At 30.9% G+C, this 529,594-nt stretch overlaps 6 protein-coding genes and 2 long non-coding RNA genes across 24 annotated transcripts; 4 read left to right on the top strand and 4 right to left on the bottom strand.

Annotated features, from left to right (window-relative positions):
- Positions 1-21,001: 21,001 nt before the first annotated feature.
- Positions 21,002-22,310, top strand: LOC135128633 (uncharacterized). 2 transcript variants are annotated; one of them, XM_064055591.1, is made up of 3 exons: positions 21,002-21,310; positions 21,367-21,565; positions 21,622-22,310. In XM_064055591.1, exons 1-3 carry the CDS (start codon positions 21,119-21,121, stop codon positions 22,245-22,247), a joined length of 1,017 nt encoding a protein of 338 aa, XP_063911661.1. In that variant the 5' UTR covers positions 21,002-21,118; the 3' UTR covers positions 22,248-22,310. The 2 variants fall into 2 exon arrangements, with proteins under 2 accessions (XP_063911661.1, XP_063911659.1); XM_064055589.1 differs by having other exon boundaries at positions 21,613-22,310.
- Positions 22,245-40,967, bottom strand: LOC135128632 (nuclear pore complex protein Nup154). The gene is made up of 13 exons (XM_064055588.1): positions 40,840-40,967; positions 40,514-40,790; positions 40,047-40,453; positions 39,729-40,000; positions 39,271-39,664; positions 38,848-39,214; positions 29,450-29,688; positions 28,625-29,400; positions 23,446-23,823; positions 23,154-23,394; positions 22,819-23,047; positions 22,521-22,770; positions 22,245-22,465 (listed from the first exon to the last, which is right to left on the bottom strand). The coding sequence occupies exons 2-13, from the start codon at positions 40,770-40,772 to the stop codon at positions 22,339-22,341; spliced, it is 3,939 nt and encodes a 1,312-aa protein (XP_063911658.1). The 5' UTR covers positions 40,773-40,790; positions 40,840-40,967; the 3' UTR covers positions 22,245-22,338.
- Positions 40,968-46,746: 5,779 nt separating this feature from the next.
- LOC135128921 (uncharacterized) lies at positions 46,747-47,157 on the top strand. Its single transcript, XR_010280470.1, has 3 exons — positions 46,747-46,802; positions 46,854-46,943; positions 47,025-47,157. It is a non-coding gene; the product is annotated as an uncharacterized LOC135128921 (long non-coding RNA).
- A 27,718-nt stretch (positions 47,158-74,875) lies between these two features.
- Positions 74,876-75,805, bottom strand: LOC135128895 (uncharacterized). The gene is made up of 4 exons (XM_064055974.1): positions 75,697-75,805; positions 75,338-75,341; positions 74,970-75,146; positions 74,876-74,891 (listed from the first exon to the last, which is right to left on the bottom strand). Exons 1-4 carry the CDS (start codon positions 75,803-75,805, stop codon positions 74,876-74,878), a joined length of 306 nt encoding a protein of 101 aa, XP_063912044.1.
- Positions 75,806-183,458: 107,653 nt separating this feature from the next.
- Positions 183,459-184,467, top strand: LOC135129027 (uncharacterized). Its single transcript, XR_010280495.1, has 2 exons — positions 183,459-184,103; positions 184,160-184,467. It is a non-coding gene; the product is annotated as an uncharacterized LOC135129027 (long non-coding RNA).
- A 17,183-nt stretch (positions 184,468-201,650) lies between these two features.
- On the top strand, positions 201,651-208,190 carry LOC135128894 (cytochrome P450 4g15-like). The gene is made up of 9 exons (XM_064055973.1): positions 201,651-201,804; positions 201,862-201,968; positions 202,017-202,107; positions 202,159-202,344; positions 202,392-202,461; positions 202,516-202,642; positions 207,359-207,505; positions 207,558-207,792; positions 207,847-208,190. The coding sequence occupies exons 1-9, from the start codon at positions 201,651-201,653 to the stop codon at positions 208,188-208,190; spliced, it is 1,461 nt and encodes a 486-aa protein (XP_063912043.1).
- A 10,381-nt stretch (positions 208,191-218,571) lies between these two features.
- On the bottom strand, positions 218,572-528,763 carry Phcl-1 (pH-sensitive chloride channel 1). Of its 16 annotated transcripts, XM_064055571.1 has the most exons (16): positions 528,455-528,763; positions 360,788-360,916; positions 308,861-308,947; positions 308,707-308,795; positions 285,159-285,242; positions 283,285-283,349; positions 275,177-275,397; positions 275,031-275,113; positions 274,834-274,977; positions 268,742-268,813; positions 268,320-268,472; positions 256,977-257,191; positions 245,070-245,120; positions 233,276-233,329; positions 232,981-233,088; positions 218,572-220,614 (listed from the first exon to the last, which is right to left on the bottom strand). In XM_064055571.1, the coding sequence occupies exons 3-16, from the start codon at positions 308,935-308,937 to the stop codon at positions 220,468-220,470; spliced, it is 1,563 nt and encodes a 520-aa protein (XP_063911641.1). In that variant the 5' UTR covers positions 308,938-308,947; positions 360,788-360,916; positions 528,455-528,763; the 3' UTR covers positions 218,572-220,467. The 16 variants fall into 16 exon arrangements, with proteins under 16 accessions (XP_063911641.1, XP_063911642.1, XP_063911643.1 ...); XM_064055572.1 differs by lacking the exon at positions 233,276-233,329 and having other exon boundaries at positions 218,572-220,629; XM_064055573.1 differs by lacking the exon at positions 233,276-233,329.
- Positions 365,622-366,605, bottom strand: LOC135128893 (craniofacial development protein 2-like). The gene has a single exon (XM_064055972.1). It carries the CDS (start codon positions 366,603-366,605, stop codon positions 365,622-365,624), a length of 984 nt encoding a protein of 327 aa, XP_063912042.1.
- Positions 528,764-529,594: the final 831 nt, after the last annotated feature.

The raw sequence follows: 529,594 nt of genomic DNA, 5'->3' as shown, positions 1-529,594 counted from the left end.
ACATCGAATTTCCTGTGGTAAAGTGAGAATTCCAAGTTGTAAAATGTGAATTCAGAGTGGTAAAGTGGAAATTCCGGTCTATTAATGAAATTTGGAATAATTACTTAAAATTTCGGGTCAGAAAGCTCGCAAAAATTAACGGTTGCTCAGAATTCTAGTGTAATAACACAATTCCATCATTACAATTCGGAAATTATTGACATTCTGACTATTTAACCCATTTTTTTTCGAAAAAAAAAGCTGAAAATTTAACTTGAAGTATGGATTTTTTCTTCTTCATAAAATCAAAATTCTCTAGTTTTCTTGTTTCACTGTTTAATATTTCTTTTATCGTCTTTTAAAACATTATAACCAGTCTATGAACTCGATACTCACAATTGTAAAGGCGAAATTCCAAAATGTAAATGCCGAATTTCCAGAGATAAAGAAGAACTCGTTATTGTAAAATAACGAAATAATTACAACTTTGATTATTCAGTCGGAATTTTTCTTCAGTTTTAAGTTGAAGATTCAATTTGAAATATGAATTTCTTTGTATTATTTAATCTATTATTATCTATTAAAACATTGTAACCCGTCTGTGAAACCGGTCAAAAAATTGTAAAGGTGAATTTCCAAATTGTAAATACGGAATTTCCAGTGTTAAAGTGAGAATTTCGAATTGTAAAATCTGAATTCAGAACTGCAAAGTTTGAAAAATGGTCTATAAGGTTAAAATTTGGAATAATAAATTAAACTTTCGTCTTAAAACTTTCGGAAAACTTAACTATTATTCAGCCTTCCAGTTTAACAACACAAAATTCCATCGTTACAGTCCGAAAAGAATTCAATTTCTGACTATGAAACCCAAAATTGTTTTTTCCGAAGTTTTAACAAACAAATTTTTGTGTTTGCAATTCTGAATTATTGGCGGCAATGCTAATATATATATCAGTTCACAGTTGTTATGTTGCCAAATTGCCCAAAAAAAAAACAATAATACTTACTTGGTACTAGTCGTAGAAGAGGTTGTGAAGTCAGAGCTGTAATGGCGAAATTCAAATTTGTGAACATCGAATTTCCTGTGGTAAAGTGAGAATTCCAAGTTGTAAAATGTGAATTCAGAGTTGTAAAATCTGAATTCAGAACTGCAAAGCTTGAAAAATGGTCTATAAAGTCAAAATTTGGAATAAAAAATTAAACTTTCGTCTTACCAAAAAAAAAAAAATAATAATAATACTTACTCGCTGCTAGTCGTAGAACAGGTTGTGAAGTCGCTATTCAGAGCTCTAATGGCGAAATTCAAATTTGTGAACATGGAATTTCCTGTGGTAAAGTGAGAATTCCGAGTTGTAAAATGTGAATTCCGGTCTATTGAGATGGAATTTGGAATAAAAACTTAAAATTTCGAGTTAAAGTTCGGAAAAATTAACGATTATTCACAATTTTAGTGTAATAAAACAAAATTCCATTTGGAAATACAAATTGTAATTCTGACTATCCAACCCAATTTTTTTTTCAGTTTTAAAGTAAAAAATTCAACTTGAAACATCAATAATATTTTTTCTACTTTGTAACCTAGAATCTGGCTTTATAATTAAAAATGTCAGTCAAAATTAATTTTCGTGTTTATAAAATCGAAATTCTCTAGTTTTCGCCTTATCACTGTTTAGTGTTTCTATCTATTAAAACAATATAACCAGTCTCTGAAATCAATACATATGCAGAATTTTAGAGGCAAACTTACAACTTGTAAACTCGGAATTTCCAGTGGTTACGAGAGAATTTCGAATTGTAAAATGTGAATTCAGAACTGTAAAGCGTGAATTTCCAGTAAGAAAGTTCTGAAAAATTAACGATTATTCAGAATTTTAGTGTAACAACACAAAATTCCATTCGGAAATAATTCCAAATCTGACTATTCAACCAGATTTTTTTTTCGAAATTTCAAAGCTGAAAATTTAACTTGAAATAATATGTACTTTTTATTCGCTGTAATTGGGAATCTGATATTATAACTGAGAATGTGAAAATTCAAAACTGTATTTTCTTATTTATGAAATCAAAATTCTCTAGTTTTTTTCTAAAACATTATAACCAGTTTGTAAGTGGGTATTCAGAATTGTAAAGGCGAAATTCCAAATTTTAAACGCCGAATTTCCCTTGGTAAAGTGAGAATTTTGAATTGTATAATCTGAATTCAAAATGATAAATGTATAATTTAGTAATTCGAATAAAAAGTTAAAATTCCGAGTTGGCCGGTCTAGAAAAAATAAGTTCGAGTTTTGAACGGACACTTCTCTAGATATTAGAACAGGTCTGTGAGGTCGGTATTCAGAGCTGTAAAGGCGAAATTCAAATTTGTGAACATCGAATTTCCTGTGGTAAAGTGAGAATTCCAAGTTGTAAAATGTGAATTCAGAGTTGTAAAGTGTGAATTCCAGTCTATTAATGGAATTTGGAATAGTAAAATAAAATTCCGAGTCAGAAATTCGGAAAAATTAACGGTTGCTCGGAATTCTAGTGTAATAACACAATTTCATCGTTACAATTCGGAAATTATTCAAATTCTGACTATTTAACCCGATTTTTTTTCAAAATTTCAAAGCTGATAATTTAACTTGAGTATGGATTTTTTCTTCTTTATAAAATCGAAATTCTCTAGTTTTCTTCTTATCACTGTTTAATCTTTCTTTTGTCGGCTTTTAAAACATTATAACCAGTCTATGAAGTCGATATTCACAATTGTAAAGGCGAAAATCCAAATTGTAAATGCCAATTTCCAAGGATAAAGTGACAATTCCTTATTGTAAAATCTGAATTCAAAATTATAGCCGGTCTGGAAAAAATAAATTTGAGTTTTTTTCATAAATAATTTCATTTGTAGCTATGAAATGGAAACATTATTTATCCAACTGAAAATTTCAACTTGAATCGTCAAAATCAAAATCTTATTTAGTATCGCAATCTAACAACAGAGAATTCCATCATTACAATTCAGAAATAATTCCAACTCTGATTATTCAGTCCAAATTTTTCTTCAATTTTTAAGTTGAAAATTCGACTTGAGATATGAATTTTTTTGTATTATTTAGGTACTTAGAATCTGTCAGAGCTATAATTTTCTTATTTATAAAATCGAAATTCTCTGGTTTTCTCCTTATTACTGTCTTTCTATTATTATCTATTAAAACATTGTAACCCGTTTGCGAAACCGGTAAAAAAAATTGTAAAAGTGAATTTCCAAATTGTAAATGGGGAATTTCCAGTGGTAAAGTGAGAATTTCGAGTTGTAAAATCTGAATTCAGAACTGTAAAGTTTGAAAAATGGTCTATAAAGTTAAAATTTGGAATAATAAATTAAACTTTCGTCTTACCAAAAAAAAACAATAATACTTACTCGGTGCTGTATTCAGAGCTGTAATGGCGAAATTCAGATTTGTGAACATGGAATTTCCTGTGGTAAAGTGAGAATTCCAAGTTGTAAAATGTGAATTCCGGTCTATTAAGATGGAATTTGGAATAAAAATTTAAAATTTCGAGTTAAAGTTCGGAAAAATTAACGATTATTCACAATTTTAGTGTAATAAAACAAAATTCCATTTGGAAATACAAATTGTAATTCTGACTATCCAACCCAATTTCTTTTTTCAGTTTTAAAGTAAAAAATTCAACTTGAAACATAAATAATATTTTTTCTATTTTGTAACCTAGAATCTGGCTTTATAATTGAAAATGTCAAAGTCAAAATGAATTTTCGTATTTATAAAATCAAAATTCTCTAGTTTTCGCGTTATCACTGTTTAGTGTTTCTATTATTATCTATTAAAATAGTATAACCAGTCTCTGAAATCGGTATTCAGAATTCTAAAGGCAAGTTTACAAATTGTAAACGCGGAATTTCCAGTGGTTAAGAGAGAATTCCAAATTGTAAAGTCTGAATTCAGAATTGTTAAGTGGGAATTTGGATCTATATGTGGAATAATAATTAAGTAATAAGTTAAGACACTGTAATATTGCATCATTACAATTCGTAAATAATTTCATTTTTAACTGAGACCCAAAATTATTTTCATCGATTTTTAAGGTAAAAATTTCAACTTGAAACTGAATCTCTTCTAGTTTATAACTCTCAATCTAACATCACAGTTTAATATCTTTACTGTTGTTAAAATATTGTAACAGCATATTCAGAAGAACACGGGCGAAATTCAAATTTGTAAGCGCGGAATTCCGTGTAGTAAAGTGAGAATTCCAAATTGTAAAATCTGAATTCAGAACTGTAAAATGTGAATTGCAGTCTATAAAGTTGGAATTTGGAATAATAAATTAAAATTTCGATTTGAAAGCTCGAAATAATTTTATTTTTCGATTTTCAAACTAAAAATTCAACTCACTTTTTTTTCTAGTTTGTAACTTAAAATTTCACTTTATAATTGAGAATGTTAAAAATTAAAACTATATTTTCTTATTTGTAAAATTGAAATTCTCTAGTTTTCTCCTTATCTCTGTATAGTCTTTCTACTATTATCTATTAAAACATTATAACCAGTCTGTGAAACCGGCATTCAAAATTGTAAAGGCGAAATTCCAAATTGTAAATGAGGAATTTTCAATGGTCAAGTAAGAATTATTCCAAATTCTAAAATATAATTTCAGAATTATAAACTGGAAATTCGGGCTATAATTTAGAACAATAAATTAAAATTCCGAGTTAGACGGTCCGGAAAATTGTTTTTCAATTACGAACACAAAATTCTATGATTACAGTTCGCACATAATTTTATTTCTGACTATAGAACCTATTTTTTTTTTTTTCGAAGTAATAATAAATAATTCTAATATTGTCTATTAAATCCAATTTTTTTCGATTTTGAAGCTAAAAATTCTACTTAAAACATGAAATATCAAAAATAGATATATCACCACTGTTCTGGAGAGAACTACTTTGCGAAATTCCGCTATTAACAGTTTCAGCTTTAATGTTGCCATTTATAAAGTCGAAAAAATGCTGATGTCGAGATGGCTAATATAACTTGACTGTCTAATTAGTGAATTTTTTTTTTTTATTTATTTTGTAGAACCGTTTTAAGCTCTTTAACATTTTATAGCTCTACAAACGATAAAAACACTAAATAAAATTTATAGCTTGTGTTTGACGAAAATTCGTGACGAAACAAAGATCCAGAATGCCGAGTTGAGAAGTCGGAATACAAAAGATTTTAGCACACGTCTTCGTAACCCCATATATAATTACATAGTAATAATACCCAAGAACAGTTTAATATATCGGTAAAGTAACTCATACATAATTCACCTTCTCAGAAAAATCCATAGATACCCCTACATTTTATAAATATGTAAGTGCCACTACGAGTAGAAACTTATTCCGCGATCTCATTCCCTTACAATCCTAAAATTCCAGTTTTAACTTTATTATTCCGATGGATTTTCATTACAACCGTTAAGTGTAACATAAATATTAACACAATCTTTCATTCTTATAAATAATGAATATCATAATCTAATAACGAAAGTGCTCTCAATGTGGTGCGCCTGCGCCGAGTCTCCCATCTTCGGTGTCTCTAACGCCTCCATGCTTGCAGTCGGCGATGCGACCGACGCTCCTGCTCCCGCTCGCCGCCTCCTCCTCCTCATTACCTTACTACATGTCGCCTTCCTTTCCTCTTCTCTTTCTCTTCTTTCCGTTCTTTGGTGACTGCGAGCGAACTTTCCCACCGCACCGCCGAGGCGTACGCCACCAGTGGCGTATCGTCGGTCGGGTTTCTGCGACCGTTAGATGCGGTTGCGTTTACTGACCAGAACCGATGCTCGGCGTTTCCTGCAAGTAAACCGCTATTAACACCTAGAAGGTGCTAAAATCTAGCAGAAAATCGATACTGCAATGATATTACAGTAACGGTACAAAAAAGCGTTAAAATTGTCGCGCTCGGATTCGGAATGTTTTGTTCCATTAAGTTTAATAGACAGTTCGCCAGACGGGAGGGAAGACAAAGAACGATGATTTAATGGGAGTTTTGAAGGCTGGTAATGAATACGCGGCTGCGGTTTTCATTAGAGAATGCATTTTGGATTTTTTTGTAAATGACATGTGTGGTAAAAAATCAATCGGCGCGGCTAAATGGGGGAACAAAGCGAAGAGGTTATAAAATTCTGGAAAATGTAGCGTAAACGAGCTAGGGAAAGTATGTCACTTAATATTTCGATTGTTCCAATAAAATATGTCTTAATAGCAAAATTAAACAAATATGGAATTAGTTCTACAGGGGTTTGTACAGAATCCCTGTTATTCCTAGAGTATGTTAATGACTTTAAAAAAAAAACGATCACATTTTATTCTGATGAAGATTATTATGTTTGCTAAATTTTGCTATAACATGGTGTCATGTCCAACTTAACTGTTGCATCTTGTTCGTAAAATATAATTTAAATTGTCAAGACATATTACAGGAAGACCGACACTAATATTTTAAGCTAAAAAAGTAGTAAACCTAAATTTTAAGTACCAGAAATGAGTACCTGAAAACACAAGCTTTTTGAGTTTGTAGTTTAATGGAAGATTAAGCTCAGATCTAACTTGCGACATGTTGAACAAAGAAAATATGAGCTTGAGAAACTTGTAAAAATCTGGAACAATAAAACTATTTTCAAAATTCCTCAAAAAAAATGGTTAATCAATCGACTGAGAAATGGTGACATTATAATTCGTAAATAACTTCATTTCTGACTATTACCTAATTTTTTTACATTTAATTTGTAAATTTCAACTTAAAACTAATTTTTTCTAGTGTAGATTTAAGTTACAAATTTTCTGGTTTTCTCCTTATCATTCATTTTTGTAAAGTGTGAATTCCCGTCTAGAAAATAGGAATTTCGAATAACAAATCGTAATTTCGAGTCAGAGTTAAAATGGATTCAATTGTATTAATTCTGTAAATTCGATATTCAGAATAGTAAGGATGAAATTCAGACTTGTAAGCACGAAATTCCGTATGGTAAAGTGAGAATTCCAAATTGTAGCCTGTGAATTCGGAACCGTAAAGTGTGAATTCCGTTTAGAAAGTGGGAATTTCGAATAATAAATCATAATTTCGAGTTAGAAAGTTCGGAGAAATAAACTTGTATTCAACATTCGAGACCAACAACGCAAAATTCCAACACTATAATGTAGAAATATCTCTAATTTAAAATTAAAAAAAAAAAATGGGTTCAATCGACTGTGAATTGGTATCATTATAGTTCGTAAATAATTTTATTTCTGACATTTTTTACATTTAAACTGGAAATTTCAACTTATAGCTGAATTTTTTCTAATTTATTACTCTTAATCTGACTGTATAATTGAAAAAGTCAAAGCTATATTTAAACTCCAAATTTTCTGATTTTCTCCTCATCATTGTATATTTTCTTTTACTCTTGTTAAAATATTGTAACATCTGTAAAGTCGATATTCAGAACAGTAAAGACGAAATTCCCTGTTGTAAAGTGAAAATTCCTAATTGTAACTGTGAATTCAGAACTGTAAAATGTGAATTCCTGTCTGTTCCAATTTTCGACTTTTCCATTTTTCCACTTCCCGATTTTTGAACTTTTCGAATTTTGTATTTTTTCGACTTAACGATTTTTTGGTTTTTGAATTTCTGTTTACTTCAATTTTGTTTTTTTAATTTGTGGATTCTTTCGACTATTTGACTTCACGATTTCTCGACTGTTCGATTGTTCGATTTTTGGTTTTGTTCATATTTCGATTTTTCGAGTTTTTGATTTTTGGATTTCTCGATTTTTTGAATTTTCGATTTCTTGATGTTTAGACTTTCCAATGTTTCGACTCTTCCACTTTTCCACTTCCCAATTTCTGAATTTTTACGTTTTCAACTTTTTGTTTTCAGATTTTTCTATTTCCCGAGTTTCGGATTTCACATTTTTCGATTTTTCGTTTTCTGAATTTTTCGATTTATCGGTTTTTTGATTTTTGATTTCTGATTTTTGGATTCAACGACTGCTCGTTCCTACAATTTTTTGGGTTTGGATTTTTCCAATTTCTGATTTTTGAATTTTGTATTTTCTCGCCTTAACGATTTTTTGATTTTTGGATTTCTCTTTATCGGAATTTGGTTTTTTTATTTTTGGATTTTTTCGACTATTCTTGACTTTCCGGTTGTTCGATTTTTGGTTTTCTATATTTTGGATTTTTTGAGTTTTCTTTTTAGATTTCTCGATTTTTTGGATTTTCGATTTATCGATGTTTCCACTTTCCGATTTTTCGTCTTCACCACTTTTCCATTTCACGTTTTGGATTTTTCCTTTTTCGACTTTTTGTTTTCTAGATTTTTCTATGTTCCGAGTTTCGGATTTCTACACTTTTCGATTTTTAATTTTCGAATTCTACGACTTCTCGTTTCCACAATTCTTCAGGTTTGGATATTTCCACTTTGCGATTTTTGAATTTTCGAATTTTGTGTTTTTTCAACTTACGATGTTTTGGTTTTTGGATTTCTCTTTAGTGGATTTTCTTCTTTTTCATTTTTGGATTTTTTCGACTATTCGACTTCACGATTCCCGATTCCTCGACTTTTCGATTGTTCGATTTTTGGTTTTCTACATTTTTCGATTTTTGGATTTCTCGATTTTTTGGATTTTCGATTTCTCGGTTTTTCGAATTTCCAATTTTTTAACTCTTCCACTTTTCCATTTCCCAGCTCGAATTTTTACTTATTCGACTTTTTGGTTTCCAGATTTTTTTTATTTCCCGATTTTCCGATTTCTACACTTTATTTCGATTTTTGAATTTTTCGATGTATCAATTTTTGGATTTTTGATTTTTGGATTCTACGACTTTTCGTTTCTACAAATTTTCAGGTTTGGATTTTTCCCCTTTCCGATTTTTGAATTGTTCGAATTTTGTATTTTTACGGCTTAATGATTTTTGGATTTTTGGATTTCTATTTACTGGAATTTTTTTCTGATTTTTGGAATTTTTCGGTTTTTCAACTTTTCAATTTTCGATTTCTCGACGTTTCGTTTGTTCGATTTTTGATTTCCTACATTTTTCGAATTTTCGAGTTTTCCATTTTTGGATTTTTCGAGTTTTCATTTTTGGATTTTTCGATTCATCGATTTTGGATTTTTCGTTCTTTCGATTTTTTGACGTTTTGGATTTTCGATTTCTACATTTTCTGATTTTTCAAATTTTCAATCGCCGTCACAACATTCATATATTCAAGTAAATCTGAAAAGTGAATTTTCGATTTTCAAAATTTTTCCAAAAATAGTTAAAATACGTTCAATCGAATGAGAATCAGTGTATTACTCTTAATCTGACTGTATAATTGAAAAAGTCAAAGCTATATTTAAACTCCAAATTTTCTGATTTTCTCCTCATCATTGTATATTTTCTTTTACTGTTGTTGAAATATTGTAACATCTGTAAAGTCGATATTCAGAACAGTAAAGACGAAATTCAGACTTGTAAACACGAAATTCCCTGTTGTAAAGTGAAAATTCCGAATTGTATCCTGTGAATTCAGAACTGTAAAATGTGAATTCCTGTCTATTCCAATTTTCGACTTTTCCATTTTTCCACTTCCCGATTTTTGAATTTTTCGAATTTTGTATTTTTTCGACTTAACGATTTTTTGGTTTTTGAATTTCTGTTTCCTTCAATTTTGTTTTTTTAATTTGTGGATTTTTTAGCCTATTGGACTTCACGATTTCTCGACTGTTCGATTGTTCGATTTTTGGATTTCTCGATTTTTTGAATTTTCGATTTCTCGATGTTTAGACTTTCCAATGTTTCGACTCTTCCACTTTTCCACTTCCCAATTTCTGAATTTTTACGCTTTCAACTTTTTGTTTTCAGATTTTTCTATTTCCCGAGTTTCGGATTTCTACATTTTTCGATTTTTCGTTTTCTGAATTTTTCGATTTATCGGTTTTTTAATTTTTGATTTCTGATTTTTGGATTCAACGACTGCTCGTTCCTACAATTTTTTGGGTTTGGATTTTTCCAATTTCTGATTTTGAATTTTGTATTTTCTCGCCTTAACGATTTTTTGATTTTTGGATTTCTCTTTATCGGAATTTCGTTTTTTTATTTTTGGATTTTTTCGACTATTCTTGACTTTCCGGTTGTTCGATTTTTGGTTTTCTATATTTTGGATTTTTTGAGCTTTCCTTTTAGATTTCTCGATTTTTTGGATTTTCGATTTATCGATGTTTCCACTTTCCGATTTTTCGTCTCCACCACTTTTCCAATTCCCGTTTTGGATTTTTCCTTTTTCGACTTTTTGTTTTCTAGATTTTTCTATGTTCCGAGTTTCGGATTTCTACACTTTCCGATTTTTAATTTTCGAATTCTACGACTTCTCGTTTCTACAATTCTTCAGGTTTGGATATTTCCACTTTGCGATTTTTGAATTTTCGAATTTTGTATTTTTTCAACTTACGATGTTTTGGTTTGTGGATTTCTCTTTAGTGGATTTTCATTTTTTTCATTTTTGGATTTTTTCGACTATTCGACTTCACGATTCCCGATTCCTCGACTTTTCGATTGTTCGATTTTTGGTTTTCTACATATTTCGAATTTCCAATTTTTTAACTCTTCCACTTTTCCATTTCCCAGCTCGAATTTTTACTTACTCGACTTTTTGGTTTCCAGATTTTTTTATTTCCCGATTTTCCGATTTCTACACTTTATTTCGATTTTTAAATTTTTCGATGTATCAATTTTTGGATTTTTGATTTTTGGATTCTACGACTTTTCGTTTCTACAAATTTTCTGATTTTTGAATTTTTCGAATTTTGTATTTTTACGGCCTAATGATTTTTGGATTTTTGGATTCCTCTTTACTGGAATTTTTTTCTGATTTTTGGAATTTTTCGATTTTTCAACTTTTAGATTTTCGATTTCTCGACGTTTCGTTTGTTCGATTATTGATTTCCTACATTTTTCGAATTTTCGAGTTTTCCATTTTTGGATTTTTCGATTCATCGATTTTGGATTTTTCGTTCTTTCGATTTTTTGAAGTTTTGGATTTTCGATTTTTCGATTTCTACATTTTCTGATTTTTCAAATTTTCAATTTCACAAAAATTTTGGGTTTTGGAATATATCGATTTTTGGATTTTTCGACTTCTAGATCTTTGAATTTTGGATATTTTGGGGATATTTAATGTATGAATTAGTTATATGTAATTTCGAGTTAGTAAGTTCGAAAATGTTAACTGTTATTCAACCCTCCAGGCTAATAATAATACAAAATTCCATAATTATAATTTGGAAAGAAATCTAATTCAAAATTTTTCAAAAAAAATGGTTAAAACGAATTCAATCGACTGTGAATTTGTGTTAAATTGTAGATAATCTTCCGTTAATTACGAGTCCGAAATCGCCGTTACATTTTCAAGTAAACGCAAAAAGTGAATTTATAATTTTCAAAAATTTTTCAAAAAAATGGTTAAAATAGGTTCAATCGACTCAGAATTGGTGAATTACACTTCGTACAAACAAAAAGTTAAAAGTTGAAAAATTGGAAAAGCGGAAAAATCAAAACACGAAAAAATGGAAAACTGGAAAAACTGAGAATTGAAATATTGAAAAATCCTAAAACTGAAATATCTAAAAACTGAAAAATCGAAAAATTAAAAAAGTGAAGGAGAAAGATAGAAACCTTAAAAAACCGAAAAACTGAAAAATCAAAAAATTAAACAATTGAAGAACAGGAAAATCGAAACACGCGAAGGAAAATCAAAACATCCATTAATTGAAAAATCGAAAAATTAAGAGTTTATAAAAGTCAAATTTGAAAAATTAAAAAATAGAAAATTTGACAAAATTGCAATTAAAAAACGGAAAATCTAAAACCGGGAAGTCGAAAAATCAAAAGATTAAGAAATCGAAACACTTGAAAAATTCGAAAACTTGAAAAATTGAAATATCAAAGAACTGAAATCAAAAATCGAGAAATCGAAAAATCTAAAATTTTAAATATTGAAAAATTAAAATATCAAAAAACTGAAAAATCTAAAATTTAAAAATCGAAGAATTGAAAAAACGACAATTGAAAAACAGAAAATCTAAAACCGGAAAGTCGAAAAATCGAAAGATTAAGAAATCGGAACATTTGAAAAATTGAAACATGGAAGAGCTGAAATGAAAAATCGGGAGATCGAAAAATCAAAAATTTTAAATATTGAAAAACAAAATACCAAAAATTGAGAAATCTAAAATTTAAAAATCGAAAAAGTAAATCCAGAAGTCAAAAATGGAAAAGTCGAAGAACAGAAATATTGAAAAATCCCAAAACTGAAATATCGAAAAACTGAAAAATGAAAGAAAAACTGACGAATCGAAAAACTGAAATATCCAAAAACTGAGAATCCAAAGAATCGAAAAATTGAGAAATCGAAAAATCAAAAAAGTGAAGTCAAAATATCGAAACGTTAAAAAAATCGAAAAAATGAACAATCAAAAACCTGCAAAATCCTAAGATCGAAAAATTGAATAACAAGTAAACTGAAAAATCCCAAAACGGAAATGTCCAAAAACTGAGAAATTAAAAAATTGAAAAATCGAAAAATCAAAAAAGTCAAGTTGAAAAATCAAAACCTGAAAAAATTGAAAAATTGAAAAATCAAAAACGAAAAAATGGAAAACTAGAAAAACTGAGAAGCCGAAATAGGCGAAAATAAAACATTGAAAAATTGATAAATCGATAACCTGAACAATTAAATCTCGATAAATCGGGAATGAAAAATTAACAAATCGAAAAATTGAAAAACAGAACATCTAAAACCAGGAAGTCGAAAAATCGAAAGATTACGAAATATTGAAAACTTAAAATATCAAAAGATTGAAAAATCTAAAATTTAAAAATCCAAAAATTGAAAAATCGAAAAAGCAATAAGGTAGACACATCGAAACATCCAGAAGTCAAAAATAGAAAAGCCGAAAAATTGAAATATTGAAAAATCCTAAAACTGAAATATCTAAAAACTGAAAAATCAAAAAATCAAAAAAGTTAAGTCGAAAAATAGAAACGTGAAAAAACCAAAAAATTAAAAAATCAAAAACCTGAAAAATCAAAAAATTAAAGAATTGAAGAACAGGAAAATCGAAACACTCGAAGGTCAAGAAATGGGAAAATCAAAACATCAATTAATTGACAAATCGAAAAATTGACAAAATTACAATTGAAAAACAGAAAATCTAAAATCGGAAAGTCTAAAAACCAAAAGATTAAGAAATCGAAACACTTGAAAAATTCGAAAACTTGAAAAATTGAAATATCGAAGAACTGAAATGAAAAATCGAGAAATCGAAAAATCTACAATTTTAAATATTGAAAAATTAAAATATCAAAAAACTGAAAAATCTAAAATTTAAAAATTCGAAGAACTGAATAAACGACAATTGAAAAACGGAAAATCTAAAACCGGGAAGTCGAAAAATCGGAAGATTAAGAAATCGGAACATTTGAAAAATTGAAATATGGAAGAGCTGAAATCGAAAAATCAAAAATTTTAAATATTGAAAAATTAAAATACCAAAAAATTGAGAAATCTAAAATTTAAAAATCGAAAAGGTAAATCCAGAAGTCAAAAATGGAAAAGTCGAAGAACAGAAATATTGAAAAATCCCAAAACTGAAATATCCAAAAACTGATAAATGAAAGAAAAACTGATGAATCGAAAAACTGAAAACTCCCAAAACTGAAATAACCAAAAACTGAGAATCCAAAGAATCGAAAAATTGAATAACAAGTAAACTGAAAAATTCCAAAACTGAAATGTCCAAAAACTGAGAAATTAAAAAATTGAAAAATTGAGAAATCGAAGAATCAAAAAAGTGAAGTTGAAAAATCAAAATCTGAAAAAATTGAAAAACTGAAAAATCAAAAACCTGAAAAATCAGTTAATTGAAAAATCGACAAATAAAGAGTTTATAAAAGTCAAAAATTGAAAAATCGAAATATTTAAAAATCGTAAAATTGAAGAGAAAAACTGAAAACCGAGAAATTGAAAAATCCAAAAATTGAAAAATAAATAGGAGTAAACTGAAAAATCCCCAAACTAAAATTTCGAAAAAATACGAAGTTTAGGGTTTTACTGTTCTTATTCCGTTCTGTTTACTCAAACCAAAATTACTAAAGTTTAACAAAGAAACTACTTGTCTTTTTGTTTTTGTGGAAATTTTTTTATCTTTTTTTGGAACTTATTAAATTCTTCATTGTTGTGTCGTCATTGCGTCGTGTTATTACTGGAAAAACTGCCCGTTGAATTGAAAAATGTTCTATTTCATATATACATGGGTTAGCTGAATGGTAAAATGGCTAGGATGCTAGAAGCACATTTATAAAATAAAAAGCGTGATTTTATAATAGTTGAGATGGTTCATGTGAGAATGAATTCTGCTATTTTATGTGACGTTGTCTTCTCTTATGTAATTTTATCAGCTGGTACCACCTGGAAACCAATTATTTTTATAAAGCCTGACTTTTCCCAGGTGCTGTGTAAGCTGTGTTACATAAGAAGCAGAATTGCATACTTTAAAAGTTCTCTGAAAGCTTCAATTTTTAAAGTGACATTTATTGGAAAAAAAATAGTACACAAGATAACGGGTGTCAACTGTCATCCATTAAATTTGAGGTTAATGTAGACATGCTTCACAACATTGTAGTACAAAAAATCAGAGCCAACTTAGACAAATGTCATTTATAAAAGCCGGGACGCAGTTTTTGTTAAAGACGATTTACACCAAACTTATTACTTCTGTATTTTAGGTTTTATGGAACAATAAAAAGCGTCCTAACAAAATAAAGCCACTAACTGGAATTTATATCTACTACAAAACTCTTTATAAAACTACATGTCTTTTGGGAACGGTTGACATATACCACCACAGACATATAAAAAACGGATATCTATTTTAAAAATTCGCTTATAAAACTAAAAAAAAAATCAAAACAAGTCGGACTCGAAAATCTTGCTTGAAACATAAGAACAACATTTTGAGCAGCTACAAGATCTTGCATGTTACAGAACCAACCAAAGAAAGCAAAAATTTGCGGCGAATTAATTATACAGTACGAAAATTGGAAGTCAAAGTTCCCAAACTGGATCTGGCATCGCAAAAATCCGCGTTTTTTTCCATTTGTCATTTGCAAGTTATACAATAATAGTTATGCCGAGCAAAATAAAACAAAGAACCTGTAATCACACGTCGAAAAAAAGCAGTTTACGTGTAACCTCAAGCGGGTTCAAGGTCGCCAAAAGTGCCAGAAGCTATTTTAATTACGTGACCTTGCATCTAGACTCGAAGATGCTCTCCTGTTCTCAAACCGACCACCTTCTTCGGCTTTCCTGCCGTCCAGCTATCGCCGTTGCTATTTCAGCACGAAGTGGGCGTTTTTGTGCGGATTTTTTCTTTTTGGTGTTGCGTATGAGGAGTGTGACGGTGTAGTATGAAATCGTCAACAGGTTTCTTGTCGCATGTACACATATATCATTCAAGGTTTACTACAGTGCGTCGGGTACCTCCAGATCTACCTGCGGACCTTGAGACAAACTAAATTTATTACACGATTCTCCTTTATCACATAGGTGTAGTATACTGTGAAGAATCTCAACTTCCCGCCATTTTCACTGATGCGTGCTGTTTACTTTTTTATTTCTACCGGTTTATCATGTTTGCGCATTTTTAATATGGAGTTTGCATTTCCAATCAAACCTGTATTCGACTTTTTTGCGGAGAAATTATGTAAAAACTGCTAGTACTTGTAAAAATTGGCGCGGCGATTAAGACGGTCGTGTCGGCTTAAAAAAATCGTAATTTAATAGTGTAATCAATCAAAGTTAATCATGTCCTTCGATCAGTGGCGTAACTGCAAACGGAGACGTGTTCGGGGTATTTAAAAGCGACTAGAAGATAAATAAAGCAAAACAACGTCGTATAATCCACGCCAAGTTTTTTACGAATTTCGATGTTTTCAAACAACCAATGAAGGCAGAGGGTTTGATTGTTGTAAAAATATTTTGCCTCTAAAAGAGCAAAAGTTAAATCTAAGCCAAAAAATTGTTTGTGTATCAGGAGCAGAAACACGCATTTATTCTGGTAAAAGTTCTTTAAAATCTTAAGCTTTTCTAATAAAAATTGTAAAGTTGGATAATTCTAATTCCTTACTAATGGCTTACTCGTTTGATAAAACAGACCTTCCGACGTCGGTATTAAGCTGTAGATTCTCTCTCCTGATTGTGTTGCTATGCGACCTATGAAGAATCTATGTTTAGTCTTTATTAAATTTATTTTCCAGTTTTGTTAGAAACATAATTCTATTGATTTTAGAAAAAAAATCATCTGCACTCTCGTCGAGGAAGCACTGAGGACTAATTAATTATGTATTGTCACGTAAATAACGTGGCTACATTTGAATCGATAATTTTGAAAAAAATCGGTCCAGAGGTTTTTTTATCAAATTATGATATTAGATGTTTCTTTTTTTGTATTTTTTGGAAAATTATTTTTATTGTATTTTGGCAGAAAAAAGAATTAGGTGTTTTTTGAGTTACGTAGCAAATCATCACTGGAGTTGTATTTTTGATTGCCTACCTATCAGGCTGAAAAATAAAACATCGAAAGAAAGTTAAACTCAAAACATTTGAGTTAATCGTCTTTTTTGTCGTTTTTAGTCGCCTTTTCTTGTGTTTTTTTCTTGCCCCCTTTTTAGTTTTTCTTGGCCTTTTCAGCCTCTTTTTTTCTGTCCGTTTTAATGCTTTTATTTGTCATTTTTTAGTGTGGTTTTTCATTTCCCTTTTATTTTGCATTTTTTTGCTTGTTCGTGGCCTGTTTTTATACTTTTTTCATCCCACTTTTTGGCCTTATTCTTAACGCTTTTCTTGTTGCTTTTTATCGTCTTGTCACCTTTCATATCTTTTTCTCACTGTGTTCGTCTTTTTTTAGATTTTTTGACATCTATTTCAATGTCTGTTTGTTTTTTTTTTCATGAGGTTTTTGATCCTCTTTTTGTGATTTGTTTTTTTAATTTTTTTTTCGCCTTTTTTTGTCTCCCTTTTTTACCACTTTTTTAGACATTTTTAAAGTCCCCTTTTTTGATCTTTTTGTTCCCCACTCCACCTTTTTTTTCATGCTTGTTGCCTATTTTTATCCCCTTTTAATCTCGGTTTTTTTAACTTTTTATTGCCTTTTTTAAGGCCTTTTCTATTGAATTTTGTCTGTTTTTGTCGTCTCGTCGCCTTTTTTACTCCTTTTTCGCTTCTTTTTTATCTTTTCCTATTTTTGCCTTTTTTTGTTGCTTATTTGTTCTTATTTTTTTTTCGTTTTTTCTTGGCCTTCTTTTTATGGCCTTTTTCCCTTTTATTCGCTATTTTTTTACTCATATTACCGCATTTTTTGGTTCTTTCTCTCCTATTTAATGCTTTTGTGTCTCTTTTTATGCTAGTTTTCGTCCTTTTCTTTTGTTAGTTTTTCTCCATCGATTTTTGACCTATTTTGCTCTTTTTGTAACGTGTTTTAATGTTTTTTTGGCATTTTTAATGAATTTTTGTCCCCCTTTTTTTGTTTCGTTTTTTGTCGTTTTTTTGTGTCTCATTTTTTGGCCTGCTTTCTAACGCCTTTTTTGTTAGTTTTTGTAGTTTTGTCGTCTTTTTTACCCCTTTTCATCACTTTTTCTCACCTTCTTCGTCTTTTTTAACTTTTTTGTCATTTATTTTAATGCCTTTTTGTTCGTTTTTCATGACTTTTTCGTTCCCCTTTTTATGATCTTTTTTGTTGTTATTTATTATCCTTCGCCTTCATTTGGACCCCTTTTTCTGTCGTTTTTTCCTTCTTTTGTAGTTTTTTTAATCGTTTTTTTCCTTTTTTGTTACCATTTTGTTACTACTTTTTTTCGACATTTATGAAGTTTTCTATTTTTGATTTTTTTTGCCACCTCCCTCACCTTCTTTTCAAGTTTTTTCCCTGTTTTTATCTCTTTTTCATCTCCCTTTTCTTTCCATTTTTTTACCGTTTTATTGCCTCACTTTTTGGCCTCATTTTTAACGCTTTTCTTTCTTGATTTTTGTCTGTTTTTGTGTCTTGTCGCCTTTTTCACCCGTTTTAACCTCTTTTTTCTCCTTTTTTTTCTTTTTTTTCCTTTTTGCCACATGCTTTGATGTTGTTAACTTTTTTTATGAGTTTTTTATCCCTCTGTTTGTGATCTTTTTTGTCGGTAAGTTTTTTATCATCAAATTTTCGAACTTTTTTGAAATTTTTTTTTTCGCTTTTTTCGGTTGTTTTTTGTTCCCTTTTTTGTTGCTTTCTGTGTTTTTTTGATTAGGTTTTGTTGCTTTTTTTTGGTTGCTTTTGGTCCTCTTTTTTTATCGTTTTTTCTTGCACTTTTTAGGCCCTTTTCCCTTTTGTTCGATTTCTTTTTAACCTCCCTCTCTCTCTTTCTCCCATTTATCACTGTCTCATTCTCCAATTTATCATTCTCTCTCATTCTCCCATTTGTCACTCTCTCTCTCTCTCTCTCTCTCATTCTCCCATTTATCATTCTCTCTCTCTCATTCTCATATTTATCACTCTCTCTCTCATTCTACCATTTATCACTCTCTTTTTCATTCTCCCATTTATCAGTCTCTCTCATTCCCTCATTTATCATACTCTCTCAGTCTCCCATTTATCAATCTCTCTCATTCTCTCATTTATCACTCTTTCTGTCATTCTTCCATTTATCACTCTCTCTCTCTCTCGTTCTCCCATTTATCAATCTCTCTCATTCTCCCATTTATCACTCTCTCTCATTCTCCCATTTATCATTTTCTCTCATTCTCTTATTTATCACTCTCTCTCATTCTCTCATTTATCACTCTCTCTCATTCTCGTAAAAGTAAGAACGCAACCGTAGGAACGGAAACGTAAAAACGGAAACGTAAGAACCGAACCATAAGAACTTGAACTCGGGCTTATCCGAAATTAATTCGTCTCTCTCTTCTGTTTACAACTCTCTCTCTCATTCTCCTGTTTATTACTCTCTCTCTCATTCTCCCATTTATCACCCTCTCTCATTCTCCCATTTATCACTCTCTCTCATTGTCCCATTTATCACTCTCTGTCATTCTCCCATTTATCATTCTCTCTCATTCTCTCATTTATCACTCTCTCTCTCCCTCGTTCTCCTATTTATTTATCATTCTCTCTCTCATTCTCGTATTTATCACTCTCTCTCTCATTCTCCCATTTATCACTCTCTTTCTCATTCTCCCATTTATCACTCTTTCTCTCTCTCTCTCTCTCATTCTCCCATTTATCACACTCTCTCTCATTCTCCAATTTATCAGTCTCTCTCATTCTCCCATTTATCACTCTCTTTCATTCCCTCATTTATCACTCTCTCTCAGTCTCCCATTTATCAATCTCTCTCATTCTCTCATTGATCACTCTCTCTCTCATTCTCCCATTTATCACTCGCTCTCTCATTGTAACATTTATCAATCTCTCCCATTCTCCCATTTACCAATCTCTCTCATTCTCTCATTTATCACTCTCTCTCTCATTCTCCCATTTATCACTCCCTCTCTCATTCTCGTAAGCGTAAGAACGCAACTGTAGGAACGGAAACGTAAAAACGGAAACGTAAGAACCTAACCATAAGAACTTAAACTCGGGCTTATCCGAAATTAATTCGTCTCATTTTCCTGTTTACGACTCTCTCTCTCTCTCTCTCTCTCATTCTCCTGTTTATCACTCACTCCCATTCTTCCGTTTATCACTCTCTCTCATTGTCCCATTTATCACTCTCTCTCATTCTTCCATTTATCACTTTCTCTCTCATTGTCCCATTTATCACTATCTGTCATTCTCTCATTTATCACTCTCTCTCATTTTCGTAAGCATAAGAACGCAACCGTAGGAACGGAAACGTAAAAACGGAAACGTAAGAACGTAACCATAAGAACTTAAACTCGGGCTTATCTGAAATTAACTCGTCCCATTCTCTTGTTTACATCTCTCTCTCTCTCATTCTCCTGTTTATCACTCTCTCATTCTCCCATTTATCAATCTCTCTCTCCCTCTCTCCTTTTCACATTTAGCACTTCCTCTCATTCTTCCATTTATCACTCTCTCTCTCATTTTCCCATTTGCCTTTTATTACTTTTTCTTTTTGACCTTTTTTAATAAGTTTTTTCCCATTTTTATGACTTTTTTTACCAACTTCTTTTGTCGCCATTTGATGTCATCTTTTGTTATTTGTTTTTTTAGTCCCCTTTTCATCACATTTTTTTGTTGCCTGTTTGTCTCCTCTGTAGTTATCCTTCCTTTCATCGCATTTTGTTGTAGTCGTTTTAGGTTCTTTTATTGTCTCAACATTTTGTTTGACAATTTTTTTCGTCTCTTTTTTTACTCATTTTTTATTACTTTTTCATTTTGCGGATTTTTTGGGTCTTTTTCACTTGTTTTAACGCATTTTGAGTCTTTTTATGTGTGTTTTCGTTTTTTTTGGTGGCTTTTTATTCTTCTTTATTCGTGTGTTTTTTGCTACATTTTTTGTCACCTTTTTTGTGCCACTACCTTTTGAAACATATTTATTTTAACTTATAGGGTTTATCATAAAAAAAATAAAATTTATAAAATCAAATTTTGTAATTTATCTATGAAACTGAATTCGCTTGATAGCACGTTACACTTCAGGATGAAGGGAAGTTCTTTTAAAAACTTCAATAAATAAGTGTAAACTACTATAATTAAAAAAATAATAATGACACGAAAATCGACAGTTTTTAATTTAAATTTTGCGACACTCGTAGTAACATGTGGTAAGCAAGTTCTAATAAGTATATTACAGTTTCAGGCTTCATATACACTATAATTGATATCTGTTTGTTTAGTGGCTAGTGGCTACTTTCTTATTTTGTCATGTACCTAAGAAATGTAATTCAATTCGATGTAGTGTATTTCGAAACATATGTTGGTCACGTCAGCACTGAACGATACTGCCCACGTGACTAACTACAATGACAGTTTGTGGTAAAGTGACAGCGACAGACACCTTAGATGTGAGGCTATGTTTACACAATGTTTGAATCGCAACAATTTTGAATTAAAAAATAAATGAAACCTCACCATGAACACTTACTTTAAACCGAAAAGAGAAAAACGTAGAGCCAGCAAATCCGCGGAAAAGTCTGACTCCGAAAATGAAGAAAACATCCACGAACTCTCGTACTTTTTAGACGACAGAGTAAAACTAATGAAAGAGGTGTTAAAAATAATCAAACCCAAGAAAATAAAGACAATGGCACCGGATTGCATTAAAGTAAGTGGTGATTTGCCTTCATTCATAATTAATCGAAATTAATTTTGGTTAACCAGCACCTAGATATTGGCGAAATAAACTCAATGCTGCTGGAAGAACTCCTCGGAATTTCCAACAAAAGACTCAAGTACATTTTTAACGGACAAAACTTGGACCAAGATAGCAGCTCGACGGACCCCGAAGACGAGAAACAACCAGACATAATATCGCTCGATGATGTGAGTGAAGATGACTTCATTGTGGAAGTAGATGGGGGTAAACACAAATAAATTTAGTATTAGACATTACGTTTGCATAAATAGTTTTTGTAGACAAGTCCAAGAAGAAGAAATCTAGTCAAATTAAAGAAGAACCAAGAGTCAGTAAAATCAAAAAGGAGAAATCAATTCAGAACAGAAAGCGCAAAGATGGACCTCTGGAAGAAGAAAATTTAATGAGCGTTTTGGAGCTGTTGGAGCTGCAAGCCAGAGCCAGAGCTATAAGATCACAGCTGATGCTAGAAGCCACCAATAAAAACGCCCAAACTGAAATTAAAATCGAGTCAGATTCAAACATAAACTCAGACAGTGATTCAGTGATAATTGAAGTGCCCGCGAGTCAGGAAATCGTTATTGAATCAAGTGAATCAGACATAGAACAAAAAGACAAATCCAGCACTAGTAACACACTTGAAACAGTTGATAAAAATGTGTCTGCTGACGCAGAAAACCCTAAAAAAAAGATCACTTTGATCAGGGACAGGTTTGATAAACAGAAAGCGGAAGCTAGTTGTAGTCACTCTGTTGGTGATGAAAGCACCAAAACGACGAAAGATGTCGCTACCACGCAAAGCGGAAACGACAAGCCTAAAACCCAGGAACAGGAACCTGTCAATGATGAGGATGAAATTATATTGATTGTAGATCAAGAGGAAATGGACGGACTAATAGGCGAATGAGTACAAAAATCGATTTATGTAAATCAAGTAAAATATAAACAGTTTCGATCACTGAACACATAATATGACAGGCACTGATTTCAATCCTAACTTACAACCTAGACAGTCTGCTTTGGATGCCACGCAAGATATTTATTAACTGTTCAGTGTTGGCTTTACTGTATAAAATTGACAGTAGACTGGCTACGGTGTCTTGACACTGGGAAATAATTTTTCGCCTAAAAAAAAAAAAAATTAATACGTTTTTTATTATGAACTTTAAATATAGCTTACTTTTGGACGTTATTGTATGCCTCATGTGTGTTCAAGAACGTTTCAATTAGGCAAGCCACGGCTTCAAACAAATGAAACTCGTTCTCCTCTTTTTGCCAAATTTGGATTTCTGACACTGTTGCCATTAGTCTGTTGTAAATTTCTAGTAAACCGTCAAATGGTAATTCCATTGAAACAAAAGCTTTAGGGACTAATGATCTGTCAGACTTGAGGTATGTTGACAGCTGCTCTAACTCGGAAATCAGGAACGCTAAAATAACATTATTACCAACTAGAAAAAAAAAAAAAATGGTAGTACCTAATGGGAAACACTGGGTTGAAATGCCACATTTTCGCGCTATGTGCTTCACTTTGGTCAAAATTTGCGCCATTCGGTTATTCGGATTTCCAGTACTTTTCCGTATTTCTCGTCTAAGGATGTTCCTCCAAATTTTTTCAATCAAATTTTCATCGCTGTATCCAGCGCAGTCGATGATGGCGAGTTGACACTCCCACAGCTCAAGAGGGTCGGCGAAATTTTCATACAACTATAATAAAAACTAGGATGTAAAAAAAAAATAACTAATAAATTGACTGATTGATTTTGATCAATTGTTTAGAGGGGATAAGCAAATATATGAGTGCTGGGCAAACCTGCGAAATTTGATATAGCCCAGAATTTAGAGCAACTATCGCCTCCTCGGCGGCCGGATGCGTCCCCCGCAAATTAACCACCGCCTCCAGGATCTGCTCCTGCACCTTCGCCACCTCCATTTTATCCTCCAAGTCCCTCAAAAACACCCCCAGATACGGCGCATACCCCACTTTATCGCTTCTCATGCACATAATGGCACGTGTCAAGTATTCCAGACGCTCCTTAAGACTCAAGGCTGCCCTAAATCAAAAACGCGTCATAACCTCAAAAAATGCATGAATGCGATTTTACCCCGTTTTCGACGCCAGACTGTCCAGAATTTTGGCCGCGGCGGCGTGGTTGTTGTTGTTTTCGTAGTATTTCCACAATAAGTCGACGACGGCGGTGTTGTCGGGGTTCTGCTGTGACGTGTGGAGGAGGTACGTTTCCAGGGAGGAGTTGTTGATTTTGATTAGTTCGCTGCTCATTTGTTTTTTCATCATCCAGTCGTAGAGCGCCACGTGGAGGATCTCGTCTGGGAGTTCCAGGATTTCGTTGATTAGTTGCATCACCATGATTCGGATGTCGCCTTCCGTGGGGATGGGCACGGGGGCGGTGATGTTGAGGTTTGTGGGGTTTTCGGCGCATAGGGTGTCTAGCATGGTGAAGACTTCCTTGTAGATGTTCATGCTGTAAGATAATTACGAAAATTATAACACAAATTCTAAAATAAATAGCAAATGGCTTCCGTCTGTCTGTCTCCGAAACTACTGACTTGATTGTTGTGGAATGTGGGTGTGCTCACGACTACCGTGGCTTAAACTTTATAAAATAATATTTTTCAAGAAAACATTGAAAATTTATCTCACAATACACAAAAAAAATCTATTTTTATAACAGACAAATTAAATTCTTTTAAATAATGAAAAAAAAGGTCCAAATTTTTTCCTTCGGCTTTGAAATGCAATAAAAAGAATTCAGTGTTTCAGAAAAAAAAAATAAAATTTGATTATGCCACTTTTTTTTAAGTTAACTCTTGCTATCAGCCAACACTAACAAGGAAAAAGAGAGAAAAAAAAAAGTGATAAAAAAAGGCAATAAAAAAGATAAGAAAATAGGGAGCCAATAATAAATGGGACAAAAAAAGGTGCCAACAAAATCAACAAAAAAAGCCAAAATATGACAAGAAAAAAAAAAGAAAAAAAAAGTGATAAAAAAAAAACGATCATAATATCGATAAAAGTGACAAAAAGGCAACTTAAAGCCAGGGAGCAAATAAAAAGAAAAACAGGAAAAAAAGTGGAAAAGGCATAAAAAATGGAAAAAATTCGGAAAATTTGGTATTGGATTTTATAACTTTTTCATTTATTCGACTTTTCAATTTTTCGATTTTATAATTTTTCTATTTATCAATGTGAAATGTTTCACTTTTTCGATTTGCAGTTTTACAAATTTTCAATTTTCATGTCTTCCATTTTTTGATTTGGAATTTTTCGTTTTGGTTTCTCATTTTCTTTATTTTTTCAATTTTTGATTTGCAATTTTTCGAGTTTTCGTTTTAAATATGTAATAATAATAATTTTTAAAATTAATATAATAATTAAAGATAAGATAAAAACTAAATTGCTACATTTATGTGAGAATTTTTGATGTGTCTCTCTTATTTATTTTTATTTTCATTCTATTTTCTTATCACATTTACTATTGTTAATTACAATTAGTTGTTTATTAGTATTATGTTCCACTCTAGACTTCTAGTCTGCTGAAAATAAATTATTATTATTAAAATAATTCACTTTTTCAATTTTACGTTTTTAGAATTTTTTCAGTTTTTAGGTACTGGATTTTATAAAGTTTTTCATTTATTAGACTTTTCAATTTTTAATTTTTCACTTATTCGACTTTTCAGTGTTTCGATTTTATAATTTTAATTATGACAAAAAAAGAAGGAAAAAAAGTGATGCAAAAAAGGCGATCATAAAATTGATAAAAAAGTGACAAAAAGGCGACTTAAAGAAAGGAAGCCATAAAAAAGCGAAAAATAACGCGGAGAAAAGGAGACAAAAAACGGGACAAAAAAGAAAATGGAAAAAAGTGGAAAAAAGTCATAAAAAAATAGGGGAAATTTTTTTTTTTTGAAAAGTTGATAAACGGGGAGTACAAAAGCTACAAAAAGAGCCAATAAAAAAGTTAAAACATGAAAAAAGGCGACAAAATAGGGTAACAAAAAATGGGGAAAAACTGTTAAAACAAGGGCTCAAAAAAAGCAACAAAAAAAAGACAAGAAACGCAAAAAAGAGGCAAAACTGGAACAAAAAATGCCAAACACGCGATAAAAAATAATAGTTAAAAAAAAACAAAGGAAAAAATGGGACAAAAGAAAGAAACCACCAAAAAATAAAAAGGGAGCCAAAATTGTACCAAAAATGGTGAAAAAAGACAAAAAACGTGACAAAAAAGGAAACAAATTTGGAAAATCCGAAAAAACAGGAGGTACAAAAAGGGCCAACATAAAAATTAAAAGATGAAAAAATGGGACAAAAAGGGTAACAAAAAAAATGGGGAGAAAGCTAATAACAAAAGAGTTCTGAAAGAAAACAACAAAAAAGTTACAAGAAACGCAAAAAAAAAGACAAAAATGGATCGAAAAATGGCAAAAACGTGATAAAAAATAAGACTTGAAAAAAGAGACTAAAAAAAAGGGGCAAGAAAGAAACCACAAAAAATTAATAAAAACATTCACAAAAAAAGGGAAACCAAAAATGTCACAAAAATGGTAAAAATAGACAAAAAACGGAAAAAAGGCAAAAAAGGGGAAAAATGTGAAAAGTCGCCTAAAAAAGGGAAAAAATTTGGAAAATCCGATAAAACGGGGATTACAAAAGATACAAAAAGGGCCAACAAAAGAAGTGAAAAAATGAAAAAAAAAAAAAAGGTGACAAAAAAATGGGGGAAGAGCTGTTAAAAAAAGAGCTCAAAAAAAAGCAACAAAAAAATTATAAGAAACGCAAAAAAAAGGACAAAAATGGAAGGAAAAATGGCAAAAACGCGATAAAAAATAAGAGTCAAAAAAAAAAGAAACGCAAAAAATGAGACAAAAGAAAGAAATCATAAAAAAAATAAAAACATTCACAAAAAAGGGGAGGCAAAAATGGTAAAAAAAAAGACAAAAAACGGAAAAACAAAAGTGAAAAACTTGTAAAAAAAACTACAAAAAATTCGGAGAAGAGGCAAAAATGTGACAAAAAAGGGAAAAATTAGGAAAATCCGATAAAACGGGGAACACAAAAGTTACAAAAAGGGCCAACATAAGAGTTAAAAAATGAAAAAAAAAGGTGACAAAAATGGGGGAAGAGCTATTAAAAAAGAGCTCAAAAAAGCAACAAAAAAATTATGAGAAACGCAAAAAAAGGGACAAAAATGGAAGGAAAAATGGCAAAAACGCGATAAAAAATAAGAGTCAAAAAAAAAGAAACGCAAAAAATGAGACAAAAGAAAGAAATCATAAAAAAAATAAAAACATTCACAAAAAAGGGGAGCCAAAAATGTCACAAAAATGGTAAAAAAAGACAAAAAACGGAAAAATAAAAGTGATAGACTTGTAAAAAAAAACCTACAAAAAATTCGGAGAAAAAAAGATAAAAAAGGGGAAAAATGTGAAAAGTCGCCAAAAAAAAGGGTAAAAATTTGGAAAATCCGATAAAACGGAGAGTACAAAAGCTACAAAAGGGGCAAGAAAAGAGAGTTAAAAAATGAAAAAAGGGAACAAAAACGGTAACAAAAAAATGGGAAAAAGGTGAAAAAAAAAGGCTCAAAAAAAAAGCAACAAAAAAGTTACAAGAAACGTGGAGGATGCAAAAGAAAGACAAAAATGGATCGAAAAATGGTAAAAAACGTGACAACAAATAAGACTTGAAAAAAGAGACTAAAAAAAGAAAAAAAGGGACAAGAAAGAAACCACAAAAAAATAATAACAGTCACAAAAAAAGGGGAGCCAAAAATGTCACAAAAATGGTAAAAACAGACAAAAAACGGAAAAAAAGACAAAACTTGTAAACAAAAAGTACAAAAAATTCGGAGAAAAAAAAAAAAGACAAAAAACGTGACAAAAAACGGAACAAATTTGGAAAATCTGGTAAACGGGGAGTACAAAAGATACAAAAAGGGCCAACAAAAGAAGTGAGAAAAAAATACAAAAAGGCAAAAAACGCGACAAAAAATAAGACTTAAAAAAAGACCAAAAAAATGGGGCAAGATAGAAACCACAAAAAATTATAAAAACTGTCACAAAAAAGGGGAGCCAAAAATGTCACAAAAATGGTAAAAAAAAAAACGAAAAACCACCAAAAATTCGGAGAAAAAAAGGCACAAAATGTGATTAAAAAAGGGAGACACATGTGAAAAGTCGCCAAAAAAAAACGGGAAAAAATTTGGAAAATCCGATAAAACGGGGAGTACAAAAGCTACAAAAAGGGCCAACAAAAGTTAAAAAATGAAAAAATTGCTCCAAAAAAAGGGAGGAAAAGCTGATAAAAAGGGCTCCAAAAACGTACCAAAAAAGAAGACTTAAAAAGAGATTAAAAAAAAGACAAGAAAGAAACCACAAAAAAATAAATAAAAACAGTCACAAAAAAAGGGAGCTAAAAGTCATAAAAATGGTAAAAAAAGACAAAACAAGGGTAAACAACGCAACAAAAAAGGGGAGCCAAAAAAAGCGGCGAAAAATGACAGAAAACGAGACAAAAACTGAAAAAAAAAGGTGTTAAAAAACACTATAAAAAGTCAAAAGAAACACATAAAAAAGCGACTAAAAGAATGAGGCAAAAAAGTGACAACAAAATGCGACCAAGTGGCAAAAGGCAAAAACATGACAAAAGAAAAACGCAAATAAAAAGACGTAAAAAGCGCAATAAAGAGAAAAAAAAATAAATAAAGGAAAACCGATAAAAAAGGGACCACTGAAAGCGAAAAAAAAAAACAAAAATAAAAAGGTGATAAAACAAGTAAAAAAGTTGATAAAAAGATAAAGCTAGAAAAAGGAGCAAACAAAACTGACAAAAAAGCCACAACAAAAGCGACAGAAAAAGCGCCTAAAAAGTGACAAGAAAAAGAGGATATAAAAAATATTATAAAAAAAGCAAAAAAAGGGGTAAACAATTTAAAAAACAAAAAAGGTGTGTGAAATTAGATAAAAAAAAGCAAAAAAGCGACCTCAAAAAGCATAAAAATGTGTAAAAAAAGAACACAACGTCAAGAACAGCTTATTATTGTTTTTCTTTTGACAACTATTTATCAAAGATAAATTTATGCAGCGTTCCCAAAAATACTACAAAAAAGCAGCTAACACCAAATAAAAATAAACTTTATTTATTCATCCCCTCCAGTCTGCTGACGACGTTACATCAAAAATTATTACACAAATATGACCTGAAGACCCACGACAAATTAACTGTTAATAATTTCAGACCAACTTTTTTTAAATTTAACCTACCGTTTGTGATAGAAATCCCGTCCTTCCTGATCCGCCACTGACGAATCATTCTTATAAAAATGCTCCGCGATGTTATCCGGATCGACCTTCTTCGCACACGTGATACACAAATCAATGACAGCGTGATACGCTTTCAAAGAAACGAACTGTTTACAAATCCCCGGTAGATTAACGTTGGGAGCGATAGATTTGCACAGCTCGAGAGCCGACATCACCATATCCTCCTTCTCGTCGATGTTCTGTATCCCCCTGGAGGACTTCAACATCTCGTTGGCCTTCGAGAACGCCGCATCTTCAATTTTGTAGAGTTGGGGGCAAACTTCTCTTAGTTTAGTGCTGATGGAGTCGACTGAGGCGTTATCCCCCAGGTAGCTGTCAACTAATGTCGTTATCAACAAAGAACAAATGTCTTGACCATACAGGAACAAATCTTTGAACGTGGTGTCTTGCAGCATCGTCTGGTAGTTGTCTGGGAGAGTCCCGATTAAGACGTGGAATTGGTGCTCGCACAGGATTCGCCAGAGACCCATGATTTGGCAGCAGTGGCACACGAACAACTTCAGGGAGTTGAGGGATATTCTTTCCTCCATTTGTGCGTCTTGTAATGTGTGGTTCAAGCGGCTGGTGGTGTTCACTTGGGTGGTGTTGAGGGTTGCGTCCAGTTGGGTGGAGTTGTCGCAGATGGCTAGTTGGGTGTTTGAGAGGAGGAAGTTGTGGAGTGTCGTTAGGTAGTTGAGGATCCATCTGCACTGGTCGCTGGTGATGGTGCTGGCGTTCTGCGAACTGACTATGAAACGACAAAAATTATTTTTGGGGGAAACTGACCATCACGGTTTTTCCATCCAGGCAGATTTTCTCGATGCATCGTCTGTTCCAGATTGGTCGTAAAATCCTGCCTAAGTATAAGTAGAGGCCGTTATGTTTGGAGGAAAATACGAAGGGGTTGTTCACGTCGAAGTGGGGGTAGGTTAGGTTTGGGGGTTGGAGGGATTGCGGCTGGTGTAAACGGTGGGGGTCGGCGGGGGTCGAGATGATGTTTGGCGAAAATGGAGACGTTCCTGAAACTGAAATATTATTATTATTATTTGCAGTTACTCAAGATAGATTTCGTCATTCAGTTTAATTTACTTATTTAATAAAATTTTAACTTAAGTAGTTTTTCGAACAGCTTCAATTTTTCGAATCTTTAATTTTTTATTTAATCAAATTTTAGATATGCAACTTTTCGTTTCGGTTTTTAATTTCTTCATTTTTGTAATTTTTCGATTTTTCGTTTCAGTTTTTTATTTTCTGCATCTTTGATTTTTCAATTCCAATTTTCCATTTTTTTTGTTTCTTCAATTTTACGATACGCAACTCTTCGAGTTTTCAATTTTTAATTTTTCAGTTATTCGATTTTATAATTTTTTATTTTTTTCAGATTTCCGTTTCTTCAATTCTTCGATTCTCTAATTTTTCATTTCTTTAAATTTTTGATATGCAATTTTCTGATTCGTTTTTTTATTTTCTTCATTTTTGCAATTTTTCGATGTTTGGATGTTATAATTTTTGGTTTTTAATTTCAAATTTTCGTTGCTTCAATTTTTCGATTTGCAATTTTTCATTTTTTCGATTTTCCAACTTTTGGTTGTTTCAATTTTTTGATTTGCAATTTTTCGTTTGCACTTTTATTTTCTTTATTTTTTGATAATTTTTTCATTTTTCTGTAATTAGATTTTATAACTCTTTCATTAATTCGATTTTATAATTTTTCTTTTTTCAATGTAAAATTTTTCAATTTTTGGTTTTTCCAATTTTTTAATTGAAATTTTTCCAGTTTTCATTTTAAATGTGTAATAACAATTATAATTTTAAATTTTTTTCATTTATTTCATTTTTCAACTTTTCGATTTTTCATTTTTCAATGTTTTAGTTTTTCCTTTCTTCCGTTCTTCGATTTGCAATTTTTTAATTTTCCACTTTTCCGATTTTGCTATTTATCGATTTTTCAATTTTTCGAATTAAAAAATTGCAAAATTGTAAAATTGAAGAATCAAAAATTGAAAAAATGAGAAAGTATAAAATGACAACTTTGAAAAATTTAAAAATTTGAAACTTGAAAAGTTGAAGAAACGAAAAATTCAAAAATGGAAAATTAAAAATTGGATACCAGAAAATCAAAAAAGTTCAAAATCTGATAACTGGAAATTGAATAAACGAAAAATTATAAAACTGAACAAGAAACATTAAAAAAAATACAGGAAATAAACGAAAATCTGTGATACAAAGTCGGGAAAATGAAAAATAAAAATCAAAAACTTAAAAATCTGAGGAAACAAAAAATTGAAAAATTTGGAAGTCAAAACTGAAAAAAATACGGTTTTAGATTTTTTTTTCAGTTTTTAGTTATTGGATTTTATAACTTTTTCATTTATTCGACGTATCAATTTTTCGAATTTTAATTTCTCTATTTTTCGTTTCGTTTTTTATTTTCTTTATTTTTTCCATTTTCCGGTTCTTCGATGTCATCTATTTTTTTTTATTTTTCAATGCGAAATTTTTCAATTTTTGGATTTTGAAATTTTGATTTTTCAGTTTCTGATTTGAAATTTTTCCAGATTTCATGTTATATGTAGGAACAATAGGGAAGGAATTGAAATGCAATCTCTTAATACACGTCAGTCGAGAGTATATTTTTTACATCAATTATTATATCAACAAAATGTGTCTCTATGCCTACTAAGTTGACAACCTTAAAGTATGAGGGATGAAATAAATGTACACACATTACCAACACTTCCCCTCAAACCTCAACTACTTTATCGCAAACACTTTACTACATCGCGTCTCATCCCAAGACCTTGGACACACTTCTCATGCTTAGCCTTCGAAAGTCCTTTAGTTAGAATGTCCGCTGTCATCTCCTCAGTAGCAACGTGTTCAATCACAATCTCCTTCTTCTTCACACAGTCTCGAACAAAATGGTGTCGTATATCTATGTGCTTCGAACGAGCGTGAAAAACTGGGTTTCCCGATAACTTTTCAGCACCAATGTTATCATTCCTCAAAATTATCGTCTCGAGGTTAACACCCAGACTCTTTAGTAACTTCTTCATATAAATGGCCTCTTTTGCCGCATCGGTTAGCGCCATATACTCAGCCTCTGTCGATGAAAGGGCCACAGACCGCTGTTTCCTTGATCCCCAGCTCACTGCTGTACCCCCGATTAGGAAAACATATCCTGTATAAGATTTCCTATCAACCAGACAACTACCCCAGTCAGCATCAGTATACATTACTGGAGGTTCGCCTGCGCTGCCTCGAGAGTACACTAGATTCAGATCTCTAGTCCCTTTAAGATAACGTAATACCCTTTTTGCTGCCTTCCAATGCGACTCTCTAAAGCAACTGTTAAATTGACTACGATAGCTTACTGCATGTGTAATATCTGGTCTAGTTCCCATAGATAAATACATTAGTCCGCCGATGAGTTCTTGATAGGGGATATTCTTCGGGCAAGCGTCTTCTCCTTCGTCTTTCGTCAAATTAATCCCCAACTCTAATGGTGTAGAAACCGGATTGCAAAGACTCATATCAAACTTCTCGAGTAGATCATCAATGTATCCCCTCTGGCTAATGGCTAGATAATTGTCTGTTCTTTCAAAATCAACACCTAGACAGTACTTAAGATCTCCCAAGTCTTTGACGTCAAACTTTCTACAAAGACAATTTTTCAGTCGTTCGATTTCGACTTCACTGCTCGACATAATCAATATATCGTCAACGTAAATGACTATAAAACTTGTGACGTTCGATGCCTGGACGACGTATACACAAGGATCTGCATCGGATGGAACCGCTCCAAGACTTCGGAGTTCTTCATCTAATCGATCGTTCCAAGCTCTGCCAGCTTGTGGTAGACCGTAAAGACCCTTGTTCAGTAAACAAACCACGTCGCCTTTACGCATTCGCTCCATCATCTTTCTTGCTTCTTCTCTGATTGTTGTTTCCTTCTTTTCGGTTCTCACGATGTGTTCAAGTATTTCTTCTAAATGTTTCGGAGTCTCCATAAAGATCTTCTCTTTGATAATTCCATTCAGATAAGCTGTAGTTATATCGAGTTGCCGAATCTTCATGTCTTTAGAGAAAGCTACTGCAACCGCAGCACGTATAGAAGCCAATCTTGTCACGGGAGCAAACGTTTCGTGAAAGTCTATTTCAGGTTTCATACCAAACCCTTGAGCCACCACACGAGCCTTGCGCTTGTCTATCGTGCCGTCTGACTTATACTTGTTCCGTAAAACAAATCTACTTCCAATGATCCGCTGACCCCCTGGCCTGTCTACCAAATACCAAGTATTGTTTTTAATTAAGGATTTCACTTCCGAAGCCATAGCTTCAATCCACTCTGGATGATCGGATCCAGACATGGCTTTTCTCGCGGAAATTTCAGCAATGTCGGCACTTACTGGTTCTAGAACTACTTGCTTAGCGAAATCTTTACGTGGTCGTCCCGAACGTCCTGTTCTGATGATTCTCGGCCGTCCCGGTCGTCGAACCGGTGCCATTTCTTCTTCTTGGACATCATTTTCACCTAATTCTGGCGAAAAACCTCCGATTACCTCTTCAAGATTCGGTTCAGGTTGCAGTTCAACCTCCTCAACGGATTTCTTAACAATGTCTACATCAAACCAATCGCGCTCGACATCCTTCTCGATAGAAAACTTGTGGTCGTTCTCCATGAATTTCACGTCTCTCGTTATTTCTATTTTTCTGGAATCCGGCAGCCATATTCGATACGCCTTTGATAAATCGGCATACCCCACAAAAATTCCTTCTCTTGATCTGTTGTCTAGCTTCCCCTTAGTTGGTGTCTTATTCAAAATAAATGCCCTACATCCAAACTCTCGGAAATAGACCACAGTTGGGACTCTGCCATTCCAAAGCTGGTACGGAGTCTTTCCACAGATCTTCTTTGCTGGACATCGATTTCTGATGTGACACGCCGTCGACACGGCTTCTGCCCAGAAAGACGATGATAGACCGGATTGAATTAAGAGACAACGAGCCATTTCTATCAACGTTCTATTCATCCTTTCCGCTACCCCGTTCTGTTGCGGTGTGTAAGGAGCCGTGAGTCTATGTTTGATACCTTCTGACTTCAAAAATTCGTCAAATTCCGCATTCACATACTCGCCCCCGTTGTCGGACTGAATCTCCTTGATGAATACGCCGTGTTTCTTCTCGACCAGCGCCTTGAATCTTTTGAACTCTTCAAGAGCCTGATTCTTATTTTTCATGAATCGCACCTCTGTCCACCGAGAACAGTGATCAATGAAGGTGATGAAATATAGCGATCCACCGTTCGAAGAAATTCTCATTGGGCCACATATGTCTGTGTGTATGAGCTCTAACTTTGTCGTATTTCGCTCTGTTTCTTTTGGAAATGGTGGCCTGCTCATCTTCGCCTTAAAACAAACTTCACAGCTTACATCTTCTGTTTTCTCCCACGTATCGTAATTGTTGCGTCCGAGGACTTCGATTCTCACAGTGCCGTTCACGTTCATCGTAGATTTATCAAGACTCACACTCACACGCCTTCTGGGCCCATAACCAATGTAGGAACAATAGGGAAGGAATTGAAATGCAATCTCTTAATACACGTCAGTCGAGAGTATATTTTTTACGTCGTCTTCGTTGATTCACTATTAAAGTCTCTCCAATCCCTTAAATGTGACATGTGAGGGAGCATACGTCGGGAGGGAAAGGAATCTGTAATGTCGGCTAAATGTCTGTCGTGGTCTGACTTTTTGACACAATTTGACGTCATGTATTTCAGTTTTTACTTGAAAAAGAGGCAAAATTTCGGTACCGGTGCCAAAGTCACAACGCCATGGGTGTGGATGGTCTGCAAAGGGATATGCAGTAGGAAAGTTTTTCTTTGAGGTGTTTACATTGTTATCGGAATGTGTCTCAGGAATTATGAAGCTGCATTCTGGATCACGTTTAGTACTTGCTGGGGAGCTTGAAGAAGTAGGAACAGGTAGCGGTGACTTGGAACCATGGAGGAACAAAGTAGGAACAGAGCCGGGTTTAAGTCTTTTATTTGTGTAATAACAACTTCTCTCAAAGTGTTTACCACAAATGTATAAATTATTGGCAATATTATCACCTGAAATGGTTTTAATGGCTATACATTCCCTTAGGTAAAAGATTCATGTTGGGGTACCTACTTGTGGCATTAAAAACCTTTTTGCACCACAACCTTTTGTTCACAGTGTTTGAAGGGAATCTGCATTATTTTGTGGTCTCTAGGATCCTTGATTACCCCACAAGCAGGCACAGGGCAATATTTTTTGGACATTTTGATAATATCAATTCAAGCACAAACTGTTTTGGCGCGCGACAAAACGGATTAATTACAGGTTCCTGTAACTCCCGAAGGGGGTGACATCTTTTGATATTTTCCCTTTTGACAAGTCGGACGATTGTAACCAATTGGAGAGACTTTAATAGTGAATCAACGAAGACGACGATTTTTTACATCAATTATTATATCAACAAAATGTGTCTCTATGCCTACTAAGTTGACAACCTTAAAGTATGAGGGATGAAATAAATGTACACACATTACCAACATTATATTCATTATAATTTTGTAATTAAACTTTTTCATTTATTTACAATTTTGACGATGCTATAACTTTTCGATTATACAATTTTTGGGTTTTCCAATTTTTCAATTCGATTCGTTTTTCTTCTTTCCAAATTTTCGATTCATTAATTTTTTTCGATTTTCACGTTTTACGATTTTTTAATTTCTTCAATTGTTTAGGTTTTTTGATTTTTCTTTTTTTAATTTTTCGATTCTATAATATTTCATTTCTTCAAATTTTCGATTTGCAATTTTTCGTTTTGGTTATTATTTTCTTTTTTTGTGAAATTTTTCAATTTTAGATTTTTCACTTTTATGATTTTTCAATTTTCATTTCTTCAATTTTTCATTTAATATTTTTGAAGTTTTCGTTTTAAATGTGTAATAATATTTAAAATAATTCACTTTTTCAATTTTACAATTTAAAATTTTTTCAGTTTCCAGGTCTTGGATTCTATTTTATTCGACTTTTCAATTTTTCGATTTTTAATTTTTCAATTTTTCGTTTCTTCAATTGCGGATTTTTAAAAATTTTTCGTTTATTCGATTTTACAATTTTTAATTTTTCACTCTCAATGCTACAATTTTTCGATTTTCCAATTTTGACGAATCTATAATTTTTCGTTTCTTCAGTTTTTCGATTTTTTACAATTGTTTGGTTTTGCGATTTTTCAGTTATTCCAATAAAAAAATTGCAAAATTGAAAAATCAAAAATTGAAAAAATGAAAAGTATAAAACCAAAAAAAATCTAAAAATTTGGAATCAACACTTTAAAAAGTTGAACAAACGAAAAATTCAAAAATCGAAAGATTAAAAATTGAAAAACTTAAAAACCGGAAAATCGGATAACTGGAAATCCAGAAATTCAAAATTGGAAAATTGAATAAACGAAAAATTATACAACCGAAAGAAACATAGGAACAAAATACAGGAAATAAAAAAACGAAAATCTGAGATACAAAATCGAGAAAATGAAAAATAAAAATCAAAAACTTCAAAATTTGCGGAAACGAAAAATTGAAAAATCGAAAAATTAAAAAATTTTACGATTTTAGATTTTTTTTTCATTTTGTAGTTATTGGATTTTGTAACTTTTTCATTTATTGGACGTTTCAATTTTTCGATTTTTAATTTCTCAATTTTTCGTTTCGGTTTTTTATTTTCTTTATTTTTACAATTTTCCGTTTCATCAATGTTCTGATTTTCTAATTTTTTATTTTTCAATGCGAAATTGTTGGATTTTGAAATTTTAATTTGTCAGTTTCTCAATTTTTCAATTTCTGATTTGAAATTTTCCCAGTTTTCATTTTAAATATGTAATAAAAATTACAAAAAATCGGATAACTGGAAATCCAGAAATTCAAAATTCGAAAATTGAATAAACCAAAAATTATACAACCGAAAGAAACATTGAAAAAATACAGGGAATAAAAAAAAAACGTAAATTTGTGATACAAAATCGAGAAAATGCATTAATAACAATCAAAAACTGAAAAATTTGAGGATACGAAAAATTGAAAAATCGAAAAATTAAATATTGAAAAATGTTTACGATTTTAGATTTTTTTTCAGTGTTTAGTTATTGGATTTTGTAATTTTTTCATTTTTTGGACGTTTCAATTTTTAATTTCTCAATTTTTCGTTTCGATTTTTTATTTTCTTTATTTTTTCAGTTTTCCGGTTTTTCAATGTTCTGATTTTATAATTTTTTTATTTTTCAATGCGAAATTTTTGGATTTTGAAATTTTACCAGTTTTCATTTTAAATACGTACTAAGAATCATAATTTTAATTAAACTTTTTCATTTATTCGATTTTTCAATTTTGCTATTTTTTGGTTTTTCATACAATTGTTTAGTTTTTCGATTTTTCGAATCAAAACATTGCAAAATTGTAAAATTAAAAAATCAAAAATTGAAAAAATGAGAAAGTATAAAATAAAAACTTTGAAAAATCTAAAAATTTGAAATCAACAACTTGAAACTTTTAAAAAACGAAAAATCCAAAAATCGAAAGATTAAACATCAAAAAAGTCAAAAAAAAAACCGAAATATGTATTGAAAATTGAAATATTGAAAATTAATAAAATCGGAAAATCGGATAACTGGAAATGCAAAAAATGAAAAACGAAAAATTAAAAAATTTGGAAGCCGAGAAATTGAAAAATTTTACGATTTTAGATTTTTTTTTCCAGTTTTTAGTTGTTGTATTTTATAAATTTTTCATTTATTCGTGCTTCAATTTTTCGATTTTTAATTTCTCAATTTTTCGTTTCGGTTTTTTATTTTCTTTATTTTTTCAATTTTCCGGTTCATCCATGTTCTGATTTTATATATGTATTTTTTTATTTTTCAATGCCAAATTTTACAATTTTGGTTTTGCAATTTTGCGATTTTTAATTTTTCAATTTCTCAATATTTAATTTTTCAATTTTTCAATCTTTCAATACCACAGTTTTTAGACTTTACAATTTTGACGATTCTATAATTTTTCGATTCGATTGGTTTTTTCTTCTATTCAAATTTTCGATTCACTAATTTTTTTGATTTTTAAGTTTCTCGATTTTTAATTTTGTTTCTTCAGTTTTTCGATTTTTCAATTTTTGATTTCTTCAAATTTTCAATTTTTGGGTTTTTCAATGTTCTTTTTAGTTTTTCTTTTTTTCAATGTGAGATTTTTCAATTTTAGGTTTTTCAGTTTTATGATTTTTCAATTTTCATTTCTTCAATTTTTTAAGTTTTCGTTTTAAATATGTAATAATAATATTTAAAACAATTCAATGTTTCAATTTTACAATTTTACATTTTTTCAGTTTCCAATTATTGGATTTTATAACTTTTTCATTTATTCGACTTTTCAATTTTTCGAGTTTACAATTTTTGTGTTTTCCAATTTTTTGATTTTCGATTTTTTCAGATTTTGCTGTTTTTCGATTTTTTCCAGTTGTTTAGTTTTTCGATTTTTCAATTATTCAAATAAAAAAATTGCAAAATTGAAAAATCAAAAAATTAAAAAGTATTAGATGAAAATTTCGAAAAATCGGAACATTAAAAATTTAGAAACTTAAAAATCGAAAAAACAAAATGTGGATTGTAAAATCGAAATATTAAAAATTAAAAAATTGGAGAAATGAAAATCAAAAACTTCAATATTTGAGGAAATGAAAAATTGAAAAATCGAAAAACTAAAAATTGAGACACTGAAAAATTGTAATATAGAAAAGTTGAAAAAACAAAAATTATGCGAAACATTGAGAAATGGAAATACAGAAAAATGAAAGAAAATGAAAAAAAAAATTGTCGATGGTAAATAAATCCAAATTTTTGCGAAAACTGTAGTTTAAAACCGTGTAATTACCAACAGAAAAATTTTAAGGTATTATACTGCCCTTCAACGTTTTCATTAAAAAAGAAAAAGAATCTAAAATTTGAGTACATTCATTGTTTCATCCTGGTTTATTCCTTTTTATTTCTACTTTCAATCTTGTCATATAATCTTTTAATGTTTTCAAATAACAAGTAAACAAAAAAATATATTATGTTTAACGTAAATCAGCTTAATTTGCGTTAAAGTTAAAAAAAAAACTTACGTATAGCTCCCTGCGACATAGACCCAAGCGCTCCCAACCTCGGCTCTCCCCCATACAAAAAGAACGCCCGAGTCGCGAACTCAGCGAGCTCCAAATTCTCATCAACGTCCAAAGAAGCCACAATCAAACTGGTAGCGCACGCTTGATCCTCCTTCTGCATCATAAAAAAAGCCTTCACAGTATCGCTATTAAGACCTTGACTATCGCTCAACAACTGTCTCAAAATATCCACAGGCCGCATCTTTGACAAAATATACACCCCCTCTGACGTCAACACGACGTACTTCTTGGGCGCTTCTGAATGCTGCCTCACCACCAAAGGTGAAACCTCTTGGCTGATGTTAGATAGGGGGTTTTCTTGAGGTATCTGCACACAACAATAAATTAAAACACTTGAAACAACAATAAAACGGTACGAAATACCTCAGCTAGCGCTAGTGCAGGACCATCTAGGCTCAAAGTTGTGTGAGCTTCCATCAGATTTTGACTGAAAGGGAACAAATCTGAGCTGATGCACCACAATACGTCTTTTTCGTTCACGGTTGATAGCAAAAGCAAATTTCGGTCTCGGTAGTGGGCTATGTGAACCGCTCTCGGTCGCACTGTGATATTCGCCGAATACCCAGGTGGTAGTCTGACGTGTAGCAAAAATAAAGTGTACGGTCTTTGATTGGGAGGCATATTGACCAGAGTGTGTGTAGTCAAATAAAAACGAACGCCGGTTTGAGTGACTGCGATTAGGTAAATATGACTGGATTCTGACGCTTCTACGGCAGAAATGCTGACGATAGGTCGGAAATTTTGACTATCCAAAGTTCTAAAAAAAATTTTAAAGTTTGTAGATAAAATTGACACACAATTAAATTAGTGTGTTAACTAACTTGACAATATTTACAGCTTGATTGACCAAAGTTGACTGCGAAATTTTCGTTATTTTGTTGAAGGAGTCGCCTTTTATCCCTAAATCATAGACCTCAATTGAGCCTTTTTCAGTCAAAATGTAAAGAATGTGCCTGCTGTTATCCACCGCGATTTGTACAATTCCATCCTCTTCACTCAGCGCCGCGTTTATGAACGATGGAACGAGAAAAGAGAGAGCGCTGGTGGAGTGGTTGATTTTTTTGCATCTTTTACCAAACCAACCACTTTCAGCCTGCAACACCACCATAATCTGATGCCAAAAAATCGGCCACCCTTACCTGGTAAACAATTTCAAAAAGACAACCCTCCTTGCTCCCTAGAAACAGGCGCCCTTCCGCCGTGCTCCCGATCGCCGAAATGGTAGACCCATCTGTCGGTATCGTAAAAACCGGCTCTGGAATCAGCTGAATTTCATCTAAAGGTCCATGAGGACCTGGCGTAAACGTCACTCCTAACACAACAATATCAACTGCCGTTGTTAAAATTAACAAATGTTTGATAAAAGCGTGAAAAACGCCGGGTTTTGGCTTGATTAAACCAACACTCAAGATTGTTTCATTTAAGCCATCGAAATACGCTAGGTCTGAGTTGTCTTCGTATGACCAGACGTAAATGTCGCTGTCGACGGTAAGCCAGGCTCGACTGACTTCAGGAAATAACCCCATCATGCAATGACACTGAATATCTGCCCCCAAATTAAGGTAACACACCGTACACAGTTTAAATTTTCATTGTAAAAGGATACGACTAAAATGTTCCAATATTTCTGGCGGCAGTGGCACTTTACTGGAAGTTTTGATTTGCAACATGTTGTTGAGGGCGAAGGGGGCCCCATTTAAGACCGGGTAATCGTGGTCTGTTAAACCGCTGGCAGTGGAGCACTGAGGGGGGTGGATATTCATTAAATCTAGTAAGGAAGGCGCCGCGCAATCTATTGCAAGCGACTTGTCGATATTACGGGCCGCCACTTCCATTTTTTGGACTGAAAATTGGGTATTGTCCATTTTGCCGCTTACTCTAACCTATAAAAAATGAACTGTGATGATTCGCAACAGAAACGTAAAACATTACCTTAAACGTTTATAAAATTGTTTATGATGCTTAAAATGAGGAAATTAACGATTTATTGGTGCATTATATACTATTATAACTTCAAATTCCGTTAAAATTGGACACCACTGGTTTTGACAGGTGACAGAATTTGGTGGATTTGAAAATGCAAGTAACTAGAGAGAGAGAGACGAAAGTACCAACCCATCGTACAGAAAAACACCGATTGGAACCGCGGGGGTTCTTCCACATCTGATTGGGTGCTTTTTTACGATCGGTCACATATTTTTGGCTGATTGAATTTTTTTCAGGGGTTTAGAACATGAAAAAAGCTGCAGTTTGTGTATAATATAGACTTCCGGTGAGGGATTGGAATTTCTTGACAGTTGACATGTACATATGTCTCTGTTACAAATGTAAAACTACTGAAAGTTTCATTACTGAGGTTAGAGGTCGATATATAAACTTGTCGCTGACGTTGCCGTTGAAAGTTTTCATGCCGTTGGGGTGATTTTCGAGCTGACCAACTTTTAACTTTCGCCGTTATCAGTGACTATGTATTTAACTATACTCACTGCCGTTATGTTGCCGTTGACGTTGGGTCAAAGTATAGACATCAATATCTATATCTGTGATCAAATCAAAATATATAATTGCAGTCAGTTCAAGAAGATAAATACCTCTACAACAAAAATTTCTGTGACAAAAATGTTTTAAAACAAATATTTTCGGCAAATAATTAAATATATGTGACAATATACATGTTAGACAGAAAAAAAAAGTGTATGATTGGTTGCATATTTACCTGATATGATAAAATTAACTATCATTACAACACTGGTTCAATGGTCCTTAAATAGCGTTGTTTTAGGATATTTATGAAATAGATATCTGTAGACCAAAAACCTGTGGTTGGTGCTTTTTTCTCTCTGGGTTCCAGTACTTTTATAAGGATTTTATCAGAGTTTTTCGTATTTTAAATAATGAATGAATAAAGAAAGAAAGAGATTGTTCTCTTTAATAAAAAATATTTATTATCAGGGTTACACAGTCAATGAAAGATTTTTGAGACAATAATAATATTTAAGCAGTCATCCAACCTGTATTAAATACTTCTACGATGCTTCAAATCCTCCATTTGACCAAATTGTATTAAGTAAACTATGTATGTGACCATAGAGGCCATCATCTGAAAAATCATTAAAGGAAATAAAGAATATCATCAGGTGCAACTTACTTTTTATGGGGAAATTTAAACTGACGAGAGAGAGAGAGAGAGAGAGAGAGAGAGAGAGAGAGAGAGAGAGAGAGAGAGAGAGAGAGAGAGCGCGCGAGAGAGCGAGAGAGAGCGAGAGAGCGAGAGAGAGAGAGAGCGAGAGAGAGAGCGAGAGAGAGAGAGAGCGAGAGAGAGAGAGAGAGAGAGAGAGAGAGAGAAAATTTCCCGCCAAAATCTATTAAATTTAATAACGACTAAATAATTTCTGATTACCTCTATAGCAAAATCTGACTATGAACACTATTAACAATTAGTTACTTACTGAAAAAAACACCTTAAAGTTAAGGGAAAAAAGTCCGCAAACTGTGAACTCTGAAGGACTCACTAGGGCTTTCAAGAAAAGTAATTCTTCCTGAAACAGAACAAAAAAATCAGACACGACTTGAACACGTCTCAAAATTGACTACATTTTATTTTGGTGATTCTGGAAAAATGATCAGAATTTTCGAAAAAATTAGCTTCTGCAAGTCTAAATCAACAAAAAAATTTCTTTAAGTAATTTTTCAAAGAGCTAGAAAAAGGTCAATTACATATTTCAATTGAAAAATTCAGCTTTTAAAAAGTTGCCAAAAAATCGACAAAAAACATTTCGATTTAGTGATTCGAAAAAATCCTAAAAACTGCCATAATTCATTGGGCGATTTTTGAAATATCTTAGGAGTCCGGAAGTAACTTCTGAAAATCGAAATCTGCAAAAAAAATCTGTCTAGGTAATTTTAGGAGTTCTCGAAAAAATGTCGAAATTTTCCTAATTTTTTGAAAAATTGATCTTTCGAAAAAATCGTCCAAAAATATACAAAAAATTCTGGGATATAGATTTCGACGTACTGATTTGAAAACTATAGCATGTTTATGTTCTTACAGCAACATTTTAGAAATTTTTGGTTTGAAATATTTTTTTTTTTTAATTTTAAACATTGTCATAATTCATTTGACGATTCTGGAAACATCGTAGAAGTTTTCGAAGAAATGAGGCCGAAAGTACCTTTTGCAGATCAAAATTTACAAAAATAGTTGTTTAAGCAATTTTCAAAAAAACTAGATATTTTCCAAAAGGGAAGAAATTTATGCTTTTGAAAAAATTCACGACAAAATCCTGAGAAATATGTCTCGACGTGCTGTTTCGAAAAATATTAAGATGTTTAGGTTCTCGGTGAAAATATTTTACAAATTTTCGGTTTGAAAATCTTTTTTTTTTTCAAAAATACTGAAAATTTCCATAATTCAGTGGGCGATTCTGGACGCATCCTAGCAGTTTTCTGGGAAATGAGGCTGGAAGTAACTTCTGAAAATCGAAGTTTAGAAAGAAGAAACTAATTTCCGAAAAACTCTTCTTTTTTTAATTTTTGCTTTTAAAGTCAACTTTTTGAAAAAAAGTTAAAAATGCCATAATTTATTGAGCGATTCTATATTAAGAAATAAGGCCTAAAGGAACTTCTGGAAATCGAAATCTACAAAAAAATCTGATCATTTTAGAAGACGGTCGAATAAAGGTAAACATTTTTCTGATTTTTGAAAAATTGAGCTTTTAAAAAATCATCTAAAAATCCACAAAGAAATTCTGGGATATAGATCTCGAGGTACTGATTCGAAAAATATAGCATGTTTCTGTTCCTAAAGCAAGAGTTTAGAAATTTGGTTCGAAAGTCTTTTTTTTTTCAAAAATTTAAAGACCGCCATAATTCCTTGGGGATTCTGGAAACATCATAGTAGTTTTCCAAAAAATGAGGTCAAAAGTAACTTTTGGATATCTAAATCCACAAAAAAACCTCTAAAAAATTTTCGAAGACGATCATAAATATCGAAATTTTCAAAAATTGAGGTTTTGTAAACGTATCCTAAAAATCAACGAAAATTTTCGAATAAAAATATCGACGTGCTAATTCGAAAAATGGAGCATGCTTAGGTTCCCGGAATAAGATTTTAAAAAATTTTGATTGGAAAATTTAAATTTGTGAAAATTGAAACCAAAAATAACTTCTGAAGATACAAATTTACAAAAAAAATCTCTCTGATCGAAAAGCTGGAATTTTTCAAAATTGAGCTTTTGAAAAAGTTGTCCAAAACACACGCTACATCGAAAATACAGCGTGATTTTTTTTCAATTCTGGATAAATCGTAGAAGTTTGAAGAAATAAAGGGACCAAGTAAAATATTAACTTACCTGCTTATATTGATGTTTTGTTACAACATTTGTTCGTTTTTCAGCATCAGTAACAATTACATCGATCGTTATTTGATTCTGTTTGCAAAAACCAAAAATACCTCAATTATTTATCTCTAGCAAAAAATATAAAATTTACCTGTTTCGAAATTTCTTCAGAAAAATACACGAGACACATATTCGAGGTAATAACAAACGGAATTGCTAGAGCACTAGTAGCCAAATTCGTCACACCTCGAACAGAAAAACCATCATTTGTCATGGTTTCAAAAAGCCCGTAATAACTACTACTAATACTGCAAACAAAATCAGGCACAAGTTTCAAAAATACCATTCCTTGCATTGCTTTGTGGAAAGTTCTGGAAGAGTCTTGAAGCAACAAATAAATTTTTTTCATCTCTTCAAGTCTATTTTGGTCCATTTTAGTCATTTCCGCGATTAACAAAATGTATAAGTTGTTAATTAAAATTAAAAAAAGAACTGCTAGTAATTCGAAATTTAAGTCAGTAATCCAACCGCTGTAGAAATAAATTTCTAACATGAGAGCCATTTTATCACCATTGTAGAAATATACGACATTAAATAAGCACACCAGAGTTATTATCAAATATTTAGGAGTCACTATTTTCATATAATACTTAAATATGTCTGCGTATTTAAGTCGGGCCTGCGCACTGTCTAAGAAGAGCTTTTCAATTTTTAGAATTTTCGACAATAGGAGATGTATTTGCAGACGCTTTTTGTATGAAGTTATTATGATTCCTAAATTTTGAACAGTGATACTAGTCATTTGAATTAATTTTACGTAACTTTGCAGTGTGTGAGTAACACCATAAAAATACAAGTAAAGTACGAAATTCGATACAATGTATATAATCATAACGAATGATATTTTAAAGTTGCTAATAACAAAATTCCGATGCTTAGAATTGGTAACACAATAATTCAAACTGTAAACAGGGAAACCAGAAAGTTCCCAAATTTTGAACACTGGTTGTACGAGTGACAAGATATCTTTCGGGTTCCACATCATTTTGAAACTGTGTAGATTAGAAGTAACTTAAGTAGTGTAAACAATTAGAAGCTTTGTTTACAGCTCGAAATTAAATGTCACGAATATTGTTCTTGTGGGTGTAAACAAATTAAGTAATTATATTAAATGTAATGTAAGATTTAATGCAAAAGTGGGTTCTTATCATGAAGAGGATAAACATACACTTCGTAGCACTTTACTTATAGGAACAGTCTGATCACGTTGGCCAAATGACACCGAAAATTTGTTTTCAACAACAAATTTAATCTGTACTCACTTTTGTATAGAACGTCAACAAAGTGAATAACAAACTTATAATAATCAATAAAGCATGACTTTGTAATAAACGTACTGTCAAAAAGAAGTACAATCATTAACGATAAAACGATAATATGACACAAAATTTAATATATTATTTATAAATCGTTTTCATTATTTCTCCATTCCCATTATTTATCACCACACAGTTTTGTTTTTCATTTAGCCAAGTAAACAAAATGTTTAACTATTTTCGACTTCAACCACTCAAACTAATTTTCTTGTTGGCAAAAACACTGGGATTAGTGTCATTTTCATTTAACATAGTTCCTCATAAAAAATATAACAAGGTGGTGGCCACTTTGAAAAAAATCGTTAACTTTTCTGTAGTGGCAGCACTGTGTGTTCTCATTCTCACACATTCTAAATGCCGTGTTGCCTTGAAATTCTTGTCAACGAACATTTCCAACACTTTGACTAACTTATATTGTTCATTGACATGCCTAATCAGTTACAGTTTACCATTTTTCTACGAAAATGAACACAAAATGATAATTTTGAAAATAAGACGTTTCGATAGCAGCATGGGTTCAAAAAGTACCGAAATCAATTGTCGAAGTACTATCTTAGAAAAGAGTGTGTATTTCGCAAATGTGGTATTTGTTTGTGCACAGCTGTACTTACATTTAATGTATTACCACAACTTAAAAATTAGTAGTTTTTTTTGTTTGGTGCTATACTATTTGACTACAGCTGTTGCACTAGTTGTGGAATTATTGATAGTAATTTTAGTACTAGCACTACATAAACGGTTCAAGTTACTAAATAAATGCTTGAAGGCTGCATTAAGCAAATCATTGCATGATCAAAATCGCACTATCAACAATTACAAAGAGATTGAAAAATGCAGCGAACTCCATCGCGATTTGTGCCATATCAGAAAATTGATAAACAGTGCTTTTCAAGTACCAATCGCTTTAAAGTTTTTTCGCTTTTTTTGTATTCTGGTTGCTCTTTTATTTTATTTAACTGCAGACGACGAGATATTTTCAGATCGTTTTCCAACAATGTCTCAGTTTTGTATCATGTGTTACTGGATTTTGTTATCAGATATTTATTATCATACTAGGAATTAGCTTGGTGTCAAAAGAGGTTAGTAGATAAATACTCATTTCATGGGAAATTGTTTAATATTTTAGGCCCAACAGACTTTAGAGATCGTTTACTCGTTTGAAAGAGTTCCCGAGCACTTGGTAAGGTCCAAGTACCACTAAAAGTTTCAAATGTAGGGAGTTCTGTTTCAGATAAACTTATTTGCTCATCAACTTTATTTCACTAATACTACATTTACACTGTTCGGAATGTTTCCCCTGGAATGGTCTATTTTCGTTACAGTTAAGTTTTAATTTGTTTCTTGTGGTACTTTGACATATCAAAATATTATTTTAAATGGTTTTTACATTTAACTTTTTTAGATCTCAGCCAGTGGACTGATGTACGCGTTATTTCTTATGCAGTTAAGTACAGGAAATAATTATCTCGTCTTAATTAGTTAACGGAATTACCTATTACCTTTTTCAAGTTTCAAACATTAACAGAACTCGCTGGAGGAGGGAAACGTTTTTTTGTTTTTTCTATGATAAAATTATACTAATATCTTATGTATACTACGTATGGTGAGAGACTGAGTGACAGAAAAGTCATTAAATCGAGAATTTTTTTAGTGAGTTTCATTTACGAACCATAACTTTACGATACGAAAATGAATTCCTGGCTTCGAGTTGATGTTTTTTTCTACAAAAATGTCAGAAAATAACAGAAAACGATGTTTATTACCATTAGGCTCCCTCCCATAGTTGCAAAATCCATATTTCCTTGCAAACATGTACCCTTTTAACTGTGTTTTAAGTTTCTTGTTGTGAAAATATGGCTATGTATATTAAGAAAAAAAGGCAAAATATAAACCCCGCCCACCCGCCCTATCTCAATTTTGATGATTCTTTTATTCATCGTAAACCAAGTGGCTGAGCTTAATTGTAAAATCCTTATTTTTCTACGAGAAATTACCATGTGAAATATGTATGTTCGTAAGTAATCGTGTTATACAAAGGAAACTAAGAGCCGGTTTATAGAAAACGAATAATCGTCGATTAATTTAGCAGAGGATTTAATCCTTTTAATTATTTTAATCCTTTTAATCCTTTTCATCCTTTTTGTCCTTTTCGTCCTTTTCCTCCTTCTAGTCCTTTTCGTCCTTCTCCTCCTTTTCGTCCTTTTCGTCATTTCCGTCATTTTCGTCATTTTCGTCCTTTTCGTCCTTCTCGTCCTTTTTGTTCTTTTTATTTTTCATCCTCACATCCTCTCATACTCTCATCCTTTCATCCTTTCATCCTCTTATCCTTTCATCCTTTCATCCTTTCATCCTTTCATTCTTTCATCCTTTTCATCTTCTTTATCTTTTCCTTTTTTTCATTCTTATCATCCTTTTCATTATTTTCATCCTTTTCATCTTTTTCATACTTTCATCCTTATTATCCTTTTTATTCTTTTATCCTTTGTATAATTTTTAGACTTACTCTGCTTTCTATCCTTACATCCGTTCATCCTCTCATCTTCTAATCCTCTCAACCTCTCATCAAAAATTCGTAAAACGACTGTCCGCTGTTCTAATTCATAATTATTCGCACAAATCAACATATCCTTTATATCCTTTTAATCCTTTTAATTATTTTAATCATTTTAATCATTTTAATCATTTTAATCATTTTAATCATTTTAATCATTTTAATCATTTTAATCATTTTAATCATTTTAATCATTTTAATCATTTTAATCATTTTAATCATTTTAATCATTTTAATCATTTTAGTCATTTTAATCGTTTTTGTCATTTTAATCATTTTAATCATTTTAGTCATTTTAATCATTTTAGTATTTTGGTCCTTTTAGTCATTTTGGTCCTTTTAGTCATTTTGGTCCTTTTATTCATTTTGGTCCTTTTTGTCATTTTGGTCCTTTTTCTCATTTTGGTCCTTTTTGTCATTTTGGTCCTATTTGTCATTTTGGTCCTTTGGTCCTTTTAATTATTATTTTAATCCTTTTCGTCCTTTTCGTCCTTCTCGTCCTCGTTCTTCTCGTCCTTAGAGTCTTTCTGGTCCTTCTGGTCCTTGCCGTCCTTCTCGTCTTTCTCGTCCTTCTCGTCTTTTTCGTCGTTTTTATTCTCTTTATCTTTTCTATCCTGTCTGTCTTGTCTCTCCTTTCCAACCTTTCTCTCCTTCCTATCCTTCCTGTCCTTTCTGTGCTTTCATCCTCTCATCCTCTCATCCTCTCATTCTCTCATCCTCTCATCCTTTCATCCTCTCATCCTCTCATCCTTTCATCCTTTCATCTTTTCATCCTTTCATCCTTTTCATCTTTCTTATCTTTTTATTTTTTTCATCCTTTTCGCCCTTTTCGCCCTTTTCGTCCTTTCCGTCCTTTCCGTCCTTTCTGTCCTTTCCGTCCTTTCCGTCCTTTCCGTCCTTTCCGTCCTTTCCGTCCTTTCCGTCCTTTCGGTCCTTTTCGTCCGTTTCGTCCTTTTTTTCGTTTTCGTCCTTTTCTTCCTTTTCGTCCTTTTCGTCATTTTCGTCATTTTCGTCCTTTTCGTCCTTTTCGTCCTTTTCGTTCTTTTCGTCATTTTTGTCATTTTCCATTGTGTTCTTTTTATCCTTTCATTCTTTCATCCTCTCATCCTCCCATTACAGATTAAATTTGGTGTTGAAAACAAATTTTCGGTGTCATTTGGTCAACGTGATCAGACTGTTCCTGCAGGTAAAGTGCTACGAAGTGTATGTTTATCCTTTTCATGGTAAGGACTCACTTTCGCATTCAACATCATTTCATAAATTGTTTATACACATGAGAACAATATTATTGGTGACATTTAATTTCCACCTGCAAACACAACTTTTAATTGATTACACTATTTATGTTATTTCTAGTTTACATCGTTTCAAAATGACGTGGAATCCGAAAGATATCTTTTCACTCGTACAACCAGTGTTAAAAATTTGGCAACTTTCTGGTTTCCCTGTTTACAGTTTGAACTATGTTACCAATTCTGAACATCGGAATTTTGTTATTGGCAATTTCAAAATATCGTTCGTTATGATTATATACATTTTATCGAATTTCGTACTTTACATATATTTTAATGGTGTTACTTATACATTGAAAAGTTACGTAAAGTTAATTCAAGTGACTTGTATTACTGTTCAAAATTTAGGAATGATAATAATTTCATACAAAAAACGTCTGCAAATACTTCTCGTATTGTCGAAAATTCTGAAAATTGAAAAGCTCTTGTTAGACAGTGCGCAGGCCCGACTTAAATACGCAGACATATTTAGGTATTATTTGAAATTAGTGACCCCTAAATATTTGTTAATATCGGTGGTGTGCTTATTTAACGTTGTATATTTCTACGATGGTGATAAAATTGGTCTCATTGTAGGGTTTTATTTTTATAGCGGTTGGTTTACTGCTTTAAATTTCGAATTACTAGCAGTCCTTTTTTTAATTTTAATCAACAGCTTATACATTTTATTAATAGCGGAAATGACTAAAATGGACCAAAACAGACTTGGAGAGATGAAAAAAATTTATTTGTTGCTTCAGGACTCTTCCAGAACTTTCCACAAAGCCATGCAGGGAATGGTGTTTTTGAAACTTGTGCCTGACTTTATTTGCAGTAGTAGTAACCTTTATTACGGGCTTTTTGAAACCATGGCGAATGATGGTTTTTCTTTTCGGGATGTGACAAATTTGACTGGTGGTGTTTTAGGAATTCCGTCTGTTATAATCTCGAATATGTGTCTCGTGTATTTTCTTGATGAAATTTCGAAACAGGTAAATTTCATGTTTTTTGGTATACATAATAATTAAAGTATTTTTGGTTTTTGCAAACAGAATAAAATGACGGTCGATGTAATTGTTGCTAATATTGAAAAACGAACAAATGTTGTAACAAAACATAAGTATAAACAGGTGAGTATTATTGTTTCAGTTATATCCCACTTCATACATTTTTCGGCTTCATTTCTTCGAAAAATTCGATTTTTCCAGAATCGAAGCTGTGTTTCAAACTAGCATGTCGAGCTCTACAGCCCAGAGTTTTTTTGTCGATTCTAAGCGACAGTTTTGAAAATTTCCAACTTTTTTTGTAGATTTGAATCTCATTTTTCGGAAACCCCTACTATGTTTCCAGAATAGTTCAGTGAATTATGACAGTTTTTGTGATTTTTTAAAAAAATTGTCTTTCAAACCAAAAATTTCTAAAATTATGCTACAAGAACATAAACATGGTATATTTTTCAAATCGGTACATCGAGGTCTGTATCCCTTTTCTCGACAATCTCCTAAAATTACCTTGATACATTTTTTTTCATAGATTTCGATTTCCCGATGTTACTTCCGGTCTTATTTCTCAGAAAACATACGATGTTTCCAGGTAATTTTTAAAATCGCGACATTTAGGCCACGTTCTCAAAAGCTCAATTTTTCAATTCTTTGGAAAATTTCCACCCTTCTTTGACCATCTTCGAAAATTACTTACTAAAGATTTTTGTAGATTTTGATCTCCAAAAGTAACTTTCGGGCTCATTTCTAAGAAAACTCCTTGGATGTTTCAAAAATCGCCCAATGAGTTATGACAATTAGGACTAAAAAAAATCACTTTCAAATTGAAAATTTCTGAAATTTTGTCTCTGAATATAAACGTGCTATATTTTTCGAATCAGTACATCGAGGTCTGTATTCCAGAATTTTTTCGTGGATTTAAAGAAGATTTTTTTAAAAGCACAATTTTTAAAAAATCAGAAAATATCGACCTTTTTTCGACCATCTCCTAAATTGCCTTGACAAATTTTTTTTATAGATTTCGACTTCCAGAGGTTACTTCGTGCTTTATTTCTCAGAAAACTCACGATGTTTCGAGGTAATTTTCAGGATTTTTGAAAAGAATGACTTCCAAATCGAAAATTTTTAAAATCTTTGGGAACCTAAACATGCGACATTTAGGCCACGTTTTCAAAAGCTCAATTTTTCAATTCTTTGGGATTTTTGTAGATTTTGATCTCCAAAAGTAACTTTCGGGCTAATTTCTCAGAAATCTCCTTGGATGTTTCAAAAATCGCCCAATGAATTATGACAGTTAGGACTAAAAAAAATCAATTTCAAATTGAAAACTTCTTAAATTTGTCCCTGAACATAAACGTGCTATTTTTAGAATCAGCAGGTCGAAGTTTATTTTGCTCGATTTTTTGGCAACTTTTTAAAAGCTGAATTTTTCAAATGAAATAATTGAACTTTTCCCGGGCACTTCAAAAAAAATGTAATCATTTTTCCATAATCATCAAAATAATATGTAGTCATTTTTGAGGTGTGTTGAAAACGTGTTTGATTTTTTTGTTCCATTTCAGAAAGAATTACTTTTCTTGAAAGCCCTAGCGAGTCCTTCAGAGTTTACAGTTTGCGGACTTTTTTTCCCTTAACTTTAAGGTGGTTTTTTCAGTAAGTAACTAATTGTTAATAGTGTTCATAGTCGGATTTTACTATATAGGTAAATCTCTAAGGATGATTGAAAAATAATATCAGTTGTTAGATTTTTTTATTAAAAATTTAATTTTCAAAGCTTTGTGACTATACACTTATAGTAACAACATTTGTATTGAATAATATACACGGGTTCAGAAATTATTTAGTCGTTTTTAAATTTAATATGTTTTGGCGGGAAATTTTAACTCTCTCTCTCTCTCTCTCTCTTTCTTTCTTGTCAGTTTAAATTTCCCGATAAAAAGTAAGTTGCACCTGATGATATTCTTTATTTCCTTTAATGATTTTTCAGATGATGGCCTCTATGATCACATACATAGTTTACTTAATACAATTTGGTCAAATGGGAAATTTGAAGCATCGTAGAAGTATATAATACAGGCTGGATGACTGCTTAAATTTTATTATTGTTTCAAAAATCTTTCATTGATTATGTAACCCTAATAATAAATATTTTTTACTAAAGAGAACAATCTCTTTTTTTCTTTATTCGTTATTTGATATACGAAAAACTCTGATAAAATCGTTACAAAAGTACTGGAACCCAGAGAGAACAAAGCACCAACCACATGTTTTTGGTGTAAAAGTCTATTTAATAAATGTCTAAAAACAACGCTATTTAAGGACCATCGAACCAATTTTGTAATGATAAATTAGTTTTCATATCAAGTAGATATGCAACCAATCATACATACAATTAACAATTCACAAAATATTTGTTCTAAAGCATTTTTGTCATAGAAATATTTTTGTTGTAGAGGTATTTATCTTCTTGAACTGACTGCAATTATATATTTTGATTTAATTTTGTAATTAGGCAACACACATTACGTGAATTCTGCCAACAGTGTGTAAACTTGTAAAAGGTAATAGGTAATTTGTTTAACTTATTAAGGTCAGATAATTATTTCCTGTGCTTAACTGCATAAGAAATAACGCGTACATCAGTCCACTGGCTGATATCTAAAAAAAAGTTAAATGTAAAACCCATTTAACATAATATTTTGATATGTCAAAGTACCACAAGAAACAAATTAATACTTAACTGTAACGAAAATAGACCATTCCAGGGGAAACATTCCGAACAGTGTGAACGCAGTATTAGTGAAATAAAGCTGATGAGCAAATAAGTTTATCTGAAACAGAACTCCCTACATTTGAAATTTTTAGTGGTACTTGGATCTTACCAAGTGCTCGGGCACTCTTTCAAACGAGTAAACGATCTCTAAAGTCTGTTGGGCCTAAAATATCAAATAATTTCCCATGAAATTAGCGTCTATCTACTAACCTCTTTTGACACCAAACTAATTCCTAGTATGATAATAAATATCTGATAACACGTGACGAAAATCCAGTAACACATGATACAAAACTGAGACATTGTTGGAAAACGATCTGAAAATATCTCGTCGTCTGCAGTTAAATAAAATAAAAGAGCAACCAGAATACAGAAAAAGCGAAGAAACTTTAAAGCGATTGGTACTTGAAAAGCACTGTTTATCAATTTTCTGATATGACACAAATCGCGATGGAGTTCGCTGCATTTTTCAATCTCTTTGTAATTGTTGATAGTGCGATTCTGATTGTGCAATGATTTGCTTAATGCAGTCTTCAAACTTTTATTTAGTAACTTGAACCGTTTATGTAGTGCTAGTACTAAAATTACTATCAATAATTCAACCACTAGTGCAACAGCTGTAGTCAAATAGTATAGCACCAAACAAAAAAAACTACTAATTTGTAAGTTGTGGTAATACATGAAATGTAAATACAGTTGTGCACAAACAAATACCACATTTGCGAAATACACACTCTTTTCTAAGATAGTACTTCGACAATTGATTTCGGTACTTTTTGAACCCATGCTGCTATCGAAACGACTTAATTTCAAAATTATCATTTTGTGTTCATTTTCGTAGAAAAATGGTAAACTGTAACTGATTAGGCATGTCAATAAACAATATGAGTTGGTCAAAGTGTTGGAAATGTTAGTTGACACGAATTTCGAGGCGACACGGCATTTAGAATGTGTGAAAATCACAACACACAGTGCTACCACTACAGAAAAGTTAACGATTTTTTTCAAAGTGGCCACCACCTTGTTGTATTTTTTATAAGGAACTATGTTAAATGAAAATGACACTAGTCCCAGGGTTTTTGCCAACAAAAAAATTAGTTTGATTGGTTGAAGTCGAAAATGGTTGAACATTTTGTTTACTTGGACTAAATGAAAAACGAAACTGTGTGGTGATAAATAATGGGAATGGAGAAATAATGAAGACGATTTATAAATAATATATTAGATTTTGTGTCATAATATCGTTTTATCGTTAATGGTTGTAATTCTTTTTGACAAAGTCATGCTTTATTGATTATTATAACTTTGTTATTCACTTTGTTGACGTTCTATACAAAAATGAATACAGACTAAATTTGGTGTAGAAAACAAATTTTCGGTTTCATTTGGTCAACGAGATCAGACTGTTCCTGTAAATAAAGTGCCACAAAGTGTATATTTATCCTCTTCATGGTAAGGACCCACTTTCGAATTAAATTTTAGATTACATTCAACGTCATTACTTAAACTGTTTACACACACGAGAACAATATTATTGGTGACATTTAATTTCCAGCTGCAAACACAACTTTTAATTGATTACACTATTTAAGTTATTTCTAGTTTATATTGTTTAAAAATGACGTGGAATCCGAAAGATATCTTTTCACTCGTACAACCAGTATTCAAAATTTGGGAACTTTCTGGTTTCCCTGTTTACAATTTGAACAGTGTTACCAATTCTGAGCATCGGAATTTTGTTATTGGCAACTTCAAAATATCATTCGTTATGATTATATACGTTGTATCGAATTTCGTACTTTACTTGTATTTTTATGGTGTTACTTATACACTGAGAAGTTACGTAAAGTTCATTCAAGTGACTAGTATCACTGTACAAAATTTAGGAATGATAATAACTTCATACACCAAACGTCTGCAAGTACTTCTCCTATTGTCTAAAATTCTGAAAATTGAAAAACTCTTGTTAGACAGTGCGCAGGCCCGACTTAAATACGCAGACATATTTAAGTATTATTTGAAAATAGTGACTCCTAAATATTTGTTAATATCGGTGGTGTGCTTATTTAACGTTGTGTATTTTTACGATGGTGATAAAATGGGTCTCGTAGTGGGACTTTACTTCTACAGTGGATGGTTTACTGATTTAAATTTCGAATTACTAGCAGTTCTTTTTTTAATTTTAATTAACAGCTTATACATTTTGTTAATCGAGGAAATGACGAAAATGGGCCAAATCAGACTTGGAGAAATGAAAAAAATTTATTTGTTGCTTCAGGACTCTTCCAGAACTTTCCACAAAGCCATGCAAGAAATGGTGTTTTTGAAACTAGTGCCTGACTTTGTTTGTAGTATTAGTAGCATTTATTACGGGCTTTTTGAAACTATGGCAAATGATGGTTTTACTTTTCGGGGTGTGACGAATTTGACTGGTAGTGCCCTAGGAATTCCGTCTGTTATTATATCAAATCTGTGTCTTGTGTACTTTTTTGAAGAAATTTCGAAACAGGTAAATTTTATATTTTTTGGTATAAATGGTTAAAGTATTTTTGGTTTTTGCCAACAGGATAAAACAACGATCGATGTATTTGTTGCTAATATTGAAAAACGAACAAATGTTGTAACAAAACATCAATATAAGCAGGTGAGTTACGTAGTTTATGAATTTTTGATCTTTTTCGACCTCATTTCTTCGAAAACTTCTACGATTTATGTACAATCGAAACAAATTTTCACGCTATACTTTTAGAACTAGTAGGGCGAGTTATATATTTCAGATTTTTTTGTTGATTTCGGGCAACTTTTTCTATGGGCTCAATTTTGAAAATTTTCAGCTTTTCGATCACCTTCGAAATTTACCCAAAGATATTTTTTTTGTAGATTTGTGTCTCCGGAAGTTATTTTCGGCCTCATTTTCGCGGAAAACTCTGCTATGTTTCTAGAATCGTCCGGTCAATTACGGCGGATTTTTTTTAAATTTGATTTTCAAATCGAAAATTTCTAAAATCTTGTTCAGTTCAATTTTTCAAAATTTCGACTTTGCTTCGACCATCTTCGAAAATTTCTTAACGAGATTTTTTTGTGGATTTTGATATTCAAAAGTTACTTTCCAATCATCCAATGCATTATGCCAGTTTTTGGGATTTTTTCAAAAAATAGACTTTCAAACCAAACATTTTCAAAATCTGGTACAGGAACATAAATATGCTACATTTTTCGAATCAGTACGTCGACATGTACATCTCAGAGTTCCTTTGTGGATTTTTAGAATATTTTTTCAATCGCTCAATTTTTCAAAAATTAGGAAAATTTCGACCTTTTGTCTAAAATCTCTTAAAATGACCTACATAGACTGTTTTATTTTTGTAGATTTAGACCTCCAGAAGTTTGTCCAGATCTTATTTTTCAGAATCGCCCAATGAATTAAGTTTTTAAAATTTTTGAAAAAAAAAATTGAAACCAAAAATTTCTAAAACCTTGCGTTAAGGACATAAGCATCCTACATTTTTCGAATCAGTACGGCGAGACCTATATCCCAGAATTTTTTGTAGATTTTTAGACGATTTTTTCAAAAGTTCAAATTTTCAAAAATTAAGAAAATTTCGACATTTCTCCTAAAATTACCTAGATAGATTTTCTTATGGATTTCTATCTCCAGAAGTTATTTAAAGCCTTATTTCCTAGAAAACCCCTACGACGTTTCCAGAATGAACCAATTATGGCCTTTTTAGGATTGTTCTTTTCAAAAAATTGAGTTTAAACCGAACATGTATAAAATCTTTCTTGAGAAACATAAACGTGCTATATTTTGCAAATCAGTGCTAGAGATCTATATTATAGAATTCTTTCATGATTTCTGCAACATTTGTTCAAAAGCTCAATTTTTCAAAAATTAGAAAAATTTCGACCTTTTTGTTGACCACCTCCTAAAATTGCCTAGACAGACTTCTTTTTGTAGATTTCGACCTCCAGAACTTACTTCCGACCTTATTTCTCGGAAAACTTTTATGATGTTTCCAGAATCGCCAATGAATTATGGCAGTTTTTGAAATTTTTCAAAAAAATTGATTTTCAAGGAAAAATTTTTTTAAATGCTGCTCTCCAGGAACATAAGCATGCTACATTTTTCGAATCAGTACGTCGAGATCTGTATCCCAGATTTCCTTTGTAGGTTTTTATATGATTTTTTCAAAAACCCAATTTTCAAAAATTAAAAAAATGTCACCTTTTTTGTCAGAAAACTCCTAGGATGTTTCAAAAAATTGACTTTCATATCGAAAATTTCTAAAATCTTGCTTCGAGAACCTAAACATCCTATATTTTTCGACCATCTTCGAAAATTATTTACAGATTTTTTTGTAGATTTGGATTTTCAGTTACTGCCGACCTCATTTTTCAGAAAACTCCTATGATGTTGCCAGAATCGCCCAGCAATTTTAAAGATTTTTGAAAAAAAAAGACTTTCGACCACGAGCGCCTCGAGATATACATCACAGACTTTATTTTTGTGTATTTTTAGACAATTCTTTAATTTTTTGGAAAATTTCGACCTCCTTTTGACAATCTTCGAAAATCACTTAAGAGATATTTTTGTAGATTTTGATCTACAGAAGTCACTTTTGGCCTCATTTCTCAGAAAACTCCTATAATGTTTCAAGAATCGGCCAATGAATTATAGCAGATTTTATGATTTATTCAAAAAATTGACTTTAAAAGCTCAATTTTTGAAAAATGTCAACTTCTTTCGACCATCTCCGAAAATTTCATAGTGATTTTTTTTGTAGCTTTCGATATCCCCGAGTTACTTTCGCCCTCGTTTCTTCGAAAACTCCTACGATTTTCCAAGCATCGCCCAATGCATTATGACAGTTATTTAAAATTTCTGAAAAAAAAAATTATTTCAAACTAAAAAGTTCTAAAATCTTGCTTTAAGAACATAATCATTCTATATTTTTCGAATCGGGACCTTAAGATCTATATTCCAGATTTTTGTGTAAATTCTTAGACGATTTTTTCAAAAGCTCAATTTTTCAAAAATTAGAAAAATTTCGACCATTTGTCCATCATCTCCTAAAATTGCCTAGACAGATTTTTTTTGTAGATTTCGACCTCCAGAAGTTCCTTCCGGTCTTATTTCTCAGAAAACTCTTATGATGTTTTTAGAATCGCCAATGAATTATGGCAGGTTTTAAGAATTTTCAAAAAAATTGATTTTTAAGCCAACAATTTTTAAAATCTTGCTCCAGGAACATAAATATGCTACACTTTTCGAATCAGTACGTCTTTTTCTATATCCCAGATTTCCTTTGTAGATTTTTAGATGATTTATTTCAAAAACTCAGTTTTTCAAAAATTAGAAAAATTTCAACCTTTTTTCGATCAGCTCCTAAAATTACCTAGACAGATCTTTTGTAGATGTCGACCTTCAGAAGTTTCATTCGGTCTTATTTCTTTAGGATCATTAAAAAATCAGTTAATGAATTATAGCTGTTTTTAGGATTTTTTAAAAAATTGACTTTAAAAGCCCAATTTTTGAAAATTTCAAATTACTTCGACCATCTTCGAAAATTTCTCAAGTGATTTTTGTGGATTTTGGTATCCCGATATTACTTTGGGTCGAGAACTCCCAAGATGTTTCCTGAAATCTCCAATGAAAATTAAAAAAAAAAATTTTAAACTAAAATTTCTAAAAGCTTGCTTTAAGAACATAATATGCTATATTTTTCGAATCAGTACGTCCGCGTCGACTTCTATATTTCAGAATTTTTTGTAGATTTTTAGACGATTTTTTCAGAAGTTCGATTTTTCAAAAATTAGGAAAGTTCCGACATTTTTTTCACCATCTTCTAAAATTACCTAGACAGAATTTTTTGTCGATTTCGACCTCCAGAAGCTACTTCAGGCCTTATTCCTCAGAAAACTCCTAGGACGGTTCCAGAATCGCCCAACCAATTATGGCCCTTTTAAGATTTTTTTTCAGAAAATTGACTTTTATTACAAAATTTCTAAAATCTTGCTTCGACAACCTAAACATGTTATATTTTTCGAATCAGCACGTCGTGATTTATATTTTTGGACCTACTGATTCGAAAAAATGTTTTTTGTCGATTTTTTGGCAACTTCTTAAAAGCTAAATTTTTCAAATGAAATAATTGACCTTTTTCTGGGCTCTTTGAAAAATTACTTAAAGAAATTTTTTTGTTGATCTAGACTTGCTAAAGCGAATTTTTTCGAAAATTCTGAACATTTTTCCAGAATCACCAAAAGAAAATGTAGTCAATTTTGAGATGTGTTCAAGTCGTGTCTGATTTTTTTGTTCTGTTTCAGAAAGAACTACTGTTCTTAAAAGCACTGGTTAGTCCTTCAGAGTTTACAGTTTGCGGACTTTTTTCCCTTAACTTCAAACTGGTTTTTTCAGTAAGTAACTAATTGTTGATTGGTTAATGTTCATGGTCAAACGGATATCATCGAAAAATAGTACCAATTTTTAATTTTAAAAGCTTCATGACTATACATTTCAAAACGAGTTCTTATATGAAGTATGTTTTGGCGGGAAATTTTAACTCACAATCTCTCTCATTCGCTAGTTTAAATTTCCCGCCAAAAAGTAAGTCGGACTTGAAGTTATTCTTTGTTACCTTTCGTGATTTTTCAGATGATTGCCTCTATGGTCACATACCTAGTATATTTAATACAATTTGGTCAAATGGAGAATTTGAAGCATCGCAGAACGACATAATAAAGGTTGGATGACCGCTTAAAATGTATTTTTGTCGCAAAAATCTTTCATTGAATGTATAACCCTAACCATAAAGATTTTTTATCTCCCCGGACACAAATTGAACATCTACGCTACACAAAGGATCGAAAATGTGACCTTTTATCAGGTACCTCACGTGGCAGTGACGTCATCGTACGTCACGATGAGATTGCAAAAATTTTTTTTTGCACATTTTCGAGGATAATTTAACATTGTTTAAACAAACTAATTTGTTTTTGCTAACCTCGTGTTCTTAGGAAAATGGATTTCGGTTTAATTATCATATATTGATAGTTATCATATTTAAACATTATGAATTGTATTAATTATGTTTAAATTTTATTTAGTTATATCGATAAAATATATAGCTTTGACCCACCAACTTCAATCGTTTCGAAAATTTTTTCAAAATTTAAACATTGTCGAGTGAACGAATCACGGAATCCGATAAATTAAAACTGAAGTCGTACTTACCCTGTTTTCGGTCCTTTTCGGAAAAATATCCATTTTCGTTCGTGTTCACAGCACTAACACAACAAATTTTCCTTAATATGTATTAATAATAAACTTGAAATTTTGCACATTTTAGAGAGGAATTATTCGGCAAAATCTTGAGATGACGTCATCAAGTTTTGGGCTTGATAAACAGATATATTTTGATTAAAAACGTACCATGTCAAACAGTAACTTCAAAACGTCTGCAATATTTCAAAATTCAGTATTGCAATTCTTGATTCAATGAATAAAATAAATTGACTCAGTGATTAATTTTTTTGAAACACTCCCTATAAGCAAAACTAAAAACTATGAATGGAATGATAAATCACAAATATAGTCTCATCCTATTTTGGACATTTTAAAAATTTATTATGCTTGTCATATGTTTAAAGCATCTGCAAGATTTCAAAGCATTCGGTTTTGCAGATTCAAAATTAAATTGTATTCAATAAATATGCAACCAATCATACACGCAATTGATATTTGGACACAGTCTGTTTAAAATGCATATATTTAGTTATTTGCCGAAAATGTTTGTTCTAAAGCACTTTTGTAATACAAAGTTTTGTTCTACAGGCATTTCTGTTCTTGAACTGATTGCAAATCAATATTTTGATTTGATTTTGTAATTAGGCAACACACATTGCGATGCCATCTGAATTAATCCCGGAGGTGTGGTTTCGTGATAGAGGTGAAATAATTTGAGATTAGCATGGTTAGTCATCAAATCAAAAATTCATATTGTTTCCCTGGAGACAATTTTAACTTAATTTGAGTACCTAAAAGACCGAGTAAGTTAAAATCAATTCGTATCATTAACGACAACATACATCACATCCTTTTACCTATATGCAATTACTGTAAGTAATTGAAAGCGTCACATATTGTCATATTGATAATCCCCATGTTTATTTTATAACAAAATAATGCTTCAGCAACACACTATATCCACAACGGCTGTAAAAATTTTTAACATTTGCAAATTATTCGGATTTCCATCTTTCAAACACAAAAATGGGGTTTTCGAATTCAACGAAACCAAGTCGGTTGTAGTCCCCATCACATGGTTTCTTTGTGGATTTCCCCTATATTTTAAAATACTGGGTTTTAAGAATCGTTTAACTAATTACATGAGTCTGACCCAGTTGTCTTCAGTGTGCTTCCAAAACGTAGGTTTGATTTTATATTTTCTCAAAAAGAGAAAGAAAATCGAAAAGATGCTGAACGATTTGTTAGCTTTGGAAAAGACTGTGGTGCGATTTAGTAAAATGAAATTTTCTTGTACTGCAGCAACGAAAAATGTTGTAAAATGTATACTGATCCACGTAGGTTTGATGGTAATTATGTTGTTGCTGTCGTCTGTGCTTATCAGTTTTGAGTTAAGTCGTGTTTTCTACATTTTATATTATTACGTTGGAATTAGTTACGGATTCAGTTTCGAACTGTTTGTGTTTTTTTATCTCTCAGTTTTGACAGAGTTGTACAAAAATTGTAATTTGTGTGTGCAAGTACAAAATTTTGGAAACATAGACATTCAATTTAAACGAACTTTTCGTGTTTATACTTTGTTGAATACAGGAGCTGTCACTTTTAAGAAAATATTTCAAGAAGCGTTTTTGCTGAAAATTGCTACCGATTTTTTGATAATTCTACCCAATATATATTTGGGAATATATTCCACGGTATATCTTAAGTCTAATCTAACTCGGGCTATACTGTTGGCAGGGATTTCTCTAAGTGTAACGGTGCTTTTGATTTTTGACTTTTGTACGATATATTTTTTTGAAAATATTTACATACAGGTAAAGTATATATTGAAATTTTGACAAACTTGTTTACAGAGTTGTTTCAGGAAAAAGTTATGAGAAATTTTCTTGATAATATGTTGGGAACTGTCAAAAGAAGATTGCTGGTGTCGTATAAATCAGTGACGTCAACAACACTGTCTGTTGTTATTATGTATTTTTTTCTTTCAGATGGACATGCTTCACCTTCAAGTCAACAACAACAGTTCCCGATTTGTGATTCGTGGATTATTTCCTTTAAATTTCACTCTTATTTTTACTGTAAGACAGTTTTCATTACATTCAAGACGTTATACTGTGTGTTTTAGATAGTCATAGGTCTGGCAAACAGTGTGGCATATTTAGTACAGTTTCATTTACATCTACACTTCACGTGAATGAAACAAAAGACGCATTAGTGTGTAAAATCAACATGGCGGAATGTATTCTCCGAATAAATTTTAATAAATAAAAAAAAGTTTTCCATACAATCACCTTAATCTATTTTGTTGATTACATTAACATAATTTGCCCCTACTTAATAAAATCAATTACAGAATTCGACCTCACTTATTGTTTCACAAATTACAGACTAATAAATTATGGTGAAACGAACACGAAAGCTTTTCTCTAAATCACCCATTTAATGACCATTCCTAGCTCAAACACACACCCTTCCACAAAATGGGGTCAACCAATACAGCTAAGGTCGCAAAATCAATTTGCGCCATCTGGAGAGTCTCCGGTTTGCCCAAGTACAAGCTCGAGAACAGCAAATTCGTGAACAAAAAATCCGCAGCTTTCATCATCCCTCTAGTCTTCGTCGCCATCAACATGGCCGTTTATTTGAAATACAGAAAGTTCGAGTCCGACTTGAACAGCTACGTCAACGCCATCCAGTTCGCGACGATTTACATGCTCGACCTCGGCTTGATCATTTCCGCTTACTTGAAAAGAAGAAAAATCGCGCAGATAATTTCCAATATTTTGACCGTAGAGAAAATGTTGCAGAAGTTTTGCGCAGTTGAGTTTCCATCAGGGAGGCTTGGAAGGAACTTAATGATATATCTGATGGTGCAGACTATCTTGACCATTTATCAAATTGTCGTAGTTAGCAGTGCTACGTTCGATATTTTTTCGGACTTCTTCATAGAAAACGCGTGTTATCACACTCTGGTTATCTACAGTTATAATTTCAACGCGATGTTGTTTTTCTGTTTGTTGGTTTTGAGAGCTTTCCACTCGACTTTCACGGTTGGGATTAGGGAGAATTTTGCCAGAAAAGTGCAAGTTGTGGAGAGTGATTTTCGTCAGGTCGTCCAGGTGTATACGTTGTTGCAGAAGTTGTCGAAAGACGTGTTTAAAACGTTTGAAAAACTTATACTTTTGAAGATTTTGAAAGATTTTATTATAGCGGTCAGTACGGCTTATAATGCGACGTTTTTGACTATGCAGCTGAGTACTGTGTTGGCGTTTTTGAATAAAATTTTAGAAACTATGTTGTATTTGATCGCCATTTTGATGTCTAATTTTGGGATGGCGTATCTTTTTGAAGAGATTTCAAGACAGGTTGTGTTTTATAGTTTTGAATTCTATTTGTGCTAATTGTTTTCTGCAGGATGTTATTCTGATGGATCTTTTGGACGAAATTTTAATTACTTCTAGGAATGAGTTTATTTTAGCTTACAAATCGATAGAATTGTTTGACTTGAGATTGAAGAGACGAAGTTCGGTTTTTTACGTTTGTGGATTGTTTCCTTTAAACTGCACTTTTATCTATACAGTAGGTATAACGTTAGAAAAGCAAGGTTAAGTTGTTTTTATTCTATTTTTTAGATGATAGCTGGAATGGCTTCTTATATGATCTATTTAGTGCAGTTCAATCAAGCAAAACCAAAGCCTTTGTAAATAGCAGGTGGTAGGTACACAGAAATAAAAAGTCAAATTGGTGTTTATATGTATTTATTTACACCCATCCTAAATTTTTGGCCCTTCTATGTTAATACTGAAGGAAATTCAAAACGGTTCGAAGAAGTTTTGTGAAGATTCTAGAATAATTTATCGTCAAGGAGGCTTTGTTCCGAAAGGGTTGCCAACGAGAAATGTTTCTGAATGTCTAGATCTAGATGATGCGAAAAAAAGAAAGTGGTACTTTAGAAATTTTCCATCATTAAGTTAGAGGCAAAAAAAAGATTTTTAATAAACTTTTAGAGATGTAGACTGTAAAGAAGAAGGAGCTTCTAGTTAAACAATTGGTACGATAAAAACGAAGACGAGGAAATGGAATAAGTATTAAAAATACTCGGAGAAATGCAGGTAGATCTTAGAGGAAAACCAAAATTTTACCCGAAAAGCAAAAAATCTGAGAAAAGAGATGGAAGAAAAAGAAAGCCAATGGCAATAAGTGGAAAAAACTGCTGAATAAAAATGAAGATATGGAGCAGAAAATAGATAAGAAAAAACAAAATTACTTAAGAACATGTTTCACATATAAAAAAATCATCAGAATTGAGATAGGGCGGGTGGGCGGGGCTTATATTTTGCCTTTTATTTTCTTATTATACATAGCCATCTTTTCACAACAAGAGACTTAAAGAGACTTTTGCAATGATGGGGCGGCGCCGCCCATTCGCCCTATCTCAATTGTGATGTTTTTTTATTCACCGAGAACCGAGGGAGGCGGAGCTTAACTGCAAAATACTTATTTCTTTACAAAAAATTAAAAACAAGTTTTTGAGTATCGTGTTGTTCAAAGAATACTATGTATATTAAGAAACAAAGGCAAAATATTAACCCCGCCCACCCACCCCATCTCATTTGTTATGAATTTTTTTATTCTTGGAAACTATAAACACGTTTAAAATGGTACAGGTGCGGCTTGATCTTTGGTTTTAATTTTTTCTAGTTTTTATTCTAGTATTTTTTGAATAACACGGTACTCAAAAACATGTCTTATACGGTAATTTCTTGTAGAGAAATGATAAGAATTTTGCAATTAAATTCTGCTCCTTTGGCTCTCGACGATTAAAAAAAAATCATCACAATTGAGATAGGGCGGGTGGGCGGGGCTTATATTTTGCCTTTTTTCTTAATATACGTAGTCGTCTTTTCAGAACAAGAAACTTAAAACATGTTTGAAATGGTAAATTCTTGTATACAAATATGGAATTAAGCCCCGCCCCTCGATCCGACAGTGAATGAAAAATTCATCACAACTGAGAATTGAGATTGGGGCAAGTGTGGGTGGGACCTAATCGTTGGCTTTATTTTTTTCCGAATATACGTAGTATTTTTTTAACAAGATACTCAAAAACATGTTTTTAATTTCTCGTAGAGACATAAGTATTTTGCAGTTAAGCTCCGCCTTCTTGGCTCACGACGAATAAAAAAAAATCATCACAGTTGAGATAGGGCGGGTGGGCGGGGCTTATATTTTGCGTTTTCTTCTTAATATATGGAGCAATTTTTTCAAGTAACTTAAAACATGGTTAAAGTGGTACCTTTTTGCAAGGAAGTATGGATTTTGCAATTATAGGGCGGTGCCTAATTGCAAAAATCAATATTTCCTTATACAAATCTTCCATTTAAACATGTTTTAAGTTTCTTGTTGTGAAAAGAGGTCTACACATATTAAAACAAAAAGGCAAATTGTAGCCCCGCCCCCCCGCCCTGTCTCAATTGTGATGATTTTTTTTATTCGCCGAGAACTAAGGGGGCGGAGCTTAACTGCAAAATACTCTTTACAAGAAATTAAAAACATGTTTTTGAGTATCGTGTTGTTCAAAGAATATAATGTATACTAAGAAAAAAAGGCAAAATATTAACCCCGCCCACCCACCCCATCTCAATTGTGAGGAATTTTTTTATTCTTGGAAACTATAAACACGTTTAAAATGGTATAGGTGCGGCTCGATATTTGGCTTTAATTTTTTCTAGTTTTTATTCTAGTATTTTTTGAATAACACGGTAAGTACTCAAAAACATGTCTTATACGGTAATTTCTTGTAGAGAAATAATAAGAATTTTGCAGTTAAATTCCGCTGCTTTGGTTCTCGACGATTAAAACAAAATCATCACAATTGAGATAGGGTGGGTGGGCGGGCCTTATATTTTGCTTTTTTTCTTAACATACGTAGTCGTCTTTTCAGAACAAGAAACTTAAAACATGTTTAAAATGGTAAATTCTTGTAGACAAATGTGGATCTTGCAATTAAGCCCCGCCTCTCGATCTGACAATGAATGAAAAATTCGTCACAACTGAGAATTCGGATTGGGGCAGGTGTGGGTGGGGCCTAATAGTTGGCTTTATTTTTTTCTGAATATACGTTGTTTTTTTGAACAACACGACACTCTAAAACATGTTTTTAATTTCTCGTATAGACATAAGGATTTTGCAGTTAAGGTCCGCCTTCTTGGCTCACGACGAATAAAAAAAATCATCACAATTGAGATAGGGCGGGTGGGCGGGGCTTATATTTTGCCGTTTTTCTTAATAATACCTAGTCGTCTTTTCAGAACAAGATACTTGAAAAATGTTTAAATTGGTAAATTCTTGTAGATACACATGGATCTTGAAATTAAGCCCCGCCTCTCGATCTGACAACGAATGAAAAATTCATCACAATTTTTGGAACAAGATGATACTCTAAAACATGTTTTTAATTTCTCGTAGAGACATAAGAATTTTGCAGTTAAGCTCCGCCTTCTTGGCTCACGACGAATAAAAAAAATCATCACAATTGAGATAGGGCGGGTGGGCGGGGTATATATTTTGCCTTCTTTTTCGTAATATACATGGCCATCTTTTCACAACAAGAAACTTAGAACATGGTTAAAATGGTACATTCCATTTTTGCAAGGAAATATGGATTTTGCAATTATTGTTATTTCCTTATACAAATTTTCCATTTTAAACATGTTTTCAGTTTCTTGTTGTGAAAAGAGGTATACACATATTAAAACAGAAAGGCAAAATGTATCCCCGCCCACCCGCCCGGTCTCAATTGTGATGATTTTTTTTATTCACCGAGAACCGAGGGGGCGGAGCTTAACTGCAAAATGCTTATTTCTTCACAAAAAATTAAAAACATTGAGTATCGTGTTGTTCAAAGAATCCTATGCATATTAAGAAACAAAAGCAAAATGTTTACCCCGCCCACCCACCCCATCTCAATTGTGATGATTTTTTTATTCTTAGAAATTAAAATCACCTTTACAATGGAAAATTTTTGTAGTAATCAACTAATATCCTCCACTTTTCTTCTACAACCCCTTTAAATCCGGCAAAAGTTAAACATCAAAGTTATTATCAACAGCAACTTGATAACGGAGCTTATAAATGACAATTTTCAACTCTAAAAACAACATCAGCGGGAATAGCTGATGGTGGGAAAAAATGTATGAATAAAATAGAAGCGATGAGGAAGAAAATAGACAAGAAAGAAGAAGGACAAGAAGAAATAATGAGATAATTAAAGGCTGCAAAACGGAATGAAGAAAAGAAGAGCAAAACAGGAAAACAATCCGGGTACGACGAAAAACGAAGACGAGGAAATGGAATCAGTATTAAAAATCCCAGAGAAATACAAGCAGATCTAAAAGAGAAACCAAGGTTTTACCTGACAGGTAAAAAATCTGAGAAAAGGGATGGAAGAAAAACAAAGGGAATGCTAATAAGAAGAAAAAACTGCTGAATAAAATGCAAGCTATGTAGAAGAAAATAGACAAGAAAGAAAAAAGGAGAAGAAGAAATACTGGAAAAAGGAAGAGCAGAACAGGAAAACAATCCGCAGTCCTCCAAAAGCTGGTACAAAGAAAAACAAAGACGAGGAAATGGAATAAGTATTGAAAAACGTGGAGAAATTCATGCAGATCTAAAAGGAAAACCAATGTGTTACCTGAGAAGTAAAAAATCTGAGAAAAGGGATGAAAGAAAAAGAAAGGGAGTTGCATTAAGTGGAAAAAAACTGCTTAATAAAAAAGAAGCTATAGAGAGGAAAATAGAGAAAGAAGAAAGAAGGAGAAGAAGAAATAATGAGATAATAAAAGGGTGTAAAATGGAATGAAAAAAGGAAGACCAGAACAGGAAAACAATCCACAGTCCTCGAAGACGGGGAAATGGAATAAGTAAGTATAAAAAAACTTGGAGAAATATACGCATATTTAAAAGGAAAACCAAAGTTTTACCGGTGAAATAAAAATTCTGGGAAAAGGGATGTAAGAAAAAGAAAGGGAATTGTAATAAGTGGAAAAAACTCAGAATAAAATGGAAGCTATGGAGAATAAAATAGACAAAGAAGAAAGAAGGAGAAGAAAAAATAATGAAGTAATAAAAGCCTGCAAAACGGAATGAAAAAAGGAAGAGCAGAACAGGAAAACAATCCGCAGTCCCCCAAAAACTAGTACGACGAAAAACGAAGACGAGGAAATGGAATAACTATTAAAAAAAAACGGGAAATAGACGCAGATCTAAAAGGAAAAACAACGTTTTACCTGAAAAGTAAAAAATCTGAGAAAAGGGATGGAAGAAAAAGAAAGGGAATGGCAATAAGTGGGAAAAATACTGCTGAATAAAATGGAAGCTAAGGAGAAAAAAATAGACAAGGAAGAAAGAAGGAGAAGAAGAAATAATGAGATAACGAAAGGCTGCAAAACGGGATGAAAAAAGGAAGAGTAGAACAGGACAACAATCCGCAATCCTCCAAAAACTGGTACGACGAAAAACGAAGACGAGGAAATGGATTAAGTATTAAAAAAATCCGGAGAAATACACGCAGATCTTAAATGAAAACCAACGTTTTACCTGTGAAGTAAATAAGAAAGAAAAGGAAAGGGAATGGTAATAAGTGGGAAAAAACTGCTGAATAAAATGGAAGCTATGGAGAAGAAAATGGACAAGGAAGAAAGAAGGAGACGAAGAAATAATGGAATAATGAAAGGCTGCAAAACGTAATGAAAACAGGGAAGAGCAGAACAGGAAAATAATCTGCAGTCTTTCAAAAACTGGTACGACGAAAAATGAAGACGTGTGATATGAATAGAATAAGTTGTATTAAAAAAAAAAGAGAAATGTAAGCAGATCTAAAAGGAAAACCAACATTTTACCTGAGAAGTAAAAAATCAGAGAAAAAGGATGGAATAAAAAGAAAGGGAATGTCAATAAGTGGAAAAAAACTGCTGAATAAAATGGAAGCTATGGAGCAGAAAATAGACAAAGAATATTTGTATAACACGATTAGTTAAGAACATGTTTCACATGGTCATTTCTCCTAGAAAAATAGAGATTTTACAATTATTAAGCTCCACCTTCTTGGCACACGACGAACAAAAAAAAGATTACAATTGAGATAGGGTGGGTGGGCGGGGCTTATATTTTTGCCTTTTTTTTTAATATACATAGCCATCTTTTCATAGCAAGAAACTTAAAACATGGTTGAAATGGTACATTTTTGCAAGGAAATATGGATTTTGCAATTATGGGCGGCGCTTAATTGCGAAAATCGGTATTTTCTTATACAAATTTTCCATTTTAAACATTAAAAAAGTTCTTGTCGTGAAAAGAAGTCTAAACATATTAAAAGATAGGCGAAATATAACCCCGCCCACCCTCCCGATCTCAATTCTGATGATTTTTTTTTATTTTTAAAAACTAAGAGTTTTTAAAATGGGAAATTTTGGTAGTAATCAACTTAAATCCCCTATTTTCTTCTATAACCCCTTTAAATGGGCAAAAATTGAACATCAAAGTTACTATCAACGGGAACTTGGCACGGAGTTTATAAATCCCACTTAAGTGGGAAAAAAGAATGCTGAAAAAAATAGAACCTAAGGAGAAGAAAATAAATAAGGAAGAAAGAAGGACAAGAAGAAATAATGAGGTAATAAAAGGCTGCAAAACGGAATGAAAAAAGAAAGAGCAGAACAGGAAAACAATTCGCAGTCCTCCAAAAACTGGTACGACGGAAAACGAAGACGAGGAAATAGAATAAGTGTTAAAAAAACCCGGAGAAATAGAAGCAGATCTAAAAGGAAAACCAACGTTTTACTTGAGAAGTAAAAAACATGGGAAAACGGATGGTAGAAAAAGAAAAGGAATGGCAATAAGTGGAAAAAACAGCTAAATAAAATAGAAGCTATGGAGAAGAAAATAGACAAGGAAGAAAGAAGGAGAATAAGAAATAATGAGGTAATAAAAGGCTGCAAAACGGAATGAAAACAGGGAACAGCAGAACAGGAAAATAATCTTCAGTCTTTCAAAAAACTGGTACGACGAAAAATGAAGACGAGGAAATGGAATAAGTATTAAAAAAACCTGGAGAAATACACGCAGATCTAAAAGGAAAACCAACGTTTGACATGAGAAGTAAAAAATGTGAGAAAAGAGAAAGAAAATGAAAGGGAATGGCAATAAGTGAAAAAACTGCTGAATAAAATGAAAGCTATGGAGCTATGGATTTTATAATTAAGTGTCGCCTTCGGCTCACGACGAATAAAAAAATCGTCAGAATTGAGACAGGGCGGGTGGGTGGGGTTTATATTTTCTCTTGTTTTTCTTAATATACATAGCCATCTTTTCACAACAAGAAACTTAAAACATAGTTATAATGCTACATTTTTGCAAGGAAATATGGATTTTGCAATTATATTACATATTATATTTCCTTATACAAATTTTCCATTTTAAATATGTTTTAAGTTTCATGTTGTGATCAGAAGTCTACACATATTAAAACAAAAAGGCAAAATGTAGCCCCGCCCACCCGCCCTATCTCAATTGTGATGATTTTTTATTCGCCAAGAACTAAAGGGGCGGGGCTTAAGTGCAAAATACTCTTTACAGGGAATTAAAAACATATTTTTGAGTATCGTGTTGTTCAAAGAATACTATGTATATTATGAAACAAAGGCAAAATATTAACCCCGCCCACCCGCCCTATCTCAATTGTGATGATTTTTTATTCGCCGCGAACTAAAGGGGCGGGGCTTAACTGTAAAATACTCTTTACAGGGACTTAAAAACATTTTTTTGAGTATCGTGTAGTTCAAAGAATACTATGTATATTAAGAAACAAAGGCAAAAATCGATATTTCCTTATACAAATTTTCCATTTTAAACATGTTTTAAGTTTCTTGTTGTAAGAAGAGGTCTGCATATATTGAAACAAAAAGGCAAACTGTAGCCCCGCCCACCCGACCTGTCTCAATTGTGATGATTTTTTTTTTTATTCGCCGAGAACCAAGGGGGCGGAATTTAACTGCAAAATACTTAGTTCAAGAAATGAAAAACATGTTTTTAAGTATCGTGTTGTTCAAAGAATACTATGTATATTAAGAAACAAAGGCAAAATATTATCCCCGCCCACCCACCCCATCTCGATTGTGATGATTTTTTTATTCTTAGAAATTAAAAACACCTTTAAAATGGTAAATTTTTGTAGTAATCAACTTAAATCCTCCATTTTTCTTCTATAACCCCTTTAAATACGGCAAAAATTGAACATCAAAGTTACTATCAACGGCAACCTGTGGACACTATGCATTAATAATACTAATAATGATAATAATAATAATAACTTGGCAACGGAGTTTATAAATGACAATTTTGAGCTCTAAACGCAACTACAACGGGAACTTCAACGTCAACAGCAAGTTTATAAATCCCACTTAAGTGGAAAAAAATTGCAGAATAAAATAGAAGCATGGAGAAAAAACTAGATGAGGAAAAAAAGAGAAGAACAAGAAATAAGGAGATAATGAATGGCTCCAAAACGAAATGAAAAAGGAAGAGCAAAACAGGAAAACAATCAACAGTTCTCCAAAAACTGGTACGATGAAAAACGAAGACGAGGAAATGGACTAAGTATTAAAAAAACTCGAAGAAATACACGCAGATCTAAAAGGGAAACCAACGTTTCACCTGTGAAGAAAAAATTCTGAGAAAATGGAAGAAAAAGAAAGGAAAGGGCAATAAATGAAAAAAACTGCCGAATAAAATGGAAGCTGTGGAGAAGAAAATAGACAAGGAGGAAAGAAGGAGAATGATTAATAATGAGATAACAAAAGGCTTCAAAACGGAATGGAAAAAGGAAGAGCAGAACAAGAAAACAATCCAAGCCGCAGTCTTCTAAAAACTGGCACAACGAAAAACGAAGATGAGGGAATAGAATAAGTATTAAAAAAATCCGGAGAAATACAAGCAGATCCAAAAGGAAAACCAAAGTTTTATCTGTGAAGTAAAAAATCCGAGAAAAGGGATGGAAGAAAAGGAAAGGGAATGGCAATAAGTGGGAAAAAAAACTACTGCATAAAATGGAAGCTATGGAGAAGAAGAAATAATGAGATAATAAAAGGCTGCTAAACGGAATGAAAAAAGAAAGAGCAGAACAGGAAAACAATCCGCTCGACTCAAAAAACTGAAACGACGGAAAACGAAGACGAAGAAATGGAATAGGTGTTAAGAAAATATTGAGAAATACAATCAGATCTAAAAGGAAAACCAACATTTTACCTGTGAAGTAAAAAATCTGAGAAAATTGATGGAAGAAAAGGAAAGGGAATGGCAATAAGTGGGAAAAAAACTGCTGAATAAAATGGAAGCGATGGAGATGAATATAGGCAAGGAAGAAAGAAGGAGAAGAAGAAATAATGAGATAATAAAACCCTGCAAAATGGAATGAAAAAAGGAAGAGTAGAACAGGAAAATAATCCGCTGTCCTCAAAAAACTGGTACGACGGAAAACGAAGACTAGGAAATGGAATAAGTGTTAAAAAAATCCGGAGAAATACAAGCAGATCTAAAAGGCAAATCAACGTTTTACCTGTGAAGTAAAAAATCTGAGAAAATGGATAGAAGAAAAAGAAAGGGAATGGTAATAAATGGGGAAAAAATTGCTGAATAAAATGGGAGCTATGGAGCTGAAAATAGACAAGGAATATTTGTATAACACTATTACTGAAGAACATATTTCACATGGTCATTTTTCGTAGAAAAATAAGGACTTTACAATTAAGCTCCGCCTTCTTGGCTCACGAGGAATAAGAAAAAATCATTACAATGGAGATGAGGCGGATGGGCGGGGCTTAGATTTTGCATTTTTTTTCTTAATTTACATAGCTATCTTTTCACAACAGAAAACTTAAGATATGCTTAAAATGCTATATTTTTGCAAGGAAATATGAATTTTGTAATTATGAGGCGGCGCCTAATTGCAAAAATTGACATTTCCTTATACAAATTTTCCACTTTAAACATGTTTTAAGTTTCTTGTTGTGAAAAGAGATCTACACATATTAAAACAAAAAGGCAAAATGTAGCCCCGCCCACCCGCCCTATCTCAATTATGATGATTTTTTTATTTGCTGAGAAACAAGGGGGCGGAGTTTAACTGCAAAATACTTATTTCTTTACAAGAAATTAAAAACATGTTTTTAAGTATCGTGCTGTTCAAAGAAAATATTAACCTCGCCCACCCACCCCATCCCAATTGTGATGATTTTTTTATTCTTAGAAACTAAAAACATGTTTAAAATGGTAAATTTTTGTAGTAATCAACTTAAATCCTCCACTTTTCTTCTACAACCCCTTTAAGTACGTCAAACGTTGAACGTCAAAGTTACTATCAATGGCAACAGCAAATTTTTAAATCCCGTTTAAGTGGGAAAAAAATGCTGAACAAAATAGAAGCTATGGGGAAGAAAATATATAAGGAAGAAAGAAGGACAAGAAAAAATAATGAGATAATAAAAGGCTGCAAAACGGAATGAAAAAAGGAAGAGCAGAACAGAAAAGAGAGATCTGATTTTATCAATGAAAGCATAGAAAATGATCTGAAAATTGAAAACAGCTTCGTCATAGGAAAACAATGGTTTTAGTAGAAATGGAAAACTGAGAATAAAAGAAAAAAAATAAAGAAAGGTAAATAAAAACTCATGGAGAAAGTGCGTCCAAAAACGATATATACAGATAATGACCTCACAGAAAAAAAAGAAAAATACAAGAAAAGATAGTGGTAATAACCAAAACAAAAGGGATGAAGAGAAACAAGTTAAAATGGGGTGCTATAAATTGATAGTGGATGGCAAAGTAAAGGAGGAATTATATAAAACATTGATTTATTTACAGTACACTTATTTTTGACATTTTATCATCTAAATTAACTAAAGTAAGTTAAAACATACGTGTATGCTCGACGATGCGACCTCGATGGTGAACTGTGACGTCAAATTTCTAGGGTCATTTATTGAGAAAAATCTCCAGAAACAACTTTCTGACTATTTAATTAAAATTATGGCTTGGGGAAGGTGCTTTTTGAGAAAATTGTACCAAATAAATCGTGTATGTTACAATTCCAGAAATTATCTGTCAAAACAAACACTTTTGTGATTTTAATAAACACTTCATCTATATTTACTTACCGAAAATAACAAAGCATGGTTTAATGAGAAAAGTCCATACACAGTAAAGTATGGTTTTTGATTATATAGCTTCAAGTGCATTAATTCAATCTGTTGGACAGAGAAAAGACAATAAATTAATAAATTATCAGAAAAAAAATATATACTTTACATTTTTGTAGCATGGAACGTTAGAAATCCCTTCATTTTCTTCAATATCGTTTAAAACAGTAAATTTCTGCAAAAAAAATGTTATCACTATAAATTAAACTCGGTTTATTTTACCTCAGATTCAATTATTTCACAAAAATATAACACAAAATAATCCGTGAACATAATTATCAATAACCAGCACGTGTTACTAAATGTTAATATCGCCGTGCTAAGTGACGAAAATCTGCTGTAGAGAATTTCATTCATTCCAAAAAAGAAGTCAATTGCGACAATATTAAGACTAGTAAACAACTTAAATAAAATAAATCCTTGCAAAGTACTGTTTGTAAACGACGATAAAAAACACAAATGTGAGTCTACTTTTTTATAAATTTTTGTATTATTTACATCACCGTAAAAATTTTTATGAAACTCAAACAATAACCACAAAACCACGAGTACAAAAAAATCAAAACTAATATTAAAATATATCAGACAGTTAAAAGTGAACACGTGGAAAAAACTGCGCACATCACTGACCACAAACATCATGTCACAAATTAGGACCACTACATGTAAGAACAAATACAACAAAAACGTCACCAACAACCTTGTCCCCAACTTTTTGAACTGAATCGGTTTTTCGCCAAATTTTTGAGTCATGTTTTCGACGTCCAACAACATGTCGAACATTTTTTTAATCTGATTTTTTTTAACATGCGAATAACAAAAACTACCAATGCTTTTCAAAAAGACACAGGCCATTTGACACAAGTATGCATATGTTAGAACGTCGTTTCTAAAATAGGCGAATTTGACATGGAAGCAAAAGATAACAGTCAAGAAAAAAATAGTGAAAATGTATGTCTGGGATTTTTTAATTTGGAAACGTTTTTGTCCGCGTTTTTGGTTTTCGATTTTGTACACTGGTAAGCCGCAAAATCGCCACAGAATGCAAATTGGTCGAAGTATTTCGGAGATGGTTTGTGGTTTCCACATATTGGTGTTATATTTTAAGGTTAATATTGGTAATGGGTTGGTAAATTTGATGATAAGTGATCGGCATAGTGAATGAACTATTAATAATTTAACGAAATATTTTTAATGGTTTTAATTAATCACCTACTAATACTCATTTAAACTAATTAAGCTAAAATGTATAGTGTATGCCTGGACGAAGCGAGCTCGATGGTGAACTATGACGTACTAATTTTGTGATGTCAACTTAGACTATTTAATTAAGAAGGGGTTTTTTGAGAAAACTGTACGAAATAAATTGTGTATGTTACAATTCCAGAGGTTATCTAAAATAAAATTCTCACAAAACAAACAGTCCAATATATATTTACTTACCGAAAATAATAAAGCATAATTTAAAGGAAAAAGTCCATATACAGTGAAGTATGGTTTTTGAATATATAGCTTCAAGTGCATTAGTTCAGTCTGTTGAACAAAGAAAAGATATTAAATTATTATAAGTAAAAATATATATACTTTACATTTTTGTAGCATTGCATGTTAGAGATTCCTTCATTATTATTTTCAATATCATTTAAAACGGTAAATTTCTGCAAAAATATGTTATTGTTGTAGATTCAACTTGGTTTATTTTACCTCAGGCGCAATGATTTCACAAAAATATAGCATAAAATAATCCGTGTACATTAATACCAACAACCAACAAATATTACTAAACGACATTATCGTGGTGGTAAAAAACGACAATCTGCTGTTGAGCATCGAATCCATTCCAAAGTAGAGGTCAATTGTGACAACATTAAGATTCGTAAACAACTTAAATAAAATAAATCCTTGCAGTACACTGTTTGTATGTGAAGATAAATCACAGAGTTGTGAATCTATGGAAACAATATCACTGATTTTTGTATAAATTTTGGTATTGTGTACTTCACTGTAAATTTTTTTGTGAAACGCAAATAATAATCGCAAAACAACGAGCACAAAAAAGTCAAAACTAGTATTAAAATACAACACACAATTAAGACCGACGACGTAAAAAAAAGTGCTCACATCAGTTACATAAAAATTCATGTCACATATTATCACAATTATTTGTAAGAACATATAGAACGAAAATATCACCAATAAGTGTCTCCCCAATTTTTTTAAATTCATGGGTTTTCCGCCAAATTGTTGAGTCGTCTCTTCCATGGCCAACAACATGTTGAAAAGTTTTTTAATCTGATTTTTTTTAAGATATGAATAACAAAAACTACCAATGCTTTTGAAATTGACGCACATAATTTGACATAAGTATGCATATGCTTCAACGCCGTGTCTTCCAGAAGCAAGTTTGACATGTAGGAGAAGGATAACAGTCAAGAAAAAAATAGCGAAAATGTAGGTCTTTGATTTTTTAATTTGGAAACATTTTTTTCCGCGTTTTTGAACTTGGATTGTATACACTGGTAGACCGCAAAATCGCCAAAGTATGCAAATTGGTCGAAGTACTTCGGAGGTGTTTCGTGGTTTCCACATTCTGGTGTTGTATTTTAATAATTTCAGGATGAGTCAAGGTATTGTCAATACTGGTAATGCATTGGTAAACATCTGAATAGTATATGAATTATTAAAAATTAATGTAACCAATACAATTTACATTCCGAGCTGTTTAATAAAAAATCTTTAATCGGATAAGTTTAGGTAACATTCTGAATGTCGTTTTTATAAAGAACATATCTGTAATAAATTTTTCGCAGATTAATGCGTACCTTTGTTTTAACTGAGTGTCAGTTGCCCCTTTTTAACAATATTGGTGTGATCGATTAGACACCCAAACGAGTTAGACACAGTTAACTAAAAACTATGTCGTCGCCTAAAAATTTGCTTGCTATGGCTATCTATAGTAGCGTATGTCTTCTTCAAATAGGGTCGGTTGTTGCTCAAAATATCGGTTTAATATTTTTCACTTATAAAAATAAGGACAACATTGAAAGTATCTTCGTGGATCTTGTTTCTGTTAAAAGGAGCTTGTTTTTGCTCAGTAAAACGAAACTAATTTTTTTAAAGTGGTGAAATATTTGACGACACAGTTTTTTTGGATTACGAGTACGAGAGTTATAAACATCTACATCGGTTTTAACAATTCCTTCCAAGTGATTTTTGTTGTGTGATCTAACTGCTCAAGTGTACAATTTCAATCTGGATTTGTTACTGTTTTTGATTCTTTAAATAATGAGAGACTTCTTAATTGTTTTAATTAGAAAGGATCCTTCATTTGGAACGAGATTAAATGATGTGAATATTTACTGAAATTTATGTTGAATGTCACAATGTGTGTGTATTAAATTATTATTATTATTCATTCCGGAATTTCGCATTTATTAGAGTTCACATTCATTAGTTAGCTGAACAGTCTGATCATGTTGGTTATGATATTATTGAATGAAATAAGTCTATGTTTCTAAATACACCTTTAATAGCAATAATATTATACTGTAGACGGTTCTTATTTCAGCTATGGAGAAGAAAATAGATAAGGAAGAAAACAAAAAGACAAAATGTAGCCCCGCCCACTCTCCTTATCTCAATTCTGATGATTTTTTCTTATTTGCCGAGAACCAAGAGGGAGGAGCTTAACTGCAAAATACTTATTGATACAAGAAATTAAAAACATGTTTTTGAGTATCGTATTGTTCAAAGATTACTGTGTATATTAAGAAAAATGGGCAAAATATTAACCCCGCCCACCCACCCCATCCCAATTGTGATGAATTCTTTTATTTTTAGAAACTATAAACACGTTTAAAAAACATATTTTTGATTTCTCGTAGACACAAAGTTTTTGCAGTTAAGTTTCGCCCTCTTGGCTCACGATGAATAAAAAAAATTATCACAATTGAGATAGGGCGGGTGGGTGGGGCTAGTTTTTGCCTTTTTTTTCTTATTATGTGTAAACTTATTTCGACAACAAGAAACTTAAAACATGTCTAAAATGGTCATTTTTGTGCTAATCAACTTAAATTCTCCATTTTTCTTCTACAACCTCTTGAAATACGGCAAAAGTTGAACACCAAAGTGACTATCAACGCCAACTTAGCAACCGAGTTTATCAATGACTATTTTCAGCTATAAATACGACGAATAAAAAAAAATCATCACAATTGCGATAGGGCGAGTGGGCGGGGCTTATATTTTGCCTTCTTTTTCGTAATATACATAACCATCTCTTCACAACTTAAAACATGGTTAAAATAGTACATTTTTGCAAGGAAATATGGATTTTGCGATTATAGGGCGGCGCCTAATTGCAAAAATCAATATTTCCTTGTAGAAATTTTCCATTTCAAACATGTTTTAAGTTTCTTGTTGTGAAAAGAGGTCTACACATATTAAAAAAAAAGGGTAAAATGTATCCCCGCCCACCCACCCTATCTCAAATGTGATGATTTTTTTTTATTCGTCGAGAATCAAGGGGGCGGAGCTCAACTGCAAAATAGTCTTTACAAGAAATTAAAAACATGTTTTTGAGTATTGTGTTGTTCAAAGAATACTATATATATTAAGAAACAAAGACAAAACATTAACCCCGCCCACCCACCCCATCCCAATTGTGATAATTTTTTTATTCGTAGAAACTAAAAACTTGTTTAAAATGGTAAATTTTTGTAGTAACCAACTTAAATCCTCTCCTTTTGGCAACGGAGTTTATAAATGACAATTTTCAGCTCTAAAAGTAACGTCAACGGGAACGACAACTACAACGGGAACTTCAACGTCAACAGCAAGTTTGTAAATCCCACTTAAGTGGGAAAAAAATTGCTGAATTGAGTAGAAGCTATGGAGAAGAAAATAGATAAGGAAGAAAGAAGGACAAGAAGAAATAATGAGATAGTAAAATGAGAAACGAAGAGCAGAACAGGAAAGAGACACCGGATTTTATCAATGAAAACATAGAAAAAGATCTGAAATTTGGAAACAGCCTCGTGATAGGAAAACAAATAATTTTAGACGAGATAGAAAACAGAGAAGAAAACAAGAAATAAAGAAAAGTAAATAAAAACTAATTGAGAAGGTATGTATATACAGAAAAAGACTCACGGAAAACAAAAGAGAAATGCAAGTAAAGGTAGGGGTAATAACCAAAAACAAAAAGTGGTGAAGGGAACCAATCAAAATGGGGTACTATAAATTGATAGTGGATGAGAAAGTATGGACATGGGAACAAGCCAATGAATGTGGTAATAAGAAGAAAGAAGAAAAGAAAACACAAAAAATAAGCAAGGACGAGGAAATAGGTCTCCTGTTTTCGTTTGTCTGTCTGTCCGTCTCTTTGTCCGTCTGTCTGCTGCCCCGGATTTTTTTTTGGAGCTTAACAAGCATTAAACGAAAAGATAAAATCTTGTAGAAATACGTAAGAGAATTCTACGGGGTGGTAGAAACATAGGTGACACAGCTAGAATGGAAGAAAACAAAGGAACAACTCCTAAAAGAATTTGCATCGAAAAGAGAAAAAAAAGGAAGAGTAGAAGGAGGAATTATATAAAACATTGATTTATTTACACTTATTTTTGACATTTTAACATCTAAATTAAATAAAGTAAGTTAAAATGTATATGTATGCTCGACGATGCGACCTCGATGGTGAACTGTGACGTATAATCTTGTGACGTCAAATTTCTAAGGCCATTTATTGAGAAAAACCTCCAGAAGCAACTTTCAGACTATTTAATTAAAATTATAGCTTGGGGAATGTGCTTTCTGACAAAATATTTTTAATGGTTTTAATTAATCACCTAAGTTAATTGATATTATAATAAAAATAATACTAATTTAAAACCAATTAAGCTAAAATGTTAATGTATGTCTGGACGAAGCGAGCTCGATGGTGAACTATGACGTGTGAGACCATTTAATTAAGAAGACGTTTTTTGAGAAAATTGTACCAAATAAATCGTGAATGTTACAATTCCAGAAGTTATCTAAAATAAAATTATTTAGTAAATGGACATTTATACAGAGATGCGATAAGTATAACAAAATAAACACTCTAATATATATTTACTTACCGAAAATAATAAAGCAAAGTTTAATGGAAAAAGTCCATATACAGTAAAGTATGGTTTTTGAATATATAGCTTCAAGTGCATTAGTTCAGTCTGTTGGACAAAAAAAGATATAAATTATCAGTCAAAATGTGTATACTTTACATTTTTGTAGAAAGTTGTGTTAGAGATTCCTTTATTATTATTTTCAATGCCGTTTAAAACGGTAAATTTCTGCAAAAATATGTTACTGTTGTAGAATCAACTTGGTTTATTTTACCTCAGACGCAATTTTTTCACAAAAATATAGCATAAAATAATCCGTGTACATTAATATCAACACCCAACAAATATTACTAAACAATAAAATCGCGGTTGTAAATAACGAAAATTTGCCGTACAGTAGTAAATCCATTCCAAAAAAGATGTCAATTGTGACAACATTAAGAGTTGCAAACAACTTAAATAAAATAAATCCTTGAACTATAGTGTTTACATGTGAAGATAAATAACAGAGATGTGAATCTATGGAAACAATATCGCTGATCCTTTTATAAATTTTGGAATTTTGTACATCACCATAAATTTTTTTCTGAAATGCAAACAATAATCGCAAAATAACGAGCACAAAAAAGTCGAAACTAATATTAAAATACATCAAACAATTAAAACTGAATACGTAGAGAAAAGAGGGCACATCACTCACAAAAAACGTCATGTCACATATTAGCACAATTGCTTGTAAAAGCATATAAAACAAAAACATCACTAAGAGGTAACTCCCCAATTTTTTGAAATTCATACTTTTTCCGCCAAATTTTTGACTCATCTCCTCTATGGCCAACAACATGTTGAAAAGTTTTTTAATGTGATTTTTTTTACGATATGAATAACAAAAACTGCCAACGCTTTTCAAAAGGAAGCATATAATTTGACATAAGTATGCATATGTTCCAAAGGTGTTATTTTCAGAAGCAAACTTGACATGTAGGCAAAGCGTAGCAGCCAAGAAAAAAATTGTTAAAATATATGTCTTGGATTTTTACTTCCCGAGCGTAAGCAAAGGAAGTATTGTAATCGAGTCCGTCGGCCGACTCTCTACTTTTACGTTTTCTCGATCTTTCATGACCCCTAGAAGACGAAGAAATAGGTCTCCCATTTCCGTCTGTCTGTCCGTCTGTCCGTCTGTCCGTCTGTCCGTCTGTCCGTCTGTCCGTCTGTCCGTCTGTCCGTCTGTCCGTCTGTCCGTCTGTCCGTCTGTTGTCACGGATTTTTATTAGACAGATAATCTCCGAAAGTACTCGACCGATTGTTGTGAAATTTTGTACTTATATTAAGAATATCATGTAGATGGTAAAACGCTAACCAAAATTTGTCGAATCATCCCCACCACTAAAGCGATGACGTCACTTCAAAATTGTACATAGTAAATGGGTTTTCAATTGTATAAAATAACATAGTCCTACACATGTAGTTTACAACTCTGAATCGACTTTTCACCCGAAACGTCCAGATTTTTGGAAAAAAAATCAAAATTATAAAACAACATTTTGAAATTTAATTTTTAATCTGCTAACCAGAATGCTTTGAAATGTTGCAGATGTTTTAAGGCTATAAAGAGCATCATAAATCTTTAGTCAAAAAATATTTGCTTATCCCCTCCAAAAACTTGATGACGTCAGCTAAAAAGTTTGTGGAATAAATCATATCTAAAATGTACAAAATATGATGAGTCTGTACTTGTGAACTATCACTCCATTAATATTTTTTGGATTTGCATATACAGAGTGACTCAAAAAAATTAATGAATGCGTAAATTTATTTTATTGATTTAATCAGGAACTACAAAACCGAATGCTTTGAAATCTTGCAGATGTTTTAAGGTTATAAAGAGCATAATAAATTTTTAGTCAAAATATATTTGGTTATCTTCTACAAAAAACTGATGACGTCAGCTCAAAAGTTTTCCGAATAAATCGCATCTAAAATGTACAAAATATGATGAGTCTGTACTGGTGATTTATCATTCCATTCATATTTTTGGATTTGCATATGCAGGGTGACTCAAAAAAATTAATGAATGCGTGAATTTATTTTATCGATTTAATCAGGAATTACAAAACCGAATGCTTTGAAATCTTGGGAATATTTTAAAGTTATTATAAGCATGGTAAACTTTTGTTCAAAATGTATTTGTTCATCCCTCCTAAAAAAATTGATGACGTCACCCTTAAATTTTGCTGAATAAATCCTATCTAAAATGCAAAAAATATGATGAGTTTGTACTTGTGATTTATCATTCCATTCATATTTTTTAGATTTTCTTAAGAGGTGGTTCAAAAAAATTAATGAAGTCAGTTTATTTTATTGATTAAATTAAAGGCAACACTTATTATTAGTATTACACCCCAACCAACCCAATTTGGTAGACACAAAATTTGTTAAAGGAAAAACTCGGTTGAAACATAAGGGTAGCACGCTTATTTACATCGACTTTAACATTACAGACCTGCATTTGTTTTATGCGTTCACTTGATTCCGCGAATGTGAAATAGACATGTTTATAATCAACCAATTGTGAATTTCACCGTCAAGAATTAAAATAAAATCCAATGTTTTATATAATAAGCGGAAGTCGAAGCAATAAAACCGACGGTCGTTTTGTTTACAGTTTCTGTGTTTGGCTCTCACGTATGCTGTTACGCCCATAGAAATAATATTATATGGAAGTAACTTAGAGAGAGACGCGCGTTGCCAACACAGTGGGACAGAGATAGGGCTCTCTGGGTGGCAAAACATTGACGCGAAACTGCAGAGCACTGTGTTTCTGGCGGTTTCTTTCGTGCTGTCGCATGGTGTTTAAAGGTGTATTTTTGCAAATTTACGTTTTTTAGGCTCAAGTTACCTTATTTAAATGACTAACAGTCTTCTTAAGTATTTTATCGGACTATTTGTTAAACACCGTGAAATCGTGTTGTGCGTATAATTGCAAAGAACGTGCAAAGAAAGCAATCCTGTTTCATTTCATAGGTAATAATGACATATAGAGACGAAGGATTTCGTAATTATAATTTAAAAATTTTGTTAGATTCCCTAAACATTCGGAGTTACGAAAAAAATGGATTGTTGCTACAAAAAGAGGGAATTTTATATCTATTGATTATTGTTTTAATTATTTGTACGTGGATTTAGAAAATAGATTTTACTAGAAAATTCCACCCACTTTAATATGTTTAATTTAATTAGGCACCCTGTCACTTTTATCGGAAGTTTAATTAATTTTATCCTAAAAATTTCAGATTTACCAATGAACTACAAGATTAGTTAACTTGTAGAAGATTATTGTATTAACTGAATTCGTAATATATTGTAGATTCTGTATACATTTCATTTTATTAAAAGACTATCTCCACCACTTAACATGATTTTTGTTGTTTCATATTAAACATAATTTTAATCCAAACTGTAAAAATATAGTTTTCATTAACAAACGTTTGTTATAATTGATTGTTTGAACAAATTCGTAAGAAAACATATTAATTCCCGTTAATTCCCGTTCAAATGAAGCATTTTTTGCCACCCAGCACGTGCAACGTGGTCAGCCGTCCTTTTCCCACTGATGCATAACAACTCTTGTTATTTCTTTCTTGTGTTGATTACACTCGCTCGCGTATGGAAACGTATACAATGCTCCATCCACTTCTTTATTAGATCAATGGTTACGCCTGTCATCTTAAATTAAGAATGTTTATACATACACGATTTTCAGTTGCCTCTGATACGTAGGTATACGTGAGTAAATTGTTTCGTTATTTTATTGATTATTACAAATCAATATTCAAACGACCCAATTCATTTTCCCGAAAATTTGAGAATATAATAATTTTATTCTTAGTATTACACTACATCTATCCCAACTGATATACGTGTCCTTGCAAAAATGTTGATGACGTCATCGCATTTTTTTTTTAAATTCCCACTACAAAAATGTAATGAGAAAAAAAACACAATAGGCATGCAGTCGTCAAGTTTCCGACAGCGAGGGAAGTACTGTCTAAACTCTTTAGACCAATTTTTTAATTTGGAAACATTTTTTTCCGCGTTTTTGAACCTCGACTGTATACACTGGTAGACCGCAAAATCGACAAAGTACGCAAATTGGTCGAAGTATCTGGGAGGTGTTTTGTGGTTTCCACATTGTGGTGTTGTATTTTAATAAATTCAGGATGCATCAACGTATTTTCAATACTGATAATGCATTGGTAAACATCTGAATAGTATATGAACTATTAACAATTAATGTAACCAACACAATTTTCAATTCGAGCTGTTTAATGAAAAATTTTTAATCGGCTAACTTTAGGTAACATTCTGAAAGTAGGAAGACAATGTCTCCAAAAATGTCGTTTTTGTAAACAAAATATCTGTAATAAATTTTTTACAGAGTAATGCGTACCTTTGTTTTAATTGAGTGTCAGTTACCCCTTTTTAACAATATTGGTGTGATCGATTAGACACCCAGACGAGTTATACGCAGTTAACTAAAAACTATGTCGTCGACTAAAAATTTGCTTGCTATAGCTTTACCGATTTTCAAAATTTGGAAATACAGCGGTTTACCTGTTTATTATGTGCCCCCAAAATGTAGTTATTTTGCAGTTGGTGTACATGTTGTAAATGTTGTGGTTTACATGATGTTCGTAGGAGTTCAAAAAACTATCTATAGTAGCGTATGTCTTCTTCAAATAGGGTCGGTTGTTGCTCAAAATATCGGTTTAATATTTTTCACTTATAAAAATAAGGACAACATTGGAAGTATGTTCGTGGATCTTGTTTCTGTTGAAAGAAGCTTGTTTTTGCTCGGTAAAAAGAAACTAATTTTTGTTAAAGTAGTGAAATATTTGACGACACATTTTTTTTGGATTACGAGCACGACAGCTATAAACATCTACATCGGTTTTAACAATTCCTTCCAAGTGATTTTTGTTGTGTGTTATCTGACTGCTCAAGTGTACAATTTCAATCTGGATTTGTTACTGTTTTTTATTCTTTTGATAATGAGAGAGTTTTTTGCTAAGTTAATTGTTTTAATTAGAAAGGATCCTTCATTTGGAACGAGATTAATTGATGTTGTGAATGTTTACTGAATATTTACTGGAATTTACGTAGAGTGTCACAATGTGTTTATATTAAATTATTATTATTATTCATTTCGGAGTTCACATTCATTAGTTAGCTGAACAGTCTGATCATGTTGGTTATGATATTATTGAATGAAATAAGTCTATGTTTTCAAATACACCTTTAATAGCAATAATATTATACTGTAGACGGTTCTTATTTCAGCTATGGAAAAGAAAATGGATAAGGAAGAAAAGAAAAAGACAAAATGTAGCCCCGCCCACTCTCCTTATCTCAATTGTGATGCTTTTTTCTTATTTGCCGAGAACCAAGAGGGAGGAGCTTAACTGCAAAATACTTATTTCTTTACAAGAAATTAAAAACATGTTTTTGAGTATCGTATTGTTCAAAGAATAGTATGTATATTAAGAAAAATGGGCAAAATATTAACCCCGCCCACCCACCCCATCTCAATTGTGATGAATTCTTTTATTTTTAGAAACTGTAAACACGTTTAAAAACATATTTTTGATTTCTCGTAGAGACATAAAGTTTTTGCGGTTAAGTTCCGCCTTCTTGGTTCACGATGAATAAAAAAAATCATCACAATTGAGATAGGGCGGGTGGGCGGGGCTACAATTAGCCTTTTTCTCTTATTATGTGTAGACTTATTTCGATAACAAGAAACTTAAAATATGTCCAAAATGGTAATTTTTTGTAGTAATCAACTTATATCCTCCACTTTTCTTCTACAACCCCTTTAAATACGGCAAAAGTTGAACATCAAAGTGACTATCAACGGCAACTTAGCAACCGAGTTTATAAATGACTATTTTCAGCTCTAAAAGCGACGAATAAAAAAAATCATCACAATTGAGATAGGGCGGGTGGGCGGGGCTTATATTTTGCCTTCTTTTTCGTAATATACATAACCATCTCTTCACAACTTAAAACATGGTTAAAATAGTACATTTTTGCAAGGAAATACGGATTTTGCAATTATAGGGCGGCGCCTAGTTGCAAAAATCGATATTTCCTTATAGAAAATTTCCATTTCAAACATGTTTTAAGCTTCTTGTTGTGAAAAGAGGTCTACACATATTAAAACAGAAGGACACAATGTAGAAGTCTCAAATGTGATATTTTTTTTTTTATTCGTCGAGAATCAAGGGGGGGAGCTCAACTGCAAAATACACTTTACAAGCAATTAAAAACATGTTTTTAAGTATTGTGTTGTTCAAAGAATACTATATATAGTAAGAAACACAGACAAAACATTAACCCCGCCCACCCACCCCATCCCAATTGTGATGATTTTTTTATTCTTAGAAACTAAAAACTTGTTTAAAATGGTAAATTTTTGTAGTATCCAACTTAAATCCTCTACTTTTGGCAACGGAGTTTATAAATGATAATTTTCAGCTCTAAAAGTGACGTCAACGGGAACGACAACTACAACGGGAACTTCAACGTCAACAACAAGTTTATAAATCCCACTTAAGTGGGAAAAAAATTGCTGAATAGAATAGAAGCTATGGAGAAGAAAATAGATAAAGAAGAAATAATGAGATAATAAAATGAGAAACGAAGAGCAGAACAGGAAAGAGACACCGGATTTTATCAATGAAAGCATAGAAAAAGATCTGAAATTTGGAAACAGCCTCGTGATAGGAAACCAATAAATTTTAGAAGAGATAGAAAACAGAGAAGAAAACAAGAAATAAAATAAAGTAAATAAAAACTAATTGAGAAGGTACGTATATACAGAAAAAGACTCACGGAAAACAAAAGAGAAATGCAAGTAAAGGTAGGGGTAATAACCAAAAACAAAAAGTGGTGAAGGGAACCAATCAAAATGGGGTACTATAAATTGATAGTGGATGAGAAAGTATGGACATGGGAACAAGCCAATGAATGTGGTAATAAGAAGAAAGAAGAAAAGAAAACACAAAAAATAAGCAAGGACGAGGAAATAGGTCTCCTGTTTTCGTTTGTCTGTCTGTCCGTCTCTTTGTCCGTCTGTCTGCTGCCCCGGATTTTTTTTTGGAGCTTAACAAGCATTAAACGAAAAGATAAAATCTTGTAGAAATACGTAAGAGAATTCTACGGGGTGGTAGAAACATAGGTGACACAGCTAGAATGGAAGAAAACAAAGGAACAACTCCTAAAAGAATTTGCATCGAAAAGAGAAAAAAAAGGAAGAGTAGAAGGAGGAATTATATAAAACATTGATTTATTTACACTTATTTTTGACATTTTAACATCTAAATTAAATAAAGTAAGTTAAAATGTATATGTATGCTCGACGATGCGACCTCGATGGTGAACTGTGACGTATAATCTTGTGACGTCAAATTTCTAAGGCCATTTATTGAGAAAAACCTCCAGAAGCAACTTTCAGACTATTTAATTAAAATTATAGCTTGGGGAATGTGCTTTCTGACAAAATATTTTTAATGGTTTTAATTAATCACCTAAGTTAATTGATATTATAATAAAAATAATACTAATTTAAAACCAATTAAGCTAAAATGTTAATGTATGTCTGGACGAAGCGAGCTCGATGGTGAACTATGACGTGTGAGACCATTTAATTAAGAAGACGTTTTTTGAGAAAATTGTACCAAATAAATCGTGAATGTTACAATTCCAGAAGTTATCTAAAATAAAATTATTTAGTAAATGGACATTTATACAGAGATGCGATAAGTATAACAAAATAAACACTCTAATATATATTTACTTACCGAAAATAATAAAGCAAAGTTTAATGGAAAAAGTCCATATACAGTAAAGTATGGTTTTTGAATATATAGCTTCAAGTGCATTAGTTCAGTCTGTTGGACAAAAAAAGATATAAATTATCAGTCAAAATGTGTATACTTTACATTTTTGTAGAAAGTTGTGTTAGAGATTCCTTTATTATTATTTTCAATGCCGTTTAAAACGGTAAATTTCTGCAAAAATATGTTACTGTTGTAGAATCAACTTGGTTTATTTTACCTCAGACGCAATTATTTCACAAAAATATAGCATAAAATAATCCGTGTACATTAATATCAACACCCAACAAATATTACTAAACAATAATATCGCGGTTGTAAATAACGAAAATTTGCCGTAGAGTAGTAAATCCATTTCAAAAAAGATGTCAATTGTGGCAATATTAAGAGTTGTAAACAACTTAAATAAAATAAATCCTTGAACTATAGTGTTTACATGTGAAGATAAATAACAGAGATGTGTATCTATGGAAACAATATCGCTGATCCTTTTATAAATTTTGGAATTTTGAACATCACCATAAATTTTTTTCTGAAATGCAAACAATAATCGCAAAATAACGAGCACAAAAAAGTCGAAACTAATATTAAAATACATCAAACAATTAAAACTGAATACGTAGAGGAAAGAGGGCACATCACTCACAAAAAACGTCATGTCACATATTAGCACAATTGCTTGTAAAAGCATATAAAACAAAAACATCACTAAGATGTATCTCCCCAATTTTTTGAAATTCATACTTTTTCCGCCAAATTTTTGACTCATCTCCTCTATGGCCAACAACATGTTGAAAAGTTTTTTAATGTGATTTTTTTTACGATATGAATAACAAAAACTACCAACGCTTTTCAAAAGCAAGCATATAATTTGACATAAGTATGCATATGTCCCAAAGGTGTTTGTTTCAGAAGCAAATTTGACATGTAGGCAAAGGGTAGCAGCCAAGAAAAAAATTGTGAAAATATATGTCTTGGATTTTTTAATTTGGAAACATTTTTTTCCGCGTTTTTGAACTTCGACTGTATACACCGGTAGACCGCAAAATCGCCAAAGTACGCAAATTGGTCGAAGTATCTCGGAGGCGTTTTGTGGTTTCCACATTGTGGTGTTGTATTTTAATAAATTCAGGATGCATCAACGTATTGTCAATACTGATAATGCATTGGTAAACATCTGAATAGTATATGAACTATTAACAATTAATGTAACCAATACAATTTTCGTTTCGAGCTGTTTAATGAAAAATTTTTAATCGGCTAAGTTTAGGTAACATTCTGAAAGTAAGAAGACAACGAGCCCAAAAAATGTAGTTTTTGTAAATAAAATATCTGTAATAAATTTTTTACAGAGTAATGCGTACCTTTGTTTTAATTGAGTGTCAGTTACCCATTTTTAACAATATTGGTGTGATCGATTAGACACCCAGACGAGTTATACGCAGTTAACTAAAAACTATGTCGTCGCCTAAAAATTTGCTCGCTATGGCTTTACCGATTTTCAAAATTTGGAAGTACAGCGGGTCACCTGTTTACTATGTGCACCAAAAATGTAGTTATTTTGCAGTTGGTGTACTAATAATTGTTGTAAATGTTGTGGTGTACATGAAGTTCGTAGGAGTCCAAAAAACTATCTATAGTAGCGTATGTCTTCTTCAAATAGAGTCGGTTGTTGCTCAAAATATCGGTTTAATATTTTTCACTTATAAAAATAAGGACAACATTGAAAGTATCTTCGTGGATCTTGCGTCTGTTGAAAGGAGCTTGTTTTTGCTCAGTAAAAAGAAACTAATTTTTTTAAAGTGGTGAAATATTTGACGACACAGTTTTTTTGGATTACGAGTACGACAGTTATAAACATCTATATCGGTTTTAACAATTCCTTCCAAGTGATTTTTGTTGTGTGTTATCTAACTGCTCAAGTGTACAATTTCAATCTGGATTTGTTACTGTTTTTGATTCTTTAGATAATGAGAGACTTCTTAATTGTTTTAATTAGAAAGGATCCTTCATTTGGAACGAGATTAAATGATGTGAATATTTACTGAAATTTATGTTGAATGTCACAATATGTGTGTATTAAATTATTATTATTATTCATTCCGGAATTTCGCATTCATTAGAGTTCACATTCATTAGTTAGCTGAACAGTCTGATCATGTTGGTTATGATATTATTGAATGAAATAAGTCTATGTTTCTAAATACACCTTTAATAACAACAATATCATACTGTAGACGGTTCTTATTTCAGCTATGGAGAAGAAAATAGATAAGGAAGAAAACAAAAAGACAAAATGTAGCCCCGCCCACTCTCCTTATCTCAATTGTGATGATTTTTTCTTATTTGCCGAGAACCAAGAGGGAGGAGCTTAACTGCAAAATACTTATTTCTTTACAAGAAATTAAAAACGTGTTTTTGAGTATCGTATTGTTCAAAGAATACTATGTATATTAAGAAAAATGGGCAAAATATTAACCCCGCCCACCCACCCCATCCCAATTGTGATGAATTCTTTTATTTTTAGAAACTATGAATACGTTTAAAAAACATATTTTTGATTTCTCGTAGCGACATAAAGTTTTTGCAGTTAAGTTCCGCCCTTTTGGCTCACGATGAATAAAAAAAATCATCACAATTGAGATAGGGCGGGTGGGCGGGGCTATATTTTGCCTTGTTTTTTTAATATGTGTAGACTTATTTCGACAACAAGAAACTTAAAACGTCCAAAATGGTAATTTTTTGTAGTAATCAACTTATATCCTCCACTTTTCTTCTACAACCCCTTGAAATACGACAAAAGTTGAACATCAAAGTGACTATCAATGCCAACTTAGCAACCGAGTTTATCAATGACTATTTTCAGCTATAAAAGCGACGAATAAAAAAAAATCATCACAATTGCGATAGGGTGGGTGGGCGGGGCTTATATTTTGCCTTCTTTTTCGTAATATACATAACCATCTCTTCACAACTTAAAACATGGTTAAAATGGTACATTTTTGCAAGGAAATATGGATTTTGCAATTATAGGGCGGCGCCTAATTGCAAAAATCGATATTTCCTTATACAATTTACCCATATTTTAAGTTTCTTGTTGTGAAAAGAGGTCTACACATATTAAAAGAGAAGGGCAAAATGTAGCCCCGCCCACCCGCCCTATCTCAAATCTGATAATTTTTTTTTTATTCGTCGAGAATCAAGGGGGCGGAGCTCAACTGCAAAATAGTCTTTACAAGAAATTAAAAACATGTTTTTGAGTATTGTGTTGTTCAAAGAATACTATATATATTAAGAAACAAAAGCAAAACATTAATCCCGCCCACCCACCCCATCCCAATTGTGATGATTTTTTTTATTCTTAGAAACTAAAAACTTGTTTAAAATGGTAAATTTTTGTAGTAACCAACTTAAATCATCTCCTTTTGGCAACGGGGTTTATAAATGACAATTTTCAGCTCTAAAAGTAACGTCAACGGGAACGACAACTACAACGGGAACTTCAACGTCAACAACAAGTTTATAAATCCCACTTAAGTGGGAAAAAAATTGCTGAATAGAATAGAAGGTATGGAGAAGAAAATAGATAAGGAAGAAAGAAGGACAAGAAGAAATAATGAGGTAATAAAATGAGAAACGAAGAGCAGAACAGGAAAGAGACACCGGATTTTATCAATGAAAGCATAGAAAAAGATCTGAAAATTGGAAACAGTCTCGTGATAGTAAAACAAATGGTTTTAGAAGAGATAGAAAACAGAGAAGAAAACAAGAAATAAAATAAAGTAAATAAAAACTAATTGAGAAGGTACGTATATACAGAAAAAGACTCACGGAAAACAAAAGAGAAATACAAGAAAAGGTAGGGGTAATAACCAAAAACAGAAAGTGGTGAAGGGAAACAATTAAAATGGGGTACTATAAATTGATAGTGGATGAGAAAGTATGGTAATTGAAACAAGCCAATGAATGTCGTAATAAGAACAAAGGAGAAAAGGAAACACAAAAAATAAGCAAGGACGAGGAAATAGGTCTCCTGTTTTCGTTTGTCTGTCTGTCCGTCTCTTTGTCCGTCTGTCTGCCGCCCCGGATTTTTTTTGGAGCTTAACAAGCATTAAACGAAAAGATAAAATCTTGTAGAAATACGCAAGAGAATTCTACGTGGTGGTAGAAACATAGGTGACACAGTTAGAATGGAAGAAAACAAAGGAACAACTCCTAAAAGAATTTGCATCGAAAAGAAAAAAAAAGGAAGTGTAGAAGGAGGAATTATATAAAACATTGATTTATTTACACTTATTTTTGACATTTTAACATCTAAATTAAATAAAGTAACTTAAAATGTATATGTATGCTCGACGATGCGACCTCGATGGTGAACTGTGACGTATAATCTTGTGACGTCATATTTCTAAGGCCATTTATTGAGAAAAACCTCCAGAAACAACTTTCAGACTATTTAATTAAAATTATAGCTTGGGGAATGTGTTTTTTGAGAAAATATTTGTAATGGTTTTAATTAATCACCTAAGTTAATTGATATTATAATAAAAATAATACTAATTTAAAACCAATTAAGCTAAAATGTTAATGTATGTCTGGACGAAGCGAGCTCGATGGTGAACTATGACGTAGTAATTTTGTGACGTCAACGTATAGACCATTTAATTAAGAAGACGTTTTTTGAGAAAATTGTAACAAATAAATCGTGAATGTTACAATTCCAGAAGTTATCTAAAATAAAATTATTTAGTAAATGGACATTTATACAGAGATGCGATAAGTATAACAAAATAAACACTCTAATATATATTTACTTACCGAAAATAATAAAGCAAAGTTTAATGGAAAAAGTCCATATACAGTAAAGTATGGTTTTTGAATATAAAGCTTCAAGTGCATTAGTTCAGTCTGTTGGACAAAAGAATATATAAATTATCAGTCAAAATGTGTATACTTTACATTTTTGTAGAAAGGTATGTTAGAGATTCCTTTATTATTATTTTCAAAGCCGTTCAAAACGGTAAATTTCTGCAAAAATATGTTACTGTTGTAGAATCAACTTGGTTTATTTTACCTCAGACGCAATTATTTCACAAAAATATAGCATAAAATAATCCGTGTACATTAATATCAACACCCAACAAATATTACTAAACAATAATATCGCGGTTGTAAATAACGAAAATTTGCCGTAGAGTAGTAAATCCATTCCAAAAAAGATGTCAATTGTGACAACATTAAGAGTTGCAAACAACTTAAATAAAATAAATCCTTGAACTATAGTGTTTACATGTGAAGATAAATAACAGAGATGTGAATCTATGGAAACAATATCGCTGATCCTTTTATAAATTTTGGAATTTTGAACATCACCATAAATTTTTTTCTGAAATTCAAACAATAATCGCAAAATAACGAGCACAAAAAAGTCGAAACTAATATTAAAATACATCAAACAATTAAAACTGAATACGTAGAGGAAAGGGGGCACATCACTCACAAAAAACGTCATGTCACATATTAGCACAATTGCTTGCAAAAGCATATAAAACAGAAACATCACTAAGAGGTATCTTCCCAATTTTTTGAAATTCATACTTTTTCCGCCAAATTTTTTACTCATCTCCTCTATGGCCAACAACATGTTGAACAGTTTTTTAATGTGATTTTTTTTACGATATGAATAACAAAAACTACCAACGCTGGTTTCCACATTCTGGTGTTGTATTTCAATAATTTCAGGATGCATCATCGTATTGTCAATACTGATAATGCATTGGTAAACATCTGAATAGTATATGAACTATTAACAATTAATGTAACCAATACAATTTTTATTTCGAGCTGTTTAATGAAAAATTTTTAATCGGCTAACTTTAGGTAACATTCTGAAAGTAGGAAGACAATGACCCCAAAAATGTCGTTTTTGTAAACAAAATATCTGTAATAAATTTTTTACAAAGTGATGCGTACCTTTGTTTTAATTGAGTGTCAGTTACCCCTTTTTAACAATATTGGTGTGATCGATTAGACACCCAGACGAGTTATACGCAGTCAACTAAAAACTATGTCGTCGACTAAAAATTTGCTTGCTATAGCTTTACCGATTTTCAAAATTTGGAAGTACAGGGGTTTGCCTGTTTACTATGTGGCCCAAAAATGTAGTTATTTTGCAGTTGGTGTACATGTTGTAAATGTTGTGGTGTACAGGAAGTTTGTAGGAGTTCAAAAAACTATCTATAGTAGTGTATGTCTTCTTCAAATGGGATCAGTTTTTGTTCAAAATATTGGTTTAATATTTTTTACTTATAAAAATAAGAACAACATTGAAAGTATCTTCGTGGATATTGTTTCTGTTGAAAGAAGTTTGTTTTTGCTCGGTAAAAAGAAACTAATTTTTGTTAAAGTGGTGAAATATTTGACGACACAGTTTTTTTGGATTACGATTACGACAGTTATAAACATCTACATCGGTTTTAACAATTCCTTCCAAGTGATTTTTGTTGTGTGTTATCTAACTGCTCAAGTGTACACTTTCAATCTGGATTTGTTACTGTTTTTGATTCTTTAGATAATGATAGAGTTCTTGGCTAAGTTAATTATTTTACTTAGAAATGATCCTTCATTTGGAACGAGATTAATTGATGTTGTGAATGTTTACTGAATATTTACTGGAATTTACGTAGAGTGTCACAATGTGTTTATATTAAATTATTATTATTATTCATTCCGGAATTTCCCATTTATTAGAGTTCACATTCATTAGTTAGCTGAACAGTCTGATCGTGTTAGTTATGATATAATTGAATGAAATAAGTCTATGTTTTTAAATACACCTTTAATAGCAATAATATTATACTCTAGACGATCTTATTTCAGCTATGGAGAAGAAAATAGATAAGGAAGAGAACAAAAAGACAAAATGTAGCCCCGCCCACTCTCCTTATCTCAATTGTGATGATTTTTTCTTATTTGCCGAGAACCAAGAGGGAGGAGCTTAATTGCAAAATACTTATTTCTTTACAAGAAATTAAAAAAAGGTTTTCAGTATCGTATTGTTCAAAGAATACTATGTATATTAAGAAAAATGAGCAAAATATTAACCCCGCCCACCCACCCCCTCCCAATTGTGATGATTTATTTTATTTTTAGAAACTATAAACACGTTTAAAAACATATTTTTGATTTTTGATTTCTCGTAGAGACATAAAGATTTTGCAGTTAAGTTCCGCCTTCTTGGCTCACGATGAATAAAAAAAATCATCACAATTGAGATAGGGCGGGTGGGCGGGGCTACATTTTGCCTTTTTTTTTTAATGTGTGTAGACTTATTTCGACAGCAAGGAACTTAAAACGTCCAAAATGGTAATTTTTTTAGTAATCAACTTATATCCTCCACTTTTCTTCTACAACCCCTTTAAATACGGCAAAAGTTGAACATCAAAGTGACTATCAACGCCAACTTAGCAACCGAGTTTATAAATGACTATTTTCAGCTCTAAAAGCGACGAATAAAAGAAATCATCACAATTGAGATAGGGCGGGTGGGCGGGGGTTATATTTTGCCTTCTTTTTCGTAATATACATAACCATCTTTTTAGTTAAAACATGGTTAAAATAGTACATTTTTGCAAGGAAATATGGATTTTGCAATTATTGGACGGCGCCTAATTGCAAAAATCGATATTTCCTTATACAATTTAAACATGTTTTAAGTTTCTTGTTGTGAAAAGAGGTCTACACATATTAAAAGAGAAGGGCAAAATGTAGCCCCGCCCACCCACCCTATCTCAAATCTGATATAATTTTTTTTATTCGTCGAGAATCAAGTGGGCGGAGCTCAACTGCAAAATACTCTTTACAAGAAATTAAAAACGTGATTTTGACTTTTGTTTTGTTCAAAGAATACTCTATATATTAAGAAACAAAGACAAAACATTAACACCGCCCACCCACTCCATCCCAATTGTGATGATTTTTTTTATTCTTAGAAACTAAAAACATGTTTAAAATGGTAAATTTTTGTAGTAACCAACTTAAATCCTCTCCTTTTGGCGACGGAGTTTATAAATGACAATTTTCAGCTCTAAAAGTAACGTCAACGGGAACGACAACTACAACGGGAACTTCAATGTCAACAACAAGTTTATAAATCCCACTTAAGTGGGAAAAAAATTGCTGAATAGAATAGAAGCTATGGAGAAGAAAATAGATAAGCAAGAAAGAACGACAAGAAGAAATAATGAGATAATAAAATGAGAAACGAAGAGCAGAACAGGAAAGAGACACCGGATTTTATCAATGAAAGCATAGAAAAAGATCTGAAATTTGGAAACAGCCTCGTGATAGGAAAACAAATAATTTTCGAAAAGATAGAAAACAGAGAAGAAAACAAGAGATAAAATAAAGTAAATTAAAACTAATTGAGAAGGTACGTATATACAGAAAAGGGCTCACGGAAAACGAAAGAGAAATACAAGAAAAGGTAGGGGTAATAACCAAAAACAAAAAGTGGTGAAGGGAAACAATTAAAATGGGGTACTATAAATTGATAGTGGATGAGAAAGTGTGGAAATGGGAACAAGCCAATGAATGTCGTAATAAGAAGAAAGGAGAAAAGAAAACACAAAAAATAAGCAAAGATGAGGAAATAGGTCTTTTGTTTTCATTTGTCTTTCTGTCCGTCTGTCTGCCACCCCGGATTTTGTTTAGAGTATAACAAGCATTAAACGAAAAGATAAAATCTTGTAGAAATACGTAAGAGAATTCTACGTAGTGGTAGAAACATGGGTGACACAGCAAGAGTGGAAGAAAACAAAGGAACAACTCCTAAAAGAATTTGCATCGAAAAGAGAAAAAGAAAGGAAGAGCAGAAGGAGGAATTATATAAAACGTTGATTTATTTACACTTATTTTTGACATTTTAACATCTAAATTAAATAAAGTAAGTAAACTGTTGCGTATAATCTTGTGACGTCAAATTTCTAGGGTCATTTATTGACAAAAACCTCCAGAAGCAACTTTCAGACTATTTAATTAAAATTATAGCTTTCTGAGAAAATATTTTGAATGGTTTTAGTTAATCACCTAAGTTAATTGATATTATAATAAAAATAATACTAATTTAAAACTAATTAAGCGAAAATGTTAGCTCGCTTCGTCCAGGCATAGGACGAAGCGAGCTCGATGGTGAACTATGACGTAGTAATTTTGTAACGTCAACATTTAGACTATTTAATTAAGAAGACGTTTTTTGAGAAAATTGTACCAAATAAATCGTGAATGTTACAATTTCAGAAGTTATCTAAAATAAAATTATTTATTAAATAGACATTTATACAGAGGTGCGATAAGTATAACAAAATAAACACTCTAATATATATTTACTTACCGAAAATAATAAAGCAAAGTTTAATGGAAAAAGTCCATATACAGTAAAGTATGGTTTTTGAATATATAGCTTCAAGTGCATTAGTTCAGTCTGTTGGACAAAAAAAAAGATATAAATTATCAGTCAAAATGTGTATTCTTTACATTTTTGTAGGAAGGAATGTTAGAGATTCCTTTATTATTATTTTCAATGCCGTTTAAAACGGTAAATTTCTGCAAAAATATGTTTCTGTTGTAGAATCAACTTGGTTTATTTTACCTCAGACGCAATTATTTCACAAAAATATAGCATAAAATAATCCGTGTACATTAATATCAACACCCAACAAATATTACTAAACAATAATATCGCGGTTGTAAATAACGAAAATCTACCGTAGAGTAGTAAATCCATTTCAAAAAAGATGTCAATTGTGACAACATTAAGAGTTGTAAACAACTTAAATAAAATAAATCCTTGCACTATAGTGTTTACACGTGAAGATAAATAACAGAGATGTGATTCTATGGAAACAATATCGCTGACCCTTTTTTAAATTTTGGAGTTTTGTACATCACCATAAATTTTTTTCTGAAATGCAAACAATAATCGCAAAATAACGAGCACAAAAAAGTCGAAACTAATATTAAAATACATCAAACAATTAAAACTGAATACGTAGAGGAAAGAGGGCACATCACTCACAAAAAACGTCATGTCACATATTAGCACAATTGCTTGCAAAAGCATATAAAACAAAAACATCACTAAGATGTATCTCCCCAATTTTTTGAAATTCATACTTTTTCCGCCAAATTTTTGACTCATCTCCTCTATGGCCAACAACATGTTGAAAAGTTTTTTAATGTGATTTTTTTTACGATATGAATAACAAAAACTACCAACGCTTTTCAAAAGGAAGCATATAATTTGACATAAGTATGCATATGTTCCAAAAGTGTTTGTTTCAGAAGCAAACTTGACATGCAGGCAAAGTATAGCAGCCAAGAAAAAAATTGTGAAAATATATGTTTTGGATTTTTTAATTCGGAAACATTTTTTTTCGCGTTTTTTAACTTCGACTGTATACACTGGTAGACCGCAAAATCGCCAAAGTACGCAAATTGGTCGAAGTATCTCGGAGGTGTTTTGTGGTTTCCACATTGTGGTGTTGTATTTCAATAGTTTCAGGATGCATCAACGTATTGTCAATACTGATAATGCATTGGTAAACATCTGAATAGTATATGAACTTTTAACAATTAATGTAACCAATACAATTTTCATTTCGAGCTGTTTAATGAAAAATTTTTAATCGGCTAACTTTAGGTAACATTCTGAAAGTAGGAAGACAATGACCCCAAAAATGTCGTTTTTGTAAACAAAATATCTGTAATAAATTTTTTTCACTAGCAGCTTGGACGCATGCAAATGTCGACTCATTTAGTGGTAGCAAATTCAACTTTTGCTACCACCGGTTCAAAAAGAAAAATTGAGGTTATGTACGTAATGTTTGATCTGATTATTTCTTAAAAAATGAACAAATGTGTGCTACAAACATTACTTGAGTATACGCATGGTAGTTGGTAGACGGTAGAAGATAAAATGATTAACTCAGCGACAAGTATATACGGTTTTCTTTGTGTTGAAGATTTAGATCAAGTTTGATTAGAAATCAAAACAAAATCATGTTGCGTCAAAAAATTGAACGTTTATTTTTCAGTTTATTGTCTTATGGTGTCTACTAGTGAAAAAAATAGTATATTAACCACGGTTGCAAAGCCACTTTTAGACCTCGCACTTAGAGCCCTCGACGCTGCGCGTCTCGGGTTCTAATTTGCGCTCGGTCTAGAATGCTTGGCTCTGCAACCTTGGCTAATAATATACTATTTTACAGAGTAATGCGTACCTTTGTTTTAATCGAGTGTCAGTTACCCCTTTTTAACAATATTGGTGTGATCGATTAGACACCCAGACGAGTTATACGCAGTCAACTAAAAACTATGTCGTCGATTAAAAATTTGCTTGCTATAGCTTTACCGATTTTCAAAATTTGGAAGTACAGCGGTTTACCTGTTTACTATGTGCCCCAAAAATGTGGTTATTTTGCAGTTGGTGTACATGTTGTAAATGTTGTGGTGTACATGAAGTTTGTAGGAGTTCAAAAAACTATCAATAGTAGTGTATGTCTTCTTCAAATGGGATCAGTTTTTGTTCAAAATATTGGTTTAATATTGTTTACTTATAAAAATAAGAACAACATTGAAAGTATCTTCATGGATATTGTTTCTGTTGAAAGAAGTTTGTTTTTGCTCGGTAAAAAGAAACTAATTTTTGTTAAAGTGGTGAAATATTTGACGACACAGTTTTTTTGGATTACGAGTACGACAGCTATAAACATCTACATCGGTTTTAACAATTCCTTCCAAATGATTTTTGTTGTGTGTTATCTAACTGCTCAAGTGTACAATTTCAATCTAGATTTGTTACTGTTCTTGATTCTTTTGATAATGAGAGAGTTCTTTGCTAAGTTAATTATTTTACTTAGAAATGATCCTTCATTTGGAACGAGATTAATTGATGTTGTGAATGTTTACTGAATATTTACTGTAATTTACGTAGAGTGTCACAATGTGTTTATACTAAGTTATTATTATTATTCATTCCGGAATTTCGCATTTATTAGAGTTCACATTCATTAGTTAGCTGAACAGTCTGATCATGTTGGTTATGATATTATTGAATGAAATAAGTCTATGTTTTTAAATACACCTTTAATAGCAATAATATTATACTGTAGACGGTTCTTATTTCAGCTATGGAGAAGAAAATAGATAAGGAAGAAAACAAAAAGACAAAATGTAGCCCCGCCCACTCTCCTTATCTCAATTCTGATGATTTTTTCTTATTTGCCGAGAACCAAGAGGGAGGAGCTTAACTTCAAAATACTTATTTCTTTACAAGAAATTAAAAACATGTTTTTGAGTATCGTATTGTTCAAAGAATAATAGGTATATTAAGAAAAATGGGCAAAATATTAACCCCGCCCACCCACCCCATCCCAATTGTGATGAATTCTTTTATTTTTAGAAACTATAAACACGTTGAAAAAACATATGTTTGATTTCTCGTAGAGACATAAAGTTTTTGCAGGTAAATTCCGCCTTCTTGGCTCACGATGAATAAAAAAAATCATCACAATTGAGATAGGGCGGGTGGCCGGGGCTACATTTTGCCTTGTTTTTTTAATATGTGTAGACTTATTTCGACAACAAGAAACTTCAAACGTCCAAAATGGTAATTTTTTGTAGTAATCAACTTATATCCTCCACTTTTCTTCTACAACCCCTTGAAATACGACAAAAGTTGAACATCAAAGTGACTATCAATGCCAACTTAGCAACCGAGTTTATCAATGACTATTTTCAGCTATAAAAGCGACGAATAAAAAAAAAATCATCACAATTGCGATAGGGTGGGCGGGCGGGGCTTATATTTTGCCTTCTTTTTCGTAATATACATAACCATCTCTTCACAACTTAAAACATGGTTAAAATGGTACATTTTTGCAAGGAAATATGGGTTTTGCAATTATAGGGCGGCACATAATTGCAAACATCGATATTTCCTTATACAATTTAAACACGTTTTAAGTTTCTTGTTGTGAAAATAGGTCTGCATATATTAAAAGAGAAAGTCAAAATGTAGCCCCGCCCACCCACCCTGTCTCAAATCTGATAATTTTTTTTTATTCGTCGAGAATCAAGGGGCGGAGCTCAACTGCAAAATACTCTTTACTAGAAATTAAAAACATGTTTTTGAGTATTGTGTTGTTCAAAGTATGCTATATATATTAAGAAACAAAGACAAAACATTAATCCCGCCCACCCACCACGTCCCAATTGTGATGATTTTTTTTATTCTTAGAAACTAAAAACATGTTTAAAATGGTAAATTTTTGTAGTAACCAACTTAAATCCTCTCCTTTTGGCAATGGAGTTTATAAATGACAATTTTCAGCTCTAAAAGTAACGTCAACGGGAACGACAACTACAACGGGAACTTCAAAGTCAACAACAAGTTTATAAATCCCACTTAAGTGGGAAAAAAATTGCTGAATAGAGTAGAAGCTATGGAGAAGAAAATAGATAAGGAAGAAAGAAGGACAAGAAGAAATAATGAGGTAATAAAATGAGAAACGAAGAGCAGAACAGGAAAGAGATACCGGATTTTATCAATGAAAGCATAGAAAAAGATCTGAAAATTGGAAACAGCCTCGTGATAGTAAAACAAATGGTTTTAGAAGAGATAGAAAACGGAGAAGAAAACAAGAAATAAATTAAAGTAAATAAAAACTAATTGAGAAGGTACGTATATACAGAAAAAGACTCACGGAAAACAAAAGAGAAATACAAGAAAAGGTAGGGGTAATAACCAAAAACAGAAAGTGGTGAAGGGAAACAATTAAAATGGGGTACTATAAATTGATAGTGGATGAGAAAGTATGGTAATTGAAACAAGCCAATGAATGTCGTAATAAGAACAAAGGAGAAAAGGAAACACAAAAAATAAGCAAGGACGAGGAAATAGGTCTCCTGTTTTCGTTTGTCTGTCTGTCCGTCTCTTTGTCCGTCTGTCTGCCGCCCCGGATTTTTTTTGGAGCTTAACAAGCATTAAACGAAAAGATAAAATCTTGTAGAAATACGCAAGAGAATTCTACGTGGTGGTAGAAACATAGGTGACACAGCTAGAATGGAAGAAAACAAAGGAACAACTCCTAAAAGAATTTGCATCGAAAAGAGAAAAAAAAGGAAGAGTAGAAGGAGGAATTATATAAAACATTGATTTATTTACACTTATTTTTGACATTTTAACATCTAAATTAAATAAAGTAAGTTAAAATGTATATGTATGCTCGACGATGCGACCTCGATGGTGAACTGTGACGTATAATCTTGTGACGTCAAATTTCTAGGGCCATTTATTGAGAAAAACCTCCAGAAGCAACTTTCAGACTATTTAATTAAAATTATAGCTTGGGGAATGTGCTTTCTGAGAAAATATTTTTAATGGTTTTAATTAATCACCTAAGTTAATTGATATTATAATAAAAATAATACTAATTTTAAACTAATTAAGCTAAAATGTTAGTGTATGCATGGACGAAGCGAGCTCGATGGTGAACTATGACGTACTAATTTTGTAATGCCAACATTTAGACTATTTAATTAAGAAGACGTTTTTTGAGAAAATTGTACCAAATAAGTCGTGATTGTTACAATTCCAGAAGTTATCTAAAATAAAATTATTTATTAAATGGACATTTATACAGAGATGCGATCAGTATAACAAAATAAACACTCTAATTTATATTTACTTACCGAAAATAATAAAGCAAAGTTTAATGGAAAAAGTCCATATACAGTAAAGTATGGTTTTTGAATATATAGCTTCAAGTGCATTAGTTCAGTCTGTTGGACAAAAAAAAAGATATAAATTATCAGTCAAAATGTGTATTCTTTACATTTTTGTAGGAAGGAATGTTAGAGATCCCTTTATTATTATTTTCAATGCCGTTTAAAACGGTAAATTTCTGCAAAAATATGTTACTGTTGTAGAATCAACTTGGTGTATTTTACCTCAGACGCAATTTTTTCACAAAAATATAGCATAAAATAATCCGTGTACATTAATATCAACACCCAACAAATATTACTAAACAATAATATCGCGGTTGTAAATAACGAAAATTTGCCGTAGAGTAGTAAATCCATTTCAAAAAAGATGTCAATTGTGACAATATTAAGAGTTGTAAACAACTTAAATAAAATAAATCCTTGAACTATAGTGTTTACATGTGAAGATAAATAACAGAGATGTGAATCTATGGAAACAATATCGCTGATCCTTTTATAAATTTTGGAAGTTTGAACATCACAATAAATTTTTTTCTGAAATGCAAACAATAATCGCAAAATAACGAGCACAAAAAAGTCGAAACTAATATTAAAATACATCAAACAATTAAAACCGAATACGTAGAGGAAAGAGGGCACATCACTCACAAAAAACGTCATGTCACATATTAGCACAATTGCTTGCAAAAGCATATAAAACAGAAACATCACTAAGAGGTATCTCCCCAATTTTTTGAAATTCATACTTTTTTCGCCAAATTTTTGACTCATCTCCTCTATGGCCAACAACATGTTGAAAAGTTTTTTAATGTGATTTTTTTTACGATATGAATAACAAAAACTACCAACGCTTTTCAAGAGGAAGCATATAGTTTGACATAAGTATGCATATGTCCCAAAGGTGTTTGTTTCAGAAGCAAATTTGACATGTAGGCAAAGGGTAGCAGCCAAGAAAAAAATTGTTAAAATATATGTCTTGGATTTTTTAATTTGGAAACATTTTTTTCCGCGTTTTTGAACTTCGACTGTATACACTGGTAGACCGCAAAATCGCCAAAGTATGCAAATTGGTCGAAGTATCTCGGAGGTGTTTCGTGGTTTCCACATTCTGGTGTTGTATTTCAATAATTTCAGGATGCATGAACGTATTGTCAATACTGATAATGCATTGGTAAACATCTGAATAGTAGATGAACTATTAACAATTAATGTAACCAATACAATTTTCGTTTCGAGCTGTTTAATGAAAAATTTTTAATCGGCTAACTTTAGGTAACATTCTGAAAGTAGGAAGACAATGACCCCAAAAATGTCGTTTTTGTAAACAAAATATCTGTAATACATTTTTTACAGAGTAATGCGTACCTTTGTTTTAATTGAGTGTCAGTTACCCCTTTTTAACAATATTGGTGTGATCGATTAGACACCCAGACGAGTTATACGCAGTTAACTAAAAACTATGTCGTCCACTAAAAATTTGCTTGCTGTAGCTTTACCGATTTTCAAAATTTGGAAATACAGTGGTTTACCGGTTTACTATGTGCCCCAAAAATGTAGTTATTTTGCAGTTGGTGTACTAATAATTGTTGTAAATGTTGTGGTGTACATGAAGTTCGTAGGAGTTCAAAAAACTATCTATAGTAGCGTATGTCTTCTTCAAATGGGATCGGTTTTTGTTCAAAATATTGGTTTAATATTTTTTACTTATAAAAATAAGAACAACATTGAAAGTATCTTCGTGGATCTTGTGTCTGTTGAAAGCAGTTTGTCGTTGCTGAGTAAAAATAAACTAATTTTTGTTAAAGTTGTAAAATATTTGGCGATTTATACAACGACACAGTTTTTATGGATGACGAGTACGACAATTATAAACATCTACATCGGTTTTAACAATTCCTACCAAGTGATTTTTGTTGTGTGTTATTTAGCTGCTCAAGTGTACAATTTCAATCTGGACTTGTTACTGTTTTTGATTCTTCTGGTAATGAGAGAGTTCTTCGCTAAGTTAATTTTTTTAATTAGAACGGATGCTTCGCTTGGAACGAGATTAAATGATGTTGTGAATATTTACTCTTCACTTTACAATTTAAACGTCAAAGTGTTGAAATCGTTTGAAGGGTTGTTGTTGTTGAAAATTTTCTCAGACTGTATAGGCTCTGCTACGAGCATATTCTACGGCTTTTATGCTTTAATGGTTTTGGAAACAGGATTGTGGGTGTATTGTATGATTGTTTTGGGGTTGTTGTTCTTCCAAGCAGCAATATGGACCTCCGAAATTTGTTTAACCACACTTTTTGGTAATTTATCTACACAAGTAAGTAGAGCATGGACAAATAAAGTGTGAACATCTCATAATATATCATTTGTAGGGTTTTAGTTTTTTTGAAGAACTTGACGAAATGATAACAAGGCGTAAGACTTTTGCAACTCCTTCGTATAAGTTTGTAAGTGTTTTTACATCTTTGGGTGGTTATTTGTAAATGATTTTATTTTGTTTAGTTGGAAGGACTGAGTTTAAGACTGAGAAATGAATCCAATGTCTTTCAAGTGTACGGACTGTTTCCAATTAATTGTACTTTGATTTATTCAGTAAGTTTGAATTGTGTTTTGTGGATTATGTTATCAATGTGTTGTTTTAGATGGCTGTGGCGATCGTCACTTATTTAACATATTTGGTTCAGTTTACCCAAAAAGATGTTATATCTTCAGATAAATTTATGTAGAGTGTAACAATATGCTTATATTAAATTATTATTCTTGATTGCTGACTTTCGCATTTATTAGTTTCCAGTCATAAGTTTGTGGAACAGTCTGATCATGTTGGTTAAGATATTATTGAATGAAATAAGTCTATGTTTTTAAATACACAAATCCAGAATCCAGAAGAATCCAGTAATAATATTATACTGTAGACGGTTTTATTTCAGATTTGTTGTGGAGAATGTTCAACTTGACTAAACTGCACTAAATAAATGATGTACGTAGTAATTCCAGCTACCATCTGAAACTTAAGTAAGTTAGTAAGGTGAAAAAAATTCTTCTGAATATAATTTTTACTTCCAAAGCGTAACCTAATTCGCATTTCACTCCGACTTATTCGAAAATAATGCCCGTGACTATAAACACGCTATATTTTTGAAATCAGCATGTCGAGATTTACGTCCCTGAATTTTTTCGCAATTTTTAGATAAATTTTTTTTCAAAAATGAAATTTTTCCAATGGTCCCCCCTTCTTCAAATTTCGGCCAAATTAACTAGATACATTTTCGTGTAGACTTCGAGCTCTCGATTTTGCAAATATTCAGTTTTAAAAATTTTCGATTTTTAGTTATTTAATTTTCAGTTTCTCGATTTTCGATTTTTCAATTTTTCAACTTTCCAGTTTTAACATTTCAATTTTATGTTCATTTAGTTGTTCGATTTGTATTTTTTCAATTTTTTCTATTTCTCATTTAATAAATTTACGCTTTCTCAATACATATCTCGATTTTTTAAAATGTTACAATTTAACATTTTTCAATTTCTCATCTATGTGATTTTTCAATATTTCGAATTTTCATTTTAAAATTTTTCGATTTATAGTTAATCTGTTTTCCGAATTTATATTTATCCGATTTTTCAATTTATGGGTTTTTTATGTTTTAATTTTACAAATTTGAAATTCTTTGATTTAACAAAAAAAAGACAATTTTTATTTTTTCTATTTTTTAGTTCTTCATGTTTCAATTGTCGGATTTGTCCATTTTCGGATTTTTCATTTTTTCTGTATTTGTTTTTTCAGTTTTCCAATATTTGTTTTTTCAGTTGTTCATTGTAGTTTTTCAATTATAATTTCTCGATTTTTCAATTGTTCAATTTTTCGATTCTGCAGTTATCTGACTTCAATTTTCGATTTTTCCGCTTGTCGTGTTTGATTTTCCAACTTTTCAATTTTTCGATTTTACAATTATGCGATTTTTCAATTTTACAGTTTTCCAATTATTCAAATTTTCAGTTAACAGTATTTTTCAATATTTTGTTTTTCATTTTTCAATTTTTCGATTTGTAGTTAATTTTGAATTTTTAGATTTTTAATTACTGTTTTCTTTTCGATTTTATAATTTCTGATTTTCAATTTAAAATTTATCACTTATCCGAATTTTCGATTCTTCGAGTCCTGTAATTATTGATCTATTAATTTTTAAATTTTTCAGTTTTTTGGCTTTTCCACTTTTCGGTTTTGCAAAGTTTCAACTTTCCAACTTTAGAATTTCAATTTTAAGCTTATTTAGATTTTATTTCCGCTTTTTTATTTTTTTTGTTTTTTTTTTAATTTCACAATTCAGTATTTCTCAATTTCTCTTCGATGTGATTTTTCAATTTTTCGAATTTAATATTTTTATTGTTTTTTTTTGGTTTGTCAGTTATCCGATCTTCAGTTTTTGAATTTTTGATATTTTCATTTGACACTTTTGCTTTATTTTAATTTCTCAGTTATATGTGCTTTCTATTTTTCGATTTTTAGTTAGTTTTTCCCTTCTCAGTTATTATTAATCTTTTTCTAATTTCCCTATTTTTCGATTTTGCTGTTTTCTGTTTTTTAAATTTACGGGTTTTTCATGTTTCAATTTTACAAATTTAAAATTATTCGATTAATCAAGTAAACGATTTTTAATTTTTCAATTCTTCATTTTGCAATTGTTCGATTTGGCGATTTTTCAATTTTCCAATTTTTCTATGTTAGAATAAGTATTAAATTTTTGGATTTTTCGACTTTTAGCTAATAACATTTTCGATCTTCCAATTCGACAACAAGTAAGCAAGTTCTCGATTTTCCAGTTTTTCTAATTTTAATTTTTTATTTTTCAATTTTTCGATTCTCCAGTTATCTGATTTTTCAGTTTTTCGATTTTCCCGTTTCTCACGTTTGATTTTCTAACTTTTCAATTTATCGATTTTACGATTATGCGATTTTTCAATTTTACAGTTTTACAATTGTTCAAATTTTCAGTTAGCTGAAATATAGAAATTTTTAAAAACTTTAAAAAATTCGTATTTCATATCGATTATTTTGAAAATGTTGCTCCGTGACCATCGACACGCTATATTTTTGAAATCAGCACGTCGAGATCTACCTCCCTGAATTTTTTCGCAATTTTTAGACAAATTTTTTAAAAATAAAATTTTTCCCTTCTTCAAATTTCGGCCAAATTTTGACATTTTCGAAACTTAACTAAATACATTTTCTTATAGATTTTGAGCTCTAGAACTCAGTTCCGGGCTGGTTTCTTTGATAGCTCCAACCGTTTTACCAGAATCGTCAGTTGAAATATCGAAATTTTTAGAAATTTTCAAAAATTCGCATTTCTTACCCATTCTTTCGATAATGTTGCTCCGTGACCATCAACACGCTATACTTTTGAAATCAGCATGTCGAGATCTACGTCCCTGAATTTTTTCGCAATTTTCAGACAACTTTTTTAAAAATGAAATTTTTCCAATGGTCCCCCCTTCTTCAAATTTCGGCCAAATTAACTAGATATATTTTCGTGTAGACTTCGAGCTCTCGATTTTGCAAATATTCAGTTTAAAAAAATTTCGATTTTTAGTTATCAAATTTTCAGTTTCTCGATTTTTCAATTTTTCAACTTTCCAGTTTTAACATTTTAATTTTATGTTCATTTAGTTGTTCGATTTGTATTTTGTCAATTTTTTCTATTTCTCACTTTATAAATTTACGCTTTCTCAATACATATCTCGATTTTTTTAAATGTTACAATTTAGCATTTTTCAATTTCTCATCTATGTGATTTTTCAATATTTCGAATTTTCATTTTTAAATTTTTCGATCTATAGTAAATCTGTTTGCCGAGTTTAGGTTTATCCGATTTTTTAATTTATGGATTTTTCATGTTTTAATTTTACAAATTTGAAATTCTTCGATTTAACAAAAAAAAAACGATGTTTCAATTGCCCGATTTGTCCATTTTCGGATTTTTCATTTTAGCTGTATTCGTTTTTTGAATTTTTCAATATTTGTTTTTTCAATTGTTCATTATAGATTTTTCAATTATAATTTCTCGATTTTTCAATTTTTCGATTTTACAATTATGCGATTTTTCAATTTTACAGTTTTCCAATTATTCAAATTTTCAGTTATCTGTATTTTTCAATATTTTGTTTTTCATTTTTCAATTTTTCGATTTGTAGTTAATTTTGAATTTTTAGATTTATAATTACTGTTTTCTTTTCGATTTTATAATTTCTGATTTTCAATTTAAAATTTATCACTTATCCGAATTTTCGATTCTTCGAGTTCTGTAATTATTATTGATCTATTAATTTTTAAATTTTTCAGTTTTTTGGATTTTCCACTTTTCGATTTTGCAAATTTTCAACTTTCCAGCTTTAGAATTTCAATTATAAGCTTATTTAGTTTTTTGTTTTTTTTTTTAATTTCACAATTCAGTATTTCTCAATTTCTCTTCGATGTGATTTTTCAATTTTTCGAATTTTCATTTTTCAAATTTTGGATTCTTAGTTAATTTTCAATTTTCTGTTTCAGTCCTTCTTTTCTTAAAATAAATTTACCACCTTTTCAATTTATCAATTTTACGATTATTGTATTTATCAGTTTTTAATTTTTCATATTTTTTCGGTTTGTCAGTTATTTAATTTTCAGTTGTTAAATTATTGATATCAAAATTTGACAGTTTTGCTTTATCTGAATTTCTCAATTACATGATCTTTGCATTTTTCGATTTTTCTGGTTTTTGGATATTCTGTTTTGAAATGTTCAATTTTTAGTTAGTTTCCACTGCTTAAATGTTTTATAATTTAATTGTTTCAATTTTTCATTTTTCAATTCCCCTAGTTGTCGATGTTCGGATTTTTCAATTTCCCTATACTTGTTTTTTCAATTGTTCATTGTAGATTTTTCAATTATAATTTCTCGATTTTTCAACTTTCGAATTTTTTTCTCTCAATTTTTGGATTTTTGGGGTTTTACCTTGATTGCAATTTTTGCTGTTTTTCATTTACTTAATTTTTCAGTTTTTCGATTCTCCAGTTATCTGATTTTTAAAATTTTCTATTTTATTTAGTTTTTGCATTTCTCAATTTTTCGATTTGTAGATAATTTTCAATTATTGTTCTATTTTCAATTTTATAATTTCTGATTTTCAATTTAAAATTAATCATTTTTTTAATTATTGATCTATCAATTTTTACATTTTTCAGTTTTTTGGCTTTTCCAGTTTTCGATTTTGTAAATATTCAGTTTTACAAAAATTTCGATTTTCAGTTTTTCGATTTTTCAATTTTTCAACTTTCCAGTTTTAGAATTTCAATTTTACGTTCTTTTAGTTTTTCGATTTGCACTTTTTCGATTTTTTGCTGTTTTACAATTATCGGATTTTTTATTTCTTCAATTTTCGAATTTTTCGATTTTTGATTATTTACAATATCTCTCGGAAATATGCGTAGCACATAATTTTTACTTGCATTTTAATAAACCTAGTCATACTTTGTATATTTCACATTTGAACCACTTTATATATTTTTTAACCAACTTACTGAATAAATAATAGTGCAGTTTATAGGTAAAAATCCAAAAATCGTGAATTTCAAGCAGTTCACTTTCATGCTTAAAGAAACAGTTTCTTCCTAAAATTGCCGGTTTTTAAAAATAAGTAGTTAATTTTTTTTATACTTACAAATTTATATAACTTGGTTACATTCTTCGAGACATTTTCAGCAATATCTTCAATTAATTCGCCAGTCTGTAGGTCCTGTTCTGGTATCTTGTCAAAGAGATAAGTTATAACAACAACAGAATGCGAAATTAATACCATCCATAAACCAACGGCTATCGTCATGGCTAATGCAGAACCCAAGGAGTCGTTCGAGTGGACGATTACCGAAATTGTACCATGAAACACGTCGGTAGCGATCAAAAAGAAATCACTTAAAAATTTTGTAAGTAAAAAATACTGCATTTCGTTGGATACTCTTTGAGCTAAGCTTCGTAACAACTTATGGATTTCGACAATTTCGTTTAATTTAGAACGACTAACAATTTGTTGCTGTTGAAGATTTGTGCCAAGTTCGCTATACAATTTTTCTACGGACGTTAAGAAAAAAAATATCGTCAAGTCCGACACAAAGTAGTAAATAGATCCGCAGTAGAAACAGTAACGAAATGCATAATCTTTTAGTTCTACTATCGAAAAATTAAAGTCTACAGCGATAACCACAACAAATAAACTGAATTTTATGGCAACTGTCAAAATAAAGTGCTTCGATATATCTTCGCAGCTAAATTTGCCTGAAAAAAGTTGTCGAATTCGCATTTCAATTAAATATATTTGTGTAAACAGAACTGTTATCTTCCCTTTTCGTAAATATGCTGCACAGATAAAACTTAAATTTTGAGTTATAATTGCTACAAATTCGTCAACTGTTAGATAATTCTTCATGGTATTTTCAACTCCATGGAACCTTACATACACAAAAAAGTTGCTAGTCAATAAGAAAATGGCTGCACAACATAGAACAGATGTTTGTAGAGCCATTATTTTGTTAGTTTTTGTGTCTAGTTTGAATGTTGGCAAACCTGTAAATTTCCACAAAACCAAAATAGGTGTGGCATATTCATATAAATTTTTAGGTTGCCAAAACATGCTTTGGGCTAAATTTGATATTAGTTGAACAGGCGATCGATGAAAGGAATTATTCATTTTGTTGAGGTAGTGTTTTTGTTTACGTAAGGTTATACGATAAAATTAAGTGAAAGCATTTTAATTAGTACAAAGAGTCTAGAAAGAAATTAAATTCGGATGTTTAAGGTAAAAAGTGGACGCGGATTCATAACCACAGATGTAAAAGTAGTTTATTTTGTAAAATGTACTGTGCCACAGGGGTTTACAACATATGTGATATTCCTAAAATGCATCTAAAATTTCAGTAAATTCAGAAATCCTGTGTCTAAAAAAGTTGTCGATAGAAACGGAAGATCTACTTTTCATGCTCTAAGAGATATCATTTGCTAAAATAGTGCCCTTATCATATTATTCTGGTTTTTTCTTTTTTCGTTTACAATTTTTTAAATGTACAAATATGTTTAAAATGAAGTAAAAATAAAACAACTGGAAAAATTAATATTTTTTACTATACATATGTTAAGCATCGAAATCACTAAGTAGACACATCTTTTCTCATTTTATTTTTGTTGTGGCGAGTGTTCAACTTGACTAAACTGCACTAAATATGTTATGTAAGTTGTAATTCCGGCTACCATCTGAAATTTATTAAGATTAGATAGTTGAAACAAAAAAATTTCTGAAACGATTTTTTATATACAATGTACTTAATACCCTCGAGATGAAAACAAAAATAATGCGATGTGAAGCATATTAAAAAAAAATACAGAAATCTGAATTTCTCGTTGTTTTATTTGTCGATTTTTTAATTTTTTTTATTGTGCAATTTAGCATTTTTTAAATACACATCTAGTGATTTTTCAATGTTTCGAATTTTCATGTTTCAGTTTTTCGATTTTCAGTTAATTTTCATTTTCTGTTTAATTTTTTCTTTTCTTAAAATTAATTTATCACTTATTCGATTTTTCAGTTTTACGATTATTCAATTCATCGATTTTAAATTTTTATTGTTTTTTTAATTTGACAATTTTGCTTTATTTCAATTTCTCAATTATATGCTCTTACTATTTTTCGATTTTTAGTTTTTGTTAATTTTTTTTTAATTTCTCTATTTTTCGATTTTGCTGTTTTCTGTTTTATAATATTCCGATGGTTGAATTTCATAGTTTTCCGATTTTAGATTTATCCGATTTTTAAATTTACGGGTGTTTCATGCTTCAATTTTACAAACTTGAAATTATTCGATTAATCAACTAAACGATTTTTTATTTTTCAATTCTTCATTTTGCAGTTGTTCGATTTGGCGATTTTTCAATTTTCCAATTTTTCTATGTTAGAATAATTATTAAATTTTTGGATTTTTCGACTATTACCTAATAACATTTCCGATCTTCCAATTCGACAATAAGTAAGCAAGTTTTCGATTTTCCAGTTTTTCTAATTTTAATTTTTTATTTTTGAATTTTTCGATTCTCCAGTTATCTGATTTTTCAGTTTTTCGATTTTTTCGTTTCTCGCGTTTGATTTTCCAACTTTTCAATTTTTCAATTTTACAGTTTTACAATTGTTCAAATTTTCAGTTAGTTGAAATATAGAAATTTTTAGAAATTTTCAAAAATTCGCACTTCGTACCTATTCTTTCGAAAATGTTGCTCCGTGAGCATCAACACGCTATATTTTTGAAATCAACATGTCGAGATCTACGTCCCTGAATTTTTTCGCAATTTTCAGACAACTTTTTAAAAATGAAATTTTTGCAATGGTCACACACTTCTTCAAATTTCGGCCAAATTTTGACATTTTCGAAACTTAACTAAATACAGTTTCTTATGGTTTTCGAGCTCTAGAACTCACTTCCGGCCTAGTTTCTTTGATAACTCCAACCGTTTTTCCAGAATCGTCGGTTGAAATATCGAGATTTTTAGAAATTTTCAAAAATTCGCATTTCGTGTCGATTCTTTCGAAAATGTTGCTTTGTGACCATCAACACCCTATATTTTTGGAATCAGTATGTCGAGATCTACATCCCTGAATTTTTGCGCAGTTTTTAGACAACTTTTTTAAAAATGAAATTTTTCCAATGGTCCCCCCTTCTTCAAATTTCGGCCAAATTTTGACATTTTCGGTACTTAACTAAATACATTTTCTTATAGTTTTCGAGCTCTAGAACTCACTTCCGACCTAGTTTCTTTGATAACTCCAACCGTTTTTCCAGAATCGTCGGTTGAAATATCGAGATTTTTCGAAATTTTCCAAAAATTCGCATTTCATACCTATTCTTTCGAAAATGTTGCTCCGTGATCATCAACACGCTATATTTTTGAAATCAACATGTCGAGATCTACGTCCCTGAATTTTTTCCTAATTTTCAGACAACTTTTTTAAAAATAAAATTTTTCCAATGGTCAAGGGGGGACCATTGGAAAAAGGGGGCTTCAAATTTCGGCCAAATTTTGACATTTTCGGAACTTAACTAAATGCATTTTCTTATGGACCTCGAGCTCTAGAACTCATTTCCGTCTTGGTTGCTTTGATAACTCCAACCGTTTTTCCAGAATCGTCGGTTGAAATATCGAGATTTTTAGAAATTTTCCAAAAATTCGCATTTCACACCTATTCTTTCGAAAACGTTGCTCCGTGACCATCAACACGCTATATTTTTGAAATCAGCATGTCGAGATCTACGTCCCTGAATTTTTTCGTAATTTTAAACAACTTTTTTAAAAATGAAATTTTTCCAATGGTCCCCCTTCTTCAAATTTCGGCCAAATTTGGACATTTTCGAAACTTAACCAAATGCATTTTCTTATGGACTTCGAGCTCTAGAACTCATTTCCGGCATAGTTTCTTTGATAACTCCAACCGTTTTTCCAGAATCGTCGGGTGAGTTTTCGAAATTTTTTAAATTTTCAAAAATTCGCATTTCGTACTTATTCTTTCGAAAATGTTGCTCCGTGACCATCAACACGCTATATTTTTGAAATCAGCATGTCGAGATCTACGTCTCTGAATTTTTTCGCAATTTTCAGACAACTTTTTTAAAAATGAAATTTTTCCAATGGTCCCCCCTTCTTCAAATTTCGGCCAAATTTTGACATTTTTGAAACTTAACTAAATACATGTTCTTATGGACTTCGAACTCTAGAACTCATTTCCGTCTTGGTTTCTTTGATAACTCCAACCGTTTTTCCAGAATCTTCGGTTGAAATTTCGAAATTTTTCAAGATTTTCAAATATTCGCCATTCATACCTATTCTTTCGAAAATGTTGCTCCGTGATCATCAACACGCCATACTTTTGAAATCAACATGTCGAGATCTACGTCCCTGAATTTTTTCGTAATTTTTAGACAACTTTTTTAAAAATTAAATTTTTCCCTTCTTCAAATTTCGGCCAAATTTTGACATTTTCGAAACTTAACTAAATACATTTTCTTATGGACTTCGAGCTCTAGAACTCATTTCCGTCTTGGTTTCTTTGATAACTCCAACCGTTTTTCTAGAATCATCGGTTGAGTTTTCGAAATTTTTTAAATTTTCAAAAATTCGCATTTCGTACCTATTCTTTCGAAAATGTTGCTCCGTGACCATCAACACGCTATATTTTTGAAATCAGCATGTCGAGATCTACGTCTCTGAATTTTTTCGCAATTTTCAGACAACTTTTTTAAAAATGAAATTTTTCCAATGGTCCCCCCTTCTTCAAATTTCGGCCAAATTTTGACATTTTTGAAACTTAACTAAATACATGTTCTTATGGACTTCGAACTCTAGAACTCATTTCCGTCTTGGTTTCTTTGATAACTCCAACCGTTTTTCCAGAATCTTCGGTTGAAATTTCGAAATTTTTCAAGATTTTCAAATATTCGCCATTCATACCTATTCTTTCGAAAATGTTGCTCCGTGATCATCAACACGCCATACTTTTGAAATCAACATGTCGAGATCTACGTCCCTGAATTTTTTCGTAATTTTTAGACAACTTTTTTAAAAATTAAATTTTTCCCTTCTTCAAATTTCGGCCAAATTTTGACATTTTCGAAACTTAACTAAATACATTTTCTTATGGACTTCGAGCTCTAGAACTCATTTCCGTCTTGGTTTCTTTGATAACTCCAACCGTTTTTCTAGAATCATCGGTTGAAATTTCGAAATTTTTTAAATTTTCAAAAATTCGCATTTCGTACCTATTCTTTCGAAAATGTTGCTCCGTGGCCATCAACACGCTATATTTTTGAAATCAGCATGTCGAGATCTACGTCTCTGAATTTTTTCGTAATTTTCAGACAACTTTTTTAAAAATGAAATTTTTCCAATGGTCCTCCTTCTTCAAATTTCGGCCAAATTTTGACATTTTCGGAACTTAACTAAATACATTTTCTTATGGACTTCGAGCTCTAGAACTCATTTCCGTCTTGGTTTCTTTGATAACTCCAACCGTTCTTCCAGAATCGTCGGTTGAAATATCGAGATTTTTAGAAAATTTCAAAAATTCGCCTTTCGTACCTATTCTTTCGAAAATGTTGCTCCGTAACCATCAACACGCCATATTTTTGAAATCAACATGTCGAGATCTACGTCCCTGAATTTTTTCGTAATTTTTAGACAACTTTTTTAAAAATGAAATTTTTCCAATGGTCCCCCCTTCTTCAAATTTCGGCCAAATTTTGACATTTTCGGAACTTAACTAAATACATTTTCTTACAGTTTTCGAGCTCTAGAACTCACTTCCGGCCTAGTTTCTTTGATAACTCCAACCGTTTTTCCAGAATCGTCGGTTGAAATATCGAGATTTTTAGAAATTTTCAAAAATTCGCATTTCGTGTCGATTCTTTCGAAAATGTAGCTTTGTGACCATCAACACGCTATATTTTTGGAATCAGTATGTCGAGATCTACGTCCCTGAATTTTTGCGCAGTTTTTTGACAACTTTTTTAAAAATGAAATTTTTCCAATGGTCCCCCCTTCTTCATATTTCGGCCAAATTTTGACATTTTCGGAACTTAACTAAATACATTTTCTTACAGTTTTCGAGCTCTAGAACTCACTTCCGGCCTAGTTTCTTTGATAACTCCAACCGTTTTTCCAGAGTCGTCGGTTGAAATATCGAAATTTTTAGAAATTTTCAAAAATTCGCCTTTCGTATCGTTTCTTTCGAAAATGTTGCTCCGTAACCATCAACACGCCATATTTTTGAAATCAACATGTCGAGATCTACGTCCCTGAATTTTTTCGTAATTTTTAGACAACTTTTTTAAAAATGAAATTTTTCCAATGGTCCCCCCTTCTTCAAATTTCGGCCAAATTTTGACATTTTCGGAACTTAACTAAATACATTTTCTTACAGTTTTCGAGCTCTAGAACTCACTTCCGGCCTAGTTTCTTTGATAACTCCAACCGTTTTTCCAGAATCGTCGGTTGAAATATCGAGATTTTTAGAAATTTTCAAAAATTCGCATTTCGTACCTATTCTTTCTAAAATGTTGCTCCGTGATCATCAACACACTATATTTTTGAAATCAACATGTCGAGATCTACGCCCCTGAATTTTTTCGTAATTTTGAGACAACTTTTTTAAAAATAAAATTTTTCCAATGGTCCCCCCTTCTTCAAATTTCGGCCAAATTTGGACATTTTCGAAACTTAACTAAATGAATTTTTTTATAGTCTTCGAGCTCTAGAACTCATTTCCGGGCTAGTTTCTTTGATAACTCCAACCGTTTTTCCAGAATCGTCGGTTGAAATATCGAGATTTTTCGAAATTTTCAAAAATTCACCTTTCGTACCTATTCTTTCGAAAATGTTGCTCCGTGACCTCCAAGACGCTATATTTTTGAAATCAGCATGTCGAGATCTACGTCCCTGAATTTTTTCGCAATTTTCAGACAACTTTTTTAAAAATGAAATTTTTAAAAAAGTTGTCTGAAAATTGCGAAAATGTCAAAATTTGGCCGAAATTTGAAGAAGGGGGTTCTTCAAATTTCGGCAAATTTTGACATTTTCGGAACTTAACTAAATACAGTTTCTTATAGTTTTCGAGGTCTAGAACTCACTTCCGGCCTAGTTTCTTTGATAACTCCAATCGTTTTTCCAGAATCGTCGGTTGAAATATCGAGATTTTTCGAAATTTTCCAAAAATTCGCATTTCACACCTATTCTTTCGAAAATGTTGCTCCGTGATCATCAACACGCTACATTTTTGAAATCAACATGTCGAGATCTACGTCCCTGAATTTTTTCGCAATTTTTTAGACAACTTTTTTAAAAATAACATTTTTCCAATGGTCCCCTCTTCTTCAAATTTCGGCCAAATTTTTACATTTTCGAAACTGAGCTAAATACATTTTCTTATAGATTTCGAGCTCTAGAACTCACTTCCGGGCTGGTTCCTTTGATAACTCCAACCGTTTTTTCAGAATCGTCGGTTGAAATATCGAAATTTTTAGAATTTTTCAAAAATTCGCATTTCGTATCGTTTCTTTCGAAAATGTTGCTTCATGGCCATCAACACGCAATATTTTTGAAATCAGCATATCGAGATCTACGTCTCTGAATTTTTTCGCAATTTTTAGACAACTTTTTTAAAAATAAAATTTTTCCAATGGTCCCCTTTTCTTCAAATTTAGGCCAAATTTTGACATTTTCGGAACTTAACTAAATACAGTTTCTTATAGCTTTCGAGCTCTAGAACTCACTTCCGGCCTAGTTTCTTTGATAACTCCAACCGTTTTTCCAGAATCGTCGGTTGAAATATCGAGATTTTTCGAAATTTTCAAAAATTCGCCTTTCGTACCTATTCTTTCGAAAATGTTGCTCCGTGACCATCAATACGCTATATTTTTCAAATCAGCATGTCGAGATCTACGTCCCTGAATTTTTTCGCAATTTTCAGACAACTTTTTTAAAAATGAAATTTTTCCAATGGTCCCCCCTTCTTCAAATTTCGACCAAATTTTGACATTTTCGAAACTTAACTAAATACATTTTCTTACAGATTTCGGGCTCTAGAACTCACTTCCGAGCTGGTTTCTTTGATAACTTCAACCGTTTTTCCAGAATCGTCGGTTGAAATATCGAGATTTTTAGAAATTTTCATAAATTCGCATTTCGTACCGATTTTTTCGAAAATGTTGCTCCGTGACCATCAACACGCTATATTTTTGTAATCAGCATGTCGAGATGTACATCCCTGAATTTTTTCGCAATTTTCAGACAACTTTTTTATAAATGAAATTTTTCCATTTTTCCGTTCTCCTGTCATCGGACTTTTCAAGTTTTCGATTTTACAATAAAATTATGCGATTTTTCAATTTTACAGTTTTACACTTATTCAAATTTTAGTTATCGGTATTTTTTAATGTTCGATTTGTAGTTAATTTTGAATTTTTCGATTTTTAATTATTGTTTTCTTTTCGATTTTATAATTTCTGATTTTCAGTTTAAAATTTATCACATCCGAATTTTCGTTTCTTCGAATTCTGTAGTTATTGATCTATCAATTTTTAAATATTCAGTTTTACAAAAATTTTTCAATTTTCCAACTTTCCAGATTTAGGATTTCGATTTTACGTTTTTTTAGTTTTTCGATTTGCGCTGTTTCGATTTTTTGCTCTCTTTTACAATTTTCGGATTTTTTATTTTTTCAGTTTTCCAATTTTTCGATTTTTCACTATTTACAATATCGAAAATTTTGTCTCGGAAATATGCCTAGGACATAATTTTTACTTGTATTTTAACATAACCTAGTCATACCTTGTATGTTTCACTTTCGAACCACTTTATATATTTTTTAACCAACTTACTGAATAAATAATAGTGCAGTTTAGAGGTAGAAATCCAAAAATTGTAAATCTTAAGCAGTTCACTTTCGTGCTTAAGGAAACGGTTTCTTCCTAAAATTTTCTAGTTTTAGAAGTGATTAATGTTATTTATACTTACAAATTTATATAACTTGGTCACATTGCTGGAGATATTTTTAGCAAAATCTTGAATTAATTCGCTGGTCAGTAGGTCCTAAAAATTTGTTTGAAAATTTCGGATTCACTCAGAACGTTGTTTCATTTTTTATTAAAACGTCGATTTTAAGAAGTTTTAGTTACCTGTTCTTGTATTTTGTCAAACAGATAAGTAATAGTGACAACAGAATGCGAAATTAATGCTAACCATAAACCAACGGCTGTCCTCATGGCCAATGCAGACCCGAATGAGTCGTTCGGGTGGATTACGATCGAAGTAGTACCATGAAACACGCCGGTAGCGATCAAAAAGAAATCACTTAAAAATTGTGTAAGTAAAAAATATTGCATTTCGTTGGATACACTTTGAGCTAAGTTTCGTAACAATTTATGGATTTTGACAATTTCGTTTAATTCGTAACGTCTAACAATTTGTTGCTGTTGAAGATTTCTGTTAAGTTCGATATACAGTTTTTCTGCTGACGTTAAAAAGAAAAATATCGTTAAGTCTGACACAAAATAGTAAATCGATCCACCGTAGAAACAGTAACGAAAGGCATATTCCTTTGGTTCTGCTGTCATAAAATTAAAATCTGCAGCCATAGTTACAAGAAACAAACTGAATTTTGTAGCAACTGTCAAAATAAAGTGCTTCGATATGTCTTCGTAATTAAATTTGTCTGAAAAATGTTGTCCAATTCTCATTTCAATTAAACGTATTTGTGTAAACAGAACGGTTATTTTCCTTTTCCGGAAATATGCGGCACAGATAAAACCTAAATTTTGGGTTATTATTGGTACATATTGATCAACGGTTAGCCAGGTGTTCATGTTATTTTGAATTCCATGGAAACTTATATACACAAAAAAGTTGCTAGTCAATAAGAAAATTGCTAGACAACATAGAACAGATGTTTGTAGAGCGATAATTTTATTAGTTTTTGTGTCTAGTTTGAAAGTTGGTAAACCTGTAAATTTCCACAAAACCAAAATGGGTGTAGCATAGTCATACAAATTTTCAGGTTGCCAAAACATGCTTTGGGCTAAATTTGGTGTTGATTGAACAGGTGCTCGATCAAAGTAATTATTTATTATCTCGAGGTAGTGTTTTTGTTTACTAAAAGTTAAACGATTAAATTAAGTGAAAGCATTATAATTAGTGTAATGAGACTAGAAAGAAATTCAATTTTATTCAAAGATATCTCTGTAAAAATATATTAAATTATTAAATATACATAGGATTTGGTGTGTAAAGTTTTAAGATGATGAAAATTTTAGTTAGGAGTTTACCACATATTTGATATTTCTAAAATATATCTAAAATTTCACAATAACTAGTTTAAACGGAAAATCTACTTTTTCATGCTATAAGAGATTGATCATTTCCTAAAAAGGTGCTCCTAATCATAATATTTTCGCTTTTTTGTTTACAATTTTCAATTTTGCTTTATTTGAATTTCTTAGTTATGTGATCTATTTTTCGATTTTTGCGATTTTTGGTTTTTCTATTTTCAAATGTTCGATTTTTAGTTAGTTTTCCACTTCTCAACTACGCGACTTTTCAGTTTTACCGTTTTTGTAATTAATTTTCAATTTTTAATTTTTCTATTATATTCTATTTTCAATTTTGTAATTTCTGATTTTCAATTTATCACTTTTTCGAATTTTCCATTTTTCGAGTTCTGTCATTATGGATCTATCAATTTTTAGATTTTTCAGTATTTTCGTTTTTCCAGTTTCCGATTTTGCAAATATTCAGTTTTAAAAATTTTTCAATTTTTCAACTTTCCAGTTTTACATTTTGGAAAACTGAAAAATCGAAAATTGGAAAATTAAAAAATCGAAAAATCACGAAATCAAAATATAGAAAAATTGGAGAATCGAAAAATTCAAAAAACGAGAATTCAAAATATCAAAAAAATTGAAAAATTGAAGTGTGAAAAAATCAAATAACCTAAAATTTAAGAAATCGAAAAATTTTGAAAAATCGATCAAGTAGAATATTACAAGATTGAAAAGTTGAAAAATCGAAAAATTAATAAATAGAAGTAGCCCAAATTCAAAAAATCTGAAAATAAAAAATTTTAAAATGCCAAAAATGGAAAAACCGAAAATTCTAAAAGCGAAATGTAGAATCGAAAGATCGAGAAATAAAAGCGAAAATGTAAAACTTTAAATTGGAAAAATTGAAAAATGGTAAAAATGAAGAACTGTAAAATCGGAAAATTGAGAAATCGAAAACTCAAAAAAATCGGGAAATTGAAGAATCGACGAACTGACAAATCGCCAAACTGAAATATTGAGAAAGTGAGTAAACTAAAATATTGGAATATTGAGAAATCCACAAATATTGAAAACCTGAAAACTTAAAAAACCGAAACAGAAAAATCGAAAAACGAAAAATTTTAAAAATCGAAAAATTGAAAAACCGAGAAATCGAAATGTCGACACATCGAAAATTCGAAAAATTGAAAAATTGAAATATAAGTATATTAAAAAATTTTAAATCGGGAAACTCGAACATCGAAAAATCGTTAAAAATCCAAAAATGCAAAAATTGAAAACTTAAAATTTAGAAAATCGAAAAATCGAAAAATCGAAAAATTAGATTTTCAATTTTATGTTCATTTAGTTTTTCGATTTGTGGTTTTTCAATTTTTTCTATTTCTCATTTTCCAAATTTACGCTTTGTCAATACATATCTCGATTTTTTTTAATTTCACAATTTAGCATTTTTAATTTGTTTTCTATGTGATTTTTCAATTAATCGATTTTCAGTTTTTCAAGTTTTGATATTAAAATTTGACAGTTTTGCTTTATTTGAAATTCTTAATTATATATTTTTCTGTTTTTTATTTTTTCGGTTTTTGGAATTTCTATTTTCAAATGTTAGAACAATTAGTTTTCCCTCTTCTCAGTTATTATTATTAATGTATTTTTTTAAATTTCTCTATTTTTCGATTTTGCTGTTTTCATAATGTTTCCATGTTTGAATTATAGTCTTCAGATTTTAGATTTATCCGATTTTTCAATTTATAGGTTTTTCTTGTTTCGATTTCGAATTTGAAATTCTTCGATTTCTCAAGTATACGATTTTTAATTTTTCTATTTTTCACTTTTTTAATTTCTCATTTTTCAATTTTTCAATCTTTGTTTTTCAGTTGTTCATTGTAGATTTTTCAATTGTAATTTCTTGATTTTTTGTTTTTCCAATTTCTCTATGTTAGAATGGATTATTTGGAAATTTCGAATTTTATCTTTTAAAATTTTCGATTTTTCAATTTTACGATAAGTTCGCAATTTTTAGATTTTCCAATTTTTTCAGTTTTAATTTTTCAATTATTCAGTTTTTCGATGCCTTGATTCTTCAGTATTTCAAGTTTTCAGCTTTAGAATGTCAATTTTTTGTTCTTTTGTTTCTTAATTTGAAATTTTTGTTTTTTTTTTATTTTTCCGTTTCTCCATTTAATTTTCCAACTTTTTTTCCGGTTTTGGATTTTCCACTTTCAAATGTTCGATTTTTAGTTAGTTTTCCACTTCCCAATTATTATTAACTCATTTTTTTAATTTTCTCTATTTTTCGAATTTGCTGTTTTTTGTTTCATAACTTTCCGATGTTTGAATTTCAGAGTTTTCGTTTTAGATTTATCCGATTTTGAAATTTATGGTTTTTCATGTTTCAATGTTACAAATCTGAAATTTTTTGATTTCTCAAGGATATGAATTTTAATTTTTCAATTTTTCAATTCCCCAAATTTCAATTGTCCTGTTTGTCAATTTTTGGATTTAAAAATTTTTTTATAATTGTTTTTTCAATTTCTCAGTATTTCGTTTTTCAGTTGTTCATTGTAGATTTTTCAATTGTAATTTCTTAATTTTTTGTTTTTCCAACTTCTCTATGTTAGAATGGATTATTTGGATATTTCGACTTTTACCTTTTAAAATCTTCGATTTTTCAATTTTACAATAAGTTCTCAATTTTTTGATTTTCCAGTTTTTTCAGTTTTAATTTTTCAATTATTCAATTTTTCGATGCATTGATTCTTCAGTTTATCAATTTTTCAGCTTTAGAATGTCAATTTTTTGTTCTTTTGTTTCTTAATTTGAAATGTTTGTTTTTTTTGCTTTTTTAATATCTTGGTTTTTAAATTTTTAGATTTTTCCGTTTCTCCATTTAATTTTCCAACATTTTTCCGGTTTTGGATTTCGCATTTTCAAATGTTCTATTTTTAGTTAGTTTTCCACTTTTCAATTATCATTAACTTATTTTTTTAAATTTCTCTATTTTCTATTTTGCTGTTTTCCATTTCATAATGTTCCCATGTTTGAATTTTATAGTTTTCCGATTTTAGATTTATCCGATTTTTCAATTTATAGGTTTTTCATGTTTCTATGTTACAAATTTGAAATTCCTCGATTTCTCAAGTATACGATTTTTAATTTTTCAATTTTTCACTTTTTAATTTCTCATTTTTCAATTTTTCAATATTTGTTTTTCAGTTGTTCATTGTAGATTTTTCAATTGTAATTTCTTGATTTTTTTTCCAATTTTTCTATGTTAGAATGGATTATTTGGATATTTCGACTTTTACCTTTTAAAATCTTCGATTTTTCAATTTTACAATAAGTTCGCAATTTTTCGATTTTCCAGTTTTTTCAGTTTTATTTTTTTAATTATTCAATTTTCCGATGCTTTGATTCTTCAGTTTATCAATTTTTCAGCTTTAGAATGTTAATTTTTTGTTCTTTTGTTTCTTAATTTGAAATTTTGTTTTTTTTGCTTCTTTAATATCTCGGTTTTTCAATTTTTCAATTTTTAGATTTTTCCCTTTCTCCATTTAATTTTCCAACTTTTTTTGTGGTTTTGGATTTTCCATTTTCAAATGTTCCATTTTTAGTTAGTTTTCCACTTCTCAATTATTATTAACTCATTTTGTTAAATTTCGCTATTTTTCGAATTTGCTGTTTTTTATTTCATAACTTTCCGATGTTTGAATTTCAGAGTTTTTGTTTTAGATTTATCCGATTTTTAAATTTATGGTTTTTCATGTTGCAATGTTACAAATCTGAAATTCTTTGATTTCTCAAATTTCAATTGTCCTGTTTGTCAATTTTTGGATATTTAAATTTTTCCGTAATTGTTTTTTCAATTTTTCAGTATTTCTTTTTTCAGTTGTTCACTGTAGATTTTGCAATTATAACTTCTTGATTCTTCAATTTTCCAATTTCTCTGTGTTAGAATTCAATGTTTGGATTTTGCGACTTTTACCTTTTGAAATTTTCGATTTTCCAGTTTTTCCAGTTTTAATTTTTCAATTGTTCAATTTTTCGATGCCGCGATTCTTCATTTTTCAAGTTTTCAGTTTTAGAATGTTTTTTTTGTTGCTTTGCTTTTGGATTTGCAGTTTTTCAATTTTTCGAGTTCACAATTATTCATATTTTTCTGTATTCTGTATTTTTCAAAATTTTGATTTTTCATTGCTCCATTGTCGATTTGTAGTTCGATTTTATAATTTCTGATTTTCAATTTAAAATTTATAACTTATCCGAATTTTCCATTGTTCGCGATCTGAAATTATCGATCTATCAATTTTTAGATTTTTTAGTTTTTTGCCTTTTTTAGTTTTCGGTTTTGCAAATATTCCGTTGCGAAAAATTTTAGATTTTCGATTTTTAGTTAATTTTCAGTTTCTGGATTTTCGATTTTTCAATTTTTCAACCTACCAGTTTTAAATTTTCAATTTTATGTTTATTTAGTTTTTCGATTTGCACTTTTTCAATTTTTCAATTTTTTTATTCCTTATTTTTCAATTGTCTGTTTTGTCAATTTACGGATTTTTCAATTTTTCTATATTTGTTTTTTCAGTTTTTCAATATTTGTGTTTTCCATTTTGTGTTATTCATTGTAGTTTTTTAATTTTCAAATTTGGATTTTTCGATTTTTACCTTTTAAAATTTTCGATTTTCCAATTTTTCCAGTTCGATTCTTCGGTTATCGAAAAATTAGTGCAAAGAGACTAGAAGGAAAATAAGTTAAATTATAAAATTAGGATGTTCGAGGTAAAAAGTAAAGGCAGATTCATTAACCACAGGTATGGAAGTATTTTATTTTATAAAATTTACAAGCTTAGCATAAAACATCGTATCCAAGTGAGTAAGAGGAACACATTTTTTTCATTTCATTTCTATTGCGAGGAATGTTCAACTTGACTAAACTGCACTAAGTAAATTATATAAGTAGTAACTCCAGCCACCATCTGAAATTTATTAATATTAGCCTGGTGAAAGAAAAAATCTTCGTTTTCGTCTCAATAGTTGAAAAAGTTTATTTTTGAGCCACCCTGTATATTTTTTGACCAACTTACTGAATAAACGACTGTACAGTTTAGCGGTAAGAATCCAAAAAGAGTAAATTTCAAGTGGTTCACTTTCATGTTCAAGGAAAAAATTTCTTCCTAAAACTTGGGTACTAGTTTACTGGTTTAGAAGTAGTTCATTTTGTTTATACTTACAAATTTGTATAACTTGGTAACATTATTAGAGACATTTTTAGCAATATCTTTAATTAATTCGCTCGTCAGTAAATCCTAAAGTTTATTGTTTAGGGAGTTTTGTTTTAAATTGTTTTAATTACCTGTTCTGAGATCTTGTCAAAGAGGTAAGTTGTAGTGATAATTGAATGCGAAATTAACAGCATCCATCCACTAATGGCAGTTGTCATTGCTAAAGCAGAGCCCAACGAATCGCTCATATAAATTGTGGCACTGGTACCAAAAAACACATCGCTAGCGACCAAAAAGAAGTCATTTAAAAATTTTATAAGTAAGAAACTTTGCATTTCGTTGGACACACTTTGAGCTAAGCTTCGTAACAAGTTATGAATTTCGACAATTTCGTGTAATTCAGAGCGACTAACGAATTGTTGTTGTTGTTGTTGTTGTTGAAGTTTCTTTTCAAGTTCACTATACAGTTTTTTCACGCTCGTCAAGTAAAAAAATGTTGTCAAGTCTGACACAACGTAGTAGATGCATCCACTGTATAAACAGTAACGAAACGCGTAATCCTTTGGTTCTGCTATCATAAACTTCAAGTCCACAACGCCCGCTATAACAGGTGCACTTATTTTTATAGCAGCTGCTAAAATAAAATTCCACGAGATGTCTGCATAACCAAATTTGTTTGAACAAAATTGCTGAATTCTGGTGTCACTTAAATACAGTTTTGTAAATAGAATTGCCATTTTGTCTTTTCTTAAATAAGCTGTACAGACGAAACCTACATTTTGAGTCAAAATTGAAGCAAATTCGTAAACTGTGATCATACTCTTGATGGTGTTTTCAAACCCATAAAATTTTATATATACAAAAAAATTGCTGCTTAATAAACAAATTGCTACACAACATAAAAAAGATGTTGGTGTAGTGGTTACTTTATAGGTTGTTTTGTCTATTTTGAATGTTGGTAAGCCTGTAAATTTCCATAAAGCTAAAGTAGGAATGGCATATTCATATAAATTTCTAGGTTGCCAGAACATGATTCTTTAAAATAAGTTTTATGTTGTTTGAATACTGGATCGATAAAAGTCATTACTTACTATGTCGAGTCTTCGAATTAAATAAATGTATTGTTTACGTGAAGTTATGTAGGAGAAAATTAAGTGAATGCATTATGATTATCAGCTATAGATAATTTCGTGGAAATGTGTAAAAAATAAATATAAATTTTAGTAAAAAAAAAACAGATAAATTTGGATTAGCGGATTATCATGCTTACGATAAAGTTAAAACGTCTACTAGTTATCAGGGTATTCGGTTTTGCACTTTCTAAATTAAATTATAAAGTCTTGTTATAAAATAGGAGTATATTTTATCAAATTGAAATATGACTTACTTCGCAAAGTTTTGCGATGACGTCATCGAATTGTTGATGGGGATGATCAGACAATGTGTTGTTGAATGAAACAAGTTAGAAAATTTATTTTTTTGATGTACTTAATATGTTTAGCATATCGAAATCTGTATTTTATTTTATTTCTGTTGTGGGGAATGTTCAACTTGACTAAACTGCACCAAGTATATTATATGAAATTTATTATTAAGATTAGCCAGTTGAAAAAAACATCTGAAATGATTTTTAGATACAACGTAATGCACATTTTAACGACTTAAAGAAATGAAATAAGAGTGAAACAATAGAGAAATTTAAATTTCTTGTTTTTTTAATTTTCCGATTTTACAGTTATCAGATTTTTCAATTTTCCAATTTTATAGTTAATCGATTTTTAATTTTACAGTTTTGCAATTTCTTTAGTTCTCAACTTTTCTATTTCTCAGTTTAAAAATTTACATTTTTTCAATATCTCGATTTTCTCAGTTATGTGATTTTTGAATATTTCGAATTTTTGATTTTTAGTTAATTTTCAATTTTTTGTTTTATTTTTTCTTGTCTTAAGTTAAATTTATCACTTTTTCGATTTTCCAATTTTACAATTATTCGATTTATTACTTTTAATTTTTCAGTTTACAAATTTGAAATTTTTCGATTTCTCAAATATCTATACGATTTTTAATTTATCAGTTTCTCAATTTTTCAATTCTTCATTGTTCAATTGTCCGATTTATCAATTTATCGATTTTTCAATTTTTCAATATTTTTAGATTTATTAACTTTTTGATCTCTCAATTTGGCCGTTTTTCTATTTTACAATTAACAGAGTTCTCAAATTTTCAATTTTTCTATGTTTGAATTTGTTAGCTTTAAAATTTTTCTTTTTTCAAATTTTAGGATAATTTACCAATTTTTCGATTTTCCAATTTTTAATTTTTCAATGATTCAATTTTTCGATCTTCAATTTTTCTATTTTCCAATTTTTCAAGTTTTCCGTTTAAGAATTTCAATTTTTTGTCCTTTAAGAATTTGGTTTATCAATTTTTCGATTTTTTGCTCTGTTTTTCAATTCCTTGATTTTTCAATTTTTCAATTTCTCGTATTTGATTTTCTAACTTTTCAATTTTCAATTTTTCAATTTTTCGATTTTACAAATATGCGATTTTTCAATTTTCCCTTCTATAATTTTTTGGTTTTGCAGTTTTTCAATTTTTCAAATTTTCACTTTCAGAATTTTGATTTTATGTTCTCTTAGTCTTTCGGTTTGCAAGTTGACGATTTATTGCTCTGTTTTATAATTATCCGAATATTTAATTTTTTAGTCTCCCAATTTTTCATTTCTTGATTTTTCAATTTTTCAATTAGAGTTTTTCAATTTTTAGATTTATCAACTTTTCGATCTTACCATTTTACAGTTTTTCTATTTTACAATTAACCGAATTATTCAATTTTTAGATTTCTCGATTTCTAGCTTTTCTAGATGTTCCAATTTTTAATTTTTTGATGCTTCGATTTTTCAATTTTCCAATTTTTCAAGTTTTCAGTTTAAGAATTTCAATTTTTTCTCCGTTAAGTTTTTCGAGCTGCAATTTTTCGATTTTTGCCATGTTTTACAATTTAGCGATTTTTCAGTTTTACAATTCAGCAATTTCTCAACTTCCTATTTCTGGGTTTTCCAATTTTTCGTTTTTTCCATTTTTCGGCTTTTAATTTTTAATTTTTCGATTTTTCAATTTTACAATAATTTTACAATTATTCAAATTCTCAATTATCTAGATTTTTAAATATTTCGATTTTTCAGTTTTTCTTTTTTAAATTTTTCAATTTCTTTAATACAAATGAAATTTTTTCAATTACCCGAATTTTTGATTTTTGGAGTTCTGTATTTTCAGTTTTCCAAGTTTTCACTTTTAGAATTTCAATTTTATGTTCTTTTAGTTTTTCGATTTGTAAGTTTTCGATTTTTTGCTCTGTTTTATAATTATCCGATTTTTTAATTTTTCACCTTTCGATTTTTCACATTACTAATTTTTCGATTTTTCGATTTCTTAGTTATTTATTTTTTTATATTTTTGGATTTTTTTGTTTCTGGTATTTAATTTTCCAACTTTTAAGTTTCCAATTTTTCAATTTTTCGATTTCTTAAACTTTCGATTTTTCAATTTACCAATTTTTTAAGTTTTTTAGTTTAATTTTAAGAATTTTCACAATTTTAATTTATTTTGTTAAGTTTTTTGATTTGTTATTTTTCGATTTTTTGCTCTGGATTTCAATTCCTTGATTTTTCACTTTTTCGATTTTTGAGTTTCTCGTATTTAATTTTCTTATCTTTCTATTTCTAATTTTTCAATTTTTCGATTTTACAAATATGCGATTTTTTAACTTTGCCATTCTGCAATTTTTTGATTTCTTAACTTTTTGATTCCTTAGTTTTACAATTTTTTGTTTTTCCAACTTTTCGATTTTTCTATATTTGATTACTAATACTCAACTTCTCGATTTTTCAATTTTACAATTTTACAATTATCCAAATTCTCCATTATCTGGATTTTTTAATATTATGATTTTGAATTTTTCAATTTGCAGATATGTAGTTAATTTTCAATTTCTGAATTTTCAACTCATATTTTTTTAAAATTTTTAGTTTCTTGATTTTTCGATTTTACAGTTTTTTGATTTTCAATTTTAATTTTTAAATTAGGTGAATTTTTAATTTTTAGAGTTCTGTATTTTTTTAGTTTTCGATTTTTTAAGTTTTCAGTTTTAAAGTTATCCAATATTTTAATTTTCCAATTTCTCAATTTTTCACATAACCGATTTTTCAATTTTTCGATTCTATATTTTTCAAATTTTCGATTTCTTACTTAAGCGATTTTTGAATTTTGGGATGTTCAATTTAAAATTTTTTAATTAAATTTTCCATTTTTCGAGTTTTGTTTATCAAGGTTTCGTTTTTCTAGTTTTCAATTTTTCAATTTTTCGCTGTTTAGTGAATTTTCAAGTTCTCGCTCTTCATTGTTTTTTGTATTTTTCAATGTTTCGAGTTTGCCATTTTTCGATTTTGCAATTATCCGATTTTTCAGTTCCTAAATTTTAAATTTTTCATATTTACAATTTTAAAGTTCTCAATTGTTCAACTTTTGCTTTTCAATTTTACGATTTTTTAGTTCCCGGATTTTTCAAATTTTTACTTTTGACTTATTAAATAGTCAACTTTTCAATTTTTCGCATTCCCAGTTTGCGATTTTTCAAATTTTCAGTTTTAAAATTTTCGATTTTTTGATATTTAGTCAATTTTCAGTGTCCCGAGGTTCCATTTTTCAAGTTTTTGGTTTTAGAATTCCAGTTTTATTAATTTCTTTTTTTAATTTTTTGATCTTTTGCTCTGCTTTACAATTATCCGAAATTATAATTTTCCAATTTCTCAATTTTTCACATAACCGATTTTTCAATTCCTCGATTTTACATTATTTTGTTGTTTAAATTTTTCAAATTTTCGATTTCTTAGTTACAATATTTTTGAATTTTTTGATTTTCATTTAAAAATTTTTCAATTAAATTTTCGATTCTTGGAGTTCTGTTTATCACTGATTTATCAATATTTCGTTTTTCTAGTTTTTTTAATGTTTCGAGTTTGCCATTTTTCGATTTTGCAATTATCCGATTTTTGAGTTTCTAAATTTTTAATTTTTCACATTTATAATTTTAATTTCCCAATTGTTTAACTTTTGATTTTCAGTGTTACGATTATATTAGTTCCTCGATGTTTCAAATTTTCATTTTTGATTTTTAAGTTTTTCGATATTTCAACTTGTCGATTTTTTAATTTTACAATTGTTCGAATTTCGAATTTAGCACTTTTCTAATTTTTTGTTTTACAATTTGTTGTTAATTTGTAATTTCTGGAATGTCAGTATTCTTTTTCTACATTTTTATTTTTTGTTTGATAGTTTTTTTAGTTAAATTTGTCAACCCTGAGTTTGAGACTTCGATATTTTTTGGATTTTTAGCTAAACAACCTGATTTCTTTTGTGATCAACAGGTCATTTTTGGGTCAGTCTGTATATTTTGTAACCATCAACTTACTGAATAAACGATGGTACAGTTTAAGGGTAAAAACCCATAAATTGTAAATTTCAAGCGGTTCACCTTCAAACTCAAGGAAACAGTTTCTTCCTAAAATTTAATAGTTTACTGTTTTAGAAGAAGCTATATTTATTTATACTTACAAATTTGTACAACTTGGTCACGTTCTTCGAAATACTTTTAGCAATGTCTTCAATTAATTCTCCAGTCAGTAAGTCCTAAAATCTTTGTGTCAAAATTTCATTGTTGTTTTTGTGTTAGCAAATTTGTTTAAGAAGTTTTAGTTACCTGGTCTGATATCTTGTCAAAAAGGTAAGTTATAGTGATAACCGAATGCGAAATTAACACCATCCACACACTAACGGCTGTAGTCATGGCTAAAGCAGAACCCACTGAATCACTCATGATGATGGTCGTACTTGTCCCATAAAACACATCGGTAGCTATCAAGAAGAAATCATTTATAAATTTTATAAGTAAAAAACTTTGCATTTCGTTGGAAACACTCTGAGCCAAGCTTCGCAACAATTTATGAATTTCAACAACTTCGTGTAATTCCGAGCGACCAACTAGTTGTTGTTGTTGAAGATTTCTGTCAAGCTCACTATACAGTTTTTTGACCGACGTCAAGAAGAAAAATATTGTCAAGTCGGACACAAAGTAATAAATATATCCAGTGTAGAAACAGTAACGAAAGGCGTAATCTTTTGACTCTGCTATCATAAAATTAAAGTCCACAGCAGCAACTATAAGAGGAAAACCCATTTTTAGGGCAGCTGCTAAAACAAAGTGCCTCGATATGTCTTCATAGCCGAATTTGTTCGAACAAAATTGTCGAATTCTCATTTCAGTTAAATACAATTTTGTAAACAGGAGTGCTATTTTTCGTTTCCTTAAATATGCTGCGCAGACGAAGCCTGCATTTTGAGTCAAAATTGCTACAAATTCGTAAACAGTCATCATACTTTTTAGGGTATTTTCAAACCCGTAGAACTTTAAATATACGAAAAAGTTGCTACTTAAAATAAAAATTGCTACACAACATAAGCAGGACGTTTGCTTAACGACTATTTTGTTAGTGTTTGTGTCTGTTTTGAATGTTGGTAAGCCTGTAAGTTTCCACAAAACTAAAGTAGGCATAGCGTATTCGTACAAATTTCTGGGTTGCCAGAACATGCTTGTCTTTGTTATTAATTTTGGTGTTGGTCTAATGCAGGGTCGATAAAGTTATTAACTCATTACCCAATATGACGAAGTAGTAAACGACCAATTAGAGGAATGTTTGTGTATCCATATAATTAAATAAGATCAAATTAAGTGAAAATATTTACATACATAGGGAAAAATTGAAACGAATAGTTTCATTGGATTCATTTAGCACCTAGGTACAAAATTAATTAAAGTTATGTTTTAACCATCTCACGAAACTGAATTAAAATTATTACGTATGCTACTACTCCAACAATCATCTACAAAAAGAAGTGTTAATTTTAGGTGTGTTTGTGGATCAGTACTTACTTAACAATTTTTCGCTTACCCAGTTAAAATTTTCGTGTGTTTGACTTTTAGTTAATTTTCAATGTCTCGGTTTTCAATTTTTTAAATTTTCGGTTTTATGTTCTTTTGGTTTTTAAATTTTCACTTTTTCGATCTTTTGCTCTGTTTTACAGTTTCTCGATTTTTCATTCTCTTAATGTCTCAATTTCTCCCAATTTCTTAGTTATATGATTTTTGAATTTTTGATTTCTCAAACTCTCAGTTTCTCACTTTTTCAATTTTTCGACTTTAAATTTTTTTTTATCTAATCAATTTCTCGATTTTTCAATTTCATAATTTTACAATTAATTAAATTCCCAATTATCTACATTTTTTAATATTTAGCTTTTTCAGTTCCTATTTTTGGATTTCTGCTAGTTAATTTTCAGTTTAATTTTTTTTTTTTAAATTTTTCAGTTTTTTATTTACAATTTAAAATTTTTCAGTTACCCGAATTTTCAATTTTTCGTGTTCTGTATTTATTCATTTATCAGTTTTTCAATTTTTCAATATTTTGCTTTTCCAGTTTTCGATTTTTAGTTAATTTTCAATTTCTCCATTTCCAATTTTTCAATTTTTTGTCCTTTGAGTTTTTAGATTTGCAATTTTTCGAATTTTTGCTGTGTTTTTCAATTTCGCGATTATTCCATTTTTCAATTTTTCGATTATTTAGTTATCTGATTTTTCAATTTTTCGATTTTACAAACATGTGAGTTTTCAATTTCGCCTTCCCAGTTTTTGATTTTTCAAAATTTCAGTTTTAAAATTTTCGATTTTTAGTTAATTTTCAATTTCTTGATTTTCAGTTTCTCAATTTTTCACATAACCAATTTTTCAATTTCGATATTTAATTTTCTCGGTGTTTCAGTTTTCGGATTCTGCAGTTTATCGTATTTAATTTTCCAACTTTTCAATTCCCAATTTTTCAATTTGTCGATTTTACAATTATGCGATTTTTTAATTTTCCAATTTTTTTAGTTTTCAGTCTAATTAGAATTGCAATTTTTTGTTTTTTAAGTATTTCAATTGGCAATTTTTCAATTTTTTCCGCTGTTTTTCAGTTTGTCGATTTTTCGGTTTTTCAATTTTTCCATTATTCATTTATCTGATTTTTCGATTTCTCGTTTTTTCATTTGTAATACTAATTTTTCGTTTTTCCAACTTTTTGAACTTTCGATATTTGATTAGTGATTACTAATACTCAAGTTTCTGATTTTTCGATTTTACAGTTTTTTGATTTTCAATTTTAATTTTTCAATTATCCGAATTTTTAATTCTTAGAGTAACTGATTTAACAATTTTTCGATTTTTTCATTTTTCGCTTTTCCTGTTAAAATTTTCGTTTGTTTGAGTTTTAGTTAATTTTCTATGTCTCGGTTTTCAGTTTTTCAAATTTTCAGTTTTATGTTCTTTTGGTTTTTAGATTTTCACTTTTTCGATCTTTTGTTCTGTTTTGCAATTTCTCGATTTTTCATTCTCTTGATGTCTCAATTTCTCCCAATTTCTTAGTTATATGATTTTTGAATTTTTGATTATTTCTCAAATTCTCGATTTCTGTTTCCCAATTTTTCGATTTTCCAATTTTTCGACTTTTAAATTTTTGATTATCTAATCAATTTCTCGATTTTTCAATTTCACAATTTTACAATTATTTAAATTCCCAATTATCTAGATTTTTTAATATATTGATTTTTCAGTTCCTATTTTTGGATTTCTGCTAGTTAATTTTCAGTTTAATTTTTCTTTTTTAAATTTTTCAGTTACCCGAATTTTCAATTTATCGAGTTCTGTATTTATTCATTTATCAGTTTTTCGATTTTTCAATATTTTGGTTTTCCAGTTTTCGATTTTGAATTAATTTTCAGTTTCTCCATTTCCAATTTTTCTATTTTTTGTCCTTTAAGTTTTTAGATTTGCAATTTTTCGAATTTTTGCTGTTTTTCAATTTTTCGATTATTCCATTTTTCAATTTTTCGATTATTTAATTATCTGATTTTTCAATTTTTCGATTTTTCAGTTTCTCTATTTAATTCTCTAACTTTTCAATTTCCAATTTTTCAATTTTTAGATTTTACAAACAAGCGATTTCTCAATTTCGCCTTTCCAGTTTTTGATTTTTCAAACTTTCAGAGTCTCAGTTTTTCATCTCTTGATTTTTCACATAACCAATTTTTCAGTTTTTTGAGTTTTCATTTTAATGGTATTTCAATTTTTTGATTTTTCGATTTCTTAGTTATTTAATTTTTTAATTTTTGGATTTTTCAGCTTCTCGTATTTAATTTTCCAAGTTTTTAATTTCCAATTTTTCAATTTTTCGATTTTACAATTAAACCATGTGATTTTTTAATTTTACAATTCAAAAACTTTTAGATTTCTAAAACTTTCGATTTTTCAGTTTTCCAATTTCACCTTTTGATTTTCACATAACAAATTTTTCAATTTTTCAATTTTTTGATTTCTTAGTTATCTGATTTTTGAATTTTTGGATTTTGCAGTTTCTCTTCATTAATTTTCCAAGTTTTCAATTTTACAATTATGCGATTTTTCAATTTTAAAATTCAGAAATTTTTAGATTTCGAGAACTTCCGTTTTCGCAGTTTTCCAATTTTTCGTTTTTCTAATTTTTCGGCTTTTTAATTTTTGATTACTTACTCAATTTCGTGATTTTTCAATTTTACAATTTTACAATTATTCTAATTGTCAATTATCATGATTTTTCAATATTTCGACTTTTCACTTTTCAATTTTTTTTTAAATTTTTTAATTACCAGAATTTTTTATTTTTCGAGTTCTGTATTTACTGATTTATCATTTTTTTGATTTTTCAATATTTCGCTTTTCCAGTCTTCGATTTTTCTGTTTTTCCATTTTTAGTTAATTTCTAATTTCTTGATTTTCAGAATTTCAATTTTTTTATGTTTTCGCTTTTAGAATTTCAATTTTATGTTCTCTTAGTTTTTCGATTTGCAAGTTTTCGATTTTTTGCTCTGCTTTATAATTATCCGATTTTTTAATTTTTCAGTTTTTCAATTTTCCACCTTTTGATTTTTCGGATAACCAATTTTCGATTTTTCGAAAAACTGAAGTTATCTGATTTTGTATTCTTGGATTTTGCAGTGTTTCCCGTATTTAATTTTCTTACTTTTCAATTTTTCGATTTTACAATTATGCGATTTTTCAATTATTTTACAATTTAGCATTTTTAGATTTTTTCAATTTCTCGATTTTTCGGTTTTTCAATTTTTCCTGTATTCACTTATTCAGTTATCTGATTTTTCGATTTTTCACTTGTAATACTAATTTTTCGTTTTTCCAACTTTATGATCTTTCGATATTGATTACTGATACTCAATTTTTTGATTTTTCGATTTTACAGTTTTTGATTTTCAATTTTAATTTTTCAATTATCCGAATTTTTATTCTTTGAGTTCTGTATTTATTGGTTTATCAATTTTTTGCTTTTTCAACTTTTCGCTTTCTCAGTTAAAATTTTCGTTTGTTTGTTTGACTTTTAATTCATTTTCAATGTCTCGGTTTTCAATTTTTCAAATTTTCCCTTTTAAAATTTCAGTTTTATGGTATTTTAGTTTTTCCATTTTCACTTTTTCGATCTTTTGCTCTGTTTTGCAATATCTCGATTTTTCATTCTCTTGATGTCTCAATTTTTCCATTTCTCGAATTCTTAGTTACTTGACTTTTGAATTTTTTGATTTTTCGATTTAAAATTTTTTGTTTTTACTGATTTATCAATATTTTGCTCTTCTATTTTCTTTATTGTTTCGTTAACTTGCATTTTCTCAATTTTCAATTTTTTTTCTGTATATTTCAATGTTTGGAGTTTGCTATTTTTCGGTTTTGCAATTATCCGATTTTTCAGTTTTTAAATTTAATTTTTCACATCTACAGTTTTAAAGTTCTTCGATTTCCCAAGTATGTACCTATATGATTTTCAATTTTTAATATTTCAATTGTTCAACTTTTGATTTCCAGTGGTACGATTTTTTGGTCTTTGATTTTTCAAATTTTCATTTTCGATTTTTCAATTATTATTAAGTTTCGATCAAATTAAGTGAAAATATTTACATACATAGGGAAAAATTAAAACGAATAGTTTCAGTGTATTCATTTAGCACCTAGGTACAAAATTATTTAAAGTTATGTTTTAACCATCTCACGAAACTGAATTAAAATTATTACGTATGTTACTACTCCAACAACCATCTACAAAAGAAGTGTTAATTTTAGGTGTGTTGGTGCATCAGTACTTACAGAGTAAAATAAGTTCAAATTTATGGGTACCGATCCAAAAATAGTAAAATTAAGATTGTTTATGTACACACATAAGTTAAATCTCTGCAATTACGGAATGAATACTTTTGAGAAATGTTCTATTGTTTGATTTACCTTTTCATGATATTTTGGTTCGTTGATTTCCATGACGATCGTTATTTGTTCAATGATTTTATTATTCTAGAAAAGACTTTTAAATTTGACTGAACAACTAGGAAAAACAAACTTACCTTTTCTACAATTTTCTCAAAGTACAAAGCAATCCTTAAATAAGTAATTAAAGTCACTGGAATCCACGTATGAAGTATAATTATGTCCCACCAATAAAGCGAAATACCACCAATTTTTGGATCGTAACTTAGAACATTAGCGAGTTGTACGGTGATGAAAGCAAAATCGGAAAAAGATTTTAAAATGATCAATTTACTGAACGCTTTGTTGATATTTTTCGACACTTGAAAGAGCTGCCAGTAAATCACCATCAGATTCTCCAAATTGTTAGTTTTATTCCGGTTGAAACTTTTTTCTAGCTGTGCGTATAATTCGTTCAGCACTACTAAGAAATAAAACAATAAGAGCTCGCAGAATGCACTACAGTACCATTCCATTTGATAAGCTATTATTTCGGTGTCGATACTATTCCAATAGATATAGCCAGAAGTTAGAGCCATTGGTAAAATCTGTGCTACGTATATTATCAGCAAGGTTCTGTGTAATTTAGTGACTATGGTGTGATCGAGTGCCAGTTTTTCTAATGCGATGGAATTGCATCTCCTAATACTTTCACAAAAGTTATATTTTTGGGTTTGGCAGAGTACGATGGTTCCAATGTTGTCCATCATACAGGCCAGCAGTTGATATAACTTTGTGTAATCCGTGAAAGTGTTACTAATTCCTTTGTAAATTGCATTGTAGCCGAGTATGTTCGATACTATGAAAACGAGAAACACGCAAAATATTTTTGAATTTTTGACTACTAGTGTCTTGTTTTTTAACTGCTGTGATTTTCGTATTTCGTAATGCGGCAAACCACAAATTTTCCAAAGTACTAAAACTGGTGATGATAAATCGTACAGATCTTTGGGTGGATGCACCATTGTTACGAGTTTAATAAAAAGTAGCAAATATAATGTGCTCGTGAAGTTGTAATGAAATGGCCAATCATTTTATAAACAAAGATTATAATCGTTTTTCCACCAACAACAATTTGATATTAGATAGTAAAAAGTGCACCACCACAGACGAAAGTATTGATTTTACGGTCTGTTTATCCATTAAAAAAAAAGTTTCAGTGTAAAATGCGTAAAAGGAATACTATTAGAAATATTGGAATAAATTGATCGATGTATCTTTTAGCGTAGCGTGTTTTCATACTATCACTTTACAGAAATATATAATTTATAAGTTAGATTTACAAGAAAATAAAACTAATTAGACAATTTGTACATAAAAACGGAATAAATATCTAGACAGGAATCAACTACGTAATGATCAAATTAAACAATTTAAACTAAATAAATCTAAAACTAAGTATTAACCAAGTAGGTACATTTTAATTTTTTTCCTAAAACAACTGATGGTTAGATACTATATTAACTTCGTTAGGTTGGAAATGATGCTGCAGTTGCAAAGGCTCTCTTTTTGGAAACTGAAGATATCTGCAACAATTGGGAAGAATATATAGTAAAAAGAATTGGGCCTAAGATCGAGCCTTGCGGTACGCCTGATGTTATTAAGCCAATTTTGGATTTACCAGACTCGGTTACAACTTGTTGATGTCGATTATGTTAATAGGATTTAAAAAACGAAACAGAAATTTGATCGAACCGATATTATTCCAGTTTGGTGCAGAAGAGGTGGTGGTCCAAAGTATCAAAAGTTTTGAATAATCCAAAAGAGTTACAATACTTGCGTGGTTTCTGTCAAGTTCAATCAGGCAATCATCGATAATAGAAGCTAGAGCTATATCCCCGGCGAAAACCAGATTGATCTTCTGATAATATCTTTTCTTTGACTATACATTTTAAGATTTGATTATAGATAAATTTTTCTACAACTTCAGATAACGTTGGAAGAATCCGTATTGGTCTTGGGTTTTCAGGAGAATTTACCTCATCGGTTTTGGGAATAGGATGAATTTTTCGATTTTACAATAAAGCGATTTTTCTATTTTCCAATTTTTTAAGTTTTCAGTCTAATTGGAATTTCAATTTTTTGTTTTTAAGTATTTCGATTCGCAATTTTTCAATTTTTTGCGTTGTTTTTCAATTTCTCAATTTTTCGGTTTTTCAATTTTTCCATTATTCATTTATCTGATTTTTCGATTTCTCGATTTTTCACTTGTGATACTAATTTTTCGTTTTTCCAACTTTATGAACTTTCGATGTTTGATTTTTCGATTTTACATTTTTTTTTGATTTTCAATTTTAATTTTTCAGTTATCCGAATTTTTAATTAGAGTAATTGATTTAACAATTTTTCGCTTTCCCAGTTAAAATTTTTGTTTGTTTGAGTTTTAGTTAATTTTCAATGTCTCGGTTTTCAATTTTTCAAATTTTCGGTTTTATGTTCTTTTCGTTTCTTGATTTGCACTTTTACGATCTTTTACTCTGTTTTGCAATTTCTCGATTTTTCATTCTCTTGATGTCTCAATTTCTCCCAATTTCTTAGTTATATGATTTTTGAATTTTTGATTTCTCAAACTCTCAGTTTCTCACTTTTTCAATTTTTCGACTTTAAATTTTTGTTTATCTAATCAATTTCTCGATTTTTCAATTTCGCAATTTTACAGTTATTTAAATTCCCAATTATCTAGATTTTTTAATATATCGATTTTTCAGTTCCTATTTTTGGATGTCTGCTAGTTAATTTTGAGTTTAATTTTTCTTTTTTAAATTTTTCAGTTTTATATTTACAATTTAAAATTTTTCAGTTACCCGAATTTTCAATTTTTCGAGTTCTGTATTTATTCATTTATCAGTTTTTCGATTTTTCAATATTTTGATTTTCCTAATTTTCGATTTTTAGTAGGGATGTACCGACTAGTGGCCGACCGGTCGGATAAGCCGACTATTCGGCCGTTTTTCATCGTCAGCTGGCAGTCGGCGACTGGTCGGCTAAACAGCCGATCGGTCGGCTTTATTTTATTAAAATTAAAATACTATATAAAACAATTAAACTCGGTTTACAGAACCTCAATTAAATATTTAATTGCGATTTAATGTTTAACCCCGCGTTAAAGTACTATGTGATGGACTCTACGCCAATCAGACGTCGCTAATGGCCTTGTTAAATGCGCGATCAACTTAATCTCAGTTAAAATATTGTATAAACTGGCCCTAAATTGTGTTATTCTTTATTTTTGTACTGAGCTATTAAAAAAAATTAAATGTTAAAATCATCCAAACAAATTTAACACATTTTTTTGGAAAATAAAGGAACTTTGGTTATTCCTTTTATTAAAATAAAACAAATTTTTAAGGTAGTCAGAGAAATAGAAAAAAAAACACACTGTCTGTTGCATTTATAAACCGGTTTTAGCAAAGCCGAGCAGTCGGCCGACTAGTCGGTTTTTACTGGCCGAACAATCGGCTAGTCGGTTAGTCGGCCAGACCTTCAGTCTCTAATTTTTAGTTAATTTTCAGTTTCTCCATTTCCAATTTTTCAATTTTTTGTCCTTTCAGTTTTTAGATTTGCAATTTTTCGATTATTTAGTTATCTAATTTTTCAATTTTTCAGTTTTTCAGTTTCTCTATTTAATTTTCTAACTTTTCAATTTCCAATTTTTCAATTTTTCTATTTTACAAACATGCGCCTTTCCAGTTTTTGATTTTTCAACTTTTCAGTTTTAAAATTTTCGATTTTTAATTAATTTTCAATTTCTTGATTTTCAGTTTCTCAATTTTTCACCTTTTGATTTTTCACATAACCAATTTTTCAATTTTTTGAGTTTTCATTTTATTGGTGTTTCAATTTTTTGATTTTTCGATTTCTTAGTTATTTAATTTTTTAATTTTTTGGATTTTTCAGTTTCCCGTATTTAATTTTCCAAGTTTTTAATTTCCAATTTTTCAATTTTCGACTTTACAATTAAACTATGTGATTTTTTAATTTTATAATCCAAAAACTTTTAGATTTCTAAAACTTCCGATTTTTCAGTTTTCCAATTTCACCTTTTGATTTTTCACATAACAAATTTTTCAGTTTTTCAATTTTCATTGTCCCGGTGTTTCAATTTTTCGATTTTTCGATTTCTTAGTTATCTGATTTTTGAATTTTTGGATTTTTCAGTTTCTCCTAATTAATTTTCCAAGTTTTCAATTTTACAATTATGCGATTTTTCAATTTTAAAATTCAGAAATTTTTAGATTTCGAGCACTTCCGTTTTCTCAGTTTTCCAATTTTTCGTTTTTCTAATTTTTCGGCTTTTTAATTTTTGATTACTTACTCAATTTCGCGATTTTTCAATTTTACAATTGTACAATTATTCAAATTGTCAATTATCGTGATTTTTCAATATTTCGATTTTTCAGTTTTCAATTTTTGTATTTTCAAATTTTCTTTTTTAAATTTTTTAATTACAAGAATTTTTAATTTTTCGAGTTCTGTATTTACTGATTTATCAATTTTTTGATTTTCCAATATTTCGCTTTTCCAGTCTTCGATTTTTAGTTAATTTCTAATTTCTTGATTTTCAATATTTCAATTTTTTATGTTTTCACTTTTAGAATTTCAATTTTATGTTCTCTTAGTTTTTCGATTTGCAAGTTTTCGATTTTTTGCTCTGCTTTATAATTATTCGATTTTTTAATTTTTCAGTTTCTCAATTTTCCACCTCTTGATTTCTCGCATAACCAATTTTTCAATTTTTTGACATTTCATTTCTTGGTGTTTCAGATTTTCGATTTTTCCTATATTCAGTTATCTGTTTTTTCGATTTTTCACTTGTAATAGTAATTTTTCGTTTTTCCAACTTTATGATCTTTCGATATTGATTATTAATACTCAACTTTTTGAATTTCTATTTTAATTTTTCAATTATCCGAATTTTTATTCCTAGAGTTCTGTATTTATTGGTTTATCAATTTTTAGATTTTTCAATTTTACGCTTTCTCAGTTAAAATTTTCGTTTGTTTGACTTTAAGTTAATTTTCAATGTCTCGGTTTTCAATTTTTCAAATTTTCGGTTTTAAAATTTCAGTTTTATGGTCTTTTAGTTTTTCCATTTTCACTTTTTCGATCTTTTGCTCTGTTTTGCAATTTCTCGATTTTTCATTCTCTTGATGTCTCAATTTTTCAATTTTTCGAATTCTTAGTTACCTTACTTTTGAATTTTTGATTTTTCGATTTTATAGTTTTTTGACTTTCGATTTAAAAATTTTTAATTCTTCTAGTTTTGTTTTTACTAATTTATCAATATTTTGCTCTTCTATTTTCGATTTTTCAATTTTTAATTGTTTGGTTAACTTGCATTTTCTCATTTTTCAATTTTTTTTTTGTATTTTTCAACGTTTGGAGTTTGTCATTTTTCGGTTTTTAAATTTAATTTTTCACATTTACACTTTTAAAGTTCTTCGATTTCCCACGTATGTATATGATTTTCAATTTTTAATTTTTCAATTGTTCAAATTTTGATTTCCAGTGGCACGATTTTTTGGTCTTTGATTTTTCAAATTTTCATTTTTGATTTTTCAATTATTCAACTTTTCAATTATTATTAAGTTTCGACCAAATTAAGCGAAAATATTTACATACATAGGGAAAAATTGAAACGAATAGTTTCATTGTATTCATTTAGCACCTAGGTACAAAATTAATTAAAGTTATGTTTTAACCATCTCACGAAACTGACAAAAATAGCAATTTTAAATGATATTATAAAGGGCTAAACTAAAACTTAGCTCTCATTTAAAAGTAATCTTAAAGTATTATGCTTTGAAAAATACAAAAATCGTACTATTAAGTAATAGGAAACTTTCTATAAGGTGTATTTTTTTGTTATCAAATTGCTACAAACTTCTTGGGAAACAATAAGAAAACTACGTTTAGTAAGTAGAAAACATGTTATCATCATATAAAAAATTTAAAATTAACATATTCTTAAAAGTGCATTTTATGCATTCGCACCTTGATTTTTTCCCCAAAAATTGTGACTACGTGAGTGACCAATAAGGAGAACGCTTCCATCTGGGCATTTTGTCGATATAAAAACGTTACCAAGGTCTATGGAACACCTAAATGCTCGCAGAATACTGCGGGGCCATCAAGCGAGAGATCTCCAATGAAATCTATAGGAGGCAATCGAAAAAACGTCGGTCTTGGCTGTTTCTTTTGTTTTTTTCGTTTTTTAAACTGCATTCGTTGTTTTTTTCTTATTTATGGTTGTTCTTTTGTTAATACTACACGTTTTGCCGTTAAAGATACCAAAATTAAATTGTTTTACCTGATTTTGTGTTTTTAACATCAAATATGCATATTTTTTTTAATTGAGCTAAATTATAAGATTTATGCTCTTTGTTACAAACACAGAGACAAATTAAACGAAAACATTACAATTATGTTAAAGTTAGAGAGAAAAGATTAAATTTTGTTGACCAGTGTAATTAAAGTCACTGGAATCCACGTATGAAGTATAATTATGTCCCACCAATAAAGCGAAATACCACCAATTTTTGGATCGTAACTTAGAACATTAGCGAGTTGTACGGTGATGAAAGCAAAATCGGAAAAAGATTTTAAAATGATCAATTTACTGAACGCTTTGTTGATATTTTTCGACACTTGAAAGAGCTGCCAGTAAATCACCATCAGATTCTCCAAATTGTTAGTTTTATTCCGGTTGAAACTTTTTTCTAGCTGTGCGTATAATTCGTTCAGCACTACTAAGAAATAAAACAATAAGAGCTCGCAGAATGCACTACAGTACCATTCCATTTGATAAGCTATTATTTCGGTGTCGATACTATTCCAATAGATATAGCCAGAAGTTAGAGCCATTGGTAAAATCTGTGCTACGTATATTATCAGCAAGGTTCTGTGTAATTTAGTGACTATGGTGTGATCGAGTGCCAGTTTTTCTAATGCGATGGAATTGCATCTCCTAATACTTTCACAAAAGTTATATTTTTGGGTTTGGCAGATTACGATGGTTCCAATGTTGTCCATCATACAGGCCAGCAGTTGATATAACTTTGTGTAATCCGTGAAAGTGTTACTAATTCCTTTGTAAATTGCATTGTAGCCGAGTATGTTCGATACTATGAAAACGAGAAACACGCAAAATATTTTTGAATTTTTGACCAGTAGTGTCTTATTTTTTAACTGCTGTGATTTTCGTATTTCGTAAAGCGGCAAACCACAAATTTTCCAGAGTAATAAGACTGGTGATGATAAATCGTACAGATCTTTGGGTGGATGCACCATTGTTGCGAGTGTAATAAAAAGTAGCAAATATAATGTGCTCGTGAAGTTGTAATGAAATAGCCAATCATTTTATAAAGAAAGATTATAATCGTTTTTCCACCAACACCAATTTGATATTAGCTAGTAAAAAGTGCACTACCACAGACGAAAGTATTGATTTTACGGTCTGTTTATCCATTAAAAAAAAAGTTTCAGTGTAAAATGCGTAAAAGGAATACTATTAGAAATATTGGAATAAATTGATCGATGTATCTTTTAGCGTAGCGTGTTTTCATACTATCACTTTACAGAAATATATAATTTATAAGTTAGATTTACAAGAAAATAAAACTAATTAGACAATTTGTACATAAAAACGGAATAAATATCTAGACAGGAATCAACTACATAATGATCAAATTAAACAATTTAAACTAAATAAATAAATCTAAAACTAAGTATTAACCAAGTAGGTACATTTTAATTTTTTTCCTAAAACAACTGATGGTTAGATACTATATTAACTTCGTTAGGTTGGAAATGATGCTGCAGTTGCAAAGGCTCCCTTTTTGGAAACTGAAGATATCTGCAATAATTGGGAAGTATATATAGTAAAAAGAATTGGGCCTAAGATCGAGCCTTGCGGTACGCCTGATGTTATTAAGCCAATTTTGGATTTACCAGACTCGGTTACAACTTGTTGATGTCGATTATGTAAATATGATTTTAAAAACGAAACAGAAATTTGATCGAACCGATATTATTCCAGTTTGGTGCAGAAGAGGTGGTGGTCCAAAGTATCAAAAGTTTTGAATAATCCAAAAGAGTTACAATACTTGCGTGGTTTCTGTCAAGTTCAATCAGGCAATCATCGATAACAGAAGCTAGAGCTATATCCCCTGCGAAAACCAGATTGATCTTCTGATAATATCTCTTCTTTGATTATACATTTAAAGATTTGGTTATAGATAAATTTTTCTACAACTTCAGATAACGTTGGAAGAATCCTTATTGGTCTTGGGTCTTCAGGAGAATTTACCTCATCGGTTTTGGGAATAAGATGAATTTTTCGATTTTACAATTATGCGATTTTTCTATTTTCCAATTTTTTAAGTTTTCAGTCTAATTGGAATTTCAATTTTTTGTTTTTTAAGTATTTCGATTCGCAATTTTTCAATTTTTTGCGTTGTTAATTTTTCGTTTTTCCAACTTTATGAACTTTCGATATTTGATTTTTCGATTTTACAGTTTTTTATTTTCAATGTTAATTTTTCAGTTATCCGAATTTTTAGTTAGAGTAATTGACTTAACAATTTTTAGCTTTCTCAGTTAAAATTTTCGTTTGTTTGAGTTTTAGTTAATTTTCAATGTCTCGGTTTTCAATTTTTCAAATTTTCGATTTTATGTTCTTTTGGTTTCTTGATTTTCACTTTTTCGATCTTTTGCTCTGTTTTGCAATTTCTCGATTTTTCATTCTCTTGATGTCTCATTTTCTCACAATTTCTTAGTTACATGATTTTTGAATTTTTGATTTCTCAAACTCTCGATTTTTCACTTTTAAATTTTTCAGTTTTTATTTACAATTTAAAATTTTCCAGTTACCCGAATTTTCAATTTTTCGAGTTCTGTATTTATTTATTTATCAGTTTTTCGATTTTTCAATATTTTGCTTTTCCAGTTTTCGATTTTTAGTTAATTTTCAATTTCTCCATTTCCAATTTTTCAATTTTTTGTCCTTTGAGTTTTTAGATTTGCAATTTTTCGAATTTTTGCTGTGTTTTTCAATTTCGCGATTATTCCATTTTTCAATTTTTCGATTATTTAGTTATGTGATTTTTCAATTTTTCGATTTTACAAACATGTGAGTTTTCAATTTCGCCTTCCCAGTTTTTGATTTTTCAAAATTTAAGTTTTAAAATTTTCGATTTTTAGTTAATTTTCAATTTCTTGATTTTCAGTTTCTCAATTTTTCACATAACCAATTTTTCAATTTCGATATTTAATTCTCTCGGTGTTTCAGTTTTCGGATTCTGCAGTTTATAGTATTTAATTTTCCAACTTTTCAATTCCCAATTTTTCAATTTGTCGATTTTACAATTATGCGATTTTTCAATTTTCCAATTTTTTTAGTTTTCAGTCTAATTAGAATTGCAATGTTTTGTTTTTTATGTATTTCGATTGGCAATTTTTCAATTTTTTCCGCTGTTTTTCAGTTTGTCGATTTTTCGGTTTTTCAATTTTTCCATTATTCATTTATCTGATTTTTCGATTTCTCGATTTTTCACTTGTAATACTAATTTTTCGTTCTTCCAACTTTTTGAATTTTCGATATTTGATTAGTGATTACTAATACTCAAGTTTTTGATTTTTCGATTTTACAATTTTTTGATTTTCAATTTTAATTTTTCAGTTATCCGAATTTTTAGTTAGAGTAACTGATTTAACAATTTTTCGATCTTTCAATTTTTCGCTTTTCCAGTTTAAATTTTCTTTTGTTTCAGTTTTAGTTAATTTTCAATGTCTCGGTTTTCAATTTTTCGAATTTTCGGTTTTAAATATGTTCTTTTGGTTTCTTGATTTTCACTTTTTCGATCTTTTGCTCTGTTTTTGCAATTTCTCGATTTTTCATTCTCTTGATGTCTCATTTTCTCACAATTTCTTAGTTACATGATTTTTGAATTTTTGATTTCTCAAACTCTCGATTTCTCAGTTTTCCAATTTTTCGACTTTTAAATGTTTGATTATCTAATCAATTTCTCGATTTTTCAATTTCACAATTTTACAGTTATTTAAATTCCCAATTATTTGGATTTTTTATTATATCGATTTTTCAGTTCCTATTTTTGGATTTCTGCTAGTTAATTTTCAGTTTAATTTTTCTTTTTTAAATTTATCAGTTTTTCGATTTTTCAATATTTCGCTTTTCCAGTTTTCGATTTTTAGTTAATTTTCAGTTTCCCCATTTCCAATTTTTTGTCCTTTCAGTTTGAGATTTGCAATTTTTGAAATTTTGCTGTGTTTTTCAATTTCTCGATTATTCCATTTTTCAATTTTTCGATTATTTAGTTATCTGATTTTTAAATTTTTCGATTTTTCAGTTTCTCTATTTATTTTTCTAACTTTTCAATTTCCAATTTTTCAATTTTTCGATTTTACAAACATGCGATTTTTCAATTTTGCCTTTCCAGTTATTGATTCTTCAAATTTTCAGTTTTAAAATTTTCGATTTTTAATTAATTTTCAATTTTTTGATTTTCAGTTTCTCAATTTTTAACCTTTTGATTTTTCACATAACCAATTTTTCAATTTTTTGAGTTTTCATTTTATTGGTGTTTCAATTTTTTGATTTTTCGATTTCTTAGTTATTTAATTTTTTTATTTTTTGGATTTTTCAGTTTCTCGTATTTAATTTTCGAAGTTTTTAATTTCCAATTTTTCAATTTTTCGATTTTACAATGAAACTATGTGATTTTTTAATTTTACAATCCAAAAACTTTTAGATTTTTAAAGCTTCCGATTTTTCAGTTTTCCAATTTCATCTTTTGATTTTTCACATAACAAATTTTTCACTTTTTCAATTTTTTGATTTCTTAGTTATCTGATTTTTGATTGCTTGGATTTTTTAGTTTCTCCTAATTAATTTCCAAGTTTTCAATTTTACAATTATGCGATTTTTCAATTTTAAAATTCAGAAACTTCCGTTTTCTCAGTTTTCCAAATTTTCGTTTTTCTAATTTTTCGGCTTTTTAATATTTGATTAGTTACTCAATTTCGCGATTTTTCAATTTTACAATTATTCAAATTGTAAATTATCGTGATTTTTCAATATTTCGATTTTTCAGTTTTCAATTTTTGGATTTTCAAATTTTCTTTTTTAAGTTCTTTAATTACCAGAATTTTTTATTTTTCGAGTTCTGTATTTACTGATTTATCAATTTTTTGATTTTCCAACATTTCGCTTTTCCAATCTCCGATTTTTCTGTTTTTCGATTTTTAGTTAATTTCTAATTTCTTGATTTTCAGTATTTCAATTTTTTATGTTTTCACTTTTAGAATTTCAATTTTATGTTCCTTAGTTTTTCGATTTGCAAGTTTTCGATTTTTTGCTCTGCTTTATAATTATCCGATTTTTTAATTTTTCAGTTTCTCAATTTTCCACCTTTTGATTTTTCGCATAACCAATTTTTCAATTTTTCGACATTTCATTCCTTGGTGTTTCAGTTTTTCAATTTTTCGAAAAACTGAAGTTAACTGATTTTGTATTCTTGGATTTTGCAGTGTTTCCCGTATTTAATTTTCTTACTTCTTTTTTTTTCAATCTTTCCTATATTTAGTTATCTGATTTTTCGATTTTTCACTTGTAATACTAATTTTTCGTTTTTCCAACTTTATGATCTTTCGATATTGATAACTAATTCTCAACTTTTTGATTTTTCGATTTTACAGTTTTTGATTTTCAATTTTAATTTTTCAATTATCCGAATTTTTAATTCTTAGAGTTTTGTATTTATTTGTTTATCAATTTTTAGATTTTTCAGTTGTTCGCTTTATCAGTTAAAATTTTCGTTTGTTTGACTTTTAGTTAATTTTCAATGTCTCGGTTTTCAATTTTTCAAATTTTCGCTTTTAAAATTTCAGTTTTATGGTATTTTAGTTTTTCCATTTTCACTTTTTCGATCTTTTGCTCTGTTTTGCAATTTCTCGATTTTTCATTCTTTTGATGTCTCAATTTTTCAATTTTTCGAATTCTTAGTTACCTTTTATAATTTTTTGACTTTCAATTTAAAATTTTTTAATTAAATTTTTAATTCTTCTAGTTTTGTTTCTACTGATTTATCAATATTTTGCTCTCCTATTTTCGATTTTTCAATTTTTAATTGTTTGGTTAGCTTGCGTTTTCTCAATTTTCAATTTTTTTCTGTATTTTTCAATTTTTTCAATGCAATTATATGAATTTTCAGTTTTTAAATTTAATTTTTCACATTTGCAGTTTTAAAATTCTTCGATTTCCCAAGTATGTATATGATTTTCAATTTTTAATTTTTCAATTGTTCAACTTTTGATTTCCAGTGGTACGATTTTTTGGTCCTCGATTTTTCAAATTTTTATTTTTGATTTATCAATTATTCAATTTTTCAATTATTATTAACTTTTCGATTTTCCAATTTTTGGATTATTTTAGCTAAACAACCTGAATTGTAAAATTCTTTTGTGATCACTTTTAGGCCACTATGTATTTTTTAACCATCAACTTACTGAATAAACGTTAGTACAGTTTAGCGGTAAAAATCAGTTCACTTAATATGCTGCGCAAACGAAGCCTGCATTTTGAGTCAAAATTGCTACAAATTCGTAAACAGTCATCATACTTTTCAAATCCCTAGAACTTTAAATATACAAAAAAGTTGCTACTTAAAATAAAAATTGCTACCCAACATAAACAAGACGTTTTGGTTAAGGACTACTTTGTTAGTGGTTGTGTCTGTTTTGAATGTTGGTAAGCCTGTAAGTTTCCACAAAACTAAAGTAGGCATAGCGTATTCGTACAAATTTCTGGGTTGCCAAAACATTCTTGTCTTTGTTATTAATTTTGGGGTTGGTCTATTGTAGGGTCGATAAAGTCATTAACTCATTACCCAATATGACGAGGTAGTAAACGACCAATTGGAGGAATGTTTGTGTATCCATTTAATGAAATAAGACCAAATTAAGTGAAAATATTTACATACATGGGGAACAATTGAAACGAACAGTTTCATTGTATTCATTTAGCACCTAGGTACAAAATTAATTAAAGTTATGTTTTAACCATCTCACGAAACTGAATTAAAATTATTACGTATGTTACTACTCCAACAATCATCTACAAAAAAAAAGTGTTAATTTTAGGTGTGTTTGTGGATCAGTACTCACAGAGGAAAATAAGTTCAAATTTATGGGTACCGATCCAAAAATTGTAAAATTAAGATTGTTTATGTACACACATAAGTTAAATCTCTGCAACTACGGAATGAGTACTTTTGAGAAATGTTCTATTGTTTGACTTACCTTTTCATGATATTTTGGTTCGTTGATTTCCATGACGATCGTTATTTGTTCAATGATTTTATTGTTCTAGAAAAGAGTTTTAAATTTAACTGAACAAGTTGGAAAAACAAGCTTACCTTTTCAACAATTTTCTCAAAGTACAAAGCAATCCTTAAATAAGAAATTAAAGTCACTGGAATCCACATATGAGTTATAATAATGTCCCACCAATAAAACGAAACACTCCCAATTTTTGGATCGTAACTTGGAACATCACCGAGTTGTACGGTCATGAAAGCAAAATCGGCAAAAGATTTTAAAATTATCAATTTACTGAACGCTTTGTTGATATTTTTCGACACTTGAAAGAGCTGCCAGTAAATCACCATCAAGTCTTCCAAATTATCAGTTTTATTCCACTTGAAGCCTTTTTCTAGCTGTGCGTATAATTCGTTCAGCACTACTAAAAAATAAAACAACAAGAGCTCGCAGAAAGCACCACAGTACCATTCCATTTGAAAAGCTATTATTTTGGTATTGATACCATTACAAATGTAGTCGTAGCCAGAAGTTACAACCATTGGCAAAATCTGTGCAACGTATATTACCAGCAAGGTTCTGTGTAATTTAGTGACTATGGTGTGATCGAGGGCCAGTTTTTCTAATGCGATGGAATTACATCTCCTAATACTTTCACAAAAGTTATATTTTTGGGTGTGGCAGATTACGATGGTGCCAATGTTGTCCATCATACAGGCCAGCAGTTTATATAACTTTGTGTAATCGGTGAAAGTTTTATTAATTCCTTTGTAAATTACATTGTAGCCAAGTATGTTCGATACTATGAAAACAAGAAACAAGCAAAATATTTTGGAATTTTTGACTAGTATTGTCCTGTTTTCTAACTGCTGTGATTTTCGTATTTCGTAAAACGGCAAACCACAAATTTTCCAGAGTAATAAGATGGTGATGATAAATCGTACAGATCTTTGGGTGGATGTATCATTATTACGAGTGTAATAATGTGCCCGTGAAGTTGTAATGAAATGGCCAATCATTTTATAAACAAAGATTATAATCGTTTTTCCGCTTAACACCAATTTGATATAGTTAGGAGGCAGATTAGATAGTAAAAAGTGCACCACCACAGGCGAAAGTATTGATTTTACTACCTGTCCATTAAAAAAAAGTGTTTCAGCCTAAATGTGAGAATACGCTGGTCTTTATAACAACAAAATAATGAAATAATGTTCAATGGAGGCTAATGAATAATTTTAGTCATCTGTTTTGGGGCGATAAACTCATTCAATTCAAACAAATGTCTACGTGACATTCTTCTGATGTAATTTATTCCCGTTGGTAATGTGCAAGCAGCATGCGGGACGGTCTTGCAAAAATGTTGATGACGTCATAGCAAAATGTCCATGTTTTCCATTTGTTCGTCTTTTGCATCCATATTTTCGTCCACTTTTTTGATTCTTGATTCTTCTGACACCAGTGTTACGATTTACGGAGATTAAATCAGCGTGAAAAAAGATTATGTTTTTAATAAGTAGATTTCAATATAAATATTTTTTTCTCATTTCATTTCTGCTGTGGAGTGTTCAACTTGACTAAACTGCACTAAGTAAATTATGTAAGTAGTAGCTCCAGCTACCATCTGAAATTTACTAAGATTAGTTCCCTGAAAGGGACGCTAAATATGCAAATATGGACTCTTTATGTGACCAATAGGTGACTTTCGAGCCAACTTGTATTTTTTATATTCACTTACTGAATAAATAATGGTGTAGTTTAGAGGTAAACATCCAAAAATTGTAAATTTCAAGCAGTTAATTTTCATTTCCAACAATTGTCGAATTCTCGTTTCAGTTCCAAATATTTGTGTAAACAGAACTGCGATTTTCCCTTTTCTTAAATATGCTGCACCGACAAAACCCACATTTTGAGTGAAAATTGATACAAGTTCGTTAACTGTCATCATACTTTTCAGGGTATTTTCAAATGAATAAAACATCATAAATACAATAAACTTGCTAGTTAATAAAAAAATTGCGACACAACATAAAACAGACGTTTGCCAGAACATGTTCCCTCAAATTATTTTGATGTTGTTGAAATGCGGGGTCGATAAAAGTTGTTACCTAATACGACGAGATATTAAAGTAAACTTTGAATTATATAAATGTTTGTGTTTACATAAAATTAAGTAAATGGGTCTGTACATTACTGGAAAATAAACTGAGAATAATGATCCCTAAACTTTAACGTTTATTAAAATTATGTTTTGTCCATTCCATGGAACTGAATTAAATATATTACGTATGTTACAATTCCAGAAATCATCTAAAAAAAGAAATATTAAATTTGGGTATTTGGTGCATCCTGTACTTACAGAGAAAAATAAATTTAAATTTATGGGAATCGATCCAAGGATTGTAAAATTAAAATTGTTTATGACTGCACACAAATTAAATTTCTGCAACTACGAAATGGGTAATTTTGAGAAATATGTTGTGTAGTTTGGTCTACCTTTCCATGATACTGGTGTTTGTTGTTTTCCATGAAGAAAGTTATTTGTCCAATGATTTTTTTATTCTACAAAGAACAGGTCTTACTAAAATTAGCAATTTTCCGTTCCTTACCTTTTCTACAATTTTTTCGAAATACAAGGCAACCGTTAAGTAAGAAATTAAAGTCATTGCAATCCACATATAATTTAGAAATATATCCCTCAAATAAGACAAAATACTTTCGCTTTTTGCATCGTAACCTGGAAAACTACCAAGTGCCACAGTCATAAAAGCAAAATCGGAAAATGATTTTAAAATGATCAATTTACTGAACGTTTTATTAATATTTTTTGATACTTCAAGGAGTTGCCAGTAAATCACCATTAAGTTCTCCAAATTATTAGTTTCATTACACTTGGAACTTTTTTCTAACTGGGCGTATAATTCGTTCAGCACTACTAAAAAATAAAACAGGAAGAGTTCACAGAATGCAGCGCAGTACCATTCCAGTTGAAAAGCAAACATTTTGGTACTGAAACCACTATAAATGTAGTCGTAGCCGGAGGTTACAATCATCGGTAAAAGCTTTGCTATGTATATTTTTAATAAGATTTTGTATATTTTATTGACTATGGTATAATCCAGAGCTAGTTTTTCTAAAGCGATGAAATTACATTTCCTAATATTTTCACAAAAATTACATTTTTGGCTCTGGCAGATTATAATGGTTCCAATGTGGTTCATCATGCAGGCAATCAGTTTATATAAGTTTGTGTAATCGCTGAAAGTTTTACTAATTCCTTTGTAAATTACATTGTAGCCGAGTATATTCAACACTATGAAAACAATAAACAGGTAAAATATTTTAGAATTCTTGACTACTATTGTGTTGTTTTCTGATTGCTTTGTTTTTCGTATTTCGTAATGCGGCAAACCACAATATTTCCAGATTATCAAAATTGGTGATGATAAATCGTACAGATCTCTGGGTGGATGCACCATTGTTACAAGTGTAATAAAAGACAATATTTGTGGTCGTCAAGTTGTAATGAAATGGGCGATCATATTATAAATAAATGTTGTTATAATATTGTCTTTTTTTCGTTTAACATTAATTTGATATAGTTATAAGGTATATTAGACAGTCGAAAGTACACCACCACAGGTGGAACTATTGATTCTTCTATCTGTCTGTCCATTAAAAATACAGTTTCAGTGTAAAATATACACAAATGGAACACTATTAGAAATATTGGAATAAATTGATCGCTTTGTCTTTTAGTACTGTTAAACTAACAGAAACGATAAACACGAGAAGTATTACAAGGGAAGTGCATTACAATTTTGGAAACCATGTATTCCCAAAGCTTTTGGAGAGAAGGTTGCTTTAAAAAGGGAGCGTCGTCAAAAGTATATGTATATGTAGTTAGTTGTGTGTTACCAATAAATTAATCGTTGAGTTTTTACCCACTCCGATGTAATTCCCGTGTTATTAGTACAAAGCGGATTTATAAGCACAAAAAAATTAAGAATAAGCCCTTAAATAAGCACAACCTTTTTTCAATAAAAAAGTTTTATTTTAAGTAAAAAAGCATTAAAAACAATCATATTACAAATCAAAGAACACTTCTTAGAACTTTGGATAAAATATTATTACAATAATCCTAGATTTTATATTTTACACACGTAGTTCAGTTTTATTTAAAACAATTTATGATTGTAATATGTTCCAAGTTGTCCACTGTAAAATTTTTTCGCCGATCATTTAAAATGTGTTTAAAATTGGAGAATGTGCGTTTAACATCCACACTCGTTGTTGGCGCAAATTTGAATTTTGCAACTAATGTTGAATCTAACTCCAAATTTTCCACCTTCTGGCCTTGTAAAACACGAGCAACGTCGGAAAGAACACCGAAACCTGCATTTTTATTTAACACTTCGTCAAGTTTTTGAGATACTCCAGTACCAATATCACCCCTTACTGCGTTTGCTTGTTGTTTAAATTCTTTCACTAAGTTTATGGCATCAACCAACAACATCTTGGGTTTTTCTAACTTTTATATTACCTCACATATATAATATAATTCAGCTCTGCAGACCTGGGCTTTTTTAACAATAATTTTCCATTTGTTCCTGTCGGCTGCTTTGGATTTTCAATCTTCAATGCCTAAGTTTTGAAGATCTTTTCAAACATCGTCTATCCACTTCAGTTTTGGCCTTCCTCTCTTTTTCTTTCCTCCTTTTAGGCGGTCTAATACTTTCCCAATTGTCCTTTCCTCTGGTGCTCTTCCGACGTGACCTAGCCAACTTAGTCTCTGTGCTCTGATTATCTTCGTGATTGTTGGTTCTCCGTATATTTCCTCGATCTCTCGGTTTGTTCTTCTTCTCCATTGGTCTAGTTCTTTTATACCTCCATATATCTTTCGTAGTATCTTGCGTTCCCATACTTCCAACTTCTGTTCCTTTTCGTTCGTTAGTGTCCATGTTTCACTAGCGTACAGGACTGTAGATCTTACTATTGTCTTGTATACTTGTTTCTTTGTTCGTCGTGTTACATTCTTACTCCTCAGAAATCTGTTTAATCTTCCTACACTCTTGTTTGCTTTCGCGATCCGTTCTTCTATCTCTTCGTTCATTTCGTTTTTGTTTGTAATTACTACTCCTAGATATTTGAACCTATTTACTTCTTCGAATTCGTATGTTGTTCCTTCTTCTGTAGTTACTTTCAGTGGTTTTGCTGGGGTTTGTTTTGTTTCCATCTTCATAAACATCGTTTTCTCTTGGTTGATCGCTAAACCCATTCGTTTCGCTTCTCTGATTAGATTTTTTGTCATTTTCTTCATTTCTGCTTCTGTTCTCGTTATACATGTCACGTCATCTGCAAAGGCCATATTCTGACAACAGACCATTTATCCTGACTCTGTTTCTGGTGCCCTGCAGGGTCATCTTTGTCAGTTTTATTAGTTTTCTTGGGACTCCCAGTTCTTGCATGGTTTCTAGCAGTTCTTTCCTGTTAACCGTGTCATAGGCTTTTTTAAAGTCTATGAGCAGCAGATATAAGTTGATTCCCTGTTCGTAATGTACTTCTTGTAGTTGCTTCAATATAAATATCTGGTCTACAGTAGATCTATTTTTCCTAAACCCTGCTTGATATCCTCCTACTATTTTTTCCATATGCTGCTTTAGTCTTCGGTTGATGCAAGTGGCCATTACCTTATACGTTACGTCTAGCAGCGCTATTCCGCGATAATTTTCGCATTTCGTAATATCTCCTTTTTTAAATATCGGGCAAAGTACTGCTTCACTCCATTGTTCTGGCATTTTTCCTTCCTTCCAACATTCTAGCACTAGTCGATGTATCTCTGATGCTACTGCCTCTCCTCCGTACTTTAGCATCTCGCCCTTTATTCCGTTTCTACCAGGACTTTTGTTGTTTTTCATCTGCCTTAGTGTTTCTCTGATCTCTCCTTCGTCAATTTCTATTGTTTCATCTGGGTCATCCGAGTCGTTCGCTCTTTCGTTCGTATCTTGCTGTGTATCCTGTTCGTTTAGCAGCTCTTCAAAGTATTCTGCCCATCGTTTTATTCTTGCTTGTTCGTCTCCTATCAGGTTACCATCCTTGTCTTTAGAATATATTACTCGTGGTTGATAGCCTCTTTTCTCTTTTTTCACGTCCTGGTAGAAGTTCCTTATTTCATTCTTGTTGAAGTTTTCTTCTATTTGTCGTATTTGTTCTTCCATCTTTGCTCGTTTCTTATTTCTGCATATCTTCTTGTATTCTTTCCTTTTTCTTGGTAATCTTTTTGGTTCTTCTCATTTTTTGATTTTAGATATTTCTGTCTGGCTGACCTCCCCGCTTCTATTGCCTTTCTACATTCCTCGTCCAACCATTCGTTTCTATTTTTGTTGTCTTTTTTGACGAACTCTAGTACTTCTTCCGAGGTCTTCCATATGTTCTCTTGTAGTTCTTCCCACCTCTCTTCTATAGGTATGTCTTGCTCTGTTGATCTTATTCTCTCATTCATCTTTTGTTCGTATTCCTGTTGTACTTCAGCTTTCTTAAGTTTGTTTACATTTATATCACGTTGCGTCTTCTTTCCTTCTTTTTTCTTCGGTATTTCTTGTTTGAGGTCTGCTCTTACTAGAAAGTGGTCTGAATTCGCTTCTGCTCCCCTGTAGCTTCTTAATCTGGTTATTAGTTGGGCATCTCTCCTTTCTACCAGTATGTGGTCTATTTGGTTGACCGTTTTTCCGTCAGGCGACATCCATGTGCCTTTGTAGATCTCTTTCTGCGCAAAGAAGGTGCTTCTGACTACCATTTTATTTTCTTCTGCAAACTCTATCAGTTTTTCTCCGTTTTGATTCGTTTTTTGGTGTTTGCTTTCTTTCCCGATTGTTGGCCTGTAGCAATTCTCTTTACCTATCATTGCGTTGGCGTCTCCTATAACCATTTTAATGTCATGCTTTGGTATTTTCACATATTCTTTTTCTAGTTCTTCGTAATATTCTGTTTTTATTTCTAAATCTTTCTCTTCAGTCGGTGCATGTATATACAGTAGGCTTATTTTCCTGTACTTACTTCTCAATCTTATATAGCTCATTCTTTCTGAGATTGGTTTGAAGGTAATTACTGCTCCTTTCAGACTCTTCTTCACCATGAATCCTGTTCCTAGTTCTCTGTTGTCAATTCCGCTATTAAATAATATGTAGTTGTCTATTTCAGTGATGAATTTGCCTTTTTGTTTCGTCTCTTGTATAGCTGCTACATCTATATTATACCTTATATATTCTTGAACTATTTGTTTGAGTTTTCCTTCGCTATATGTTCCTCGAACATTCCATGTTCCTATTCTAATTTTCGGGTTTTTCTTTCTCTTCGTAATTCCTATCGGGTCATCCTTGAGCTTTGCATACGTCGTCATTGTTTTCCGATGTGTGGTTTCTTCCTCTGTTAGTTTTTTGGATTTTCTTCGGGGTGCGACGGTGCTTTCACTAATTTGTCTGATTTCGTGTCCCAATGCCAGACTTCTCCTGCCCATATCATCTTTTTGTACCCTACTTTTGCATCGACTCCTTTCCCTCTTTCTGCAGCTGCCATTCCTCTTATTTTCTTTGAATCTCGCTCTCTTGTTTGGTGTAAACGTCTTCAATAAACGTTTTTGATCCTTTTAATTTGTTCTTCTGTTTCATGATTGCTTTTTTTGTGTCCCAGTTCTCTATCTTTGCTACTACTATCTCGTATTTTTCGCTGACTAATCTTGCGTCTTGTATCTTAGTTTGGATTCCTACCTTATTTTTTAGGAGTTCTTCAACCTCTGCTGTTATTTCGCTTCCTTGTAGTTTCCCTCCTTTGATTACGATGTTGTTTCTCCTTTCTGCTTTTTCCAGTTGTTCTAAGTGTTGCTCCACTCTTTCTAATCTTTCGGTCAGTCTTTGGTTATCTTCTCTTAGTGTTGTTACTTCTGTTTGGTATGCTCTTTGGTCTCTTTTCATTTCTGCGATTTCCTCCATTAACGTTTTGAACATATTCTTTACTTCGTCCAGGTCTCCTGGTTGTTCCCTCTTCTGCTTCCTTTGTACTCTTTGACCTTCCGGTGATGGTGAAAAGGAAGTTTCTCTTTTTCGTTTCTGGTTGTCTTGTTCTTCTATTGCTAGTTTGTGTCCTTTTTCCGGCTCAGGATTCCCGTTTGGCATTCCCTGGCCGACTTTCTTGCTTCCTGTGTATCTAGTACGCTCCTGTGTTGTTTACTTCGTGCCGCGATAAGAACTGTCACCCAGACTAATTCTTCGGAGGTTAGGTTCTTTTGATTCCACACTTTCCCGAATAATTGCTGTCTTTACACTTCTTGGTGCTTCTTACTCTTATTCCACTTCACTTCTTTGTTTTCTACTACTTCTCTTTCGCTTTTGACGCTCGATACCTCTTGATTTTCGAGTTTGGATTTCGGAGCGTGTTCTGCTTATTGTAGTCACGTATGATGCATCTATATAACTTTTCTATTACATCACATACGAATTGATAATTGCTTCTTAGAAAAGCTAGATCTTGTCGCAAATCTTTGTTTTCCAAAATATTTATGCAATCTTTAATCGATTGAGAAGAATCTTCGCCAAACTCCGTAACTACTTCCTCAAATTCTTTGATATATTTGTCATAATAAAATGTGGCCTGTAACCATGTTCCCCATCTCGTTATAATCGGCTCTGTTTGAACACTGGGCCTACATAATTTTTTCGGAGAGTACTTTCAACCGGAATATGTCGATTGCAGTGTTTTTCAAGGAATTCTTGAAGAGGGCCTTTCTCCAATTTTTTTAAAGGTATATTGGACTGGATCATCATTTTACATAAATCGAAATTAAACTGAAACTGCTCATCTTTTGTGGAAGTAGATGCAACAGATTCATGTATGGTCTGCTGTTTAATTTTAGAAACTTCAAACATTTTCTTCCTTTCTACATGAAGAGCCGTTCTGACATGTTGCGTCACGTTATATTTTTCATCACTTTGAATCTAAAACAATGTACATATACAGGATTAACAAAGGAAAATAGGTAAAAAAAAATAGTGGGCTTACGGTTTTCACACAAGCTCTGCAGAATATTTTGTTGTTTTCTAATTTTAATTCTGGAAAATCCCTTATCCACTCATCCGGCGTCGATTTTACTTTCGGCATTCTTTTAAAATATTAGTAATATTACCAAAAAGAACTCAACATGTAACAAGGGAGAACCACGTATAACACTGTAGTACGACAGATGCGATAGACTGATGGTTGTGAAATAAACGGTTGATTTACTTAAAAGTTTCCATTAGAAAAATTTTAAGGTAGATGGTTGGGTACAATAATTTTTTTTTCTAGAAAATCTTCAACGGTCTTGCCGCAAAATGCCGAAAAAGAACATCTGGTTAAAAGCTTTAATTCATTATCAACGGAAGTAAGGATTTAAAGTCATAAAATCTATGGAGTATTTTTCCAATCCTATAATAAAATTTTATTACCCAAACGACCGGAACCTATTCACAGAAAGGGTCTTGAGTAAGTGTACTTCAATGGTCAAGTCCAGGTAAAATGCATACGATACGATACGGCTAACTAACAAGTATTTGTCATCCCGACAAGGCCGGCATTTGAACAAAATATGCATTAAAACTCATATTCGTCGAAAAAAGCATTAAATAAGCATATAAGTTTTAATATGCATAAAATTGAAAAAAAAGCAAATAAGCATATAAAAAAATGTGTCAAATGACTCCAAATTGTGTCATATTTACAGATATAAAAAAGTTTTGAAGTGCTTACATTTTTCACAAAAAGCATTAAATCTAGAAATCCGCTCTCTAGAATTGAGATAGGGCGCGTGAGGTTTATATTTTGCCTTTTTTTTTCTTAATAAACATAGCATTTTTTTACAACAAGAAACTTAGAACATGGTTAAATAGGTACATTTTTGCAAGGAAATATGGATTTTGCAGTTATGGGGCGAAACCTAATTGCAAAATCGATTTTTCCTTATACAAATTTTCCATTTTAAACATATTTTAAATTTCATGTTGTAAAAAGAAGTCATATGTATTAAAACAAAAAGACATAATATAGGCCCGCCCACCCGCCCTATCTCAATTGTGATGATTTTTTTCAATTGTCAAGAGCCAAAGGAGCGGAATTTAACTGCAAAGTCCTTATCTAAGAACAAAAAAAAAAATCATCACAATTGAGAAGGGGCGGGTGGGCGGGGATAAATTTTGCCTTTTTTCTTAATATGTATAGACTTATTTCGGCAATAAGGAACTTAAAACATGTGAAAAATCGTAAATTTTTTGTAGTAATCAATTTAAATTTTCCACTTTCTTTTACAACCCCTTTAAATACGGCAAAAGTTGAACATTAAAGTTACTATCAACTTTTAACTTTCGCTGTTACGTTGTCGTTGACGTTGGGTTGTCAACCAATCAAATTGTGGTAGTGCGCAGTGCTGCCAACTCAATGAAAAATCTCCTGAAGTAGGGGGGACATTTTTCTGGTTGACAGCACTAATTCCACGAAAATCAAATTTTGCAGAGATAATGAGGTCTACTAATATTAACTTATTTATTAATCACGTGTTCACCGAAACGCTCATATTTTACACTGTAGCTTTCTGTTAGTGCTTATACATTGTTAAAGATAGTTCCCGACGTTTAAACGTTTAAGCAAAATTTATTGTTATTCGTCTCAAAAACAAATAGACAGGTATTATGACTACAAGGGATTACATTTTGTCCTTTTTTCTTAATCTGTGTGTAGCCTTCTTTTCACAACAAGAAAGGTAAAACATGTTTAAAAGGTTAAGGGCCGGTTGCATAAACGCAAATCAAATTTAATCTCTGATTAACTCCATAGTAACGATTGTTATTATCATAGTTACAATTGTTCTTAATCAGAGATTAAATTTGATTTGCGTTTATGCAACCGGCCCTAAATTTTTGTAAGAAAGTATCGATTTTGCAATTAGGCTCCGCCTCTTGATCTGACAACGAATGAAAAATTCATCACAGTTGAGCTTGGGATGGATGTGGGTGGGGCTTAACTTTTGGCTTGTTACTTCCCGAGCGTAAGCAAAGGAAGTATTGTAATCGAGTCCGTCGGCCGACTCTCTACTTTTACGTTTTCTCGATCTTTCATGACTCCTAGAATACGAAAAAATAGGTTTCCCATTTCCGTCTGTCTGTCCGTCTGTCCGTCTGTCCGTCTGTCCGTCTGTCCGTCTGTCCGTCTGTCCGTCTGTCCGTCTGCCGTCCCGGATTTTTATTAGACAGATAATCTCCGAAAGTACTGGACCGATTGTTGTGAAATTTTGTACTTATATTAGGAATATCATGTAGATGGTAAAACGCTAACCAAAATTTGTCTAATCATCCCCACCATTAATGCGATGACGTCACTTCAAAATTGTACATAATAAATGGGTCTTAAATTGTATAAAATAACATAGTCCTACACATGTAGTTTACGACTCCGAATTCAGTTTTTACCCGAAACGTCCAGATTTTTGGAAAAAAAATCAAAATCATAAAACAACATTTTGCAATTTAATTTTGAATCTGCTAACCCGAATGTTTTAAAATGTTGCAGATATTTTAAGGCTCTAAAGAGCATCTTTAGTCAAAATATATTTGGTTATCCCCTCCAAAAACTTGATGACGTCAGCCCAAAAGTTTGCCGAATAAATCCTATCTAAAATGTACAAAATATGATGCGTCTGTACTTGTGATATATCACTCCATTCATATTTTTTGGATTTGCATATACAGGGTGACTCAAAAAAATAAATGAAAGCGTAAATTTATTTTACTGATTTACTAAGGAACTACAAAACCGAATGCTTTGAAATCTTGAAGATGTTTTAAAATTATTATAAGCATGGTAAATGTTTGATCAAAATGTATTTGGTCGTCCCCTCCTAAAAAATTTATGACGTCACCACAAAATTTTGCTGAATAAATCCTATCTAAAATGTACAAAATATGGTGAGTCTCTTGTTGTGATTTATCATTCCATTCAAATTTTTTCGATTTGCATATACAGGGTGACTCAAAAAAATTAATGAATGCGTCAATTTATTTTATTGATTTAATCAGGAATTACAGAACCGAATGCTTTGAAATCTTGGAGATGTTTTAAAGTTATCATAAGCATGGTAAATTTTTTATCAAAATGTATTTACTCATCCCCCCTAAAAAATTGATGACGTCGCCCTAAAATACAATAATTTTATACTTAGTATTACGCTATCTATCCCAACTGATATACGTGTCCTTGCAAAAGTGTTGATGACGTCATCGCAATTTTTTTTTAAATTCCCACTACAAAAATGTAATGAGAAAAAAATACAATAGGCATGCAGTCGTCAAGTTTCCGACAGCGAGGGAAGTACTGTCTAAACTCTTTAGACCAAATTTTTTTCCCTTATACACGTAGTATTCTTTGGACAACACGATACTCAGAAACATATTTTTAATTTTATGTAGAGAAATAAGGATTTTGCAATTAAGCTTGGCTCACTACGAATAAAAAAATCATCACAACTGAGATAGGGCGGGTGGATGGGGCTTAAATTTTTCCTTTTTTTAAATATGTGTAGTCATTTTTTCACAACAAAAAACTTAAAACATGTTTAAAATGGTAAATTTGTATAGATAAATATCGATTTTGCAATTACGTTTCGCCCCTCGATCTGACAACGAAGGAACAATGAAGAGCGGGGTTTCAGAAAAATAAGAATTTTACAATTAAGCTCCCCCCCTCGGCTTACGAACAATAAAAAAATTACCACAATTGAGATAGGGCGGGTGGGTGGGGCTTATAATTTGCCTATTTTTTTCTCTTAATATACATAGTAAGATGGTACATTTGTTCAAGAAAATGTAAATTTTGCAATTATGGGGCGGAGCCTTTTTGCAAAAGCGATATTTCCTTATACAAATTTTCCATTTTAAACATGTTTTAAGTTTCATGTTGTGAAAAGAAGTCTACACAAATTAAAATAAAAAGACAAAATGTAAGTACCGCCCACCCGCCCTATCTCAATTGTGATGTTTTTTTATTCGCCGTGAACCAAGAGTAGCTGATAAGATTAAACTGATTTTGGCAGATGACATACCTTCTAAGAAAAGGGAGGGTGGGTGGGTGGGGCTAGTAGCTGCTAAGATAAAACTGATTTTAGCAGGTAGGACTAGCCCCGCCCACCCACCCTTTCTTTTCTTAGAGGGATCTCATTTGCCAAAATTAGTCTTATAGTAGCAGGTACTAGCCCCACCCACCCACCCTCTCTTTTCTTAGAGGGTATGTCATTTGCCAATATCAGTCTTATCCTTGCTAGTAGCTGCTAAATTAAAACTGATTTTGGCAAATGACATACTTTCTAAGAAAGGAGAGGGTGGGTGGGCGGGGTTAGTAGCTGATAAGATTAAACTGATTTTGGCAGATGACAAACCTTCTAAGAAAAGGGAGGGTGGGTGGGCGGGACTAGTAGCTGCTAAGATAAAACTGATTTTAGCAGATACTAACCCGTCCACCCGCCCACCCGCCCTCTCTTTTCTTAGAGGATATGTCATCTGCCAAAATCAGTTTTATCTTAGTAGGTACTATCCCCGCCCACCCACCCTCTCTTGTCTTACAGGATATGTCATTGCCAAATTCAGTTTTATCTTAGCAAGTACTGATGACTTACTTTTACAAAAAATGACCAAAATTTGAAAATATTACGAGATTACTTATATCCACAAGGCAGGAATTTTGAACATCTTCTGTGGTGTTTAGTTAGTGATGCTTTAATGAATTTCTCTTTTGTTGGTTTTGTTTTTGTTTATAATTCATAAATGTCTTATTAAAGTTGTTGGTTATTATTCAAATAAAAAGTTGATATAAACCCCGCCCACCCACCCTATCTCAATTGTGATGATTTTTTTAACTAGACACCGCTTAAAACTCTGTGGGATAAAATAAATCTACTTAAAGGAATCGCCGCATACCAAATTCGCCGACAAATTTGAAATGTCTTCTCAATATTCAAATTATGACCCGAGATTTGGCCAATAGGCCAGTGCCGAAGCTTTTGAAAATGGTAAAAAGTGAAAAAAAATTAGAACAGGATGATACCCATTGGAAATGGAAGAAAAAATAACAAAAATAAAAGGAAAAATAATTTACGGGCGATCTGAGGTCGAGAAGTGGAAGACGGGGAGCTTTTAAGGGCAGAAAACGGTTTATCACGATTTCCGGCAAAACTACAAGTGCTATCGCAAAAAGTTAAATAGCAAGGTTGTTGGTAATAAAAACATCTACAACTTTTGTATTTACACTTTCATTACATAACCTCAAATTTATGCGAAAAATGCAAATAACTGAGTTTTTGGTTTTTATTTTTATCTCCCACAAAAAAATTTTTTTTTTCGCGAAATTTCGTGAAAGCTTACCTATTTATGTCCCGAACTCACTGTAATTTTTTTGATTCAAAATATTTATTTTTTCGCCTTATTTTGATTTAATATCGAAAAACCACCCTAATTTTCAATCGAAAATTCTCACTCTCACTCGGTTATTTGCATTTTTTGCATAAATTTTGAGGTTATGCAAAAAAAGTCTAAATACAAAAGTTGTAGATCCTTTTATTACCTAAAACTTTGCTATTTAACTTTTTTCGATAGGGCTTGTAGTTTTGCCGGAAATCGTGATAAACCGTTTTCTACCCTTAAAAGCTCACCCTCTTCCACTTCTCGACCTCAGATCGCCTGTAAATTATTTTTCCTTTTATTTTTGTTATATTTTCTTTCTTTTGCAATGGGTATCAGCCTGTTCTAAATTCTTTAGTTCTCAAAAATTATCGGCACTGGCCTACAACTGAAAAAACCAGGGGCGGCTGGTCAGGGGCGGCAGGGTCGGCCACGCCGTACCAGTCATTTTAAAATACTTAGTAAGCGTTGAAATTAGAAAATAAAAAAACAAATAAAGTTTGAATGTACGTTAGGATAGATCATATATATTAAAAATATATTTTATTATATTGTAGGTACAAAATAAAGCATTTGTTGCTAATTTTAAATGCTGATAAACACGCTTTGCCGGCGAGATTTCGGCACGCCGTATCCAGGAATGCATTATGCTCGATGTTTCGACTTCGTAGCAGCTTACGGTTTCATCGTTCTCTTTGTCTAGTACACTGTAGTAGACAAAGACCTGGCGGAACGTATGTTGTGCCAGGTCCGGCGAAATCCTCCTTCGCCGTACCCAGCAACGCGAATTTAGTTTTTAAAACGCTTAATATTTAAAATAGCTAACCAAATTACAAAACAATAACGGCTTCGATGTTCTTCAATGCATACTATTTTTTTTTAATAATAATTGTCGATTTAATACATTTTCCTGTGTATGAATAATAAACGAAAAAAATTACATTAAATTATCTAAAATTTTATTTTTCGTACATAACTTAGCTACAACATAAATGCGCTTTTTCTGTATTTTTAGCATCTAAGCGTTTTCAGATATTTCAGAAACGAATTTAAAGTTTTAAATCATTTTAATTTTTCAATTATTCAATTAATTTATTTGACAATTTGTCATATACATTAAAAAAAAAATAAACGTAAATGAAGATAGTTAACAGTTGGTACTTTTATTATTACTTTTTTATATATTTTTTAACTGCATGTCATTATTTAATTATTATTATTTAATTATGGATGTCCGGGGTCGGCAAGCCGTATAGCCGCCGGTCGACGCGGAACTCAGTAAAAATAATGTTTTCGGTGGTTCTCAATTAATGATAAAGCAGAACAAGTAGAATTAAGGATTAATAGTATTTGGAATCAAACTGACATTGTCAATTTCCTATAAAAAATTATTTTAACAGGTCGAAACATTTGAGATGTTTTGTACATCCTGGCACGTAAAATGTCAGTGGTTAATGAGTAGCAGCCATACATTACGAAAATATATAACACCAAGGTGTAGACTCAAAATATTTGGCCGACCCGAAATTTTGACCCACCAGCCGCCACTGGAAAAAACAGATTAAATATCAGCCACTCGTATTAGACGATCTGGAAACTTATCCTATGAACGAACTCCTAGAACTAGATGAAGCATTAGTTACTACTCTAAATTCCTTTCCAAGCCCTGATGATATCTCTATCGTCTTCCTTAAATATCTTTCTCCACCTGGAAAGCAGATTCTGTTGAAAATTTTCAATCTAGTCTGGTAAATTCGTCAGTTTTCGTACATCTTTCGACAGTATAGATGCATAATGGACAGCATCGTTCTAGCGTCAGAACTATCCACAGCATTCGCAAACAAGTAGAAAGTGTTAACGATTTTTTTCGAAATCCAGAAAGCGTACTACATGACCTGGAGGCAAAGCATCCTCACTTTTCTCTTTTCTTTTGTCAAGAACCTTCAAAATGGAATACCACAAGGCTCTGTTATCAGTGCCACACTATTCCTGTTAAACATCAATAACATCTTTCAAAAAATTTCTCCACCAATTAAAGCCCACCTCTTCGCCGATGATTTGCTGATATTCCCTAAAGAGAAAGACCTAGTGTCTACCTTTCAATTTCAATTTCAGCAACTTCTGCTTCAGTCAAATCGAAATCGTTTCTTGCTGTCAAAATTTCATCAAAACTTTGGCAGTTACGCCCTGTCACTAATAACCCTTTGTGGTTATTAGTGGTGTTATTAAACATTTAAATTAAATTAAAAAAAAAAACAAGTGGAAGAAGTAATTACATGTTTTAATACATTTAAATATAAACCTATCGAAATTGGTAAGTAAGACATTTTCTCTTGTTTTATTTCTGCTGTGGGGAATGTTCAACTTGAATAAACTGCACTAAGTATATTATGTAAGTAGTGGCCCCAGCTACGATCTGAAATTGTTTAAGATTAGTCAGCTGAAAGAAAGAAACCCCATCTGAATCAATAAAAATTAAACATGATTTGTTGTGTAGGAATAATAATAATCACTTACTACGCTAAGTACGAATATATGGAATTTAGAACCACCCTGTATTTTTTTAACAACTTACGGAATAAACGATGGTGCAGTTTAGAGGTAAACATCCAAAAATCGTAAATTTCAAGCAGTTAACTTTCATACTTAAGGAGAGAGTTTCTTCCTAAAATATTCTAGTTTACTGTTTTAGAAACACTTATCTGTATTTATACTTACAAATTTATATAAACTGGTAACATTTTTGGACATATTTTCAGCAATATTTTCAATTAATTCGCCAATCAGTAAATCCTAAAAAATTTCATTGTTCAGGTAGTCAGCTTTTAACAAAATTGCAGGCCCACCTGCTCTGATATCTTATCAAAGAGGTAAGTTATAGTGACAATTGAATGGAAAATTATCACCATCCATACACTAAGGGCTGTTGTTATCGCCAATGTAGAACCTAACGAATAACTCAAGTGTATAATCGTAGTTGCACCATAAAACACATCGGAAGCAATCAAACAGAAATCATTTATAAATTTTGGAAGCAAAAAATATTGCATTTCGTTGGACATCCTTTGAGCTAAGCGTCGCAACAATGTATGAATTTCGACAATTTCCGTTAATTCAGAGCGACTAACAAGCTGTTGCTGTTGAAGCTTTTTTTCAAATTCACTATACAGTTTTTCTACGGACGTCAAGAAGAAAAATATAGTCAAGTCTGACACAAAGTAGTAAATAAATCCACCATAGAAACAGTAACGAAACGCGTAATCTTTTGTTTCTGCTATCATAAAATTGAAGTCTAGGACGGCAGCAACAAGACCCGAAATCATTTTTATAGCAGCTACTAAAGTCAAGTGATTCGATATGTCTTCATAACTAAATTTGTTCGAACAAAATTGTCGAATTCTGACTTCAGTTAAATATGTTTTTGTGAACAGAAGTGCCATTTTTCGCTTGCGTAAGTATGCTGTACCGATAAAACCTACATTGTAACAGCAAATCGATACAAATTCGTTAACTGTCATCATACTTTCGACTGTATTTTCAAATCCATAAAACGTTGTAAATGTAATAAACTTGCTGGTTAGTACAAAAATTGCGACACTACATAAAACAGACGTTTGCAAAACGATTACTTCGTTAGTTTTTGGGTCTGTTTTGAATGTTGGTAAGCCTGTAAATTTCCACATAAGTAAAGTAGGTCTGGCATATTCGTATAAATTTCTCGGATGCCAGAACATGTTAAATGTGAAAGGCGGGGTGGATAAAAATCATTACCTAATATGGTGAGACAGTAAACTAAATGTTTATGTTTACGTAAAATTAAGTAAATGTGTCTATCTTCTTATTTGTCTTACAAATGAAACATCAATAAATGTTAAACTTTTTTTTAATATCATAGCATTAATTAAAATTATGTTTTGTCCATTGCACTGAACTGAACTAAATATATTACGTATGTTAGTATTCCAGCAATCATCTAAAAAAATAAAGGTTGTTAATTTAAAGCGTTGGATGTGTCCTGTACTTACAGAGAAAAATAAGTGTAGATTTATGGGAACCGATCCAAAAATTGTAAAATTAAAATTATTTATGAATACACATAAATTAAATTTCTGCAACTACGAAATGAGTAATGTTGAGAAATGTTCTTGTGTCGTTTGACTCACCTTTCTGTATATGTGTTCGTCGTTTTCCATGATGAGCATTATTTGTGCGATGATTTTTTTGTTCTACAAAAGAGACTAAATTTAAAATTAAACAAGCAATCTTGCTTCACTCACCTTTTCTACAATTTTTTCCACGTACAAAGCAATTACTAAATCGGAAGTTAAAGTCATTGCAATCCACATATAATTTAGAAATATGTCCCACAAATAAGACAAAATACTTTCGGTTGCTGAATCATAACCTGGAACACTACCGAGTTCTACGGTGATAAAAGCAAAATCGGCAAAAGATTTTAAAATTATGAATTTACTGAACGTTTTATTAATATGTTTCGACACTCGCAGCAGTTGCCAGTAAATCAACATCAGCTTCTCCAAATTATTTGTTTTATTACACTCAAAAGATTGTTCTAATTGGGCGTATAATTCGTTTAGAACTACTAAAAAATAAAACAGCAAGAGTTCACAGCATGCAGCGCAGTACCACTCCAGTTGAAAGGCTAGTATTTTGGTATTGAAGCCACTATAAACGTAATCGTAGCAAGAGGTTATAGTCATTGGTAAAAATTTCGCTATGTATATTGTTAACAAGGTTTTGTGTATTTTATTGATTATGGTGTGATCAAGGTATAGTTGTTCTAATGCGATGGAATTACACCTCCCAATATTTTTGCAAAAATTATATTTTTGGCTGTGACTGATTATGATGGTTCCAATGTGGTTGATCATGCAGGCAATCAGTTTATACAAGTTTGTGTAATCGCTGAAAGTTTTACTAATTCCTTTGTAAATTATATTGTAGCCAAGTATATTCAATACTATGAAAACACTAAACACGTAACATATTTTAGAATTTTTGACTAATATCGTTTTGTTTTTTAATTGATGTGTTTTTCGTATTTCGTAATGTGGCAAACCACAATATTTCCAGATCACCAAAATTGGTGAGGATAAATCACGTAGGTCTTTGGGTGGATATACCATCGTTACGAGTGTAATAAAAGGTATGTCAAGTTGTAGTGAAATGACCGATTATTTTATAGAGGCATGTTCTTAATTATAATGTTGTCGTTGTTTAACATTAATTTGATATAATTATGAAGCACATTGTCGAAGTACATTGCCACAAGCGAAAGTATTGATTTTACTGTCTGGTTGTCCATTCAAAAGCGTAATTAATTATTATTAATAATTTTTTGTTTATTGTTTGTAAATTTTACATAATTCTGGATCTGTTGTTGTTTCTTTCTCAATTTCATGAGCTGTGACTGTTTCCGTACTAATCTGATTAATTAAAATCGTATTTAACACGTATTCATCATCAGTTTTTTTCTTCTTTTGGTGATAATTTCAATGGACTTCTGGAGAAATAATCAACATTTACATGTTCACTGGATTTTCGAGATTCGATGGAATAATTGAAACCGGATAAAAATTGTGCATATCTTAACATTCTGGTTGCAGAGGCTGGAAGTTGTTTTTGAGGATTTAAAATAATACTCAGTGGCTTATTATCCACAATTAGAATAAATTTCCTTCCATAAATATTTTATCTACTTAATTGATTATAACTACATTCAGCCGCCCACCCAACCCTTCTCAATTGTGCTCAAGGCTTTGTTCATCGTGAGCTAAAGGGCGGAGTTTAGTTGCAAAATCCTCATTTCCCTACAAAAAATTGCCATATGAAATATGTTTTTAAAAGGGTAGAATTTTCGAAAGAAATAATATGTTACAGTTTTTAAACTCCGCCCCTCGTCTGATTGGGAATGAAAAACTCATCACAATTGAGATCGGGGCGGGTGGGTGGGGTTTAATTTTTGTGTGTTTTTTTTTAATATACCTATAGAATTTTATTTCAACAACAGGATAGTTAAACATATTGTCAGTTTCTTGTTAGAAAAAGACGACTTCTAATATTAAGAAAAAATGGAACAAATATAAACCCCGCCCACCCACCCCTTCTCAATTGTGATTAATGCTTTATTCATCGTTAGCTGAAGGGCGGAGTTTAGTTGCAAAATCCTCATTTCCCTACAAGAAATTGCCATATGAAATATGTTTTTAAAAGGGTAGAATTTTCGAGAGAAATAATATGTTACAGTTATTAAACTCCGCCCATCGTCTGATTAGGAATGAAAAACTCATCACAATTGAGAGCGAGGCGGGTGGGTGGGGCTTAAGTTTTGTGTTTTTTTTTTTAATTTATAGAATTTTATTTGCACAACAGGATAGTTAAACATATTGTCAGTTTCTTGTTGGCAAAAGAAAACTTCTTATATTAAGAAAAAATGGAACAAATATAAATCCCGCCCACCCACCCCTTCTCAATTGTGATTAATGCTTTATTCATCGTGAGCTGAAGGGCGGAGTTTAGTTGCAAATTCTTCATTTCCCTACAAGAAATTGCCATATGAAATATGTTTTTAAAAGGGTAGAATTTTCGAGAGAAATAATATGTTACAGTTATTAAACTCCGCCCCTCGTCTGATTAGGAATGAAAAACTCATCACAATTGAGAGCGGGGCGGGTGGGAGGGGCTTAATTTTTGTGTTTTTTTTTTAATATACAGAATTTTATTTCAACAACAGGATAGTTAAACATATTGTCAGTTTCTTGTTAGAAAAAGAAGACTTCTTATATTAAGAAAAATGGACCAAATGTAAACCCCGCCCACGCACCCTTTTTCAATTATGATTTATGCTTTATTTATCGTGAGCTGAAGGGCGGAGTTTAATTGCAAAATCCTCATTTCCATACAAGAAATTGCCACATGAAATGTTTTTAAAAGGGTAGAATTTTCGAGAGAAATAATATGTTACAGTTATTAAACTCCGCCCCTCGTCTGATTAGGAATGAAAAACTCATCACAATTGAGAGCGGGGCGGGGAGGTGGGGCTTAATTTTTGTGTTTTTTTTAATATGTAAAATTTTATTTCCACAACAGGATAGTTAAACATAATGTCAGTTTCTTGTTGGCAAAAGAAAACTTCTTATATTAAGAAAAAATGGACCATATATAAACCCCGCCCACCCACCCCTTCTCAATTGTGATTAATGCTTTATTCATCGTGAGCTGAAGGGCGGAGATTAGTTGCAAAATCCTCATTTCCCTACAAGAAATTACCATATGAAATATGTTTTTAAAAGGGTAGAATTTACGAGAGAAATAATATGTTACAGTTATTAAACTCCGCCCCTCGTCTGATTAGGAATGAAAAACTCATCACAATTGAGAGCGGGGCGGGTGGGAGGGGCTTAATTTTTGTGTTTTTTTTTTAATATATGGAATTTTATTTCAACAACAGGATAGTTAAACATATTGTCAGTTTCTTGTTAGAAAAAGAAGACTTCTTATATTAAGAAAAATGGACCAAATGTAAACCCCGCCCACGCACCCTTTTTCAATTATGATTTATGCTTTATTAATCGTGAGCTGAAGGGCGGAGTTTAATTGCAAAATCCTCATTTCCATACAAGAAATTGCCACATGAAATGTTTTTAAAAGGGTAGAATTTTCGAGAGAAATAATATGTTACAGTTATTAAACTCCGCCCCTCGTCTGATTAGGAATGAAAAACTCATCACAATTGAGAGCGGGGCGGGGGGGTGGGGCTTAATTTTTGTGTTTTTTTTAATATGTAAAATTTTATTTCAACAACAGGTCAGTTAAACATACCGTCAGTTCCTTGTTAGAAAAACAAGACTTCTTAAATTAAGAAAAATGGACCAAATATAAACCCCGCCCACCCACCCCTTCTCAGTTGTGATTAATGCTTTATTCATCGTGAGCTGAAGGGCGGAGTTTAGTTGCAAAATCCTCATTTCCCTACAAGAAATTGCCATAAGAAATATGTTTTTAAAAGGGTAGAATTTTCGAGAGAAATAATATGTTAGAGTTATTAAACTCCGCCCCTCGTGTAATTAGGAATGAAAAACTCATCACAATTGAGAGCGGAGCGGGTGGGTGGGGCTTAATTTTTGTGTTTTTTTTTTTAATATATAGAATTTTATTTCCACAACAGGATAGTTGAACATATTGTCAGTTTCTTGTTGGCAAAAGAAAACTTCCTATATTAAGAAAAAATGGACCAAATATAAAGCCCACCCACCCACCCCTTCTCAATTGTGATTACTGCTTTATTCATCGTGAGCTGAAGGGCGGAGTTTAGTTGCAAAATCCTCATTTCCCCAAAAGAAATTGCCATATGAAATATGTCTTTAAAAGGGTAGAATTTTCGAGAGAAATAATATGTTACAGTTATTAAACTCCGCCCCTCGTCTGATTAGGAATGAAAAACTCATCACAATTGGGAGCGGAGCGGGTGGGTGGGGCTTAATTTTTGTATTTTTTTATTTAATATATAGAATTTTATTTCAACAACAGGATAGTTAAACATATTGTCAGTTTCTTGTTGGCAAAAGAAAATTTCTTATATTAAGAAAAAGTGGGGCAAATATAAACAACGCCCACCCACCTCTTCTCAATTGTGATTAATGCTTTATTCATCATGAGCTGAAGGGCGGAGTTTAGTTGCAAAATCCTCATTTCCCTACAAGAAATTGCCATGTGAAATATGTTTTTAAAAGGGTAGCATTTTCGAGAGAAATAATGTTACAGTTATTAAACTCCGCCCCTCGTCTGATTAGGAATATAAAACTCATCACAATTGAGAGCGGGGCGGGTGGGTGGGGCTTAAGTTTCGTGTTTTTTTTTAATATATAGAATTTTATTTCCACAACAGAATAGTTAAACATATTGTCAATTTCTTGTTGGCAAAAGAAAACTTCTTATATTAAGAAAAAATGGACTAAATATTAACCTCGCCTACCCACCCCTTCTCAGTTGTGATCAATGCTTTATTCATCGTGAGCTGAAGGGCGGAGTTTAGTTGCAAAATCCTCATTTCCCTTCAAGAAATTGCCATGTGAAATATGTTTTTAAAAGGGTAGAATTTTCGAGAGAAATAATGTTACAGTTATTAAACTCCGCCCCTCGTCTGATTAGGAATGAAAAACTCATCACAATTGAGAGCGGAGTGGGTAGGTGGGGCTTAATTTTTGTGTGTTTTTTTTTAATATATAGAATTTTATTTCAACAACAGGATAGTTAAACATATTGTGAGATCCTTGTTAGAAAAACAAGACTTCTTATATTAAGAAAAATGGACCAAATATAAACCCCGCCCACCCACCCCTTCTCAGTTGTGATTAATGCTTTATTCATCGTGAGCTGAAGGGCGGAGTTTGGTTGCAAAATCCTCATTTCCCTACAAGAAATTGCCATATGAAATATGTTTTTAAAAGGGTAGAATTTTCGAGAGAAATAATATGTTACAGTTATTAAACTCCGCCCCTCGTCTGATTAGGAATGAAAAACTAATCACAATTCAGAGCGGAGTGGGTGGGTGGGGCTTAATTTTTGTGTTTTTTTTTTAATATATAGAATTTTATTTCAACAACAGGACAGTTAAACATATTGTGAGATCCTTGTTAGAAAAACAAGACTTCTTATATTAAGAAAAATGGACCAAATATAAACCCCGCCCACCCACCCCTTCTCAGTTGTGATTAATGCTTTATTCATCGTGAGCTGAAGGGCGGAGTTTGGTTGCAAAATCCTCATTTCCCTACAAGAAATTGCCATATGAAATATGTTTTTAAAAGGGTAGAATTTTTGAGAGAAATAGTATGTTACAGTTATTAAACTCCGCCCCTCGTCTGATTAGGAATGAAAAACTCATCACAACTGAGAGCGGAATTGAGTTTTTCGCGGGTTTAAAACATTTTGTTCACCTGTAAAATTTGTCAGATAAAAATAAAACAAGTGGAAGAGGTTTATTTTTTTAACAAATTTCAGTATAAATACTATGACGAAATTGTTAAGTTAGACATATTTTTCTCTTTCATTTCTGCTGGGGGGAATGTTCAACTTGACTAAACTGCACTAAGTAGATTATGTAAGTAGTAACTCCAGCGACCATCTGAAATTTATTAAGATCAGTACAATGTAAGAGAGAAAATCCGTCTGAATCATTATTTTTTTTTTAATCAACTTACTGAATAAACGATGGTGCGGTTTAGAGGTAAACAACCAAAAATTGTAAATTTCAAGCAGTTAATTTCCATACTTAAGGAAACGGTTTCTTCCTAAAATTTTCTGGGTTACTATTTTAGAAACACTTACTGTATTTATACTTACAAATTTATATAAACTGGTTACATTCTTGGAGATATTTTTAGCAATATCCTCAATTAATTCTCCAGTCCGCAAGTCCTAAAACGTTTTTCGTTAGTGCTAGCCTTAATTTTTTAAGAAGCTTTAGTTACCTGTTCTGATATCTTGTCAAAAAGATAAGTTAAAGTGATCATTAAATGGAAAATTAACATCATCCATGCACCAAGGGTTGCTGTCATAACCAGTGTAGAACCTACCGAATAGCTGAACTGGATAGTCGTACTTGTACCATAAAACGCATCGGAAGCAATCAAAAAGAAATCAATCAATAATTTTGTAAAAAAAAATATTGCATTTCGTTGGACACACTTTGTGCCAAGCTTCGCAACAATTTATGAATTTTCACAATTTCGTTAAATTCGGAGCAAGTAAAAGTTTGCTGGTGAAGATTTCTCTCAAATTCACTATTTAACTTTACTACAGACGTCAAGAAGAAAAATATAGTCATATATGATACAAAATAGTAGATGTAGCCACCATAGAAACAAAAACGATAGGCGTAATCTTTTGGTTCTACTGTCAAAAAACAGAAGTCTAGAATTAACACTACAATACCTATAATCAGTTTTATTGCAACTGTTAAAATAAACTGCTTCGATAGGTCTCCATAACCAAATTTGTTGGAACAAAATTGTCGAACGCTCATTTCGTTTAAATATATTTTTGTAAACAGAAGTGCTATTTTTCGTTTTCTTAGATACGCAATAGTGACAAAGGCTACATTTTGACTCAAAATTGATACAAATCCAGTAATAGTCATCATACTGGTCACGGTATTTTCAAACCCATAAAATCGTATAAATTCAAAAAGCGTGCCAGTCAATAACAAAAATGCTACACAACTCAAAATTGACGTTTGTGCAACCACTACTTTCTTAGTTCTTGTGTTTGTTTTGAAAATTGGCAAACCTGTTAATTTCCACGAAATTAAAGCAGGCGCGGCATATTCGTATAAATTTTTTGGTTGCCAAAACATGGTCTACTAATTTTGGTGTAATTGAAATGCGGGGTCGATAAAAACCATTACCTAATGTAGAAAGATAACAAAGTATACATAAAATGACAATGTTTTATTTAATAGTAAGTACACTTAAAGTTATGTTTTGTCCATGGCATGAAACTGAAATAAATATATCACGTATGTCACGATTCCTGATATCATCTGAAAAAAGAAAGGTTAAATGAGTGCGTGAACTTGTTTGATCTACAGACCAGAGTGCACTCAAGCCAATATCGTCTCTAAGCGATTTATCTATAAGCCGACTTTCGTTAGAGCTGATCTGATCACATCCACTACGAACTAACCCGATTCGACCATCTGGTCGGACTTTACAACGAATAAGTGAACAAAGTTCGTTTTCAGTCTTTTCATTCTTCAAATTTTCGATTTCTCAATTTTCCGAATTTTCAGCGATACGATTTCTAAATTTTGGTCCTCGATTTTACGAATTTTGACGTTTCTAAATTTTCAGTTTTCCGATTTCTGAAGTAATCTTTTTTCCATTCTATTTTCCCAGTTTCCGACTTCCCAGTTTCGATTTTTTTCCATGCTTCAATTTTTCGATTTTACAGGTTTTTGATTTTTCAATTTTGGATTTTTCGATTTTTTATTTTTTGGATTTTCAGTTTTTCGTTTTTTAAACTATAGATTTTTCAATTTTTCAACTGTTTTATATTTCTATTTCCCAATTTTAAAATTTTTGAATTTTCAATTTTTTGAGATCTGGATTAATCGAGATTCGGATGTTTCGATGTTTTGATTGTTCAATCTCTCGATTTATCAATTTTTCCATTTTTAACTTTTCGACTTTTCGATTTTGGCCTATGTATATTTCGAAACATGAAAATCTGGAAAATCAAAAAATTGAACAATAAATTGGAAAGTCTAGAATTTAAAAATTTCGAAAATTGAAAAATTGAAATATAGAAGAACTCAAGAAAACTTAAAATATCGAAAAGTTGAAAAATTGAGAAATCGAAATATAAAATAGTCGAAAAATAAAGTTTTAAAAACGAAAAATTGAGAAAAGAGTAAAAAGTCTAGAAATCGAAAAATTCAGAAGTCGAAATATTAAAAAAAATCCCAAAACCAAAGTATCGAAAGATTGAAAAATAGAAGAATCGAAAAACTGAAAAAGTCCAAAAATTCGGAAATTGAAAAATTTATCATTCTTCAAATTTTCGATTTCTCTATTTTTTTAATTTTTCGGTTTCTCAATTTTCTGATGTTTCAATATTTTCCTCAATTTTTGTCCTCTTCAATTTTACGATTTTGAAATATCTCGATTTTTCTACTTTTGGACTCCTGGATTTTTTAATTTCTCGATTTTTTACTTTTTGGATTTTCAATTTTTCGGCTGGTTTATGCTTCGGTTTCCCAATTTTTCAATTAACATTGCAAGTTTAACGAATTTTCGAGTTTTCAGTTCTTCATTTGATTTTTCGAATTTTGAAATTTTCGATTTTCCAATTTTTTTTAATTTTTTGATTTTTCAATTTTTTGGAATCTCGAGGTTCAATCTCCAAAAAGTTAGTGCCAAATTATAGATAATTTCCCGCTAGTTGCAAATCTGAAATCACCGTCGCGATATCTGTTCCAATAAACACGAAAAGTAAAATCAAAATTTCAAAAAATTTTCCAAAAAAGTAGTTAAAATTGGTTCAATCTCCCAAAAGTTGGTGAAAAATTGTGGATAATCTTCCGCTATTACGCATCTCAGATCGCCGTCACGATATCTGTTCCAATAAACACGAAAAGTTGATTCAAAATTTTCAAAAATTTCCAAAAAAGTGGTTAAAATTGGTTCAATCTCCCAAAAGTTGGTGTCGAATTGTGAATAATTTTCCGCTAGTTACGAATCTGAAATCGCCGTCACGATATCTGTTCTAATAAACACAAAAAATGAATCCAAAATTTTCAAAAATTTTCCAAAAAAATGGTTAAAATTGGTTCAATCGGTCGAAAATTGGTGTCAAATTATAGACAATTTCCCGCTAGTTGCGAATCTGAAATCACCTTCACGATATATGATCCAATAAACACGAAAAGTGAATCCAAAATTTCCAAAAATTTTCCAAAAAATTAGTCAAAACTGGTTCAATCGGTCGAAAATTGGTGTCAAATTGTAGATAATCTTCTGCTAGTTACGAATCGGAAATCACCGTCTCGATATCTCTTCCAGTAAACACGAAAAGTGAATCCAAAATTTCAAAAAAAATTCAAAAAAATTGGTTAAAATTGGTTCAATCGACCGAAAATAGGTGTCAAATCGTAGACAATTTCGCGCTAGTTACTAATCTGAAATCGCCGTCACGATATCTGTTCCAGTAACCACGAAAAGTTAATTCAAAATTTCCAAAAATTTTCCAAAAAATTGGTTAAAATTGGTTCAATTGACCGAAAATTTGTGTGAAATTGTAGACAATTTCGCGCTAGTGACGAATCTGAAATCGCTGTCTCGATATCTGTTCTAATAAACACGAAAAATTAATCCAAAGTTTTCAAAAATTTTCCAAAAAAGTGGTTAAAATTGGTTCAATCTCCCAAAAGTTGGCGTCAAATTGTAGATAATCTTCCGCTAGTTACGAATCTGAAATCTCGGTCTCGATATCTGTTCTAATAAACACGCAAAATTAATTCAAAATTTTCAAAAATTTTCCAAAAAAGTGGTTAAAATTGGTTCAATCGACCGAAAATTGGTGTGAAATTCTAGAAAATCTTCCACTAGTTACGAATCTGAAATCGCCGTCACATTAACTGTTCCAATTAACATGAAAAGTAAATCCAAAATTTCAAAAAATTTTCCAAAAAAGTGGTTAAAATTGGTTCAATCTCCCAAAAGTTGGTGAAAAATTGTGGATAATCTTCCGCTATTACGAATCTCAGATCGCCGTCACGATATCTGTTCCAATAAACACGAAAAGTTGATTCAAAATTTTCAAAAATTTCCAAAAAAGTGGTTAAAATTGGTTCAATCTCCCAAAAGTTGGTGTCGAATTGTGAATAATGTTCTGCTAGTTACGAATCTGAAATCGCCGTCACGATATCTGTTCTAATAAACACAAAAAATGAATCCAAAATTTTCAAAAATTTTCCAAAAAAATGGTTAAAATTGGTTCAATCGGTCGAAAATTGGTGTCAAATTATAGACAATTTCCCGCTAGTTGCGAATCTGAAATCGCCTTCACGATATATGATCCAATAAACACGAAAAGTGAATCCAAAATTTCCAAAAATTTTCCAAAAAATTAGTCAAAACTGGTTCAATCGGTCGAAAATTGGTGTCAAATTGTAGATAACCTTCTGCTAGTTACGAATCGGAAATCACCGTCTCGATATCTCTTCCAGTAAACACGAAAAGTGAATCCAAAATTTCAAAAAAAATTCCAAAAAATTGGTTAAAATTGGTTCAATCGACCGAAAATAGGTGTCAAATCGTAGACAATTTCGCGCTAGTTACTAATCTGAAATCGTCGTCACGATATCTGTTCCAGTAACCACGAAAAGTTAATTCAAAATTTCCAAAAAGTTTCCAAAAAATTGGTTAAAATTGGTTCAATTGACCGAAAATTTGTGTGAAATTGTATACAATTTCGCGCTAGTGACGAATCTGAAATCGCTGTCTCGATATCTTTTCTAATAAACACGAAAAATTAATCCAAAGCTTTCAAAAATTTTCCAAAAAGTGGTTAAAATTGGTTCAATCTCCCAAAAGTTGGCGTCAAATTGTATATAATCTTCCGCAAGTTACGAATCTGAAATCTCGGTGTCGATATCTGTTCTAATAAACACGCAAAATTAATTCAAAATTTTCAAAAATTTTCCAAAAAAGTGGTTAAAATTGGTTCAATCGACCGAAAATTGGTGTGAAATTCTAGAAAATCTTCCACTAGTTACGAATCTGAAATCGCCGTCACATTAACTGTTCCAATTAACATGAAAAGTAAATCCAAAATTTCAAAAAATTTTCCAAAAAAACTGGTTAAAATTGGTTCAATCAACCGAGAATTGGTGACAAATTGTAGACAATTTCGCGCTACTGACGAATATGAAATCTGCGTCACAATATCTGTTCCAATAAACACGAAAATTTAATTCAAAATGTCCAAAAATTTTCCAAAAAAGGGTTTAAAATTGGTTCAATCTTCCAAACATTGGTGTCAAATTGTAGACAATTTGGCGCTAGTGACAAATCTGAAATAGCCGTCTCAATATCTGTTCTAATAAACACGAAAAATTAATCCAAAGTTTTCAAAAATTTTCCAAAAAAGTGGTTAAAATTGGTTCAATCGACCGAAAATTGGTGTGAAATTCTAGAAAATCTTCCACTAGTTACGAATCTGAAATCGCCGTCACATTAACTGTTCCAATTAACATGAAAAGTAAATCCAAAATTTCAAAAAATTTTCCAAAAAAACTGGTTAAAATTGGTTCAATCAACCGAGAATTGGTGACAAATTGTAGACAATTTCGTGCTACTGACGAATATGAAATCTGCGTCACAATATCTGTTCCAATAAACACGAAAATTTAATTCAAAATGTCCAAAAATTTTCCAAAAAAGGGTTTAAAATTGGTTCAATCTTCCAAACATTGGTGTCAAATTGTAGACAATTTGGCGCTAGTGACAAATCTGAAATAGCCGTCTCAATATCTGTTCTAATAAACACGAAAAATTAATCCAAAGTTTTCAAAAATTTTCCAAAAAAGTGGTTAAAATTGGTTCAATCTCCCAAAAGTTGGCGTCAAATTGTAGATAATATTCCGCTAGTTACGAATCTGAAATCTCGGTCTCGATATTTGTTCTATTAAGACCCACCACTGACCCGGAAATGACCGGCATTCAGGCAAGACTTCTATCATTACGGGTACTAAGACCAAGTAATGATATGCATTGATTAGATTAACAGAACAATTTTCGAGATTCTAGAATTACAGCATACAAATTAGTCTGCTATTATTCTCTAATCTCACCCCATCCCCAAAAGTCTAGCGTAACTACCGACCATTTATCCGCGCATCACTTGAAAATTGACCTACACTACTCTGACCTACTGGTGCTAACCTAATCTGACTAACATGATCAGACTGTTCAAGAAACTTACGAACAATATGACATGTTCCTAACAAAACAGCTTTTTGAATTTTGATAATTATTGAATCATTCAAATGCAAAGACTTTAAATTCTCAACTAAGCTATTTGGAACTACACCTACATTAGAGATAACTAGAGGTACAATTGAAATTTTTTTAAGATTCAACATGGATTTCATTTCTATCGATAACTGTAGATATTTTGAAATCTTGGTGTGGTATGTTTGAATAATGTTGTTTGTGTTGGGAACAGCAATGTCAATGAGAATGGCTTCGTTCGTGTGTTTCTTGATAAGTATGATGTCTGGTCTGTTAGCTGTAATGTTTAAGTCTGTAAGTATTGTGCGATCCCAGTATAATTTGTATTTGTTATTTTCAAGGAACGGAGATGGAATGTAAGTGTAATACGGTGTCGTATCTTCGATTAAGTTCATAAGTGTTGCTAATTCTTTGTGGATGATTTTGGCGACGTTGTCGTGTCTAGCTTTGTAGTCAGTTTGTGCTAGGATGCTGCAAGAAGAGATTATGTGCTGGATCGTTTCAGGTTTTGCTTTGCAGAGGCGACAGCAGTCGTTTTTTATGTTCGGATCTTTGATGATGTATTTTTTGTAATTCTTGGTATTGATTACTTGGTCTTGAATAGCAAACACAAATCCTTCTGTTTCGGCATACAAACCTGATTTTTTTAACCAAATCAATGACATCTTCTTATTGACATGAGTTTCTTCTAAGTCTTTGTAGAATTTTCCATGTAGTTGTTTTTGTTTTAGCCCACTTATTATTTTATCTATTGTGTGGGGGGTGTGGATTTCTTCGGTGTTCGACAGATTTAAGGGTGTGTGGTTCAAATCTGCTCTTGTGATGGTGCGAAACATTTCATTTCTTTCCGTTCGTTTCAAGAAATACTTCTTCAAATCTGAGATTTGTCTCTGACATAAGTTTTCTAGGTTCTGGAAACCCCTTCCTCCATTCTGTCTTGGTAATGAGAATCTTTCAATCGACGATTTTGGATGATGCCTTCTATACTGTGTGAAGATTTTCCTTGTTGCGATGTTTAAATTTTCAAGATTAGTTTTGGACCATTTAATGACTCCAAAAGAATATGTTAGCAGTGGAACGCAGAATGTATTTACTGCTTTCATTAAATTTTTTCCATTTAACTGTGTCTTCAATATTAATTTCAATCTCGCTAGGTATTGATCTTTCAACTGTGTTTTCGTTTTGGTATGATTGATGTGTGATGATTGACAGAAACCCAGATATTTGTATGTATCGTTTCGTTCTTGTGCTTCGATTATTTCGTTATTCTGGGTTATATGTGGTACTTGGTGTTGGACGCCTTTTTTGATTGCTTGGGTCTTACATTTTTCAATACCAAAAGACATACCAATGTCACCGGAAAATTGTTCAGTCAGATTTAATAGGTTTGTTAACTGATTTTGTGTACTTGCATATATTTTTATGTCATCCATATACAGCAAGTGACTTATTCTGTTTTCTCTTTGTTTGTTAATTCTTATATTGAACCCATAATTGCAGCTGTTCAGGATATCGGAGAGGGGATTTATTGCTAAGCAGAACCACAACGGACTAAGAGAATCGCCTTGAAAAATTCCTCTTCGGATCATTATTGGATCTGACTGAATTGTTTGTTCATTTAAGGTTATTTGGAGGGTGGTCTTCCAAAATTCCATGGAACATTTGAGAAAAGTGCAGATTTTAGTATCAATTTTGTATAATTCCAGAATTTTGCATAGCCAGGAATGAGGGACAGAATCGTAAGCTTTCTTATAATCAATAAAAGCAGTATATATGTTTCGGTTTTCTTTTCTAGCTTGTTCACAGATGATGGAATCTATGATTAATTGCTCTTTGCAACCAAAGGATCCTTTAATACATCCTTTCTGTTCTTCATTAATGATGTTAGAGTTAAAACAGTGTTGATAGATTTTTTGTGTAATGCATGAGGTTAATATTTTATAGATTGTCGGTAAACATGTGATAGGTCTGTATTTTGATGGATTTTTTGTGTCGTTATCTTTAGGTTTTAAGTATGTTACACCATGACATAAGAATGTTGGAAAGGAGGATGGGTCAAGAAGGAAATTATTTAAGTGATGTAGTAAATGAATATGTACACAATTTAATTTTTTTATCCAAAAATTATGGATTTTGTCTGGTCCTGGTGATTTCCAGTTGTGTGTCTTATTGATGGTATTTATTAATTCGGCAAGTGTTATCTGATGATCATTCATTGGTGTAATTGTGGATAGTTTATTATGTATATGAGGAATCCATTTGGCAGATTGGTTAAATTCAAATTCTTGAGACCAAAGTTTTGACCAAAATGTTGTTACATCTTGTGAACTTGGTAGTTCACCGGATAATTGAGTTATTATTAAGACCCACCACTGACCCGGAAATGACCGGCATTCAGGCAAGACTTCTATCATTACGGGTACTAAGACCAAGTAATGATATGCATTGATTAGATTAACAGAACAACTTTCGAGATTCTAGAATTACAGCATACAAATTAGTCTGCTATTATTCTCTAATCTCACCCCATCCCCAAAAGTCCAGCGTAACTACCGACCATTTATCCGCGCATCACATGAAAAGTGACCTACACTACTCTGACCTACTGGTGCTAATCTAATCTGACTGACATGATCAGACTGTTCAAGAAACTTACGAACAATATGACATGTTCCTAACAAAACAGCTTTTTGAATTTTGACAATTATTGAATCATTCAAATGCAAAGACTTTAAATTCTCAACTAAGCTATTTGGAACTACACCTACATTAGAGATAACTAGGGGTAGAATTGAAATTTTTTTAAGATTCAACATGGATTTCATTTCTATCGATAATTGTAGATATTTTGAAATCTTGGTGTCGTATGTTTGAATAATGTTTTTTGTGTTAGGAATAGCAATGTCAATAAGAATGGCTTCCTTCGTGTGTTTTTTGATAAGTATGATGTCTGGTCTGTTAGCTGTAATGTTTAAGTCTGTAAGTATTGTGCGATCCCAGTATAATTTGTATTTGTTATTTTCAAGGAATGGAAACGGAATGTAAGTGTAATAGGGTGTCGTATCTTCGATTAAGTTCATAAGTGTTGCTAATTCTTTGTGAATGATTTTGGCTGCGTTGTCATGTCTAGCTTTGTAATCAGTTTGTGCTAGGATGCTGCAAGAAGAGATTATGTGCTGGATCGTTTCAGGTTTTGCTTTGCATAGACGACAGCAGTCGTTTTTTATGTTCGGATCTTTGATGATGTATTTTCTATAATTCTTGGTATTAAGACCCACCACTGACCCGGAAATGACCGGCATTCAGGCAAGACTTCTATCATTACGGGTACTAAGACCAAGTAATGATATGCATTGATTAGATTAACAGAACAACTTTCGAGATTCTAGAATTACAGCATACAAATTAGTCTGCTATTATTCTCTAATCTCACCCCATCCCCAAAAGTCTAGCGTAACTACCGACCATTTATCCGCGCATCACTTGAAAATTGACCTACACTACTCTGACCTACTGGTGCTAACCTAATCTGACTAACATGATCAGACTGTTCAAGAAACTTACGAACAATATGACATGTTCCTAACAAAACAGCTTTTTGAATTTTGATAATTATTGAATCATTCAAATGCAAAGACTTTAAATTCTCAACTAAGCTATTTGGAACTACACCTACATTAGAGATAACTAGAGGTACAATTGAAATTTTTTTAAGATTCAACATGGATTTCATTTCTATCGATAACTGTAGATATTTTGAAATCTTGGTGTGGTATGTTTGAATAATGTTGTTTGTGTTGGGAACAGCAATGTCAATGAGAATGGCTTCGTTCGTGTGTTTCTTGATAAGTATGATGTCTGGTCTGTTAGCTGTAATGTTTAAGTCTGTAAGTATTGTGCGATCCCAGTATAATTTGTATTTGTTATTTTCAAGGAACGGAGATGGAATGTAAGTGTAATACGGTGTCGTATCTTCGATTAAGTTCATAAGTGTTGCTAATTCTTTGTGGATGATTTTGGCGACGTTGTCGTGTCTAGCTTTGTAGTCAGTTTGTGCTAGGATGCTGCAAGAAGAGATTATGTGCTGGATCGTTTCAGGTTTTGCTTTGCAGAGGCGACAGCAGTCGTTTTTTATGTTCGGATCTTTGATGATGTATTTTTTGTAATTCTTGGTATTGATTACTTGGTCTTGAATAGCAAACACAAATCCTTCTGTTTCGGCATACAAACCTGATTTTTTTAACCAAATCAATGACATCTTCTTATTGATATGAGTTTCTTCTAAGTCTTTGTAGAATTTTTTGTATTATTATTATTATTATTATTATTATTATTATTATTATTGCTAATAAGTTGGTTTACAGGTCTTCACCCAATTACAAACCAACTATACACCTTCAACACAAATATAGGTCATTTAATATGTATGCGATGTGCATTGCAGCAACAGCTTAAATTACAACTGTGCCCTCATTTGAGTCACTTTATTAAATGAACCTAATTACAGGTACCCATTACACCAGCTAAAATTTCCATATTGGCATCCACAGCTCTCCGAAACAGCATCAATGTATCGTTAAATACATCACACTTATCTGCAATTGCATTATAAAGTTCACACATCAAAAAAATCGGAGAATGCCGCAAAACATTGGTGTTGGGCTTAGGGATGTAGAAAAAACGAAACGCTCGGAGATTCATCTGAGGAACATTAACACTCACAAGAGAGAGAAGAAAAGAAGAGTCTATCAAACCATGTAGAATTTTGTACAAGAATATCAAGAGACTATTGATACGGCGTACACTTAACGATTTTAAATTAGCACTATCATACAGTATCGCATTGGAAGTCCCACGTGCAGGATATTCGTGGAAGTTCTTAAACCACATATACTTCGCAAATTTCCTCTGAGTACCTTCCACGGCATCCACATATTTGACATAGTAAGGTGACCAGACTATACTGCAGTATTCAAGACGAGACCTGACAAGCGTGTAATACAAAGATCTTAAGCAGCACGTAGAAGTGAATTGGGAACAAGTCCTGAAAATGAACCCCAACATTTTCAATGCCGCCGAAATAACTTTTTCAATATGTAAGCTAAACGTGAGTTCACAGTCAAAAGTAACACCTAAATCAGTTATATTAGAACACCGTCTTATGGAAATGTTATTTATCCGATAGTCAAACGCCACCTGATGCTTTCTCTTGGAAAACGATACTACTCTGCACTTACTAATATTTAATTCGAGATTATTTTTTAATGACCATCCAAACAGCCGATCAATATTGCTCTGTAGCTCTTGACTATCATACAGCTCATTGACAGTGGAAAATAACTTTAAGTCATCCGCAAAAAGTAGAGCACGGACACTGAACAATTCCAGGACATCATTTATAAAAAGAAGAAAAAGTAAAGGCCCTAAATTGGAACCTTGCGGCACTCCGGAATTCACCTGAAGCCTGGATGAATGATATCCCATAATGCTGACATAACAGATACGATTGGACAAATATGATTTCAGCAGAATCATGAGAGGATCGCTAACACCATAAAATCCAAGTTTCTGCAACAACACCTCATGATCGATACGATCAAAGGCCTTTGCGAAATCCGTGTAGATTACATCCACCTGCAAATTGCTGTCTAAAGCATTGGCAATAAAATGCGAGACACAAGCCAAGTTGGTAGCAGTTGATCTACCCTTGACAAAACCATGTTGGTGATCCGAGATGTACCCCTTAACGTTGTCATAAATATTATTGTATAAAATAGACTCAAACACTTTAGAAACATTAGACAGTAAAGTAACTGGCCTATAATTTTCGATGCATTTTCTGTCGCCAGACTTGAAAATGAGGGTGATCTTGCCAGTTTTCCATAGCTGCGGGTATACTGAAGTATTTAATATTAAATTAAACAATGTTTGCAACGGACTTACTAATGCATGGGCACAGTCTTTAAGAATAAATGTAGGAATGTCGTCATCACCTAAAGAATGGGAGAGTTTCAGATTTTTCAGTGCTTTCAAAATTTCATTCTCTGAAATACTTTGTAAAGATATGTTAGACGAAGTCACGCGAGCACTACCATGCAGAGTATCATTTTCGTTGCCTGCCGAATGCTTAATAAAGGATTTTCCAAAATGCGATATGAAAGCATCTGCAATATTCTGATGAGAACAAAGTTCAGCATCACCTAACTTCATAATAGACGGAAAGGTGCTCACTTTTCGCTTGTTATTCACGAAGGTCCAAAATTGTGTAGGATTATGAGTTAAGTTCTCTTGCATAGCTTGAATGTAATTGTCATAGGCCAAAGCAATATCTCGCTTCAGTTCCCGCCTTAAGTCCTGAAACTGTAGTAAATCGTTTGCTGATTTAGTATTTTTATATCTTTTAAAAATCTTTGATTTAGCCTTAATCTTCCCTATTATAGATGACGTATACCACACCGGATAAGAACTACACTTAGCCTTCTTCCGTGGTATAAACTGTGCAAACATATCATAAATTGCCTCGTAAAAAACCTCAACTGCACGATTGACATCAGTGATGTACTCTAAAAAATTCCAATTACAGTTTACAATAGCATTGTAAAGTCCCACTAAATCAGCCTTTCTAAAGTTAAAGTGACTCTCTCCATAAGTATTTTTCTTCTTTTTAACACGGTGACCTTGCAGAGAGCAAACAGCAAACAACGCTGGATGGTAATTATTTTCAGGCAAGAGAGGAGATGGATCCTGAGTAACATCGGAATTCATATTCGAGATGACTAAGTCCAAACATCGGTCATTGAAGTTGCGTATAAAATTAAATTGCTTAAGATTTAAAACCGTACAAAAGTGTTGTAATAATTTTGTTTTCCGATCCTTGTTATCAAATTGAAATAATGCAGGAACATTAAAATCACCCATGAACAGGATGTTTTTATCATAAATGCACTCGAGAAGTTCAAAATATTCTAAAATAGATGCAAAATCCGCATTTGAAGTGTGCGGGGGAGCATACATTACAAAAATAAAAACACTATTAACCATATCAAATCTTACCCTACATCCCACAATATCCACACACGGTACCCGATGAGAAATCTGCTCCAGATCTATGCATTCAACCTGAAATTGTTTACGTACCAAAAGCATCACTCCACCCCCTCTTGTAACACCAAGAGTGTCGAAACACCTATCCTTGCGAAACACATTATACAAATTACTATCAACTAACTCTAAAGAAGACACACTATCTGTAAGCCAAGTTTCAGACACGGCAATGAGATCAGAATCACACCCGGTTGCTGACTTGAAAAATCTAAAAAGTTTGGTATTCATACCTCCAACATTCTGATACTGAAAATTAAACTGTAATACATTTGATGATCCCACAGGGTCAGAAACATAACCCAAGGACGTGTCTAATGATTGCTACAAAGATAAACCAAATAAGTCCTTTTTGACCTTGTCAACCGCTTGTTGATAGGCAGAACATTCATTGTAGTCCCACGCGGCATGACAGTAGTCAATCTCTGAATTCTCTTTCTTGGACAAATGCAAACAATTCGAACATTTTAGCTCCTCCATCTCACAGTCCTTTACTGAGTGATTACCAGAGCATCGAGGACATGAAACTTCGTCCTTACAATACTTCGCGGAATGATTAAACCCATTGCAGTTAAAACATCGTGGGACTTCTACCGCATCATAAATATTACAGGGATTTAACCCAACAAGGCAGTGACCAACACTCATGGCCCGCTTATACGTGGGGAGGTCCACCTCCATTACAGCTTGATAAACAGAATTATTCTTTTTGACAGGACAAAACTTTAATAGTTTATACTCGAAATTTCCATCAAAGATAACATCATTTTGGCCAACTATATATTTCAAAACGCTCCCTTCATCAATAACATCAGCAATACCTGAAATTCTAATTCGCGGTAGAAATTTCTTGACTTCACGAATTTCATAGGAAGAGTCCAGTTGTTTAATTTTAGCGATCTCTTTAAATTTAACCGCATCATCGCACCCAATTAGAATACCTCCTTCTTTAAGACTTTTTACTTTACCGATATTAAGTTGTGATTCAACTGGTTTGATATTAGTTATCAAGTCAGACTTAGTTGTCTGCACCGTTTGCGTTTTCTGCTTAGGTTTGATAATAAACGACTTTTGTGAATTTCTGACGATACTCTCGGCATATGAAAGTTTCACTTTGGGATCCTCACTTAATAGATTTCGTTCAGCAGAGTTCTTCAAAGTGCTAGCATTCCTGTTAAAAGCTTCAACCTCCTGCCGAAGTCTAGAATTTTCACTGACAAGATCCGCAATTCTTAAATTCATACTAGATATTAGATCTGAAAGCGGTTCCACATGTTTTCTGACGATATTATCAATCAAATTTTCCAAAGTTTGCGAAGAATTGACTAATAACTCTGAATCATAGACCGGAGGACCAGATGCTTGAGAACCGACATCAGCATAAGAAACATTTTTTTTGATGCAGATAGAACATTGCCATGATGCAAGTGTTCCTTCCCTCTCCATAGTGTGATATGCATTGGTTGTTACACCGCCACAAGACAAATGACTATTTTTTAAACAGTGTCTACATGAGATGTAATCATCGTTCTTCCCGATCGTTCGAGAACATTTGACGCATTTAATAGCCATATTAACACGAAATAATTAAAACTAATACATGCAAAAAAAAAAAAAACTATTAAAACCCCAACTTTCAATACAAATATAACCCCCCACCAGGGGGCTATAAATAAATATACAACCCGGCTGTCAAAAATGTATCAATAACTAAAAAACACCAGCTTATCAGATGAAGCAAAAACTCTGCAAAGTCTGCAGAGACCACATAACTGGAACAAACTCACCCAGAAAACTCCAATAACGACTCACAAGGGCAACCGATCGGAAGCGCAAGAATTACACTACACGATGATGCAAGTTCTTACAATAAATACAATGATTAACCACCCTAAAAACTCTGAACAATCAGACCGTCTTTATCAACACACACCGCGCTCTCAATTCTAATTCTAGTTCTAATAAACACGCAAAATTAATTCAAAATTTTCAAAAATTTTCCAAAAAAGTGGTTAAAATTGGTTCAATCTCCCAAAAGTTGGTGTCAAATTGTAGATAATCTTCCGCAAGTTACGAATCTGAAATCTCGGTCTCGATATCTGTTCTAATAAACACGCAAAATTAATTCAAAATTTTCAAAAATTTTCCAAAAAAGTGGTTAAAATTGGTTCAATCTCTCAAAAGTTGGTGTCAAATTGTAGATAATCTTCCGCTAGTTATGAATCTGAAATCGCCGTCACTATATCTATTCCAATAAACACGAAAAGTAAATTCAAAATTTCCAAAAATTTTCCAAAAAAGTAGTTAAAATTAGTTCATCTCCCAAAAGTTGGTGCAAAATTACACATAATCTTATGCTAGTTTCGAATCTGAAATCGCCGTCACGATATCTGTTCAAATGTACACGAAAAGTAAATTCAAAATTTCCAAAATTTTCCAAAAAAGTGGTTAAAATTGGTTCAATCTCCCAAAAGTTGGTGTCAAATTGTAGATAATCTTCTGTTAGTTACGAATCTGAAATCGCCGTCATGATATCTGTTCTAATAAACACGAAAAATGAATCCAAAATTTTCAAAAATTTTCCAATAAAGTGGTTAAAATTGGTTCAATCTACCGAAAATTGGTGTCAAATTGTAGACACTTTGGCGCTACTGACGAATCTGAAATCTCCGTCACGATATCTGTTCCAATAAACACGAAAAATTAATTCAAAATTTCCGAAAATTTTTGAAAAAAGTGTTTAAAATTGGTTCAATCTCCCAAAAGTTGGTGTCAAATTGTAGATAATCTTCCGTTAGTTACGAATCTGAAATCGCCGTCACGATATGTGTTCTAATAAACACGAAAAATGAATCCAAAATTTTTAAAAATTTTCCAAAAAAGTGGTTAAAATTGGTTCAATCGACCGAAAATTGGTGTGAAATTGTAGACAATTTCGCGCTCGTGACGAATATGAAATCGCCGTTACGTTATCTGGTGCAAGAAACACGAAAAGTCAATTCAAAATTTCCAAAAAAGTTTCCAAAAAAGTGGTTAAAATTGGCTCAATCTGCCGAAAATTGGTGTCAAATTGTAGACAATTTGGCGCTACTGACGAATATGAAATCGCCGTCACGATATCTGTTCCAATAAACACGAAAAATGAATCCAAAATTTTCAAAAATTTTTGAAAAAAGTGTTTAAAAGTGGTTCAATCTCCCAAAACTTGGTGTCAAATTGTAGATAATCCTCCGCTTGTTACGAATCTGAAATCGCCGTCACGATATCTATTATAATAAACACGAAAAGTAAACTCAAAATTTCCAAAAATTTTCCAAAAAAGTGGTTAAAGATGGTTCAATCTCCCAAAAGTAGGTGCCAAATTGCACATAATCTTCCGCTAGTTTTGAATCTGAAATCGCCGTCACGATATCTGTTCAAATAAACACGAAAAGTTAATTCAAAATTTCCAAAAAATTTCCAAAAAAGTGGTTAAAATTGGTTCAATCGATCGAAAATTGGTGTGAAATTGTAGATAATTTTGCGCTAGTAACGAATCTGAAATCAGCGTTACGTTATCTGGTGCAATAAACACGAAAAATCGATTAAAAATTTCCAAAAAGTTTCCAAAAATGTGTTTGAAATTGGTTCAAGCTCCCAAAAGTTGGTGCCAAATTGTAGATAATCTTCCACTAGTTCCGAATCTGGAATCGCCGTCACAATATCTATTCCAATAAACACGAAAAGCAAATCCAAAATTTCAAAACATTTTCGAAAAAGGTGGTTAAAATTGGTTCAATCGACCGAAAATTGGTGTCAAAGTGTAGACAATTTGGCGCTACTGACGAATCTGAGATCGCCGTCACGATATCTGTTCCAATAAACACGAAAAGTTAATTCAAAATTTCCAAACATTTTCCAAAAAAGTGGTTAAGATTGGTTCAATTTCCCAAAAGTTGGTGCCAAATTGTAGATAATCTTCCACTAGTTACGAATCTGAAATCGCCGTCACAATATCTGTTCCAATAAACACGAAAAGTAAATCCAAAATTTCAAAACATTTTCCAAAAAGGTGGTTAAAATTGGTTCAATCTCCCAAAAACTGTTGCCAAATTATAGATAATCTTCCGCTAATGACGAATCTGAAATCGCCGTCACGATATCTGTTCCAATAAATACGAAAAGTTAATTCAAAGTTTCCAAAAATTTTCCAAAAAAGTGGTTAAAATTGATCCAATCTTCCAAAAGTTGGTGTCAAATTGTGGATAATCTTGCGCTATTACGAATTTGAACTCGCCGACACGATATCTGTTCCAATAAACACGAAAAATGAATCCAAATTTTCAAAACATTTCCAAAAAAGTGGTTAAAATTGGTTCAATCCACCACGAGATGTAATATATTTATAAATAAAACCATTTCCCGCCGAAATTCTGAACGCTTAGAGTCGACATTAGCCTGAGTGCACTCCGGTCCGCGGATCAAACAAGTGCTCACTGTACTCACAGAGTAAAATAAATTTAAATTGATGGGGATCGATCCAAGAATAGTAAAATTAAGACTGTTTATAGAAACACACAAATTAAATTTCTGCAACTGCGAAACAGTTATTTTAGTACTTTTGGAAAATATTCTTCTATGGTTCCACCTACCTTCTTACGAATCCCTTGGTTATTGTTTTCCATGCAAGTGGTCATCACTGCAATGAGTTTATTATTCTAAAAATAAAAAAATAAACGTACATTCTTGATTTTTGCTATATTTCGTACTTACTTTTTCTACAATTCTTTCAAAGCACAAACAAACCCATAAATAAGACACTAAAGCAACTGGAATCCACAGACAAGTTACAATTGTGTCCCACAAATAATCGTAACCTTTAAGACCACCCAGTTGCACAGTTATAAAAGCAAAGTCCGAAAAGGCTTTCACAATTATCAATTTACTGAACGTTTGGTTGATATTTTTAGACACTTCGAGTAGCTCCGAATATATCACTATTAGCTGTTTCAATTCATTGGTTTTATCACAATTGAAACGTTTTTCTAACTGGTTGTATAATTCATTCAGCACTACCAAAAAATAGTACAAAAAGGTCTCCCAACAAGCACCACAGTACCATTCCAACTGATAGGCAAACACTCTGGTACTAAAACCAATATAAATATAGTCACAAAAATACGTTGCTATCATCGGCAAAAATTTTGCTAGGTATATTTTCAACAAGTTTTTGTGCATTTTGGTCATCACGGTCCTGTCAAAATTCAGTTTTTCGAACGCGATGAAATTACATCTGGTAAGGTGTTCGCAAATTTGGTACTTTTGGTTTTGGCAGATTATGATGGTTCCAACGTGGTCTATTAAACACGCCAGCAATGTATACAAAGTTGTGTAATCAGTGTATGTTTTACTAATCCCTTTGTAAATTATATTGTAGCCAATTATATTCAAAACTATGAGAACAATGAGAAGGTAAAATATTTTTGAATTTTGGACTACAATTTTTTTGATTTTTGGCTGCTGTATTTTTCGTATTTCGTAACGTGGCAAACCACAATATTTCCAGATTATTAAAATTGGTGACGACAAATCGTATAAATCCTGAGGTGAATAAACCATTGTAACGGATATTACACTAACGAAATTTAGCTGTTTTAGATGAAAATATTGATTGTATTGTTTGTCAATTACATCAAGTGTTGGTGTCAAATATACAAATGAAACACCAAACACAAATAACGTGAACTTTTGATATTAATAATTTTTTTAATGTTTACGTGGATCCTAAAACAACATCAGGTAATAAATTGGGAAAATGGGTAACAATAAAAGTGAAAAAATATACGAATTTTTGCCATTTTTTGTTTTCTGATAACCTTTATTAAGTTAAAATCAGTGGCGTAAAGAAGACTCCCGCAATTATTTTGACTTGAATTTTTCAATTGTTCAATTTTCCATTTTTTTGTTTCTTCTGTTTTCCGATTTGCAATTTTTTGATTTCATATTTAAATTATTTAGTTTTCGATTTTCAAACTTCTGGATTTTCCGAATTTTAGATTTTTCAATTTTTCATTTCTTCAATTTTTCATTTTGGTGTTTATAATTTTTCTTTTTTTGCAAGGTGAAATTTTTCAATTTTTTATTTTCCATTTTTTCAATTTCTGATTTACAATTTTTCTAGTTTTTATATTAAATATGTAACAATTACTCTAATTTTTGAAGTTTCTGTATTTTTTAATTATTGGACATTAACGTTTTAAGGTTATCGGAAGCATGGTAAATCGTTAAACAAAATTTATCCATTCGTGCCCCCCTTGATAATGTCACCTTACAGTTTTGTCCAATAAATGTTAAAAAGTAAGGTAAACCAACTTGTAGCTTATGAATCCGTGTTGAATTTTTATCTTAGCAATTCTTCAATTTTTCAATTTTGCAGCTTTTTGATTTCTCAACTTCTTGATTTCTCGATTTTTCAGTTTTTCATTTCTTCAATTTTTGGGGATTTCAGTTTTTGATTTTTCAAATTTTCGATTTTTTTCATTTTTTGCCTTTTCAATTTTTAAATTATTCCATTTTGCTTCAATTTTTTAAATATTTCGGTATTTCAGTTTTGGGATTTTTAAATATTTCAATTTTTCAGTTTTTAGATTTTCCGGCTTTTCGATTTCTCGATTTTTTACTTTTTCGAGTTTTAATTTCTCGATACTAAATTTTTAAGATGTCATAAATTTTTGATTTTACAATTTTTCGGTTTTTCAATTTTTGACGTTTACAAATTTTTAGTTCACAATTCTTGAATTTATCGATTTTTTGGTTTTTCGGTATTTCGATTTCTCGACTTCTAGATATCTCGATTTTTCAGATTTTCACTTCTTCGATTTTTTTTTCAATTTTTGGATATTTCAGTTTTGGGTTTTCCAGTATCTCGAATCTTTAATTTTTCAATTTTTTTCCTTTTTTGTCGTTTCAATTTTAAAATTATTCCATTTTTCTTCAATTTTTAATTTTTCCGTATTTAAATTTTGGGATTTTTAATTTTTCAATGCTTCAGTTTTTCGATTTTTCGACTTTTTTCTTTTTTGCCTTTTTAATTTTTAAATTATTCCATTTTTCTTGAATATTTTAAATATTTCGGTATTTCAGTTTTGGGATTTTTAAATATTTCAATTTTTCACTTTTTAGATTTTGCGGCTTTTCGATTTCTCGATTTTTTACTTTTTCGATTTTTAATTTTTCGATACTAAATTTTTAAGAATTCATAAATTATTGATTTTACAATTTTTCGGTTTTTCAATTTTTGACGTTTACAAATTTTTTGTTCACAATTCTTCAATTTATCGATTTTTTGGTTTTTCGGTATTTCGATTTCTCGATTTTTCAGTTTATCACGTCTTCAATTTTTTGACTTTTCAATTTTCGAATATTTCAGTTTTAGTATTTTTCAGTATTTCAATTTTTTAATTTTTCGGTATTTTAGTTTTGGAATTTTTGAATATTTTGATTCTTCAGTTTTTCGATTTTTCGACTTTTTACTTTTTGATTTTTTAATTTTTGACGTTTCTAAATTTTCATTTTTCAATTTTTCAATTAATCGATTTTTCGGTTTTTCGGCATTTCGATTTCTCGACTTCTCGATTTCTCGATTTTTCAGATGTTCACTTCTTCGATTTTTTTTTTTCAATTTTTGGATATTTCAGTTTTGGTATTTCTAGTATCTCGATTCTTTAATTTTTCAATTTTTTTTCTTTTTTGTCTTTTCAATTTTAAAATTATTCCATTTTTCTTCAATTTTTAATTTTTCCGTACTTCAATTTTGGGATTTTTAATTTTTCAATGCTTCAGTCTTTCGATTTTTCGACTTTTTTCCTTTTTTGTCTTTTCAGTTTTTACATTATTCCATTTTTCGTCAATTTTTTTAATATTTCGTTATTTCAGTTTTGGGATTTTTAAATATTTCAAATTTTCAGTTTTTAGATTTTTCGGCTTTTCGATTTTTCGATTTTTCGATTTTTTCCTTTTTCTATTTTTAATTTCTCTATACTAAATTTTTAAGATTACATAAATTTTTGATTTCACAATTTTTCGGTTTTTCAATTTTTGACGTTTACAAATTTTTAGTTCACAATTCTTCAATTTATCGATTTTTTGGTTTTTCGGTATTTCGATTCCTCGGGTTTTCAGTTTATCACGTCTTCAATTTTTTGATTTTTCAATTTTCGAATATTTCAGTTTTAGTATTTTTCAATATTTCAATTCTTTAATTTTTCGATTTTTTCCTTTTTTGTCTTTCCGATTTTAAAATTTTTAGATTATCCCAGTTTTCTTCAAGTTTTTAATTTTTCGGTACATATTTCAGTTTTCCAATTTCTCGATTTTTTGACTTTTTACTTTTTGATTTTTTAATTTTTGGCGTTTCTAAATTTTCACTTCTCAATTTTTCAATTAATCGATTTTTTGGTTTTTCGGCATTTCGATTTCTCGACTTCTTGATTTCTCGATTTTTCAGATTTTCATTTCTTCGATTTTTTTCAATTTTTGGAAATTTCAGTTTTGGGATTTTCAATATCTCGATTCTTTAATTTTTCAATTTTTTTCCTTTTTTGTCTTTTCAATTTCTAAATTATTCCATTTTTCTTCAATTTTTAATTTTTCCGTATTTCAATTTTGGGATATTTTAATATTTCAATGCTTCAGTTTTTAGATTTTCCGGCTTTTCGATTTCTCGATTTTTTAAATTTTCGGGTTTTAATTTCTCGATACTAAATTTTTAAGATGTCATAAATTTTAGATTTTACAATTTTTCGGTTTTTCAATTTGACGTTTACAAATTTTTAGTTCACAATTCTTCAATTTATCGATTTTTTGGTTTTTCGGTATTTCGATTTCTCGATTTTTCAGTTTATCACGTCTTCAATTTTTTGACTTTTCAATTTTCGAATATTTCAGTTTTAGTATTTTTCAGTATTTCAATTCTTTAATTTTTCGATTTTTTCCTTTTTTGTCTTTTCAATTTTAAAATTTTTAGATTATCCCAGTTTTCTTCAATTTTTTAATTTTTCGAAACATATTTCAGTTTTTCAATTTCTCGATTTTTTGATATTTCGATTTTTAATTTCTTTTGTTTTTTTGGCATTGCGATTTCTCGATTTCTTAGTTTTTTACTTTTTCAGTTTTGGGATATTTCAATATTTCGTTTCTTTAATTTTGAGATTAGTCCATTTTTTCAATTTTTTAATTTTTCGGTATTTCAGTTTTGGAATTTTCGAATATTTTGATTCTTCAGTTTTTCGATTTTTCGACTTTTTACTTTTTGATTTTTTAATTTTTGACGTTTCTAAATTTTCACTTCTCAATTTTTCAATTGATCGATTTTTTGGTTTTTCGGCATTTCGTTTTCTCGACTTCTTGATTTCTCAATTTTCAGATTTTCACTTCTTCGATTTTTTTTTTTCAATTTTTGGATATTTCAGTTTTGGGATTTCCAGTATCTCGATTCTTTAATTTTTGATTTTTTTTCCTTTTTTGTCTTTTCACTATTAAAATTATTCCATTTTTTTTCAATTTTCAATTTTTCTGTATTTCAATTTTGGGATTTTTTAATGTTTCAATGCTTCAGTTTTTCGATTTTTCGACTTTTTTCCTTTCTTGTCTTTTCAATTTTTAAATTATTCAATTTTTCGTCAATTTTTTAAATATTTCGGTATTTCAGTTTTGGGATTTTTAAATATTTCAATTTTTCAGTTTTTAGATTTTTCGGCTTTTCGATTTCTCGATTTTTTACTTTTTCGATTTTTAATTTTTCGATACTAAATTTTTAGGAATTCATAAATTTTTGATTTTACAATTTTTCGGTTTTTCAATTTTTGACGTTTACAAATTTTTTGTTCACAATTCTTCAATTTATCGATTTTTTGGTTTTTCGGTATTTCGATTTCTCGATTTTTCAGTTTATCACGTCTTCAATTTTTTGACTTTTCAATTTTCGAATATTTCAGTTTTAGTATTTTTCAGTATTTCAATTCTTTAATTTTTCGATTTTTTCCTTTTTTGTCTTTTCAATTTTAAAATTTTTAGATTATCCCAGTTTTCTTCAATTTTTTAATTTTTCGGTACATATTTCAGTTTTTCAATTTCTCGATTTTTTGATATTGCGATTTTTAATTTCTTTTGGTTTTTTGGCATTGCGATTTCTCGATTTCTTAGTTTTTTACTTTTTCTGTTTTGGGATTTTTCAATATTTCGTTTGTTTAATTTTGAGATTAGTCTATTTTTTCAATTTTTTAATTTTTCGGTATTTCAGTTTTGGAATTTTTGAATATTTTGATTGTTCAGTTTTTCGATTCTTCGACTTTTTATTTTTTGATTTTTTAATTTTTGACGTTTCTAAATTTTCATTTCTCAATTTTTCAATTAATCGATTTTTTGGTTTTTTGGCATTTCGATTTCTCGACTTCTTGATTTCTCGATTTTTCAGATTTTCACTTCTTCGATTTTTTTTTCAATTTTTGGATATTTCAGTTTTGGGATTTTTAATATCTCGATTCTTTAATTTTTCAATTTTTTTTCTTTTTTGTCTTTTCCATTTTTAAATTATTCCATGTTTCTTCAATTTTTAATTTTTCCGTATTTCAATTTTGGGATTTTTTAATATTTCAATGCTTCAGTTTTTCGATTTTTCGACTTTTATCCTTTTTTGCCTTTTCAGTTTTTAAATTGTTCCATTTTTCGTCAATTTTTTAAATATTTCGGTATTTCAGTTTTGGGATCTTTCAATATTTCAATTTTTCAGTTTTTAGATTTTTCGGCTTTTCGATTTCTCGATTTTTTACTTTTTCGATTTTTAATTTCTCGATACTAAATTTTTAAGATTACATAAATTTTTGATTTTACAATTTTTCGGTTTTTAAATTTTTGACGTTTACAAATTTTTACTTCACAATTCTTCAATTTATCGATTTTTTGGTTTTTCGGTATTTCGATTTCTCGAGTTTTCATCAGTTTATCACGTCTTCAATTTTTTGATTTTTCAATTTTCGAATATTTCAGTTTTAGTATTTTTCAATATTTCAATTCTTTAATTTTTCGATTTTTTCCTTTTTTGTCTTTTCGATTTTAAAATTTTTAGATTATCCCAGTTTTCTTCAAGTTTTTAATTTTTCGGTACATATTTCAGTTTTTCAATTTCTCGATTTTTTGACTCTTTACTTTTTGATTTTTTAATTTTTGACGTTTCTAACTTTTCACTTCTCAATCTCAAGTTTTTCGGCATTTCGATTTTTCGACTTCTTGATTTCTCGATTATTCAGATTTTCACTTCTTCGATTTTTTTTTTCAATTTTTGGATATTTCAGTTTTGGGATTTTCAATATCTCGATTCTTTAATTTTTCAATTTGTTTTTCTTTTCTGTCTTTTCCATTTTTAAATAATTCCATTTTACTTCAATTTTTAATTTTTCCGTATTTCAATTTTGGGATTTTTTAATATTTCAATGCTTCAGTTTTTCGATTTTTCGACTTTTCGGTTTCTCGAGTTTTTTACTTTTTCGATTTTACAATTTTTCAATTAGATTCGTTTTTCTCTCGAATTTTGTGCAACTTTTCGAATATGAAAACGGAAAAATAGCGAAATCGTAAAACTAAAAAATAAAAATGAAAAAAAAGAATCGAAAAAATATGAAATGAAAACTTTGAAAAATCTAAAATTTGGAAATAAAGCACTTGAAAAACTGAAAAAATTAAAAATTAAAAAAAACTATATTCAAAACTATTAGAACAATAAAAAGGTAAAATATTTTTGGATTTTGGACTACAATTTTTTTTATTTTTGGCTGCTGTATTTTTCGTATTTCGTAACGTGGCAACCCACAATATTTAGCTGTTTTAGATGAAAATATTGATTGCATTGTTTATCAATTACATCAAGTGTTAGTATCAAATATACAAATGAAACACCAAACACAAATAACCTGAAATTTTGATATTAATAATTTTTTTGATGTTTACGTGGATCCTAGAAAAACATCAGGTAATAAATTGGGAAAATGGGTAACAATGAAAGTGTAAAAGTTACCCAACAAAACCAGTTATTTCAATACTGTTTTACATAAAGACAAGTGTTGCAAGTAATAAATCATGTTTATCGCTCCTAGAGCAATATTTAAGAAATTTTGCGAACACTACATTTAGTTTCTTAAACTACGAACACAATGTATGTGTTAATAACGTGCTCAGTGTTGTTGATATTATTGATAAAATACTTAGTACATCATCGAAACTTTTATATTTTATCATGGAAGTTGCCTGGACCTTTGGCACTACCTTTAATAGGTAACTCTTTAGCGTTTTTTTGTAATAATGAAGGTAATCTATTCTGATATTCCGTGTTAGTACAAATATACTTACCTTAACTATTTTAAGACATTTTCCAGAGGGCTGTTAACATCATTTCAAATTACCCTAGTCCAATGAGGTTTTGGCTTGGTCACAAATTAACTATAATTTTCAGCGAACCAGAACAAGCTTCGGTAAAAACGAAAATTTGTATCTACCATTGTTAATTTATCACGTTTTAGAAAATATTGTCGTCGTCGAACTTTTCCGACAAAGGCGAAGTCTACAGATTTATGAAAGATTTTGATGGAGATGGACTTATCAGTGGATCTGGTAACAAAATAAAATTAATTTTTTTTTTAAGTATTTAATATTTATCAAAAGGTCCAAAGTGGAAAAACGATCGTAAATTGATGGCCCCTCTTTTTGGTAAAAAAAGCGTCCAAGTCTATTTCTCTGTAATTGTTCATCACACAAATATTTTGCTAGAAAAGTTGGAACCCTGCACACAGAAAGGGACTTGCAATGTCGTCAAATATCTACACCGATGTACAGCGGATTTTGTGAATGGTAAGTCTCCAGATAACACGAAAACAAAAAAAAATGATGTCTTCCAGAAACAATAATAGGAGAAAAAACTGACGCCCAAAATGGACATTTTGACGACTTTCTTTTGGCCATTGATAGGTCACACTTAAAAATATAGAAAAAAATTACACTCATAATTGTTGCCATTTTTAGAGTGTATGATCTAGTTCACGCCAGAATGGTGAAAGTTTGGCTACAAATCGACTGGATTTTTAAAATGACCCATTTTTACCACCAACAAACCCAGGCCAAAAATACCATTCACGGATTTTTGAAAAATGTAAGCCGCTTGGTGAAACGACAAAAAGTCGCCTGAGAACTTGTTTGATCCACGGACCGGTGTGCACTCAGGCCAATGTCGACTGTAAGCAATTTCTGCGGAAAATGGTTATTGTTTAGATTTCAAACATAATGTGTCTTATATGTTTCACTCGATTTTGACATGCAACAATTTTCTTTGTTGCACTATGTATTAATTCGTGTTTGGTACTAACAAAACGTCCTATTATTTATTTTTTTATAGTTTTTTATTTTTCGTACATTTTCAATTTTTCGATTTGTCAATTTTCGACCCCTCGATTTCTCGTTCTTTTGATTTTTCGATTTCTCGATATGCCAATTTTTGAATTTTTTTTACTTTTCGGCTTTTCGATTTTTCTACGATTTTCTAAATTTTACAATTTTAAGAATTTTCGAATTTCGATGTCCCGATTTTTTTTAATTGATGTTTTTTTAATTTTATGTTGTTTGGAATTCTCAATTTTTCAATTTTAATTTGTGTTTTTTTTAAATTTTCGATTTTTCGATTTTTCAGTTCTTCAATATTTTTTAATTTTTCAAATTTTGACGTTTCTGAATTTTCAGTTTTCCGATTTTTCAATTAATCTATTGTTTTATTTTACCATTTCTCGACTTCCAAAAGTTTCGATTATTTAGTTCTTCAGTTCTTCCATTTTTCGATTTTTCAGGTTTTTGTTTTTTCAATTTTTCGATTTATTAAGTTTGTGATTTTTCTACTTTGCTTTTTGACTTTTCGATTTCTCGATCTCAGTTTTTGAATTTTTCGATGTTTCGATTTTTCGATTTGTCGGTTTTTCGATTTTTTTTACTTTTCGGCTTTTAGATTGTTCGATGGTCACGATTTTTTAAATTTTCCAATTTTTTAAATTTTCGAGTTTCGATGTCTCGATTTTTTTTTTTTAATTTTCAAATTTGTATTTCTTTAATTTTTTGATGTTTGGAATTCTCAATTTTTCAATTTTAATTTTTGTTTGTTTTAAATTTTAGATTTTTCGATTTTTTAATTCTTCAATATTTTTTAATTTTTAAAATTTTGACATTTCTGAATTTTCAGTTTTCTGATTTCTCAATTAATCTATTGTTTTATTTTCCCATTTCTCGGCTTCCAAAAGTTTCGATTATTTAGTTCTTCAGTTCTGCAATTTTTCGGTTTTTCAGGTTTTTGTTTTTTCTTTTTTTCGATTTTTTAAGTTTGTGGTTTTTCGACTTTGCATTTTGACTTTTCGATTTCTCAATTTTCTAATTTTCCAATTTTTGGATACTTCATTCGATTTTTCAATTCTCGACTTTTCGACTCCTCGATTTCTCGATCTTTTGATTTTTCGATTTCTCGATATCTCAGTTTTTGAATTTTTCGATGTTTCGATTTTTCGATTTGTCGGTTTTTCGATTTCTCGATATCTCAGTTTTTGAATTTTTCGATGTTTCGATTTTTCGATTTGTCGGTTTTTCGATTTTTTTTACTTTTCGACTTTCGATTGTTCGATGTTTATGATGTTTTAAATTTTCCAATTTTTTTAAATTTTCGAGTTTCGATGTCTCGATTTTTTTTTTAATTTTCAAATCTGTATTTTTTAAATTTTTTGATGTTTGGAGTTCTCAATTTTTCAATTTTAATTTTTGTTCGTTTTAAATTTTAGATTTTTCGTTTTTTCTATTTTTCAATATTTTTTAATTTTTCAAATTTTGACGTTTCTGAATTGTCAGTTTTCCGATTTCTTAATTAATATATTGTTTTATTTTACCATTTCTCGACTTCCAAAAGTTTCGATTATATAGTTTCTCAGTTCTTCAATTTTTCGGTTTTTCAGGTTTTTGTTTTTTCTTTTTTTCGATTTTTTAAGTTTGTGACTTTTCGACTTTGCTTTTTGACTTTTCGATTTCTCAATTTTTCAGTGTTCTAATTTTCCAATTTTTGAATATTTCATTCGATTTTTCAATTCTCGACTTTTCGACTCATCAATTTCTCGATCTTTTGATTTTTCGATTTCTCGATACATATCTCAGTTTTTGAATTTTTCTGTTTCGATTTTTCGATTTGTGGGTTTTCCAAATTTTTAAATTTTCGTATTTCGATGTCTCAATTTTTTTTTAATTTTCAAATTTGTATTTTTTTTATTTTTTGATGTATGGAATTCTCAATTTTTCAATTTTAATTTTTGTTTGTTTTAAATTTTAGATTTTTCGAATTTTCAATACTTCAATATTTTTTAATTTTTCAAATTTTGACGTTTCTAAATTATCAGTTTTCCGATTTCTCATGTAATTTATTGTTTTATTTTCCCATTTCTCGAGTTCCAAAAGATTATTTAGTTCTTCAGTTCCTCAATGTTTTGATTTTTGAGGTTTTTGTTTTTTCTTTTTTTCGATATTTTAAGTTTGTGATTTTTCGACTTTGCTTTTTGACTTTTCGATTTCTCAATTTTTCAGTTTTCTAATTTTCCAATTATTGGATATTTCATTCGATTTTTCAATTCTCGCCTTTTCGACTCTTCGATTTCTCGATCTTTTGATTTTTCGATGTTTCGATTTTCCGATTTGTCGTTTTTTCGATTTTTTTACTTTTTGGCTTTTCGATTGTTAGATGTTTACGATTTTTAAATTTTACAATTTTTTAAATTATCGATAAATCGAGAATTCAAAAAATTGAAAAATCATAAAAAAAGTAGGAAAATCGAAAATTTAAAAATTCGAAAAATTGAAAAATTGAAATAAAGAGCTGAAAACTCGAGAAATCGAAAAACTTGGAATGCTAATTGGAAAATTATAAGATCGAAAAGTTGAAAAATTGAGAAATCGAAGCATAAAACAGTCGAAAAATTGAGAATCCAAAAAGAATAAAATCGAAAAATTAAAGAATTCCAGGAGTCCAAATAGAAAAATCAAAATACTGAAAAATCCTAGAAATGAAAGAAATATCCAAAACAATGAGGCATCGATAAATTAAAAAAGCAAAATCAAAAAATCGAAAGCTTAGAAAATCGAAAAATTGAAAAATTAAAAACCTGAAAAATTGGAAAATTGAAGAATTGACAAAAATCGAAACTTTGGGAAGTCGGAAAATGGGAAAATAAAGAAAAAATACTTCAGTAAACGGAAAACTGAAAATTTGGAAACCTCAAAATGTGAAAAATTGAAAAATTGAAATATTTCAAAATCGTAAAATTGAAGAGGACAATTTGGCGCTAGTGAAGAATCTGAAATCGCATTCATCTGTTCTAATAAACACGAAAAGTCAATCCAAAATTTCAAAAAATTTTCCAAAAAAGTAGTTAAAATTTGTACAATCTACCGAAAATTGGTGGCAAATTGTAGACAATTTCCCAATTTTTCAATTTTGGAAAATTGGAAAATTGAGAAATCGAAAAACCAATAAAGCAAAGTCGAAAAATCTAAAAATCAAAGAATTGAATAACTGAAAAACCAAAACTTAGTGAAATCAAGAAATGGGAAAATCGAAAGTAGATTAATTGTGAAATTGGAATACTGAAAATTTACCAACGTCAATAATTGAAAAATTGAAAAATAGAAATAAGTACTAAAGAACTGAAAAATATAAAAATCAGGAAATCGAAAAAACTAGAATTTAAGACATTGAACAATTAAAATATCGCAAAATTGAAAAATCAATAAATCCAAACATCGAAATATCAAAAACTAAGAATTCGAAAATCTAAAATTTAAAAATCGGAAAAATGAAAAATCGACCAATCGAGAAATTGAAATTTAAAGAAAGAATTTAAAAAACTGAAAAATTGTAGAATCTGATAACTGGAAAATCGAAACATCGAAAGACTGGAAAATCGAAAAACTGAAAAGCCCAACACTTAAAAATCGAAAAACTGAGCAATCCAAAAACCGAAACATCGAAAAAGTCAAAAACTGAGACATTGAAAAATCAGAGGATCGAGAAATTGAAAAACTGAAAAATCGAAAAGTTTTAAAAAAGAAAAATTGGAAAATCCAAAATTTAAAATCTCGACAAATTGAAAAATTAAAATAAAGAAGAACTGAAAACTAGAGAAATCGAAAAACTTGGAATGTTGAAAATTCGAAAAGTAAAACTTCGAAAAGTACAAAACTTGAGAAATCGATGTACCTATAAAACTGTCGAAAAAATGAAAAATCTAAAGTTTAACGAAAAATTGAAAATTCAAATAGTCAAAATTCGAGAAATCAAAAAATCCAGGAGTCCAAAAATCGAAATAATAAAAAAACCCAAAACTGAAGGAAATATCCAAAACATTGAGAAATTAAAAAAATGGAAAATTGAGACATCGAAAAACTAAAAAAGCAAAATCGAAAATCGTAACTTAAAGAATCTAAAAATTAAAACCTGAAAATCGAAAAATTGAAAAAATCCAAACTTTGGGAAGTCGGAAAATGGAAAAATAAAAAAAAGATTGCTTTGGAAATCGAAAAACTAAAATTTAGAAATTTCAAAATTTGAAAAATTGAAAAATCGAAATATTTTATCATCAACGATTTAACATGCTTCCAATAACTATAATTCGTTGTAAAGTTCGACCAGATGGTCGAAACGGGTTAGTTCTTCGTAGTGGATGTGTATCAGATCAGCTCTAACGAAAGTCGGCTTATAGATAAATCGCTTAGAGACGAAATTGGCCTGAGTGCGCTCTGATCTGTTGATCAAACAAGTTCTCAAGCGACGAAAAGTATCATAATAATTTTTTAGGTTGTACGAATCAACGAAGAAAAACGCATCACAAAAACCCAACTTTCTGGAACCATTTTGGACAACATTTTAAACATTAAAAATCAACACCCAAATTTTGCGCTAGGTGACGATTTAATTCACCACTTATCCACCCTGTATTCCGCCGTAAAATTAACTAATATTAAATCAAACACCCACTGACATATAAAAATTGTAGAGCGAAGACACCATAACGACCATCTCCGCTTTCACTTTACTCCTATTAGGAATGTACCCAGATGTTCAAGAACGGGTCGTCGATGAAATTCGCTGCGTCGTTGGCGACAAACACGACCCAGAAATCGGCGATTTATCGAACCTTCCTTATTTAGATATGTGTATAAAGGACGTGCTGAGACTTTTTCCCATTGCGCCTTTCCTTATGAGAACGACGAGGGAAAATTTTCAAATAGGTCTTGACGTTAACTTAAAAAACCGGAATGTGTATCTAAATGTAACAATTTTAGACCAGTTTGTTATTCCGAAGGGTTGCTCTGTGGTTGTTTCCATCCACAATATCCACCGAAGTTCGAAACATTGGGAGAGATCGGATGACTTTTATCCGGAGCATTTTTTGCCGGAAGCTGTGAAGAAGAGGCACGTGCATGCGTATTTACCGTTTAGCGCAGGTCCTAGGGGATGTGTAGGAAAGTCGTACGCTTATATGGCGTTGAAGATAATGTTAATTTTGATTTTGAAGAAGTATGTAATTTATGCGGAGGGGAAAGTTGGGGATATTGAGTTGAAGACCGATATTACGGTGCGTCCAAAGGGGAGACAGTTTCCGATAAAAATTGACTTTAGAAAATAAAATTTGTGCTTTTATTTGTAATCCGGTTGTCTAGTTTATACGAAACGTGTTCAAAAGATTTATTTCTAATGACTACCATTCTTGAAATTATAAATTATACCAGTACACTCAATTAGGCTATAGAGTACTCAATTTTAGCACTTTTATCAGCTTGGTTATAAGTGTGAAGCAGAAAAACGCTATTGGAGCATTCAATTTAATAACAAAAAGTATTCTACAGATATTAATTGAGATAAATAGCGTTATTTATTTACAATAAACAATCTCAAGAACAAAGTAACAAAGTGACTATATTATCCTAACAAATTCCAAACTATTAGGTTTTATAAAAGTTCACACGTGTTTTTAGATTTATTTAGTCGAAACATAATGTTTGTTCTTCATCAACACCAGTTTTATCTTCATCTTTGGTATTTGGATTTTCTTTATCTAGATGCTCTTTAATCTGCTTATCATTTCTTTCTGAAACAAGAAGATATTCAAAGTGCCTTTATTGCGTATACTCACGTCAGCTCAACCTTTACTGAATTTTTCATAACCATTCAAACATACGTTGTGTTCAGGAAGTTGATGTCTTGAACAACCTGAAATATCTTGTGATCTGGAATCCGCATCTTGTACACTTTCGAGTTGTGAGAATGCCCAAAAAAATATATTTTTTTTTATTTGAAATCGAATTTCTCTCGTTTGGATTCTTCTTCAACCTGTGCGATGTGTTTTGATTTTAGAAATAGCATAAAACATAATAAAGGCTTCTAGGAATCTAATCCTGGGAATCTATTAGGTCCAGATTTTAAAAATAACAAAAAAAGTCGAAAAGGCTGGAAATCTCTGGGATCGTAAATACAGCAATCTAAACGGTTAGCTCTGTTTTGGTTTTAGAAGTAGCATGAAATAGAATAAATAATCTTGGGAATCTATTATAACATTCGGTTTTTAAAAATATCAATCTTGAGGATTAACTGTGTGCCAGATTTAGAAATAGCAGAATATACAAAAAAAAAATTGTTTTATTTTAAAAAGTAACAATTTCTGGGATTAAAAGAGTTTTGATTTTAGACATAGCATAAAACAGAATAGAGATTCGTGGAGAATTTATCGAAAAACAACAATCTTGCGGGGTAACTGTTATCAAAATTTAGAAGTAGCATATTGCAAAAAAAGAATGTGTTTTGGGCTAAAAAGTAGTAAACTTTGGGGCTAAATGTGTTACAACTTTTAAAACAAGAACAAAGAGAGTAAAAAATCTTGGTAATGTAATGTACCTGTTTTAAATAATAGCAATTTCGGGGGTTAAATGTGTCTCGATTTTAGAAATAGCAAAAAACCAGTGTTAAGAACAGTCAAGAATCCTGGAAATCTTTTGGATTTGCTTTTAAACGTAGCAATCTTGGGGTGTGTCTTCATTTTAGAAATAGCATAAAACAGAATGAGGAATAATGAGAATCTATTGTGTTCGGTTTTAAATAGCAATCTTGAGGCTAACAGTTTTTCAGACGTAGAAGTAGCATATTTCAGAAAAAGAATGCTAGGGATTTATTGTGTTTTGGTCTAAAAAGTAGTAAACTTTAGGGCAAAATGTGTTACGATTTTTAAAACAGCAACAAAGAGAGTAAGGAATCCTGGTAATGTAATGTACCTGTTTTAAATAACAGCAATTTCTGGGGTTAAATGTGTCTCGATTTTAGAAATAGCAAAAAATCAGTGTCAAGAAGAGTGAAGAATCCTGGAAATCTCTTGGCTTTGCTTTTTAAAAGTAGCAATCTCGAAAAATGTTTCCATTTTAGGAATAGCATAAAATATGTTGAATAAAGAATTTCAAGAATTTATTGTGTTCGATTTTCAAAATAGTAATCTTCAAGGATAACAGTGTTTCAGATCTAGAAGTAGCATAATATAGAAAAAAGGATTCTGGGAATCTAATGTGTTTTGTTCTAAACGTACTAAGTCAATTTTTGGGGCTAAATGTGCTTCGATTTTGGAAGGAACCTTAAACAAAATAAAGAATCCTGAGAATTTATTATTCTTGTTTTTAAAAGTAGCAATCTAAGGGGTAACTGTATTTTGGTATTAGAAGTATTATAAAATACAATAAAGAATATTGGGAATCTATTATTAAGTTCGGTTTTTTAAAAATAGCAGTTGAGAGAACAAAGATTCCTGAGAATCTGTTGTATTCGGTTTTTAGAAACAACAATTTTGAGGTCTAACTGTGTTTCAGATTTAGAAGTAGCATATTAAAAAAAATATAAAGTAATGAACTTTGGAGCTAAATGTCTTACAAATTTTGAAACAACATTAAGGGGCATTAAAGAATCCTGCTAATGTTATGTACCAGATTCAAATAATAGCATCAGTTTCGAGAGTTAAATGTGTCTATATTTTAGAAATAGCAAAAAAGAGTCAAGAATCCTGGAAATCTCTTGGGTTTCCTTTTTAAAAGTAGCAATCTCGGGAGATGTTTCCATTTTAGAAATAGCATAAAATAGAATGAAGAATTTTGGGAATATGTTGTGTTCTTTTTTTAAAATAGCAATCTTGAAGGCTAACAGTGTCTCTGATATAGAAGTAGCAAAATAAAAAAAAGGTTTCTAGAAATTTAATGACTTTCCTTTAAAAATTTCTACATTCTTATTATCTGCATTATTTTGTAACCTAATTAAAGTTCCTATGCTATAATCTACAAAACTAAGTTTCCTGTCATACATTACTTTTCTTTTCTTTTAGATTTAGACTCTAATAAATTTTCTCTTGGAACCTGTATTTTAATTCCAACGGATAGTTGTCAAAATTATAAAGGGTTTACTGTTCGTTGTTACATTTGTGTTTTTTTTTTTGTGAACTTCAGTTAAAGTGTTACAGAGAAATTCATGTTCGTGATCTGTGATTTCCTTAATAAACGCGTAACAATTTAAACAATTTCGGCATACAGGATGTTTTTCAAATCGAACACCTCTATTTTCATTCATTCATTTTCATAGAGAATATGTCATTTGCCAATAAAAGATCTGTCAAAATCACTCTTATCTTAGCAAGTACTAGCCCCGCCCACCCGCCCTCTTCTCTTTGTAATGATTAATTTTATTTCTGTTTAGTATAAGATGCACGTTTCGTTTAGAGCAGATGAAATTAATCACTGAAATGGAGGCGGGGTGGGTGGGCGGGGTTAATTATATGTTCTTTTGTAGAATGGGATTGGGAACTAATAGTGACTAGGCTGCAAAAAATTGAAAAACAATCCCAATCGTAACTTTATGGTTGTACTATTTACAGTAAGATTTATTTCTTATTTCAGAAGAAAAAAATGCCAGAATGAGTGGGTGGCAATTATTAAGTTCCACTTTTTCCTACGTTTTAAATTCAATTTTATTGTTTTATCTGGATGTTTCATTAAATCATTTAAAATGTATATATACATATATCAACATAGAGGGTATGAATTAGTATAGAGGTTTTTTTTCAACAGAACACCCCTATTTTCTAGAGAATATGTCATTTGCCAATAAAAGATCTGCCAAAGTCAATGTTATCTACCAAGTACTAATCTTGAGAATTTATTATCTTTGCTTTTAAAAGTAGCAATCTAAGGAGTTAACTGCGTTTTGGTATTAGAAGTAGTAATAAATAGAATAAAGAATCTTGGAAATCTATTATTATGTTCGGTTTTTAAAAATAGCAATCTTGAGGGAAATAAGATTCCTAGGAATCTGTTGTATTCGGTTTTTAAAAACAACAATCTTGGAGGCTAACTGTGTTTCAGATTTAGAAGTAGCATATTGCAGGAAAAAGAATGCTGGAAATTTAATGTGTTTTGATCTAAAAAGTAGTAAACGTTGGGGCTAAATGTGTTACGATTTTTGAAACAGTATAAAAGCCAACAAAGAATCCTGCTATTGTTATGTACCTGTTTCAAATAGTAGCAATTTCGGGGGTTAAATGTGTCTCTATTTTAGAAATAGCAAAAAAGGAGTCAAGAATCTTGGAAATCTCTTGTGTTGCTTTTTAAATTTAACAATTTTGAGAGATGTTTCCATTTTAGAAATAGCATGAAATAGAATGCAGAATTTTGAGAAACTATTGTGTTTGGTTTTAAAAATAGCAACCTTGAAGGCCAACAGTGTTTCAGATATAGAAGTAGCATAACATAGAAAATAGGTTTATGTTAATTCAATGCACTTATTTTTTAGAAAGAACCTAAAGCTGAATAAAGCATTCTGAGAATTGATTATCTTTGCTGTTAAAAGTAGCAATCTAAGGAGTTAACTGCGTTTTGGTATTAGAAGTAGTAATAAATAGAATAAAGAATCTTGGGAATCTATTATGTTCGGTTTTTAAAAATAGCAATCTTGAGGGAATAAAGATTCCTAGGAATCTGTTGCATTCGGTTTTTAAAAACAGCAATCTTGGAGGCTAACTGTGTTTCAGATTTACAAGTAGCATGTTGCAGAAAAAAGAATGCTGGAAATTTAATGTGTTTTGGTGTAAAAAGTAGTAAACTTTGGAGCTAAATGTGTTACGATTTTTGAAACAGTATAAAAGCCAATAAAGAATCCTGTTAATGTTACGTACCTGTTTCAAACAGTAGCTATTTCGGGGGTTAAATGTGTCTCTATTTTAGAAATAGCAAAAAAGGAGTCAAGAATCTTGGAAATCTTTTGTGTTTGCTTTTTAAAAGTAACAATTTCGGGAGATGTTTTCATTTTAGAAATAGCATGAAATAGAATGCAGAATTTTGAGAAACTATTGTGTTTGATTTTAAAAATAGCAATCTTGAAGGCTAACAGTGTTTCAGATATAGAAGTAACATAATATAGAAAATAGGTTTCTGGGAATTTAATGCGTTTAGATCTTAGAAAGAACCTAAAACTGAATAAAGCATCCTGAGAATTGATTATCTTTCCTGTTAAAAGTAGCAATATAAGGAGTTAACTGCGTTTTGGTATTAGAAATAGTATAAAATAGAATAAAGAATCTTGGGAATCTATTATTATGTTCGGTTTTTAAAAATAGCAATCTTGAGGGAATAAAGATTCCTAGGAATCTGTTGTATTCGGTTTTTAAAAACAACAATCTTGGAGGCTAACTGTGTTTCAGATTTAGAAGTAGCATATTGCAGGAAAAAGAATGCTGGAAATTTAATGTGCTTTGGTCTAAAAAGTAGTAAACTTTGGGCCTAAATGTGTTACGATTTTTGAAATAGTATAAAAGCCAATAAAGAATCCTGCTAATGTTATGTACCTGTTTCAAATAGTAGCAATTTCGGGGGTTAAATGTGTCTCTATTTTAGAAATAGCAAAAAAAGATTCAAGAACCCTGGAAATCTCTTGTGTTTGCTTTTTAAAAGTAACAATTTCGGGACATGTTTCCATTTTAGAAATAGCATGAAGTAGAATGCAGAATTTTGAGAAACTATTGTGTTTGGTTTTAAAAATAGCAATCTTGAGGACTAACAGTGTTTCAGATATAGAAGTAGCATAACATAGAAAATAGGTTTCTGGGAATTTAATGCGCTTAGATTTTAGAAAGAACCTAAAACTGAATAAAGCATCCTGAGAATTGATTATCTTTGCTGATAAAAGTAGCAATCTAAGGAGTTAACTGCGTTTTGGTATTAGAAGTAGTATAAAATAGAATAAAGAATCTTGGGAATCTATTATTATGTTCGGTTTTTAAAAATAACAATCTGGAGGGAATAAAGATTCCTAGGAATCTGTTGTATTCGGTTTTTAAAAACAACAATCTTGGAAGCTAACTGTGTTTCAGTTTTAGAAGTAGCATATTGCAGGAAAAAGAATGCTGGAAATTTAATGTGCTTTGGTCTAAAAAGTAGTAAACTTTTGGGCCTAAATGTGTTACGATTTTTGAAACAGTATAAAAGCCAATAAAGAATCCTGCTAATGTTATGTACCTGTTTCAAATAATAGGAATTTTAGGTGGTCAAATGTGTCTCTATTTTAGAAATAGCAAAAAAAGAGTCAAGAATCCTGGAATTCTCTTGGGTTTGCTATTTAAAAGTAGCAATCTCGGGAGATGTTTCTATTTTAGAAATAGCATAAAACAGAATGAAGAATTTCGAGACTCTATTGTATTCGGTTTTTAGAATAGCAATCTGGGGGCTCACGGTGTTTCAGATCTAGAGGTAGCATAACATAGTACATCCTGAGAATTTATTATCTGTGCTTTTAAAAGTAGCAATCTAAAGAGTTAACTGTGTTTTGGTATTAGAATTAGTGTAAAATAGAATAAAGAATCCTAGGGTTTTATGTGGTTTGTTTCCAAAAGTAGCAATTTCGAAGCTTAGATGTGTGTTAGGTTTCGGTGTTAGAAATAGCATAAAGCAGAATAAAAAATCTTGGCAATCTAAATATTTTGTTTGGTTTTAAGAAATATTTTTTTTAAATCTTGAGGACTGACCGTGTTTTTCAAATTTAGAGGTAGCATACTACAGAAAAAAATGTGAATGTGAAATTATTTTGTTCTAAAAAGCAGTAATCGTTGGGGCTAAATTTGCTTCGATTTTAGAATGAGCATAAAAATGAATGAAGAATTCTGAGAAACTCTTGTGTTGAATTTTTAAAAATAGCAATCTCGAGGACTAACTGTGTTTCAGATTTAGGAGAAACATAATACAGAAAAAAGAATTCTAGGAATTTAATGTGTTTCATTTTAAAAAGTAATAACCCTAGGGGCTAAACATGTTGTAATTTTAGATAGAGCAAAAAACAGTATAAAGAATCCAGAGAATCTAATGTACTTTGTTTTCAAAATAGTAATTTAGAGTTTTATGTGATTTGCTTTTAGAAATGATATAAAACAGAACATCTAGAAAATCTATTATGTTCAGTCTTCGAAGTTAGCAATCTTGAGGGCTGACTGTTTCAGATTTAGAAGTAGTATCATACAGAAAAAAAAATTTTGGGTACTTAATATGTATGTTTTGTTCCAGAAAGTAGGAATATTTGGGGCTAAAGGTGATTCAATTTTAGAAATATAGAATTAGAATAGCATAAAATAGCTCCATTCTGGAAATCTAATGTAGCTTATTATCAAAAATACGAATTTTTGGAGGATCTAGGAAATCTATTGTGCTCAGTTTTTTAAAATAGTAGTCGGGAAGGCTAACAGTGTTTCAAATTTAGAAGTAGTATGACATAGAAGAAAGAGTTATGGGAACTTAATGTGTTTTGTTCTAAAAAGTAATAATCTTTGGAGCTAAACCTGTCTCTATTTAGAAATAGCATAAAACAGAACAAAAAATCTAGGGAATCTATTGGTTTCTGTTTATGAAAATAGCGATCTTGTGGGTTAACAGTGTTTCAGATTTAGAAGTAGTATAATATAGAAAATAGAAATCTGAAAATTTAATATGTTTTGTTCCAAAAGTAATAATCTTTGGGGCTAAAGGCGCTTCAACTATAGAAATAGTATTAAAAACACCATAAAGAATTATGGGAATCCTAAGTATTTTGCTCTAAAAAGTAGCAATTTCGTGGGTTTTATGTGTTTTGATTTTTCAACTTTGGGGCTACATGTGTTTCTATTTCAGAAATAGCATAAGATATTATATAGAAACCTGGAGATCTAATGTACTTCGTTTTCAAAAATATCGATTTCTGGGGTTTCATGTGTTTCGATTTTGGAAATAGCATAAAACAGAACAAAAATCTAGGGAGTCAGTTTGAAAATAGCAACCTCGAAGGGAAATGTGTCTCAAATTTAGAACTTTTTACAACAAAACACATTATGGGAATTTAATGTGTTTTGTTGTAAAAAGTAGTAATCTCTGGGGATAAACGCATTTATATTTTAGAAATAGTATAAAACAGGATAGAGAATCCTGAGAATCTATTGGGCTTGCTTTTTAATATAGCAGTATAATAAAAAATAGCATAATACAGAAACTAGATTTCTGAAAATTTTATATGTTTTGTTAAAAAGAAGTCATTTTTTTGGGGTTAAATGTGTTTCAGTTTTAGAAATAGCATAAAATACTATACAGAATCCTTGGAATCTCAAGTGTTTTGTTCTAAAAAGTAGCACTTTCGGGGGTTTTATGTATTTTGATTTTTGAACTAGGATAAGAAAAAGAATTTTAGGAACTTAGTACCTTTTGTTTTAAAAAGTAGTCATCTTTGGGGCTAAATGTGTTTCTATTTTAGAAATAGCATTAGATATTATACAGAGACCTAGAGACCTAATGTTCTTTGTTTTCAAAAATAACGATGTCTGGAGTTTTATGTATTTCAATTTTACAAATAGCATAAAACATAATAGATGATTTATTAGGGTATCTATTGTGTTAAATTTTTAAAAATAGCCATCTTGAGGGGTAACTATGTTTCCGATTTAGAAGTAGCATAACACAGAAAAAAGAATTTTATGTATTTAATGTGTTTCTATTTTGGAAATAGCATAAAACAGAACAAAAATCTAGGGAATCGGTTTGAAAATAGCAACCTCGAAGGGAAATGTGTCTCAAATTTAGAAGTGTATAACATAGAGAAAAGAATTATGGGAATTTAATGTGTTTTGTTGTAAAAAGTAGTAATCTCTGGGGATAAACGCATTTCTATTTTAGAAATAGCATAAAACAGGGTAGAGAATCCTGAGAATCTATCGGGCTTGCTTTTTAATATAGCAGTATAATAAAAAATAGCATAGTACAGAAAATAGATTTCTGAAAATTTTATGTTTTGTTAAAAAAGTAGTCATTTTTTGGGGTTAAATGTGTTTCAGTTTTAGAAATAGCATAAAATACTATACAGAATCCTTGGAGTCTCAAGTGTTTTGTTCTAAAAAGTAGCACTTTCGGGGGTTTTATGTATTTTGATTTTTGAACTAGGATAGGAAAAAGAATTTTAGGAACTTAATATCTTTTGTTTTAAAAAGTAGTAATCTTTGGAGCTAAATGTGTTTCTATTTTAGAAATAGCATTAGATATTATACAGAGACCTAGAGACCTAATGTTCTTTGTTTTCAAAAATAACGATGTCTGGAGTTTTATGTATTTAAATTTTAGAAATAGCATAAAACAGAATAGATGATTTATTAGGGTATCTATTGTGTTGAATTTTTAAAAATAGCCATCTTGAGGGGTAACTATGTTTTCGATTTAGAAGTAGCATAACACAGAAAAAAGAATTTTGTGTATTTAATGTGTTTTTTTTTTTAAAGTAGGAACACTAAAAAATTCTGGAAATCTAATGTACTTCGTTTTCAAAAGTAGCAATTTCGGGGGTTTTATGTGTTTCTAAAATAGCATAAAATAGAACAACACTTCTAGGGAATCGGGTTTAGAAAATAGTTCGAAGGGCAACTGCGTTTCAGATTTAGAAGTAGTATAATATAGAAAGGCTTATAAGAATTTAATGTGTCTCGTTCTAAAAATACTAATCTTTGGGGTAAACGTGTTTCTATTTTAGAAATAGCGTAAAACAGAATAGAGAATCCTGAGAATCTATTGTGCTTGCTTATAGCAATCTCAAAGGCTAACTGTGTTTAGATTTTAAAAAGAGCGTAGGGAAAATTCCTGGAAATTTATTGTGTTTGCTTTTTTCTTCAGAAGTAATTTTGAGAGTTAACTGTTTCATATTTAGAAGTACCTTAGCATAACGGAATAGTAATCTTTGGGGCTGAGTATGTTCCTATTTTTGAAATATTATAAAACAGAATAAAGAATCCTGGGAATCTACTGTGTTTGATTTTTAAGAGTAGTCATCCTGTGGGCTAATTGGATTTCAGATTTAGAAGTAACCTAATACAGAAATACGAACTCTGTAACCTTAGTGTGTTTTGTTTTAGAAAGTAGTAATTTTTAACGCTAATTAATAATGTGTTTTGATTTTAAAAAGAGTATTAAACAGAATAATGAATCTTGTGAATCAAATGTGTATTGTTTTTAAAAGTAGTAACGTTTGCTGCTAAATGTGTGTTGATTTTAGAAAGAGCGTCAACAGAGAAACAAATAAAAGTAGATTTTCTTGATTTATTATAGAAGTGCTAAATAAATTAACGCACAGTTTTGTCATTCAATAAGTCTATTTCGTTCCACCATTTGATTGAAGGCATTTTATGTGTACTTGAATTTGACATATAGATTAATCATCAAAGATTTTTGATTTTGTTGACTGTTTGGTAACGCATTTTTAATTGTATTGTGAAATTGCTTAACAATATAGACAGAATCGAATTAGATTATAGACCTATTTGACAAAAAGGTGTCAAATTTTCGTTTGGAAAAAATTCGTGAAAAGAGAGTGATGACTTGGGTAGGCTGTAGATAAACAAATATACTTACTATTTCCAGTCCGAGAGTAGTAAAATCCATTATTTTGGAGGCGACAAAAAAAAGTAAAAAAAAAAAACAAACATTTTGCAGATGAAAATATTTATTGTATAATGTAACGAATTAGAACATACATTGTGTTTTAATTTAAAATTCGATGTATGTACATTATAGGAAATATGTACAATAACGTCGAGTCGACATTGGCTACAAAATTTATTTTGAGGATTTTTCACGTTCATAACAGGATTAAATGATTATGGTGCATTATAGTAAAGGCAATTAAGCCAAAGTTCTAACAATATTGGCTCTAACGGTATAGAATGAGAAAATCTGACTATACTGGTAGATGAGGTCACTTAAAGCCGCTGTTAGCATGATGGCAACGACAATAATTTCAAAACAAATCGAAACCATCGCATTCCATACAAGTGAAAATGGCCATCGGAAACTTTGACGATGGAATGCGACGAATACTTTTGAGCATGGAATTTTTAGAATTTCCCCCTTCAAACACGAAAGTCGTTATGTACAAAATAGGCAGAAGAAAACGGTGCAAGTTCAAGAGCAAAGTGTCCGTCACGCAAAATTCCATGCTGAGGTAAACCAGAAATTGAACAACTTTTCTGAGTGAGTGAAACAAGGACTGCTGTAATCAAGCCAAAGCCCCACGATTTCGTTTCTTCATTGAAATTATGTATTCGACAATTACTCGAACCGGTTGAAAGCTGTTCAGTCTGTCATCACAGTGTCTGCTCTATCGTGCATGTTGGCATGCTACGTACTATTCTAGTCGATTACGATTATAAATACTTAGATTAAAAACACAATTCTGATCTTTATATTATTTACAATATATATTGAATTCGCCGAGTCGACAATAAACGAATAAACTCCTGGATAGAACGAGGTAAAAATGAACAAAACAAAAACTCAACAACAATAATAATAATAATAATAATAATAAGTAAATAATTTTTCTATCCATTTATACAAAACTGAGCTTTTGCATTATAAAATCTCTTGGAATGTAAAACAATTCATTGAACGTGGACAACTGCCAAAATCGATAACACACCATGAAATATTTTATTTAAAATGTCCTCACTTTTCTTAACAAAACATTCAACAACCCGTCTTTACGACATATAAATAAGAATTTGTCCTCAATTAAAACTAACACTTAATTCAAGACAGCAATGTGAAATGTAAGTGGCTTAGAATGTAATCCAACTGGTAGTACGGTGCGTTTGGTGACCCGAGCGCACCGCACGAGTGCTGAAATTCAGGTACGCTTTACACAAATATCAATAATCACAGAGGTGGTATGCAACACATTTAAATTGCAGTAAAAATAATAAGAATTATGCTTAGAATGGCACGAATTTGGTCACAGTTGGTAGGATTCTAGTACACATCGTCGCCGGTTTGGTCCATAACTTTACAATTATTGCTAGTTTTGATTTGAAACTGCTAGTAGTAGTTAACACAGGGGATGTGTACTAGTGCAAGCAAGAAGATAACTAAACGCGGCTTACACAGTAATTAGAAAAATATCATCATCCTCGACCCGTTCCTGGCGTATCCACAAGATGGTGCATTCTGATGAGGTTGTCGTTTGTCTCTAACATTACGAACAGTTCGACTATATATTAAATAACAAAATTCACCGCATCGTGTAATATCACAATATGTAATGCACAAATTGATTGAAAAAATGTGTGTGTATGTGTATACATAACTATTACAATTACCTGTCAAAATATGAGTAATCTCAATATACTATGTACAGTGCTTTTGCAGCTACACGTTTCGCGAACCTTCATAATAAATTGCAACAAATTGGTATAGTAGAAGTAGATAAATATAATTATTAAGAACCAACCACACTAGTCGTCAGCACAGTTCTTCTTCTTGCTGATCACACTGTATTTTAAAATGCTTGATATGTACCTTTTATTAGAATCACACATCTCTGTTATCCAAACCATCTCATTTTTGTGCGTCAGGTTGCTGATTGCTGTAGTGATAGAAGAAAAATATTAGAAAAACTGCAAAGGCGGTCGGGAAAGTAATTCGAGCTATAACGTCTATAGTCTTTGCCACACGGATAGGATGCGGAGGTTCCTTTTTTCGCACCTGCAATAAACAAGACTACTCCAGGTTAGACTATTGTGGAGAGAAATCCGACAACACAAAGCTCTAGTGCTAGAAAGCTCTGACAATTGCAACCCCTTTCCCGCTTTAATCGCTTTACGTTACGTAAACAGATAAGAAAATTCCGTATCGACGACTTTCTGGTTCGTTACGTGCGCCAAAATCGAGCACCGCAGATAAAATCTAAATTTCCTGTGCGTTAAAAATCTCCACTCTGCCGACAAGAATTTATTGCTGAAAAACTTGTCGGCTGTCAAAAGTTTTCGAACGACGTTTAATGATGCGTTTAGATAACGCGTTTATACTGCGTAACCGCCGAAATAAAACGAATATATACAACGACTTAATCACACCTGTGAATTCGTTATTTTATAGATTCTGCTTAACCCACGGTTTTAATTTAAATATTTTATGAGGAAAACGTGCAAATTGCCGCCGTAAAATTCCAGCATTATTGTTTTTACGGCGTTTAGGTACTTAATCTCTTAAGCACATATAAACACGATCAATTTTTTAAGACGTACGAGTTTTTGCATTATTTCGGCTTTGTTTGAAAGCTGCCGAAGCGAGGTGGAATAAAACGTGAAAACGGGTGGACTATAACCAGAATTTTTCATGGGTTGTACGTGATTTTTGTTTTATAATTTTTTCATGTAGCCTAGATTAAGTAGATCTATGAAAATAAAAGAAAAAGGGGAAAAGAGATGGAAAAATAATACTAGATTTTTGTACCTTCTAAGTTACAACAATGAGAAAAATAGCAACAAAGAAAGAAATAGAATATATTTTTTGATATTTTAGTATAATATTCACAATAAATCCCAATTTAAATGGTATTTCCTCAAAATAAAAAAAAAAAGAATTTCGACTTTAGTTTGGTCTTGATGCTAAAATGAGAGGAAATTCAAGATGATTCGAAGAAGTTAGATACGAAGATTTGAAAAAGCTTGAACTTGAAAAAAGAATTTAATTGTGGAAGTTGTGTGAAGATTCTAGAATAATCTATTGTCAAGAAACCTTCTTTCTGAAAGAGTTGACCACAAAAAACTTTTTCTGAATTTCTAAAGAAATACATATTTGATTTTAGAAGAACAGCACCTTGGTAGTTTACCATCAAATTAGAAGTTGAAAAAAGAATTTTAGTGAATGTTTACAGATACAGACAGTGAAGAGAAAGAACTTTCTATATACTTATATAATAAACGCAGATCTAAAAGAAATAAAAAAGGAGGACCAGTGGCTTACCAGAAAACTTGAAAAAAGAGATGGAAGAAAATAAAACAAAATGGCAACAAGAGGAAAAAGAACTTCTAAATAAACTGGAAGCCATGAAGAAGATAATAGACAGAAGGAGAAGAAAAAATAATGTAATAATAAAAGATCAGGAAACATATATCTATATTATTGATGAAAACATTGCAAGAGATCTGAAAATTGAAAACAGATTCGTGAAGAAAACAAATGGAAAGTTTTGTGAAGAATCTAGAATAATCTATCCTCAAAGAAAGGGTTGACCACGAGAAACTTTTTCTGAATTTATAGATGATTCGAAAAACAGAAAGTGATTTTCTGCAGGAATATTTGATTTTAGAGGAACAGTATCTTGGATCTTGATGGATTTGTATAGATGTAGACACTAGAGAAGAAAGAACTTCTAGTTAGACAATAGGAAAACAATCTGCAGTTCCAGATGTGGAAATTGAACAAGTATTAAAAATACTCGGATAACTCCAGGAAAACCTAAAATATATTAAAAAGAAAACTAATGTCTTACGGGAGAAGTAAAAATTCTAAGAAAATAAATTGTAGAAAAAGAAAGAAAATTGCACCGAGAGAAAAAAGAACTTCTGAATAAAAATGCAAGCTATGTAGAAAAAAATATACAAGGAAGAAAGAACGAAAAGAAGAAATAATGTAATAATAAAAAGGAAAACGGAACGAGAAAAAGGAAGGGTAGATTACGAAAGAGATACCTATTTTATCGATGAAGACATGGAGTCCTAAATTTTTGTCCTTTCTAAGTTAGACTAATTTGAAATTTGGCAACAATGGAAGAAACAGAATATATTCTATATTTTAGTTAGATTGAGCACAATAAATCTCAATTTGCACACTATTTTCTAAAAGGGAAGAAATACGAATTTCGCTTTTAACTTGATTGATACATATTAAAATAAGAAGAAATTCAAGATGGTTCGAAGAAGTTAGATAAGGGGAATTCACGAAAGTTTGAAAACAATTTCTTCCGATAATAAGAAGAAACAGAATAATTTCCACTATTGCACAAGCTTGAATTTCAAAAAAGAATTTAATTGGAGGCAGGATTCACCACGAGAAACTTTTTCTAAATTTCTAGATGATTCGAAATATAGAAAGTGATTTTAGAGGAATAGTACCTTCGTAGTTCAGAACTTTTTCATCATCAAATTTGAATTATAGATGTAGACAGTCAAGAAGAACGAACTTCTGGTTAGACAATGGAAAAACAAATCTGGAGTCCAACGAAAACTAGTACGATCAAAAACAAAGACGTGGAAATGGAACAAGTATTAAAAATACTTGGAGAAAATAGTTAGATGAGGAGAATTCAAGAAGATTTCATAACAATTTTTTCCGATAATAAGAAGAAACAGAAGAATTTCCATTATGGCACATGCTTGGACTTGAAAAAAGAATTTAATTGAGGAAGTTTTGTGAAGATTATAGGATAATCTATCGTCTATTGTTGAGAGGGTTGGCCACGAGAAACTTCTTCTGAATTTCTAGATGATTTGAAGAATAGAAAGTGATTTCCTACAGAAACATTTGAATTTAGCAGAACAGCATCTTGGTAGTTTAGTATTTTTCCATCATCAAATTAGAGGTCGAAAAAAAGAGAAGAATAAGAAAACAAATGGTCCTAAATTTTTGTTCTTCCAAAGTTACATTAATTTGAAATTTGGCAACAAGGGAAGAAACGGAATATATTTTTTGATATTTTATTTATGTTGTGGACAATAAATCTCAATTTGAATACTCTTTCCTAAAAAGAAGGAGAAACGAATTTCGATTTTAGTTTGGAATTGATATTAGAATGAGAGAAAATTCAAGACGATTCGAAGAACGTCGATAAGGGGAATTCAAGAAGATTTCAGAAGAATTTTTGTGATAATAGGAGGAAACAGAAGAATTACCATTATGGTACAAGTTTGAACTTTAAAAAACAATTTAATTGAGAAAGTTTTGTGTAGATTCTAGAATAATCTATCGTCAAGAAACCTTTGTTCTGAGAGGGTTGACCACGAGAAACTTCTTCTAAATTTCTAGATGATTTGAAGAATAGAAAGTGATTTTCTATAGAAACATTTGATTTTAGAAGAACAGCATCTTGGTAGTTTAGTATTTTTCCATCATCAAATTAGAGGCCGAATAAAGAGAAGAATAAGAAAACAAATGGTTTTAAAATTTTGTTCTTCTTAAGTTACACTAATTTGAAATTTGACAATAAGGGAAGAAACGGAATATATTTTTTGATATTTTACTTATATTGTGGACAATAAATCTCAATTTGAATACTCTTTCCTAAAAAGAAGGAGAAACGAATTTCGATTTTAGTTTGGAATTGATATTAGAATGAGAGAAAATTCAAGACGATTCGAAGAACGTCGATAAGGGGAATTCAAGAAGATTTCAGAAGAATTTTTGTGATAATAGGAGGAAACAGAAGAATTACCATTATGGTACAAGTTTGAACTTTAAAAAACAATTTAATTGAGAAAGTTTTGTGTAGATTCTAGAATAATCTATCGTCAAGAAACCTTTGTTCTGAGAGGGTTGACCACGAGAAACTTCTTCTAAATTTCTAGATGATTTGAAGAATAGAAAATGATTTTCTACAGAAACATTTGATTTTAGAAGAACAGCATCTTGGTCGTTTAGTATTTTTCCATCATCAAATTAGAGGCCGAAAAAAGAGAAGAATAAGAAAACAAATGGTTTTAAAATTTTGTTCTTCCTAAGTTACACTAATTTGAAATTTGGCAACAAGGGAAGAAACGGAATATATTTTTTGATATTTTAGTTATATTGTGCACAATAAATCTCAATTTGAATACTCTTTCCTAAAAAGAAGGAGAAACGAATTTCGATTTTAGTTTGGAATTGATATTAGAATGAAAGGAAATTCAAGACGATTCGAAGAGCGTCGATTAGGGGAATTCAAGAAGATTTCAGAAGAATTTTGGTGATAATAGGAAGATACAGAAGAATTTCCATTATGGTACAAGCTTGAATTTTATAAAACAATTGAATTGAGAAAGTTTTGTGAAGATTCTAGAATAATCTATCGTCAGGAAACCTTTGTTCTGAGAGGGTTGACCACGAGAAACTTCTTCTAAATTTCTAGATGATTTGAAGAATAGAAAGTGATTTTCTACAGAAACATTTGATTTTAGAAGAACAGCATCTTGGTAGTTTAGTATTTTTCCATCATCAAATTAGAGGCCGAAAAAAGAGAAGAATAAGAAAACAAATGGTTTTAAAATTTTGTTCTTCCTAAGTTACACTAATTTGAAATTTGGCAACAGGGGAAGAAACGGAATATATTTTTTGATATTTTAGTTATTGTGCACAATAAATCCCAATTTGATTACTATTTCCTAAAAAGAAGGAAAAACGAATTTAGACTTTAGTTTGGAATTGATATTCGAATGAGAAGAAATTCAAGACGATTCGAAGAACTTCGATAAGGGGAATTCAAGAAGATTTCAGTAGAATTTTTGTGACAATAAGAAGATACAGAAGAATTTCCATCATGGTACAAGCTTGAATTTTATAAAACAATTGAATTGAGAAAGTTTTGTGAAGATTCTAGAATAATCTATCGTCAAAAAAACCCTTGTTCTGGAAGAGTCGACTGCGAGAAACTTTTTCTGAATTTCTAACTGATTCGAAAAATAGAAAGTGATTTTCAACAGGAACACTTGTTTTCAGAGGACCAATATCTTAGTAGTTTAGAACTTCTCCACTGTCAAATTAGAGGCCGAAAAAATATTTTTGATGGATTTTTATAGATGCAGACACTAAAGAAGAAAGAACTTTCTAGTTAGACAATGGAAAAAAAATCTGCAGTGATACGGAAATTCGAACGACGAAAAACAAAAACGTGGAAATGGAACAAGTATTAAAAATACTCGTAGAAATTCAGAGAAATCTAAAAGACAATAAAAAGGAAAACCAATGTATTTCGGGAGAGCAAAAAATCTGAGAAAATATTTTGAAGAAAAAGAAAAAAAATGGCAACAAAGAAAAAAATACACAAAGAAGAAAGAACGAGAAGAAGAAATAATTTAATAATACAAGGTAGGAAAATGGAAGGAAAATGGAAGGAAAAAAGAAGAAAAGATCAGGGAAGAGATACTTATTTTATAGATGAAAACAGAAAGAGATCTAAAAATTGGAAACAGTTTTGTGATAAGAAAACAAATTGTCTTAAATTTCTGTTCTTTCTAAGTCACAGTAATTTGAAATTTGACAACAAGGGTAGAACCAGAATATATCTTTTGATATTTTAGTTATACTATGCACACCAATGCTCAATTTGATATTATTTCCTAAAAAGAAGGAAAAAAAAAATTCGATTTTAGCTTGAATTTGAAAGAAAATTCAAGACGGTTCGAAGAAGCTAAATTAAGGGAATTCACGAAGATTTCAGAAGAATTTTTTCCGATAATAAGAAGAAACAAAAAAATCCATTATGGCACAAGCTTGAATTTGAAAAAAAGGATTTAAGTGAGGAAGTTTTCTGGAGAGTCTAGAAGAACCCATCGTCAAGGAGCCTATGATTTGAAAGGGTTGATTTCGAGAAACTTTTTCTGAATTTCTAGATGATCCGAAAAATAGAAAGCGATTTACTACAGAAATATTTGATTTTAGAGATTTTGAAAGATTTTTATAGGTGTTGACAGTAAAGAAGAAGGAACTTCTAGTTAGACAATCTGTAGTCCTACGAAAACTAGTATCACGAAAAGTAAAGACGTGGAAATGGAACAAGTACTAAAAAACTCGGAGAAATTCAAGAAAGTCTAAAAGAGACTAATAAAGAAAACCATTATCCTACGGGAAAGTAAAAAATCTGAAAAAATGGATTGAAGAAAAAGAACGAAAATGGTAGCAAGAGAAAAAAAACTTCTGAATAAAGTGGAAGCTGTGGAAAACAAGAATACAATGAAGAAAGAAGGACATGAAGAAATAATTTAACAATAAAAGGCAGGAAAATGCAAGGAAAAAAGGAAGGGTAAATCAGAAAAGAGATACCTATTTTATAGACGAAAACAGAAAGGGATCTAAAAATTAGAAACAGCTTTGTGATAAGGAAACAAATGGTTCTAAATTTCTGCCCGTTTTAAATCACACTAATTCGAAATTTGGCAACAAGGGAAGGAACAGAATATATATTTTTTGATATTTTATTTATATTGTGCACAATAAATCTCAATTTGAACACTATTTTCTAAAAAGAGGAAAAAAGAATTTCCATTTTAGTTTGAGATTGCTACTAAAATGAGAGGAAATTCAATTCGGTTCGAAGAAGTTAGATAAGAAGATTCCAAGAAGAAACAGAAGAATTTCCACTATGGTACAAGGTGGAACTTGAAAATTAGAATTTAGCTGAGGAAGTTTTCTGAAGATTCTAGAATAATCTATCGTCAAGGAACCTTCGTTCTGAAAGGATTGACCACGAAACTTTCTCTCAATTTCTAGATGATTCGAAAAATTCAAAGTGAATTTTGAAAAAACATTGGTTTAAAAAAAAAGCAGCATCTTGGTAGTTTAGAACTTTTCCATCATCAAATTAGAAGCTGAAAAAATATTTTTGATGGATTTTTGGAGGACAGTAAAGAAGAAGGAAGTTCTAGTTAGACAATGGGAAAACAATTCACAGTCCTACGAAGAGAAAGAAGAACTTTTGCATAAAATGGAATTTATGGAAAAAAATTACAAGGAAGAAAGAAGAAGAAGAAGAAATAATGTAATAATAAAACGCAGGAAAACGGAAAGGAAAGAGGAAGAGTAGAAGAAAAAAGAGAAATCTTCTTTATAGATGAAAACATAGAAAGAGGTCTGGAAATTAGAAACAGCTTCGTGAAAAGAACACAAAAGAATGGTCCTATTTTTTTTCCATTCTAAGTTACATTAGCTTGAAACTTGGTAAAAACGAAAGAAAGATAATATATTTTTGATATTTCAGCTATAATGTGCACAATCAATCTCAATTTGAGTACTATTTACTAGAAAGAAGGAAAACAGAATTTTGATTTGGGTTTGGGATTGGTGCTAAAGTGAGAGGAAATTCAAGATCGTTGGAAGAAGTTAGATAACGAAAATTCATGAAGGTTTTAGAAGAATTTCTTCCGAGAATAAGAAGATACAGAAGAATTTAAAATGTGACACAAGCTTGAACTTGAAAAAAGAATTTAATTGAGGAACTTGTGTAAAGATTCTAGAATACTTTATCGTCAAGGAAGCTTTATTCCGAAAGAGTCGACCATGAAAAGTTTTTCTGAATTGTTATGTTAGATGATTCGAAAAACGGAAAGTGAATTTCTGTAGAAACATTTGGTTTAAAAAGAAAACAGCATCTTGGTAGTTTAGAACTTTTCCATCATCAAATTAGAGACCGAAAGAAAAAAGATTTCTGATAAATTTTTATAGATGTAGACAATCAAGAAGAAGGAAGTTCTAGTTAGACAATGGGAAAATAATCCACAGTCCTACGAAAACTAGTACAACGAAAAACAAAGACGTGGAAATGGAACAAGTATTAAAAAGACTCGGAGAAATCCAGTAAAATATCTTAGGGGAAAAGTAAAAATCGGAGAAAAACGATTGAAGAAAAACAAAGACAATGGCAAAGAGAGGAAGAACAACTTCTGAATAAAATGGAAGATACGTAGAAAAAAATATACAAGGAAGAGAGAACGAAAAGAATAAAGAATGTACTAATAAAACGCATGAAAACGGAAGGAAAAAAGAAAGGTAGATCACGAGGGAGATACATATTTTATCGATGAAAACATAAAAGCAGATCTGAAAATTAGAAACAGCTTCGTGATAAGAAAACAAACTTCGATTTGGGTTTGGGATTGATACTGGAATGAGAGCAAATTCAAGACGGTTCGAAGAAGTTAGATAAGGAGATTTCACGAAGGTTTTAAAAGAATTTCTTCCGAGAATAAGAAGAAACAGAAGAATGTCTATTGTGATATAAGCTTGAACTTGAAAAAAAAAGAAAGATTCTAGAATAATCTATCGTCAAGCAACCTTTGTTCTGAAAGGACTAACCACAAGAAACTTTTTCTGAATTCCTAGATTATTCGAAAAATAGAAAGTGAATTTCTCTAGAACCAGTTGATTTTAGGAAAACAGCATCTTGGTAATTTAGGACTTCTTCATCATCAAATTAGAAGATGAAAAAATTTTTTTGAAGGATTTTTGGAAATGTAGACAGTAAAGAAGAAGGAAGTTCTAGTTAGATAATGGGAAAACAATCTACAATCTTACGAAAGCAAGTACAACGAAAAATAAATACGTGAAAATGGAACAAGTATTAAAAATACTCGGGGAAATAAAAAAAATTTAGAAGACATTATAATGTCTTCCGGGAGATGCAAAAATCTGGGGAAAGAGATTGAAGAGAAAGAAACAAAAATAGCAACAAGCGAAAAAAGAACTTCTGAATAAAATGGAAGCTATGGAGAAAAAAATGTACAACGAAGAAAAAAGAAGAAGAAGAAATAATTTAATAATAAAGGGCAGGAAAACGGAAGAAGAAAAGGAGGCGTAGATCAAGAAAAAAATACTTATTTTATCGATGGAAACATAGAAAGAGATCAGAAAATCAGAAACAGCTTCGTCATAAAAAAAAATCTTCTTAAATTTTTGTCCTTTTTAAGTCACACTAATTTGAAATTTGGCAACAAGGGAAGAAACAGAATATATCTTTTGCTATTTTAGTTATATTGTGCACGTTAAATTTCAATTTGAATGCTATTTTCTAAAAAGAAGGAAAAAAGAATTTCGATTTTACCTTGAGATTGGTAGTAAAATGAGAAGAAATTCAAGGGAGTTCGAACAACTTAGATAATATAATTCAAGAAGATTCCAGAAGAATTTTTTCAGATAATAAGAAGAAACAGAAGAATTTCCTTGATGGCACAAGCGCGAACTTAAGGAAGTTTGGTAAATATTTTAGAATAATCTATCGTCAAGAAACCTTTGTCTGAAAGGGTTGACCACAAGAAACTTTTTCTGAATTCCTAGATGATTCGAAAAATAGAAATTATTTGCTATAGAATCATTTCATTTGATAGGAACATCATCTTGGTAGTTTAGAACATTTCTACCATCAAATGACTTTTGATGGATTATTATAGATGTGTACAGTAAAAAAAAGGAACTTCTAGTTAAAAAATGGGAAAGCAATCCGCAGTTATCCGAAAACTACTACGACGAAAAACAAATATGTGGAAATGAAACAAGTATTAAAAATACTAGGAGAATTGCAGGAAAATCTAAAAGCCACTAAAATGAGAATCAACGGCTTGTCGAATAAGTAGAATTCTGAGAAAAAAGCAACAAAAATAGAAGAACTTCTGAATAAAATGAAAGAAGAAGGAGAAATAATGTAATAGTAAAAGGCTGTAAAACAGAAGAAAAAAGGGAAGAACAAATAAAGAAACGGAAATCTGATTTCATCAATGAAAACATGCACAAATAATCTCAGTTTGAATACTATTTCCTAAAAATAAGAAAAAAAGAATGTTGATTTTAGTTTGGAATTGATTCAAAATGAGAGAAAATTCAAGATTATTTTCAGAGGTTAGATAAAGGGAATTCACAAGGGCTTTAGAAGAATTTCTTTCGATAATAAGAAGGAACAGAGGAATTTCTACTATGGCATAAGCTTGAATTTGAAAAAAGAATTTAATTGGGCAAGTTTTGTGAAGATTCTAGAAAGAGAGCTCTTTCTGAATTCTAGATGACGCGGAAAATAGAAAGTGAATTTTTATAGAAACATTTACTCTAGAAGAACAACATCTTGGTAATTTAGAATTTTTTCACCATCAAATTAGAGACTGAAAAAGGAATTTTTATTGATTTTTAGATTTATAATAGAGAGTAAGGAAGAAGGAACTTTCTAGTTAAACAATGGCAAAAAAGAAGAAGAAATACAAGAAAAGATAGGGGTAATAACTAAAACAAAAAACGGTGAAGGTCAAAAAGTTAAAATGGGGTACCTACTATCAATTGACAGTGGATGGGAAACTACAAAAATGGGACGACCTGGAGCGGGTATTAAAAGTTTTTCACTAAAGGAAGGAACAGAAAAAGAGGATAACAACGGCAACGAACAAAGCAATGAATGAATCTGCTAATAAGAAGAAAAGAAAAAGGAAAAATAAGCAAAGAAGAGAAAGGAAGGGATAAAATTCTTATTTTGGAACATAGTTAAAATTAAAAGGAAAGATAAAATCCTAAATCCTGTAGGAATACGTAACAGAATTCGACTTAGTGGATTTGGTAAAAATATGGGTGACGCAGTAGGGGATACAAAAAGAGAAAAAGGAAGGAAGTGCAAAGGTTTTAGAAAAAGAAATGAATGCAAAGGACAAGAATTATGTTTTAATAGGAGGGGACTTTAATGCTAGAATTGGAGAACGAGACAAGAAAAACAAAAGGCAAGGAAGAAAATAAAAAAGGGAAAGTAATAAGACCGTTTGTAGAAAAAAAATAGAGAGAGTGCAGGAAAAGTATCTGAATTGGGTATTAGAACTAAATAGACAAATACTAGGATACAGAATGAGAGAAGAAACTAAAATACATAAGTTAAAAATAGAAACAGCGAAAATAGCGGTAAAACATGAAGAGAAAATGAGTAAGAGCACAGACTAAAATGCTAAGAGAATGCAGAAAAGAGGCAGAAAAGAATACAGGAAAAGGAATGTAGAAACAAAGAGAAGGGCGCAAGGGAAAGAGATCCATTCAAACCCAAAGGGTAGAATAAAGTCAGTTTATTGTTATAAGTGAAAACAACTATTGGAAGAATCAAAGAATAAACAAAAATAACACCTACAAGAGTAACTGCAAAGTGTTTTAAATTACTGAAGTCGTAAAACCGTCACCTTAACTCTTTAAATATATAATTACCACGAAAAATTACTTTTTCCTTATTTTTTTGTCTGTCCACACTAAAGATCATTACATACACACAGTCTCCACTAATTTGTTTAGCATGATGTACAAGTCTGCCACAAATCTAGATTTATTGACACTGTGAATTGGTTATATATCAGTATCAAAGGAACGGAGAGCAATATTTCCGCGAAGTCTGGTTTATTTCTTTTTTCTTCCTTGTTTGCGGCTTTCCGCGCATTTGTAATTTATGTTCTTTCCAACAGCTTGATGTTTAGTTACACCGCGTTTTATTAATGTAAGAGGATTTTTCACACACTAGGTGGCGATTTTGTTTTTGTTACTTAGTTCAAGCCACGTTCATTGCAAATGGTACAATTTTGACGCTGATTTTAGAACCAGTCGTATTTAAATATCTCAGTTTTGGCACTTGGCGCATTTGAACTGGACACTCTTGAATTGTTTGTCGTTTCCAAAAACATCTTATTTTAATTCTGTTTATTTTTAAGTTTAAAAATATCTCCTGATGATGTGGAAAAGGACGAAGCCACGACTTGAATTTAAAGATTTAGTCCAAAAATTGATACTGAAACAACATTGTGTGTTGTTTTAAATATGTATGAGATGGTTATCAGTGACGGTAAAATAAATACTCTAATCGTGTCGTTTATTTTAGTTCAATGTTTTTCTGGTTATTCAAGTGGTGTAATTATTGTTTCCATTATATGGACAAAAATAGACAATAACGCAATGTTTGTATCCTTTACTAATTTACTGAAAAGTGTGCCACTCAAAACAAATCGATTTAAACAACGTTTTGTTTTATCACTGTTTTATTATTCACTGTAAGTTAAGTATTTGTGTTTTACGTAATGCTTTCAGCCTGATGAGGAAATAAATACAGTCGTTTGTAAAACATCGTTCAAAATTGCTTGCTTCTAGTAATAAATAGAACAATTAGTAACTATAACTAAAAAAGGTTGAAAACCTCGTTAATCGTAACCGGCGGTCTTAATCTCTCCAATTCTAGACCTAGACTAATATCACTAGATTCCGTCCGGTCGTTCCCTAATCCCCGTTTAACTGGATTTAGTAAAAAAACCCGGAAAAGCATTGCAATTGCAGTAAAGATCCTAGTTGCAGCGACACAAAACGAGAACTTTGTGTAAATTTTACCTCTGCCGCACAGCCGTTGTTGGCCGTGTGAGTGCAAGGATTTGGTCCACAATTGGTGCAGGAAACGATCTCGTTCGCTACTCCCGTCGAATCCCTTTTTTTATCTCCCTATGGAACAAACATCAGCGCCACGTCAGTAATGCGTCACACATAGAATCGTTTTTGTTACACATACTGTCGAATAATTAATGTACAAAACAAAAGAAAATATACATTTGAAAGAAAAAAGTAGAAAAATAAAAAAAAACTAGTGAGTTTACGAACAATGTTTTGGTAATTCCATCTGTAAACTTACTCTATGTTGAGGACTTTCACAGAATGTGGAATAATATTCTTGTTCGGCTGTTTCCTAACAATTAAAATAAAACAATAATGAAATAAAATAACTGATAAGAGAATTAACAAAACTAACTCGTTATCAAGCCAAATTTCGCACTCAAAGTGGATTAAACATTATTTCGTATTTTACGTGAAAATGTAAAACTGGTATGTATAGTCAGTTAGTACACTTTGTTATTAGTAGTTTATCGTCGATACTTTTTGTGCAGTCTATTCTAACATAACAAAGACATGCAGAAGCAGTGTTTAACGTCACATCGAGATATCGTTCGGATTATTGCTTTTCTCCAACTGGGTGGAATGAGGGGACAAAGAATGAACGAGACGATGATGTATGATTTCAACTTTACGTGTTACTGTCTTACTTACCGAATAGTCTAGATGTTAAATTTTACTGAAACAAATTAAAGATTTTCCTTTCCACTACAGACAAAGTGCGGGTAAAACGATTAGGTTCATGTTACATTTCACGAGATTATTAATATTAAGCTCAGACAAATAATTTTGACATCGACATTATTGCAGGTTTTCCTTGTGAAGCGATGCTGAAATGGAAAGTCAGTGTTGGGTGTTCAAAGATTTTGTTTATTTACACCAACAATGTAAACAATGATTTTCTATCGGTTACAGTAAGAATTTCGGTAAATTTTGCCACTTACATCTTGCGGGGTCGAGTCTTCTGTTTGGTTTGGCGAGTGCCTCGATTTTGCGGATTTGGCGTACTCTTCTAAAACAGTCGTGTATAAATCCGGGACCTACATTTAAAATTGACTTTGTCAAATATTTTGCTGTACATCGGCGAACTCCTGAAACTTGTTTCACATAGAACAGAAAACATGTAAGATATTCCTAGTATGGCCATGGCACCTAGGCTACAATAAATACATATTACAATAGTAACGAACGCTAATTACATGAAAGCTGGTTTGATTTTGGCGAGTACCTTGCCTGCCTAAAATAGAAGGAATGAAAGTTAGGTTTCGTTTTTGGTTTTCGCTTGTCGGTCTGATCGATCAAAATTCGAACAAACTGATCTTGTTTACATTGTTGTAGTCTCTTTGTGAGGCGGCGGGGAAAGTTGGCGAAAACTGATTTTTAAAGTGTTGTACATCTGAAGTTGTTTGAAATGTTCTATATAGTGAAAAAAAAAAATACAATTTTATAGTATATTCAATAACAAAACTTATTTCTTAAAATACGAGTATATATATAATCAGATAAATTCCCTAGATTTTTTTGTTTGAAAAAGAAGATTCCCACAAGTGCGCTACATATTATTAATTTTAATAAATAAATTATTTGTGGTAACTAAAATTAAGACATTAAACTTTCAGATTTTTCAAAAGTTGTGTGCTAACGCGATTTCAGTTTTCTCAAATTATAAAATGAAGAAAAATGAATCATGATCTTCCTAGTATATTATTTGCTAAGTTAACGATTTGATTTTTTTTTTAATATGAAAAAGACACATTTTTTAAATTTTAGCCTTCAAATATTGACTGCTAAATAAATTAGCCAAAAAAATTTAGTTCTGATAAGAAAATTAGATTTTCTAGAATAATTTTCATTAAGAAGAGTATATTATAATTTAGCTTCCCAAGCGTACAAGTTCCTAGACTATCCTTTGAGAAAATTCTAAAATAAAAATCTAGAAAACAAGACTTTGATGATTACTACATGTAAATGCCGAAATTTATCTTTATCTTTTTTAAATTCCTTCAATGGTCCTTTTGAGAAATAATTTTTAACGTTCACATTTTGTTGAAACTTATAAAATCAAGAAAACTAGATCTTTACCTCCCTAGTAAATTACTCCAGCTGGAGTTAACGATGTGATTTTATTTAGAGAAGAAAAACACTTTAAATTTTTTAAAAACACTTATTTTCTAATATAGACTTTAAATTTGATATTAAACTGCTCAAGCAAAAAAAAAATTCTTATCAGAAAGTAGATTTTCTAAAATGCTAGAATTTGGTTCCCCAAATATCTAATTTTAAAATAGCCTAAACTTTCCTTTTAAAAGACTCATTTTCTTGAACAAGAAATAAAAGGGTTTTCCAGCTTAATTTATGTTTTAAAATCTCCCTGTGGAACATTTGAGAAATTATTTTTATAAATTAATTATTACTTGAAGAAAACTCGGTTTTGATTTTCTTAGTAAATACTCCACGCTAAGTTAACCATTTAATTTTTTTTGGTCAAGAGAAACACTTCAAATTTTTCAAAAAGATTTATTGTTTAATAAAGCTTTTAAAAATTGAATACTAAACTGAAAGCTCATCAGTCATAGAAAATATTTTGATCACAAAACTAAATTTTCTAAAATAATCTTCACTATGAAAAGTATACTAGAATTGAGCCTCTCAAATGTCTACTTTTAAAAAAGCTTAAACTGTTTTTTAAAATGCCTGATTTTCTTGTACAAGAAATAATATAATTTTCCAGTTTATTTTCTGTTTTAAAATCCTCCAATGGAAAATTTAAGAAATTACGTTTATCAAAAATTATAAAATGCAGAAAACTAGATTTTGATCTTCCTAGTAAATTACTCCATGCTAAGTTAACCATTTCATTTTTTTTTGGCCAAGGGAAACACTTCAAATTTTTCAAAAACATTTATTTTTTTACAAAACTTTTAAATTTTGAATACTAAACTGAATGCTCATCAGTCAAAGAAAATATTTTTGATCACAAAACTAGATTTTCTAAAATAATCTTCACTATGAAAAGTATACTAGAATTGAGCCTCTCAAATGTCTACTTTTAAAAAAGCTTAAACTGTTTTTAAAAAGCCTGATTTTCTTGAACAAGAAATAAAATAGTTTTCTAGTCTAATTTCTGTTTCCCAATGAAACATTTGAATATCCATTTTTTTTTTAAATTATAAAATTAACCTAGATCTTGATATTTCTAGTAAATTACTCTACGCTAAGTTAACGATTTGATTTTTTATTTGACAAGGAAAACACTTTGAATTTTTCAAAAACACTTATTTTCTAATACAGCTTTTTAATATTAAAAACTGTATTGAAAGCTGATCAGTCAATAAAAAAAATCTGATAAAACTAGATTTTCTATAATAATCTTCACAATGAAGAGTATACTAGAATTGAGCTCCAACAAATGTCTATTTGTAGAATAGTCTAAACTTTCTTTTTAGAAAAGCTTGATTTTTTTGAAAAAGAAATAAAATAATTTTCTAGTCTAATTTCTGATTTAAAGTCCCCGAGTGGAACATTTGAGAAATTATTTTAGTCTAAAACTAGAAAATGAATAAAATTACATCTTGATCTTCCTAATAAAATACTTCATAATGACTTGCCGATCTGATGTTTTTAAACAAGAAAAACGCAAAATTTTTCAAAAACATTTATTTTTTAATACAGCTTTTAAATTTTCAATACTGTACTGAAACCTGATCAGTCAAAAAAAAATCTGATCGATCTGATCAACTAGATTTTCTATAATAATCTTCACAATGAAGAGTATACTAGAATTGAGCTCCACCAAATGTCTATTTTTAGAATAGTCTAAACTTTCGTTTTAGAAAAGCTTGATTTTTTTGAACAAGAAATAAAATAATTTTCCAGTCTAATTTCTGACTTAAAGTCCCCGAGTGGAACATTTGAGAAATTATTTTAATCAAAAACTAGAAAATGAATAAAATTAGATCTTGATCTTCCTAATAAACTACTCCATAATGACTCGCCGATCTGATGTTTTTAAACAAGAAAAATGCTAAATTTTTCAAAAACATTTATTTTTTAATACAGCTTTTAAATTTTCAATACTGTACTGAAAGCTGATCAGTCAAAAAGAATCTGATCGACCTGATCAACTAGATTTTCTATAATAATCTTCACAATGAAGAGTATACTAGAATTGAGCTCCATCAAATGTCTATTTGTAGAATAGTCTAAACTTTCTTTTTAGAAAAGCTTGATTTTTTTGAACAAGAAATAAAATAATTTTCTAGTCTAATTTCTGACTTAAATTCCCCGAGTGGAACATTTGAGAAATTATTTTAATCAAAAACTAGAAAATGAAGAAAATTAGATCTTGATCTTTCCAATAAATTACTCCATAATGACTTGCCGATCTGATGTTTTTAAACAAGAAAAACGCAAAATTTTTCAAAAACATTTATTTTTTAACACAGCTTTTAAATCTTCAATACTGTACTGAAAGCTGATCAGTCAAAAAAAAATCCGATCGACCTGATCAACTAGATTTTCTATAATAATCTTCACAATGAAGAGTATACTAGAATTGAGCTCCACCAAATGTCTATTTTTAGAATAATCTAAACTTTCTTTTTAGAAAAGCTTGATTTTTTGAACAAGAAATAAAATAATTTTCTAGTCTAATTTCTGACTTAAAGTCCCCGAGTGGAACATTTGAGAAATTATTTTAATCAAAAACTAGAAAACGAAGAAAATTAGATCTTGATCTTCCTAATAAATTACTTCATAATGACTTGCTGATCTGATATTTTTAAACAAGCAAAACGCAAAATTTTTCAAAAACATTTATTTTTTAATACAGCTTTTAAATTTTCAATACTGTACTGAAACCTGATCAGTCAAAAAAAAATCTGATCGATCTGATCAAATAGATTTTCTATAATAATCTTCACAATGAAGAGTATACTAGAACTGAGCTCCACCAAATGTCTATTTGTAGAATAGTCTAAACTTTCTTTTTAGAAAAGCTTGATTTTTTTGAACAAGAAATAAAATAATTTTCTAGTCTAATTTCTGACTTAAAGTCCCCGAGTGGAACATTTAAGAAATTATTTTAATCAAAAACTAGAAAATGAAGAAAATTTGATCTTGATCTTCCTAATAAAATACTTCATAATGACTTGCCGATCTGATGTTTTTAAACAAGAAAAACGCTAAATTTTTCAAAAACATTTATTTTTTAATACAGCTTTTAAATTTTCAATACTGTACTGAAAGCTGATCAGTCAAAAAAAATCTGATCGACCTGATCAACTAGATTTTCTATAATAATCTTCACAATGAAGAGTATACTAGAACTGAGCTCCACCAAATGTCTATTTGTAGAATAGTCTAAACTTTCTTTTTAGAAAAATCTAGAAAACAAGACTTTGATGATTACTACATGTAAATGCCGAAATTTATCTTTATCTTTTTTAAATTCCTTCAATGGTCCTTTTGAGAAATAATTTTTAACGTTCACATTTTGTTGAAACTTATAAAATCAAGAAAACTAGATCTTTACCTCCCTAGTAAATTACTCCAGCTGGAGTTAACGATGTGATTTTATTTAGAGAAGAAAAACACTTTAAATTTTTTAAAAACACTTATTTTCTAATATAGACTTTAAATTTGATATTAAACTGCTCAAGCAAAAAAAAAATTCTTATCAGAAAGTAGATTTTCTAAAATGCTAGAATTTGGTTCCCCAAATATCTAATTTTAAAATAGCCTAAACTTTCCTTTTAAAAGACTCATTTTCTTGAACAAGAAATAAAAGGGTTTTCCAGCTTAATTTATGTTTTAAAATCTCCCTGTGGAACATTTGAGAAATTATTTTTATAAATTAATTATTACTTGAAGAAAACTCGGTTTTGATTTTCTTAGTAAATACTCCACGCTAAGTTAACCATTTAATTTTTTTTGGTCAAGAGAAACACTTCAAATTTTTCAAAAAGATTTATTGTTTAATAAAGCTTTTAAAAATTGAATACTAAACTGAAAGCTCATCAGTCATAGAAAATATTTTGATCACAAAACTAAATTTTCTAAAATAATCTTCACTATGAAAAGTATACTAGAATTGAGCCTCTCAAATGTCTACTTTTAAAAAAGCTTAAACTGTTTTTTAAAATGCCTGATTTTCTTGTACAAGAAATAATATAATTTTCCAGTTTATTTTCTGTTTTAAAATCCTCCAATGGAAAATTTAAGAAATTACGTTTATCAAAAATTATAAAATGCAGAAAACTAGATTTTGATCTTCCTAGTAAATTACTCCATGCTAAGTTAACCATTTCATTTTTTTTTGGCCAAGGGAAACACTTCAAATTTTTCAAAAACATTTATTTTTTTACAAAACTTTTAAATTTTGAATACTAAACTGAATGCTCATCAGTCAAAGAAAATATTTTTGATCACAAAACTAGATTTTCTAAAATAATCTTCACTATGAAAAGTATACTAGAATTGAGCCTCTCAAATGTCTACTTTTAAAAAAGCTTAAACTGTTTTTAAAAAGCCTGATTTTCTTGAACAAGAAATAAAATAGTTTTCTAGTCTAATTTCTGTTTCCCAATGAAACATTTGAATATCCATTTTTTTTTTAAATTATAAAATTAACCTAGATCTTGATATTTCTAGTAAATTACTCTACGCTAAGTTAACGATTTGATTTTTTATTTGACAAGGAAAACACTTTGAATTTTTCAAAAACACTTATTTTCTAATACAGCTTTTTAATATTAAAAACTATATTGAAAGCTGATCAGTCAATAAAAAAAATCTGATAAAACTAGATTTTCTATAATAATCTTCACAATGAAGAGTATACTAGAATTGAGCTCCAACAAATGTCTATTTGTAGAATAGTCTAAACTTTCTTTTTAGAAAAGCTTGATTTTTTTGAAAAAGAAATAAAATAATTTTCTAGTCTAATTTCTGATTTAAAGTCCCCGAGTGGAACATTTGAGAAATTATTTTAGTCTAAAACTAGAAAATGAATAAAATTACATCTTGATCTTCCTAATAAAATACTTCATAATGACTTGCCGATCTGATGTTTTTAAACAAGAAAAACGCAAAATTTTTCAAAAACATTTATTTTTTAATACAGCTTTTAAATTTTCAATACTGTACTGAAACCTGATCAGTCAAAAAAAAATCTGATCGATCTGATCAACTAGATTTTCTATAATAATCTTCACAATGAAGAGTATACTAGAATTGAGCTCCACCAAATGTCTATTTTTAGAATAGTCTAAACTTTCGTTTTAGAAAAGCTTGATTTTTTTGAACAAGAAATAAAATAATTTTCCAGTCTAATTTCTGACTTAAAGTCCCCGAGTGGAACATTTGAGAAATTATTTTAATCAAAAACTAGAAAATGAATAAAATTAGATCTTGATCTTCCTAATAAACTACTCCATAATGACTCGCCGATCTGATGTTTTTAAACAAGAAAAATGCTAAATTTTTCAAAAACATTTATTTTTTAATACAGCTTTTAAATTTTCAATACTGTACTGAAAGCTGATCAGTCAAAAAGAATCTGATCGACCTGATCAACTAGATTTTCTATAATAATCTTCACAATGAAGAGTATACTAGAATTGAGCTCCATCAAATGTCTATTTGTAGAATAGTCTAAACTTTCTTTTTAGAAAAGCTTGATTTTTTTGAACAAGAAATAAAATAATTTTCTAGTCTAATTTCTGACTTAAATTCCCCGAGTGGAACATTTGAGAAATTATTTTAATCAAAAACTAGAAAATGAAGAAAATTAGATCTTGATCTTTCCAATAAATTACTCCATAATGACTTGCCGATCTGATGTTTTTAAACAAGAAAAACGCAAAATTTTTCAAAAACATTTATTTTTTAACACAGCTTTTAAATCTTCAATACTGTACTGAAAGCTGATCAGTCAAAAAAAAATCCGATCGACCTGATCAACTAGATTTTCTATAATAATCTTCACAATGAAGAGTATACTAGAATTGAGCTCCACCAAATGTCTATTTTTAGAATAATCTAAACTTTCTTTTTAGAAAAGCTTGATTTTTTGAACAAGAAATAAAATAATTTTCTAGTCTAATTTCTGACTTAAAGTCCCCGAGTGGAACATTTGAGAAATTATTTTAATCAAAAACTAGAAAACGAAGAAAATTAGATCTTGATCTTCCTAATAAATTACTTCATAATGACTTGCTGATCTGATATTTTTAAACAAGCAAAACGCAAAATTTTTCAAAAACATTTATTTTTTAATACAGCTTTTAAATTTTCAATACTGTACTGAAACCTGATCAGTCAAAAAAAAATCTGATCGATCTGATCAAATAGATTTTCTATAATAATCTTCACAATGAAGAGTATACTAGAACTGAGCTCCACCAAATGTCTATTTGTAGAATAGTCTAAACTTTCTTTTTAGAAAAGCTTGATTTTTTTGAACAAGAAATAAAATAATTTTCTAGTCTAATTTCTGACTTAAAGTCCCCGAGTGGAACATTTAAGAAATTATTTTAATCAAAAACTAGAAAATGAAGAAAATTTGATCTTGATCTTCCTAATAAAATACTTCATAATGACTTGCCGATCTGATGTTTTTAAACAAGAAAAACGCTAAATTTTTCAAAAACATTTATTTTTTAATACAGCTTTTAAATTTTCAATACTGTACTGAAAGCTGATCAGTCAAAAAAAATCTGATCGACCTGATCAACTAGATTTTCTATAATAATCTTCACAATGAAGAGTATACTAGAACTGAGCTCCACCAAATGTCTATTTGTAGAATAGTCTAAACTTTCTTTTTAGAAAAGCTTAATTTTTTTGAACAAGAAATAAAATAATTTTCTAGTCTAATTTCTGACTTAAATTCCCCAAGTGGAAGATTTGAGAAATCATTTTAATCAAAAACTAGAAAATGAAGAAAATTAGATCTTGTTCTTTCCAATAAATTACTCCATAATGACTTGCCGATCTGATGTTTTTAAACAAGAAAAACGCAACATTTTTCAAAAACATATATTTTTTAATACAACTTTTAAATTTTCAATACTGTACTGATACCTGATCAGTCAAAAAAAAAAAATTGATCGATCTAATCAACTAGATTTTCTATAATAATCTTCACAATGAAGAGTATACTAGAATTGAGCTCCATCAAATGTCTATTTGTAGAATAGTCTAAACTTTCTTTTTAGAAAAGCTTGATTTTTTTGAACAAGAAATAAAATAATTTTCTAGTCTAATTTCTGATTTAAATTCCCCGAGTGGAACATTTGAGAAATTATTTTAATCAAAAACTAGAAAATGAATAAAATTAGATCTTGATCTTCCTAATAAATTACTCCATAATGACTTGCCGATCTGATGTTTTTAAACAAGAAAAACGCTAAATTTTTCAAAAACATTTATTTTGTAATACAGCTTTCAAATATTCAATATTATACTGAAAGCTCAACAGTCAAAAAAAAATCTGATCGCAAAATTAGATTTTATAAAATAATCTTCCCTATGAAGAGTATACTAGAATTGAGCTCCTCCAAAATTCTACTTTTAAAATAGCCTAAACGTTTGTTTTAGGAAAGTCTGATTTTTTTGAATAAGAAATCAAATAGTTTTCTAGTCTAATTTCTGTTGTAAAATCCCCCAATCAGACATTTAAGAATTTATTTTTAACAAAACTTATAAAATGAAAACTAGATCTTGATCTTCCTAGTAAATTACTCCACGCTAAGTTAATGATTTGATTTTTTATTTCACAAGGAAAAGACTTAAAATTTTTCAAAAACACTTATTTTTTAATACAGATTTTAAAAGTGGAATACTAAACTGAAAGCTGATCAGTCAATAAAAAAAATTCTAATCACAAAACTAGATTTTCTAAAATAAACTTTACAATCAAGAGTACCTATACTAAAATTGAGCTCCCCAAATGTCTACTTTTAAAATAGTCTAAACTTTTTTTTAGAAAAGCCTGATTTTCTTAAACAAGAAATAGAATAATTTTCTAGTCCAATTTCTGTTTTAAAATCTCCCAATAGAACATTTGAGAAATTATTTTTATCAAAGATTAGAAAATGAAGAAAACTAGATCTTGATGATCCCAGTAAATTATTACAAGCTAAGTTAACGATTTGATTTTTTTAGACAAGAAAAACACTTAAAATTTTTCAAAAGCACATATTTTTAATGGAACCCTTCAATATTAAAAACTAAACTCAAAGCTGATCAACAAAAAAATCTAATGACAAAATCAGAATTGAACTCCCTCAACTTTTTAAAGTTGCCTAAGCTTTCCTTGTCAAAAGTCTGATTTTCTGAACAATAAATAATATAGTTAACCAGTTTCATTTCTGTTTTAAATTTCCTCAAGGGAAAACTTGAAATTTTTTGATCAAACATAGAGCTTGATTTTCCTGGTACGTTCACGTTTTAATTTTTTTAAGCTAGTAAAAACACCTCGATTTTTTGAACAGCACAATTTGTTTAAAATACAGCCTTCAAAAATTAGCTGAAAGCTAAACGGCCAAAAAAATTAGGTAGTCTAAGTTCTCCAAGTGTCTACTTTTAAAATTTTGTAAACTTTCCTATGAGAAAATTTTTAAATGAAAAACTAGGAAATAAGGAAGACTAGAATGTGATTATTTTAGAACACTCTTAAGTTCTGGCAGTCACTATGAGGATCTCTTTAAATTTTTCAAGAGACTTAAATGATTAAGTTAGGGTTACTGGATGTAATTGCCGAAATTTATTTTAATTTTTTTCTCATTGCCAAAAAAAATGGGCTTATTATAAAAATCCAGAGTTTCTGAACAAGAAGTTAAATAGTTTTTCAGCATTACTTCTGTTTTTAAATTCCTCTGAGGGAATCATTAAGAAATTATTTTGATCAAAAATTAAAGTGGGGACAACTAGATTTTGATCATCATATACGTATTTTTTGGAGACAACATACACTTTAAATTTTCCAAAACAAGTAAATTGCTGATTGATCACAAAATCTGGATTTTTTTAATCAATTTTCACAGTGATCAGTATGACAAAATTTCAAATTTCCCTAAACTTTTCCTTTGGGAAACGCTTTAAATCAAAATATAAAAGGTGAAGGAAACTAGACTTCGAGCCTCCTAGCTAAATTAGCTATTGAATATTCTTTTAGACCCGAGAAATTTTACAAAGTTTTCGGAAGCCCCAATTTTGTTAAATTAGGGCTGGTGGACATTAAATTAGTTTTAAATAAAAATAAAAGGAAAATGTAAACAACTGATTTAAAATTATAAATGTGGAGAGAGTTTGTTTGCAAAACACTATAACTTTTTCGGATTTTGTCGAAAACCGTTTATAAAAAATCATTTTAAGCTCTGATGCCAGCTAGTATGACTGTATTTAATTTTGCTTAGTAATTTCCAACTTAATTGTTTACTTTGTTGTTTGGTAGTTTTTCAAAACTCACTTCTCCCAGTAATAATAAAACCAAAATTTTTCAAAACTCACAAAACTTCAAAAATCAGCTTTCCTTTTCCCCGCGCCGTAAATCGCGTACCATAACTCCCAGCACTGAAGAAGTGTGAAAGATCGGAATAAACTGTTACTGCATTGTTAATAACGCCAATTAGTGATGCGCACCAACAAATCAAAAAAATCGTCCCAATCGGATTAATTTTCGATTTGTTCTGTTCCAGACTCGTGCACCGTCTCCGCGCCGGCTCCACGAGCAGGAAACAGTCGCTGCAAAGCGTCAGTGATGAGAAAATCGTGTTTAAAACCGCAATTAGTGTTCGATAGATGAATACATGAAAAGAGATAGAGAGAGAGAGATAAGAGAGAGAGAGGCCTGTAGTACAGATTATCTGGAGTTCCTATAAGCGCTGTAGAATTAGGACACATATATAGCTTTTTCCGGTCTTTCTGCTCATGCGCATGAACATACCGCATGCGCATGCGGGGGGCGGGTCTGTCGCAAGTGCACAGTGATATAGGCTGGGGGTATTTTAGCTAAAGTATCCTAGGCTTACCAAGGGACTGGCCAGAATAATGCCTATCCTGCTGAGAACAGCGGGCAGTCGCTGCAACATGACAGACCAAACAACGTACAATCTTATGAGGAGCCACTGGTAAAAGCGTGGGCCATTTCGCCCTCAATAATCAAAAAAGAAGTTTAGAAACATCATGCTCGATTAGACGCCAATTCGTGTTAATTGTAGCTACTAGTCGTTTTATTTCTTGCATATACAATAGGAACAGTGTTACTGTGTCTTTCCTTAGTTCCTGCACGCTGTTAAGTATTGCCTTGCACAACAACACCAAACAAAGTGAAGGAAAGTCTAGTTACGTGTCTCGATACGAATATACCTAAAAAATGTATGACAGGGGTAACAACTCCTATGCTGATGTTCTAGTTTCTTCTCTCGCCTAAACCTGAGTGGTGGCAGGACAAGCTCCGGATCCCCAAGAGGTTGTCTTGCCACAAGCACAGCAAACTTAAAATACATAGGATTCTGATTAAGGCACTACCGGATTTATAACTCAAGTGGACTTTCCGTAAACAACTTCCTCTTGGCGAATTTGCTTAAAGACTAATTTGTAAACTTTTAAAACGGTTTCGGAACATAAAAGATTTTGCGAGAAAATTGAACAGCGAGAACTTCAACCAACATTAATTAATTCTACTCTGGAGATTCGGGGCCGTTTATTTATTCGCGGATATAGTTCAACCAATTTATAACATTTACATTACGACATGCAAATTATCGTGTTTATTAGGGCGATACGTGTGCTGTCAGAAAATCATTAAGCGAACTTTCGATTAACGTAATTGCTGCAGACAATATTTAATGTTTTGTTAACGATACACTGCATGATCCAGGGTGATTTAGGGTGAAATGTGTGTTGCATAAATCCTCAAAATCAGATACAATCACGACAATTTTTAGTTTGACACAATAGAATTATCTACAACTTTTGGTAATAACTTTTCGGTGTAACATTAATAATAAAAAAGTTACAATCAAACGATTTGGGAAGGTGGACAATAGTGACGAAAAAAGTACAGCAGTAAATCAATTAAAATTCAATTAGGCAAGGGGAAAACAGAAGATTTATGGAGAAAGAAAGTGGGACAAGGAGTAAGATGGCTAATGGGCGAATTATGGTTAACTGCGTAAGAGCGAACAAAGCACACACATCGAAAACACGAAATAAGAGATCCTTCTTTGTTTTTGGGTGAAAGTGTCCAGTTGGACTTAATGGTGATTGGATCATGTCGATTTTGTACTAATTCGCATTCAACAGTACACACTTACGTATAAAAAAACGAAGCTTCGTTCACATTTTTTTGATTTGACGTATTTTTACTTCCCGAGCGTAAGCAAAGGAAGTATTGTAATCGAGTCCGTCGGCCGACTCTCTACTTTTACGTTTTCTCGATCTTTCATGACCCCTAGAAGACGAAGAAATAGGTCTCCCATTTCCGTCTGTCTGTCCGTCTGTCCGTCTGTCCGTCTGTCCGTCCGTCCGTCTGTCCGTCTGTCCGTCTGTCCGTCTGTCCGTCTGTTGTCACGGATTTTTATTAGACAGATAATCTCCGAAAGTACTCGACCGATTGTTGTGAAATTTTGTACTTATATTAAGAATATCATGTAGATGGTAAAACGCTAACCAAAATTTGTCGAATCATCCCCACCACTAAAGCGATGACGTCACTTCAAAATTGTACATAGTAAATGGGTTTTCAATTGTATAAAATAACATAGTCCTACACATGTAGTTTACAACTCTGAATCGACTTTTCACCCGAAACGTCCAGATTTTTGGAAAAAAAATCAAAATTATAAAACAACATTTTGAAATTTAATTTTTAATCTGCTAACCAGAATGCTTTGAAATGTTGCAGATGTTTTAAGGCTATAAAGAGCATCATAAATCTTTAGTCAAAAAATATTTGCTTATCCCCTCCAAAAACTTGATGACGTCAGCTCAAAAGTTTGTGGAATAAATCATATCTAAAATGTACAAAATATGATGAGTCTGTACTTGTGAACTATCACTCCATTAATATTTTTTGGATTTGCGTATACAGGGTGACTCAAAAAAATTAATGAATGCGTAAATATATTTTATTGATTTAATCAGGAACTACAAAACCGAATGCTCTGAAATCTTGCAGATGTTTTAAGGTCATAAAGAGCATAATAAATGTTTAGTCAAAATATATTTGCTTATCCCCTCCAAAAACTTGATGACGTCAGCTCGAAAGTTTGCCGAATAAATCATATCTAAAATGTACAAAATATGATGAGCCTGTACTTGTCATTTATCACTCCATTCATATTTTTTGGATTTGCATATACAGAGTGACTCAAAAAAATTAATGAATGCGTAAATTTATTTTATTGATTTAATCAGGAACTACAAAACCGAATGCTTTGAAATCTTGCAGATGTTTTAAGGTTATAAAGAGCATAATAAATTTTTAGTCAAAATATATTTGGTTATCTTCTACAAAAAACTGATGACGTCAGCTCAAAAGTTTTCCGAATAAATCGCATCTAAAATGTACAAAATATGATGAGTCTGTACTTGTGATTTATCATTCCATTCATATTTTTGGATTTGCATATGCAGGGTGACTGAAAAAAATTAATGAAGGCGTGAATTTATTTTATCGATTTAATCAGGAATTACAAAACCGAATGCTTTGAAATCTTGGGAATATTTTAAAGTTATTATAAGCATGGTAAACTTTTGTTCAAAATGTATTTGTTCATCCCTCCTAAAAAAATTGATGACGTCACCCTTAAATTTTGCTGAATAAATCCTATCTAAAATGCAAAAAATATGACGAGTTTGTACTTGTGATTTATCATTCCATTCATATTTTTTAGATTTTCTTAAGAGGTGGTTCAAAAAACTTAATGAAGTCAATTTATTTTATTGATTAAATTAAAGGCAACACTTATTATTAGTATTACACCCCAACCAACCCAATTTGGTAGACACAAAATTTGTTAAAGGAAAAACTCGGTTGAAACATAAGGGTAGCACGCTTATTTACATCGACTTTAACGTTACAGATCTGCATTTGTTTTATGCGGTCACTTGGTTCCGCGAATGCGAAATAGACATGTTTATAATCAACCAATTGTGAATTTCACCGTCAAGAATTAAAATAAAACCCAATGTTTTATATAATAAGCGGAAGTCGAAGCAATAAAACCGACGGTCGTTTTGTTTACAGTTTCTGTGTTTGGCTCTCACGTATGCTGTTACGCCTGTCATCTTAAATTAACAATGTTTATACATACACGATTTTTAGTTGCCTCTGATACGTAGGTATACGTGAGTAAATTGTTTCGTTATTTTATTGATTATTACAAATCAATATTCAAACGACCCAATTCATTTTCCCGAAAATTTGAGAATATAATAATTTTATTCTTAGTATTACACTACATCTATCCCAACTGATATACGTGTCCTTGCAAAAATGTTGATGACGTCATCGCAATTTTTTTTTAAATTCCCACTACAAAAATGTAATGAGAAAAAAAACACAATAGGCATGCAGTCGTCAAGTTTCCGACAGCGAGGGAAGTACTGTCTAAACTCTTTAGACCAATTTTTTTAGATTATAGATCTCAAATATTAGATGTTGAATTGGAAGTTGATCAGTCAAAAAAATTTAGTTCTTATCAAAAAACTTGATTTTTTAAAATAATCTTCACTATGAACTAGAATTTAACTCCCCAAGTGTCTATTTTTAAAATTTCCTAAACTTCCCTTCGAGAATTTTTTTTATTTAAAATCTAGGAAATACCGAAGACCAAAGTTTGATCATTTTAGAACATTCTAAGTTTTGGTATTTAGAAGGAGGATATCTTTAGCTTTTTTTAAAAGCTTTAAATGATTAAGTCACTATTACTGGATCTAAATGTTTAAATTTCCAAATTTTTTTTTCTCATTCTCAAAAAAAGGGCAGATTAAAAAAACTAGAATTTCTGAACAAGAAATAATACAGTTTTTCAGTTTCATTTTTGTTTTAATTTCCTCCAATGGAACACTTGGGAAACTAATTTTAACAAAGATAATAAAATGAAGAAAACTAGATTTTCATTTTTCTTGTATATTACTCCAAGCTAAGTTAACGATTTGTTTTTTTTTAGACAGGAAATCCACCTTAAATTTTTAAATTTTTCAAAAGCACATATTTTTTTAGATTATAGATCTCAAATTAGATGTTGAATTGGAAGTTGATCAGTCAAAAAAAATTTAGTTCTTATCAAAAGACTTGATTTTTTAAAATAATCTTCACTATGAACTCTAGACTAGAATTTAACTCCCCAAGTGTCTATTTTTAAAATTTCCTAAACTCCCCTTTGAGAAATTTTTTATTTAAAATCTAGGAAATACTGAAGACTAGAGTTGATCATTTTAGAACATTCTACGTTCTGGTATTTAGAAAGAGGATATCTTTAGCTTTTTTTAAAAGCTTTAAGTGATTAAATCACTATTACTGGATCTAAATGTCTAAATTTCCAAATTTATTTTTTTTCTCATTCTCAAAAAAGGGGCAGATTAAAAAAACTAGAATTTCTGAACAAGAAATAGTATAGTTTTTCAGTTTCATTTTTGTTTACTTTCCTCCAATATAACACTTGAGAAATTATTTTTAACAAAGATAATATAAAATGAAGAAAATTAGATTTTGATTTTTCTTGTATATTACTCCAAGCTAAGTTAACGTTTTTTTTTTTTTTAGACAGGAAATCCACCTTAAATTTTTCAAAAGCACATATTTTTTTAGATTGTAGATCTCAAATGTTAGATGTTGAATTGGAAGTTGATCAGTCAAAAAAATTTAGTTCTTATCAAAAAACTTGATTTTTTAAAATAATCTTCACTATGAACTCTATACTAGAATTTAACTCCCCAAGTGTCTATTTTTAAAATTTCCTAAACTTTCCTTCGAGAAATTTTTTTATTTAAAATCTAGGAAATACTGAAGACTAGAGTTTGATCATTTTAGAACATTCTAAGTTTTGGTATCTAGAAGGAGGATATCTTCAGCTTTTTTTAAAAGCTTTAAATGATTAAATCACTATTACTGGATCTAAATGTCTAAATTTCCAAATTTATTTTTTTTCTCATTCTCAAAAAAGGGGCAGATTAAAAAAACTAGAATTTCTGAACAAGAAATAATATAGTTTTTCAGTTTCATTTTTGTTTACTTTCCTCCAATATAACACTTGAGAAATTATTTTTAACAAAGATAATATAAAATGAAGAAAATTAGATTTTGATTTTTCTTGTATATTACTTCAATCTAAGTTAACGACTTGTTTTTTTTTTTAGACAGGAAATCCACCTTAAATTTTTCAAAAGTACATATTTTTTTAGAATATAATTCTCAAATATTAGATGTTGAATTGGAAGTTGATCAGTCAAAAAAATTTAGTTCTTATCAAAAGACTTGATTTTTTAAAATAATCTTCACTATGAACTCTAGACTAGAATTTAACTCCCCAAGTGTCTATTTTTAAAATTTCCTAAACTTCCCTTTGAGAAATTTTTTATTTAAAATCTAGGAAATACTGAAGACTAGAGTTGATCATTTTAGAGCATTCTAAGTTTTGGTATTTAGAAGGAGAACATCTTTAGCTTTTTTTAAAAGCTTTAAATGATTACTGGACCTAAATGTCCAAATTTCCAAATTTATTTTTTTTCTCATCCTCAAAAAAGGGACAGATTAAAAAAAATAGAATTTCTGAATAAGAAATAATAGTTTTTCAGTTTCATTTTTGTTTTAATAAAACAAAGTTTATGAATAGGGATAAAATATTTAATTTCTGGTTTTAAATTCGCTTATAATTTTTTTCCTCAGAACTATTAATTTCGCTAATTTTGTAACATTACCTTGCAAGTGAAGTTTAAAAATGTTGCGAAAATCAGTCGTATGTTAGGAAGTAGAAGCCCCGCCCACCCGCCCTTCTATTTTTTCAAAGATATATCATTTGCCAAAGTCAGTCTTATTTTTACAAGTGCTAAAAAAAATCTTTTTTGTAAATAAATTTTGATTCTGGGACACCTCTAATTTATAATTTTGGAATTTGTGATTATTTTTAACATTTATTCCGATGTGGTCCATACTGAAATAGTAAGATTTTTGGTCTGCAAAAATTGACATTTTTTATAAGATTTAAAATGTTTCAAACTTTACCGATTTTAAATGTTGATAACTTCATTGTTTTTTTTAAATATTCAGTAATAAGTGTATTCTATTTTATAAAAAACGGCATTTAATTTTTAAATTTCTTTTTAGTAGTTTTGTATTTTTTCACTCCAAGAAACCTAGAAACTAGAAATTTAAAATTGTTAAAATGGAAATTCTAAAATTAAGAAAAAAAGGGCTTAAGTAGCATAGCGTTTATTTTGAAAATTATGTAACTTTTTTTTAAGGAAAAAATTAATTAATATTTAAAAAATGAGGAACAGGAGAATATGATCATTTCAGCAAATTGAAAGCTCAGATTTCAGATAACAAAGTCTAAGTATAGGGATAAAACATCTAATTTCTGGTTTTAAATTCGCTTATAACATTTTTTTTCTCAGAACTACTTTTTTAAATTTGACGTATTTTTTAAGGTTGTCATTTTTGATTTTCCCTTTTTATGTATGGTAATTTTGTAAAATGTAAAAAATTACCTGCAAAATAAGACCGATTTTGGTAATTGACATACCTTTTAGAAAAAAAGAGAGGGTGGGTGGGCGGGTCTAGTACCTGATAAGATAAGAGTGACTTTGGCAAATGATATATTCTCTAAGAAAAGAGAGGGTGGGTGGGCGGGGCTAGTACTTGGTAAGATAAGACTGATTTTGGCAGATGATATATCATCCAAGAAAACCGAGGGCGGGTGGGCGGGGCTACTATTTGCTAAGATATGACTGAACAGTATCAAAAGTATTCACTAGAATCAAGAAGGTGTGGGTGAGCAGCGCTACTGCTTGCTTGTAAGACTCTGCAGAAAAGCTAGACCCAGCCCCACATCTTTTTTTCTATTTCAATGACATTTTTATTTATTGTAAAATATGGATTGAATTCTATTTTGAGAAACGGTAGAATCTAAGATTTAAAAATGTAAGAGTTTTTATTTGTAAGTACTAGCCCCGTCCATGTTATTTTTACAAGTGTTAACCTCACCCACCCGCCCTTTATTTTCTTAGAGGGTATGTCATTTGCGAAAATCAGTCGTATCTTAGGAAGTACGAGCCCCGCCCATCCGCCCCTGTATTTTTTAAAAGTTATATCATTTGCCAAAATCAGTCTTATCTTTACAAGTACTAGCCCCACCCATCCCCCCTTTAGAAGGTAGGTCATTTGCGAAAATCAGTCGTATCTTAGGAAGTAGAAGCCCCGCCCACCCGCCCCTCTCCTTTTTAAAGGTATATCATCTGCCAAAATCAGTCTTATTTTTACAAGCGCTAGCCCCACCCACCCGCCCTTTATTTTCTTAGAGGGTATGTCATTTGCCAAAAACAGTCGTATCTCAGAAAGTACAAGCCCCGCCCACCCCCCATCTATTTTTTTGAGGGTATATCAGTTGCCAAAATCAGTCTTATCTTTATAAGCGCTAAAAAATTCTTTTTTGTAAATTAATTTTGAGTCTGAGAAAACTCTAATCTTGAAAATGAAAATTTTAGCACTATTATTGTGTAGACCATACTGAAAAATGTGTGTACAATGATAAGATTGTACTTCAAAAGTTTACATTTTTTTATATTAGTGTAAAAGGTTCCAACTTTACCGATTTTTTGGGTTTTCAGTGTTATATACTTTGTCTGTTTTATAAATACCGTATTTAATTTTTATAAATTATTTCTAGAATAATGTATTTTTTTTTTAAATCTAGAAATGAGAATAATAAATCTATATATATTTTCTTAAATATCATAACAGTTTAAAAAAAAATTTAAAATTAAAATCTAGAGAATAAGAAAAACTAGAATTTGACCATTTTAGCAAACTGTGAGTTCAGATCTGCCAAAATAAAGTCTTTGAACATGGACAAAACATTTAATTTCTGGTTTAAAATTCGCTTATACTTAATTGTTTTCCTCAGAACTACTTTTTTTAAATTTGACATATTTTTAATTCCTAGAAATTCAGGTTGCGATTTTTGAATTTCATCATTTCATATTTCATGTATGGTAATTTTGTAAAATGTAGAATTTTCATTTTTGTAAATTAATTTTGAGTCTGAGACACCTATAATCTTTAATTTTGGAATTTTGGACAAAATTTCTGATTTTAACTTTTCTTACACATTTTTTCCTGAAGTTGACGTATTTTTTTTTATTTGACGTATTTTTTATGCCGACAAGTTGAGAATGGGATTTTTGCTTTTCCCGATTTAGTACCTTTTTAACGTTATACTGAATATCAAAAATTTTTATAATTAAAATATACGTCAAATTTAAGAAAAGTTTTATTTAATGTTTTATCCCTATTCATATATTTACTTTTAAATTTTTTCTTAAACAAAGTTAAAAAATTTTATGAGTAAGCACTATAATGCTTAAGTCCTTCTTTTCTTCTTTTGTAATTGTCAGTTTAAAATTTTTTGTTTCTAGGTTTCTCAAAGTGTAAAAATTATAAATTCTTAAAAAAAACGATAATCGTAATTTTTTCTTATACTATTTGCTATAAGATTTTTTTCTTATTTCAGAAGAAAAAATGGGAGAACGGGTGGGTGGGTGGGGCTAAGTTTTACTTTTTTACAGAGTTTTTTATAAAAAGCAATAGCCCCGCCCACCCACCCCCTCTTCATTTCAGTGATTACTCTTAATATTGTTCAGTCATTTACTTTAATTTGTTGAACGCCATTTTCGAAGGCGTTTGTTTTAAATCTTAGATTCTGTCACTTGTCAAAATAGAATTCAATTCTCATTTTATACTAAATAAAATACATCAGTGAAAGGGAGAAAGGAGGAGGCTGGAACTAACTTGACCATTTTCTAATTTTATGAAAAAGCAGTAGCCCGCCCACCCACCCTCTCCTCATTCCAATGACTACTCTTAATATTGTCAGTCTTATCTTAGCAAAGTTTAAAAAGTTTCCAACTTTACTGACTTTTTGGGTTTGCAGTGTCATATACTTTGTGTATTTTATAAATACGTCATTTAATGTTCATAAATATTTCTAGAATAATGTACATATACATATTTTCATATTTTGTGAAACGTAGAATTTAGAAATGTTTAAAATGAGAATCTACAAAAATACGTACTTGAATATGGACAAAACATCCACTTTTTGGATTTAAATACGCTTACAATTTTTTCTTCAGAATCACTTTTTTAAATTTGACGTTCTTTTAATTCCGAGAAATTCAGATTTTGGTTTTTGTTTTTTTATGTAAAATTTTCACTTTTGCAAATAAATTTGGTTTTTGAGACAATTCTAAGTTCTAATTATGGAATTTGCGAAAATTTTAACACTAAAATTATTATTTTAAATGTTACAAATTTTAGTGATTTTTTGGATATTCGGTGGCATTTTGGGAAACTTAATTTCTCCAAATTTTAAATTTAATTAATAAATTCTCTAAATTATCTATCATTATATTTGATTTAATCTTGTACTGTGAGTGGTAACTTAAATTGGAAAATATATTCAGAACTTTCTGATTTGAAATTGCACTTTGTGTAAAATTGATTTGGTTTGTTTAATATTTTGGAACTTTCAATTTTGAACTTAAATGAAGCTTTCAACAATCTGTTAAAAAATGATTAAATATACTTTCGAAATATCCTTTCACAATTTATAAATTTCACTTTTTCATTGAATTAAAAATTTTATTACAGAATTAAAAAAAAAATTCGTCACAAAACTTTAATTAAAGCACACGATTCATGTAACTTATTTTCGTTGGTAACCCTGACAAACCAACAAAAATAAACCGTTTAAAAAAGTAATTAGGTTAAATTGTTTACTAGGGAAAGCTCTACAAAAAGCTTGGGATTTTGTTTTTGTGTGATTGAAAATATAGAACTTATCTAGCCGCAAAGTTTTTATTATCATTTATTATTAATCTTGTACCGAAAAGTTAACGATAAAAGTTGCAGACGGTGACATTATCTCTTTTTTCACTATGAGTGCCAAAGAAGTCGTACAATTTTTTTTAGAACTCATTCCAAAATGGAGAATATCTCTTGATTTTTTTAGTTTTTATTTTGGAAGCTTTGAGACTTTTTGTTGGACAGAAAAGCTTAATTTAACTGCGCAGTCTTGAACGAAAAATGTGTTGTTTTAGTAAAACGATACGAAAATCTGAACAATCAAGAAATGACGAGAACATCGTATGGTTTTAAATATTCATTTGTTTCATTTTTGATGGAAAAGAAAAATGTGGGAAATCTGAGCTTTATCAATAATGTATACTAGGTGTCTCAAATTTGGTACTGGTACGAAAGCTGAGTTTAATGACAAGTTGTGTGCTATAAAACAACAGTTATAATGAGAATGAAATTTGTCAAATCCTTCCCTAACTTCTGTTTTTAAATACAGAGTTATTAATTTCTTCCGAAACTCAAGGTACGGTTTATCGTTAATAGATGATGAAAAATCATGCTATGTCATAAAAATTCTATTATCTCAGTTTTTCCCGTTCCCATAATTACATATTTTCTCCACTAGAAACATTCCCATTAGGAGAAATTTGTATTTGTTTACTCGTTTTTTTCATTTATACTGAATCGATATTGGTAATGCTGCTAGACTATATTAAAGGTTGACCCCAATTTTAAATCCAACACCGATTGCTACAAGCAAGGAGAGTAGTTATGTAATGGGGCTTCTAGGCCGCTTTGACCTCAGTTGACCCCGTCTGGCTCACTGTGTTTTGCGCATGCTCGGGATCAGACAACTTTTTGGGGTCAAATGAGGTCAAAGTTGTCCAGAACCCCCATCACAATAAGTGCATTTCGTATTAGATAGTTCACTAGATATCGAAATTGATTTCACATTGTGTTAATAACTAGTTTAATTATTTAACTAAGATAACCACTCGACAAAATAAACTTCTTTCATATTCTAAAGTGGACGTCTGCCGGCTTGTTTTTCTTGTTCGAACAAATAAAATTTGTGGAGTGGGTGAGTGGACGCGCGAAAATGGATTAACTCGAATGTTAGCTTTTCAGCAAATTCGCCTTTATTTGGTTATGCAATATTCCTGAAAGCATACATTTAGTTTTAGTTTCGGAGACAGAGTTAATTAAGAAAGAGCACTGAATGCTACATTGTGTGGTTATTTTATATGTGTCACGTGGTGTATACAATTTCTATTGTAGGCAGTAATCTGATTCGTGCGTGTTAGTATAATGTTTAATAAAGCTTCTCTCCCTCTATTTTTGGCATGAATCGGGCCTTTCTCTGCTAAACAATTTGCTTAATAAACAAGTTAATAATTCGTCGACGTTTAGTTGAATTAAAACAACGGTTAGTCGTGCAATGTTGTCTACTCGTGTGTTGTTACATCATAGAATTTTTAGGTATATTGAAATAACAAGCATGCACTTTCTAATTATACATGCAGAATAGAAGAGAAGAAAGTAGAATGTAGAAAATTGCAAGAATATGAGTGTATTAAACAAACACTGTCACACAAACTGACACAAAAAGTGATAAAACCCTAATGCCGTTTTACAAATTTCCAACTTATATGCACTATCGTCGCTCGTATTCCCAAAGAAATATTTATTCCACACTTATGATGTTCTGTACATAAATTTCAGAAACATACAAAATTATACAATAAGAGAACGAAAACGAAACTAAACAAAACATGACATCTGAAACGATTTCTCTTCAAATTTGGTTACGGTCACGTTTACTTCTCAGCAGCTCTAGTAAGGTGGTGCTACTGACCTGTATCACGGGATTTTCCCCTGGCCGGTAGACGACGTTGTGAAGCGGCCGCTTTCTTCCTACGTAATTCACACATACGAATTCTAATAAGGACGCGTAAATGAAACACATGCACACACCATCCCACACATTCATGGCAGTCAGGTTTGATACCACCGGCAACGTTGAACGGAATGCGTTTGAGGTTGTGAAAAAGTTGAGCATTGTTGTCACACCTGAAACACACCACAAGTCAATTGGAGAACAAGAGAGGACCGAAAACGGCGCCGTGAGGCACGCCGAAACAGTATACAGCTGGCCCGAAATTCCCTGCGAGCGACAAATTCATAATTTTTTTTTTTTGTTGGTCAAATGGGAAACATTTCAAAGTTTTTTTGAGTTAGTTTCAAACTGACCAAGCAGAGCCGCATGTTCTACTTTTGCGTTAATTATGAAGTGTAAATATTTAATCCAAATACCACGATAACGTGGTTGTCAATTAATAAAGTTTATTCGGTTGATTTTATGTCAAAAAAGAAGGTGATTTGCCCTGAAGCAAATAAGAGTATTGATTTGGTCAAGGAAGTGTACAGTTGTACACTGTACAGTTTGTTTATTTGTTTTCGATGAGTTGTGGTAAAACACCTCATAATTTCCACAAATTTCTATTTCGGAGACTTTTACTTTTTTTTATTATTTTACGCACATTGCTACGAAGAAAAAATTGTACGTTGAATACTGGCATGGGAATTTAGAGCCATACTGTATATGAAAATATTGTCACTGTTTGCTTTTTAATAAGAAGTCGCTCATGTTTTACTAGGGTCGGGCCGGATATATAAAAAATGTGAAATGTGGAAAATATATAGGGTGGCTCACTGAATTTTCAATATCTCATTAACTATTATTAGAAAAATAAAACAGTATTTTCAAATCTTAAGGTCATAGTTTGAGCTTACACACAGAAAGAAAGAATTAAAAGCAGTAATAAAATACAGGGTGTTCTGTTTGAAAAAGGTGAAATTTCGAACACGCCAATAATTGATGAGATAACGACTAGTTCAGTGACTCACTCTGTATATGTTATTTTTTGTCATCTTAGACAAAAGTCGGCCCTGCAAGAAATTTCGCGATATCCTTCTTGTCTAATCCGACCCTCTATGTTACTCAAAGTCAATAAGTTTGGGACAATTTTGTACACTGTGTATTTCTAATTTTTTCCAAAAATATATTCCAAACATAAAATTTTTCAGTTGCTGTGATTTACAAAGATACAATTTGTTAGCATTTCCTATAAATGTATTGGTTTTTCAAAAACAGTAGTAGTGATATGGTGGGGCTTCTGACTCATTTTTTGGTGGGAAAATTTGAATTTCGGTTTAATAAAGGTTGCAATTATGTTGCCAAGTAAAGTGAATATTAATAGATAAAATTACGAGTTCAAGGGCTGCTTCTACGGGCATAGTTTCTTGGCCAGTATTTGCGTAAATATTAACAGTAATTTATTGTATTGAACCTATGATCTTTAAACAAAAACTCAAAAAGCGAAGTTCCAACACTAAATATTATTAAGTATTATTTGCACTATGAACTATGGTTAAAAAGAGACATTGAACAAAATTTTTTTTATTTAGGTTTGAATGTGATCAGTGCACTTAGGAAGAACTTAAATAAATATATGGAAAGCTCAAAGAAACGTTACCTAAAAGTCCTCAAACAATTCTGGGATATACATCTAGACGTGTTGACTCGAAAAATATAAATTGTTAATTATCTCGGACTAAGATTTTTGAAAAATTCTGTTTTAAAATTAAACTACTTTAAATACATACTTATATCAAAATATCGGAAAACGGTCAAACTATTCATTGAAAGAGTGAGTGATTTTTGAAAAATACCCCGGCTAAGAACTTGGAAAAATTAGGTTTAAAATTGAAAGTTTCTAAATTTCTCGAAATCTCGAAAAACTGTCAAAAATGTATTTAAAAATTGAAGCTTTTGAAAAGTTGCCCAAAAAAAAAATCTTAAAAAATTAAATGGGACATGTTTGGACGAGATAATTTGAAAAACATAAACTGTCAATGGTCAACGACTAAATTCGAAAAATTTGGTTTGAAAATGAAATTTTCTTAAATATCTTGAAATCTCGGAAAACGGTCAAAAAATTTATTGATAAGCAAGATTTTTGAATAGTTGTCAAAAAATCCTGCTGATTCCAAAAACAGTTCTGGACCAAGATTTTCGAAAAATAGGTTTGAAAATGAAATTTGATAAATCTCGAAAAACGGTTAAAAAATTAATAAACAATGAAAAATTGAGGATTTTGGAAAATTGTCTAAACATCTTCAAAGAATTTAGGGATATTGATGTCAACGAGTTGATTCGAAAAACCCAACGTGTTTGTAGTGGCGGATCGAGATTTTCGAAAAATTCGGTTTGAAAATAGAATTTTTTAAATATCTCGAAATCTCAAAAAACGAAAAATAATTCCATAAGTTATATAAAAATTTTGTAAAAATTCTTGAATATACTTTTAGACCAGCTGATTCAAAAAACATAAAATGTTGATAATCCCGGATCAAGATTTTCGAAACATTATGTTTGGAATTGAAATTTTTAACTAACACGAAATCTAGAAAAAATGCAATGAAAAATTGATGTTTTTGAAATTATGCTTTAAAATATTTAAAAAATTCTGGGAAATTTTTTCGATGACTCGATTGAAAAAATATCAATGGTCCCGGACCAAGAATTTCGAAAAATTCGGTTTGAAAATGTTGTTTTTTAAAAGTTGCTAAAAATCCTCAAAAATTCTGGGATATAGCTGATTTTGATGAGTTGATTCGAGAAACCTAAAATGTCAACGACTGCTGTGAAGAATTTCGAAAAATTCCATTTAAATATAGAACTGTCTTAAATATCTCGCAATTTCGGAAAGTGGTCAAAAAATTCACTGAAAAAACGAAATTTTTGAAAAGTTGCTTGAAAATCTTCAAAAAATTCTATGATACAGATCTTAAGGAGCTGTTTCGTAAAACAAAGTGTTAACAGTCCTCACTTAAAATTTTCGAAAAATAATCTTGGAAAAGATCAAAAAATTCTTTGAAATAGCGAGATAGTTATTTGAAAAGTTGCTCAAAATTTTCAAAAACTTCTAGGATATAAATCTCGACGAACTGATTTCAAAAAAATATAAAGTTAATCCGGATCAAGGTTTTAGAAAAATTAGGTTTGAATGTGAAATCCTTTAAATAAATCAAAATTTCGACAAACTGTCAAAAATTTCATTGAACAAGTGATATTTTGGAAAAGTTCAATATTCTGAAAAATATATTTCGACGAGATGATTTAAAAAATATGAAGTGTCAATGCTCCCCGAACAAGATTTTCCAAAAATTCGATTTGAACATGAAATTTCTTAAATATCCTGCAATTTCAAAACATTAAAAAATTCAGTGAAAAATTGATGTTTTTCAAAAATTGTCTAAAAATCCTTAAAAATTTCTTTGAAATACTTTTCGAAGAGCTGATTAGAAAAACATAGTGTTAATATTTACGGACCAAGATTTTCAAAAAATTCGATTTGAAAATGGCTTTTTTTAAATATAACCCTCAAACAATTCCAGGAAATAGATAGATAGATAGCTAGACGCTTTATTGTTATTACTTAAAAAAAAAAAAAATAAAATGCTACGAGATGATTTGAAAAGCATATTTAACGATCAAGATTTTCGAAAAGTTTGATTTGAAAGTGAAATATTTATATTTTTATGTCCCGAAATTTCGGAAAATTGTCAAAAAATTAATTAAAAAATCGACATTTTTGAAAAATTGCCAAAAAAGTCTTTAAAAATTCTGGAAAATACATTTTGACGAACTGATTAAAAAAACATAAAGTGTCAATTGTTCTGGACCAAAAATTTCGAAAAATTCAATTTGAAAATTAATTTTTTGAAATACCTGAACATCTTGAAAAACAATAAAACTATAATCCTTGAAAAATTGGTACTTTTGAAAGGTTGCTTAAAAAACCTCATTGCGGATCGAGATTTTCGAAAAATTCTATTCGAAAATAACATTTTTTAAACATTTACAAATTTCGGAAAACGGTCAAAAAATTCATTGAAAAATATATATTTTTCCAAAGTTGCCCAAAAAATCTACAAAAATTTCTGGAAAACACATTTCGACGAGCTGTCAACAATTCTGTATTCAGAATTTCAAAAAATTTGATTTGAAAGTAAAATTGTCTATATGCATCTCGAAGTCTTGGAACACTGTAAAAAACTCATTGAAAAAGCGGGATTTTTGAAAAGTTGGTCAAAAATTCTTTAAACATTCTGGAATATAGATTTCGATGAGCTAATTCGAAAAACATAAAGTCACCAACATTTTTGAAAAATTAATTTGACATATTTTTTTTTATGTATGTATCTCAATATCTCGTAAAAAATCTATTGAAAAATGAACATTTTTTAGAAAGTTACCACAAAATCTTTCAAAAATTCTGGAAAATACATTTCCATGACCTAATCCGAAAAAAACATAGTGTCCGTGGTCCCGGACTAAGAAACTGTCTTAAATATTTGAAAATCTCGGATAGTGGCCAAAAAAATTCACTGAAAAAACTAGACTTTTGAAAAGTTACCTAAACATCCTAAAAAGATTCTGACTCAATGAGTTGGTTCAAAAAACAAAGTCTTAATAGTCCTTAACTAAGATTTTCGAAAAATAATCTAGAAAAAGATCAAAAAATTTATTGAAAAACTGATATTTTCGAAAAGTTACCAAAAAATCCTCAAAAAATCTTGGGAAATACATTTCGACGACTAATCCGAAAAACATAATCGCAGATCAAAAATACATCGAAATTTCGAAAACGATCAAAAATTTCATCGAAAAAATTGATATTTTTGACAAGTTACCATAAAATCCTTCAAAAATTCTGAAAAATATATTCTGACGAGATGATTTAAAAAATATAAAATTTCAATGCTCACGTTTACAAAATTCATTGAAAAATTGATATTTTTTAAAAGTTGTCTAAAAAATCCTCAAAAATTTCTGGAAAATACGTTTAGACGAGCTGATCAGAAAAACAATATCTTGAAAAAAAATCATTAAAAAATGAAAAATTTTGAAAAGTGGCCAAAAAATCCTCCAAAAATTCTGGAAAATACATTTTGATAATTTCAAAAACATAAAGTGCCAATGGATTAGGATTAGAGATGTACCGACTGCAGTCGGCCGACTAGTCGGCTTTGTCAAAACCGGTTAAAATTAGTTTAATCGACCGTAAATTGGTGTCAAAGTGTAGATAATCTTCCGCTAGTTACGATTCTGAAATCGCCGTCACGATATATGGTCCAATAAACACGCAGAGCGAATTCAAAATTTCCAAAAATTTTCCAAAAAAGTGGTTAAAATTGGTTAAGTATTGTATAAACTGCCCTAAATTGTGTTATTCTTTATTTTTGTACTGAGTTACTACAAAAAATTAAATGTTAAAATTATCCAAAAAAATTTTACACATTTTTTGGAAAAAAAAAGAAACTTCAGTTATTCCTTTTATTAAAATAAAACAAGATTTTAAGGTAGTCAGAGAAATAGAAAAAAAAACACTCTCTGTTGCATTTATAAACAGTCGGCCGACTGTAGTCGGTACATCTCTAATTAGGATTAAGAACTGATATTTCTATTTGAGAATACAATTTGCTTAAATATCTCGAAATCTCAGAAAGTGGTCAAAAAAGTCACTGAAAAAAGGAGATTTTTGAAAAGTTGCCGAAAAATCCTAAAAAAATTCTGTAATATAGATCTCGAAAAACAAAGTGTTAATAATATTTTCGAAAAATAATCTCTGGAAAGATCAAACAATTCATTGAAAAAGTGAGATTTTTCAAAAGTTGCTCAATAATCGCCCAAAATTTTAGGATGTGGATCTCGATGCCCTGATTTCAAAAAAACATAAACTTAATACATCCCGGGCCAAGATTTTAGAAAAATTAAGCTTGCTACCGACATTTTTTAATTATCTCGTAATCTCGAAAAATGGTCAAAAAATGCAATAAAAAATTGGGATTTTCGAAAAGTTGCCAAAAAAACCTAAAAAAATCCTTGGAAATACATTTTGTTGAGCTGATCCCAAAAACATAATCGCGGATCAAGATTTCCGAAAAATTAGGTTTGAAAATGAAGTCTTTTAAATACATCGAAATTTCGAAAAACGGTAAAAAATTTCGTTAAAAAAATTGAAGAAATATATTCCGACGAGATGAATTACAAAATATAAAGTTTTAAGGCTCCCCGGCTAAGATTTTCCAAAAATTTGATTTGAACATAAAATTTCGAAACATGGTTAAAAAATTAATTGTAAAAATTGATATTTTTCAAAAGCTGTCTAAAAATCCTCGAAAATTTCTGGTAAATACATTTCGACAGGCTAATTAGAAATACATGAAATGTTGATAGATGCGACAAAAAAAATTGCCGGCAAATTGGTATTTTTGAAAAGTTGCCTAAAAATCCTCATACAATTCTGGCAAATGTATTTTGACGAGCTGATTCGAAAAACATAATTAAGAATCAAGATTTGAAAGTGAATGTTTTGAAAAATATCGGAAAACGGTAAAAAATAATTTAAAAAATCAATGTTTTTGAAAAATGGCCAAAAAATTGTTAACAAAATTCTGGGAAATAGATGTATTTTCACGAGCTGATTCGAAAAACATAAAGCATCAATGGTCTTGGACCAAAAATTCTGGAAAAGATACTTCGATGAGATAATTTAAAAAATATAAAGTCTGAATGCTCCCGACCAAGATTTTCCAAAAATTCGATTTGAATATGAAATTTCGTAAATATAGCGAAATTTCAAAATATGGTTAAAAAATTAATTGAAAAATTGATATTTTTCAAAAGTTATCCAAAAATGTTTAGGAAATACATTTCGACGAGATGATTCGAAAAATTAATTTAAAATTAAGATTTTCGAAAATTTCATTAAAAATTCTGGGAAACACATTTTCAAGAAGAGCTGATTTGAAAAACGTAGAGTGTTAATAGTCCTGGACAGAAAATTTCGAAAAATGCGATTTGAAAATGGAATTCTTTAAATACATCGAAAGCTTGAAAAACGTTAAAAAAATCTCCGAACAATTGATATTGTTGAAACTTTGCTTAAAAATCTTACGGAAAACATAATTGCGCATCAAGATTTTCGAAAACTTAGATTTGAAAATGACATTTTTTTTTAATATCTCGAAATTTCCGAAAACCGTCGAAAAATTTATTGAAAAATTGATATTTCTCCAAAGTTGCTCAAAAAATCCTCAAAAATGTCTGGAAATTACATTTGGGCGAGTTGCCAGTAGTCCTGGATCAAGAATTTCAAAAAAATCGATTTTGAAGATGAAATTGTCTCAAATATGTATTTCAAAATTTTGCAACACTGTAAAAAATCATTGAAAAAGCGGGATTTTTGAAAAGTTGGGCAAAAATTCTTAAAACATTCTGGAATATACATTTAGATGAGCTAATTCGAAAAACATAAAGTCACCAACATTTTCGAAAAATTGAGTTTGACATTAAATTTTTTTTATATGTATCTCATATCGCGTAAAAAATCCATTGAAGCATAACATAAAGGCTCCGGGACTAAGAATTTCTAAAAATTCGATTTGAAAATAAAACCTAAATATTTCGAAATCTCGGAAAGTGGTAAAAAAATTTACTGAAAAACGAGGTTTTAGAAAAGTTGCCTAAAAATTAAAAATCTTAAAAAAATTCCGTAATATGGATCTCAAGAGTTGATTCAAAAAAACAAAGTGTTAATACTCCCCAACTAAGATTTTTGAAAAATAATCTAGGAAAAGACCAAAAAATTCATTGGAAAAATTGATACATAATTTTGAGAAGTTACCAAAAAATCGTCAAAAAATCTGAAAAATTTCAATGCTCACGGTTACAAAATTCATTGAAAAATTGATATTTTTTAAAAGTTTTCTAAAAAATCCTCAAAAATTTCTGGCAAATACGTTTCGACGAACTGATTAGAAAAACAAAGCGTTAATACTTAGTTACTGACCAAGATTTTCGAAAAATTCGATTAGAAGAAAATGGAATTGTTTAAATTCTCTAAAAGTCGTCAAACAATTTTGGGGAATGCATTTCGACGAGATGATTCTCAAAACATAATTGAGGATTAATATTTTCGAAAAATTTGATTTGAAAGTGAAATTTTTATGTTTTTTTTAATTCCGAAATCTCGGAAAATAATCCCCAAAAAATCCTTAAAAATAGATTTCGGCGAGCTGCCAAAAGTTCCGGATCAAAAATTTCAAAAAACTGGATTTGAAAATGAAATTGTCTTAAATATGTATCTCGAAATTTTGCAACGCTGTAAAAAAATTCAGTGAAAAAGCGGTGTTGGCGAAAAATCCTCAAAAAAATCTGGGATATAGATTTAGATGAGCTGATTCGAAAAACATAGAGTGTTAACAGCCACGAACCAAGATTTTCGAAAAATTAAGATTTACATTGAAATTTTTCATATATCTAAATATCTCGAAAAACTCCATTGAAAAACGGAAATTTTCCAATGGTTTCCAAAAAATCCTCCAAAAATTCTAGAAAATACATTTCGATGACCTAATTTGAAAAACATAAAGGACCAATGGTCTTTTTTAAGTATCTCGAAATATTGGAAAATAATCAAAAAATGCAATAAAAAATTGAGATTTTAGAAAAGTTGCCAAAAAATCCTAAAAAAATTCTGGGAAATACATTTCGTTGAGCTCATTCCAAAAACATAAGCGTGGATCAAGATTTCCGAAAAATTAGGTTTGAAAATGAAATCTTTTAAATACATCCAAATTTCCCAAAAATGGCCAAAAATTTCATTGAAAAAATTGATACTTTTGACAAGTAACCATAAAATCTTCCAAAATTCCTACGAAATAAGTATTCCGACCAGATAAATTAAAAAATATAAAGTTTTAATGCTCCCCGGCTAAGATTTTCCAAAAATTCGATTTGATCATGAAACCTCGAAACATGATTAAAAAATTCAGTGTAAAAATTGATGTTTTTCAAAAGCTGTCTAAAAATCCTCGAACATTTCTGGAAAATACATTTCGACAGGCTGATTAGGAATATATAGAATGTTAATAGATGCGGCAAAAAAATCGTTGAAAAATTGGTATTTTTCATAAGTTGCCCAAAAATCCTCATAGCATTCTGGGAAATATACTTCGACGAGCTGATTCGAAAAACATAATTGAGAATCGAGATTTGAAAGTGAATTTTTTGAAATATCCCGAAATCTCGGAAAATTGTAAAAAGATTATTAAAAAAAAACAATATTTTTGACAAATGGCGAAAAAGTTGTCATAAAATTCTGGGAAGGAAGTAGATGTATTAAAACGAGCTGATTCGGAAAACATAAAGTATCAATTGTCTTGGACCAAAAATTCTGGAAAAGATACTTCGATGAGATAATTTAAAAAATATAAGGTGTGAATGCTTCCCACCAAGATTTTCCATAAAGTCGATTTGAATGTGAAATTTCTTAAATACGAGTATATCGAAATTTCAAAACACGGTTAAAAAATATTTTTCAAAAGTTATCCAAAAATCTTCAAAAATGTTTGGGAAATATATAATAATTCGATTTGAAAGTGAAATTTTTATTTTTTTTTATATCCCGAAATCTCGGAAAATGGTCAAAAAGTTCATTAAAAATTCAACATTTTTGAAAAATTTCCGAAAGATTCTTTAAAAATTCTGGGAAGCACATTTTGATGAGCTGATTCGAAAAACATAGTGTCAATGGTCCTGAAAAATTCGATTTGAAAATGGTTAAAGAATTCCATTTTCAAAAACGTCTAAATTTTGAAAAACGTTAAAAAAACGAACAATTGATATTTTTGAAAGTTTGCTTAAAAAACGTCACGGAGAACATAATTACGCATCAAGATTTTCGAAAACTTCGATTTGAAAATGACATTTGTTAAATATCTGGAAATTTCCGAAAACAGTCGAAAAATTCATTGAAAAATTGATATTTCTTCTCTTCAAAGTTGCCCAAAAATTTTTCAAAAATTTCTAGAAAATACATTTGGGCGAGCTGTCAATAGTCCTGGATCAAGAATTTAAAAAAATCGATTTTGAAAATAAAATTGTCTTAAACATGTCTCGAAATTTCGCAATACTGTAAAAAAAATCATTGAAAAAGAAGCATGCTTGAAAACTTGACCAAAAATCCTCAAAAAATTTTGTGAAATAGATCTCAACGAACTGATTCCAAAAACAAAGTATTAAACAATTGACATTTTTGAAAGGTTGCTTAAAAAATCTCACGGAAAACATAATTGCGGATCAAGATTTTCGAAAAATTAGATTTGAAAATTCCATTTTTTAAATATCTCTCGAAGCCTCGGAAAACGGTCAAAAATATTCATAAAAAACTAATATTTTTCCACAGTTGCCCAAAAAATTCTCAACAAATTCTGGAAAATATATTTCGACGAGCTGTCAATAGTCCCAGATCAAGTATTTCAAAAAATTCGGTTTGAAAACGAAATTGTCTTAAACATATATCTCGAAATCTCACAACACAGTAAAAAATTCATTGAGGAAGCAGGATTTTTGAAAAGTCAAAAATTCTTAAAAAATTTTGAGATATAGATTTTGGGAATAAAACTTTTTAGATATATGGAGATCTTAAAAAACTGTCAAAAATTCATGGCCTACCCTAAACAAAAGATTTATGGATCACATGATATTTTTATTGAAAGAACCAGAATATCGTATCTTCACTATAGCAGCCACATATAAACAACCAATTAGTGAAAAATAAGAGTTATAATTTAGTTTTATTTTAGAAAATAGTTTCGTTACAAGGGAAAAATTATCTAACCGAGCGAATTTATATCTGATTTTATATCCTTTTTAGTAGTTTTTATATCTTTATAAATCACAGCCAAGAAAAATTTGAACAAATTCCTAAATATAGTATATTTATATTTTGTTAAAACGACCGACATGGGACAGTTCTGGCACTTGAAAGAATAATACGAAGCGAACTACTGGAGAATCCGTGAAAAATAATAATCAAAGAATCAGACTTCGAAATTCCACATTTGACATTTTTTTCAAAACCACATTTAAAAAATTACAAAATGAGAAATAATGTTACTCATACAAAAATCGAAATTTTCGCTTATGATAATGTAGAATTTCGGTGTTCATTTTGCCGCTATTAGACAGTCTCATTTCGTCCTCTATCCCGTAGTTCGTCCCGCATTGTCCCCAAGCTCCACTACGGCATATTTCATGAGAATAATTTGTACATTGTGGTCTTACCTATCATAACACGGGCCGGCACAGCGTTCCATTCTAACCAAAACGTGATAAACGATGACGTTACTAGTATAATTCCGGGTATGAATACTGTGGTGAAGTAGAACGCTCGATCCCGTGTAAATATTAGAGTAACCCCCAGGCAACTGTAGTTTCCTAAATTTTACAACAACTAAATTAAAACGGTTGTGGCACATTTGAACACTGCGAATGCGTTAAGTACACAAAGAGGTATTTAACGGCAAAGACGGCGGAAGTTAATTTGGGCCAAAAATATACACTAGGATCAACATTCTTTGCTCTTTTTTTACATTTATCAATATCTATACCTACGACTCGACTTTGTCAGCAAAATAAATATTTGTGGCAGCGATACGCCGTGCAGTAGACAGGATGCACAACTCAAAGTAGATGTGGACAGATACCTTTAAACTGTTTCTGACAGAGGTCACAATCCCGGCTCCCATTATCACCTCCTGCTACGTTGCCATCTTCGGCTGCAACACATACATTCAAACAATCTACTCATAATCAAGCCATGACCAAAGCTGCTAAGCTCATGACAGTCTTTTAGTCCGAAATGTCTAGATGTAACTGGAGATGTTGGATTACAACTAGTCTATGAACATATACATTTATCTACATGGAGTTGTGCATGTCTGCGCTTTCGTATTCTTACAAGAAAAACATCAAACAGCGAAAGCACAAGAAAATGGATGCGGCTCCAAGTTACTACGATGAATGTTACGGGCCGTAGCACGAACCCTAAGAAAACTGTCTAAGAAGGGTTTGTATCAGACTCAAACTTTTCAACTACTTACAAGTTAAAACGACTGCAACTGTAACACACTCATTATATTGCTCTGCAATGTAAAAATTACTTTTACAGTTTGTGTTTTTCAAAATAAATTGGTCTTCGTAAAAAAATCAAATATCACTAACCCATCTTTGCAAATATATCCTCTGCACTTGTAGTTCCGCTAATTTGACAAGGACATTCATTAACTTTGCTAACACAGACTCTAGAACATATTTGGTACTATTCTTTGCCCCCCAAAAAAAGAACAAACCTCTACATTATTTTAGATTCCATCATACTCCAAACTGGTTTCAATATTTTGTTGGAAAAATCGCCTCTTAAATTGATTTTCCTGTACTAGTGCTTTATGAGTCCGTGTTCAGCTTTTACCCTAGACGTTCAGATTTTTGGGAAAAAATCAAATTGTATAACATTTTACAATTTAAATTTGACATTGCTAAACTTAGTGCTCTGAAATCATGAATGTTTTAAGATTATAGAAAGGATTTTTTTGGTTTTATAATTTTCGAACATTGGATTCATCGAAATTTCGATTTTAGATTACTCGATTTTCGCTTTCTTGAGTTTTTTTTTCGATTTTTGGAATTTCTGATTTTCGGCTTTCCGATTTTCCTTTTCCAATTTGTGATTTTTCAAAAGTTTGATGTATGAAATTTTTGATTTTTCGATTTTCGATTTTTCGATATTCGAGTTTTCACTTTTTTTAATTTAGATTTGTCGGTTTTTCAATTCTTCCATTTTCTAACTTTTCAACTGTGCGCTTTTAAATTTTCTAAATTTAGATTTTTCGATTTTCGATATTTGGTTTTTTCTACATTTCGATTCCAGTTTTCGATTTTTCGAAATCTGGGTTTTCGAATTTTTGATTTTTCGGTTTTTCAATTTTTCAATTTTCGAATTTTCGGTTTTTGATTCTTTGGTTAAACGAATTTTCAAATTGTTTCCTTTTCGATGTCTCGTTTTTTCAATATTATAAATTTTCGATTTTACCAATTTTTGCTTTTTGGATTTTTAGAATTTTCGATTTTTCAGGTTGTACTTTCTACAGTTTTTAAACTTTAAAATTTTTATTTATGGGTTTTTTGAATTTTCAATTTTTCCATTCTTCAGTTTTTCGTTTTTTTACTTTTCGCTTTTTCGTGTCTCGATTTTTCAATTTTTCGACTTTCCAATTTTACGAATTTTCGATTTTTCCAATATTTGATTCATCCAATTTTCGATTTTTCAACTTTCGATAATTCGCTTTTTCTACATTTCGATATTTCGTTTATTCTACATTTCGATTGTTGGAGTTTTTAATTTTTCGAAATCTGGTTTTTTGAATTTTTGATTTTTTGCGTTTTCAATTTTTCTATTTTCGAATTTTTCCTTTTTCAATATTCGAATTTTCAAATTGTTTCCTTTCCGATTTCTTGATTTTTCAATTTTTTAGATTTTCGATTTCGCAAATTTTCTGTTTTTGAATTTTTAGAGTTTTCGATTTTCAGATTTGGATTTTTTAGTTTTTGGATTTTAGAACATTCTTCAGTTTTTAGATTTTTAAATTTTTTTAATTTTGGGTTTCTCGAATTTTCAGTTTTTCTATATTCTTCATTTTTTCGATTTTTAATTTTTTTTTACTTTTTGCTTTTTCAGTCCTCGATTTTTAAATTGTTCGACTTTCTGATTTTACGAATTTTCGTCTTTTTAGACTTTCGATATTTCGTTGTTTATAAATTTCGATTCTTGGAGTTTTCGATTTTTCGAAATCTGGCTTATCGAATTTTTCTATTTTCGAATTTTCGGATTTTCGGTTCTGATTCATCGAATGTTCGATTTTTCAATATGCGATTATTCGACTTTGGATATTTCGCTTTTTCAAAGTCTCGATTTTTGAATTTTTTATTTTTCGATTTTTAGATTTTCGAATTTTGCTTTTCCGATTTTTCGATTGTCCGATATTCGAGTTTTCAAATTGTTTCCATTTCGATTTCTAAATTTTTCAATTTTTAAATTTTAAAATTTGCGAATTTTTGGTTTTTGTATTTTTAGAATTTTTGATTTTTCAGTTTGTACATTCTTCATTTTTTTTTAATTTTTGGTGTCTCGATTTTTTAATTTTTCCATTATTCAGTTTTTAGATTTTCCAATTTTTTAATTTTCCTTTTTTCATTTCTCGGTTTTTCTATTTTCGACTCCCCGATTTTCGTTTTTTCAGTTTTTGATTTTTCGAATATTTGGTTCTTTGAATTTTTGTTTTTTCAACTTTTGATATTTCATATTTACCATTTTCTAAATTTTCGATTTTCGAAATTTCAAATTTTCGATATTCTGTTTTAATTTTTTTAATTTCAAATTCTCGATTTTTCAATTTTTCCATTTTTTGATTTTTCGAATTTAGATATTTTAGATTATTCGACGTTGGATATTCCGTTCCCATTTTTTTAATTTTCCGTTTCTCGAATTTTTAATTTTTCCATTGTTGAGTTTTTCAATTCTCCAATTTTTTTGATTTTCGTTTTTACATTTCTCGATTTTTCAATTTTCGACTTTCCGATTTTACGAATTTTCGTTTCTTCGATTTCCGATTTTTCAAATTTTCCATTTTCGAAATTTCGAATTTTCAATTTTTTTTCTCTTCAAATTCTCGAAATTTTAATAGATATTCGAACTGTCAATTTTTAGATTTTCAATTTTTTCGAATATTCGATTTTTAGAATTTTTTACTTTTCAGTTTGTACATTCTTCAGTTTTTGGATTTTTAGAATTTTTGAATTTTCAGTTTATACATTCTTCAGTTTTTAGACTTTTAAATTTTTTTACTTTTTGGTTTCTCGAATTTTTAATTTTTCCATTTTTCAGTTTTTCGATTTTTCAATTTGTTTACTTTTCACTTTTCATTTTTCGATTTTTCAATTTTTCGGCTTTCCGATCTTACGAATTTTCGTTTTTCCATTTTCGGTTTTCCGATTTTTCGACATTCGAATTGTCAAATGGTTTCCTTCCCGATTTATCGATTTTTCAATTTTTAGATTTTCAATTTTTTCGAATTTTAGGTTTTTCGATTTTTACAATTTTTCAGTTTGTATATTCTTCAATTTTTAGACTTTTAATATTTTTACTTTTCGGTTTCTCGAATTTTTAATTTTTCCATTGTTGAGTTTTTCGATTTTCCAATTTTTTTTGGTTGCTTTTTTTCATTTCTCGATTTTTCAATTCGACTTTCCGATTTTACGAATTTTCGTTTTTTCGATTTCCGATTTTTCGATATTCGAATTGTCAAATGGTTTCCTTTCCGATTTCTCGATTTTTCAATTTTGAGATATTCAATTTTTCCGAATTTCCGATTTTTCAAATTTTCCATTTTCGAAATTTCGAATTTTCAATTTTTCAATATTCTAACTTTCAATTTTTTCTTTCAAATTTTCGATATTTCAATTTTTCATTTTTTCATTTTCGGTTTTCCGATTTATTCGATATTCGAATTGTCAAATGGTTTCCTTTCCGATTTCTCGATTTTTCAATTTTTAGATTTTCAATTTTTTCGAATTTTCGATTTTTCGATTTTTAGAATTTTTGACTTTTCAGTTCGTACATTCTTCAGTTTTTGGACTTTTAGAATTTTTGAATTTTCAATTTATACATTCTTCAGTTTTTAGACTTTTAAATTTTTTTACTTTTCGGTTTCTCGAATTTTTAGTTTTTCCATTTTTCAGTTTTTGGATTTTCCAGTTTGTTTACTTTTCACTTTTCATTTTTCGATTTTTCAATTTCTCGACCTTCCGATTTCACGAAATTTCGTTTTTCAATTTTCGATTTTTCGAACATTTGATTCATCGAATTTTTGATTTTTCAACTTTCGATTTTTCAATTTTTTTATTTTCGAAATTTGGAACTTTGGATTTTTCCATATCCTAATTTTCAATTCTTTAAATTTCAAAATCTCCATTTTTCCATTTTTTGATTTTTCGATTTTAGAATTTTCGATTATTCCACTTTGGATATTTTATTTCTTGGATTTTACGGTTCTTCCAAATCTTGATTTTCGAATTTTTGATTTTTCGATATTCGAATTTTCAACTTTTCCATTCTTAAATTTTTAGATTTTTCAAATTTTTTACTTTTCGATTTCTTGATTTTTCAATTTTAACATTCTTCAATTTTTTTATTTCTCGATTTCTCGAATTTTCATCTTTTCCATTCTTCAGTTCCCCGATTTCTTGATTTTTGGAATTCACAATTTTCCGAGTTTTTGATGGCCATTGGATTTTCGACAAATTTTTTTAGTAATGGAAGATTTCACAAAAAAATTGAAAAAAAATGGCTAAAAAATTCTCTGTACCAAACTTCTGAAAATATTGAACACAAAGTTGGGAGAATAATCTTCGTAATATTGAACTTCGATATAATGAAAGAAAAAGAACAAAAAATAGAGTAAGATATAGTAAAAATACAGGTGGTTATATTTGAAAAAACTGAAATATAGATATTTGAAAACTCAAAAATTCATTTTTTTGATTTTAAAAATACCGTTTTTGCGATTATTTATTTATGAACCTTTGCATTGTCAAAAAATTAAAAATTGGAATAACGTGGCAACGTTGCATCGGTATTTTTAAAATAAGCCTAGGAAGAAGCTATTCTATTAAAATAAAAAAATAAATAAGTTGTATGCTATACATTGAAAACACAACACTCTGTATAGTTGAAATTAATTTAATATATGTTCAAAAAGCCGTACAACCTTGGTATAATTTTTTTTTGACTCATCCTGTATAAAAATGATGTCATCTTGAAATTTTGTATAGTAAATCCTATTTAAATTTGATAAATTTTTTCTAATTTTTTTGAAAATGTTTCAAAACTGTACAAATTTTATAATTTATTTAAGAAATTAGATGTTTGTTTGTGCTTCAGGGACGAGGGAAGCTCTTTCTAAATAATATTAGATCAACATTTTAAATGATGTGGTGTGCTTTGAAGTTGGAATTTTTAAATTTATATTAATGACTCTTTTTCAAAATTGGCTTTGAAATCATCGAGAGATGTTGTATCTAAATCCATTATTGTCCAAAATAGCTATTTCTTAAGGCTCAATTTTGAATGCTCTTAAAGCGGTTTATTACTTGAAACTTAATTCCAGAACAGAGAATCTGCTAAATCAACAGAACTACATGTGAAGAGAAACCTGTTTGTGATATTTTCAATAATCGGATTTTAAGTCCTATTAGCAAGAAAAACCATAGGAAAAAATGAAAAAAAATATAGTTCTTTTAAATTCAAACGTTGAGAGTTTTTTAAAGCTGGGTTCAGATTTGTTTTTCTATAATTTTAAACTGAAGGCTATCGATATAGTTCGAATTAAGCAAAAAATACGTTTTTTTTTTAAATTGTAATCCCCCAAAAGCCAGTTCGAAAATTGAGCACCTCGGATCGTTTTTGGTTAAATTTTTTAGTAGTGCCTTAGCAAACACCCATTTTATCAAAACTGTCTGTCATGAACTAGTAACGAAACACTAATAAAATACTGATCATAGTATTTTTGACTGCTCGGTAGTTTCAGCAACGAACAGTGATCTTTGACCAAACTGTAAAAATAACTTTCACTCGAAAAAACTGTAAAAATTTCCCTAGAGTTCGTGCAAAGACCCCATCGATGACAGCAAAAGTGTTATGCCGAACAGCAACATCCCAAGAAAACACCACTCGTTCGCTTACCCCTCCAATTATTGTTAGAGTTACACTCCAAAGTTTGATTTTTAATTAAATACGCATTGAGTGTAGCCAAACTGGACGATTTTTTTAACACGTCTTCGTTTTCGTCCTTCCATTTGTACTTGATATTCTTCATTTCGTAAGAAACTGCAATCACTAGATTTAGCCAACGCTCAACAACCACCTACTTCAGCACGTACTACTCTCCAAAGAAAATTTACACTCTGGATCATCGAAGGGGAAAATGTTTAAGTGGCCTTGACAGGATAAAATGAGGTGTCGCCTGAAATTTGGGCATGTGAATTCGGCCGAAAGGGCGTTCGAGGGACCGGTCGGATTTACGTACCGCATTGAATAAAAAACTGTTCCGTTGCGATAAATTCGTAGAGAAAAGTGCATAGGTATCAGGGGATCTTTGAAGTCGCCGTGCATGATGAAATATGTGTCTGGTAACCAAATGTCATTGTGATGGTGGATGGCGTTGAGGAAATCGTATTGACTCTGGTTTGAATATTTCAGACGGGGATCGAACCATTGTTGCTGCAGGAGGAACTCTACTTCGTATTTCTAGAAAGAGATTAATAATTTCTGTCAGGTATTTGTGTTTGCTTTCGAGTTACTTTATTATTGTAATGAGTGCGGGTTGGAGTTATTGTTACGTTCTGGAATAATTTATTGTATCTTATTAAACTTTGCGTAGAAGTAATGCATTCAGTTTATCAGTGACTGCACGAAGGTAAATATCGCGGTTTTTAGTAATTTTCTGCTGACATGTACAGAATGTCTCATTTTTCAAGAATATGGATGAAATTTTATTCTAAAAGTACAAAGTTTTAGCATTATTAAGACAGGTAATATTTTATCAAGCCAATATACATTTTTAGGAGATGTAGATAAAAATTATTCCGCTTTCGTTGATATTTAAGGTCTGGTCAGGTTAGGTCACCTAGGGTTAGGTCAGGTCAGAACAGACTCAAAAAGGCAGGCATACTAAGACTTTTAGATTTTTAAGAGATCTTAGGTTTAATTTTCTTTGACATTTAATAAATGGTTTAATAATCAGGTCAGGCCCGGTTAAGTCAGGTCAGTTCGAATCAGGTCTGGTCAGAAAAAATGGAAAAGATTGATAGATTTCAGGTTTTTTTTCAGATTTTCTCACGACGAATAAAAAAATCGTCACAGCTGAGAAAAGGCGGGTGGGCGGGGCTTACATTTTGCCTTTTTTTCTTAATATGTGTAGTCATCTTTTCACAACAAGAAACTTAAAACATCTTTAAATTGGTAAATTTGTATAGGAAGACTGATTTTACAATTAAGCTCCTCCCCACGGCGGACGGCGAATGAAAAAATCGTCAGAATTGAGACGGGGAGGGTGGGCGGGGCCCATATTTTGCCGTTTTTTCAAAATACACATAGCCATCTTTTCACAACAAGAAACTTAAAACATGGTTAAAATAGTACATTTTTGCAAGGAAATATGGATTTTGCAATTATGGGGCGGAACCTAATTGCAAAATTGATATTTCCTTATACAAATTTTCCATTTTAAACATGTTTTAAGTTTCATGTTGTAAAAAGAAATCTACACATATTAAAACCAAAAGGCAAACTGTAAGCCCGCCCACCCACCCTGTCTCAATTGTGACGAATTTTTTTTCGCTGTGAATCAAGAGGGCGGAGATTAACTGCAAAATGCTTATTTCTGTACAAGAAATTAAAAACATGTTTTCGACTATCGTGTTATCCAAAGAATACATAAGAAAAAAAGGAAAAAACAACAAAAAAAGTAAGAGAAAAAGAAAGGAAACAAATAAGCTACAAAATGGGGATAAAAAAGACGACAAAAAAGAGGAAAAGCGACAAAATGGACTTAAAAAATTAATACACATACAAAAAAATATGGCAAAAATGACGTACTAAGGAGCGAAAAAAGCTGATGAAACTGTGAACAAACAAAATGACGACAGAACAAAAAAGGCCACCAAAAAAGTCGAAAAAACTCGACAAAAAAAAAAGTAAAAAAAACGTTACTAAAAACGATAAAAATGGCAAAAAACCAACAAAAGAAAGTAACAAAAAAAAAACGAGAAAAAGGCAACAGAAAGTAAGGTAAAAAATCAACCAAAAAAACGTTTCAAACAATCTAATAGAAACTCGAATTAAAAATGTAACACAAAAAGTCAAAATAAAAAAGGCGACAAAAAATGAGGTTAAAATTCTATCAGAAAAAAGCATCAAAAGGACCAAAACAGACTTTTTTGTCTGTTTTGGTCTTTTTTGGACAAAAAAATAAAAAAGTGAAAAAAGCGACAAAGAAACAAAAAAAAGACGGCAGAAAAAAGCCCAAAAGAGAAAAAAAGCGACATTAAAAAAGATAAAAACGATAAAAAACAAAAAAAAGGATGCAAAAAAAATGCGACAAATAAGACAACAAAAAATTGGAGAAAAAAAGACGACTAACTTAAAGCATCAGAAAAACGATAAAAGAAAACAAAAGTAAAACACGAGGAAAAAGGCAGCAAAAAATAAAACAAAAAGATGCAAAAAGATGATAAAACAACGCGACAAAAAGTGTCATAAAAAACGATATAGAAACGACAAAAAAAACAACAAACAAAAATAACAAAAAAATCGAGAAATAATGCGACAAAACAAGGCCACACAAAAATTGGAAAAAAATTCTAATAAAGAAAAAACTGACTTAAGAGCGTCAGAAAAGCGATAAAAAACCAATAACCAAATTGTAGAAACAGAAAACAATAAGAAAGTGGGGACAAAAAAAGGCGCCAAATAAGAAAAACATGGCGACAAGAAATACGAGAAAACCATTAAAAGGACCAAAACAGACAAAAAGTAAAAAAAAATAAAAAAACCTGAAAAAAAGGTGTTAAAAAATGAAAGCAAGAAAAAGCGATGAAACTATGAACAAAAAAAAGACGGCAGATAAAACGAAGGGGCAAGAAAACGCGACAAAAAAGAAAAAAAAGTCAAAAAAACACAAAAACGATAAAAAAAAGAAAAGCTGCAAAAATTGCGATAACAAGACAAGAAAAAATTGACGAAAAGAACAACAAAAAAAAAGATGACTAAAAAGCACCAGAAAAGCGATAAAAGAAAACAAAAGAAAACCACAAAGGAAGAAAGCGAAAAAAAATGGTGACAAAAAAATCGCAAAAAAGGCGAAAAAAGGCGTAAAAAAGCATCAAGGAGGACCAAAAAAGCCAAAAAAAGGACGAAAAAAAGCGACAACAAAAAAAAAGGAGATAAAAAATGTAAATGCGTATACAAAAAAAAGAGGCGAAAAAGAAAACAACGATAAAAACGTAATCAAAAATCGCGACAAAAAAAGGAAAAAAAGCATAATACTTTTTTTGAAAAAAAAACGGCAAAACCAAGAAAGGAAAGTAACAAAAAAACGCAACAAAAAAGGCAACAGCAAATAGAAAAAGTAATCACCACATCATAATGTCGAAAAATAGCGATAAAAACGGTGACAAAAAAGTCTTAATAAAATGGCGACAAATGACGTAAAAATTACATCAAAAAAAGCAATAAAACAAAGAAAATAAAGTAAAAAAAGTTGCCACATAAAGGAGATGAAACTGAACACAAAAGAGACAAAAAAAAGTCCAAAAAAATTATACAAAAACATGGTAAAAAACGCGACAAAAAAGTGTCATAAAAAACGATAAAAAACGACAAAAAAACAACAAAGAGAAGTAACAAAAAAGTGAGAAAAGTTGCGATAAAACAAGGCAACCGAAAAATGGGGAAAAATGGACTAAAAAAGAAGCCAGAAAAGCGATAAGTAACAAATAACAAAATTGGAGGAAAAAGGAAACGAAAAACCATACTGAAATGGGGACAAAAACAGACGATTAGAATTGGAAGAAAAAATAAAATACATATAGGCAAGGTGAAAAAAAAATGAAAATCAAGGCGGCCAAATATGCGAAAAAAACATCAAAAGGACCAAAAAAAAAGACAAAAAAAAAAAAACAAAAAAGCGAGCGACAAAAACAAAAGAAAAAAAAGGGCGTTAGAAACTGAAAACATGGTTAAAATTGTACATTTTTGCAAGGAAATATGGATTTTACAATTATGGGGCGGAGCCTAATTTTAAACATGTTTTAAGTTCCATGTTGTGAAAAAAATACTATGTACATTAAGAAAAAAAGGCAAAATATAAACCCCGCCCACCCACCCCATCTCAATTGTGATGATTTTTTTTATTCCTAGACACTTAAAACACGTTTAAAATGGTGACAAAGATAGACATTTAACAACTGTTCAAATCATGTCAGGTCGAGTCAGGTTAAGTCAAGTCAGGTCATGTCTTGTCAGGTTGAATCAAGTGTCAAGATCAGGGTTAAAAACACAAGCAATAAAGTATGGAGACAACTCATTTCAATTTTGCAGGGATTTTAGTGACAATGATTCACTTTTCCTAGACATTTAATAACCGTTCAAGTCAGGTCGACCTAGCTCAAGACAAGTCAAGCCGATAAATTTTAATTTTTTTATGAAAAAACTTCAGGTCGTGTTAAGTCAGATCATATTAGGATTAAGAGACAGATAATAATAAATGAAAAAAATCCATTTTATTTTTTTAGGAGATTTTAGACCAAAATTATTTCATTTAGGTCAAGGCAGAGAAAATTAAAAACTCAAGAAATAATAACCGTTCAAGTCAGGTCAGGCTGAGTCAGGTTAGGTCAGATTAGGATTGAAAAGACAAACAATAATATGTATATGAAGAGAACCTATTTTAAATTTTCCTAGACATTTAACAAGGTCACGTCGGGTCACGTCCAGTTAAGTGAGATCAAGATTAAAAACGTAATCAATTATTTATAAAGGTTTTAACTTTTTAAAAGAGTTTAGATAACAACCGGTCAACTCAAGTCGGGTCAGAACTGGTCAGAAAAGAATAGAAAATAGGCAATAAAATATGTTATATGTAATTTTCCTACACATTTAATAATCGTTCAAATCAGGTCAGGTTGAGTCATATCAGGTCAGATCAGGATTAATATGACACAATAATAGGTGAAGACAATATTTTTTCGTTTTTTATGAAACAATAATTATCCAATTTCCCTAGACATTTACCCACTGGTCAGGTCATTTCATTTTAGTTTTTTTGGGATTTTAGTGACAATGATTCCTAGACATTTAATAACCATTCAAGTCAGGTCAGCTCGGGTCAGCTCAAGTCAAGTCAGGTTAGATTAGGATTAAAAAGACATACAATAACATGCAGACAATCCATTTGAACTTTTCAAGAGGTTTTAGGTAACATTTGTTTATTTTTTTCTGATATTTATCAACCGGTTGGGTTAGGTCAGGTTGGATCAGGTCAGATCACGGTTATAAAGGTACAATAAGATGTCAAGACGATACGATTTTAATTTTTTTAATGAAATTGTGGATAATTATTGAATTTTCTTTGACATTTAACAAACCGGTCAAGTCAGATCAGGTCGTAGCAAGTCATGGAGATTTTACATCAAAATTGTTTAATTTTTTTTGATACTTAATAACAGGTTAGTTCAAGTTGGGTCAGGTCAGGTTATAAAAAATTGAAAACCCAGGAAATAATGTATAAAGACTATTCATTTTGATTTTTCGGTAAATTTTAAATAGCAATGTTCGTTTTTCTCAGACATTTAAAAACCGTTCAAGTAAGGTCAGGTCAAGTCAGCTTAAGTCAAGTCAGATCAGGTTGTATCAAGTCAAGTCAGATCAGGTGGTGTCAAGTCAAGTCAGATCAGTATTAAAAGACATACAATAACATGAAGACAACAAATTTGAAATTTTCAACAGGTTCTAGATAACATTGGTTTGATTTTTCCGGACATTTAAAAACCGGTTGGGTTAGATAAGGTTGGATCAAGTCAGCTTTTCTAGACATTTAACAATTGCTCAGCTCAGGTCAGATCAAGTTAAGCCAGATCAGTACTAAAAACGAAATCAATGATATATAAGTAAGAAGCTCCGTTTTCTTTGTTGTCGCACGTTTATCGTATTTTTATCCCCTTTTTGTAGTCCTTGTTTCACTTTTTTGTCACCTTTACTGTCCACTTTTTTATTTTCATAGTAATTTAATAATTAGTCAGGTCAGATCATATTAGGTCAGGGTAGATATTAATAAAAAACTCAGGAAATAATATATGAAGACATTTCATTTTTTTTTCGGAGATTTTTGATAGAACTGATTTAATTTTCCTAGATATTTGATGTGTTCAAGTCAGGTCAGGTCAAATTAGGTTTAAAAAGAGACAACAATACATGAACACAGTTCGTTTTAATTTTTAATGCGATTTTAAATAAAAATGATTCAATTTTCCTTGAGATTTAAGAACCGTTCAAGTCAGGTCAGGTCAAGTTAGGTTAGAACAAGATTAGAAAGAATATATGAAGAGAACCCATTTTAATAATTAATAATGCAATTTAGGGTAAAGATATTAAATTTTCCTAGACATTTAACATTTGGTCAGGTCAGGTCAAGGCAGATATCCCTAAAGAAGTCTGGAAATAATATTTGAAGATAATTTTTTTTGAGATTTTTGATAAAATTGACTTAATTTTCTTAGACATTTAATAAACATTCAAGTCAGGTCAGATCAAATCATGATCAAAAAGACAGATAATAATATATGAACACAATTTGTTGCAAATTTAATGCGATTTTAAATAAGAAAGGTTCAATTTTCGTTGACATTTAATAACTGCTCAGGTCAGGTAAGGTCAGATCAAGTCAGAAAAGAATAAAAAGACGGGAAATAATATATGGGGGCAAATAATTTTAGTGTTTTCGTAGTTTTTAGAAGACAATTATTCACTTTCCCTAGACATTTAATAGTCATTTAAGTCAGGTCAGGCCGTGTCAAGTCAGGTCATATCAGGTTTGAAAAGCCAGTCAATAATAAATGAAAACAATCCATTATAATTTTTTAGGAGATTTTAGAGCAAAATTGTTTAGTTTTGTTTCGGTTTTTAATAACAGTAAAGAATTAAAGAGTCAGGAAATAGTATCTGAAGACAGTTTATTTTAGTAGTTTCGGGGATTTTACATGACAATTCACTCTTCCTGACGTTTATTAACCTTTCAAGTCACGTCAAGCCAAGTCAGGTCAGATCAGGATTAAAATGACATACATGAAGACAATCCTCCTGAATATTTTCAGAGATTTTAGATAACAATGGTTTGACTTTCCGTGACATTTAAAGACCGGTTGGGTCAGGTCAAGTTGGCAGGTCCGGTCAGGATTAAAAAGACAATCCATTTTAATTTTTAGGAGATTTTATATCACAATGGTTTAATTTTATTTCACATTTAGTTATTTAGTTAGAGGTTCTAAAATCTCAACAATCTCTAAAATTCTACAACTTTAGAATCTGAAGTCATCTGAACAATAGCAAAAAGTTGTTGTTGTTCTGACGTTTTGAAATTTCTATAAGTTCTAAAATTTCTTGAATTCATTAAATTTTAAAATTTCTAAGATTGTCTGAACATATAATACTTACTATAGAATCTTTTGACTTGACTTAACCTGAACTGACTTGATCTGACCTGATCAGACCTAACATGACCACACTTAACCTGACCAACCCATATCCTGACATAACTTGGTCTGACTTGCACTGACTTACCATGACCTGGTTGAGAATTATTCTAGGAGGTTTAAGTTCGGTGAAATTCGACAATTTCTAAAATTCTATAAATTTTAGAATGTCAACAATATCCAAAATTCTAGATTGTCTATGTTTTAAAGACTTTGAGCAAAAAATTTGCAACATATTGCGACTTTCTGAGATTTCTAAAATCTCTCTAAATTCCAAAATTTCCACAATTTCCAGAATCTTGATTTTTCTTCTTTTTTCGAAATTTAACAGCAGGTCAGGTGAGGTCATAAATAGATGGCAGAAGAGGTTGATAATATCAATAAATTTTTGTTTAATAAATTTGCTTATTGTTGTTTAAAAATATAAATATGTACAGTCACCTTTTGCCATGTTTCTGAATTCAATCAATGTATTAAAATAAACCTTTAAAAAAAGTTAAATCAAAATCTCATCTGTTTCTGAGAATTATTCGGTTTTAGCGATTTTTAAGCTTCATTGATTCAGTGATGGCATGGCTAACTTCACAAAGGGGAAAAAGAAACGGATCATTAATGAGCCGTTCCCAAGATGTAAGGAAATAATAATAATTCTTAACGTTTATTGTTGTAGAGCTGTCAATATAGTCCTTGAGGACACGAAAACTGTTAATAATTAATTTTAAGTTTGATAAACTACAAAGTGAACGTCAATTTATGACAAAAAGGACAATATTGCTTTAAAAATAACGAACTGAATGCACTACTCTTAATTTACCCCAACCCGCATTACAAACTCTTAATTCCACACACACTCCAGTAACTCGTGCTCAAGAAAATGCTCACTTACCAAACTGGACTCGTCCGGGGAAGCTAAACTAAGCAATAAGACGCTTACGCCTACGTTGACGGTGTCTGAAAATAAAGCATGTCTTATAATAAAGGCAAAGACGTCGGAAAGTTGAGATTCTACATTTTGCATTGTGCAGAAACGTAATACTCACGAAAAGACTAAATCTAATTTTAGAAGGTACAAGTGAGATTAAATTTTCTCGGACCTTTCTTTGGCCGTCCTATTATGCTATCGCTATTATTTCTCACTTTCATGTGAAGACGTGCTCAAGAATACGAACGTGGCTACATTCTAGAACTACAATGTTGTATCATACTTATTTTCTTGTTCGTTCATAATTTTATGTTTCAAGGTTGAAATGATCATATTTTTTCTGTTGTTAGTTTATAATTTGAAAATTACCGTTAGTGAGAAAATCTGGTTTTATCTGCTTTAAATCAGAGTCATTCGTAGTACAAGCAAATAAAGGTCTTATCCATCACTGAGTGACAACATCTCTTTATTCACGTGTGAAGAAAGGAGATGAGAGACAATGCTTTATTTACATGACATAGTGCATGCAGTAACATTTAAATATTACATGCAGAGAACAATCGTGCAACATTTTGTTGAGTGTCTTACATTATTTACAACTGTGAAAATGTATATAAAAATTTTTGACGTTTTAAGTAACAATTTTGCACTCAGTTTTATTTTAGCAACTTTTCGATTTAGTAACAGAAAACCAAGCAAAATTTTCATTAGCAGATACTCGTTACGCAAAGAGCGAATTTTAAAATCTAAATCTAGCATCTATATTATATTAACATAAAAATAAAAATGGTCACATCTGGAATCACCGGTTCATGTAGAAACAGCTGCGGAAACCTAAACAACTATCTAATCTACAAAAATACAGTGAATGATATAAGGGGTCAACAACATTCAACATCAAGAAGAAATGTAAGGATGAATGCAAGGCACAAAAAGCATCCAAAATGTTCAACGGAACTACAGAGTTAGGACTTCTACTTTATCAAAATTTGATATACAGGGCATACGCTAGGCGATCCAGAAAAAGTACACTGGAACACCTTCAAAACGCAACAAAAAAGGGTCAAGAAATAGAACGTTTTTCGGTCAGTCAGCATGCCATAACAAATCGCCATGTTTTATCAAATAGAGAATTGACTATTTCATGAATTAGTTAGAAAGCGACGTTAATAACAACAACCGTTTCATCTACTTGTTTGCGCCGACTATTTTTAAACCTTGGCAACAAAGTTCGACAATTAATTTAATTAAGAAAGTTTGTCTACAGTTAATTTTAGCTACCAGTACAAGTGTTAACTAAGAAAAATAGAATCGATTAGGAGCATATTTGTAAAGTGGCTGAGAACCCGACTGTGTACACACTTGTCTGAAGGTTAATTTTGCCCTAACACGGCAAGGGATCCCAATTTCAATTGTCTAATGGATTATCGATTAACTTCTTAAGAGATTGCTATTAAAATTTAGTCGGCGCTTGGGTTGAATCCAATATTAGCCATCCGACAATGTGGACCTAGCCTTGAAACAAAATTAGAAAAAGTCGTTGTTGCCACACAGAAATAGGTAACCGAATAAATTAAATTGCGCGACGATGATACTTAATGGATGGTTGTTAATATTCGTCGTACGTCAGTGCGTCTGATGGATAGCGATGTAAGACGATCGACCGTCGGATACCCTGCATAACATGACTAAAGTAGAGTCCGCCGAATAATGATCGCAGTTCACTATTTCGTAGACTCTACTTTCAAAGAGCTCTGTAGTTCTTTAACTAAAGCGGAGGATATAGAAAAATAGAATTTGAGTGTGTTTTCTAACGGTGATAGGAACAAATAACGGACCACGCTGTTTGCTGCTTGACGGGATGTTGTGTATTTCAAAGTTGGCATCCTCGGGTGACTGCAGACCACAGCAGAAGTCCGCATCTGTAACAGCAACAGCCACATGACAAATGTGCAATGTTGGTATCTGACTTAGATTCTGAGCGGACGCATTTTAATTTAAAAGTATGGTTTATATTTCGATTATTTTCAGGGTGTATGGTGAGTGATACGGACCCGTAAATAATCTACTTAAATCAGACGTGTTATTTATTATCCTTGCAACGTCGAAGACGTCAACAGGATATCGTGTTCTGGAAGGAAAGTAGCGAGCTGAAATTTTCAAAGTTGTAGGGATAATAACGTCTTGTTTTTTTAAGTTTGACAAAGACTTTTGCATAGGGACAGAAATAAACCATTATTTAATACATTTGTGAGTTTAAGACACTTCTAAAAAATTGTGGATGTTGAAAAACACAGTTAATAAAAAATACAGACGAAACTAAGAGGCGGTTCTTATGATGATGGATATAAAATTATCGTTATTATGCTTATAGGAGAGATAAAGATACATAAACTTGAGTCAGAAAAAAGAATCCGTGAAAACATTAGCGAACAACATAGTGAACAATAAAAGGAATTTTTGATTACAAAAATTGTGAAAAGTATGTAAAAAGCAGAACAGCGGAAAAACAATGACAAACAAAATGTAAATTTATTGTTTAAACGAACAAATACAGAAAAAACAAGGAAAAGTTCACGAATTACACAGGAATTTTTTCCACAGAGTTAGGTAATGATTCGAATTTTTTTTGACATGTAGATGTCGTTTAGAACTATTTTTGGAAATATTTCAACATAATTTTAACCACTCTGATGCGCCAAATTGATATTTAATTTGTCATTGAAAATATGAAAAAATTGTTAAGAAAGGTTATTCAGAATAAAAAAAATCTTTGTAAGTTTAAAATTAATTTTTTATTTGACAAAATAAATGATCATTAGTAACAAATTTAACGAGATAATCAAAAACAAATTTTGTGAAACGGGCCTGTAACTTTTTGTTTTTTCGCTGTTTTTGTCATCTTTTTTTTTTATCCTCTTTCGGTTGAGTTTTTTGGTTACTTTTTTCATTTTTTAATAGCCTTTTTTTTAATCGTTTTTATTGTTTTCTTTTTGTATGCTTTGCGTTTATTGGTTTTTATTTTATTTTTTTTTTATAGGATATTTGTTTGCTTTTATATCGCTTTATGGGTCGTTTTTCTAGTGTTTTTATGGCATTTTTTTCCTTCTTTTTTTGATATTTTTATACAGCTTTTTTTGATATTTTTTGTGGACTTTTTTAAATCTTTTTTGTTGCATTTTTGCAACCATTTTATGGCTTTTTGTTGTCTTTTTTCTGTCTTTTTTAATTCTCGTTTGTGTCTCCTACTTTACCATTTTTTCCCCCTTTTATACCTTTTTTGCACACTTTTTTCGCCATTGTTATTTTGTGTTTTTTGGCCCCTTTTTCTTTCTCCTTTTTGCCTTCTCGTTTCCCGTCTTCTTTTTATGTGTCCACTTTTTATCTCCTGATTCTTTTTCGCTCTATTTTTGCCGAATTTTTATTGCTTTTTTTATCTTCTTTTTTATGGCTTTTTTGAAATTGTTTTGTGGACTTTCTTTAACATTTGTTAATCGTTTTTGTTCTGCTTTTTTGTCTTCTTTATCATTGGTATTCGTCCTCTTGTTTATCTTTCTTTGGTCATTTTTCCCCATTTTTTTTTGTTGTATTTGTTGGGCTCTATTTTATCGTCTTTCTATCATATTTTTCATCCCGCTTTCTTTTCGTTTTTTTATACCCTTATTACCCTCAATTTTGATCTCCTGTTGTTGTTTCTTTTCGCTATCTTTTGACGATTTTTTGTCGTATTTGTTTGCTTTCCTGTGGCTTTTTTGATTGATTTCTTTACTGCTTTTACATCGCATTTTTTCTTCCTTTTGACCTTTTTGTAGTTTTTTTGCCGTCTTTGTGGACATTTTCTAACCTCTGTTGCATTTCTTGCTCCTTTTTTTATGTCCCGTTTGTCACCTTTTCGCCGCTCTCTTTTTGTAGCGTATTTTTCATTCTCTTGTTTTAATACCATTTTATTATGCCAGTTTTTTTTATCTCCTTTTGTAGTTTCTTTTTATGCTCTTTTAGAGTTTTTTGCTTTTTCGGTACGATTTTTGCCCAGGTTTTTATCGATTTTTTTCTTTATATTTTTTTGCCACTGTTTTTGTGATTTTTTCCACTCTTTCTTTGACACCTTTTTTAATAGTTTTTCCCATTTGCTTTTTTTTATCGTGTTTTTGGTCCTCTTTTTTATCATAATTTTTCCCGTCTTCTTTTTGTCCCACATTTTTCGTCCTCTTTTTTTCATACCCTTTTATTGTGTTAATTTTTTATTATGTCATTTGCTCTAATCTTTTTTGATGTATTTTTTTGACTTTTTGTGGCTTTATTTTGTGTTTTTTCTGTCTCCTGTAAATCACGTTTTTGCCCCCTATTTTATCGTTTTTTCCGCATTCTTGTCACCTTTTTTCGCCATTTTTGCCATTTTTTTCCATTTCCTTTTTGTCGCGTATTTAACGTCTTCTTTTTAATACCGTTTTAAAATGTTATCTTATTTCTCCTGTCGTTTCGTTTTGCGTTCTTTTGTCGCTTTTTTATAGGTTTTTTTTGTGCTTTTACATTTTTTAATCATTTTTTCTGTTTCTATTTTTTTTTTGTGGCGGTTTTTTTCCTTTCTTTACCATTGGTTTTCGTCCTTTTTTTTATGTTGCATTTTTTTAACGCCTTTTGTCATATTATTTCATCCTGCCTTCTTTTCGTTACGCATTTTTCGTCTTTTTTATACCCTTTTATTATTCCCATTTTTTTGTCTATTGTTCTTGTTCTTCCATGATTTTTTTTGTCGTATTTTTTGCTTTTTTATGGCTTTTTGGGTTGATTTCTTTAGTGCTTTTGTGTCGCATTTTTTCTTCTTTTTGAGACTTTTGTAGCATTTTTTTGCCGTTTGTGTGGCTTTTTTCAAATTTTTTTTGTTACATTTTTGTAACCTTTTGATGGTTTTATTTTGCCTTTTTTCTGCCTACTTTATGTCTCGTTTTCGTCCTTTTTTTGATCGCGTTTTATCCACATTCTTGTCACTTTTTCTTATCCACTTTTCTCTTCTTTGTTATGTCGTATTTTTGGTTCCTTTTTTTTGCTCCTGCTTGTCACATTTTCCCCATCCTTCCTTTTCCTTCTTATTCATCGTTTTTGCGGTCGATTTTTTACCCGGATTTTATGGAATTTTTATATCTTTTTTTATAGCTTTTTTACCGCTGTTTTGTGACTTTTTCTAAACTTTTTTGACACCTTTTTTTAATAGGTTTTTTGGCTCGTTTTTTGTCCTTTATTTTATCATCATTTGTGATTCTTTTTTCTTACCTTTTTTTTCGTCCCGCATTTTTCGTCTTCTTTTTTTATATCTTTTCATTATTATGGCATTTTTTGCCATTTTTGTGCAGTTTCTCTAAGCTTTTTTCATGGATTTTTGGGACTTTTATGGCCTTATTTTGTGTTTTTTCTATCACGCTTTTGTTCCCTACTGCATCGTTTTTTCTACATTCTTGTCACCCTTTTCCACTCACTTATTTCCCGTTTTTGTTATGTTGCTTTTGCCAATTCTTTTTCTTATCTCCTTTTTGCCATCTTTTTTTTTCATTTTCTTTTTGTCGCGTATTTAGCGTCTTTTTTTAATACCATTTTAAAATACCTTTTTTTATCTCCTCCTGCCGTTTCTTTTTGCTTTTTTTTGTCGCTTGTTTAGCGTTTTTATATCTTTTTTTAGCATTTTTTGCCACTGTTTTATGGATTTTTGTAACATTTTTAGTCGGTTTTTCTGTTTTTTTGTCTGTTTTTTTGTCGTGTTTTATGTCCTCTTCTTTATCATTGGTTTTCGTCCTTTATGTTATGTTTCTTTGACGATTTATTCACATTTTTACTTCTCCAACGTAAACGAAGTAAGTATTGTAATCGAGTCCGTCGATCGAGCCTCTACTTTTACGTTTTTTCGATCTTTCATGAACCCTACAGTACGAAGAAATAGGTCTTCCGTTTCCGTCTGTCTGTTTGTCTGTCCGTTTGTCCGTCTGTCGGTCTGTCCGCCTGTCCGCCTGTCCGTCTGCCCGTCTGTCCGTCTGTCCGTCTGTCCGTCTGGCGTCACGGATTTTTATTAGACAGATAATCTCCGAAAGTACTGGGGTGATTGTTGGCAATTTTTTTTATGTTCGGTTTGTTGATCTCTATTTTATCGCCTTTTGTCATATTATTTTTACCCGTTTTCTGTTCGTTTCTTTTCGTTCCGCAGTTTTCATCTTTTTATGTCCCTTTATTATCCTCATTTTTTATCTCCTGTTGTTGCTTCTTTTCGCTATCTTTTGACGATTTTTTTCGTATTTGTTTGCTTTTCTGTGACTTTTTGTATCGCTTGTTTCTACTTTTTGCTGTTTTTGTAGGACTTTTTGCCATTTTTGTGCACTTTTTTAACCCTTTTTATTGCATTTTTGTAAGCATTTTATGGATTTTTTCTGTCTCCTTTGTGTCTCGTTTTTGTCCCTTTTTGATCGCTTTTTATCCAGTTTCTTGTTACCTCTTCTTGTCTACATTTTTTGCCTTTGTTATTTGTCCCTTTTTTATCTCCCGTTTGTCAATTTTTCCAGCCTTCTTTTTGTGGCGTATTTTTCTCTTTTTTTAATACAATTTTATTGTGCCCATTTTTTATCTGCTCTTGTCGTTTCTTTTTCTGTTCTTTTGTCCCTTTTTAATAGGTTTTGGCCAAGTTTTTATCGCTTTTTTATCTTCTTCTTATAGCATTTATTACCACTGTTTTCGAGACTTTTTCTAACCTTTTTTTTGACACTTTTTTTTTAAATAGGTTTTTTGTTTTCTTTTTTTGTCGTGTTTTTTGTTCTGTTCTTGATCATCATTTTTCCTCTCTTTTTTGTTACCATTCTTTGGCCATTTTTTTTACACTTTTAAAATTGTATTGTTTTTATCTTATTTTTTACCGCATTCTTTTCATCCCGCATTTTTCGTCCTCGCTTTTTTACCACCTTTTTATTACCTTCATTTGTTATTATAGCATTTTTTTGCCGATTTTGGTGGAGTTTCTCATTATTTATTTTCTTTTTTACGGCGTTTTTTCGTCTTTTTTTGGTCTTCATTTCTTTTTGGTTCCATTTTTATTGCTTTTTTGGCATTTTCATTTGCGCCTTCTTTTGTCGTTTTTTCCTTTTTTCTTTGTTGTCGCATGTTTATCTCTTTTTGTCCCCTTTTTGTAATCGTTTTTTCACTTTTTTGTCACCTCTTTTGTTTGTTTTTCTTATATTTGCAAAAAATTGTTTTTGTATGACTATACTTCAGGGGCGAGGGAAACTCTGTCTAAATAATTTTACAGCAATGTTTTGAGGAAATAAAACATTTCTAAGAAAATACAAAGCGGAAAATATCTGTTTTATATCTGTAAATAGATTATACCAAGTGATAATAAAAAACACGATCAAAGTCAGCCATCGATTTTTGGACATTTGTCTTTGATAGAATGTTCATCGTGTCAGATTACTGTCAATTTGAAAGGTGAGTTGAAAATGCAATCCTCAAAGACAAACTGTACCATTCAAAGTACACAGTGTTGGTAACAAATTAAGAGAGAAGAATGAAAAACAAAAATGGAGAAAAATACAAAATAAAATAAAAAATAGTTTTTACCGTTAAAACTCAATTGGTGCTTCCACTTGAAGTTAGACACACTGTACAAACTAAGAAATAAAAAAGCACCAGCTAGCGCTGAAACTTATGAAAAAACAATAAAATTCAGAACGGAGAAAAATGCCAGACGACTGAGAACCTGGATTATAACTTTTCGTCATAAAACATTAAGAAAACAACAACGGTAAGTCTAGTTCCAGAAAATCAATGCGGCTTTAAAGAACGAGCTTTATTGTGAAATAAATTTTAGAGGAATCAGCTCAATGTACAGCCCCACTTATTATTTCTAGACTTCAAACAAGTCTTTGAAGGAATAAATCGAAAAACGTTGTTTGAAGTTCTGGGAAAGCTGAATATACGTCTGAGCTAATTAAACTAACGATGACATCGCGAAATACAAAGGTCCTAGTAAGAATGGTGGAAATGAAATCGGGAAATGCATTTTCCGCAGAAATTTTTAGCGCAGTATTTAAAGTCATTTCATTAACGTTTACATTACAAGGAATTTCATCAGTTGTGGATCAATTAGGAAAATATTTATTGGTTATAATTGAGAGTGTTACGTACCGTAAGCCGGATTGGCAAAAAGCGGCCATAGAAAAGTGGTTTCACAGAAATAATACAAGCTATAATTCCCTTGTGTGTGAAAATAAATTGTCACACTTGGCAAAAATTGTATAAATACAGGACGAAAATAAGTGCTTAGGAAGTTGAAATGGATAATTCGCTTCATAGTATTGTATCTTGAAAAAAAAAAACGCCTCCGGCTGCTCAAAACTGTAGCAACTGTGGCGAAATCCAGCGACTTTCATAATGAAAAATAACACGAAAAAGTGCTCGTTTCGTGACGTCACAAGTATCCCGGACTCAAAGCTCCCGTTAACCCACCATAATCCAAAGGTCCTTTCGAAGCGTCTAATTAGCAGCCATCTCTTCTCTTTTATTTCAGCGAATCCAGTTCGTTAATTAAATCATAACAAGCCGTAAGGTCTACCGTAAAAGAATCCAAATAGATCCATGATGAAAGGCAAGACGATGAATATTATAAGGTTTCTCGTGATGTTTTCGTAATTTAATTTACTTTAAAAAGAATAGCAGATAAAACGTAATGGAAATTAAAAAGAATATGATCTCTTATTTACATCTTGCAGCGGGCTTTACTTATTCAATTTCGAGAGCGAGGGCTCCATATTCCATAAACTGCATCCATAATTTAAGATTTTACGAGATTCACCTCTCGAATTGACTTTACAACTTTGCTATTTTCATGCCGGGGATGAATCTTTTATTTGTTTCGAATGTTAGTGCGAGTTCTATTTACCCTGTGGCCGTTCACTCGGTTCACCGGTTCTTTGTTCTGGGCTGCCGCTTATTGATCTATCTTCTTTTAATCGGTGGAGTTCCGGGGCCGGTCCGGGTTGTATTGTTTTCTTACATGGGACGGAAACACATAAAGAAAAGTGATTTTTTTAATCGATCACGTTTTACACAGTTTTCAGAGGATCGTATTGTTCTGTTATTTGATTGCTTTGAAACGCTGGGGAACAAGAATAGGACTTGTCAGACGTACGTTGCTATCTCAGTTACGGAAGTTTTTATGTTTATGACACCTTTGTCTACGTTTACATTTAGAATTGATGTAGTTACGTACGTGTGTAAGTTTTATTATTCACTGTTTTTTATTTCTTTGTTGTATTTATATTTATCATGATTATTATTATTTATGGACAGAATTACAACATTTTGAGTTTTTTTCTTAATCGACTTTTGACCTTTCGAATTATCTTAAAAATATCGCGTGGATTAAAGTTGTTAAATATCTAATATTATCTGATTTATGGTAGTAAAAGTTTTATGGACGTGCTTGATTTTCATGTCTTTTGATAACTACACGTTTTCACGATATCTGTGCCGGTTTTTGTGTGTTGTAAAGTTGGGGTATTCTCGAAGAAAATCCTGCATGCTAAGAGGATTGTAAGAAATTTAACGCCACTTAAATAAAAAAAGAGGTGAAAAGTATTCCTAAATCTAAATAAGATTCAGATTTACCCAGTTCAATGTCATTTATCGAACACAAAATGCGAATATAAAATGGTCATACATATTATCTGTATTTTAGTCAATAGAGATCCTCATGAAAAAAATAAAATTCCCAAAATCAAATTTTGTAATTTTTTCAATGAGCTGGATATGTTTTATTCTACTTCAGGGGCGAGCGAAGTACTGCCGAATTAACCTTCGACCAATTTTTTCATTTTCTGATGTTTCGATTGCTGAATTTTTCGATTTTTGGAATTTTCAAATTTCAATTCTTCGGATTTTCAATCTTTTGGCTTTCAAAATTTTCGATTTTTTCTTTTTCGTTATTTAAATTTTTCTATTTTTGAATTTTTCGATTTCTGGACTTCTCGAATTCTCGATCTTTTGATGTTTCGATTTCGCGACGTTTCAATTCTTCACTTCGATTTCTCGATATTTCAGTTTTGTGATTTTAGATTTTAGAGTTTAGAGCTTTAAAAGTGTAAAGAATCTAGAATGCCTAGAAACCCTAGATTGTAGAGAGTCTTAGAAAATGTGGGAAGTCTGGAGAGTTTGGTTAACTGAAGGAGTCTAGAAAGGCTGGAGAACCTAGAGGGTGCGAACAGACTCCATAGAATACAGCAAGTTTAGAGCTTTTAGAAATCTAGAATGCGCGAGAGGGTAGCTAGAAACCGTATAAAACCTGTAGAGCCTGAAATATCTACAGAATATGTTGTTTGGAAACTATAGATAGTCTACAGAATGTATATTGTTTTTTATTTAGATTTAAATAGTCTGGAATCTAAAGAATTTAGAGAGCTTACAGTAGCCAAAAACCTATAAACTCTGGCAAGTCTAGAGTCTACAGATCCTGAAGAACATGGAGATTTTAGAGAACTCAGACAATCTAGGCAATTTAGGTATTAGAGAATTTAGAAAAACTTAAGAGAATCTAGGTGGTTTAGAAGGCCTTCAGTGCATAAAGAATCTCTAAATTTTCTCGAGATACTCCAATTCCTAAATTGTCTAGAATGTCTAGATATTTTTACAGTCTCTATAATGTTTAAAATGTGTAGACCTTAGACTTGCAAGAATTAATAAATTTTCTGGGCTCTTTAGCTACTGTAAGATCTCTGAAATCTATGTCTATTATAGTTTCTCAACACCTTCTCGACAATTTAGACTCTAAACGTAGGTATTATAGATTTTTCAGGTGCCCTACAATCTCGGACTTCTAAGTATTTTAGATTTTCAATTCCTGGAAGGCTGTCAATTTTGTAAATTCTTTATGCTCTAAACCCTAAACTACAAGATTTGAGATTTTCTAGATTTTTTAAAGTTTCTAAGTACCCTACATTTTCTATGATCCGGAACACCTCTAAGTGCCGTAGACCCTCTAAATTCTCTTTAGATTCTCCAATCCTTAAATTGCCAACTATACACCATAGACTTGCTAGATTTTAGAAAATTTCTGGTTTCTCTAGCTACTGTAAAGACTTTGAAGTCTTTAAATTTCAGATGAGTTAAATTGTCTAGACTCCCTCGATTTGGATGCTATATTCTATAGATACTTCTGATAGCGTTTCTAGATATTCTACCTCGTCTATAATGAAGAGCCCCCATCGACTTTACACGTTCTGTGGACCCTAGACATTCTAGGCATTCTAGATTTTCACTTCTCGGGAGGTTCTGTTCATTTCGTAGAATCTGCAGACTCTCTAAACTCCATACTAAAAGAGTCCAGATTTTCTAGATTTTCTAAAGTTTCTAATAGCTCTATATTTTCAATGATCTGGAAGCTGTTCAACTTCCGTAGACTCTCTAAATTTTCTCTAGATTTTCCAGTCCCTAAATTGCAAACTATAGACGCTAGATTTTATAACTTTTCTGGGTTCTCTAGCTACTGTAAAGTCTTTGAAGTCTTTAAATTCCAAATGACTTAAATTGTCTAGATAATCTGGGTTTGGATATTATATTCTATAGATATTTCAAGCTCTACACGTTTGATAAGGTTTCTAGATTTCCTACCTTGTCTATAATCAGAGGTAGCCTTCGCCTTTGTACTAAGTATCTGAGGAGTCTATACACTCTAGGGCCTCTAGCCAATCTAGATTATCACTTCTAGGTAGGCTATCTGCATTTTGTAGGTACTTTAGTCTCCCTAAACGCTTTACGCCCTAAACTTTAAACCGAAAGAGTCCAGATCTTCTAGCTTTTTTTAAAGATTCTTAGTAGTCTACATTTTCTATGATCTAGAAGCCTTCTATATCCCGTAGACTCTCTAAATTCTCTCTAGATTCTCCAACCTCTAGATTGCCAACTATAGACTCTAGACTTGCAAGATTTTATAAATTTTCTGGGTTCTCTAGTTACTGTAAACTTTTTGAAGTTTTTAAACTATAGATGACTTAAATTGTCTAGATTATCTTGGTTTGGAAACTATACTCTATAGATGCTTTAAACTCCACACGTTTAATGGGGTTTCTAGATATCCTACCTTGTCTATAATCAGGAGTACCTTCGACTTTGTACTTTCTGTGGACTCTATACATTCTAGGCCTTCTAGACATTCTAGATTCTCACTTCTAGCTAGATTTTCTCCATTTTGTAGATTCTCCAAACTCTCTAAGCTCTTTACGCTCTAAACTCCGAACTAAAAAAAGTCTAAATTTTTTTCAATTTTGTATAGTTTCTAAGAACTCTACATTTTTTATGATCTGGAAGTCTTCTATGTTCCATAGACTCTCTAAATTCTCTATAGATTCTGCAATCCTTAAATTCCCAATTATGAGCTCTAGATTTGCTAATTTTATAAATTTTCTGGGTTCTCTAGCCACTGTAAAGTCCAGATGATATTATCTTCTATAGATACTGCAACCTCTACACGTTTGATAGGGTTTATAGATATCCTACCTCGTCTATAATCAGAAGTACGTCTCGACTTTGTACCTCTTGTAGACTCTATACACTCTAGGGCTTCTAGACATTCTAGATTTTCACTTCTCTGGAGGCTTTCTCAATTTTGTAGATTTTCCAGACTCTTTAAAACCTTTACGTTCTAATCTCTAAACTAAAATGGTCCAGATTTCTAGATTTCCTTAAGTTTCTATGTGCTCTACATTTTTCATGATCTGGAAGCCTTTTAAGTTCCGTAGACTGTCTAAATTCTCTTTAGATTCTCCAGTCTTTAAATTGCCAATTATAGAATCTAGATTTGCTAGATTTTATAAATCTTCTGGATTCTCTAGCTACTGTAAAGTTTTTGACGTTTTTAAATTCCAGATGACAAAATTGTCTAGGTTCTCTCGGTTTGAAAACTATAGTCTATAGATGCTTCAAGCTCTACAAGTTTGGTAGGGTTTCTAGATATCCTACCTTGTCTATAATCAGGCGTACTCTAGACTTTATACTTTTTGAGGACTCTACACATTCTAGGAATTCTAGACATTCTAGATTCTTACTTCTAGGTAGGTTTTCTCCGTTTGATAAGGTTTCTAGATTTCCTACCTTGTCTATAATCAGGAGTAGCCTTCGATTTTGTATTTTCTGTGGAGTCTATATACTCTAGGGCTTCTAGGTATTCTAAGCTATCATTTCTAGGTAGGCTATCTACATTTTGTAGGTTCTCCGAACTATCTAAACTCTTTGCGCTCTAAACTTTAAACCAAAAGAGTCCAGATCTTCTAGTTTTTCTAAAATTTCATACTACTCTACATTTTCTATGATCTAGAAGCTTTCTATCTTTAGTAGGCTCTCTAAATGTTCTATAGATTCTCCAACCCCTAAATTACTAACTATTGACTCTAGAATTGCTAGATTTTGTAAATTGATGACTTAAATTTTCTAGATTCTCTCGATTTGGACAGCATATTCTATAAATACTTCAAACTCTCCAGACTTTCTAAACCCTTTACGTTCCAAACTGTAAACTAAAAGAGTCCAGATTTTCTAGATTTCATAAAGTTTCTTAGTACATTTTTTATGAACTGGAAGCCTTTTAAGTTCCCTAGACTCTCTAAATTCATTCTAGATTCTCCAACCCCTGAACTGCCAACTATAGACTCTAGACTTGCTAGATTTTATAACTTTTTTGGGTTCTCTAGCTACTGTAAAGTCTTTGAAGTCTCTAAATTCCAAATGACTTAAATTGTCTAGATAATCTGGGTTTGGATATTATATTCTATAGATACTTCAAACTCTACACGTTTGATAGGGTTTCTAGATTTCCTACCTTGTATATAATCAGGAGTAGCCTTCGACTTTTGTAGGTACTTTAAATCAAAAGTGTCCAGACCTTTTAGCTATTTTAAAGTTTCTAAGTAGTCTACATTTTCTATGATCTAGAAGCCTTCTATATCCTGTGGACTCTCTAAATTATCTCTAAAATCTCCAACCTATAGACTGCCAACTATAGATTCTAAACTTGCTAGATTTTATAAATTTTCTGGGTTCTCTAGCTACTGTAACGTCTTTGAACTTTTTAAACTCCAGATAACTTAAATTGTCTAGATTCTCTCGGTTTAGAAACTATATTCTATAGACGCTTTAAACTCTACACGTTTAATAGGGTTTCTAGATATTCTACCTTGTCTATAATCAGGACTACCCTCGACTTTGTACTTTCTGTGGACTGTATACATTCTAGGACTGCTAGACATTTTAGATTCTCAGTTCTAGCTCTTTACGCTCTAAACTTCGAACTAAAAAAGTCTAGATTTTTTTAGATTTTGTAAGGTTTCTAAGAACTATACATTTTCTATGATCTCGGAGTCCTCTATGTTCCATTGACTCTCTAAATTCTCTCTAGATTCTCCAGTCCTTAAATTCCCAACTATGGGCTATATATTTGCTAAATTTTATAAATTTTCTGGGTTCTCTAGCCACTGTAAAGTCTTTCAAATTCTTAAACTCCAGATAATATTATCTTCTATGGATGCTTCAAGCTCCACACGTTTGATAGGGTTTCTAGATATCCTACCTTATCTATAATCAGGAGTACGTCTCGACTTTGTACCTCCTGTAGACTCTGTATACTCCAGGACTTCTAGACATTCTAGATTTTCTTTTTTCGGGAGGATTTCTCCGTTTTGTAGTCGTAGTACAAGAGTTCCGATTTTCTAGATTTTCTAAAGTTTCTACGTACTCTATATTTTCAATGATCTGGAAACCTCTAAGTCCCGTAGACTCTCTAAATTCTGTCCAGATTTTCCAGTCCTTAAAATGCCATCTAGATTTGCTAAATTTTATAAATCTTTTGAGTTCTCTAGCAACTGTAAAGTCTTTAAAGTTTTTCAGTTCCAGACGATTTAAATTGTTTAGATTCTCACGGTTTGGATACTATATTCTATAGATGTTTCAAGCTCTACATGTTTGATATGTTTTCTAGTTATCCTACCTTGTCTACATATAATTAGGAGTACCCCTCGACTTTATACTTTGTGTAAACTCTATACTTTCTAGGACTTCTAAATTTTCACTTCTAGGTAGGCTTTCTCCATTTTGTAGATTCTCCAAACTCTCTAAATTCTTTACGTTGTAAACAAACTCTAAACTAAAAGAGTCCAGATTTTCTAAATTTTCGAAAGTTTCTAAACACTCAACATTTCTATGATCTGTAATCCTTCTAAGTTCCGTAGACTCTCTAAATTTTCTCTAAATTCTACAATTCTTAAACTGCCAGCTGTAGATTCTAGACTTGCTTGATTTCATAAATTTTCTGGGTTCTCTAACTACTGTAAAATCTTTCAAGTCTTTAAGTTCCCAATGACTTAAATTGTCTATATTCTCTAGGTTTGCATACCATATTCTATAGATGGTTTAAGTTCTACACTTTTGATAGAATTTCTAGATTTCCTACCTTGTCTATAACCAGGAGTTTTTAGATTCCCTACCTTGTCTGTAATCACGGATCCCTCGACTTTTTACTTTCTATGGACTCTATATACACTCTAGGGCTTCTAGGCATTATAGATTCTCTTTCTAGGTCGATTTTCTCCATTTTGTCGATGCTCCAAAAACTCTACAGTTTTCAAGCTCTAAATTCTAAACTAAAACAATTCAAATTCCATAAATTTTCGAAAGCTTTTGTTTAGATTCTCTATATTTTGGAGGCCTTCTAAACTCCTGGACTCTTTAAAGTTACTCTAGATTTTCCAAGTCCTAAATCACCTAGACTGTCTAGGTTTTCTACAGTCACCATATTCTCCAAAATCTATATATTGGAATCTAAAATCTTTAGAAAACTTAAAAGAGCTAGCGAATCGCGAAAGTGTACTAACTTTAGCCAAACCAGAGTTTACAGATCTTAAAGAATATGGAGACTTCAGAGAACTTAGACAATCTAAGCAATTTAGGGATTGGAGAATCTACGGAGGATTTGGAAAGTCTATGGAGTTTCTAGAGTCTTCATGTAAAGAATCTAGATAATCTAAAAATTTTACAATGTCTAGAGAACATAGATCCTTTATTTAGTACCGACAAACCCTAGAGTCCAGAGAATCTATAGGGTCTAGAAGGCCGCGTGGTTAAAGACAATCTAAGATATCTAGAGACCAAACAAAACATATAGACTTTGCATAGTTTAAAGTACCTAGAGAGCCTGAAATATCTACAAAGTATAACGTCTAAAATTTGTAGATGGGCTAGAGAATCTAGATCATTTAAATTGTCTAGAATCTAAACATTTTAAAAAGCTTACGCTAGCTAGGGAGTTTAGAAAATCTATAGGATCAAGAAAGCCTCTTAGAGATAAGAGAACATGGAGAATTTAGAGTATCAGGACACTCTACAAATAATTAGAGTTTAAAGGACCTCCAGAGAATAGAAATTCTAGAAATTTTGGAAAGATTGGAGAATTTAGATCAGGTCTATTTTCCGTCGTTTTGGTGTCCACTGGCCGATGAGTGGAGATTATATTGTTTTTGTTTATTTGTGTTTCTATCTGAAAAGGATTAGCCAAATTTTGATTAGTGTTTTACAATTATAGTTTCCAAGATTATCTATGTAATAAAAATCGACATATACGGCAGACAGACAAACGGAAACTGGGACCTATTTTTTGTGCTCTAGGGGTCATGTAATGTCGAGAAAATATCCTAACCTTACATTAAAAACAACTTAACCTAATAATTGGTTCCCAACCAAAAGACTACATTTACATGCCCTACTTTTTTCTAAAAACATCTGAAAACCCATTACTCTCGTAGTAATATTCTTCAGGCAACCCCACACAAAGCCTTTTTTCAGTTTATCATTTATAACTGCATTCCCCTCGTTAGAGGCCAAAAACACGCCTTTGCCACTCGGCTGCTTTATGGCCTCTTGTTCGGCTCGAGATTGTGCAGATCTCAGTCGTAAACACCCGGAGTCGAACCGGATTGAAGTGCAATGTAAAAACCGTCCGACAGCATTAAGTTTAATCTCGAAATTTAGTTGTCGTTTTATTTAATGCGAAGCTTTACACAGATTACCGCTACATCTGGATGTAAATTCATCTAATCCGCGTTTCGATTAGAAAATCGACTTTCAAACTTTCACAGGCTATTACACCAAAATAAACCTATCAAAACGGTCCGCGTTTGCTGGATTTATGTCCGTAATAACACTTCCGTTAAATAAAAAAGACCGCAGCCATAATCGCTCCCTGGAATATTTCGCTGTAGATGTTTTAGTGGCGGAGGTGAAATTGTTTTCGGTTTTATTTTGCTAGATAGCTTATCGATTCGCTAAACGCTACACAGTGGCATTCCTCATCACGACTCCTATCTATGTAAATCTCTCCCGAAATGGGGATTCCGATTGGATTCCGGTACGCCATGTTCGAACAACCCCGGCGGTTGCTGGTGGTGTTGGTTTAGGGCGTAGGACACACAGTTTTATAATAAGGACGGGTGGGTTTAGGCTAACTTCATTATCCGCGGCACATGTGTAAGGGATGATCTTATATTGTGCGAAAACATATTTATTCAAAGCAGGGGTCCTCAAACTTTTTGCATTTTTACGTCCCGAGCGTGAGCTTGACAGTGTCACGTTTTCTAGATCTAGACGTTTCATGACCTCTAGACTACGAAAAAGTGGTCTCCCGTTTCGTTCTTTCTGTCTGTCTGGCAGTCGTCTGTATTAATTTTTACTAGACATATAATCTCCGAAACTACTGGATGGATTGTTGTCAAATTTTTTAACCAAAATTTGGCTAACTTTATAAAATAAAATACTCCTCCGTGTTGAATTTTAACCCTAGATATACAGATTTTTCGAAAAAAAAATGAAAATTGTATAACAATATATTGTAATTTAACCTTGAGACTGCAAAACCGAATGCTTTCAAATCTCGCAAACGTTTTAAGCTTTATTTTTTTGTTTTTTTTAATGTATGGATTTCTCAATTTTTCGATTTTACGGTATTTTAATTTTTCAATGTTCTAAATTTTAGGTTTTTCGATTTTTAGATTTTTCAATGACTGTTTTTTTTTATTTTTTCAATTTTTAAAATGTTTGATTTTTCGATAATTCAATTTTTCAATTTTTAAATTTAAGATTTTCGAGTTTTTATTTTTTTGTTTGTTTTTTTATGTATGTATTTCTCCGTTTTTCTATTTAATGATATTTTAATTTTTCAATGTTTTAAATTTTAGATTTTTCTGAATTTTGAGTTTTTCGTTTTCTCAATTAATCTGTTTTTTGATTTTTCCAAAGTCTTCTCAAAGTTTCGTTCTTTCAATTCTTCGATTTTTCAATTTTTTGGGTTTAGGATTTTTCGACCTTGCTTTTTTGACTTTTCAGTTTCTCAAATTTTCAATTTTTTAATTTCCTAACTTTTGGATATTTTGTTCAATTTTGTGATTTTTCAGTTTGTCGATTCTTCAGTTTTTTTTCTTCTATTTTTCAATTTTTCGATATGACTTCTGGGACTTTTTAATTTTCCATTTTTCGATTTTTCAAGTTCTGGATGTTTCGTAATCGTGATAAATCGTTAATCAAAATTTATTCGTTTATTCCCTTCTAATAAATTGATGACGTCATCTCAAAATTTTGCATAAAAAAAATCGTAAAACAAAATCTTATAATTGATCGAAAAATCTGGATTTATTCATCGTAGATCAATTTTTTGATACCACAATTTTCGTTTTTTCAGTTTCTTTGATTTTTCAATGTTTCGGTTTCATAATTTTTCGTTTGTTCAACTTCATTATTTTTTTCAGTTTTTCAAATTCTCAACTTCCAATTTTTCCATTTTTTTTTTCAATTTTTGATTTGCGATTTTTCAATTTTGCAATTTTTCGATACTACAATTTTTCATTATACGATTTTTCAGTTTATTATTGATTTTTATTTCTCATTTTCTGGATTTAAAGACACAGTTTTTCGTTTCATTTCCTTCATTTTTTTAATGTTCGTTCCAATCGTAATTTTTGGTTTATTCGGTTTTTGAAATTTGAAATTTTCAATCTTTGATTTTTCAATTTCTCGATTTTAAATTGTTGTAATGCAATTTTTGGATTTCCAATTACCCAATTTTCCGATTTCTCAGTTTTTAATCTTTCAGTTATTCAATTTTTCATTTCTTCAGTTTTCGAGGTCTTAATTTCCAGTTTTTAGAATTTTCAAAATTTCCATTTTACACCTTTTCATTTTTTCATGTTTGATTTTTTAATTTTAGAATTGTGGAATGTTTCCATTTTGTTTATTCGAATACCGAAAAATCGAAAATTTGAAAAACCGAAAATCCGAAATGTCAAACAATCAAAAAACCAAGAAACTGAAAAATCGAAATATGCAAAAAGTGAAAAATTGAAGAGGAATAGAAATCGAAAACTTGAAAAATCGCAAAATTTAAAAATCTCTAAACCTAAAAATCGAAATAGTCCAAAATCGAGAAAACGAAAAATTAAAATTTGAAGAATTGAAAAAATTAAATTAAACAGAACGAAAAATCGACGAAATATTGAAACAAAGAATCGAAAAAAATGAAAAATCCCAAAATTGAAACATCGAAAAAGTGACATCGAAAAATTGAAAAATCGAGAAATCGAAAAAGAGGGAAATCAATTTTTTATTTTTCAATTTTACAATTTTTGGATTTCCAATTATTATCCGATTTTATGATTTTTTAATTTTCAATATTTCCGTTTTACAATACATATCTCGTTTTTCGATTTTCAAGTTTCTCAATTTCTAATCTTTGAATTTTTCAAGTTTTTAACTTTCAAGTTTTCACTTTGCAACAAAAAAAAGTTGAAAAGTCGAAAAATCGAGAAACCGAAAAATCGAAACATGGAAAAAGTGAATAAAACATCCCAAAATTGAAACATTGAAAAACTGACACGTAAAAAATGAAAAATTAAGGAATTGAATATTCGAAAAATTGAAAAATCAAAAACCTGAAGAATCGAAAAATTATAGAATTGAAAATCTGAAAATTGAAAAGTCAAGAAATACAGAAACGGGGAAATCAATTTTTTAATTTTTCAGTTTTGCAATTTTTGGATTTCCAATTATCCGATTTTAGGATTTTCAAGTTTTCAATAATCTGTGAATTTTTCAATTTTTCTTCAATTTTCAAGTTCTTAATTTTGCACTTTTTCGTTTTTTGATTTTTCGCTTTTAGAATTTGCGGTTTTTCCATTTTGTTTATTCGAAAAATTAAATAATCGAGAAATCGAAATGAAAAAAATTCGAATATACTTTGAAAAGTGGAAAACCGAAAATTTGAAATTTTGAACACTCGAAAAATCGAGTAACCGAAAAATCGAAACATGGAAAAAGTGAAAAATTGAAACATCGAAAAACCGAAACATCAAAAGATCGAGAAATCCAAAATTTGAGAAATCGAAAAATTGAAAAATCAGGAAATCTAAAAATTGAAAAATCGAAGTAGCCCAAAATCTAAAAAACGAAAAATTAAAATTTGAACAATTAAAAAATTTAAATTTAAGAAAAAATAAAAATCGAAAAATTGAAAATACGTGTATAAATCGAAGAATTTATTAAATCGATAAATCGAAAAATTGAAAAATCAAAAACTTGAAAATAGCAAAATTGAAGAATTGAAAATCCGAAAAGCGAAAAATTGAGAAATCGAGGGTGGGAAAACATTTTTTTTAATTTTTCAATTTTTCAGTTTTTGGATTTCCAAATATCCGGTTTTACTTTACGATTTCTTCATGTTCAATATATAGATGCAACATATATTTCGGTATTTCGATTTTGCACTTTTTTGAGTTTCAAATTTTTCAATTTTCAGTCTTTCGAGTTTTAAATTTTTCGTTTTTTCAATTTTTCAAGTTTATGATTTCCAATTATTAAATTTTTCAAAATTTTCATTTTACAATTTTTTGTTTTTTAGTGTTTGATTTTCAATTTTATAATATCGAAAATTCGAGAAACGGAAAAATTGAAAATTTGAAATTTTCAATTCTGAAAACTCAAAAAGTCAAAAAGTCGAAAAGTCGAAAAATCGACAAAGCGAAAAATCGAAACATGGAAAAAGTGAAAAATTAAAATATCGAAAAACGGAAAAATTAAAATTTGAAAAATTAAATAATTTTAATTTAAAAAAAATAGAATTCGAAAAATGAAAATCCATGAATCGAAAAATTGAAAATCGATAAATCGAAAATTTGAAAAATCCAAGAAAAATGAAACGAAGAATAAGAAAATGAAACATCCCAAAATTGAAACATTGAAAAACTGACATCGAAAGAATGAAAAATCAAGAAATCGAAAAGTCGAAAAACTGAAAAATCAAAAACCTGAAGAATCGAAAAATTGTAGAATTGAAAATCTGAAAATTGAATAGTCGAGAAATCGAAATTAAACAATTCGAATATCGAAAAATGAAAAAACCGAAAATTTAAAGTTTTGAATAAAAAAAAAACCGAAAAGTCAAAAAGTCGAAAACTCGAAAAATCAAGGAATCTAAAAATCGAAACATGGAAAAACCGAAACATCAAAAGATAGAGAAATCGAGAAATCGAAAAATTGAAAAATGAGGAACTAAAAAATTTAAATTTAAGAAGAAATAAAAATCGAAAAATTGAAAATATATAAATCAAAAAATTGAAAATCGATAAATCGAAAAATTGAAAAATCAAAAACTTGGAAATGGCAAAATTGAAGAATTGAAAATCCAAAAATCGAAAAATTAAGAAACCGAGCAATGGGAAAACAATTTTTTTTAATTTTTCAATTTTTCAGTTTGTGGATTTCCAATTATTCGGTTTTACTTTACGATTTCTTCATTTTTAATATTTAGATACAACACATATTTCGGTATTTCAATTTTGAATTTTTTTGAGTTTCAAATTTCTCAATTTTCAGTCTTTCGAGTTTTAAATTTTTCGTTTTTTCAATTTTTCAAGTTCATGATTTCCAATTATTAAATTTTTCAAAATTTTCATTTTACGATTTTTCGTTTTTTCGTGTTTGATTTTTCAATTTTATAATATCGAAAATTCGAAAAATAGACAAGTCAAAAATTCGAAATTTTGAAAATTGAAATTGAAAAACTGAGAAATCGAAAAGTCGAAACATGGAAAAGTGAAAAATTGAAACATCAAAAAATCGAGAAATTGAGAAACCGAAAATTTGAAATATCGTGAAATCTAAAAATTGAAAATTCGAAATAGACCAAAATTGAAAAAGCGAAAAATTAAAATTTGAAGAAATAAAAAACTTAAAAAATCGAAACATTGATAATAATTGATAAATCGAAAAATTGAAACGAAGAATCAAAAAACTGAAAAATCGAGAAATTGAAATTCGAAAAATCGAAGATTAAAAAATAGAGAAAGCGGGAAATGAGAAAATTGATTTTTTAATTTTTCAGTTTTGAAATTTTGGATTTCCGATTATCCGATTTTAGGATATTTCTTAACTTTCAATATTCGTTTTTTCGATTTTTCAAGTTCTTGATTTTCAGTTTTTATTTTTCAAAACTTTCATTTTATACTTATTTGTTTTCCCATTTTTAAATTTTCAATGTTACAATTTTGCAATTTTTTTATTTTTTCAATTGTAAAACGAAAAATTGCAAATCGAGAAACCAAAAATTCGAAAAAAATTGATGAATCGAAAAATTGGAAAGAGGAAAAAAAGGAATCGAATGGGAAAACTGGGAAACCCAAAAATTGTACAATAAAGTTATACCAAAAATTGTAAAATCGAAATATTGCAACACTGAAAGATCGAAAAATAGAAAAATTAAAAATCAAAAAATTGAAAAATAGAATGAACGAAAAGGTTTTAAAATCCCATAATTGAAAAATGAAAAAAATTTAAAATGGTAAAATTGAAAAAGTGAAAAATTTCAAAAATTATAATTATTATTTTTATATAAATATATTTAAAATGAAAACTAGCAAAATTGCAAGTCAAAAATTGATGAAACGAAAAACTGAAAACTCGAGAAACTGAAAAATATAAAATTAAAAAGTCTAAAAGTTGAAAAATCGAAAAATTGAAAACCGAATAATTGCAAATCGAAAAATTGAAACATACAAAAATTGAAAAATGAAATAAATGAAAAATGGAAACGAAAAAGTGAAGCGATGAAAAACTAAAAAATCGAACAATTGTATATCGAAAAATTGAAAAATAAAAAATTGAAAACTCGTGAAACCGCATATCGAAAAATTGCAAAATCCAAAAATTGAAACTTCCAAAATTTTGAAAATCGAAAAAGTCGAAAAATAAAAAATCGAAAAATTCTATAAACAAAATATTGAAACAAATTGAATAATCGAAAAACTGAAGAAACGAAAAGTTGACACTGACAAATTGAAAAGTTAAAAATCGGAAAACTTAGAAATCGAATGAATTGGAAAATTGGAAAGAAAAACGAATCAAATTGGAAAATTCAAACATTGTTAAGTTGAGAAACTGTGACACTAAAAGATCGAAAAATTGAAAAATTCAATATGGAGAAATTGAAAAATTAAAAATCGATTGAATGAAAAGGTTTAAAATCGTAAAGTTGAAAAAGTGAACAAATTTAAAAAATATGTGAAAAGTAGAAAAATTGCAAATCAAAAATTGAAGAAAGGAAAAATCGGGGAACTGAAAAACCTAAAAGTGAGAAAAAAAATGAAAATTTATCGAAAAATTGAAAACCGAAAAGTGCAAATCGAAAAATTGAAAAATCTAAAAATTGGAAAATTTCACACTGAAAAAAAAGATTACAAAATCAGAAATTTGAAAACCCCTGAAATTGAAAAAATAAAGACAATTAAAAACCGAAACAAAAAATCGAATGATGAGAAATTGGAAATTCGAAAAATTGAAAAATTAAAAATTGAGAACTCGTGAAATTGCAAAACGAACGTCCAAAAGTTGAAAAATCAAGAAACTGGAAAATTTTAAAATGAAAACTTAGAGTTACATATCGTAAGACTGCAGAACCAAAAAAAGAAAAACATTGAAAAATTATAAGTCGAAAAATTGAAAAATAAAAAATTGAAAACTAGTGAAAATGCAAATCGAAAAATTGCAGAATCCAAAAATTAAAACATCCAAAATTTTGAAAATCGAAAAAGTGAAAATCGAAAAATAAAAAAATCGAAAAAAAATCTATAAACAAAAAGTTGAAAAAAATTGAATAATGGAAGAACTGAAAAAACGAAAAATTGCAAAATTGAAAAAAATAATTTCCATTCATTTACAAATCGAAGAATTGAAGGAACGAAAAGTTGACACATTTGAAAAATTAAAAATCGAAAAAGTTAATGAATTGGAAAATTGGAAAGAAAAACGAATGAAATCGAAAAATTGGAAAATCCAAAAATTGTTAAATTGAGAATTGAAAAGTTCAATATGGAGAAATTGAAAAATTAAAAATCGATTGAACGAAAAAATTTTAAAATCGTAAAGTTGAAAAAATGAACAAATTTAAAAAATATATGAAAAGTAGAAAAATTGCAAATCAAAAATTGAAGAAAGGAAAAATTGAAGAATCGGGGAACTGAAAAATCTAAAAGTGAGAAAAAAATTGAAAATTTATCGAAAAATTGAAAACCGAAAAGTGCAAATCGAAAAGTTGAAAAATTAAGAAACTGGAAAATTTTAAAATGAAAACTTTTCGAGTTGCATATCTTAAGACTGCAGAACCAAAAAAAGAAAAACATTGAAAAATTATAAGTCGAAAAATTGAAAAAATGAAAAATTGAAGTTGGAGGAACAAAAAACGATAAAATCGAGACATTAAAAAGTCCAATAACTGAAAAAATAAAGGAAATAAAAAACCGAAACAAAAAATTGCAAATCGATAGATTTAAGTAGCTATATTGTTCAATCGAAATAACCTTAATTAGACTATTTTTTTTGTTGGCGCCTCTTTGTTACCTGCGCCATCTACCACCAAGTAATGCAATTTCTTCTGGTCTAATATGTCTTTATTTACGTTCGGAAAATTGTAAATAAAATCTTAGTTTGACAACCGCTGATTTAAATTAATTTCGGTGAGAGGTTTCAATACGCTCGTTCCATTTGTCCAACGCCGTAGGCGATTCGGTCCAACGATAACGAATGAAAATAGTACAAAACACAATCCTGTTCACATTTACAACAACACCAAACTAAAAAACTCTTCTCTCCCTGCGGCGTCCTCCTCGGTCGATCAGCACAAATCCAATTTTCCGATGAAAAGCGAATTTTAATTACAGCGAATTGCAGGTACACGAAGATAAGAAAAGAGCAAACTTCGTTACGTAATTACGCAAGCATCGAAAGCTGAGTCGAAAAAAGCGATAAAATCGTGCAGGTGATTAATTCTGCCTTTACCTTGCACCGGAGGCAGCAGCCTCTTGTCGTAGCGGGTAGCCCGTAACAGATGGTCCAGGATTTCCTTGTCGGATTTTCCGTCTTCGAAGCTGGAACAGATGTCAAAAGCGGAATTCGGACGTCCTTTATACAGTTTTTTATGCAGATGACTTACATGTCGGACAGGGCCAGTGTTTGCCTCGTCACGAGTAGTATAGCAGCCGCGCGAACTAGCATCCAAGGCTGACCCATATTAGGACATCTGAAAAGAATACCAAGAAGTTAAAAGTGTAGTCGAGGACGTGTCGGGAAAGCTTAATGGCGCATCGAGGCAAATATTGTCGAAATTGAGGAACGAGGGAGGACACGTTCGCATAGATCACATGAGGCGATAACGGTGTATTAGGGAAATTTTCGGAGACAGTTTAGGAAACGTGGAGAGGGGTGACAATGTCAGGCAGACATGTTTTTGTTAAGAGGTGGTGGAGTTTCTAAAAGATTTAAACGTGGGGTGAGGTGGACTTGTAATCCTAAAAATATTCTGAAGAAGAAATTTTTATAATCGCTACCTTCATATATTTCACAAAAACAACCAATACAATTATAATATCACTTATTGTAGTTTGATGATATCAAAAATAAACAAAAGAATTTTTTCTGATTACCCGAATTGTCTTAATTAGAAGCGTTTCTATATTTCATGAAATAAATTATTTCATATTTTTTAAACATTCCGTGTAAAAAGTGCAACAAAAGGGGTATTTGTAGAAGGTAAGCAATGCTTCAAGATGTATGTACATGAAAAAAAAAAATCATCTAAATTTATTCGTCCTTAAAGCACACTACACCAGTCCAGTTCGTTAGAAGATACGTACTAAATTTTGTAGACGGGAGTTACTTAGCAAAATTTTGAAATAACGTCATGAATTTGTGGTGGGGATGATGACATTAACTTTTAAAGGAGCTTATTCAACTGCAGGTGAAGCAATTGTACAGTTAAGGATATATTAGCATATAATGATATTTTGAGGTAACGTCACTATTTCGACTTTTTTTTTCTACCACCTTCGAAAATTACCTAAAGAAATTTGTTCAGAGATTTAGACTTTCAGAAGCTATTTTTGGCTAAATTTCTACGGTTTTTTCACAATCGTCCATAGAAATAGGATGGCAAATTTTAAGAGTAAAAAATATACATTTTCACTAACTTCGATTCGACAAAGACGCTATATTTTTCAAATCAAGATTTATATATACAATTTTTCTAGATTTTTTAGAAGATTACCCAAAGAGATCTTTTTGTAGATGTCGACTTCCGAAAGCTTTTTTTTGGCTTCATTTTTTCAAAAATGCTTAGGTTTTTCTCGCAATCTTCCAAAATTTCTAAAATTTCCTTCCGGGTCCATAAACACGCTACATTTTTAGAATCCTTACGTACAGATCTCTATGTTAGAATATTTTGTGAATTTTTAAACAATTTTCCTAAAAACTCAATTTTTGTAATTGAAAATTTTGACTTTTTTTCGACCACCTTCGAAAATTAGACAAAGAGAACTTTTCGAAAATTTCAACATCCAGAAACTGCTTTTGGCCTCGTTTCTTGAAAAATTCCTTATTTTTTTCCAGAATCGTCCCGTGAAATGGTAGCTGTGACAATTTTTTGGACTTTGAAATAAATTTATTTTCAGATGGAATATCTATAAAACTCGTCTCGGGTCCATAAACATGCTGTATTTTTCGAATCAGCACATCGAGGTCTATATCCCAGAATTTTTGTGAATTTTTAGACTAATTTTTCGGAAGCTCAATTTTTCCCTTATGAAAATTTTGACCTTTTTTCGACCACTTTTGGCCTCATTTTCCCAAAAATTTCTACGATTTTTCCAGAATCGCCCAAGAAATAGGATGTCAAATTTTCGGATTTAAAAAAAATACATTTTCAGATAGAATTTTCTAAAAACTAATTCCGGTTCGACGAAGGCATGATATTTTTTATTTAATCAGGACGTCAACATTTGCATTGTAAAATTTTTGTGGATTTTTAGACAACTTCTTCGAAAACTCAGTGTTTCCACATTTTCTCTTATGAAAATTTGACCACCTTAGAAAATTACCTAAAAAGATTTTTTTATAGATTTCGATTTCCCGAAGCATCTTTTGGCTTCATTTTTTCAAAAATGCTTACTATTTTCCCAGAATCCTCCAGTGAAATATCACGGAAATTTCGAGGATTAAGAACAAATTTCTCAGACCGAATATTTCTTAAATCTCGGTTCGGATCCATAAACACAAAAATTTAAATTTCCTCGCGAAAATTTTGATCTTTTTTCGACCACCTCCGAAAATTAGCTAAAGAGAATATTTCGAAAATTTCAAACTCCAGAAACTGCTTTTGGCCTCGTTTCTTCAAAAATTCGTTAAATTTTCCCAGAATCGTTCAGTGAAATAGTATGACCATTTTTTGGATTTAAAAATAAATTTATTTTCAGGTCGAATATTTATAAAACTCGTCTCGGGTCCATAAACACACTGTACTTTTCGAGTCAGTACGTCGAAAATTATATTACAGGATTTTTTGGACATTTTTTTAGGCAATTTTTCAAAAGCTGATTATTTTCATTTACTTTTATGAAAATTTGGATCTTTTTTCGAGACCTTTGAAAATTACCGGAGGAGAATTTTCTGTACATTTCAACCTCCAGAAGCTTCTTTTGGCCCATTTCTTCAAAAATTAATTCAATTTCTCCATGTCGAAATCTACACATCAGACTTTTTGTGGATTTTTGGGCAAATTTTTCAAAAGCTCACTTTTTCCAAACTCTCATTTACGAAAAATGAGAGTTTCCTTCGATCAACTTCGAAAATTAACTAGAGAGATTTTTCTCGTAGATTTCGATCGCCAGAAGGCTTTTTTCGCTTTACTTTTTCAAAAATTTTAACAAATTTCTCAGAGTCGTCTAATGAAATAACATGATAATTTTCAGGATTAAAAAAATACAGGTGTTCAAAAAATGGCATACTAACTCTATCACACAACAGAGAAAAACTAATTTAAAAAATCCATGTGTCCAAATGTAGAAGATATAACACTTCAGTTTTTTTTTTTCGAAATTTTACCATTCACTACTTTGTCTTAGGTATGTAAAATAATTTTGGAGGCGTCTTTTCTGTATCCATAGATTTCTTCATTTCATAACAAGATAAAAAACTCAAAAATTGTTTAGGATGAATCTGTCCACAGTGGCTAAATTTTTAAGTTTTTTTTTGTAAGTGAACGTCAAATTGCCGTAAAGAAATTTTTAACGATTTTTCTTGAACTTGGACTTATGGACTTATATTATGTATTTCAAAATCTCGTTCTCGGTCTATCAATACGCTATATTTTTCGAATCTGCACGTCCAGATCTATATCCTAGAATTTTTATGAATTTTTAGACTTTTTTTTCGGGAGCTCAATTTTTCCCCAATTTTGACCTTTTTTCGACCACCTTCGAAAATTACATAAAGAGATTTTTTTTTAAGATTTAGACCTCCAGAAGCCACTTTGGCCTCATTTTCCCAAAAATTTCTACGATTTTTCCAAAATCGCCCAAGAAATAAGATGTCAAATTTTGGGATTTAAACAAAACACATTTTCAGATAGAATTTTCTAAAAACTAATTCCGATTCGACGATGTCATGATATTTTTTTAATCAGGACGTCAACATTAGCATTTTAAAATTTTTATGGATTTTTAGACAACTAACTTTGAAAATTCAGTGTTCCCACACTTTCTTTTATGAAAATTTGACCACATTAGAAGATTACCCAAAAAGATTTTTTTTATAGATTTCGACTTACCGAAGCTTCTTTTGGCTTCATTTCTTCAAAAATTCAAACACCTTTCCCAGAATCGTCCAATGATATAGTATGGCAATTTTTTGGATTAAAAAAATCCTAGCCCCTCATTTTTTTTTTTTCGAAATTTCACTGATTCACTACTTTGTATCCGAAATCAGTTGGATTTTTATTACTAAAAATAATTTTGGAGATATCTTCATTTTAGACACATAGATTTCTTCATCTTATAATATTAAAAATACCCAAAAATTATATAGGATGAATTTGACGGCAACTTTCAAGTTTTTTGATCTATCTAAATAGATATTTTGTTTTTGTAAGTGATCGTCAAATTGACGTAAAGATTTTTTACGGAACATGTATTTCTAAAACCCAGAATTTTTGTGAAATTTAAGACAACCTTTTCGAAAGCTCAATTTTCCCTTTACGAAAATTTTGACCTCCTTTTGAAAATCTAAACTCTAAAAAACAGATTTTTTAGAGATTTAGAACTTCAGAAGCTACTTTTGGCTTCATTACGTCAAAAATGCCTACGATTTTCCCAGAATTCTCCAATGAAATATTACGGCAAATTTTAGAATCATAAACAAACTTTTCAGACCGTATCTTTCTAAAATCTCGTTCCGTGTCCATAAACACGCTATATTTTTCGAATCAGAACGTTGAGATCTAAATCTTAGATTTTTTTGATTTTTTTTTGAAAATTTTGACCTTTTTTCGACTACCCTAGAAAATTATCTAAAAAGATTCTTTCAAAGATTTCGATTTCCAGAAGCTGCTTTTGGCTTCATTTTTGCAAAGATTTTTATGATTTTCCAAAATTCGTCGAATGAAAGCATATGGCAGTTTTTAGAATAAACAAAAAAATAGATTCATATTTTCAGACTAAATGTGTCTAAAATTTCAAAATCTGCTTTTTAATTATAAGTGTGCTCGTACATGGGTCGGATTTTTTTGTAAAATATTCAAAATATGCAACAATATAATAAGTGCATTAAAAAACCTGCCTTAGCATGATTTTTTGAACTAAAAAATTAGTGTTTACTAGAGTAATAGTTGCAGGTTTCTCTTGTAAGAAAGGAAAAATGAAAAATTTCCTGGACATTTGAAACGAACCACCCCTGAATTCTTGACAACTTATGTATATTAGATTCGGTTTCTCCTCTGGGTCTATATATTGATTTTGTTTTATTATATTTAGCGGGAAAATTTATGTAAAATCTGTCCCTCTGGGGAAAAAAGTTTTCACATCGGTAACAGTCGGTTCATATTAGGATGATACATTTATTATAATATTGTTCTAACAATGTTCTAGATTCAGATATGTTAGTATCAATAATTGTACAAAAATGAAGTGGATAAACCTTTTAATTTAGTTAATGGGAGAGAAAAATAGACAAAATCTGCCTCACATTCGGTCTCGCTGCCGAAGAAACTAATTAAAACTCCGTAAAGTAGAATTTCAGTTTTTTTTTTTATCAGAGACAAACGTAATTTATGAGGGTGCACGTTTCCGGAATACGCAATCTTAGAATCAGCCAATGAACTTATAAATGTAAGTAGGACGAAAGAAAAATTTATGAATTATGAGTGAGAAATTCGCAGTAAGTGAAAAATTGCAAATGGATGACAACTCTCTAAAAAGCTGTCAAACTTATAACTCAGTCAGACCTCCTACATCACATCACTGTGAGTATAAGAAAGTTTTATAGAGAAGAAAAACGGAACACCTGATAAATACAAATCTGACGCACGTCTTTTTTTAACGAAATGAAAATTTTGGAGGCAAAAAACGGAAAATATGTAGGTACTTCGCACAAAATCTGCACTCTCCTCATACAACCATAAATGAAATAAACAAAACTTTTCTCTCCATCGTAATGACCCCATCACCACAATATTACCATTTTTTCATCTCATACAGCTCTGTTTGCAGCTAATGTTATGCTGAAACTTTCTCGCAGCCATAAAGTCCCTAATGCCTCCTCCTTAAAAGAACTTACCCAAATTTACTGGAATAATTGAACCATTTATTTACCTCACAGCCTCTGAACTTATTAATGTTGGTGGATTTAATCAAACTTAACAGCTGCCTTTGTTATTGTTATAATTAATTCAGTGTTAAAATGAAAGTTACTACAATCCCGGCGTAACTGCCACTTAAAGACTTCCATAAGTCATTTTAGTAGGGCCTGTGGTCCGAATAAAAAAGCGCAAAGATCGGAGACGCTTTTACAAAGCCGAAACTTTTTATAGAGCAATATACAACGCATATTCTGAAAAAGTAATATGTAGTTTGTGGGCATAATATAATAAAACGCAGGATGGAGGCGCGGTTTTAATAAACTTGGGCAGAAACAGATCAATATGGTATGCGAATCGGAGGAAAATTTCTCTCGGTTTACTTAAATATTTTAGTACATGGTGTAGCGAACTTCGCTCGCGCTTGTACAATTTGTTTGGAAAGTGTAGAAAGTATTTGTGTAATATGTGTGCCATTTACCATGGTTAGGGTATTTTTCGCTTGTCTGGTTTAAAATGTAAGGCCCACTCCATTTGCCACATCGAACAGAACATGTGGGAACAAAGTCCATTGGAAACGATTTTTACATTATGTAAATCTCCACAGCAGTTGGTGTTAGAGCAATAAGGTCAGAAACTTTAGTATTGATTACACACTCTGGTGCACATTACCCACAGCTTGACATGTCGCAAACTTTTAACATTTAATGTAAATGGCAATATCTGCAGTGTTTCTGCACAGCGGTAATTTTGTGAGTGTTTTATTTATTGAGACGTTCTATTAAAATTCTATTAAAACAGTTTAAAGGCGTATATTATTTCATTTCAGTTTATAACATTAATGTTTTTCTCAAAGTTAAATATTTGAAGACTGCCAAATCAAACTTCCTTGACATTATTCTTTTATGAAAAGTGGAAAATATACTAAATTTAGGTTTAAAACTGCCAAATATAATAAAACAATAAAAAAAAGACCAAAATACAGGATGATAGACGAGATTTTCGACATTTCATCGAAAGTTTCGAAATATTACAACTTTTTAGGTAATTTTGGAATCCGAACGACAAAATATGAAAATTTTCATGAAAGGGAAGGAAATATAGAAAAATTCAACTTTTGGAAATGTTGTTTGAAAATTTATAAATAATTCTGGGATATAGATCTCAACGTACTGCTGAAATATATTCCGTTTAATACAAATTTTTTTTAGTGATATTTTTTTCTAAAACGCGAAAGAATCTCGGGAGCTTTTGGTGTATTTTGTTTGAAAACTTCAGAAACTGAAAGAAGCTCAGGGTCCCCTAGTGTTTTTTTGGAAAAGCCTAAAGAAGGTCGGTGGCCCCTTGTTTTATTTTTTTCTCTAAAAGGCGAAAGATTCTCATGGTCCCTTAGTATTTTTTTTTAAGCTGACCGAAATTCGAGGGCCCATGGTGTGATTTTTTTCTAAAAGACCAAAGAATCTGGGGATACCCTGGTGGTTTTTTTTGAAAAGTTGAGAGGATCTTGGAGCCCCATAGTGTTCTTTTTTCGGAAGAATTGAAAGAATCTTAGTGATTTTTTGGAGAAGCTGACAGAATCTCAGGAGCTCCTAGTGTTATTTTTTTCTAAAAGATGAAAGAATCTCATTTTCCTTGACCAATAAACTCCAAACACTCGAATGGTATAAACCTTTTACTTTTTTTACATTCTAGATTCTATTAGTTTCCACTCCCATTCGACAGAAGTACATACTTGGCGCCGCCCACCCACCCCGCCTCCATTTCACTGCTTGATTTTATCTTGTTTGAATGATTTTATACTAAACACAAACAACTCTTACTCTTCCAGATGGGAAAAGCGCGAATGGGCGGGGCTAGTATTTGCTGAGATAAGACTCATTTTGGCAGAAAAATTACTTTCTAAAAAAATACAGGGCTAATACTTGCTAAGATAAAGCGGATTTTGGCAAATGATAAATCTTCTAAGAAAACAGAGGGCGGGTGGGCGGGGCTAGTATTTGCTAAGATAAGACTGATTTTGGCAAATGACATACCTTCTAAGAAAACAGAGGGCGGGTGGGCGGGGCTAGTATTTGATAAGATAAGATTGATTCTGGCACTTTTGACATATTCGACCACTTTTCAACTATTTTCGAAAATTAGTCAAAACATTTTCTTTTAGATTTCGATATCTAGAAGTCATTTTCGGATTCGTTTCCTCGAAAATTCCTACCATTTTTTCAAAATCGCTAATTGAAATATAGCAATTTTCATAGTTTTGTCAAGATAGCTCGGTAAAAACGGGTATGCCATTTGCCACAATCGGTCTTATCCCAAATAATTCTGGAAGATAGATTTTGACGAGTTGAATAAAAAACATAAAGTGTTGATCGTCCAATTCATTTTGGTGTTTTCGGAAATATGGGAGCAATTACAAGAGAAATAATGCCGTAAGAAGCTTCTGGAGATCAATAACGAAAACAAATTTTTTGGAAATTTTCGACGGTGCTCAAAAAATAGTCAAAAATTTCAAATATTGAGGTATCGAAAATTTGAATATTGGCTAAAAATCCTCAAAAAAATCTCGGGCTAGTATTTACTAAGATAAGTCTGATTTTGGCAAATGACATATCTTATAAGAAAGTAGAGGGCGGCTGTGCGGAGCTGGTACTCTCTAAGAAAAAACTGATTTTGGGAAATAACATACCTTCTAAAAAAATAGAGGGTGCGAGGGCTGGGCTAGCATTTTATTAGATATGACTGATTTTGACACTTTTGACATTTCGAAGTTTTTTTCAATCATTTTCGAAAATTGGCTAGACATTTTCTTGTAAATTTAGACATCCAGAAGTGATTTTCTATCATTCTTCCGAAATCCCTAATTGAAATATAGAAATTTTTACAGACCCAACAGCAAATTATATAACAAAAATTTACGATACAAATACAAAACTTTCGATAGGGTAGATCACTGCATTGTTTGTTAAAAAAAACTTGTTAGAATGGGAATATATCATCACTAGTCATCAGCTATTAATGATTTTTTTAGAAATCTTTTGTTTGGCAGGGACCAGGGAAAATTTGTTGAAATTCATGGTGTCAAGTCAATACTTTTCTGTTAATAGCGGTGTTACTCAAGGATCAAACCTGGGCCTCTTGTTGTTTACTAACTTTTTACTTCCCGAGCGTAAGCAAAGAAAGTATTGCCGACTCTCTACTTTTACATTTTCTCAATCTTTCATGACCCCTATAAGACGAAGAAATAGGTCTCCCGTTTCCGTCTGTCCGTCTGTCTGTCCGTCTGTCCGTCTGTCCGTCTGTCCGTCTTTCGACTTTCTTGCCCTCGATTTTTCAATTAAACTATTCCAATCTCAGACTTTTCAATTTTTCACTTTTTCCATTATTCAGTTATTCGTTGCCTCGTTTATTTAATTTTTCCATTTCCCAATTTTTGATTGTACAAATTTTTGATTCTTGAAAAATCAAGAAATTGAAAAATCGAAAAGTTGAAAAATACAAAATTCCAAACCTAAAAATTGAAAAATGAAGAAATTGAAATTTGTAATTTTTCAATTTCTCGTTTCTTCAAATATCAATGCCCCGGTTTTTTAATTTTCCCATTTCCCAACTTTTCCATCATATTATATTTTCGATTTTTCAATTTTTAGATGATTCAATTTCCCGAATTTTCAATTTTTTGATGCTTCATTTCCTGGATTTTGAGACTTATCAATTTCTCAATTTTTAGACTATTCGATCTTTCAACTTTTCAGTTTTTTCGATTTCTCGTTTATTCGAAGTTTTGTTTATCGATTTTTGGATTTTTCTTTTTTTCAAATTTCCGATTTTGTCTTTCTCATCCTCGATTTTTCGATTTTTCTATTTTTCAATTAAGTATTCACATTTTAGATTTTTCAGTTTTATACTTTTTCGATTTTTCAATTGTTCGCTATCTGGGTTTTTGAATGTTTCCACTTCCCAGCTTTTCGATTATGCAAGTGTTTGATTTTTCAATTCTAGTTCTAACAATTTCTCGAATTTTCAATTTTTTGAAAATTCAGTTCTTCGATTTTTTGATTTTTGGGTTTCATTATTTTTCGTTTTCTCGATCTTCCAATTATTCAGTTTTTTGATTTATCGATCTTTTGGATTTTCGGTTTGTCAATATTTCAATTTTTCAAATTTTCGATTTTTCAATTTTTAGATTTGTTGTAGAAAAGTGAAAAAATCGAAAATCGAAAAAATCCAGAAAATGAAAAACCACAAACTTTGAAATTAAAAAATCGCAAAACTAAAATATCGGACAATTGAAAATTCGATAAATCGAATAGTTGAAGAACAAAAAAAAATTGTAAAATATATTTAAGGCACATAACCAACGGGCAAAATGTCCTCTCAGCACTAATAACAAACTTAACTCAAGTGTTTATGTTTATACATCGAAAGAATGCCACACAGAAATTCAATTTGATTTGAATGAGTTTGTCTCCTCAAAACAGAGGACTAAAATTATTAATTAAGCCACAATCGTGAGAAAAGGGAAAAATCCAAACTCGTATTCAAGTTTTTATTTTAGAAGTTTTTTTTAATTTCGATTTTCTTCTTTGTGTTGCTTTTAACTAGATGCCGATTTTGAGATTTTTACTTCCCGAGCGTAAGCAAAGGAAGTATTGTAATTGAGTCCGTCGGCCGACTCTCCACTTTTACGTTTTCTCGATCTTTCATGACCCCTAGAATACGAAGAAATAGGTCTCCCATTTCCGTCCGTGTGTCCGTCTGTTCGTCTGTCCGTTTGTCTGTGATGATGTCATTTCAAAATTGTACATAGTAATTGGGTTTTAAATTGTATCAAATAACATAGTCTTACACATGTAGTTTATGACTCCGAATTGAGATTTTACTCGAAACGTCCAGATTTTTGGAAAAAAATCAAAATTATGAAACAACATTTTGACATTTAATTTGGAATCTACAAAACCGAATGCTTTGAAATCTTGCAGATGGTTTACAGTTATGATAAGCATGATAAAGTTTTATTCACAATATTTTTAGTTATCCCTTCCAAAAAATTGATGATGTCACCCCAAAATTTTGCGAATAAATTCCATCTAAAATGTACAAAATATGATGAATCTCTTCTTGTGATTTATCAGTTCATTCATATTTTTTTCATATGCATATACAGGTGAGCCAAAAAAATTAATGAATGCGTGAATTTATTTCATTGATTTAATCAGGAACTACAGAACCGAATGCTTGGAGATTTTGCATATGTTTTAAGGTTGTAAAAAACATAATAAATTTTTAGTCAAAATATATTTGCTTGTCCCCTCGAAAAAATTGATGACGTCAGATCAAAAGTTTGCCGAATAATCCTATCTAAAATGTACAAAATATGATAAATCTCTTCTTGTAATTTATCATTCCATTAATATTTTTTGAATTTGCATATACAGGGTGACTCAAAAAATTTAATGAATGCGCAAATTTATTTTATTGATTTAATCAAGAACTACAAAACCGAATACTTTGAAATCTAATGCGAAAAAAAAACATAGTAGGCATAGTAATGTTATTAGCTGTAAGGTATTTATACCGGGTGTCTGGAAAATGGCGGACTAACTCTCCGCTACGCTCTTAACAATCAACTGGTGAGTCTGGGAAAAATAGTAAAAAAACAAACAATTATTAAATCGAAATAAACACTGAAAAAATGGAACTGGATAAACGAAAAACTGATGTTAAATCGAGAAAATAAAAAATAAAAATCAAGAACTTCAAAAATTGAGGAAACCAAAAATTGAAAGATCGAGAAACTAAAAATTGAAAAATTGAAAAACCGAAAAAAAAACTGTGATATCAAAAAATTAGAAAATTGAAAAATTGCAAATCGAAAAATTGAAAAATTTGTAAGCTGAGATACTGAAAAATTGAGAAAATTAAAAACGAAAAATTGTGATATAAAAATTGGTCGAAGGTAAAAATATTTAGAAAATCTTAAAAGAATTCGACAAAATTCGAGAGAAACCTGAAGAATTGGAAAGCATATGACAGAATCCAAAATATTGTGGGAGAATCGGCGATAATACGGAATAACCCAAGAAAACCAAAATGATTTCGAGAGAATCCCAGGGAAGCCGAAAGAATAAGTATGGGAGAATTCAGAAAAAATCCGAGAAAATACGAAAAAATCAGAAAATAATTCTAGAAAATCCGAAACAGTCCGAAAAGAATTCAAATGAATCTGAGACTCCGGGAGAATCGGAAGGAATATCTAAGAATACGTGAGAATGGACAGGATTCGAAAGAATTTGATAGAATCCGAGAGTATTTAAGAGAATCCGAAATAATTTGAAAAAATTCGCGAGACTCCCCGAGAATCTAATTCGAAACAAACTTGAAGAATTCGAAAGTATAGGATAGAATGGAAAGTACTTTTAGAAAAAACCTTAACGATCCCGAAACAATACCGAAGAAGACGTGAAAATATCAGGACAAACCAGTAGAACCGGAAAAAAATCGAGAAAAAATACGAAATAATTCGGAGAAAATCCGACAGAATCCAAAAGAAGACAAAAGGAATCCTTAACAATGCGAGAGATTCCAACTTAATTATTTTCAACATTGTTCAATTTTTAATTAACCTTTCAACATATATCGCTTATAGGCTTATACAACTGTTGGTCGGTCTCGGTGTCGGTGTCGGGGTTCCACTGATATCCTGTTAGGCATTGTGGCCAGAGAGCTCTTCTTGTAATATAGTAAATTTTCTCGGACAAAATTCCTAACCAGCAAGAAATAATTGATAACAACAAATAACAAGTAGGCAAAAACAAGTAGGGCTCAAATAAAAGGATTTTCTCAGATGCACATTTATATAGAACTTTCATGCATTTGCCCTAGAATCCGCCCTTTACTTATAATTTTTTTCCCATACACACATAAATCCGAGCTTTTGCGTAAATTTATGCATATTTCCCAACTTTCAGCTGCTAATTCCAGCCAGCTTAACACCAGCCAACTTCCTTTATTTCGCGTGTTTAAATTTTCATTGCACGCCGCCAGCTTTTTACGCCGTGACGTTCAAAACGATCGTCTTTGACAAAGTTCCCCGAATTGCATGTATTTAGCTTATGCGCAAACTTTCAGCCTTTTTACAGCGCCATAAAGCCGGTAAAGTCAGATAATTTCAGGAGAAGCGTCTCAACCGGTGCCACGTTTCACGCAATGTCTCCCCGTCCCCATTCTCTAGAATTTAGCCCGACTTTGTAAATCTCCGCGCTGATCGATTTCCATAAACAAGTAATTAATTCTGCTTGACATTTAAAAAACGTAACCCCGCAGAAGTGGCCTATAGGTCGAGGCTTCACGCATTGAGGTGAAGTCGATGATAGTTTTTGCCGGAGCACAAAAACTTGAAAAGTCAATTGGAGTCGTTCGGTCATGATGAATTCTTTATAATTTGCGTGGACGAAGACTGGAGTACGACGAGCTTCGATTTAACAGTTGGGTTATTGAAAAAGCGCTACGAATTTAGAAGGCGGCGCTCTGGAAATAGCATAATTAAATTTATTTTTACGTAAATTTATTTCGGGGAGGATAATAGAATAATTTAAGGCTGCATTGTTGCTACACTTCCGGTTATTTTCTCCCCTTCGAATCGATAAATACGCGTGTAAATCATTCTGCGGACGAGGAGTTTGATTGGGTTAAGAGGAATAAAGACGAGAAGCTGATGTGCTTTCAATTGAGGAAAGTTGATTTGGAGATGTTCGCGGTTCGTGTTGTTGATATTTTTAGCAGATTTGGTTAATTTGATTTAATGAGTAAGGAAATGGAGGGTTTTTGGTAGATGCAATTTCTTGGCCTTTGTTTTCGCTTCGCTTGTTATCGACATCCGCTGGATTTGACGTTTCATCACGATTTTTCATTTAAAATGTTTTACACCCGTCTTACTTATAACGGAAAAACACATTTCGGTGGTTTTCGGGTGGTATTATTCTTGTAAGAAGTGTTTTTAATTTTACTGAGATTTTTGCTTTACATCTTAGTTTAATGTTAAATAATCCCGCTTCTTTGGAAAAACATAAAAATCTTTTGCGATTTATGTTTTTTGATAACCTCTATAAAGTAAAAATCAGTGGTGTAAATCACTCCGGCAGCGTTTTTGACTTGAATTTTTAAATTTTCAATTTTTCGATTTTTAATTTTTCAAATTTTCAGTTTGTAAGTTCGCATTTTTGTCTCGGTTTTTTATTTTCTTTGTTTTTTCAATTTTTTGGTTTTTCAGTGTTCTGATTTTATAACTTTTCTTTTTCTAATGTGAACTTTTTCAATTTTTGGAATTTTCAATTTTTCGATTTGCAATTTTTCGGTTTTCAATTTTTCGATTTTCCACTTTTAGATTTTTTCATTTTTCGTTCCTTCAATTTTTGTTTTACAGTTTGTCTAGTTTTCATTTTAAACATGAAATAATAATGATTTTTAAAAATTTTCACTTTTCAGTTTTACAATTTTACAATTTTTCTATTTTTCAACTGTTGGATTTTCATTTATTCGACTTACCATTTTCATTTATTTCAATTTTCGATTTATAATTTTTCGTTTGGGAATTTTGTTTTCTTGATTTTTACAATTCTTACATTTTTGTGTTCCGATTTTATAATTTTCAATTTAAATTTTTTCAATTTTTTTCTTTCTTCCATTTTTCGATTTTTTTTGAGTTTTTAATTTTTTTGTTCCTTCAATTCTATGACATGCAACTCTTCGAATTTTCCTATTTAAATTTTTCAGTTTTCAAATTTATAACTTCTGGATGATTCAGTTTTTTCAATTTGCCGTTTTAGGAGTTTTCAATTTTTCAATTTTTCATTTTCTAAAGATTTGCAAGTGTTTGCTTGGGTTTTTTATTTTCTTCATTTTTCCAATTTTTCGTTTTTTTCATTGTTTTGCTTTATAATTTTTCTTTTTTCGTTGTGAAATTTTTCAATTTTTGGATTGTTGATTTTTTCGATTAGCAATTTTCCGATTTTTCAGCTTTTTGATGTTTGAATTTTTAGATTTTGAAATTTTTTGATCTGCAATTTTTCTATTTATTTTCTTTATTTTTTCTGATTTTATTATTTTATTTTCAATTTGAAATATTCTAATTTTTGAATTTTTCAACTTTTGGAGGCGCAATTTTCCGGTTTTCGGTTTTTGATTTTCCAATTTTTGGATGTTTCAATTTTTAAATGTTGAAATTTTTCGATTTGCAACTTTTCCACTTTTCATATTGCTTATTTTTTCTGATTTTCTGATTTTATTTTCAATCTGAAATATTTCAATTTTTGGCTTTTTCAACTCTTGGACCAGCAATTTTCCGGTTTTTAGGTTTTCGAATTTTCTTTTTTTGTGTGTTTCAATTTTTAGACTTTGAAATTTTTCAATTTGCAATTTATCTATTTTTCATGTTTTTTTTCTCTGATTTTTCTGTGATGTTATAATTTTATTTTCAATGTGAAATATTTCAATTTTTGAATTTTCCAACTCTTGGGCTTGCAATTTTTCGATTTTTCAACTTTTACTTTTTTTAGTTTTTCGTTTCTTCAATTTTTGTTTTACTATTTGTCTAGTTTTCATTTTAAATATGAAATAATAATAATTTTTAAAAATTTTCGCTTTTTCAATTTTACGATCTTACAATTTTTCCATTTTTCATCTGTTGGATTTTCATTTATTCGACTCATCATTTGTCGATTATTAATTTTTCATTTATTTAAATTTTTCGTTTGGGATTTTTATTTTCTTGATTTTTACAATTCTTAGATTTTTGGTTCCGATTTTCTAATTTTTTGTTTTTTCAATTTTTCGATCTTTTTGAGTTTTTAATTTTTTTGTTCCTTCAATTCTACGACATGCAACTCTTCGAATTTTCATATTTAAATTTTCCAGTTTTTCGAATTTCTAACTTCTGGATGTTTCAATTTTTCGATTTGCAGTTTCAGGAGTTTTCAATTTTTCCATTTTTCAATTTTTCATGGTCTCAAGTTCTTGATTTGCAAGTTTTTTCTTGGGTTTTTTATTTTCTTAATTTTTCCAATTTTTCGATTTTTGATTGCTTTGATTTTATAACTTTTCTTTTTTCGTTGTGAAATTTTTCAATTTTTGGAATGTTGAATTTTTAGATTTGCAATTTTCCGATTTTTCAACTTTTAGTTGTTTAAATATTTCGTTTCTTGAATTTTTCGTTTCTTGAATTTTTCAATTGTAATTTTTCTAGTTTTCATTTTAAATATGTAATAATAGTATATTTATTGATTTTTAAAATTTTTCAGTTTTTCAGTTTTAAGTTTTTAGAACTTTTTTATTTATTCGACTTTTCAATTTTGCGAGTTTCAAATTTTCGATTTGCACTTTTTCGGTTTCGATTTTTCATATTTTTTTTTTCAATTTAACATAATGACAAAGGATAAACACCGAAGGATGGAGGACGAAAGACGGAGGACCAAGGACTAAGGACGAAGGACGAAGGACGAAGGACGAAGGACTAAGGACGAAGGACGAAGAACGAAGGACGAAGGACGTAGGACAAAGGACGTAGGACAAAGGACGTAGGACAAAGGACGTAGGACAAAGGACGTAGGACAAAGGACGTAGGACAAAGACAAAGGACGAAGGTCGAATAACAAAGGACGAAGAACAAAAGACGAAGGACGAAGGACGAATGACGAAGATGAATCTTTCTATCTACTATAATGTAAAGTTTATTAACGGTTAATATACATTTACATAGATTTATGTATTCCCAAAATTACTTATAGATATACAATTATTTAAAAGAAAAACAAACAAACAAAAGAAAGTTTTTGGATATTTGTAGTTTTAGATTTTGTAATTTTTCGATTTTCCAACTTTTGGACTTGCAAATTTTGCGAATTTCTCATTTTTGGGTGTTTTAATTTTTAGATTTTAAAATTTTTCGATTTGCAGTTTTTATATTTTTCATTTTCTTTACTTTTTCTGATTTTATAATTTTATTTTCAATTTGAAATATTCTAATTTTTGAATTTTTCAACTTCTGGACTCGCGATTTTCCGGTTTTCAGTTTTTGTTTTTTTAATTTTTGGATGTTTCAATTTTTAAATTTTGAAATTTTTTGATTTGCAATTTTTCTATTTTTCATATTGTTTATTTTATCTGATTTTATAATTTTATTTTCAATGTGAAATATTTCAATTTTTGGGTTTTCCAACTCTTGGGCTTGTAATTTTCCGGTTTTCAATTTTTCGATTTTCCAAATTTTGGGTGTTTCAATTTTTAGATTTTGAAATTTTTCGATTTGCAATTTTTCTATTTTTCATTTTCTTTATTTTTTCTGATTTTGTAATTTTATTTTCAATTTGAAATATTCTAATTTTTGAATTTTTCAATTTTTGATTTTCCAGTTTTTGATTATTTCAACTTTTGGATTTTGCATTTTCCGATTTTCCCACCTTTGAATGTTTACTTCTGAACTTGCAATTTTTCAAATTTCCAATTTTTAGATTTTGAAATTTTTCGATTAGCATTTTTTCCATATTTCATTTTCTTTATTTTTTCTAATTTTCTAATTTTATTTTCAATGTGAAGTATTTCAATATTTTCATTATTGAATTTTTGGACTTGCAATTTTCCGGTTTTCAATTTTTCAGTTTTCGAAATTTTGGATATTTCAATTTTTAGGTTTTGAAATTTTTCGATTTGCAATTTTTCTATTTTTCATTTTCTTAATTTTTTCTGTTTTTATAATTTTATTTTCAATTTGAAATACATATGTATTCTAATTTTATAATTTTTTAACTTTTGGACTCGCAATTTTTTGGTTTTCAGTTTTTGATTTTCCAATGTTTGGATATTTCAAATTTTGGATTTTGCATTTTTCGATTTTCCCACCTTTGAATGTTTACTTTTGAACTTGGAATTTTTCGAATTTCCAATTTTTAGATTTTAAAATTTTTCGGTTTGCAGTTTTTCCATTCATTTTCTTTGTTTTTTCTAATTTTCTAATTTTATTTTCAATGTGAAGTATTTCAATTTTTTCATTATTCAACTTTTGGACTTGCAACTTTCCGGTTTTCAATTTTTCAATTATCGAAATTTTGGGTCTTTCAATTTTTAGATTTTGAAATTCTTCGATTTGCAGTTTTCCTATTTTTCATTTTCTTTATTTTTTCTGATTTTATAATTTTATTTTCAATTTGAAATATTCTAATTTTTGAATTTTTCAACGTATGGAGTCGCAATTTTCCGATTTTCAGTTTTTGATTTTCCAGTTTTGGGATGTTTCAATTTTTAAATTTCGAAATTATTCGATTCGCAATTTTTCTATTTTTCATATTGTTTATTTTCTCTGATTTTATAATTTTATTTTCAATGTGAAATATTTCAATTTTTGGATTTTCCAACTCTTGGGCTTGTGTTTTCCAGTTTTCAATTTTTGGATTTTCCAATTTTTGGGTGTTTCAATTTTTAGATTTTGAAATTTCTCGATTTGCAAGTTTTTCATTTCTCATTTTCTTAGTTTTTCCTGATTTAATAACTTTATTTTCAATGTGAAATACCCCAATTTTTGGGTGTTTCAATTTTTAGATTTTGAAATTTTTTGATATGCAATTTTTCCATTTTTCATTTTCTTAATTTTTTCTCATTTTATAATTTTATTTTCAACGTGAAAGATTTCAACTTTTGGATTTTTCAACTTTTGGACTTGCAATTTCCGGTTTCCAATTTTCAGATTTTTTAATTTTTCGTTTTTTCAATTTTAGATTTATCGGGTTCTCGATTTTAAAATTTGTCGTTTCTTCATTTTTAAATTTGCAATTTTTCTAGTTTTCGTTTTAAATGTGTAAATTATATTTTAAGTTTTTCTACTTTTTCAATTTAAATTTTTTCAATTATGGGATCTTTGAACTTTTTCATTAATTCGATTTTTCAGTTTCAGTATTTAATTTTTCAATTTGTAATTTTCCAATTTCTCGATATTTAACTTCTCAATTTTTCATTGTTTCAATGTTACAATTTTGACGATTCTCTAATTTTTGGATTTTACAGTTTTTGGGTTTTACAATTTTTCGCTTCGATTCGTTTTTATCCTTGGATTTGCAATTTTTCTCCTTTTTCGATTTCGCGACTTCTTTTTTTTTGTTTTTAGTTTTACGATTTTTAATTTTTGAATCTTTCAGTTTTTCAACTTTTCGAATAAAAAAATTGAAAAACTACAAAATTGTAAAACTGAAAAATCAAAAATGAAAAAACGAAAATGTATAAAATGAAAACTTTGAAAAAACTAAAAGTTGGAAATCAAGATCTTGAAAAATTGAAGAAACCAAACATTCTTGAAGAAATCGGAAAATCGGACAATTAGAAATCCAAAAATTGAAAATTTAAAAACTTCAAAAAAAATCAAAGGGTGAAAATTTGAAAAATTTATTAAACCAAAAATTATAAAATCGAAAGAAATATCGCAAAAAGGAAATGAGAAAACGAAAAACTGTGATATAAAAGCGGTAAAATGAAAAATAAAAATTAAAGACTTGAAGAACTGAGGAAACGAAAAGTTGAAAAATCTAAAAATTAAAATTTAATAAACTCAAAACTGAAAAATGAAAATTGTAAAAAAAAAAATTGCAAAAAGTCGAGAAATGTAAAAATTGAAAAAAATAAAGTTGAAAAATCGAATAATTATGAAACCAAAACATAGAAGTGTTGGAAAAATTAAAAAATGATAGAAAATAAAAAAAACGAGAAATTCTGACTACAAAAATTGTAAGATCGAATAAAAAGGAAAGCCAAAAATTTTGATATCAAAAAAATTATCGAAGGTAAATAGTCCAGATTTTTTGAAAAATTTAGAAGTAATTCTAAAAATCATGAGTGCATTAACATGACAAGCATAGAGTCGCAACGTTTTGCATATTTTAGAGAGAATTTATTAGGCAAAATTTTGAAATGACATGATCAATTTTTTGGGAGGGGATAAACGAATAAATTTTGATCAACGATTTGCATTCGGTTTTGGAGTTTCAAAATTAAATTGCAAATTGTGGTTATACAATTTTGATTTTTTTATCCGAAAATTTGGATGTTTAGAGAAAACTCAAAACGGGTTCATACACCACAAATATAGGAAAACCTAACAGACATTCAGACGGGAGTCCACTTTTTCGCACTCTAGACTTCATGAAACGTCGAGGACTTTCTCGACCGTTTTTCGTCCACCCGATCTCCACCATCAACTTTTTGCTGTGCAGCGCAGTGGCGTTTCATTAATCGAATTACTTCAGTGGAAGGAAATTGTGAGGAAGCCATCGACAGGATAATGCAATCCCGAGTGCAATTAATCCGATCAAGCCTAGAGTGAAACTTTATTATGGCAAAATTGCAAGTGCTGACGAACTCGATAATCTTGTGCCCGAGAGCTGGGCGTTTAATATTCCGGCCTGAAAAAGTCGCAAGATTTATTCCTCTTTGTGTTGCGTCTCCACGGGGAAGAGGGAAGTTTTAACTTCGGCAAGAGGCGGAAGCCGTGAAGTCTGGTCTCAGTTAATTAATATTTTTGTGTAATTAAGTTTTGCGAGAATTTGTCGAATATTTATTTTTTCATGAAAACATAATACAGTCTAATTTAACTTTTACTTGTTTATTACAAAATGCGGAATTTATAGTTTTAAAACTTTTATAGGTTGTACGGGGTGGATACGTCTTTCAAATACAATTTCTGCGACTAGACAAACGTTTCCAGTGTCGTGGTTTACGGTTTCAAATCCAGTAAGGTGATTTTCTCCGGGATAATATGACAAAGCTGGGGCATCAAATTGTGTGCTTGGGAATATTTTATGCATTGAAGTTATGGCGGAAATTTAAAATGCATGCAAAGTGAAATTTTAAAATTTGGTGAAAATCTCTTGCAAACACTGTTTCATATGGCGTAATCTATGAATTTATGTGTGGGTTTTTGCTACCATAAACATATTTTGTCATCTACTATTTTATTTGAGTTCGTGCGCAACAAATTTGTTGTGTGGTTGTGAAAAAGATAATTTAATTACTTTTATTGTGAAAAACGGGTGGTGATTTTTATTATTATATATTATGAGCAAACAGTTAGTTAAAATTCGTAGCACGTGTAAACAGCACAAATTATAGCTCTGTTTTTTTTAGAGTTTACTGAGCATCTTTAAACCATTCCAGGATTCCAATTCAACCACTGTGCCTAGTGGAACAGGAAGTTCAAGTATTTATCTAAAAATTGTTCGAATCCGAAAAAAATTAGAAGAAGAAATTAATCAACTCAGAATTATTTCCGAGGTTTACGGCAGAAAAAAGAGAATGTAATTTAATGATTTTTAATGTAAAGGAACTTGAAGGTAACACCATGGTACAGAATTCTCTGGATTCTGAAACCGTAAAAACACCCGTTGTGAATATCGATAAAGACATAAAGGTAAACTATTTAAATTTTCGATTTTTCAATTTTTAGATTTTCATTTTCTCGAATTTTCTATTTTTCTTTATTTCAGTTTCTTGATTTTTCGATATTTCAACTTTTTGGATTTCAACATTTCTGACTTTTTGGATTTTTAGATTTTTAAATTTTTCCATTCAATTTATAGATTTTGTAATTGTTTTTTAGTCTGAAAATCGAGAGATTGAAGAATCGAAAAATCGATGAATAGAAACATCCAGAAATTGAAAAATTGCATAACCAACAAATTGAAAAATCGAGAAATCCAAATTTGTGATTTCTAATTTCCAGATTTTCACTTTTTAACTTTTGCGAATTTTTAATTTCTACATTTTCGAATTTTTCCACTTTTAAGTTCTTGCCTTTGTAGCCTCCGATTTTTCAGTTTTTCATTTTTCAATTTCTCTGCTTTTTATTTTTGAAATTTTCAATTTATCGAGTTTTTCAATTTTTAGATCTTCGCATTTTTCGAATTTTTATTTTCTGATTGTTGTGTTTCACGATTTTTCAGATTTATCGATTTCTTAATTTTTTTATTGTTCGTTCTTTCAACTTCTCAGTTTTTTGATTATTCGATTTTTAATTTTTTCGGTTTTTTATTTTTCAAACTTTCGATATGTCGATTTCACGATTTTTCAATTTTTCAGAAAGTTGAAAAATCAAGACACTGAAAAATCGAAAAGCCGAAAAATCCAAAAATGCAGAAATTGAAACCCGCAAGACTTAAAAATTGAAAATCGAGAAATTGAAGTTTATGATTTTTCAGTTTCTCAATTCCTCAATTATTCGTTTTCCCGATTTTTCATTTTTCCCATTTTCCAACTTTACGATTATACAATTTTTCAATTTTTAGATCTTTCAATTTCTCTATTTTTCAAATTTTCGATTTTGTTTTTCTCATCTACGATTTTTCGATTTTTCAATTTTTAGATTTTCAGTTTCTCGAATTTTTAATTTTTCTTTATTTTAGTTTCTCGAATTTTCAATTTTTCTTTATTTCGGTTTCTCGAATTTTCAACTTTTTGGATTCCAGGATTTCTGACTTTTTCGATTAGATTTATCTTTTTTTTAAATGGAGAAATTGAAAAATCAAAAAGTCGATAAACAAAAAAATCCAGAAATTGAAAAACCACTAAACCTAAAAATTGAAAAATCGAGAAACTGAAATTTGTCGTTTTTCATTTTCTAGATTTCTCAATTTTTAACCTTTGCAGTATTTCAATTTCTGAATTTTCCGATTTTTAAACTTCTCGATTTTTGTCTTCGTCGTCCTCAATTTTTCGCTTTTTAATTTTTCCATTTCTCTGTTTTTCGCTTATTCAAATTTTCAATTTATCGATTTTTCCATTTTTCAAGTGTTCAGTTATTCGTTGTCCCGGTTTTTAACTTTTCCATTTACCAATTTTTCAATTTTTCAATTTTTAGATTTTCGAATTTCTCAAATTTAAAATTTTTTTGTTATGTTCTACAATTTTTCGATTTCTTAATTTTTCGATTGTTCGATCTTTCAACTTTTCAGTTTTTTGATTTCTCGAGTTTGAATTTTTTCGGTTTATCGATTTTTGGATTGTTCAGTTTTTCGATATTTCGATTTTTCGGGTTTTCGATTTTCCAATTAATTCCACTTTCTGATTTCTCGACCTTTCGATCTGTCTGTCGACTTCACGATTTCTGTTTTTTTCGATATTTTGGTTTTTAGATTTTTCGGTTTTTCAATTTTTAAGAAAAATCCAGAAATTGAAAAGCCGCTAAACTTAAAAATTGAAAAATCGAGAAACTGAAATTTGTCGTTTTTGATTTTCTAAATTTTTCAATTTTTAGTCTTTGCAGTTTTTCAGTTTCTGAATTTTCCGAATTCTAAAACTTTTCGATTTTTGTCTTCATCGTCGTCGATTTTTCGCTTTTTAATTTTTACGTTTCTCTGTTTTTCACCTATTCAAATTTTCAATGTATCGATTTTTCCTCTTTTTTAATTTTTCAGTTATTCGCTGTCCCAGTTTTTTAACTTTTCCATTTCTCAATTATTCGATGACACAAATTTTCGAATTTTCAATTTATAGATCTTCCAATTTCTCAAATTTTCAATTTTTTTATTGTTATGTTCCACGATTTTTCGATTTATCGATTTCTTAATTTTTGATTTAATTTTTGATTTATTTTTTTCGGTTTATCGATTTTTGGATTGTTCTCTTTTTTTTGAGATTTCGATTTTCCAATTAATTCGACTTTCTGATTTCTCGATTTTGCGATCTGTCTGTCGACTTCACGATTTCTGATTTTTTCGATATTTTGGTTTTTCGATTTATCAGTTTTTTGATTTTTTGATTTTCCAATTTTTAGATTTTTTAATTTTTAAAAAATCACGACACTGATCAGTCAATCAATCAATCAATCAATCAATCAATACTTTATTGGTGTTAAAAACTACAGTTCATTTTTGACTTGTGTAAAAAAAATCGAAAAGTCAAAAATTAAAAAATTGAGAAATTGAAATTTGTGATATCTCGTTTTCTTGCTTCTTCAATTATTCGTTGTCTCCGTTTTTCAATTTACTCATTATCCAATTTTCGGATTTTCAAATTTTCGATTTTTCAAATTTGAAAAATGAAATTGAAAAACCGCAAAACCTAAAAACTGAAAAATCGAAAAACTGAAATATGTGATTTTTCAATTTCTCGATTCTTCAGTTATTCTTATCTCGGTTTTTTAATTTTACCATTTCTCAACTTTTCGATTATACAAAATTTCGAATTTTCAATTTTTAGATTTTCAGCTTCTTGTATTTTCAATTTTTCGTTATTTCAGTTTCTCGAATTTTCAATTTTTTATATTTCAGGATTACTGACTTTTTCGATTAGATTTATCATTTTTTTTAAGTCGAGAGATTGAAAAATCCAAAAGTCGATAACCAGAAAAATCTAGAAATTGGAAAACCGCTAAACCTAAAAATTGAAAAATTGAGTAAATTCGTCGTTTTTCATTTGATTTTAAACCTTTGCAGTTTGCCAATTTCTGAATTCTCCGATTTTTCGACTTTCGGATTTTTGTCTTCGTCGTCCTCAATTTTTCGATTTTTAATTTTTCCATTTCTCTGTTTTTCACTTATTCAAATTTTCTATTTATCGATTTTTCCATTTTTTCAATTGTTCAGTTATCGTTGTTTCGGTTTTTTAATTTTTCCATTTCCCAAATTTTGGATTATACAAATTTTAGATTTTTCAATTATTAGATCTTCTCATTTTTCAAATTTTCAATTTTTTTATTGTTATGTTTCACGATTTTTCGGTTTATCTATTTCTTAATTTTTCGATTGTTCGGTCTTTAGTCATTTCAGTTTTTCGATATTTCGATTTTTCAGGTTTTCGATTTTCCAATTAATTCCACTTTCTGATTTCTCGACCATTCGATCTGTCTGTCGACTTCACGATTTCTGATTTTTTTGATATTTTGGTTTTTAGATTTTTCGGTTTTTCGATTTATCGGTCTTTTGAATCCAGAAATTGAAAAGCCGCTAAACTTAAAAATCGAAAAATCGAGAAACTGAAATTCGTCGTTTTTGATTTTCTAAATTTTTCAATTTTTAGCCTTTGCAGCTTTTCAATTTCTGAATTTTCCGAGTTTTAAAACTTTTCGATTTTTGTCTTCATCGTCCTCGATTTTTCGCTTTTTAATTTTTCTATTTCTCTGTTTTTCGCCTATTCAAATTTTCAATGTATCGATTTTTCCACTTTTTTAATTTTTCAGTTATTCGTTGTCCCAGTTTTTTAACTTTTCCACTTCTCAATTATTCGATGACACAAATTTTCGAATTTTCAATTTTTAGATCTTCCAATTTCTCAAATTTTTTAATTTTTTTATTGTTATGTTCCACGATTTTTCGATTTATCGATTTCTTAATTTTTAGATTGTTCGATCTTTCAATTTTTCAGTCTTTTGATTTAATTTTTTCGGTTTATCGATTTTTGGATTGCTCTCTTTTTGAGATTTCGATTTTCCAATTAATTCGACCTTCTGATCTCTCGATTTTGCGATATGCCTGTCGACTTCACGATTTCTGAATTTTTCGATATTTTGGTTTTTCGATTTATCAGTTTTTTGATTTTTTGATTTTCCAATTTTTAGATTTTTCAATTTTTAAGAAAGTTAAAAAATCAGGACACTGATCAGTCAATCAATCAATCAATCAATCAATCAATTAATCAATCAATCAATCAATTCTTTATTGGTGTTAAAAACTACAGTTCATTTTGACTTGTTTAAAAAAATCGTCAAAAAGTCAAAAATTAAAAAGTTGAGAAATTGAAATTTGTGATATCTCGTTTTATTGCTTCTTCAATTATTTGTTGTCTCGGTTTTTCAATTTACTCATTATCCAATTTTCGGATTTTCAATTTTTCAATTTTTTAAATTTTCGAATTTTCAAATTTGAAAAATGAAATTGAAAAACCGCAAAACCTAAAAACTGAAAAATCGAGAAATTGAAATATGTGATTTTTCAATTTCTCCATTCTTCAATTATTTTTGATCTCGGTTTATTAATTTTACCATTTATCAACTTTTCGATTATACAAAATTTCGATTTTTAAATTTTTAGATCTATCAATTTTTTGAATTTTCAGTTTTTTGATATATTTAATTTCCTCAATTTTTGACTTCATAATTTTTCGTTTATTAGATTTCGGTTCATAGATTTTTAGATTGTTTTTTTGGATTTTCAGATTTCGCGATTTCTCGATTTTTCAAATTTTTGATTTTGTCTTTTTCACCCTCGATTTTTCGATTACTCTATTTTTCAATTACTCAAATTTTAGATTTTCCAAATCTTCGATTTTTCACTTTTTCGATTCTTCAATTGTTTGTTGTGTGGGTTTTTTAATTTTTCCAATTTCCAAGTTTTGATTCTACAAATTTTCGATTTTTCAAGTTGTAGTGCTATCAATTTTCCCAATTTTCAATTTTATGATATTTCAGTTCTTCGATTTTTCCATTTTTAGACTTAATTTTTCGACTATTTCATCTTTCAATTTTTCAGTTCTTCGATTTTTCGATATTTCGGATATTCGGTTTTTCAAATTTTCGATTTTTCTGTTGTTAAATTTGTTCAATTCTTTGATAAGTCAAAAAACTGAAAAGTTAAAAATTCCAAAAATCCAGAAATTGAAAAACCGTAAAACCTGAGAAATTGAAAAATCGAGGAATTGAAATTTGTGATTTTTTAATTTCTCCCTTCTTCATTTATTCGTTGTCTTGGTTTTTTAATTATTCGACTTCCCAACTTTTTCCTTATACAAATTTTTCAATTTTTCAACTTTTTGTTATTTCATTTCCTCGATTTTTTGATTTATCGATTTTTTGATTTTTCGACTTTTGATCTTGCAACTTTATTTTATCAAATTTTTGATTTTGTGTTTGGCCATCCCCGATTTTTCGATTTCTCTATTTTTCGATTATTTCAATTTTAGATTTTTCAACTATTCGATTGTTCACTTTTTGGATTCTTCAATAATTGTTTGTTGTCGGAGTTTTTTAATTGTTCCATTTTCCAGCTTGGCGATTATACAAATTTTCAATCTTTCAATTTTTAGTTGTTTCAATTTCTCGAATTTTCAATTTTTTCACATTTCATTTATTCGATTTGTTGATTTTTGGATATCTTAATTTGTCGGTTTTTCAAATTTTCGATTTTTAGTTTTTCAAATTTTTCATTTTTCCATTTTTAGGTTTTTCAATTATTAAAAAAATTGAAAAATGAAGACACTGAAAGAACAAAAAGTCGATTTAAATGGAAAATTGAAAACTTGAAAAATCGAAAAATCCAAAAACTGAAAAGTTGAAAGACGGAATAATCGAAAAATTAAGAAATCTATAAATCGAAAGATGGAGGAACAGAACAAAAAAAATTGAAAATTTGAATAATTGAAAAATAGAGAAATCGAAAATTGAAACATCGAAAAATCGAAGACGATAGAAACAAGAATCGAAAAGTCGAAAAATCGGAAAATTCATAAATTTAAAATTCACAAAAGTTAAAAATTGAAAAATCGAGAAATTGAAATTTGAGGTTTTTCAATTTCTCGATTCTTCAATTATTCGTTGTCTTGGTTTTTTAATTATTCGACTTTTTCCTTATACAAATTTTTCAATTTTTCAGTTTTTTGATGCTTTATTACCTTTTCAGTTTTTCCATTTTTCTTTTTTAAATTTTCGATTTTGTCTTTATTATCCTCGATTTTTCGATTTTTCAATTTTTCAATTTTTCGATTTTTCAATTCTTCGTTGTCTGGGTTTTTCAATTTTTCCATTTGTCAGCTTTTCGATTATACAAATTTTTGGTTTTTCAATTTTTAGTTCCATCAATTTGTCGAATTTTCAGAGTTTTGACATTTCAGTTCTTCGATTTTTCGATTTTCATATTTCGATTTTTCCGTTTCTAAATTTGTTCAATTTTTCGAAAATTCATCGAGAAATCGAAACTTTTGGAAGCCGAAAAATGGAGAAATCGAAGTGGCCCAAAATCGAACAATAACAATTTTGAAAAATTTAGAATCTAAAATAAATTATACATAAATCGGGAAAGTGAACAATCGAATAATCGAAAAACTGAAAAATCCGAAATTCGAAAAATTGGAAGATCGAGCAATCGAAACATCAAAAAAAAATTAATGAAAAAATCGAAAAATTCCCAAATTCGAAATTTTGAAAAATTTAAAATCGGAAAAACCAAGTTACCATGAAATCGAAAATTTGAAAAACTAAGTTGTCGAGACATCGAAAATTCTAAAAATTTAATTTTTAAAAAATATATAAAACGGGAAATTGAAAAATTCAAAAATCTGCAAATGTATAATTTTAAAAAATCGGAAAAATTGAAAAATCGAAAATTTGAAAAATTTGAAACATCGAGAAAGCGAAACTTCTGGAATCGAAAAAATGGAGAAATCGAAATGGCCCAAAATCGAAAAATAAAAATTTGGAAAATTTAGAATCTAAAATAAAAAAATAAAAATTTGAAAAATTTAGAATCTAAAATAAATTATACATAAATCGGGAAATTAAACAATTGAATAATCAAAAAACTGAAAAATTAACTAAAAATTTACACATTTAAAAATTGAAAAACTGAAAAATCGGGAACTTTAAAAACCTAAACATTGAAAAATCGTAAAATCAAGAATTTTAAAAATCGAAAAATTTATAAGCCGAAAAATCTAAAACCGAGAAGTCGAAAAATCTAAATTTTCAATCGAAAATCTGAACTTTAAAAACCGGAAATTTAAAAAACCGAAGAATTCAAGAAACCTGAAATTGAAGTGTTGAAAAATTCATTGATAAATCGAAAAGCCGAAAAATCGAATTTGAAAATTAACGACACAAATCAAAAAATTTGAAAAATTGAATTGAAAAATTAATTGTAAAATCGTAAAACTGAAATATTCGAAAATTGAAAAATCGAGAAATCCGAAATTTGAAAATCCAGAAATTGAAGATTCGAAAAAGTGAAAAATCCGAAAATCGGAATATTCGAAAATGCAACAATAAAAAAAAATTAAATCGAAAAACTGGAAAATTGAAAAAACGGGAAATCGACAAGTCGAAAATCCACAATTTGAGAAAAAATCGAAAAATTGCAAAACTGAAGTTACCAAAAATTGGGAAATTGAAAAATCGAAACATCGAAGAACTGGAAAACTGAAACATCGAGAAATCGAAACATGAAAAGATCGAGAAATCAAAAATTTGGAATGAAAATAAACCAATTAACCGAGAAATCGAAAAACAGAAAAATTTAGAAACCAAAAAAAACATTTTTAAATCCCAAAACTGAAACATGTAAAAGCTGAAAAATGGAGAAATCAAAAGTGGAAAAGTCAAAAAATCGAAAATTAAGAAAATAGAACCATTGAGAACCTGAAACAATGAAACTTGAAAAATAATTGTAGAATTGAAATAATGAAAAATCGAAAATTTTGAAACGTCGGAATTTAAATAATGGAATAATTGAATCGAAAATTGAAAAATCAAAGAATTAAAAAATCGTAAAACGGAAATATCGAAAAATTGAAAAATTCCAAAACTGAAATGACGAAAAATTGGGAAATCGAAAAATTGAAAAATTGGAACATCGAGAAATCGAAACATGAAAAGATCGAGAAATCGAAAAATCTAGAAATTGAAAAACCGCTAACTTAGAGAATAAAAAATTGAAAAATGAGAAATTGAAAATTCGAAAATTTGTATAATCCAAAACTCCCTTAAAATATAGTCATATATTTAAAGCAGATAACCAACGAGATAAAATGTTCTCTCAGCAATCATAATAGGCTTAACTCAAGTGTTTAGATATTAGAAAATAATGTCTCATCATTAATTAATAATTAAGCTAGACTTTACATTTATTTAAATGTTGCTTGTCAAAAATGACAAGCTGAAAAAATAAACCACGCCTTGGACGTACATACTCAGTACATAATAGCATATTAACATATTATTTGCTGTTGGATCCTCTTTTATAATAAAGTAGCTTGTCATCATTGTTTCAAATCGAACATATGATGCCAAGCAGAGAAATCAATAATAACCGCAGCTGAAGCTCAAATACATTTACAATACGAAATAAAAGTCTTTTTGTTTCTTGAATAAATCACCCCCACGGACAAATTTTGTGGTTTCGTTCTATTGGTTTTCTTTTATAGGTCGAACTATTTGTAACCGATACAAAGAAAGGTTCCTATTAGTCTGAAAAGTAGTAAAATTTATGGAAGATATTGAAATATGGACTTTTTTTGTAACAACGTTTCGTCTTGTCATTTTCTGAGATCTTTCTCAAACTTAATTTAAAAAGTGAATTTTGCTTAAACTATTTTCTTAAATTAAAACAAAATTGGTGAACATTTTTTAAAATCAATTAGAGTAGAATTCTGGACGTTTTAGAATCACTAGAAATATCTGCGCCACGCTAGGCTACATCACCCTAAAAAAATATTAACCTGATGTGAAATATTATCTGTACTAATTTCAGTGTCTGCTAATCAATTCCTTTTTCGACATACCGCCGCCGTTGTAACCCCTAAACCTGTAAATCTCCCCAGCGCTCAACCCCAGCAATGTGTTTCACAGATTTATCCGATCGGATTAACTCGGTTCGAACATATTATTTCATTCTAAAATGGCAGCGCGAAAGTGCAGCCGTTTATACTCTTTTTCGGGGTAATTAAACCAGCAGTTAAATTTAACCGGAAACGTTTAATTTCCCAGCAGCGCCGCGACTCCGGGATCCGGATTCGTTGCGACTTTTCCTGGCCGCAAAGCAGCGTTATTCAAAAACATCACCACGACAAGGTTTTAAGTCATTTGCGAGGATTGCCAAAGTTTTGCTAGTTTTAAGCCCGGGAGCGGTCTCTAGTGGGCGGATTCAGGTGCCAGTTTCTTTGTCTTTTACGGTTCAACGCTTGTTTCGATTGTTTTTAAAATCTCGGGTTTCAATCATTTCCGCCATTATTGGGGTGCTTCGGGCGATTTGGAGATTTAGTGGAGTTTCATTAAATTTGTCCGGAGTTGGACTAAGCTTTGATTGTAGTTTTACTCTATGTAAACTTATTTTAATGGTCTGGACAACCCACTACGTGGGAGATAACTATCAACTTTATTAACTTTAATCCAGCCACTAGTTCATTTAGGTCATTGCAATAAAAGTAGTTTTTATCGGTTAAAAAAACGTTTCAGGATAACACCAGATTTTACGGTACCTCTGTGGACTTCTATTAAGAAATATTGTCCACAATGTCGTTAGTGAATATTACAAAAGGTAGTGGTCTCAAGTTGGATCCTTGAGATCTGATAAATTGATAAAATTATTTATCAGAAATTTTTTATTGATAACATTAAGAACTCCATTTTCTCGAAAAAAGATTTTGTTCGATTATGGCTTAATTAATAATTTTTGTCCCCTCTTTTAAGAAGACAAAACTCAGTTAAATCAAAATAATTTCTACGTTTCATTCTTTCGATAAGTAAACATAAACACTTGAGTTAAGCTTATTATTAATGCTGAGAGGCCATTTTACCGCGTTGGTTATCTGCTTAAAATATTTTTACAAATTTTTTTAACGGATTTTGAGGTTGTTCAAATTTTCGAATTTTGATTTTTTTATTCTTTAACTATTCGATTTATCGAATTTTCAATTGTCCAATATTTCAGTTTTGCGATTTTTCAATTTCAGAATTTGCTGTTTTTCAAATTCTGAATTTTTCGATTTTTCAACTTTTCGATTATTAATTGAAAAATTAAGAAATCCAAAAATCGAAAAATCGAAGAACTGAAGGTAAAATATTGAAATTTATAAAACTAAAAAGTGAAAAATTGGAAATTTGTATAACTGAAAAGCTGGGAAACGGAAAACTTAAAAAACCCAGACAGCGAACATTTGAAAAATCGAAAAAGTGAAAAATTGAAAAATCTACAAGATGAATACTTAATTGAAAAACAGAGAAATAGAAAAATTGAAGGTGAGAAAGACAAAATCTAAAAATAAAAAAACTGTAAATTTGAAAGATCGAATAATCGAAAAATTAAGAAATTGAAAGACCTAAAAGTTCAAAAATCGAGAATTTGTATAATCGAAAAATTGCGAAATGGAAAAATTAAAAAACTGAATAACTGAACATTCGAAAAAGTGAAAAGTCTAAAAACTGAAAAATCTAAAAATGGTATAATTGAAACAGAGAAATCGAAAAATCGAGGGTGACAAAGTCGAAAACTTGGAAACTCGAAAAACTGAAAAAAAAAGAAAAAGAAGAGCCAAAATCGATAAACCAAAAATCTAATAAACGAAAAACCGAAAAACTGGAAAGTTGGATGACCGAATAGTCGAAAAATTAAAATCGATAAACCGAAAATAGAGGAAATGAAATATCAAAAAATTGAAAATTCGAGAAATTGAAGGATCTAAAAATTGAAAAATCGAAAATTTGTATAATCGAAAAGTGGCGAAATGGAAAAATTGCAAAAACTAACACAACCAATGATTGAGGAATCGAGAAATGATTTTCAATTTTTTGATTTTGCAGTTTTTCAATTTCTGGAATTTTGGATTTTTCAACTTTTCAGTTTTTCAATATCTTGATTTTTCAACTGTTTGAAAAATAAAAAAAACAAACTAAAAATTGGATAATCGAAAAATCTAAAAATTATAAATCGAAAAATTGTGTAGTTGACAGATGGGAAATTTGAGAAATCGAGATCTCAAAGAGCCGAATAAATTGGAAAATTGAGAACCTAAAAAATCGAAAAGCCAAAAAACAGGAAAGTTGAAACAACGAATAATCGAAAAATTAAGAAATCGATAAATCGATAGACGAAGAAAAAGGACAATGAAAAAAATCACAATTGGTGAAATTCAAAATTTCAAAAAAATTGAATAATCCAAAAATTAGGAAATGAAAAAATTAAATAACATATAAATTGTAAATTTGAATAATTGAAAAACAGAGAAATCGAAAATTGAAAAATGGAAAAATCGGTTAATCCGGAAATTGAAAACCCGTAAAATTTTAAAATTGAAAAATCTACAATTTGAAAAATCGGAAATTTCAATTTCTCGATTTTTCAATTTTTAGGTTTTTACCGTTTTTCAATTTTTGGATTTTTCTATATTTCGACTTTTAGATTATTCAGTCTCTCCATTTATCGACTTACAAAAAATTTGAAAAATCTAAAAATTGTAAAATCGAAAAATCGAAAAATTAAGAAATTGGGAAATTGAAAAATGGAAAAATCGAGGACGAAAGAGACAAAAATCGTAAAGTGGAAGATTCGGAAAATCCAGAAATTGAAAAACCGCAGAAGTTCAAAATTATAAAATCTAGAATTAGAAAAATCGCAAATTTCGATTTCTCCATTTTTCAATTTTTAGGTTTTGCCGATTTTCAATTTCTGGATTTTTTTATTTTTCGACGCTTCGATTTTTCAATCTCTCCATTTTTCGAAAAACGGAAAAATCAAAAAACCAAAAAGTCGAAAAAATCAAAAATCGTGAAATCGACAGATGTGAAGTGTGAAAAATTGAGAAATCAGATAATCGAATAAATTGGAAAATTGAAAACATGAAAAATCGAAAAATCAATAAAAAAGTTGAAATATCAAATAATTGAAAAATTAAAAAGTCGATAAATCGAAAGAGCAATAAAAACAAAATAATAAAACAATTGGAAATTCCGGAATTTGAAAGATCTTCTAAAAATTGAAAAATCGAAAATTTGTATAATCGAAAAATTGGGAAATGGGAAATTGAAAAATCGATAAATTTAAAATTTGAATAACTGAGAAATAGAGAAACTGAAAAAACACCAAAAACTAAAAATTTGAAAAATCTAAAAATTGAAAAACTGAAAAACCGAGAAATCGAAAAAAATCAGAAAACGTGAAAGCGGCAGAAAAATCAAAAAACTGAAAAGTTGAAAGATCGAATAATCGAAAAATTACGAAATCAATACAATATAACCGAAAGATGGAAGAACAGAACAAAAAAAAATGAAAATTTTTAAAAATCGATAAATTGAAAATTTGAATAATTGAAAAATAGAGAAATCGAAAATTGAATCATCGAAAAAACGAGGATAACAGAGACAAAAATTGAAAAGTCGAAAAATCGGAAAATCTATAAATTGAAAATCCGCAAAAGTTATAAATTGAAAAATGTAGAAATTCCAAATTCCGTTTTTTTTTTATTTTTTGACTTTTTGATTTTTCAATCTCCCGACTTTTCGACTTAAAAAGTTTGAAAAATCTAGAAACTGAAAAATCGAAAAATCGAAAAAGGAATACTGAAAATTGAAAAGTGGAGAAATTGAAAATCTTAAAATTGAGAAATCGGATTTTTAAATAGTCGAAAAATTGGGAATTAGAGAAATTGAAAAATCAAGTTTAGAAATAATTGAAAAATCGAATAATTGGGAAACTGAAAACCTGAAGGATCGCAAAATCAAGAAGCAGAAAAGTTGAAAGATCGAATACTCGAAAAATTAAGAAATCCATAAATCGAAAGTTGGGGGAACAGAACAATAAAAAAATTGAAAATTGGAGGGATTGAAACATTTAAAATTTGAAAAATCGCAAATTTGTATAATCGAAAAATTGGGGCATCGAAAAATCGAGGATGAAAAGACAAAAAACCAAAAGCTGAAAAAAATCGGAAAATCCATAAATTGAAAAGCCGCAAAAGTGAATAATTGAAGAAACTAGAATTTATATAGTCGCAAAGTTGGGAAACTGGAAAATTAAATAAACGATTCATTGAGAAATTTGAATAATTTCATTGAAAAATCGAGAAATCGGAAATTGGAACAACGAAAAATCCAGAAATTGAAAAACCTAAGTTCCGAAAGATCGATAAATTGAAAAACTGAAAAATGAAAAGATCGAATAGTCGAAAAATAAAGAAATCCAAAAATCGAAAAATCGAATAACTGAAATATCAAAAAACTGAAAATTTGATAAATCGAAGGTACTAAAAATTGAAAAATCGAAAATTCGTGTAATCAAAAAGCTGGGAATTGGAAAAATTTTAAAAATTCAGACAACGAATAACTGAAGAATCGAAAAAGTGAAAAAAATCTAAAATTTAAATAGCAGTAGGTAGTAAAAAATAGATCAATCGAAAAATCGAGGGTGAGAAACACAATATCGAATATTTGAAAAATCGAGAAATCGAAAATTCGGAAGTGGAAAAATTGGATAATCGAAATAAAGAAAAATTCAAAAATCGATAAACCAAAAATCCAACAAAAGAAAAATCGAAAAATTAAAAAGTGGAAAGGTCGAATAAACTGGAAAATCGGAAAATCCAGAAATTGAAAAGCCGCAAAGTGAATAATTGAAGAAACTAGAATTTATATAAACGCAAAGTTGGGAACCTGGAAAATTAAATAAACGATTAATTGAGAAATTTGAATAATCTTATTGAAAATTCCAGAAATCGGAAATTGGAACAACGGAAAATCCAGAAATTGAAAAACCTAAGTTCCGAAAGATCGATAAATCGAAAAACTGAAAAATTAAAAGATCGAATGGTCGAAAAATAAAGAAATCCAAAAATCGAAAAATGGAAGAACTGAAATATCAAAAAACTGAAAATTTGATAAATCAAAGGAACCAAAAATTGAAAAATCGAAAATTTGTGTAATCAAAAAGTTGGTAATTGGAAAAATTTTAAAAATTCAGACAACGAATAACTGAAGAATCGAAAAAGTGAAAAAAATCTAAAATTTAAATAGCAGTAGGTAGTAAAAAATAGATCAATCGAAAAATCGAGGGTGAGAAACACAATATCGAATATTTGAAAAATCGAGAAATCGAAAATTCGGAAGTGAAAAAATTGGATAATCGAAATAAAGAAAAATTCAAAAATCGATAAACCAAAAATCCAACAAAAGAAAAATCGAAAAATTAAAAAGTTGAAAGATCGAATAATCGAAAAATTAAGAAATGGTTAAATCGAAAACTAAAGGAATAGAACAATAAAAAAAATTAAAATTCGAGTAATTAAAAGATCTAAAAACTGAAAAATCGTAAATTTACATAGTCGACAAATTGGGAAATAGAAAAATTAAAAAATCAGGTTTACGAATAATTGAAAAATCCAAAAAGTGAAAAATGGGAAACTGAAAAATTGAAAATTTAAATAGGTAATTGAAAAATGGAGAAATGAAAAAAAGAAAAAATCGAACTGAAAAACTGAAAAGTAAAAAATCACAAAGAAAAATCAACCTGACCTGACCTGACCTGCCAAGACCTGACAATCATCAAATCACCGCTCTGAGTGTGAGGGAAATACTGTATACATTCTTCAGACCAATTTTTTTAAGTATAAATTATATTATATTACATTTAAATTAGGGTATTACATTTATTTTTAATATTATGAATTTGTATTTCTTTTATATTATGTTACTTATTAGTCTATTATTAAATTATATATTTTTTTTAACTTTGAACAAAATTATAATTTACTTCAATTATATTTTTTTAACTCTAAATTTTGCCATCCATACCCATATCCCTAACTACTTAATAGAATTAATGGTATTAGTAGCTAGGTTTTTTGATGTGCCTATTCACATCGTACTGATCATGTTAATAAAAACTAATTCCATTAGATCATTCCAATGAAAGTAGTTTTTATCAGTTAGAAAAAACCTTTCAGAGTAATGTCAGATTTTACGGTACGTCTGTGAAAAACAACTTTCATCAAGAGATATTGTCCACAATGTCATTAATGAATATTACAAAAGATAGTGGTCTTAGTTTGGATCCTTGAGGTCACGCATATCAAAAAGCCTTATTATTTGTCGACTAGCATTGTTATTATTGTCTGTCCTGCGTTGTCAAACATAACCCAATAACACCCTTGAATCTCAGCCAAGTAGTGTACACTCTAGTTCCAGCCTTTCTCCATCAACCACGTCTCCCCCTATCCAGGTCATTTAGTCCAATTATAAAACTTATGCAGTTTTGAGTGCGAGGCCGGTCTCCAGTGGACGGATTTAGGTGCAGAGCCAAGTCGTGGTTGTTTGCCCCTCGGCGTGTACAGTCGCGACCGCCTGATCAATAGTGTGCTGCGGAACACCACATGTCTGCATAGACAACATTGTTAACTCGAATTCTTGTCGATTGACCTCGAATCACCGTCTGGCAAGTCTCGGGGGTTCTCCCCGAAGGAGAGCGGGATTTCCTCGAATTATTCGGATAGATTAAATTTGTCAAGGGCTGAAAAAATGGCTGGGGCGGCTTTATAAATGGACCGCGTGTTCGCGATGACAAGTTGGAGAAGGAATATTAATTTCCGTCTGGAATGTTATGTTTTTAGTACTGCTATGCATACATTATGTCCCTGCGGCGGCTTGTGTGTCAACATGTTTTTTGTTAGAAGGCTATACATATTAAGTGATTTTGTTCGCGTTGCATATTTTATTGGAGTTTTCATTATTTAGAAGGCGAGGCGGTAGCTTGGGTGTGTGTGTATTGTGCGAGGGTGGTTTTTCACACCTGATCTCAAGCTGTGAGTGATGGCTGAACGAAGCAAGTGCTTAAAAATTAATTTTTTTCATCACTTGTAACATTGTTGATGATTGATGTGTTGTATATGCTATTTTTTAACAACAATAATGACTTTTTTGACGGAGTTCTTGTACATAATAATTTGACAACACATATTGTGTACTCATATAATAGAGCTACCAAATAATGCTTTTGTGTGAGAATCGTATGACTCTATATTTGACAGTTTCATTTCAATTTAAGTATGTAGTTGCTTTTAGACCACGTGATGAAGCTACTTAAGTCTTCTCGTAAAATAGTTAACTGGACCAAGAAGAGATCCTTGTGGCACATCTCATGATTCTTCAATGCAGCGCGGCTTCATGTCATGTAATTTAACAAATTGTTGACGACTGCTTAAATAAGATTTAATCTACTAGAGAAAAAAAATTCTTTTATTGTTAGTTTTGCATGCACGTGTCAGAATTGACATACGTATCCTTGCTGAAAAATTCGTTGATCCGAACATTTTCAAATAGGAAAACTTGATAAAAATCCGGGCATAACATTCCCTTTTATCAATGCATTCATATTTCTTCTCACGTTTTCTTCGGTATCCTTTCGGATTCTCTCGGAGTCTCAGATTTTTTCGGATTCTCTTCGGATTCTTACGTTATTTTTCGGACTCTCTCAGATTTTCACGGAATCTCTGGAACCCTCTCGGATTTTTTCGTGTCTTCTCGAATTTTTTCCATACTCTCGAATTTTTTCCGAATTCTCTCATATTCTTTCGGATTCTCTAGAATTCACATTGATTCTCCCAGATTTTTTCGAATTCTTCAGGACTCTTTTAAATTCTATTGAATTCTATAGAATTCTTTCCAAATGTGACGGATTGTTTTCGTATTGTCACGTATTCTTGGGCATTTTCCCGTATTTTTTCGGATTTTAATAAATTCTCACGGATTCTCTGGAATTCTTTCGGATTCTTTCGCACCTGCCCGAATTTTTTCCGGACTTTAGAATTTTTTCATATTCCCTAGAATTTTTTCCAAATACTCTTATTATATTTTCTCAATTTTTTTCCTGTTCTATCAGATTCTCTAGAAGGCTTTCAGATTTTTTCGATTTATTCAGGATTCTCTTAAATTCTCCTGGATACTATCGAATTCTTTTGAACCCTGTTGGATTTTTTTTCGTTTTGTCACGAATTCTTCGGTATTCTTTCGGGTCTCGGGCTCTTTCGGATTCTCTTCGGATTGTCTCGGATTTTCTAGAATTATTTTCAGATTGTTTTGTATCCTTTCTGATTCTCGCAGATTCTGACGGATTCGCTGAAATTCTCTAGGTTTCTTTTTTGTATTCTCTAGAATTTTTACCGTATTCTCTAGAATTTTTCCCGAATTCTCTAGAATTTTTTCCGAATTCTCTCATATTCACTCGGATTCTTTAATTGAGTCCCTCGAATTTGTTAGTTTTCGCTTGTATTCTTTCGGATTCCTTCGCATTATTTAGGATTCTTCTCGTATTCTTTTGGATTCTCTAGGAGTTTGTCGTATTTTCTTGATTTTTTTCCGGTTTTAGCAGATTCTCTAGGAGTCTCCCAGATTTTTTCGAATTTTTCAGGACTCTCTTAAATTCTCCTGGATTCTATAGAATTATTTTTAACTGTGTTGGATTGTTTTCGTATTGTCACGTATTCTTGGGTATTTTTCCGGATTCTCTCGGATTCTTTTAAAGTTTTCCGGATTCTCGTGAATTCTCACCGATTGTATGGAATGTTTTCGGATTCTTCTGCACCTTCCCGAATTTTTTCCGGACTTTCAAATTTTTTCATATTCCCTAGAATTTTTTCCAAGTACTCTCACTTTGATTCTCTCGAATTTTTTAGTTTTCTTTCGTATTCTTTCGGATTCTCTCGGATCATCAAAAAATTTAGTTAGATTCTCTCTCAGTGTTAAGAATTCTTTTCGCATTTTTTTGGATTTTGTCGTATTTTCTCAATTTTTTTCCTGTTATATCGGATTCTCTAGAAAACTCCCAGATTTTTTTGATTCCTTCAGGATTTTCTTAAATTCCCCTGTATACTATCGAATTGTTTAGAACCCTGTAGGATTGTTTTCGTATTGTCACGTGTTCTTCGGTATTTTTCCGGATTCTTTCGGAGTCTCATTTCATTCGGATTCTTTTCGGGTTGTTTAGGATTTTCTAGAATTATTTCCGGAATCTCTCGGATTTTTTCGTACTCTGGAGAATTCTTACCGAATTCTCTCATATTCTTTCGGATTCTCTGAGATTCTCTCGAAATCACTTTGCATTTTTTAGTTTTCTCTCATATTCTCTCGGAGTACCTCGGATCTTCTAAGAATTTTGTTGGATTCTCTCGCATTGTTAAGGGTTCTTTTCGTATTCTTTTGGATTCTGTTGAATTTTGGATTCTCTAAAATTCACTCTGATTCTTTCGGATTATTCTAGATTCTAGCGGATTCTTTCAGAATATTTTGGATTCTCTCGCATGCACGCACGCTCTTGGGATTCTTTCGGATGCTGGCAGTTTGTTTCGTATTTTCTTTACTTTTTCGGGTGCTATCAGATTCTCTAGGAGTCTTTTGGATGTTTTCGAATTCTTCCAGATCCTTTTAAATTCTCCCGGATTATTTCTAATTCTATCGAATCTTATCGTTTTGTTTTCGTATTTTTATGCATTCTTCGGTATTTTTCCGATTCTTTCAGTCTCGGATTTTTTCGGATTTTTTTTTGGATTTTCGGATTTTCTAGAATTATTTGTTATTATTATTTTTTCAGATTCTTTCGGATTCTTTTGGAATTTTCCGGATTCTCGTGGATTCTAATAAATTTTCTGGAAATCTCTCAGATTCTTTCATATTTTCCCTGATTTTTCCGAATTTTCTTATATATTTTCGGATTCTCTAAGATTCTCTCGAAGTCACTTTGGTTCTATCGGATTTTGTCGTATTCTCTTGTATTATTTAAGATTATTCCGGATTCTAGCGCATTCTTTCAGCATATTTTGGGTTCTCTCGTATTCTTTCGAACTTTTTAGTTTTCTCTCCTATTATATAGAATTCTTTCTAATCCTATAGAATTCTTTTCGCATTCTTCGGTATTTGTTGGCATTTTCTCGAAATCCCAGATTCCCTTGGATTCTTTTCGGAATGTTTCGGATTTTCTAGAATCATTTTCAGTTTCTCTTGGATTCTTTTCCGAATTTTCCAGATTTTCGCGGATTCTCAAGGATTCTCTGAAATGCTCGGACTTTTTAGTTTTCTCTTGTATTCTTTTCGGATTATTTCGGATTTTCTAAGAATTTTGTTGGATTCTCTCACAATGTTAAGGATTCTTTTCGTATTCTTTTGGATTCTGTTGGATTTTCTCGACTTATCTTCGGATTCTCTAATATTAACTTGGATTCTTTCGAATTATTCTGGATTCTAGCGGATTTTTTCAAAATATTTTGGATTTTCTCGTATTCTTTCGAATTCTTCAGGTTTGTCTTGGATTCTCCCGAATTCTCTTAGGATTCTGTCGGATTTTGTCGTAATTTCTCGAGTTTTTCCTTTTCTATCAGATTCTCTAGAAGTCTACCGGTATGTTTTCGGATTCTCACGGAGTCTCAGAATCATTCGGGTTTATTTCGGGTTGTTTCAAATGATCTCGAATTTTTTTTGGTTCTATCAAATTCTCTAAGAAAATCTCGAATTTTTTTCGGATTTGTACTGATTCTTTTAAATTCTCTTGGGTTCTATAAAATTTTTTTAAATCTTATGGAATTGTCTTAGCATTCGCACGTATTCTTCGGTATTCTTTCGGATTTTCTAGGAGTGTTGAATCCCTTCGGATTCTTTTCGGATTTTCAAGAATTATTTTCGGGTTCTCTCAGATTCTTTCGAAGTTTTCCGGATTTTCGCGGATTCTCACGGATTCTCTAAAATTCTCCCCAATTGTTTCGTATTTTCTAGATTTTTTTCCGAATTCTCTCGTATTCTTTCGGATTCTCTTAGATCTTCTAAGAATTTAGTTGGATTCTTTCACATTATTTAGTATTCTAGTAGATTTTTTCAGACCATTTTGGATTCTCTCGTATTCTTTCGAATTTTCAAGGGATTCTCTGTCGTATTTTCTCGATTTTTTCCGGTTCTATCAGATTCTCTAAGAGTCTCCAGATTTTTTCGCATTCTCCCGGATTCTTTTAAATTCTTCCGGATTCTATCGAATTCTTTCGGATTGTTTTCGTATTGTCACGTATTCTTCGGTATTCTTTCGAATGCACTCGGAGTCTCATATTTATTAGGATTCTTTCGAATTATCTAGAATTATTTTCGGTTTCTCTCGGATTTCCTCGTATTATGTAGAATTTTGTTGGTTCTATCAGATTCTCTAGGAAAATCTCAAATTTATTCTAATTCTTGGTTTCTTTCGGATTCTCTTTGGACTGTTTTGGATTTTTTAGTTCTTTCAGATTCCCGTGGATTCTTTAGGATTCCATCGAATTTTTTTGTATCTTCTCGAATTTGTTCCCGATTCTTCGGATTTTTCGGATTCGCTGAGATTCTTTCGAAATCAATTTTAATTCTTTTGAGATTTTTTCGTATTCTCTGTTATTCTATCAGATCATTCCGGATTCTAGCGATTCTCAGAATGTTTTGGATTCTCTCGTATTCTTTAGAATTATTCAGCTTTCTCGCGGATTCGATCCAATTTTTTCGAATCCTTTCGGATTCTCTTGGATTCTCTCAGGTTCTTTCGTATCTTCTCGGATTTTTTCGTATTCTGTCGATTTTTTTTTCAGGATTCTCTCATATTCTTTGGGATTCTCTAGAAATCACTTTGATTCTCTCGTATTCTTTGGGATTCTTTCGTATTCTCTCGGTTATTACAAAAATTTAGTCGAATTTTCTCGTATTCTTTAGGATTCTTTTCGTATTTTTTTTTGGATTGCGTCGAATTCTCCCTAATTATGTTTGGATTCTTTCAGATTCACTCGGTTTATTCAGGACTCTCACGGATTCTTTCAGAATATTTTGGATTCTCTCGTATTCTTTGAGATTCTTTCGAAATCACTTTTGATTCTTTTGAGATTTTTTCGTATTTTCTCTTATTCTTTCAGATAATTCCGGATTCTAATGATTCTCTCAGAATATTTTGGATTCTCTAGTATTTTTTCCAATTCTTCAGGTTTCCCGGATTCTATTGAATTTTTTCGAATCCTTTCGGAATCTCTTAGATTCTCTCAGGTTCTTTCGTATTTTCTCGGATTTTTTCGTATTCTGTCGATTTTTTTCAGGATTTTCTCATATTCTTTAGGATTGATTCTTTGGGATTCTCTGGAAATCACTTTGATTCTCTCGTATTCTTTGATATTCTTTCGTATTCTCTCGGCTATTCTAAAAATTTAGTCGAATTTTCTCGTATTCTTTAAGATTCTTTTCGTATTTTTTTTGGATTGCGTCGAATTCTCCCTAATTATGTTTGGATTCTTTCAGATTCACTCGGTTTATTCAGGACTCTCACGGATTCTTTCAGAATATTTTGGATTCTCTCGTATTCTTTCGAATTCTCTTGGGATTTTCTCGGATTTTTTGTATCATCTCGAAATTTTTTCAGTACGATCAGATTCTCTCGTTTTTTTTCGAGTTCTTCTGGATTCTCTTAAATTCTTTGGGATTCTATCGAGTTTTTTCGAATCCTATCGGACTGTTTCCATATTCACACATATTCTTCGGTATTCTTTTGGATTTTCTCTTGGAATCGCAGATTTTTTCGAACTGTTTCAATTTTTCAGGATTCCCTCGAAATAACTGTGATTCTCTCGTAATCCTTGGGATTCTTTCGTATTCTTTCGGATCTTATAAAAATTTAGTCGGATTTTTTCCGTATTCTTTTGGATTCTCTCGAATTATCTCGATTTATGTTTAGATTCTAACAAATTCACCCGGATTATATCGGATTCACGTGGATTCTCTCAGAATATTTTGGAGTTTCTTGTATTCTCTCGGATTCTTTTGGAATTTTCTCGGATTTTTTCGTATTGTTTCGAAATTTTTCCAGTTCTATCAGATTCTCTCGGAGTCTCTCTGATTTTTTTAAATTCTTCTGGATTCTCTTAAATTCTCTCGGATTCTCTCGAATTCTTTCAAACCTTATCGGACTGTTTTCGTATTCACACGTACTCTGCGGTATTCTTTCAGGTTCTCTTGGAATCTCAGATTTTTTCGAATTGCTTCGAATTTTTTAGAATTATTTTCGGATTCTTTCGGATTCTTTCCGGGTTTTTCGGATTCTTTTGAAATCTCTGGAATTCTCTTAGGTTATCGAATTATGTTTGGATTCTTTCAGAACATTTTCGGATTCTCTAGGATTTTTTCGTATTATCTCGAATTTTGTTCCGGTTCTATCAAATTTTCTTGGAGTCTCTCAGATGTTTCCGAATTTTTCTAGATTCTCTTAATTTCTCCCTGATTCTATCGAATTCTTTTTTCTAATAAAATCTGATTGTTTTCGTATTCTTACGTACTCTTCGGTATTTTTTTGAATTCTTGTCGCATTGTTTCGACTTTTCTAAAATTAGTTTCCGATTCTCTCGGATTTTTTTTGGGATTCTATCGAATTCTTTGGAATCCTATGATATTGTTTACGTATAGTAAAGTATTCTTCAGTATTCTTTCGTATCCTCTCGAATTCACTTTAAAACTGATGCCGTTTAATATGTAGGCTGTCCGTAATGCTCCCAGAATACGAGGAATTCACCACAAATTGTAATTTTTGTCGATTCAAGTTTAACTGAGTGTAATGACAAAGTGTTTTTTTTTTTAGAGAATTTCGTATTAGTTTTTCAACTATTTTAGGTAAATTACACAAATTACACGCAGTGATTTAAACTCATATTTGGAATGCAAATCTCCATTTGACGCAATACACACTAAAATAATGCATCTGATTACCGTTTATATTAAAACTAAATATTATTTCTAAAAATGTATCCGCAAAGTGATTTTAATTTTGTTTTGGCGAAGTTTATTCCCTACTTGAATTGAACGCAAACAATGATGGAAGAGCAAAGCTAATAAATACCAGGTGAAACATGAGCAATAAAAACACTGCCTGTTGATCGTGTAAACACGTGTCAAGCATATAAAATGTTGCGTCTGTTAGTTTTGGCGCAAGTAAAAATTTCACAAAATCTTAGATTCCAGAATTCGTGACAATTTTACTACTAAATCGATTTCTGCATTTAACAGCACACAGCGCCTGCGCCGTGCGTTCCGCAGGAAATGACGTCAACTTACATTCCCCGAAAGATATCTCCCGAGGACGTATTATCACAAATTAGCATTAAGTGACTCCAGTAAGTGCTAATTAAGTAGTTTCCCACAGCCTGACGACGTAATAAACGAAATTAATTTGTTCATTATTTGTCTTCTTAGCTGTTTGATTAGTATCTACGCTAATGCAGGTAGTTATATAACTGGAAGTCGGGGCTTTTGATGTGTTGATTAATATTACCCTGCATTCAAAGGGAAATCTCGAACAATTAACATGTTGTATACTTGACAGCGCCGGATAAGTTATGAGTACGATATCCCTGAATAGATGCCATTATTTATAAATTACTTCAGCATAGATTACTCCACCTATCACGCAGTCGAAATTTCATCCGAAACGCGTGTCATGCGGTAATCTAAAGAAAAGTACCGAGCCAGCAAACTTATCAAAAAATTCCATCGACTGCGCTTTGTAATAAGTCCGCGTGTTCATTGTTCGGGAAAATTTGCATACCGCACTGATGTGAAATAAATTTTGGCCTAATTCCTGGCATTGTCGTAACGACTCATGAAAATTATATTACTACGGAGAACGTAAACTGAATCACGTACAACTGATAGTTATTTTGGTACACGGACTGTTATACGTTTTATTGATTTTAATGCACTTGTCCGAATTTCGACGTAATAACCCGGCGCATCCACCATTTCGCATTGATTTAATCCGCTTTGACACGCAGATTCGTAAATCTGTCAGTCCGAAAACGAGAAGATGGTATCTTTGTTCTGATTCGGAATGGCTGCGGGGTTACGTTTTGAGCTTAGTTGTCACAATGTTGTGACAAAAGTGAAATTTGATTGTCACTGGAATTCTCGTTTTCCTTGGTGTTGTTTGTTTGACCTCATTTTATCAAAAACTGCATGCAATTTGATTAAACTTCGTCTGATGCAATGGAAAACTGGATCGGAAAATGTAGTTTGGCATTTTGCGCACTCACTGAAAATACACGTTGCTGATATTTAGTTATTTTACACTTGATTTAGCGCAATGGTTATTTATGATAGGATTTTAATAAAAGAGCGGTTATTTTCTGAATCAGGAAGTCTGAAATAAGGTGGAAGGCCGAGTTGAAGACCTTGTGATTATAATAAATCGATTGTTACAAGGGTGGCATGCATTATTCTTGGTAGAAAATTAATGAATCCGAGAAACAACAAACAAGGAAATGAGTTGTTTTGGAATTTGTGACTTTAATCTAAATAAATACATAAATCGTTGTTTGGTTAGCTGTTAAATTCTACGAAGAATTTTTTCGTTCGTCAGTTGTTGGCCATTTATTTTTTTTTCGAGTTCTCGAATATTCAACTTTCGAAATTCCGATTTTTCGATTTTCCGATTTTATTTTTCAAATATTTGATTAATCGAATTTTCGATTTTTCGGAGTTGTTGTTTATACCACTGGTTTTTACTTTATAGAGGTCAAGTTCTGTCGGAATAACCTTTTTTTTTGTATTTTCGTTTTTTTACAGTTTTTGTCTTTTGCAGACTTTTATTGCTTATTTTGACTCCCTTTTTTGATGAGTTTTTATCAATTTTTTGTCACACTTTTTGATCGTTTTTTTTTTTGTACATTTTTTAACTTGTTTTTGAATTTTTCCACTACTGCTCATAGCTTTTCTGGCTACATTTTCTTAAGTGGTTTTGTAGCGTATCCTTTATTTCCCCCTTTTCACCCCTATCGTTTTTTTTATTCCTTTTTTATCAAGTTGTTCTATTATTTTGTCACATTTTTTATCAGTTTTTTGTAGTATTTTTTCCTGTTTTCATCACATTTTTGTCCGTTTTCGCTCGTTTTACAGTTTTCTCCCTTTTTTGGCTCGATTTTTTATAGAGTTTTTGTTCATTTTTATCAAACTTTTATTGGCTTTTTATATTTGTGTTTTTTTTTCGTATTTTTGCAACTTATTTTCGCATTTTGTTGTTGCTTATTTTGGTACACTTTTTTAGCGCTTGTTTGTAGCGTTTATTATACTTTTTTTGGTCTCTTTCTGTGAATTTTTTGTCGCTTTGTTGGCCATTTTTTTTTTGTATTTTTTGAAGGTTTCTGCTTTTATATATTTTTTTGTAACCTTTTTGACTCCCTTTTTTAAGTTTTAAGTTTTTATGTGCGTGTTTTTATATAATTTTCTGCGTGGTACTTTTTTTGACTCCACTTTTTGATCTTTTTATTGTTGCGTTCTTGTAACTTTTTTGATGCCTTGTTTGTCCTCCTTTTTATCGGCTTTGTTGCTTTTTGTCCCTTTTTCTCCCCTTTTGTTGTGGTTTTTTGTCGGATTTTTGCCACTTTTCGTCGCTTTTTTGCATTCCGTTTTTGTCTCTTTTTTGCTCTCTTTTTTTAAGTCCCCGTTTTCGACATCTTTTTTAAATATTTGTTTGTCGCCTTTTGTGATTTTTACACCTTTTTCTTGTTTGGTTCCTTTTTTTATCGGTTCTTTTTCCTTTTTTGGCAATTTTCCACTATTATTCATAGCTTTCTTACACTTTTTTGATGTCATTTTCTTAAGTGGTTTTGTTATCGTATTCCTTATTTTGTAATTCCTTTGTTATAAACTTAATTCTGCCATTTTTTTTTATCGTGTTTGCTGCCACTTTTCGTCGCATTTTATTGTTTTTCTTATCAGTTTTTTGTCTATTTTTGGCTAATTTTTTTATGGATTTGTTCCCTCATTTTTATCATATTTTTGGTGCGTTTTTTTTTGTTGTGTTTATTATAGTTCTTTTTGGTTCCTTTTTTGTGGATTTTTTGTCATTTTTGTTGGGTACTTTTCTGCAGTTTTTGCTGGCACGATTTTTTCTAGACTTTTTCTTTCTTGTCGCATTTTCCATCCCTTTTTGTCTTTTTTGCCGTTTTTATAGCTTTTTTCACTTTTTCTCACTTTTCGTCATTTTGTTGGCCACATTTTTCTGTATTTTTTGCCGGTGTCTGCTTTTATATATATTTTTTTGTAACCTTTTTGCTCCCTTTTTTAAGTTACCTTTTTATGCGATTGTTTTTATCTAATTGTCCTCGTGGCACCTTTTTTGGCTCCACTTTTTAATCTCTTTTTTGTTGCGTTCTTGACTTTTTTGCTGCTTTCGTTGATGCCCTTTTTGTCCTCGTTTTTCATCTTTTTTTTTCCTTTTTTGTCCCTTTTATCTCCTTTTGTTGTACTTTTATGTCGGAATCTGACACTTTTCGTCGCTTTTTTACATTCCATTTGTGTCTTTTTTTTCTCTCTTTTTTTAAGTTTCCTTTTCCTTTTTTAAATAATTTTTTGTCGCCTTTTGTGTTTTTTGCAACTTATTTCTTGTTTGGTTCCCTTTTTTATCGGTTCTTTTTCCTTTTTTAGTACTTTTCCACTACTGTTCATAGCTTTCTTATACTTTTTTGTTGTCATTTTCTTAAGTGGTTTTGTTATCGTGTTCCTAATTTTTTTATTCATTTCTTATAAACTCAATTTTGGCTTTTTTTGACGCTTTTTGTAGTCCTTTTATCCGTTTTGGCCTATTTTTTACAGTTTTGTCCCGTTTTGGCTAAATTGTTTATGGATCTTTTCCCTCATTTTTATCACTAAAATTTTTGTGTGCTTTTTGTTGCGTTTATTATTTTTTTTTGGTCCCTTTTTTGTGATTTTCTTGTCATTTTTGTTGGGTACTTTTTGTAGGTTTTTGGCACCATTTTTTTTCGACTTTTTTCCTTGTCGCATTTTTCCATTCATTTTTGTCTTTTTTTGACGTTTTCATAGCTTTTTTCACTTTTTCTCGCTTTTGGCCGCTTTGTTGGCCAACTTTTCTTTTGTATTTTTTGCCGGATTCTGCGTTTTATATCTTTTTTTGTAGCCTTTTTGGCTTCCCTTTTTAAGATACCTTTTTATGCGACTATTTTTATCTAATTTTTTCGTGGTATTTTCTTTTGGGTCCACTTTTTAATCTCTTTTTTGTTGCGTTCTTTTGACTTTTTTGCTGCTTTCGTTGATGCCTTTTTTGTCCTCCGTTTTTATCGACTTTTTTTCCTTTTTGTCCCCTTTTGTGGTACTTTTTTGTCGTTTTTGCCACTTTTCGTTGTTTTTTTGCATTCCATTGTTATCTTTTTTCGACACTTTTAAATATTTTTTTGTCAACTTTTGTGTTTTTTTTTTCCTTTTTATCGGCTCTTTTTCCTTTTTTAGTACTTTTCCACTAGTGTTCATAGCTTTCTTACACTTTTTTGCTGTCATTTTCTTAAGTGGTTTTGTTATCGTATTCCTCATTATTAATTCTTTTGTTATAAACTTAATTCTGCCATTTTTTTGTCGCATTTGCTGCCACTTTTCGTCGCATTTTATTGTATTTTTTATCAGTTTCTTTTGTCGATTTTTTGTAGTGGTTTTGCCATTTTTTTTACAGTTTTGTCTCCTTTTGGCTAATTTTTTATGAATTTTTTCCCTCATTTCTATCATATTTTTTGTGTGCTTTTTTGTGGTGTTTATTATACTTTTTTTTTTATTCCTTTATGTGTGGATTTCTTGTCATTTTTGTTGATTACTTTCTGTAGCTTTTTTGGTACCCTTTTCTTTTCGACTTTTTTCCTTTTTGTCGCATTTTTCTATCCCTCGTTGTCTTTTTTGCCGTTTTTATAGCTTTTTCACTTTTTCTCACGCTTTGTCGTTTTGTTGGCCACTTTTTTTGTATTTTTTGCCAGTTTCTGCTTTTTTTTATGTTTTTTGTAAACTTTTTGACTTTCTTTTTTAAGTTACCTTTTTATGCGATTGTTTTTATCTAATTTTCTTCGTGGCACTTTTTTTGATTCCACTTTTTAATCCCATTTTTGATGCGTTCTTCTGACTTTTTTGCTGCTTTCGTTGATGGCTTTTTGTTCTCTTTTTTATCTCCTTTTTTTCCTTTTTTTGTCCCTTTTATCTCCTTTTGTTGTACTTTTTTGTCGGATTTTTGCCACTTTTCATCGCTTTTTTGCATTCCACTTTTCCCTTTTTTTTGCTCTTTTTTTAAGTCCCCTTTTTCTAAATAATTTTTGTCTCTTGTGTTTTTTGCACTTTTATTCTTATTTGGTTCCCTTTTTTATCGGTTCTTTTTCTTTTTTTGGTGCTTTTCCACTATTGATCATAGGTTTCTTACACTCTTTGGCTGTCATTTTCTTAAGTGGTTTTGTTATCATATTCCTCATTTTTTAATTCCTTCGTTATAAACTTAATTCTGCTATTTTTGTATCGCGTTTGGTGCTACTTTTCGTCGTATTTTATTGTTTTTTTTAATCAGTTTTTTTTGTTGCTTTTCTGTAGTCTTCTTTTACAGTTTTGTCCCTTTTGGGCTAAATTTTTTATAGATTTTTTCCCACATTTGTCCCTTTTTTGTGGATTTCTTCTTATTTTTATTGGATCATTTTGTGTTTTTTTTGGCATCTTTTTTTTCGACTTTTCTCTATCTTCGCATTTTCCACCCGTTTTTTGTTTTTTTTGCTGCTTTTTTTTATTTTTTTGTCTTTTTGTATCTTGTTTGGTTCCCTCTTTTCAACAGCCACTTTTTTGTGACTATTTTTATCTAATATTTTTGTGGCACATTTTTTGCCCCCTCTTTTAGTTTCCTTTTTGTTGCGATCTTCTGACTTTTTTACCTCTTCTTTGTCGTTCATTTTATCGGCCTTTTTTCCTTTTTTTGTCCCTCTTTTATCGTCTACTTTTGATACTTTTTTGTGGGGTTTTTCCCTTTTCCGTCGCTTTTTCATTCCGTTTTTGTCTTCTTTTTTTCTCTCTTTTTTTGACATTTTCTTTATGATTTTTTTTAATATTGTATCTTTGCCACGTTTTTTGGCACCTTTTTATAACTTGTATTTCTACCTTCTTTAAGGGCTTTTTTTTCTTTTTTGTCGTAATTTTTCCACTTTTTTATCCCTTTATATCGCATTTTATTTTACTCTTTTTTTTTGTTACGGTTTTTAGTGATTATTTACCTTGTTTTATCGCCTTTTTTTTTGTCGCTTATTTTAGGACCCTTTTTAGCGCTTTTTTGTACTTTTTCCTCTTTTTTATATGTTTTTTTACAGTTGGGTCCCTTTTATTGACTTTTCTTTTTTTTAATCCCTTTTTATTATCCTTTTTTTGTTGTTTTTTTGCTCCGCTTTTTGCAGGTTTTTAATTTGTTTTATTGCCTCTTTGCTTTTCTCCATTTCTTTAATTCCTTTTTAGTTTTTTGTCGTTTTTTAGCCCCCTTCCTGATTTTTTGTCCATTTCTTATCGGTCGTTATTGGCCAGTTATATTGTTAGTTTTTTTTTTCTATCAACCTGGGATCAGCTGCCAACAACAAAAATTTGCCGTCTTTACGTTTTTTTGACGCATTTTTTGCCACTTTTGATCGTATTTTGTTGTGCCCTTTTTGAGTTTTTTGTTGCATTTTTTATCACTTTTTGTAGCTTTTTTTAGTTCGTTTTTTAGTTGATTTTTCTGCATTTTTTATGGATTTGTTGTCACTCTTGCTAGCTTTTTGTTGCTTTTGATGGAGCCTTTTTTGGTTCCATTTTTTTTTTTAAATTCATTTTTCCCCATTTTTAATAGCTTTTTTGTAGCTTCTTATATTTTTAGGCTTTTTTACAATTTTAAGCTTTCACAGGTTTGGTTTTTCAAAAATGTTCAATACCATTATCTTTGATATTTTATCTTTGTTTAGGTTTGTTATAGAAGTTTTAATGTTTAAATTAGAAGTAATAACTATAAGCGATCCTCTGTTATCATGGTCGAAATCACTTATGTGATCGGGTACAAGTTGTTGTGGTGAATGGAGTAAAATCCAATATTTGTCTAAAGATGTTATGAAGAGTGCGTCAAGGGTCACACTGATCCCATATTATTTTATTTTTTTATTAATGATGTGAAAGACAAGTTTTACAAACGAACTGAAAATTTTTCGAAAAATTGTGTATCTAATTTCCATTACATCTTTACTAGACTGGATAATATGGAACTCGATATTTTGAACCGTAAACACCTGCGTTTCAGTAGCAGACGCCATAAAATTGATTCTAAAGCGCCAATTTTATCAGTCGACAAACTATGTTTCAAAGCACCCAAATAACTATTAAAAATAAAGTAACTTCTAGGAAAACGTCATTGAACTAAAATCCCCTGCTACAAAGGTGAATCCCCCCCCCCACTTCCGCATTTGTTGCAAACACACTCGTCCAAAATTTCATTTAGCCCTGCTGCAGACACGAATCGTTTTCCCCGCTTTATTTTTCTTCTTTCTCCGGAATCGCTGTTGTTTTATCCGGGCGGAAGTTTTGGAAATATGAAATGACGATAAGTTTGCGCTGCTGCAGAATTTTAGCTGTCTGTTTCCATCGGAACAGTGAAATTCTATAATGGGGCGCGCTGGCTTTTTCTTTCTCCTGCTAAGGTTGATACGGAATAATCTAATCATGTTCCCTACCTTCCCAGAGATATGGCGGCGCTGAGTGCGGTGAGCTCAGCCCACGTGACTGGCGTCTTGCAGCATCTCACCGCCTTCCCGAGAACGGCACCTCCGGCATTCCATCCAGGTGGTCCAACGCCATAAACCCTGGAAGAATCATGAACTATAATAACGTTAAAATGGAGAAATATAAATTAGTACAAATACGTAATAGTCCCTTTTGGTATGGCGAATAGCGGTGTAATTTTGTTAGGCAAGTCGGTATTGCTGAAGGGCAACGAGGCGCTCAAGTTCTCGCTATTCTCTGAAGTCCATCTTGCTACAGACGCGTAAATTAATTTACTTGAAAAAAACGTCGACAAGGCTCCTGGCAAACTAAGCTTTACTGCGATTCGTGTGGGCGATATGCTGGGTGTACATAAATGTTTGTCGTAAAGATAAGCCGCTCTGTAGCCTAGTGGTCAAGGCATTCGCCCGGCAAGTGGGAGATGTTTAGGTCAGGTTTAGCCTAAAATCCGCTTTTTACCCATTACTCAAGATATGTATTTACGCTCAGTTGCAAACCGGCACCTCGTAAACCAAACCACCCGGAATCCTCCACTATTTTAATACTTTCTGAATATTCCATTCTGCTATGCAACACGTCCCGCTCGTAAACCATAAAAAACGCGCATCCTCCCCTCCATAAAGATAAAATATTAGAACACTATAGTGCAATTACTTAATAATCCCCCATAAATATTTTCCGGCCAATAAAATACCGATTGCGGAAGTAGGACGTCGTCAACATCCGTAGTGTTGACGCAAAACAACTCCCTCAATATGAATTTTTATTCCTTAAGACAAAGAAAAATGGCACAGAGCCAGGCCAGGAGCATAATTTATGTTTGTGTCAAAAATTTGTCTGCACCAACATTATCGCGATGAATCTTGCTCAAGCGCACGGCTGAAGGAAAGCGACGCCGCTTTTTGCTAGGAACATCCTAGATAAAAATCAAGACTGAACGGGAAGAGGTTGGGGAACGTCGCAGCTGCAGACAGTTTGTATTTAAATCGACGGCGATTGAAAAGGTACGACGGAAGAGATAAGGATTACTTACTTACAGCGGAAAAATGTCCTTTCAGCAATAACAACAAGGTTAAATTCAAGTGTTTGTGGTTATACGTCAAACGAATCTTACATACACAGGTCAACGGTTACTAATTTGGACTTTTTACACAATATCTCTACGAAAATCGAACAAATTCGGTCGATCCTCAGGGACTCACCCTGGCTCTAAATCATTCTTCACAAGTATCGGTGATCCGGGTATGGATAATACCCAGATTAATCTCTAAAGTTTTTGATTGAATTGGTGAATTTTCCGGTTTCATTTCCATTTGTTAAAAATTTCAGCCGTCTTAAGCGCCCGTTTATAACAAAAAAAAATTGGTCTAAAGAGTTTAGACAGTACTTCCCTCGCTATCGGAAACTTGACGACTGCATGCCTATTATGTTTTTTTGTCTCATAACATTTTTGTAGTGGGAATTTAAAAAAAAATTGCGATAAGGTCATCAACATTTTTGCAAGGACACGTATATCAGTTGAGATAGATGTAGTGTAATACTAAGAATAAAATTATTGTATTCCCAAATTTTCGGGAAAATGAATTATAGGAATTATTCAGCAAAATTTAGGGGTTACGTCATCAATTTTTTTAGGGGGGATGAACAAATACATTTTGAACAAAAGTTTACCATGCTTATGATAACTTTAAAATATCTGCAAGATTTCAAAGCATTCGGTTTTGTAATTCTTGATTAAATCGATAAATAAATTGACGCATTCATTAATTTTTTTGAGTCACCCTGTATATGCAAATCGAAAAAATTTGAATGGAATGATAAATCACAACAAGAGACTCACCATATTTTGTACATTTTAGATAGGATTTATTCAGCAAAATTTTGTAATGACGTCATAAATTTTTTAGGGGGGACGACCAAGTACATTTTGATCAAAAATTTACCATGCTTATGATAATTTTAAAACATCTTTAAGATTTCAAACCATTCGGTCTTGTAGTTCCTGAGTAAATCAGTAAAATAAATTTTGCGCATTCATTAATTTTTTTGAGTCACCGTGTATATGCAAATCCAAAAAATATGAACGGAGTGATGTATCACAAGTACAGACGCATCATATTTTGTACATTTTAGACAGGATTTATTCGGCAAACTTTTGAGCTGACGTCATCAAGTTTTTGGAGGGGATAACCAAATATATTTTGACTAAAGATTTATGATGCTCTTTAGAGCCTTAAAACATCTGCAACATATTAAAACATTCGGGTTAGCAGAGTCAAAATTAAATTGCAAAATGTTGTTTTATAATTTTGATTTTTTTCCAAAAATCTGGACGTTTCGGGTATAAACTCAATTAGGACTCGTAAACTACATGTGAAATTGAAATTGAAATTGAAATTGAAGTTGAAATTGAAATTGAAATTGAAATTGAAATTGAAATAGAAATTGAAATTGAAATTGAAATTGAAATTGAAATTGAAATTGAAATTGAAATTGAAATTGAAATTGAAATTGAAATTGAAATTGAAATTGAAATTGAATTGTAATTGAAATTGAATTGTAATTGAAATTGAAATTGAAATTGAGTTTATTGGTGCATAATACATAATACATACATGTTTTGCACAGGTCAGCGAATACAAATTACCAAAATCTTAAAACTATATTTTACCAAAGTCACAATTCCAAAATTCTTTTATACTATATAGTGCCCGATTTGTTAAAAATCGATTTTTGTTAAAAAATCGGGCACTATATAGCATGTGTAGGACTATGCTATTTTGTACAATTTAAGACCCATTTATATAATTCAGCTCTGCAGGCCTTAAAGGCCCTGGGCTTTTTTTACAATAATTTTCCATTTGTTCCTGTCGGCTGCTTTGGATCTCCAATCTTCAATGCCTAAGTTTCGAAGATCTTTTCGAGCATCGTCTATCCATTTCAGTTTTGGCCTTCCTCTCTTTTTCTTTCCTCCTTTTAGGCGGTCTAATACTTTCCCGATTGTCCTTTCCTCTGGTGCTCTTCCGACGTGGCCTAGCCATCTTAGTCTCTGTGCTCTGATTATCTCGTGATTGTTGGTTCTCCGTATATTTCCTCGATCTCTCGGTTTGTTTTTCTTCTCCATTGGTCTAGTTCTTTTATACCTCCATATATCTTTCGTAGTATCTTGCGTTCCCATACTTCCAAATTCTGTTCCTTTTGGTTCGTTAGCGTCTATGTTTCACTAGCGTACAGGACTGTAGGTCTTACTATTGTCTTATATACTTGTTTCTTTGTTCGTCGTGTTACATTCTTACTCCTCAGAAATCTGTTTAATCTTCCTACACTCTTGTTTGCTTTCGCGATCCGTTCTTCTTTCTCTTCGTTCATTTCGTTTTTGTTTGTAATTACTACTCCTAGATATTTGAACCTATTTACTTCTTCGAATTCGTATGTTGTTCCTTCTTCTGTAGTTACTTTCAGTGGTTTTGCTGGGATTTGTTTTGTTTCCATCTTCATACACTTCGTTTTCTCTTGGTTGATTGCTAAACCCATTCGTTTCGCTTCTCTGATTAGATTTTTTGTCATTTTCTTCATTTCTGCTTCTGTTCTCGTTATACATGTCACGTCATCTGCAAAGGCTATATTTTGGTGTCTTTTTTCGTATATCGTGCTCGTTCTGTGGATGCCACTTCTCCTTATTATTGCTTCGAGTACTAGATTGAACAGGGTAGTTGATATTGGATCTCCTTGCCGGAGTCCTGTTCTTACTTGGAATGGTTCTGACAACAGACCATTTATCCTGATTCTGTTTCTGGTGCTCTGCAGGGTCATCTTTGTCAGTTTTATTAGTTTTCTTGGGACTCCCAGTTCTTTCATGGCTTCTAGCAGTTCTTTCCTGTTAACCGTGTCATAGGCTTTTTTAAAGTCTATGAACAGCAGATATAAGTTGATTCCCTGTTCGTAATGTACTTCTTGTAGTTGCTTCAATATAAATATCTGGTCTACAGTAGATCTATTTTTCCTAAACTATTTTTTCCATATGCTGCCTTAGTCTTCGGTTGATGCAAGTGGCCATTACCTTATACGTTACTTCTAGCAGCGCTATTCCGCGACAATTTTCGCATTTCGTAATATCTCCTTTTTGAAATATCGGGCAAAGTACTGCTTCACTCCATTGTTCTGGCATTTTTCCTTCCTTCCAACATTCTAGCACTAGTCGATGTATCTCTGATTATACTGCTTCTCCTCCGTACTTTAGCATCTCGCCTTTATTCCGTTTCTACCAGGACTTTTGTTGTTTTTTATCTGCCTTAGTGTTTCTCTGATCTCTCCTTCGTCAATTTCTATTGTTTCATCTGGGTCATCCGACTCGTTCACTCTTTCGTTCGTATCTTGCTGTGTATCCTGTTCGTTTAGCAGCTCTTCAAAGTATTCTGCCCATCGTTTTATTCTTGCTTGTTTGTCTCCTATCAGGTTGCCGTCCTTGTCTTTACAATATATTACTCGTGGTTGATAGCCTCTTTTCTCTTTTTTCACGTCCTGGTAGAAGTTCCTTATTTCATTCTTGTTAAAGTTTTCTTCTATTTGTCGTATTTGTTCTTCCATCTTTGCTCGTTTCTTATTTCTGCATATCTTCTTGTACTCTTTCCTTTTTTCTAGGTAATCTTTTTGGTTCTTCTCATTTTTTGATTTTAGATATTTCTGTCTGGCTGACCTCCCCGCTTCTATTGCTTTTCCACATTCCTCATCAAACCATTCGTTTCTATTTTTGTTGTCTTTTTTGACGAACCCTAGTACTTCTTCCTAGGTCTTCCATATGTTCTCTTGTAGTTCTTTCCACCTCTCTTCTATAGGTATGTCTTGCTCTGTTGATCTTATTCTCTCATTCATCTTTTGTTCGTATTCCTGTTGTGCTTCAGCTTTCTTAAGTTTGTTTACATTTATATCACGTTGCGTCTTCTTTCCTTCTTTTTGCTTCGGTATTTCTTGTTTGAGGTCTGCTCTTACTAGAAAGTGGTCTGAATTCGCTTCTGCTCCCCTGTAGCTTCTTAATCTGGTTATTAGTTGGGCATCTCTCCTTTCTACCAGTATGTGGTCTATTTGGTTGACCGTTTTTCCGTCAGGTGACATCCATGTGCCTTTGTAGATCTCTTTCTGCGCAAAGAAGGTGCTTTTGACTACCATTTTATTTTCTTCTGCAAACTCTATCAGTTTTTCTTCATTTTGATTCGTTTTTTGGTGTTTGCTTTCTTTCCCGATTGTTGGCCTGTAGCAATTCTCTTTACCTATCATTGCATTGGCGTCTCCTATAACCATTTTAATGTCATGCTTTGGTATTTTCACATATTCTCTTTCTAGTTCTTCGTAATATTCTGTTTTTACTTCTATATCTTTCTCTTCAGTCGGTGCATGTATATTCACTAGGCTTATTTTCCTGTACTTACTTCTCAATCTTATATAGCTCATTCTTTCTGAGATTGGTTTGAAGGTAATTACTGCTCCTTTCAGGCTCTTCTTTACCATGAATCCTGTTCCTAGTTCTCTGTTGTCAATTCCGCTATTAAATATTATGTAGTTGTCTATTTCAGTGATGAATTTGCCTTTTTGTTTCGTCTCTTGTATAGCTGCTACATCTATATTATACCTTTGTAATTCTTGAACTATTTGTTTGAGTTTTCCTTCGCTATATGTTCCTCGAACATTCCATGTTCCTATTATAATTTTCGGGTTTTTCTTTCTCTTCGTAATTCCTATCGGGTCATCCATGAGCTTTGCATACGTCGTCATTGTTTTCCGGTGTGTGGTTTCTTCCTCTGTTAGTTTTTTGGATTTTCTTTGGGGTGCGACGGTGCTTTCACTAATTTGTCTAATTTAGTGTCCCAATGCCAGACTTCTCCTGCCCATATCATCTTTTTGTACCCTACTTTTGCCTCGACTCCTTTCCCTTTTTCTGCTGCTGCTATTCCTCTTATTTTCTTCTGTATCTCGCTCTCTTGTTTGGTGTAATCGTCTTCAATAAACGTTTTTGATCCTTTTAATTTGTTCTTCTGTTTCGAGATTGCTCTTTTTGTGTCCCAGTTCTCTATCTTTGCTACTACTATGTCGTATTTTTCGCTGACTAATCTTGCGTCTTGTATCTTAGTTTGGATTCCGACCTTATTTTTTAGGAGTTCTTCAACCTCTGCTGTTATTTCGCTTCCTTGTATTTTCCCTCCTTTGATTACGATGTTGTTTCTCCTTTCTGCTTTTTCCAGTTTTTCTAAGTGTTGCTCCACTCTCTCTAATCTTTCGGTCAGTCTTTGGTTTTCTTCTCTTAGTGTTGTTACTTCTGTTTGGTATGCTCTTTGGTCTCTTTTCATTTCTGCGATTTCCTCCATTAACGTTTTGAACATATTCTTTACTTCGTCCATGGCTCCTGCTTGTACCCTCTTCTGCTTCCTCTGTACTCTTTGACCTTCCGGTGATGGTGAAAAGGAGGTTTCTCTTTTTCGTTTCTGGTTGTCTTGTTCTTCTATTGCTAGTTTGTGTCCTTTTTCTGGTTCAGGATTCCCGTTTAGCTTTCCCTAGCCCACTTTCTTGCTTCCTGTGTATCTAGTACGTTCCTGTGTAGGGTCTTTTGATTCTACACTTTCCTTAATAATTGCTGTCCTTACACTTCTTGGTGCTTCTTATTCTTATTCCACTTCATTTCTTTGTTTTCCACTACTTTTCTTTCGCTTTTGACGCTCGATATCTCTCGATTTTCGAGTTTGGATTTCAGAGCGCGTTCTGCTTATCGTAGTCAGGACCGTACTTCTATACATAATCATAGGTCAGCGAATACAAATTACCAAAATCTTAAAACTATATTTTACCAAAGTCACAATTCCAAAATTCTTTTATACTATATAGTGCCCGATTTGTTAAAACATCGATTTTTGTTAAAAAATCGGGCACTATATAGCATGTGTAGGACTATACAATTTAAGACCCATTTACTATGTACAATTTTGAAATGACGTCATCGCATTAGTGGAGGGGATGATTAGATAAATTTTGATTAGCGTTTTACCATCTACATGATATTCCTAATATAAGTACAAAATTTCACAACAATCGGTCCAGTACTTTCGGAGATTATCTGTCTAATAAAAATCCGGGACGGCAGACAGACTGACAGACGGACAGACGGACAGCAGACGGAAATGGCAGACCTATTTCTTCGTCTTCTAGGGGTCATGATCATGAAAGATCGAGAAAATGTAAAAGTAGAGAGTCGGCCGATGGACTCGATTACAATACTTCCTCTGCTTACGCTCGGGAAGTAACAAAATACCGCAACCTCTCGTTTCCCTTAAGCAGGCGCTTTTCACTATAAATAAATGAGTAGCCGTATCACGGCCCTATAAAACAGTAGTTGACGTTTTCCATGAGTCTCCAAGGAAATGTAATTCTCAAGCAGATCTTATCAATTTTGTAAACGTATACATGCAGACGTACGCCGGATGAAAAGCTCGTCTATGTGCGGACCGGTTACTGATTCCAACATAATGTATTGACAGATTTTACAAGCCATTCTCGCCGCCGATATCTTATTCAGATTTTAGCGTCGACTCATATTCAATACCATTCAAACTGTCACGGCGTACTCAAGCCAGCTTTTGATGTCGATACGCCAGGAATGAATTATTTATGACCGTCTCGGTGAAAGCCGATACTCCTGAATTGTCTTCGGAACTTAATTAACTTGACCGTAAGTTGTTGGCTTTGAGCAGATCTGCCAGAACAATGCACGTGACGGAGGAAACTTTGTCATTATTCGAGCTTTGCCGTATTGTTCGGATGCTAAAACGCGCAAACTTTTGCTAATCTCGGAGAAAAAGAACGACCTTCGAGAGGATGATAAAATTTTTCTGCTGAAAAAGGAGCATTTCAGCTGAATTCGATTTTTGAGCGACGTGGAACGTGATAGTTTAGGGTTTTTTTGGAACAGTTTCTGCATTGTAACTAGTTCCAACAGAAACGTAGACGGTATGGAAATATTGGACCGAGAGGGATTTCCAGTCTGGAAAGCTTCTTCAGAACTTACTTAGTTTGCACTGTCGCTTCAAGTTTGGTTAAACAACTTTGCGAGTCTAAAAAAATTTAAATGTGTGGATAGAGTGTCCAGCGGAGATGCTGGTTCTTGCTTGTGACTTGTGAGATAGTTAACGTTTAAGTGAAAATTTCGATTTAAATTTTCTTATTCTCTTAAACACGATTTTGTTGCTTGAGGATAGTTCAGCGCAAGCTAAAACCAAAGCCTAGTTTATGCGACTGATTATTTAATTTCCTTTCCCTTGACAAGCATTAATTACAGAAATAAAATGGGCGCGTTACAGCAACAAAGAGAAGATTATACAAAAAATCTTAATTTCTGAATACCCTAACACAACTTTTAATTAATCTGCGTTTGTAAATGTTATGAACCAAATTTAATCTCTCCCAAAGCTGTCCTTTATGGCAGCGGGGTGCTTGTTAATTAAAACGATGTACAACTTGTTTTAAAATCGACAAATAAGTCGAAACTATAATAAAGCTTTCTTTTTGCGACTAAAATTGCGCGCCAAGCTGTTATAACTTTTAGCAGCTGGCTCTATTTCAAGTGACTCTATTACTAAGTCTAGTTTAATAAATAATTACCCAAGAATCTATTACTGTAGACGACGGCACTAAGAACTACCCATTCTGGTCGTAAATAATGCAGACACCGGAAAAACGTAGCGGTTAGGGAGTTTCCACATTTAACAAACAGTATGAATTTGCAGGAATTTCTTGATCATATCGCACGAACACGCTTCTGGAAGTCGTTGTTTTAGTGTATGGGTTTTGTGTTTTCTTTACTGACGAGAGTGGATTTTGCTGTATATTTTAGTTTCAAGCAGTTGGCGAGCTTGCAAATTTTGTTTCTTTTGAGGAATTTTTTTATTATTTCTAATGGAATAAAGTCAGGTCAGATGCTTCAAGTACAATCAAAAGAATTTCGAAATTAGACATTTTGTCTTGTTAAAATTTCAGAGATCTTTTTGTATACATTTTCTATTTAGTTGATTAATTAAGATAGTTCTCAAACGTTGATGTTAATTTTTTTTTGTACGGGTAAAAATTCAACACGGATTTATAAACTACACATATAGGACTATGTTATTTTAATCAATTTAATACCTATTTACTATGTACAATTATGAAATGACGTCATCAAATTTTTGATGGCGATGATTAGCCAAATTGTGATTAGCGTTTTACCATCTATATGATGCTCCTTAAAATTTGACAACAATCGGTCCAGTAGTTTCGGAGATTATCAGTCTAATTAATTACCTTTAATAACCTCTTGGCTCAGGTCAGCTCAGATGTTGAAAGAATACTATGTATATTAAGAAAAAAACAAGCCAAAGATTAAACCCCACCCACACCCGCCCCTATCTCAATTCTCAATTGTGATGAATTTTTCATTCGTTGTCAGATCGAGGGGCGGGGCTTAATTGCAAGATCCATATTTGTATACAAGAATTTACCATTTTAAACATTGTTCTGAAAGGACGACTACATATCTTAAGAAAAAGGCAAAATAAATGCCCCGCTCACCCGCCCTATCTCAATACTGATGTTTTTTTTATTGTCAAGACACAAAAGAGCGGAATTTAATTGCAAAATCCTTATTATTTCCCTACAAGAAAGACATATTTTTGAGTAGTGTGTTATTCAAAAAATACTATGTATATGAAGAAAAAATTAAAGTTAGAGGATAAGCCCCACCCATACCGTTCCTGACCTAAATAGTAATGAAGTTTTCATTAGTTCGCAGACCTAGGGGCGGAGCCTAATTGCAAAAAATTCATATTTCCTTACAAAAATTACCATTTTAAATGTGTTTTAACTTTCTAAGAATGAAAAATATCATCACAATTGAGATGGGGTGGGTGGGCGGGGTTTATATTTTGGCTTTTTTTCTTAATATACGTAGTATTCTTTGAATAACACGTTATTAAAAACATGTCCTTTATTTCTTGTAGAAAAATAAAAATTTTACAATTACTCGGCTCACGACGAATAAAAAAAATCATCACAATTGTGATAGGGCGGGTGCAATTATTTCCTTGCCAAAATGCAGCATTTTAACCATGTTTCAACTCTCGTGTTGTGAAAAGATGGCAATGTATATTAAGAGAAGGAAGGCAAAATATAAGCCCCGCCCACCCACCCAATCTCAATTGTGATGATTTTTTTATTCGTCGTGAACCAAGAAGGCGGAGTTTAACTGCAAAATCCTTGTGTCTCTACGAGAGTTTAAAAACATGTTTTAGAGTATCGTGTTGTTCAGAAAATACTACGTATATTCAGAAAAAAATGAAGTCGACGATTAGACCGCACCCATACCTTCAATGATCTCAATTCTCAATTGTGATGAATTTTTCATCCGTTGTCAGATCGAGGGGCGCGGTTAATTGCAAGATCCATATTTGTCTACAAGAATTTACCATTGTAAACATGATTTAAGTTTTTTGTTCTGAAAAGACGACTATGTATATTAAGGAGGCAAAATATAAGCCCCACCCACCCGCCCTATCTCAATTGTGATGGTTTGTTTTATTCGCCGGAAGTCAAGAAGGCGGAGCTTAACTGCAAAATGCTTATTTCTCTACGAAAAATTAAAAACAGTATTTGATAAGATAAGACTGATTTTGGCACTTTTGACATTTTCGACCACTTTTCCACTACTTCCGAAAATTAATTGAAGACATTCTCCTGTAAATTTTAATATCTAGAAATCATTTTCGGCTTCGTTTCTACGAAAACTCCTACCGTTTTTCCAAAATCGCTAATTGAAATACGGCTATTTTTAAAGATTGGCGCTTTTTTCAGTTTTTTCATATCCTATTATTAGTTTCCACTCCCACTCGACTGAAGAACATCATTAGCCCCGCCCACCCACCCTGTCTCCTTTTCAGTGATTGATTTTATCCAATCTCAATGAAATGATCTTATACTAAACGGAAATAAAATCGTTAGAATGAGAGTAGGAGAGGTGGGCGGGGCTAGTATTTGCTAAAATAAGACTGAATTTGGCAAGTGACATACACTCTAAGAAAATAGATGGCAGTTGGGCGGGGCTAGAGCTGCTAAGATAAGACTGATTTTGGCAAATGACATACCTTCCAAGAAAATAGAAGATGAGTGGGCGGGGCTAGTGCTTGCTTAGATAAGAGTGATTTTGGCAAATGACATACCCTCTAATAAAATAGAGGGTGGGTGGGCGGGGCTAGTATTTGATAAGATAAGACTGATTTTGGCAAATGACACCCTCTAACAAAATAGGGGGCGGGTGGGTGGGGCTGGTACTTGCTAAGGTAATACTGATTTTGGCAAATGACATACTCTCTAAGAAAATAGAGGGTGGGTGGGAGGGGCTAGTATTTGATAGGATAAGACGGATTTTTGACATTAATACCGTCTAAGAAAATAGGGGGTGGGTGGGTGGGGCTAGTACTTGAAAAGATAACACTGATTTTGGCAAATGACACCAGCTAAGAAAATAGAAGGCGGGTGGGCGGGGCTAGTATTTGATGAGATAAGACTGATTTTGGCACTTTTGACATTTTCGACCAGTTTTGAACTATTTCCGAAACTTAATTGAAGCTATTTTCCTATAGATTTCAATATCTGGAAGTCATTTTCGGCTTCGTTTCTTCGAAGACTCCTTCCGTTTTTCCAAAATCGCCAATTGAAATACAGCTATTTTAAGAGATCGTCACTTTTTTTTGTTTTTTTCACATCCTAGATTCTATTATTAGTTTTCACTCCCACTCGATTGAAGAACATCATTAGCCCCGCCCACCCACCCTGTCTTCTTTTCAGCGATTGATTTTATCCAATCTCTATGAAATGATCTTATACTAAACGGAAAGAAAATTAGTCGTTAAATGAGAATAAGACAGGTGGGCGGAGCTAGTATTTGCTAAAATAAGACTGATTTTGGCAAATGACATACACTCTAGGAAAATAGAGGGTGGGTGGGCGGGGTTAGTATTTGATAGGATAAGACGGATTTTGGCAAATAACATCGTTTAAAAAAATAGAGGGTGGACGGGCGGGGCTAGTACTTGATAAGATAAGACAGATTTTGGCAAATAACATCGTCTAAGAAAATAGAGGGTGGGTGGGCGGGGCTAAAATTTGATAAGATAAGACTGATTTTGGCACTTTTGACATTTTCGACCAGTTTTGAACTATTTCCGAAAATTAATTGAAGACATTTTTTTGTTGATTTCCATATCTGGAAGTCATTTTCGGTTTCGTTTCTTCGAAAACTCCTACCGTTATTCCAAAATTGCCAAATGAAATACAGGTATATTAAGAGATTAGCACTTTTTTTGGTTTTTTCACATTCTAGATTCTATTATTAGTTTTCACTCCCACTCGACTGAAGAACATAATTAGCCCCGCCCACCCACCTTGTCTTTTTTTCAGTGATTGATTTTATCCAATCTCAACAAAATGAATGATCTTATACTAAATGGAAATAAAAGTAGTCGTTCGAATGAGAATACGGAAGATGGGCGGGGCTAGTACTTGCTGAGATAAGACTGATTTTAGCAAATGACACTCTCTAAGAAAAAACAGGGCGGGCGGGCGTGCGGGGCTACTGCTTGCTGAAATAAGACTGATTTGGGCAAATGACATCCTCTATAAGAAAATAGAGGGTGTGTGGGCGGGGCTAGTATTTGATCAACCAACAGTGATTTTGGCAAATGGCATACCCTCTAAGAAAATAAAGAGTGAGTGGGTGGGGCTAGTATTTGATGAGATAAGACTGATTTTGGCAGTTTTGACATTTTCGACCATTTTTGAACTATTTCCGAAAATTAATTGAAGACATTTCTTGCTGATTTTAATATCTGGAAGTTATTTTTGACTTCGTTTTTCGAAAATCGCCAACTGAAATACAGCTATTTTAATAGATTAGCGCTTTTTTTTTTGGTTTTTTCACATCTTAGATTCTATTATTAATTTTCACTACCACTCGACTGAAAAACATAATTGGCCCCGCCCACCCACCCTGTCTTCTTTTCAGTGATTGATTCTATCCAGTCTCAATAAAATGAATGATCTTATACTAAACGGAAATAAAATTAGTCGTTAGAACGAGAATAGGGGAGATGGGCGGGGCTAGTACTGGTTAAGGTAAGATAGATTTTGGCCAATGACACACGTTCTAAGAAAATAGAGGATGGGTGGGCGGGGCTAGTATTTGATAGGATAAGACGGATTTTGGCAAATGACATCGTCTAAGAAAATAGAGGCTTGGTGGGCGGGGCTAGTACTTGCTAAGGTAAGACTGATTTTCGCAAATGACATAACTCCCACACGACTGAAAAACATAATTTTGACATTTTCGACCATTTTTGAACCATTTCCGAAAATTAATTGAATACATTCTTTTGTTGATTTCGATATCTGGAAGTCATTTTCGGCTTCGTTTCTTCGAAAACTCCTACCGTTTTTTCAAAATAGCCAATTGAAATATAGCTATTTTAAGAAATTAGCGCTTTTTTTGGTTTTTTCACATCCTACATTCTATTATTAGTTTTCATTCCCACTCGACTGAAGGACATAATTAGCCCCGCCCACCCACCCTATTTTCTTTTCAGTTATTGATTTTGTCCTATCTCCACAAAATGAATGATCTTATATTAAGTGGAAATAACATTAATCGTTAGAATGAGAATCCGGGAGATGGGCGGAGCTAGTACTTGCTGAGAGAAGACTGATTTTGGCAAATGACACTCTCTAAAAAAACAGAGGGCGGGTGGGCGGGGCTAGTGCTTGCTAAGGTAAGACTGATTTGGGCAAATAATAAACCCTCTAAGAAAATAGAGGGTGGGTGGGCGGGGCTAGTAGTTGATAACATAAGACTGATTTTGGAAAATGACATACCCTCTAAAAAATTGAGATTCTTTTGTATTCTATCAAAAACAAAACAGCATCAGGAGCCCATGAGGTTCACAACAATTTGGTTAAAAATAAAACAGAGGAACCACAAGATTATTTTAAATTCTTAAAAAAGTATAATCGGAACCTCAAGATTTTTTGAACTACATATTTTCAAAATAAAAACAGTAAGGATTTCCAAGATTACTTCAAATTGTTTCAAAAATTAATACAAGGGGTTTCCAAAATCGTTTTAAATTTTTCAAAAAAAAAACAGCATTAGGAGACCCTGACATTTTTTTCAATTCGGTCAAAAATAAAACAGCGGAAGCCCTTGAGATTTTGGAAAGAATTTAGGTGTGTTTGTTTTGAAAGAACTTGAAATTCTGTCTGTTTTTATTTCGAAGAAGTTTCAAAATCTTGGGATCACTAGTGTCTGTTTTCAAAGAATTTAGAAGAATTTTGAATGAAGTGGAAAGAATTTCAAAAAAATTGGGGGCCATAGCGATTTTTGTTTTTAAATAAAGTAACAATCTTGGAGGAGACTCATATTTTGGTTTTGAAAGAATTTGTGAAATCTGCGTGACCTGGTGTTTTCGTAACAAAAAAAAAACTTGGAGTCATCTTGTCACTTTGAGTCATCTTTTAAGAATCTCAAAAACCTTTAATTCTGTATTTCTGGTGTTTTTATTCTAAAATTTATTTTACGTTTCGAGCTCAGGTGCAAGATTTTAATACGGGAATTGTAAAAATTTCCAAGTTTGGGAAATTCAATGTCAACAGTTCACGTGGTCGCTCATTTAAAGTCATGTTAAGGAGTGATTCGGAAGCAGTCACACTTTATTTTTGAGTATCGCGTTGTTCAAAGAATACTATGTATATTAAGAAAAAAATAAAGTTAAAGATTAGGCCCCTCCCTTACCTGCTCTGATCTAAATAGTAATGAAGTTTTCATTCGTTGGCAGATCTAGGGGCGGAGCCTAATTGCAAAATCCATATTTCCTTCCAAAAATTTACCATTTTAAGAGTGTTTTAAGTTTCTAAGAATTACATTTTGCCTTTTTGTTTTAATATATGTAGACCTATTTTTACAACAAAAACTTAAACTGCTTAAAATGGAAAATTTGTATAAATTTTGCCGATTTTGCCGCCCCATAATTGCAAAATCGATATTTCCTTACAAAAATGTACCATTTTAACCTTGTTTTAAAATTTTTGTTGTGAAAAGATGGCTATGTATATTAAGAAAAAAAAGGCAAGATGTAAGTACAAAAAATCCAGAATTCTTGCCATTTTTCGTTCCATTTTTTTCTGGATACCACTAATATTTCTAGTAAATTATGAAGAAATTCCTTTTGATTCACATTTGCAACTATGTTGTGTACTATAGGATTATAAAATCGAATGTCATGAAATTTATAAGTTATAACATATGGCATATCATAATCATAGTGTAAATGTTGGTGGAAAGAAAATATTCTTCTTTTTATCCCTGTATATTATAACCCAAAACTACGCGATCTAATTTCCCCGACCGGAATAATTCCAAAACTACTCGACCACACAACTTAGACTCCCATCACGGTCGATCGTCGTGTTGAATATTTCATTCCGAAATAATCTTAAGAACGTCCGGAAACTCCCCCATCTCCCCCGCACTTAATGGCCACTATACAGCCCGAATTTTTAAACATCCTTCCGCATTAAATCCGGCATCTGGCTCCAGATTGAGCCAATTCTTCCGATAAACACGCTTTTTCCAGCGTCTAACGCGTGTCTGCTTCGATGAGACGCCGGTTTGTTCTTTGATTTGGGAACCATTCGGGAACAGTATCAGGGGAAATTTAATTCAATGCGTTTTTCGGCGGCGAACCCTCTCCGGGAAAAGTCGTCGGCGTTTTAATTCGGACGTGTGGGCCGGCGAGGGCCGACTCTTTGATATTAATAAATTGGTGGTCGCAGCACCACTTAAGTTGTAGTTTCGGAAGTTGTTCCGGCGAAATTTCGTATTAGCGACATCAAACAGCCAATTTGGAATTGGCCGTGTGGCCTTGTTTCGAGTCCGGAGCACCCGGAAAATCGATAGCGGGGAAGGAGCGCAGACATTTGGGCATTTTGGAATGGGCGAAGGTTTTTCGCGGGTTAAGGGCGTCTTTGTGGAGACTTTATTTGCGGGAACGGGGCTGAGAAACCATCAGTCACGCTGTCAGCGGGGTTTTGCTGAGGGAAAAAAGCGAAGATGAGCGGCTGGTTATGGCGGAGTTGGGAAAGTGTATGAAATGAAAAGGGGCAGGAGATCTTGGGGCTGGCGGCGAAGTGCAATTGCTACACAACGAAAAGTCACCCAATAAACGGACATGATGTTTCGAAATTTATAATTAATTTTTGATATTAAACATGATATACGAATTTGAAAAATAGGGCGCACGAACTTTCCGGAGAACAAAATTAATTAACTTATAATATGTGGCCTATGTCAGATTAGAAGATTGACTGCACGAACGGACAACTGGATTCGTTTTTGCCATAGATGAGTGTTATTTTTGTTATGTGATCTGGTTTATTTTCAAATCTGGGTGGGGTTAAGTCAAGTCAGAACACGTTTCAGCCAATCAAATATAGAAGAGATGAGAAAAAAAGTGCGGTCAGTACAAGCCAGATTTAGTCAGGTCAGATCAGGCTAAGTCAGATCAGGTCAGGTCAGGTCAGGTCATTAATTAACAATATCAAGAGTTACCACTAGAATTAAGAGAGGGTAAGTGGGCGGGCCTATTGTTTGCACGTAACACTGCAGAAATTCCTGAACTTAACTCCGCCCACCTCCTTTCTCCATTTCACTGACTTATTTTATTTACTGTAAAATAGGAATCGAATTTTGATTTAACAAGCGGCAGAATGTAAGATTTAACTCAAAGTCAAAAGTGGCTCCGCCCACCCACCCCTACTCCGTTTTGATGACTCATTTTATTGGCATTGAGACGGAAGTTGGATTTTATTTTGACAAATAATAGAATATAGGGCTAACTATTTTTTAATAAAATTTTTATTTTTATTCGAAAAACGACGTTGCCGTCAGCCTTTAGAAAGAAATCTTAAAAAATCATATGAAGTAGATACAATTGGGTACAACTGTAAACGCGTACCTCTTCTCCTGACTAGTCAAATGATTTATTAAGGCGGAGCTTGTGCAAGTAGGAGGAGTATCAGTAATATTGTGTTCTAATATAGTTTTCACGTTTGTTTATTTAACTGCAGAAATACCTAAACTTAACTCCGCCCACCTCTTTCTCAAATTCACTGACTTATTTTATTTACTCTAAAATACTCAACGTCAAATTTCCTTTAGAAAATCTAATTATTAATAGCAATAAAATCAACGTATATGTAAATAAACTTTTAAACAAAGAAGAATTAAAAGGATTTTTAGTACGTAACGGTGACCGAATCTCGTTCAAATATAATAATCAAAGTAAAACAGAAAATATGCCAAATTTATTCGCAGAAATGACAATAAAATGTCCCGTAAATTTTGAAAAATCGTTATTAAAGTCCGAAAGAGAAAACATATCAGGTTATAATTAAGAAATTAATGAAACGTCACAAGCGGATTTAATGGAAATTGTTATTGACTGTTTTTCAAAATTTTATACATATTTCCTCAATAAATAACATACCATTAAAATGTGTTTTATTTAAACGCAAAAAAAAAACTGCTAGGTGTGGGGTTCGAACCCACGTTCCCTTTCCAGAATCAGAGCTTAAATCTAATGCCTTGGACCGCTCGGCCAACCTGGCTACACTGAAATGTTTCGAACTTTGATCTAGGAGCCCCATTATATAACTTCTAGCATACGAATCCTCAATGTAGAAAGTGGGAGAGAAAGAGAGGCAGTCGAAAGGAAAATGGGGAGTAAGATGAACGCAGAGGAAATTATCGAAATGATAGTCCGATTTAGAGGAGATTGGGACAGGATCAGTCAATACATCGTAAGAGTGAAAGTAGTAGAAAGTAGAACAGAGAAGGAGGATAGGAAAAGGAAGGAGAGAATAAAAGGGACAGTGACGGGGTAATTTAAAACAGTATAAAAGATGAGATAAGATATAATATTAGAAAGGAACCAATTAAAATCGCCCTCAAAAAACTAAATTAATTTATTGGTGGACCGAAAAAATCGGAGAGTTCAAGAAAGACCCAGAAACGAAAGAAATGGAAGCTTGGAGTAGTCACAGTGTAATAGCTCCAAGAACATCTAATATTCTTAAAAAGGACACTTGGTACCCCTAAGAAGATTTCATATTTTTAAAAAAGACAGTTGGGACCCCTGAGAAGGTTTCACATTAAAAAAAACATTTGGCGCGCCCGAGAAGGTTTTACATTTTTAAAAAAGACAGTTGGGACCCCCGAGAAGGTTTCATATTCTTAAAAAACATATTTTAGCCCCCCGAGAAGGTTTTACATTTTTAGAAAAAACAGTTGGGAACCCCGACAAGGTTTCACAATTAAAAAAAATGTTTGGGGCCTCCTAGAAGATTTTACATTCTTAAAAAATACATTTGGTGCCCCCGAGAAGATTTTAACATTCTTAAAAAATATACATTTGATGCTCTCGAGAAGGTTTTACATTTTTAAAATAGACAGTTGGGACCCCCGACAAGGTTTCACATTAAAAAAAGACATTTGGCGCGCCCCAGGCGAATTTACATTTTTAAAAAAGACGGTTGGGACCCCCAGAAGGTTTCACATTCTTAAAAAAAAGATGTTTTGGGCCCCCGAGAAGGTTTTACATTTTTAGAAAAGACAGTTGGAACCGCCGAGAAGGTTTCACCTTCTTAAAAAAACACGTTTGGGTCCCCCGAGAAGGTTTTACATTTTTAAGAGAGACATTTGGGACCTCCGAGAAGGTTTCATATTCTTTAAAAAACACGTTTAGGGCCCCCGAGAAGGTTTCACATTCTTAAAAAAAAGACGTTTAGGGTTCCCGAGAAGGTTTTAACATTCTTAAAAGAATACATTTGGTGCTCTCGAGAAGGTTTTACATTTTTAAAAAAGACAGTTGGGACCCCCGACAAGGTTTCACATTAAAAAAAGACATTTGGCGCGCCCCAGACGGTTTTACATTTTTAAAAAAGAAAGTTAGGACCTCCGAGAAGGTTTTACATTTTTAAAAAAGACAGTTGGGACCCCCGAGAAGGTTTCACATTTTTAAAAAATCACGTTTGGGGCCCCCGAGAAGGTTTTACATTTTTAAGAAAGACATTTGGGACCCCCGAGAAGGTTTCACATTCTTAAAAAAAACCCGTTTGGGGCCCCCGAGAAGGTTTCACATTCTTAAAAAAAAAAAACGTTTGGAGCCCCCTAGAAGATTTTACATTCTTAAAAAATACATTTGGGGCCCCGGAGAAGGTTTTAACATTCTCCAAAAAATACATTTGATGCTCCCGAGAAGGTTTTACATTTTTAAAAAAGACAGTTGGGATCCCCGAGAAGGTTTCACATTCTTAAAAAAAGATGTTTGGGGCCCCCCCGAGTAGGTTTTAAAAACGACCTTTGAGACAACTGAGAAGGTTTTACATTAGAAAAAAACATTGGGCGCGCCCTGAGAAGGTTTTACACTTTTAAAAAAGATGGTTGGGACCCCCGAGAAGGTTTCATATTCTTAAAAAAAAGACATTTGTGTCCCCCGCGGAAGATTTTACAAGTTTAAAAACAGTTGGGACCCCCGAGAAAGTTTCACATTTTAAAAAAAATACATTTGGTACCCCCGAGAAAGTTTTACATTTTGAAAAAAGACAGTTGGGACCCCCGAGAAGGTTTCACATTCTTAAAAAATCACGTTTGGGACCCCCGAGAAGGTTTCATATTCTTAAAAAAACACGTTGGGGCCCCTGAGAAGGTTTTGTATTTTTAAGAAAGACATTTGGGACCCCCCAGAAAGTTTCATATTTTAAAAAAAACACGTTTGGGGTTCCCGAGAAAGTTTTAGCATTCTTAAAAAAATACATTTGGTGCTCCCGAAAAGGTTTTACATTTTTAAAAAAGACAGTTGGGACACCCGAGAAGGTTTTACATTCTTAAAAAATCACGTTTGGGGCCCCCGAGAAGGTTTCATATTCTTAAAAAAAACACGTTTGGGACCCCGCAGAAGGTTTCACATTTTAAAAAAATACATTTGGGACCCCCGAGAAGGTTTTAACAGTTTTAAAAAATCACGTTTGGAACCTCCGAGAAGGTTTTATATTTTTAAGAAAGATATTTGGGGCCCTCGAGAAAGTTTCATATTCTTAAAAAAACACGTTTGGGGTTCCCGAGAAGGTTTTAACATTCTTAAAAAAATACATTTGGTGCTCCCGAAAAGGTTTTACATTTTTAAAAAAGACAGTTGGGACCCCCGAGAAAGTTTCACATTCTTAAAAAATACATTTGGGACCCCCGAGAAGGTTTTAACATTCTTAAAAAAATACATTTGATGCTCTCGGGAAGGTTTTACATTTTTAAAAAGACAGTTGGAAGCCCCGACAAAGTTTCACATTAAAAAAAGACATTTGGCGCGCCCCAGACGGTTTTACATTTTTAAAAAATACATTTGGTGCCCCCGAGAAGGTTTTACATTTTTAAAAAAGACAGTGGGGACCTCCGAGAAGGTTTCACATTCTTAAAAAATCACGTTTGAGGCCCCCGAGAAGGTTTTACATTTTTAAGAAGGACATTTGGGACCTCCGAGAAGGTTTCACATTCCTAAAAAAAACGTTTAGAGCCCCCCTAGAAGATTTTACATTCTTAAAAAATACATTTGGGACCTCCGAGAAGGTTTCACATTCTTAAAAAATCACGTTTGAGGCCCCCGAGAAGGTTTTACATTTTTAAGAAGGACATTTGGGACCTCCGAGAAGGTTTCACAATCTTAAAAAAACGTTTAGAGCTCCCTAGAAGATTTTACATTCTTAAAAAATACAGTTGGTACCCCCGACAAGGTTTCGCATTAAAAAAAAAACATTTGGCGGGCCCCAGACGGTTTTACATTTTTATAAAAGAGAGTTGAGACCCCCGAGAAGGTTTCACAATTAAAAAAAAAACGTTTGGCGCTTCCTAGAAGATTTTATATTCTTAAAAAATACATTTGGTGCCCCCGAGAAGGTTTTACATTTTTAAAAAAGACAGTTGGGACCCCTGAGAAGGTTTCACATTCTTAAAAAAAACACGTTTGAGGCCCCCGAGAAGGTTTTAACATTCTTAAAAAAATACATTTGATGCTTTCGAGGTTTTACATTTTAAAAATGATAGTTGGGATCCTAGAGAAGGTTTCACATTCAAAAAAGACATCTGGCGCGCTCGAGAAGGTTTCACATTTTTAAAATAGACAGTTAGGACCCGGAGAAGGTTCTACATTAAAAAAAAAGACATTTGGCTCCCCTGAGAAGGCCTTATATTTTTAAAAAGGACAGTTGGAATCCCCCAAGAAGGTTCTACATTAAAAAAAGACAATTGGGACCCCGAAAATTCCCATTAACATTACCTTGCTTTTTACAATCTTACAAAAAAATACATTTGGGGATCCCCGGGAATGTTTTAGATTTTTAAAAAATTCAGTTGGGACCTCTTTGAAGGTTTCACATTAAAAAAAAGATTTAAAGTGGGGTAATTTCATGAATAAAAATTTTGTATATGACGTTCTAAACATAGACAATACACAATGCGATAGAAAAAAAGAAAAAGCCAAGTTTGGATTCGAACGCGTGACGTCCGGGATGCCTTACGCTAATGGTAACCTGTTATTATATTAATTTTTGCATTATGTTTTTGCAAAAATTTGGACAGTCAGGGAAAAATTCAAAGCGGATTCGTACACCACACTTATAGGACTGTATTGTTGTATAAAAGTTGAATCAAATAAATATAGAATTCCTTTAAATGACGTCATCAAATTGTTGGTGGGGATGATTAGCAAACACGTCGAGAAAATATAAAAGTGTCATTCGTCCGATGATACTGACGACACCATAATAAATATGTAGACTGAAGATTTCGTATTTGCTACGTTAGAAGAACGTGATTGTTAAGCCATTACAAATATTAGAATCAACGTCTTGGCGTTTCTTGGACTTATAATGTCAAAACTACCACGTCAAGATCAGTGCAGGTTACTTTTCTAAAAATCAGATATTGTTTACAAATAAATAGCAACACTTTTACAGAGTCTGTTGGCTACTTAATATAAAAAATTCAATAAGTGCCTCTTGAGACTCGACTTCTTAGCAAATATAATCAGAAGTGGTTTCATAAGAGCTGTGAATTTATCGATTAAGTATAATATGGTAACTTGTTGCACGGCCTCAAAGAAAGTCGATTGTCAATTGAAGTATTTAAAAAGGTTATCCAAGTGTTCACTATACTACGAAACTCTAAAATTACTTTTTATTAACACTTTCAAAAACTAAATACTTTTAAAATTAAAGATTAGTAATTGCAACGATTTGTGCGCAACGCGCACTTTCAGTGTGAGAATAACATCTTCCTTCCATTGTCTAATGTTTTATTTAACATTACACAGTCCGGACGCTAGACGATGTGCTTTTTGTGTGAGAAACAAACCACAACAACGAGAAAAGCAAAATACACGTTGAAACTCTGTTTGTTTTAGTTTTTGAAACAGAATAGTAATTTTTTACCGGACCATTTCACCAAATGTAAACCAAACACCAATTCCCATTAACGTTACCTTACTTTTTATAGACCTCCTGCGGGCGCCGCGATTTCTTTCAAAAGCAACAAAGAGAAAACATGTATTTGGTTTTAATTAGTCTTTTCAAACGCATTTATTATTAGCGACAGCAACAATACTATTCATAAACATGTATTGACGTATCGTTTTGTATTTAATTTAACAGCTTTTAAAAATTTAGGGTCGGTTATTTGAGCTACTATTGATTAAAATTTTCTGTTTAATAGTTCGAACAGAAAACGACAGAAAAACCACTTAATTTAAAACTGATTGCCCTTCAAAACCCATACATTTTTAATACTTATTGACGAAACACAAATTGAAAATTTATTGTTTTCCAATTATTCGATCACATCTAATATTCACCCAGATTATAAAAGCGCGTGCAACATCACTCCAGCTTCGCTTAAAAGCGTCCGGTCCCAAGCCGCCTCCTTGCCGTGCACCTTCGCACAATTATCTCCGAAACAGGTTAATTGAGCCCGAATGGGCAAATTACGTGCCATTAATCATACATTTTCCGATTCGGTGCGGCGCGCTCTCCTCTATTCAGAAAGCGCTTAATGTGAATCGTGCTTTTAATAACGGCGTCCTTGATGACCGCAGATAGCACTTTGAATGTACGGCGGGCGGCAAGATGGGGCGGCAGACAAGCACGTTATGTTGAACGCAATATTAATGGTGTTCCACTGACTCTATTACCATCATTCAAAATTCCCTCGGCCTTAACTACAAAACAGCCCGCGAATTATTCGGAGCGGTGTCGGGGATAATGGCGACAACTGCACCGAGCGCCACGGACAAAACGGCTTTTACAAATCGGTTTAATGTCGGGCTTGCAATAATTGGGATCATTAATCAACGACTACCTGGGATGGAGTTTTGCCGCGATTTGATTAATTGAGTAAGTTTTTGGTGGCGGCGGAGCGACGTCTGGTACGGGAACACGAAAACATAGCGCTTATTTATTTTTTACTTCGCGAGCGCAAGCGAAGCGTGGTCTATTTGTCGTCTGTGTCAATTTTTATTAGATGGATACACTCCGGAACCACTCGATCTGTTTCCAGGGAGAGTTTGTCCTGTGGAGCAGGTGAAGCAATGTCTCAGCAATGAATTCACTCTGTATTATTATATTTTTGAACAATAAAATGTATATACATTTTTTTAATATTAAAAATTTTACTTCCTTTGAAAATATATATATAAAATTTTGATTAGGACACCGGTGCTCTGGTCTACCACGGCTACGATTTCCAGATGATCCTATTCTCCCTGAGACATTTCTGTCTTTTGTTTTTGAAGTAACTTGAAAGAATCTAGAGAATCCCTTGAGTTCTGTTTTTGAAGTAGTTTCAAACAATCTCGGGGACCCCTTGTGCCTGGTTCTTGAAGTAACTAGTTTGCAAGAATCCTGGGATCCCATGATTTGTTTTTGCAATAATTTAAAAGAATCTCGGAGACCAACTGTGTTTTGTTTTTGAAGTAGTTTTACAAATTTTCGTAGATCCCTTTCTTGGTTTTGACGTAATCTACAACAGTCTTGGGAATCTTTTGTGAATGATTTTTGAAGCAGATTGAAAGAATTTGGGATATCCCTTGTATTCGTGTATTTTGTTTTTGAAGTAGTTTGAAAAAATTTCTGGCACCTTTTGTGTTTTGTTTTTGAAGTAGTTTAAAGCTTTCTCAAGATTAGCTTCTTTCTGGTTTCTGAAGTTTAAGTAGTTGCCTTGGTGTTTGAAGTAATTTGAAAAAACCTTCGCAGCCCCTTATGTTTTGTTTTGGAAGTAATTTCAAAGTATCTCGAGGAGCCCTTGAATTTTTTGAAGTAGTTTGGAAGCATCTCGGAGACCCCTGGTGTTGTTTTTAAAGTAATTTGAAAGAATCTTTTTTCTTATATTTTAAATAATTTTAAAAGAATCTCGGACACAAGTGGTTCTTTGTTTTTGAAGTAACCTGAAACAGTCTCGGGGATCCTTTGTGTACGATTATTGAAGTAGATTGAAAAATCAAGTAGATCGGGACCTTTTGAGTTTTTTTTTTAAGTAACTGGAAAGAATCTCGGGGACTTCTTATGTTCTGTTTAAGTAGTTTATAAGAATCCTGGAGACACATTGGATTTTTTTTTTGAAGTAATTTGGAAGAAACTCGGGTCATGTTTTTGAAATAATTTTAAAAGAATCTCGGGAACTATTGGCGCTTTGTTTTTGAAATAATCTTAAACAGTCTCGGAGATCCCTTGTGTATGGTTTTTGAAATGGATTGAAAGAATCAAATAGATCCCTTGTTTTGTTTTTGAAGTAGTTTGAAAGAATTTCGGGGACCACTTTTCTTTTGTTCTTGAAGTAGTTTAAAGAAATCTCGGGGATTCCTTGTGTTGTTTTTTGAAGTAGTTTGAAAGAATCTGTTGTCTTGTTTTTTAAGTAATTTTAGAAGGATGTCGGGACCCACTGGTATTTTATTTTTAAAGTAATCTGAAACTGTCTCCGGGATTCCTTATGTATGACTTTTGAAGTAGTTTGAAAGAATCTAGAGACACCTTGCGTTTTTTTTAAGTAACTGGAAATAATCTCGGAGACTTCTTATATTTTTTTTTAAGCGGTTTGTAAGAATCTTGGGGACCCATTGGATTTTTGAAAGCATCTCGAGGACTCCTTGAGTTTTTTTTTTTGAAGTAGTTGAAAAGAATGTCGGGGACTTTTGTGTTATGTTTTCGAAGTAGTTTGAGAAGAAGAATCTAGAGGACCCCTTTATTTTGTTTTTGAAGTAGTTTAAAAGAATCTCGGGGACTCCTTATTTTGTTTTTTGAAGTGGTTTGGAAGAATCCCTGGTCTTGTTTTTGAAGTGCTTTTAAAATGATCTCGGGGACCACTGGCGCTTTAAAAGAATCTCGAAGACTACTTTTCTTTTGTTTTTGAAGTAGTTTAAAGAAATCTCGGGGATTCCTTGTGTTGTTTTTTGAGGTTGTTTGGAAGAATCTCTGGTCTTGTTTTTAAAGTAATCTGAAAGAATCTCTGGGATCCCATGTGTATGATTTTTGAAGTAAATTTAAAAATCAAGTAGAACCCTGTTTTGTATTTGAAGTATTTTGAAAGAATCTCGAGACCCATTGAGTTTTTTTTAAGTAACTGAAAAAAATTTTGTAGACTTCTTCGGTTTTTTGAAGTTGTGCGTAAGAATCTTGGGTACCCATTGGATTTTTTTTAAGTAGATTGAAAGAATCTCTTGTCTTGTTTTTGAAGTAATTTAAAAGAGTCTCGGGGACGGGTTGTGTTGTTTTTTGATGTAGTTTGAAAGAATCTTTTGTATTGTTTTTGAAGTAATTTAAAAGAATTTCAGGGAGACTCCTTGCGTTGTTTTTTGAAGTGGTTTGAAAGAATCTCTTGTTTTGTTTTTGAAGTATTTTAAGAAGAATATCGGAAACCACTGGTACTTTCTTTTTAAAGTAATCAGCAGATACTCTCCGGGATCCCTTGTATATGATTTTTGAAGTACATAGTTTGAAAGAATCTCAGAACCCACCGGTGCTTTGTTTTTGAAGTAATCTGAAACAGCCTTGTGTATGATTTTTGAAGTAGGTTGAAACAATCAAGTGGGATTCATTGTGCCTTGTTTTTGAAGTAATTGAAGAAATTTGAAAGAAACTCAAGAACCCTTGAGTTTTTTTTAAGTAATTGGAAAGAATCTCAGAGACTTCTTGTGCTTTTTTTTAAGTAGTTTGTAAGAATCTTGGGGATCCCTTGGAACCCTTGAATTTTTTTTTGAAGTACATAGTTTGAAAATATCTCGAGGACCCTTTTTATGTGTTTTTGAAGTAGTTTAAAAGAATCTCGGGAACTACTGGTGCTTTGTTTTTGAAGTAATCTGAAATAGTGTCCGGGATCCCATGTGTTTGATTTTTAAAGTAGATTGAAAATCAAGTAGATCCCTTGTGTTTTGTTTTTGAAGTAATTTGAAAGAATATCGAGACACCTAAGTAAATGGAAAGAATCTTGTGGGCTTTTCGTTTTTTTTGAAGTAGTTTGTAAAAATCTTGGGGTTCCTTTGGATTTTTTTTTGAAGCAGTTTGAAAGCATCTCGAGGAACCCTTGAGTTATTTTGAAGTAGTTAAACTGAATGTCGGAGACTCTCATGTTTTGTTTTCGAACTAGTTTGAAAGATTCTCGGGGAGCACTTTTGTTTTGTTTTCGAAGTAGTTTAAAAGAATCTCGGGGACTCCTTGTGTTGTTTTTTGAAGTAGTTTGAAAGAATTTCGGAGACTTTTTGTGCTTTTTTTAAGTAGTTTGTAAGAGTCTTGAGGACCCCTTGAATTGCTTTTTAAAGAGTTTAAAAGATCTTCAGAACCCCTTGAAATTTTCTTTCTTTTTAAGTAATTTAAAAGAATGTCGGGAACTACTATGTTTTGTTTTTAAAGTAGTTTGAAAGAATCTCTTGTCTTGTTTTTGAAGTAATTTTAGAACAATGTCGGGAACCACTGGTGCTTTGTTTTTAAAGTAATCAGCAAACAGTCTCCGGGATCCCTTGTGTATGATTTTTGAAGTAGATTGAAAAATCACGTAGATCCCTTGAGTTTTTTTAAGTAACTGGAAAGAATCTCGAGGACTTCTTCTGTTTTTTTTTTGAAGTAGTTTGTAAAAATCTTAGAGATCCCTTGGAACCCTTGAGTTTTTTTTTATGTAATTTAAAAGAATGTCGGGAACTCCTGTGTCTTGATTTTGAAGTAGTTTAAAAAAATCTCGGGGATTCCTTGTGTTGTTTTTTGAAGTAGTTTGGAAGAATCTCTTGTCTTGTTTTTGAAGTAATTTTAAAAGAATCTCGGAAACTACTGGTGCTTTGGTTTTCAAGTAATCTGAATCAGTCTCGAGGATCCCTTCTATATGATTTTTGAATTAGGTTGAAAAAATCAAACGGATTCCTTGTTTTGTTTTTTAAGTAGTTTGAAAGAATCTCGGGTATCCCCTTGCTTCTGGTTTTTGAACTAGATTAAAAGAATCTCGAGACACCTTGAGTTTTTTTTTTTAAATCACTGGACAGAATCTTGTGGACTTCTTCGTTTTTTTTTAAGTAGTTTGTAGGAATCTTGAGGACCCCTTGGTTTTTTTTTAAAGTAGTTTGACAGTTTGAAAGCAGCTCTAGGACTTCTTGAGTTTTTTAAGTATTTTAAAAGAAGTTCTGGAACTCATGTGTTTTATTTTTGAAGTAGTTTGAAAGAATCTCAGGGACCCGTTTTGTTTTGTTCTTGAAGTATTATCTCGGGAAAACCTTGAGTTTTGTTTTTGAAGTAGTCTAAAAGAATCTTGAAGATCCCATCTTTCTGGTTTATGAAGTAATTTGAAGGTATCTCAGTGGCCCCTTGTGTCTTGCTTTTGAAGTAAATTTGATAGAATTTCGGAGTCCTGCGATAAGGGCGGATAGATCTGCTGAACCATCACGGGAAAAATTGGGACAATAAAAGTAATAATTGTAATTGTAATTGAATGATCTACCAAAATCCGTTAAAAATATATACGTTGCAATTAAAAAAAACATAATTTGAAGTCGCGATGTCAAAGACAAATGCGTGATGGTTGCAGTATACTAAATTAAGCTTAAAACAACGGCGTTTATAAAATTTCCATATGTCTATCCGTTTTCAACGTAGATATTAGACCACCAAGTTTTATCTTAATTAATCAGACTTTTAGTTCACACAAAAGAGATCGCAGTGATTAAAAATCCGCGATACTGAGTTGGGTTGTTTTATGACCTGAAAATTTGTTTGGATTCAAAATTTGCTGACACATCATTTCTTTGAAACTGATTTCGGTCAATGGGTTTGTTTAGGTTATCAGCCAAATTAAATTTACGAAAAGACACCTTACTGAACCGGATGTAATATAATTATTGATTTGAGATATTTTGAAGACTGAAAACCGATTCTAGGGGTGCCAACTGGAAGTTAGATAACCAAAAAATTAAAGGTCAACGCTCAAAACTCATCCCCAATTTGTTTCATCAAAATCAAAAAAGTGTTTCATAAGCTTTAGTCACTATAAGTTAATAGTAGCTCTACTTAGGCTTTTAGCATTAATAAGTAAATGAAGGCAACTACAAAAACTGGCCATGCTCTGCTCGAAATTCAGCTGCGACCTGAGCTACGTGTTAAGACAACCCATTTACATCGTCAAATAAGACGGAATCCCTCTGAGCTCAATCGTGCAAGATTTACATTGTCCCGAGACAATAATCCTTCGTTTTTGGATATTACAAGTAAGTCTGTTGATCTGCTAATTAGCGCCAAGGGACTTCCGGCCCAACACGCCACATCTTCTTAGCTAGCGAGTACAGTACCCCGAAATGTCTACAATTCCGAATTAACGAGAGTTCCCTAATTGGTCGCTGGGACCGCTAATAGATCGTTTAAATAATTTGTAGTAGGATATTTGTAGAGCTCGAAGTGTGCATTCTGGCCGAACTGGCTCATTCGATCAACCTGCAGCCTTGCTTAAAATTCATAAGCAAATTTAACTACCAAATGGAGTATATTTGACTTTCAAAATAAATTTGGAAACGAGCGCCGTTATCAACGTTAATGAATGTGTTTAGCGTCGATTACAATGGGGAAAAGTTGCATTCAACGTCTGTTTCAGGAACAGGAACGTTGCGAAATAAGATAATAGACAATGAGAGACGAGATGAGTAACTACTCTATCATTCCGACTCTTGCCAACTGTCCTAGAGGCGGCCAAAAATAGATCCTGTGTTGTCTGTCGTTTCGTATTGAACTTTGTTATTGGAAACGTCCACGGGATGGCTTCGGGGAGCGGGTATCAGAGATAAGATGTGATTATTCGGTTACGTTATTACAAACGCGGCTTTATCGACTCCGGGAAAATACGCTCCTGCGAATTGAACGGAGACGGAGATGTGGGGACCTGACAAATGCCACTTCCGCTATAATGAGATATCGCGAATTTACCGAACGTTAAAAATAATTCCGGGAATCTTGGCGCCCTCCCATACCGGCGTTGTGCTTACGGACACGCGATGGAAACGTAAAACACTACAGAACTGGAAAGTTTTAAGTGCCACTATAACTTACGCACAAATTATGTCGCCTGTTTTGGGACACAGTTTTTAATAAAATATACAGCGATGACAGAAAGAAAACTAAATAATATGTAACCCAATAAAATATATGTTTTAATTTTTTAATTTACATATACACACAATTATTTTATGATCTGACACAATAAAATGACACTGAGAGGAAATTACATTGTAATTAAGTGTTCTACATTTGTAAATTATGTACAAACAAATTATTAGCCAGCGGAAATTATAATGGATACAATGACGCATAGTCGCTAGATTAACTATTAATTAATATACAAAACTGAAGCCAACTTGATACATGTATTTTTTTGAAAAATTATATAAAAAACTTGATTTTGCGAACTCTTATTTGTGATTACCTCTGAACAATAAAACAAAAATAGATCTAAGTGATATTCTATAAATATGTTTTGACTACCTATATATTTTTTGGATTTGTTTACGACATTCAGTTTTTTTAATTAGGTCATATGTTCTTAGAATTCTTGTGGAGCTTTAATCACCCTCACTCAGGGCAGTTGGAACCATCAGGAAATCGGCAATTTTTCAGAGACACCAGAAAAAAAAATACACAGAAAAATTCCAGAGATACTTCAAAGACAAGACATCACTGAAACCGCGACATCGAGATTCTTCTAAATTACTTCGAAAACAAAACACAAGCGCTTCCTAAGATTCTAGTAAATTACTTCAAATACAACACCTCGCGACTCTTTCAAACTATTTCAAAAACAAAACACAAGTTTTCCCCAACATTCAATCAAATTGTTTCAAAAACAATACACAGCACAATTCCGGAGATTCTTTCAAATTACTTTAAAAATAAGACAAGGGTTAAGCGAAATTGTTTCAAACTACTTCAAAAACAAAACACAAGTTTTACGCGACATTCTTTCAGATTGTTTCAAAAACAATACACAGAAAAATTCTGGATATTGTTTCAAATTACTTTAAAAATGAGACAAGTGTTAAGCGAAATTCTTTCAAATTATTTCAAAAACAAAATACAAAGGGCCCCCGAGATTCTTTCGAATTACTTCAAAGACAAGAACACCAGGGAACATGGGGAAATTTTTTAAAACTATTTCAAAAACACAAAGAGTCCTGAGATTTTTTTAAATTACTTTAAAAATAAGACAAGGATTCCTCGAGATTCTTTCAAAGTACTTCAAAGACAAAACACAATGGGTCCCCGAGATTCTTTCAAATTACTTCAAAAACAAGAACCACATTGGCTCTTCGAAACTCTTTCAAAGTACTTCAAAAACAAAAACACAAGGGGTTCCAGAGATTCTTTCAAATTACTTCAAAAACAAAACACAAGTTTTTCCGGACATTCTTTCTAATTGTTTCAAAAACAATACACAAAACAATTCCGGAGATTCGTTCAAATTATTTACTTTAAAAATAAGACGAGGGTTAAGCTAAATTCCTTCAAATTACTTCAAAAACAAAATACAAGGGGCCCCCGAAATTCTTTCGAATTACTTCAAAGACAAGACATCAGGGATCATGGGGAAATTTTTTCAAACTACTTCAAAAACACAAAGGGTCCAGAGATTTTTTCAAATTACTTCAAAAACAAAACACAAGTTTTTCCGGACATGCTTTCAAATTGTTTCAATAACAATACACAGGAATATTCCGGAGACTCTTTCAAATTACTTTAAAAATAAGACAAGGGTTGAGCGAAATTCTTTCAAATTAATTCAAAAACAAAATACAAGGGGCTCCCGAGATTCTTTCGAATTACTTCAATGACAAGACATCAGGGATCATGGGGAAATTTTTTCAAACTATTTCAAAAACACAAAGGTTCCTGAGATTTTTTCAAATTACTTTAAAAATAAGACAAGGATTCCTCGAGATTCTTTCAAAGTACTTCAAAGACAAAACACAATGGGTCCCCGAGATTCTTTCAAATTACTTGAAAAACAATAACCACAGGGGCTCTTCGAAACTCTTTCAAATTACTTCAAAAACAAAAACACAAGGGGTTCCAGAGATTCTTTCAAATTACTTCAAAAACTAAACACAAGTTTTTCCGGACATTCTTTCAAATTGTTTCAAAAACAATACACAAAACAATTCCGGAGATTCGTTCAAATTATTTACTTTAAAAATAAGACGAGGGTTAAGCTAAATTCCTTCAAATTACTTCAAAAACAAAATACAAGGGGCCCCCGAAATTCTTTCGAATTACTTCAAAGACAAGACATCAGGGATCATGGGGAAATTTTTTCAAACTACTTCAAAAACACAAAGGGTCCAGAGATTTTTTCAAATCACTTCAAAAACAAAACACAAGTTTTTCCGGACATGCTTTCAAATTGTTTCAATAACAATGCACAGGAATATTCCGGAGACTCTTTCAAATTACTTTAAAAATAAGACAAGGGTTGAGCGAAATTCTTTCAAATTAATTCAAAAACAAAATACAAGGGGCCTCCGAGATTCTTTCGAATTACTTCAATGACAAGACATCAGGGATCATGGGGAAATTTTTTCAAACTATTTCAAAAACACAAAGGTTCCTGAGATTTTTTCAAATTACTTTAAAAATAAGACAAGGATTCCTCGAGATTCTTTCAAAGTACTTCAAAGACAAAACACAATAGGTCCCCGAGATTCTTTCAAATTACTTGAAAAACAATAACCACAGGGGCTCTTCGAAACTCTTTCAAATTACTTCAAAAACAAAAACACAAGGGGTTCCAGAGATTCTTTCAAATTACTTCAAAAACTAAACACAAGTTTTTCCGGACATTCTTTCAAATTGTTTCAAAAACAATACACAAAACAATTCCGGAGATTCGTTCAAATTATTTACTTTAAAAATAAGACGAGGGTTAAGCTAAATTCCTTCAAATTACTTCAAAAACAAAATACAAGGGGCCCCCGAAATTCTTTCGAATTACTTCAAAGACAAGACATCAGGGATCATGGGGAAATTTTTTCAAACTACTTCAAAAACACAAAGGGTCCAGAGATTTTTTCAAATCACTTCAAAAACAAAACACAAGTTTTTCCGGACATGCTTTCAAATTGTTTCAATAACAATACACAGGAATATTCCGGAGACTCTTTCAAATTACTTTAAAAATAAGACAAGGGTTGAGCGAAATTCTTTCAAATTAATTCAAAAACAAAATACAAGGGGCCTCCGAGATTCTTTCGAATTACTTCAATGACAAGACATCAGGGATCATGGGGAAAATTTTTCAAACTATTTCAAAAACACAAAGGTTCCTGAGATTTTTTCAAATTACTTTAAAAATAAGACAAGGATTCCTCGAGATTCTTTCAAAGTACTTCAAAGACAAAACACAATGGGTCCCCGAGATTCTTTCAAATTACTTGAAAAACAATAACCACAGGGGCTCTTCGAAACTCTTTCAAATTACTTCAAAAACAAAAACACAAGGGGTTCCAGAGATTCTTTCAAATTACTTCAAAAACTAAACACAAGTTTTTCCGGACATTCTTTCAAATTGTTTCAAAAACAATACACAAAACAATTCCGGAGATTCGTTCAAATTATTTACTTTAAAAATAAGGCGAGGGTTAAGCTAAATTCCTTCAAATTACTTCAAAAACAAAATACAAGGGGCCCCCGAAATTCTTTCGAATTACTTCAAAGACAAGACATCAGGGATCATGGGGAAATTTTTTCAAACTACTTCAAAAACACAAAGGGTCCAGAGATTTTTTCAAATTACTTCAAAAACAAAACACAAGTTTTTCCGGACATGCTTTCAAATTGTTTCAATAACAATACACAGGAATATTCCGGAGATTCTTTCAAATTACTTTAAAAATAAGACAAGGGTTGAGCGAAATTCTTTCAAATTAATTCAAAAACAAAATAGAAGGGGCCCCCGAGATTCTTTCGAATTACTTCAATGACAAGACATCAGGGATCATGGGGAAATTTTTTCAAACTATTTCAAAAACACAAAGGGTCCTGAGATTTTTTCAAATTACTTTAAAAATAAGACAAGGATTCCTCGAGATTCTTTCAAAGTACTTCAAAGACAAAACACAATGGGTCCCCGAGATTCTTTCAAATTACTTCAAAAACAAAATAGGATATTACCGAAATTCTTCCAAATTGTTTCAGAAACAATATACAGAAAGATTCCGGAGATCAAATTACTTGAAAAACAAGACCCACAGGGGGTCTTCGAAACTCTTTCAAACTACTTCAAAAACAAAACACAAGAGGTCCCAGAGATTCTTTCAAATTACTTCAAAAACAAAACACAGGTTTTCCCCGACATTCTTTCAAATTGTTTCAAAAACAATACACAGAAAGATCCCAGAGATTCTTTCAAATTACTTTAAAAATAAGACAAGGGTTAATCGAAATTCTTTCGAATTACTTCATAGACAAGACATCAGGGATCATGGGGAAATTTTTTCAAACTATTTCAAAAACACAAAGGGTCCTGAGATTTTTTCAAATTACTTTAAAAATAAGACAAGGGTTCCTCGAGATTCTTTCAAAATACTTCAAAAACAAAACACAATAGATCCCCGAGATTCTTTCAAATTACTTCAAAAACAAGACACGATATCACCGATGTTCTTCCAATTTGTTTCAGAAACAATATACAGAAAGAATCCGGAGATTCTTTCAAATTACTTCAAAAACAAGACTCTTTCAAACTACTTCAAAAACAAAACACAAGGGCCCCCCGAAATTCTTTCAAATTGCTACAAAAACAATACACAAAAAGATTCCACAGATTCTTTCAAATTACTTCAAAAACAAAACACAAGTTTTCCCCGACATTCTTTCAAATTGTTTCAAAAACAATACACAGAAAAAATCCGGAGATTCTTTCAAATTACTTTAAAAATAAGGCAGGGGTTAAGCGAAACTATTTCAAAATACTTCAAAAAAAAAATATACAAAGGGCCCCCGAGATTCTTTCGAATTTCTTCAATGACAAGACATCAGACATTTTTTCAAACTATTTCAAAAACACAAAGAGTCCTGAGATTTTTTCAAATTACTTTAAAAATAAGACAAGGATTCCTCGAGATTCTTTCAAAGTACTTCAAAGACAAAACACAATGGGTCCCCGAGATTCTTTCAAATTACTTGAAAAACAATAACCACAGGGGCTCTTCGAAACTCTTTCAAATTACTTCAAAAACAAAAACACAAGGGGTTCCAGAGATTCTTTCAAATTACTTCAAAAACAAAACACAAGTTTTTCCGGACATTCTTTCAAATTGTTTCAAAAACAATACACAAAACAATTCCGGAGATTCGTTCAAATTATTTACTTTAAAAATAAGACGAGGATTAAGCTAAATTCTTTCAAATTACTTCAAAGACAAAATACAAGGGGCCACCGAAATTCTTTCAAATTACTTCAAAGACAAGACAAGATATCACCAATATTCTTCCAAATTGTTTCAGAAACAATATACAGAAAGAATCCGGAGATTCAAATTACTTGAAAAACAAGACCCACAGAGAGTCTTCGAGATTCTTTCAAACTACTTCAAAAACAGAATACAAGGGGCCCCCGAAATTCTTTCAAATTGCTTCAAAAACAATATACAAAAAAATTCAATAGATTCTTTCAAATTACTTCAAAAACAAAACACAAGTATTCCCCGACATTCTTTCAAATTGTTTCAAAAACAAAACACAGAACAATTCCGGAGATTCTTTCAAATTACTTTAAAAATAAGACAATGGGAAAATTTTTTCAAACGATTTCAAAAACACAAAGGGTCCTGAGATTTTTTCAAATTACTTTAAAAATAAGACAAGGATTCTTCGAGATTCTTTCAAAGTACTTCAAAGACAAAACACAATGGTTCCCCGAGATTCTTTCAAATTAATTCAAAAGCAAGACAAGATATCATCGATATTCTTCCAAATTGTTTCAGAAGCAATATACAGAAAGAATCCGGAGATTCTTTCAAATTACTTCAAAAACAAGACCCTCAGGGGGTCTTCGAGACTCTTTCAAACTGCTTCAAAAACAAAACACAAGGGATCCCAGAGATTCTTTCAAATTACTTCAAAAACAAGACAAGATATTATCGAGATTCTTCCAAATTGTTTCAGAAACAATATACAGAAAGATCCCGGAGATTCAAATCACTTGAGAAACAAGACCCACAGGGGGTCTTCATGACTCTTTCAAACTACTTCCAAAACAAAATACAAGGAACCCCCGAAATTCTTTCAAATTGCATCAAAAACAATACACAAAAAGATTCCAGAGTTTCTTTCAAATTACTTCAAAAACAAATCACAAGTTGTCCCCGACATTCTTTCAAATTCTTTCAAAAGAATACACAGAAAAATTCCGGAGATTCTTTCAAATTATTTTAAAAATAAGACAAGGGTTAAGCGAGATTCTTTCAAATTACTTCAAAAACAGGACACACAGGGGATTCTCGAGATTCTTTAAAACTATTTCAAAAAGCCCCCCCCCCCCCGGAGATTCTTTCAAATCACATCAAAGACAAGACATCAGGGATCATGGAGAAATTTTTTCAAACTATTTCAAATACACAAACGGTTCTCCCAGTTTTCAAAAACCAGACACAAGTGGTCCCCGAGATTTTTTCAAACTACTTCAAAAACAAAACATAAAAGATACCCGAAATTCTTTCAAATTACTTCAAAAACAATACATAGAATTAGTGCTTTTGAAGAATTGTCAATTCATATATGTATATAAAACCAAAAAAATTGGTCGCTTTTTTGGATACTTGAAGAAGATTGGTCATTTCTCAAGAAGCATCTTCAGGAAATTAAATATAGACAGAAAAAAGTAAAATAGTTCGAAAAAATGCAAAAAACCACTCATGATCAAAAATAGGCAAATGGCAAAAACAAGTTTTTCCCAAGAATCGACTCTTTAACAATAATTAAGGAACATTTTCATTTCGACTCAATTCTCGTCGTTTGTTTCCAAAGATCGCCGGATTAAATAAATTTAAATCAGTTATCGCAAAAACAAAATTGAAACTCCGCTCCAGTAATCAAAGGCCCGCCCCAAAAAAAGTTATTAACCCGAATTCTTTTACAAGCCCCAAGTTGTAGCAGTCGCGAAATAAGTTAATCCCTCCCAACCTCGACAAAACTTTTAATTACTACGGATGAGCTCTTGCCTCCCCTACGAAATCTTAAACCTGAAGGAAAGTAATTTAGCCTGCATAATGATCGCTGCAATTAGCGTAATTTTTTCTCCCGAAAGTATTTCAGACCGCTTCCATTATCCCGAATCGCCCCGACAAAAATTGAGTGTTCCACTCGTCGTGTTTCGTATTAATTACGCGGATATCGAATTACTCAAGTTCGGTCGCTGCCTATCAAAAAGACCTGTTGAAGTGGTGACGGAGTGCTTTCCCGTTCAACAAAGACTGGCCACTTCAAAGAATTGACGAAGAGTTTTCACCCAAGGTGTGATGGTATCGGAAGGAGCGATCGAGGAAATTCACTTAAAATTGGTTGTTAGTGCTGTTTTAGCGTCTCCATTACGATGTTAGGTTGCAGCTGTTCGTGACACATAACGGCCTTTGAGAGCGCATTTTTGCGAAAATAAAGTTAAAGTGAGTTAGACAACGTTTTTAATTTAATTTGTTTTGGAAGAAAATGGGGACTGGGGGAGATCGATCTTGCGTTTTGTTTGTACCTCGTGTAGCCTATTTTGTTTCACGGAGGAAAACTTACTATAAATATTTTTCCAGGGAAATCGTATCCCGTGTTTGCAAAGTAATCCCTCCAGGAGCGTTGTTAAAAATATCTTTTAAACGCTGGATCTTTTGAAGTCTGTGTTTCGTTTTGTTCAGAAATAAGTTTTACTTCCCGAGCGTAAGCTAACAATCGTTAATCAAAATTTATTCGTCCCCCATCAAAATTGATGACGTCACCTGAAAATTTTACGTAATAAATTCTCTCTGAAATATACAAAATATTATTAGTCTATTCTTGTGATTTATCACATTTTTTGTATTCACGGATTTTAGAATTACTTATACAGGGTGACTCAAAAAATGAGGCAATTTAATTTATTAATTAAATTATAAATTATAATGGTTTTCATAATAAAATAAAATTCCTAAAATCAAATGTTACAATTTTTCGAAAAATCTGGATTTATTTACCTTTATCACAATTTTTCGTTTTTTCATTTGTTTCATTTTTCAATTTTTCCACTTTTTGATGTTTCAGATTCATAATTTTTCGTTTTTTCAACTTTAATTTTTTCAAATTTTTCAGTTCTTCGTTCCTTCAGTTTTTCCATTTTACTGTTTTTCTTTTTGCGATTCTTACGTTTGCCAATTATTAATTTTCCCTTGTTCAATTTTTCGTTTGTTCAATTTTCAAGTTGTTCATTTCCAATAATTTTTAGATTTTTCAAAGTTTCTAAAATCGGAAAGTTGAAGAAGTGAAAATTTTTAAAAATTATAATATTACTACACGTTTAAAATGAAAACTAGAAAGATTGAAAATATGCAGATCTAAAATTGAAAAAACAAAAAATTAAAATATCTAAAAGTTACAAAATAGAAAAATTGAAAACAATCGAAAAATTGAAAAATTCTAAAAATAAAAAAATTGAACACTGAAAAACCGTAAAATGGAAAAATAAAGGAAGTAGAAAACCGAAGCGAAAAATTACAATTCGAAAAATCGAAAAATCGAAAAATTGAAAAATTAAAATCTGTTGAAACTGCAAATCGAAAAATTGCAAAATCTAAAAATTGAAACATCCAAAACTAGGAAAATAGAATAACTGAAAAAAAATTATAGAATCGAGACATTAAAAAGTCGAATAGTTGAAAAAATAAAGAAAATAAATACCAAAACGAAAAATAGTAAATCAATCAAAACTGAAGTTACAAATTTTTCGGTTTTCCAACGTTTCGGTTTCATAATTTTTCGTGTTTTCAACTTTAATTTTTTCTTCAATTTTTCAATTTCTAGACTTTTTCGATTTGCAATTTTTTCGATATTATAATTTTTCATTTTTTGATTTTTCGGTTTCTCAATTATTAATTTGTCGCCTGGTTTCTTGTTTCCTCAAGTTCCCTTCAAGTTGTTAATTTTTATTTTTCAAGTTCTTGTTTTTTCAATTTATTGTTATTTTTTTATTTGATTAACGTTACCCAGTTCTCTTGATTTTATATCACGGTTTTTTTTCATTTCTTTTATTTTTTTCAATGATTCTTTCAATTTTAAAATTTTTCGTTTATTCAATTTTTCAATCTTCGAATTTTCAGTTCCTGGATTTTCCAATTTTTAAATTTTTCAATATTATCATTTTTGAATTTCCAATTATCCGATTTTCCGTTTTCATTTAATACTCTTTCGTTTTTCATTTTTGATTTTGCAATTTTACAATTTTGCGGTTTTTGCATTGTTTTCATTCGAAAAGTGAAAAATATTGAAAAACCAAAAAACTGTAAAACACGAAAAATTGCAAAATCCAAAAAGTATACAATCGAAAAATTGCAAATCGAAGGACTGATGAAAAATTAAATATTGAAAACTAAAAATCGAAAAAATTAATGGATCGAAAATTGGTAAGACGAAAAAACGAAACGTGTCGAAAAATTGGAAAAACCAAAAATTGTAAGATCCAAAAATTATAAAATCGTCAAAATTGCAAAGTAAAGTCGAAAAACTGGAACACTGACATATCGAAAAATTAAATTAATAATTTATATTTAAAATTTATATATCGAGAAATCGGAACATTAACAAAATCGAATGAATGAAAAAGTTTTAAAATTCCATAATTGAAGAATGAAAAAAATCTAAAATCGTAAAGTTGATAAAGTGGAAACTAGAAAGATTAAAAATATGCAAATGGAACATTCGAGAAACTGAAAAATCTAAAATTGAAAATACAAAAAATTAAAATATATAAAAGTTAAAAAATTGAAAAATTGAAAACTGCTGAAACTGCAAATCGAAAAATTGCAAAATCTATAAATTGAAATATCCAAAACTAGGAAAATAGAATAACTGAAAATATTGAAATTAAAAAAAAAAACAAAAAATTATAGAATCGAGACATTAAAAAGTCGACTAGTTGAAAAAGTAAAGAAAATAAAAACCAAAACGAAAAATTGAAAAACTAAAAATTGAAAACTCGGAAAACTGAAGTCACAAATTTCTCGCTTTTTCTTTTTCTTCGATTTTACATTGTTTGATATCACAATTTTTCGTTTTTCAAATTTTCCATTTTCCAGTGTTTCGGTTTCATAATTTTTCGTATTTTCAACTTTAATTTTTTCTTCAATTTTTCAATTTCTAGACTTTTTCGATCTGCAATTTTTTTCGATATTAAAATCATTTTTTGATTTTTCCGTTTTTCAATTATTAATTTGTCGTCTGTCTTTTGTTTCCTCAATATATTTTGCGGTTTTTCATTGTTTTCATTCAAAAAGTTGAAAAATCGAAAAATTGAAAAATCGGAAAGTTAAAGATCGAAAAACTAAGAAATCGGAAACTATTGAAAAGAAGAAAAACTGAAGAAACGAAAAATTAACTATTGAAAAACTAAAAATAAAAAAAAATAATGGATCGAAGAACTGGAAAGACGAAAAAATGAAAGTAATTGAAAAATTGGAAAAACCAAAAATTGTAAGATCAAAAAATTATAAAATCGTCAAAATTTGAAATTAAAGATCGAAAAACTAAAAAATCGGAAAATATTGAAAAGAAGAAAAACTGAAGAAACGAAAAATTAACTATTGAAAAACTAAAAATAAAAAAAAATAATGGATCGAAGAACTGGAAAGACGAAAAAACGAAAGTAATTGAAAAATTGGAAAAACCAAAAATTGTAAGATCAAAAAATTATAAAATCGTCAAAATTTGTAAAGTAAAGTCGAAAAATTGTAACACTGACAGATCAAAAAATTAAATTAAAAATTTATATATAGAGAAATTGAAACATTAGAAAAAATCGAATAAATGAAAAAGTTTAAAAATCCTATAATTGAAAAATGAAAAAATTCTAAAATCGTAAAGTTGATAAAGTGAAAACTAGAAAGATTGAAAATATGCAAATTAAAAATTGAAGAAACAAAAAATAGAAAAATCGAGAAACTGAAAAATCTAAAATTGAAAAACAAAAAATTAAAATTTCTAAAAGTTAAAAAACTGAAAAATTGAAAACAATCGAAAAGTTTAAAAATTCTGAAAATAAAAAAATTAAAATTGAAACAGTAAAAATTATAAAACAACACTGAAAAACCGTAAAATGTAAAAATAAAGGAAGTAGAAAACCGAAACGAGAAATTGCAATTCAAAAAATCGAAAAATTGCAAAATCTAAAAATTGAAATATCCAAAACTTGGAAAATAGAATAACTGAAAACATTGAAATTTAAGAAAACAAAAATTATAGAATCGAAACATTAAAAAGTCGAATAGTTGAAAAAATAAATAAAATAAAAATCAGAACGAACAACCACAAATCGAAAAATTGAAAAATTAAAAATTGAAAACTCGGGAAACTGAAGTCACAGGGGTTTTCCTTTTTTTTTCGATTTTACAATCTTTGATATCACAATTTTTCGTTTTTTCACTTTCTTTCGTTTTTCAATTTTTCCATTTTCCAATGTTTCGGTTTCATAATTTTTCGCATTTTCAACTTTCATTGTTTTTTCAATTATTCAATTTCTAGACTTTTTCGATTTGCAAATTCTTCGATATTAAAATTTTAGATTTTTTCATTTTTTTGGTTTCTCAGTTATTAATTTGTCGCCTGTTTTTTGTTTCCTCAATGTTTCAACTTCTTGATTTTTATTTTTCAAGTTCTTGTTTTTTATGTTTAGTTTTCTTGATTTTATATCACAGTTTTTCGTTTTTTCATTTCTTTTATTTTTACAATGGTTCTTTCCTGGATTTTCCAATTTTTAAATTTTTCAATATTGCCATTTTTGAATTTCCGAAAAATTGGAAAAACGAAAAAACGAATCGAATCGAAAAATTGGAAAAACCAAAAATTGTAAGATCAAAAAATTATAACATCGTCAAAATTGTAAAGTAAAGTCGAAAAACTGTAACACTGACAGATCAAAAAATTAACTTAAAAATTTATATATCGAGAAATTGAGAGATCAAAAAAAATCGAATAAATGAAAAAGTTTAAAATCCCACAATTGAAAATTGAAAAAATTCTAAAATCCTAAAGTTGATAAAGTGAAAACTAGAAAGATTGAAAATATGCAAATTAAAAATTGAAGAAACAAAAAATAGAAAAATCGAGGAACTGAAAAATCTAAAATTGAAAAAACAAAAAATTAAAATATCTAAAAGTTAAAAAATTGAAAAATTGAAAACAATCGAAAAACTTAAAAATTCGTGTTTTCAACTTTAATTTTTTCTTCAATTTTTCTAGACTTCTTCGATTTGCAATTTTTTCGATATTAAAATTTTTCATTTTTTGATTTTTCGATTTCTCAATTATTAATTTGTCGCTTGTTTTTTGTTTCCTCAATGTTTCAACTTCTTGATTTTCATTTTTCAAGTTCTTGTTTATTTTTAGTTCTCTTGATTTTATATCACGGATTTTCGTTTTTTTATTCCTTTTATTTTTACAATGATTCTTTCAATTTTTCAATCTTAGAATTTTCGATTCCTGGATATTTACAATTTTTAAAGTTTCCAATATTGACGTTTTTGAATTTCCAATTATCCGATTTTCCGTTTTCATTTACTACTTTTTCGTTTTTCATTTTTGATTTTGCAATTTTACAATTTTGCAGTCTTTGCATTGATTTCATTCGAAAAGTTGAAAAATCGAAAAACTGTAAAACACGAAAAGTTGCAAAATCCAAAAAGTATACAATCGAAAAATTGCAAATCGAAGAACTGAAGAAACGAAAAATTAAACATTGAAAAACTAAAAATCGAAAAAATTAATGAATCGAAAAATTGGAAAAACCAAAAATTGTAAGATCAAAAAATAATAAAATCGTCAAAATTGTAGTCGAAAAACTTTGGGAGATCGAAAAATTAAATTAAAAAATTACATATCGAGAAAAAAAAACCAAATAAATGAAAAAGTTTTAAAATCCCATAATTGAAGAATAAAAAAATTATAAAAATCATGAAGTTGAAGAAGAAAACTAGAAAACTTGTAAATCAAAAATTGAAAAAACGAAAAATCGAGAAACTGAAAAATCGAAAATTAAAAAATCAGAACATTATAAAACCGAAAAATTAAAAAAAATAAAGAAAATAAGAAAAAATTGAAAATTCGTGAAACTGCAAATCAAAAAATTCCAAAAGCGAAAAAGTCAAACACCCAAAAGTTGGAAAATCGAAAAACTGAAAAATTTTAGAAACGAAAACTCAACGAGTTGTAAGTAAATAACGAACCAAATCGCAAAATTAAAAATTAAAAATTGAAAATTCGAGGCACTCAAATCAAAAATTACAAAATCTAAAAATTGATAAATTCGAAAGTTGGAAAAAATTTTAACTTGAAAACTCGAAACATTGCAAATCAAAAAATTGAAGAACCACAAAAAATGGAAAATCTATCAGAAACCAAAATTCTGAAGTTCTGTCGAAATAATTTTGGACCAATTTTTCTCCCAGTCTGAATGACTACCCGCCTTCTAAAACTTTCACGACTATCTATTTATGATGTATGGGTTATCGATTAAATAATTACCGTAATAGCACAGGTGCCCCTATTTTTAGAACCCGAGTGAAATTGCTGTATGGAAGTAAAACAATCCATTAATAAAGTAAAAAGAAAAACAAGCTTAGACGACGCCGGGGGAGCGTAGGTGTCGGGGCATTTTTTCCACATCCCAACTCTAAATTCTCTACTCGTAAAATTTTAATGATGTATATTTTAATGCCGAGTGGACATTTAATGCAACTGGGTCATGTTGACATCGTAAACAACGACGAAAAAAAGTCACGTTCCACCCGAGAATTGAAGTGCACGAAATTTTGAAGTCGGCGAAATTGAAAATATAGGGTGTGTAAAAGAAGCGTTTGGTAACAAGGCACGTCTAAGCCTTCTGTGTCTTCAATTTTAAACAGAACATTTAACTATATAAAATGACATTTTTGTTAATATTTTTCGAATTAATCGACACATCACCGGAAAATTTCCATTTTCGTGTTCTGCCACGTGTGAAACGCACACTGCCGGCTAGGGAAATAAAAATCCAACTTACTTCCTCTAAATCCGCACCGAACAACGCGACCTGGACTCGAAACCATTCGACACAAAAAGCAAATTAAACATTAAAACATCTTTTTGAATATGTATCCCAAGCGAGTACGTTTTGCTCCGGTTCCGGAATATTTCTTGTGAGCGAGGATGCTGGTGAACGGTTTTTGTGAGCTTCCGGTTTAATTAACCGTACAGATAATAAATAGCTCATTTAAGCGTTTAATGTTAGCACGCGAACGATTTTCTATCGTGCTACTCTTCCCATCCATTATTAATTAGATAATTGGCAAATAATTATCAGCTATAAATTTCGTCGTAGTAAAGAAAACAGGCGTTGGATAAAGTGGGCGTGTAAAGAAATATTTTTCCGAGGAAAGTCGGTGCAGGCTTATGTTATTTGGTTGCTAAAGAATTCAAAAGTAGTTATTTCTCAAAAACGGAAGACGTACTGGTGTTACGTTGAGTGGCTATTTTTAGTAAATACGAATCGGGTCAAGGTGGTGGCTGTTTGAGTCGTTATGTTTTTACATTACTATATGTATGGTATGTATAGTTGGATATGGAATTTAGGAGTTTTTAGCCAACATGTCGTTTTGATATAAATAATTTTCTTTAGTGACACTAATTGCTACGAATGACAAATTACACTAAATCGTAGAACATAAATCTAATATTACACGAAAATGAAAATAAGTATGGCGTGTAGAGAATTCTTGTAACAATATTAGCATCGAGTGCTGACTTGTTTACGTGGTTTTTATTTCTATATGACATGATATAACCTAAGTTTTTTAATCTTTAAAACGCTTCATTACTTTTTGTTTGATTTTTTTTGTTTACTTACTTTTTTTTTAGAATTTGTATCTTTATGTTTTACTAATTACAGTAGGTATGTAGGAAAACTTAAGTTTATTATTATTATTATTATTAATAGTAGTCTTTCTTTGTAAAATTTTTGGTACCATGGAATCGTCCTTCATCCGATCATTTACGAGTCAAGAAACAAACATAACCTTAAACGAAATTTAATTTGACAAGTTTGAATTTTCATAAAGGAACCTTTGCAACAACTTTAAAGATAAAACACAAGGGTTCCTAGATGATTTCAAACAACGACAAAACCAGCAGCAACAACGATTCTTGGAAATTCTTTCAAATTATTTCAAAAATAAAACATAAACATCGACATTCTTTCATATTACTTCAAAAATAAGACAAAGGATACCCGAGATTCTTTTATATAACTTCAAAAACCAGAAACAAAGGTTCCCTGAGATTGCTTCAAACTACTTCAAAAACAAACCACAAAAATTCCCCGAGATTCTTTCAAACTACTTCAAAAACAAGACAAGTAATCCTCGAAATTCTTTTAAACTACTTCAAATACAAAACACAAGGGATTCTTGAGATTCTTTCAAATTACTTCAAAAATTAAACAGGAGGCGTCACCGAGATTCTTTCTAACTACTTCAAAAAGAACAAACAAAACAGGAGGAGTCATCAACATTCTTTTTAACTACTTCAAAAAGAACTCATGGAGTTTCCGAGATTCTTTCAAATTACTTCAACACAAGACGAGGAATACCCAAGATTCTTTAAAAATGTTTACTTCAAAAACAAAATACTAGAGCTTCTCAAGATTTTCCAAATCACTTCAAAAACTATACAAAGGATACCCGAGATTCTTTCAAACTACTTGAAAAACAGGACACAAGTGGCCCTCGAGAAATGTTCTCAAATTACTTCAAAAACAAAACAAGGGGTCTCCGAGAATATTTCGAATTACTTCAAAAAAATCGAAAGGGTCCCGAAGAATCTTGCAAATTATTTCAAAAACAAGATAAGTGATCCTCGAAACTTTCTTAAAATACTTCAAAAACAAACGATTCTTCAGATTCTTTCAAATTACTTCAAAAACCAGAAACAAGTAATGCCCAAGATTCTTTCAAATTACTTCAAAAAGCAAGGCAAGGGATCCTCGAAATTCTTTTAAACTACTTCAAATAGAAATCACAAGGGATTATTGAGATTCTTTCAAATTACTTCAAAAAGAACTCGTGGAGTTTCCGAGATTCTTTCCAATTATTTCAAAAACAAGACGAAGAATACTCAAGATTCTTTCAAACTACTTAGTTCAAAAACAAAACAGGAGTGGTCATCGAGATTCTTTTTAACTACTTAAAAAGAACTCATAGAGTTTCTGAAATTCTTCCAAATTACTTCAAAACAAAACGAGGAATACCCAAGATTCTTTAAAAATTCATACTTCAAAAACAAAATACTAGAGTTTCCAGAGATTTTTCCAAATCACTTCAAAAACAAGACAAAAAATCCCCGAGATACTTGAAAAACAGAACACAAGTGGTCCCCTACAGATTTTCTCAAATGACTTCAAAAACAAAACAAGGGGTCCCCAAGAATCTTACAAACTATTTCGAAAACGAGGCAAGTGATCCTTGAAATTTTCTTATACTACTTCAAAAAAACAAAACACAAGCGATTCTTGAGATTCTTTTAAATTACTTCAAAAACCAGAAACAAGGGATGCCCAAGATTTTTTCAAATTACTTCAAAAACAAGTCAAGAGATCCTCGATTTTCTTTTAAAGTACTTTAAATACAAAACACAAGCGATTCTTGAGATTCTATCAAATAAAACAGGAAGCGTCATCCAGATTCTTTCTAACTACTTCAAAAAGAACTCGTGGAGTTTCCAAGATTCTTTCCAATTACTTCAAAAACAAGAAAGAATCCCCAATATTCTTTCAAACTGCTTAATTCAAAAACACAACAGAAGGGGTCACCGAGATTCTTTGTAACTACTTCAAAAAGAACTCATAGAGTTTCCGAGATTCTTTCAAATTACTTCAAAAACTAGAAACAAGGGATCCCCGAAGTCCTTTCAAATTACTTCTAAACAAGACGAGGAATACCCAAGATTCTTTAAAAATGTTTACTTCAAAAACAAAATACTAGAGTTTCTCAAGATTTTTTCAAATCACTTCAAAAACTATACAAAGGATACCCGAGATTCTTTCAAACTACTTGAAAAACAGATCAGAAGTGGTCCACGAGAGATTTTCTCAAATGACTTCAAAAATAAAACAAGAGGTCCCCGAGAATCTTTCGAATTACTTAAAAAAAATCCAAAGGGTCGCCAAGAATCTTACAAACTATTTCACAAAGAAGACAAGTGATCTTTGAAATTTTCTTAAACTATTTCAAAACAAAACACAAGCGGTTCTTGACATTCTTTCAAATTACTTCAAAAACAAGACAAGGGATCCTCGAAATTCTTTTAAACTGCTACAAATACAACACTCAAGGGACTCTTGAGATTCTTTCAAATTACTTCAAAAATCAAACAGGAAGTGTCATCGAGATTCTTTCTAACTACTTCAAAAAGAACTCGTGGAGTTTCCGAGATTATTTCCAATTACTTCAAAAACAAGACGAAAAATCCCCAAGATTCTTTCAAACTGCTTACTTCATAAACAAAACAGGATAGGTAACCGAGATTCTTTTTAACTACTTTAGAAAGAACTCATGGAGTTTCCGAGATTCTTTCAAATTACTTCAAAAACCACAAACAAGGGATCCCCGAGATTCTTTCAAATTACTTCAAAACAAGACGAGGAATAACAAAAATTCTTTAAAAATTTTTACTTCAAAAACAAAATACTAGAGTTTCCCAAGATTTTTCCAAATCACTTCAAAAACTATACAAAGGATACCCGAGATTCTTTCAAACTACTTGAAAAACAGAACACAAGTGGTCCCCGAGAGATTTTCTGAAATGACTTCAAAAACCAAACAAGGGGTCCCCGAAAATCTTTCGAATTACTTGAAAAAAATCGAAAGGGTCCCCAAAAATCTTGCAAACTATTTCAAAAACAAGACAAGTGATCTTTGAAATTTTCTTAAACTACTTCAAAAACCCAAAACAAGGAATGTCCAAGATGCTTTCAAATTACTTCAAAAACAAGTCAAACGATCCTCGAAATTCTTTTAAACTACCTCAAATACAAAACGATTCTTGAGATTTTTTTAAATTACTTGAAAAATAAAACAGGAAGCGTCACCCAGATTCTTTCTAACTACTTCAAAAAAGAACTCGTGGAGTTTCCGAGATTCTTTCCAATTACTTCAACAACAAGAAAGAATCTCCAATATTCTTTCAAACTACTTACTTCAAAAACACAACAGAAGGGGTCACTGAGATTCTTTCTAACTACTTCAAAAAGAACTCGTGGAGTTTTCGAGATTCTTTCCAATTACTTCAAAAACAAGACGAAAAATTTATAAAGGTTATTTCAAACAGCTTACTTCAAAAACAAAAGAGGAGGGGTCAACGAGATTCTTTTTAATTACTTCAAAACAAGACGAGGAATACCCAAGATTCTTTAAAAATTCTTACTTCAAAAACAAAATACTAGAGTTTCCCGAGATTTTCCGAAATCACTTCAAAAACAAGACAAAGGAGATTCTTTCAAACTACTTGAAAAACAGAATACAAGTTGTCCCCAAGATATTATCTCAAATGACTTCAAAAACAACACAAGAGGTCCCCGAGAATCTTTCGAATTACTTCAAAAAAATCCAAAGGGTCCCCAAGAATCTTGCAAACTATTTCAAAAACAAGACAAGTGATCCTTGAAATTTTCTTTCACTCAAAAACAAAACACAAGCGATTTTTGAGATCTTTCAAATTACTTCAAAAACCAAAAACAAGGGATGTCCAAGATTCTTTCAAATTACTTCAAAAACAAGACAAGGGATCCTCGAAATTCTTTTAAACTACTTCAAATACAAAACACAAGGAATTCTTGAGATTGTTAAAACCAGAAACAAGGGATGCCCAAGATTCTTTCGAATTACTTCAAAAACAAGGCAAGGGATCCCCGAAACTCTTTTAAACTACTTCAAATACAAAACACAAGGGATTCTTGAGATTCTTTTAAATTACTTCAAAAATAAAACAGCAGGCCTCACCAAAATTCTTTATAACTACTTCAAAAAGAACCCGTGGAGTTTCCGACATTCTTTCCAATTACTTCAAAAACAAGACGAAGAATCCCCAAGATTATTTCAAACTGCTTACTTCGAAAACAAAAAAGGAGGGGTAACCGAGATTGTTTTTATCTACTTCAAAAAGAACTCATGGAGTTTCCGAGATTCTTTTAACTACTTCAAAAACAAAACACAAATGATTCTTGAGATTCTTTCAAATTACTTCAAAAATAAAACAGGAGGCCTCACCAAGATTCTTTCTAACTATTTCAAATACCCGAGATTTTTTAAACTACTTTAAAAAAACAGAAGAATTCCACGAGATTATTTCCAGTTACTTAAAAAAAACTCAAGCGGTCTCGAAATTCTTTGAAACTTACCATAAATCATACACAAGGGATCCCCGAAACTGTTTCAAATTATTTCAGAAACAAAGTACCAGTAGTTCCCGAGATTCTTGTAAAATTACTTGGTAAACAAGACAAGAGAATCTTTCAAACTACTTCAAAAAACAACAAAGGGGTTCTAGAGATTCTTTTTAATTACTTCAAAAACAAAACAAACGGGGTCCCCGAGATTCTTTCAATCTACTTTGAAATCAAAATATAAGAGTTCCCGAGATTCTTTTAAACTACTTCAAAAATAAAACACAGGCGATTATAGAGACTTTTAAATTACTTAGGCATTGTGTATTGATTTGTTTTGTTAGTAAAATAGAAACAGTTCATTCGCAGTATTATCGTCATACGAAAATATAAGTCAAAGTCAACTAATCAAAACTTAATTTGAAAAAAAAATCCAAATTTTACAAAAAATAAATTAGAATATGTAATTATTTCATTATAAGAGCAAAATATTTCTTTATTTGAAAAAATGCAGGTGCCTAAATACCGAAAAATCTTTTTTCCCAAAAAACAAGGGATCTGTGATATTCTTTTAAACTACTTAAAAAATAGAACACAAGAGTTTTCCGAGATTTTTTTCAAATTAATTGAAATCTTTATTGAGGAAATGTTTTTAATTTCTACTGCTTCTATTTAATCTAAGCGCTTTTTGGACAATTGCAAATAACTGTCACTCTATTGCGGTCGAAGTAAAGGTTCTGATGTAAAATTTTCTACAACTTTAGAGTGAAAATACAAATGCTCTACCAACAAATTAAATACCTCTAGACTAGCCGATGTAATGTTTCCACTTTAGTCACAAATTTTACTTTTTGGATCACTAGAAAGTTTACATCAGTCGAGTCAAATGTGAGTTTAGACAAATTCTGAAATATTTGAAATTGAGAATGTTACCCCTATGTATTTTATATTTTAGAATTTTATGTTCCTAAAACTCGCCTAAAGCGCCTAGTTTCCCATATTTCGGGTCCATCACCGGTCTTATCGCCTATTTAAGAGCCTATTTTGGCTTTTATTTAGGCTAAAATTCACTCTTTAGTTTTTATTAATTTTAAGATCTAGTGTACGTACCAAAGCGATAAAAGGCGAAGCGCAGGCCCTAGAAGCTAATAATTATATAATGGGGCTTCTGGTCACTTTACCTCTTTCCGAAGTGAAATAGAAACCCCGAAAACGTGGTGCAGAAGCTCCACTATATAACCACGAGACTGCAGAAGGACTAAATAGTAGCCGTCAATGTTGCTCTACCTGAAACAAACAAAAAAAAAATGTAAAATAAGCATATACCTACTAGAAAATATTTAAATCAGCAGACGAAACGACGCGACGTCCGGTCAAACACCCCACCCACTCCAGCCGTCACCGACTTATGGATTTCCGCGAAGCGACAAAGAATAAGAAATAAGACAATACAAGAGCATTGGAAATCAATTTGATTAAATTCTCCGCCCAGTTTCGCGAGAGCTATAAATTCGTCTGATTGCCTAATCGGAAAATTATGTAATAGAAAGACAGTGGCTTCCGGGGTACACCGTAACGACGATTTGAATATCTACGCTCGCAAACTATATTCATTAATTCATGTTGGGTGGTTATAACCGAAAATGCCAATTGTGTACTGCGAGATGCTTGCATATCCATATTAATGAGGGCAAACTCTGCCTGAGGAAGACGTTAAGTTGTATCAAAGTGTGGTTCTACCTATATAAGGTTTGATGGCGCTGAGTCAGTGAAACTTGACGCTGCTGAGGCGACGTAATTCGACGCAAGTTTTAGGTGTAAATTAAAAAAAAAATTGTTGCTGGTTTTAGCAGAAAAGATCTGGGAGAATTACGCCGGCGTTCAATTTATAAAAATTTACATAATTATCTTGTGTGCTGAACCAGGTCAACTGTTAAGATTATTATTTTCAGAATATTGAGATCGTATCTGGAAAAATTAATCTAACGTTTAGCAAGCAAAAAAAATATTAATTTTTCTCTTAATTACGGCTACAGTTTTAACGCTATAAATAACGCCAGAGTTATTTAAATTTTTTAGTTAATTCATGGAGAAGTATACTGTTCTCTCGAAAAATAATTCATAGTCTTGTAACATGAGGTGGCAGATTCACGCACAGATAATGTACTAGTTTTTAAATTATTACTTTTTTCACAACGCTTTCGATACTGTACACGGAAAATGTTTTATCATAAAAAAGTGTACAAATTTTTGATTATCTATCAATCCTCCTTTCCATTGACAGGTCGATGAGAGCGGTTTGGAATTTTTCCAGTTTTTAGTAACAATGGAGTGTTTTTTTACTCATATAGATTACTTGGACGCCAAAAACACGCATTCAATAATTAAGTTCTATTCATGAACATCTTCAATATTTAAATCTGTGTTTGAACAATTAATAATTTTTCGCATAATTTTTCCTTAGATGCATATCTTAGATAAAAGACAAATTTCATTACAGAGCAAAAAGCCACTTTTTAATGTCATTGATGTGATTCTGGGGTCTGGGGGTTACAATTTGCAAATGTTTCTTCAAATTCGAAGAATTAGGAAGATCGTCGATAAAGAGCAGAAACAACAATGGTCCTAAGTTCGATCCTTGTGGGACCGCAGAATATAGAGTAAATGGTTTAGAGCAAAAATGTATTATTTTTAATAGGCCTAACAGAAAAAATCCGATGGCGACAGGTCTGCGGATCTGAGAGGCCACAATTTGCAAATTTACGTTATCGTATGAATTTAGCAGATGCATTGTAATACTAACAATAAGAGTTCTCTATTCTCAAATTTTCGGGGAAATGGAGTGAGTCGTTCTTGATTTAATCAATAAAATAAATTGCCTCAGTTACTAATTTTTTGGGTCATTCTGTTTAATTATTTCTAAAAACTATTAATGCATTGCTCAACCACAAGTTTAGAGTCATAATATTTTGCATATTTCCGAGAAAATTTATTAGGAAAAATTTTGACGTCATCAATTTTTTTGGAGGGGATAAACGAATAAATTTTGATTACGATGACTTTTAACTATTTACAAATTTTCAGAGCATTCGGTTTTGCAGTTTCAATGTTAAATTACAAAGTGTTGTATTATAAAATTTTGATTTTTTGCCAAAAATCTCGATATCTAGGTTGAAAATTCAACATGAATTCATAAACCACAAGTGAAGCAATATCTTCTTTTATAAAATTTAAGTCACAATTACTATTGTTTTTTGGAGATGACATTATCCCATTGATGTTGGAGATAATTAGCCAACTTTTAGTTAACGTTTTACCATCTAGATGATATTCATAATACAAACAGACAAAAGAGGACAGACATACGGAAACGGGCGAGCACTTTTTTTATACTCTAGGGTCATGACAACCATCGAGAAACAAATAGTTTCGGAGATTAGTTGTCTAATAAAAATAGATACAGACACCAGAAAGACAGACAGACAGACAGACAGACGGAAACGGGAGACTACATTTTTCGTACTCTATGGATCATGACACGTCGAGAAAATATGAAAGTGGCAATTGGAAAAATGGACCCGATTAGTGTACTTCCTTAGCTTATTTACGGTCGGGAAGTAAAAATGCTTTTCGAAAATTCAAAAACCTGAAAAATCGAAATATCCAGAAATCGAACATTCGAAAAATGTAACATTGGAATATAGATAAATTGAGAAATTAAGAAATCAAAATATTTTCTAATCGAAAAATTGAAAAATCGAAAATTCAGAAATATTAAACAAAAAATTGAAAAACCGAAAAATCTGAAAATTTAGAGATCGATCAATCAAAACATCAAACAATCGAAAATCTAAATATCGACAAATTTAAAAATGCAGAAACTGAAAAATTCCCAAAATTGAAATGTCAAAAAATTGAAAAATCGAAAAGTTAAAAAATTCAGAAATCCAAAAGTCGAAAAAATCGTAAGACCGAAAAATTGAAAAATCGAAAAAATTTAAAATTTAAAATAGGATCGCAAAATTTAAAAATCAATAAAATGAAAAATTAAAAATTTTTAAATTTGAAAAATTCAAAAATAGGGGTATCGCTGAAATAAAAAATTGCAAAATCGTAAAATAGTGAAATCGAAGAATTGATAAATCGATAAATCTTGAAATCGAAAAATCGAGGAATCGAAAAAGCTAACATTTAAATAATTGAAAAATTAAAATATTTATCTAAAAATTGAAAAACCGGAAAATTGAAAAAAAATAAAAAAAAATAAAAAAGACGAGTAATCGAAAAATTGAAAATTCCAAAACTGAATTGATCTAAAATTAGGAAATCGAAAAATTGAAAAATCGGAAGATAGGGAAATTGGAAAATTCAAAAGCCGACGAGTCGAAAAATTGATAGTCCAAAAAGGCCCACAATCGAAAAAATGCAAAGTTAAAAACTAGAAAATCGAAAAATCTAAAAATTGAACAATCCAAAAATAGAAAGATTAAAAACACAAATAATATATTAGTTTTTAAATTGTTACCTTTTTTTCAACAAAGCTTTCGATACTGTACATGGAAAGTGTTTCATCATAAAAAAGTGTACAAATTTTTGATGATCTGTCAATTCTCCTTTCCATTGACAGGTCGATGAGAGCGGTTTGAAATTTTTCCAGTTTTTAGTAAAAATGGAGTGTTTTTTTACTCATATAGATTACTTGGACGTCAAAAACACGCATTCAGTAATTAAATTCTATTCATGAACATCTTCAATATTTAAATCTGTGTTTGAACAATTAATAATTTTTCGCATAATTTTTCCTTAGATGCATATCTTAGATAAAAGACAAATTTCATTACAGAGCAAAAAGCCACTTTTTAATGTCATTAATGTGATTCTGGGGTCTGGGGGTCACAATTTGCAAATGTTTCTCCAAATTCGAAGAATTAGGAAAATCGTCGATAAAGAGCAGAAACAACAATGGTCCTAAGTTCGATCCTTGTGGGACCGCAGAATATAAAGTAAATGGTTTAGAGCAAAAATGTATTATTTTTAATAGGCCGAACAGAAAAAATCCGATGGCGACAGGTCTGGGGATCTGAGAGACCACAATTTGCAAATTTACGTCATCATACGAATTTAGCAGATGCATTGTAATACAAACAATAAGAGTTCTCTATTCTCAAATTTTCGGGGAAATGGAGTGAGTCGTTCTTGATTTAATCAATAAAATATATTGCCTCAGTTACTAATTTTTTGAGTCATTCTGTTTAACTGATTCTAAAAACTATTAATGCATTGCTAAACCACAAGTTTAGAGTCATAATATTTTGCATATTTCAGAGAAAATTTATTAGGGAAAATTTTGACGTCATCAATTTTTTTGGAGGGGATAAACGAATAAATTTTGATTACGATGACTTTTAACTATTTACAAATTTTCAGAGCATTCGGTTTTGCAGTTTCAATGTTAAATTACAAAGTGTTGTATTATAAAATTTTGACTTTTTGCCAAAAATCTCGATATCTAGGTTGAAAATTCAACATGAATTCATAAACCACAAGTGAAGCAATATCTTATTTTATAACATTTAAGTCACAATTACTATTGTTTTTTGGAGATGACATTATCCCATTGATGTCGGAGATAATTAGCCAACTTTTAGTTAACGTTTTACCATCTAGATGATATTCATAATACAAACAGACAAAAGAGGACAGACATACGGAAACGGGCGACCACTTTTTTCATACTCTAGGGTCATGACAACCAACGAGAAACAAATAGTTTCGGAGATTTCTTGTCTAATAAAAATAGATACATACACCAGAAAGGCAGACAGACAGACAGACAGACAGACAGACAGACGGAAACGGGAGACTACTTTTTTCGTACTCTATAAATCATGACACGTCGAGAAAATATGAAAGTGGCAATTGGAAAGATGGACCCGATTAGTGTACTTCCTTAGCTTATTTACGGTCGGGAAGTAAAAATGCTTTTCGAAAATTCAAAAACCTGAAAAATCGAAATATCCAGAAATCGAACATTCGAAAAATATAACACTGGAATATAGATAAATTGAGAAATTGAGAAATTAAAATATTTTCTAATCGATAAATTGAAAAATCGAAAATTCAGAAATATTAAACAAAAAATTGAAAAACCGAAAAATCGAAATCCGAAAAGTCTGAAAATTTAGAGATCGATCAATCAAAACATCAAACAATCGAAAATCAAAATATCGACAAATTTAAAAATGCAGAAACTGAAAAATTCCCAAAATGGAAATGTCAAAAAATTGAAAAATCTAAAAATTGAAAAATCGAAAAAATGTAAAATTTAAAATAGGATCGAAAAATTTAAAAATCAATAAACTGAAAAATGAAAAATTTTTAAATTTGAAAAATTCAAAAATAGAGGTATCGCTGAAATAAAAAATTGAAAAATCGTAAAATAGTGAAATCGAAGGATTGATAAAGCGATAAATCCTGAAATCGAAAAATCGAGGAATCGAAAAAGCTAACATTTAGAAAATTGAAAAATTTAAATATTTATCGAAAAATTGAAAAACCGTAAAATTGAAAAAAAAATAAAAACGACGAGTAATCGAAAAATTGAAAATTCCAAAACTGAATTGATCTAAAATTAGGAAATCGAAAAATTGAAAAATCGGAAGATAGGAAAATTGGAAAATTCAAAACCTGACAAGTCGAAAAATTGATAAACCAAAAAGGCCCACAATCGAAAAAATGCAAAGTTAAAAACTAGAAAATCGAAAAATCTAAAAATTGAACAATCCAAAAATAGAAAGTTTAAAAACACAAATAATATACTAGTTTTTAAATTGTCACCTTTTTTTCAACAACGCTTTCGATACTGTACATGGAAAATGTTTCATCATAAAATAGTGTACAAATTTTTGATTATCTATCAATCCTCCTTTCCACTGAGAGGTCGATGAGAGCGGTTTGAAATTTTTCCAGTTTTTAGTAATAATGGAGTGTTTTTTTACTCATATAGATTACTTGGACGTCAAAAACACGCATTCAGTAATTAAGCTCTATTCATGAACATCTTCAATATTTAAATCTGTGTTTGAACAATTAATAGTTTTCGCACAATTTTTCCTTAGATGCATATCTTAGATAAAAGACAAATTTCATTATAGAGCAAAAAGCCACTTTTTAATGTCATCATCTGTGTCTGTATCTAATAAAAATAGATACAGACACCAGAAAGACAGACAGACGGAAACGGGAGACTACTTTTTTCGTAATAACACTGGAATATAGATAAATTGAGAAATTGAGAAATTAAAATATTTTCTAATCGATAAATTGAAAAATCGAAAATTCAGAAATATTAAACAACAAATTGAAAAACCGAAAAATCGAAATCCGAAAAGTCTGAAAATTTAGAGACCGATCAATCAAAACATCAAACAATCGAAAATTAAAATGTCGGCAAATTTAAAAATGCAGAAACTGAAAAATTCCCAAAATTGAAATGTCAAAAAATTGAAACATCGAAAAGTTGAAAAATTCAGAAATCTAAAAGTTGAAAAAATCGTAAGACCGAAAAATTGAAAAATTGAAAAAATGTAAAATTTAAAATAGGATCGAAAAATTTAAAAATCAATAAACTGAAAAATGAAAAATTTTTAAATTTGAAAAATTCAAAAATAGGGGTATCGCTGAAATAAAAAATTGAAAAATCGTAAAATAGTGAAATCGAAGAATTGATAAATCGATAAATCTTGAAATCGAAAAATCGAAGAATCGAAAAAGCTGACATTTAAAAAATTGAAAATTTAAAATATTTATCAAAAAAATGAAAAACCGGAAAATTAAAAAAAAAATAAAAAAACATCAAAAAGACGAGTAATCGAAAAATTGAAAATTCCAAAACTGAATTGATCTAAAATTAGGAAATCGAAAAATTGAAAAATCGGAAGATACGAAAATTGGAAAATTCAAAACCCGACAAGTCAAAAAATTGATAAACCAAAAAGGCCCACAATCGAAAAAATGAAAAGTTAAAAACTAGAAAATCGAAAAATCTAAAAATTGAACAATCCAAAAATAGAAAGATTAAAAACTCAAATAATATACTAGTTTTTAAATTGTTACCTTTTTTTTAACAACGCTTTCGATACTGTACATGGAAAATGTTTTATCATAAAAAAGTGAACACATTTTTGATTATTCAATATTTAAATCTGTGTTTGAACAATTAATAATTTTTCGCATAATTTTTCCTTAGATGCATATCTTAGATAAAAGACAAATTTCATTACAGAGCAAAAAGCCATTTTTTAATGTCATTAATGTGATTCTGGGGTCTGGGGGTCACAATTTGCAAATGTTTTTTCAAATTCGAAGAATTAGGAAGATCGTTGATAAAAACCAGAAACAACAATGGTCCTAAGTTCGATCCTTGTGGGACCGCAGAATATAGAGTAAATGGTTTAGAACAAAAATGTATTATTTTTAATAGGCGGAGCAGAAAAAATCCGATGGCGACAGGTCTGGGGATCTGAGAGGCCACAATTTGCAAATTTACGTCATCATATGAATTTAGCAGATGCATTGTAATACTAACAATAAGAGTTCTCTATTTTCAAATTTTCGGGGAAATGGAGTGAGTCGTTCTTGATTTAATCAATAAAATAAATTGCCTCAGTTACTAATTTTTTGGGTCATTCTGTTTAATTATTTCTAAAAACTATTAATGCATTGCTCAACCACAAGTTTAGAGTCATAATATTTTGCATATTTCAGAGAAAATTTATTAGCAAAAATTTTGACGTCATCAATTTTTTTGGAGGGGATAAACGAATAAATTTTGATAACTATGACTTTTAACTATTTACAAATTTTCAGAGCATTCGGTTTTGCAGTTTCAATGTTAAATTACAAAGTGTTGTATTATAAAATTTTGATTTTTTGCCAAAAATCTCGATATCTAGGTTGAAAATTCAACATGAATTCATAAACCACAAGTGAAGCAATATCTTATTTTATAACATTTAAGTCACAATTACTATTGTTTTTTGGAGATGACATTATCCCATTGATGTTGGAGATAATTAGCCAACTTTTAGTTAACGTTTTACCATCTAGATGATATTCATAATACAAACAGACAAACGAGGACAGACATACGGAAACGGGCGACCACTTTTTTTATACTCTAGGGTCATGACAACCATCGAGAAACAAATAGTTTCGGAGATTACTTGTCTAATAAAAATAGATACAGACACCAGAAAGACAGACAGACAGACAGACAGACGGAAACGGGAGACTACATTTTTCGTACTCTATGGATCATGACACGTCGAAAAAATATGAAAGTGGCAATTGGAAAAATGGACCCGATTAGTGTACTTCCTTAGCTTATTTACGGTCGGGAAGTAAAAATGCTTTTCGAAAATTCAAAAACCTGAAAAATCGAAATATCCAGAAATCGAACATTCGAAAAATGTAACATTGGAATATAGATAAATTGAGAAATTAAGAAATCAAAATATTTTCTAATCGAAAAATTGAAAAATCGAAAATTCAGAAATATTAAACAAAAAATTGAAAAACCGAAAAATCTGAAAATTTAGAGATCGATCAATCAAAACATCAAACAATCGAAAATTAAAATATCGACAAACTTAAAAATGCAGAAACTGAAAAATTCCCAAAATTGAAATGTCAAAAAATTGAAAAATCGAAAAGTTGAAAAATTCAGAAATATAAAAGTCGAAAAAATCCTAAGACTTTAAAATTGAAAAATCGAAAAATGTAAAATTTAAAATAGGATCGAAAAATTTAAAAATCAATAAACTGAAAAATGAAAAATTATTAAATTTGAAAAATTCAAAAATAGGGGTATCGCTGAAATAAAAAATTGCAAAATCGTAAAACAGTGAAATCGAAGAATTGATAAATCGATAAATCTTGAAATCGAAAAATCGAGGAATCGAAAAAGCTAAAATTTAAAAAATTGAAAAATTAAAATATTTATCGAAAAATTGAAAAACCGGAAAATTGAAAAAAAAAATAACATCAAAAAGACGAGTAATCGAAAAATTGAAAATTCCAAAACTGAATTGATCTAAAATTAGGAAATCGAAAAATTGAAAAATCGGAAGATAGGGAAATTGGAAAATTCAAAAGCCGACGAGTCGAAAAATTGATAATCCCAAAAGGCCCACAATCGAAAAAATGAAAAGTTAAAAACTAGAAAATCGAAAAATCTAAAAATTGAACAATAATATACTAGTTTTTAAATTGTTACCTTTTTTTCAACAACGCTTTCGATACTGTACATGGGAAATGTTTCATCATAAAATAGTGTACAAATTTTTTATTATCTATCAATTCTCCTTTCCATTGACAGGTCGATGAGAGCGGTTTCAAATTTTTCCAGTTTTTAGTAATAATGGAGTGTTTTTTTACTCATATCGATTACTTGGACGTCAAAAACACGCATTCAGTAATTAAGTTCTATTCATGAACATCTTCAATATTTAAATCTGTGTTTGAACAATTAATAATTTTTGCATAATTTTTCCTTAGTTGCATATCTTAGATAAAAGACAAATTTCATTATAGAGCAAAAAAGCCATTTTTTAATGTCATTAATATGATTCTGGGGTCTGGGGGTCACAATTTGCAAATGTTTCTTCAAATTCGAAGAATTAGGAAGATCGTTGATAAAGACCAGAAACAACAATGGTCCTAAGTTCGATCCTTGTAGGACCGCAGAAAAAATCCGATGGCGACAGGTCTGGGGATCTGAGAGTCCACAATTTGCAAATTTACGTGATCATATGAATTTAGCAGATGCATTGTAATACTAACAATAAGAGTTCTCTATTCTCAAATTTTCGGGAAAATGGAGTGAGTCGTTCTTGATTTAATCAATAAAATAAATTGCCTCAGTTACTAATTTTTTGAGTCACTCTGTTTAATTAATTCTAAAAACTATTAATGCATTGCTAAACCACAAGTTTAGAGTCATAATATTTTGCATATTTCAGAGAAAATTTATTAGGAAAAATTTTGAGTTCATCAATTTTTTTGGAGGGGATAAACGAATAAATTTTGATTACGATGACTTTTAACTATTTATAAATTTTCAGAGCATTCGGTTTTGCAGTTTCAATGTTAAATTACAAAGTGTTGTATTATAAAATTTTGATTTTTTGCCAAAAATCTCGATATCGAGGTTGAAAATTCAACATGAATACCACAAGTGAAGCAATATCTTATTTTATAAAATTTAAGTCACAATTACTATTGTTTTTTGGAGATGACATTATCCCATTGATGTTGGAGATAATTAGCCAACTTTTAGTTAACGTTTTACCATCTAGATGATATTCATAATACAAACAGACAAAAGAGGACAGACATACGGAAACGGGCGACCACTTTTTTTATACTCTAGGGTCATGACAACCATCGAGAAACAAATAGTTTCGGAGATTACTTGTCTAATAAAAATAGATACAGACACCAGAAAGACAGACAGACAGACGGAAACGGGAGACTACTTTTTTCGTACTCTATCGATCATGACACGTCGAGAAAATATGAAAGTGGCAATTGGAAAGATGGACCCGATTAGTGTACTTCCTTAGCTTATTTACGGTCGGGAAGTAAAAATGCTTTTCGAAAATTCAAAAACCTGAAAAATCGAAATATGCAGAAATCGAACATTCGAAAAATGTAACATTGGAATATAGATAAATTGAGAAATTGAGAAATCAAAATATTTTCTAATCGAAAAATTGAAAAATCGAAAATTCAGAAATATTAAACAAAAAATTGAAAAACCGAAAAATCTGAAAATTTAGAGATCGATCAATCAAAACATCAAACAATCGAAAATTAAAATATCGACAAATTTAAAAATGCAGAAACTGAAAAATTCACAAAATTGAAATGTCAAAAAATTGACACATCGAAAAGTTGAAAAATTCAGAAGTCTAAAAGTCGAAAAGGATCGCAAAATTTAAAAATCAATAAACTGAAAAATGAAAAATTTTTAAATCTGAAAAATTCAAAAATAGAGGTATCGCTAAAATAAAAAATTGAAAAATCGTAAAATAGTGAAATCGAAGGACTGATAAATCGACAAATCTTGAAATCGAAAAATCGAGGAATCGAAAAAGCTAACATTAAAAAAATTGAAAAATTAAAATATTTGTCAAAAAATTGAAAAACCGGAAAATTGAAAAAAAAAAATAAAAAAACATCAAAAAGACGAGTAATCGAAAAATTGAAAATTCCAAAACTGAATTGATCTAAAATTAGGAAATCGAAAAATTGAATAGGAAAATTGGAAAATTCAAAACCCGACAAGTCGAAAAATTGATAAACCAAAAAGGCCCACAATCGAAAAAATGAAAAGTTAAAAACTAGAAAATCGAAAAATCTAAAAATTGAACAATCCAAAAATAGAAAGTTTAAAAACACAAATAATATACTAGTTTTTAAATTGTTACCTTTTTTTCAACAACGCTTTCGATACTGTACATGGAAAATGTTTCATCATAAAAAAGTGTACAAATTTTTGATTATCTATCAATCCTCCTTTCCATTGACAGGTCGATGAGAGCGGTTTGGAATTTTTTCAGTTTTTAGTAATAATGGAGTGTTTTTTACTCATATAGATTACTTGGACGTCAAAAACACGCATTCAGTAATTAAGCTCCATTCATGAACATCTTCAGTATTTAAATCTGTGTTTGAACAATCAATAATTTTCGCATAATTTTTCCTTAGTTGCATATCTTAGATAAAAGACAAATTAATGTGATTCTGGGGTCTGGGGGTGACAATTTGCAAATGTTTCTTCAAATTCGAAGAATTAGGAAGATCGTTGATAAAGATCAGAAACAACAATGGTCCTAAGTTCGATCCTTGTGGGACCGCAGAATATAGAGTAAATGGTTTAGAGCAAAAATGTATTATTTTTAATAGGCCGAACAGGAAAAATCCGATGGCGACAGGTCTGGGGATCTGAGAGTCCACAATTTGCAAATTTACGTCATCATATGAATTTAGCAGATGCATTGTAATACTAACAATAAGAGTTCTCTATTCTCAAATTTTCGGGGAAATGGAGTGAGTCGTTCTTGATTTAATCAATAAAATAAATTGCCTCAATTACTAATTTTTTGAGTCACTCTGTTTAATTAATTCTAAAAACTATTAATGCATTGCTAAACCACAAGTTTAGAGTCATAATATTTTGCATATTTCAGAGAAAATTTATTAGGAAAAATTTTGACGTCATCAATTTTTTTGGAGGGGATAAACGAATAAATTTTGGTTACGATGACTTTTAACTATTTACAAATTTTCAGAGCATTCGGTTTTGCAGTTTCAGTGTTAAATTACAAAGTGTTGTATTATAAAATTTTGATTTTTTGCCAAAAATCTCGATATCTAGGTTGAAAATTCAACATGAATTCATAAACCACAAGTGAAGCAATATCTTATTTTATAAAATTTAAGTCACAATTACTATTGTTTTTTGGAGACGACATTATCCCATTGATGTTGGAGATAATTAGCCAACTTTTAGTTAACGTTTTGCCATCTAGATGATATTCATAATACAAACAGACAAAAGAGGACAGACATACGGAAACGGGCGATCACTTTTTTTATACTCTAGGGTCATGGCAACCATCGAGAAACAAATCGTTTCGGAGATTACTTGTTTAATAAAAATAGATACAGACATCAGAAAGACAGACAGACAGACAGACAGACAGACGGAAACGGGAGACTAAAAAAAAACCTGAAAAATCGAAATATCCAGAAATCGAACATTCGAAAAATATAACATTGGAATATAGATAAACTGAGAAATTGAAAAATCAAAATATTTTCTTATCGAAAAATTGAAAAATCGAAAATTCAGAAATATTAAATAAAAAATTGAAAAACCGAAAAATCGAAATCCGAAAAATCTGAAAATTTAGAGATCGATCAATCAAAACATCAAACAATCGAAAATTAAAATATCGACAAATTTAAAAATGCAGAAACTGAAAAATTCCCAAAATTGAAGTGTCAAGAAATTGAAACATCGAAAAGTTGAAAAATTCAGAAATCTAAAAGCCGAAAAAATCGTAAGACCGAAAAATTGAAAAATCGAAAAAATTTAAAATTTAAAATAGGATCGCAAAATTTAAAAATCAATAAACTGAAAAATTAAAAATTTCTAAATTTGAAAAATTCAAAAATAGGGGTATCGCTGAAATAAAAAATTGTAAAATCGTAAAATAGTGAGATCGAAGAATTGATAAATCGACAAATCTTGAAATCGAAAAATCGAGGAATCGAAAAAGCTAAAATTTAAAAAATTGAAAAATTAAAATATTTATCGAAAAATTGAAAAACCGGAAAATTAAAAAAAAATAAAAAAAAATAAAAAAGACGAGTAATCGAAAAATTGAAAATTCCAAAACTGAATTGATCTAAAATTAGGAAATCGAAAAATTGAAAAATCGGAAGATAGGGAAATTGGAAAATTCAAAAGCCGACGAGTCGAAAAATTGATAATCCAAAAAGGCCCACAATCGAAAAAATGAAAAGTTAAAACTAGAAAATCGAAAAATCTAAAAATTGAACAATCCAAAAATAGAAAGTTTAAAAACAAATAATATACTAGTTTTTAAATTGTTACCTTTTTTTCAACAACGCTTTCGATACTGTACATGGGAAATGTTTCATCATAAAATAGTGTAGAAATTTTTTATTATCTATCAATTCTCCTTTCCATTGACAGGTCGATGAGAGCGGTTTGAAATTTTTCCAGTTTTTAGTAATAATGGAGTGTTTTTTTACTCATATAGATTACTTGGACGTCAAAAACACGCATTCAGTAATTAAGTTCTACTCATAAACATCTTCAATATTTAAATCTGTGTTTGAACAATTAATAATTTTTCGCATAATTTTTCCTTAGATGCATATCTTAGATAAAAGACAAATTTCATTACAGAGCAAAAAGCCACTTTTTAATGTCATTAATGTGATTCTGGGGTCTGGGGGCTCACAATTTGCAAATGTTTCTTCAAATTCGAAGAATTAGGCAGATCGTTGATAAAGAGCAGAAACAATAATGGTCTTAAGTTCGATCCTTGTGGGACCGCAGAATATAGAGTAAATGGTTTACAGCAAAAATGTATTATTTTTAATAGGCCGAGCAGAAAAAATCCGATGGCGACAGGTCTGGGGATCTGAGAGGCCACAATTTGCAAATTTTTCTAGCGACAGGAATAGAATAGTTTAAAAGGGTTACCGGATACACACCACAGGTGAGGTGCAAACTCACCATTACAGTATTAATAACAATCCAATTATAAACGCAATCCTTGTCCGAAATTTAAGCATCTGCTTTTCGCACCCTGTATTTCTTAACTAAATCATTTCTGGTGGCTGCAGCCGCAGCCCCGAATCGCGTACAACCACCACTTTAAATGCCCATATTAATGAAGACAAACGCCAACCAAAGAAGGCGTAAAGCCGTGCAAATTCCCTATGTAAAGTACGAAGCACCCTCTTCGAGCCCCATTAAGAGGCAACCGCTTTTAACCTATCAAACACAACTAGTGTTGGAGGAAGTGAAAGTGCCACCCGCCAGATCTATAGCATCGAGAAGGAAAAGTTTCGCAACTCCGCCTCGCCGCCTCCCGAAATTTATTCAGATTATAAAACCGAGTCGGGCGCGCCGAGGAGGATAAGAAGGGCCGGAATTTAATAGGGAACGTGTACTGTTGACCAATTTTCTCTAATATACAGGTGCGCGATAATTACGCTTCTGAGGGAAGTTGTTGTTTTGTTTCAAAGCGCGGTCTTTGTTTCCGAATAATGGAAAACAAACTAACGCGCAGTCGGCGGGGATGATGGAAGTGCACGGGAAGAGCTGGGTTAGAAATTTATGCGGTTCAATGGTCTAAACATGCGACGAGAATGGCGATTGGAAACTAAATTAATGAGATTGGCAGCGATGAAACACGACAGTGATAAACAAACACGACGTGGAACGCGATAAAGTGGTCGATTAGGAGGGTTTTCTGGTTGCGCCACCAGTGGGCTGTGTTTATGCAAATGAGTGCATATTGCATGCATATTTTATATTTTTAGCTGATGAGTTTAGAAAAAACGTGCATACTTTAGTGCAATTTTCGTGCTTTTGGTGGTAACAACCAATTATGTTGTAAAGCGTGTAGTTTAGGCGGTTAAAATTTGTACTGTGGCACGTAAAAATAGCCTGGTATGAATTTGTTTTAGACAAAGAAATTAGTATTAATTTTTGTTTCACAAAACAAAAATGTACTTTTTGGCTTTTGTTTTTCACAGAAAGATTTAAAATTTATTTATTTGGGACAAGAGAAAGGTCAGGTTAGATCAGGTCAGGTCAGATCAAGACAGGTCAGGTCATGTCAGGTCAGTAATAATTTTATGAATGCAGTATACTTTTTTGATAAAATAAAAGAACCCTTTTCATTTATAAACAGTTATGTAGATATATTTTGTGTGTGATATTCTTGCTCACTTGTGGATAACTTTAAATGTTTTTAAACATTTTTTCGGAATCTATTTTGTTGGGGTACCCCAGGGACTATTTTTATTATTTTAAACAACTATTTAATAAGCCTATAAACAAATGGTTCCCCGACAAAATTGCCCGAAACTAATCATTTTTAGGCAACAAAAAATTCTTCGTCTATTTTTACCACTTTTTGGTCTTTGCTAGTTCCCTTTTTTCGCGGGTTTATCCTTTTGATTTTTCCTCTTTGCTCTTTATAGACCTCTTTATCTTCTGTTTCTTTCGTTTGAATTATCTTTATTCTCAAATAATTTCTTCTTTCGGGCTCTATCCTACGCTTTTTGTCCCAACATGACTCTATCCTCTGGCATTTTTTGCCTGGTATTCCTTTCTCTATAGCAGTTTTTATTATCTTTTTTCGTTATTTCTATTCTTTGTTCACAGCTTCTACTCTATCTTGCTCAATTTCTTGGCGTCTCCGCTTTATATCTTCATTATATTTTTCTAGAATATCTATAAGATAAAACTAATTTTGGCAAATTTTAATGACATACCTTCTAAGAGAAGAGAGGGTGGGTGGGCGGGGCTAGTACCTGCTAAGGTAAGACTGATTTTGGCTAATGACATACCTTCTAAGAAAAAAGAGGGTGGGTGGGTGGGTTTTAGTACCTGGTAAGATAAGATCGATTTTGGCAAATAACATATTGATCTCGACATGCTGATTTGAAATATGTATATAGCGTGTTTCGGGTTCCCGACCAAGATTTTCGAAATATTACATTTGAAAGTCAAATTTTTGAAAGTTCGTAAAAATTGTCGACCTTTATTGACGATTATGAAAAAATTGTAGGAATTATGGGAGAAATGAAGTCGAAAATAACTTCTCTCGAGACAGAAATCTACAAAATAAATATCCTTGCAAGGAAATGGTTTAAAAATTTCACAAGGCGCATTGCAAAGTTAACTTTTCAGAAATATTGCCCAAAAAACCCTAAAAAATTCTACTATATTGATCTCAGCCTGCTAATTTGAACAATATAGCGTTTTTAACGAAGCCGACCAATATTTTCAAAAAGTTTCGTTTGAAAGTCAAATTTTTGAAAATTCGTAAAAATCGCCGATGTTTATATTGACTATTCTGAAAAAAATGATACAAATTATGAAAGAAATGAAGTCAAAAATAAATTATTTCGAGACAGAAATCTATAAAAAAAATCCCTTTAGGTAATTTATGAAAGTGGATGAAAATTGGTAAAAAATTTCACAAGGGTTTTGAAAAATAGACTTTTCGGAAAAGTTGCTCAAAATTCCTCAAAACAAATCTAGTGATTTGCTGATTTGAAAAACGTAACATTTTTAGGGTTCCCGTCCAAAATTTTCGCAATATTTTGTTTGAAAGTATTTTTTTTTAAATCGTAAAAATTGTTAATTTTATATTGACGATTCTGAAAAAATTATAGGAATTATTGAAGAAATGAAGTCAAGAATAACTTCTCTCGACACCAAAATCTACAAAAAAAATATCTTTATGCAATTTACGAAAAATGTACGAAAATGGGTCAAAAATTACACAAGGGATAGTAGTGAAAAATTGACTTTTCCAAAAAGTTGCTCAAAAATCTCCAAAAACTTCTAGTATATTGATCTCAAAGTGCTGATTCTGAAAAAATAATAGGAATTATGGAAAAAATGAGACTGAAATCTAGAAAAAAAAATCTCATTAAGCAATAATTTAGAAAGTGCATGTAAATGGGAGAAAAATTTAATTTTCGGAAAAGTTTTACAAAAATCCTCAAAAAAATTCTGGTATATTACATATTATTATTATTCTAGTACATTTTAGCAGGTAGTAGCCCCACCTACCCGCCCTCTCTTTTCTTAAATGGTATCTCATTTGCCAAAATCAGTATGATCTTAGCAACTACTTTTCGGAAAAGTTGCCCAAAAATCCCCAAAGAATTCTAATATATTGAGCTCGTCCTGCTGATTAGAAAAATATAGGGTTTTTAGGACCACGAACCAAGATGTTCGAAATATTTCGTTTGGAAGTCATTTTTTTTTTCAATTTCGCACATGTTGGCAAAGTTATATTGACAATTCTGAAGAAATGATAGAATTGATCTTATCATGCATATAGTATTTTTAGGGTCCCCGACCAAGATTTTTGTAACATTTTGTTAGAATGAAAGATTTTTGGAAAATCATAAAAATTGTTGATGTTATTTTAAAAATTCTGAAAAAAATTATTGAAATTATGGAAGAAATGGAGCCGAGAATAATTTCTCTTCAGACAAAAATATACAAAAAAAATTCTCTTTAGTTTACGAAAAGTGCACGAAAATCGGCCAAAAATTAAACAAGGGCAGTAGAAAAAAATTGACTTTTCCGAAAAGTTGCCCAAAAATCCCCGGAAAATTGTAATATATTGATTTCGACGTGCTGATTTGAAAAATATAGCGTTTTTAACATTGCCGTCAATATTGTCGAAACATTTCGTTTGAAAGTTAAATTTTTGAAAATTGGTAAAAATTGCGGATGTTCATATTGACGATTCCGAAAAAATGATAGGAATTATGGAAGAAATAAAGTCAAAAATAACTCCTCTCCAGACAGAAATCTCCAAAACAATCTCTTTAGGTAATTTACAAAAGCGCACGAAAATGGGTAAAAATTTCACAAATTACCCAAAAATCTTCAAAACACTCTAAGATATTGATCTCGACACGCTGATTTGAAAAATATAGCGTTTCTACCGTTCCCGACCAAGCTTTCCGAAATAGTTTGTTTGAAAACCAAATTTTTGGAAAATTTTTAAAATTGTCGATTTTATATTGATTTATATTGATTAAATTTTATTGACGATTCTAAAAAGATAATAGGAAATATGGAAAAAATTAAGTCGAAAATAACGGGACCGAAATCTACAAAAACATCTCTTTAAGCAATTTACGAAAGTGCATGAAAATGGGAGAAAAATTTCGGAATGGTTAATACCGAAAAACTGAGTTATCGGAAAAATTTTACAAAAATCTTCAAAAAATTCTAGTATATTATATGTATATTATTATTATTCTAGTATATTTTAACAGGTACTGGCCCCATCTACCCGCCCTCTTTTTTCTTAGAGGCTATTTCATTTGCCAAAATTAGTCTGATCCTAGCAGGTTCTAGCCCCGCCCACCCACCTTCTCTTTTCTTAGAGGATATCTCATTTGCCAAAATCAGTCATATGTTAACAGCTACTTTTCGGAAAAGTTGCCCAAAAATCCCCAAAGATTTCTAATATATTGACCACGACCTGCTGATTTAAAAAATATAGCGTTTTTACGATCCCGAACCAAGATGTTCGAAATATTTCGTTTGGAAGTCAAATTTTTGAAAATTCCCAAAAGCTGTCAATGTTATGTTGACAATTCTGAAGAAATGATAGGATTGATCTTGACATGCTGATCTGAAAACTATAGTATTTTTAGGCTCCCCGACCAAGATTTTCGAAATATTTTGTTTGAATGTCAAATTTTTGGAAAATCATAAAAAATGTTGATTTTAGATTAACAATTCTGAAAAAAATTATTGGAATTGTGGAAGGAATGGAGTCGATAATAATTTCTCTTCAGACAAAATTCTACAAAAAAAATCTCTTTAGTTTACTAAAGGTGCACGAAAATCGGTCAAAAATTACACAAGGACAGTAGTAAAAAATTGACTTTCCCGAAAAGTTGCCCGAAAATCCCCGGAAAATTCTTATATATTGATTTCGACCGGTTGATTTGCAAAATATAGCGCTTTTGACATTGACGGTCAATATTTTCGAAACAGTTTGTTTGAAAGTCAAATTTTTGAAAAGTCGTAAAAATTGGCGATGTTTATATTGACGATTCTGAAAAAAATGATGGGAATTATGAAAGAAATGAAGTCGAAAATAACTTCTCTTCAGACAGAAACCTATAAAACAATCTCTTTAAGTAATTTACAAAAGCGCACCAAAATTGATTAAAAATTTCACAAGGGGCTATTAAAAAATTGACTTTTCCGAAAAATTACCAACAAATTTTCAAAAAATTCTAAGATGTTTATCTCGACATGCTGGTTTGCAAAATATAGCATTTTTACCATTCCCGACCAAGATTTTCGAAATAGTTAGTTTGAAAATAAAATTTTTGGAAAATTGTAAAATTTGTCGAGTTTATATTGATTAAAAATCCGAGGTCTTATCGACGATTTTAAAAAAATAATAGGAATTATGGAAACAATGAAGTCGAAAATAACTTCTCAAGACCGAAATGTACAAAAAAATGTCTTTAAGCAATTTACGAAAGTGCATGGAAATGAGAGAAAAATTTCAGGAGGGGTAATACAGAAAACCTGAGTTTTTGGAAAAGTTTTACAAAATTCCTCAAAAAATTCTAGTATATTATATGCATATTATAATTATTTTAGTATATTTTAACAGGTACTAGCCCCACCTACCCGCCTTCTCTTTTCTTAGAATGTATCTCATTTGTCAAAATTAGTCTTATCTAAGCAAGTTCTAGCCCCGCCCACCCACCCTCTTTTTTCTTAGAAGGTATGTCATTTGCCAAAATCAGTTTTATCTTGGCAGGTATTAGCCCCGCCCACCCGCCCTCTCTTTTCTTAGAGGGTCTCTCATTTGCCAAAATCAGTCTTATCTTGGCAGCTACTTTTCGGAAAAGTTGCCCAAAAATCCCCAAAGAATTCTAATATATTGACCTCGACCTGCTGATTTGAAAAATATGATGAACCAAGATGTTCGAAATATTTCGTTTGAAAATCAAATTTTTGAAAATTCCCAAAAGCTGTCAATGTTATATTGACAGTTCTGAAGAAAAGATAGTATTGATCTTGACATGCTGATCTGAAAACTATAGGATTTTTAGGGTCCTCGACCGAGATTTTCGAAATATTTTCTTTGAATGTCAAATTTTTGGAAAATCATCAAAATTGTTGATTTTATATTAACAATTCTGAAAAAAAAATTGAAATTATGGAAGAAATGGAGTTGAGAGTAATTCCTTTTCAGACATAAATCTACAAAAAATGATCTCTTTTTGCAATTTGCGAAAAGTGCACGAAAATCGGCTAAAAATTGCAGAAGGGACAGTAGTAAAAAATTGATTTTTCCAAAAAGTTGCCCAAAAATCTCTGGAAAATTGTAGTATATTGATTTCGACCTGCTAACTAGAAAAATATAGCGTTTTTAACGTTGCCGACTAATATTTTCGAAATATTGCGTTTGAAAGTGAAAATTTTGAAAATTCGTAAAAATTGCCGCTGTTTATTTTGACGATTCTGAAAAAATGATAGGAATTATGGAAAAAAATCAAAAATAACTTCTCTCTATACAGAAATCTATAAAACAATCTCTTTAGGTAATTTACAAAAGCCCATGAAAATGGGTCAAAAATTTCACAAGAGACAGTAGTGAAAAATTGACTTTTTCGAAAAGTGGCTCAAAAATCCCCAAAAAATTCTAGTAAAATCTCAACCTGCTGATTCTGACAAAATAATAGGAATTATGGAAAAAATGACGTCGAAAGTAACTTCTCGAGACTGAAATCTAGAAAAAAAATCTCATTAAGCAAAAGTTTTACAAAAATCCTCAACAAATTCTAGTATATAATATATGTATATCATTATTATTCTAGTATATTTTGGCAGGTAGTAGCTCCACCTACCCGCCCTCTCTTTTCTTAGAGGGTATCTCATTTGCCAAAATTAGTGTTTTCTTAGCAAGTTCTAGCCCCGCCCACCCACCCTCTCTTTTCTTAGAGGGTATGTCATTTGTCAAAATCAGTCTTATCTTAACAGCTACTTTTCGGAAAAGTTGCCCAAAAATCCCCAAAGAATTCTAATATATTGACTTCGTCCTGCTGATTTGAAAAATATAGCGTTTTTAGAATCTCGAACCAAGATGCTCGAAATATTTCGTTTGAAAGTCAAATTTTTGAAAATTCCCAAAAGCTGTCAATGTTATATTGGCAATTCTGAAGAAATGATAGGATTGATCTTGACATGCTGATCTGAAAACTACTGTATTTTTACGGTCCCCGACCAAGATTTTTGAAATATTCTGTTTGAATGTCAAATTTTTGGAAAATCATAAAATTTGTTGATTTTATATTAACAATTCTAAAAAAAATATTGGAATTGTGGAAGGAATGGAGTCGAGAATAATAATTTTTCTTCAGACAAAAATTTACAAAAAAAAAATCTCTTTATGCAATTTACGAAAAGTCCACGAAAATCAGCCAAAAATCACTTAAGGGGCAGTTTTATAAAAATTTTCAAAAAATTCTAGTATATTATATATATTATTATCATTATTTCAGTATATTTTGGCAGGTAGTAGTAGTAGCCCCACCTACCCGCTCTCACTTTTCTTAGAGGGTATCTCATTTGCCAAAATTAGTCTTTTCTTAGCAAGTTCTAGCCCCACCCACCCACCCTCTATTTTCTTAGAAGGTATATTATCTGCCAAAATCAGTTTTATCTTGGCAGGTATTAGCCCCGCCCACCCGCCCTCTCTTTTCTTAGAGGGTATCTCATTTTCCAAAATCAGTCTTATGTTAGAAGCTACTTTTCGGAAACGTTGCCCAAAAATCCCCAAAGAATTCTAAAATATGTAGACCTCGTCTTGCTGATTTGAAAAATATAGCGTTTTTCGAATCCAGAACCAAGATGTTCGAAATATTTCGTTTGAAAGCCAAATTTTTGAAAATTCCCAAAGGCTGCCAATGTTATGTTGAGAATTCTGAAGGAATGATAGGATTGATCTTGACATGCTGATCTGAAAAATATAGTATTTTTAGGGTCCCCCTCCAAGATTTTCGCAATATTTTGTTTGAAAGTAAAATTTTTTGAAAATCGTAATGATTTTCAATTTTATATTGACGATTCTGACAAAAAAGCGATAGGAATTATGGAAGAAATGAAGTCAAAATAACTTCTCTCGACACAAAAATCTACAAAAAAAAATATCTATAAGCAATTTACGAAAAATGTACGAAAATGAGCTAAAAATTACACAAGGGGCAGTAGTAAAAAATTGACTTTTCCGAAAAGTTGATCAAAAATCCCCGGAAAATTGTAGTATATTGATTTCGATCTGTTGATTTGAAAAATATAGCGTTTTTAATATTGCCGAACAATATTTTCGAAACCTTTCGTTTGAAAATCAAATTTTTGAAAATCGTAAAAATTGCTGATGTTTATATTGACGATTCTGAAAAAATTATATGAATTATGACAAAAATAATGTGAAAAATAACTTCTCTCCAGACAGAAATCTATAAAAAATCTCTTTTGGTAATTTACAAAAACGCACGAAAATGGGTCAAAAATTTCACAAGGGGCACCTATTAAAAAACTAATTTTTCCGAAAAATTACCCAAAAATCTTCAATAAATTCTACGATATTGATCTCGACATGTTGATTTGAAAAATATAGCGTTTTTACCGTCTCCGCCCAAGATTTTCGAAATAATTTGTTTGAAAATCAAATTTTTGGATAATCCTAAAAATTGTCGATTTTATGTTGATTAAATTGCCGAGGTTTTATTGACCATTGTAAAAAAATTACGGGAATTATGGAAAAAATGAAGTCGAAAATAACTTCTCGAGACCGAAATCTACAAAAAATTCTCTTTAAGCAACTTACGAAAGTGCATGAAAATGGGAGAAAAATTTCAGAAGGGGTAATACTGAAAAATTGACTTTTCGGAAAAGCTTTACAAAAATCTTCAAAAAATTTTAGTTTATTATATGTATATTATTATTATTCTAGTATATTTTAGCAGGTACCAGCCCCGCCCACCCACCCTTTCTTCTCTTACAACGTATCTCATTTACCAAAATCAATCGTATCTTAGCAACTACTTTTCGGAAAAGTTGCCCAAAATTCCCCAAAGAATTCTAATATATTGACCTCGTCCGAGAGGACGAGTGGGTGGGACTAGTACCTGTTAAGATAAGACTGATTTTAGCAAATGACGTATGTTCTAAGATATTTAATTGTTATAAGAAAACAGGATACCTAGAACCTCAAGATTGTTTTAAATTTGTCAAAAAATAAAAACAGGTTCCCAAAATTAATTCAAAACAGGTCAGGTCAGAATTTTCCAAAAAAAGAACACCAAAGTTCCCGAAAATTATTTTAAATAATTTACCAAAGAAATTTTCAAGGGGTCTCAAAATAATACACTACGGGTACCCAACAGTCTCCCGAATTAAAAAAAAAAAACACTGCGGCTCTCAAGACTTTGTCAAATTCGTAAAAAATAAAACACTAAAATCTCAAAAGATTTTTTCAAGTTCATCCAGCAACAAAACACCAGATTCATTCTAAATTTATCTGATCTAATGATATTTTTTTTTCTTGTTTCAAAATCACAATCTGAATTGAGGAAAAATAACACTGTAACTCTACGGGATCTTGTAATTTACACAAAATATAAGTTTATATACTAACAACGAGTTTTCTAGTTTTGAGAACTGCCAAATTTTAGAAAATGAACCAAAATAAGAGTTTGAGTTCCGCATTTATGGAACAAATTTATGAAGAAATTACAGCAAATGCAAGTAAAAACATTTTAATTAACAGCAGTTCAATTTGAAAGCAATTGAAATTGTTTTCTGACGGAAGGGCTTACAATTTACAGAGTTGGGTATGTTACAGTAAACAACCTAATTTTCGCAAAAATCCCCAAATCTGAATTTTTAGTTTCGCTCTTGAAGGTAAGCCGGGCAGGTATCCTGACCACTAGACTACGATGCCGCTTAGCTTTCTCCGCGTACCAACGTGTTATTGTGCCGCCACACTCTCATCCATTCCACTTTCCAAACTGTATTAGGTGCTCGCTGCGCTCGCATTTTAATAGTTTTTTCTGTCCTCACGGAATACGAGCGCAGTGAGTATTGAGCACTAGATTGTCAGAATCTCCCCAACTTTAGCAGATAATCACAAACATTTTTACGAATCACCTTTTTAGACAATTTTTTTTTAAATATTGTTTAAATGTAAATTACAGAAAGTATTCTTATAATGTAATGTTACGAAAGAAACCCATACGCCGCTCCGGTACGACGCCTATGGGTTCTAGTATGTACGGCAATGATGACTCATCGGCCAGACAGCGGTCACCAACGAAAAGCCTGGAAGCGGAAGTCGCGATGGACAACCTAGAACAACCTCGAAGCGGCGTTGTCGATCCATCGAGAGGAACGTATAGGTTTAATTAGAGGCCACCGTCGGGACAAATTATTATTCAGTCAATTGAGTCCACGAGAGTACAGTCAAGTTGCGCCGGAATTATTTTGTACATAATCGCTGTCGATTTTAAATCACCGATCAACGTAACAGTAATATTATTTCTAGGAAAAACGTGAAAATATGCGCATTTTTTATTGAAATATGAGCGTTTTTCTCAAAATACTTTAGTAATAGTGACAGTAATTTCAGCTAAAAGCCAAAAACTATAAAAAAAGAGTGAAATCAATAAATAAAGCCGCAGCTTTCGTCGACGGCCCAAACTTCTCTGAAACTATGAATTATGCCACTATTACCACTTCCCTGCAAAATACACCGCATAAACGCCACTTCCAGCCCATCTTTCAGCAACAATCAAAATTAAGCGATGCTTCTCGCCTAATCCTGAAATGCCAACACCCCTGCAATGCATATCAATCTCCGAACACGCTCTCATAAGCCCTAATAGTTCTCATAAACTTGTTCAACTTATCTCAAAGTTCACCGTTAGCTAGCTGCAAGTGCCTTGTCGGCGGCAAACTTCCGCCACTTCGTACTCGTTCAGCCACGAAAAATATTCCAGAAAATTTGCAATTACGAAGATAAATATTACCAAGGCCGCGCACTCGCCATTATTCATTTCGACCATTCCGACTGCGAACCCATAAAAATGAAAAGTATTCTTTACGAAGGCAATTTCTTAGGACAACCTGTATCAAATGGAGTATGCATCACATAACAAAACGAAGTAATGACGTCGATTCGTGAGTAAGGTTCAGGTCCGTCCATATGATGGCTTTTATTATTCGCCGTTTTCGTTATTTATTGTTCTTTTGCGCGCTGCTGCGATATTGTTTATTTGAAAGTGCAGGAAATCGGTTTTATGTATTTTTCTCTAATGATTCATTAGGGCTGTAAACGACAATTAAGCGCACGTGCGACACAGCGGCGGCTCGTGGAGTCTAAGCCGAAACCAAGAATCTTTTTTCGAAAAATTGTGCATCCAGTGCAGATTTTGGTCGAACGTTTGGCCCCTTGATACCATCGACTGTAATGTTGTCTAGTACTCGAGCGGCGCAGTCACGTAAGTCGTTTAAATTTCTGTCTGCAGTGGAGGAATCAGACCCTTCCGCGAAATCCCTGAAATAAATTGAACCCAGCAGAGACTTATTTGTAGTACTTCTAAGTAGTCAACAAGCCGTATTTTAGCCAAGGCTCACTTTATTCACTGCAGTCACGTGATTCTGCCGTTGGAGCTAGGGCGGGATATCGATTGTTTTTGTCCATTTCAAGTTTTCCGACTTTGCCTATGGTCATTAACTAGATGATATTGATTAAGCTACTAGAGGTCAAATAAGGAATTCTCTGTCTGGTTTCGTGTTTCACCCATATACACGGTGACGCGGCTAGAATATTAAAAAAATGCAGCGAGTGGGCGGTGATTTTTTTTTAATCGAGGTTACTATTGGGGTTTAAACTTATTAATATGTATCTAATTATATTTATACTAAATCAAGGCGGCTATTAAGATAAGGAATAGTGCTACGTTTTGTGTTTAGCAGTTTCGATACTGTTTTAAGAATAAATTAAGAGATTGTAAAAAATGATTTCTAAAGTTCACCCACACAAATATATTAAATTAATATTTGCAAGTAAAAAATTAACATACAGATTCTTCCAAGAATTGGGGTTATGCGGTCACGCATTTTCACGCAACAGAAAACGAAACACATCAAGAAAAAAAATTGGTCTAAAGAGTTTAGACAGTACTTCCCTCGCTGTCGGAAACTTGACGACTGCATGCCTATTGTGTTTTTTTTCTCATTACATTTTTGTAGTGGGAATTTAAAAAAAATTGCGATGACGTCATCAACATTTTTGGAAGGACACGTATATCAGTTGGGATAGATGTAGTGTAATACTAAGAATAAAATTATTATATTCTCAAATTTTCGGGAAAATGAATTGGATCGTTTTGAATATTGATTTGTAATAATCAATAAAATAACGAAACAATTTACTCACGTATACGTATCAGAGGCAACTGAAAATCGTGTATGTATAAACATTCTTAATTTAAGATGACAGGTGTAACAGCATACGTGAGAGCCAAACAGAGAAACTGTAAACAAAACGACCGTCGGTTTTATTGCTTCGACTTCCGCTTATTATATAAAACATTGGGTTTTATTTTAATTCTTGACGGTGAAATTCACAATTGGTTGATTATAAACATGTCTATTTCACATTCGCGGAACCAAGTGAGCGCATAAAACAAATGCAGGTCTGTAATGTTAAAGTCGATGTAAATAAGCGTGCTACCCTTATGTTTCAACCGAGTTTTTCCTTTAACAAATTTTGTATCTACCAAATTGGGTTGGTTGGGGTGTAATACTAATAATAAGTGTTGCCTTTAATTTAATCAATAAAATAAATTGACTTCATTCATTTTTTTGAACCACCTCTTAAGAAAATCTAAAAAATATGAATGGAATGATAAATCACAAGTACAAACTCATCATATTTTTTGCATTTTAGATAGGATTTATTCAGCAAAATTTAAGGGTGACGTCATCAATTTTTTTAGGAGGGATGAACAAATACATTTTGAACAAAAGTTTACCATGCTTATAATAACTTTAAAATATTCCCAAGATTTCAAAGCATTCGGTTTTGTAATTCCTGATTAAATCGATAAAATAAATTCACGCCTTCATTAATTTTTTTGAGTCACCCTGCATATGCAAAACCAAAAATATGAATGGAATGATAAATCACAAGTACAGACTCATCATATTTTGTACATTTTAGATACGATTTATTCGGCAAACTTTTGAGCTGACGTCATCAGTTTTTTGTAGAAGATAACCAAATATATTTTGACTAAAAATTTATTATGCTCTTTATAACCTTAAAACATCTGCAAGATTTCAAAGCATTCGGTTTTGTAGTTCCTGATTAAATTAATAAAATACATTTACGCATTCATTAATTTTTTTGGGTCACCCTGTATATGAAAATCCAAAAAATATGAATGGAGTGATAAATCACAAGAAGAGACTCACCATATTTTGTACATTTTAGATAGGATTTATTCAGCAAAATTTTGTGGTGACGTCATAATTTTTTTAGGGGGGACGACCAAATACGTTTTGATCAAAAATTTACCATGCTTATGATAATTTTAAAATATCTTCAAGATTTCGAAGCATTCGGTTTTGTAGTTCCTGAGTAAATCAGTAAAATAAATTTACGCTTTCATTTATTTTCTTGAATCACCCTGTATATGCAAATCCAAAAAATATGAATGGAGTGATAGATCACAAGTACAGACTCATCATATTTTGTACATTTTAGATATGATTTATTCCACAAACTTTTGAGCTGACGTCATCAAGTTTTTGGAAGGGATAAGCAAATATATTTTGACTAAACGTTTATTATGCTCTTTATGACCTTAAAACATCTGCAACATTTCAAACCATTCTGGTTAGCAGATTAAAAATTAAATTTCAAAATGTTGTTTTATAATTTTGATTTTTTTTTCCAAAAACCTGGACGTTTCGGGTGAAAACTCGATTCAGAGTTGTAAACTACATGTGTAGGACTATGTTATTTTATACAATTGAAAACCCATTTACTATGTACAATTTTGAAGTGACGTCATCGCATTAGTGGTGGGGATGATTAGACAAATTTTGGTTAGCGTTTTACCATCTACATGATATTCTTAATATATGTACAAAATTTCACAACAATCGGTCGAGTACTTTCGGAGATTATCTGTCTAATAAAAATCCGGGGGCAGACGGACAGACGGACAGACGGACGGACAGACGGACGGACAGACGGACAAACAGACGGAAATGGGAGACCTATTTCTTCGTCTTCTAGGGGTCATGAAAGATCGAGAAAACGTAAAAGTAGACAGTCGGCCGACGGACTCGATTACAATACTTCCTTTGCTTACGCTCGGGAAGTAATAAAGTACAAAAGGATTGGTGTAACCAATTAGCAACGTTGTCTTTCTCACTTCTTAATTTAGACAAAACACACAAACGAAAACCTTCTCTGGTCTCATCTTCCACTTAGCCATTGTTGTTTTTTACCAATCAACTAACCCAATTTTCTCGTATCGATTGTAGGTACGCCAATCTCTGGAAATTGTTAACCTAATTCATCTTCCTTCCACCACCTCGTTCTCTGTTATTGTTCAGAATATTACCACAGAATACTGATTTTCGGATTGCCTAACATATAACGCAACGCAGGATTACATATAACATGAGTGATAGGCATGTCAGAATATAAATTTACAATTGGCGGAAATCAGTCGTTCCAGTGTTTTATAGCAGCCAATTCCATCAATGTCAGTGCAGGATACAAATGTTAGGCATTAAAATTAACACAGAGAGGTTTTTCATTTCTGCCAAATAGAATTTATTCAAACTCGTTGCAAAAGAAATGTTTGTAATACCAGGTTTCTAAAGCAAAACTGTAACGTTAATGTATTTCATGCATACTGTTGGAATAATGTATTTATAATTCCATTTAGGCAGCAAAAGGTCTCTCTTGATGCTACAATTTTATATTCCCTTTAGAAAGCTAATTGCAAAAATTCCGTGCAGAAAGCTAATTAAATTCAAAATTCAATCTCGAATGTCAAATTTGCGGAAGCAGCGACATCATTAAATCATCTTTCCTCCATAATTTTGCTGTCAATCTCTAAAGTGCGATCATGAAATTACAGTTTTCGTCTATACCCACAAAAACAGTTACCGCAGGATTGATTAATGTTGGTTGTCCGTGTTACACCAGTGGCGACTCGGCAAAATTTCATCATGCGTCCAAATTTTCAAAAAAATTTAGCTGTCAGTCCAAGACTATTCACAAAATACTATAGGTTATTTTCATTCTCAGTTTAATATTGTAAGTAATTTAATATTTGCCAGGGCAATAGTAAGTCATAAAGGCTTGTAAGCCCTTTTATATAAACATTAAATTCATACGCAAGTTATTGTTACTACTACCACTACATTGTTTTCTCCAGTTAAATATTAATTAACAACGGGAATAATTTAATGTATTCTGATACCCCGCCGTGTACTTTTTTTTACTTTGAATGCGTATTTCGTTCCACAATTCGTTCCTTTGAGGCTCGCAAAATTTAGTTTTCTAGAGTTTCGCATTTCCACCTGTTAGTTCTACAAACTTCTGCATTGTTTAGCTGTTCATCATAAAAGCCGCGATATGATGTGAATTTCCATAGAATACCTAGTGAAAGCGAACTGAAACGCCATTCAGCCTCATTATACATATTTCACGTAATTATTGAAAGCCACCAAAGTTAGACCTGTCGACACACATAAAGATGCGTGATTTTGTAAGTTTCCACTTTCCCGCCTTGATTAACGCGAGGTCACTGCTCGTTATGACTGTAAAGAGTGGATTTGAGGAAATTCTTTTATTTGTTTTTGCCTATTTTGGATTATGAGTGCCTTTTTTGCATTTTTTCAATCTATTGTACGAGATATATTTTAAGAGATCAACTACAGGAGCAAAATCAAGAAATTAGAAGCATTAAGAATGGAAGCGAGCTAGGGAAGAAATGGGAAAGAGAGTGGGTGAAGTAAAAAGTCAACTAGATCAAATGGAGAGAAATTAATTTAAAGTTAATTTACATACATAAATGATGATTTCACGACAACGGAAAGAAAAATTCGAATCAAATTAGAAGAGAAGGCAACAAAAGAGAGAAATAAAGGAAAAATGGTTAGAATGGGATATAAAAAGTTAACTGTCGATGGCAGAAATTTTGAATGCAATGAAGAAGAGGGCAGACTCAAGAAGGTAGAAAATTTTAGTAAAGAGCCAAAAGAAGAAAAGGAGGAAAAATTGAAACAAACAAGGCAAAGGAAAAGGAAAAGGAATACAGGATGCAGATAGGGAAATCGGAAAAAGCCAAGCTGGCACAAAATTAGGAGAAAAAGGAGTGAATGTAGTGTTTTGAAATGTCCAAGGGTTGCCAAAAAAGGAAAAGGAGTTCTGGGACTACGTGGGAAAATTTGATGTGGTGGGGCTAGTAGAGATATGGGTACAAAGAGAAAACTGGGAGAAATTTGAAGAGACACTACCACAAGAATATGTGTGGGAGTGTCAAGGGGCGAGAGAGGAAAAGAAAATGGGGAGAGCAAGCGGGGGAATAGTAATGCGAATTCGAAAAGAAATGCAAGAATTGGTAAAGGGAAGTAATAATAAAAACGGACTAATGAAGAAAGTAATACAGCTGGATAATAATCGATGGGAAATAATAATCGTTTATAGCAAGAAAATGGAGGAAGCAAAGATAAACATAGAAGAGGAAACAAAAGAAAAAGGAGATGAAAAAATACTTATAGGAGGGGATTTTAACGCAAGACTGGGTTATAAGGGGCCAAGAATAATAGATAAAGAAAAGGAAGAGAAGAGAGATTCAAGAGACAAAGCAAATAACAAAGAAGGGAAAATATTGTGGAAGATAATAGTAGAAATGAGATGGGAAATTTTGAATGGAAACAAGGAAGGAGATGAAGAAGGAGAATGGACGTACGTAGAGGCTAGGGGATTCTTAACAAAGAGGCGTGTGAAGAAATAGAGAGTTTCAAAGTGGAGGAAAGGGTAGAATCAGACCACAAGCCACTGGAAATAAAAATCAAAGGAAAAGAGCAAGAATACGAAAAACAAGAGAGAAGAAACGAAAGAAAAGAAATAGAAAAAAGGTTTTTTTTTGTCGCTTTTTTTATCCGTTTTGGCCTATTTTTTACAGTTTTGTCCTTTTTTGGCAAATTTTTTTTACAGATTTTTCCCTCCTTTTTATCATATTTTTTGTGTGCTTTTTCTGTTGCATTTTTTGTATATTTTTTGTTCCCTTTTTTTATGGATTTTTTGTCATTGTTGTTGTTTTTTTTTTGTAGTTTTTTTGGAACCCCTTTTTTGTTTGACTTTTTTCTTTCTTGTCGCATTTTTCCATCCCTCTTTGTCTTTTTTTGCAGTTTTTATAGCTTCTTTCACTTTTTCTCACTTTTTTTGTTTTGTTGGCCACCTTTTCTTATATTGTTGCCGGTCTTTGCTTTTTTATTTCTTTTTTTGTAATCTTTTTGGCTTATTTTATTAAGTTACCTTTTTATGCGACTGTTTTTATCTAATTTTGTTCGTCGCAGTTTTCTTGAGCTTCACTTTTTAATCTCATTTTTGTTGCGTTCTTCTGACTTTTTTTTTATCGGCTTTTTTTCCTTTTTTTGTCCCTTTTTATCTCTTTGTTGTTCTTTTTTGTCGGATTTTTGCCACTTTTCGTCGCTTTTTTTCATTCCAATTTTGTCTTTTTTTGCTCTCTTTTTTTAAGTCCCCTGTTTTCGACACTTTTTTTAAATATTTTTTTGTCGCCTCTTGTGCTTTTTGCACGTTTTTTCTTGTTTGGTTCCCTTTTTTATCGGTTCTTTTTCCTTTTTTGGTACTTGTCCACTGTTGTTCATAGCTTTCTTACACCTTTTAGGGATCATTTTCTTATATGGCTTTGTTATCGTATTCCTCATTTTTTAATTCCTTTGTTATAAACTTAATTCTGCCATTTCTTTGTCGCTTCTTGTAGCCTTTTTAAATCCATTTTGGCCTATTTTTTACATTTTTGGCTAAATTTTTTATGGATTTTTTCCCTCATCTTTTTTCATATTTTTTGTGTGCTTTTTTGTTTCGTTTATTATACTTTTTTTTGTCCCTTTTTTCTGGATTTTTGTTGGGTGCTTTTTTTTAGGTTTTTTGGGACCACTTTTTTTTGACTTTTTTCTTTCGTGTCTCATTTTTCCATCCCTCTTTGTCTTTTTTTGCCGTTTTTATAGCTGTTTTCACGTTTTCTCATTTTGTCGCTGTGTTGGCCACCTTTTTTTGTATTTTTGCCGGTTTCTCCTTTCTCATGTCTTTTTTTGTAATCTTTTTGCCTTCCTTTTTTAAGTTACCATTTTATGCGACTATTTTTATCTAATTTTCTTCGTGGTATTTGTTGCCTCCACTTTTTAATCTCTTTTTTATTGCGTTCTTTTGACTTTTTTGCTGCTTTCGTTGATGCCTTTTTTGCCCTCCTTTTTATCAGCTTTTTTCCTTTTTTGCACCTTTTGTCTCCTTTTATTGTGATTTTTTTGTCGAATTTTTGCTACTTTTCGGCGCTTTTTTATATTCCATTTCTTGTCACCACTTGTGTTTTTTGGCACCTTTTTTCTAGTTTAATTCTGCCATTTTTTTGTCACGTTTGCTGCCACTTTCACCGCATTTTATTGTTTTTTTTATCAGTTTTTTTGTCGCCTTTTTGCAGTCTTTTTATTAGTTTTGGCCTTTTTTTTACTGTTTTGTCCCTCTTTGGCTAAATTTTTTATGGATTTTACCCTCATTTTTATCATATATTTTGTGTGGTTTTTTTATTACGTTTATTACACTTTTTTTGTTCCTTTTTTTGTGGATTTCTTGTCATTTTTGTTGGATACTTTTTTGTAATTTTTTGGTACCCTTTTTTTTGACTTTTTTCTTCCTTGTGGCATTCTTCTACCCATTTTTTTTTTGTTTCCGTCTTTTCAATAGCCATTTTTGACTTTTTTGCCTCTTTTTTGACGCCTTTTTTGTCGTCCATTTTATCGGCTCTTTCACTTTTTTTGTCCCTCTTTTATTGCCTTCTTTGATATTTTTGCCACTTTTCGTCGCTTTTTTTCATTTCGTTTTTTGTTTTGTTTTTTCGGCTCCTTTTTCGACATTTTTTTTACATTGTATCATGTTGTCCCGTTTTTTTTGCACCTTTTTTGTAACTTGTATTTCTTTATCGCCTTTTTTCCTTTTTTATCGTATTTTTCCACCGTTTTACCCCTTTATATCGCATTTTTTTGACAACTCCTTTTTTTTGTTACGGTTTTTAGTGTTTTTTTACCTTGTTTTATCGCCTTTTTGTTGCCCTTTCTATTGTCCTTTCTTTGTTGTTTTTTGCTCCGCTTTTTACAGCTTTTTGCGGGGTTTTTTAAACTATTTTATTGCCTCTTTAAAGAAGATATAGAAGCTATGATAGCAGAACTGATCAACTTAATTGTAGAAGCTACGGAAAAAAAAAAGATATACATAGGTAGGAATAATGGATGGGACGGAGAGTGTAGAATAAAAATTTAGCCACTGTGGTCAGATTCATGCTAAACAATTTTTGAGTAAAAACTCAAAAATTGTATAAAAATACTGTTATAAAATGAAGAAATCTATGAATAAAGGCAACATGCCTCCAAAATTATTTTGGGTAATGAAAGTCCAATTGATTTCAGATACCTAACACAAAGTAGTGAATGGTGAAATTTTGAAAAAAAAATTGAAGGATTTTATCTTCTACATTTGGACAAAAGGATTTTTTAAATTAGTTTTTCTCTGCACTATAAATGCTCCTGAACATCCTGCCATTTTTTGTACCTTAATTTTTTTGAATCCTAAAAATTCTCACACTAGTTGGACGATTTTGGGAAAATTGTTAGAATTTTTGAAAAAATGGAGCCCAAACAAACTTCTAGAGATCGAAATCTACGAAAAAATTTCTTTAGTTAATTTTCAAAGGTAATCGAAGAAAGGTGGAATTTTTCATAAGTGAAAAACTGAGTTTTTCAATCAATTTTTTAAGATCTGGGACCGAAAGAAGCTTATGGAGATTGAAATCTACAAAATACTCTCCTCAGGTAATTTTCTAAGGTGTCGAAAAAAGAGCTTTAGAAAAATCCCAAAAAATTCTGTAATATAGTTTTCGACGTACCTACTGATTCGAAAAGTTTAGCGTGTTTATGGGTCCCGAACGAGATTTTAGAAATATTCGGTCTGAACGATTTCTACTTAATCTTAAAATTTTCCTTAATACTTTATTCGAGAATTCTGAGAAAGCCGAAATCTAAAATAAAATCTCTTTGGGTAATCTTCTAATGTGGTCAAAGTTTCATAAAGAAAAGTGTGGAAACAAAGTTTTCGAAAAAGTTATCTAAAAATACAAAAAATTTTGAGGTGTAAATCTTGAAGTGCTGATTCGAAAAATCTAACGTCTTCATGGGACCGGAACTAATTTTTAGCTTATTCGGTGTAAAAATGTATTTTTTTAATCTTAAAATTTGCCACCCTATTTCTATGAACGATTCTGTGAAAATGAAATTCTCTTGTTTCTCTTCACTGTCCTTTTCACTTTTGCTCTGGGCCCATAACCTGATCGATTTACCCGTGGAAGATAAACACTACTTCGATGCTACACACGTTTTATTCAACAATAATAATAAGAATAAAAATATGTAAATGACAGACGATCGGTATGTATAATAACATAAATGTAGATCTCAAAACAAACATTTTTAGCCTAAAATCCGTCCTTTCGACTTACTAGTATCATTCTATGGAGTGATAAAAATTCACCCTTTTTGGAAGAAACATTTCCTAACCCTGTCGGGTTCATAATTCCTCCAGAATCACCCGCGTATAGAATTTTCAGTTAAACCCCTTGTCTTCTCAATTCGATCATCCCGACACACTTATACAAAACGCGAAATTTCCATATTAAACGAAGTATGTTGTCTGAGTGGTTTCCGAGCACAAACGTCCTTATCCACAGCACAAAGACAAAAGAGCCATTTACTTAACAGTCGCTTGCACTGTTTACAGTCTTAAAATACACGCCACTAGAGGCAATTGTACCCATCTAACGCAGACATCAGCCTTACGTATCGTAATAACGTTTTATTTCCCCCCGAGTCTATCTCCGAAGCCGGTCCATAATGCCATCATTTCAACTATTAGACATAAAAGGTACGATGACGTAAAAGATTGCCTTGTCGACGTTAACATCACGTCAAATTTGATTAGAGTCCTGGCACCGTCTAAAGATGGACAGAGCGAAATAAAAATTTACGACGTTTCGTCGCCCTTCGCTTTAATTATTTTATGCCTAAGTGAAAATCGATGGTGGAGGAATAGTTTTCCTTAGAATGGTCTTGCCTTATGTCTCAATTCCATCCATTACTGTCGGCCACTCGGTTTCAGTAACAATCAATCAGGCCAGCGGTGGCTTATTTATCCTATTCCACCCCATCGCGTCTTATTCTCCGCCTTCTCTTGTTCACCACCATTCTAACGATCTCGTCATTCTGGATTACAACACCAATTTATGTCACGTGCTGGGATGGTCACTGGTGAGTAAATGAAATCGGCGAGTGGCTTAAGCCGGAGGCGGGGAATTAAAAAGTGGGTTAAATAAGACGGCTAGTGAGGGAGGATGGTGGTGTTATGGAGCTTTAAAGGAAGCTGCGGGAGCTTCATAACGCGGAACTATAGAGCAAGTTAGTGTGTTCTGAGAAGTAATGGATTAGTATAGAGTAACAATATCGCCTTGGTTCTACCACTATTTTACCACAAAATGGCTATTTAGTTACAGATCTGTCACAACTTAGCTAGTCCTTAAGAGTAACCAAACAATTCCGACTTCTTCGAAAAAAATTTTTTTTCAATTAATTGACCTTTTAACGTTTCCATTTTATAATTTTTTTTTTCAGTTTCAATATTTTCTTTAATTTTTAATTTTTTTTTGGTTATTCAGTTTTATGCAATTCTTCGAATTTTCATTTTAAAATTTTTCAAAAAAAAAAGTTTGGTTCCTTTATTTTTGAATTTTTCGATTTGCAAATTATCAAATTTTATATTTTTTATATTTTTTTTAATTTAATTTCATGATTTCTCAATTCTTTGTTTCTTCAATTTTTGATTTTCATTTTTTCATTTTCATTTTAAATATGTAATAATAATTTGTAAAATTTTCACTTTTTCAATTATTGGATTTTCAAACTTTTTCATTTATTCAACTTATCAATTTTTCTATTCTTAATTTTTCAATATTTTGATTTTTCATTTCTTCAAATTTTGGATTTGCCGTTTGTCTTTTCGGTTTCTTATTCCCTTTCATTTATTTTTACAGTAGTTTGATTTTTCAATTTTACGATTTTAGAATTTTTGAATTGTACAATAAATTAAGTTTTAAAAGCTTTTTTGATTTTAAATTTTTGAATTTTTGTATATATTTTTTTATTTTCTTTATTTTTACAATTTTTCGATTTTATGATTGTTTCTCTCAATTTCAGTTTTTTCAATTTCTCGTTTCTTCCAATTTTTCGGGGTGCAGTTTTTTAATTGTTTATATTTTTTTTGTTTTTTCAATTTTTCGACATTCAACTCTTTGAGTGCTCGTTTTTAAATTTTTGTTCAACGATTTTCCAACTTTTGAATATTTCAATATTTAGATTTTGCAATTTTTTGATTTGCAGTTTCGTGAGTATCCAATTTTTTGATTTGTTAGTTTTTCATTTCTTCAATTTTTTGATTAGCAATTTTTCGTTTCGGATTTTTATTTACTTTATGTCTTCAATTTTTTGGTAATTCAGTGTCTGATTTTATAATTTTTCTTTTTTTCACTGTGAACTTTTTCAATTTTTGGATTTTTCAGTGTTTCGATTTGCAAATTTTTCGATTTTCAATTATTCGATTTTTCAACTTTTAGATTTTTTAATTTTTCGTTTCTTCAATTTTTAATTTGTAATTTTTGCAGTTTTAATTTTAAATATGTGATAGTAATTATAATAATTATCATTTTTTATTTTTCATTTTTCAATTATAGGGTTTTAGAACATTTTCAATTTTTCGATTGTTACAGTTTTTCGATCATTTTGACGATTCTGCAATTTTTCTATTTTACAATTTTTGAGTTTTCCAATTTTTCGATTCGATTCGTTTTTTCCTCATTCTAATTTTTCGATTCATTAATTTTTTTCGATTTTTAAGTCTTTCGATTTTTAATAACTCAATTTTTCGTTTAGGTTTTCCGATTTTTCAATTTTTTTCGATTTTTTTGGGTTTTCGATTTTTCAGTTTTTCCATTTTCAACTTGAAAAAAAAATGGAAAAATTGCAAAATTTTTAATTTTAAAATCTAACATGAAAAACGAAAGACTACAAAATGAAAGCTTTGAAACTTCTAAAAATTGGAAATGAAAGGACTTGAAAAATTGAAGAAACGAAAAATTCAAAAAGTCGAGATTCAAAATTGAAAAACTTAAAAATCAAAAAAGTGTAAAATCGAAAATACGAAATATTCTAAAATCTAAATTTTCAAAATGAAAGAAACCAGAAAATTGAGAAATCCAAAAACTACGAAATTGAAAAATTTCAAAATTGGAAAATCTAACAAAAAATTGAAAATTTGAAAAATTGAATAAACAAAAAATTAGAAAATCGAAAAGAATTTGGAAAAACAGAAGAAATGAAAAAAATCGGGGAAACGAAAAATAAAAACTTAAAAACTTAAAAAATTGGAAAATCGAATAATTATAAATTGAGTAACTGAGAAATTGAAAAGTGAAAAATTTTACTATTGATAAATTGCAAATTTGAAAAAAATCTCGTTTTTTCGGTTTCTCGATTTTTCAATTTTTTCGGTTTTTCCAAATTTTTGAAACAAAAAAATACAAAATTGTAAAATTGAAAATTTAAGAATAAAAAAACCAAAAAGTAAAAAATGAAAACTGAGACATTTAAAAATTGAAAATAGGAACTTGACAAACTGAGGAAACAAAAAATTAAAAAATCGAAAGATAAAACATTGAGAAACTTAAAAATCGAAAAAATGCAAAGTCGAGCAAACGAAATATTGTAACATGGAAATAATGAAAATTAAAGAAATCGGAAATTCCGGTAGCTGAAAAAGCCAAAAATTACAAAATTGAAAAATTTAAAAATTGGAAAACCGAGGAATAAATAATCAAAGTTTGAAACTTTGAAAATTTGAATAAACGAAAAATTACAAAATAGAAAGTAGCGTTGAAAAAGTAAAGGAAATAAAAAAACGAAAAACTGATATAATTTTGAGAAAATGAAAATAAAAAAATCGAGAAAATGAAAAATAAAAATGAAGAACTTGAAAAATCTAGGAAACAAAAAATTAGAAAATCGAAAAATTGTAAATTGAGAAACTGAGAAATCGAAAAATGGAAAATTATATTATTGAACAATTGTAAGAACTCGTTTTTCAGTTTGTCGAGTTTTCACTTGTTTCAGATTTTTGAGTTTTTTGTTAATTTCTGATTTTTCAACATTTTGAAACAAAAAAATGCAAAATGGTAAAGTGGAAAATTCAAGAATGAAAAAACGAAAAAGTATAAAATGAAAAGTGAAACATTTAAAAATTTAAAAATGTTAGCTTGAAAAACTGAATAAACACAAAATATAATCGAAGGAACATTAAAAAAAAAGGAAATGAAAAAACGAAAAAACGTAACATATATATTGCAAAATCGAAATAAAAGAAATCGGCGAATCGGATAATTTGAAAACAAAAAATTGCAAAACTGAAAAATTTAAAAATCGGAAGATCGAATAAAAGAAAAATCAAAGACCAAAAATATTAAAAATATAATAAACTAAAAATTACAACATCGAAAGAAACATTGATATATTGATATATTGATTTATCCAACGGACATAACCCACATAGGAAATACAACGAAAAAAAAACAAAAAAAAATCCTAATACAGTAAAATATATGAAAAAATAATCAAACGAAAATCGAAAACATGAAGGTCAAAAAATCGGAAAAATACAAAAAAAATTCAGAACTTGAAAAGTTGAGGAAAGGAAAAATTGGGAAATCGAAAAACTATAAATTGATAAACTGAGAAATCGAAAAATGAAAAATTGTAATATTGAAAAAAGTTCTCGTTGTTACAGTTTGTCTATTTTTCAGGATTTTTTAGTTTTTCGTTACCTTTTAGATTTTCACTTTTTGAAACAAAAAAATGCAAAATTGTAAAACTGAAAATTCAAGAATGAAAAAACGAAAAAGTATGAAATGGAAACTGAAACATTTAAAAATTGAAAAATAGGCACTTGAAAAACTGAAGAAACTAAATATAAAAAAATCGAAAAAATGCAAAGTCGAGAAAGCGAAATATAACATCGAAATATTGAAAATTAAACAAATCGGAAAATCGGATAATTGGAAATCCAATAATAATTGGAAAATCGAGGATTGAAAAATAAAAAAAACTTGAAACACTGAATAAAGGCAAAATATAATCTAAGAAACAAAAAAAAGGAAATGAAATAACGAAAAACTGATATAAAATTGAAAAAAATAAGATCAAAAAATCGGAAAAATGAAAAAAATCAAGATCTTGAAAAATTGGAAAATTGAAAAATTATAGATTGAGAACCTGACAAATCGAACAGTGAAAAATTGTAATATCGAAAATTAGCAAAATTGGAAAAAATCTCGTTTTTTCAGATTCTCGATTTTTCAATTTTTTTAGTTTTTCGTCAAATTTTAGATTTTTCAATTTGTTGAATAAAAAAAATACAAAATTGAATAAACACAAAATATAATCGAAGAAACATTAAAAAAAAGGAAATGAAAAAACGAAAAAACGCAACATATATATTGTAAAATCGAAATTAAAAAAATCGGCAAATCAGATAATTCGAAAACTAAAAATTGCAAAACTGAAAAATTTAAAAATCGGAAAATCGAATTAAAGAAAAATTAAAGACAAAAAATTTTAAAAATATAATAAACTAAAAATTACAAAATCGAAAAAAACATTGAAAGAATAAATGAAATGAAAATCGAAAAAATGAAGGTCAAAAAATCGGAAAAATGCAAAAAGAAATCCAGAACTTGGAAAGTTTAGAAAACGAAAAATTGCGAAATCGGAAAACTGAGAAATCGAAAAATTAAAAATTGTAATATTGAAAAAAGTTCTCGTTGTTACAGTTTGTTTATTTTTCAGGATTTTTTAGTTTTTCATTACCTTTTAGATTTTCAACTTTTTGAAACAAAAAAATGCAAAATTGTAAAACTGAAAATTCAAGAATGAAAAAACGAAGAAGTATGAAATGGAAACTGAAACACTTAGAAATCGAAAAATAGGCACTTGAAAAACTGAAGACACTAAATATAAAAAAATCGAAAAAATGCAAAGTCGACAAGGGAAATAAAACATTGAAATATTGAAAATTAAACAAATCGGAAAATCGGATAATTGGAAATCCAATAATAATTGGAAAATCGAGGAATTGAAAAATAAAAAAAAATTGAAACACTGAATAAAGGCAAAATATAATCTAAGAAACAAAAAAAAAGGAAATGAAATAAAGCAAAACTGATATAACATTGAAAAAAATAAGATCAAAAAATCGGAAAAATGAAAAAAAACAAGATCTTGAAAAATTGGAAAATTGAAAAATTATAGATTGAGAACCTGACAAATCGAACAGTGAAAAATTGTAATATCGAAAATTAGCAAAATTGGAAAAAAATCTCGTTTTTTCAGATTCTCGATTTTTAATTTTTTTTAGTTTTTCGTCAAATTTTAGATTTTTCAATTTGTTGAATAAAAAAAAATGCAAAATTGAATAAACACAAAATATAATCGAAGAAACATTAAAAAAAGGAAATGAAAAAACCAAAAAACGTAGCATATATACTGTAAAATCGAAATTAAAGAAATCGGCAAATCGGATAATTTGAAAACCAAAAATTGCAAAACTGAAAAATTTAAAAATCGGAAAATTGAATAAAAGAAAAATCAAAGAAAAAATTTTAAAAATATAATAAACTAAAAATTACATAATCGAAAGAAACATTGAAAAAATAATTGAAATGAAAATCGAAAAAATGAAGGTCAAAAAATCGGAAAAATGCAAAAAGAAATCCAGCACTTGAAAAGTTGAGAAAACGAAAAATTGGGAATTCGAAAAACTATAAATTCAGAAACTGAAAAATCGAAAAATGAAAAATTGTACCATCGGAAAATTGCAAAATTGAAAAAAATGCTCGTTTTTTTCATTTTCTCAATTTTTCAGTTTTTAAAATTTTTTAGTTTTTCGCTAATTATTAGAATTTTCAACTTTTTGAATCAAAAAATGCAAAATTGTAAAATTGAAAAATCCAAATTGAAAAAACGAAAAAGTATCAGTTCAAAACTTTGCAACATTTAAAAATTGAAAAATCGAAAAATTAAAAATTGAGAAACTTAAAAGTCGAAAATGTGCAAAGTGGAGAAAACGAAATGTTGTAACATCGAAATATGGAAAATTAAAGAAATCGGAAAATCCAGTAACTGAAAAAGCCAAAAATTACAAAATTGAAAAATTTAAAAATTGAAAAATTGAAGAATAAAAAATCAAAGTTTGAAAATTTGAAAAATTACAAAATAAAAAGAAGCATTGAAACAATAAAGGAGATGGAAAAACGAAAAACTGATATAAAATAGAGAAAATGGAAATTAAAAAAATCGTGAAAATAAACAATAAAATTGAAGAACTTGAAAAATCGAGGAAACAAAAAATTGTAAAATCGAAAAATTGGAAAATTATAATATTGAAAAATTCCGTTGTTACAGTTTGTCTATTTTTCAGGATTTTTTAGTTTTTCGTTAATTTTTAGATTTTCAACTTTTTGAAACAAAAAAATGCAAAATTGTAAAACTGAAAATTCAAGAATGAAAAAATGAAAAAGTATGAAATGGAAACTGAAACATTTAAAAACTGGAAGCAAAGTCGAGAAAGCGAACTATTATAACCTCGAAATATTAAAAATTAAACAAATCGGAAAATCGGATAATTGGAAATCCAATAATTGGAAATCGAGGAATTGAAAAATCAAAAAAAAAAAAATTAAACACTGAATAAAGGCAAAATATAATCAAAGAAACATTAAAAAAAGGAAATCAAAAAACGAAAAACTGATATAAAATCGAAAAAATGTAGATGAAAAAATCGGAAAAAAGAAAAAAAATCAAAATCTTGAAAAATTGTAAAATTGAAAAATTATAGATTGAGAACCTGACAAATCGTACAGTGAACAATTGTAATATCGAAAATTAGCAAAACTGAAAAAAATTCTCGTTTTTTCAGATTCTCGATTTTTCAATTTTTTCGGATTTTCGAGTTTTTCGTCAATTTTTAGATTTTTCAACTTCTTGAATCAAAAAAATGGAAAATTGTAAAATTGAAAAGTCAAAAATGAAGAACTCTGAAACATTTAAAAACTGAAAAATAAGAATTTGAAAAACTGAAGGAACTAAAAATAAAAAAATCGAAAAAGTGCAAAGTCTACAAAATGGAATATTGTAACATCGAAAAAATTTAACAAATCGGAAAATCCAAAAATGGAAAGTCGAGAAATTAAAAAAATCAAAGAATGAAAATTTGAAAAACTAACTAAACGAAAAATATGTATAATCGAAAAAATATTTAAAAAAATACGAAATGAATAACAAAACACTGAAATAAAATCTAGAAAGTGAAAAAATCAAAATCTTGAAAAATTGAAGAGACGAAAAACTGAAAAATGAAAAGCTGTAATATGTATCCAAAAAAAAAAAACAAAAAAAAAATAAAAAAAATAGAGGGAAGGTGAGCAGAACTTGTACTTCTTAGATAAGACTGATTTTGGTAAATGACACATTCTCTAAGAAAATAAAGGGTGGGTGGGAGGGGCTAGTACTTGATATTATAAGAGTGATTGAACAAATGACATACCTTCCAATAAAATAGAGGGCGGGTGGGCGGGGCTAGTACTTGATAAGATAAGAATGATTTTGTTAAATGACTGAACAATATTAAGAGTAATCACTGGAATGTAGAGGGGGTGGGTAGGCGGGGCTATTGCTTGCTTAATAAAGGGTCTGTGGGAAAAAAATAAGCTTAGCAGTTCTCTCATTTTCTTCTTATTTCAAAAAATAAATTTCATAAAGTTTTTCAGTTTTGTTATGAAATAAGAAACAAATCTTATAGCAAATAGTATATCAACGAAAAATACTGAAATCAAAAAATTAGTAAATTCAGATTTTTCGAAAAATTATAGGATTTGATTTTGTGAATTAGAAAATTTTGTGATTTATTCCCAAATTCGTTCTTGATGTTCAATAAAATAAATTACCTCATTCATTGATTTATTTGAGTCACCCTGCATAAGTAATTCTATAGGCTATGAGGGCATTCATAGACCACAATTATAGAGTCACAATGTTTTGGGAGGCGTAAAGGACTCAATTTTAATTAACAATTTACTATGATTCCGATAACCTTAAAATGTCAAAAACAGTCGGTTCAGTAGTCTCTAATAAAAATTGATACAGACGACAGACAGACAGGCAGACAGACGAAAACGGGAGACCACTTTTTCCGTACTCTCGACATCATGCAGCGTCGACAAACCATGAAACAAAACGAGTATCTTTCATTTGAATTTCTTAAAATACACTTCTGAAACAATTTTAATCATTTCCGAAAGGATAAATTCCTTCACAAGGTCAAAAACACCTGCTGTTCATATCGTTTAACATTTGCATGTTTATAAAACACATTTTTTACACGATGATGAACGCAATCATCAGAAGACACTCGCACTTACGTGTACGCACGCAACCCGTCCGTTAATTAAATCAGCGATAACGAAGTAAACACAAATAGTTTTATTTATTAGTTAAAGTAACAAGAACCGAACTCACCTTACCCATTTCGTATCACAATACACCCCATAAATCCCTCCCCAGTAACTCAGTTTTGATCTCGTCAGAGCAAACCCGCCCTTTTAACCCCAATTTAATTCCTCTGTAAATTCCGTAATTAGCCTGGAGAAGTGCCAACAGGTTTCAAAGATTGCTTGATAATCAGTTAAAACACAAATGAGAAGCAAGCTTAATAAATTTAGGCGAGCTGCCACTGCTTTGGTATTTATTTTGTTATCACAATAGCCCTCATTAGAGGCATAAAGCTGCAACGTAGTTCCGCTATTGTTTCGGCTCTTGGGTCAGCTAAAGGCCGCGAAATAGCCGCAAGCTACATTTTTGTACGCGGAACACGACATTGTCGCGTTTAAAAAGAGCAGCGTTGATTACACGTGTCGAATCGATAAAACGCAAACGTTGAATTCCAGATTTGGGTTCAACAAGATGGGGCTCCGCCGCATTAAGCTAGTTGTACATTATTTTTATTTTAATTTAATTAGACTATAAACGTACAACAATTCCCGTTTAATTTAATCTCTTTTTAATTAAACTAATTGTTTTTATTCATAACTCAGCGTCATAGCTCTGACTTCATCAACGAACAATTTCAGAGTTGTGTCGATTTTTTGCGTGCTTTGGCGGCGAATGACAATAAATGAAATATTTAAGGAAGCGGAAGGGTTGCGACAAGGAAGTGTCATAAGACCAGCAGAATTCGGCAGGTTAATAATTGATATTGCTAACATAGGTATGAATAAAGAAGCAGAACAAAGCCCGACCTAAGAATATAGCCCATAATTTTTTTCTTTTGTCTACGACATCTAACTTTTTTTATTTTTCTGAATTCATTAACGTATCATACTTTAATCACCCATTCTCCGCCACTGTCTATGATTCGAACACGTTATGTTACGAAAACCCAGTTGTAATTTTATACATTGTATTAATAAATATAGAAGTATAACCCGTTTCATTTAATTATTTATTTCCCGAGGGTAAACTTCCGAATTACGAGGAGTTATTGATTGATTGATAGTCCATGACCTAACATAGAAAACGTTGTTCTATTTCAAAACATGTATTTGTTTTCAGTGTCAGTAGTTACTCCCGCTTTAATCAATCAGAATTTTCCCCCTTTTAGTTCTTTTTTTAGTTTCGAAAATATATAACAGTCTAGTGAGCTAAATTCGATGAACAGTAGAGTGGTTAATCAATTCAAAGCCAATCTAATCAATTTTCTGTAACCTAGTTAAACTCGCAAGGATAAAATAAAAGAATGAAGAAAACGACTAGATCGGTACTCTAGGCACTAGTGCTAAGTTTATATTCTCTAAATCTATATGAAACCTATATGAGTAAAACAAATAGCATAAAAGGTAGTAATGGAAAAATTATCCAAAATGAAATAAAGAATGAAATCGCAGAAGCACAAATAGGAAAGTTGAAAGAGCCATAGGAAGAAGAAATTTAAAAAAATATATTAATAGAAGTCCTTAAAATGAAAAAGAATTGAGTCGGATTCTATCGCATTGTTTAGGATTACTTTCGTATCCTTTGGGATTGTGTAGGACTCTTTCGAATTATTTCGAATTTTCTCGATTTTTTCCGGTTCGCTAGGAGTTTCTAGGTCTTTTCGAGTTCTTCCAAAGGCTCTTAAATTCTTTAGAATTCCATTGACTTGTTTTCAGATTCTTTTGGAATCTCAAATTCTTTCGGATTCTTTCGGATCTTCTAAGAATTTAGTCGGAATCTCTGGCATTCTTTAGTCCCTATGATTTTTCGAATTATTCTGGATTCTCTTAAATTCTTTTGAATTCTGTGAATTTCGTTCGAATTCTATCGGATTGTTTTCGTATTCTCTTCTATTCTTCGATATTTTCTCGAATTCTCTCGAAGTCTCAAGTTCATTTGGATTTTTGTCGGATTGTTCCAGAATTTCTATAATTATTTTTGGATTCTCTCAGATTTTGTCATATTCTCCCGGGTTTTCCGAATTTTTTAGTATTCTTTCGAATCTTCTAAGAATTTAGTCGAAATCTCTCGCATTGTTTAGGATTCTTTTCGTATTCTTTTGAATTCCGTCGGATTTTTCGAAATTATTTTTTGATAAATTGGATTCTCCCAGTTTCACGCGGATTCTTTCGAATTCTGTTGGCATTCTCTCGGATTTTTTCGGATTCTCTAAGATTTTTTTGAATTCTCACGTATTCTTTCGGAGTTTTCCGGATACTCGTTGATCTTGAGGGATTTTGTTGAATTCTTATGGATTCTTACGGATTTTTTTCGAACTCGGAATTTTTTCCTTTTCTATCGGATTTTTTCAGAATTTTTTTTTATTCTCTCGTATTCTTTCGAATTCTTTCTTCCGGATTCTCTTAACTTCTCCCGGATTCTATCGAATCCTGTCGCATTGTTTTCGTATTCTCACCTACTCTTTGCCATTCTTTCGAAATCTCCTGGAGTCTCAGATTGATTTGGATTCTTATCGGATTATTTCGGATTTTCTAGAATTATTATCAGATATTCATGAATTTTTTCGGAGTTTTCGGGATTCTCATGGATGCTCAAGGATTCTGTTGAATTCTTGTGAATTCTTTCGTATCTTCTCGAATTCTTTCCGGACTCTCCAGATTTTGTCGCATTCGCTCGGATTTTTTCCGAATTCTCACATTTTCTTTCTTTCACGAAATCACTTGATTCTTTCGGATCTTATAAGAATTTAATTTAGGAAACTCTTGCATTGTTTAGGATTCTTTTCGCATTCTTTCGAATTCTGTCGGATTCTCTAAAATTATTTTAGGATTCTCCCAAATTCATTCAGATTTTTTCAAATGATTCCGGATTGTCGCGGATTCTCTCAAAATATCTTGGATTCTCGGGGATTTTTTCGTATTATCTCGAATTTTCCCCGGTTTCTATCAAGTTCATAAGGAGTCTTTTGGATTTTCTCGAATTCTTTTGGGATTCTGTTGAATTTAAATACGTGAAAATACTAAAAAATCCAAGAGAATCCCAAGAGAATTGGAGAGAATTCGAGAGACTCCTTGAGAATCTAGTAGAACCGGAGAAAATTCGAGATAATACGAAAAAATCCTAGAGAATCCGAAGAGAATTCGAAAGAACACGAGAAAATCCAAAATATTCTGAGAAATCAGGGAGATTCCGAAATAATCCCAAAGAATCCGAGAGAAATCTGGAGAATTATTTCAGATCCGCGAGAATCGGGAAAACTTCAAAAGAATCCAAGAGAATCCGAAAATAATTCGAGATAATTCGACAGAAACCAAAAAAAAGAAAATAATCCTTAACACTCAGAGAGATTTCGACCAATTTCTTGGAAGATCCGGGAGAAACCGAAAGAATATTTTAGAATCTTAGAAAGAATCTATAGAAAGAATATAGAATAAATCCGAGAGAATACGAAAAAATCAAAGAGAGTCGGGAAAAACTACGTGAAGATACTACAGAATCCGGAAGAATTTGACAGAATCTGTGCGTATCCGCTAGAATTCGTAAAACTCTGAAAGAATCCGAGATAATCCAAAAATAATTGTACAAAATCCTAAACAATCCGAAAAGATTGTGAGGGTCCACGGATTCTGTGGAATTCTCCCGGATTCGTTCGTATGTTCTCGGATATTTTAGTCGAAATCTCTGGCATTAGGATTCTTTTCGTATTTTTTTTAATTCTGTCAAATTCTTCGAAATTATTTTTTGATAAATTGGATTCTCCCAGTTTCACGCGGATTCTTTTGGATTTTTTCGGATTCTCTAGGATTTTTTCGTATTCTCAGGTATTCTTTCGGATTTTTTCCGGACTCTGAATTTTTTCGTTTTCTCTCGGATTTTTTCCGAATCTTTTTCTTTCGGATTCTATGGGATTCCGTCGAAATTATTTTGATTCCTTCGGATTATTACGGATTCAAGTGGATTCTCAGAATATATTGAATTCTCTTGGATTCTTTCGAATTCTTTAGAATTTTCTCAGATTCTCTCGAATTCTCTTGGAGTTCTCTCGGATTTTTGTAATTCTTCCGGATTCTTTTAAATTCTCCTTGATTCTATCGAATTCTTTCGAATCCTATCCGATTGTTTTCGTATTCTCACCTACTCTTTGCCATTCTTTCGGATTCTCCTGGAGTCTCAGATTCATTTGGATTCGTATCGGATTATTTCGGATTTTCTAGAATTATTATCAGATACTCATGAATTCTTTCAGAATTTTCAGCATTCCGTGGATGCTCAAGTATTCTGTTGAATTCTTGTGGATTCTTTCGTATTTTTTCGGATTTTTTCCAAATTCTCACATTTTCTTTCGGATTCTCTGGAATTTTCACGAAATCACTTGATTCTTTCGGATTTTTTCGTATTCTCCCCTATTCTTTCAGATGCCCTCGGATCTTCTAAGAATTTAATTTGGGAAACTCTCGCATTGATTAGGATTCTTTTCGCATTCTTTCATATTCTGTCGGATTCTCTAGAATTATTTTCGGATTCTCCCAAATTCATTCGGATTCTTTCAGACTATTCCGGATTGTCGCGGATTCTCTCAAAATATCTTGGATTCTCTCGGATTTTTTCGTATTATCTCGAATTTTCCCCGGTTCTATCAGATTCATAAGGAGTCTCTCGGATTCTCTCGAATTCTTTTGGGATTCTCTTGAATTTAAAGACCTGAAAATAAATACTAAAGAATTCGTAAAACTGAAAGAATCCGAGATAATCCAGAAATAAGTCTAGAAAATCCGAAACAATCCGAAAAGAATTTAAATAGATCTGGGACTCCTAGAGAATCCGAATAATATCGAGAGATTAGGTGAGAATACGAAAAAATCAGGGAAATCCCAGAGAACCCGAAAGAATATGAAAGAGTTCGGAGAGTCCTCACAAAATTCGAGAAGCTACGAAAGAATTCGGAGAGTCCTGAAAAAATCCGAGAAGATACGAAAGAATCCCGAAAACTCCGAAAGAACTCGAGAGAATCCGAAAATAATTTTAGAAAATCCGAAAGAATCCAAAAGAATCCATATGAATCTGGGACTCTGAGAGAATTCGAAAGAATCTCGAAGAATACGTGAAAATACGAAAAAATCCTAGAGAATCCGAAGAGAATTCGAAAGAATACAAGAGAATCCAAAATATTCTGAGAGAATCAGGGAGAATCCCGAATAATCCGGAAGAATCCAAATAAATTGGAAGAATCCGAAAATAATCCGACAAAATCCAAAAGAATACGAAAAGAATCCTAAATAATGCAAGAGTTTCCGAAATTCTTAGATGATCCGGGGGAATCCGAAAGAATAGGAAAGAAGTCGGAAAAAATTCGAGAGAATACGAAAAAATTCGAGAGTACGGAAAAAATTCAAGAAGATACGAAAGAATCGGAGAGAATTCTAGAAGATCCGTGATGATCCGTGAGAATCCGGAAAACTTCAAAAGAATCTAAGAGAATCCGAAAATAATTCTAGAAAATCTTCGACATTCCGATAAGAATCCAAATGAATTTACAACTCCGAGAGAATCCGAAAGAATATCCAAGAATACTAGAGAATCTTAGAAATAATATGGGACAAATCCGAGAGAATACCAAAAAATCAAAGAGAGTCCGGAAAAACTCCGTGAAGATACGACAGAATCCGGAAGAATTTCACAGAATCTGTGAGGATCCTCTAGAATTCGTAAAACTATGAAAGAATCCGAGATAATCCAAAAATAAGTCTAGAAAATCCGAAACAATCCGAAAAGAATTCAAATAGATCTGGAACTCTTAGAGGATCCGTAATAATATCGAGAGATTAGGTGAGAGTACGAAAAAATCAGGGAAATCCCAGAGAACCCGAAAGAATATGAAATAGTTCGGATAGTCCTCAACAAATTCGAGAAGTTACGAAAGAATTCGGAGAGTCCGGAGAAAATCCGAAAATTCCGAAAGAACTCCAGAAAATCCAAAAATAATTTTAGAAAATCCGAAGCAATTAGAAAAGAATCCATATGAATCTGAAACTCTGAGAGAATTCGAAAAAATCTCGAAGAATACGTGGAAATACGAACAAATCTGATAGAATCCCAAGAGAATTCGAGAGAATCCAAAATATTTAGAGAGAATCCGCGAGAATCCGAATGAATTTGGGAGAATCCAAAAATAATTCGAGAGAATCTGATAGGCTCCAAAAGAATATGAAAAGAATCCTAAACAATATGAGACATTTCGACTAATTTCTTAGAAGATATGAGAGAATCTAAAATAATACGAATACAAGTGGTTTCGAAAAGATTCTAGGGATTTTGAAAGAAAATGAAAGAATTCGGAAAAAATCCTACAAGATACGAAAGAATTCGAATTCTCTCGGAATTTCTATGATTCTCGTAGATTCTCACGGATTCTGTTGAACGCTCCGGATTCTTTTGTATATTGTCAGATTTTTCCTAACTCTCCGAATTTTTTGATATTCTTTTTTTGGAATTCCCTCTATTTTTTCGTATTCCCACGTATTCTTCGAAATTGTTTAGAATTTTCTAGAATTATTATTTTCGGAATATTTAGGACTACATTCTCTCTTCTTACATTTTTTTGTATTTTCTCAAATTTTGTCCGAATTTTTTCATATTATTTAGGATTCTTTAGGATTTTCCCTGACTCTTTCGTAATATCTTTTAAGAAATTTGTCGAAATCTCTCGCTTTGTTTAGGATTATTTTCGTATTCTTTTAGATTCGGTCGAATTCTCTGGAATTATTTACGAATTTTCCCAGATTGTCTCGTATTATTTCGAATTCTTCATGTGTCTCTTGGATTCTCTCGAATTCTTTTAGAATTCTCTCGCACTGTTTCCTATTCTCTCGGATTTTATAGAATTTTTTTATTCCCACGTATTCTTCGGCATTCTTTCGGGTTCTCTCAGAATCTCAAATTTTTCAATCTGGAATTTTCTCAGATTCTTTCGTACCTTCTCGGATTTTTTCGTATTCTCTAATATTATTCTTTCAGGGAAATTTTTGTTATTCTTGCTTTTGGTACGATCGATGTTGATAATAATAATAATAATAATTTAATACGAAAATTCTCCATTTTACAAAATTCAAAACAGAATCCAGTTCGTACATTAAGGGAGAAAAAAACCAAAAATTTATTTACCCTACAACATTAACTAATCAAAATAATTAACAAATCAAATATGAAAGCTATGAAAAAAAGATACTGATTGTGAATTAAGAATATGAAATTTTACATTTCTAGCAAAAAAACAACAGTAAGATTCAACACACACAGACTCGACTATGTAGTGTTCGTTCACAGATATACTGAGAACTAGGAATTTGTTTCAAACAACTTAAGGTAAATTAAGCGAATTCAGACGCACTGAATATTTTTTAACAAAATTTCATCCATATCAAATATTACAAACACGGATTCAGTTCCAAGGATGACTCGATACAAATTATGTTGCTCGTCCGATATTAATACAAGTTAAAAACCATGACATCCAACGGTAAACTTTTCGAATATTCTGTTTCTTGTTATAAAATTGCCAGCTTACAGTGCAGGTGACTGAAAACGTCACTTTCCCCGAAGCTCAACCAAAGTGACAGCTTTCAGATTAAAGATTCATTTTATGGCCGAGAAGACGGCCCCAAAATTGACAAAGCTCATTAAGCTTGCATTAACAAACGAAAACTCTGCTTTAAATCCACAATTCAACCGGTTAGAACCGTCTTGTTTAAAAAGAGCAGCGCTCAAACTACACGTGTCGACTTATTTTTACCCGAATCAATAAAAAACAAGTAGAGGATAATTAAATGGTTAGAGCACAACAATTCCGCGAAAACTGTGCACTTTTCCCGCCTGGCACCAGCGCATCCACCCGAACTAACTCATATTTAATTAATTAGTCAAATAAGCAGCCGGCTCCATTCAAGTATAAAAATAAGATGGTCTACAATCCATCGATTCGGCGTCACGCGAGCCACCTGAACCAGCACCACCGACACGCACCCTTTTGGCCCCAACCTCAACCAGACACAAATTATTTGTGACCCGATTTTGACCTACTTATTTCCACTATTGTAATATTTCGCCGCGGTTTTTCCAATTAGGAGGATACTTTATGGGAGGGATGACCGCTGGGGGTTTGGAACGTAATAAACGCTGGGAATTGATGCGGAAAAAGGAGCTAACAGAGAAATTAATAAACCACGTATGTATTGATTTTGGTATGGTCGGGTGCAGCGGGACCGTTGTAAACAAAAATGCCGCCAAGTGGTCCGTCGAAATGGGTACGAGTGAGACAATCATGCGATGTAATTTGCTTTTGGCACGGTTTCAACTCGACGATGACGATGCAAATGGTGGTGAAAAGGTGCATCTGGAGAATTAGGTTGCCAGGTTGCATAAGTCAAGTGGAATGGATGTGAAGGCACAAGGTTTCCGGGGAATTTTACGTGCAGAGGGAAAAGTTTATTGCTGAAGTGGTGAAATTCACAGTGATCGATTTTATTAAGCGCATGAAAGAGGTGCATCGGTATTTCGTAATTTATTTTTAGAAAAATAATCACAGATCAGGGAGGAGTTTATTGTTAATTTGTAATAAAGGTACCGGCGCATGATGACACCGATTGAGACCGTTTTTGAACCAATTTTCACAGATGATTGCTTTCTGGGAAATAATTTATTATAGGTATATTGGAGAAGAACATTCACACGAACACGGTCGGATTAAGCGATAAATTTTAAATTGTATAAATCACATATTTTTTACTTTAGGTCCCAGCGGCTTTTCGAACAATTTGTTATATATTCATAAATTACACAATTTTTCGGTTTTTTTTGGTTCTTCATACAATTTTACGATACAACTCTTCAAGTTTCCATTTTAAAATTTTTCAGTGTTTTTTCAAATTTTGGATGTTTATAAATTTCATGTTTTCGATTTTTTCGTTTCGGTTTTTGTTTTCTTTATTTTTTCAATTTTTCAGTTTTCAACGTACTCATTTTATGTTTTACTTTTTTCAATGTTAAAGTTAAAACTGTAAAATTGAAAAATCAAAAATGAAAAAAGAAAACGTATAAAATGAAAATTTTGAAAAATCTGAAACTAAAAAATTGAGAGATTCAAAATCGAGAAACTTAAAGATAGAAATATCGAAAATTTAAGAAAACGGAAAATCGGATAATTGGAAATCCAAAAATTGCAAAATTGAAAATTTTAAAAATCGGAAAATCGAGGAAGTGAAAAATCACAGACAGAAAAATTGAATAAACATAAAATTATAAAATTGAAAGAAACATTGAAAAACTAAAAGAAATGAAAAAACGAAAAGCAGTGATATAAAATCGAGAAATTAAAAAATTAAAAAATTAAGAGCTTAAAAAGCCGAGGAAACGAAAAGTTAAAAAATCGAAAAATCAAAAATTGAAAAATAAAAAAAACGAAAAATTACGATATCAAAAAATTGTAAAATCGAAGAAAAAGAAAAATCGAAAACTTGGTCGAAGCTAAATAAATCCAGATGTTTCGAAAAATTACAAAAAATGGATGATCAGGTTATCGTAATGTTTAAACTGTTGCATTGGGTTTTGCAGTTTCAAAATTAAATTGCAAAATGTTGTTATACGATTTCAATTTTTTTTTTTCAAAAATCTGGATGTTTAGCGCGAAAGCTCGACAGAGATTTATTCATACATCACAAGCGCACTTTATAAAATAAAAAACAAATACTATCGCAAATTTTGGAAATGACGTCATCCCATTACTGGTGGGGATGATTAGCAAAATTTTGGTTAGCGTTTTACCATTTAGATAATATTCCTAATATATTTACAAAATTTGACAACAATCGTTCCAGTAGTTTCGGAGATTTTGTTTATAGGTTTGTAGGTATATTGGAGAAGAACATTCAGACGAACACGGTCGGATTAAGCCATAAATTTTAAGCTATATAAATCATATTTTTTTCTTTAGGTCCCAACGGCTTTTCGAAAAATTTATTATATATTCATAAACTACACTAGCTTAGATCAAAAATCACGCATGTGTTTTCAAATGTTCAATTTTTTTTTGTTTGTTCAGTTATTCAATGTTTCCTCTTTCTCGAGTTTTCAATTTTTAAATTTTCAATTTTTCGATTTGCAGTTTTTCGTGTTGATTTTTCATTTTTTTTATTGTTTCCATGGCATAATTTTGGTTTTTCAAATTTCATTTTTTCGTTAATTCAATTCTTCAATTTTTCGGTTTTTTTGGTTCTTCATTCAATTTTAGGATACAACTCTTCGAGTTTTCATTTTTAAATTTTTCAGTGTTTTTTCAAATTTTGGATGTTTCAATTTTTAGACTTTGCAATTTTCGATTTGCAATCTTTGATTTTTTAATTTTTCGATGTTATAAATTTCATGTTTTTGATTTTTTCGTTTCGGTTTTTGTTTTCTTTATTTTTTCAATTTCTCAGTTTTCAACGTACTCATTTTTTGTTTTATTTTATTCAATGTGAAATTTTAAAATTTTTCTATTTGCAATTTTTCGTTTCTCAACTTTTCGATTTTTCAAATTTTAGATTTATGATTTTCAATTTTTCGTTCCTTCAACTTTACAATTTAGATTTCTTCACTTTTCAATTATGAGATTTTAAAAAATTGTCATTATTCGATATTTCAATTTCTTGATTTTTAATTTTTCAACTTACCGACATTTAGTTTTTCAATTTTTCGATTTTACAGTGTTAAGTTTTCCGACTTTACAATTTTGACGATTGATTACTTAATTTTTGATTTTACAATTTTTGGGTTTTCCAATGTTTCGATTCGTTTTTTCTTCTTCAATTTCGCGACTAATTTCTAAGTTTTCGGTTTTTATTTTTCACATTTCTATTTTTCATTTCTTCAATTCTTCGATTTGCAATTTTTCGTTGTTTGATTTTTCGATTTTCCAGTTTTTTCCAATTTTTTAATTCGGAATTCAAGAACTTGAAAAACTGAAGAAAAGAAAAAATTTAAACTTGACAAACTTAAAAATCGAAAAAGTCCAAAATTGAAAAAAACGAAATATGTATTGTAAACTCGAAATATTGAAAGTTAAAGAAATCGGAAAATTGGATAATTGGAAACCCAAAAATTGTAATAACAAAAAGGGAAAGTCAAAACTGTAAAATTGAAAAATTAAAAAACGTATAAAATGACAATTTTGAAAAATCTGAAACTAAAAAATTGAAAGATTCAAAATTGAGAAACTTAAAGATCGAAATATCGAAATTTTAAGAAAACGGAAAATCGGATTATTGGAAATCCAAAAATTGCAAAATTGAAAGTTTTAAAAACTGGAAAATCGAGGAATTGAAAAATCAGAGACTGAAAAATTGAATAAACATATAATTACACAATTGAAAGAAACATTGAAAAAATAAACGAAATGAAAAAACGAAAAGCAGTGATGTAAAATCGAGAAATTAAAAAAATAAAAATTAAGAACTTAAAAAGCCGAGGAAACGAGAAATTAAAAAATCGAAAAATTAAAAATTGAAAAATAAAAAATCAAAAAATTATGTTATCAAAAAATTGTAAAATCGGAGAAAAAGGAAAATCGAAAACTTTGTCGAAGCTAAATAAATCCAGATTTTTCGAAAAATGACAAAAATTGGATTGATCAGGTTATCGTAATCTTAAAACGTTGCATTGGGTTTTGCAGTTTCAAAATTAAATTGCAAAATGTTGTTAATTGATTTCAATTTTTTTTCCAAAAATCTGGATGTTTAGGGTGAAAGCTCTACAGAGATTCATTCATACATCACAAGTGCACTTTATAAAATAAAAAACAAATACTATTGCAAATTTTGGAAACAGAAGAACATTCAGAAGAACACGGTCGGATTAAGCGATAAATTTTAAGCTATATAAATCATATTTTTTACTTTAGGTCCGAGCGGCTTTTTGAAAAATTTATTATATATTCATAAACTACACTATCTTAGATCAAAAATCACGCATTTGTTTTCAAATGTTCAATTTTTCCTCTTTCTCGAGTTTTCAATTTTTAAATTTTCAATTTTTCGATTTGCAGTTTTTCGTGTTGATTTTTCATTTTTTTTTTTGTTTCGATTTTAAAATTTTGATTTTTAAAATTTCAGTTTCTCGTTTTTTTTTGGTTCTTCATTCAATTTTACGATACAACTCTTCGAGTTTTCATTTTAAAATTTTTTAGTGTTTTTTCAAATTTTGGATGTTCCAATTTTTAGATTTTGCAATTTTCGATTTGCAATTTTTAATTTTTCAATTTTTCGATGTTATAAATTTCATGTTTTTGATTTTTTCGTTTCGGTTTTTGTTTTCTTTATTTTTTCAATTTCTCAGTTTTCAACGTACTCATTTTTTGTTTTACTTTTTTTAATGTGAAATTTTAAAATTTTTCCATTTGCAACTTTTCGGTTCTCAATTTTTCGATTTTTCAAATTTTAGATTTTTTATTTTTCGCTTTTTCAATTTTAGATTTATGATGTTCAATTTTTCGTTCCTTCAACTTCACGACTTTAGATTTCTTCACTTTTCAATTATGAGATTTTAAAAAATTGTCATTTACTCGATTTTTCAATTTTTCGATTTTACAGTGCTAAGTTTTCCGACTTTACAATTTTGACGATTGATTACTTAATTTTTGATTTTACAATTTTTGGGTTTTCTAATTTTTCGATTCGTTTTTTCTTCTTCAATTTCGCGACTAATTTCTAAGTTTTCGGTTTTTATTTTTAACATTTCTATTTTTCGTTTCTTCAGTTCTTCAATTTCCAATTTTTCGCCTGTTGGTTTTTCGATTTTCCAGTTTTTTCCTACTTTTTAATTCGGAATTCAAGAACTTGAAAAACTGAAGAAACGAAAAAATTTAAACTTGACAAACTTAAAAATCGAAAAAGTCCAAAATTGAAAAAAACGAAATATGTATTGTTGACTCGAAATATTGGAAGTTAAAGAAAACTGAAAATTGGACAATTGGAAATCCAAAAATTGTAATAAAAAAAAGGGAAAGTCAAAACTGTAAAATTGAAAAATCAAAACTGAAAAAAGAAAACGTGTAAAATGAAAATTTTGAAAAATCTGAAACTAAAAAATTGAATAAACATAAAATTATAAAATTGAAAGAAACATTGAAAAACTAAAGGAAATGAAAAAACGAAAACCAGTGATATAAAATCGAGAAATTAAAAAATAAAAATTAAGAATTTAAAAAGCCGAGGAAACGAAAAATTAAAAAATCGAAAAATTAAAAATTGAGAAAATGATAAAACGAAAAATTGCAGTATCGAAATATTGCAAAATTTGGAACTGGAAAAATTGAAAAATGAAAAAACGAAAACTTATGATATCAAAAAATTGTAAAATCGAAGAAAAAGGAAAATCGAAAATTTGGTCGAAGCTAAATAAACCCAGATTTTTCGAAAAATTACAAAAATTGGATTGATCAGGTTATCGTAATCTTAAAACTGTTGCATTGGGTTTGCAGTTTCAAAATTAAATTGCAAAATGTTGTTAAACGATTTTTTTTTTTCCAAAAATCTGGATGTTTAGCGCGAAAGCTCTACAGAGATTCATACATCACAAGTCCACTTTATAAAATAAAAAACAAACACTATTGCAAATTTTGGAAATGACGTCAGCCCATTACTGGTGGGGATGATTAGCAAAATTTTGGTTAGCGTTTTACCATCTACATAATATTCCTAATATACTTACAAAATTTGACAACAATCGTTCCAGTAGTTTCGGAGATTTTGTTTATAGGTTTATAGGTATATTGGAGAAGAACATTCTCACGAACACGGTCGGATTAAGCGATAAAGTTTAAGCTATATAAATCATAATATTCACTATCTTAGATAAAAAATCACGCATTTGTTTTCAAATGTTCAATTTTTTTTGTTTATTCAGTTATTCAATTTTTCCTCTTTCTCGAGTTTTCAATTTTTAAATTTTCAATTTTTCGATTTACAGTTTTTGTGTTGATTTTTTATTTTTTTTATTGTTTCGATTTTATAATTTTTATTTTTAAAATTTCAGTTTTTCGTTACTTCAATTTTTCAATTTTTCGTTCTTTTTTTGGTTCTTCATTCAATTTGGAGTTTTCATTTTAAAATTTTTCAGTGTTTTTTCAAATTTTGGATGTTCCAATTTTTAGATTTGGCAATTTTCGATTTGCAATTTTTGATTTTTCAATTTTTCGATGTTTATAAATTTCATGTTTTCGATTTTTTCGTTTCGGTTTTTGTTTTCTGTATTTTTTCAATTTCTCAGTTTTTAACGTACTCATTTTTTGTTTTACTTTTTTCAACGTGAAATTTTAAAATTTTGTTATTTGCAACTTTTCGGTTCTCAACTTTTCGATTTTTCAGATTTTAGATTTTTTATTTTTCGCTGTTTCAATTTTATATTTATGATTTTCAATTTTTCGTTCCTTCAACTTTACGATTTTAGATTTCTTCACTTTTCAATTATGAGATTTTAAAAAATTGTCATTTACTCGATTTTTCAATTTTTCGATTTTACAGTGCCCAGTTTTCCGACTTTACAATTTTGACGATTGACTACTTAATTTTTGGTTTTACAATTTTTGGGTTTTCTATTTTTTCGATTCGTTTTTTCTTCTTTAATTTCGCGATTAATTTCTAAGTTTTCGGTTTTTATTTTTAACATTTCTATTTTTGGTTTCTTCAGTTTTTCGATTTGCAATTTTTCGTCTTTTGGTTTTTCGATTTTCCAGTTTTTTCCTACTTTTTAATTCGGAATTCAAGAACTTGAAAAACTGAAGAAACGAAAAAATTTAAACTTGACAAACTTAAAAATCGAAAAAGTCCAAAATTGAAAAAAACGAAATATGTATTGTAAACTCGAAATGTTGAAAGTTAAAACTGTACAACTGAAAAATCAAAAATGAAAAAAGAAAACGTATAAAATAAAACTTTTGAAAAATCTGAAACTAAAAAATTGAAAGATTCAAAATTGAGAAATTTAAAGATCGAAACATCGAAAATTTAAGAAAACGGAAAATCGGATAATTGGAAATCCAAAAATTGCCAAATTGAAAATTTTAAAAATTGGAACATTGAAGAATTGAAAAATCAGAGACTGAAAAACTGAATAAACATAAAATTATAAAATTGAAAGAAACATTGAAAAACTAAAGGAAATGAAAAAACGAAAAGCAGTGATAAAAAATCGAGAAATTAAAAAATAAAAATTAAGAACTTAAAAAGCGGAGGAAACGAAAAATTAAAAAATCGAAAAATTAAAAATTGAAAAATAAAAAATCAAAAAATTATGTTATCAAAAAATTGTAAAATCGGAGAAAAAGGAAAATCGAAAACTTTGTCGAAGCTAAATAAATCCAGATTTTTCGAAAAATGACAAAAATTGGATTGATCAGGTTATCGTAATCTTAAAACTGTTGCATTGGGTTTTGCAGTTTCAAAATTAAATTGTAAAATGTTGTTAATTGATTTCAATTTTTTTTCCAAAAATCTGGATGTTTAGCGTGAAAGCTCTACAGAGATTCATTCATACATCACAAGTGCACTTTATAAAGTAAAAAACAAATACTATTGCAAATTTTGGAAACAGAAGAACATTCAGAAGAACACGGTCGGATTAAGCGATAAATTTTAAGCTATATAAATCATATTTTTTACTTTAGATCCGAGCGGCTTTTTGAAAAATTTATTATATATTCATAAACTACACTATCTTAGATCAAAAATCACGCATTTGTTTTCAAATGTTCAATTTTTCCTCTTTCTCGAGTTTTCAATTTTTAAATTTTCAATTTTTCGCTTTGCAGTTTTTCGTGTTTTTTTTTCATTTTTTTTTATTGTTTCGATTTTATAATTTTGATTTTTAAAATTTTAATTTCTCGTTTTTTTTTTTGGTTCTTCATTCAATTTTACGATACAACTCTTCGAGTTTTCATTTTAAAATTTTTCAGTGTTTTTTCAAATTTTAGATGTTCCAATTTTTAGATTTTACAATTTTTCGATTTGCAGTTTTTGAATTTTCAATTTTTTGATGTTTATAAATTTCATGTTTTCGATTTTTTCGTTTCGGTTTTTGTTTTCTTTATTTTTCCAGTTTTTCAGTTTTCAACGTACGCATTTTATGTTTTACTTTTTTCAATGTGAAATTTTAAAATTTTTCTATTTGCAACTTTTCGGTTCTCAACTTTTCGATTTTTTAAATTTTAGATTTTTTATTTTTGGCTTTTTCAATTTTAGATTTATGATTTTCAATTTTTCGTTCCTTCAACTTTACGATTTTAGATTTCTTCACTTTTCAATTATGATTTTAAAAAATTGTCATTTGCATCATTTTTCAATTTTTCGATTTTACAGTGCCAAGTTTTCCGACTTTACAATTTTGACGATTGATTACTTAATTTTTGGTTTTACAATTTTTGGATTTTCTAATTTTTCGATTCGTTTTTTCTTCTTCAATTTCGCGATTAATTTCTAAGTTTTCGGTTTTTATTTTTAACATTTCTATTTTTCGTTTCTTCAGTTCTTCGATTTGCAATTTTTCGTATTTTGGTTTTGCGATTTTCCAGTTTTTTCCTACTTTTTAATTCGGAATTCAAGAACTTGAAAAACTGAAGAAACGAAAAAATTTAAACTTGACAAACTTAAAAGTCGAAAAAGTCCAAAATTGAAACAAACGAAATATGTATTGTAAACTCGAAATATTGAAGGTTAAAACTGTAAAATTGAAAAATCAAAAATGAAAAAAGAAAACGTATAAAATGAAAATTTTGAAACTCCTGAAACTAAAAAATTGAGAGATTCAAAATTGAGAAACTTAAAGATCGAAACATCGAAAATTTAAGAAAACGGAAAATCGGATAATTGGAAATCCAAAAATGGCTAAATTGAAAATTTTAAAAATTGGAAAATCGAGGAAGTGAAAAATCAGGGACTGAAAAATTGAATAAACATAAAATTATAAAATCGAAAGAAACATTGAAAAAATTAAGGAAATGACAAAACGAAAAGCAGTGACATAAAATCGACAAATTAAAAAATCGAAAAATTAAAAATTGAAAAATAAAAAAACGAAAAATTATGATAATAAAAAATTGTAAAATGCAAGAAAAAGGAAAATCGAAAACTTGGTCGAAGCTAAATAAATCCAGATTTTCGAAAAATTACAAAAATTGGATTGATCGGGTTATCGTAATCTTAAAACTGTTGCATTGGGTTTTGCAGTTTCAAAATTAAATTGCAAAATGTTGGTATACGATTTCAATTTTTTTTCTAAAAATCTGGATGTTTAGCCTGAAAGCTCTACAGAGATTGATTCATACATCACAAGTACACTTTATAAAATAAAAATCAAATACTATTGCAAATTTTGGAAATGACGTCATGCCATTGCTGATGGGGATGATTAGCAAAATTTTGGTTAGCGTTTTACTATCTATATAATATTCCTAATATACTCACAAAATTTGACAACAATCGTTCCAGTAGTTTCGGAGATTTTGTTTATAGGTTTATAGGTATTTTGAAGAAGAACATTCACACGAACACGATCGGATTAAGCCATAAATTTTAAGCTATATAAATCATATTTTTTACTTTAGGTCCCAGCGGGTTTTCGAAAAATTTATTATATATTCATAAACTACACTATCTTAGATCAAAAATCACGCATTTGTTTTCAAATGTTCATTTTTTTTTGTTTGTTTATTTATTCAATTTTTCCTCTTTCTCGAGTTTTCAATTTTTAAATTTTCATTTTTTCGATTTGCAGTTTTTCGTTCCTTCAATTCTTCAATTTTTCGTTTTTTTTTGGTTCTTCATTCAATTTTAGGATACAACTCTTCGAGTTTTCATTTTAAAATTTTTCAGTGTTTTTTCAAATTGTGGATGTTCCAATTTTTAGATTTTGCAATTTTTCGATTCGCAGTTTTTGATTTTTCAATTTTTTGATGTTTATAAATTTCATGTTTTCGATTTTTTCGTTTCGGTTTTTGTTTTCTTTATTTTTTCAATTTTTCAGTTTTCAACGTACTCATTTTATGTTTTACTTTTTTCAATGTGAAATTTAAAAATTTTTCCATTTGCAACTTTTCGGTTCTCAATTTTTCGATTTTTCAAATTTTAGATTTTTTATTTTTCGCTTTTTCAATTTTAGATTTATGATGTTCAATTTTTCGTTCCTTCAACTTCACGACTTTAGATTTCTTCACTTTCCAATTATGAGATTTTAGAAAATTGTCATTTACTCGGTTTTTCAAATTTTTGATTTTTAATTTTTCAACTTACCGACATTTAGTTTTTCAATTTTTCGATTTTACACTGCTAAGTTTTCCGACTTTACAATTTTCACGATTGATTACTTAATTTTTGATTTTACAATTTTCTGGTTTTGTAATTTTTCGATTCGGTTTTTCTTCTTCAATTTCGCGACTAATTTCTAAGTTTTCGGTTTTTATTTTTAACGTTTCTATTTTTCGTTTCTTCAGATCTTCGATTTGCAATTTTTCGTCTTTTGGTTTTTCGATGTTCCAGTTTTTCCTATTTTTTAATTCGGAATTCAAGAACTTGAAAAACTGACGAAACGAAAAAATTTAAACTTGACAAACTTAAAAATCGAAAAGGTCCAAAATTGAAAAAAACGAAATATGTATTGTAAATTCGAAATATTGAAAGTTAAAGAAATCGGAAAATTGGATAATTGGAAATCCAAAAATTGTAAAATTGAAAAATCAAAAATCAAAAAAGAAAACGTATAAAATGAAAATTTTAAAAAATCTGAAACTAGAAAATTGAAAGATTCAAAATTGAGAAACTTAAAAAATCGGATAATTGGAAATCCAAAAATTGCCAAATTGAAAATTTTAAAAATTGGAAAATCGAAGAATTGAAAAATCAGACTGAAAAATTGAATAAACATAAAATTATAAAATTGAAAGAAACATTGAAAAACTGAAGGAAATGAAAAAACGAAAAGCAGTGATATAAAATCGAGAAATTAAAAAATAAAAATTAAGAACTTAACATGCCGAGGAAACGAAAAATTAAAAAATCGAAAAATTAAAAATTGAAAAATAAAAAAACGAAAAATTATGATATCAAAAAATTGTAAAATCGAAGAAAAAGGAAAATCGAAAACTTGGTCGAAGCAAATATTATTGCAAATTTTGGAAATGACGTCATCCCATTGCTGGTGGGGATGATTAGCAAAATTTTGGTTAGCGTTTTACCTATTATATACTTTATATTACTTTCTTAAATTTGACAACAATCGTTCCAGTAGTTTCGGAGATTTTCTTTAATAAAAGTTGATGCAGACGACAGACAAAAAATAGATTACTTTTAAACAGAAAAAAGGCGTTTCAGTTTGGAATGACCAGGATAATTTTAAATAAATAACACAACAGGATTATCTCAACAATAAATTACCGGAGCGGTTGCATAAAATTTTAAACATAAAAGCTGTTGGTGAATAATTTAAACTGAACGTTAGCGTTCAGATCCAGCGCCTATTTTTTAGAAAAAATGAGTTTTACTTCATGAAAAATAAAACCCAGCTTTTCCATTGCTCCAGCCGGACTCACTTCGGAATTAAAACCCAGAAGCTTGTAATTTTCCGAACACTTTGAAAGCTCTGATAAATTTTGGGACAGGTTTAAATTATTAACAATATAAACACATTTTGCGACTATTCAGGACGCGTTGCACGCTTAGGCTGCTTCGATCTTTCTTCCGTCTACAACTTGAGGTTTATTTTTTATATTCAGCGTCGTCATGAGGTTAAAATTCAAGCATTTCGGCCACACTTCCCGGAATGTTCCTATTAATCTAGCCTAAACAGCTCCCAGCCTACAAACCGCGCACAAATATTCAAATTATGTGCCATTAGTTGGGCAACGTGCCATCCCCGGAATCGAGTGTGCCCATGCAACTCTAGTCATCCCTGATAAACTTGAATCACAAATTGACTATTGACACGGAATATTTTATCCAAGTCGGATTTCCTTGATTTATGGCCGAAGTTTATTTGTTTACTGCCAGTTTGTCAAGCCAGAGCGGAGCCGCGGACCAACGCAGACCCGAATTCCTCCGGTGTTTACCTTCGCCAGATTGCATCACCCCCTTTTCCATTTGCGTGCCACGTTCAGGTGCAAATGAAAATTTGTCCGATGAAAATGGCTGGGTGTTATTTTTTAATATTTTCGGTGAGCATGTTCCAGGTTAATGAATATTCACTTGTCGAGGAAAGCTGTGAGATTTGCATGAACATTTAAACAGCCATTTACAAACGTCTCTGAATCTAGTCTGCATAAAAACGCTTAGTTATGATATTTTGAATTAATCGCGGCTAAATATTGCAGAGGATGCAGGGGCGAATTTCGACGGGGGAGCTGGATATTTTATTTAAACAGAATCAAGCTTTCTAGTATTTTAATTTTTACTGAATCAATAACGACTCACTCTATTTTAACGAAAATTTGGAATATAATACTGTTATTATTAGCATTATTTTTGTAATTTTTCAAAAATTCTAGATTTATTTACCTTTGACCAATTTTTTAACATCATAAGTTTTCGTTTTTGCTTTTTCTTCTACATTACAATTTTTTGATATTTAAATTTTTCGTTTCTTCAGCTTTTTAAGTTCTTGATTTTTATTTTTTATCGTTTATTTTTTTAATGTTTCTTTCAATTTTATTATTTTACGTTTATTCAAATTTTCAAATTTTTAGTCTTTGGTTTTTAAATTTCTCGATTTTCCAATTTTGCAGTTTTTGGACTTCCAATTACCCGATTTTCCGTTTTCTTAAATTTTCGATATCTAGATTTTACAATACTTCAATTTTTCATGTTCTTGGAAATCAAGAACTTGAAAAAGTTTTACATTTTAAAAATTTTCATTTTATACTCTCTTCTTATTTCATTTTTGATTTTTCAATTTTATAGTTTTGTAGTTTCCCTTTTTTATTGGAAAAACTGAATAATCGATAAACTGAAAAAACGAAAAATTGCAAATCGGAAAACCGAAGAAAATGCAAAAAATTATAAAATCGGAACACTGAAAAATCGAAAAATTGTCAAAAAAAAAAAATAATAATCGGAAAAAAAACAAGAATAGCAAATTTGAAGAAATGAAAGACTGAAGAAAAATTGAAAATTGTGAAGTAAAAAAATTGAAAAAATCTAAGAACTGAAGAAGGGAAAAATTGAAAAACCGAAATTTCAAAAAATCAAAATTCGAAAATTTGATAAATCGAAGAACAAAGAAATTTGAAAATCGAGAAATAAAAGGAAACAAGTTGAATGTCCAGAATTTGAAAAAACAAAATTTTGAAGAAGCGAAAATTAAATATCGAACGAAAGTCGAGATATCGAAATATCGAAATTTCAATTAAATGGAAAAATTGAAAAATCGAGAAATCCAAATTAAGAAAATTCGAATATCGAGAAATTGAAAATTTGCAAATGGGAAGGTAAATCGAAAATTCTAAATTTCGAAAATTAAAAATTTGAAAAACTCAAACCCTGAAAAGCACAAAAAATCGAAGAATTGAAACATCTAAAAATCGAAACATCGAAGGATTGAAAAATTGAGAAATCGAAAAGTCGAGAAGTCGGGAAATCTACGAAGCGAAAAATCTAAAATTAAAATCCGGAAATGGAAAAATTGTCAAAATCGAAGTATTGAAAAATCGAAAATTATGAAATTTAAATAAATGAAAAATTAAAAAAAAAACGAGAAATCGGGAAATCCAAAAATATAAAATTTTAAAAATCTAAACAATACAATAAAAAATCGAAAAACACAAGAATCGAAAAATTGAAAAGTCAAGAAGTTGAAAAATTAAAAATTGTAACATTGAAAAAAATGGGAGGTTGAAAATTCGAGTATCGAAAATACAAAACTGGAAAAATAAAAAATCGAAAGGTAAAATAGTTTCTCGGTTCTTCAATTTTTCATGTTCTTGGAAATCAAGAACTTGAAAAAGTTTTGATTTTTAAAAATTTTCATTTTATACTTTTTCTTTCTTCATTTTTGATTTTTCAATTTTACAGTTTTGTACTTTGTGAAGTAAATAATTGAAAAAATCTAAAAACTGAAGAATGGAAAAATTGAAAAACCGAAAATTCAAAAAATCAGAACTCGAAAATTTGTCAAATCGAAAAATAAAAGGAAACAAATTGAAAATTTGAAAAAGCGAAATATCGAAAGTCGAGAAATTGAAAAATCGAATTTTCGAAAATAGGAAAATCGAAAATTCGAAGTTTCGAACATTAAAAATTTGAAAAAACCCCCAAAAGTTGAAAAATCAAAAAATGTGAAATTTAAATAACGAAATCGGGAAATTCAAAAACATTGAATTTTAAAAATCTAAGCAATGAAAAATCGAATCGAAAAATTGAAAAATCGAGAAATTGAAAGATTAAAAATCGAAACATTGAAAAATCGTAAAACTGAGAAATGAAAAAATTGTGAATCAAAAAGTGAAAAACTGAAAATTCCAATATCGAGAAATCGAAAAGTAAAAGAGTATAACAATTAAAAAATAATCGGAAATTTGAAAATCCAAGAATAAAGAAATTGAAACATCAAGAATTCGGAAGGGTAACAAATTGTAAATTCGAAATTCGAAAAATTGATAACCGAATAAACGAAAAAGGCAAGAATCGAAATATAGGAAAAACGAATACTGAGAGTCGCAAAATCGAAAATACGATAAAATTGAAAAATTGAAAAATCAAGATATCGAAATTAAAAAAATTCAAATATCGAAAAATCGGAAAATCCAAAATTCTAAATTTCCAAAGATTGAAAAAATTGTAATTGAAAAAAATATAAAATCCGAACATCATTGAAAAATTGTAAAATAAGAAAATAAAAACCGAAACCAAAACAAAAATCGAAAATTTCAAATTAGAAGAACTGAAAAACTGAAAACCGAGAATTGGAAAAACAGAAATCGACAAGTAAACAACTGAAAATTCGAATATAAAATAATTCTAAAAACTGAAAAACGGAAAAATTGACAAACCGAAAATTCAAAAAAATAAAATCCGAAAATTTGACAAATCCAAGAATAAAGAAATTGAAAATACGATAAAATGTAACAAATAAAAATTCGAGAAATCTAAATTAAAAAACTTCGAATATCGAAAAATTAAAAATTCGAAATTTCGAACATTAAAAATTTGAAAAAACGTCGAAAAGTTGAAAAATCGAACAATTGAAACATCGAAAAATCGAAACATCGAAGGATTGAAAAATTGAAAAATCGAAAAATGTGGAATTTAAATAACGAAATCGGGAAATTCAAAAACATTCAATTTTAAAAATCTAAACAATGAAAAATCGAAAACTTGAAGAATCGAAAAATTGAAAAATCGAGAAATTGAAAAATTAAAAACCGAAACATTGAAAAATCGGAAAACTGAGAAATGAAAAAATTGTAAATCAAAAAGTGAAAAACTGAAAATTCCAATATCGAGAAATCGAAAAGTAAAAAAATTTAAAAGTATAAAAATTAAAAAATAATCGAAAATTTGAAAAAAATTGTAAATTCGAAAATCGAAAAATTCATAACCGAAAAATGAAAAATTCGAAACAACGAAAAAGGCAAGAATCGAAATATAGAAAAAACGAATACTGAGAGTCGCAAAATCGAAAACACGATAAAATTGAAAAATTGAAAAATCAAGAAATCGAAATTTAAAGAATATCGAAAAATCGGAATTTCCGAAAATTCGACAAATCGAAGAAAAAAATTAAAAAACTTCGAATATCGAAAAATTAAAAATTCGAAATTTCTAAAATTGAAAATTTGAAAAACCGACTCCCCAAAAAGTCGAAACACCAAAAAATTGAAAAATTCAAACACCAAAAAATCGAGACATCAAAAGATCGAGAAATAAAAGGAAACAAATTGAAAATTCGACTATCGAAAAATCGAAAACCCAAAAATTAAAAATTCCAAAATCGAGAATTCGAAAAATCGAAATTTTAAAAAATCGTGAAATCGGGATTATAAATTCGAATATCGAAAAATCGAAAAACTGAAACATCGAAAAGTTAAAAAAATGAAACATCAAAAACTCAAAACAAAGGGATTGAAAAATTGAGAAATCTGAAAGTCCAGAAGTCGAGAAATCGATGAACCAAAAAATTTAAAATTAAAATATGTTAAAATTGACTAAAATCCAGAAATGGAAAAATTTCCAAAACTGAAATAGGTAGTGAAAAGTTGAGAAATCGAAATAAAAAAAATCGAATAGTCCAGAAATCGAAGGACCGAATAATCTAAAATTAAAATATGGAAAAATTGTATTGAAGAGTTGAGAAATCGAAAACTTGAAAATTCGCAAATTCGAAAATTGAAAAATCGAAAAATGTGAAATTTAAAAAAAAAACGAAAAACTGAAAATTAAGAAGAACGAAAAGTCGATAAACCGCAAAATCTAAAATTTTAAAAATCCGGATATCGAAAAATCGAAAAATTGAAAAATTGAAAAATTAAGAATTTGAAAAATGCCAAAACTGAAATGTAGTAAAACTGGGAAATCGAAAATTGAAAAATCGAAATTTCAAAAAACTAGAAAATAAAAAAATTGAAAAATCGGAAAGTTAAAAAATTGAAAATCGAACACCCCCGAAATCTAAAAATCGAAACAAGTCGATTGAATTTTGAAACTGAAACATCGAGAAATCAAAGTATCAACAGATCGAGAAATCAAAATGTCGAGAAGTAGAAAATTCCAAAAATTAAAATTTGAAAACTTGAAAAATTTAAATTTTAAAGAAACAAAATAACAAAAAATTGAAAAATCGAAATCTCGATAAATCAATAAACCTCAAGAATCGAAAATTTGGAAAATCAAAACAAGAGAAATCAAGAAATCGAAAAATCCACAATTTAAGGAATCAAAAAATTTAAATATCAAAAGAAAAACTGTTTGAAATCCAGAAATGAAAATATTCCCCAAATTGAAATATTGAAAAGTTGAAGAGTTGAGAAATCGAAAACTTGAAACTTCGCAAAATCGAAGTCTGACTGAAAAATGGAAAAATGGAAAATTAAAAAAAAAACGCAAACACTGAAAAATCAAAAAAACGAGAAACCGACAAATCTGAAATTTAAAAAGTCGAAAGATTGAAAAATAAAAAAACTGAAAAATTGAAATATCGGGAAACTGAAGAATCCCAAAACTAAAATGTAGAAAAAGTAGGAAATTATAAATTGAAAAATTGAAACATCAAAAAATTGTAAAATCCGAAAATTGAAAAATCGAAAAGCCAAAAAGTCGGAACAAATTGATTGAATTTTGAAATTGAAACATGGAGATATCGAAATATCAAAAAATCGAAAAATCAAAACGTCCGGAAGTTGAACAACCAAAGAATTAAAATTTGAAAACTTGAAAAATTTAACTTTAAACAAAAGACCGAAAGATTGAAAAATCGAAATCTCGATAATTCGAGAAATTTATTAACCTGAAAAATTGAAAAATATAAAAATCGAAAAATTGATTAATCGAAAAATTGCAAAATAAAACAAGACAAATCGAGAAACTGAAAAATCCAAAATTTGAGAAAACAAAAAATTTAAATATCAAAAAATTGAAGAATCGAAAAATTGCAAGATCCCAAAACTGAAACAATGAAAAGGTGAAATGTCGAAAAATTGGAAATTCGGAAAATCGAGAAATCAAAACATTGGAAAATCGATTAACCACAAAAACAAATTTAATAACACCACAAATCCAGACATTTAAAATCAAGGAACTGAAAATCGAAAAACCGAAAACTTGAAAATTGTACAATTTCGATTTTTTCCAAAAATTTCGAGATCTAGTGGAAAGTGGCGCGAACTTAGGCGAAAGCAAGAGCTCTCCTGTGACAATGAAGAAACAACAAAGTTAAAACGGAGAATATTACCAAGGGAAGAATAGAGAAAAATATGTAAAAACGGAAATAACAAAAAACATTGTAACTTCCGTGAAATATACAGATGTAGACAATCATTTTTATAATTCTTTATTATATATTTTTTATTTGCAACATATAATGTCATCGTTATCCAAACTCTCTCTAACTTTTTCCTCTCATCCAAGTTTCGTCTTTGTTGTTTATTTTAAACAAACCAGCGATAAAAACCAACGAAAAGAAAATTGGCACAAAATCTCTCCCAGCCGATCACCCCACAACTCAACTCACGCCTCCATGTTTTCCAAAAACTATTTTTATTAACTTAGTTTCGATGACTAATCCTAGACACTTTTGTTCGATTCGGCGCCCCCTTCGCCCCGTCCACATTCTAGAATCTTTCCAACCTGTAATGATTTTCCCTTAGTCGAGTGAATTTCAGCCGTGAACTAGTCGGAGTGTCGCCAGAATTTTTGGCGCAGTTTCAGATCAATGAAAAGTGGAAGGCTAAGCTTGCGTTGCGGATAAATACAGTCCCATAACTTTCATATTTTACATTCCGCCCGACCACACCGGCCCCAGTTTTCAATTGCACGTCGTTTCGACTCGTCGAATTTTTCCAGCCGGGAAAATCCTCGCGAAAAACTAACATCAACTTCATTAATCTTATTACGTCCCCTTCATTTCTTTTGCCTCCTCCATTATTTTACGTTTATATTTACATTCCGAGACGCCCGAAGGTGGAGAGAATTTATGCTTATGGGTTTATATTTCGCTACATGTAGAGAGCGGAGCGCTGTAAAAAACGCCATGTTTTATTTTCACACCCTCTAAACAAAATGGCTTCATGCATCACTAAGGTTTCCAAATCCGCGTAAACTATGGCATTTAATACGCGACAAAGGGAGTTTTTGTTGTAAAAGTGAAATTTTAGCGCACAAAGCGCAGGAAATATTTTAAAAGCTTATCACGGACTACGGAAACCGGGGTGTCGCAGGCACTAATTCGATCACGGAAATGGGCTTCGAAAAATCGCCCGTTGGATTGAAATATCAGTCTCATAAAGCTATTATTCTGCTGCATTTTTCGTGTTAATTGGTGATAATCTTCATTTTAATACAATTTTAACATAGTTGGTTATTGACAGTGTGCAGGTAAATAAGTACCGATCTTTTCTTGTAATGCGGACGGGTTTTTCCAACACTTTATTTATGGAAACCCCTATTTAGGTGTACGTTGTGTGTAGCATCGAAGTAGTGTTTATTTTCAGCGGATACCATGGACCCAGAGCAAAAGTGTAGAAAAAAGACCAAAAAGATATATCACAATTATAATGGGACACGCAAATACAAAAGTAGGGAGAGAAGAAATATATAAAAAAATAGTAGGAAAATATAGCAAGCTTGAAGAATCAAAGATGAATCGAATTTTCCATAGAAAGAAATATGAAATATGAAAATCATTCCAGAAAGACAAGAAACAAACCAGATTGATCACGTAGTGTGCTCTATATTTTCAATAATCTCGAAGTCTTCTATGTTCCGTAGACTCTCTAAATTCTCTTTAGATTCTCCAGACCTTAAATCGCAAACTATTGTCTCAAGACTAGCTACATTTTATACATTTCCTGGGTTCCTTAGCTACTATCAAGTCTTTGAAGTTTTAAATTCCAGATGACTTAAATTGTCTAGATTCTCTCGGTTTTGAAACTATATGCTATAGATGCTTCAAGCTCTAAACGTTTGGTTCGGGTCTCTAGATAATCTACCTTGTCTATAATCAGGAGTACCCACGACTTTGTACTTTCTGTGGATTCTATACATTCTAGCACTTCTAGACATTCTAGATCCTCACTTCTAGGCAGGCTTTCTCAATTTTGTAGATTCTCCAAAGTCTCTAAGCTCTTTACGCTCTAAATTCTAAAATAAAAGTCTAAATTTTTTAGATTTTTCAAGTTTCTAAGTACTCTATATTTTCAATGATCTCGAAGTCTTCTATGTTCCGGACACTCTTTAAATTCTATTTAGATTCTCCAGACCTTAAATGGCAAACTATAGACTCCAGACTAGCTACATTTTATACATTATCTGGGTTCTCTAGCTACTATAGTCTTTGAAGTTTTAAATTCCAGATAACTTAAATTATCTAGGTTCTCTCGGTTTTGAAACTATTTGCTATAGATGCTTCAAGCTCTAAACGTTTGATAGGGTTTCTAGATATCCTACCTTGTCTAACCTTCGACTTTGTACTTTCTGTGGATTCTATACATTCTAGGACTTCTAGACATTCTAGATTCTCACTTCTAGGCAAGCTTTCTCAATTTTGCAGATTCTACAAAGTGTCTAAGCTCTTTACGCTCTAACCTCGAAAATAAAAAAATCTAGATTTTTTAGATTTTTCAAAGTTTCTAAGTGCTCTATATTTTCAATGATCTCGAAGTCTTCTATGTTCCGGAAACTCTCTCATTTCTCTCTAGATTCTCCAGACCTTAAATGGCAAACTATAGACTAGAAACTCCAAATTTGTAAATTGAAGAAATGCAAAAACGAAAAATTACAAAATCGAAAAAGTGTAAAATTGAAACACTGAAAACTCGAGAAACTGAAAAATAGAAAAATTGAAATCGAAAAAAAAAGGAATTGGGAAATCAAGAAATCGAAAAAGAAACAAATTGAAAATTCGAATGTCGAAAAATCGGTAACCGAAAAATCAAATATTCGAAAATCGAGAATTCCAAAAAACAAAAATTCAAGAATCGAAATATAGAAAAAAATCCAGAAATGGAAAAATTCCCAAAATTGAAATATTGAGATGTAGAAAAATCAAAAATGTGAAAATTCGCAAAATCGTAGATTGAAAAATCGAAAAATGTGAAACTTAAAAAAGCGAAAAACTGAAAATTAAAAAAAAACGAAATATGGAAAAATCGAAAAATCTAAAATTCAAAAAAATCGAAAAATTGAAAATTCGAGAAACTGAAGATTCCAACAAATGAAAAATCCCAAAACTGAAATATAAAAAAACTAGGAAATCGAAAATTGAAAAATCGAAAAGCCAAAAATTCGAAAATCGAAAAATCGAGAAACCGAAAAGTAGAAATAAATCGATTGAATTTTGAAATTCGAATGTAAGAAATGTAATTTTTTAAGCGTGAATAAATTATTATTATTATTATTATTATTATTAATTCAAACATCGAATCAAAATATCAAAATCGAGAAATCGAAAATTAAAATTTGAAAAATTTTTAAAATTTTTGATTTCCCATTTTTAGATTTTTCAAAGTTTTCATTTTATATTTTTTCGATTTTTATTTTTGGTTTCTCGGTCATATAATTTTGCAATTTTTTCGTTTTTTATTCGAAAAGTTGAAGATTAAAACATCAGAGAAAATAAAAAAATCGAAAAACTCAAAAAACGAAATTTGCAAACTGAAGAACTGAAAAAACGAAAAATTGCGAAATCGAAAACTTGGAACACTGAAAACTAATAATCGAGAAACTGAAGAATCGGAAAACTGAAAAATTCCAACACTGAAATGTAGAAAAACCGACAAATCGAAAATTCGAAATCAATCGATTGAATTTTGAAATTGAAACATCGAGAGATCAAAATATCAAAAAGTCGAAAAAATCGAAAAATAAATTTTGAAAAATTGAAAAATTTAATCAAACTGTTTAAATTCCTGATTTCCAATTTTTAGATTTTTAATTTTATACATTTTCGTTTTTTATTTTTTATTTTTTAATTTTACAATTTTGCAATTTTTTCCATTTTAATTCGAAAATTGAAGATCGGAAAAATTGAAAAATGTAGAAATTACAAAACGAAAAATTAAAAAATCAGACAAAATTGAAAAATCGAAAAACCGAAAAAACGAAAAATTGCAAAATGGAAAAAGTGGAAAATCGAAAATTGAAACACTGAAAACTTATTCGAGAAACTTAAAAATAAAAAAAAATGGATTCTATACATTCTAGGACTTCTAGACATTCTAGATTCTCACTTCTAGGCAGGCTTTCTCAATTTTGTAGATTCTCCAAAGTCTCTAAGCTCTTTACGCTCTAAATTCTAAAATAAAAAAGTCTAGATTTTTTAGATTTTGCAAAGTTTCTAAGTCCTCTATATTTTCAATGATCTCGAAGTCTTCAATGTTCAGGAGACTCTCTCAATTCTCTCTAGATTCTCCAGACCTTAAATGGCAAACTATAGACTCCAAACTAGCTACATTTTATACTTTTTCATGGTTTTCTATCTGCTATAAAGTCTTTGAAGTTTTAAATTCCAGATGACTTAAATTGTCTAGATTCTCTCGGTCTGGATACTATATTCTATAGATGCTTCAAGCTCTGCACGTTTGGTAGGGTTTCTAGATATCCTACCTTGTCTATAATCAAAAGTACCCTCGACTTTGTACTTTCTGTGGATTCTATACATTCTCTCACTTCTAGACATTCTAGATCCTCACTTCTAGGCAGGCTTTCTCAATTTTGTAGATTCTCCAAAGTCTCTAAGCTCTTTACGCTCTAAACTCTAAAATAAAAGTCTAAATTTTTTAAATTTTTCAAGTTTCTAAGTACTCTATATTTTCAATGATCTCGAAGTCTTCCATGTTCCGGACACTCTTTAAATTCTCTTTAGATTCTCCAGACCTTAAATGGCAAACTACAGACTCCAGACTAGCTACATTTTATACATTATCTGTGTTCTCTAGCTACTATAAAATCTTTGACGTTTTAAATTCCAGATGACTTAAATTGTCTAGATTCTCTCGGTTTTGAAACTATATGCTATAGATGCTTCAAGCTCTAAACGTTTGATAGGGTTTCTAGATATCCTACCATGTCTAACCTTCGAGTTTGTACTTTCTGTGGATTCTATACATTCTAGGACTTCTAGACATTTTAGATTCTCACTTCTAGGCAAGCTTTCTCAATTTTGTAGATTCTACAAAGTGTCTAAGCTCTTTACGCTCTAACCTCGAAAATAAAAAAAATCTAGATTTTTTAGATTTTTCAAAGTTTCTAAGTGCTCTATATTTTCAATGATCTCGAAGTCTTCTATGTTCCGGAAACTCTCTCAATTCTCTCTAGATTCTCCAGACCTTAAATGGCAAACTATAGACTAGAAACTCCAAATTCGTAAATTGAAGAAATGCAAAAACGAAAAATTACAAAATCTAAAAAGTGTAAAATTGAAACACTGAAAACTCGAGAAACGGAAAAATAGAAAAATTGAAATCGAAAAAAAAAGAAATTGGGAAATCGAGAAATCGAAAAAGAAACAAATTGAAAATTCGAATGTCGAAAAATCGGTAACCGAAAAATCAAATATTCGAAAATCGAGAATTCCAAAAAACAAAAATTCAAGAATCGAAATATTGAAAAAAATCCAGAAATGGAAAACTTCCCAAAATTGAAATATTGAGATGTAGAAAAATCAAAAATGTGAAAATTCGCGAAATCGTAGATTGAAAAATCGAAAATTGTGAAACTTAAAAAAGCGAAAAACTGAAAATTAAAAAAAAACGAAATATCGAAAAATCGAAAAAACTAAAATTCAAAAAAATCGAAAAATTGAAAATTCGAGAAACTGAAGATTCCAACAAATGAAAAATCCCAAAACTGAAATATAAAAAAACTAGGAAATCGAAAATTGAAAAATCGAAAAGCTAAAATTCGAAAATCGAAAAATCGAGAAACCGAAAAGTAGAAATAAATCGATTGAATTTTGAAATTCGAATGTAAGAAATGTAATTTTTTAAGCATGAATAAATTATTATTATTTTTTTTATTATTATTAATTCAAACATCGAATGGAAATATCAAAATCGAGAAATCGAAAAATTAAAATTTGAAAAATTTTTAAAATTTTTGATTTCCCATTTTTAGATTTTTCAAAGTTTTCATTTTATATCTTTTCGATTTTTATTTTTGGTTTTTCGGTCACACAGTTTTGCAATTTTTTCGTTTTTTATTGGAAAAGTTGAAGATTAAACATCAGAGAAAATTAAAAAATCGAAGAACTCAAAAAACGAAATTTGCAAACTAAAGAACTGAAAAAACGAAAAGTTGCAAAATCGAAAAATTGAAACACTGAAAACTAATAATCGAGAAACTGAAGAATCGGAAAACTGAAAAATTCCAACACTGAAATGTAGAAAAACCGTCAAATCGAAAATTCGAAATCAATCGATTGAATTTTGAAATTGAAACATCGGGAAATCAAAATATCAAAAATTGAAAAATTTAATCAAACTATTTAAATTCCTGATTTCCAATTGTTAGATTTTTCATTTTATACATTTTCGTTTTTTATTTTTAATTTTTTAATTTTACAATTTTGCAATTTTTCCCATTTTAATTCGAAAATTGAAGACCGGAAAAATTGAAAAATATAGAAATTACAAAAGGAAAAATAAAAAAATCAGAGAAAATTGAAAAATCGAAAAACCGAAAAAACGAAAAATTGCAAAATGGAAAAAGTGGAAAATCGAAAATTGAAACACTGAAAACATTCGAGAAACTTAAAAATAAAAAAAAATTGGATTCTATACATTCTAGGGCTTCTAGACATTCTAGATTCTCACTTCTAGGCAAGCTTTCTCAATTTTGTAGATTCTCCAAAGTCTCTAAGCTCTTTACGCTCTAAACTCTAAAATAAAAAAGTCTAAGTTGTTTAGATTTTTCAAAGTTTCTAAGTCCTCTATATTTTCAATGATCTCGAAGTTTTCTATGTTCCGGAGACTCTCTCAATTCTCTCTAGATTCTCCAGACCTTAAATGGCAAACTATAGACTAGAAACTCCAAATTTGTAAATTGAAGAAATGCAAAAACGAAAAATTACAAAATCGAAAAAGTGAAAAATTGAAACACTGAAAACTCGAGAAACTGAAAAATTGAAAAATTGAAATCGAAAAAAAAAGAAATTGGGAAATCGAGAAATCGAAAAAGAAACAAATTGAAAATTCGAATGTCGAAAAATCGGTAACCGAAAAATCAAATATTCGAAAATCGAGAATTCCAAAAAACGAAAATTCAAGAATCGAAATATAGAAAAAAATCCAGAAATGGAAAAATTCCCAAAATTGAAATATTGAGATCTAGAAAAATCAAAAATGTGAAAATTCGCAAAATCGTAGATTGAAAAATCGAAAAATGTGAAACTTAAAAAAGCGAAAAACTGAAAATTAAAAAAAAACGAAATATCGAAAAATCGAAAAATCTAAAATTCAAAAAAATCGAAAAATTGAAAATTCGAGAAACTGAAGATTCCAACAAATGAAAAATCCCAAAACTGAAATATAAAAAAACTAGGAAATCGAAAATTGAAAAATCGAAAAGCCAAAAATTCGAAAATCGAAAAATCGAGAAACCGAAAAGTAGAAATAAATCGATTGGATTTTGAAATTCGAATGTAAGAAATGTAATTTTTTAAGCATGAATAAATTATTATTATTATTATTATTATTATTAATTCAAACATCGAATCGAAATATCAAAATCGAGAAATCGAAAAATTAAAATTTGAAAAATTTTTAAAATTTTTGATTTCCCATTTTTAGATTTTTCAAAGTTTTCATTTTATATTTTTTCGATTTTCATTTTTGGTTTTTCGGTCATACAGTTTTGCAATTTTTTCGTTTTTTATTCGAAAAGTTGAAGATTAAAACATCAGAGAAAATTAAAAACTCGAACAACTCAAAAAACGAAATTTGCAAACTGAAGAACTGAAAAAACGAAAAATTGCCAAATCGAAAAATTGAAACACTGAAAACTAATAATCGAGAAACTGAAGAATCGGAAAACTGAAAAATTCCAACACTGAAATGTAGAAAAACCGACAAATCGAAAATTCGAAATCAATCCATTGAATTTTGAAATTGAAACATCGGGAAATCAAAATATCAAAAATTGAAAAATTTAATCAAACTATTTAAATTCCTGATTTCCAATTTTTTCATTTTATACATTTTCGTTTATTATTTTTAATTTTTTAATTTTACATTTTTGCAATTTTTCCCATTTTAGTTCGAAAATTGAAGACCGGAAAAATTGAAAAATATAGAAATTACAAAAGGAAAAATTAAAAAATCAGAGAAAATTGAAAAATCGAAAAACCGAAAAAACGAAAAATTGCAAAATGGAAAAAGTGGAAAATCGAAAATTGAAACACTGAAAACTTATTCGAGAAACTTAAAAATAAAAAAAAATGGATTCTATACATTCTAGGACTTCTAGACATTCTAGATTCTCACTTCTAGGCAGGCTTTCTCAATTTTGTAGATTCTCCAAAATCTCTAAGCTCTTTACGCTCTAAACTCTAAAATAAAAAGTCTAGATTTTTTAGATTTTTCAAAGTTTCTAAGTCCTCTATATTTTCAATGATCTCGAAGTCTTCTATGTTCCGGAGTCTCTCTCAATTCTCTCTAGATTCTCCAGACCTTATATGGCAAACTATAGACTAGAAACTCCAAATTTGTAAATTGAAGAAATGCAAAAACGAAAAATTACAAAATCGAAAAGGTGTAAAATTGAAACACTGAAAACTCGAGAAACTGAAAAATAGAAAAATTGAAATCGAAAAAAAAAGAAATTGGGAAATCGAGAAATCGAAAAAGAAACAAATTGAAAATTCGAATGTCGAAAAATCGGTAACCGAAAAATCAAATATTCGAAAATCGAGAATTCCAAAAATCAAAAATTCAAGAATCGAAATATAGAAAAAAATCCAGAAATGGAAAAATTCCCAAAATTGAAATATTGAGATGTAGAAAAATCAAAAATGTGAAAATTCGCAAAATCGTAGATTGAAAAATCGAAAAATGTGAAACTTAAAAAAGCGAAAAACTGAAAATGAAAAAAAAACGAAATATCGAAAAATCGAAAAATCTAAAATTCAAAAAAATCGAAAAATTGAAAATTCGAGAAACTGAAGATTCCAAACAAATGAAAAACCCCAAAACTGAAATATAAAAAAACTAGGAAATCGAAAATTGAAAAATCGAAAAGCCAAAAATTCGAAAATCGAAAAATCGAGAAACCGAAAAGTAGAAATAAATCGATTGAATTTTGAAATTCCAATGTAAGAAATGTAATTTTTTAAGCATCAATAAATTATTATTATTATTATTATTATTATTAATTCAAACATCGAATCGAAATATCAAAATCGAGAAATCGAAAAATTAAAATTTGAAAAATTTTTAAAATTTTTGATTTCCCATTTTTAGATTTTTCAAAGTTTTCATTTTATATTTTTTCGATTTTTATTTTTGGTTTCTCGGTCATACAGTTTTGCAATTTTTTCGTTCTTTATTCGAAAAGTTGAAGATTAAAACATCAGAGAAAATTAAAAAATCGAAAAACTCAAAAAACGAAATTTGCAAACCGAAGAACTGAAAAAACGAAAAATTGCGAAATCGAAAAATTGAAACACTGAAAACTAATAATCGAGAAACTGAAGAATCGGAAAACTGAAAAATTCCAACACTGAAATGTAGAAAAACCGACAAATCGAAAATTCGAAATCAATCGATTGAAATTTGAAATTGAAACATCGGGAGATCAAAATATCAAAAAGTCGAAAAAATCGAAAAATAAATTTTGAAAACTTGGAAAATTTAATCAAACTATTTAAATTCCTGATTTCCAATTTTTAGATTTTTCATTTTATACATTTTCGTTTTTTATTTTTTATTTTTTAATTTTACAATTTTGCAATTTTTCCCATTTTAATTCGAAAATTGAAGACCGGAAAAATTGAAAAATATAGAAATTACAAAAAGAAAAATAAAAAAATCAGAGAAAAATGAAAAATCGAAAAACCGAAAAAACGAAAAATTGCAAAATGGAAAAAGTGGAAAATCGAAAATTGAAACACTGAAAACTTATTCGAGAAAATTTAAAAATAAAAAAAATGGATTCTATACATTCTAGGACTTCTAGACATTCTAGATTCTCACTTCTAGGCAGGCTTTCTCAATTTTGTAGATTCTCCAAAGTCTCTAAGCTCTTTACGCTCTAAACTCTAAAATAAAAAAGTCTAGATTTTTTAGATTTTTCAAAGTTTCTAAGTCCTCTATATTTTCAATGATCTCGAAGTCTTCTATGTTCCGGAGACTCTCAATTCTCTCTAGATTCTCCAAACTATAGACTCCAGACTAGCTATATTTTATACATTTTCTGGGTTCTCTAGCCACTATAAAGTCACTGAAGTTTTAAATTCCAGATGACTTAAATTGTCTAGATTTTCTCGGTTTGGATATTATATTCTATAGATGCTTCAAGCTCTGCACGTTTGGTAGGGTTTCTAGATATCCTACCTTGTCTATAATCAGGAGTACTCTCGACTTTGTACTTTCTGTGGATTCTATACATTCTATGACTTCTAGACAATCTAGATTTTCACTTCTAGACAGGCTTTCTCCATTTTGTAGATCTTCCAGAGTCTCTAAGCTCTTTACATTCTAAACTCTAAAATAAAAAAGTCTAAATTTTTTAGATTTTTCAAAGTTTCTAAGTCCTCCATATTTTCAATGACCTCGAAGTCTTGTATGTTCCGGAGACTCTCAATTCTCTCTAGATTCTCCAGACCTTAAATGGCAAACTATAGACTCCAGACAAGCTACATTTTATACATTTTCTGGGTTCTCTAGCTACTATAAAGTCTTTGAAGTTTTAAATTCCAGGTGACTTAAATTGTCTAGATTCTTTCAGTTTTGAAACTATATGCTATAGATGCTTCAAGCTCTAAACGTTTGGTAGGGTTTCTGGATGTCCTACCTTGTCTATAATCAAGAGTACCCTCGACTTTGTACTTTCTGTGCATTCTGTACATTCTAGCACTTCTAGACATTCTAGATTCTCACTTCTAAGCAGGCTTTCTCACTTTTGTAGATTCTCCAAAGTCTTTAAGCTCTTTACGCTCTAAACTCTGAAATAAAAAAGTCTACATTTTTTAGATTTTTCACAGTTTTTAAGTGCTCTATATTTTCAATAATCTCGAAGTCTTCTATGTTCCAGAGACTCTCTAAATTCTCTTTAGATTCTCCAGACTTTAAATGGCAAACTATAGACTCCAGACTAGCTACATTTTATACATTTTCTGGGTTCTCTAGCTACTATAAAGTCGTTGGGGTTTTAAATTCCAGATGACTTAAATTGTCTAGATTCTCTCGGTTTTGAAACTATTTTCTATAGATGATTCAAGCTCTAAACGTTTGATAGGGTTTCTAGATATCCTACTTTGTCTATAATCAAGACTGCCCTCGACTTTGTGCTTTCTGTGTACTCTATACACTCTAGGGCTTCTAGATATTCTAGATTTTCACTTCTCGAGAGGTTGTCTCCATTTTGTAGGTTCTCTAGACTCTCTAAATTCTCTCTAGATTTTCCAACCCCTAAATTGCAACTATAGATTCTAGACTTCCTAGATTGTATAATTCCAGATGACTTAATTCTCTTTCTAGGTAGGTTTTGTTCATTTTGTCGATTCTCCAGACCCTCTAGATTCTCTGCACTTTGGAGGCTTTCTAAATTCCTGGACTCTCTAAATTTACTCTAGATTCTCCAATCCCTAAATCGCCTAGACTGTCTAGGTTTTCTATATATTGGAACCTAAAAACTTTAGGAAACTTAAAGGAGCTAGAGAAACCCGAAACAAAATAAATCTAATCAGACCGGAGTTCACAGATCTTAGAGAATATGGAGACTTCAAAGAACTTAGACAATCTAAGCAATTTAGGGATTGGAGAATCTACGGGGGATTTGGAGAGTCTACGAAGTTTGTAGAGCCTTCAGTTAGAGAATCTAAAAATGTCACAACGTCTAGAGAACACAGACCCTTTATTTAGTACATAGAAATCCTGAGTCCAGAGAATTTATAGACGGGCTAGAGAATATAGATTTTCAGAAAATCTATAGTATCTAAAAAGCCTCTTAGAGATAAGAGAACGTGGAGAATTTAGAGTATCAAGACACTCTAAGAACAATTAGGGATTTAAAGAATCGAAAACTTTGAGAGTCTGCTGAGTCTACAGAGCTTCCAGAGGATAGAAATTTTAGAGGATTTAGAATACGAAATTTGACAACGAAAATCCTAGTTTCGAAGATTATTTATGTGATAAAAATCGACACAGACGGCAGGCAGACGAACGGAAACGGGGACCTATTTTTCGTGCTCTAGGGGTCATGAAACGTCGAGAAAACATCAAAGTAGCCCTTGATCGGATGGACATTTGATTATATTAACTATACTTATTAAGTACTGAGATAATAATTGTTTACTTCAGATTTTCTCAATTCCAATCAGTTAAATGCTGATCTGGATCTGGTAAATTCTCCGTTTATTCCTCAAATTGTGTGGTCTTAAATATGCCCCAATAACATCTGTTGATGTAGAGCGGAGTTTTCCAGTGTATAAATATATTTTAAGTGATCGAAGACATTCATTTAAAATGGAAAATCTAGAAAATCATTTTTCAAGAAAGTAACTAGGTAGCCAATAAAATAAGTAGTTAATAGAGTAATAGAATACACCGACATAGTTAGTTTTAATTTGTAAATGTGTAGTTTAAGTCCAAATATGGATTATCTAAGTTATAAGTGTAGTAAGAAATAAAACATTAATATGTAAAAAAAGTAATTTAATTTTTTGCATACAATGTCAAATTTCTCTGCATATAATTCCGAGCTTTACAATAATAACATTTTATAAACTGCAGTTAAACAGCGTTCGGTTGCATGCTTCACTTCGAACCCCGGCTTTATGCGGTTAATTTTAAACCCGGTCAAGGCCGCGCGGTTCACCACCGCTGTTCGCTCCCACTTCTGCCAACTTAACCTCCCAGCTGATTCCGTAGGCCGCGACGAAGCAAAATTTTCGTCGGCTCGAAAAATTCAAATTCGTCCACGTCGCGAGAGCAACCAGTTCAGTATAAATACTGGTGTCTAGACTTCCCGAGACTTGCCAAGAAACTAGATCGAACTCGAGGTCGGGGCTAGGAGAGACCGACGACTCAATAAAGTCGTATTTTTGGGCTGCATGCCTCAAATCTCTATTTTCGTGCCCTTTCTGGTGTTATATAGCGCGATGGGGCTATATTTAGCCCTTTGTTTTATCCGTTTCATTAACTAGTCGGTTTCTTTCATTGTTAGTTCACCTGGAGGGGTAGGTATCTGATGGAATTGACGGGTCTTATCGGAGGTGATTGTTTGGCAGACGTTTTGTCTACCTTTGTACCGTTTTGTATTTCTGGATATCTTTGGCTTTGAACTTTCTATAAAGGTTTATTATTTAATTCATGGTTTTTGTTGAGTAATTTTATTTTAGAACCGGGGGTGGGTTTGATTTTTTTTTGATTTGGGAAAATTTAATGTCTGATTTTGGTGTTTCGCACACGTTAGGTTAGAGGGAAGTGTTTATACGAGCTAAAGAAGTTTCAATGTGTTGGAATAATGCGAACGATCAAGAAAAGTTTCGTATTGTGCTTTAGAGAAACATACCGTAAAAGTTGCCTTCTAGAAATAACCCACAACGATTGCCACCATAAAACTTACTTAAATTGTTTTCCGAAAATATATTTATTGGGTTATGTAATGGGCTGTGTGTACGTGTTATAAATATTCTCTTTCTACACTTGACTATAAAATAGGGTTTTTTCGTCGATTTTATTTTAGATAAAATCTTGTTCATCCCCACCAACAACCTAATGACGTCATCTCCATTTTTCAATTTTTCGATTTTTCAATTTTTCGTTTCCCCAAGTTTTCAGCTTCTTGAGTTTTTTCATTTTCTCGATTTTATATCAGTTTTTCATTTTTCATTTCCTTTATTTTTTTAATGTTTCTTTTGGTTTTATAATTTTTCGTTTACCAATTTTTCAAATTCATTCTTAGATTTTTCAATTCCTCGATTTTCAAATTATTACTATTGTTATTATTTTTCGCTTTTGCACTTTTTCGATTTTTAAGTTTCTCAATTTTCAATCTTTCGCTTTTTCAATTTCTAGTTTATTCGATTTTTGATTTTTCAAAGTTTTCATTTTATCCTTTTTCGTTTTTTCATTTTTAATGTTTCACTTCTACAATTTTGTAAGTCTTTCCATTTTTTTAATTGCAAAAATTGAAAAATAGGAAAAAACTGAAAAAATGAAAAATAGCCGAATAGAAAAATTGCAAATCGAAGAACTGAAGAAACGAAAAATTGAAAATAATGAAATTGAAAAAGCAAAAAGTTCTAAAATCGGAACACTGAAAAATCGACAAATTGTAAAAATAAAGAAATTGAAAACCGAAACAAAAAACAGCAAATTGCAAATTTGAAGTAATGAAAAATTCAAGAACAGAGAAAATTAAAAATCGACAAATTAAAAAGAAGGAAAACTAAAAATTGGGATATCGAAAATAGAAAACTCGAGAAATCAAAAAATTGAAAATTAAAATAATTGAAAAATCGAAGAACTAACAAATGGAAAAATTGAAAAAGAAAAGTAAAAAACTGAAAATTCGAATATCGAAAAATCGATAGCCGAAAAATAAAAAATTCGAAAACCGAGAATTCAAAAAATCGAAAAATCCAAGAATCGAAATACAAAAATATCCAGAAATGGCAACATTCCCAAATTTGAGGTAGTGAAAAGTTGAGAAATCGAATTAAAAAAACTCTAATGTCGAAAATCGAAAATTCGAAAACTGGAAAAATCGAAGAATCGAAACATCGAAAAAATGAAAAATTGAAACATTGAGAAATCGAAACATCGAAAGATCGAGAAATCGATAAGTCGAGAAATCCACGAACCGAAAAATCTAAAATTAAAACATGGAAAAATTGACTAAAACCCACAAATGGAAAAATTCCCAAAATTGAAGTATTGAGAAGTAGAAAAATCAAAAACTTGAAAATTCGCAAAATTGAAGATTAAAAAATTGAAAAATCTGAAATTTAAAACAGCGAAAAACTGAAAAATCCAGGAACTGAAGAATCGAACAATTGAAAAATCCCAAAACTGAAATGTAAACAAACTAGGAAATCTAAAATTGAAACATCGGAAAGCCAGAAAGTCGAAAATCGAAAAACTGAGAAATCGAAAAACAAAAATAAATCGATTGAATTTTGAAATTCAAACACCGAGAAATCGAAAAATTAAAATTTGAAAAATTGGAAGATTTGATTCAATTTTTAGAATTTTTAATTTACAATTTTTAGATTTTTCAAAGTTTTCATTTTATATTTTTTCGATTTTTATTTTTGGTTTTTCGATTTTACAATTGTGCAGTTTTTCCGTTTTTTATTCCAAAAGTTGAAGACTAGAATAATTAAAAAATATAAAAACAGAAAATCGAAACACTAAAACATCAAAGAAAATTGAAAAATCGAAAAACTTAAAAAGAAAAAACAAAAAATTGCAAAATAGAAAAAGTAGAAAATCCAAAAATTGAAACAGTGAAAACTAATAAATAATAATCGAGAAACTAAAGAATCGAAAAATTGAAAAATCCCCACACTGAAATGTAGAAAAACTGGGAAATTGAAAATTGAAAAATCAAAAAGCCAAAAAATCGAAAAACCGAAAAATTGAAAAATCGAAACAAATTGATTGAATTTTGGAACTGAAACATCGAGAAATCGAAATATCAAAAGATCGAGAAATCGAAAAGTCGAAAACATCGGAAAATTAGAATTTGAAAATTGAAAAATTTAATTCAATTTTTTAAATTCTTACATTCCAATTTTTAGATTTTTCAAAGTTTGCAGTATGTACATTTTAATTTTTGATGTTTCGATTTTGCAGTTTTGTTATTTTTCCCTTTTTTATTCGAAAACTTCAAGACTCGAAAAATTAAAGGGGACAAAAATTAAAAATCGAAACACTAGAAAATTACAGAAAACTGAAAAATCGAAAAACTGAAAAAACGAAAATTTACAGAATCGAAATTTGCAAATCGAAGAATTTGCAAAAAAGTGGAAAAAGTGGAAATCGGAAAATTTATACAATGAAAATTAAAAACCGACAAACTTAAAAATTAAAAAAATCATTGGAAAATTAGACAGAAAGAAGACGAATCGAATCGAAACATTGGAAAACCGAAAAATTTTCCAATCGAAAAATTATAGAATCGTCAAAATTGTAAAGTCAAAAAACATTGAAAGATCGAAAAACTAAATATAGATAAATTAAAAAATTTAAAATCAAAACATTGAAAAATCGAATACAGGAAAAAGATTTGAAATCCCATATTTGAAAAATGAAAAAATTCTAAAGTCTTAAAGCTGAAAAAGCGAAAAATTTAAAAACATATAATTATCACATGGTTGAAATGAAAATTAGAAAAACTAAAATCAAAAATTGAAAAAATGAAGAAAATAAAAAACCGGAAAGAAAATTTCAAATCGAAAAACTGAGGAAATGAAAAATTGAAAAATCGAGAAATTGAAAATTCGTGCAATTGCAAATCGAAAAATTGCAAAATGTAAATATTAACACATTAAACAGTTGGAAAATCGAAAAACTAAATGATTTATAAATGAAAACTTGAAGAGTTGCATGTTGTAATAAATAGATTAAAAAAGAAGAAAAACTGAAATTCGAAAAATTGAAAGAGACGAAAATTTGAAGAAATTGAAATTAAAAGAACAATAAACTATAAAATCGGTTCATTCAAAAATATCAAAGTAAAAATAAAGAGAAGAAAAAATCGAAACGAAAAATTGCAAATCGAAAAAATGTGATGAGATGAAATATTGAAGAATCAAAAAACTGAAAAATTCGAAAACGAAAAAGTCGTATAAATGAAAATGAAAATCCCACAATTGAAAAATGAAAAAAAAATTTTATTGAAATGATTTTTTTTTCAATATAATTATTATTATACCATATTTAAAATGAAAACTAGAAAAATTGCAAAAAAATTAAAGAAACAAAAAATTAAAAAAAATCACATTGGAAGGAGAAAAAGAAAAACATTTGCGTAATTATAAAATTGAGGAACCAAAAAATGAAAAACTCAAAAATTGCAAATCGAAAAATTGAAGAAAAGAAAAATTGAAAAAATTGAAATTGAAAAAAATAAATATCGAAGCATCTAAGTCTAATAGTTAACAAAGTAAAGAAAAAAAATTGAAAAATTAAACGTTGAAAACTCGAGAAACTCAAATGAAAAAACTGCCAACTCTAAAAATTGAAATAATCAAAAGTGAAAAATTGAAAAATCCACTGATTTTTACTTTTTAAAAATTGCAAAAAAAATTATATATTTTCAAGGATGCGGCATTTCTTTGCCTGCACTTCAGCGGCGAGGGAAGTTCTGTCGAAATAACCTTCGCCCAATTTTTGTTTTAAACATCACTTGTTGAATATTACTTATGTTGTTGCAAATCGCCCATTTAACATTGCTGCATATTTATTGTTGTAAAGAGCCATTTTAAAAGCAACTTGATCTATTTGTAAATGACTCAGTTAACAGTAAAATTGCGGCGACCTTCTCTGTGTATTTTTCAAACATTCGAAAATAGCTCTGCCCACGACTTTGCAAAGTGCACATTGACATCCACGTAATTTATTTCCGATGGGATAAGCCTTGACTGAATAATTCCCGAGTCTTAACGATTACACAGTAATATATAAATACGGCTCAAAATCCGCTAAATTAACCAAATTTGTACACGTTCAAACCGCGAAAACTCCCCCTTTCCGGTGTTATTTTGTCAGCTTTCATAAATTTAATAAATATACAGGTTTACTTTGGGCATTTATCTTGCCTCTAGAGCTTAGCCTGTAATATGCATATGCGAGTTTAACTGCGCTGTTAAAGTGAATACAGGCAGCGTAATGAGTGAGTGAGGTCGAAGGGTCATAATTTTTTATTAGGGTCAGCCCTGATCTTCGCAACTATAAATTATGTCGCAGGAGGCGATAAAAGCGTCAAATATAGACAAGCATGGTGAAGATTGATAAGATTGATCAGGGGTATAGGCTTTGTGTTAATATTTGTAAGAAGTTCGGACCGGATTTTTGATAAAATGGAAAATGTTAGTATGAGATAAAATCTTCTGGTGGAGATTTCAACAAATCTTTACGGTTTGAGATCACCCGAACACACTGAGGTTTTTTTTTATGGAACACCAAATTTTTTCGTAGTAAATTCCACACAAATTTTGAAAAAACACACTTCACTACTTGTGGTTTATGAATCCGCCTTGATTCACAAAAAAATCCAAATTGCAGTCGGGCTGGTTCGAGGTTCCGGGTTCGATGCCCGCTTTTTTTCCTTACAAAATGTGACTGGTATTATCAAATTTTCTAATTTTCGAAGAAGCTGGATTTGCTCAAGTGTACGTCAGAGGTCAGGAAAATTCTGCCTGAATAACCTTAGACCAGTTTTAATGACGAATTGAATCTGTAAAAATGTTTTCTTTTTATTTACTTTTTTGGCTTTACAATGAAAAAGGTGTTATGGCTCTTTCAGGTTCATATTCTAGAATTATTTTTGACTATATGGAGTGTTTTTTTTTTTAATTATAGATTTTATAGCTGTTTCGATGTCTGATTGGTATTTTCTTAGACAATACAAGCCTATTTTATTTTTGAATTCCGTTGCAACGTTGCCAAATTATTCTAATTTCCTTGAAATTTTTTTACATTGCCAAGGTTCACAGAGAAAATCTCAGTAGGGTTATTTTTAGCGTCTCTGTTCATACATTTTGTCGTTAAATAAATAACGTATGCGGTTTATTGTAGTATCAATGAAATTGAGTATTAACATCGAGTGTTTTTAAACACTGTCTAAAATTTCATAAGTTCAAAAAATTGTTTCTCAGTTCCTTTAGATATAACACGCTGTGTTGCTTCTCTTTTGAGCATTTTATGTCTGAAAAAACTGAAAAATAGCAGGAGTTATGAACTTTATGTGTTGAAAATGTTTAATCAAAACGAAATGAAATACAGGGTGTTCTGGGTGAAAATATTGAACTATTCCTAAAATCTGAAAGAATTTCGGGTGTAAGTAGTGTTTATTCTTTAAATATGAAGGAATCTCGGGTTCTTTTAGTGCACTGTTTTTAGGGAAGGTGAAGGAATTTCGGGAACTCCTAGTGTGTTTTTTTTTTAGGAAAACTGAAGTAATCTAAACGGATATTAAGTTTTTCATTAAAATGTAAAAGAATCTTCGGGTCCCCTAGTGTCTTTTTAAACAAAAGCTTTAAAAATCCCTTTGTGTCTATTTTTAAAGAATTACTCTCAGAGATCCCTAGTGTTTTTTTCCGAAAAATGTGAAAGAATCTCGAGGTTTCCTAATGATTTATTTTTAAGAGAAGCTTTAAGAATCTCGATGTCCCCTAGTGTCTTTTTAGAGAATCTGTAAGAATCTCGGGGGTCTCAAGTGATTTTTCCCTAAAATGTGAAAGAATCTTGGGGACCCCTAGTGTCCTTTTTTAGAGAATCTGAAAGAACCTCGGGGATTCCTACTGTTTTTTCCCTAAAATATGAAAGAATGGGGACCCCTAGAGTTTTTTTTTAGCGAAGATGAAAGAGTCTAGGGGGATACTAAGTTTTCTTTAAAATGTGAAAGGATCTTGGGGTTCCCTAGTGTTTTTTTTTTAAGAAAAGCTTTAAGAATCTCATGATTTTCTAGTGTCTTTTTTTAAGAGACGCTTTAAATTTCTCGGGGTCCCCTGGTGTCTCTTTTTAGAGATTCTAAAAGAATTTCGAGGTGTCTTAGTGTCTTTTTTGTCGAATCTGTAAGATTCTCGGGGTCCACTAGTGATATTTTTTAAGAGAAACTTTAAGAGTATTGGGGTTTCTAAATATCTTTCTTATCAAGAGAAGCTTTAAGAATCTCAGGGTCTCCTAGTGTCTTTTTTTAGGGAAACTGAAAGCCTCTAAGGGGATACTAAGTTTTTCATTAAAATGTGAAAGTATCTAGAGCCCCCCTAATGATGTTTTTAAGAGAAACTTTAAGAATCCCTTCGTGTCTATTTTTAAAGAATCTGTATCAATCTCATTGACCCCTAGTGTTTTTTCCGAAAAATGTAAAAGAATCTCGAGGTTTCCTAGTGACTTAATTTTACGAGAAGCTTTAAGAATCTCGATGTCTCCTAGTCTCTTTTTAGAGAATCTGTAAGAATCTCAGGGGTCTCTAATGATTTTTCCCTAAAATGTGAAATAATCTTGGGGTCCTCCAGTGTTTTTTTTTATGAGAAGCTTTAACATTCTCGGAGCCCGCTAGTGTATTTTTTTAGAGAATCTGTAAGAATTTCAGGTTTCTCTAGTATTTTTTTCATAAAATGTGAAAGAATTTCTGGGTCTCCTAGTGTCCTTTTTTAGAGAACCTGAAAGAACCTCGAGGATTCCTACTGTTTTTTCCCTAAAAAATGAAAGAATCTTGGGGACCTCCTAGAGTTTTTTTTTTTAGCGAAGGTGAAAGAGTCTAGGGGATACTAAGTTTTCCTTAAAATGTGAAAAAATCTTGGGGTTCCCTAGTGGTTTTTTTAAGAGAAGCTTTAAGAATCTTATGGTTTTCTAGTGTCTTTTTTTAAGAGAAGCTTTAAATTTCTCGGGGTCCCCTGGTGTCTCTTTTTAGAGATTCTAAAAGAATTTCAAGGTGTCTTAGTGTCTTTTTTGTCGAATCTGTAAGATTCTCGGGGTCCACTAATGATATTTTTTAATATTTTTTAAGAGAAACTTTAAGAGTATTGGGGTTTCTAAATATCTTTCTTATTAAGAGAAGCTTTAAGAATCTCAGGGTCTCCTAGTGTCTTTTTTTAGGGAAACTGAAAGACTCTAAGGGGATACTAAGTTTTTCATTAAAATATGAAAGTATCTAGAGGCCCCCTAATGATTTTTTTAAGAGAAACTTTAAGAATCCCTTCGTGTCTATTTTTAAAGAATCTGTATCAATCTCATTGACCCCTAGTGTTTTTTCCGAAAAATGTAAAAGAATCTCGAGGTTTCCTAGTGACTTAATTTTACGAGAAGCTTTAAGAATCTCGATGTCTCCTAGTCTCTTTTTAGAGAATCTGTAAGAATCTCAGGGGTCTCTAATGATTTTTCCCTAAAATGTGAAAGAATCTTGGGGTCTCCTAGTGTTTTTTTTATGAGAAGCTTTAACATTCTCGGGGCCCGCTAGTGTATTTTTTAGAGAATCTGTAAGAATTTCAGGTTTCTCTAGTATTTTTTCCGTAAAATGTGAAAGAATCTTGGGGTCCCTTAGTGTTTTTTTTATGAGAAGCTTTAACATTCTCGGGGCTCCTTAGTGTCTTTTTTTAGAGAATCTGTAAGAATTTCCGGTTGCTCTAGTGTTTTTTCCGTAAAATGTGAAATAATCTCGGGGTCCCTTAGTGCTTAGTGCTTTTTTTAAGAAAAGCTTTAAGAATCTCGGGACCCCTTAATGTTTGTTTTTAGGGAATCTTATCAATCTCAGGGATCTCTAGTGTTTTTCCCAAAAAATGTGAAAGATTCTCGGGGTTTCCCAGTGCCTTTTTTAAAAATTTGTAAAACTCTCAAGGGGCTTCTAGTGTTTTTTTTTTTGTAAAATTTGAGAGAATGTAGAGGTTTTCTAGTGACTTTTTTAAGAGAAGATTTAAGAATCTAGGGGTTCCATAGTGTCTTTTTTTAGAAAATCTGCAAGAATCTCAGGCGTCTCTAATGATTTTGCGTAAAACTAGAGTTTTTTTTTTTTTAGCGAAGATGAAAGAGTCTAGGGGGATACTAAGTTTTCCTTAAAATGTGAAAGAATCTTGGGGTCCCCTAGTGTTTTTTTTTAAGGGAAGCTTTAAGAATCTCGTGGTTTTTTGTCTTTTTTTAAGAGAAGCTTTAAATTTCTTGAGGTCTCCTGGCTTTTTTTTTTAGAGATTCTAAAAGAATTTCAAGGTGTCTTAGTGTCTTTTTTATCGAATCTGTAAGAATCTCGAGGGCCCCTAGTGTTTTTTTCCATAAAATGTTAAAGAATTTAGCGGTCCCCTAGTGATTTCTCTTAACAGAAACTCGGGGTTTCCTAGTGTCTTTTTAGAGAATCTGTGAGAATCTCAGGGGTCTCTAGTGTTTTTTTCATAAAATGTGAAAGAATCTAGGGGTCACCTAGTGTTCTTTTTTAGTGAAACTGAAAGAATCTAGGGGTATATTAAGTTTTTTCCTAAAATATTAAAGAATCTTGGGGTTCCCTGGTGTCTTTTTTTCAGAGAAGCTCTAAGAATCTCAAAATCCCCTAGTGTCTATTTTTGGGAAATCTATATCAATCTCAAAAACACTTAGTGTTTTTTCCGAAAAATGTGAAAGATTCTCGGGGTTTCCGAGTGCCTTTTTTAAGTATTTGTAAAACTCTCAAGGGGCCTCTAGTGTTTTTTTTTTGGAAAATGTGAAAGAATGTCGAGATTTTCTAGTGACTTTTTTTAAGAGAAGGTTTAAGAATCTAGGGGTTCCCTAGTGTCTTTTTTTAGAAAATCTGCAAGAATCTCATGCATCTCTAGTGATTTTTGCGTAAAATGTGAAAGAATTTCTGGGTCCCCTATTGTCCTTTTCTAGAGAATCTGAAAGAACCTCGAGGATTCCTATTGTTTTTTTTTCCTAAAATATGAAAGAATCTTGGGGACCCCTAGAGTTTTTTTTAGCGAAGATGAAAGAGTCTAGGGGGATACTAAGTTTTCCTTAAAATGTGAAAGAATCTTGGGGTCCCCTAGTGTTTCTTTTTTAAGAGAAGCTTTAAATTTCTCGGGGTCCCCTGGTGTCTTTTTTTAGAGATTCTAAAAGAATTTCGAGGTGTCTTAGTGTCTTTGTTGTCGAATCTGTAAGAATCTCGAGGGCCCCGAGTGTTTTTTTTTCATAAAATGTAAAAGAATTTAGCGGTCCCCTAGTGATTTTTCTTAACAGAAACTCGGGGTTTCCTAGTGTCTTTTTAGAGAATCTGTGAGAATTTCAGGGGTCTCTAGTGTTTTTTTTCATAAAATGTGAAAGAATCTAGGAGTCACCTAGTGTTCTTTTTTAGAGAAAATGAAAGAATCTAGGGGGATATTAAGTTTTTTCCTAAAATATTAAAGAATCTTTGGGTCCCCTGGTGTCTTTTTATCAAAGAAGCTCTAAGAATCTCAGAATCCCTTAGTGTCTATTTTTAAGAAATCTATATCAATCTCAAAAACCCTTAGTGTTTTTTCCGAAAAATGTGAAAGAATCTCGGGGTTTCCCAATGCCTTTTTTAAAGAATTTGTAAGAATTTCAGAGGCCTCTTTTGTTAAGAGAAACTTTAAGAATCTCTGGGTCCCCAGTGTCTTTTTAAAAAATCTGTAAGAATCTGAGGGGTCTCTAGTGATTTTTCCGTAAAATGTGAAAGAATCTCGGGGTCCCGTTGTGTCTTTTTTAGAGAATGTGGAAGAATATCGAGGGTGCTATTGTTTTTTCCCTAAAATGGGAAAGAATCTCGAGGTCCCTAGTGATTTTTTTAGCGAAACTAAAAGAATCTAAAGGGATACTAGGTTTTCCCTAAAATGTGAAAGAATCTTGGGGTCCCCTAGTGCTTTTTAAAAAAAAAGCTTTAAGAATCCCGTGGTCCCCTAGTGTCTTTTTTTCTTTTTTTAAAGAGAAGCTTTAATATTCTCGGGGTCGCCTGCTTTTTTTTAGAGATTCTGAAAGAATTTGGGGGGTCATAGTGTCTTTTTTGTCGAATGTGAATGATTCTCAAGGGTCCTAGTGTTTTTTTCCCATAAAATGTAAAAGAATTTCAGGGTCCCCTAGTGATTTTTCTTAACAGAAACTAGTGTCCTTCTTTTTAAGAGAAGCTTTAAATACCTTGGGGTCCTTTAGTGTCTTATCAATTTCAGGAATCCCTAGTGTTTTTTCCGAAAAATCTGAAAAAATTTCGTGGTTTCCTAGTAACTTATTTTTAAGAGAAGCTTTAAGTATCTCGGTGTCCCCTAGTGTCTTTTTAGAGAATCTCAGAGGTCTCTAGTGGTTTTTCCGTAAAATATAAAAGAATCTCGAAATCCCTTAGTGTCTATTTTTAGGAAATCTGTATCAATATCAGAGGCCCCTGGTGTTTTTTCTCCGGAAAATGTGACAGAATCTCGGGGTTTCCCAGTGCCCTTTTTTAAAGAATTTGTAAGAATTTCAGAGGCCTCTTTTTTTAGGAGAAGCTTTAAGAATTTCTGGGTCTCCTAGTACCTTTTTTTAGAGATTCTAAAAGAATCTCGATGTCCTCTAGTGTCTTTTTAGAGAATCTGTAAGAATCTCAGGGGTCCCTATTGATTTTTCCGTAAAATGTGTGACAATCTCGGGGTCCCCTAATGATTTGTTTTAACAGAAACTTTACAGGTCTCGGGTTTCCCTGGTGTCTTTCTTTTTAAGAGAAACTTCAGGAATCTCGGGGTCCCTCAGTGTCACTTTTTAGAACATCTGTAAGAATCTCAGAAGGCCCTAGTGTTCCGTAAAATGGGAAAGAATCACGGGGTCCCTTAGTGATTTTTTACGAGAAGTGTCGTTGTTTAGAGAATCTGAAAGAATGTTGGGAGCTCCCATTGACTTTTCCCTAAAATATGAAAGAATCTCTACCAGTTACAATGTAAAAAAAAATATCCATGAGGATATCGAACCCGGAACCTCCTCCTATATTATTATAAAGGACTGTTATACAATTTCAAAATTATGGAATTTATTTTAATTTTTAATTTTATAAATATTTAAATACCATAAAGTTCAGTTTGTTTGGTTTTACAACGAAGCATTTTTTTTTACCTATCTATAAAATAAAAAATATGGTAAAATATTTCAAGAAAATTGGAAATTAAAAAAAAACTGGTATGTATGCAGCATGTTCCACAAAAGGGGAAGTTTATAGATTTAAAAATTCACAGGTCTACACACGTATAATATGAAGACTAAACAAATTTTTAATCCCTTTATAAAACACGATTAAATTTTTAAATACGTTTCGAAATGTTTTCGATTTTTTCTCTACACAAGCTTTCTTTTCCTCCCGGCTTTATTGGAGTTTATTCTAGCCATAATTTCTAGCATAAATATAAACAAATTAAATATTAAAAGAAAGCACACATAGAGTTTGAAAAAGATGTAAAACACGACGTACTCTTTTTGAAAAAAAAATGAAAAAATTTAGAAATTTGTAAAGTTAATCATCAAATGCAAATTTAGGTTTATTTATTGTACACATATTCCATAATGTGTAGACAAATATCAGCTAACTTGATCACTTTTTCAACTAAATGCCCAATATTTTTAACTATACAGAGTGTCCCGTTTTTGACAGGCAACACAGTTAAAAATAATTTTAGGTTGCTCTGGTCTACCTCTAATATTAATAATTACTGAGATCACCTGTACTTTTGTCCACGTTTTTCGATTTTTCACAAAGTGAGCTTTCGCTTCGGTTGAAGCTCTTAGAACTGTGACGAGTTCCTCGAGTGATGTTCGAACTTGGGATTAAAATCGCGCGCTTCCGCGGAAGAGTCCAAAACAGACAAAGAGGTGATAAAAGTTATCATTGCGATATAAATTTTTTATCGCGAGGGTTCGGAAAATATCGACGGAGGATGTCGGCAGGACGGCGCCGCCGAGCATTCTAACGACGCTTCGTACGGGAAACTCGGTCCATTCCTCTCGCAGAAGAGTCTGCTCTTTGGATAAATAAAGCGAGCAATTATGTTTTCACGACTTTGTTTGCGTTGTCCTCCAGCGAGACCCTTTTTTAAACCGATGTTTGAGATCCTTTGAATCTGGCGTGTCGCTTGGATAAAAAATTTATGCCAGACTTCCTTTTCGTAATATAAATTTATACCGGCGAGCTCGGCCATCTGACCCAACACAAACATTTTCGAAGGAGAGGCAGCCGTGCCAAAATGAACGACGAAAATAAAAATTAATTGGTTCATATGCAGCGCGGAATTTCCGCTTATCGCTTAATCAAGCGAAAATTCGATGATTGAGTTACACTCACTAACGACGTTAGGCTGCTTTTAGCGAAAGGTCAGCATTCCGCCTGATGCCGTGCCATATCGATTGTTGTAAAGTTAAAGCTACGGCAGCCCTAACATGCGTACGAATTACAAACATCGCCTGGTGATATGATAACACTCCGTCTCTTTGGGAATAACTCTGTTACTTAAGGCTTGAGCAGCCGGAGTTTCAAGTGTGCAGTTATGCCGGCTAAGAAGCTCGACTGACACGCAGATCGACCTAATTTTAGGTCACTTCACAGGATCAAAAGGAGGCTAACGAAAATTGCTAACTTTATTTTATCAGAGAATTCACACGATGCGAAAAGTCGACGACTGCTATTACGGCTTGGAATAGTCACTAATCAAAATCAGCGTCCAGAGCTTTGATAACTATTTTGGTTGAAATTCCCCTGCTGAGGCGTGTCGGCTTTGAGAAAATTTTGTCCTTCCTAATCATAATCAGTCACCATGGATGTATTAAAGGTCAAGGTTGGCTTTTTCTATTTCTATTTCTTGGTATACGAAAACCTGATCACGATAGACTGATGGAAAGATTGAATGAAATACCAGTTGCTAAGTCTACAGTGGAAATAGTAAATTTGTTTGTCCTAGTTTTTGTATAATTGATTGCTGGTGTTCTTCATTCATCTGCAACAACCTTTGTCAACAGGAATTTTAACTACTTTACTTAGTTCATTTTTAATTATTTCTAGCGAAGATCAAAGTGTGTTACTTCAAAGAAAAACTGGCCGATCGTATTCTCTTAACAAGATATTGTCATACAATCTTATACTCATTCGGTTGACCGCCTAGCGTGTTAATTACCCGATATTTCCCACTTTCCCAACGGGTTTTTCCAGTCCGCAGGTACTAATTTCTTCCGCACCCTTTGGTTTTAATTTCGCAATTTTATAGAATTTTTAATCAGTTCATGTGGAGTTTTTCTTAAAAATATGTTGTGACGTTATTTTGCATATTTCAAGAAAATTATAGCAATATTTGTTGCTACAATATTACAATTTTTAGAATCTTGCTCTGGATTATAAACACTATATTTTTCTAATTAGCACGTAAAGATCAACATTCCAGAATTTTTGTAGATTTTTATATAACTTTTCCAAAAGTTCAATTTTTCAACACTTTCCTCTCATGAAAATTTTGACCTTTTTTCAACTTACCTAAAGAAAATTTTCTGTGGATTACAACTTCAAATTTGTACATTTTTTTAGAACCGTCCAATAAAATATGGTAATTTTTTGAATAAAAAAAAATTGGTTTCAAACCAAATAGTTCTAAAATCTTCATCGAAATCTACTTTTCACAATTTTTGTGGATTTTTAGACAACTTTTCCAAAAGCTAAATTTTTGGCCTCATTTCTTAAAATTTATTTTTATATTCCAGAATTTGTTCTGGATTTTAAGGCAACTTTTCCAAAAGCCCAACTTTTCCTGTCCTGTCATGGAAATTTCAACACTTTTTCGACCACCTACGAAAATTACCTAAAAAATTTTTTTCTTTTATATTTTGACCTCCAGAACAAATTTTTCGACTTCATTTCTTCAAAAACACCTACCATTGTTCCAGAATCCTCTAATGAAAAATGGCAACTTTTAGGATTTAAAAAAATGGTTTTTCCAACTGAATAGTTCTAAAATCTTGCTCTGAATCTATAAATATTACTACTATGTATTTTTCGAACTAGTAGATCGAAATTTATTTCTGAAAATTTCGACTCTTTTTCGACCACCGTCAAAAATTACCTACAAAATTTTTTTTTAGATTTTGACCATCATTTCTTCGAAAATTCGTACCTATCATTTCTGCAGAATGGTCCATTGAAAAATAGCAGTTTTTAAGGTTCAAAAAGTAAATTGAATTTCAAATCGAAAATTTCTAAAATCTTGCTCCGGGACTGCAAACAGGTCATATTTTTGGAAAAAGTATGTTGAGATTTATATCTCGGAATTTTCAATCCTCCTTATCCAAATTACGATTTTTCTCGATCACTTTCAAAAATTACCTAAAGGGATTTTTTTTGTGAAGTTATTTTTCGAACCAGTACCTCGAGATCTATGTTTCAGAATTTTTGTGTATTTTTAGACAACTTTTTCAAAATCTCAACTCTGCATTCTCCTGTCATAAAAATTTGGACCTCACCTTACCTAACCTGACCTGACCTGTCATGAAAAATTCGACCTTTTTTCGACCATCTTCGAAAATGACTTAAAGAAATTTTTTTCTATATTTTGACCTCAAGAAGATACTTTCGGCTTAATTTCTTTGAAAACTACTACCATTTTTGGAATTAAAAAAAAATTGATTTTCAAACTGAATAGTTTTAAAATCTTGCTCTGAGTCTCTGAGAGTTATACATTTACTCCTATAGATTTATCGAACCAGTAGATCAAAATTTATTTCTCAAAATGGTTGTGGATTTTTCGAAAACTCTCAAAAGCTCAGTTTTTGTCAATATCACCACGAAAATTTCGACCACCTTCAAAAATTACCTACAAGGCTACAATTTTTAGATTTTAAAAAGTTTCAAAGTCTTTTTCTCAATACTCTCTATCCCTCCCATCAAAAAAATTGCCTACAAAGTTTTTTTTTTGGAGACTTTGAACATTTGAAGCTGTTTTCGGTTTCATTTCTTCGAAAACTCCTACCATTTTTCCAGAATCGCCCAATTAAAAATTAGGATTTAAAAAATAAACTAGATTTCGAGAATTTCTAAAATCTTGCTCCGGGACTATAAACACGTTATATTTTTCGAATAAATACGTCTCTGAAATTTTTGAAGATTTTTATATAACTTTTCAAAAGTTCCATTTTTCGATACTTTCCTCTTATGAAAATGTTGATGATGTTTCGGCCGCCTTCGAAAATTAACTAAGGAAATTTTTCTTTGGATTACGATCTCCAAAATTTATTCTCAGTTTCATTTCTTCGAAAATTCATACTATTTTTCCAGGATCGTCCAATAAAATATGTCAATTTTCAGGAATAAAAACAAAATGGTTTTCACACCAAGTGGTTCAAAAATCTTACTCGGAGTCCAAAAACATGATTATCTATTTTTCGAACCAGTACATAGAAATCTACTTCTCAAAATTTTTGTAGACTTTTAGACAACTTTTCCAAAAGCTTAATTTTCCAATTCTCACTCTTTATGAAAATTTCGACCTTTTTTCGACCAGCTTCGAAAATTACATTATTTCGGCCTCATTTCTCCGAAAATCTTACCATTTACTTTCATCGCCAAATAAATACGGAAATTTTTACGATTAAAAATGTACATTTTCCGAATCAGAACGTTTAAATATTTAACCCAGAATTTTAAGCAGTTTTTTCAAAAGCTCAATTTTTCTGAATATTCTCCCCACACCTCATGAAAATTTCGATCTTCAAAAATTACGTACACAGATTTTTTTGATTATTTTGCATTTCTCTAGAATCGGTTATTGAAAAGTGGCTTTTTTTAATGAAAAAAAAAGTCAAATCAAATATTAGTAAAAATTTGGTCCGGGACCACAAACACATTATATTTTTCTAATTAGTACGTCAAGATCTACTTCCCAGAATTTTTTGTGAATTTTTTGAGAACTTTTTCCAAAATTCATTCAGAAATAGTCTCCTCTACATGAAATGTGCTCTAACTATAACTTGTATAGGGACAACAGTAATTTATAGCTGTTGTTTGAGAGAGATCAATTTGATGATCCACTAACCGTTGGTCTATAATTAGGTATTACCTGTTGACCAACTTACACACATAATAATAATAATAATAATAAAATTCAGTTTTTCGAGCACCCACAAAAATTACCTGAAGTGATTTTTTGACAGATTTTTCCAGGATCGCTCAGTTATTGACTTTAAAACCGAATATTTTTAAAAATTTGCTCCAAATCCGTAAACAATTAAGCATGTTATATTTTTGAAATCAGCATGTAGATATCGATATCCTAGAATTTTTATCGATTTTTAAGCAACTGTTCCAAAATCTCGATTTTTACTACTTTCCTTATGAAAATTTTTGACACTTCTGACCATCTTGAAAATTACGCAAAGAGATTTTTCTGTAGATTATCTCTTCCAAAATTTATTTTTGGCTTCATTCCCTCGAAGTGTTCTACTATTTTTCCAGAATTGCCCGATAGAAACGTACAAATTTTAACATTAAAAAAACGAATTTTAAATCGAATATTTCTAAAAACTTGCCTCGGGACTATAAACCACCATCTGAAGTTATTTTCGGCCTCGTTTCTTAGAAAATTCCTATCAATTTCGAGAATTGCCCAATAAAATATGGCAAATTTTAGGATTAAAAAAAAATATTTTCTAACCGAATAGTTCTAAAATCTTGCTCCGGGACCATAAAACTCGTTATATTTTTCAAATCAGTATACCAAGATTTTTTTTTCGGGTTTTTCGGAAAATTTTTCGAAAACTCAGTTTTTTAATATGAAAATTTAGACGTTTTTTCGAGCATCCACGAAAATTATCTAAAGAGATTTATATACAGTTACAATTCCAGCAGTTACGTTCAGCGTCATTTCTTCAAAACCTGCAGCGATTTTTCCAAAATTGTTTCTCCAAAATTGATTTTAAAACCGAAAATTTTTAAAATCTTGCTCGGTAAGCACGCGATATTTTTGAAATCACTATAAACAAAATATAAATATTTATTATATTATATTACATCGCAGAATTTTTTGTGGATTTTTAGACTTTTAACTTTTTCGAAACCTCGAATATTCAAAACTCCCTCTTTATGAAAATTTCGACCTTTTTCGACCACCTTCAAAAATTAGATGATGAGTTTTTTTTGTTGATTTAGACCTCTAGAAGTTACTTTCGGCTTCACTTTATAGAAAATGCTCGTCGTTTTCCAAAATCACCCTATGAAATATGGCAACATTTACGATTTTTCAAGAAAACAAAAGATGTTCAAACCGAATAATTCTAAAATCTTGAAATTTTAGAAAAATTACGACTTCCAGAATTTATTTTCCTTTATTTTTTTATTATTGGCTGTAGCCTTTGACTGAAAATGAAAAAATGAAAACTTCATTTTTCCTTTTCTTTTAACAGGCCAACAACGAATCAGCAATGAATTTATTTTCGGTTTCATTTCTTCGAAAATTCATACTACTTTTCCCGAACCGCCAAATAAAGGGCAATTTTTAGTTTTTTTTTATTTCAAACCGATTTTTCAAAAATTCTATTTTTCAATATGTGCAGCGGTCACATATTAAATCTATTATTATGATTATAACACATTTTTGAGTTCATATTTGTTTATTTTGTTTTAAACTTAATTATTCGGTTACAATTCGTTTCCATTAATCAAAACAGAAAGCTTCGATAATTCAATAAACAAAATGCGGAAAATTTCCTTCGATGTGTTAAAAAATGGATCGTTATTTGTCCTATGTGATTTACGCGAACGTTAGAAACTATCATAAAAATATCGCTCATGCTCTAGGAAGTTCGAATCTGCTTCACTTTGAACTACATATGAAAAGTAAACAACAAATTAGTTACAATGTTTCCACAGTTTACTAGATACTTATGAACATATCTCTCGAATTAACTAAAAATTTTGGCACGCTCTACCTCATCTTCTGTCAATATCAAATTCCGCCTTCAGTAACTGAATTTACTTTTGCTGAGTCATCTTTCAGTGAAGTCCGTGATATTATTAGTGGCTTAAATAATTCGTCTACACGAGATGTGTGCGGATTAGTAACTCCCACAATTGTCCTTATTATCAGAAAAATATTTCAAAAGGACTTCAAGCGTTATGGTTTACGTTATATTTTGTGACGTAACTGCGTTTGATTGCTTGCCAATTGAATTATCTAAAAACAGACTTGCAATCGACGCATTTTCTGACACTGCTCGGGCTCTGTACTAGGTCCAGTTCTCTTTCTAGTTTACATTAATGATATTCAGAACACTGTTACAGGTGACGGTGATACTTTTATAAAACAGAATAACAAGTAAAATCTGAAAAAATTAATCCCATTCTGTTTTTATTCCAGCTAATAAAAATACAAAGAGAAACTAATAAAGTTGTTAGTGTGCAATAAAGTGTGAAGCTCGATCAAAAAAAAAATACAAATAATAAAACATGGCTTGTGTTATAAAAAGTAAATAATATCAGGATTTTTACTATGGAATGAAAAAAAAACAAACTAGTTGAACAAAAACGACAAATAAATAGTGTTAATTAATTATTTAACTTTACGCAGGCATTTAATACCCCATTTTGAGGACAATGACCAAAGTTTTTACTGCTTTATATTATACATATAATTTACGATTTAAACAGTGGTGATAAAGAACACACCGGAGTCGTAAAATCTTTATGCGCAAAAATAATGAGAAAAGCAAAAACAATCTCCTAAGACAAATTAGAAGGTTCGTTTACCGTTAATTGCACTGTCATTTCCAGTGTTACGACTACTAAATCATAACATATTTTAAAGGAACGAAATATTTTTATTTAGTGCCACCATATTTTACCAAAAAAAACTAATTTAGTTTCGTTTATTTACTTTGCAAAGGATAATTTCGTTTCACACACCCTGACATTTGTTCTCGTTGCGAGAAAAATCACTTTACTCGAAACAAATGGCTTTTAAAGCCACACGAGCTCACCTTTGAAATATGATTGTATCACATAACTCGGCAGCAAACAAATTCAAGTTCTTTGCATGCCCTAGGTTACCCGGTGTGTTTGATACTAATTTAAACAGAAATTTAGCTGTGTGTTTCCAGTTCTGTCTACTCTTTGTTATTCATTTAGTTAGACTACGACTCATTTTAATCGTAGCTAATGATTCCAATGGACTAGCATCTGCGTTAAACACTCTGTCCCTATTTTCAATATTCGTAGTATAATCTAAGTCGAGTGAATATGTTTTTAAACTAATTAGTGAAGGTACGCCGAAAACAGCCGATAATAATAGCAATACAACTCAACGTGTTTGCATGAAGTTTCTATGTTTACCGTCAATAACAACACGGTTCTAGTTTTACCCTTAATAAAGGTAATCGAGTTCGGCTGCCTCGAGAGTCCTCATTTTATTTAACTTTCTCTCTTTCCGTTTACGAAAATTTCCCAATCCTTGTCCGGCCCGTCCGCTTAAAAAGTACAAGCGGTTCGAGTTTTCCCGACAATAATTTTTGATTAAGGTTGTAAAATTAGTTTTTTCGAAGGTCTTGCCATAAAATGATGCATCTATCTTCATTATAATGTCGTTAAAGCCGGTCGCGTTCATTTGAATTTTATTCCAAGGAATACGGAATTTTATTTATTGCCTTATTTTCCATTGTAGAAATTCGTGTAATTAAAACTTATATAAGGAAAAATGTAAGAGTGGCGGCTCTTTGAGACGACTAATTGAAATTTTAATTAGTGTGGCGTGCAGTAAAGAATTCCAGGTTAACTTCGGCAAAACTAAATTAATAATTATTATAATTTGATTCGATGTAATGAATTCGTTGCGTTATTTTATTTAAGTTGCGCACTGCGTCAAGATGCCAAACCGAAGGATACGGACTTCGCAATTAACCGCCTAAATAACGTAATTGGGAGTTTCGTGTTTGAAACTCCATTATAATTTCTCGTTATTATTCGATTCGGTTTAAAGAAGGACAATGCGGTTTTAATTAAGCTGCTTATAATTAATTATAACTTTTCTAATACAACTTCGCCTGGTTTGGCTGGGTATCGCTTAATCTGAACAGCATGTTTCCTGAGGAATACCTAGCTTTTGTATTAATACCCACTATAGAAAATTATAAAAGAAATCGATATGAGCTGCCGATAGAAACACATATATTATTCTAGAAAGGTCACGTAGGTGTTTGTATGCTTACAATTGCAAGATGTCGCCGTAACTTACTCCTTTGATTTATGGCTACAATCTTAGCTAATTCATGTCGGGGTATTTGTAGCAACTGACTCGAAAAATTAATGTCTTGTTGTCGTGACCGCGTCAATTTCTTACTGGACACCAAATTAATATTTTCCTCTAGGATTCGTGTACCCATTTTTTTAATATGCATCTCGTAGTAAAAATCATTTGTCAAAATTTGCAAAAAAAATCTCTTTATTTAGCAATATTTTATCTTGGGTTAAGTCTATCTCATTGATCGAAAATTGGCTCCACGTGTGGGAATTTATTTCTCAGTCCTAGTAAAATTGCCAGTGGTGTTCCACAGGGGTCGGTTCTTGGAACCGTAACATTTTTATTTTATGTCATCGATCAGCTTTGTTGTCAACTGGCTGGTTTCTGCCACTAAGTATGTTAAATTGTGTCGTGTTCTATTAAGTGAAAATAAATATCGACTTCCATATGCTGTTAACTTAATAGTTTTTCATGTTATGGATATCCGGCTGGTTCAAAATAAACCGCTTTTTATGACAGTTGCTGTTTTGTGTTCCTAGAGATTGTTCACCTGGGTATTAATAATCTTGGGATTCACGTTCACGTTAATTAAAGATGAAATTTAATTGATTCGGGGGTGTACGCTAATGACCCCTAGAGTATGAAAAAATAGGTCTCCCGTTTATGTCTATCTGTCGTCTGTCTCGATTTGTATTAGATTATATTTAAATTTCTCTAGTTATCTCCACCAACAATTTGATGGCATTACCTCAAATTTCGCTAATACATGCCATTTAAATTTTATAAAATAACAATAATAATAATAATAATATTTATTCTCAAACAGATTTACACCCAATGACATGGAAATTATTCAAATTACTCAAACTTAACATTAGCAAAAAAAATAAAGAAAATATATAACATACTGCTATACTTGTAGTTTATGAATCCGCCTTGATTTTAAAACCAGGCGTCAAAATTTTCGCAAAAATATCAATGTTTAATAAAATTTTATAGACAATATCCATATCTCGGGTGGTAAACGTGTGATAATTTTTTTAAATTGTCATATTAACACATTTTTAAATTTGGAAAAATGGAGTGAGCCGTTCTGATTTAATGAATAAAATAAATTGACTCATTCATTAATTTTAAAAAATATGAATGCAATGATAAATCGCAATTTTGACAACGGTATAACATATTTTCTCAAGATCCTAATAGGATAATAATGTTGCCTTTAATTATTAACAGTATTAAGATCAGTCACTAGAATCAAGAAATAGGCGGGTGGGTGGGGCTATTGCTTGTTCAAAAAACTGTAGCCCCACCCACCCACCCTTATTCCGTTTCGGTGACTCTTTCTATTGGCTCTGAGATGGAAGTTAGATTTAAATTGACAAATAATAGAAACTATACTGAACAATTTTTTTTAATCAAATTTTAACACATTCGAAAAACGACCTTACCGTCAACGTTTACATAGAAATATTCAAAAATCATACAAAGTAGACACAATGTAGGACAATTTTCTTATCTCCGCGCCAAACTAACGATATTTTAAGGTGGAGCTTGAGTAAGTGGGAGGAGCATCAGTAATATTGCTTTTAAATGTAATTAATACATTTTATATTTTTATTTAATACCAGTTTAATACTTTCTAGATACCTTGTTTACAATTTATCAATTTTTTTATCAACGGTGTTACATATTTAACTAAGATTGTGATAAGTCAATTATCTTTCCACTAATTAAGAGTATTAAGATCAGTCACTAGAATCAAGAAGTGGGCGGGTGGGTGGGGCTATTGCTTGCTCAAAAATTGTAGCCCCACCCACCCACCCTTATTCCATTTCGGTGACCCTTTCTATTGGCTGTGAGATGGAAGTTAGATTTAAATTGACAAATAATAGAATCTATAAAGAACTATTTTTTTCATTAAAATTTTAACACATTCAAAAAACGACCTTGCCGTCAACGTTTACATTGAAATATTCAAACATCATATAAAGTAGACACAATGTAGGACAATTTCCTTATCTCCGCGCCAAACTAACGATATTTTAAGGTGGAGCTTGAGTGAGTGGGAGGAGCATCGGTCATATTGCTTTTAAATGTAATTTTTACATTTAATATTTTTATTTAATACCAGTTTAATACTTTCTAGATACCTTGTTTACGATTTATCAATTTTTTTATCAAAAATATTACATATTTGTCTAAAATTATAATAAGACAGTAATGTTTCTATTAATTAAGAGTATTAAGATCAGTCACTAGAATCAAGAAGTGGGCGGGTGGGTGGGGCTATTGCTTGCTCAAAAATTGTAGCCCCACCCACCCACCCTTATTCCATTTCGGTGACCCTTTCTATTGGCTGTGAGATGGAAGTTAGATTTAAATTGACAAATAATAGAATCTATACAGAACTATTTTTTTCATTAAAATTTTAACACATTCAAAAAACGACCTTGCCGTCAACGTTTACATAGAAATATTCAAACATCATATAAAGTAGACACAATGTAGGACAATTTCCTTATCTCCGCGCCAAACTAACGATATTTTAAGGTGGAGCTTGAGTGAGTGGGAGGAGCATCGGTCATATTGCTTTTAAATGTAATTTTTACATTTAATATTTTTATTTAATACCAGTTTAATACTTTCTAGATACCTTGTTTACGATTTATCAATTTTTTTATCAAAAATATTACATATTTGTCTAAAATTATAATAAGACAGTAATGTTTCTATTAATTAAGAGTATTAAGATCAGTCACTAGAATCAAGAGGCGGGCGGGTAGGCGGGGCTATTGCTTGCTCAAAAATCTGTAGCCCCACCCACCCACCCTTATTCCATATCGGTGACCCTTTCTTTTGGCTCTGAGATGGAAGTTAGATTTAAATTGACAAATAATAGAATCTATACAGAACTATTTTTTTAATAAAATTTTAACACATTCAAAAAACGGCCTTGTCGTCAACGTTTACATAGAAATATTCAAAAATCATATAAAGTAGACACAATGTAGTACATTTTCCTTATCTCCGCGCCAAACTAACGATATTTTAAGGTGGAGCTTGAGTGAGTGGGAGGAACATCGGTAATATTGCTTTTAAATGTAATTCTTACAATTGATATTTTTATTTAATACCAGTTTAATATTTTCTAGATACTTTGTTTACCATTTATCATTTTTTTTATCAACGGTGTTACATATTTGTCTAAGATTGTAATAAGTCAATTATGTTTCCACTAATTAAGAGTATTAAGATCAGTCACTAGACTCATGAGGTGGGCGGGTGGGTGGGGCTATTGCTTGCTCAAAAATTGTAGCACCACCCACCCACCCTTATTCCATTTCGGTGACCATTTCTATTGGCTCTGAGATGGAAGTTAGATTTATATTGACAAATAATAGAACCTATACAGAACTATTTTTTTAAATAAAATTTTAACACATCCAAAAAACGACCTTGCCGTCAACGTTTACATAGAAATATTCAAAAAATATTATAAAATAGACACGATCTAGTACAATTTCCTTATCTCCGCGCCAAACTAACGATATTTTAAGGTGGAGCTTGAGTGAGTGGGAGGGGCATCGGTAATATTGCTTTTAAATGTAATTCTTACATTTTATATTTTTATTTAATACCAGTTTAATACTTTCTAGATACCTTGTTTACAATTTATCACTTTTTTTATCAACGGTGTTACATATTTGTCTAAGATTGTGATGAGTCAATTATGTTTTCACTAATTAAGAGTATTAAGATCAGTCACTTGAATCAAGAGGTGGACGGGTGGGCGGGGCTATTTCTTGCTCAAAAAATTGTAGCCCCACCCACCCACCCTTATTCCATTTCGGTGACCCTTTCTATTGGCTCTGAGATGGAATTTAGATTTAAATTGACAAATAATAGAATCTATACAGAACTATTTTTTTAATAAAATTTTAACAGCTTCAAAAAACGACCTTGCCGTCAACGTTTACATAGAAAAATTCAAAAATCATATAAACTAGACACGATGTAGTACAATTTCCTTATCTACGCGCCAAACTAACGATATTTTAAGGTGGAGCTTGAGTGAGTGGGAGGAGCATCGGTAATATTGCTTTTAAATGTAATTCTTATATTTGATATTTTTGTTTAATACCAGTTTAATACTTTCTAGATACCTTGTTTATGATTTATCAATTTTTTTATCAACGGTGTTACATATTTATCTAAGATTGCAATAAGTTAATTATGTTTCCATTAATTAAGACTATTAAGATCAGTCACTAGAATCAAGAGGTGGGCAGGCGGATGGGGCTATTTCTTTTTTAAAAAACTGTAGCCCCACCCACCCACCCTTATTCCGTTTCGGTGACCATTTCTATTGGCTCTGAGATGGAAGTTAGATTTAAATTGACAAATAATAGAATCTATACAGAACTATTTTTTTAATAAAATTTTAACACATTCAAAAAACAACCTTGCCGTCAACGTTTACATAGAAATATTCAAAAATCATATAAAGTAAACACGATGTAGTACAATTTCCTTATCTCCCCGCCAAACTAACGATATTTTAAAGTGGAGCTTGAGTGAGTGGGAGGAGCATCGGTAATATTGCTTTTAAATGTAATTCTTACATTTGATATTTTTCTTTAATACAGTTTAATATTTTCTAGATACCTTGTTTACGATTTATCAATTTTTTGATCAACGGTGTTACATATTTGTCTAAGATTGTAATAAAACAATTACGTTTCCACTAATTAAGACTATTAAGATCAGTCACTGGAATCAAGAGGTGGGCGGGTGGGCGGGGCTATTGCTTGCTCAAAAGACTGTAGCCCCACCCACCCACCCTTATTCCATTTCGGTGACCCTTTCTATTGGCTCTGAGATGGAAGTTAGATTTAAATTGACAAATAATAGAATCTATACAGAACTATTTTTTTTTATAAAATTTTAACACATTCAAAAAACGACCTTGCCGTCAACGTTTACATAGAAATATTCAAAAATCACATAAACTAGACACGATGTAGTACAATTTCCTTATCTACGCGCCAAACTAACGATATTTTAAGGTGGAGCTTGAGTGAGTGGGAGGAGCATCGGTAATATTGCTTTTAAATGTAATTCTTACATTTGATATTTTTATTTAATACCAGTTTAATATTTTCTAGATACCTTGTTTACGATTTATCAATTTTTTATCAACGGTGTTACATATTTGTCTAAGATTGTAATACGGCAATAATGTTTCCATTAATTGGGGGTATTAAGATCAGTCAATAGAATCAAGAGGCGGGCGGGTGGGCGGGGCAATTGCTTGCTCAAAAGACTGCAGCCCCACCCACCCACCCTTATTCCATTTCCGTGACCATTTCTATTGGCTCTGAGATTGAAGTTAGATTTAAGTTGACAAATAATATAATCTATACAGAACTATTTTTTTAATAAAATTTTAACACATTCAAAAAACAACCTTGCCGTCAACGTTTACATAAAAATATTCAAAAATCATATAAAGTAGATACAATGTAGTACAATTTCCTTATCTTTGCGCCAAACTAACGATATTTTAAGGTGGAACTTGAGTGAGTGGGAGGAGCATCGGTAATATTGCTTTTAAATGTAATTTTTACATTTGATATTTTTATTTAATACCAGTTTAATACTTTCTAGGTACCTTGTTTACGATTTATCATTTTTTTTTATCAACGGTGTTACATATTTGTCTAAGATTGTAATAAGACAATTACGTTTCCACAAATTAAGAGTATTAAGATCAGTCACTAGAATCAAGAGATGCGCGGGTGGGCGGGGCTATTGCTTTCTCAAAAAACTGTAGCCCCACCCACCCACCCTTATTCCATTTCGGTGACCCTTTCTATTGGCTGTGAGATGGAAGTTAGATTTAAATTGACAAATAGTAGAATCTATACAGAACTATTTTTTTTAATACAATTTTAACACATTCAAAAAACGACCTTGCCGTCAACGTTTACATAGAAATATTCAAAAACATATAAAATAGACACAATGTAGTATAATTCTCTTATCTCCGCGCCAAACTAACGATATTTTAAGGTGGAGCTTGAGTGAGTGGGAGGAGCATCGGTAATATTGCTTTTAAATGTAAATCTTACATTTGATATTTTTATTTAATACCAGTTTAATACTTTCTAGATACCTTGTTTACGATTTATCAATTTTTTCATCAACAGTGTTACATATTTGTTAAAGATTGTAATAAGTCAATTATGTTTCCACTAATTAAGAGTACTAAGATCAGTCACTAGAATCAAGAGGTGGGCGGGTGGGTGGGGCTATTGCTTGCTCAAAAATTGTAGCCCCACCCACCCACCCTTATTCCATTTCGGTGACCACTTCTATTGGCTCTGAGATGGAAGTTAGATTTATATTGACAAATAATAGAATCTATACAGAACTATTTTTTTAAATAAAATTTTAACACATCCAAAAAACGACCTTGCCGCCAACGTTTACATAGAAATATTCAAAAAATATTATAAAATAGACACGATCTAGTACAATTTCCTTATCTCCGCGCCAAACTAACGATATTTTAAGGTGGAGCTTGAGTGATTGGGAGGGGCATCGGTAATATTGCTTTTAAATGTAATTCTTACATTTGATATTTTTATTTAATACCAGCTCAATACTTTCTCGGTACCTTGTTTATGGTTTTTCATTTTTTTTTGGCAACGGTATAAAATATTTTCCCAAGATCCTAATAAGATAATAATGTTCCCATTAATTATTAACGGTATTAAGATAAGTCACTAGAATCAAGAGGTGGGTGGGTGGGCGGGGCTATTGTTTGCTCAAAAGACTGTAGCCCCACCCAGTTGGATTTAAATTGACAAAATAAAATAAACCAATCTCGGCTTAAACGTTTTCAACACCGTCCATCAGAAATTAAAATTTGTTTGGCTAGCAGATGATACTAAAAGTACGGTTTCATTGTTAATAATGAGGTTTCTTTACGATAATTTTATGCGATACTTAGGCTGTTTAAAAATACATTAAAAAATAATAAAGCCGCCTAATGTGGATCAATTTTAGTTAATGTCTTCCCGTATACAGGATGTACAAACGATTTAATGCTTCTTCAACACATTATTGAACAATATCTTGACACACTCTAATACAATTAATTATAAAGCAAAAACTCTACAGTTTTCTAACATTTCTAAATATTATTCGTGAACGTCCATCACATTTCAAATAATTATTTCCCACCTTCCCGACTGTTCTAATTCTGCCGTGGTAAACCCGCCCGTAAATAATAAAACCCACAGCAAACTTTCAACAAAACCTATTTGCAGCACTCTTGCAAAAGTATCGTTTACCTCCAACAAAAACTAATTTAAAGAACATATCCACGTAAAGGATTAAGGATAAAACGTACCTTTATGTTTCAAAGTTCAGTTAAATCCCCTGAATATAAATCTGGGTGTATTTACATATACGTGAGGTTTCATTCTCGAAATCGATAAATCGGTTTTGGCGACCTGTCTAAGTGGACTATGGGCTGTCGATGCGACAGAAATTTGATTGGAGAACAATAACCCATCAAACAATTGAAAAACGGTTCATAATGACGCAATTAAACGCAAATAGGGAGGAGTGAGTCGAAAACGCAGCACGAAGTATTTTTGTTGCAGTAATTAGTGATGGTTAGATGTATGGAAACGTAAACTGTTTACGCACTGAACGACGTAAGTTCTTTGTCGATACGTAAAAATGTTCGCTTTGTACTTCCAGTTTTGTTTCAATATTTTAAAAATAAATGTGAACAGTTATTGTTATTCTTATCTTCTTCAATACAATGTTTAAGATGTACTCTTATTGTGTTTAAGGTTACTTAATTTTTTTGGCAATTTTCTAGTTATTTTTTAGTTGTAAAATTGTACCAATTGCGACATCTGGTACGTTTCTGTTTCTGTCTTCTTCTGGTACACTGTACGCAGATAAAGACTGCCCGCAATTGTCAGCATTTTAGGGATACTTATGCTTGCGCAGGTACCTGTGTCGAACGAAGACAGAAATATTGTTGAAACGGTTCTAATTCAACACATTAGATGCATTGTGAATAAATCTATGCCAGTCATGAGAATAAGTAAAGGCAACTCGCCAAAAATATAATGTTTTGGGAAAAGAAAACTGAGTTTGCTGCCAGTAAGTGTGATAAAATTGTGAAAAAATCTCCGTTAATAGTACGAAATTTTCACTAACTCTGTCCAAAAGTGTTGCATCTGTCTAATTTAGCTTCATTCAAGCAAACCATTAGAGAAAGTTTTTGAACTGGCAATACCCCACGATATCGTATCGCAATAGAAAATTCAACAAGGCTCCGATTTTGTGCAAAATTGATATTCCTTAAAATGCGGCATATTTTGAAAAAAAAAATGAGCTTTAAAAATTATATAAATAATAATCATACTTTTATCCAGAAAATCGAATTAACGTTGGAAGTCCATAGTATTCTTATAATTCTGGACAAACTTTACACATATTAAGAAAAAAGGGCAAAAAGTAGCTCCGCTCACCCGCCCTATCTCAATTGAAGGATGTCAGAATAAAGCAATGAATGTCACATTGGATAAAAATCGAGATGTTCAAAATGTAATCTTTGAAACTTTATTATATTTTTTTTAATTATCGGTGTCGCACATTATATCTTCATAGTTGCACTTTTCGTCCAATAAAATGAGTGACCAAAAATAGAAAATCGGGTGGGTGGGGCTACTTTCAATTTTTGCCTTTTTTTCTTAATATACGTAGTATTCTTTGAACAACACGTTACTCAAAAACATGTTTTTAATTTCTTGTAAAGAAACAGGAATTTTGCAGTTAAGCTCCGCCCTCTTGGTTCACGGTGAATAAAAAATCACCACAATTGAGACAGGGCGGGTGGGCGGGCTTATATTTTTCCTTTTTGCTTTAATATATGTGTAGACTTCTTTTCACAGCATGAAACTTAAAATATGTTTAAAATGGAAAATTCGTAAAAGGAAATATCCATATTTCCTTGCAAAAAGATACCATTTTAACCATGTTTTAAGTTACTTGCTGTGAAAAGATCGCTATGTATATTAAGACAAAAAGGCAAAATAGAAACCCCGCCCACCCACCCTATCTCAATTGTAATGATTTATTTTATTCGTCGTGAGTCAAGGGGGCGGAGCTAAACTGCAAAATCCGTATTATTTCTGTACAAGAAATTACAATGTAAGACATGTTTTTGAGTATTGTGTTATTCAAAGAACGCTGTGTATACTAAGAAAAAATGAAAACCAAAGATTAAGCCCCACCCATGCCTGCCCTGATCTAAATAGTACTGAAGTTGTCATTCGTTGACAGACCTAGCGGCGGGCCTTATTGCAAAATCAATATTTCCCTACAAAAATTTACCATTTCAAACTTGTTTTAAGTTTTTAAGAATAAAAAAATCATCACAATAGAGACCGGGTGGGTGGGCGGGGTTTATATTTTGCCTTTCTTTCTTAATGTACATAGTATTCTTTGAATAACACATTACTCAAAAACATGTTTTTAAATTCTTGTAAAGAAATAGGAATTTTGCAGTTAAGCTCCGCCCTCCTGGTTCACAGCGAATAAGAAAATCATCACAATTGAGACAGGGCGGGTGGGCGGGCTTACATTTTTCTTTTTTGTTTTAATATATGTGTAGACTTCTTTTCACAACATGAATCTTAAAATATGTTAAAATGGAAAATTTGTATAAGGAAATATCGATTTTGCAATATAGCTCCGCCCCATAATTGCAAAATACACATTTCCTTACACCAATGTACAATTTTAACCATGTTTTAAGTTTCTTGGTATGACAAGATTGCTATGTATTTTAAGAAAATAAAGGCAAAATATAAAGCCCGCCCACCCGCCCTGTCTCAATTCTGGTGATTTTTTTTATTCATCGTGAGTCAATGGAGCAGAGCTAAACTGCAAAATCCTTAATTCTGTAGGAAAAATTAAAAACAGGTTTTTGAGTATCGGTTTGTGCAAAAAATCTTATGTATATTAAGAAAAATAAAGCCAAAGGTAGGCCCCACTCATACCCGCCTCCACCTCGATTCTCAATTATGATGAATTTTTAATTCGTTGTCAGATCGAGGGGCGGGGCTTGATTGCAATATTTGTCTAGAATAATAATTTGCCATTTTAAACATGTTTTAAGTTTTTCGTTCTGAAAAAACAACTGCGTATATTAAAAAAAGGCAAAATATTAGCCCCGCCCACCCACCCTATCTCAATTGTGACGATTTATTTTGTAATCGTCGAGAGCCAAAAAGGAGGAATTTAATTCCAAAATTCTTATATTTCTCTACAAGAAATTACTATGTAAGATACGCTTATCAGTATTGTGTTAATCAAAGAATATTACGTATGCTAATAAAAATTAAAGACAAAGATTAAGCTCCACCCATTCCTGCGCTGATCTATACAGTAATAAAGTTTTCATTCGTTGTCAGACCTAGGGGCGGGCCTAATTGCAAAATCCATATTATTATTTCCTTACAAAAATTTACCATTTTAAACGTGTTTTTAGTTTTTAGGAATAAAAAAATTATCATCACAATAGAGATGGGGTGCTCGGGCGGGGTTTATATTTAGCCTTTATTTCTTAATATACGTAGTGTTTTTTGAACATCACGTTACTCCAAACATGTTTTTAATTTCTTCTAAAGAAATAGGAATTTTGCAGTTAAGCTCCGCCCTCTTGGTTCACAGCGAATAAAAAAATCATCACAATTGAGACAGGGCGGGTGGGCGGGCTTACATTTTTCCTGTTTGTTTTAATATATGTGTAGACTTCTTTTCACAACATGAAACTTAAAACATATTTAAAATGGAAAATTTCTATAAGGAAATATTGATTTTGCAGTTAAGCTCCGTCCCATAATTAGAAGATCCACATTTCCTTCCAAAAATTTACCATTTTAACCATGTCCTAAATTTCTTGCTGTGAAAAAATGGCAATGTATATTAAGAAAAAAAAGGAAAAATATAAACCCCACCCACCCGCCCTGTCTCAATTCTGATGATTTTTTTTATTCATCGTGAGTCAAACGCGGAGCTAAACTGCAAAGTCCGTATTATTTCTCTACAAGAAATTACCATGTAAGACATGTTTTTGTGTATCGTGCTATTCAAAGAATGCTGTGTATATTAAGAAAAAATTAAAACCAAAGATTAAGCGCCACCCATATCTGCATTGATCTAAATAGTAATGAATAAGTTTTTATTCGTGGACAGAACTAGCGGCGGCCCTAATTGCAACATCCATATTTGCTTACAAAAATATTAAAATTTTAAACGTGTTTTTAGTGTTTAAATTTTAAAAAAATCATCACAATAGACATGGGGTGGGTGGGTGGGGTTTATATTTTGCTATTTCTTCTTAATTTACATAGTATTCTTTGAACAACACATCACTCAAAAACATGTTTTTAATTTCTTGTAAAGAATAGGAATTTTGCAGTTAAGCTCCTCCCCATTGGCTCACAGCGAATAAAAAATTCATCACAATTGAGACAGGGCGGGTGGGCGGGCTTACATTTTTCCTTCTTGTTTTAATATATGTGTAGACTTCTTTTCACAACATGAAACTTAAAATATGTTTAAACTGGAAAATTTGTAAAAGGAAATATTCATATTTCCTTGCAAAAATATACCATTTTAACCATGTTTTAAGTTATTTGGTGTGAAAAGATCGCTATGTATATTAAGAAAAATAGGCAAAATGTCAATCTTTATTTTGGTACTGACAAGTGAACTTCGAGTCTAAACCGATTCATGTGGACATTATGTCGCAAATTTGTTGATTGGAACTTTGACCAGTGAAAAATGTGGCGCTTCATATTTGATTAACACAAAAGCTTTGGAAAAGACAAATAATAATAATACCATTACAAGGTTTATTCATGAAGATGTAACGAACTTTTTTCTTCCGGAACGAATTCTAGTTGAAAACTGGATATTAATGTCATGACATGCTGCTACATACATGTGCAAAGCTTCATCAAACGTAAAAATATTTTTTCCTCGCTTAATCCATATTACATGCTTAGCTCATGGTATAAATAGAGTGGCTGAGAAAATTAGAAATCGATTTCCAATAATAAATGATGTTATTACTCAGATGATACTAAAGAATCTAAAATAATTTTTGATAAAACAGAATTAGCATCCCGATTGACATTTATTTTAGCTAATTTTTATATAGATGATACATTTTTTTTAACACTGGTAGATTCTATTCAGGTTGTAACAAATTGTTTTCCAGTCCAATGTTTAGGGTAAAATAGGTGAAAAAGTTTTTCAGAAATTTACGTCTGTTTTAGAAAAAAAATTGGTTTTAATTTGTAAATGTGGGTATAAATCTAAATAAAATAGAGACTATAAAATTTGCTCCAATAACCTCTGTCGATGTTGAAAGATCGTTTTCAATGTTAAAACATGTGTTGTGTGACAAGCGCGGATCATTTCTAATGGAAAATTTTGAAAAACATTTAATAATCGATTGGTTTAATAAAAAAAAAAAAGTCAAGAGCAAAGTCTTATCAAACTCATTTGTTTGAAGCACTCTGAAACAAGTATCGTTCATTCCAAAAAAAAAAAACAAATCGCCGGATTTAAATCGCTCTGTATATTTCCTCATACGCGAATTTTATCTCCGAAATCGATGAATCGACTTCCATGACTAATTCCAATCTTTCCAACTTTGATTGAAGAACAATAACCCCTCAGAAATGCGAAAACTGTTTTAAAATGACGCAATTAAACGTAAATAAAAGCAGAGACACTTGCCAACGTTCGAAAACACAGCAAGTTTCGCTCTGGGTAACTCTCGGAGTATTTTTGATGCCGTAATAACCCAAAACTGGGTTAGAAATAACGAAACTAAAAAAAGAAGCCGCGGAATACCGCAAGTCTGACCACCACCGTGGTCAAAGTGTCTCTCCCCGTGTCCGCGACCGGTAAAAACGTTAAAAATATCGATTCTCGTGCTAAAGCGTCCTTTGATCAATAAATTTTGCGAAAGCGAATTTTTGCAAAATTAATCCTGGCGCAGGATAATGTCGAAAAAGGGGCACTCACCTTCACGTGTACGTCATCTGTGAAAAAGCGGCATTAGTTCCATGTAAGTTTTTGCAAGTGCGCGGTCACTGTCTAACACGCGTTTTGTGTGATGTACCGGAAAAGCACTGAGGGAAAACTAGGAAACACTGGTGGAAAACCGCTCCGTCGTGGCGCTCGCGCCGTCGACCCGCTATACCTTTGCTTGCACTCTGTCCACCAAGACTCTCCCGACTGACACAACACTTTCCGCGTTAAAATAATTTCGGGCTATTTTTGTCATATACGATGTGTACCTACAATAAAGCTATTTTGATGGAGAAACACGGCGACCACCGCTTGACGTACGGTTTATTTTCAAGCTGCTTGAGCGCCTGTCCCATTGTCTAGACGGACGTTCGCTGGGGGTGGTTACTGCGGGATTTTCGTTGCCGATAAACACACCTCCGAGCTCGTAAAATATGCCGACCGCTAAATTGAGGTCATTACGAAAATATTCCCATGAAATCTTTTGAATAATAGAAGGACGACTTTAACGGCCGTGTTCCCACATACATTAATTGCGAAGCGGGAGGAAGGCGCGGAGCTTCCAGGAGTTGCGCTTATGCGGTGATGTGCAAGCTGCACCGGCACCCAAAAATCCATAACAGTTACGTTGAATCACGGCTGGCGTTGCCGTTATTTATTTTCCGGGTTTTTCCAGACGCGGATTTTCGTGATTTGCAGTTTCCTTTTTCTTTAATAGTGAACGAGATTAAGGAGCTTTTTGAAAAAATAGGAGAGAAACCGGAAAAGCGAACACGCCAACGTGTGCCGTTTTTTATTCTTTGATCGGATTTTCCGAGCTTGAAATAAAAGCAAAAAGAGCAAAAGTCTGATGGTCTAAAAAGTCTAGTGGCATTAAAACGGAACAGTTAGCTGGTCACCCTATATCAACAGCGTAATGCGGTGGCGCATTGTCTTATTCACAACAAGAATCTTATTTTTGGCTTTCTTTTTTACTTAATACATATAATTTTCTTTGCACAACACAATTACTTAAAAGGATGTTTCACATTGTAATTTTTTTGGAGAGAAATGGGGATTAAGATAGGGCGGGTGGGCGGGGTTTACACTTTTCTTAATATACGTAGTTTTGTTTCCACAACAAGAAACTTACAA

Source organism: Zophobas morio, unplaced genomic scaffold, assembly GCF_036711695.1.
Source record: "Zophobas morio isolate AGI-343-1 ecotype UQ-CSIRO unplaced genomic scaffold, CSIRO_AGI_Zmor_V1 ptg000014l, whole genome shotgun sequence".
Lineage (NCBI taxonomy): Eukaryota > Metazoa > Arthropoda > Insecta > Coleoptera > Tenebrionidae > Zophobas > Zophobas morio.
The sequence above is the reverse complement of the archived record's forward strand: the minus strand, read 5'-3'. Positions and strand labels throughout refer to the sequence as shown.

Bases quoted from the DNA above. Each gene is read 5' to 3' on its own strand.
- LOC135128893 (XM_064055972.1), bottom strand. From the start codon at position 366,605: ATGACGACGTATGCAAAGCTCATGGATGACCCGATAGGAATTACGAAG.
- Phcl-1 (XM_064055571.1), bottom strand. From the start codon at position 308,937: ATGGGTCAGCCTTGGATGCTAGTTCGCGCGGCTGCTATACTACTCGTG. The intron at 275,398-283,284 runs GTAAGTGAGCAT...ATCTCTTTCTAG, and splicing joins CCCCGGACGAGTCCAGTTTG to AAATACGAAGTAGAGTTCCT. The intron at 268,814-274,833 runs GTAAGCGAACGA...TATGTGTTGCAG, and splicing joins CTCTAACAATAATTGGAGGG to CCGAAGATGGCAACGTAGCA.
- LOC135128894 (XM_064055973.1), top strand. From the start codon at position 201,651: ATGTATGTGTTAATAACGTGCTCAGTGTTGTTGATATTATTGATAAAA. The intron at 202,345-202,391 runs GTAAGTCTCCAG...GATGTCTTCCAG, and splicing joins TACAGCGGATTTTGTGAATG to AAACAATAATAGGAGAAAAA. The intron at 202,462-202,515 runs GTCACACTTAAA...TGCCATTTTTAG, and splicing joins TTTCTTTTGGCCATTGATAG to AGTGTATGATCTAGTTCACG.
- LOC135128633 (XM_064055589.1), top strand. From the start codon at position 21,119: ATGAACACTTACTTTAAACCGAAAAGAGAAAAACGTAGAGCCAGCAAA. The intron at 21,311-21,366 runs GTAAGTGGTGAT...TTGGTTAACCAG, and splicing joins TGGCACCGGATTGCATTAAA to CACCTAGATATTGGCGAAAT. The intron at 21,566-21,612 runs GTAAACACAAAT...TTGCATAAATAG, and splicing joins CATTGTGGAAGTAGATGGGG to TTTTTGTAGACAAGTCCAAG.
- LOC135128895 (XM_064055974.1), bottom strand. From the start codon at position 75,805: ATGTGGAAACCACAAACCATCTCCGAAATACTTCGACCAATTTGCATT.
- LOC135128632 (XM_064055588.1), bottom strand. From the start codon at position 40,772: ATGGACAATACCCAATTTTCAGTCCAAAAAATGGAAGTGGCGGCCCGT. The intron at 39,215-39,270 runs GTATTTCGTACC...TGTTGTGTGCAG, and splicing joins CTGCACTAGCGCTAGCTGAG to ATACCTCAAGAAAACCCCCT. The intron at 23,048-23,153 runs GTTTGCCCAGCA...TTTTTATTATAG, and splicing joins GGCTATATCAAATTTCGCAG to TTGTATGAAAATTTCGCCGA.